This window comes from Crocodylus siamensis, chromosome 9, assembly GCF_052110815.1.
Source record: "Crocodylus siamensis isolate JL-2025a chromosome 9, ASM5211081v1, whole genome shotgun sequence".
Taxonomy (NCBI): Eukaryota; Metazoa; Chordata; order Crocodylia; family Crocodylidae; genus Crocodylus; species Crocodylus siamensis.
In genome coordinates this window covers 1,825,354-2,372,494 of record NC_143403.1, presented here as the reverse complement: position 1 = coordinate 2,372,494, position 547,141 = coordinate 1,825,354, and the positions used below count along the sequence as shown (strand labels likewise).

The following is a 547,141-nucleotide window of genomic DNA, read 5'->3' as shown; positions in this document are numbered from 1 at the left end:
GGTGCCCAAGGCTGCGATGTACCCGCCCCGTGATGGGGGCCGTGGTCGTTGGCGCCCGAGACTGGGATGCGCTGCAAGGCTTGTCATTGCCCCGGGGCAGGAAGGGCTGCCACGGGCCCAGCCCAGTGGGGACAGAGGCAGGGCAATGCTGAGGCTTGCAGGCCTCTGATGAGAGGGGACCGGGGGCTCACGAGCTGCCGGCGCATCCAGGAGAGACTTATCCCTCCACGGGCACAGTGGGTGCCAGCCTGGCCCCCACCGCCCACCTTGCTTCCACCCCCTCCGTGAGAGCCGCGCGGCTCCACCTGCCTCGTGGCTGGCCCAGGGGGAAGCACGAGGGTCTGCCCCTTCAATCGACAAAGGCGGACGCGAGCATAGGAAAAAGGCGCCCACACACACCTGCCTGCCGCGCTTGCAAACAGGTCTGGGGCCTGGACGGGCTCCTTTGCATAGCGAGCAGCCCAGCTGGGCCATGCAAATGCTGCGGGGGGCGGGGGGCGCCCTTGGAGGCTGGTTCCCCACGCGCCACCCGGCTCTGCCCCCAGCCACGTGGCCCAGAGCAGCTCGGTTCACCCTCCCCAGCAAGCGCTGCGTGCCAAGCGTCGGCCTGACATTGCCGCACGAATCCCCCCAGGGAGGGGAGCAGTGCCACGGGGTCGGCCAGGACCGCTCCTGGGAGAAGGAGCTGCAGGCCTGAGCCCCTGGCATCTGGAAGGGGCTCTTTAACCCCCCCGCCATGACTGCAAGAGCCCCCAAGACGTGACACTTCACGAGCGCGCCAGCCTCGGCAGGGCAGAAACGAAGCCTTTGTCTGAAGACCTCGGCGAAGACCGTGTCGCTCAGGCCGAGGCCGCCCCGATAGGGACCGCCGTGCAGGAAGTGAATGCCTGGACGCCGAGATGATGGCTCGGGTCTGATATGACATTTATCTTTGCGGGAGAGGGGGCAAATAACTCATTCCTGGTGCTGCCGCTCACGAGTTATCAGGCGTTTCCTCCCCAGGGGAGATAGCGCGCCCGACTCAGGTCCAGGCATCGTGGCGGATTTGTTCAGGCCGCCTTGGGGACCCTCCGCGCTCGGCCCCGGGGAAGGAGGATTATACCGTCGATCTGGTCGGCACGCGGGCTTTGACAGCTGAAGTTGACCGTACGCTTCAGTCAAAACTTTTTTGTAACATTTTATTAGAAAACAGGCAATATCAGACAGTTTTAAAAAGGACCCCACCTGAGGCCTCACAAAGGGAATACAAATACAATTTCAAGAAATTCAGAATACACTTCAGTCAAAAGGCCTGTTGGGCAGACGTCCCCCAGCTGGCTCTGGTCGGGTCTCAAACGGCGAATGACCTTGCCGGGGGCTTGCGTGGGCTCCAGGCAGGGGGCTGGAGGCAGCAGCCTTAGGTTAAATGTTTCCACGGTTGTTTCCCCATCTGGCCCCAAAACCCAGGTGATACGAGCACCGATAAAGCCAGGCCAAAGCACTTCATTAAAGAGAGGCGGTTTCTCCTACTGCATATCGAGGCAGGACCTGGAGAGGCATACAGGCACGGGTCCTCCAGGGCCGTCCTGGCAGGAAGGGCTCCGACACTGGTTTCTCGGTCATTCGGGGGGTAGCACGTGGGGGCCAGCAAAGCCACGCTGCTCTGCGGTTGCTGGAGCTTTGCAGGACAGCAGGGACGGGGGAAGGGAGCAGGGCTGGCAGACCCCTGGGCTCGAAGCAAGCTCAGCAGGATCGCACCAATGGCGCTCCGAAAAGTGGCGTGGAGAAAGCCCTGATGCGCTCACCGTCGGCCGGCCTCGATTCTGCCCGGCTCTCCTCCTGCTCGTGTCCTGATCGCGGCGCCGAGCGGGGCTCTGCAGCCCCAGACCTCGTGGCGGCGGTGGCGGCAGGTGATCTTCAGCCCCCGGGAGCAGGGCTCGGAGACATCGGGGCTTTGCTTTTTTTGTGAGCAGCTCCGCCGGGCTACTTGCAGGAGTGAGGATGGTGCCCGGGCAGAAGGGACCGCTGGCTTTTGCGCCCTGTAGCATACGGGGCCCTGCGTGCACGCGAGAGAGAGCACGAGGCTGTATCTGCTCCCCGGGGGGATCGATTGATGCCCACGCATGCATGCATCGCCCCGCACAGACAGCCACTTATTGACGGATCCAGGGAGCCACAACGAGCCCTGTCACGTGCGAAGTGCAGCCCTCGCACGCGTGTCTCCGGCGAGCGCCTTTCCCACCTGTGTCAACGGGGGCGCCTAGAAGAGGCCCGTGGCCTCCCCGCCGCGGCCGGCACGGCACGCTGCCCGGGGCTGGCGGAGAGGTCCTCCCTCGAGGCGTGCGTTTGGGTGGCAGGGGCTGTTTCATTTCTATTCCACGCACACGGACTGTAATTTCAGTCTATTGAAGTCATAATTTACTACTGTGAAAATAAACATTTGTGTTGGCTTCTTTCGTTCGGCGGGCTTCGTGCGAATGCTAATCGTTCGCAGCCCCGCACGCGCCGCCGCGGCCCGGGCAGCTGCACGGGAGGGACGCGGGGCACGCGGCTCCGTGCGAGGGTTAGCACGCTACTAGCACCCTCGCACGTCCCCCCCACCCCTTCTGGGGGGTTTCACGCTTCAGAGAGAGAGGAGAAGAAGAGAGAAGTACCACTTAGTGCTAAGCCAGGGATAACGAGGAAATCAGCGGGAAGGCATCTGCAAGATAAAGGTAGTGTTTTGTGCAAAGAAGATGCTGTTGGAAATCTGTGAGTCTTGGCCTGCTCCAGCAGCCGGGGTGGGGGGAGCAGAGGGGGTCCCGGTGCCTGTATTTGCAATAAAAATTACAGGCAAATTTCTCCATCAAGGCCAAGGGCAGCGGGGCGGAGGAGCCCAGCTATGTTCGGCCTGGGCAAAGGGAGCAGCTGGCTCTGCAGGATGATGTGGACCGGGCGGTTTCTGAGGCTTCACACAGCCAAGTGAAAAAGCAGGGAGACGGGCACCTGGGTTCAGCTGCAGGCTTCGGGCCTGACCCGGGGCAAGTTCTGTGCCTCGGTTTCCCTCCCTATAAATGCGCAAGGGGGGCACGGCCTACACACAGGGGCATTGGCGGGCTCAGCTCATCACCAGTCCCAAGGGCAGTGTGGGAACGATGGGAGAGGGCTGACATCCCAGTCCCCACGTGCAGGGAGGTGAGACCAGCGCTCACCTGAGACAGAGCAGGTGGGACCTGTTCTCCCCTCCCTGCCCCTGCTCAGACGCGCCTAACCGGGCGCCCAGGGTGCCAGGGCCGGCGTCTGCTCCAGCAGGAAGGGCTGGCGTGGGGCGACCTCCAGCTTCCCCCATCAGATCGGCCTCTCCGCTGCACCCTTGCAGAAGTGGGGGTCCGGTGGTGCTGGCCTCAGTTTGCATTTGTATCTTCCCAGCTCTTTATCTTTCCCCTGGTCTCTGTATTGCTGCAATTACAGACACTTTAAAACACAATGATCTGGCTGTTAATGTGATGGATGACAGAAGCTTTCTGTCTGGTTTAAATCATCGCCTAGAGTGAGCAAACTTCTTTGCCTTAACCCTTTCCTGGTGCCGCAGCACCTCCCCGCTTGGTCCCCTCGGCAGCTCCACGGAGCCCAGGTCCTGGGGCAGAGCCCTGGGTGCATCCAGGCAGGCATGGGATTTGGTTTCTTTCCTTCTCCTGGAGGGAGGGGGGAGGTTTGTTTCACATGTAAAGAGGCATTTATCCATCTCTCCCCTCCATCCAGAGCCTTTTCCGTTCCCCACAGCGGAGCTGCCATGGACCCCGCAGCTCCCAGGCACTACAGCCAGCCTGGAGGTTAACCACACGTCTCTAGCGTGCCCTGCCCTGCCTCTCTCGGTGCCTGGGGGGGATAAAATCATTAAAAAATGAGGGTTGGAAGGACCTCGGGTGGTTCTGCACACACGTGCACAGAGGGGCTGGCAGAGAGCAGCAGCAGAAAGCTCTGAGATGAGTTTGCTGGGGCTCTGTCCCCAAAGTGGCCGCTGCCACCCCTTCCTTGGTCATTCAGGGGGTAGCGGAGCCACTTTGCTCCCTGGCTGCTGGAGCCTGGCAGGCCGGCGGACGCTGGAGAAGGGAGCAAGGGCCGAAGGAGCCCGACGCCTCTCCCAAATCAGGTCCGGGGAATAAACCGGCGGAGAGAGGCCTCCGGCACGCAGCCTGTCACTTCTCGGAGGCCCCCGGCTCGCCTGAGAACCGGAGCACCTGAGCGGTCACACGCGATGGCTGCTGGCCAGCGGGCCTTGTTCACAGCCCGGGGCAGCCGGCAGATAAGGCTGGAAATAGTCTGCTGCGGCAGCGCGGGGTGCGGGGCGGCTCTCCCACTTCTGCATTCTCCGCAGCTTTGTTTCGCCACGGTGGGAAAGGAAGGAGATTAGGGCGGGCGGGCGGCCAGGGGCCCGCCGATAAGGCAGCGCTCGCGCCAACGGAGCAGCCGGGGCCGGCGCGGGCAGGGCCACGGCCTGGCCGAGCCCACGGGCACGGAGGGACGCGCTGCTCCCGCTGTCCCCCCTTTCCCGCAGCCACGCGGGGGCCGGCGCTGGGAAAGCGGCAGTGGGAGACAGGCTAGAAAGTGCTCTAATGAGTTTCTGTCAGTCACCCCGACACATGATTGATGCCTCTGTGTGCAACAGCTGAGCTCTGGGGATGAAGTGCACATGTTATGTCAGTGCCGTAACCGCTCGCCGGCTTGTTTGGTCTTAAAGAAGCCGTCCCTGCTCCCCCCCGCCCCCTTCCCATGCCCGGGGGCAGCGGGGATGCCACCTCCACCCAGGGAGGGCTGGGGAGGTTCAAGGCCAGCCTGGCTGGGTCGGTGGCATGGAGAGGGAAGCCACCACGCACCCGTGCCCCGCGGGCTGTGCCGCGAGAGCCAAGCCTAGCAGGGGGAGGCCCTGGCTTTGCACGGGGGATGTGGTGCCTCCCCTCGGGCTCGTTTCGGGACCCCTCCAGGCACCCCGACCGCTCCGGGGGGAAGGGTGGTGAGCAGAGGCTCGCTGACCCCCACGCCTTCTCCCGGAGAGGGGCCGAGCAGCCGCAGGACGGGGCCTTTTGCGGCCAGGCCTCGCGCACCCGGGGGCTGCACATGCAATCACCGTGCAAGGTGCACGCACGCCTGGGGGAGCTGGGACCAGACCTGGGGGAGCTGTGCCTGGGGGTGCTACCGTGGGAACCAGGGTCATCCTGTGCCCCCCACCCCTCCCAGACGGAGGGAGCTGTGGTCCAGGGCAGAAGCCGGAGAGATGCGGCCGCGAGATGGGGCGATGCTTAGCCGACTCTTTGAAACCTCAAGGGAAACGACCGGAGAGACACGCGACTCAGGCCTGATCTCTGGTACACACGGGTGAGTCATGCCTGCTATCTGGCACACGCGTGTGCATGCCATGTTGGGCAGGGAGGGGGGGAGGTTGAGCAAATCGCACATGATACCTGACCCAGGTGGGCAGCTCAGCTCTCCGTGACCCAAGCCCCCTGCACAGCATGCCTGCGTGCCCTGGAGCGTGTTTTGGTGTCTCAGCTGCGTGTAAGGCTGCCTGCACCTGGGGGAGGCCGAGGAGCTCGTGTCTGTGTGCACCGATGCATGCCGTCTGCCCTGCCCAGGATCGCTCCACCCTGCCGGCAGGGAGGGCCATGGCCAGCCGAGCGCCAGGCTGGGTCTCAGGGGTCTGTTGCTGCCCCCGACCATCCCTGCAGCCACATCACCCTGGGCAGCCGGTGCTCAAATCACCCCTAGGAAGGGTTTCTGGCTAATTAAGGCTGATTTCCTGGACAGAGCTCATGCAAATGCGCTTTGCTTCTCTAGAGACAGCTGTTTGCTCCCCTGACTGCAGGCAAAGCCTGCGCACGTACAGGGACCTGCGTGCACTTCCCTGTCTGCCTGACACCAGGGGCAGGGCAAAGACAACAGAGCCGCCTTTCCTCTCCTCTGCCCCCGGGCTAGCCAGGCAGCGGCCAGGGACCTTGCTCCAGACCCTCTCCCTCTGCAAACCTGCAAGCAGAGGCCAGCTCCAGGGCTGAAATGCCCTGGGACCTCCCTAACTCCACTCCTACTTTGCAGCTTGCTGCCCCGAGAGAGTCCTGCCACCCTGCAGCGGCCTGGCCACGTGCTTGCAGCTCACGTGAGAAGACGTGTGGTGGCCGGGCCATGCTTGGGGACACGTGGGCTGGAGCAGAGGGAAGGCAGGAGCTCCAGGCTTCCCACGGGATCCTTGCAGCCCCGGTGCCTCCAAGATGCCTGAGCTGCTGCTGGGGGAGCTCAGCACAGGTTGCACTGGGCCAGGAGCTGCGGCACAACCCACATTCTCCGCAAAGCCCCGCACAAAGCCAGGCCAGGCTGCTCCCCCGACTCCTCTGGGGTGCACCTGAGCACAGGCCCAGCTTCTCCTCTGCTCCCAGAGCTTTTTTTTTCCTGTTTTTTTGCACCGGTCCTGGAAGCACTGCAGTTCCAGGTCAATGCATGGAGGGGATGGGGCACGCTCCGGTTCCACCACACGACACCAAAAAGAATCTGCTCAATATAGACCTCCGATGGAGGACATATCAGAGACAATCACCTGCCCTGGGGAGCCCGCCTCCGTGGTCCCGCTGCACAGCGTTTGCAGGAGGTTGCAGGAGGCACCAGGCTGCCCATCGGCAGGGGGATGTGGCACAAGGCTCTGCCAGGCTGAGCTGCGCTTTCCCCTGGCCTGTTACGGGGTGAAGGACGTTCTGCTCCAGCCTTTTCTCCCTGCGTTTCTCTTTCCCTTTCCTGGTTGCTCCTTTTGCCTGGGCAGCAGAAGCAGACCTTGGATTCCAACTATTTGAGATGGTCTAATAAAAAAAATCAGATTTACCCAAAGCGCCTTGGGTTTGTCTTCTCCTGCCTTTCTTCCTGAGATCCTACAGAGGCGGGAGCCCACCTGGAAGGTATCAAAAGAGTACTTTTTTAGGACAATGGCAGCTAATTGGAGTTTATTGCCATTCAATGACTGTGAGTCAAAGCCTGGGGCAGGGTGGTGGTGGGGGGGAGCCCTTGGCAGCCCTCTCCAGTCCCTTGGGCAGCACAGGCCACAGCAGGGCAGGCTCAGAGCAGCCCCTCTGCTCCACAGGGCAGTCCCAGGGGTACGGGGGAGATGCCCCAGCTGGCTGACATCCCCCCGGAGGCTGCATTAGCTTGCAAACCACTGTGGATGAGCAGCTCTTCCTCTCCTTGCCCCAGTGAAAGCAATGGGGCCCCGTGCTCCTCGGATAAGCCTCCGATAGGACCCCTTCTCCAGCCTCTCCACAGCCTCAGGGAGGCCCAGGACTCTCCACCGCCTCTTCCCCCGGCCATGGGGTCGCCTCGCCTTGTGCTGTTGAACACGGGCCGCGCGCTAGTCGGGGGGCGGTTGTATTCTCCTGCGGGGGAATGGGCCGGCTCCTCCGCTTCCCACGGAGGCGCAGCTCTCGCTGAAGCCCATGTCCTGTCCTGCCCGAAGAAAGGCAGCGAGGATTGGGACCATCCCATGCTGGAAGTCCTTTGGGATAGGATGTGCTTTGGAAGCTCAGGAGAATACGGTCCTGCTTGTTGCCTGTCATTTAAACAGCTCCCCAGAGCGGTGGTGCCGTCTCCATCCTTGGAGGTTTTGAAGACCTGGGTAGACAAAGCCCTGGCTGGGATGCTGGAGTTGGGGCTGGACCTGCTTGGGCTGGCTGTGGCCTCCCGAGGGGTTCATCGCAACCTCAGGCTACCGGGTAACCTGGCCGGCATCCGCAGAAGGGCAGCTGGCGACACCGTGGCCACCTACAACCCTGCCTCCGGGTCTCATCGCTCTCCCCAAGCACCACCGGATTCCTCTTTCTCCGTCCATACCAGCAGCCCTGTGCAGGGTGAGCCAGCCAACATCACCCCCCGCCCCCAACCTTGGCAGGACCGGGAAGCAGCACCGTGCAGCGAGGAGGTGCCAGATTCCCCGCCGCACGCCTGGCACGCTAATCTCGGCGTCTGAATCCAGCCAGTGGCTAATCCTGGGAGCTGGGCCGCCGACCGTGCCCACGCGCCGCTCCCTTGCTATTTTATTGGACTCCAAAGCGCTCCCCTCCACTCCTGCTCCCGACTCGGTCCCCAGCTCGGTAATTCAGGCTGGAATGCGCGGCGGAGATAAGAGACGTGCCCGACAGCTCGCCCGCGTTATCGCTCCTGGCAGCTGCGTCCGCCTGCCCGCCAGGGTGACATCTCTGAGCAGGAAGCGCCGCGTGCCAGTGCCCGGCCGAAGGCAGGCGACGGAGTTTTGTTCGCTCGGTCTGGGGGGGTCGCCGGCGCTTACATCTTCCCCTTCGCCTCGCAGCCTCGCCCCGCCAGCGAGGCCGCTCTCGTGCATGGGCGCAGGGCTCGCGTGGGCTCCGGCTCTCCGAGGGGGCTGCAGCTCTCCCAGAGTGCAAGCGAGCCGTTGCAAAGAAGACGCCTTCCTGAACTGGCAGATTCGTGCCCGCTCTGCGGCGCAGACAGGATGAGTGTGGTTATCCGAGCCGTTGCACCCACCCCGAGGGGTCCCGAGCGGTGGGGCAGGCCTCAGAAAATCCCTAGACATGGCTCAAAAACTTTTCAAAACAATACGTCGGGGTTTCCCCTGGCTTCCGAGACTACAGAGGGGCCCCGCGTCCCACCCGCCTCTGCTCTCGGGCAGGCTAGGAGCTCATCTGTTTAAGGCTGAGATTTTCACGTGATTACGGGACTCCGGGAGCTGGGGCTATAGAGGACAACTTCCAATACCCGGCAGCTTGCGATCAAACAGCGAGGGCTCCCCGAGCGGGGGCTGCTGTTCAGCCTGGGGTTGCCAGAGAGTTTCCATTCTGAGCCCCTTGACTTCTCATTGAACGCGCTGAAATATTCCCTCTGGCGCTGAGCTGTCCCTGGCCAGGTCCTTGCCAGCATGGGACGCTTGAGCACAATCCACGGGGTTTGCAAACGAGATGCATTTCACCTTTCCCAGCACTCTCCCTCACCGCCAGGCCCCTTTCTGGCTCCAGAAATGGCCCTCAAGCAGCACAAGCCTGCATTGCCCTGCCCAGCGCGCCTCCGGTTATCCTGGGGTGAAATGTGCTGGCACAGCTCCAGCCGGTCGCATCCTGCCCCTACGCTCCCCGCCTGATCCTGCACCAGGCCATGAGGATTAGGACCCCGCTCCAGTGATGCGTTCAGGTCACTGGGACATGCTTGCAGACCCACTCAGGGCATGAGGACCCCGCACAGCTTCCCTGCAGGGTGTTTGTGCAATTAGGCAGCAGAAGGGTTAACCCCCCCTCCCTTTTTTTTTCCCTTCTGCTTGGCCAAATTGCAAGCCCCCATCACCGGCTGCTTGCCAGCGCTGGGATTTGACAGGGTGGAACTGGCTGCATAAGGCTCTTTAATGATGGGAATTTAATTAGCTTGCCTTGCACTTCCAACACCTCTGGTCCTTGCAGAAAATCAATGCGAGTTAACAGGAGTCAATCCAGCATGGCCGGCTGCAGCTCTGTCACACGCAGCCTTCGAGACAGCTTTATCAGCCGGCCCGCACGCCCGCCGAACGGGCAGGGAGCTCCCCCGCCCCTGCCCCGGTGGCAGCCCTCGGTTATCTATGGGGCTTCTGGAAAAGGAGCCCCCTGCGTCTCCGCAGCAAGGACAAGCTGGACGACGCGGGAGCGATTGCCTCGGCTGGGCTTCTCAAGCAAAACCCGGCAGGGAACTAAACAAGCCATTTAAATGGGTCTCAGCCTGGCTGGGCACGCTGCTCCTTCCCAGTACGGTCACCCCAGCCCTGGTGCCAGCGGCTCCGGGGCTCCTGGCTACCCACCGCCCCGCGCGTGCAGCTCCAGCGTGCTCGCGGGGGGCTCGGCTGGGATCTGTCCTGGTCCTGGCTCCGACACAGGTGAGCTGTGCAAGCGTAGGCCGGCCGGCCGTGCGTCTGCATCCGCTCTGCCCACTGCCCTGCAGACCCCTTTCCACCACGTCCGGTGGGAAAACGCGTCCATGCAGCTACCTGCGCGGAGACATTGCTTCCCTGGATGCTGCGACGAGGGGATCCCTGGCTTCACAGCCTTCTCCTCCACCCACTGTGGAGGCTGGGGCAGCCCCCATCCCCACTCCTCGGCTTCCCCCCTGCCCTTAATGCTCTCAGTGAAGTTTATGGCACGCTCCCAAGGTGACCGGCAAGACTCAAGGTGGGTCAGCTAAGCGCCGGGCGGCCCTCCAACGCCTGCTGGAAGAGCACCAGCGCGGGCACGGCAGAGATTACGCTGCGAGAGAGGCCTGGGCATAGAGATAACGGAGGAGTGCTCCCACTGGTCCTCTCCCCACCGCGCAGGCATCGGAGCCCCGGCTCCTGCAGCCGGCGTTGCACCAGGCTGCAGCTGCAGGGAGCAAACCAGGGTCTGAGACCAACTCATCCCCCCAGTGCCCAGGCAAGGCTGGACAGGGGACACCTTCCCTAGCTCAGGTCATCGCCTGGCTCCTTCAGTGCGCTCCGTCTCTCACATGAAAACAGGGATTGCTTCAAGAACCAGCGGTTTTAGTTTAAGGCAAAGCCTGAACCACGAGCCTGGCGTGCGGCACCCGGCACTACCAGTCGTTTCCAGGACCGAATCCTGTTTTCAGTCGCTCCCAGCTTTGCCCGTTGGTGCTGGCTGGAGCTTCCCCAGCGGGGCGCCTGCCGAGGGCCGCATTATTCTGGAAGGTCAAAGCCGTTCCAGCCGGCAAGATAGCACGTTGCCCCCCACCCGTTATCGACCCACCGGCTTGCTGCTCCATCTGGACGCGGCCCAGGCCGGAGGCTGGGAGCTGCCACTTGCATGTGCTCAGCAGAGCCCGGGTGAGTCTAGCAGCGTCCCCCTCGCCCAAATCTGCTTGCACAGAGCCGCTTCGGCCCCCGCTTGCTGATGGGACCGTGTCAGTACGGCCCTCCCCGAGGCCATGCCGCAGCCGCCGGGGCTGAGCCGGATTGTCCCTGCACTGACTCCTCCTGGGTAGCAGGGGTGCTGTGCAACGGGCCCCGGTAGACACCATGCTCTATGGCCCCCGGGAGGTGTGAAGGAGGAGCGTGCGGCTTGACGCCATGCAGAGGTGTCAGGGGTGGAGCAGGGCGCGGGGGCAGAAGCTGGGGGCAGGTAGCAAGAGTGGCTGAGGTAAGGAGGGGAGAGCGCATCTGCAGGAGGAGGCTTGCATGGTGCGGTCTTGTCTACACTAGGGTGTAACCTCACTCCCCCAGTGGAGCGGAGTCCGTGAAAGGCTGGGGGCTGCAGGGCCGTTCCCCAAAGCACAAGCAAGAAGGTTTTGTTTTCTGCGAGGACCCCCATCCTGGCCCGGGGGTACCGGATGGGGACTGTCATTCCCCTCCAGGAAGAGGTAGGTGGCTGGAAGCAGGGGATGCTGCTGGCGAGAAGCGGAGCCGGCTCTGCGCAGCGAGGAGGAAGCTTGCCACCTCTGCTTTATTCCATTTCCCTTCCCCCCGCCCGGTGCTGAGCCGAGATAACAGCTTGCAGCGCCGAAGCCAGCGCCGAGGGGAGGCAACGACCGGCCCAGGCGGTATTATCGCTCCCGCACCGGCCGTCAGGGAATCAGGAAGTTTGCAGAGATACTCAGCCAAGAACACAAACACGGCTCCTGCCAGCGGCACCTTACCAGCATCTTCCTCGCCCTTCCGGCCAGCAGCCGCCCAGCCGTGCCCGCTCGTAACGGAGCCCCCGGGCCCTCTTATCGTGAATGCACGATGCCGCGGGGCGTTGGGACGGGCAGGCGGGCGACGGCAGAGGGGCCTGGGCTGCATCCCCCCGCCCTGGCTTTCAGCCAAGTTCACTGCCTCTGGTCCTGCTACCGCTGTCCCAAGCCCCTGAGTGCTCGGTCCTCTTTAATGCAATTGCCCCATTTTACAGGTGGGGCAACTGAGGCACAGGCAGCCTCAGGCACCAGCCTGCAGTCATACTGGGAGCGCGTGGAAGAGACAAACCCAAGCCTCCGGTTTACCAGGCTAGCGTGCTGACCCCGGCTCTTCCCTTCCTCTTCTGTGAAATGGGAACTGCTCTCTCTGTGCTTTCATGTCCCCCCTCACACCCCACTGCTCCCGCAAGGCTAGTAGGAGCACGCGCCAGCTTCAGTTCTGCACGGGGGAGCCCCCGTGGAAACCCCAGCCGAGAAACACCCACAGACGGACACGTGTCGGGTCAGGGGGCAGCCAGGCAGTGCGCGCAATCGACCCCATCAAAGATCGGGAGCAGGAACACGGGCCGGAAGAAGACATCGAGTCCGGTGTCCTGGGTCTGCCCACGGTCCCGAAGCACCGGGCAAGCCTCACGCCGGACGACCAGGGACAAAGGCAGACAGCCGCGCATGCTCTGCTCCGTGCCGCAGGGAACGCAGGGGCCCTGCCAGCTGCCGCGTCGAGCAGCCAGAGGCCATGGGGATGGGCACCGATGCCCCAGCGACAGCAGGAGCAAAGAACCCATCTCCAGACCCATCCCCAGGTGCTTGTCTGGCCCTCGCCTCTCAGCCAGAAGGCTAGGGCACTTTCCCAGCCCCTGGCATATTTGGGGAATGCCCCATCCATGTTTGCAAGGGGGGTGTACAAGCACTGCTACTGCCCCCACCACAGGTCCCTTCTCTGTATTAGCCCCCCTGGCAAAAACGCCAGCAGGGCAAGGGGCTCCCAGCTGGTGGGGATTAGCCCCTCCCTGAGCGGGGCTGGGGGGTCTCTGAAGCACCCCCGGGACCCTATAAAGAGCTGCCTCCCTGTCCCGAGGCTCTGGCGGAGTCTGTGGGCCGAGTGCCGGCTGTGCAGCGCGTGCACCGGGAGCGCGGGGAGCAGAGCCGGGTGTCTCTCTTCTCCTCTGCCGGGAAATGCCAAAGGCTCGTTCAGCCTCTGAGCCGCTCCGGCGGAGCCCGGCTGCTGGGAGACCCCGAGAGCGAGCTGGGGGGAGACGGGGCCTTGCAGGTCTGCTCTGCTCCTGGGTACCCCTTGCCGCTGTGGCTGGGCAGCTCAGGGGGCCACACACCAGCCCTGCCCCTGGGTGCCAGCTGGGCCCCCGTGCTCTGCTGTGGGGGTGGGTTTGTCCCTAAATATACCCCTTCCTCTACGCTGTCTGGCACCCATGTGCCCGGGGCCCATCAGAAACCAGCTGGGGTAACTTCCCTCTGCTCTCCTTCCTCTGCAGGAGGATGCCCTGCCACATGTGAGGCCACTGATGCCTGCTGGACAGCTGCGTGGGTAGGTCCAGCGGAGGGGTTGTACGTTTTGGGGTTCTGGATGGGAGGGAAGCTTGGAAACAAGATGTCCAAGCCCGTAAATGATCCTGACACATGCCCCTGGTTACAGGCCTGGACGGCGCTTGCTGAGAGCAGGGTGACTCTTGCCAGGGCTGTCTGGAGCCCGGGGCTGTGACGGGGTGGGTCGTCCTGGTGTCCTCCATGCCTCTTGCAATGCCCACCTGCAGCTGCGAGGCTGTGTGCAAAAACACCCGGTAGCTCTCTGCTGCCAAATGCAGCACCCAAATGAGCTGCTACTGGTGTGGCCCAGCCCTGGGGTCAGGTAAAGCCAGTGCTCACAGTAGGGGAGGTACAGCCCTGGCTCTGGCAGGGGACTGCCCTGTGGCAGGACTTCTCCGGGTCAGCCCGGCAGCGGGGTTTTGCTGTGCCTGGCTCCGAGCGTGGCACGGTGCTGCGGAGGCGCAAGGTGCTGCAGCTGCCCTGGGCCCGAGTGCCCGTGTGTGGGCAGGCCTGGGCAGCACAAGTGGGGAAGGAGCTGCGCTCCCTGCTGCACGTGCTGCCTCCACTGCCCTGATGCCAGGTGGTGACATGGGGGCCAAGCTGGCCCCCACCCCTTGGCATCTCTTGCAACGGAGACAGCTGTGCCTGCAGCTGCCACGTGCACTGGAGCAGTGGCGCAGCGCCCTCCTCCTGCTTGTGCGTGGGGGACCCCAGCACCCTCGGGTGCTCTGTATTGCATCATGCTCCCTTCCAGAGCCCATCTCTGTGAGTAGCCATGTGTCCTTTGCCCCTTGGGTCGGGCACTTCTTCTCCCAGCCCCTGCCTCTGCCCTGGGGTAGTGTCCTGGGCCCCAGGGGCTCTCCATGTACCTGCAGCAGAGCTTCCGCTAGCAAGAAGGCACGTTACTGAGCCCAGGTATGTCTACTTCAGCATCTCTCACCCAGAGGCGGGTCCATAAACAGCTCGTTTTTGCACACCGAGAGCCCTAGTGGGGCCAGGTCCTGATTTTGGCTACGCGGGCCTAAATGCAGAGGAAGCCTGCAGAGCATCTGGGCAACCCGCGCTTGGGACCGGCCTCCCCGAGCTGCGCAGACAGCCCTGGCTGAGCGGGAAGGACGCGGGAACCAGGGATGCAGTAATTAAGAAAAGCGCGGGGTAAACAGAGGCTTTCAAGCCTGTAAATAAAACACAGTGGAGCCTGATGAGTCATTACGCAAAGGTTAATTGCCAAGCGGATGCTGCTGACTCCATGCGCCCTTCTGCCCCGTGTCCTACCTCTGTGTGCCTGGCTCCTCGCACAGCCCGTCCAGGAGCCCGGCTCCCCCGCCTCTTGTTTGCTCACAGCAGCTCTGCAGGGCCCCTGCCCTTGGACAACAAGCGCATCTCCCACCTGCTGCCAGGCTTCTCCCCGGGCTCCTGCAGCACGCCTGCCACCCCGGCTTCCCCGCCGGCTAGCACCTGCCGGGCTGGCACTGGCCTGGCCCCGGCGCTGCCCTCCTGTTTACCAGGTGTGAGTCACCGGCGCACCCCGCGCGTGCCCACGGAGCCGCGGCCTGGCTGGGGCCGTGCGCAGCTGCGCCCGCCACCTGCGGGGCGGTGACACGGGCTCCCCTGGCCTCTCGGCCCGGGGCCTCGCGCTCTTACCTCGGCCGCTTCGCTGGGCAGTGTGGCCTGCGCACGAAGACGGCTGGCTCTGCAGCTTGGCGGATCCTCCGGCCATTGCGGGCGGAGGAGCTGCTGGCGGGCTCCAGAAATGCCCCCCTCTGCCAGACCCCGCAGGACACGGGGCAGGGTCTCTCCGGGCACGAGCTCTCGGGCAGAGTCGGCGCCGCTCCCCCCGGCTCCCCGAGCGATGGGCGAGGGGGCGGCCCGCGGTCCTCCCTGATGCCCCCAGCCCCAGGGGGACCCGCGCCCGCCGGGGAACCGCTGCGCTGGCTCCAGATGCCGGTAGCCGCTACCGGTCCTTATTGCCTGCCCTGGGCCGCCGGGCCGTCCCGCTGGCTGGCCAGCCTGCCCCGGCGCGCGCCTTGCAAGGCGTTGTGGGTGCTCATGTGACGGGCAGGGATGTGGTGGAAGGGGAGCCGCGTCCCAGGGGGAGAGGGAAAGGCGAGCAGCTGCATGGTGGCGATAATGTCGTGGGACCAGGCAGCTGCGCCCTTGCTCTTCCCCCAACAGGAACCATCTGCGACCAAGCCCAGCGCGGCCTTCCCTCTCAGCCATTCCGGTCTGCCTTTCCAACAACTTCCCCTTCGCTGGCTTCACTTCCCCACGCCGCGAGGGGCCAGCGCGGTAGCTCTCGCGCGGCCCACACGTGGGCTCACTTCCCGCTTTCTCAGGGTGGGCAGGGGGACCAGCCCCCCGCGCCCGGACCCTCCGCGCAGGGTGGGCTCGGTGCCGGAGAGCTGCTCGGTGATCCCTGACCCGCTCCGGCTTCCTGCTGGCGGCTCGGCCAAGCGCCCCGCCCTGCCCCGGGCACCCCGGCCCAGCGCCGCGAGGCCTGGTGCGTCCGCAGGCTGCCTCCGGAGCAGAGCGGCGCGAGGGAGGGGAGTCCCTGCTCCCGCGGCGTCCCGCCAAGGGGCTCGGGGCCTTGCAGCTGCCGGCCGCCCCGCGCGCTCCCGGCTCGCTAGCGGGAGAGGCTTGCTCGAGAGCAAAGCGGAGCGCTGCAGGTGGGAGGCAGGCAGGAAACCTGTCCTAAAAATACAGCCGCCCAGGCTGGCCCCGCAGATGGCGTGTCCCCGGCTAGCACCTGTGCTGCGGCAGCTGGCGCGGACAGCGCTTCCCCGCAACGCGGCCCCTGCTCCCCGCTGCCCGGCGCTTTCAAGTCGGCTGCAAGCGAGCGCCAGGGAGGCAGAGGCCGAAGCAGCACGCCCGTGTCCCCGCGGCTCCTCTGCTTCGCAGGAGGGTGGCTGAGCACCCCGGGGAGGTCGCAGGGCTCTGCGGGGTTGCACAAGGCTGGGCCTCCATGGAGGCCTCTGGGCACCGGAGTAGCTCGGCGAGGGGCAGGAAGGCGCCGGCTGAGATGCCGGCGGAGTCAGCGAGGCCTCCGAGCGCAGGGGCTCCCCGGGCTGCGTGCGGGGGCGCTCCCACGGCCCAGCCGGACACGGGGGAGTCGGGGCGTGCGGGGGCACTGTTGGGTTGCTCGTGTCATGGCGCACGTGGGACGTGGCCTGGGTGTGGCCGCTCCCTGCACTTCTCCCCGGGGCAGGGGCTAGCAGAGCTGCCCCTCGGCCCCCCATCCCTTTGCGGAGGCAGCTGCCGGCGCTGGTGCATGTGGGGAAGGTCCCTCTCACCCGACGTGCCGCCCGGGCCCCGCTTCGAGCCTCGCGTGCGTCTGTCTGCAGGAGGACACGCGCCATCCCCTCGGCCTCCGGCGGGGCTGCCCCGGCTTCGGGCTGACGCCATTAGCAAGAGAGCGAAGAGCTCGTTGGGTTCATTTGCAAGGGGCCAGACGGGCTGATTTACATGGAGCTCCTCCTGCCCGGGGTGGGTGATAGCCTGGGGATCCACCACGCTGGGTGCTGGGCAGATGAGCGGCCTACAGCCGGGGTGCTGGGCACCCCCCCCGGCCAAGCGGGGCCGGAAGGGACTTTGGGAGGTTGCAGCTAGTCCAGCTCCCGGGGTCTCTGCAAGCTCCCAAGGCGCCGGAGAGAAGGAGGCTTGTCGCGTAACCCCGTGGCACGCACGCCTCTTCCCACGGCTATTTTTAGTGGCGGCAGCACTGCTGCTCCGGGGGCACGTGCAGGGGCGGGGGCACCGGGAGCCAGAGGTGTCCCCTGCGGCCGGAGGGGCAGCAGGGCTGGCTGGAGCCGCGTGGCGCGGCGCGTGCAGAGGCAGCTATTTTGGGGCCGGCGAGGAAAATGCTCCGCAGCTGCACCGCCGGCGTCCTCCGGCCTGCCCCGTCACCTGCACCCGGCTGGACTTTCTCAAGTGCTGCACCTGCCCCCGCCCAGGTGCTCATTGGCATGCACGGGGGCATTGCCGTACCAGGGATGGGTCGCTTTCCCCTCGGCGTCCGCCAGCCCGGGCAGCTCCGGTCTCGGTCTGGCCCAGCCTGGGGGCACCCCCTCAGCCCCAGGCTTTCCCACTCGGGGTTTCTGTGTGAGTCAGAGCTGCCTGCTTGCTGCTTACAGGAAACCCCAGCAGGTCAGAGGAGGAGAGCTGGTTTCATATCCCCTGCAGCACTAAAAGCCAAACGAGTGAAAGGAAGCAAGAAACCCCCCCGGGAAGAGCGGGCTGGGATTGCTCTCCCAGCTCGGGGGGCTGGGGCTGGGCTCTGCCTTGATCCCGGCTGCTCTGCTGATGCCTTTACCTCGAGGCCTGGCTTCTCCTTTACCCACCCCCTTCCCCCACACGCCCGATGTGTTGGCTGGGGAGAGCTGTGCTGGGCAGACACGGCCATGCAGGTTGGCGTCTTCCAGGCAGCTGGTATTTGGGGGTGGGTGCAAATGGTGTTTCTTTGATGGGAAGTAAACATCCCCAAAAATGCGTGCAGGTGGAAATGAAAGGGGGACTGGGGGGGACCCGCAGGGGTGAATTCTACCCGATCCAACGAAGCCTGAACAATAATCCACAAGTGAAACAACAATAATAACCATAGAGCATAAAGGAGAAGCTGAAGGAAATGCAGATGATCTGTCCCTCTAGAGACCTTTCACTTTTTTTGATTTCCAAGCAGGCAATGCATTTGTACAGCCACTTTCGGCCCAAATGCAGCCACTTCTGGGGTGGGGTAGAGCAGGTGTGCGCAGCAGCGCTCGGGGACAGAAGGTGCAAAATGCCACAGTCCATTGGGAAGGACCGCTGTGGCTGGGCGAGGCAGGGATGCACCCACGCTGGGAGGACGGAGCAAACGGCCTGGGTCTCGTTGCAAGGGGTCGAACAGCCACGGCGCTGTCTCCCGCCGGCCGGCGACTGGGGCTCCCATCGCTGCGGCCCTGCGCTCACGACACGCTCTGAGCCTCGCTCTGTGCAAAGCCTTCGAAGAGTTCAGGGCACGGGTGGGAGCCAGCCCGTGCCTTGCCCCGGCGTGGGGCTGGCCTCGCTGGGTGCGTGGAGGAGGAAGCACCGGCCCCCGCGGGCTCCGGGTTATTCTCACGGGCATCTGTAGGGTGCTGATGCAGAGCCGTGCGCTGCCGAGCCAGGCGGGGTGGCCCCGGGAGGCTCTCGAGGGAGTCGAGAGCGTGGGCTGGGGAGGGGCAGGGTGCCCGGCTCCCACGCAGCGGGGAGGGGCGGTATCCCCGCTTTCGACAGCGAGGAGACTCCCACGGGGCGCCAGGCGGCTCATCTGCCCATGCCCCAGCAGACCAGCTGCCCAGGCAGCCGGTGGCAGGGGGACTGGTGGGTCTCCCCCCGCCCTCTTCTCCACGCCAGGCACCAGTTTGCAGCCAGAGCTGCGGGTGACGCCAAGCGCTGGCAGGGAGACAAGCCAGCTGGTCCCTGCCGTGTCCCAGCACCTCCGTCTGCGACCGCCGGCAGCACCGCGGCCTGCTGGCTGGGGAGCTCCCGCTCGGGCCACGGTCACGCGGCCGCCGGGTCTGGGCACCCGGCCATGGCTCCAGCCGCCGGCCCGCGCCTCCAGCACATCCTGGGGTACCCCAGGTGCTCCGCGGCGCCTCGCCAAAGCTAAACCCTGGAGAGGAAGAGGGGAGAGGAGATCTGCTGCAATACAAAGGCGGGGGGGGGGAACAGAAAGGGAAAAAAAACCCAACCAAAGGGCCGTGAAGAGGGAGATAAGAGGAAAGACAGAAAAATGGAGTGTGCGGGGAGGAGAAAGAGGGCCGCGGCGGGCGGAGGGGAAGTTGGGGAGCCGGGCGCCTATCGCGCCTCTCCATCGCATTAGCCCAACCTCGAGTAGTTTTTCACCGAGATTGGAGCGCTCAGGTAGCGCCGTCCTCCCCGCCAGCTGGAGGGCTGGCGAATAAGCACCTGCTTATCTCTGTCCAACGGCTGTGTGCCGCGGCAGATTGCGCCGCGGCCCAGGCGCTGCCTGCTGGCTGCGATTTCCATATCAGCGCCCCGCAGCCGCCTGCACCGAATAAACACAACAGCCACGTGGACAAAAGGTTAATTATCAATTTTCAGACAGGGAGAGGGAGGGAGGGGGACGTTGGGGGGTGCGGGGGACACACGGCGCTTCCCATCCAGCTCCAGCCTGGGCGCGCCTCCCGCTCCCGGCCTGCAAGGCCTCGCCGGGTCCTTCCCTCCGTGCGCCTGGCCCGCCGCGGGCCTGGCTGGCGCCGGGAGCAGGGGCCGCTGTCTGCCAAGCGGGGCTGCCTGAGAGACTGGAGGGGAGCGAAGGGACCGTGCGCCTCGCGGGGGTGCGTGTGAGCAGCCCCCCTCGTGTGCGTGCGTGGAAAGGCATGCACACACGCATGCCTCTTGGCCTCCCCAGCTTGGGCACCTCTGCACAGCTTTGGCCGCCTCGCCAGCGCCCCCGCTGCCCCGCGTGTGTTTCCAGGGGTTTGGGCGCTGCAGGCGGGAAGGAAGCTGCTCCTTCCGGCGCCCGACCTCTCCGGGCTCCCCTTGATAGCACAAGGGCCCAGCACCGCGCGTGGGGCTCTCGCCAGCCCACACCTGCCTGAATGGGGTTTCCCCATCGTTTGCTGCCTCCAAGCCGCTCGTGCCGCGCTCGGCAGGGGAGGAAGGGTTCTGGTGCTCAGCCGCAGCGCGGCCTTTCTGCTTCCCCTCCTTATCAGGAGCCTGGTGGCATGCAGCTGCATTTGGCGGAGAGCAGAGGAGGGAAGGGAGAGGCGCTTGTGGGTGGAAGTTAGGCGGCGGGGCTGGAAGGGGGTGTTTCCACCTGGCAGGGAGCTACCAGAGGATTCGCTCCTTAATGCTACAGCTCCAAGCCTAGGGCAGCATCCGGCCTTCCCGCCCCTGCACCCGGGGTCCTTGCTGCAGCAGTGGGTTATGTCAGGCGCACCCGTGGGTTGCCAGTGGGGGATCTCGGCTTTGCACCTTGCTCCCTGGGCCCGGAGCTGAGGACATGGCCGGGCTGGGTGCAGGCCGTGCTGGGCCCCAGATCCACGGAGAGGCGAGTGCGACTTCTGCGTGGGCGCAGCTGGCCAGGGTGGCTCGGTCTGCAGCCAGGAGTGTGCTTGGGGCACCTGGCGCCCTGCCCGCTGGGCCACGCTGCTCATCGGGACCGTGACGGGGGTGGGTGAGCGTGGCCGAGGGACAAGCCCAAGCAAAGGGCAATGCAAAACACCAGGCCCCCACATCTCCGCGTTCATCCGGCAACAGTCTCCTTGGATAGTTCAAACCCAAGTGCCTGCTGGAAGCTGCCGTTCTGCATGTCTCTGTGCACAGCAAACAGATGCCGGACTGCCCTGGACGGCCCCTGCCACGCAACGCGCGGCTGCCTCCAGTTGTGTTGTCCCCCGGCTGGCTGCCCCGGAGCTGCCTGGTGCAAGGGTGACCCCAGAGAAGCAGGGCTGGACGGTCACCTCTGCTCCACCGGGAGGATGCTGGCTCCAGGGCGCTTGCTTTGGCTGATGCAGTGTTTTAAATGTGCTGGAGGAGCTGGGAGCTGCGGCATCCAGAGACGCAAGCCAGATGGTCCCCTAAGCAAGCTGCTTGCCGTGCCGCTCGGATTACCGGGGAAGGATGAAACCGAGCGGAGCTTTTTACTCCGCAGATGGAGACGGATTGTTTCCCGGTTTGGGGGTTGGTTCTCATCTGCCCGGGGAATTACATGTGCGGCTGCTGCTAAGCCCAGAGCAAGTTAATAATATTTAGCGCTTGCATGGTGCTTTTCAGGTTTGAAGTGCTCTAATTAATCCCTGCCGCAGCCCTTTGGGGAGGTAAAGAGCAGGGTCTCTGTTTTGCAGAGGGGGAAACTGAGGCACGGAGGGTAGGAGTGACTTGCTGGAGGTCACAGGGCAGGGGGTGGGGGTTAGTGGTGGAGCTGGGAGACCTCCCAACACACTGTTGGGGTCAATGGCTAAGAAGCCTTGGGGTCTTGGATCTGGTACCCCCTTCCCCAGGGAGGTGGGGGGAGAGCCCCGTCTGTGGCTCCGTGGCCTGTCCCTTCCCCTTCCACCGGGGCTAAGGCCTTCTTAGTCCATCATGATCCCCATCCTGGCTCCCCCCGAGGCCTGGGGCGCTGGGCTGTGGGGCTGGGAGCTGCCACAGGACCCTTCTCTCTAGCTGCAGGTTCTGCACGCGTCCTACTCCCAAACCTGGCCCGACTGCATGCCCCAGGTAGGTCCAGGCTGTCTCCTACCTTTGCAGCCTGAAAGAGGCCAGCAGTTTTCTTTTAATGTGCCCCCAAATCATAGCCAATGAGGGTTGGAAGGGACCTCAGGGGGTCACATCTAGTCCAAGCAGGACCAGCCCCAGCTGCATCATCCCGGGCAAGGCTTCAGCTCCTCCGAGGATGGAGACTGCACTGCCTCTCTGGGGACCGGTTTCAGTCCTCCGGAGACGGAGAGTTTGTCCTAATATCCTACTTCCCTTCCTGCAACTGGAGCCGACTGCGCCTTGCTCTGTCATCTGCCCCCGCTGAGCAGAGCCCAGCTCCAGCCGGTGCCAGAGGAGCAATGCAGAAGCAACCAGCTTGGAGCTGTCAGGAAGCCAAGCGGGGTAGGCAAGTCCTACAAGCCCCATCCTCCCCCAGCCCCCTCCCCTGCTGCTCCGGGCCAGTTTCCTCGCTGCCGCCCAGGCCGTGCCTTCCCGCTGAGCCGCCTGCGTCCGCGCTCCCGCACCTGCGCTCTGCAATCAGTCCGTGGCAGCCCCTCCGTCTAACCGATTCCAAAAATATTAAGCCGGGGCCCATCTGTTGTCCAACTGATGAGCGCAGATGTGCTCGGGATTTCAGAGGCTGGCTGGCAACCGTTCAAAACTGTCAGCGCTCGCACCTGCTGCTGCACATTTCCCCTTTCTGGTTGCATCCCCCCTGCAGAAAGACCCCCGCACCCACCCAGCCCAGCATCTCCCGGCAAAGTGGTCCAGCCGTTTCCCCCTCCGATGCTCGCGTCCTGCCTGGTGCATCTGTGCACACACGAGGGGGCTGAATTCGGTGCGTGCCGGCTGGGAGATTGGGAACAACGGCTGCAAAATCCAGGCCTGGCCCCTTGAGGCGGCGGCTGTCTAGTGAAGGCGGCGCAGCGCGTGTTAACATTTGCTGTGGCATCAGGGCCCGAATGGCACCAGCCGGAGAGGGAAAATGATGCCCAAATCCCAGCCTGAGCCCTGGAGACTCCAGGTTCCTCTTCCCTGGCCCACGGAGCTGGAGCAGGGAGGGCCAGGCAGATGTCCCAGGCTGCTAGGGGGGGTTAGAAATGAGCCAGCCTGTTATCCCCATTATACAGATGGGGAAGCAGAGGCACAAAGGAGCAAAGTGACATGCCTGAGGTCCCACGGGGAGTCTGTGGCAGAGTAGAGCGTGTAACTTGGTTTCCAAGTCCTAGGCCGACCCCAGGCCACCCCTCCCACATGTGCCCACCCCTCCCACCTCCGCAGGCCGAAGAGTGAGCACAATAACTGTGGCAAGTGCCTGAGGGAGGGGAAGTATGCAAAAGCCAGGAGACCCTGAGTCCTAGAAATAGTTAGTGACGTCCCTTATTAGCCATCCCAGCTCGTGCCGGTTGTGCTCCCAGCCTCTCCGCTGCAAAGCTGGATGGAGTCGGGGGGGTGAGCGCAGTCGCCCTCGGTGGGAAGAAACTGGAGCAGAGGCAGCCGCACCTGTCCGGCCCCATCGGGGTAGAGCACAGCACAGCGCTGGCTCGTGCCTGCAAATCCCTCGTTGCTCCCTTCCCAGCTCTGGATTGCTTCCCGTGCCTGCCAGGGCTGCGCAGGCTGCGCCCGTTTCCTGGATGTCTGGTTCATGCTCTTGCCCCGGTGTCTCTGGCCGTGCTGCCCCAACCCGGAGCACAGCCCCATGACCCCCTCGAGCTCAGGTGGCAGCAGGTGAGCTACCCGTGCAGACCTGCCCCGGATCCGGGTCCTCACTCGTTCAAACCGGTAGGCTCAAAGTCTGAATTCGCCCTGTGCTTGGGTGGATGGACCATGCCTCTACATCGGGCGCGGTGAGGGCAGGGGTGTTGTGGGGAACGGACGCCCTTGCCCCTGTGCAACGGTGCTGCTGCGCATGGGACCTCGGCAGGTTTCTCCGGCTGCTCCGAGCTGCGTTTCCAGCAGCCGTGACCCTGCCCTGAGGCCTGCCAGGTCCGGGCTGCAGGATCGGGGCCCGCATGCGGCAGCGCAACCCCCCCGGAGCGCGTGCAGCCAGGTCCCAACCTGGGTTTGGGTTTGCAACCCAACAAAACGCCACCGTGGCGCCGGTGGCTAGCGAGACTCTCCCAGGTTGGCTGTAATGATCTCCCAGCCCGCCGAGGGAGTCCGTGCCGGCACAATCCCCCTCTAAATGAAGCCCTCGTGGAGGGATTAGGAGCAGAGGGGTCTCCGCGGCGCTGCAGAGATACGTTGGGAGGGAGGGGGGAGCCTCATCTGTCTGTCTGAGGCGGTGGCCGCGCTGTCTGAAGGGGTCCTGGGCGATGGGGAGCGATTAGGATTAGCCGCATCCAAGGGGACAGTTTTGCGCCAGATAGAGATGATAATGGGGCCCGCAGGGAGGATTAGGGTCCGAGGCAGCCGCCATCTGCATAGCTGCATGGCATGCGTCTGCTGCCGGGGGCTCCCTGCGCCGTGCTGGATGCTGGCGAGGTGCTTACGCGGCGTGGGCTCAGCCGGGACCCCCGTCCCCCCGAGTCGGTGCCCCCGCTGCCACCCACACACCTTGCCGATGCACGGGGAAGAGCTCCCGGGCACCTGCAAGAAGCCGGTCTGATTTCACGGCATGGGAGAGGCATCATCCCCGCTCAGCCGCTGCCCGAAACAGGGTGTCTCCAGACACGTGTATCAGCGCGCCCCTATTTATACAGTCATCACACCTTTCTTTCCCCGTATCCGTCTGTCTGTCTAACCACACTGATGCTGAATCTATTGCCCAGGAGCTCTTCCAGGCCTGGCCCCAACCTCGCTGTCCCGCACAGCCCTGGGCTGGCCCGGCGTGTGCAGGTGCCCGTCAGCCCGGGCAGGTCACTGGTGTGCGGGGAGCAGGGTTTTGCTCCTGGCTGCAGGGAAAGGCGCTGGCTTTAGTGCGATGGCATGGTATTTAGGCCACAGACCCGGGCTAGAGGCCTGTCTGGAGGAGGTGCGGTGGTGCTGGGGGCCAGCAGCCTGCACGGTGCCGGGGGATCTGCTTGGGGCACTGTGGGTGCCCGTGTCTGGGCCTCTCTGAGCTGTGCGGCGATGAAAAACAAGGCCCTTCTTCCTGCGGTGCGTCGCCTCTGCCAGCTCTAGGAGGGCTGGGAAGCTTCGTCTGTCGGGTGCTGTCTGAGCCTGGGCTGAGCTCATGCTGCGTTACCCGTGGAGAGCTGGCTTCCCGTCACATTGGCATGCCTGGACAGACCCGTGGGTAGTGCTGGGGATGCTGCGGACCTGTTCAGCTGAGCGTGAGAGCCAAAAGAGCTGGCTTTTGCCACGGGGATGTGATGGACCAGGACCGAGGACCCGCATGGGCCGCATCTCTGGTGCGCAGCAACGGGGACTGGTGCACAGTGATGGCCGTGCACATGGACGGAAGCCCAGGGACCACACGGCTCTCGGGGGGTTTCTTCCCGCCCCACGGCTATGCGCCATGTTGATTCGGCGTAATTTGGCACGAAGGATGGGGCCGCGGCTGCTGCTCTCTGGGGAGGGGGCCAACATGTTGGGAGGCTCTGGGGGCGAGTCACGGGCTGCAAACACAAAGCCATCTCCCCGCCCCGTCGCTGGGATTATCGAAGGGCTCCCGAGCCCCTATCTTGTCTCCTGCTCCTGCCATACAGACACGCGGAGACCAGGGGCATCGCCTCCGGGGAGCCGGCTCTGTCTCCTGTAGGGGCTGAGCTGCAGGGTCTTTTGCATTTGGACCCACGCGCTGGAAACGACCCGGTGGCTCTGGGTCAGACCGCGCCTGGCTCCTTCCCTTGCAGCACAGCTCTGGTCCCTGCTGCGAGGTGGAGCTCACGGGGGGCACATATTGCTTTGACCCCTGCCATGCCAGCTCTCCCCCTGCCATGCGATGGGGCCCCCTCTCTGAGACCACTTCTTTGCAGTCTCTTTCTGCCTTTCCAGAGAGCCCAAGTGCTTTGCGGAAGGTGTATACTGTGCGATGCCACCCCCCGCCCCCCGAACGGGTTCTGGGCCCATGCCGCCCCTGCCGACTGCAAGCCCCCGGCTCCAAAAATAGGTGCCACCTTGTAAAGGAAGCAGATGGACGCGCGGAGACCCGCTGTGCCTCGCAGCCGTTCCCACACAGCTGTTCCCAGCCCCACAGCTCCGGCTCTGCTAACAGACAGCCCCGGCCCGAGCAGGCGCTGAGAGCAGGGCCGGGGCCGCCTGCCCCGAGCGTCCCCCGGGCGAGCGCCGGAGCCGGTCCTCGCCGCTGGGCTGGCAAGCACCGGGGAGCTGGGCCCTGCTCGGGTCACGGCCAGGGAAACTCCAGCGCCGGCGCTGCCTGCTTCCTTTCGGCCAGGGCTTGAGTGTCCCAGCGGGGCTTTGCAGGCATCCTGCGCCCAGCTGTCCCTGAACGGCCCCGGTCCTGCGTAGAGGAGCCCCGGAGAGGGCTGGGGAGATGCTTGCCACGCACTGCGAGGGCGTGGAGGAAAAGTCAGCTCGGCGGTGGCCGATGCTTGTCAGGGAGACGGAGAGAACGGGCCCAGCCCGAACGTGCACGCGGTGCCGCCAAGGTGGCGGGGCTGTCTGGTGATGCCTCGCCTCGAGCCCTGCTGGGACGTCGCGGGGAAAGGCAGGGAGGTGAGACAGCCCCCTCTTAGAGAGCAGCAGCTGTAACACCCACGTGCAGAGCCAGGGCACGCCTTGAGGACACCCCGCTTTGCCCAGGGCTCTGTCTTATGCAGCACCATCCAAATTGCTCCCCGTGTGCTGGGCTGCTGGTTCATAGGCTTTGCTGGGGCAAGATTTGCCTGGGAACTTCTCCAAGGAGCAACCTCGCAGGAAGCAGGAAAGGGGAGTCAGGATGCAGGGCTGTTCCTGCTGGAGCCGTGCCTCAGCATGGCCCAGCTGGATAAGCCCTTTTATCCAGTGGGGAACAAAGCCAGGGGCAGCTCTGGTGCACGGTGCACTCTGCATCACAGCCGGAGCCGTGACCTCGGCCTGGCCCGGCGCGGCAGCCCCGTTCTGCCTCCTGGCTCTCCTCCACATTGAATGCGCTCCTTCCTCCGCAGCCTCTACTGCTTGCAAACCATTGCTGTGAGCCATTGAACCCCAGCAACAGCTGCATTTTGGTCTGCGTCTGCCCAGGGGAATCCATTTGCACTGAACGGGGACGCGGCCTGCAGGCATCCAGCTCGGAGAGGGCTCCCAGGAGAGCCCGGCAGAGCCGTGCAAAGTAACCGCCCTGAGCTGTGTGGAGGTGGGAACGTGTTGCAGGGGCCAGACTGCCTGGGCATGGGAGTTTATCCCAGTGCATTGCAGCAGTGAGGGTCAGCTGGGACCCAGAGCCAGCCCACACCCCGGGGTCTAGTTCTCCCAAGGTGTCCGCATCGTGCAGGCAGCTTTTTGGGTCAGACCTGTCTGCACTCCGTCTGTAGAGAAGACCAAGCTGGGTGACAGCAGACACAGCACCACGGGGCCAGGGGCAGCAAGTAACATCAAATCCAGGAAGGCTAGTGGCTGGAGCATGAGGCAGGGCGTAAAGGCTTCTGCATGGCAACTCTGCCACTGGGTCACTCTGCGCCCTTGGGCACACCCATCATCCTCCCTGTCTTCAGGCCGGGGTGATGATGCCTGGTTCCGGTTTGCAAGCAGCCGGCGAGGGCCCTACTGAGCGGGGCTCCCAGAGAGGGAAGGAAGGCGGCCGGAGCAAGGAGGCTGGCCAGATGCTATTCTGCTGACCTCGGCTCAGCTTCTCAAGCCCATGGGCCACACAGTCCTGTCTGGGTGCTGCCTCCTGGCCTCTTCACTGCAAAACTTTCCTCGTTTGCAAACCCCTTGCTCTTCTGCAGCTAGTTACAGCTCATGCAAGGGAGAGAAGAGGAGATCCCTGCCCTGCCTGCCTCTTATCTCCCCCAGCCTGGCAGCAGACGGGGCATTTGGGGCTGCTTCTACTTGCCCCCAGCGGTCGAAGGATGCAGGGGAATATGTACGACACGGTGGAGAGAGTGTCAAGGGAGGGGTCCCTCAACCTGGCTTTTGGAGATGCAGGAAAGGAGCAGTGAGCACAAGCCCATTGCACCCTGGTGCTGGTAGGCAGCATGCCTGGGTTTCATGCCAGCATTCGAGCCTGTCGTCTCGGGGTGGGCTTGGGGCACGACGGCAGCTCATTGCAGTCAGACGCCGTCGTATGCTGTAAGCAGCGGTGTCAATGTAGAGAGAGCGATTTCCTGGACAAGTGCAAGCGGGGGGAGCTGGGGCTATTGGTGGGAGCCCTCAGAGCCAAAGGGGCCCCTCTGCTAGGTGCCAGCGCGCGCACTGCCCCTCTGCACCCTGTTGCGAAGAAGGCCGACGGCATCCTGGGCTGCGCTGGGAGGAGCGCTGCCAGCGGATGGAGGGAAAGTGATTTTTGGGAGGCCACATCTGCAGTCCTGCATCTAGTTTTGGGTCCGGAAAGGATGTGGACAAGTCGGAGAGAGTCCAGCAACGAAAATGGTTTGGGGGTTGGGGGGCAGGATGGATGAGGAGAAGCTGAGGGAAATGGGCTGCTTGAGTCTAGAGAAGAGGAGACGGAGGGGGATTGAATAGCAGCCTCCAGCTCCCTGCAGGGGGGCTGCGAAGAGGATGGAGCTGGGCTGGTCTCAGTGGGGACAGGTGACAGGACAAGGAGCAATGGGCTCAAGCTGCAGCAAGGGAAGCTGAGGCAGGATATTAGGGAAAACATCTCACTAGGAAGGTGGAAAAGCACTGGGATAGGCTGCCCAGAGAGGTGATGCAGTCTCCATCCTCGAGGATCCTCCCCGCCCTGCCAATCCATACTCACCTGCTGCGCCTCATTCTCGGACCCTCTCCCGAGTCCTGCTCCGTGCTGCCAGGAAAGGCAACCCCCCTGGGCCCAGTGCCAGCCCCTGGTTGCAGTCTCAGGGTTGCTCCCATCCGCAACTAGCTGCAACAGGGGGTGGGCACGGAGGCTGGCATGTGGAAAGCGGTGGGCGCTTGCAGGTGGAGAGTGGTGCACGGGAGCAGAGAGGGCATCGGGGGATTGAGGCAGGTGTGCAGGGGGACAGAGTGTGGACGCGCGGGTCAGAGCCCGGCAGGGAAGCCGTCAGGCTCATTACTGCAGGAGAAAGGTAAAAGCCTGGCCTGGCACTTATGAGAGGGGAGTTTTGCGCCGAAAGCCCAGGTACTTAGTCTGCCGGCTTCCTACCGGGACCTTTCAGCACTCATGAATAAGGCATGCACTCACGTACAAAGCAGGAGCTAACAAGGCCCTTTCCTCCCCGCACCCTACATGGAGCTCGGCACATGTATGTGCATCCAGACCGTGCATGAGAGAGGACACGCGTGCATGCACGAGCCTGTGATCCTATGTGATGATGCATGTGTGGGATGCAGAGAGCCAAAGAGATCTGTGAATGAGGCAGGTCCATGTGTGTGGGCATATACCTGGCTGGGGGGTGCACCTTTGCACACTTATGTATGCATTTCCCCCTGTGCATGCGCACGCGCATGTGCACACGAGTGGCGGCAGCCTGCTAGCGAACACGTCTGAAGGTTAAGGCAGCCGCGCTGCCATTCTGTAATTACAGAGAGAGTGGAAGTTTGAAGTTTGGATAAAGCTTTAATTGAAGTCCTGGCTGCTGTTAATTATATTAAAGAGAGAGTGAGCAATGGGCTTTTTATTAGTTAATGAGGATTTTCATTTTCCAGCAGCGGGGCCCTTTGATGTGTTCAGGACTAATGGCCGTTAAATTAAATCGGTTTGTTTTTCCCCTTGGTTAAGAGGGAGCGCGGAGCCGTCACCTGAGCTCCTGCAGGAGAAAGGGAGCCGCTCTGGATAATGAAGCCACTTTCCCAGCCCGAGCCCCTCTAATGGCTCTTCAATGTAAAGCCCACGGCCCTCCATGCTGGGGGCTGCGCGTGCAGATCGGACCTGCTGTTGCATTCGGCAAACGCCGTTTAAAAGCATCGCTGTGCTGGAAAGGGCCCCTCCGGGGCGCCGCAGGCCGGCAGGGAGGGGGAAGAGTGGGGAGCCACTTTTGCTTCTGATGCGCTGACTGGTGACACGTGCTTTGGGGCGGTCTGAGCCCTTCTGCAGGCAGCACCCCAGCCAGGCCCGCCGGGGCACGCTGACACCGCCGACGTCGGGGCCAAACCGCCGCCGACGTTTCCCTCCGCAGGACCGCAGCCAAGCAAAGCTCTTCGGAGTCTCCTTGCTCGTCTCCAGAAAGACTCGGCTGCACGTCGCTGGCTGGAGATGAGGTCTCCGGCGGGTCTAGATGCACCCCTGCCCCGCGGCTGCCCCCTCCCCAGCGCGGCACAGAGAAGCCGGGGCGCTGCTCCACCGCCGCACCGTGTCCCGGGACGCGTCGTGCGGCCCTGGCCAGTCTGCGATGCCGCGGGGGGTTGAGCCAAATGAAGCCTGGCCAAACACGGGGGGATGTGGCTGGGAGTCGGGAACCCACGACCCACATCAGTGCAGCTCATTCGAGCTCGGGACACGAGAGGCCTGATCCCAGCTCCACGCCGGCGAGGCAGAGCCCGTTGCCCCAGCTCCGCGCAGCCCGCCAAGAGCAAGCGAGGCTTTTTGCTGCCACGCGGCATGTACACGCCCTGACCGGCCCAGGTCCCCCAGAGCCCTTCTGAATGGGGGGCGGTGGGGTCCTGCCCCCGCCGCCTGGATTTCTTCGGGTTGCGCTGCATTCGTTGCCGGTGGCGCAGAGCGAGTCCCTCTCGGAGATCGGCAGCCGTGTGCGGGTGTCTCCGCCTGGGCTCTCTCGCGATGGCGTCGTGAATCATTTGTGAACAGTTTGCTGGGAATATTCAGGCTCCGGCATCCAGATCTCGGTGCCCCCGTGAGCTACGCGGGGCTGGAGCTGGCCCCCAGCCGGGGGCAGCAATCCAGCCACGTGCGTTGGGTACCTGACCTGCGCTGGGTTTCCAGCCCTCCCTGGTGGGAGCCAGCGGGCCCATGCGAGGCCAGCACCGGGAGTCCCCGTGGCTGGAGGGCCTTCTGCTAGCCGCAGCTCCAAGACGCAGCCCCTGTGCATCGGGGCTGCGCCGGAGCACGTGGGGAAGCAGGATACGTGCAGCACTCCTGCCCTGCCCCTCTGATCGCAGCGTGGGGGCGGGGTGGGGGGGCTCTTGGGGCTTGCCTCGGTGGGGTGGGGGGGAGTCTGGCACTACCGACGTTCCCCGTTAATTACCCCGCATCCTCGCCTTCCTCGGCAGCCCGGGGACGTGCGGGGCCTGGCAGAGGAGGTCGAACTTGAGCTATCAATGGTCCTGCCTTGATGGGAATAAAATATGCACTGAAAGACATGAAAATGGAGTAAATAAAAGAGATAAAAATGGAATGATCAAGCCAGCAACTTCTCCTCCTCTGATTAAAAAGAGAGAGAAGGGGGAAAGCGGGCGGGGGGGCGCCCGAGCCCTTGAAGAGGCAGCTGCTGCAGAAGCCGAAGCCTGATAAAGGGTCTGAGGCAGCCTGTTTGGAAGAGATAAAGTAGAGCCCCAGCATTTACCATCCTCAATCCAAGTCTTACCATCAATATTAATACAGCCTGACAAACTGGCATTTAAGATAGAATAAATATAGACTGGTTCTGCTATTACCTAGACCTTATTAATCTGCTTGCAGGCATTTAAATGCCGTTAAAAATGTGGAGTTTACTCGCCGGCGCTTCAGTGGCTTCCCAATTCATCACGGCTTTGTTTCCCCCCCCACCCGCCGTCTCTGAGTCCCAGGTGACCCGCGTTCAACTTGGTGGGGTGGCCGTGGGGGTAGGAGAGAGAAGGTGACAGGCAGGGGCATTGTTTCAGGATAACAGCGCCTGCTGGGAGATCGGCGCGGCGGAGGCAAAAGCCTCTTGGGACCGAAGAATGGCGTGTAACTTGGGGCATCGCAGGCCAGGAGAGCTCCATCCTGGCCACAGAGTCCTTGGGTGCCCCCCCCCCCCCCCTTCCACATTTTGGCAGTTCAGGAGCTTGCAGCTGACACTCCTGGCTGGATGGAGATGCCTATATTGCAGCTCCAAGTTTCTGGACTGGAAAATATAGTCCCCCACCCCGGCTGCCGCAGGCAAGGAGGTAGGAGGTAGCTGGGAAGCAAGAGGAGGGCATCAGGGCAGCGCCCCCCGCTCCAGAGCCAGCCGTGGGTGCAGATGCTGCAGCCATCACGGGGCAGGACGCGGCCATCGAGCCCCCTCCGGCCTGGAGCCTGCAGTCTCCGCGGCGGGGGTGGGTGCCCTTGCTAGCCGGGCTCGGCTGCTCGTGCAGAGATGCTTCGGGTCCCGACCTCGGCGCGGGCCCGGTCTCGGGCTGGAGCAGGTACCCAGCCAGGCGGTGGGGTCTCCATCGCTGGACGGGGTTAAGAGCAGGCGGGGGCCGGGCTGGCTTTGATAGGGCTGGGGTGGCGGGGAACTATGGTCCTAGTCCCTCGCGGGACAGACGGCCAAGTGCTTCGGCCCCATCCTGAGTGAAGCCGTCACGAAGTGGCTTGTCTTGCATTACACGCAGCAGGAAACACAGGCTCTCAGGGGCTCGGGCTGTGACGCAGGATCACTGAAGACGCAGAAGAAACCATTAGGACCCCCTCTGGCATCCTCCCACGCAGCCGAGGCCGGAGATCTCCACTCTGTTGCCTCTGTGTGCTGCCCCTACCCGCTCTTTTGGGCTACGGGGTCTCTTCGAGACATCCAGGCTCCAGACACATGATGCACCTGCAGCTTCTTCCTCAAATTGCTCCAGCGGGTAATTCCCTTCGTTGTTTAAAAAAGTGTACCTTGTTGCTAGCCCGGCTTCAGCTCCCGGCTCCCGGCTCCGAGCTCTCGTTCTGCCCTCGTCCGCTTGACGCGAAGAGCCCTCTGCTATCAGATCCGGCCTCCCCTGGTCGGTACTTGCAGCCCCCGATCACGTCCTCCCCTTATCTTTCCCTGGGGGAAATCTAAGCAGAGGAGTTTCTTTAATTTCTCCCCGCAAAGCAGGGTTTTGAAGGATCGGGTCACCGTAGGAGCAGCGGGTCTTCCCGCAGTGGACAGGCCTTTCAAAGCGGCTCTGCCCAATCTCCCTCGAAAGCAGCGCCGTTCAAAGGGATTAGACGTGTGTTAGAGACAGAGTGCTGCGCTCCGTCTCGCGGCACGGCCGGCCGAGCCGCGGGGTGTCAGTGGCGCTCCGCGGATCACCTGGGGACAGAATTGGGGCCAGCGCACTTACGCTAACGCTTTTCAAAACGCCTCAAATGCACCGCAGGACGCCTGGACCAAAAAAAATCAATGGGCGCGAGACCAAGCCGCTGCAGACTAGCTAACTAGCATATTGGCAGCGCCAGCAGGAAACATATGTTGCAAGGGAGAGACGAGGCAATGGTTAATCAGACTTCCAGCCGCGTCCCCCGGGCTGTCGCACCGGGGGCGGTCGGGGAGAAGCTGTCTGCGCTGCGTTCCTCCGGAAAACCCTCCAGGCCCCGGCTCCGGGCGTGCGAAGCCTCGTGAGCGTGAAGGGGCGGCTTCACGTGCAAGCTGCACGGCCGGGCGCTGCCCCTCCACGGAGACCCCCGTCCAGGAGGGTCCCTCGGGGCTGCCTTCCAACCGGGAGCGCCGTGGCGGTAGTGTGCCGGTGGTATCAGGGCTGGGTGCTCGGAGGTGGCCTCGGCACCCAGTCCCTGCCGCCCCCACAGTTTATTTCAAGCTGGCCGGTCCTGCCTTTCGGCTGGATCCGCGCGGCCTGTTTCCCCCCATCTCCGGGATAAAGCTGTCTCTATCTGAGACTTGCTCGTCTTGAGCTGCCCGCTGCATTCGGGATTCGCAGAGGCCGCCGGTGCACCACGGGGACTTGGAGAGGAATTGCTCCACCTAGGCCAGAAGCAATTCCTGGAGGAGCCGCTCCGCAGATGTCTCCCGGGCTCCAGCGAAGGGCTGGCGGGCACGCGAGCCGCCTGCTCCCCCTTCCTCTTGCGGTTTCGTTGAGAGCCGGTGGGAGAAAGTTTTCGTGGCCCCCGATTCCTTTGGCCTAGAGGCCTGCTTCTGCCTGGGGAGGTGCCGAACGGCGCGGAGACGCTCCTGTTTCCGCGCCCCGAGAAAACTCCTCTCTGGTTTCCGTTTGGGTAACTTCGCACTTCGACATTCCTTCGGCATGACACCTCCCCGGGCAGCATCTCGCAGCCCCATCCCAAACCAGAAAGTTTAAAAAAATCTCCATGAAGAAAAGCTTTTCCCCCAAGTGATGCCGCGGATGCAGGGAGAGATGCCGGGGCGTTCTGAATTTTTTCCCCTGGGGGAGGGTTTGGAAATTTTCAGGATTTGCTCAGCTTGGGAGCAAAGCCACGTTTCTAAATCTGGATGCCTGGCACTGCCGTCCCCCACAGACCCTGCTTTGATGTATTTTCGTTCTGCTATGGCGTGAGGGCCCGGGAGCCTTCTGCAAGAGGCAAATGGCAGGAATCCTGTCGTACGTCGGAGAAAAGGGCAATGTGGAAAGAGGGGCAATGTAAGCAGGGACCTGGGCTAGGTGCCCCCAGCAGGTGCTTTCCAGCTGACTTTCCTGGGACCCCGGGGTGCCGCTGCTGCTCCAGTGTCTCCCAGTGTCACCGGGGTCAGACTCCGGCCCTCATTTCCGGTGTCTGGCAGGGTACGTGCAGAGCGGCCAATGCACGTTTGGGACGGACGACAGAAAACCCACCGCAGCCATTTGGGAAGAGCGTCGAAGCACAGACACGGATGGTTGTTGCTGGGTTTCGAGCTCAGGCGCCTCCCAGAGCAGGGCAGACAGCAACAGGTCCTCCCTAGGGGTACAAGGGCTCCAAAATCCCGGGAGATGGAGACTTCATCTCCTTGCTTTCGGTGCCCCACAGCGAGCGTGCTCCGTGCGACGAGCCCGACACCATCCCGTGCCCCAAACCCTCCGTCCCCCTTGCTGGTCTGCTGCCTTTGGGCTGAGCCCGGCGTCAGGGTGCTCCGTGCCCACTGTTCGATTTGAAACCGAGCCCAGCTCTCGCTCAAGAGTTGTCCAGCTTGCAGGCTGGAGTCGAAGCCAGCTGGAGTTAATGGAGAGACTTGCACGGGCTGGGAACGCTCCCCTCCGGCGGCATGCTCTGCGTGGGCCGTGCTGGAGGCGAGAGTCCGGTCTCCACCTGCCGCGGGGGTCTCGCTCAAAGCCTACGCCCCCGTCCTGTGCCCTGAGCTGGCCGGGGTCTGGGTCGTTTCATGGCCTGGGAGGTTGGGTGTTTTCCCATGTTTCCCTGTCTGGGTTTCTCCACCTGGCTCCATGGCAGCTGGTTCCATCCAGGGAGGAGAAGCGTTTTCCCCCCAGCCCAGCCCTGAAATCTTGCTGCAAAATGCAAGTCTCCCGAGGCCCAAGATAAAAATCAAGGGGACTTCCCAACAGTACGGCCTTCGTGTCCTGGGATCTTGCCTGGGTTTGTGCTGTCACCGGCCAGGCTACTGCCTGGACCGCAGCGTCACGCACGGGGATGGATCATCATTGCATTGCAGCCGGAGCCGGGCAGGATCAGGGCCTCATTGCAACGACTAGTGTGCAAGCACACAGACCCGGTCCCAGGGGATCCAGCACTCAGGGAGACGACTGGAACATGTCTTGCTGCTTCCACTCATCGCTTTTTCTTGTTGTTTCTTAGCATCTGTGTCCACCACAGGGCCCACGGGGCTGCTCTGGACTGGCTCCGGGTTCCCTTGTGCTCTGTGCGTGTCCTGCCCCTGGCGCAAGGAGCCCGGCTGCAGACCCGTGCACGTGCCAGCTCTCGGGACAGAAGCAGGGGCTCGCTGCAGGCCGGCCGATGGGCTCTGAAGGCCCCGACGCTGCCCGCAGCCTCCCCTGCACGTGGGTGGAGACACCCTGCGCATGCCTCCACCCTCCCCAAGGCGATAGGGCCACGGCCTGCCCTCAGGCGCTGAGGGCCGGGGCATTAATGGGGGGGTATCTTCATCCACGGGACCCTTGGCTGCACTGGGAAGCCGCAGCCCCCAGAGAGGCAAGGATGAGGTAGGCAGCCTGGCCCCGGGGCCTGCTGCTGGGGAGAGAGCAGGGGATGGGGGATGCGACTGCACCCTCCCTTTAGCCCCGGGCAGGGCCCTGCTAGCTTCCACCCGCCTAGATGCGAGTCCTACTCCTGCTGAGGCTCTGGGCCATTTGTGCTGCCCGTGGGGTGTCCCCTCGCAGCCTCAGGGTCTGCTGGTCCCTCTCCAGAGAAAGCAGAGCAGGGCTGGGGGCACGGGCAGCACTGGGGGGGCACATGCCACGGCCCTTCTGGGGGCAGGGATGGAGGTGCGGCGTCCCCAGCCTCCGATTTGCCCCCGAGCAGAAGCGGGGAGGGAAGCCAGCAGGAGGGGGTGGGAAGGAAGGGGGCGGGGGGGGACCCCCAGCCAGGAGCCGTCCCTGCTCGGAGGTGGACGCAGATGGAAAGAGCCCGAGCGCGTGATGGACGGAGGGAAGGCGAGCGAGGCGGCGCTGGGGCTCTGAATGAACTGTGCTCATTATAAGTGTATTATTCATCAGCAGCTTCTGTCGCCTGCCATCTGTTCCTCTCTGTGAAGTCAGGCAGGCAGCATCAGCGTAACAGGGCTGACACCGCCCGGCTCCTGCTGCTGCATCTGGGCCCCCGGGCCGGCCGAGCAGGGGGGCCAGGCATGGGGCAGGGGGCTGGGGCAGCTCCCGTGCACAGCAGGGCAAAAAAAGCCGGGGGCCAAAGAGGAGAGGGACGGGGGTGGGAGACCTGCGGTGCCACTTGCAGACTCTCTCCCCTTCCCCAGGCATCGCTGCGTCTCCTGGACCAGGCTCGAAGGTCACTTTCCTGTTGCTTTGTCTTTACCCCGGACCCCGAGAGGGGGCAAAACCGTGGCCGCAGCCCCCCTGCCCCCCGCCTCTTCGCAGAGGCAGGTCGGGTGTCTCCAAAACGCACACTGTAAGTGGCCCAGCAAGTGCTGCAGAGCTGGGGTGACTGCCCTGCAGCCGAGCTTCCCGGGGGAGCAGTTTGCCCCCCTGCGGAGGCACGTGGCTGCCAGTGACGGTTTTGCTTTGGGAAAACCTCGTCGCCAGGAGGTGAAAGGAAATGCAGCGTTGCGGGGGCTCTTCGTGGAACAGCTTCCCATTTCCAACCCTCGCTTCGCAGGGGCATTGCACACACGTCTCGGCCCGGGGAGGGAAGGTTTTTGGCTGTTCTCCCACCACAGGCAAGCCGAACCTGTGCAGACCCTGCCGGGCTACATCCAGGTTGCACACTTGCGCTCCTGCAAATCTGGGCTGTGCTGGGCACAGGAAACCTGCTTGGTCCACGCAAGGCTGCAGAAGGGCTGGAGGATTAGCGGGGCAGAGGGGAGAGGCCAGAGCGGGCACGGTGCGAGGCAGCGCTGCTGACTGCAGCTCCCAGGGGTGCCCCTCACCTGTCGTGCCCCTTGCGTGCTCCCAGCCCGGCCGCTGGCACTGCCAGCGTCTCACGCAGCTCAGATTGGGACCGACTGAAGTGGGGGACCCTGTTGCCTTGACGGCAAACCCCGGGGGGGTGGAAGGAATTTGGCTCCGGCAAGCGCTGTCGTGTTGGCCGCTGGGCTTTGCACAGTCTGTGGCCCAGCATCGTCCTGTGATGGGTGCCCAGGCTGGGCTGCTTGCCCGTGCTATAGTCATGCCATCCAAGACATGCCCCCTTGGCAGCCTGGCCCCTTCCAGCTGGCAGGGGATGGGGAGAGCCGGGGGATTAGGCTGCGTCTTCTCAGGGTATCGTGGCAGCCGATGCGTGCAGAAGGCATGGAGTGGGATGGAGATTGCGAATAACCCTTACGCGGTCCCAGCCATGGGGAGCACCGTGGAGCTGGGTCCCACTGCAACCCCCGGGCAGGGCCAGCAACCTTGTGGGGGGCAGCTGGCTGCAATAAAGCAGCCAGGCAGGAGACTGGGGACAGCTGAGATGATGGTGTCTCCTCTGAGTGTTGCCTTCCCTCCATCACCTGGCTGCTCTCTCCTGCTGCCGTGTCTCGGGTGGCTGCGTTAGCCATGGCCCCCAGGGAGGGGAACGCAGCAGAAGGGTGCACAGCACCAGGTCTTGCCCGTAGGGACCAGTAGCATGAGCTTCCTTCTGAAACTGGGAGCTGGACCACGGAGGAGAAGGAAACATGAGGGCAGATGGATCAGAGCTTGGTACCTTTATGCGGAGGAGGTTGGCTGAGCAGCCCCGTGCTTAGGGGGACGTGCCCCTGCCACAGGCTCCATGTCTTTGGTGCATGGCAAGCACCCTCCAGCACCCCGTGGCACCAGGCCTCTCCGGGCATGCTCCAGCAGCCGGAGGCAAGCAAACGGGCCCGACGCTGCTCTTGCTTCCCAGCTGCAGAGGGTCAGACAGGGCACGGACCTTAGTGAGAGGCTTTGGCTGGGTCCTGGACACGTACGGGGGGACAGCCATGAGCATCCATGGGTGCCCGAGACCTCGGTGACCCCCATCCCCTCGAGGGAGATTGAGACCCCGGAGCCATGGCAAGCTTAGCGCAGGGCTGAGAGCTGCTGGGGGCAATGGAGACAATGGGGTGAAGGGGGCTGTGCTCAGGATCCTCCTACGCTCTCCTCTTTGCTTCTCCTCCCCTCCAAGGCTAGCGCTGCCAGAGCCAGCGGTGCTGCCTCCCACCAAGGGGTTTAAAGCTATCATCAGACGCTTCATGCTGGAGAAGCAGGGGAGCTGCGCTCCTCCTGGCCCCGGTGGGCATGTCTGCCCCGCTCCCCATGCTAGGCCTGGGGCTTGGGAACGGGCCAAGCCACTGGCAGGTCTGTGGGAGCCAGGATGGGGAGCAGCTGGTAGCCCTGGGCAGTGGCGGGGGGGCCTGGCTGGGGCACAGGGCCTCCAGCTGCTGGGACACGGCGAGGCCCGTTGGGAGCATCTCCGTGCTGCGGCAGGGCCCCGATTCGGGAGCAGCAGCTCGCTCTCCTCCGCGGTAGCGAGCCTGCCACGGTGGGCACCTCGCTCAGCTCCTGGCAGCGGCGGGGGGGCTGGGGCAGCGCAGGGAGCATCAGGCAGGCGCCTCGTGGGCCCCAGGCCCGTGCTGCAGGGCGCCTGGCTCTGGGCAGCGCCTCGGTTCCCACCGTGTTAATTAAAATGGGATGAGCTCCACGACGAGGAGGCAGCATCCCCGCGGGCCTTCCTGACAAGCTGCCTGCGCCGGAGGTGAGCTCCCGGCGCGCAGAGGCTGCAGCGAGGGGGCTGCTACCCACTGGCGGCCCCCTCCCCTCTGCCCCCAGCCCTGCTCGGCACCGCGCCGCTCCTCCTGCACGTGGGGTTTCGTGAGCTGGCGTCTGCAGGGGAGGGGGCGACACAGATCTCCTCCCAGGGCCGGGCTGGCAGGGTCCCCCCTTCGAGGGGTGAGTGGCCACGGGGACAGGTCTTCTTGGATCCAGTCTGGGTCCATCCCACGGCCTGTCTCAGGAAGTCTCTGGCTGTGCTGGCGGCAGGGCTGGGGCATTCCCCCAGCTACACGAGCATGTGCTCACACCGCTACGCTCCCCCCATAGGGGCAGGGAGACCGCCCCCCCCGTGTGGCACGCTGGGCAAACCGAGGCACGAAGAGGTGAATAAGTGACTTGCCCAAGGCCTCGGGGTGAGTCGGTAGCAGAGCCAGGCGTTGCTCAGCCGCTGCGTGGCCCAAGTCTTCACCAGCTGAATGGGCCGAGGGTGCCCCTGGCACCCCCTGTTGCCCCCCGACCCCTCCCCAGGGGACGCGGGCAGGCCGGGAGCCCGGCGCTGCGGAGGCCGCGCTGCATGCCGCGTCCCCGTCTCCAGCAACAGCTGGCTGAGCTTAATTAAACCCCACAGTGCGCGCTTCCACCTGGCGAGGAATTAACAACAATAACAAAATAGAAAACACGGGCTGCGGAGGTGTTAACGGCTGTTGGAGCCGGGGCCGCTGTGCCGCAGCTATTTATAACCTGCCCGAGCGGGGCGGGCGCCGGGAAGCGGGGCCGGGCCCGTTCTCCCCTCCTTCCTGCACCCCCCGAAGGCCTGGGGTCCCCCCGAGGGCAGGGGGCCATGAGCCTAGCAGAGGGTGGGAGGCAGGGGGTCGCGGAGTTGGAAGGGGATTGCATGGCGGCTGCGGCATGCCCCGGGGCTGCCACGTCCTGGTTGCCCCATGGGGCATCTGGGGCCTTGGGGATCCCGCTCCCTCTGGCTGGAACGGGGCTCCCCGGGTGGCCTGGGAGCCCTTGGGCGTCAGGAGAGCCTGGGCCTGTCCTTCTCCGCCAGCACCGCATGCCGGCAGTGCCAGCCATCGCTGCCCAAAAGGCTCTGGGCTTTGCAGGTTGCTGCATGGGGCCAGGAAGGGAATCCCCCCCTCCTGTTACTACATGGGGTGTGGGGGGGTTGTCTTCCTCAGAGGCAGCGGATGAGGACTGGGTTGATGCCAACGCTCCTGCAGGGACCAACCCCAGAGGGTCTTGCCCCTCCACTCAGGGTCAGACTGATGCCATGGGGGGGTCAGGAAGGGATTTTCCCCCATGTCGACTGACGGACGGGGGAGGTGGCAGGGGCACGGCCTGGGATCTCGTCTATGGACGCAGCACGTTGGCTGCCGTGCCCCCCTGCTTTCCCCGTGGCAGCGTGGGGTGTGACGTCTACCTCTGCTGCGTTATCAGGCAACGGAGGATGGTTTGCACAGGCCTGATCCTGCCTCAGGCAGGGGCTGGATTCGGCGTGACCCCCGGAGCTCCCTTCCAGCCCCGTTTCTCTTGAGCCCTGCGTGCTGCCGACTGGCACGGCCTCCTTGCGAACGTCCGCTCCCTCGTGTGCCCGGCCGCTCTCCTTCGTCACGTCGGGGCACCAACCATGTTTTCACCCCGGGCTTGCACAGCACCGAGCACCAGGGAGCCCGGCCCAGGAGCCCGAACACCGAGCGATGGCAGCTGGCCAAGGCCGGGGGCACGGGGGCAGCCGGCAGGCGTGCGGAGGGTGGTGCCAGGCTACTCTTCCCCTTCCCTTTTGCACAGCAGCTTTGAGGAGGATGCATGGCCCGGTCCCGAGTCTCCCCCAGGTGCCCCCCCCCACCCCCACGGCGGGGGTAGGAAGCCCAGAGCGAGTCCCTGCTCCCTGCAACAAAGGAAGCAAGGAGAGACGTCCTCCGCCTGCCATCATCCACTTCCCTTTCCCTCTCCCTTTCTCGCCCTCCGCCCCGAAGGCAGCAGAAGTAGAAGCTCTTCTCCTCTCTTGGTGATAATTATTGAAAAGTTCAGCGCCAGGAGAGCCGGCACAGGGTGGAGGGAAGCCATTAAAATGCATGTGCGCAGCTTGGCTTTGCAGCAGCTGTTGGCATAATTAGAGAGGAAAAAATTATGAAATTAATTTGTGGTTCAATGTAAATTTTGGCGATGGGGGGAACGCGCGGCGCCAATCGCCTCGCGCGCACGGAGAGGGGCGCACGCTCCCGCCCGTGCGCACACACACACACGGGCACACACACGCCCCGGCACACACCAGCTGCCAGGGAAGTGGTAATTGTCAGGAGGTATCCAGGGGGAGAGACTGGCATGAAAAACAAGGAGGAGAGGAAATGGGATGTATAATTCATCGCCTTAAAGGTGCAGGCGCCTGGCTTCGCTCCTGCCCCTGGCTCTTCTGTGCCGCCGGGTAGGCCCCAGGGACAGGCTTTGGCCGGGATGTTCGTGCCCAGCTGCAGCGAGGACGGGACGGGGGATGAGTGGAAATCAGGCGGGGCCGGATCCCTACACCGAGGAGGGCTCGCAAGGGGTTGGACATGGGGGTCAGAGCTGCTTTGAAGCCCAGGCTTCCAGGTTCGGATGTGCACAGCGGCTGCCGGTGCCATCTCACGGCCACGGCGGAAGCCACGGACCTGTTTTGTGGCTGTGACGCTGCGCGGGAGAGAGGCTTTTCCCCTCCAGTGGCCTGCCCAGGTACCCCAGGCTGTTGCTCCCTGTCTTGTGCCATCCCCAAGCCCTTTCCACGCCTCAGCCCGCATTGCAAGGCATTGCCCTGCCTTGCTAGAGAGCTGATCGTGGCCGTGCTTCACTCCAGGCATGGCTCCTTTCCAGTGGCAGGCGTCATGATTCATACTCAGGGAGGCCTGCACTATCAGTCAGCAGCTAACGATGGTCATCTGTTCAAGCGGCGAGGACAGTTTCAACGGCAGCCCGGGCTTTTCCTACCTACAAGTCCTTCTGCTCGCCGTTCCTAGCGGGCTTCCCGGCATAGCTGTCCGTGCATCCGTCCATCGGTCCCTCTGGGATCGGTCCCTGGGGAAGCTGCCGTGTAGAAATGCTGCTTGCTCCTGAGTGTGAGGGCAGAAGCGGTGCGGATAAGTGCGCCGGGGTCTTGCATGTTGCCTGCAGACCGGTCTCTCGGCTGGGAGGCGTTAACGTGACCTGGGTGGTGCAGCCCCAAGCACCAGGCCTGTAAAATACCCTTTGGCCCCCTGGTACTTTTTCGGGCCCCAGATCGCAGTTCAGGCACCTGCCGTGCTGCATCTTCACATGTGGGTTTCTGGGTGTCTCGGTGGCCCACGGCTGTGCTGAGGAGGAGCTCAGGCTTGCTCTCGGGTGCTGCCAAGTGGAGTTTCGGTGAAGGAAGAGTCAGTGGGGATTTATTACTCGCTGTCTCTCACTGGACACAGGGGTCATAACATGAAACTAGACAGCGGTGAATGTAAAACTAATGCCAAGAAGGTCTTTTGCCCCCAGTGGGTCATCAAAGGGTGGGACTCCTCACCACCAGATGTGGGGGAAGCTGTGAGTTTAGCCAGATTCGCTAAGGGATGGGACACGTCCTTGGAGGAAAGGGGCATCGGTCACTGCTGAGCAGGAGCGAGGGGCATGGCCTCTGCATCGGACCTGCCCGGACCTTCGATGCTGGAGGCTGCAAGTGGGAGATGAACAGGGGGAAAAACACCCCGGTGGACCCAGGTCACTCTCCCTTTGGGGAGAAAACCGGGCAAATGGACCCATGTCTGACCCCGTGGGGCCGAGAGAGGGGCTCTCCTCCTCCGTCCAGCCCTTCCTGGAGGGTCCCTGCCCCCTGTTCTCCAGGCGCTACCTGCAATGCCTGCCTCTCTCCCTGCACATTGGCTCGGACTGAATTCGGATGGGGGCCCAGAGAGGGCTGAATCTAGGTGGGGGGACCCTCCCCACGGCAGCAAATGAAGAGCCCAAGGTAAGCACTGAGCTCCCCCGAGCAGCGGGCAGGATGGACGCCCCGTCCTGGGATTTTGGCAATGCCCTAATTACCGATAGAGCACCTCGGGCACGGACCAGGAGTCGTGGCATCTGCCATGATCATCCAGGTTGTGAGAGAGAAGGATGGCAGGAACGAGGGGCAAGGGGGTGACTGAGGTCTCACAGTCGACTAGTGGGACTGATTTATTGCAAGTGTGGGTGTTGCACCAGGGTTGACTGCAGGTTTGCCAAGGGGCTGGGCGACGGACGCACATGAGACGGTTGGCACAGGGCTGATCCTGCCTCAGGCAGGGGTTGGACTAGATGTGACCTCTGCAGCTCCCTGCCCGCCCCGCTTCTCTATGCTGGGAGAGGAGAGGGATGGGAGGGACATGGCGTGGGCACGGGGACATTCGGGGGGTGCAGGCCAGGCTAGGAGCTGGGGAGAGGTTCCTGATAAGATCCCTTCTTTGCATGGGTCTGCAGGGGCTGCCTCTTCCCATGCGTGTACAGCACCTAGCACATGGGCTGCATCCTGGCAGCCTCTCTGAGCTCTGCTGTAGAGCAAGCCATGAATAATAAACCAGGGTTTCTCGCCTTCCTGTCTCCATCGGTCTGCCCACCTGGGCCTCCATCCAGCCAGAAACTTCAGAGCGTCCCCGGAGCACCCAGGCAAGTAGGTGCTCACGCAGCCCACCCCCCGCCGAGACTTTTAAATGACCCAGACAGGTGACTCTTGTCTGTGGCCTCGACCCCGTGGGACGTGGACGGTAAACCACAGTTATTTCCCGCCGGCTGCCTTGCGGGGTCATCCCCTCCTGCAGGACAGGAGCAGGCAGACAGACAGTTCCTCTGGATCGGATGCTGCACGTCGCGGCTGGGGAACCCCCCCGCCCCAACACGTGCACCCTTTACCACCCATCGTTGGTCCTCTGCCCATGCCCCTGGCGCTGGCGAAGCTGGTGGGTCCTCGCCCCCCCGAGCCGCGCTGCAAGGAGCCCTGGCTGCCTCTGCTCAGACATGGCTGCCCCGGGGATTTTGGCACCGCGGGGCTGGCAATGGCTCGCGTGACAGTGTGCCGTGCCGTTGCCCACTCCCCTTCCCTTTCCCCCATTTCTCTTCCCTTCTCCTCCCTCTGCCCCAGCCCTGGGCTGTGGAGTGGAGCGAACTGAGCGACTCCTGCCTTCCTCAGCCCTTCCATTCCCCTGTATCCCCCGCGGGCTGCATAGCCAAATTCCCTGTTAATGCATGTATTGATTGACTGCATCTCCTGGTTAAGTTTGCACTGTGCTCCAGCCCTTCCCCGTGGCCCCGCGGTGTCTCCAAGGCCGAGCCTGGATGTTCAAGGGGCTCTGCACTCGCGCAGGGGCCCATTTCCAGATGGACTCAGCAGGGCAGGGGCATAGCGGGGCACAGCTGCGTGGGAAATCCAGCTTCAGGGGCTAATGGCATCTGCTGGGACTTGAAATGCCAGAGCCGTGCATCTCCAGCTCTCCTTCTCAATGCAAGGGCACCATTTCAGCTGGCACGTAGTGTCCAGGGGCCTGGGCATGCCGCTCCAGCCCCTGGCGTCCCCCTGTTTTACCTGCCCTTGACGGTGAGCTAGCAAAACGGCAGCTTGAGACTGCAAGACATGGGGGCTGAGCGGGGGGTCCAGGTGCTTCTGTGACGCGGCCCGTGGATACAGAGCAGTGACTCTCAGCCAGGGTGCCACGGCTCCCTGGGGTGCCTTGAGATCCTTTCAAGGGTGCATTTACACTGCTAGGTGTGCAAACCTGATTCACAAGACAAACCCAGAGATGTCAGATAGGAGTCCCCTGGCTGCGGTCTGCCTGAGCTCTTTGCAACACAACAACCACTCTAGCTTTTTTCTGCTGGCAAAAGGAAGAGTGAGAGCTAAGAGCTGGCACTTTGAGTCTAAAATGGTTGGGAAGCACCAACAGAGAGCAATGCCAAACCTGCTGGAGGAAGGGGAGTTGCAGTGATCAGACGCAGCTCAGTCCTGGGCAGGTGCAGAGGCAGAGCTGGGTGCATCGACATTGCCTGTATTTAAAGGTGGGCGTATTGAAAATGCTTCTCTGGGGCTGCCTTTGCACTAGCTCCTTGCAGTGACTGCCCCATAGAGCTCGTGGGAGCACTAGTGCTGCCCCCCTTCCCTTGCCGGGGTGGACGTGGATGTGGCTCCCTGCTGCCGGTCACCACAGGGGCAAGAGCAGTGGCACCAGCTGGGAGCAGGGGTGGAGGTGTGCACAAGCTGCTCCCTTCTCTGCACACTTAGCCCCGCAGCTGTGTTTGGGGGGGATCAGTAGCCTAGCAGCATCGAGCCCGTTTCTCCCGTGTCGCAGGGATGGATGGGTCCTTCCGGCGTGGAGGGGCGACAGGTGCCCAGCCCCTAGCTCTCCCCTTTGCATCTCCGTGCCTGGCTTCCCCTCCTGCTGCTGCTCCTGCTCCGGCTTGCTTCCCACAGCTGGCCTCACCCATCATGCCTGGGCTCGGTGTAAAATCCCTCCCAAAAGTGCTGCTTGCTGCGGACCTGGACCCAACCCTGCACCTCCCTGTGCGAGGGGCGACAGCCTGGGGGGGACGCAGGCCCCGGGGGTGTGCTGGCGGAGACGGAGTGGGGGCAGGCGCGGGCGCAGGCAGGCAGCTGGCTTGCAGGGTCTGGCAGGGGATTTTTCTCTCTCCTGGGGGGGCCCAGGTCCTAGCCAGCACCCGTGCGGACCCCGGCACCCCTCCGGCCAGCTGCTCTGCTCTCGGCTCCATTCCTTTGCACGGGGGAGCTGGGGGCTGTTTCTCCCCCCCACTCCCTCCCTGCACCCCAGCCGCCCTCCCCTCCCCCCCTTCCCAGCTCATTAAGGCTCTCCCATTATTCTGACATTTGTGCGCATCACGTACCGGGAAGAAGTAATTTACTTAGAAGAAATTAAAAGTTCATTTTAATTGAGCGCACACTGCAGTATGCAAATGAGGAGCGCATTATGTACACTGATGCAGAGACAAAGGCTGTAATCAGCTGTTAACCCTCTGCGGGCCGAGCCCCTCCGCGCGGCACCACGCACGGCAGCCGGAGCAGGCCTGCCCGGCTGCTGCAGGGACGCGCGCGGCGGTGCCCGCGGCTCGAGGGCCCTGGAGGTGTCCCTGCCAGCCCACGGCCGGCTGCTCCAGCCCAGCGCTGGCAGGCCGAGTCTGCGCGGATGGCGGCTGCGTGTCTGAAGCGGTGCAGGCCCCGTGCTGGGCGGAGGGGTGTCCTTGCAACCGGGGGGCCCTGCCTGCGCCTCCCATGTCCTCCATGTAGCTCTGGTTCGTGCAGTTCCTTTGCAGGGAGCTCATCCCTGCCCAAGTGCGGGCCACACAGCCCTGGCAAGAGCTATCTCGAGAACCCGATGGGCTTCAGAGAGGTGGAGCAAGACATGGTTTGATTTAAGAGCTGCTCTCACGGGTCCAGTTTTCCCAGCGTCTCACATCGGACTGGGAACAGCCTGGTTTCTGCAGCTTCCCAGTTCGGTGTTGCCTGCACTGAATTCAGTCATGCTCCGCTCCACCACGGCATCAAAGACCATTGAAAACCCATCCCTGGCGCTCTCCCCCGCCGGGGTAGGAGGGCAAGCCCGTGGGAGGGGGTTCGTCTCTGAGAGCTGTGCCCGCAGCCTGGCAGGGCTGGAGCTGGGCACGGTGTGGGTAGCTTCATCCCGCTCTTTCGAGTACGGCCCACGGCCTCCGCCTGCACCGTCGGCGCCCCTCTCCGCCACGGAGAGGGGAACTGTGCTTCCCACAGCGGTTTCCACCCCTGGGAGGGCCGCCCTCCGTCGCCGTGGATCTCCGTGGCAGACGCGCGTTAGGTGCATGTCGACCACGGCTGCATCTCTGCTGTTGGAGCCAAAGGCCGTGCTCTGATGCCCCGAAGCTGCCTGCCGACTAGTTCCCCCCTCCCCAAAGCAACTAGGATGTGCTGCTCCGGCGGGTCCCCCTCGCGCTGGGGTGGGGGCGCTGTCTCAGCTGGCCGCGTGGTACGCACTGCCCTGCACACACGCGGCTGTAGCCTGCCATGGGGAGGGGCACTCCAGCGGCTGCTCTCCGTCCCAGAGGTGGGCATTTTAAGGGAGGGACCACTCCAGCAGGCTCTCTGCAGGGCTGCTCACATCCTAGTCCCTGCTGCCGGCTAGCGGGGTTGGGCTATGATTGCATTCAGGGCTACTGCCAGATTAAGGAGCAAGGCCTCATGTCTCTTTATGGGGAGCCTCCAACCATTGCTGTCTCACGGCAAGACAGGAGCCCTAGTGCAGACAGGACTCCGGCACGGCCGCGCTGACCTCGGGGCTGCTGCAAGCGAGGCTGGACGACTGTTGCGTGTACGTTGTGCCTGGTATACGTGCCCCGTTCGGCCTGGCAGCATCGCTAAAACCACAAAGAAACCCGGGCAGAGCTGCCCAGCGAGTGCTGTGCTGCAAAGGGCAAGTGGGTTGTGAACCCGGTGGCAGCCTGGGTGCCCGGAGGACCAGTGTGAGCAGGGAGGAAAGGAGCAGTGGGTCTGGCTTGCTGCTGGGAGGATGCTGCCTCCCCTCTTGGCTCTCCTCGTCCACCCCCAGCCCCTCTGGGGGCAGCCCCGGGCCTCCCTGGCCCAGCCCCTGGAGCTTTGCTGCTACCTGTCAGACCTGGGCTGCCAGGCCGGCGGCGCGCAGATGTGCCGTGACAGCCAGCTGCAGGAGACAGACAAATTACCGCCGAGCCCCGCTCGTGACGCCCACGGACTCCGAACAAAGGGAGTCGGCGCGGCTCGCTCGGCTGAGCCGGAGGCGCGGGGGTCTTGGCAGCAGGCTGCTCTGCTCCTGCTCCTTCCCCGAGTGCCGCGGCAGCGCCCGCGGTGCCCGCCTCGCTGCTGGCGTGCTCCCCGAGGAGGAGCGTCCCCCCCGCTGCTGTCTGCGGGGCGCTGCGGGCACACACTAGGGCCCTCGGCCCTTCCTACGCGCTGCACGTGGGCGCGCATCTGGAGGAGCGTCTGTGCAAGCATGCGTGTGTGTGTGAGCGTGTGTCGGTGCGAGTGTGCATGTGCTTGCATGTGCAAGCACGCGTGAGTGTGCCTGTGCACAGGATCATAGGAAAGTCAGGCTGGAAGGGACCACAAGGTGACATCTGCTCAAGGCAGCATCAGCCCTGACTGAGGAGGAGCAGGGCTGCGACAGAGATCCACGGGGAGGCTTGAGGCAGGGTGGGGGAGAAGGCAGGTCCCAGCCAGCCCGGTGTGGGACCCCGGCCACTGCTGAGAAAGTAGCGGGGTGGTATTTGGTCCCCACGTCCAGCTGGCTCCCGGAAGTGGGGGCTCAGTTGGTGGCCTGGGGAAGGCGAGGCTGGCTAGGATCTGGGTCTCTTGTCCCCATTTGCTCCCCTGTTCCCAGCATGTGCGCTCACACTCGGAGCGGAGCAGAGCAGAGCAGAGCAGAGACACTAGCCGGAGCAGGAATCGGCACGGGCTAAGTCCGAGCGGCTGGGAGAGCGAAAGGGCTGCAGCACCGTGCAAGGAAAGGCGCCGTGCCATCCTTGACACTGTGGGTGGGGGTCTCTGCAGGTGGTAACAGCCAGGATTTGCTGGGGCCTGCTGCAGACTGCAGCCTTCCTCCAAGAGAAGCCCCCATCCCCGGGACATGTTGCATGGCGCACGCAGTGCCCACGCAGCCACTCTCCCCCCACGCGCAGCCACGCTGGTGCGTCGGCCCTGCACGGTGGCTCTGCATCCCCAGAGCAGCCAGAAAGGGGCCCAGACCTCCTGGCCATCTCCTCCCCGTGGCTGTGCTGGCGTTCAGGCCTTCACGGCATCACCCCACGTGGGAGCAGGTCTGGGCAGGAGCTGCCCCCAGCCTGGCACTGCCCCCACCCCCATGCCAACCCCGGGGATGCCTTGGGCTTCGGTCAGTCCTGACTGTGTTCGTGTAAGGGGTGGAGCTGGCGGGTGACGGGGCAGAGCTGGTTTGGATCCCAGGAGGTGATGGAGAGGGTGCCCCAACCCTCACACCCTGCCCCAGCTCTCCGCCGACTCTCCCCCACTGCCTTCCTCTTTCCCCCCTGGACAGAGCAGCTTGGCCTGGCAGGAGTTGCTGGTAGGGACTGGAAGGAGGGCATCCCCGCATGGAGGGGGGTCCGCCGAGCCCGTGCTGGGCTGCAGCGTGGACCCGCTCGGTGCCCGCCCGCCCTCGGGCCCTGCCGCTCCAGATGGCATCCGTGAAAGAGTTAAGTCCGCTGTGATCAACAGCAAGAAGCAAGTGGTAAACAATTTTTCTCTCCCTCTGCTAAATTAATATGCAAATTCCAGGCCCCCCCCTTCCACTCTCTTCTCCTGCTTCAAAATTAGCGAGGTAGAATGCTCGGGCTAATTATGCATTCAAACGAGCAGGCTTCGTTAATGTGGCACTAAGAGGAGGCTGGAAATGATTGTGAGACGATGAAATTGAAATTCGAGCACGGCACTTTGGCTGCATCTGGAATCGCTCTTGCGTGCCCCAGCAGATGTAACCTGCCAGTGACCAGCCCGGCGATGGCACACGGGGCACACGGACCCCGTGCCATGGGCCAGGGTGGAGCGGGGCAGGCTCGGGGCACCCCACCACATGTCCATGCGTGCACACACGCGTGCACGCTCGCCTCCCTCACCAAAACAGCTTCCCGCAGCCTGAGCGGGGCTGCAAGACACTCTCGGCCTTGCTGTGGCAATCGGGGCAGCACCTGACCCTCGATCCTGGCCCTGGGTGTCTGCCCGCCGTGTGTCTGCCTCTCCGGGCAGCTTTGGCTTTGTCTGCAGGAGCCTCCGGGGTTTTTCCGGGCTGGGACCAGCCATGAGACATCCCTTGGGATGGCAAGCAGGGTGGCCATCCCATTGCACTGGACTGTGGACAGGGGTGGAGGCGGGGGCAGCTCTGGGAAGGCCTGGCCCAGTGGAGAGACGCTGGGAGCTGGCGGATGGGATTCAGGGGCCGCCTCCCCAAATCGGTGTCCCCCACCGAGCCTGTGACTTCGGGGGTGGTGCCTCCAGCCTCGTCGGGCCCCGCTGTGCTCCATCTCCTGGAGCCCGACCAGGTCCCTCTCTCCGTTTAACTCTGGCTGTGGGCCCGCGGGCCCCATCTCCGAAGCCGAGCCCCCGGCGCCTGGCAGAGGGTCCAGCCCGGCGGCCCGGGACCCGCGCTTTGTAAAGTTCCCGCGGGGGCCATGCAAGCCACCGGCCACCCCGGCTTTCCCCGGGGATGGACAAGGGGCGGGTGTGGACGTGATGCACCGCTCCCGCGACGTTCTGCATCCGACGCCGGTGCACGAGCCACGTTCTCGTGTCCCGGCAAGGTCAGAGCCTCCCGCGTCTCCCCTCCTGGGCTGACTCAGCTCCCAGCGAGCCGTGCGCTCGCACCTGCCTAGGAGCCGGCGTCCTGGAGCCCTGCTCACAGCTGGGGGTGCACATCCATCGTGGCAGCCCCCCGTATCTCTGCAAACTCTGGATGCTGACGCGGTTCAGGCTTGCGTGTGCTCGCCGGAAGGTGCAGCTCTCACGCGGGCCCTGGGAGCCGTTGCAAACTGGGCTTTGCTTTCTCCTCTCCGGGGACGTGGGGCCCTCAGCACGAGAGTCCGGCGCCGAGCAGGGTCCTTGCAGGGTTCGGGCTGCATCTGCAGGGGACACCAAGCAGTTACGGGTCAGGAGGCCGCAAGCCTGGAGCTGCAGCTAATCAACGCACGCGAGCAGCACGCGCCGAACGCGGAGGGGAGCGAGCATGGCCGGCTCTGTGAAAGCTGTGCCCCGGCTGGGCCAGGGAGGATCCCGCGGGCAGTGTCAGACCGGGCGGCCTGCCCTGATCATCTGACGCACTGTGAGGGCAAGCGGTGGACCTGGCCCGTCCCTTCCCACCTATACACCGTCGCATTTTCACCCAGGGTCCCAGAACCGGATGGCCAGAGGAATGATCCACCACACCCAAAATGCAGCTGCCTCTGGGGTGCAGCCAGCAGCAGCCAGGCCATGCTACGGGGGAACGTCCACGGGAAGGCAGAAGCCGGCCTGTGGCTGAGGCTTGTGTCACCAGCGCCCGGTGGGTGGGATGCAATAAGGGCGAAGGTAGCGAGGGGCAGGCGAACCAAAGACTCGCCGGCCTAGACGGATGGGCCGTGTTAAATATTCATCAGCCGCGAGGGCTTTACTGGAAGGGCCCATTAGGGTGGGACGTGCGGCGCGCTCCTGCTACCCGGGGCGGGCCGTTGTCGGCTGGACGGGTGGAAGCCGGGGGGGAGATGGATGGGCTGGAGGTGGCTGCAGATCAATCAGCCGGCTGCACCGTTAGTAATCGATGAGGATCTGCAGACTTTAGGCGCTCCACAGCCGGTAATAAATAGCAGAAATAAATAGACGGGCAGATTAATAGAGAGAGGGAGGAGGAGGGGGGCGGCAGGTGGGCAGGGAAGACGGCGCCAGCGGCAGGTAGTGCCCGGGGGCCGGCGTGGCACCAGGGAGAGGCCGTGTGCTCCCGGGGCATGGGACTGGCCAGGCCTCGCCGGGGTCTGTAGTGCCAAGTCCAAGGCCGCAAGGTCCGGGACACGCAGCTGGGGGCTAGGGGCAGGGGTCCTATTGCGCTCAGGCCGCTGCCTGGATGCAGCCCCCTCCCTGTACGGTGGGGGGTGGGGGGGTTGGTAATTTCCCCACCTCTCCAGCCTTTCTTCCCTCTGACTATGATGCATGGCTGTGCTAATTCGGCACGCTGCCATTAATTCCAGCACAGCTGCTGCTCTCTCCCCCAAGGCATTTCGCTAATACTCAGCTTCAGAGCCTCTCAGCAAATTAACATCATTTGTTCTGCAGAACATGTTTTATTTCTACACTACATGCATAGCTTATTACTCCGCCAGCCGCGGGGGAGGGCCCGGTGGCGGCTGCACTGCTGGGCCACGGCCCCGGCGAGCGAATCCCACGCGTGGTCCCATCCTGCCCGTCTCCCGGGTCCACCAGCCCCCCGCCTCCCTCCCAGTCTGGCGCTGGAGCGGGAAGTGCGGGCAGGTCCCCCGTGGGCCGGCGCTCATTTGCATAGCTTATTAGCGCGCTGAGCTGCAGGTAGTTTCTCCGGGCGCCGCGTGGCTCGCGGCCGACGGCTCTGACCTGGGAGCGCTGCACCGGGTGGCGGGGTGCAGCATTTTTCACAGGCTGCAAGGCCCCTGGCATCGTGTGGGGCAAAGCCAGCTGCGGCAATACCCCCGCATGTGTCCCCTTCTGTACGCCGGAGCATGCCCTCCTTCGCAAGGGGCCGTGGCGGGGAGCTGAAGGAGCCCGTGGCGTGGCGTGGCAGCTTGGCCAGGCCCTGGCATGGCTCCTGGGGCTCCGCCTGCCCCGCTAGGCACACGCGACCCCTCCCCACGTCCTGCGCGTCTCCGGATCTCGTTATTATTCCCGGCCTGTGAGACCGGGGCAACCGGAGCAGCAATTACAGCGCCATTAGCAGCCATCTATCCGCGGTGACAGGTACAAGGCAGAGTGCAGAGCGGCGCCTCCGTGCTGGCGAACGCCTTCAGAGTCGGACGTAATTGTCTCCGAGCAAGCAGCGGGGAAGAGCGCCCGGCCTGGCCCCGGCCGGCCAGCCCTCCAGCCTCACCCCAGGGGTGTGGGGGAGTCCAGGAGGGGCCCCAGCTCCTGTGCCACAGGCTACGTGCCCCCCAGTGTCCCCCTCCAAGCTGAACGTGTGCCCACGACCCACCCAGGCCAGAAGGGCCATTGGGCATCTCCGCCGTGCTGCAATCCAGCCGCTCCGGGGATCCCATGCCCTTTGACACCGGTTCCCCGTGCGACCAATGCACGGGCACCAGCGGAGATCCCACGCCTGGGTGGTGGGAGCAGAAGGCAGGTTTTCAGCATGTGCACATGTGTACTCGCGTGTGTGCTCCTGGCTCCGTCCCATGCAGTCCACATCGCTCCCAGCTCCGCAGCAAAACTCAGCCGGTCTGAGCTGCAAAATAAGCCGGAGGCCTGGGCAGAACAGTGCCCGGCTCCTCTTGTCTCTGCAGCCCCGGCTTGGCCAGCAGCCCCAGGACAGGGCTCCAGAGCTTGCTGGGGATCGCCAGCCCTCTCCACCTCCACGCAGCCACCATCCGTGGCACGCCGGCAGCCAGGGAGGGTTGTTTCGGGTCCCTTTTGTCCATATGGGACAGCCCGGGCAAAGCTGGGGAGGTTGCGCTGCGGGGAAAGGAAACCCCCGTCTCCCCAGGACGGTCCTCAGGTCCCCCTTCACGACCGCCGGGCTGGATTCCCACCTCGGTGCCCGCTCGCAGGGCAGAGCCTGGCCCTTCGTGGGAGATGGCTGAGCATGGGAGGGGGCATCCCAGGGCTTAACGTGGAGAGAGCAGGGCCTGCGGGACCCAGCGTGTCTGGCCTCTCTTCTTCGGTGAAGATGATGGAGCTTTGCACCCAAATGTGGAGCCTTATGGGTTGCCTTGGTAGCCCGGCCCGTGCGTCGCGGCAGCCCGCGCCTGTCCTCGCTCCCACTCGTGAATAGGGTCCGTGGAGAGCAGGGGCGCCCCTTCCCTTTCTCTTCCTGCCCACGGATTTCGGGCTCAAGCTTGAAATCAGGGCCCGGCGCGGGACAGCCGCAGAGACGCGGGCACGCGCTGTGCTGCCACGCGAAGGGGAAGGCAGCGCGACGTGTCGGGGCGCGATCTCCCGCGCCGTGCTCGGCGAGGCCCGACGCCTCCCCGGAGACCATCCTCCAGGCCCCCGGTCCCGGCTGGGGCCAGCCGGCTGCCTCGACAGCAACAAGTGCAAGGCCCCAGGATCTCTGCCCTCATGAAATATTCACAGCTCTTAATTGACCCCGGCAGGTCCCTGGGCGAGACCCCCGCTGTGAGCAGAGCTGGGAAGCGGGAGAGCTGGCATTCAGTGCCGGGGAGGGATGTGCTAACAAGGAGCAATGCGAGGGGAGATGGGATGAGTGACAGCAGGACTAGGAGAGGGGAGAGAGCACGGCCTGCGGGGCACGGAGGTCACTGGCCCAGCAGCTTTCGGCTTCGCCAGGGCTTGCAAACCGCTCGGCCGGCCGGCCGGGAGAGGACGGAGAAGCGCCGGCCGGGGAGGCAGGAGCTGGCGGGGCCCCGACAGCGCCGCGGGCTCGCCAGCAACCCCGGAGCCGTGCCCGGTGCATGCCCGGCTGCTGGGCGCACGGGAAGCTGCGCGGGGGGCACACCCGCTGCAGATGGGTCTGTGCTGCAGGGAGCTAGCCCCTGTCCAGGGGACACGAGCCCACGGCCTCCACCTGCGCCCGGATGCTGTGGGAGGCAGGTCCATCCTGACCTTGACCGTGACCTTCCCCGCATCCTGGCCTCTGGCTTGCCCGCTTAGACATCGGGTTCTCCAGGGGTTTCCACGGCAGGCCCCAATCCGGGCTCGGCCTTTCGGCATGACTATAACCTCCGTGATCCTGCGCAGAAGCACGGGTCCTGCAGCCAGCTCGGGCTCCGACCTCCAAGCTGGAAGCAAACGCCCTGGTCCTGCCCAAAAGGGGGCTCTGCGCACCCCAGAAACTGGCCCGGCTTTGACCAGCCCCCAGTGTCTGCACTGGGCACCCCGGTCCTGGACGGCGGCAGGGCGCCAGCCCCTTGGCCGGCTGCGCGGGGCGGGCACAAGAGAGGAAGGGGAGAGCAGCCGGGGGGTCCAGAGGAGGGACTCAGCTCCCCTTCCCGCCGGCACCTTGCGGCCAGGCTGCCGGTGCCCGGGTGAGGAGCGGGCCGTGGGTCCCCGCCGGCGTGGCGGGCTGGGGCGGGGAGCGGGGGCTTTATGGGAATGCGGCGCGCCCGGGGCTGGTTTCCATGGCTGGGGAAGCTGCAGAAGGCTTTCATGTCAAAAGGCAGAGAGACTCCATGAATATTTCATTAGGAAAGCAATGTGGTGTGCTGCACAGAACATCTGGCTGGAGTCTCTGGAGACCCCCGGCTTTGTGCAGGAAGCAGGAACTGTGAAATATGGAAGGAAAAGGGAGAGCGGGGGGGGATGGGGGAAGGGAGCAGACTCGGGGTGCCACGGACGCGCCAGCCCCTCCTCTCCTGCCTGCCGGGGCTCGTCCTCCCCAGGGCAGCTCAGGGCTCCCCCGGAGTGCCCGCGCAACAAAGGGCCGGGGGGACCCTGATGGGAGCCCTCCGGGGAAGGCCAAGGCACCGCGGGCCGCGGCGGGCTGGCTTTCCTGGAGGGCTGTGCCAAGGAGAATGGGCGTGAAGGGCACGGGCCCTCCCCGGGGACCCCTTCTGGGAAAGAGCCGGTAACCGCTATGGGGATGGGCAGAGGGGGACAAAGCCGACCCCCCGCAGCGCCCCGTCCCCGACACCATCGCACAGCGGGGCGCTGCAAAACGAGGGTCTGGGACAGCAGGTACTTAGGGGCAATTGCTCGCTTTTAAATGCCCTCGCCGGCCCGCGGTCCTCTGGGGCAGGTGAGCGCCATGGAGCATCGTGACGCAGAGTGCCACGGGTCTCCTGCCAGCCCCTCTGGTCCCCGCGCCAGCCCGGAGCAGCCGGGGCCGCCCCGCCATGCACGGGAGCGCTCCTCCGCGGGTCGGGGAGTCGCCGCCCGGCTCGGCCTCGACGCTGGCGCTCGGCGGGCCTGGGGTCGCCGGGGGCCGTGTCCTCCGGGGCGAGCGGGAGGCTTGGACGGGGCCTCCCGTCGGCGCGCGCCTGCTCCTAGACGGCGCTGCAGCACGGATGCACGGCCCTCCCCCGGCGAGCCACGGAGCAGCCCCAGGCCGCGGGACCCCAGCAGAGAAAGCGTCCTGCCCTGCCTCCTGCAGCCCCCGAGGCCGACGCTCCCCATCCCCCATCCTCCTGGCATCGGCGAGGACTTTGGCTGGGTGGTCCAGCTCCGGCACCTCCAGCCACGTGCTGGTGCAGACAGGCTGACCGGGCTGCCTTGCCCTGCACCTCCCTGCCCCCCGCCTTGCCCAGGGGGTCTCGAGAGTCCCCGTCACCCCTGCTTCCCTCCGCAACCGAGCCAGGCCGGGCAAGCGGGCAGGCGCTCCTCTGCCGGGCTGGGTTGAGCCTGCTGCCAGGATGGCTGTTGCAAGCGCCCCGTTTCCATGCCCACTGCACTTGGCTGCAGCTCCAACTCGATAAATACACCGGCTCCGGGGAGGGCTCCTGTCTCCTTGCTCTCCACGGCCCCCTGCTCTCGCCACCCAGCACCGCAGGGCTCTGGGCCGGGGGCTAGACACGGAAATCCTGGTTTTCTGCCCGTCTCAGGCTCTTTCCCGGGCAGCACTGAAAGCAGAGGTGCAAAACCTTGATGCACAGCGGCTCGGTGGGCAGCGCTGGGCTGTTTAGGGGCACCCATCGCGATGGGGCACGGCTCCATCAGCCGGCCCTGCTGCCCTGCTGCAAACCAGCCAAAGTTGAAGACCTGCAAGACCCCCGCACTGGAGCTGGCGCCTGCCCTGGAGCTGCCTCCAGCCCGCAACCTCTGTTTCGAGTCCCCACACGCGACATCCCACCCGAAGCGCCGTCACGAGGCACCCAGGGCACACAGGCCCCGTCCTGCCGCCTCTGCCGAGGACCCGCCACATGCCCGGGCATCAGCCAGGGTCTGCAGGGCGAGGCTCAGAGAAACGGGCGGCAGAAAAGGTCCGGTGGCAGAGCCGCGCAGCCGTGCGCCCGCACATGCCCCAACACGCCTTGCACCGCGGTGTGCCGTTGCACGCTGATGCCCGCCGTGTGCCCGGCTCCCGCCCAGAGATGCATGCAGCCGCACCACCCGCCGCGAACACCGGGGCCGGGGGGTTGCTTAAAAAGAAGGCAAGTACCTTGCTGCTCTCCGGCCGCTACCTGCGCCAGTCTGTCCGCCTGTGCCTCCTGCACCGCCCGCTCTCTGCAGCCCGTCCTCCATGGCACCTCTGCCAACTCAGCCGCTGCCTGCTTCAAGACGGGCTGCCAGCTTCTCCTCCTCTCTCTCTTTCTCTTGCACGCGCTCTCGTTTTGGCCCCATGCTGCCTGCTGGCGTTCTCCGCCGATGGCATGTGTCCATTTCTCTCCCCTTCGCAAGCCGTCCTCCTCCCCAGCCTCTTCCTCGCGGTGCCCCCGGAGCCGCGCGCCCGTGCCAGCTCGCAGAGAAATTGGCAGAGACTGCGCCGGAGTGGGGAGCCTCTCAGCAGCTGATTGTAGCCACACTTTGAAAAAAAAAAACACACACAAAACCCAGCCCCGACGACGTGCCAGCAGCCCTTCTGTCGGCAGCGAGCCTTGGCACGGGGATGGGGCCGGAGGGGCTGCGCCAAGGCGCTGGCACGGAGCGCCTGCACCCCGGCGCCTCTGCCGCTTTGTCGCGTGCGTGCCAAAAAATCCAGGCAGTGTGTTCCCGGGCCCGGGGGGCTCTGCCAGGGGTCCGTCGTTTCTCCTTGCCCTGGTCCGCTCCCCCATGCCGGGGGCCGTGGGAGCCCGGCTGCCTTCGCGCCACGTCACGCCGAGCGCTGGCTCTGCCTCCGCGTGCCCCCTCCCCGGTGCCGTGCCACAAGGCGGAAAGATCTCCGGGAACCGCAGCCTCATCCCGTGCTCCATCCACGCAGGCGCCCGGGTCTCGATGCGCTGCAACAGGAGCTCCCCGGGCACCCCCCTTGTGCAGCCTCCTGCCCCGCGCCGGCTGGGCAAGAGGCCTGGCCACCCGGGCAGGGGGCAACCGGGGGGGTGTAGCATGGGAGGGGCGGCCTCGCCCGCTCAGCCCCTCGGGGGGGTCCCGGGAGGTCTTCTCCGCACCTTGGCAGGGGCCCTGGTCCCTCCAGCATCTGGTGCTAGCAAGGCAAGGGAGAGATGCCCATAATGCACCTGGCAGACGGGCAGCGTGGCCCCCACCGCAGGCTGCAGGGCCAGCTGGTGCCAGGGCTCTGAGGGTCGGGTCCGGCAGAGGAGGGGAAGGACGGCGGGAGGAGAGGGGCTGCGGGCAGGGATTCGCTCCTGCTGCCCGTGTCTGCCCCGCAGCCGCTCCCCGCTACTCCCACCACGGCCGCGGCCTTGGCTGCTCCTCCTCTGCTCCAGCAGCAGCCCGCGCTCCTGTCCAGGGGCCTCTGTCCTCTCGGGACAGCTCAGTGCTTCCCACCGCCGGGGTTTAGCAGGCCGATGCCGCCGCGCTGCTCTCCAGCCCCCAGCCCAGCCTTCCGGGTGCTCCCGGCCCCCGGCTCCTTGCGGGGTACGGCAGGCTGAGCTCAGGGGTCCCTCTCCCCCGCAGGCCTTCACCGAGATATCCCTAGCCCCAAGACTGTCCTCACCCCCCCGGGCCACTCTAATAGCTTGTCACCCTCTTTGCTCACGCTGCTCCGTTGCTGGGGGGAAGACCCTTCGTACCCCTTGTCTTTCCAGCAGCTCTGCCGCCCGCCTGGCTTGGTGCTTCGGACTCACTGGGCCCGTGTCGGGTCCGGGTCCAGCAAACTCCCCTCCTGTGCTAGATGCAGGAGGTAAGGCAAAGAGCCGACAGCCGCTCTGTCCCCAGCGTTTTCCCTCGGCTCCGTGTAACTCCCGGCCACGGCCCCCTGACACCCCCCATGCGGTGCCCGGAGCTGGACAGTGCAGGCACGTGCATGCCATTGACGTGAGCAAGGTGCTCTTCTCCATCAGCCGCCCTTCTGCACAATTACACTAATGGGGCCGTTTTGCACTTGTCTTCTCCACAGGAGGCACTTGGGTAGCACTTCAAGCCCCGTGCGGCGGAGCCGGGGCCCTCGCTGACATCCGCGGGTGCCTGTCCCTGGGGAAGGTGGTGGGGGGAGGCTGCCTGCTGCAGAGGAGCTGCCGAAAAGCCGGAGGCCCCCAGCCGTGGGATCCCACCTGCCCCCCCAGCCCCGGGCAGCACCTTCGGGCTCGGCCTGGCCGCTCCCCGCGTGACCCCTGACAGCCGGCGGCCACAGGCGACCGGCGAACACGGCTTCAGAACAAATACCTGCAGGGCCCGCGGCCCTTGGGACGCTCCAGCCGCGCCATGAGCCCTGCTCGGCCTCTTCCCCCTCTGGGGTGAGAACCCAGCCCCGTCCCACCCACGCTGGGTTTCTTTTCCTCCGGGAAATGAGGCTTCGGTTTCCAGCCGGCCACGACCGCCTGTGCTCAATGCATGCACCCGTCCCACCCCGGGCACCCTGTACCCGGTGCACGCAGCGCCCCCAGCCCCACGGGCCGTCACGTCGGGCCCTCGCACCAACACGTGCACCGGGTTTCTCCTGCCTCGCGCCGGTGGACTCGGGTGAAATCAGCACTTTGTGCCGCGAGAGGCGGGAGTGGGCCGGCCGCCCCCAGCTGCTGGGCAGGATTAAAGCAGAGAGGGGGGCCAGGGAGATGAGAGCCAGGGCTGTGGGCTGGGGAAGGGGGGAGCGAGACCGTCCCCAGCACATGCACCGATCAGATGTTTCCCTTCCCCTTGCTTTTTGCAGTGCCCAAGCCCTGGGGCCGTGGGCGCGCGGGAGGCAGGCGCTGCGCCTCCAGGCTGCTCCGATGGGGACAGGGCAGAGGGGTGCTCTGTGCTCAGAGGAGGTTGGAGGAAGGAGCCCCGGATCTGCTTTGCCCTCCTCAAGCCTGGCGCGCAGTGCCCATCAGCAGCCCGGGCAGGCTCGGGGGCCTGCCGGCATCGCCCTGCTGCACCCGAGCTGCAGCGAACCCCGGGCCGACGGCAGGGCGCTCGAGGTGGGACTTTGCAGGGACATGCAGGCACTCGTAGAGACCCCTGCCCCATCTGCTGCCCGTTAGCTCCGGGCAGGCACCGCTTGCGCCCAGGCCTGTGCAGCCTCAAGCCGCCCTTGCAGCTCCCGGGCAGGGCCGGTGGCAGGGCTAGGGTGGGCTCAGGGGGGAGCAGGAGCCGACCCCTGGGAGCGGCGCAGAGACGGGGGCTGGGCCGGAGCAGCTGTGGGGGCAAGCAGCCACAAAGCCCTCAAGACACGCAGCGCCCCTCTGCCCCGCGGGCACCTCGGGTAGCACCTGGCCGCAGCCCCCATCTGCCCCTTCCTGCCCCGCGGGCGCGGGGTCCCCGGGTTGCGGGCGCGCTCTCCTTATCTGGCGCAAAAGAGAGGCACCTGCTGCGTTCGGCAAACAGCAGTGCCCGTGCGGGGGGGCTGCCGTGCAGCTGACCTGGGCTCGTGGGCGGATGGGGCTTTCGCTGCGGGGGTCCAGAGAAGGGAGTGCCTTGCTGCACCCAGCTGCGCACCCAGCGACCGGAGCCTCGTGCCAGCGCCCGGGAAAGCCCCGCAGAGCCCCGCGCCCACCCCGCCCCAGGCATCCTGCACAGGCCGATACGCCCCGTCCTTCATGGGGGTGACAGCCGTGGGTCCGGCTCTTCTCTGCCAGCCCGGACCTTCGGGGGCTCGGGTGCAAAGAGGGTGCCAGTCTAAGCCACGTGCGCTGTTAGGATTTCTGGCCCTGGAAACTGCCCCGTGCATGCACACGCACACGCACGTACCCATGCACGCATGTGCACACCCCATGAGGAGGCGGCTAGCTGCTGTTGTACCATGCTCAACAGCCTTCCCCTGGACCACGTGCCCTCCTCTGCCCAGGGGTAGCTGTGCCGAAGGGGGCACCGCAGCCCTCCTTGGCGGGCCCAGGATAGCCGTGCTCCCCACGCCCCGAGCTCCCCCTGCAGCCGCCGGGCTCGTGCCACAGCTACGACGCCTTTTTCTTTCATAAATGCCACCCACAGGCAGCGCCAGCAGGACGACAGCATCCTGCTCCATCCATAATTAATCTGTGCGCTTCCGGGGGGAGCGGGAGAGAGACCCAGCTCCGTGCGACACGCACGGCCCCTGCGCCAGCCTGGCACCTGCCCCACTGGTCTCTACGAGGCCCTCCAGAAAGGGCCAGGGCCAGGGGGTGGTTCAGACCAGCCAGGTCCCATCCTGCCCAGGCCTGCGGCACCTAGCGCTGCGTCTCCAGTCTCCGGCTGGCATCCAGGGGCTTCGGGGAAGGGGCAACAAGCCTCCTAGGGGGCAACTGTGCCATGGCGGGGAGCCCTTAATGGCCCTGCTGCAGGTCTGGGTCCCCGCCACACCGGGCATCTGTCCTGGGAGCCAGGCTCCGGGGCCGGGAGATGAGCAGAGAGGCCCGCTGCAGCGGGTGACGTATGGCTCTGGGAGCCCCCCCGGCGGTGGATGGAGACCCCCCAGCTTCTTGCAGGGCGGAGGGCCTTGCCCTGCAGGTCCTGGATGCACCCGCGCTCGGCACGGCACGGCGAGGCCGGCGCCCATCTCTGCCTCGGGCAGAGCCGGGGGCGCTCCCGGGAGAGGCTCCCCCCTTTCCAAGGTGCCTTTGGCAGCAGGCAGCAGGCCGCGCCATGTCACGCACCTCATTCCCCAGCGCCGCGGCGGGGGCCGGCCGGCTGCTGCCATCAGTGCCGCCAGAGCCGCCCACCTGGAAACCCCCCAAAACCGCCTCCCCCCGCAACAGCGGTCCGGGCCTCGGCGTGGGGCCGGCTCCGCGCGTCACCCCCCCCGCAAAATGCTGACACAGCGCCGAGGCTGAATAAATTATAGCCCTCTCCCTGAGCCGCTTTCCAGCCTGGCACCGTCTGGAGAGAGGCAGCTTCCTGCCCTCCGACAAGGGGCAGGGAACAAAGGTCTGCGCCGCACCGAACGGGGCACGCCCGGGGAATGGGGAGCCGGGTGCTGGAGGGCACGGGGCTGTGGCAGCTCTCCGGCCCCCGCCAAGATGCTGCCAGGGCTGGCACGTGGGGCAGGTGGGCGAGCCAGACCTCCTCCCAGCACCGAGGACCAGGCAGCTGCTACGTGATGGCCGGGAGCTCGGGGCATGGATCCTCCCCGCAAGCCCATCCCTGCGGCCTCCTGCCCCCGGCGTCCTTGCAAAGTGCTTCCCCCTCACCCGGCGGGGTGGGACGTCCCCATGCGGCTGCTCCTGGACCGCTTCTCCCCAGAGCCAGCCGCACCGCAGCGCCGGTGGGCAGACGTGCCAGCCGCTGCTCGGGGCCAGCGCAGGCCGGGGGGGGCAGCGAGCTGCCGGGCAATGCCCCCCACCCCGTGCCAGGCTGCCCGCTCTCGGCCCCCAGGCCAGGCGGCCTGTTTTTCCACTGGGCTCAGCGGTGCGTGAGGCGGGGAGCCCGTGGGCGACTCCCCACCCACCCCGCCAGGTGCGTTTCCACTCGCCGGGGCCCCCGCGTCCGCCCCGTGCCCGCCGAATGAGGAACCGCTGCGGGCCCGGCAGGGCGGAGAGCGGAAGCTGGGCAGGGTGCCCCATCTGCCCGGCCGTCTGCCGGCAAGGCAGCGGGCACCGGGGGCACGCCGGCGAGACCCGGGCAGGGGCCGTGCTGGATCCCACCCCCGGGGCTGGCCCTTCTGCTCGGGGGAAGCCAGCCCAGGAGAGGCCCCGAGCTGCGCTGGCTGTGCAGGGGGAAAGCAAGCGGGCAGAGGTGGGTGCTGCCAGGCGGAGGGTGCCCTTGGCCGCCCTTTCCTTGCCCCGTTTGCTCCGGGGCTGCCTCTGCCCCCCTGCAACCTGGTCCAGCACCCACCTCTCCCACGCCAGCCGACCGGCCCTGGCACGAGCTGCCCGCTGCTGGGCACAGCTGCCCCTCGTTCGGGGGCACCCGGAGCAAGTTCCCAGGCGCTCAGGGGCACGTCTCAAATCCCCCCGGCAGGCCAGCAGCTTCTGACGCCCACGTCTGCCTCCCATCTTTAGCCTCGTGGGCTGGGGCAGAGCTAACCACAGGTAAACCCCCAGCATGAGCCGCCCACAGCCCAGTTCCCCGTTCTCGCCGTGACCGGCTGGGTCCCCAGGCCCGGCTCCCCTCCTGGCCGCCCAGCCGTGACTTGCACACAGCTGGGACCCCCCCCCCCCCCGGCCATGGAGTCCCCCCTCGAGGCCTGGCTGCAACCGGGCAAACCCAGCATCCTCTGCCTTGGCTTCCCCGCGTGGAGGGGGGCAGCGGTGCCCCGTGGTGCTCCCAGCTGGCTCCCACGTGCCTTGGTGCAGGCAGCGGAGCCCGCGCTCGGCGGGCGTCACGGCGGGGGGAGAGTGCCCGTGGCACGGGGCCCCGGCCCCGGAAAGCAGCCCCTGCCCTCGCTGCCACCCACGTCATGAGAGCATCGAATGCAAAGCAGCGGCGAGATCTGCCAGGAATAGCAGCCCGGGCTCTCCGGCGCGCCGCCCTGCAGCCAGGCCCTGCGCGGCGCTGCTAGCCGCTCCCGGCTGCCCACCTCCCACGCGCGGCCCGGGCCGGCCTGCAGCAATGGGCTGCCTCTTGCCGGGCGTGGGCAGAGGGGCCCGCAAGGCAGAGGCAGCACCCGCGGGCACAGCTGCCCCCCACCCAACTCCCCGCCCCCAGGGGAAAGCGGGGGCGGAGGACCGAGGCCGGGGCTGGGGAGCGGTCCCGCTCGTGGCCGAGGGGCTGGGAACGGTCCTGGGGGCGACGCGCAGGGGGCTGAGCTGGGCACGGGCTGCAGAGCAGGAGGGTCTGGATGGGCAAGGGGGGGCAAACCTGAGCAGAGAGAGGGACCACAGGCCTGTGGCCAGCAGGCTGGAAGACCTGAGATCCCAGCCCCTCTCTAGCCTTGCTTTCGGGGCCTGGGCTCTGCCTCCGCTCTCTCCATCCAGGGCACGGACTCTTTCAACAGGGCACTGGGCTCCCTGCAGCCCACGGTGGGTCACAGAGGCGATCGCATGGACCTATACCTCCTGATTGCCCCCATGCCCTATTGCCAGGCCTGCCAGCCTGAGACCACGGGAAGGCGTTTCTGCAACAGGAAGATGCAGAGCCTCAAACCCCAGGCTGGTTCGGTGGAAGCTGCTTCCAGAGCTCGCTGCGTTTTGCGGCCGCCTGGACCGGGGCAGGAAAAGCCAGCGCGCCAGCTCCTCAATATTCAGTGCCAAGCGATGCAGAAGAGGCGCTCGGGGCTTTGGCAGCTCCCGCTGACGCCGGCGACGTGTGATTGAAATGTTATGTCTCCCCGGTGACAAACGCATCGCGGCATTATTCCTCGCCAAGCTAATTTTACCTTTGTCTTGCAAGGGGGTCGGTGTGCATGCAGGCATGTGCACGCGTGTGCACACATGCCGGTGGCGCGGCGCGTGTAAAGTAGCAAAGGAGGGAAATGTCTCCTGGAGAAGCGTCCTCGCCCGTACCGGTCACCTGTCCGATGCAGGGCTGAGCAGAGCCCTGCATTCAGGTCCCCGGGAGGCCCGGAGATCCCCCAGGCGCTGGCGCTGGGCAGTGGCTTGCACACGGTCCTGGGTGCAAGGATGGCTCAGGGGCCAGGTCAAGTAGAAGACATCACCCCTGCACATGGCAGGAGGCCCGTGCTGAGCTCCCCGGAGCCAGGGGCGGGGATCGAAGGAGCGCAACGCCAATGGCATCTCTGGGTCAGTACAGGGGGCGAGTGGCGGGGCGAATGCTCCAGCAAGGGGGATAAGAGGGGAAATGAACCCCCCTTGGCGAGGGGGAAGCGTGGCTGGCCTGGCCCCCTTGCCCGACGGGGGGATGAGGACGGAGTTGGCAAGGCCCCGCACTCGGGAGCCGCGGCCTCTGTTTGCACACACACGGCACGTCGGGCGCATCTGCCAGCTCGGCAAGCAGCTGTGCGCGGGCTGCCTCGCTCTGCACGCGCGTTGCGATGCCAGGCCCCGCTCCTCCGTCACCGGCCTGCGGCTGCCGACGCGCTCCGCGCAGCTGGCAACTTGGTTTCTTTCCAGCCGGCCTCCGCCTGCCCTCCTCCTCCGCTCTGAATGCCTCGCGCCGGGTCCAGAGCCCAGGCCACGGCACCCCCAAGCGCCACGCGGCCATCTGCGCTGCATCTGGGGCTCCGCGTGGCTGCTGGGGGACGGCCCGCGTGGCTTGAGGAGCTTTGCAGCGTGGCTGGCGGCTTGGTGCTGCTGCGGGGGGCATCTCTGAGTGGTCTCGGTGCTGAGTGAGGTGGGGAGACAAGCCCCCTGTTTTGGGGAGGAACGAACTTTTTTTTTTTTCCCCCTGGTTTTTTGCACCGGTCCTGGAAGCACTGCAATACCAGGTCAGTGCATGGAGTGGATGGAGCACGCTCCGGTTCCACCACCCAACACCAAAAAGAATCTGCTCAATATAGACCTCCGATAAAGAACATATCAGAGACAATTACACCACCCTGCCCCTGCGAGCCACGACAGGCACTGAATTGTGCTCGTCCTTCTGGCACGGGGAGCGCTTCACACAGGCACCCTCTGAGTTATTGTGAGCTTTGGGGCCAGCAAGCGCCATGGCACGCGCTCGACAAGCCTCCCACGTGAAGCAGGTCAGAAACACCCTCCCGCTTCTCCCGCACGGAGCCCAGACGCCTGCCTCCCCCGTGGGCCCATCGTGGAGAGGACAGCAGGAGTGTGAGAACCACCCCCCTTCCCCAGGAGAGCGTCATCTCGACGCGGGCTCTCCGCCACGGTCCTCATTTGAATGTGTCTGGTTTCAGATTCCAGTTCTCCTTCTCAGCAAGGCCACCCCGCCCTGGCGTTTTCTCCCAGACGTGGGGCTTAAATGCCACCCCCTGTTCTCTCCTTGGGCTGCACGACTCTGCCTCTCCCCGCAGCCCCCAGACCCTCTGTCGCAGCTCTTCTCCACCCCCTCCGCAGCGCGTCGAGATGCAGGCGGCAGCTCTCGGACCTGCTCTTCGGGCTTCCCTGCACAGCCCTGGCCATGCAGCTGCAATGAGGTTTCCCCCCGGGCGAGGTCTTCTTTGCAGCTGGTGCAGCGAGGGATCAACTGAGCTGTGGTACAAAAGTGGAGAGGCTGGAGAGCCACGTGGCGCCGTGTGAGACCTGCAGGTGCCCTGTGCTTTTGCACCATGCTGGGAAAGCCCTGGCCCAGCTGCTCCCACCCCTGTCCGGAGGACAGACCGTGGATGCCGCTACCATCCAAGTGCTGGGCCTCAGCACCTGGGCTTGCTGCGGGCCATTCAGGTGCAGCTTCCAAAGTGGTCCTCCTGTTTGGGGTCACCGCCGCTCGATAGCTAGGGTCTGAGTCCCAGAGGCGCTATTCCCCTCCTTTTCATTTCAACCACAGCTCAGCACATCTGACAAGCAGGCTCGGACATCTCCAAAGCAATCGAGCAAGCTGCATGCCGGGAATGCCCTCGACGGTCCTACCCAAGGGTCCAAAGGTGGCTGATGAGCCCGATCCGGGATCGACAGACTCTGTTGCAACTCAGGCACGTGTGTCCGTGCGGGGTGGGTAGCTTCAGGGCCTCGATTCGGTCCGTGACACGCTGTTTCTGCCCCTCCTGCTTTGCCATCTCCTGTGGCTGTCCTGAGGTTTCAAAGTACTGAGATCCCTGCAGCAGATCTTGCTCCTGGGGGATGCTTTCCCATGAGTTGATGTTGCATTTTGTCAAGTTGACCTCGAGGACGTCCTTGGAGCATTTTCTCTGCCCGCCTCCTTGACCGAGGTGGGAGAAAACAACTTGCTTTGTGAGTCTGGAGCCAGACATTTGCATGACGTGGCCGGCCCGGGAGAATAGATGTCGGACGATCATCCCCTGGATGTTTGCTTGCGAGAGGACACTAACGTCGACGCGTCCATCTTCCCGCTTGGTGCTATTGAAGCGGTGCCAGTACGAGGCCGTGTGCTGGAAGTGCCGAGGTGGGGTAGAAAGCAGCGAGCTCCTTTCCCAGCAAGCGTGCTGCCAGGCAAATTTCCAGCCTGGTTTAATGGAGTGAAAGGTGCGGTCCCTTGGGGTCACTAGGAAGGAAGCATGAGTGCAGCCTTTCCTCCCTGTACGGCAGCAGCCCTGGGATGCACGGCGCTCCACCTGCAGAGATGCCAGCCCAGGGCAGGTGCAGGCTGCCCGTGCACGGTGCTGAGCAACTCCCCCTCCTCTCCTGCATGCCTGAATCGTCCTCCCTGACCGTGGGCATCCGGCACTGTCCAGATGAGGCCTCCCCAGGGCCGATGCCGTGGAGTCGAGACGTCCCCGTCGCCACTGGAGATCCCTCCCCTGATGGAGAGCACGCTGACCTGAACCCATCATCAAGTTTCTCTCCCCTGTGGCTCATTTCCTTTTGCACTAGTTCCCCTAGCCTCCTTTATGCTAACATGGCCTAAGTTCAAGTTAAGGTAACTAAAGGTCTATTAAAGCTACTCGCATGCAAGCTAAAAGGACTCAAACTTAACACAACGGGCTACAACCTGCAGCTCAGTTAAAACTCCCTGCTCCCAGATGCTTCATTTTGTGCCTGGGCTTTCAGCGTTGGGGAGATCATCTGTTCTCCCTGAGCTGAAGGTGTGGCGCTCTGTCAGTTTTGCCCACCCCTTGGAGGTGTTAGCAGCCATTTCCACACTGCCCACCTTAATGCCCATTTCCACACTGCATTCTCACTGGCGATCCTGCTCTACCCCACAATCAGCATTATCAGCTTCATCGAAAACAGAAGTCATCCGTCAGGTGTTTGGGCTGCGTCTGGAGCCTGCTTGATTTCTGCACCATCCTTGCTGCAAAGTGGCTCCACTTCTTTCCTCCCCATCATTTCATTAGCATCACTGAAGAGCCTTTTGTTGTTTTTGAAGTGCCTTTTGCAGGACTTAACTCAGTTTGACTTTGGGCAATTCAGGACATGGAGCTAAGGAGTGAGCAAGAAATGCAGGCCAGGCTCCAGACCCCTGACCCCCTGCTACTCCTGGGCAGCAGTTGCTCAGATCCACAGAGCTCCTGCATTAAAAAGGAGTAAATATTTGCTGCAACTTGGGCTCACGCGGCTTCTCTCTCCCGATGAAGTCATGGCTGTGAGATGGTGCCGTCAGGTGCATTTCGGAGTCTGTATTGCCTGCAGTGACCAGAATGAATGTGAGATTGTGAATGTGGGTGTGCATGTGTGCGTGCATATGGGTGTGTGGGTATGTGTGTGTGTATGCGTAAGCCACGGCACAGCCTCTTCTGTCCTCCCTAGGGTCTCGTAGGGCCTGCATCCCAGCGCTTCGGAGTGCCTTCCAGCACAGCTGTCACGTGCTTGCACTCTCACCCTCTCCCGAGGGAGACGTGCGCATGGCCAAGTGGTTTATTCTGGAATTTTAAACCCACACAGACACTGCCCCGTGCCACGTGTTGCTCTCGGTTGAGTTCAGAACAATAGTGCCCACAAGCCAACCAGGCAGGGGGGCCCATGGGTGCTGCACAAACACCGGGGAGCAGATGGCTGCCTGCCCCAAAGAGCTTGCTATCAACATGCATGGGGCATGGGGTGGAGGACGGGGTGGATGTGCCAGGGGGATGGAGAGGAGCAGAAGATCCCCTGCGTGGCCAGAGGCCCTGGGCTTCCCCAGTCTGTTCCTCTCACCCAGGCTCTCCAGCCAGCCCCTCTGCTGTCCATCCCTGAGGTGTCATTACCTGCTCTGGCTGCTTCTCGGCCTCTTGTGGGTCAAGATCGAGTGTAGGGCATAGCTGAAGTCCTGGACTAAAGAGCCTGGAATGGAGAGTGCTTGCCTGTCGTATCGGGGGCGTCCGAACCCCAAGACCTCCGGGCTTGAGCCTGTACGTAGGATGCCTGCCAATGGATTTGGGAGCATCCAAAGCCCCAGGGTGAGAGGTCTGGGATGGAGGATGCTCACTGGTCACAGTGCCAAACCATGGGATTGAGTTCTGCCTGCTCAATGGATATGATTTGGAACTGATTTGGCCGATTTGATCTGGAACATGAACTATATTATAAAATAAAATAAAATAATTTGCTCTGGCTGCTTCTGCTTCTTGCAGCTGCTGTTGGAGGGGGCAAGGTCAAGGCACTGTGCTCAGCCCCTGGCAGGCTAGGAGCCAGTGGCAAAACGACCCCAATTGCTACAGCAACTTATGCCATAGCCATGGGCAGCCCCTGAGAAAGCCTTGGCTCCTGCACAGACAGGACAAACCTCAGCACGGCTGTACTGGGTCATAATAAAGGGTCCCAGCACCTTGTTGCTGACCGGGGCAAACAGCAGGTACTAAAGAAGAGTATAAGAAACCGGGCAAGAGGAATGTGGCCTGTCCCCTGCCAGACTCTCCCCATCCCGAGCAGTCAGGGCTTTAGGGATGTCCTGAGCTTGTGCTGACCACCCTGCCTGCTACATTTCACAGCCCTGATGGGTTAGTTCCCCCTTCTATGACCCCTGTTATACTTCTGGCCTCCACGATGTCTAGTGAACGGTGCAAAGGTCCGTCGTGCCAGAAAAGCAACCGCGCTGGGTGGGAATGGAGCAGCAGCCGAGAGACTGGGATTTCCAAGGTGAGATGCAAGAAGAGGTGGCCAGCTGGAGCCTTGATTTTTCCGTTTAGTGTAAGCATCAGGGTGATTCAGTTGGGCAGACATACCTGTCTCCTCCCCGGGTGCCTGTACCCTTGCGGGCTGCTTGCGGGGACCGTTTTCCTGCCTGGAGAAAGAACAGGATTGAGTTTCTGGCATTTCATAGATAGATTCATAAACTGTTAGGGGCTGGAAGGGACTTCGCAGACCATCGGGCCCAGCCTCCCCATTTGAGGGATTCGGGTGAAAGCTGGGTGCTTTGGAGCAGGTGGGGGATGAAGCTGGCGAGCAGGAGCAGCTGCAAGAATCAGCAGGGAGGCTTTGCCTCCCCGGCGCTCTCAGACGGCCGCTGAGCAGAGCTGTGCTTGCTGTCGTGTTGCACCTTCACCGAGGCACAAAGCCATCGACCTCGCGCTCAGCAGGTCGGTTTCCCATGTTCCCCGTCTCCTTCGCACGGCCTTTGCGCTAGGTTTTGTACTGGGGCGGTTCCTTCTGCTGCTTGACACCTGTTTAACCCGCGTGTCTCTGTTTAACCCGCGGCTGCGGGGATAGGAGACGGCTACGACCTCCAGATCCGATGCTGCAGCTTGAAAGCTGAGTGCTGGGTTACTCCGGTGCCAGCGTCTGCCCCGGCTGGGAGCTGGGGGTGACGGGCTGGGGTGAGATGCCCGGGATGGACGTGGCGGCCCCCTCGCCCTGCGGCTGGCCATGACAGCGCGGGGGGCTCTGTCCCTGCGCCCTTGCTGGGGGCACGTCCTGGGCCGGCTGCAACCTGAGCTGGGGGATCCCGGCGAGGCAGGGATGGGGGCCTCACCTGGGACCCCAGGGACAGGGGTGCCTGGCATGGCCAATGCTGCGACATCACCCCCGGGCGTGGGACCCCACCAGAGACACCCCAAATAGGGGTGCCCATGTGGGTGTGACCCCACCAAAGACCCCCCATAGGGTTCCCCACATGGGTGCGACCCCACCAGAGACCCCCCAAATAGGGGTATCCCACTTGGGTGTGACCCCACCAAAGACCCCCCAAATAGGGGTATCCCACTTGGGTGTGACCCCACCAAAGACCCCCCATAGGTTTCCCCACATGGGTGCGACCCCACCAGAGACCTCCCAAATAGGGGTATCCCACTTGGGTGTGACCCCACCAAAGACCCCCCATAAGGTTCCCCACGTGGGTGCGACCCCACCAGAGACCCCCCAAATAGGGATACCCTACGTGGGTGTGACCCCACTAGAGACCCCCCAGACAGAGGTATCTCACATGGGTGTGACCCCACCAAAGACCCCTCCCAAATAGGGGTACCCCACGTGGGTGTGACTCATCAACCCCCCCAATAGTGTGCCCGCGTAGGTGTGACCCCACCACAGACCCCCTCTCAATAGGGGTGCCTTGCAGGGCGGCTGGCTGCTGCCCCCCACGCTGGGAACCCCCCAGGGACACGCGTGGCCCCCGGAACCCCCGGGGCGGCGCCGGTTTCCGCGGGACCCACTTCCGGCCGGACCGTGCGGCGGCGGTTGGGGGCCGGCTCGGTCCTGCCCCGCACCTGCCCCGCACGCGCCTGCGCAGGTGGGTCCGGCCGGGCAGCGCCCCGCGCGGGGCACGGGGCCCCCCAGCCCTGGCAGCCGGGGGGCGGGGCCTGCGCTCTGCGCCCCCCGCGGGGCGGGGCCTGGGGGGCAGAGGGTGGGGCAGGGGGCAGAGGGGGTTACTGGGGGATAGAGACGGGTCTTTAGGGGGGCAGGGGGTAGAGGAGGGGTCCTGGAGGGTAGAGGAGGGGGGTTTTTTTTGGGGGGGAAGGGGTAGAGGAGGGGCTTTGGGGGTGCAAGGGGTAGAGGAGTGGTCCTGGGGGGGTAGAGGAGGGGTTTTGGGAGGGCATGGGGTAGAGGAGGAATCCTGGAGGGTAGAGGAGGGTATTTTTGGGGGGTGGCAGGTAGAAGAAGGGTTCGGGGGGCAGAGGAGGGGTTTTGGGGCGACAGGAGGCTAGAGGAAGGGTCCTGGGGGGCTGCAGCTGCCTGGGGGGTGAGAAGGGGCTTGGGGGGGCAGAGGAGGGGTCCTGGGGAGGTAGAGGAGCGGTTGTGGGGGGCAGGAGAGTAGAGGAGGGGGCAGGGGTGGATGCAGCAGGGGGCGCGGGGCAATGGGGCTTCCCTGGCGGAGCAGGATCAATGCCGGCGGGGTGGAAGAGCAGGCAGCCGGGCGCTGGGGGGTGACCTCGGCGTAGCCCTGCCCGGGCGCTGCTCAATTTCCAGGCTTCTGGGCCGTCGGGGTCCCCTCTTTCTGCTACACGGGTCTGGGTATTAGCCTCTCCCAGAGGCGCAGGATGGGGATGGGGCTGTGCCGATGCTCCTGCTGGGACTAAAGCTGGAGGTCTTGCTTCTCTGCTTGGGGTCAGACCGACACCCTACTTGGGGCCAAGAAGGGATTTTACCCCATGGTCACATCGATACGGACTGGGGTGGGGGTTGCCGTCCTCGGCAGCGGGGGCACGCCGCTACGTGGGATCTCCTGAGTGTGCAGCAACAGCCTTTTACAGACGCAGGGCGTTGGCTGCCACTGTTTCCCCGGTGGCAGGTTCGGGTGTGATGTCCTGTGTTGTGTCAGGGCTGATGGTTGTTTCACCGCGGGGTTCGATGATGGTTTCTCTGGGCTGGTTCGCACGGCCTCTGGCAGGGGCTGGGCTAGCTGGGACCTCTGGAGCTCCCTTCCAGCCCCGCGTCTCTGTACGAGCTCTCTCTTTCTGTAGGATCTAGGATTTTGGAAAGGAGGGTGCAGATGTTGAGGTGCATCATCCCCTATGAAACAACGCCTCTTTTTCCCCAGTTAAAAAGAAACTCGAAGCTTGACTCATATGTGAGGGGGCTACGGCTGAGTGGTTCAGTTTCAGATGGACACAAAAACCGTACAGCAACCCATTGCAAGGAGGGTTGGGAAGCAGGAGCTGCGGGGACAGGCATTGCAGAATGAAGGTTAGCTGAATGGGTGGAGCATCAAGACCATGAAAAAGAAGAGGTTCGTTAACACCAGCTGAATGAAGAGTTTGGAGGGGATCAGGTAGATGATAATGAGCCATGGACTCCATCAGCCCTGCCTGACTAGAGATGCTGCTGGTGGCAGCTAATGATGCTGCCCTAGCTGCTGCTTACGCCTATGCTTCATCTAGTCTGTGGCTCCGGCTACACGTTACATGTATGGCACAATTGAGTGATGAATCGTGTCATACTTTTAGAACAGCTACCCGTGCAAAGTATCGATCTCTTACTTAATGGGCGAATCACGCAATAAATGTAGGCTGGCCACGCATGAGAAGTAATTATCACGCCATAAAAATGTCTGTTCGGGTCTCAAAAGAGCCAACTGACTACTGAGTTAGTACCTGGAAATGCGTAACGGCTATATAGGCAGACAAGGTTCTTTGGGTGAATCCGATCTCTTTTATTAGACCAGCTCAAGTAGTTGGAAATAGTTGAGTTGGTCTAATAAAAGAGATCGGATTTACCCAAAGAACCTTGTCTGTCCCTGTCCTTAGAGACCAACATGGCACACCCCTAACAACTTTATAGCTGGTTTCTATCCAGCTTTCATTTGAACGTGTGTGGTGCAAATCTGCCCTGCCGTCCGCCCTTGTCAGGGGCCGGCGCAGGCTTGTTTCCCAGCAGAGCTCTCCTGCCCGGCCTGGTTGATGGTATCGGGAGGTTTGCATGGCTTCGAGTCGCACAGCCTGGGCTCTTTATTGCTTCTTCAGGAAGAGGAGGCTTGCTGTGCTGCATAGCGTACAGGTGCAAGAAGGCGGCGGGGATGGTCCATAACACGGTGGCGTCTGTAGGGAAGGCAGAGGTAGCCGGGAGATGATCTGCCCATTATTTTAATGTCATTCTGACCCAGCCAGTGTCTTCACCCCCAAAAGCTGCAAAGCAACATCGTTTGAAACAAGTGGCAGGTTTCTACTTCCAAATCCCTGCTGCTTTCCAGGCAGGATTAGTACCCCGCCCCTTGCCTTTGTCTTCCTGCTGCTGTCGTGTGAGCGATACGGGGCTATTAGTGTCTTGCAAAACGGAGCGACGCTGATGGGTCTGTCTCACCTGTCACTGCTGCGCGTTGTCGCACGGCTCGCTCGGCATTTGGAGATCGCTTTCTGTTTTTAGCTCACAAGTGGAGAGAAGTGAGGGCGAGTCCTGTGCCCCCACCCTTGAGAAACATCGGTTTGATTGAGCGCAACATGGGGGCCGGGGTTCAGGGGCTGGACGGGAGGCTCTTAACTCCTTCCATCCCTTCATTGGTCCTATACCCCTTTTTCTGCTCCAGACAGAAGTGATTTGGTTCTGTTTCCTTCCCGCCCCCCCGTTATGTCTGTATTTGTAGGATTTGAATTCTGCAGTAGCCCGTCATTACCGTGCCCAGCTCAGCTCCCCAGCGAGACTCGTGCTGGAGCAGCGTTGAGGCGACCATGGTGGTAACAGAGTAGGATTGTTCTTTAAAGACCCGAATCCCTGCCCAGCACCAAGACTTGAGCCCAGACAGCTGCCTGCCGGTCACAAAATGGATTTGGGTGACTTGCTTAAACCCCCCCACCGCCCCCCGAACAACCGGTGGCGTCCAGGGAGCTGCCCCTCTTTGTGGCCCAGCACTTCCATAATGCAGCGCCGGTTCTCCAGAGCCCATAAATGCGCTGGACCAGTTAAAGCGGCTCTTGCTTCTTGTTCCATTAAGTCTGGACTGGCGCTGTGGTGAAAAGAGGATAATGCGGTTCCTGGAAGCCGCCGTTCCAAAGTGCCGGCTAACACCTGGCTCTCTGAGCCGTGCAGGGAAAGCCAGGCGCGCTGCGTGTACTTAACCGTACCGGCCTGGAACATTGCGCCCTTCCGCGTGACACGGGAAGGCGCAGTCGCTGCCAATTAACACCTCTGTTAACATCTCTCCACGCTCACTGGCAGTCTGGCCTTAAGGCCGCTCGCTCGACAAAGGTGATTTTGGGTTTGCTAACAATCGGCGGTGTCTGTCTTTTATTTTTTCTTCTCTCTCTCCAGCCTGCGAAGGGAAATGCAAGCAGTGGAAAGATGTCATGCTCACTGTCATCACCTGCGGGGTGGGGGGGGGTTCTTTCCATTGGGGTGGCTCATGTGTGTGTACGTGCAGTTTCCAAGTTAAACTTCTTGGTTTAAGAAGCAACCGCCCCAGCTGTTTCCGCGCTGCATTGGAGGCTTCTTTGCAGAAACAGAAATTGGAGGGCGGCGCGCAAAAATAGAGCGTGGCGGCAGGGTTTTTATTCGAGACATCGGAAGGGGTGCGGGCAAGGCGGGCAGAAAGAGGGGGACAAGAGTGGGGACAAGGCAGCCAGCCCAACCCAGCCGAAAACGAGACCTGCTTATGGCAAGGGGCATAACCCCGATGCTAAGCAGGGTTTACAGCTGAGCGTTTGGCTCTTCTGCAAGCAGCCTTTCCAGCTGCTGCTTGCTTCCTGCTCTTTCGCCCTCCGGGAGGCTAAGCTGAGCTGGACTTCACCTGCTGCAGTAACAGGTTTTTTTGTTTTTTGTTTAAGAAGTTGTACAAAAGCAGGCGGGATGAAGGCCCACCGAGTGCGCTGTCCCACTGTCTTCTGGGGAAGGGAAGCACCAGTGCATTTTGGGCGTTGGCGTGTCTGAGGTCGCCCGGGGATACTCCGCTTGCTGAGTTAATCTTTAATATTTCAGTCCATAATAGCACCATTCTGCAGGGTTGGAAAGTCCTCTCCCTCCTGCCCTGCTGCAGCCTGTTCCCTGTTTTTCTTCTCTCTGCTCCTGGCTTGATTCCTTGAGTGGATCAGGGCATGGGATTCAATAAGCAACATCTTTCCTTTGTTTTAGGCCCAGGTGTGGGAGATTTTCTGTCTCGCAGCCCTCACACACGGCCACTCCAGCTCTTCTCTCTAGCTGCTCCCTTTCTTCCTCCCCAATATCCCACCGCCTCCCTGTGTCTGAAGCCAAGGGACGGTTTAATTATCCCTAAGCACGCCGTGTCTATTTTGCATACAAACACGTTGCTTTCATTATCTTCCACCTGTCGCATTGAGGAATTGCAAGCGGCAGCTCTTATGGTAGCAAATGTGTTGCTTTAAAAAAACCCCAAAAACACGAGCCCTCAAGCAGCTGATTAGTAACGTGTAAAATTCCTCGTGCTTGTTTCCATGGCCAAGAAACCACAGGTGCCCTTTCCTGGACCTCCTCTCGTGGCTTAATGGACAGTGATGCCTTTGTGCGGCCTTAGCAGAAGCATCCGGGTGCATTGCTCTCATGCCAGCCCCCACCTTCCTGGACAGCCTTGCGCAGGGGAGACCATCGTCTCATCCCAGTTCCCTGGGGACAGGTTTTCCACCTTGGACTGGTTAACAGGGCTCTTGCACGTGGTTCAGGGGAGGCTGGGACTTCCCTCCCTGGGTCAAGAAGCTGCCCTAGTGTGGTCAGGAGGCGATTGAGAGCCTGCTGGCACGTTGCCTGGCTCTCGCCAGTGCTGTTAGTTATTCACTTTTGTGCACGTCAGCGGTGCTCAGTGGCCTGGTAAGAAATCCTCCAAGTCAACCGTTGCGTGTGCGCGGGCTGCAAAAACCAGCCCGTGGTGGCTGCTTAATGACGTTGTAATGGTTTCTAATGAAGTCGTGTCACATAGGCAGTACCCTGGGCCTGGGGTCTCTTCCCAGCTCTGCCGCACCTGGCTGGGCAGCCTCTGGCTGCACGCGGTGCTCTACCTCATGCTGATTATCTCCAGTAGGTCCTGGCCTGTTGTTAGCACGGGTGGTATCAGTCAAATTATGATCTTGAGCCTCTCTGGGGAGGGGATGCTGTGCTAGCGTTGGAGCAGGGTTGGGAAGGGGTAGCCAGTCCATGGAGGCAAGGCGTTTTCCTTGGTGGGAGCATTTTGTGGCTCTGCATAGGCACTGATTTGCTCGGGTGATTTCTCTTCTGCAGAGTGGCAGGTCGACCACACAACCACGCAGAATGGCAGGGACCTTGCTGCTCCCCCATGCCAGCTGGCTGGGTCGGCGCCTTGCCCGGGATACCCACAGTTGGCGCCGGGTGCTCCACGGACCTGTGGCGCCGGGCATCCTGTGGGAGAGGTCTGCGCCCAATGAGCTCAGTCGGCATCGGCAGGGTCGCGCCTGTCTTCGCCAGAGCTCTGGCTTTCGGCGAGAAAGTGGCCATCATCGACCAGCATGGCGAGCACACCTATAGGGACCTCTACATGCAGAGCCTCCGCCTGTCCCAGCAGATCTGCAAGGTGCTGGGATGTCGTAGCAGAGACCTGAAGGAAGAGCGGGTCTCGTTCCTGTGCCCCAACGATGCCTCCTACGTGGTCGCCCAGTGGGCTGCCTGGATGAGTGGCGCCATCGCCGTGCCCCTCTTTCGGAAGCACCCGGCGTCGGAGCTGGAGTACGTCCTGGAGGACTCGCAGAGCGCGCTTCTCGTGGCGGCGGAGGAGTACGTGGGGAAGGTCGTGCCCAGCGCGGAGAGGCTGGGAATACCGCTCCTGCCCCTCCCGCCCTCCGGGAGCTGGGGCACGGCCAGTCAGGCGGCAGTGGAGGAGGTCCCGCTAGCAAGTCCCAGTCCAGAGTGGAAAGACAGAGGAGCCATGATCATCTACACCAGTGGGACCACGGGCCGCCCAAAAGGCGTCCTCAGCACCCACCAGAACATACAGGCTGTGGTGAGTGCCACTCTCCACCCCAGCTGGGCAACATGCATCATGGTTTTCAAAGCAGCTGGTGGGTTTAGTATCTGTGAGAGGCCTTGGTTTTCAAGCTGTACAAAGAAGCACTGGGTCTCTCATTGGGCTCCTTGAAAGCTCAGCCCCATCCCAGAGCCATGCAGCAGGTGCCCTAGGATGAAAGCCCTGCTTCACATCAGCTGTTGCACTTGTAGCAGGCTGGGCGGAGGGTCTCGTGGTCTGGCTTCCCAGAGATCATCGGGATCCCCACAAAGGGTTCCTCTCCCTGCCCCGGCTCGCCTTTCTGCGGGATGAGTGAAAACATCTAACCCCTCGCTGAAGCCGAACGCGATGCAGCCCACGCTTATGTCAAGCCTGTGCATTATTTAGCTATCTATCCCCAAGGCAAAAAAATCCATTAGCTCTCTGAGCCAAAAAGGATGAGAAGGCTGAAGGAGCCTGCTCTCCACCTCGGCAGCTTGGGATTGCTGCCTGCGACTGATCAAATCACCCCATTAAGACGAGGGAAATGCACTGCGCTTTCACAATGAGGTGTAGGGCCCAAGTGGTTCTAGCTGGCTGCATGCTCTGGGGATGAGAGAGCTGTGAGGACCTGGCTAGATGCACCCAGGGCTCTACTATCATGGGGGGTGGAAATTTGGGGTCCCAACAGCTCTGATCTGGTGAAAGGCAGGCTAAACGATGGCAGCAGAGCACTGCTGGATACGCTGCCTTCCTGAAGCCTGCTCTGCACAGACAGGCAGAGGGGGCCTGGGAGTGATGGGACACGATGCCACGGCACAGGTGCCTTTGGTTCATAGGCAGGCTGGAAGTGACTCCTCTGTAAAGCCAGCCCCATGTGCCTGCTGCTCCAGAATAGCTGGTGTCTTCGACATAAAGCCCAGTAAGCTTGGGATGCCGGCTCCGTCCCCAGCGTGGGGTTTACTTTGCTTCTCCATTTATGGCGCATTGATTTCCTGTCCCCCGTCACTATTCCTTATGGATCTGAAAGAGCCAGCGCAGGGCAGCTTCCTTCTGTCAGCAGCATAATCAATGCTGTCAGCAGCGGAGCTGAGAGATCAGCGGTGCCTGTGCCAGCGCTGCTGTTTGTTGGAGACGCTCACGTTCCAGGCCCAGACACCGACCCGGGTACATTAGTCACGGCAGAGCCAGGGGCTGAGCGGGGGTCCCCGGTTCTGCAGGACACTGTCATGGGAGCTCTGTCTGTTGGGTCAAGTTCACGCCAGATTTATTTCCCTGCAGGTCACCGGGCTGGTCAGCAAATGGGAGTGGACGAAGGACGACGTTATCCTGCACGTGCTACCTTTGCACCACTTGCACGGGGTGATCAACAAGCTTCTGTGCCCACTCTGGGTAGGAGCGACGTGCGTCATGCTGCCCGAGTTCAGCGCGCAGACGGTAGGCCTGGGGGACTGCCTGTGAGATCTAGCCCCGTGCGTTCGAATCGGGGCAAGCTTGGAGAGGGTCCTCGTGCAGTTGCAGCTAGTTTTGCTCCTGGCAGTGTGTCTGTGGCTTAAAAACACGTGGAGTGGAAGGTGAGGTGTGGGGCACAGCAGGTTCTCTTGGAGGTTTGAGCTTGTTTAGGACATGGCTTATGATCCATAATATCACCGTGCCCCTGAGTGAAGCCAAGGGACTTATGCTACCCAGTGAGGGCTATGCTCCTCCACTCACTAAGACCACGCGCACACATGGGGAATAATTGTGCTCATTTTCTGGCTATAGATGAAAACATTTATCCCCAAGCACATCATCAGGACATTACCTTGAGCCCCCCTGGTCACTGTCCTATATTGCCATATTCAGGAGAGCCTTTCCTGTACCATCCTCTGTGTATTAAGTGCACTCGTACTCATGGCTTGGCCTCGTGGAGCATTTATCCTGGTGTGACTTATGCTGGCTTTATACACCACCATCACACCACAGTTGGAAGCAGACAGGGGAGCAGCGTATGGTAGCAGGGTGGACTGGTACATGCACGCAGATATAACCACGTTGTGTGTCCGCACTCTGTGCCTGGCATTGTTGCACGTGGTGTAGTGCTGCCTCAGTGTCTGGGGCTGCAGGTGAAACTAATCCTAACACTCAGTTTTAGACCAACAGTGCTCTTCATCTTTGAGATGCTAATGAATTTATCAGGACTAGAAGTGGTGATTTGTAGTCCCCCCATTCTGGGTCCTCGATGCCTGGGAGTTGGCAAGCTCAGAGGTTTCATGATCTCTCAGAGAAAGTGGCAGTGGGCAAACCCCCTTTTTAAGCAGGGACATTGTTAGGGTGCTTTTCCCCTCCGCTGCAGGAAGCTCTGAGCCCAGTGCCTGCGTCTGCCTGGTACCACAGTAATGCCAGCATGCAGCAGTCATAAAGGAAGCAAAGTATCTGTGGAAGGGCAGCATGGCTTTGGTGTGGCGCACGACCCCCTTTGCCCTGGCCTGGGGCTGCCTGTTTGGAAAGCCCCTGACATAGACCGGAAGAGGTGGAGGAGATCACTCGTGCCCACGCTTTCATTCATCTACTGTGGTGACGGGCTTTGGAGAAAGTCCCATGGCAAACAAAGAGATGGGCTCAGTTCTTGCCAGTCCCTGCAGGTTCCTGAGTGACTTGTACACATGTGACTGGCTTGGAGACAGTTCTGGTCAGCACCTCTTCCCGGGACGTTACCCCAACCAGGTGAAAAGGCAGTCGTGTGATCAGCATGCCCGGACACACGATGTGGAACCAGCTGGCACCGACAAAGAGCAGACAGAAGAGCCAGATGCCTGCTCCAGAGTAATTTGACCCATCCACTGTGGAATTACCCCATAAATCCATACCAGTGGATGTTAGACTAGCATAGAGGCCATGTGCCCACTTAATAGTAGCTGTTTGCACAGTGCAGGTAGGCCCGACTGTAGCAAGCTGGGTGGAGAGGAGGAGAGAGAAAACAGGATGCCTGAACATTTGGCTCTGCGGTGCCCACCCTTCCCAGCGCCTCTGGGCTGGCTGCAGGTGCCAGGGCTTTTAGAAGAGCCAAGGAGAAGCATTTCTACCAGCTGAGCTAAAAGCAGGATGGAAATTGCATCTTGTCTGTAAAACTGCAAAATCCTGGAAGGCTTTCCACTGTAATCCCAGGCTCCGTGTCTGGTTGCTCACTTCCCGCTCCTGCCAGCTCTTTCCTAGCTGTGATGGCCTGAGAGTCAGGCCAAGCTGCCTGGAAAAAACATAACTCCACCCAGAGCAATGGCTCCATCTGCCCCTCCCTGTCTCATCGATGCAGCATGTGCTATGGGGATGTGACAAGAGGCTCCTAGAACCATGAAGAAGCAGGACTGGAAGAGACCTCCCTACCCAAACCGCCCCATACAGATCCATAACCTAATCTCTTAGTAAAACTGCCGTCAACCCTGACATCATGCCTGAGCCTTCCACAGGTAAAGCAAGGGGACCGCGGCAGCCGACATCCCGCTGCTGCAAAAAGTTGTTAATATATATACAAGAGATCCCAGGCATGGAAGAAGCAAAGCAGTCCAGAGAGCAGCTCAGCCACCCTCTGCCCTTTGGCCTTCTGCCAGCTCTGTGCATGGGTCAGCGGAGGCTTTCCACCTCTGATGTGCCAGAGGCTTAAGGCCAAATGTTGCCTTGCTCAGAGGAGCCTCTGCCTTCCTGCTGGAGCAGCTGAGACGGGAGCTTCGCTCTCGGTTCCCAGTGAACGTGGTCTCTTTCTTGGCTGGAAGCATCGCCACGCAGTGAAGAATTGGTCCTTCTGGCGCTGAAAGCTGCTCTTTGTGGGTGTGTAAATCCATAACCAGGAGTCTTGCAATCCTGTAGCCCCCCCCCCCACACCCCACGTTGCACTGAAAATGTGCCGTGCTGTCTCGCTGTCTCAGGCCCGATAGAGCCATGCGGGGTGTGATAGCCATGAGCCGATGCGGGACATGGCTGCGTTTGGTAGCAGGGTGGTTCTCGCTGCCCCGGGGAGCTCCGTGTGCCCCTGTTCACCGTGTAGAGAGCCTTCCTCAGAAAAAACCCTCCACCAGAGCCTCTTCCCCTCCTCACCCCTGGACCAGCCAGAGGAACTGCTGCTGAAGGGGCTGAGCCTGTTGGCCTACACAGCCCCAAGGAGCCAGACATTGGGAGCTGAACCCAGGTGGGGCACAGCCCCGAGAGGCTGCTGGGACTGGCCGGCTCAGCTATTTAAAATCCAAATGCAGAGTGTGTGCATGTGAAGTGTTTCAAAGGAGCTCAGCCAGCCCAGCTGGGTATTACTCTCCTGGATCTTTGAAGTCATCCCATCCTCCCCTGCCTGGGTGCCAGCCTTCATCCTGCTCGCCTCCGGGTAACGTGCGGGCTCCTGCGGCTCGCTTGCAGCACTTGATCTCTTCCAAGCACTCCACCGACTTGTCACGGAAAGCCAGGCCTCGGGGCCTCTTGCCTGGGGAGTGCACGGAGGCGTGGGTGGGATGAAGAATATGCTCCTCGTCTCGGAGCAAAGCCAGCCCCCAGCCCCGCGCGCCTTCCCCCCTCTCCTCGCCACCCCCCGGTGGCACGTGGTGATTGATTGTCCCTTCTCTCCGTGTGTTTTTTCTGCGCCGCTCTCCCGACATCTGCAAATCAATGAGCTGACGTTGAAGGATGGGGTCTACCGGGGCAGGGGAGGGGGAGGGCAGACCCGGGCCCTGATCAAAGCGCGCAGCAGGAGTTGACAACGAAGGGCACACGAGGACAGCGCTGGGGGACGTGCCCCAAGTCGGCGCCGCCCCGGGCGCTCTCAGGTGCCTCTCGGCTCTGAAGGACGTCAGTCGTCTTCCCGGGCTTAGGTTATTTTATTTTTTTAAATGTATTTATTCCCTTTGCTTTTCCGAGGGGCTCCTCGGGGAGCGGGGAGCGGTTTGATCGACACTACAAAAGGAGCACGCAAGGGTAAATAAGGCTTTCTTGTGGAGTTTCATGCCAGCTGCCTTTCGGTTCCAGTCTATTTTCACCAGCTGTTTCCAGCACACCCTTTGCTACCGAAATCAGCTTTCGGGGAAGCAGCAGAGTGGCTGCCAGTGGAGGATTTTGCACGAGGAGTTTTGCTGCCACCCCCACCCCCCCGCCTCCCCTCCATCGCACCTTGAGAAGGCAGTCCGTGACGGTGCGATATAGCGGGACCCGAACGGCAGCGCAAACACTTGACGCGCCGATCACAACAAGTCCCAGAACCTGCCGCAGACACATTTCGCCGTGAGTGATACTGGCAGGGGTTCAAGGGAAACCGCAGCCGCCTGCCCGATGTGTGTTTGGGTTTTAATCGCTCACACTTCATTATACAAAATAAATACTTGATCGTTACGGTGTTTATTAACTCGCCTCGTTTGCGGCCTGCCCTGATTGGCGCAGATGCGGATGCGAGTCTGGTTTCGCCGGCGCCGGCAGCATCCTGTCTTCGGAGGGGTTCGGGTCCCTGCAACCCAAGCCTGGCCTGTATCCCCAAGGGGATGGTGTCTGGCTGCGGGAGCTGCCCACGAAGGCGCAACCCCAACGCCCTCTCCAACCCTAGCAGCATCTAGTGTCTGGGGCAGCGCGCAAGCTGCCGCAGAGGCCACGAGGCTCATTAAAGCATGGAGAGCCACCCCGGGCATGAAAGTTTCTGCATAAAATCGGCTTCTCATCACGAAGCGAGGGCATCCAGTACTTTGCGCTCGCTACTGTACATGTTATAATTTACTTTATAGCACCATCTGGTAGGGATGTCTCACTTAAGCTTTTTGTAGCCTCCTTTTATTGGAAGTTATTAAAGAATATCGCTGCATCTATTAATCATTTATTAATAAACGGGTTATAAATGGGCCCTTCGTTCCCCGCATCACCGTCTGCTCCTCATATGTGGCGAGTTAAGTGCCTTCGGTGTGCGCGTCTCTGGGAATGCGCATGGATGTCAGCTCAGGCTGCTCTCCGTTCCCCCGGAGCCCGTGGGGCTGGGTGCGTCATAGAAGCAGCCATCTCTGCGTGCGGGCAGTTTTTCATTGCTCTAGAGGGACCCTTCTTCTTTCCAAAGCTGGATCATGGCAGCGTTGACAGCTGTGAGCAGTGAAACTCTCTCTTTATCCCCACAAAGAAAACGGTGCGGAGAGTGGTAGCACCGGCTTCCTTGCGCCGCTGTAGCCCTGCTTCTCGGGGGTAAGGGTTGCACGCACGAGCCCCAGGCACGGACAGGGGTGCCCTGAGCTCAGCGCTGTCCAGGTGCAGAACAAAAAGTGGTCCCTCCTGCCAGGAGCTTGGTCTGTCAGCCGTGAGCCACGGAGACTGCCTTGGGGTGTGGAAGTGAGTGCTGAGTCCACGTTGCTCCACATCGTCTTCTGAGTACGTGCAAGCCAGAGCGGGTTGTCTTTGCCCCGTGTTGCTCTTGCTCCGGTTTGAGCAGCTTGTGGGGAAAGGATCCAACATCCGGTGGTTCCTCTTCTGTGGCCCGCGCGATCCGCAAAGGGTCAGTCAGCGGCTCGCAGACCGCAGCAAAAATGTGCTATTGCAACATGGGGGGAATAGTGCGTGGGCAATGCTTCACCGAGATATCAGCGGTGTCTGCCCTCACCCTGTCTGCATCATTGGGTTGGGGGCATGAGGTACCCACGCGAGGTCCTTCCTGCTGTGCTGGCCAGGTATCACCAGCACTATTGCAGGCCTGCGTCTGGCTGTAAATTCACCCCATAGCCAAGCCCGAGGTGGCAAGTAGGATTAAGGAAGTGGGGTTTTGCTGCGGAAAAGCACAGCTAGCATGAGCCCAGCATGTCTGCACCTTGGAGCAATGGCATGGGAGGGTTTGGCTGTTATTACCCGTGGGGCTGACGGTGCTAGCAGGCCCGCGCTAACTTAATCTAGCCAGCCGGGGTGACGAGGGCAGGGAAGACACAGCAGCGAGGCCTTCAGCGCGTGTTAGCAACCATAGTACGTAGCCAGCCTCCCTGAAAAGCACGTGCTCTGCTTACTAACGCACGCCTGAGCTCCCTCTGTTACCTCTGCGAGTTGGGTTAAGCTAGCACAGGTCGGTTAGCCCGTGCTGCTAGGACACCTTTGCCATAGCCGTGCCCAGAGGTGCATCGGCAGGCAAGCATGCAGGGCTGCACCTGCCTGTGCCGGGCCAAATTGCTTTTGTGGGCACGGACAAGCCTCTGATTTTGTGACAGAAGCAAAGCTTGCTCAGGAACGTGCGAGCGCCTAAGCGTCGCTCCCAATTAGTTTGCTGCAGCGAGCTTGCTGGGGAAGCGTATTCCCCTCCTGTGTCGGCTGGAGAAAGGCAATTGTCTTTTCACCCATGAATTGGTGGCTTCAGAGAGGCGATTTTATTTTGGGCTCGGGGAGAAGCTGGGGTGGGAGGAGCAGGTTGCCGGCGGATGGATTCTGTTTGATCGCATCTCGCAGCCCCGGCGCGAAGAAGATCCCTCTTTCCTTCCCTTCTCCCCAGCTCCGGCGTCTGCCCTCAGCATCTGTTCCCCGGTAATGCCTTTTGATGTGCATGGGGGGGAATGAAACATGGACCCAGAGCCTGTCATATTTACTTACGCTCCAAGGTCCCCGAGCACGCGCCTGCTCCTTTCAGCATGCCTGCAGCGGAGCCAGGGCTTAAAAGCTTCAAACTGGAATGGAGAGGGGCCGTCGAGCTGCAGTGATGAATAAATGATTAAAACCAGAGTCGTGCAGAGCACAAGCAGTTTGGGGTTATAACAAACATGAGCCAGAGCCACCGAGGGCCCAGGCGGCCTTTGAAGAGAGGAATGTTTCCCTTTCAACATCCTGCTGCGAGCACCCGGGTTTGAGCTAGCCGTCGGAGGCGCAGCCGCTAGGAGAGAAGCTGCCGTCTCTCGTTCCCGCTCGGGAAGGAGCTGTCGGTGACAGACCGGGGGGGCGACACGTGCGTGCCCCCCGCCGTGCTCCTTTGGGTGTCCCCACGCAACATCGAGCCGGCACGGAGGTGCCTCCAGACCGAGAGAGCAGCTCTCGGCCGTCCGAGCGAGCGCCAGTGGCTTTCCGGAGTCTGCAAGCACGCCCGCGTCCTCTCCTTGCGGGCGGCACGACGGGCCCTTTAGCGATCGATGCGGCAAACACAGACCCCGTCTCCGAGATCAGAAAGCAGGCGCGGGACCGATTTAATCTCGCATTAGCGAGATGGTTCCCGATGAAGAGGTTTATTCTCAAATTCAATAACGGCAGAGCGCAACACTGTCATTTGAGACTGGTTTAGAGACGAGGAGCAAGGGCTGGCTGCTATCTGGTGTTGCTTTTGAGTGGGAAGCCCGTGCTGGCGTTTGCCTTCTCTCAGCTCCGAGGCATTTTCATGTCTTGTTTTCTTTTTTCCGTCTACACATATTTTTAAAGCGCTTCCCCTGAGGAGCGTAGCACGGGCTTCGAGTGCAAGGTGGGAGGGGGGGCCCGGTGCCTTTTCCAGGCTGCTGCTTTCTCCTGGGGTTGCTGTTGCAGCCTGGGTCCCCCTGCCCCGATGGGTTTGTGCCTGTGCATTTCCCTCTTCCTTCCCAGTGCCGTCCCTGAGCTTGGGGTGGGGAGAGAAGAGGCCCCGTCTCCCAGTGTTAGATGCATCCTGCTATCTTAAGAATAATAACGCGGGTCTGTGTGTGCGCAAATTGTTCTGACTTGTTTTGAGGCAGTGAAGTGAGAGAGAGAGAGGGGGAGGGAAGAGCTCAGCAGAGGAGAAAGTAATGCAGGAGCTGCCAAGCACAGGACGGGGGGTGAGGGGCAGGCAGCGCCAGCGTCCCAGGTGACGGCGTGAAGGAGAAGCGCTCGTTCGCCCTCGATCAATGCACGTTTTCTCTCCCACCGCCGCACGGCACAGCTGAGTGTGCGGGAGGGGCGGCTCGCTGTGTCAGGAGCTGTTAGGGAATGCATTTGTCAGCGGCAGGGCACGAAGAAACCCCCAGGAGGGAAGGCAGGAGCATGCTGGCGGCACCGAGCAGGCCACGGGCGCTTCGCTGTGCCGGGAGTGGTTGTGTCTGCAGGCCGAGGGGTGCTTAGCTGTGGCGGAGAGGGCACAGTGGTAGGGGAGGCTGGCCAGGGTAAACCCTTATGCTACCTATCCATCGCTGCTGAATGCTCCCAGGTGTGTGGTCCAGCCAGTCCCAGCACCCTTGCTGTCACCCAGTCCCCGTTCCCCTCCACCAGGCCAGCCTCTGAAGGTCGGGACCGTTTGCATTGCACTGACACCATTGCATTGCATTGGTGCTGCTTTCCCAGGAGAAATGTGCCTCAAGGGAGCTCCAGGCCTGGCTTCTGCTGGGATCAGCCTTCCCTGGCCAAACCCTCTGCCCCCAAGGAATTGCAGCTGCATTTCAAAGCGGTGGCAGGTCCAGAGGACCTGGAGGAGCCCTGTGCCCCTGGGCTGTCAGCAGAGGGTAATTCCCAGAGCGGGGTCAGGTCTCATTTACAAGTCCAGCAATCCCCCCATTACGCACCAGTCCAGGAGCTTTTCCTTCAGCCTCTGGTTCAGGCATCTGCGTTGTAGTGGTCAGTAGGCTGTTTCCTCTCTGAAGGGGACCTGTGGGCACTGAAAAGCTGGTGGCTTTGCAGGGCTTGGCCCAGGGCTGCATCTGCTCAAGGAGACCATCTGCCACACCCAAATCACAAGCATGTTGTTTCTGGGTGTCATCTCACGCAGGCGGACTGCCAGAGAGACAGCTGTGCAATTCCCTGTTAAGGAAAGAGAGTCCGGGCTCATGCTGATAGATGGCGTTGGGGTCCAGAATTGCTTGAATAACTGGGCTGGGTCCAAGGTGGCAGGCTTGCTATGGGTGCATCTGTCTGAAGCATTGGGCAGCACTGTCCTACTAGCTGCACTGATGTGCTGATGCTGCTTATGGCAGATCCCACATGCCATGACTATAGGCAAGTCCTCCCCTCCATCGCCTTGGTGTCCCTGTGTGTCGTACTAATGAATGTGGCACAGGATCTAAAGGGTTTGGGAAGTGCAGGTTCATGAGCCCTCTCCTAAAGGCATCTGCGGAGGGCTAACGGCAGCGCTGTGGGCACGGAGGTCTGTTCTCTCTGGCCCCTTGTGTTTAGGTGGCTTTTCTTTCTCCCTTCAGGTTTGGGAGAAGTTCTTAAACCCCAAAGGTTCGCGGATCAGCGTCTTCATGGCCGTGCCCACCATTTACTCCAAGCTGATGGAGCACTACGACAGGCATTTCTCCCAGCCGCACATCCGGGACTTCGTGCGTGCCCTGTGCCAGGATAACTTCAGGTAGTTGCAAGATGATCTTGTGCGTGGCTGCCAAAGAGGTGCTGGGAGAGGTTTGCTGTGTGCATGCTTTTGCTTTTCAGCACTTCTGTCCAGAGCTGAAGGCAGAGCGTGCCAGGAGGGTAGGTTGGACATTAGGATGGCATGGGTATGCCCCTCACGTTTCCATGCTTGCTTCAATCCAGTGGCCAGCATTCTTGCAGTACAATAGTCACCCTCTGAAGCAAAGGCCCCCTGAGTTATCCCCTCCTGTGGTGTTCCCTTGCACAGGTTAATGGTCTCGGGGTCTGCAGCCCTGCCTGTGCCTGTCCTGGAGAAGTGGAAGAGCATCACAGGACACACGTTGCTGGAGAGATATGGGATGACTGAGATTGGAATGGCCCTGTCTAATCCCCTACACGGAGTCCGTGTCCCAGGTACAAATCTCCTCTCCCTAGAGGGGGAAATGGCTTTGAGGTTGCTTTGGTATTAAGCACTCTTTGCTCTTCTGATCACAGAGCACATTTGACTGCTTCCAAAGGTGCCACAATTCAGGACTGGGGTAGAGCAGCTGCCAGTTGGGACCAAGAGGGCAGCAGCAGAACTGAGCGGGGGAACTCGGGCCTAGGATAGCAGGGGATGCTGTGGGTCAGGTATGAGCAAAAGCAAGGGGGTAATGGGGAATTTGCAGAGCTGTGTGGGAAGAGCTGGCAGCATGCATTATCCCTCCATTTCATATCATAAATAAGTACCCGTGTCTACAGCCCAGCACTGACTTCTCTCGGCTGCAGTGAATGTTTGCACTGATGGGGACGCAGTCGCATGTATTTTGCTAACCATGTTAGGACTGTCCAGGGATACAGGTAAGTGCATTTACCCGGTACAGAAGGAAAAGGTAGAGCTAAGTCAGCTCCTCTTGGGATGCAGCATGGAGCAGTTATCAACTGGAGCCTGGGAAAGAGGGTCGGATCCTGCCTGCCTGCTGGGATTTTGCTTGAAGCAGACCCTCCTGGTTTTTCCTTTTGATCTCCTTGGACAGCTGCCAGGCCTGGTCAGGGTCTTTCTCTCCAGGAGGCTGGATCAGCCTCCTCTCCATGGCACTTTGTTGATCCCAAAGGCTCAGCGAGCTCCGGTACTGCAGCGCAATGATAGCAAGGAAGCTGGTATGGCTGTTCCTTAGTTTTCCTGCCTTTCCATATCCACCTTCTCGGTGAACCCTTACCCTATAGCAGTGCACTGGAAAGTGGGAGAATTGGCCCTGTGGGAGACAGGTGCAAAGGGCACTGCATCTCCAATGAGGGTTGAAGCATTAAACCTGGGAGCACTCCCTTAGCCTGCAAACTTTGCCTGCAGTGCCCTCCATAAGAAAGGCATCCCCCAACCCACCATCCCTTCTTGATGGCAGGGGGTGGAGGAGGCACACTGCATCGAGATGGCAGCACATGCTGTGCTGCGCGTGCGCTGGTCTGTGGAAGAATCTGGCCGCTGCTTCTGCGCCGGCGCAGCAAAGGGTCCGTCACAGGCCGGTTCTGGTTCTTCACTGCCTCCAGCGCAGCCCAGGATCTGCAGTGGAAACTGTCTTGGGTCCAGGGGCTCCACCTTGTGTCGAATCGTGGAGCTGAGCTGCTCCCCTGAGCCCACCACTAAAGATGCAGCCAGCTCTGGGATTTAGTCGAGTCCACCCCAGCAAGCGGAACAGGGTTGGGTGCTTGAAGCAAGAGGTCTGCTTGCCCTGCTTTTGAGGCAAGCCTTTTTGCTCCTTTGAAAACTTTTAGGCCCCTAATATCCCCCTCACTTCAAGAGACACGGCAGAGGATGTCAGCTTCGGAGCTGCTGCTGGAAGCAGTGTTGAGACCTCCTGCCCCCAGGTGTGGAGAGCACCTGGGTGCGGGGCAGTGCAGCGCCGGTGCGTCTGGCTGCGATCCCTGTCTGGGGTTGTTCTGACCTCGCCGCTCCGGTCTCATTTGCCCAGCTTTGGGGACCTGCTGTGCCTGCATGGACATTTAGAAAACAGGCCTGTGAGGAGCTGCCACGTTCATCAAACCAGGTCTTCCCCCTCCTCCCCCTTAGGCAGAGATGTGATGGAGCCGTCTGCGGTGGTGCCGCGTGGCCGGCTTTAGCAGTGCTTTCATGCCAAGGAAATATAGCTCAGATGACCTACTTCTGCCTGGCATCGGTGCCTAGCAAAGGTAACTAGCAGAGCCGGGCTGTCAGCAGCCAAACTTTGCTTCCCGGTGCGTTGTTTCCTCTCTGTTCCCTCCCAGCCTTTGTCCTCTTGTAGCTCGTCTTTGTAACTCTCCTTGATGTCTGTATTTCCCCGTACTTGAAAAGGAAACAGCCACACGAGGGTAAGGAAATAGCACATGCAACCCAGCGCCTCGGTTCGTCAGGAATGCAGCGCTCCATCTGCCGAGCAGGACAAGGCATCGAGGAGCCGCTCCAGAGCTCAGCTTCTCTGCTGTGGTTTCCCTGTGCTGGTGGCTCTCAATCATTTTAGACTCAAGGCGCCCCTCGGCAGACTCAAGACGCCCCTCCGTAACTTTTGGGAGCTGACCAGCACTCTGTTTCAGAGATTAACTTATTTATTAGAGTACCTACCTTTTTTGCAGAGGGGCCAGGCAGGGGAATAGCGAGTCAGGGACTTGGCCTGTGCTTATCTCCTCCCAGCTCACAGCACCCTTCAAAGTATTTCAAGGCAGGCTGGGTACCCCAATATCTTTGTTGAGAATCCCTGCCTTATGCAGTGTCCAGTCCTGGTCCCCATGCTAAAAGTCCTCTCTGAGACCCAATTACTACCACCTTGCCACATATCTTGATGCCCTCTCATGACAGGGTATCAAAACTTGCCCTGGGCTCCACAGGATGTGTGGGAGATGGAGCCTGTCCGAGCCCCAGCTCAGCATCTGCAAATTGATTGTTTTGGATTAGAACGAGTAGTGCAAATGGGTTTTGTTTTCCCTCGAGAGCATGCTTTCTTCCCCGGCCAGAGCTCGACCTGGTGTCTGGACAAGATCGAGCGTGCCCCCATAGCTCCACATGCACAGGGGAGCCTTTCTTACGAGGAGCCTGTGGGGTAGGGAGCAGCCTGGGACCTCGGGCAGACACGGACGGGGAGCGATGAGCCTTGCCTTCGTGTTTCGGAGAGCTGGCAGAATGCAAGAGAAGTTTCCCAGGGGACAGAGATGAAAAAGAAATGAGACTACGGGAAACATCAGAAGAGACAAGAGAGAATAATTAGCACAGCTGAAGGCAGGGAAGGCTCCAGGACTGACCAGCTGGCACTCCAGAAAACCGAGCTAGCGGACAAATTGGGAACAGGTAGAGCTGATCTGCCGTGGGGCAGGAGGATGGCCCGAGTGACCTCACCAAGCCCTTCCAGCCCAGTTTTCTGCACTTCAGTGCATATTCCTAGCAGAACAGCAGCCAGGGCCCGGAGAAGAGCTACTCATCGATCTCAAACACGGCTCCTCATCCAGAGGAGCCAAGGAGAGACGCTGGGGAACTGCAGAGCTGGCAGTCCAGCCTCCGGGTTGGAAATGCCTCTGGAGCCCCCGTCCAGGACGGACGAAGGGGATGGGCTGGTTAGAGATTTGCTCCAGGTCTACAAAGGGGTCTGCCGTGAGCAGACTTGATTCATTTATTTTGGGAAGTCCCAGGTGAGAAGCAGATGGGCGAAGCACAGGCAGCATTCACTGGCGCTTTGAAAAGGCCTTTTGATCCGAGCTCCCAGGCTGCCATCCATTGCTGGGGGTGAAGCAGCCAGCGGGTCCGTGCTGTCACGGGCTGGCGCAGCAGCGAGGGCCTGGGGGTGCCGGAGGAAGGGAAGTAAAGCAGGACTGGATGGGGCTCGCACCTGTCCATGATATGCAGCAGAAAGGGCGAATCTATAGAGGAGAGGCAGGACAACCGGCCTGCCCTGAAAAGGAGAGACTCAGTGGCACATAATCCTCTGGCTTATGCTCCGTGGGCTTGAAAGGGAAAGGTTGTTCTGGCATCGCACAAAGGGCTACAGGCCTCCCCTGCTTCGAGAATGTGATGCTGGAAGGTGCCAGGGCAGAGGAAGTGGATGGGGTTGTAATAGCTCTTCTTCTCCTGACGAGCCGGTATGGTGACCCCCAGCACAGCTCTGCAGCGGGGGCAGGAGTGCCAGCATCAGGCAAGGTGTTGGCAACCCTTGGCACTTTACCGCGGTGTCCAGGGGTGCACTGGACTTGCAAGAGCTCAAGCCACAAGTGCAGCAAAGGGAGGCCATAAAGGAAAGAAATCTTTTTCAGCCTGGGCTTTTGGCTCAGAGAGCGGCTAATGTTTATTCTCCCGGGTGCAGCCCAAATGCTGTGTGTTAGCCCACTGGCAAACAGGTGTAAAGAGCTAGCCTTCCCCCTGCCCTGCTTGCTCAGGCACCCGCGCATCAGCAAGCCCGATGCCCGTTGGATTGCACAACAGACTCCTCTTTGAGCAAAAGCCAAAGGTGTCTTTTATCTGCAATTTCACAAGCTCCTGCCTCAGAGCTCATGACTCTCTCACAGCTCGAAGGACACCCTTCTCCCCCCAGCACGGCCGCCCCTTCTCTGTCACCGTTGCTGGAGTGGGTCGAGAGCTGTAAAAGCTGCTCTCTTGGGCAGCCAGGGCCTGCCACCCACCAACTCCCTGCTGCGCAGGTTTTGTGTCTCCCCAAAGGGGAGAGGGGAGCCTCCCTCCCAGAAAGGAGCAAAGATGAAAAATTGCAAAGATAAATGTTTGCTTGTATATGGTTAAAACCCTGTTTAAAATGCCTCTGTTTTCACCAGCTCTCATTCTAATCCCCCCGGTGCTGTTAGTGTGAAGGGAGATGAATAATTCATGGACAGCGAATGCCTCGCTGGACCTAATCACCACTTTAATTGGAGGTTTAGATCAGAGGCGGCTAATAGCTCCTACAGCAGGGACTCCATGTATTGTTGACAGTGAGATCGGGAGCGCCTTATCATTGGCCTGTTTCAATTCTCCCAGGACACCACCACACATCACAGCATCAAGGTCCCCAGATACCGAAGGACATAGACCGCAAGGCCAATTAAATTTATCTGGGAAGAGCTGACAACTTTTTTAAGCAGAGGAGAACCAGTGAAAGAATAATAGTGTCACTCCGCCTGGCTGCAGCCTGGGTGATGCTGGCAGGGCTGACACGGTGGGCATGTCGCCAGCGTTTCTGAGCACTTGGGAACGGGGAAGGTGAAGGGACAGCGGTTCCTCCCCAGTCCTAGCCTTGAATTCTGCCCGCTTACAGCCCTGCAGCGACGCAGCCCCGTGGCCCTGGACGCCGGCTCACCTCTCCGCTGTCAGAGTCGGCGTGCTCTTTTATTTTAAAATGTCACCCGGGCCCGGGAAGCTCCGGTCGTTGTCTTTGCACAGAGATTTAATTATATTGTCGCGCTCGCAGAGCTATAATTAACGTTGTCAGCATCTTTCCAGCGTTTATGGACCTCTGGTTCCAAAGGTTTGTCATTTTTGCTTAAAAACAAAAAGATGCTTTAGGGAGAGGGTCTGATAAACCCCTTCCCAGTGGGAGGTGGAAGTAGCAGGGCTGTTTTTACCACGTGAATTTGATGTAGTAAGTAAATGGATGGAGTTGTGGGTTTTTTTTCTAGTTCATTATGATCTGAAACCTCCCCCTGTCCCCGTAATTAAATCATTGCCGTACTTGATGAAACCCCATTTGAAGACAGGGCGGGGAGCCCATGCTGTGATCGAGTCACGCGCACACGCGACTGCGTACCAGGAAGAGCAGCGATCCTTTGTTTGCTTTTTCTGACCTGAATCAGGGCGATGGGGATCAGCGTTCAGGTTGCAAAGGAGCAAAGAGAGGTGGGACCCTTCTCTAGGGAGAAGTGGAGATCTCCAGGGCAAACCCCCATCAAGATTTGGGTGTTGTGTGACATGTAGGGGGGTGAAGGCAATGTTTTCACAAGCACCAAGTGATGTAGGGTCTCTGATCCATTCTTTAAAGGCCTGGGTGAGGTTTAGGGTTTGGGGGACCAGGATGACCTGTTCGGTGACCTGGTCTGACCTCACACCATTGTGGGTCATCCCGTTACCCCTGAACTGAGCTCAGTGCCTTAGGTTTGGCTAAAGCCTCTTCCAGAAAGATATCTCACCTTAAGATGAAGATACCAGGTGACGGGGAATCCACCACGTCCCTTGGGAGTTCGGTCCAGTGTTAAATCACCCTCTTGTTTAAAAATGTAGGTCTCGTTTCCAATTTAATATGCCCACTGTCCAGGCAGCGTCCCTTGCTACACCTTTTTCTTTGAGCACTTAAGTGTTTTTTCCTTGTGAAGAGGAGCTAAAAAGGACCTGAGATATAGGCTCCTAAATTACAGGGGAAAGGGGTGTTGAAAATACCACCCCACGTACGCAAGGCAGTGCTCTGTGGTGGGTGGGCATGTTTAACTCTCGAAATATTCCTTGGGTTTTCCATCACTTGTGACACTGACCTCAAGTTCCCCCACAACTCACCCGAAAAAGCCTTATAGTTGCATCTGAAGTACATGCACATCTATAGGCAATTCCAGTGCAAAATGGGGGTGGGGGGGGCAGAGGTATTGTGGTGGGGAGAATGAAATAAATGCAGTCTGCGACCAGGTGAGATGGAAGAGTTTTGCTTAGCACCCCTCATTGAGGAGAGACCTTAGTGCCGCAGGAAACGTTGGAGCTGAACTTCCACGCCCAGCAGGAAGCCGCCGCGCAGCTGCCACCTGGTTTGCTGTTTGTTTCGTGCTGGATCTGCTCCTTGGTGGGGTTGTTTTTCTAGCCATAAAGTCCCACTCCCTCGTAGTTCATCTGCTCTCCGCGGATCCTGCAGGGAAGGCGTACATCTGGGGTATGGCAGCAGATCCTTTTCCTTGGCAACTGGCCCGTGTGGCCAAATGCCAGGCTGGGGTGTCTCAGATGAGAAGCCGTGGCAGGTTTGCATAGGAGAGGGCTAGCAAGGAGGAAGAAAGTCCCTTGGGATTCAAGGCAAAAAACAAAGGGAGGAAGAAAAAGACCCTCCGTGTGGGATGGGCCTCTATCTCACCCCATATTTTTGCTGCAGGACACGAGTCCCATTTTAGTAGACAGCACTTGGACAGTACTGTTACACTGCTGAGCATGGCTGGAGATAGATGCTCCCCGAGGGGGCTCGCTTTCATCGGCCTCGTGGGTGGCTGGGCCTGGGTTCAGCGTTAGGCGCAGAGATGCAGTGTCCCAGTGCGGGGACAGCCTTTTACCAAACCCTCCAGGCATCCAGAAGCAAATGCCTGCGACCTTGGCTTGCCGTGCTTTGCAAGGGGCCCACTGGCAAACAACCCAGCTCATCCGTGGGGGGTTCCTGGGCCGGCGCACCCCCTTTTTCGCTCACGGCGAAGGTCGTCGATTAGACTCCTGCTGTCGGCACGTGTGGGAAGCTCCGGGTTGCTGGCCCATCTTGCCGCTTATAGCAGGCAGTTGTTCCTGATGCCGTGTCAGTTTTTCCCCTGCTTTGAAAACCGAAACCTGTAACATAACGATGCGTTTTGATCTCCGCTTTTCTCCCGCCGTTTTTTATAGGCGGTGCATTGATGTCATAGGAAACTGAGCTAACCCCTGGCTGTTCTTACGCCGTTAAGCCTCTGCCTGCTCTGGCGAGCCGGTGCGGCACCAAAGGCATGAGTTGCTCTCACGCCGGGGCCTTCTGGGATTTTTCTTTTTAAGCACTGCTCCATTCCTGAGCGGTGAGGCCATGCTGACACCGGCTCTGGCAGTGACCCCAGGGACCGGCTCGGATACGGAGAAGCGTTTGCTATTCTAGGCATTTCCAGCACAGAATCACATAAGGCTAGAAGGGCTCTTTGGGGGCCAACCCCTTGCAAGAAGGCAGACCGTGCTCGTCCTGCATGAACCCCACAGCATAACCAGGGTACCAGTTACCAGCCGGAACGGAGGTTCCCCCCACCCCGGTGTCTGTGCCGCGGCGGGTCAGTGCAGCCGGGGTGGACAGACCCCTTTTTCAGCCTTTCCCATGCTGCAGCTGCTGCTTGTCATGCCCCCAAAGTCCCCACGGCCTGTTGCTGCCGGTGAGGGAATCCGGGGCTCCCGGGGTGAGGGAAGTGGCAGTAAATGGGACATTAACCCAACAGGCTTGCAAAACACTGCCTTGGGGCAAAGGACTTACTGACTACATCCTGTCCAAGGCTTAGTCAACTTCCTCTTGAAAGTCTCCAGTGAAAGGGGGTCCCACCACTTCCCTGGACAGTGTTTTCTACTGCCTCACTGCTGCAGAGTTTTCCCCAGATCTAATGCAAATCCACTTTGCTTTTGCAACGGCAGGTAGCTTCTGCCCGCACGTGCACGAGGCATGTGTGATCGGAGCCCCCCGGCAGGTCAAGCGTCCGAGGCCGGGGAGCAGTCCTCACCGTGATGTCCCTGAATCGTTTCTTTTGTGTTATCTGACCACCTCATGCCCTTGCTTCCTCTCCCGCCAGGCTCCGTGGGGACCCCGCTGCCAGGGGTGGAGGTGCGCATTGCCGCCGAGACCTCGAGAAAGGAAGGCCCGGCGTATGTTGTCCACGCGCAGGGAGACGAGCACGGCACCCAGGTAGCGTGCAGCCGGGCTGTCTGTCCCGTGGCTTCCAAATGGGGTGGGGGGAAAGGCATTTCTGCTTCCCCAGAGCCCGGAAAAGAAGCTCATTCCCCGTGACTCCGTGATAGCGATTGGGCTCTTCTTTTTCCTGGGCATTGTGCTATCTTTTAGCGCAGCCCAGGGGTCAGATCCGGCCTGCACAACCCTGTGAACTCTGCCTTTGGGTCTCCGACTACACCCATCCCCTGCTTGTGGCGTGCCTCGGACCGGATCACGTGCCACGTGCAGTGTGCGCTGGCCTTGGCCCCGCATGTGACACGCAGCACACGGGGCCGGTCCAGGGTGTGTGTTGAATGCAGCATCCGCAGCCAGATCAGCCTCAGGCCCCGGATTCAGTCTGATGACTTTGATACCCCTAATTTATTACATTGCATGGCACTTTTAGGCCTCCATGGTTCTCCAAGGCACTCAGGAGAAGAGACAGCAAACCCCAGGGAGGGCTTGAGTGGGTGGAAAAATAACCTATTGCAGCTGTTGGCACCACCGTGGGATACAACAGGGCTGAGCGGTGCCCGGCTTTGACGGAGGTAAGTTCCCATCTAGCCAGAGATGGCTCCTGTGATAGGCAGCAGGTTCAAAGGAGACTGTCTCTCCAGGCTGGAGCTGAAACTGAAGCCCAAGCAGCTGGGGGAGCCCAGCAGGGAAGCGCTGCTGTGCGAGAGGTCTGGGGAGGCCAGGACTGGAACATGAGGTGGGACGTGGCAAGCTCTTGCTGCACCTCCATGCAGTATGCCGGCCTCCAGCCCACGCTGCCACACTTGTTCACGTGGGCAGAAACCCACTGCGTTCACTCACACCATAGGAAAGCAAGCTACGTTGCATGCCTGGTGCTGAGTTGCAACGTGAAGTCTAACCCGTCTCGGCGGTCCTGTAGTGCCGTTCACCCAGAAGGAACACGGTGCCCTTTACAGACAGGTCTAAACTACGAAAGCGCTTGCAAGGCAGCCGTGTCTGGGAGGAGCCGTGCTTCCAGGGCTGGGATGGGAACAGAGCACGTGCTGTGCTGTGGGCTTGTGCTGGTTTTGTAAAACGCCAGTTTTATTTCAAAGCGGGGAACCCGGGCCTCGTTAGCTGGCGGTCATTCACTCCAGCCTGAGCTGGCAGCTGTCTTTTGCTCTTTCTTGTTGCCCCCAGCGGGCAATAGACGTGCCCCTGGCCAGCGTTCCCTCCCAGTTCCCCACCGCTGGGTGCCTCCCTTGCTCTGCCCTGCAAACTAAATTCAGCCCCTCGGGCAGGCTCAGCTTTGCACAGCAGAGTCTCACCTTTGCTGGCTACACGCCCTAGCACCGGGCTTGGCCCTGAGCCTCTGGCTGATGGCTGACTCGAGGCCGACTTGCCATCGAAACCTCCCTCGGGCTTCGCTGCGTGTTCTGGTGCGTTTTGCAAGACGCCTGACTCGGAGCATACGGGGAGGCCGCACGCTTCACCTCTGGGTATTGTCTTGATAATTCCCTGCGTGCGAGCCCAAACAGCTGGCGCCGTCTCGCCCATGCTGCCCCTTTTCCCGGCCTCTAAACCGATTATTTCCACGGCTCAGCGGGAAGTTTCTGGGGCCGAATCTAGGTCAGCCGAGGAAGGGAACCATCCCATCTGCTTCGCTGGAGCGGGGATTTCCCAGCCCCGCCGCCCGTTGCTGGCAGGGCAGGGCAGCACGTGCACCCCGGCAGTCGGCCCCGAACCCAGGCAGAGCCGCAAAGGCTGCCGCCAGGAGAGAGATGCTTGCATGACCCGAAGGCTGCCAGCCGGAGCAGCCCGGCTTTGCATTCGGCGGCCGTGCCATCCGCCAGGTGCGGGTCACCTGACGCTCTCGGAGGCGCTTGCCGCGCACCTGTTCTGCTGGAGGTGGCAGCGGTGTTGGCAGAGGGTTAGCAATAGGATTTAACTGCTCCGTGCCCGTGGCTGGGAGCCGTGACAGAAGCCTGTTCCTGGCCTGGCCAGCCAGGATCCCCAGCTCTACGCATGCTTTGGGGGTTTCATAATCGATAGCCGTGTGTTTCAGTGAAACAGGCTTCACATAGAAAAGACCTTGCAGCCCTGACCCTCATCTCACCGTGGCCTTCCGAGGGAAACGTGCTTGGCTTGGCTTACAGGCAGTGCCGGGAGGGTTTGCAACTGCTCCGCATCTCTTCAGATGTAAACCTATGCTCCGGGACTCCTGGGTCCCCCACTGGTTTTGCCTACTGACCTGTGCAAGACTCATCCTCCATGCCTCTGTATGTGAAAGCTGTGGGGAGTGAGAAGTTTTTGCTGAGGACTGAGCCTTAGTTAATGTTTGTCCAGGGCTTTGCAGATTCTCAGACCACAACCAGGCAGGAAAGGATGTCAGGGAAGGGCTAAAAATAAAGAGCTGCAGGCAGGCAAGGGTTAAACACCCAAATGCCCAATGCAGAAAAAGAGGTTGGTTCCCATCTTCCTTGGTTTGCTTAAGCCTAGGCACCTGGCTAGAGACACCACTCAGCTTCCACCGGCTCCAGGCGCTTCCCCAGGGTTTGATGTTGAGAGTGGGGAGAAATGACCAAATAACGCAGTGCGGGGGAAGACCCCGGGGCCTCCAGAACGTGCTGTTGGCTTTCAGGACACGGGCTGCACCGCTCCCGCGGAAAGCACAGCACACGCCTGCAACAGCACCGGGATAACTGCAGAGCAGCCGCGGCAGTGCGATCTGGCCTCGAGTCTGGGCACGCGTCGAAGGGCGGGTAACCCGCATAGGCATGGCGTCACGCGGCGTTCAGCCTGCCAGGGGTTGGTGAGGGAGGCATCAGCAGGGCGGGAAGCGACTCCCTATGGGCCGTGGGACCACACTAATGAGCTAGGCTGGAAATGGCCTCGTGAGGCTCCCCTGATCCTCCTGCTACTTGCGGCACGTTGTCAGGGCAGGCAGCAAGGCATTGGCGCTTCAGCCAGGAGCCTTGTGGCCTCGCTGCCTTGCCTGAGCAGAGGGAAGAGGCTGCGGTAGCCAAGCAAATCATCCGCTGAGCTGTGCAGCGCGCTACGAGGTCGTTGCCCTCGTCCTGCTGGTGCTGACCCAGCTTTCATCCTTGCCCCATCTGCACGAGGCGTTCCCCGGGCCGTTCGGTGCCAGCCGGCCTATTTCCCGGTGGGTGCCCGGGGGATCGTTTTGTTCATCTTTGCGACGTGGTATCCCCTGCAGAAGGGAGAGGTCAAGCAGCACCTTTGCAAAGCTCGTTTCTGGCACACCCGGGAGAGCGACCATCTCCTTAGCTCAGAGTTTGCTCCATCTCTCGCCCCTCCGTGAGTGCTGGAATCCACTCCTACCTACGCCGGGTCCTGGGAGCTTCGTAGCCTCAGCTCTTTACCTCCCAGTCCTCCTAGCTCTGCGGGGGATGAAGTCCGTTTGGGGGAGGGAAAGGGCAGTACGTGGGGATTGACGTTTGCCCGCTCTTGAGTCACTTCTCATCCGGTGTGCCCTGCATGTCGGTGGACACTGTCCGCCTGGACCAGCTCCTAGCTTCTCCACCGCTTTGGGACTGAAGCTGTTCCCAGCACCTTGCACCCGCTGTCCCCAGAGGCTGCGGAGGAGCCAGAGCTGCAAGATGGGTTTTGTTTCTCTCCGTATCCGGTTCCAAACAATCACGGACGACCTCCTCGACCTGGCAGCTGGAGGGCTCGAGGAGGTACGTCCATGCCTGGGGAAAGGCCAGATGTTCCCTTCCAGCCTGTGATGCCGGGGGCTGCTTCACTTCCACCCTTCTAGGTAATTCATCCTCCTGCGGCCCTGCTGCCCAGCGCACACGGGTATGTTCTGGCTCCTTCTGCCCTCCTGGTTTCCTCTGGCATCTTCGCTTCCTCTCCGTAGCAGCCACGCCACCACGCTCAGCTCTTACAAAGCAGCTGCTGCCGCTCAGCTGAGAAGTGGTTGCATTTCAGTGCCTGACCCGTGGGCATCCCCTGCATTAGTGTGCTAGGCAGCTGGCGGGGCGGGGTGTGCATGTGGGCATGAATGCTTGCAAAGTGCTTGGAGGTCCCATGCCATGTTTCTTGGAAGGTCTCGGTCGCTGTTTCCAGGATGACGGCAGCTCTGGGGCCTCTTGCTGCAGCTAGTCCAGGGCAGACCCCAGTGGGTGAATGCAGGTCTGGTGATGCGGCTGATCCCACTTGGGAAGCCAGTGCAGTGCTCCACGGTCTGCCGGGGGGAGACAAGGCACATGGCAGGGGATAGCACTCCCTGACTCACCTCCAAGCTTTCTCTCTCAACTCAGCAGCTTTCAAGCCACTTTCCCCTGCTTTTGCGGCTCTGACCCACGTCACCCTCGCTGGCATTCGGGCACGGGGGCATGTACTGCATATACAAACGGGTTATTTCCCCCTACCCTTCCTCTTCCTCGTGTTGATTATTTCAGTTTGCTTTGTTCAGTTTGATGCATATTTCATACACCGTAACTTCCCAGCTGGCATCGGCTGTAAACCCTGTGAGCTTAGCGGGCATTGTCTCTCTGGGCTCTTATTTATGTATTGGCATGCACGTGTATGTGCACGTGCGCGGCAGTGCAGAGGTTTTTTTTTCCCCTCCCTCTTCTCCCAAACGTAATCGCTTACATGGTAGCCCAGCCCCCAGCCCTGACAATGGGGGTCTGTCCATAAATAAATGGCTTCACAGCCGTACATAAGGCGCCGCGCTAGCGAGGGCTTTTACAGTGCCACGGCTGCATGGGTGCGAGGGGCTGGTGGCGGCTGCCTGGGGCTTTGTCCTCCGCACCAATATAGATATATATATTTTTGGGGTTGTAATTATCTCACCGTTTATCCGTATGCAGGCCGTCGCCCTGGACCGGAAACAGCGCTGCCGCGACCCTCCCTCCCCACCGCCACCCGTGTCCGCAGGCTCCTCCTCTCCCTGGCTCCCCCGCATGTCTCTGCCATCTGTTAGTCGCGTGCTGCCTGCACCTACACGCAGGCCTGGCAGAGGGGCCGCGGGGTTGCAGACACGCGTGGGAGGACACGGCCCCTGGGTGGGGTGCGTGGTCTGCATTGCATAGCGTTGCAATGGGATCAGGGCAATCTCAGACCCTTGCAGAGCCTGGGGAGAACCCCCTAGGGCATCTCAGAGGCTTGAAGGCACATCTGGGAATGGCCCCGGGTTGCAAGACAAGGAGGGTCGACGAGAGGTGCGGCCCTTAGACGTGACCCCCCATCGCCTCTGCCCAGAGTGCGGTGAATCCTCGAGAGCCAGCCAACCTCGGCCATGCTCCCAGTCATCGCCTTTTCGACACCACGCGCGTCCTCTCCCGCGTGCTCGGGCTGTCTCCTGAAGAAAGCCGTTCCTCCCCATGCTTGCTGCTTCCTTCCTGCGTCTTGGCTGACGCAGCTCATAGTTTCATAGCCCCAGTCTTTTCCAGACGATGCTAAAAATGAACGTTGGCTCTTTGTACCATAAGACACAGGGCAGTTGCTGTCCCCTGTGGGGAGAATATACTGTCAGGCCACGCATTTTACTATCCTAAATCCCGGCTGCGCTGTAACGCTTCCTGGCTGTACTGGGACGCATTTAGACATATGTGCAGCACTTTCTTTTTTTATTAAGCATTCAGCTTGCCGGGAAGGTGGAGAATGTGTTTCTCCTTCTCGAGGGAGGTCTGTGTTCTGGGGAGGCGTCTTCTAGGGAGGAGGGGGTGTTTCGCCGGCAGGCATCAGCCTTTCCCGTGAATGGGTTGGGGTGGCAGGGGGGTAGCAGCCTCTTCCTGCATAGATGGAAGTCTCCTGCTGCGGGTCGACAGCAGAAGCCTGTTTCCTGTGCGGGGGTGATGCCGTGTGTGGGTGGAAAGAGGGGAAGCCTCCTTCCGTGGGAGGTAATTATACGGATGAAGGCAGCTTTGCAGGGCTCGTTGTGCTGAAGGAGAGGCCACACATGGTCTCCAGGAGAGGAAACCCAGCATCCGCTGCCCGGCTGCGGGGGGTGGGGGTGGCCGCAGAACCTCTCCGTAGCCCCGCTATGAGGAAAGGATAGCTGGGGAAAGCTGCAAGGACCGTGCTCCTCAACTTGGGTTTGCTGCTGCGTTATCCCTCCAGCTGGATCTTCCCATGATCTTTTGGATCGCGAGAGCCCCTAGCATCCCTGCTTGGCCTTTATTCGTTTGCTGAAAGACGCTCGCTGTTCGTCTTGCTCTGCTTGTCTATGTCGTATCAAGCAAGACGTCCCCAGATCTTGGCATGCAGAAGAGTAGACTGAGGGTGAGGCGTGCAAGGATCTGCTCCCGCTTCAGCTGGTTGACGGGGGAGCCGGGCCGCTAAGAGGGGTCAGGACTTGGCATTGATCTTCTGCAGAGAAATGTTCCAGTTGCATGCACCCCCATACCTGCCCCCTGTTCAGGCAGGGCCCATCTGCCAAAAAGGTCCTTCTTTCCGGTGGCCAGATCCATCTTCTCTCAAGCCTGGAGCTCTCTGTTGGGATTGCCCTGCTGCGCTGGAGGTGGGAAGAAGTCCCCTGAGCGTGCCCTGGCTGGCCCGGGCATCCCTGTCCCATCGCAGCTGGGAGCAACTGGTGTCACTTGTCTCCACGTGACGGGCAAGCAGCAGGCTCTTTCCAGCAGGATCCTCTTCTGTTTCAGATCCAAGTCCTGCACGCTTGCTCCTAGTTTTAGCAAAGTTGTTTTAGATCGAAGAACAGGACAGACTTCTTCCCTGGCAGGAAGCAGATGCTGGAGAAGCTGTGGACTCTCCATCACTGGAAGGGGTCAAGGAGAGCGTGGACAGCCACCGGTCGGGGATGATCTAGGCGTAGTGATGCCTGTGTTTTCCTGTGCTGGGCTTTGCAGGTTGCCCCCTGCCCTTCTTTCTGCTTCAGGTGTCAGGCGGGTTTTAAGCCTTTCCCAGAGTCATTGGGTCTTGCCTGCTGCCCAGGCTGGGGATGGGGACTGGGCTGTGCCAGTGTTTCCACTGGACTTAAAGCCAGAGGGTCCTGGCTAGAGGGTCTTGCCCCTCTGCTCGGGATCAGACTGACACCCTATTTGGGGCCAGGAAGGAATTTTTCTCCATGGACAGATTTGATATGGGGGGGTGTTACCTTCCTTTGCAATGGGGGGGGCGCAGCCTCTACCTGGGATCTCTCGAATGCATATTAACCTTCACAGAAGCAGGCCGTTAGCTGCCACGGTCCCCCTACTTCCCTGTGGCAGGCTGGGGTGTGATGGGACTTGCCCAGGACTTCATTGCTGCAACACCGCATGCAGGTGTGATGTCTGGTGTTGTGTCAGGGTTGACAGGAGTTTTACAAAGAGTTTGAGCAATGGGTTTATCTGGGCTGTTTTGCACGGAGCGGATCCTGCCTCAGGCAGGGGTTGGACTAGATGTGACCTCTGGAGCTCCCTTCCAGCCCCCTTCTCTCCAATTTGAGCATGCCTGGCCATTCCCTGGATCTCTAGCAGCACCTCGCACAGAGGTCCTCATTAATTATAATAAAATTTGCATTGTGGCAGTGCCAAGGGGCCCAAGGTCCAGGGCACAGCACTGCAGGAACCCGCTCTGTGCCCCAGAACACAGGGGCGTCTAGCTGATTTGGGCCTGTGGGCTGGATCCAGACCACAGGGCTTTTCATGAGCTAGAAGACCCACCTCCAGCAGCGGAGCCCCTGCTTGTCAGCTGCTACCGCTTGTACCCCCTCTTTTCCCCCCGCCGCAGATTTTAGTTGCCAGCAGCCACCAAATACCCCAGTTCGTTGACAGACCAGGTGGTGGATAGCCCTCGTCTCCTGCACACGGCAGAGAGAGTGGTGCCAGCAGGCAAGGGAGCACAGGGAAAGTGCGCAGTGTTGGTCTGCACAGTGAGTACTCATCCTAGCACTCTGGGCTCTCCTTTCTCGGCTTGCACAGGGCTGATCCTGCCTCCGGCGGGGGGTCGGGTTGGATGACCTCGGGAGGTCCCTTCCAGCCTGACTTCTGCGATTCTCCCAGCCGCAGCTTGTGAGTGAGGCCGGTAGAAAGCAAACAGGGTGGGACGTTAATTGAATCTCCTGCCTGCCCCAGCACACAAAAGCAAAGCTGGCAGTGCGAGTGCACTCCAGGAATATCTCCCTAATGAACAGAGCGCGGGCAGTAGGAAGACGTGCTGACATCTCACCTTGGTTATTACCTCCCGAAGCCTCCAAACAAGGCAGACAAGAGCTGTGGGGTGTGGAGCAGCTGGCATTTCGGGGTGGACGTTACTCTTGTTTACGGTATTAATAGATATCAAGAAGTTCTGTGCCTGGGAAATAATTGCAACGAAAGATTGACCTTTCTCACACTGGGGTGGTTGTCTGTGGTTCTGGACTTAATCAGTCCAATGACTTTTAAAGATCTGTAGCACCTAAAATCTCTGCTTCTCTTTCTCTCTCGCATGTGTGCGCACACACACACATATATACACATGTGTGTGTGTGTATACATATGTGTCGTATATATATATAGTACAGACATATGTGTATTATATGTGTATAACAGATATCCAATATATACATACACACCTATGTTACACACATGTGTACATCTATGTATACACACAGATGTATTTATATACACATGTGTAACAGATAAAATACACACACATCACACATATTCACATACATACATCTATATGTGTATATGCATGTGTATACCTACATATGTGTGTTTAACATAAAATACACACATATATTACTCACATGTATGTGTATATATATACACACACATATAGACACATATTTATATATGCATGTATTTTATGTACATGTGTGTGTAATATAGAAAATACACATGGACACACACACAGATCTCCTTTTGCTTCTCAGATGTGTAACAGCTTTTGTTCCAAGTGCGGGTTGGTTCCTGGGAATAACATCCAAAGCCCCATCTTTCTGCTTCCCCTTTTGCTTTTAAATTTATAACCTTCCAGCGTGAGAAGGAAACTGATTGCGTTATTCCTAGCCCTTTTATGAAAAGTTAACATTGCAAAAACAGATGTGAGATGTGGCCTTGTAGAGTACGGTCTGGGCTCTGGCGTTTTTGTTTCCCCCACCCCCTTGCTCTGTGTTATGTCCCTGGGGATCAGAAATCTGCCTTCTTTCAACATGAGGAAAATTGTAGTGTGTCAAAATGGTGAAATGGCCTGCTGCGGGACATGGAGCTCCTAGGGATGATGATGCTCGCACAAAAACACGGAGCTTAGTGGGAGCAGTTTGGCCTGGGAGGCAGGGAACGTGCTTGCAAGCCTTGTACCACTAAGGACATAGGCTCAGGTCTGGCCCAAGTAGGTCGAGATTACAGGTACTGTCTGCTGGTGACTGGGGCTTGCTATGAAATGAGGTGATACTCTCAATCTGCTTCCTAGAGGCTAGGTTCGCATGTCTTGAAATCACCGCTGCCATTCAGGCCCCAAGAGATGAGGCCAGGGATCCAGTGAGCTTGGTGTCTGTGTCCCCTTCCAGGAGAGGTGCCTTTCCTGGGGTTCAGAGCTCATAGGGCTGTCCTGCCCTTTTTGTGGGCACAAAACTCCTTTTCAGAAATCCAGGTGATAAATGCGGGGGATAAAATAAAGCTTGAGTTGTGGAGGAGATGCTGGGAATGGAGACCCGTCCTGGCTGCCTGCTTACGAGAGAGGTCCTTACCATGGACCAGTTCTGCAGCAAAGCTGGGATGAGGCTGTTAGATGGTGATGGTGTGTTATGTGCTGTACCGGTGATGCTCTGCCCATCAGCTCCTGGTCGGGGGATCTTGAACGATGGAGGTGCATTGCCTTTTTGTGTCCAGCGATGCTGCAAGCTGTGGAGAGGAGGGGAGGCATGAAGCATAGATCCTGCCCGCTGCTGAGCTCTGTGGTCGGCGGGGCGAGGGGAAGGGAGGCGACAGGGGAGAAGTCATTTCAATAAAGCACAGCATCGTAAAGTCGTGCCCCGTGGACACACGCCGCTCTGGCATCGAGCCATGTGTGCAGCAGTGGCCACTAAAAGAGGAGCAGCCGCTGGCTACTCTGCCTATGCTAGCGAGGGCTGTGATGGCTCCTCGGGGTGAGATCGCAGCCCAAATACAGTCCTCTCCTGCAGCAGCATATGGCTAATGGCTCCTCTTTGTGATACAGCGCGTCGAGGCTGCTGCGTGGCCAGTTCTGAAGAGCCATGCGGTGTGCGAGGCAGCGGGGTGAGCACTTTGGCTCTCTCAGGATTTGGGTTTGTTTGTTTTTTTACTGTTTAAAGTATTTTTCTACCTTTTCACATTTTTTTTAAAAAGCCCTGATTTGTGGGAGGAGTAATGCAATTGCTCATTTACTTGTATAAGTGTCATCACCCCCCACAATGGTTCTCCCCCTGTTAGATGCTGCAAAGGCAGGGGGTTGTCAGGATTTTGATCCCAGTAGTCACTTCTTTACAAATATAATGTGATGACCCCCCCCAGCATTTTACTTCTGTGCAGGAGCATCTGAACAGCAAACACTTCTGCAGTCACGGAAGGGTTTTCCTGCTTTAAATGGGATGGGTTTCATGCTGGAAGGAATTTGCCCCTGCGGTGTCTGAGCTGGCATCTGAAGGGCTCCAATCTGCACGAGTGGGTGTTCGATTCATGCCATTCGAGTTCGGTCGTTGTTCAGTAGCACCCTGATGCTCCTTACAGTGTGGTTGGAGAGGAAATTGTCTGTAATTGCCTCTTATCAAGGGAGACGTGGGGTATTTTTTGTAAAAGAGGACAGCTGAGCGTTGTTTCAGTGCATTGCACTGGCCAGAGCGCAGCTCCGGTGTCTCCGGGTGGGGAAAGCTCTCCCTTGCAGGGCACGCGTCCATGCTCTGTTGTTCACGAGGTGCGTCAGCTTGAACGACGGCGCTGTCCTGATGTCCTTATCCATAAGTGAAACACGCTCACGTTAGGCGTGAGCATGGAAACCTTCCTTATCAGTGCATGAGAAGCCGGGATCTGGGGTTAGGGATCACAGGATGGCTTACGCAGGGGTTCATTGCTGCAATGTGCTTGCCAGCTGTGCCCCACCAGAGCTGTCCCCGCAAGCTTGTGCTGTGCTGGGCATGAATATGGTCTGGACTGGAGACCAGGGTGACTGGCACTGGTACAGGAAGCCTGCGGTACCCGAGGATACGGGGGGTCCCATGGGTGTGAAGGGAGGCAGCTGTGGAAGAAGCATGAGGTGTAGTGAGGGAGACAAGGGGGAGCAGAATTGCTGTTGCCACGCTGAGCCCCGAAAACATTTTATATCCAAACTGTGAAGCACCTCAACTTTGCAAGTGGATAGTGAGGAGAGGTGGTTAGCTGTGTCAGCCTGAAGCCAAGCAAAAGGCAGGGTGGAGATGTGCCTTACAGCTTATGCAAGCTTTCATGAGCAACCAAATCATGGTTTTCCCTGCATCCCCCTGGAGAGAGTGCCCTCTTCTCCTTCCAGCACCACTGAGGCCTCCCATTTTAACCCAGTACAACTGCTGTCCTCCTTACATGTAGACGGGAGTTGCAGAAGGCATCCGGTCGTGGACTTGCAGGAGGCATCTGGGAGAAAGCCATGCTTTCAAGAGCCTCATAAGATCTCCTGCGTCTTCTCTTCCAAGAGAGGATCTTCTGGTCTGCAGCCAACCGTCTTACACCTTCGGATAAAGGGCCTGGACTTTAGGAAGGGAGAGCGGGTGATGCCCCCTGAGCCCCATGGAAGCAAAGTTCAGCTTTTGCTCCTGGCTGGAGCATCCTTCTTGTCTGGGGACGTGGTGCCTCCGATGGAAGGGCCCAATTCCATTAAGGCCCACGACTGACTTCCCGGCTCGCGACGGGGAGAGGCAGCAGGTCTCTGTGACCGCAGCAAAACCAGTGGTGGCTTTGAACCAGCCCGAGGGCTACCTGCCTAACAGGAGTTCCCAGCTATTTACAAGTCGCTGCTGCTTCCTGCTAATAAAGAGGTACAAAGGAAGCATTGCAAATATGCGTTTTATAATCACCGGGATTTATCCCTTCAGAGGATTTATTACAGCCTTTTATTTTCATGCGTGGAAAATGGAATCTTATCTCGTGCGCCGGCTGGGCCGGCTCAACTTGCTGAATCCATGTTCCAGCAGAAAGCAATCAAACACCCACCTTCCCCGGGCACGCAATGTCTGCTCATTACCGCGGCTTGAATGCATTAAAGCAGGGGAAACGTGCATTAAAAACGCGGCACTTGGAGAATAGGATATCGGTGCAATTAGCAATCTGATGCTTTCAACAGCTGCTTGTAACTTAGATCTGGTGTATCAACAAAGGATCCCTTGGAGATTTGACAGAGGGAGGAGCGGGAGAGCTGCACAGCGCTGCAGCGCGAGCCTCGTGCTGGAAACATGTAGCGCTGTGCTAGCCTGGTGTGCGCCTACATTTGGGAGAGCATCAGAGGCTGTAGCAGAGATGTGCCTCGAACCCTGAATTTTAATTTATGCTGCCTTCAAGCACCACGAGCTGCTGGCGCTGAAGTGGTTTGCATGCGCTTTGGACGCCAGGGAGCAGTGCCAGTGACATCCGGAGTTCAGCAAGCAAAATCCTATTAAGATAACGTCACGGCCTTTCTGTTTTACTGTTTGCAAGCCAGCCATAACATCATTACATTACACGACGGGGAGGTGCCTGCTGCCAGGGAGCTCTGCTCTAGATAAGATGTGGGTTGAGCCGGTGCCAGAATTGGAGCTGATATGACAAGAAATTTGGAGCCCGTTCAAAGCTCGATTCACACAAGGCACAGGCGAGGGCAGGTGAATCCTGCCCTGGATTGCTCACCGGGCCTTGGAGGGCATGGCGAGAGGTCTGCGCAGGCCTTTTATGACTGTCGATAAAAGGAACATGGAAATTCGGGATCGTTTTACGGTAGACTAAGCGTTGCTGGAGTTTTGAAGTCAAAGAAATGCTCTGTTGGCAGGATAGGTGCTGTGTTGTTTAATGGTTGGAGCCTAGGACAGGGAGTGGAAGATGTCCTCCTCTGGGCAGCATCACTGAGTCGCTTATGGGAGGAAAATGGAGTGATAAAAAGAGACTTTGTCATCGACCTGCCCATGACATCTGCCATAGCCCTGGCCAAGCCCCACCAGCTGGACACTCACTGGGCACGTCTACACGTGCATAACCGAAAATTAAAAACTCGGCAGTACAGGTGTGCGTCTACACGTGTGCACCTGTACTGCACAGTAGCTATGGCGACTTACACTGACTTGGGAGTAAATTTGCCACCTAGTCAGTTTGCAGGTAGCAAATTTACTCCCAAGTAGTTACTGCGCAGTAAGGCACAGGTAGACACCGTACTGTGCAGTAACACTGTGTGTGCACTCCGACTTAGGAATAATTTTACTCCCAGGTCAGAGCACACACAGTGTTACTGCTCAGTAGCACCTACACGTGTAGATGCCGGTCTAATAACCGCTTACTGTGCAGTGACTTACTGCACAGTAAATGCACATGTAGACATGCCCACTTGGTTGTTGTGTTGGGGCCCATGGTCTGCTCAGACTCCAACAGTGCACCTCCCCTTGCCTTCTCTGCCTGTTACCCCCTCGTGATATGGGAGCTCATGGCCTGGCTGTCCCAGGCCCCTCAGACCAATACCAAACCCCTCCCGCCACCTCCCCCAGAGGCACCAAAGCTACTTGCACACCCTCTCCCAGAGCTCCAGCTCGTAGGTCTTCTGGTTTATAGTGTCACAGAAAATTCAGGTTGGAGGGGACCTCAGGAGGTCACATCTAGTCCAATCTCCTCCTCAAAGCAGGACCAGCCCTCATCCCAGCTTGTGGTTCACTTCTTCAGGGACCTTGGATAGTTGAAGCCCATGACACAGGCTTGTGCATGGAGTTCCCAAACTAATCGCTCTTAGCTTAAGGTAGCATGAGAAATACCCGTGACCTGAAATCTCTCCTTCCTGGCTGTTCATTGAGAGGGTTCTCACGGGTGGCCTAAGGGATGTGTTAAATCCATTTAGTCATCGCCCTGTGGCTGCAGAGGCATGAGCGTGAACTCTCTGGACTCATGCCGGGGCTGCCTTCAGCTGTAAATGGGCACTGGGTCTTCCGGACTGGGGAGTCAAAGGCTGCCAGATGTGATGCTGGATACTGCATCGCTTGCAGCTGTGCTTCCAGCATTGTTGTGCCTTATCCATACTAGTCCTGGGGGCTGCTAGAGACCTGTTTCGAGTGGACACTATATGAGCAGAACCCACGAGAGGTGCCGTCGCTGCACTTTTCACATCTTTGTTGCTCTTGTTAGCAGTGCTAGCACTGTGCACGGTTCTGCTAGCCTGTGCTCCAGTTGCACCTTCACATACCTTTAGCCTTTATCTACTGGCGTCCTCGCAATTCTGAAACGACAGCCTGCTAAAGAGCAGACAGGTTACTGCCCTGGGCCTGACGAAGGCCCCATCTCCTGCCGCAGCAGATTTCTTGTCTGCTCCTTGGTGCTAAATGAGAGCTTGTCCACGCAGGTCGCGGAAGGAAGAAATGTCACCGTTGCCCTTCCCTTCTTGACGATAACAGCCAGGAGGTTGCATTGTTTCTGGAATAAATCCAGGGTCCCTTCATTAAAAAAGAATGGGTTGACCACTCTGGGAAGGGAGGTGGTCCCTCTGCATTTGCCATGCAGCAGTAGTGTGTGTCCCCCCAGTCTGGCTGCTCTCCCCCAGGCACCTGCCTCACCTGGAAGGGACCCTGCATGGGCAGAAAGGTACTAGGGGTCTATTTCTGCCCCCCCGAGGTTGCCAGCAGAGCCTGGCCAGCCACACTGGAGAGATTTTTGCTGCTTATTCCCCAGCCAGGGCCGTGTGGCAGTGAGTTTTAGTCTGGCAAGCCAGCTGTGCTTGCAAAAGCGAGCTGAAAGGCCCTCTGGCTGCTTGCTGCGCCCTAAGAAGCTGTGGTTGTCTTCTTGCTTTATTTTCCCTCAGCACACAGGTCTATCGGCAGCTTTGATCCGGTGAATTAAACCCAGGGTACCGCTGCGCACTACCTGCATGTGTCCTGAGATTGAGCGTTGCCTGGCTTTTCACCAGGGGTGCAGCCACTCTGCCTTCCATTCGGTGGGCTTAGAGCGGGGGCTCCTCTGTGTCCCGCTGAGAGAGCGGGTGTGCACTTTGTTCCCAAGCCAGGCGCGGGTGGCTGGCAGTGCCAAGTGGGACAGCTGCCCTCCGGGGTCCTCCACAGCTGTCATTTCAAAGGCTGTGGCATCTGGCATCCCACAACGTTATCCCCGAGAGCTGGCTGCAGCCCCTGCTAGGCACGCAGCCCCAGAGAGCGTCAGCCAGCACGGTCTGTCTGTGGGTCAGGATGTTTAGTTGGTATCCTCCACAGCCCTTCCTCTCCAGTCATCTTTATCCCTGAGCCCTTTTCAGAAGCTCCCTGTTGGGCCGCTGCGCCAGCGCGGAGAGACCAGTGCGGCTTTCTCCGGAGCCTGTCCTGTTCATAGCAACCCTGGATGCATCCAAAAGGATCACTTGAGAGCCGTGCATCAGACCTGTCCATGCAACAGGCTTCCAGCGTGGCCAGGGAATCCCCTCCTGCCCCCTCCATTCCTACCTGCAGCCCCTGATGGGGAAGGCGCTCCGGTGCTTATGTTTGGAAGGATTTCCCCAGATGATACCACAGTGCCACTGCACTGCGCCTGCCCTGGTCCCCGCTCAACAAGAAGGCTGGGCCAGGAAGGGCGGCTACACGACCAGATAAAAGCCGCACTGTGCACAGTGATCCCAAGGACACCCAAGGCACAGGATACAGGGCCCCGGGTGAGATGCCATCAACCCGGGCGAGTCGAATGCATCTTGGCTGGCCCTGGTGCAGAGATTTCTGGCACTCAGGAGAGGTTTTGTTGGTGGCATTTGAGTTTTCTGAGTCACGGAATTAAAAAGGAATCGCATTTCGGATGCAGTTTACAGTATAATTGAACCTGCAGCACCGGCTGCTGGGGGAGCACGGTTGAGGCAAAAAGCTTAGCAAGACTAAAGCACTTCAGACCTTGGGAGGGAAAAACGTTGGCCTTGCATTAGGTGCAAGGGCTGTCCTCCTCGTCCTGCAGGGAGGAAGGGACTCACCGTTCCCACGAGGCTGTATTCACCCTGGAGCATTACAGAGGTATTTTGTCGTCTCCGGAAGGAGATCCCCTGCGCCGCTCGCGGGGCTGGGAAACCAGGCTGGATGCACCAAATTGGCAGTTCTTGGGTCTCGGGACCTCTGTAAATACATTGCTGATGCCTTCCAAGGTGGTGCTTTATACAATCTCAGAACTTCTTGTTTGTCAGGTGGGGAGATCGCTCTGGACGTGCCCCGTTTGCACGCTCTGCCTCTGGATTATAGAATCAGAGAAAATGAGGGTTGAAGGGACCTCAGGAGGTCACATCTAGTCCAAACCCCTGCTCAAAGCAGGCCCAGCCCCAACTACATCATCCCAGCCCCAGCCAAGGCTTTGTCTACCTGTGTCTTAACAGTCTCCAAGGATGGAGACTCCACCACCTCTCCGGGTAACCCGTTCCAGTGCGTCACCCCCCTCCTAGTGAGAGTGTTTATCCTAATATCCAAACTCAGCCTCCCTTGCTGCAACTGGAGCCCGTTGCTCTTTGTCCTGTCATCTGTCGCCACCGGGAATGGTCCAGCTCCATCCTCGTTGCAGCCCCGCTGCAGGGAGGTGGAGGCTGCTGTTCAATCCCCCTCGGTCTTCTCTTCTGCAGACTCAGTCAGCCCAGTTCCCTCGGCCTCTCCTCACCAGTCACTTGTATTATCTGCTACTGCCAGTGTTGGAGCCAGGATACAGGGCAAGATGGGCTGTTGGCCTGACTCAGGATGGCTCTGCTTTCTGTTCTTAGTCCCTTCTTCTTGCTTGAAGCGAGAGACGCAGCAGGTGGATGGGGAGCACCACGATTTACCGAGCGGTTCTCAGAAGGCAGGAGGGGCCGTCCCTGCCCTCGGGGCATCCAGGGGACACACAGTGATAGAGGCACAAATCCTTGACACTCAGGAAACCTTTATTCTTTGTTTGTCCCAGGTGACCCCCGGCCTCGAAGACAAGGAAGGGGAGCTCTTGGTGAAGGGGCCGACGGTGTTTCGCGAATACTGGAACCGGCCTGCAGAAACCAAAGCCGCTTTCACTCCCGATGGCTGGTTCCAAACAGGTACCGTGTGGGCAGCACCTGGGGGGATTTTCTCCATCAGTGAGGGCATGGGGAGGTCTGCATGTTCCTCTGCATCTTCCTGCTGGCTGGGTCATCACGGAGCAGTGCCAGTGCAGGGTCTCGCTCCCTTCCCTCCCCATCTAGCTGGAAGAAAGGAGACGCCGCATTGCCCAGCTCTGGGAGGAGAATGGGCAGGGTAATGGGGGTATTACTGGGTTAAGTGTGGTCAAGTCATGCATCAGAGTGGGCAGAAACCCCCTTTGGCTGGACTGGTCTTCAAACGCCGGAGCTGCGTCCTAGAAGACCTTCAAAGACCTTTCCCCTTTGCAAACAGGGCCCACTGCCACCAGTAACAGAGCAAGTTTTAGCACCCAAGCAGCCGCTCGGTACCTGAAACACAGCAATGCATTAACATCAGTCTGGGCACCTGGAGCCAAGCCATATTGAAAGGAGGAGCAGAGTTCCCATTGACTTAATGGGAATTGGGTTTTCCATAAAGAAAGCTGGCTCTGCTTCCCTGCCCAGCCCTTTATGTGGGTGGTTATCTAGCATCCATCAAGAAAGGGATGGAGAGCTCTGCACGCCACAGGCACCGCAGGTTCATTGCAACCCCTCAGGAAGTTTTCAAGGGAACGTCTCGTTGGAATATGCCACTTCACCAACACTTTCAGAAGCTTTCTGGGGGGTGCAATTAATTTTCCAACACAACAGAGAAATGTGGAGAAAAACCTTGGAGTTGCCAAAATGTTTCACTGCAGTGGTTTTGAGATGAAACGCGCCAGTTTTCCAGTAAGTTGTCATTTTGAAATTGAAATTCGTGATGGCAAAAAAACCCCACAAAACAACAAGGTGATGCTGTTGAGATGTGAACAAAAGGTTTTGGTGACCTGAGCTGTGTGTGCCTTTGGACTTCTATCTAGGTCATGAATATTTTCAGTATTGGACCTTTCCTCTTGATTCCAGGCAGGAAAAGCAAAGTGTATGGGACTGGGGTGGCGAGCTATGTGTCATGACATTTTTTGCGTGGCAGTCAAACCGTTTCCAGCCCAGGTCTGTGGTTGGTTTTGCTTTGGATTTCATGTGGTGCTGTCATGGCACCGTACAGAGTGCCAGGGGGACCCATCCCCTCTGCATAAGCATTGGGAAAACAGTGCCGCTCTGAAACACCGTCTGACAGCAGCACCCTGATGAACCAAACTGCATGCCCCATGTATCCAGTCCAGAGTAACACAGCTGGAATTTCACGTGCTTCTAAAACAATGCTTGTTCCCAGTCTCTTGACCAAACACTATCGGCAGAAGTATTAGCCAAGAATGCAAGGTACCACATTTCAAGAAATCATTAGCTGCAAGCGGTTACTGAGCTGGAAAGAAGCAACAAGCCTTGAGTAAGTTATTCCTCCACTCTAACTGTCATGTGCTGACCATGCTCAGCACATCTGGGCAGAATTACTCCAGCTGCAGCACCCTGGTGAATGAACTGTAAGTACAACAAGGAACTTGCTTTGGTCCCAGGCTCAGCTTAGAGTGTAGTGGGACCACAGGGCACTTTTGAAATAGCATTTGCTGGGTTAAACCTGTTGGTTAATACCTTCAAGAGTAAATTGGATGCTTATCTTGCTGGGATCCTATGCCCCAGCTGACTTCCTGCCCTTTGGGCAGGGGGCTGGACTCGATGATCTCCCGAGGTCCCTTCCAGCCCTGATGTCTATGAAATCTATGAAATCTGCCCTGCTCTGCTTTCTGTTACCTGGCTCCCTGGCAACATGCTGTTAGTATTATGGAATAAATATAGACCTATTTGCCCCACTGCATTTGGGCCACCTTGAATCTTACGGATACAACAAACGCTATTCTTCCCGCCGCACTTGAACTTCCATCGTAGCCCTACCGTGCACACAGCACTGCATTTTGCATTTCCATTCTTATTGCATGCCAGCTGTGCCATCAGCAGTCCTCAAGAGCACAGGGCTGCATTTCTAGTGCCCTCTCCGTGGCCTTTTTATTGATTTTGCACATCATAAAAAAACGCTCTCCCCCAGCAATGCTACAATTTTTGGTTCCTTTAATTGAAGCTGGAGTTGTGACACCCCCCCGAGTGCTGTTTCCAGTGCCGGTATCACACCAGTAGCAAGGTTTCATGACTCGGCATCAGCAGACATTGCAGGGTGTGGGGCAGTCAGCTTAAAACAATTTTTAGTCACCACTCCTGATGAATATTTGAAATGCAAAGGAATAGCGTGCATTAATTATTGTAAAGAGATGTCTTTAGGAGAAAATGATTTTGAAATTCAGTTTAATTTCATTGTAATGCGCTGCAAACAGGAAGGGAGTATGTGTGCTTAATTGGCTCTCGGGGGTAAGGCCTGGAAGATGGCATGCCTTTGTCACAGGCCATTAGCGATACAGACTGCATAATGAGAGAGTACAATCAGCTCACAGCTGCCGGCTCCTACAGGGAGAGAATGATATTAAATAGAAATCAGTATAAATTAAACTTAACCCCTTCGTTTACCTCCAAAGCTAGGAATACTTGGGGGTTGGGGGAAGTGAGAGTGACAGCGGTGGGTTAGCGACCGAAGGCAGGAAGCCCAGGAGGCTTCCCCAGACCAGCTCAATTTCTGCCCTCCCTTATGGCAAAGCTGGGAGGAGGATGATATTGCGGGGGGGGTGTTAGTTCTGTTTCCTCTGGCCCATGAAATGTTGTGCCATTTGACCTCTTTCCCTGTCCCTCACTGGCATAATGCCGGCAGGTCTGTGGCAGCCAGGGGTGTGCTATCAGCAGTGCAGCCTCCAGCCCCTCCTAGACTGTCATCTTCGCTACTGGAAACGAATGCTTCTTTTTGTGTGCAGAGGGAGAGATCCCAGTCCTGCGTGGTGGCCGGGGGAAGCCGCACCCTGCAGCCCAGGCTCTTGCGTGCTGTAGCTAGGTAGCTGTTAGCAGGTGGGATTTCAACAAGAGATGCATTAACCAAAGGTCATTAACTTTCAGAGGAGCGAGTGTTCGGGCAGCATTGGGAGGAGGGAAAGCATCGCAGCGTCGTGCTGCTTGCTCGCGGATAACTTGCTAAGGCTGTCCCCGCGTGTGTGTGCAAACACGGTCCTTGAATGGACTTGAATCTTCAGGGCACCACTGCTCTGTCTCCCTCTAGCACTGATGAAAGGCAGCTTTAACACCCGTGAGCCCACACCCTAATCCGCATCGGGGCCCATCTGCACGGGAAATGTCTAGCCCGGATGAAGGACCCAACCCAGCACGAGCGCAGGGCTTCTCAAGCGCTCTTCAAGGACACATGGAAGCATGCTCTCAGCTGGAGTAGGAATGAGCTTCAAGGAGACCAAACTTGGAAACAGTGTGCAGCACTATTGCTAATAACGCCTGAGTTGTAATTCAGCGTTCTGCTGATTGTTAATGACAGTGCTAGAAACCAGCAGGTCAGCAAATGAAGAATAATTACTGCAAGCGAATGCACAGAGTGTGTTACTCTTGCAGCATCTCGTGGCGGATGTATCCGTACGAAGGCATAGCTGTCACGGGCATCTGTCTGCAAAAGGGTGCTGGGGTGGAGAGACACATGCCACAGCCTGCGGCCTGGTGGTAGTAAACAGCGGAGTGAAACCTGTGATTGATGCCAAATCCGGGTAGAAAAGGCAGATCTCGGGCCTGTCTTCTCCCATGGTCGGTAGCAACTGCACCGTGTCCAGAGAAAGCGCCACGGTGGATGCAATTCCCAAATAACAGGCGTTGTGCGCATACATCTTGGTGCACTGCTGAGCCCTCAAAGGGTCTCCTTTTCTCTCCATGGAGACTTGCGCTTTGCGGTGCTCTGCTCTCAGCTCTGCACTCCGCTCTCCCCTTCCATGGAAAAGAGCAGCTCAGTTGAACACCTCCAGTTTTGATCCTGCCTAGACTTCCTCCCAAAGGCTTTCATGGCAGTGTCCTAATGCTCATAATCCCTAGAAGCATAGGGTCCCCAACTAGCCCATGGAAATCCCTGTATTGCTTTTGAACCCTAATACCTTGCAAACGGCTTCCTTCTCCATCAGTTCTTCTCCGCAGACTAGCCAAGGCCACCCCGTTGCTGGACACGTCCCGTCGGAGGGTGGATGGATCAGGCTCTGCGAGGGCAGAGTGATTTTTCTTTTGAAGGCTGCGCTCCTCTCCGATGTGCTCTGGAAACGCGTCGCAGCAGCAGGCACCGAACTTGCCGCGTGCCCTGTTGCAAGCACCTGTCAAGATACCTTATGTTTCCCCTTCTGCAGCAAGAGGCTCGTTCCTGAAGCCGGTCGGCTCCTCTAGCTCTTCTGGGTGCCGGCTAAGTGCCTTCTGCTGCCTCTTCCCTTGCCTGCTCAGGACCTGTGTCCTTGTGCTCACTGTGTTTCTTGGGGAACGTGGGAGAAAGCCGAAAAAGAAGGCAGGGTGGCCTTTTTTCCTTCGTACTGGAAGCTCCTGTATTAACCCTCCTCTCCCTTCCAGGGAAGAGAGGACCCCAGGCTGCCTTTTTCAGGAGAGAAGTTATTGCTCCTCGCCCTGCATAGTAGTGAGAAATGGAGCGTGGCCGCTAGCCCCCAAAAACCAAACCCGGCTCCGTCGAGCATGACAATGGCAGGGGAAAGGAGCTGAACGCAGCAAACCCACACCTCCTACTTCTCTAACTCAGAGATCAATGCCGTGGCAATGCCCAACACCCGTGCGGAGTGAAACCTGTGATTGATGCCAAATCCGGGTAGAAAAGGCAGGTCTGCAGAGGGGATTGCTTTACATCTGGAGAACAAAGGGGTGGTGCGGACACATCTAAAGTCACCTGCATTTGGGAAAGCCGCGCTGCAGTCGGTACCTCCTGACGGGAATGCAGCGCATCATCCCAAGCTCTTTGGAGGAGAGTCGGAGCCGTGGTTGTCATGTCGGTAATTTATGGTTAACTCCCTTGCCTGTCGCTTGGCAGGGTCGTTGTCAAGTCTGGCTGGCTCTGTCGCTCCCTTCCATTTCGGGCGGGTTTGATGAGTTTTGTTGTGTGAATGCTTCTGACAGCGCCGCCTCGATCAAAGCCTGCGGTCCTCTCCGGAGAGCGCCGGGGTCCCACCTGCTAGCAGACGTCTCAGCAGCGCCACGCCGTAGGAGGCCGAAGCAAACCCAGAAGAAGAACGTGCAATGCCTCCCCTCCCTTCTCGGGGCGATGTCTTCAAAGGACTCCTAACCCCCATGTGTCTGGGGGTGAAAGGCAGAGTCAGGCCCATTCCCTGCACAACCCCGCAGCGAGCTGGCGCAGACCGACCCTGATCGCTACCAGCACTTCTCCCCACCCCACTTGCATGCATTCCCCACAGCTCTCTGACCCCTGGGAAGTCAAGACCTATTTCCATCATCTCTGCCCTGGAAGCGATGGTCGTCGGTGTGTGATCGCGCTAGCCACCGGCAAAGAGAAAGAGGTTGGCAGAATTGTTTGACTGGGACACACCGGCCGTCCCCACCGTTGGTGAGAAGGCAGGATACGGCCTTTTGAGGAACCTGGCACTGCAAAAGCTTGCACAGTCACGAGAGATAAGATCCTCGAGCAGCATCCTCCCCAGGGGAAAGGCGGCTTCCATTCACATTTGCCCACACATCCAGAAAATGAGAATCTGGTGTATTCAGGGAGATTTATTTTCAATTACAGGTTAAGGCAAAGACATGAAATAGCACCGGGTTTGAAAGCAGTGCATAAATCCTGCTACAAATCCATGTATCTCAGCTCCATATAATAAGATTTTATTGATTGCTATATTGTATCTGTCAGAATAAAACTCTCTTAATGCATGCATCAGGGCCGAGAAGATAGAGGGTGCATCGGTAGTGGAATCTGATGCAGGGATCGATGCAATTTGATTAATATGTTGTTAAGAGAGCAAGAGTTATTTAACTTGTTTGATGCGCGCTTTGAAACGACGACGCCTTTCTTTCGAGCTTCTGGCTTTGGGCTGCGTTTGAGGAGCTGCCTCGTGGTTGTTTGTCCCAGGTTATCGCTTGGAGCTTGTGCGAGATCCCTTTGTGGAGGTCAGGAAACCCCCACGCCCGTTCTTACAGGCCGCAAGCTCCTCTTAGGTCCTTCCGTCGAGGGCTTTAGGAAAGGGGGACCTGGAAGATCAGGAGCCCCTTAGTTTCGGGTAGGAAAATCTATCCAGCCGCACGAGAGGCAGTTATGGAGAAACGAAGAAGCAAGTTTACAGCAAAATGCAACCGGAGAAGCCCGAAGCGGCCTTCCGCGCTGGCAGGCTTTCAAGCACGGTGCCGCCCTGCCAAGCCTAGGCAACGAGCGTGCTGCTCGCGCGCGGCTCGAACGCTCCCACCTCCAGCTACAAACTCGGGCAGCCAGGAAGGATCCCGGCATCACCCTGCAGAGCCTGGAGCTCGCCAGTCCCTCCAGAGGCTCCCCCTCTCCCTGGCACCTTGTTTCGAGCAACAGGCCCAAGGGGTTTCGGGAGCTGACCTGAAGAACTGCGTCCCCATGGCACCGTCTTGCTTTCTCCTCCAGTATGTTGCGCACTGTCGGAAATAGAGAGGGGGACACAGGCCCCTGGGTCCTGGTCTGAGATGTTTTCTTTTTACCTTTGCTCGAGTCCTGATTAGGTGTCCTGGCATCTGGGGACGCAATTTATGTTGCAACTCAGGTCCCAGCCCATGAGGTGCAGGCTGGAGATGGCGGCTGGGCTGTGCTGGGACTTCAAGCTGGAGGGTCTTGCCCCCTTGCTCAGGGTCAGCCCGATGCCAGATTTGGGGTCAGGAAGGAATTTTTCCCCTTGTTCAGACTGGGGGGGGTTGCTTGCCTCTCTAATAGGGGCACGGCCCCTCCCTGGGATCTCTTGAGCGCATATTAACACCTTTGTATAGCAGCAGGACGTCGGCTGCGGCGAACCCCCTGCTTTCGCCGTGGCAGGTTTGGTTGCGATGTGTGCCGGGGTGACCGTGGGGCGTTGCTCCGAGGCTGGACAGTGGATGTGTCGGGGTGGTTTGGGCAGGGCCGATCCTGCCATAGGTAGCGGTTGGGCTAGATGTGACCTCCTCCCAGCCCTGCTTCTCTAGGATACTACGACAGCTCAGGCCACAGAAGGAGAAAGAGGACAAGGTACCACCTCCAGGGACGTTCGAAGGCCCCGCTTTAAAAGGATAGCGTGACAAGTCTGAGGTTTCGATGTTGGTTTCCGTGATTTGGGAGTTTTCCCGGGGTGTTAGCCACCCCCCCGCATCTGCTGTGACAGATTGAGAGCCCGCGCCGTGATGACTAAGAGCCTGCTGCGGCATTTCAGCCCACAGGTCCCGGGATTGCCGGGGCGTCCTTGGGACAACTGGGCGGATCTTTTATAACAGCGTGGCCTTTACAGTCAGGGTCAGCTCAGGTGCCGAAAGCGGGGACCGCAGAGCACCACCTGGAAAGAGCCGGCCATGCAGCATTGAGCAGCCTGCTCCCTGTTCCCCTTGGCACAGGTTTCCCTGTCTCTGGAGCTAAGCAGGTGTTTCCTAGTCAAGAAAATCGCTTCCATTTGTGGGCGTAACACTGACACCTGAAAACAGAAACTGCTTTAGCCTGAGCAAGGCGGTTTATAAATAGAAATGCATCTAATTAGCATCCTAATATGCAATTTTTCTGTTTGTTTGCAGTGTCTCTTCCAGTCATAAATTCACTTAATACAAATGCTGTTTTTAAAAAAAAATATTGCTTAATTAGGAGCTGGTGCAGATGTGGCAAGTGGCTTCTCAGGGTGGGAAGCCCACCGAGGAAAGGGCTGGTTCCCGTGGCACTGGGCTGGGGGACGAGCTCTCTGCCCGCCTGGGCACGCGGGCGTTGTCCTGTCGTCTGCGCCCTCGTGTGCTCTGCAGTGCGGCCCTGCTGTCCAGGCTGCGACTTTTCCCAGGATCGAGACGGTGAAAGCCCTGGGAATTAGCAATACGGAGGTGCATTCATGAGCAGGGTTTAGATGATAAGGCAACTCCAAAGTTATGCTCCAGTTTAAGGGGTTCTTGATGGCTTTCAGTTGTTCTCTTTTGTCTCCTACCGGTGCGGTGGGAGAGTTCACTTAATAGATGCCCGCTCCTAATGAATTCCTCCAGGCTGGAAAGTTTCACCAAGCTCTGACGAGACGGCACGTCAGGTTTGTCTCGTGGCTTCCGAGTCTCAGGGGACCTAAAACGTAGCAGCAGCAAAGCTCTGTGTTTCTTCAACTGGATGCAGAAGTTCACTTCATGAAGGCAGGAGGTCTGCAGGATTTGACTTGGGCATCTGCTTGCTGCTGTGAGAAGCGGTCTGGATCCCAGCTTTTAGGTGGCACGGGCAGGTGTGAGCACAGCTCGCGGTAACGGCATCACAACTGCGGCCGGAGGCGGCAGGAGCTCAGCACCGCTGCAGCCCGGCTGTCCCCGTGGCGGGGTGTGCCAGTCTCAGCCCAGGGCAGGTAGAGTCAGTGACTGGTGGCAGCTTGTCCTTCCTTTCCCCGGCAGGTGTGAAGGGTGCCCCCGTGCTGCGGTCCCTGGGTTATATTTCAAGGGCAAGTTAAGTCTTGTCTGGCAGATGGAAACGCTACCCATGGGAATGACAAGTGAGCAGCGAGGGCTTCTAGTGAAAAACTGAGAAAAACAGAGGCAAAGTACTGATCAGTGGAGACCGAGCTACATTGCCCATGCAAGAGAAGTTGAAGTTAGATGTTAAGAAAAACTTTCTGCCGAAGAGGGCAATAAAGCACTGGAACGGGTGCGGTGTCTCCATCCTTGGAGGTTTTGCAAACTTGGGTAGACAAATCCTGGGCTGGGATGATGGAGTTGGGGCTGGTCCTGCTTAGAGCAGGGGGTTGGACTAGATGTGACCTCCTGAGGTCCCTTCACACCTGAATTTTCTGTTTTTCTACATATCTGGTCATTCCCATTGTGTTCGGTGAGCCCCGTCTCTGCCTCCAGCTGCTTTGAGCGCGGCTGCATTCACAGGTAGGGAATCAGCAGACCACCTGAGCCGGTGGGGTTATATCTTCACTGGTGTTTTTTGGTGGCGTGGGGCAGACTCTTCCTCAAGACCGGTAAAAGCTGATATGGGGAAGGTCCGGACTGGATTTTGTGCCACGTAGGGCTTCAACCAGCCACAGCCACGCGTGTGCAGAGAGCTTCGGACCTGGGCAGTAAAAGATGGAGTGGGTTTTGGGAGCGTGCGTTTGAAGCGCACTATGCGCCGCAGCCAGGGCTTGCAGAGGGCAGGGGGCTACGTGCGGTAGGTATCTGGGAGAGTCTGGTGTCCCCCAAGTGCCCTCTGGCTGTTTGCTCTGCTCAAGGCCGGGCCCAGACTCGGTGGGGTCACACCGCCCTGCTCCACTCTCACCCAGGACATTCAGCCTTGCGATGGTCTTGGGTGCATTGAGCCTCCTTGCGCTGCTCCTGCAGCATGGCCAGCAGTCTCCAGGTGCTTCAAGTGAATGGTTTGCCCTTGGATTCCCTTCTCGGCTGTTCGCTCATCTTGCTGGCGCTCTTTGGATGTTGTCTTCCAGCGGGAACGTGGCCAAACTCTGCCTGTCCATGGGAACGGCTGTTGCAGCCGTCCGAGGGGCCTCCGGTCTTCTGCGGTGGCTGCCTCCGTGCAAGGGTGTTCGAGGCCCCGATCTGGTTATTGCTCCTTCCTTCTTTTACCTTCCTGCTGGTTTTGCATGCTCAGCTTTCTCCCTTCCTCGGCTGGTCAGTGCCCAGAGCCCAAGACGCTGCAGCAAAGCCCGTGCAGTTTGCTCCCTTTGCCGGTGCTGCCTTGGTGCTCGTATTTCCAGTTGAGCTGCAGGTTCGAGGAGGTGGGATAGTACAAATTGCTGTCGGCTCCTAGGAGAAGCCGGCAACTCATCCTGGCTTTACCTCCCCAGCTCCGTGGGCTTGTTTTCAATGCCCGTAAGGCAAGAGCCTGAAGTGGTTAGGCTTTTGCTCGGGGCTGGTAGCACGGGCTGACTAGAAGGCTTGAAAAGGAGCCAAATGCCTGTAATTTTGAAGAGGCTCCAGCTCACCATCCACTCTCTAGTCCCGGCCAGATAACATCATAGGAAGTGCATGTTCCAGGCATTTACTTTCAACAGACCCATCCCCATGGGTTTGGCTGGAGACAACTGAGAGCGTATTTACTCGTGGCTAATGGCATTGCACTGTAAGCAAACGTATGTGGGACTCCTGTATATTTAACGGGAACAATTTAAACCCTCCATTATCTCAATGCTTTATTTACAAACCCTCTCGCCAGAGGCTGGGACTGGTCGTTGCAGCGGGGAGAAGAGGGAGGACTCTGGTTAGTCCTCAGCTGTTCGGCGAAGGGCAGGCGCGAAGCAAAGTTTCTTGCTGGGTGTTGCTCTCTGTGCCCTTGTTGTTTTTAGCCATTGGCACGTGATTGCCGAGCTCTTTGCAGTGGCACCGGTTGCGTGGCAGGTGCCGGCCACCACACCTGGCTTCTGTGTTCGTCTCCGAGTTTCCTTTTTGATCTCTTCTGTAGGGATTTCCATGAGTATTTAAAGGAGAATGTGGAACGGGGGGCGCGAGGGGAGTGCTTCCATTTTTTACCTACCCATTTTCTTTCCTGCAGTGATGCTGGCTCTGACAAGGGGCCCAGCGGAGGCTCAACGCTGGGTTTGAGATGCGCCGTGAGGGTGATGTGGTCCCTTTCCTAGCAAAGCATCAGTCTAGACACCAGAGATACTCTGCAGCTCCACGTCGGGTCGGGTCTCCCCAGGGGATCTCAAGAAGGATCGCAGGCTTGTTAGGTGCGCCTAACCCACTGTTTTATGCCCACAGCACATCAGGCTTGCAGCAAAACCCAGTCCCTGCCCCAAAACGCACCCAGCTCTGAGAAGAGAGGAGAGAAGTCTACAGGCTCCTACATTTGCTGCTAGGAGAATCACTGCATGCCTGCAAGCATCAGGGCAGGCCGAGGCCAGTGTCAGGCATGAACAAACACCAGTGACAAGGATTGAAAACCAAGCCAGAGAGAGGCTTGGAAACGCCAAGGTGTCCCCAGCGGATGGGGCAGCATGTGGGTTTTGCAGGTTCCTGTAGGCCCAGAGCATTTCTCGTGGTTGCGTAGGCTGTGGCCTCTCTGTGGCATGCAGCATCGTGGGGGGGAATGGGCATCACGGTGGCAGATGGGGCAGGGAGCAGAGCGGTAGATCAGGCATGGAGTGCATGGAAGGAAGCCAAGAGCAGAGCAGAAGTTCAGGGAGGGAGCTGAGAGCAGAGCAGCAGAGCAGGCGGGAGAAACGGACCACAGTGACGCTTGGGAAGGGTGCAGGGGTAATCCGCGGTACACTTGTCGTAAACATTGCCCATGCTGAGCTAGCCCCCCCGCACCGCTGCCGGATTCCCCGTCCCCAGGCAGACACCCGCCCGCCCACCCTTGAAACCCCGTCAAGGAGGCCCCACTGCTTCCCCAGGCCGCTTGCTCCACCGTGCGTCTGCGCTGCGGGTCGAATGCCCATGTGGAAACTGAGGCTGGTTTTGGAGAGAGCTTGGGGCCCAGACTAGACCTGGCATGAGGCCTGCAGCTCCGGACCCCCCAGCACAAGCAGGGGAGGTGGGGTCTCACATGCCACCTCCCCGCACCAGGGAGAAGGGTGGGTCTGTAAGGCAGCATCTTGGGTGCAGCGCACAGGCTCTGGGGTGTCCACCTTGCTTCTTACCCTGCTCTTCAGGAAGAACCAAAAGCTCAGTTGGCTTTTTCTCTGCTTGGCTGTGCGCCACGAAGGCGATGGGATCCCTGACTGATGAGACAGTGCAGCTCTCCTTGCTGCTGGCCATGGGAGACTTTCCCCCCGCGCCCCGGAAGTAGCCAGAGCACGTGCAGCTCGGTGCTCATCACGTGCCTTCTGTGCCGCGTGCCCACCGGGGCCCTGGAGAAGCCTCTTCCACCTTGGGCTCCTGGGGTGCAGCCCCGTCGCCCATGCCAGTGAGTAGCAGGTTAGCAGCCCCTCGTGTTGGCACGTGTTGGCTGCGGAGCGGTGGTGTGCCAGGTGTAAATGCTGCGGAGCGGTGCCCATGCTCTGCCTTCTTCCATCCTTTCTTTGCCCTTTGTGCCAGCGTGGCTCCGGCAGTCGGTGGAATACAAACGCGCTGCGAGTTCGGCGCATGATGAAAACGCCACGCCAGGCTGCACCCCTCCTTCCCTCAGTGCTGGATGCTCAGGGGGGCTCTGGGAGAAGTTTTGAGCGCCTAATCAGACCCAGCAGCTTTCACCATGGCAGGAGGGGAGGAAAGCCATGAGGGAGCAGGACCCAGCGCAAGGGAACATGTGCATCCTTCCACGGCTTCGAATCAGGCATTGGGGTGCTGCACGCCCCACGCGGGGAGCACGCGGCGGCTGCTTTTAGTGGTCGTGGCAGCGAGGCACGTGCAGCGAGGCAGGAGCAGCCCTCGGCTGCAAATCTACGTGGCAATTTTACTGTGTAAATAAATGGGGCTTGCGCCTACACCTGCTGCTGCGGCTGTTCCTGGGAACGGTCCTGGCGAGACATGTAAAGAAATAGCTCTTTCCTTCTCCTCAGTTTATTTCCTTTCGTCACCAGAATGCCTCTGGATCCCAGGCAGCTACGAACCCACCGCTGTGCGGTGCTCGCCTCCAAGGCACGACCGCAGCGAGGACCGTGGGAGATGCTTTGGGGGGCCTCAGGGACCTGCGTCGTCTGTAGCGTGCTGGTTGCCTACCTGCCTGCCCCTGGCTGCAGGGGTTTGCCTGCAAGTACAGCATTGCAGTGCAGGCTGTGACTTTTCCCAGGGTCAAGACGATGAAACCCTGGGAATTAGCAATATGGAAGTGCGTTCACTAGCACAGTTTCCTCATCTGTGAACTTCTCTTTGAGCCCAGGTCTCCAGATGGTGGAAAGCTGCTGCACTCACTCACCAAGAGCTGTGCGCTGTTGTGACCCCCACATCTCAAAAAGGGTGGAGTGTAACTGGGAAAGGTCCAGAGAAAGGCAAGCAAAATGATCAGGGCCCTGGAGCAGTTGGGTACCAGGGAAAGCTAAAAGCACAAGGACTCTTCATTTTGGAAAGGAGGAGAGGGAGGAGGTTTATGAAATCAGGAAGGCAGTGGAGCAAGTGCGCAGGGAGCTGCTGCTTCCGCAAGTCCCAGAATACCAGAACTAGAGGGCACCTGGTCAAATTGGTAGGTGACGGGTTTAAAATCAACAAGAGAAAGTACTTTTTCACCCAACATGTAGTTAACTGGAGGAATTCATTGCCACGGGAGGGGTAGAGGCAGACAGCAGAGCCAGGTTCAGCCAGCACCTGGCTACATTTCTGGATGATGGATCTATTATGGCTACTGAACAGAACGGCTGGAGAGGTTTCCTTTGGCATCTCTAAGCCAATAAAGGGGAGATGCTGAATGTGAGGAGTCAGATCCTGATCCAGGTGGGGTCAGCAGCAAATCTGTCCCCTGGGAGCTGGGCCAGGCCTAAAGCACGTCACTGCCAGAGCAGGGCCAGCCTGGCATCCGTTCCTCGAGGGCTCAGACTTGGGGCCTCGTCCGCTGCGATGGAGGATTCACCTCTGCCCTTCAGCGCGAGGTCCGAGAGGGCTCAGGTGGTGCGTAGAGCCGTGCGCAAGCTCGCTGCGTTGGGTTTTGCACTGGATCCTTCACTCCTCCCATCTCCAATGCAAAAGGTGAGCGAGCTGCCCTGTTCACAGGCAGTGATGGAGTCACAGAGAGGGTGGCCAGCGCCTCCGAGAAACTCTGCCCATCTCCTAGCCCGTGGAAAGGCATCTCTTACCTGCAGATTCCAGTGCTGCTGGCTCCCCTCCGCGGTCTTTGGCAGCAGATGGATGGTGTGTAGGGACAGCTGCTGCCCCTGGGACCGCGAAGCACCGCCTGCCTGCTAGCGCTGCCGGGCTGTAAATTTCCCGACGGCCCCTCGGGCCTTGGGGCGCGAGAAGTGACGCCGGCACGGTCTCCCTGCGCGGCGGGTCCCAGGCGGCGGTGCTGGGCCGGCACCGAGTCACTGCAGACGGTCCCGTGCTGCCTGCCGGGGTCTGAACCAGCAGAGTAGTAGGGAAAGGCGACAGTTCCCAGGGCCCATTTATTTACGCGCCGTTCGCAGGCCTGTGTTTGGTAGAGAAGTTTCTGTGTCTCCTTGTCAAGGTCCATCCCTCCCCTTGGCAGCCTTTGATGATTTCCTTACTGTTGCACGATGGAGGTCTGTTTAAATAGGCGGGTGTGTGTAAATGCCCCGTGCTGTTTGCCCCGTGCTGCTCATCTCACCCTAATGAGGGGTTTTGCATTCCTGGGCCTGGGTCTCTTCCCACGCTACACACTTTGCGTGCAAGCGCTCAGCTCTGCCCCCCCGGTTGGTGGAGTTGGAGCCGCTTCAGGGTCATCACATAGCCAAGAATTGCACCTGCCAGAGAAGTAGCCGGAGGAGCTGCGACGAGCTGCCCTGGAGGCCTGAGCAAGGAGGATGGGGCTTGGAGCAGCACGCCCGAGCTCGCCGGGTTGCGTGGAGTACCGGCACGGCGGCACGGCTCAGGCCGCCTTCGCGGCTCTCTTCCCCAGACAGGCGGTGTATTAAGCTGCGTTCCAGCAATCGCCTGTTTTGCAGCCCTGGTGCCAGCCCAACACTTACTGATGCCGAGGGGAGCCAAGGTTGCATCAAGATTTGGTCAGGAGTGAATTATGCTTCCACGGAGGCCATCTCCTCCGCTGTGTCTGTCTACCGGACCCGGGATGTGGGGGTGTTTGCTGTCCAAGCAGTGGGGCTTGCTGCTTCTGAGGACATCCTCAGTGGAGATTTGCTCTGGCTGCCCGAGGGTTTTAAACTTGGGGGACTCTGTCATCTGGGGCTCTACCTCTCCTGCTGTCTGTAGTGGTGATGCCACGAGCACGCATGGAGGTGGCTTCGTCGCGCTCTCCCCAGCTTTGAGATTGCAGCAAGACCCGGAACAAGAGTGCATTTGGTTTGCTTCATGTCCGGGGCACTGGGCCAGAGGACGCGCAGATGGGGAAGCTGATGGCAGGGGGTACAGGCGAAAGGCAGGGGATTGAGAGCCACGGCTCCCAGGCAAGTCGCACATGCTCCCTGCATCGTTCTCCCCCGCCTGTGCCACGGGACTGTAGTGACCTGGGGCATTTCAGAAGCTCCCTGCGTATGAAGCACTTCGAAAGTTTCGAATGAAAGAAATTCAGAGGAGGCAGCGAACAGAAGCCGATCCCTTCTGCGCCCAGCCCAGAGTCTTTGGCAGTGCGGGCACACGGCAGGCGGGACCAGCCCCTGGCACTGGTGCGGAAACCTAGCACTCCAAAGATATTAATTACTGTTAATTAGCAACAATTTGTGCCGATAACCTCCGAAGCAGCCTCTGCCTCCCCAAGATGGCTGACAGAAGCGATGAGCACTCTTCATTTCCATGCCATAAATCACTCTAGAGTTGCCTCTGTTATTTAGCCTATCATTTAGCATTTCATTAAATAGATATGGGCACATACATCATCATTGGCACGGCAGTGTCATCCCCCTGCTTTAATCGAGTCCATCAGCGCAGCGCCCTGTAGAAACCCTCTGTACACCCTGTGCACCAGGCTAGCATCTCTCAGGGATCAGCCCAAGTCTGCAGGATTAGTTGGTCTGTTGTGATGGTCCCTCCTGTATGACCAGGGCTCAGCCCTTGAGCTGCTGCAGGGAGCTTTGGTCTCGCTCACGAAGGGAGATCAGGTTAACCAGAGCCCAAGTCCCCTGGGAGGGCAGGTCAGATTTAGCAGAAAGGGGTTTTCTCCTTAATTCAGACCGTGGAGTGACAGCTCTGCTCAGGCGCGCTGTGCTTGCGGGCGGCGGGTTAGCATGAGATCATGCTGGGCTCTGGGCCTGCAAACAGCAGCCGTGCTCAAAGGAGCGAGCACTGTTCTGGCTCTGTGCAACCCCCGTCTAGTCGCTTTGTCTCTGCAACTCATCCAGCTCTTTAAATTGGGGAGAACGGTGCTTTATCTCACGGGAGCATTGTGAGATGCTGGGGGCCCATGGGAACTCCTGATAGGATCTGAAGCCGAAGTGAAACTGGTTTCAGCGGGGCAAAGCTGTGGTGGGATCAATGGGAGCTCAGACTACGTGGTAGGACGTTGGGAGCTGGAGAATCAGCTCTGGCCCCACCTGATTGGGGTGCCAGGACCTCTTGGTTTTCTTTGAACTTTGACGAGGAATACGTGGTGGCCGCGGTCCAGCTCCGCTTTTCGGAAATGCTGCTGCCAGGGATGGAGGGGGTGATGGAAACTTCTACCCTCCCGGCCCTTGTGCCCAACGCGCCGGCACCCCGTGGGCAAGGGGACAGCTATGGGAAGGAGGGAGCTCTGATGCAGCCCCGGTAGCACCTGCTCGGTGAATGGCTCCATGGCATCAGCCCAATTAGGCACTGTTCCCCGGTGCCAGAAAACACAGGGAACAGCTAGAAAGAAAGGAGCCAAGCCAGAAACTAGCTCCCGGTGCAGCACCTCCGTCCTGCAGCTGCAGAGCCTGGAAGAGCTTGTACAGGGGCTGCGAGCTCTGGGAGCAAGGCTCGTGGGCTGGGCTGAGTCGGAAGCAGCCGTGCTGGTGTCTGCAGTCCCGCTGGACATCCCCGGCTTTCCCCAGCAGCCAGCGGGTGGATCTGGGAGCTCGTTGATGGCCAACAGGTTCCCGACGCCGCGGCGGTCCGACGTGCGGAGATTTATGGGCGCTGACACCTGCCCTTGTGCTTTAGAGAGGTCACCTCTGGCTGCCATTGATTTTAATTTAGGCAGGAGGATTTATGTGCTCTTTAAACAGAAGTGCGTGCAGGGGGAGTGAAGCTATTAACCGTGCTGTGTAGGAATGAGCCGGGGCACGCGAATCCTAGTGAAGACACCCGTGCAGCGGTCAGCCCGGGGCAAACCCGGGGCCTTCGGGACCCCCAGAGATCTACTGCCTTGGAGCAGGAGGGTGAAGAGAGAGGCCTGCTATCTAATGCGGCTCTGCTCTGGCCGCTTGCTTTATGTTCGGAGCAAATTGACTACTGAAAGCATGGCCGACCTTGCTGGAACAACACAGCATCTTCAGGCAGCCCTGCCCCATGGTCCCCACCGCTCTCCCAGGCTTTGACTGCCGTTCCCTTGCTGGCACCCCTCCCTGCCGACTTACAGCATCACCCGCCCCGACTCTTGCATGTTGCTGTCAGTACATCCCCTTCTCCTGGTAACTCCCGTTCTCCCGGTCCTGGCTTTATTGGAGCAGAAACTTAACTTATTCTGAGCTGTGCTATTTTATCCATCTCTGGTAGCCAACCAGGGGACGCCGTTACCAAGCAGGGCAGTGAGTAGAAAGCAAAGCAGCAGATGGGGTGTGGAGCAGAAAGCAGAGCAGCAGATCAGGCAGGGGAAGTGGGTCAGAGTGGTGCTCAGGGAAGCTAATTTGCATCCCCTGCTGATAGCATGTGATGCAGCCACATCATGGAGCTTCCAGCACCTCGGCTGATGGACACGGGCCTCGCGTGTAAGTCATGGTTAAGGACTTTCCTGTTGTGCGTGGGCCAGGGGCTGGGGAGCTGGCATGGGAAACAGCCCCGCGCATGCTGTCTGCATGCAGCCAGCGCCCTCCCTTTCCCAGGGCACCATAAATAAATCCCCCTAGTCCATCTGAGCCCACTGTATCAATCTTGTTTAATAGACTGGAAAGCTTATTGCATGGCGGCAGGTCACGAGGAGTGTCGAGGTGATGGATTGTGCCTTCCCGAAGTCGAGCGCCGTTGATGTATAATGAAATATTTATGATTTATTCCAGCTAATAAACTGGAATGAAGTGTGTGATGTATGGGAGCAGATGGGGGAACTGTCGCTGCCGCTTTTGCTCTGCACGGGATGGTGGGGGGAGGAGGGGGTGTGCCCAGGGCACGCATGTGCTGGCACACACGTGCCCCTCTGTGCCCCTTCCTGCCATGATCTGCATGCTCATAGGAGCACAGATGATCAGAAAGCCCTTAACTCTTTCCCTCTTGCGGTCTGTCACCCCGCTTGCCTTCCTCCACGTCCCCACAGAGCAGCAAACCTGGGGCAGTAGCAAGGAGCGAGGTCTCCCCTTGGAGTCTGTGCTGCAGAGCTGGGTTTTCCTCCCCTGGTGCTTCTGCAGCAGCTCATTCTGCGAGTGTCCCATGCAGAGGATCTCTGTTGCCCTTGCAAAGGGAAGCCCCTTCCCCTTCTGCTGTGGAGGGCTGACTTCTTGCTGGTAGCGTGCAGTGCATGGGCTGGCATGCTGTGTACCCCGCTTTCCCTGGGCTGTCTGGGCAGGAGAATTTGGGAGCTTCTGGCCTCCCATTTTGCAACTCAAGAGTAGCAGGGCCATCCAGGCAGGGGCAAAGCAGGGCATTTAAGCAGGAGAAGCAAGCGCCATGGGGGTTTCCACTACGGCCATGCGTGGAGCAGGTCCCTTGAGTGGGGATCCAGCTGTGGCTGCCTGGCCCCCTTCTAGTGCTCGCACACGCAAGTGCATGCACTCAATATGTGCACACGTGCGTTTGACATCGTCTGGCCCCATCGTTCTTTGGTGCCCCTTGTCCCTTAGGCACCCCTCAGCCACGGGGAGGAGCCCCCTGCTCCCAGACCCTTCCAGGCTGGTCTGGTGCCAGGGTCAGAGCCCAGGGGTGCCCAGCTGTTTGCCACACGCCCAAACCAGTGCTAAGCAGTGCCATGGAGTGGGCTGGGCCCGTGAGACAGCCAGGCCCGGGGATGCCCAGGAGTTAACACGATAAAGCCACCGCTGCCAGGGCTCCCTGCCCAGCCTCCTGCCCATGCCCCTGTGCCGGGGGGGAGAGGGAGGGAGAGACGGCTCTGCCATGCACGGGCGCTGTCCTGCCAGCTGTTCCTTCCTCTGCCTAATTAGCTCCCCTCTGCAAAGCACTTTGAGGTCCTCAGATGAAAGGCGCCGGAGAAGGACAGCACGTTATTATTTCTGACGGCCTCCCACGCGTGGTCCCGGCGGCTTTGGAGCTGGGACGCCGGCCGGCCCTCCAACGCGCTCCTTTGAACAGCGGGCCTGCTGTTTGCAAAGGCATCTGGCAGGGAAGACCCCTCCCCGTCTGTGCCAGGGTAAGGGCTGGCGTGGAAGCTTTATTTTGCCTCCCCGCAGCTGGCACGCGCGGCAGCCGCCTCTCACTGCCCCTTCAAATCAGACATTTCAGCGGAGGGAAGCCATACCTGCATCCAGTCATATGGGGCGGAGATGTCCATCAGCGCGCCACTGGGATGGAGACAGGGACAGGGCGAGTGGGAAGATCTGCTTTCCAGCTGAGCTATACTTGCGGCTGTACTTTAGGTGAAGGCAGGCACTACCAGGGAGAACCAAACACAGGTCAGATGGATGGCAAAGGTGAAGCAGACGTGAGGGCCGCTTTAAAACCATGCAAAGGAATTGCAACCCAGGCATGGCTAACCCCAGCATGGGGCCAACTTCCCTGGGTTTCTGAGCCCCAGGTGGGCAGCGGGGTACATCTGCATTGCAGTACGCTGGAGCTGCAAGCCCTACGGCAGGCGGGCTGTCGAGCGGTCACTGTGTTGGCTGTAGCATGCACAGGGCCATATATTCTGCGGCCGCTGTTCCCTTCTGCGATGTGCCAGGGACAGGGCCCCGCAAGGACCGTGGCAAAGGGAGAAATACGCCTTAGATGCAAAGAGTCTAACGAAGCATCCCCGGCACCTCTGCGGTCCGCCAGCGAGACGCCGCTTTGTTCTTTGGAGACCGGGTGTGCAAACTGCTATGCAGGCGCTGTATAAATCCTGCCCAATCCCCCTCTGCAGGGAACGGGGAGAAGGAAGCACCTGGGCACGAAGCCGGACCCCGCGCAGGTCCTGCGGCTCTCAACAGGAGCGAGCTCACAGAACAGCACGAAGACCTGCTGAGAGGCCCCTCGAGCACTTGGGGAAGTGGGGAAGGGGATTAAAATAGCTGACAAGCAGCATATGTTTGCATCCGTCACGGGGGTCGGGCCTTTGAGATGACCCTGAGCCGTGCGAGGCACCGTCCTCCATCTAATTAGGTCTGGCAATGCCGTCAGGAGAGCGCGGACGCCGAGTCCTTGGATTCAGAGCTGCCTGCAGGTCCCAGCACCGCTTGCTCTCAGGATGCTGCTAGTGCAACAGGGAGACCTAGCGTGAAGCTGGGCTCACGGTCCTCTTTGCTGCGTCCTACCCTTTCGCTCACCGGCCTCAGTTCAGCACTGTCTTTTTCCCTAAAAATCGTGCCTGCTGCCTGATGGGCAGAGAAGGAGATCTCCCACAGCCCAAGCTGTCTCCAGCCATGCCCCAGGCACGGGCAGTTCAGAGGCAGGGAGGTTTTGCCTGCAGGTGCTACTGTGCAAAGTGAAAAGCATGCTGGGCTGGGCCGGGAGACGGCGAGGGCACTCTGACTGGGACGTGTGCCATGATTAGTGGTCGTCTGGTTTTTTTGCATGTTATATATTGATAGTGGGGGTGTTTTTGGTTCTGGTGGGAGAAAGGCGAGTGGCTGGATTGCAGAGGGGCTGGGTGCAGCCTGGATGGTGCTGGAAGGCCCTTTCCGGAGATCTCTGGCTCTTCCTAGCCGCTGCAGCAGGAGAGAGAAGCAGGGGATGCAGAGAGCGCACGTGCCCACGTGCGTGGCTTGCTGGTGTGAAGGTGGAGCCGGAGGGAGCCGGCCACGTGGGCATGGCACCTGGAAGGGCTGGAGCGGTGGGGTGGAGGCAACCTGCGGCAGGCAGCAGAGAAGATGAGATCTCCGGGGCCAAGGAGGAAGTTCGTTGCAGAGACCATGACGATGCCTATCAGCCAGCGACTGGGAAGTAAGCACCGGGTGGAGGCGGGAGCGAAAAGTGTTAGGAGATGATGTTTTACACCTTTATGTTCTGCCTTCCCCCATTGTACTGGAGGGTTTTCCCCTACTGATGAAAGTTGGGTGGGGGGATTATCCTTGAATCCTGTGATCGGGGTCTCACGTGGCCGGGAGTTTGCACCATCACAACACGTCACCCTACCAGAGACACACTCAGTCACCCCGTGGCCCTTCCTGCGATCCGCTGGAGATGCCCGGCTCACGCAGCGGGCGTTCGGTCCACTGGATCGCTTGCTCCCGGCAGGCAGAGCCGGGCTGGGGTCCGCTTCCTAGAGCAGCAAATGCGGAAACAAACGGATAGCAGTAACACAGAGGTGGGGAAAGGAGCTGCCAGAAGCCAAGCTGGGGTTCGCGGCCCTGTGCGGTGATTCGGTGCCCCTCACCGTGTGTACGCCGGCGTCCTGCTCACAGCGCCTTGCTAGGCAGCTGCTATTATTTATTAGCGTTGCAGCAGGCCTCGGGGCGCTGGGCCCTGTGTGTAGGAGGCAGACCCTGCCCTGAGGAGCTGTAGCCAGGGGGAAGGATGGGCGAGAGACTTATCCCTGCCGTACACACGTGGACGGGGGGCACCCAGGGAGTCTGCGGCAGGGTCTGTCGAGTTGCACGTCCCCGCCATAGAGGGGTGGGCTCCTTCCTTCCTCGCGAGGAGCGCGACCCCTGGGCCAGCAGCGCTCACGGTGGGTACCGCAGGGGAGCCGCCGGCTTGGCCCCTGCGGTCTCCCTTCCTCGAGCAGCTGCGTGTCCCGCTCTCGCCTGGCGGGGAGGACGCGTCCCATCCTCCCGTGACCCGAGGTGGAAGCAGTGGGCCACAGCGCGGTGCGATGGGGGGTCGGTCCGGCTGGGTTTCACGGTCTGCTGGCGTTGAAGTGGTGGACTCATCGGGGAAGGGAGGATGCCGTGTCTCGAGACGGTGGCGAGGCGCAGACAATGCCCCCGATGGTAGAAAATCGGAGTTGGAAGGGACCTCGGGAGGCCAGACGCCATTTCAGCAGGGGCAGCGCGTGGGAGGAGGGTCGTGAAGTAGCACCCCCCAGCCTAGACATCCTGGAAGCTGCCTGTGCCATGTGCTGCAACGCCTGGCTTGCCAGCAACCTCCATTTGTCAGGCTGGTAGCAGATGGCACGGGGCAGAGAGTAATGCGCCTGGCCTCCGCGGGCCTGGCAGAGCGACGTGCGCAGCAGGCCCGGTCCTGTCAGCAAGTGACGGGAGGGCTCGGGGTCGCGAGAGGAAGAGCCGCAGGGAGCCAGGGAGGGGCTGCGGGCTGCGGGTGAAGGATGTCTGTGTTGCGGGCGCGGGGCTGGTGCCCGCGGGGCAGGAGCGATGCAGGGCAGGGAGTTTCCAGCTGACCCCCCCACACACACCCCTAAACACATATGCATTTCTAAGATGACCCTTCCTCCTTCCTGTCACTGCTCAAGGAAGAGCTGGGAAGGCAGCAGATGCAGCTGCCTGAGAAGAGAAGTGTCTCTGGAGGAAGCAGATGCTTGCAGAGACCTCTGAACGCAGGTCGGGCAATAGCAGCCAGGGCTGGACAAGGCTGCTGCAGGATCAGGGGGAGCACAAGTACTTGCCCGGTCGACAGGAGCATCAGACCAAAGCCTCCATGGGCCTCCCAGGACCTGTCTTGCCAGGGTTTTGTGCACGGGGGTGATGCCAAGATGAGTCTGCCCCAGGGAAGATCCCCTTCCAGGCACCGCAGCTCTGGGGCACCAAGCTTTTAGAGCAAGGCGGCAGGCTAGGGCTTGCATTGGTCTTGGCCTGATGCTGAGGAAGGTGAGATGCCATGAGCGGATGCTACACAGACTCCAAAGGACCCCCTCAAATGCATTGCAAAAGGCACCATCTCCCTGCTCTCCGGGCTCCTTGCTCCACTTCAGGGTACCAGCAGCAGGTTGCTTTCATTTAGCACCCGGAGCTCTGCACCATGATGCCAGGAGGGGAGAGGGTCAAGTTCGAGCAAAGGAAGAGCTGTGCATTCAATTTTTTCCACTTTGGAAAGACATAGGAAGGGGAAGGAGAGGTCTGGAGTCTCGGAGCGCGGGACGTTAGCACTGCTGTGTGAGGAGCAGATGCACGTGCGCACAGTGAGAAGGAGCAGATAAGCGCTGCACTGTAACCCCAGGATAAATACCGTCCGTCCGCTCTGAATCCCGGTGTCATTCACATCAGTGTACGTACCCGTCAGTAATGACATCCCTGTTAACATGTTGTGTGTCAAGGCCCCTCATCTGCTACGGGACATTTCAACCAGGGCTCAGACAAGTCTCCAGCCGCATCCGTTCGGTGCATGCAACCCCTCCTCGCTGGACAAGTGTCTGCATCACAAACCCAGCCAGCGGGGCATAAAACCTGCCAGCCCCTGCTTGCTGAATAGAGGTCCAGATTCCCTCTCCTTCCTGCCTGTGTTTTGGGACCGAGCAGCCCCCAAATGCTGGCTGAAGGCGCCCGGTTCTCCAACCCCAACCCCGGCTTCTTGAGCCACGGTTTAATTAATACTTGGCTCCGCGTTTCCGTGTCAGCATCGCACGCTGCGCTGATACCCAGATAGTCGAAGGTCATTTATCATCTCGGTTGTGAATTCCTTTCAGCTGCTAAATATCGGGAGAGTCCCAGCTTCGAAAACTCCCTCGCTGAAATATTCCAGGCAGCCCTTGCAGTACACGGGCGTGATTTGCTGCTTGTCTGAGACGAGCCAAAACCAAGGCAAGCGGATCAGGGAATAATTCAATTCCCTGGCTGGCTGGAGAGGTGAGTCCCTCTTCCTCGTGGCAGGAAGAAACCCAACTCAGGGGAAGGGCACCTGCTGCTGGAAGGGATTTAAGTCCTGCTTCCGGCTGCTCTCTGCAGAGGAGAAGGGGCAGGTGGGTGATGCTCAATAGCACCGGGGTAGCAGAGCAAGGGGCCTGCTGGCTGTCCTCAAGGAAGGCCATAGTGCAAGACTTTGCACACCGAAATGCACCCGTGCAAGCGAGGGAGCGAACTGAAGTGCTCCCATGAGAGGAAGCACCCAGAACGCTGTCCTTCACGGCTGTACCGGACCGCGCCCTGCCTTGGGCCATGGGACAAGAGAGCCAGCTCTGGACAGGTGGAGGACACGGAGATGCCCTCTGCACATCGGCTGCGTATCGCACCTGGCCGAGCGCATCCCGGAAGCCCTTTGGGAGCTGTGCCGTGGGCTAGGCTGCCTGCTTCCCACCGCCCTGCAGCAAAACGAGGACAGGCAATGCAAAACGCAGAGGCTCCAGAACTGCAGCGTGCTGCAGAAGAGACCAAGGGCCCTGCCAGCGCCTGAAGCCCCCGCGGCGGCGGGGAACGCATCAGGTAGCACATGCCCAGGCCTCCCTCCGGTATCCTGCTACAGAGGATAGCGGAGGACAAAATCCTTTACCAGCTCCTTTCAGAACCAGACTGGACCAACCTCCAGGCACAGGCTGGGCCTGATACCGCGATGCCTCCGGCTCTCTGCTTGCAGGACCGCGGCGCTAACTCACCATCTCGTGCCTTCGCTGAACGCTCCCGCTCGATGCTGCCCGGTACCGGTCTCATCGCGGCGCTAAAGCAACGCCGCAACAGGCCCCATCAGCGAGACCTCAGCAGGGACCGGAGCTCGCAACGGGGCCGTGCATCACTGAGACAGGAAGGCAGGCTGACATGCAGGTTAAAGCTAAGAGCCCCCCGGCGCTCCCCGCCAGCGCCTGAAATTGGAATCAGAAGTCCCGAGACCCCCCCCCGCCCCGAGGCTGGCGAAGGCTGCATTAGCAGGATGTGACTAATCATCTTAAGTAGCTATCAAAGTGCAACAGCTTGTTAAGCATTTAGCCAGGTTGTGCTGACACGACCTCTGCCTCAATCTTCCCGGCCGCCAGCGCCAGTGGCTAATTACTGGCTCGCACCTGCCACGCTCGCTTTCTGCCTTCCCCCGTCACCAGACCCCGCGGAAAAGACGGGTCTAATTGTGCAAAGCCCGCGTCCTTCTCGTCCTCGCCACGACGCCCGGCACGGAGCTGAGCCGGGTTGCAAGGCGTGAAGCGTGCAGCCGAAGTCTCCCGGGCCTGTTCCCGAGCGGGAAGCATTTGAAGGCGGCGGCACTGCCGGCAGGGCACGTTCCCCTGCGTGCGCCCCTGTTAGCCCGCGTGGATGCTGCTGGGAGAAGAGGCAGGGGGCTTGTTAGCCCAACCGGGCCTGGGGGAGGTAGGAGGAATCGAGGTTGTGGGCTGAGCCGCCGTGCTGGAGCAGTGCTGGGAACAGCCGAGCAGTGGAGACGGGTTGGGTGGACCCTCCTCCTTTGCCCCAGCTAATTGCCAGTAAATGCAGGAAAGGGCCTGCTTCGTGCATGCATCCTGCTTGAGGTCCAGCAGCAGCAGGGAGAGGGCTGGCTCTCATTTCTGTGACCTTCACGCTCAAGGGGGTTTGCTCTTCGGGAGGCCGGAGGTGCAGCAGGGCTAGCCAGCCCGCTCCCGGGCTGTCGGGCTCCCGGCAGAAGGGCGCGTGCAGCAGAGACGGTGCGGGGGGAGGCAGAGCCGGGGAACCTGCCTCTCACGGGTGCCTGCTTTGTTCCAGGGGATACGGCAGCCTACACGGACGGCACCTACTGGATCAGGGGCCGGACCTCGGTGGACATCATCAAAAGCGGCGGCTACAAAATTAGCGCCCTGGATGTCGAACGTCACCTGCTAGCCCACCCTGGCATTGCAGGTAACGTGGCCCCTGGGTCTGTGTCCTCCATTTGTCTGGGGGGAGGCAAGGGGCTTAGGACCGTAATGCTCACATTGAAAGGCTGCAGCTAGAGCCAGGGCCAGGGTGGGTGGGCACTGGCAGCCTTTCCCCAGCACCGCTGGGGACACCCCAGACCGAGACACTGTAAGGGTGCCGTGCTGGGCCAGAGCTGTATTGCGACCTGGTTTCAAGACCACGAAGGGAAGGATCTGCCTTTGTAGCCAGCCCCCCTTCAGCAGTGACCTTTCCGCTCCCTGTTGCAGGCCTGGTGCCAGCTGCACATCACTTTGGCTTTGTCTCCATGCCACGTAGTCGCGAGGATCGGAGGCATATGATGCGGGCACCACCGGGGAGCCAGGCCGGGGTGACAGTGCCAGCCCCGGGGCAGACACGGTGCTGCTGGAAGTGTCTTGCCTGGGGCCATTTCACAGCATTGCCGTTGCTGGGCTCGGGCGAGCCAGCAGCACGCGGGCTCTGAGGCTGGAGCTTGCAAGGGGGGGTAGATGAGCTTTTCGGACTGTGCTCCTCTCACTAAAGCTCTCTTGACACGGCTCTCCCCCTTTCCTCACGGGGCAGCATTGGGCCCTGCTGTAGCTCCCATCCAGGCCCTTCACATCCCCCAAGCGAAGGAGCTCCTTGCAATTCCCGCCGGGGAACTTTTCCACCCTCTGCTAAACCCTGCCCATGGCAGAGTCCTTGATATTGTCCTTCGGTCAATGCCGTCCCCCTTGCTCCTAGTGATGCCCTCCCAAAAGACGTCCCCTCCGCAGCGCAGGGTACTTGTGTCCGTCCCAGGCTTGCGAGGTTCACTCGTTTCCTTTGAAAATGGCCCTGAATCCTCCGCGCTCTTTCTCCAGACGTGGCTGTGATCGGAGCTCCCGACGCAACGTGGGGCCAGCGGGTCAGCGCCGTGGTGGAGCTGCACGACGGGGAGGAGCTGTCTCTCCAGGACCTGAAGAACTGGGCACGGTAAGGTGCCGGCTGCGGGCCTGGAGGTGGGATGGGTCCCTCTGTGTCGTAGCAGGGTGGCCTGGCTTATTCCAGGACCTCTCTGAATGCATACCCTGCTCGTTTATAAAGCCTTCGTACGAGCGTCGGACTTTGCCAGGATGTACCCACCTGGGCTAATGGGTTCCTCGCTGACTCTCTGTGTGATGCTGAAGTGTTTCTGGGAGGTGGCAGCCCACCTCGGTCAGCTGCTCCCAGGAACAAGGCTGGAGAGAAAATACGTGCATTTCCCGTGTTACAGAGGTGTCTTTTCCTTTGGGCAGCTCCAGCACCTCTGTGCTTTGAAACGGGGACTTCAGACGTAGCAGGGCTTGCCGTTTTATCAGCTCTGCCTGGCAAAGTCTGCTCCGTGCTGGCCAAGCACTGAGCCTTTGCACTATCCCCGTCCATCCGTGCTCACTGAGACTATCCTTTAGTTTAGCAGCCAGCATCTCCGGGATTCACGGGGCGTGCTCAAGCCTCTTCCTGCGCCTAGCACCAACCCCTTTGCATGTCCGAGTCGTGCACGCACTGCCTCTGGACAGCGCCTGGGTGTGCTGCAGCCATCTGAGGCCAGACTTCTCCTGCAGTTGTGTGCGAGCAGAGGGCAAGGAGAAATCAGAGCAGTGGAGACTGGGAGTTGGTGACAAGCCGGAGAGGGAAGGAGACAGACCGGGGATGGGATGGAAAGAGGTGTGCTCAGCGCGTTGCTCCCTGCCATGGCAGAGCTCCTGCATCTCACCCTTCCTAAACTGTGAAAACCCCTAGCTAAGCATTGCACCCCCTCGATGCCGGTCCATCCCGTGGGAGGACTGCCTGGTCCTCCCCCAGTTACCACGCTAGCTCACACGCCAGGCGTCCGCGCAGTGGAGCTGCAGCCGTGATTCAGCCGGGGTGCTGCAGTTCCCCCGGGGGCCTTGAGATGCTTCCAAGGGTGCCACGCAATGCTAGCACTGCTAGGTGTGTGGGCTTGATTCACAGGATCAGCCCAGAGATTTCAGGTGGGAATCCAGTGTGTGAAAAACACTCTGCCCCGTAGCAGCGTCTGAGTTCCTCGCAGCAGAAGACTTGCTCTGTTGTTTTACTGTACACACAAAAAAGCAAGTGAAAGCAAAGAGCTGGTATTTTCCAAGTGGGTCTGTAGTCTAGCAAGGGAGGCCTCGAGTCCAACAAGGTTGAGACCAACGGATGCACGGATTCTGCGGTGGCGAGGCAGGGAGCCAAGCAGGAAAGCAGCATGTCCCCGATGTGCTTACTCTTGGCTCCGGGCGCGGGATGCTGTGAAGTGGGGTGCCCGCCCTGTCGGGAGAGTTGAGCTGTAAGCGAGGCTTTGTGCTGGCCCTAGAAAGCAGACGGTGAGACCAGCCCCGCTGTGGCCGCTGGACTGGGCAGAAGGGCCAAGCTCGGGTCCCAGAGCCTGTCCTGGGGTCCTGGCCGGCTGCGAGCGCTCGTTAAGTCTTAGCAGCGGCCTCGTCTCCTGCAGTCCGGCCCCGCCGCCTGCGGGTTCCAGCCAGGAGCTATGCGGCCCTTCCCCTGCTTCGGAAAAGGGGGTCTCGGCTGGCCCGCGCTGGTGCCAGGCAGGGCTCGGCCCAGAGGGTGTCGGGGGGTCCTGCTGGGACAGCGGGAGGTGTGCGGCCACGCATATTCTCTGGGGTCCGTGTGCCCCAAAAGATGTGCTCGGACACCCCAACCAGCTGCTCTCTGGCACTCCTCCCTCGACCGTCCCAGGGAGGGAGCAGAGCAGACAGGGAAACCCGTGCAGGGCTGGGGCCTCTCTGCTCCTGCCTTGGCATTCATCCCCTTTCCCTGTCCCCCGTCCTAGAGACGCACACTCTCGCAGCCCCTGCCTTTCTGCCCCTGCCCAGCCCCCCACCGCCACGTTTGGCCCCCGTGGCGGAGACACGCCATCTCCTTGCCCGTGCACAGCACAGAGGAGCTGCACGCGGCGTCCTTCAAGAGAGGAGAAACCCAGCCAGTGCCTGCCGCGTGCTTGCTCGCGGGGCCCCGGGAAGCATCCTCTGCTCTGTCTCCTGCCCTGCCACCCCCGGGCGCTGCGCTCTCCCCGGGTCCCTGTCTCTCCCCTTTATTGGAGATGTCACTTGCATTTGCTTTGCCCCTTCCTCGCTCTCCCTGGCAGGAGACACATGTCCCTCTTCAGAGTGATTCATTTTGCGGCTTTCGCCTCCAATCTAGCTTCCCGGTGACAGGCGCCATCCTGAGTTAGAGCCATCCATATGGCAGGATGTGTCGATCGCGGGGCCGGGAGGGAGGAGGGGGCGGGGGGTGGAGGAGCGCCGCGCACTTGGCATGTTGCATTAGGATCAGTGCCAGGGAGCTGCCTGCTGGCGCTGGGCACGGCCCCAGGTCGGGAAGACGCAAGCAGGCAGAAGAGGCCCCCCGCCAGCACCACGGCACCTCCTGCAACAGGGGGAAGGAAGCACGTGCACCAGGGGCACGCGGTAGCACGGGTACACTTAGCTCATCTGTGTCAGCACCCCGGGATCTCACCCGTTGCGTGCCTGGCCACGCAGAGGGCGGCTCGAAACCAGCCTGCCTGGGACGGCACATTGCTGCTGCTCCTGCTTTATCGTCTGTTTTCCCGTGATCCGCCGTCCTGGGATGGGAGAGAGCTGCTGTCCACACCAGCTGCCACGGAGCGAGGAGACGGGGGACAAAAACCAGGGGCCGGGTCCTGAGACGCGCACTAGTACATCCAAGACCAATTGGGGTATCTTCCCCTTTGCACACCTGGCTCCGAGGATCACATGGGGTTGTGATACTGGTGTGAGGCAGCAGTGCTCTGGGGGCTCTCAGACTCATCGCCCACCTGCAGTTACTGCGGAGGCCATCTGGCCCGAGGTCTGCTAAGACGGGGGCCACGTCACAGCTCAAGCAAAGGCAGGGAGGATCTGAGTGGGGCAGAGCATCTGGAGGCCTTCCTAAAGGGCACAGAATGAAATTTGGGGGGTGAGTGCTGGGGGCCGGTGACCCGGGGTGACGGGTCGGGGAGGGTGGGCAGCTGTGTGTCAGGCTGCGCACGTGTGGCATTTCAGTGGGCGCTTGAAGCATGTTTTCCTCAAGCCCTGTCATGCCATGCCCTTGACAGGGGACCCCCAGCACCCGCAGCCTGCCCTGGTCGGCAGAGCAGCACCATGCTATGAGAGCACGCAATCCTGATCATCCTCTGCTTGCCTCGGTGCCGTGAGACCCGCCTGAGCACCCCTCTCAAGAGGTGCCTCTCCCTGCATCCAAGCCGTGGAGGTGGAGGAGTTTCCACAGCCAGCCCCTTGCTGAATCCTTAAGGAAGGCACACGTAGTTCATCTCGGGCAACCGTGCCTCTGCTGAGTGGGGTTTCACCGGCGCCTCCATCGCAGGCACGACCCAAACCTTGCAGGCTGGCAACCTTTCCCTCCGTGGGCCAGGCCACGGCCCCGCCTCACCTAGAGCTGGCCGTGCCGCATTGCGCTGCACTCACACTGAGCATGGCTGGACGCGGATGGATGTTCACGGCCCCTTGTACTAACAGGTTTTGTGCTTTTGAACGAAGCCGGGGTGGCCGTTTCTCTAGCACGTCCCACAGGACACAGGTGAGATAGAGCTACCTTCTTCCCAGGTCGCATTGGACAGGGATGACGTGAGCCTGCGTTGCAACCCACCTTCTGCCTGGAGATTCACGGGGCAGCGCTGCAAGCCCCCGACTGCTTTCTCGGATGCTTTCGGGACAAATTTCTTAACCCTTGGAGCTCCAACCCAGGGTCACCAGCCCTTGACCAGCAGGAGCAGCTCTTGAATGACCGGTTAGATTGAGTCAACAAGGGCTTGGGCTTTTTAGAAGAGAGCGAAGCATAGCATAGCATAGAGGACTGGACGCGATGGCCTTGCGACGTCCCTTCCGGCCCCACTTTCCTATGATCCGACTTCCCTGTGGTCCTGGGGCAAGAGCGGGGACGTGCAGGCTCCTTCCGGCCTACTGACAGGGTGTGTTCCTCTGTTCCAGGGAAACCATGGCCCCCTACACGATCCCGACAGAGCTGATCCTGGTGGAAGAGATCCCCCGCAATCAGATGGGCAAGGTCAACAAGAAGGAGTTGCTCAGGCACTTCTACCCGGCCTAGCGGGGCACTCGCTGCCTGCAGCAAGCCTCTCCGACACCCTTTTGAATGACACGAATCAGGTCCCGGCGGTGGCTCTGCAGCGGAGGGCTCGGCTCGCGACTCGTCGCTGTGCTGGGTTGGCACTGCAGCAAGGCTCAGTAAGAGCCAAGTTTAAGTCCCCTAAGCCACCTTGGCTGAGCAAGAGTGAAAGCCTGGCAAGAATCCCTTCTCAGGAGACCTGTTCAATGCAGGGTCACAGCCGCTGGCCCGGGGATGCTTGGGCCCCTGGTAACGCCAGGTCCCAGCACTGCAAATGCAGGGTTCATTTCATCTGCACCAGAGCTGGCCACGCAGCCGTCTCCTTCCTCCCCAGCGCCGTATCGGGGGGTCTTGCATGGCCTGAGATACGCCCCAGACCCTGCGCAGGTCCCAGGCATGTGGCTGCAGTGACATGCCGCTGTCAGGGAAGGTCTCTGCAGAGCCCCCAGGCCCCTCTTGCCTGCCTTGGCTTGCCTCTCTGCAGATGCTCAGCGAGATGCAGTTTATATCCCTGTGCCTCAGGCCATATGCAACTCATCCCCCGATGAAATTACTCTTTAAATTAAACTCCTCTCTCCAGGCTCCTGCAGTGACGCCTGTTAATTCTGCCTGGCTTTCCGCGCTCTCCCGCTGCCTCGGTGACTTTCCTCCTGGTTTGTCTGCGCGCGCGCGTGCGTGTGATGGAGCAGCCCAAGCCCACATTTCGAGGACACCCATCGTTGTGGGTGCCCGGTTGCAGGTGGAGGCCTGCTTGTTGGCTTCCTTCAGCACGTCTCCCCCCCTTCCCCCCCAGCTTTCTTGCAGATGCAGAAAAACAGCAATTAGAAAAGCACAAATAAATGCAAGTCGCTCTTAATAACACTGGCATCTGTCTCACCCCCTTCCCTTGCTCTGGGCCAGGGAGGTGCTTGCTGTCCTGAGAGTATGTGCCACGGGCACAGTACCACATGCCAGTACCTCAGGGCGAGGGGAGCACAAAGCCCCCTTGCCCCTGCCACAGGCTTGGGTTGCACCCAGGGCCCTGGCGGAGCAGGGTGCTCCACTGCTGTGCAGCAGCTTTTGTAGACAAATGATCCCTGGGTGATCCCCCTGCACTGGAGGGGGCAGGATCTCCAGCTGACCCCCCGTCTGGCACCACCGCCACGGAGGAACATCGGCGGGTGGCAGGCGTGAGGCCGAAATGGCTGCTGTTGCACTGCAGGCGCGGATGCAAAGCTCGGTGCCTGGGGCCTGCAGGGAGGCAGCGGGTGGCAGCTTGGCTAGGCTCCCCCCGCACCATGCAGCCCACAGCAGGGTGGACGCCGTGCGCGGGCTGGGTGGGGGCTGCAGGCGCCAGGCCGTGCCTGGGTTGGCTGGGCTTCCACGGTGCTCATCTCGGATGCGGCAGCCTGCGCGGAGCAGGCCCCGCTGAGATCGCGCGCTCCGCGCTCCAGTTCAACCCGGGAGCTGGGCGCCGGGGGGCCGTGCTGCTGACAGCTCGATAAGCCCCGTTCGCCGCCGTCCCCTCTGCTCGCCGCCCCTCACCTGCCTTTCACGGCGGCTGCTGGGGCTCTGCGCCCAGGGCCCCGCGCGCCAGGGCGGCCGCTGGGAAGCCCTCTGTGCGTGTGCTCCCGGTGGGTGCGGGGGTCCTGCTGGCTGCGGGACCCCCTGCTCCGAGGCGCCGTGACTCTCCTGGGGATGCCGGGCATGGGGAGGCTGCAGGAGACCACCAGGGAGCCACCCAGCCCCGGGCCCACGCTCCTTCAGAGGGGGCTTGGCAGTGCCGCCCCTGCTAGCGCGGGGCTGGGCCGCGCTTTCTGCACCAGCCCGGGAAGCCGGAGCCTGCGCGTGCTTTGTGTGCTCTGACACTGAGTAGCTCCTCGGCAGCCCTCGGCCTCCTGGAGAGGATAGCTGGGGTGCAGGGCAGGGAGCCCCTTGTCGGAGGACTCGCATCTGGGGCCATGGCACAGGGCTGGGGCGCAGGAGATCTGGGCTCCGTTCCCAGCTCTGCCACGCAACCCGCGAGCGGCCTCAGTCAAACCCCGCGTCCCTCTGGGCGTTGGGTTCCCACCTGTAAAATGGAGCCGCTGCTGCCCCTTTTCTCCTCCGCCCGTCCTGAGGCACAGCGCGTGGGCCCTGCCTCGGCCCCAGCCCTGCAAGCACGACGCTGGCGGCTGCAGGCTCGGGGCCCCCTTCCGGGAAGAGGGTGCTGGCAGCCTTATGCCCAGGTGCGGGACGGTGGCATCTGTGGCGACGGGCCAGGATGTGCCCCAGCCGGCTGAGCTGGGGGGGTTGCCAGCCTGGTCGAGAGATCCTAGCCCCGCGACTTCCAGAGGCCACGCACGGGCCAGCACCTCGCTGCCGCGCGTGCCTGGCGTGCAAGCACCCGTCCAGCCCGGGCGCTGGGCCGCGGATGAGCGTGCCCGTGTGCGTGTGACAGGCGCCCGTGTCCGAAGGGCTCTGGGAGGGGTTCATGCCCCAGCTCGACCTCAGGCGGGCCCGCAGCCCCCGGCCCGCGGGGGGAGAGGGGGCCGAGAGCCTCTCAGCCGAGCCGCCGGGTCCGGAGGCGGGCGAGGGGGCGGCAAGCAGAGGCATCTGCCTGGCAGCGCCCCTGGCCGCACGGGAGCCGATCAGTGGCTCCTCCCGGGGCCGGCCGCGGGAGGATGGATGGCGCGCGGGGGCCCGAGTGGCAGCCGGCCGCGGCTGGAAGAGAGGAGCTGTCAGGCCCCTCGCGGTGAGGATGATGGAGCACCCCGGCGCCCCGGGTCCCGCCGGGGAGGGTCCGAGGGAATGCAGCCGGCCTGTCGGAGCCGAGCGGGGAGGTCGGGCCTTGCAGGGGCTGGTGGATGACGGGACGGGATGCAAAGGCGGGGACCCTTTGCGCTTGCTGCGCCGGGTCCCTGCTCTGCCAGGCAGGGCTCTGGGGCCTTGCCTGGAGCAGGAGGGATGCCATGCAGAAGGACACCCCGGGGCAAACCCCACAAGTGTTAATAAGGTGGGTTGGGGGATGGCGGGGGCCCCCAGGGCCGGTTCGCCTTATGGACTTGCATGCATCTTGTGTGCAGCAAGGGGCCGGGCTGGGGTCCTGAGCAGGGGGGTGCGGGGGCGAGTTGCGCCAGGGCAGGTACCGTGCGCCTGCTGCCTGGTCGGGGGTTGCGGTGGCGGTAACAGCAGCCCGCTTGCGCCAGTGCCCGGACCCGTCCTGCTGCGGGCCGGACCCGCCGTGGGGCGCGCGGCACGCAGGAGGATGCGTGGGTGGAGCAGGGAGCTCCGGCGAGAAAACCTGCCGGTGCAAGCGTCAGGGAAGCGGGTGCAGAGAGCCCAAGACGCAGCTTGGCCCCCGGGCACTCAGCCCGGCTTCACCCCGCAGCCCGGGCACGGCGGGCGCTGCCTCTCTCCCTCGCCGGCCTCCCATCACTGCCGCCTGGGCCTGCGCGGCCCGGCTCGGTGCTCGGAGCGTGCACACTGGGCCCAGCGGGCCCCATCCCGCTGCCCACCTGGCCGGGGGACCCGCGAGCGACGCGCCTCCGCACGGTGCCCGCCTGCCCCAGCCTGGGCACCGTGCTGCTCCTGCCCGGGCGCCGGCATGCTTCGGGGGGCAGGACGGGCTCTGGAGTCGCGTGGCGGGAGGAGCCGAGCGCATCCTTTGTTAAAACCTCAGCCATGCAGTAAATTTTTTAACTTACCAAATAGATCAATATCAAATTATCATGTCTCACATTCATAACTCTTAAGCAAGCAACAATGGGGAGAGACAAGGTCACTGGAGAATAAATAGCAGCAAAAGCTCTTAATGATCTATCATTCTCGACAGCCCGGGCACCCAGCACCCGCCCGGTGACAAGATCATTAATAAGGCTCCGCGGGAGCGCTATCGATCGCTGTGATGGATGAGCACAGGTAGCAAATACTGTAAAACACCTGGTTGTCACACACTCGGATGAGGAGTGTGACTCCGGCGGCGGCGGGGCTGCTCGCCGGCCGTTTCTGCTCAGCCCGTGTGCTTCCGAAGGACCTTTCGGGGCGGGAAATTACCGGCGGGGCCCCACGCCTGAGCCCGGGGTGCAGCACTCCTGCCCTCTGCCCCAGCAGCCAGGCGTGGAGAAGGGAGCTGAGATGGCGCTGGGCTTGTGGCTGCTGCTCTGCCCGGTGCTCGCCTGCCCTGGGTCCTCCCCCGGGTTCCCCAGGCCGCAGAAGGCGCCCAGCGAGCAGGGCAGCATCGGCGGATGGGTGCGTCTCATCCGCAGCACAGGTCTCGATGGCAGCGTGGGACGGCCTTCGGGTCAGGTCCGGGCAGGGTGTCCCTCCTCGGGGGTCGGGGCTGGCCCGCCGGTCTCCTGTGCGGGACCGGAGGCAGGAGCCGGGGCAGGGGTGATCGAGGTCTCCCTGGAGCCAGGGAGGTTGGCAGGTCCCCGGGTCTTGCGTCCGTCTAGAGACGCCCAGCCTCGGGCCGGGGGGAAGGCAGGCTGGCTGCTGCTCCTGCTCCCCGCTGTCACCGCCCGGGTGGGTGGGTCCCGCCTGTACGTCAGACCCGCTCGTTAAAAGCCTGGTGGGCGCGGTGGGCCGGACGTGTGCTCGGCAGGACAGCCGCGGCAGGACAGGAGAGCTACCATGGACTCGGTGCCCGGCAGACCTCCTCCTGCTGACCCGCCCAGGCCTCGGGGCTTGGCAGCGGTGCCCGAGGAGCCTGGCTCTACCCCGTGCCCAGGGCCCTCTCCAAACGCCCCGTCCTCCCCCATCGCGGCCCATGGCACATCTCCTGCGCCGAGCAGGCCGGCAAACCACCGTGGGAAAGGAGGGCAGCGGGGAGCCCCCTGACTGCCCCCAGCCCCGCCTGGGTCTCTCCACGTGTCTCGTCCGTCCGCCTTTGATCGGCTTGCACTGCACGTTTGCACTGACAGTCTGATCCTACGTACACAACCATTCAATTACTCTGTAATGGCTACAGGCTATTAAGTCATCAATCTACTTCATTACAGCCTGCCAGGCCTTTTCCCGGCACCATGCAATCAAAACCATTCAAACAACAGCCCCCACCAAAAGTAGCATCCTTAATGCATCGGCGCTCGCTCCCTTTAACGCCCGCTGCGAGCCGCGCCGCGCTCGGGAGCTGTCGGGAGGCGACGGGGATCCCGCGGACGGGGTCTGCTGCACCCACGGCTTTACCGAGGTCCCCGGGGGCCTCTAAAAAGCTGCTGTTCCCTGTGATGCTTGCTGCCCGGGGAGGTGTGACAGCTAAGATCTAAGGGAGCACAGGAGCAGGGGTGTAGGGCGCTGGGTGGGACAGACCACTGCTTTGGCCCCGGATCTGCTCACGGCCCCCAGCGGGCTGGGCAGGGTGGGCGGGGGGGTCTGGGACATCGCTGGCAGGAGGCGGGTGGGATGCGCCGTGTCCCCGAGTTGCTGCCAGGCCCTCGTCCCCACTAAAGGGACAGACGTCCCGGTGGGAATGGCCGAGGCTGGGGCCACGGCGAGGCTGGGCCACGGCACGGCACGGCGCGGCACGGCAGCCAGGGCGGCTCGCTTTCGAGCTCGACGCGGAGGTGACAAAGCAGGGGCTGTTGTGCTGGAGCCTCTCGGGCAGGGACGCTCAGGCCAGCCAAGGGACCAGCTGCTTTCCTGACCTGGGGCGGGACGCTGGAGACGTGGCGTGGGCTTGCTGGTCCCTGTGCTCTGCAACCCCCCAGCCCCGGTCCTGCTGGGACGAGCGGGGCTGGGCTTGCACCCCACGCGGCGGCGGTGGGATCTGGCGGGGGGGTCGGCCGAGACCCTGCCACGAAGGGCGGTGGGCAGACCCCGCAGCCGGGCGGGAGGGCGCGTGTCTTACGAAGGCGGTTGTGTTGCACCCACCCCCTCTGCATGGCACGCGTGATCTGTGCACCCGGCTGCTGTCGGGACTCCCTCCCCCTCGTCCTGGCCTGCTTGCAGGCACTGACGTGCCCCTCATCCTGTCCCATGTGCTCTCCCGCGCCTCCGGGCACAGTGCGTGCCCCTCGCACCCCGCCACCTTGCAGGCGAATCCCAGGCGTCCTGCCCCCGCCCGCGAGCTGGGCAGGCCGAGCGGTGCTGGCGCTGGCGCGCTTTGCAGCCCACATCAGCTTTTATGGCCATATAAAATCCCAAGCTTGGGTGGCTTTATGGCTGCTGCTCTGGCATTCACCAGCTGGCTTCTCTCTCTCTGGTGGGGTGCTGGCTCGCCCTGCCCCGGTGCCCCGCGTCCGTCCCACGCCCTGGCCCCTGCGGGGCTCCCCTGGCCTCCCCGTGGGTGGTGGCTGAGGGAGGGTGCTGGCACGGGCACGGGGGTGGAAGGAGGCAGCACTCGTGCTGTGGGCCGCGTGCACTCGGCAAAACAAACCGGCACCCAGGGGTCCGGGCGGCGCTGCGGCGAGGCCTGGCGCAGGCACACCGCTCTCCCGGCTGTTTGCTCTGGGGCCCGTGGCCTTCCGTGTCTGCCAGCTCAGGCTTGGCGCCCCGCCTCCTGCCCAGGACGCCTTTGGTCAGCCTGGTGCTTCGCCGCAAGTTGGGCCGGGTGAGCGGGAAGAGAGACGTGGTCTTTTGCAGATTTGGCTGGTCCCAGACTGGTGGCAGACCCCACAAAGGGGGGGGTGAGAAGTGTGGGGGCCGGGTGCTTGTGAGCTTAGCCTTAGGAGACCTGGAGCTCGGCCCCGCTCCGCCACAGCTTCCCCGCATGCCCCTGGGCATGTCACCTAGCTCCGGTGCCGGCCGCACGGGCTCAGCTGCAAGCTCTCTCCCCGGATGGACGCGCCGAGGACGGCTCCCGTGTTGACTTCGGAGCATCCGGCTCGCCGGGCAAAGTGGGGCGAGGGGTGCCACGGGCCGGGGCGGCCGCAGGGAGCGTGCCGTGACCCGTGTCGATTGGCTTTGATGCGTCTTTCCATGGGTCTGGGCAGCCCCCGGGCTGCCGCAGCCCCCCAGTCCCCGCGCCAGTGGCAGGGGGCATCTGCTCCCCCCGCTCCTCCTGCCACAGTGCATCAGGATCCCGCGAGGCAGCCGGGGCCCGGGGCCGGGGCAGGGCGAGGCGGTGAAGGAGAAGGAAATCGGACGCTCGTCAGGGGCAGCGGGGGCGGACAGCCCCTCCCCGCCGCGCCCGCTGGCGTGGGACCTCCGGGCTGCGCGCCCCCCGAGCCCTGCGCTCTCCACGAGCGGGCGGCAGGCAGGAGCCGCGGGGGCTGGCGGCACGAGGGGGCCGCCCGGTTTCCGCCGCCCCGCGCCGCGGCGCCACGCGCGGGGGGCCGATGGCTTTCTGCTGCTGCCCGGTGCCTGCGTGCAGCCCTGGGCCCGCCGGGAGCGGGGCAGGCAGGAATCGCCCCCTCCCTGCCCGACAGACACCTCCCGGCTCGGGACCCCCGGACACTCCCCGCGCGGGGCACGCGGGCCGGGGCGGCATGCCTGCGGGGAGCGGCTGGGGGGCTCTGCCCCCCCCCGGGCCCGGGCCGCCCGCTGCTGGTGCGCGAGAGCCGCGCCGTGCGCCCCGTCGGGCCGTGCCCGCGCGCTGGGGGGGGGGGGCTCGGCTCCCCGCAGCAGCGGGCGGCGCGCGAGGGCGGCGCGGGGCGTGGGGCGGGCGGGGCGAGGGGGGTGCCGCCTGCACGAGCCGGGCAGCCCCGGCGGCCCCCGCGGGTGTGAGCGCACGCTGCCCGCTTGCACGCGGCTGCGCCAGGCCCGTGCGCCGGTGCAATGCTGCCACCTGCTGCCGGCCCCGGGGTGCGCTCCCGCGGCGTGCTCGGGGCACGCGCCCCCCCGGCGGCACGGGGGCGTGCGGAGGTGCCTCGCCCGGGGTCCGCAGCCGGGCAGCGCCTCTCCGCGGGCCCCCGCCCGGCCTGGGAGCAGACGCAGGGCTCCTGGCCCGGGGCAGCTCGCGCCGGGGCCGCGCGGGGTGAAGACCGGCGCGAGCCCCCCACGCGGGGAGCCCCCCACGCGGGGAGCCCGGGCGTCCCGACCTGCCTCTGTCCCGCGCGGGGCTGCCGAGGGCCTGGCGCGGGGGCGCAGGTGGGAAGGCGAGCGGGGCGAGGGCCCGCGATGGTGCTGGGGGCTGCCAGCCCTGTGCCAGGGCTGCGGCGTGCCCTCCGGCGCGGCGCCAGGGGGCCCTGGTGCCACCTGCAAGGCGTCCGCGGGGCAGGTGTCCCGGGGCGAGGAGGGCAGGGGTGCCGCGACCCCCCTGCTCTCCGTGAGCCACGGGCAGGGGCAGCGGGTGTGCCGCCGCGGGGGCTGGTGCCTGCGCCTGCCTTGGCCCCTGCCGGCGCCCTGCGAGCGGACAGGCGGCACCCGCGCCCGGGGAAAGGGCAGCGCGGGGCTGGGCGCCGATCCTGGCCTAGGCGGCACCCCCGGCTGCGGCGGGGTGTCCGCGGGCTGCGCCCAGGGCTGTCGGGGCGGTGGGAAGGGGCGCCGCCCGCCAGGGCACCAGCACCTTGGGGCCGCCCCTTCGAGCACGCGAGCTGCAGGGGGATCTCGGGCGCGTGAATGCCATCCCAGTGCACTGGGCTGGGGGGGTGCAAATGTGAATGCACCCAGAGAACAGCGGGGGGGAAGGGGGGAAGTGCCGGCATGAGTGTACAGTGTGTGTGTGTGTGTGTGTGTAATGTGTACATGAGTGCGCCATGTGCATGTGCAAGTGTCAGCGTGTAAGTGCAATGTGTGCGTGCAGGCATGAGAACGCAGTGTGTGTGCAGGCATGAGTGCACCATGTATGCATGCAGGTGTGGGTGTGCCATGTGTACATGGAGGTGTGAGTATGCAGGGTGTCCAGGTGTGGGTGCAACGTGTGCGCGCAGGCACGAGCGCGCAGTGTGTGTGTGCAGATGCATGTCCAGGCACGAGCGTGCAGGTGTGCGTGCGTGCAGCTCGGAGTGCACCCACCACGCAGCGGGGCGTGCAGACGCGTGCCAGCCCCAGAGCCCCACCTCTCCCCCACGCGCGCTGCGAGTGCGCTCCGAGCAGCCGCCTGGGCTCGCTTCCCTTCGAGCGCGCCCGGGTCTTGCTCACTTGCGGGGGGCCCCCGCCGTGCCCCCGCCTGTCTCCCAGGCTCGGGCAGCCGGGGTGCAGCAGCTGGCGGGGGCCGGGGGCTTGGACAGCTCGGCGCGAGAGTCCTCGCGCGTCCGCCCCGGCGGGGTCCCGGCGCCGCCCGGGCCAGCTGCCACGTTCCCGCCGGGTGCGGGCCTCCCCGGCACCTTCCCGCGGCCTCTGGGCCGGGGTGGGTGCGGGCGCTGGGGGGCCACGGCGGAGGGTGGAAGGTGCCCCGGGCACCAAGCCCGGCCGGCTTCGTGCTGCGCCCACGCCGCTCTGCCACCTGCCCTGGCCCCCGCGGGGGGAGCCCGGGCCGCAGCTGTTGCGAAGCGTCCCCCGCCTGCCAGCGGGGAGGCCGAGCTCCTGCCCCGCGTGCCCCGCATGCCCGCGCGCGGCAGCTGGCCCCAGGCAGGGCGCCTCCCGGCGCTGTCCCCGCAGGGCAGGGCCTGGCACAGCGGGGCGCGGCGGTGCTGGGGGGCACGGTCATCCCCGCGGGCCTGGGGGCTGGAGGGGACAGCTCAGGGCAGTCGTCGTCGAGCTGGGACCCTGCCCCGGGCGAGCCCCCTCACCGGCGGGGGCAGGCCTGGGCCGTGCGGGTGCACAGCGGTGCCTTGCCGGGGGTGCAGCCAGGCGTGGGGCACGGACGGCCCGCAGCGCGGAGGGGCCTGCCCCCGCCCCTGCCCCTGCCCCTGCCCCTGCGCGCCGTGGGGAAGGGGGCAGGGCGGGGGCAGAGGGAGCTGGCAGGCAGAGGGTTAACCGGGCCGCTCCCCCCGCGGCCCCCGGGGTCGGGCCCGGGGTATGTGACCTGTGTGATGGGGACAGCTGCTGCGGCCCCCCCGCCTGATCCCCGGCCTCCGCGCTCACCGCACATGTGCTGTCACTCAGCCAGGCTCCAGTTTTATTTTAGCTCGCTCCGGCGCCCGGCTCCCACTCCCGGCCCGACGGCCCCGGCCCGCCCGCGGCCCCCGCCATGGACCGCGCTGTGCTGCTCGCCCTCTGCCTCCTGCCGCCGCTCTGGGCGCAGGTAAGCGGCGCGTGGGCGCCGTGCCCCGTGGGAAAGGCGCGGGGACGGCGGGCGTCTCCGTTCCCCGCCCGCGGACACGGAGGGGGCTGCCGGTGCCAGGCTGTGGGGAGGGGGCTGCCGGTGGGCGGAGGGGTGGCTCTGCAGCCTGTGCCCACGTGCCTTGGCCCCAGGGGAGCTCCCTTGGGGCCTGCCGTGTGGTCCTCACCTCCTCGGCGTGCCCAGCTCTCCCCCTCTTGGCCCTCCCCGTCCTGGTCCCTGCCGGGGGGTCCTCGGCGCAGGGTGCCTGGTCTGGGGGTGCTGGGTGGGCACCGGCCTCAGCACTGGGGAACCCCTGGAGCTGGGAGAGCTGGGCTGGAGGAGGGTTGGCCCCCTGGAAGCCCCCGGTCCCCCAGGCAGCACAGGCCGAGCAGAGCCGGGCACGCAGGGCAGGCTGCCAGCCCCTGGCTGGGCCCGGGGGGAGCAGGGGTGCACCCCCTGCACGCCCACGCCGTGCACATGCGTGCCCCGGTGGAGCCATCTGCACGCACCTGCCTGGGCTGAGCAGCTCACGCCCTGCGCACACGGGCACCGGCTGTGCGGCCATCTGCGCAGACCCATGCACGCACCTGGGCAGGCATTGCACGCGCGTGCCGCTATCTGCATGCACGCGCGCCAACATGCCTTCGCAGGCGTGTGCGCACCATGCCCTCTCTCCCAGGTGGGGGCAGGAGGGATGCAGCCGGACAGCTGTGGTACCCGCAGGGATCTGGGGTATCCTTGGGGATCGGCTGCCAGAGGGGGGAGGGGTTGGGGGGTCCTGGCGTGCCCGCGCTGGGATCACAGCCCCGTCCCGCTCCTGCGCCCGGCGCCGGGGGTCCCGCCGTCCTGCCCGGCCGGCCGGGAGTCAGCGGGGAGCCCGTGACAAGCGTGAAGCGTGGCGAATGCCACCGTGGAGCTCGGCCTCGGCCTGCGGGCGGGCATTTGGTTCACATTAGCTCCGCTCGGCCCTCTGCCCCCAGCCCCGGGGGGAGGGCGTGAGGGAGGGGGCCGCCGCAAGCGGAGACGTGTGCGTGTCAGAGCCCCTCGGCCCCTCTGCTCTGCGGGTGCCCGAGCCTGACCCACGACCCCTGCGAGCCCGGCCCTGGCCCCCCAGCCGCTCCGTGGACGCCCCCACATCCTGCCCCCGCGCGGCGCGGGCTGCAACGTGGCCGGGGACAGTCGAGGAGGCCAAGTCCGTGCGGCTGGCCCGGCTGGCCGGGCCCCCGCGCCTGGGCCTGATCCAGCATGCATTAACCCCGTCCTCGCCCTGCTCAGAGGGCAAGGGAGGGCGCGCTGGGCAGAGGCAGCCCCTGCTCCCCTGGGCCCGGGGCGGGGGCCGCCTTGGCCAGCTGCTGCGGCAGGAATCCGGAGCGGGGCCGGGCGCGGGGGGGCCATTGGCCCGGTCAGAGGGCACGGGCTAAAAATGTCTGCTCTCCTGGGATAGGAGTCATTTGCTGCCCCCCTCCGGCTCCCAGCTCCGTCCCCCAGCCCGGCCAGCGCTGCCCCCATCCCATCGCCGGGGCTGGGATGCCCTCCCGCCCGTGTCCAGCACAGCAGCCCCGGGAGCCAGGGGCTCAGCCTGGGCTCCCGGCTTCGCCGCGACCGTGGGAGCGCGGGTTGCAGAGACACGGGGGCTGCGCAGGCCCGGGGAGAGGGTCTGGGCTCCGGGCCAGCTCTCTGCACGCAGGGCCCCGTCCCAGGGTCGGGGGCAGGCTGGCTTGATGGGTGCTCACAGCCCCCTGAGCGCCCCCGGAGCTGAAAGGACAGGGATCAGAGCAGCTTGACCCTTGTGCACGGGGGATGGAGGGACACGGGTGGGTGTCCTTTGGGGGACCAGGGGAGGGGCTTTGGGCTGGGAGTGCCTCGCTGCAGGGCCCTGTCTGCAGGGGCGGGGGTGCCGTGGTCTCTGCCTGCAGAAGCCCAGCTCTGCCCGGGGCCACGGCACAGCTGCTGGGCGGTGGCGCGTTCCCCGCTCGCCACAGGCCCTGCCTGCTCCATTTATAGCCGGCGCGGCCGGCCCAGGTCCCCTGGGGCCTGCGGGATCCCACGATGAGCGCCTTGGCTCCTCTCCGAGCCCAGCCAGCGTGGCCCCTGCCCCACCCCCGGAGCCACGTCCGATCGGGGGGGAGGGGGGAGGATGCTGGGCAGACACCCCCCTTCCACGCCCCCCAGACAGCCCCCTGCCCCCCCAGCGCCTCTCCCAGGGCAGCTGTTCCCTGACGCCCCTGCACAAAGGGCTCTTGTGTGACGCGGCTGCGGCCTCGGCCACACCTGCTCTGGCCGCTCACAGGTTTCGGCGGCTCGCGGGGACGCTGGCTCTTGGGTGGGGGAGGGCTCCGATGACGCCCCCAACCCAGTTGCGGTTGGGTCGGTGCAGAAACAGCTGGGGAAGGGGCACGCTGGGAAAGGGGTGGTGAAGGATGGTTAGGGGTGGTGTCGTGCTGTATACATGGGGGTGTTTGCAGTGTGCGCATGCGTGTCTACACGTGCACGCGGGGGTGTGGGTCTGCCTGGGAGCATCCGTGTGTGCAGGGTGTGAGTCCCGGGGCAGCGCTGACACCCCCAGCCCACCACGAGGCCATGCCGCACCCCGGGCGGTGGGGAAGGGGCAGCTCTGAGACGCCGGGTCGTCTTGTCGCAGCGCCCGGCCGCCGCGAGGTGTCACTGCAGCCCCGCAGCTGGGGAGAGCTGGCCCCGTGCCCGTGCCCCCCGCCCGCCCGCTGTCTGTGCCCCTGCTCCCCCTGCCCAGGGGCCAACCAGGGCAGTGGTGGGTGAGGAGGGGTGCACAATGCCCACCCCCACCTCAGCACGAGCTGCACCCCCAGGTGCCAACACAAGCTCCTTCTCCTCCCTGCAGGGCCCCGGCCCATCCGGCGCAGCGCCCGCGGCCCCGGTCCTGCGCCCGTGGCGGCCGGAGGGGCCCCGGCGAGTGAAGCGGGCCTGGGTGATCCCCCCGATCAGCGTCTCCGAGAACCACAAGCGCATCCCCCACCTCCTGGTGCAGGTAGGAGCTGCTGGGCTGGGGGGTGACCTGGGGGCTGTGCTCGCACCCTTTCCTCCACTCTGCATCGTCGCACAACAGGCCACCTGCGCTCACTGAATTACACACATGCATTGTGAGCACACACCTGCAGCCTCCTCCATGGCGCACACATGCACGCATGCGCACGCACTGGTGCCAACTTGCATGTGTGTATACACACGCAAACACACACATTCAGCCTCCTCCATGGTGCATGTGCACACACACGACTTGCATGCACACTTGCATACACACCATCATGAACATTCATGGGCAGCCTCCTCCATCACACGTGCATGCGCATGCACAGCCCCCTCACCTTGAACACACACATGCAGCCTTCTCCGTGGTGTGCGTGCACACACACGACTTGCATGTACACTTGCATACACACCATCATGAACATTCATGGGCAGCCTCCTCCATCACACGTGCATGTGCATGCACATGCACACACCCTCCCACCTTAAACACACACATGCAGCCTTCTCCATGGCATATGCACATGCACATACATACATACAGTATCTGCCAACTTTCAGGTGTGTGTGTGTACATACACACTACACTTACCCACCATGAACACACATTTGCAGCCTCCTGCATGGTACATGCATGTGCACGCACACGAGTATACAATATCTGCCATTTTGCATGTATATCTTTATGCACATATGCAAGCTCACAGATATTGTGTGTGTGTGTGTGTGTATAAAATGTTTATAAAGTCCTTGTGCAACTTTAAACTGTAATAACTTTGGAGGTGCACATGATAGAAGCAAACTGCAAACGGCGACTGAAAGCAGAACTCAATTTTAACTTAATACAGTTCAGATGTCTACACTTCAATATACGTATCTCATGAGACGGCGTTCAGTCTGATTTTCCAACTCATAGAAAACATTTTCCAGTTGCTGCTGTGAGATTTCATGAATTGCACTTGTGATCCTTACCCTCTGCATAGCGTACACTGTGCTAAAAAACATAAGGCATGATGCTTTCAATTGCTGTTTAGAGTGTGCCTCTATCATGTGTACATCCGAGGGGATTACAGTTTCAAGTTGCACAAGGACTTTTACAAACACCCTGTATAACACACACACACACGCATGTGTAGCCTCCTCCACGGTACATGCATGCATGCATACACGCACCTGCCGACTTGCACATACACATCTACACACACACATGCACATGTGCACCTATGCACACACTAATCTACCGTTAAGTGCAAGGCCACAGCCCCGCCCCCCCTAGCATTGCGCACAGGACCCTTCCCCTTATGCCCGGCCCTCACGGTGCACTGCAGGGGTGGGGGCATGCATGGGCGGGCAGCGGTGGGTGAGGCAGCACATGCCACCCTTGGGCATCTCCTAGGGAAAGGGGGTTGAGGTGGGGGCTGTGAGCATCCTGCAGCAGTGCCAGCCCCATTGCTTCCTGGGTTTGTCCCCCACCCCGCCAGATCAAGTCGGACAAGCAGCAGCCCGGGGGCGTCATCTACAGCATCAAGGGGCCGGGGGTGGACGAGGAGCCGCTGGGCGTCTTCTCCATCGACAAGCTCAGTGGGAAGGTCTTCCTCAACACTGTGCTGGACCGGGAGCAGACCGAGCGCTTCCGCGTAAGCCCGGCTCCCCGAACGCCCCTGCAACACAGCCTCCTGCCTACCCCCTCCGGCTGGCTGCCCTTCCCCTAGCCGGGGGGCTTGCAGCTGCCCGGGGGTGGGCACTGCGAGCTGCCGGTGACACCCCGTCCTGTGCCCAGCTGAAGGCCTACGCGCTGGACCTGGGGGGCAGGACGCTAGAGGACCCCACTGACCTGGAGATCATCGTGGTGGACCAGAACGACAACCGGCCCCTCTTCCGGCAGGAGGTGTTCACGGGGCACGTGATGGAGGGCGCCGAGCCAGGTGGGTGCGTGGGGGCTGGCGCCGAGCCACCGGCGCGCTTTGTTGCATGTGCCAACGACGCGCCCTGGGTGCCAAGAAGGCGACCGGCGTCCTGGGCTGCGTTGGTGGGAGCGGTGCCAGCAGCTGGAGGGACGTGAGTCTTCCCCTCTATTCGGCACCGGGGGGGCCACATCGGGAGTCCTGTGTCCAGCTGTGGCCCCCACGACAGAAAGGATGTGGACACATTGGACAGAGTCCAGCAGAGAGAAATGAAAATGGCTGGGGCCTGGGGGACAGGCCTGGGGAGGAGAGGCTGAGGGAAATGGGCTGGTTGAGTCTGCAGAAGAGAAGACCGAGGGGGATTGAACAGCAGCCTCCAGCTCCCTGCCGGGGGGCTGCAAAGAGGCTGGAGCTGGGCTGGTCTCAGTGGGGCCGATGGCAGGACAAGGAGCAATGGGCTCCAGCTGCAGCAAGGGAAGCTGAGGTTGGATATTAGGGAAAACGCTCTCACTGGGAGGGTGGTGAAGCCCTGGAGCAGCTTACCCAGAGCGGTGGTGCAGTCTCCACCCTTGGCGGCTGTTAAGCCCCAGCTCAACAAAGCCGTGGCGGGGATGATGCAGCTGGGGCTGGTGCTGCTTTGAACGCGGGGTTGGAGTAGATGCGACTCCTGGGCTCCCTTCAACCCTCATTGTCTGTGATTCTGTAACTGTGTGTGTGCACGTGTGTGTTCACAGGTACCCTGGTGATGACGGCAGAGGCCACGGATGCCGATGACCCCGACACGGACAACGCGGTGCTGCGGTTCTCCATCCTGGAGCCAGCCACCGGTGCCTTCCACATCAACGAGACCACGGGCGAGATCCGCACCGCCCAGGCCGGGCTGGACCGAGAGGTAACAGGCCCTGGGGACCCGGCCCCTGCACTATGGGGTGGGGGGGCTGGGTGGTGTCCAGGGCGCTTTGCAAGCAGAGCCGAGGTGCTTGGGGCAGCCCTGGGGTGGGGCTGGCAGCGGCCGGGTGGGGGCTTTCAGTAGGTAGAGGTGTAGGGGGCACAGGGCCGAGCATGGCTAACGCAGGGGGTGACGGAGGGCAAGCAGGCAGCCCAACATGGCTCAGGCAGGGTGCACCGGGGTGGGGGTGCCCAGGCCATGCAGAGGCGGTCACTGGGGGCACAGGGCCATGCTGACAGTGCCAGGTGGTGACCCATGCCCATCCAGGCAGTGGCTGTGTATAACCTGACGCTCCAAGTAGCTGACATGTCCGGGGACGGCCTCACCACCACGGCTGCCGCGGTCATCTACGTGGACGACGTCAACGACAACCCGCCCGAGTTCACGGAGGACGAGGTAGGGGCTGGAGCCTCGGGGCTGGGGCCGGACGCCCGGGTCCCTTTCACCCCGCTGGGGGCCAGTGGGAGCGGGGCAGAGCGGAGCAACCCCCTCCTCTCCCGCAGTTCTCCCTGGAGGTGGCGGAGGACGTGCGGGGGGCCGAGGTGGGCCGCGTGCTGGTGCACGACAAGGACCTGCCCGGCTCCCCCAACTGGCTGGCGCGCTTCACCATCCTGGAGGGCGACCCCGAGGGCGTCTTCGCCATCCGCACCGACCCCCGCACCAACGATGGTGTCCTCTCCACCGCCAAGGTGAGGGCTACTGTAGAGATCCCCACCCTGGCGCACGCACCCTTGCCAGGGGCAGCTATGCCACGAGAGGGGTGGCGCAGAGGAAAGGGCACTTCAACTTCCTTGGGCGGGCTGGGACCCTGCTGGATGACGGCCCGTGGCTCCACATTCACCCTCTCTGCCCAGGCGCTGGACCACGAAGTCCGGGACCGCTTCGCGCTCACGGTCTCGGTGCAGAACCAGCAAGTGCTGGACCCCGCGGCCCCGCCGAGCGCCCGGGCGCTGGCCACGGTGCACGTGCGCGTGCGAGACGTGAACGAGGCGCCCGTCTTCCCGGAGAACCCGCGCTTGGTGAGCGTGGCCGAGGGGGCGCCGCCTGGCACCGAGGTCACCGTCTACCGCGCCAGCGACCCCGACATCCGCCAGCCCCAGGCCCTCAGGTGAGACCCTCCCCGGGGCAGGGGCAAGAACCACCCCTCGTCCTGCACTGGGGATGCCAGGGGGCCCCGCTGACCGGTCCCCGTCTGCCCCCAGCTACGCCCTGGCCTACGACCCAGCAGCCTGGCTGCGGGTGGAGCCGGGCTCCGGCCGGGTGCTGACCACGCGGGAGCTGCCACGGCTCTCGGCCTTCCTGCAGGGAGGCCTGTACACGGCCCTCGTCCTGGCCAGCGACAACGGTAAGGCCTGTCCTCCCTGCCCCCTCGCCCCAGCCCGCAGAGGGCAGTGCCAGGCCCTGACCCCCGCTTTCTGCGCTCCCTTGCCCCCAGGCGAGCCCCCGCTCACGGCCACGGGGACCCTCTCCATCGAGATCTGGGAGGTCAACGACCACGCGCCCGTCCTGACCCCGCTGGCCGGCGTCGTGTGCAGCCAGCCGGGCCGGGGCCGGCCCCTGCTGCTCAGCGCTACCGACGAGGACCTGTCGCCCCACGCCGAGCCCTTCAACTTCAGCCTGGGCTCCGGAGACCCCCAGCTCGCCCGCAACTGGACCCTCAGCCGCGTCAACAGTGAGGGGCCAGGGCTGGCGCAGGGAGCGGGGCAGAGCCTGGCCAGCGGGGCACACGCGGGCACCGTGTCCCACGACTCTCCATCTCCTCTCCCCGCCCGCAGAGACCCACGCCGCGCTGAGGCTGCTGGCGGAGGTGCCCGAGGGGCTCTACGTGCTGCCCGTGCTGGTCCGCGACTCAGGGAGCCCGCCGCAGGAGCAGAAGCAGCCGCTCAACGTGTCCGCGTGCCTCTGTGGGGACAGCGGCACCTGCTGGGAGGGGACTGTGGCCGCCTCCGCGGTGGGTGCCGGCCTCAGCTTCGGGGCCCTCATGAGCGTCTTGGGCACCATCATCCTGCTGCTGCGTAAGTGAGACGGCAGCCCCGACCTCGCCCCGCTCTCCCCCCGCTCCCCTCACCCCAGCCCCACGCGCCACGTCCGTCTGTCCCGGCAGTGCTGGTCCTGCTGGCCGCCATCGGGGAGCGGTGTCGGCAGCGCGCGCTGCGCAAGGGGCTGCTGGCGGGGTCTCGGGACGACCTGCGGGACAACATCCTCAACTACGACGAGCAGGGCGGTGGCGAGGAGGATCAGGTGAGACCGGCGGGGATCTGAGCCCAGCATGGGCAGGAGGAGCCCCGGGGACACCCCTAACCCCGTCCTCCCCGCAGGACGCCTATGACCTCAACCAGCTGCGCCACCCCGAGCTGTTCCCCCCGCCGTCGCTGCGGGGTAAGCAGCCGCTCCGCAGGGACGCGCCGTACAGCTACGGCTCTCCTCTGTACCCCCGGCGCCTGCCCGCCGGCCCCTCCGACATCGAGGACTTCATCAACGAGGTGAGAGGAGGCAGGTGGGCCGTGGGGGACCCCCCGCCATGTTCCCCAGCCAAGGCCTGGGGTCCTGTCCAGCTCCCAGGGCCGTGGCTCTGCCACCCCACTAGGCCCCGTCCTTCGGACGCAGCAGAGCTAAACTTTAGAGAGGAAGATGTGCCGACTGCCCATCCCACAGCTCCCAGACCTGGTCCTTGAACATACCCCCCCCTCTGCCGGGCACGTGCACCCTGCCGCAGGGCCCTGCTGCGCCTGACCTCCTTCCTGCACCCCCAGGGGCTGGACGCAGCCGACAGCGACCCCAGCGTGCCTCCGTATGACACGGCTCTCATCTACGACTACGAGGGCTCGGGCTCCGTGGCCGGGACGCTCAGCTCCATCGTCTCCAGCCTGGAGGATGGCGACCAGGACTACGACTACCTCCACGAGTGGGGCCCGCGCTTCCGGCGCCTGGCGGACCTGTACGGGCAGTAGCGGCGGCCGGGGCGCTGCACCAGGCTGCCCCGCTCCAGCGTGCGGCACGGGCGCCTGCGGCACAGGGGGACTTTGCTTTCAGTGACACACATGCACTAGGGTTTTCCCAGCTTTCAACCCTAAACCTGCAACTTTTTGCACAGGGAGAACAGCCCCAAGCCCCTGGTGCATGGGACAGCAGCCCCCTGCCCTGTCCCTAGCCCCCCCCAGCCCGGCTGGGAGAAAGCACCTGTGCAGCACAGCAGAGGCTCAGGCCCAGGCCCTGCTCCTGGCTACAGGCCGTGGTCCATGGAGCGATACAGGGCAGGGCTCTTCCTTGCAGAGGCAGAGCAAGGGGGGAGGGAAGGGGATCATTTACCCAAGCCAGAGGGACCCCTATGCTGGACTTCTGCAGCACATGAGGAGCAGCAGCAAGGGAGCCAGCCTTGGGAGCGTCTGGGCCAAGGGTTGAGAGCACCGAAGCCAAGGCAGGGGCAGGACCACGGCCCAGACAGCAGCTGAGCAAGCAGCGCCAGGCTGGGGGCAGCAGGAGAGGACAAGGGCCCAGGCAGGGACCAGACAGCAAGGGGCACAAATACAGCAGGGAAGGGGACTTGGAGCCTGGAGAGAGGAGCCAAGACCACTGCAGGCAGCGCTAGCACCGTGGGGGCAGGCCGAGGGGGTGGGGACGTGCACCCAAGGCAAGGGAAGGCCCCCGGCCGCTGGGAGCCAGGACAGCCTGGGAGAAATAAAGCAGAGCCAAGCCCGGGCTAGAAACAAGGCACTTTATTGGCAGCGCCGGGCACACAGGGAGCGTCACCCCCCACCCCGAGCTGGAGCCTGCCGGGGTGAGGTCTGCCCCTGGCCTGCAGGGTAGGGGGACAGGCACCGTGTGCTGCAGGACCCCCCAGGCACAGCACGGGCACGGACGCAGAGGGTCTGTCCTGAGCACAGCGCGGGCACCTTGCAGCCTGTAGCGTACGCTCACAGGACCACCCCAGCGCCCAGCTGCCCCATGCAGCCCCCAGACACTCCCGGCCTCCGCACTCCCCTCCCCGCGGCCGGTTGCAGCTCCCCCACTTTACGTCCATACCGAACACTGGACCCAGCTATGTCCCCAGACGGGACCCATAGGCACGGGGGGTGGCCGGCAGCAGGCGAGGGCCCCGGTGCGTGGAGCCCAGCAGCTTCTTGGTGGCCGTGACAAGGCGGGCGTAGCTCTGGGAGTCATCCTGGCTGTGGGACAAGAGCAGGGGTAGCCGGTCCTTGCGGCGCGAGGCCCGGAAGAGCGCGGGCCGGCGCTGGCGCTCCCCGTCCTCCACGGACTCGGGCAGGGCCTTGCCCTTGGTCTCGGGCAGCAGCATGATGCTGAGCACGGAGAGGATGGCAAAGGAGGCGAAGACTAAGTGGTGCAGGAAGAAGCCACGGCTGTTGCGGATGGCCATGATGGGTGCTGTCGCCTGGCCCATGAAGCTGGCTGCCAGGATGAGGCCCAGGCCCGAGCCCCTGCAAGGGAGAGCAGGCTTCAGCACCTAGCCACGGAGCGGAAGTAGGCGCCACAGCTCAGCGCTGCCATGTGCCCACCCCTGAAAGGGGCAAAGCAAGGCCCTCTCTTACCTGAGCACGGTGGGGAGCACCTCGCCAGCGAAGAGGATGCTGAGCATAGCGACGGCATGCGAGGATGTGATGCCCAGGACAGAAAGGGTCAGCACCACCGAGTCCAGCAGGTCTGGGGGGAGGAGGGAAGCAGTTGGGGAGACCCACTTGTTGCCCCCAGTGCACCCTAAGCCTGGAGCAGCAGGCTGGAAATAGAAAGCAGGACCAGCGCCATCCACGGGACGCTCCAGAGACCTGAGGGTGGGAGGGGAGGTCTCCCACGCTATATCCCAGCACTGTGTGCACAGCCACCCGTGGGCTGGGGGGGAGGTCCCCCATCACCCTGGAGCGCCCAGGGGCACTCGGTACAGGCAGCAGGACGTCAGAGGGGGTGGACTCCCAATTCCCCCGTGGCTCAGGGAGCACCCCTGCATCCCGCAGGACAGAAGTGGAGCCCAAGGGTTGCTCACGAGCCGCCCCGCGCCTTACACTGGGTGAGCGCCAGCAGCAGCAGCGAGGCGATGCCCGTGAGGATGGTGCAGAGCAGCAGCATGGCACGCCGCCCAAAGCAGTCCACAGTGAGGCAGAGGCAGAGGCAGGCCACGGCCTCGGTGGCCGCCAGCAGGAAATAGGAGAAGTAGAAGCGGGGCGGGTAGGGTGCCAGGTTGCGGGTGAAGCAGTGTCGGATGCCATTGCCGATGAACCTGGGGGGAGATGCACGTGCACAGGTGTGTGTCTGTCCCCATCACCTTCCGGGCTCAGCCTGGTCCGAGCCACGGGGCTGGGACTGCAGGGATACAAGGCAGGATGAAGCAGGTCCAGCCGCCATGGCCGGGACGAGGGGCACACGGGCCAGGCCTGGCGCCCAGGCCGGGGGCAGGAAGACGCTGAGGAAGAAGTGCGGGGACCCCAGCAGCCCCCCGGTGCCCACGCGTTGTGGTCCTTACGCAGTGAACCCCAGGATGAGGCTGTTCTTCCAGATGACGCGGGTGTCGACGATCTCGCAGACTGAATGGTACCGGGGCAGCGGGGGCCCCTCCGACAGCGAGTCCAACTCTGTCGCTGCAAGGGGGCAGGGTCAGCGCGGGCAGCGGGGCGGTGGTGGGCTCCAGCCCCAGCGCCCCCAGCCCTCACCTGCGAACAAGTGCTCCCGGCTGTAGAAGTCGTCCTCCAGGGTCACGCCGTTGCCCTCGGCCAGGCGCCGCAGGACCGCCCTGCCCTTCTCCAGCTGCCGTGTGGCCAGGAGCCAGCGGGGCGACTCCGGGAAGAGCCAGGGGCAGCTGCGGGGGTGGCAGCACCACCATCAGTGGGGTCCCAGGGAGCGCTCCAGCCCCCACCGGCAGCATTAGGGAGAAAGCAGCAGCAGTCCCAGCCCCCTCCTCCACACCAGCCTGGGCACAGACCCTGCCCCTCACGCCCCGTGCCCAGGGACACGGCAGGCCCCAGCTCCACGAGGCACCCAAGACAGGCAAGCCCTGCCCCGGCCCCTACTCTTCCCCATCCTTGCGCCACCCCCCGGGTCTGGCCCGTCCGGCCCAACAGCTCCAGCCTTGGCAAATATTTACCCGTGGCGCCTGCCCGCAGCACTCGAGATGGAGGGTGCGGGCAAGCTTTGATCCGCGCCGGCCTCGGAGAGGCTGGAGCTGCACTCGACTGTTCCCAGGGCCAGAGCAGCCCCCCATCCGCCGCAGGGGCCGGTCCTTACCTGGCGCAGACGGCCACCGCCGCCAGCAGCAGGGTCACGGCGCCCTGCAGCACCCGCCACTCCTGGCACAGCACGGCCAGGCCGGGCAGCAGCAGCTCCCCCGCCACCCAGCAGCCGCCGGCCACCATGACCACCGCGAGGCGGTGCGGGGGGTCGCACAGCTCCAGCCCTGGGCACGACACAGGCAGAGGGGGCCCAGGCTGGCTGCGTGCCCGCACGCCCTGCTGCAGACCCGGGCTCCCCCCGCCGCAAAGCCCCAGCCCCGCGGGTGAGGCCCCCCTGCCCCAGAGCAGGGCCCCTGCAGGAGGGACCAGCAAAGGCGGCCCCGGCCCCGGACAGGGCTGAGCTCTGCCCCGGCCGCCCGAGGGCGGGAGCCGGGGGCGGCAGCTCCCTGCGCCGCCCGCAGAAGCGGGGAGACGGCGCTGGCATCGGAGCCGGGGAGGGCGCGAGCGGCCCAGCGGGCCCGGCAGGCGCGGGCACACTCACGTGCGACGTAGAGGGCGAGGAAGGCGCCGGCCAGCGCGGCCCCCAGCAGCAGCCGCAGCACCAGCAGCGCGACGTAGTCCGGCGCCAGCGCCACGCCGGCGCCCAGCGGGGCCGCCAGCACCAGGGAGCCCACGAAGGCGGCGCGGCGCCCGAACCTGGGGGCCGGGCAGGGCCGTGAGGGCCAGGCGGGCGCGCCGGGGCCGGGGCCGGGGCGCCGGGGCCGGGGCCGGGCCGAGCGCGGTTACCTGTCGCAGGCCAGGCCCAGGAGGAGGCAGCCGCACAGCCAGCCCAGCAGGTAGGTGGTCTGCTCCAGAGGCACCTTCCAGCGGTCCGCGCACACCAGGTCCCACTGCGGGGGCAGCCGTGAGACCCTCTTCCCCGAGCCCCGGCCGCCGAGGGCCCGCCCGGAGGCAGCGACCCGGGCCCAGCGGGGCGCAGCCGCCCCGATCCGGAGGCCGCGGGCCGCGCCCCGAAAGCACCCAGCCCCCCGGGGCAGCAGCGGGCGGCCCTGGCCGGGGCCCTGCAGGGCCCCCGGGGCGCCTCGGCCAGGGGAGGGGCTGCCCCGGCCCGGCCCGGCCCCACGCACCTGGGTGACGAGGGTGGAGCGGAGGCCGGCGGCGGGCAGCGCGTAGTGCCAGGCGCGGGCGCAGGGCGCGGGGCCGGCGGGCAGCGAGGCGTTGGGCGCGGGGCGGCGCAGCGCGGGGGCGGCGGCTAGCAGCGGCCCCGAGAAGAAGCCGAGCGCCAGCGGCAGCGCCGCCGCCCACCCCGCCGCCGCCAGCGCCCGCGCCCGCCGGCCCCAGCCGCCCGCCGCCCGCAGCACCCGCGCGTCGAACTCCATGGCGGCCGCGCACCGGCACGCACGCGCCCCACTGCGCCTGCGCCGCCGCCGCGCCCGCCCTTAACCCCGCCCGCCCGCGCGGGTGCGCGCGCAGACAGCCCCGGCGAGAGCCCCCCCCCCCCCCCCGCGCCTCGTGCGGGGCCCGATGACGGCAGGGCGGTCGCACCGGGCGGGGGCAGAGGCGGCGCCCGGGCCCCGCACCAGCGTGCTGACAGCGTTGCCTGCAGCCTCCGCGCCCTGCGCAGGGGCAGGCCGGACCTGCCAGCCCGCCCGGGGCAGCGGGGGGGGCCCGAGCTGGCGGCGGCGGCAGCCTCGCGACACCCCCGGGCCCCGCAAGCAACCCGGACAGCACGGCGAGCAAGGCCGCCGGCGCGGAAGCGACTGCCGCCCCCGCCGCCGGCCCGCCCCACGCGGCACCGGGGGCTCGCGACACCCCGCTGCCTGCTCCGTGCGCCGCCCGCGAGTCAGGGCAGGGCTCCTGCCCTCCGCCCCGCTGCAACCAGCCCGGCCCGGCTCCGGCGGCGCTTGCGGGGGAGGAAACCCGCCACCCGCCACCCGCCGGGCACGCTGCCGCCCTCGACATCCCGGAGGCCGCTTGCCGGGCGGCCCTGCGTTCTCCTTGGAAGGGAAAGTGCTGCCTGGGGTGAACTATACATACAAAGATAATTTTAATTAATTTATTTCTTTACACATAACTGAGAGTGATGTTACAGTACATAAGTTATTTACAACTGTGCAGTAATGTGTTGCAAAATAAATTATCTAGAAGGCAGCAAAAGTACATTGTTAATGTATATAAAAACTGTACAGCATTTATGGGATACAATTTATCTTTATATGAGTATTGGCTCTGTAGTGTTTTCAAGTTATGTTCTCAGAAAGAGAAACGAAATGCCCAAGATTAAAGGAAAAAAAATATATATAAACCACATGGATTTTATTCCATTAAAAACACAATCGGCAACGTCCGTGCTCGGCGGCGCCGCGGCCGCCCCAGACACTCACCACGCCTGTCCCGCGCTCCCACCGACGGCCTCCGTGCTGCTCCAGATGTGGTGACCCCGGGGCATGTCCTGGGGCCGTGGCGGTTCCCACCTCCAGAGCCGCGTCTGCCCAAGCCGGATGGGAGGAGAAACCGGACCCCTGCTGCTCCCTGCTGCGGGCCGGCGGGGGATCCAGAGCGTGAAATCGCCGCGCTCGGGCGTCCGTGAACCCCGGCTGCCGGCCCCGCTCAGCAGCTTCTGCCTCGCGCGCGAGGCGCCCTCGAACCCAGCCTCCCCGCTGGCTCCGGCAGTCTCTCTCCCCGCGTCCGTTCAGATGCCAGGCGGGCTGGCCACCCCCTGCGGCGGTGACCGCTTTGAAAGGAGAGGCGTCCCCCGCCCCGCCGCCGGGCGCCGCCGCGCTCCGGCCAGAAGCGAGGGAGACGTGGTGAAGAAAGTGCAATTGTAGTCGTATTGGTGTGTGTTCTGCCGGGAGATGCTTCCTCTTTCTCTGACCAGGGATTCATCAGCAAGTGGGAAGGATGAACGTGAGCTCCAGCGTCTGTCCTCGGAGGGCTCCTGTCCGTGCCGGTTTCCAGCGAGAGTGCCTCCCGGGTGGGTACCGTCATGCCGGCAAGAGCATGAAGTCGTCGTTCACGTCCACCATTGGCACATAGAACGAGGGCACCTCGTTCACGCACAGGGACTTGTGTCCCGCAGGGTCCAGCTCCTGCACCTTCAGCTGCCACTCCATCCTCTGCACCGCGTTCAGGGCGGCGGCTTCGTGTTGCTGCCGCATGAGCAGACACGTCTGCACCGGGAGACAAACCCAAGCAGAAATGGGGTGAGCGGGGAGGGGCAAGGAGGGCGAAGAGCCCTCGGGGCTGCCCGGTGGGTGCCCGGAGCAAGAGGGCAGAGCCTGCCACCGTACTGCTGGACAGCCGTGTCCTCGGACGGGGCCCGACAGGCTGGTTAAGGGCCGAGTCTGTCGAGCAGCGTCCCAGGAAGGGCCCCGGGGACAGCCTCAGAGGGGCACGGCGGGCGTTCAGCATCGCTCAAAGGCAGTGGCATTGCCCCAATTCTGGGACTGGGGGTGCAGGGGCAGGAGCAAGCCGGGGGGCGGCGCGTGGTGACAGCGCTCCTGACTGCGGCAGGTGGAGGCACATGCTCTCGCTGCCTCCGCGGGCCCCGCTGGGGGTTGGGAGTCGGGGGTATGATGCTCTGCTCTGTTCCGCCACAGCCCAGTGTGGCCACGGTAGAAGGGCACGGGGACAACGTCCCTGGGAGCAGGGCTCTGCCCTGCAACGCCTGCCAGGAGCAGAGCCCGCGTGGTAAGATCCCACCTGCAGTCAGTTGTTCAGGCATCCATACCTGCTGCCTGTGCTCCCGCAGTGAGATGGGTGCAGCGTGGCCTGGCCTCAGTGGCGAACGCCTGGAGGCGAAGGCTGGGAGGCTCGAGCTGCTGCACAGAGGCAGACGGGGGCTGCTCATGTTTGGGTGGGGGCTGGAGGGGGTCCACTGCTCTCTGGGACCTTGTGCGAGCTCCGCTGGCTTCACCTGCCTCTTCCTCCCTGACCCATAGCCAAGGGCAAAACCCTGGACAGCTGCGTGCAGCTGGCAGGCACTGTGCATGCCTCAAAGAGCTCCTCCAGGGCCGGCACAGCCATGCCGACAGCTTTTGGGGCTGGCCAAAGCAGCAGGCGCTCTCCCAAAGGGGCCACTGCAACCTGACACTGCCTGAAGGGTCGGCCGGGCCCCACGTAGGAGCTCCCAAACCCCCTCACCTTCATCCGGTCGTATTTGTCATCCACGTCCTGTAGCCAGGAAATGAACTGCCGGGCGTTGAAACGGTCCCTGACGGATTTGTTTTCATCTCCCTGTGTGGGGAACAGCACCCAGGGGAAACACAGGATTAGGGCACAGGCAGCCCCTCTCCCCATCATGCCTGAACAGGCTGCTAAGGGGCTCCAGGTTGAGATGGAGCTGGGCCTTGCCAGGACTTCCCCCCAGAAGAGCAGAGGACAGGACTCATGCCTTTTCCCTTTGCAAACAGCACACCTGCAGCTCAGAGCCCCTGAACTTCTGCCTGAATTCACGATGCCTTCACTGTGGAAGGCAGCCAGGGTGGTGCTGGCGGAGGGTGATTCAGATGCAAGAATCAATAGGCTGGTTGCTAATAAATTGCACCGTGCTGTCTGCCGGCCAGGAGCTGCCTTCTGCAATGCAGCAAGATGCTTCCTACCGAGCCGGCAGCTCCGTGGCAGGGAAGCACTGCCACTCCCAAGCCGCCACCATTGCACTGTACCAGCTCAGTCCACCTCCCAGAGCCCTACGGCAACGCCGGCTGCTGAAGTCTGATTCATTTGCTGCGCTACTGCTTCACCCCTGGCCTTTCCAGCTCACGGCTACGTGGGATCAAGAAAAGCCCGTCTCTGCAGGTGATGCAGGGGAGTTTGGTTGTTTCAGAGCTTAGGAAGTAATTTCACAGGCTCCTCTTCTCCGCGCAGTATGACTGGGGCCCCTAAAACCTCTCCAGCATGTGGCTGGCTCTGAATACGAGAAAGGAGTAGGGGGTGCTGAGGCCTCCAGATAAATACGCCGGCCAGCTGAACTCGTGCCTCAGGCTTTGGGTATGTCAGCCAGAGCTAGTCCGTGCCGAGAGGTCTCGTGATACAGGCAGCCCGTGTGGGCGAGGGGAGGGAGCCACGGGTCCCGTGGTAAGGAGGGCATTACAAATCCCAGCCTGTGCCCACACACCTCTCTGTATGGCCTGCCCTGCCCCAAGCCCCCGAGAGCCACTGACCTGATTTTCTAGAGGCATGTTGTAGACCTCCGAGTCGAGCAGCATGGTGCAGGCACTGAAGGGCACCGCCTGGTTGGCAATGGTTCTCGCTGCCCGACAGTGAACCCTTAGGATCTCCTGTTCGCAGGACACAATCAGCTTCTCCTGTGGAGGAAGGGGACATGACCCGGTCAGCAAAGGAGCGTCCCCTGCCCTGGCCTGTGGAGGGAAGGCAGTTCAGCAGCACCTGGGCCCACCGGACCCTCCCCCTTACCCTCTCTATGCTGTGCTGGAGTCGCAGCTTCCCCCTCACTGCTTCCTGCTGCTTGAAGAGCTCCTTCAGCGGCTCTGCCAGCGACGGTGGCGGGGCGATCTGCAGACACACAGGGGCACATGTCACACCTGCTGCGCTCTGGGGACCAGGAGGGAGCTCTCCTCCCGCTGCTCAGATCGCTCCTGAGCTTTCTGTCCTCCCCGGCATGACCGGGCTGCCGCACGGGGGCCCGGGACTGGAACAGCTATCCGACCTGAGCCCGGTGCTGTCCTGCCGAAGTGTTGGGATGCCAGAGAGCTGGGAGGGGTGGAGGTCACGGCCACCCAGCACGTAGCCACGTGGGGAGCATGTGACCAAGGGGAGCCACAACCACCTTCCCAAAGGCCATGTGCCAACAACAGGCTGTGTGGGCATGAAACCGGGCTAGCATCTCCGGGGGCTGTACCCACCCACCATCGCTTCAGGGGGCCACAAGGCCACGCTGTAAAGCGCTTCAACATCTTCAGAAGAGCGGGTAGAGGATGGACAAAACAATCCTTCCACGAACCTGCCGCGCGCTCCTGTTCACACAACGGGCATGGATGACCCCGCACGGATGACCCTGAACTCAGGCAAGGCCCAACAGGGGCACGCTATCGTGCTCGTGATTTCTGAGAGCAACCACAGCGAGGCCCCGAGCATGCCAGGAGGTGCAGGGGGCCGCTGGCATGCAGCGCCCTTCTCCGTGCAACTGGCAGCCTGCAGCACCTGGGCCCGCCGGACCCTGCCCTGGTCCTACGAGCAGCGTTTGCACCTGAGGAGCGGCAAGAGGACTTCCTGCAGCCCCGGGCTGGGCCAGCGTGACAGTGAGGGAAAACCGGGCTCTGCGTTAGATCTACTGGGAGCATCAACAGGGGGTCCTGACACTGCATTTCAGCGTCACTGCCACTTGAGGCAACAGAAGAGAAACAGCAAGGGCAAAGGCAAATGTGGGGGGTTGCACTGGTGCAGTCGCATCCCCCGCTTTAAATCCAGCTCCACCTAACCTATAAAACCAACTCAACGACAAACCAACTGCCTGGCAGCAGTGCCAGCGTCAGCTGAATTCACGGCTCATTAGAAAGGAATCAGAACTCGTGGTAGAGGTGATCTCTTTTATTAGACCACCTAGATTTCTGCAACAAAATTCCTTGATTTGCAAGATTTTTTTCTGCAAAACTCTAGTTGGTCTAATAAAAGAGATCACCTCTACCACGAGTTCTGGTTCCTTTTGCCTCTAGACCAATGCGGCTACAACCTGGATACCTGCCTCCTCATAACCTGCTTGATCCCTTCTCAACTCTTCACTACGCAGGTATTAACGACCCGCTCTCCCCTTTAATGGTCCTGATGTGCCACCAATCAAGCTAGCTTTCTTCTCCAATTTGGCTGTCTGTTAGCTGTTCTGCAGACCAACGCCAACTCATTCCAATCGGTTTATTTATTTTTGCTTCGATCTTAACCTGAATAATACAGCCCTAGGGCCCTGGCAGGCTACTTAAGCTTCTAGTTTCTTTTTGCCTGGAGAAAAATGTGTGTTGTGTTATGTGGAACGATGTGTGCACCCCGCTTTTTGAAATCCAAGATCCGCCCATGAGCAAGGGCAACTCACCACGGGAATGTGGAGCTTGCTGAGAGGTTTGCCGTCCAGGAGGTAGGAGCCGGTGTAGGTGACGTACTCAGCGTAACACTGCGGGGCCTGGGGCGTGATGTAACAGAGGATTTTCCGCTTCTCCTCGATCTTCTTCCGGATCTGAAGATACTCGAAGTAGGGGTTTGACCGGTCGCTGTGGTAGGGCTCGATGTCATCCAGCTTGATGGCGTCGACGATGGCGGCCAGCGTCTGCTGGATCACCTCCCGCGTCTGCTGGGTGGACGTGTTGATCTGTTGCTGCAGCTGCTGGTTGGAGCGCTGGAACCGGCGCTTGCGCGGGTGCTGGGCCTGAGCGTCCTCCTCCTCCACGATGCGCCCCTTGGCCCGCGTGGCTGGCGCCGAAGCGGGGGCGAACTCTTTCTCCGACGCCGCGGCGTTCTGCTTATTCTGGTTGGCCAGCATCTGCGCCCGGTTCCTGGTGATTCGCTGGGGGATCTCTTCGATTTTGGGGGGCTTCGGGGCTTCTGCGACGGGCTTCTGCACGGGTTCGGCGGGTTCTGGCTGGGGGACGTCTGCTGGGGTGGAAGAGGCTTGGGCGGCGCTCCGCGCTGCGGCACTGTCTTGAGCGGCTCCGCTGTCGGTGGCAGGCACCGGGGCCGAGCTGCTTTGGGAGCCAGCTTCCACCGCGCAGTTCGAGGAGGGCAGCTCCTCGCGACTCGCATCCGCCTCTTTGTTTTCTAGCTGGGCCGGCTCCGCCGAGGCCCCTTGCTGGAAACTCAGGGCCTCCGATTCTTCCAGCCTCTTCTCCTCGGGGACATTCGATGCCTCCATCACGGCTTCGGGGGCTGCGACTTCAGGTTTTTGCTCTTCGAGCTGCGGCTCTGGTTCCACCGCCAACAAATTCGTCGTCTGCTTCAAGGGCAGCTCGTCCTGCTCGCCGGGAGCCGCTCCCAGGCTGACGACCCCAGAACCGATGGTTTCTGGAGCGGTGGCAGTGCTCTCCTCGACCGGCTCCGCATCAGCCATTTCGGGCTCTGGAACGTCTTTGGCCTGAAGCGGCAGCTCTGGCAGGGTAAAGGGACCGAGGTCCAAATCATCTTCTGAATTAGTGAATGGATCAGGCCACGTCACCAGCTCCTCTGTGCTCGTGGGGGCCACGGGATTGCTCTCCAAGTAACTGTTCTCCAGGATGCCAGCGGCCTCTGCCTGCGTGTCCACGGGCAAGCACAGGCGCTCTGCAGGCATCTCCGGGGTCTCTTCTGGAGGAGGCTTGCAGTTACTGAAGAACGTGTCTAATCGAGTCGGGGACATGTATGGCGCTGCTTCTTCTGCCGCTGCCATTTCTCCGGGAACGGCTTCTTCGGCGTCTTCCTTTACCTCTTCGAGCCCTGGTTCAGATACCGACAGTGGGTACGAGATGGGAGACACTGGGTATGGGGACTCTGCAGTGATAAAGGGCACCGGCGCAGAGTGAATTGGCTCCAGCGCGCAGAAAGGCTTGGGAGACTCGGGGAACCTCTGGGGAGACTTCACCAGCAGCTCTGATCCCACTGACCAGCTGACGGGGTGGTCAGGAGGGTTGCCCATCAAGGTGGGAGGAATCGGGGGCTCGGGGTTCCTGGCAGGAGGAGGGTTGTCCCAGTCCAAATTGTTCTGCTCCGAAATACCCGAACTGAAGTGGTTCTCCTCAATCGGAGGCAGAAAGGTAGATTCGGGGGTCATGATGGAAGCAGTGGCCTGCTGCTCTTCGGTGGTACCCAAAGGCATGCCCAGGTCAGGAGGAAGGGCACTTTCCACAGAGGGTGCCAGCAACTCATCTCTGTGAGACGGGGAGGATTTGGCTTGCAAACCAGAAAAGACGCTTTCGGGGGACGGGCTGACATGGCTCACCGCTCCTGGTGCGCAATGCAAAGCCTCTACTTTTGGGGACGGGACCCCGTAGTCAGGGGAGTAATACCCCGGAGACAAACACTGGAACTTTTCTGCCGAAATAGAAGGAAGAGGGACCTTTTCGTCCATCAGGTGCTGCACCGGGGAGTCGTAATTTGACGTTGCCGGGACACTCTGCTGCCTGAAAAACTTGTCTCCGACGCTGAACTCTTCCTCGGGGGCTCGCCTTATGTCAACGGAGATGGAGCGGTAAAGGTTGGTGGAGGGCACGGTCCTGGTTGGAGTCTGGCTTGGATTCTCGGGGAGTCCGCTCGAAGCGTTCGCGTAGCGGTCGAAGAAGGAGGGAGAGCACGCGTTCATGGACATGGTGGATATGGGCAACGGGTGCTGGGGGTCGGCACAATCGAACATCAGGTCTGTGTAATCCTCGTTGCTGCAGGAGGGAGTTCTTGGCGTCTGCATCACTTCTTCATAGCTCGGGCAGGAGACCACGGAGGCAGGCGTGGGCACGCCGGTCGGCCGGTTCTGATCCGGCCGGGGGGACGCGGGCAAGACCTCCTTCAGCTGGGGGCTAGCGATCCAGTCTTTGGAGTCCGTCCCCACGGCAGGCTGCGCCTTGTTGTCTGGGGACAAGATGGGAGCCAGCGGGCCTAACTCCTTGAGCTTTTTGTCCTTCAGCTGAGTATCAAGCACGAGGGGTTTCTTGGCGGTCAAATCCAGGCTCTTCTTCCGCACGTCTTCAGAGGTTTTGATCTTGTCTTTTAACTTGGGGTCTCCAGATCTGTGCCTCATCTTCTCCATCTGCTTCATTCGCTCTTTGTGCCTTTTGTGGCGTTCCTCGATCTCCAGGTCCTTCTGACTCAGCATCCTCTCGAAGCTCGTCATCATCAGGTCCCCGTCCACCAGAAGCTTCTCCCTAGGCCTGTTATCCTTCTTGACTCCGTCTTTGGACAAGGTGATTTTGTCATTTCCGTTACTCATCTTCAGAGACTCTGCTTTGTCCTTCTCTTGGCTCTCCTTGAGCTTCTCCTTCAGTTTGGTTTCGCCAAATTTCAGGGTCTCCTCCTTTGATTTCTCTTTGAAAGTGGCAACTTGCGGGCTGTCCTTGTCCTTAGTGGCGGACTTGGGGTCCTCTTTGTGGTGCTTGAAGAATCCGTCCGCGTGCTTGTCTCTGTGCTTTTCCTTTTCTTCCTTCCACTTCTCCTTGTGTTTTTCTCTCTTCTTCTTCTCTTTGGCTGAGCTGACGGTGCTCGAACCGTACGCCTTTTCCTTCTCCGACTTCTTGGACAGCTCTCTCTCGGCATCGTTTTTATCCTTCTTTTCAGGAAATAAGTAGTCCATGCTTTTGTCTGGTTCTTCGTCAGCCTCTGCTTTCATATTGTAGGAAATGCCGAAAGCTTCCCCGTCCACCGAGAAGTCTTTTTCATACTGAGCAGAATCTTTTCTGCCCCCGGTGTCTTTAAACTCATCCGCTTTTTCTTTTTTCTCTGTTTTTTCCTTCTTTCCTTTCTCCTTCTCGTGACTCTTCTTGGACGAAGATGAGGAGTGCCTGTGCCTCTCCTTCTCCTTGAGTTTGTCTTGCAAGCAGGGCAAAGGAAGGGAATCCTTAAACTTTTCCTCTGAAGCGTCTGTTAGGGAGAGATTGGATGACTCAAAGAGGCTGGTGAGGCTTGGGTCTTGCCCTTTATCTGTGAAGCTATCCGAAGAAATTTCACTTATTTTATCGTTGGAGTCATCCCGATACTCGTTCAGCGCCTCCTGCTCCAGTTTCTCCAGCAGGCTCTTCTCTGGCTCTCCTCCCTTTGAAGACTTCTTCTCTTTGGCGTGCTCTTTGTCCACCTTGTCCTTGTGCTTGTTCTTCACCTTGTCCTCGCTGCCGTGCTTCTTCTCCGCCTTTTCTGGGATCTTCTGCTTGTTCTTCTTTTCCTGGGTGGAGTCTACCGAGGTCCTGTCTTTCCTGTCCTTATACTTCTCACCGGCATCTTTATCCTTCTTGTCTTTGTGTTTTTCAAAGGAGTTCTTCTCTTTTTTGTCCTTCCCGCCTTCTGCTGATCCTTTGTCCTTCTTCTTTTCTTTCGAGTCTTTGTCTTTCTGTTTCTCTCCCAAATGCTGCCTATCTGAGGAGTACTTGCGGTGCCTGTCGGTGAGATAAAGCTCCTTTTCGGCAGTTGCGCCATCATCTTTCTCTTGCAAGCCATCCATCCGGTGCAGTTCGCTCCCGACGGGCTCTCCGATTTTGAAGGCACTCAAGTTGTAATCATCCTTCTCATCTTCGCTTTCATCTGTGAAGATGTCGGCGATGCTGTACCAGCTCTTTTCTTTGCCTTTTTTCTCATCTTTTTTCTCAGGGAAGTCCTCTCTTTCTGCGGAGAAGTTTTTCTCTTTCTTGTCTTTCATCTGGTCAAAGGAAGTCTTCCTTTCCTTGTCTTTGTTATGCAGATCCTTGTATTTCTCCTTGGTGTCTTTTTTCTCTTTAAAACTCTTATCCAGTTCTTTGTCTTTCTGGTTCTTCTCCGCAACTGCTTTTTCGTTCTTCTCTTTGTCGGCTTCTTTGGATTTCTCTTTGTATTTTTCGGGCTTCACTTTCTCCTTCTTGTCTTTTTCAGGAGCATCTTTCTTCTCCTTTTCCTTGCCCGGATGATGCCTTTCCCAGCTCTCTGCATTTTTCCCGCTGAATTCAGGGTCAGATTTGTCTTTGAAGAATGTGTCACAACCATAGTCTTTAAACTCATCTCGATAGGGCTCCTCTTGCTTAATTTTAACCTCCTTTCGATCTTTCGAGCTGTCGGCAGAATCCTTTCTCTCTTTGTTGGTGTCACCTGCATCCTTCTCCTTCCTCTCTTTTACGCTTTCGGCAGAATCCTTCCTTTTCTTCTCCTTCTCCAGCAGGTAACCAGGAGTTACTTTATGCTTTTCAGTTTGGTCCTTTTTCTTCTCAGGATTTTTCTCCACATATTCTCGCTCTTTCTTTTTTAGGAAAGCGTCTTTCTCATTGCGCTTTTCATTGTAGTCTTTCTTTTCTTTCGTTTTGTTCTCCTTTTTCTTCTCTTTACTTTCCTCCTTTGCCGTTTCCAAGATTATTTTGGCCACAGTGTCGTTTTTCATCTCCCTGAATTCTGTTACGAGAGAGTCCCAGCTATCCTCCCCTTTGAAATCAAAGGAGGAATCAGACGACAAGTCGGAAAACCATCTCTCTTGCTGATCATCAGAAAGGCTGAACTTTGTGTCCTCGCTTTCTGGAAACTGGTTTTTGTTATTGAACTCATCAAATCCAGGCTCCTCTCTGTAAACTTTCTCTTTTTTACATTTCTCTTTCTCCTCTTTGAAAGTTTTTTCTTTCTCCAGCTTCGCAATTTTCTCCTCTTTGAGATCGTTTTTCTTTTCAGATTTCGACTGTTTGTCCTTTGACTTCTTCTTTCTCTCCTCCTTATGTATTCGAGGCTTCTCCTCTTTGGGAGATTTCTCCTTTATAGGTTTCTCTTTTTCCGATTTACTTGACTTCTCCTCCCTGAAAGATTTACCAAGGTCTTTGCTCCCCTCTTTGACTTTTTTGAATGATTTCTCTTCTTTGGAGGCTTTTCCAGACTCATCTTTAAACAACCACTCCTTCTCCTCCGATTTCCCCTTGGGGAGCTTCTCATCCTTCTTGAAGTGTTCTCTTTCATGCTTTAACACTTTTAATTTATTTTCCACTGTGTTTTCAGTCTCTACAAGCAATCCCTTGTCAGGCTTTTGCTTCGAGTCCTCATATTCGAAAGAAAAAGTTTTGATGATTTTAATGTCCTGGTTGAGCTGACACTGCCCCTTCTCTTTGTTTTTGTGTTTATGCTTCGTTTTATGTTTTTTAACGACCTTCCCCTCCTTGTCCAGCTTTGGAATCGCTCCGTCCACGCTGGGATGGAATGAATTCTTCTTCTCCAAGACCGCGTTGTGGGGGTTATTTTTCTTTTTGTGGTCCTGTTTCTTTCTCACGGGTTTTAACGACTCTAAGCTGGAGTCCTCAGACGTGTAGTCCGACTCGCTTGTCGGTCTCGTCCTTGTGGAGTCCGACAAGGAAGAGACATCTGACCAAGCTGGAGAAGAGATGGTTTTCCAATTGTCCGTCCTCCAGTGCTTGGAGTGTTCTGTCAGGTTAGGGTTATGTTTCTGTGAAGCTAAACTCCCGTGAGAGGAGGTGGAAGAGGCAGAGAGAGAGTTGAACAAGGAGGATTCCTTTAGCACTAGCCTAGAGTCCTTTACACAGCTAGAGCTTTGCACAGAGTCTCTGTCATCCTCCTCGCTCTCCACGTTCTCGCTCTCTGATTCAGAGGAGCAAAACTTGTCATTTTTTTTGCCGAACCGAACCTCTTTGCTCTTCGTCTCCTTCTTCCGCTTCTTCTTCACCTTGCTCTTCTCTTTCTGCTGCTTGGTGCTGGGCGGCTCCCGAATCTTGCTGCTGGGCAGTATCGTGTGCGTCGAGAGCCGCAGCTTCTCTCCAGACCCCACGGCCACGCTGGTGTCTTCTTCGTCCGACGTGTCCGAGAGGATGCGGTGGGCAGCTTTCTTTGGTGTGATCGTGTTATTTTTTGTATAGGTTTTTACCTCCATTTTGGGAATGGAAATAAAACTGTTGGTTTTAGTCTCTTTCCTGTAATCCTTTTTCAGCAAATGCTTGTCGTCCACAGGCGGGACTCGGTCCTGCTCATCATCCTCGTCAAACTCGTACTCGTCCTTGACCGGCGTGATGGTTTTGGGGGGCTCTTGGCTCTTGGTCTTGTGCTTCAAGCCTTTTTCAAATTCGGAGTCTGTGTTATTGCCGTCTACAGAGCTGGATGGTGCAAAGGAAGGGGCGTCCTCCTCCTCAGAGCTCTCTGTGGGGACCAGAATAGCATTAGGCCCAGCAGGAAGCACTGCTAAGTCAGCATTGTCCAGCAAGCTTCTCTGAACCCCCAGCCCTGCTCACCCCAGGCACCAAGTGGCCGTCTCTACTAAGCCTGTGGCTGGACAAGTAGGAGGGAGCTCAAAGTCCCTTTGGAGAGGAACATCGAGCCACTTCAAGGCCATGTGGACACCCGTGACAATGGCACTCTGGAAGTGGAGCATTGTAGCGTCAGTGTATGAGCGGGCTGCAAGCCAGGAAAGATACTTCAGCAAGGCCTGAGTCCAGCCCCTGGCTTTCTGAGGGGATGGCTTTCCCTGAATGCTCACCACCATTTCTATACTTGCTCCCAAGGGCAAGTTGAAGTGCTGGTGACATTCGTTTAAACCTCTGATGATGCAGGAGCCAGCTATCTGAGGGGCAGCTGCTCAGCCTGCAATACCTTGTTCACGTGCCCATGGCCTGGGAACACAAGGTAAGAGAGAGCAGGGACTGGCAGCCCATCAACCGCTCCGCAGTTCCTTCCCTCAAGTGCATGCTCTTACCCCACAATAAATGGAAATGAAGCCACGGCAGCTGCCACTTCAGTGAGACGGGTAAGCAACTGGGTCCATGCCCGTGGAGTAGAAGCATGTACACGGGTGGTGACTGTGGATTAGTGGCCAGGTCACGGATGCAGCAGCGACTGCTTGTGACTGCAGCTAGGTTTGGTGGATGTATGGGACTCTTTCCCCAAAGGTTCTCGGGGCTGAAATTTCCAAGTGAGCAACAGCTTCCCCTTGAGAGAAGGGGGCGTTTTTCCAGCACGCGAGCAGCCAGGCTGCAGACAGGTTCTGGACTGTAGCAAACCAACCTCAGCCATGCTGTAACTTCATGTGCTTTTAGCATTTCTCTGTCAGCACATGGCTGCGGGTGGGGATCTCAATGCCCACACGTGATGGTGGGGCCTCACCTGTGGAGCTCTCTTCGCTGGAGGCGTAGGTGGTCTTTCCAAGCAGCAGATTCACCATGGAGGGGGAGTTGGCGACTTTTAGAGGCGTCTCTCCTTTGCGGTTGCTCTGATGAGGGTTCCCTCCATAATGCAACAACAATTTCACCACCTGAAGGTGAGACAGAGAGAGAGAGAGAGAAAGAGACCGTCAATGCCTCAGGGTATCAGGAAGATGTTTCAGCTCCGGTCACATTTGTGCACCATTCAGACAGACGAGAAGGAAGAAGATCGGTTTGTGGCCTGCTCTGTCCCCAAGGGATATGAGCACAGGGTCTGATCAGGAGGCAGATAGAAACTGGCAACTGATTTCCTGGGCTGGGGAAGAAGGCGCAAACCTGGGGCTCTCCTGACGGCCAGCTTTCTCTCCAAAGTGGGAAGAAAGGCAAGCCTTACCATAGACCTCTGACATGAAGGGGAACACCACGCCAAACGTTTCGCAGCACGGGCAGGAGAAGATGCTGCCCTGCAACGATGCAATGTGGCTATCAGGAACTCTCGACGGGAGAGAATCGGCCGTGCTCTACTAGAAGCCCAAACTCACCCCCTCGTGAATCACTAAAACCAGGCTGCGAGATCCAGCCAGAACCCACCTTGAAGTGTCCATTATTAGCCGCGTCGTGCAGCGGCGTGTCGTCATCCAACCCCTTGGTGTTGACTTCGGCGCCGGCAGCAAGCAACTGCTTTGCAACGTCGTAGTAACCCCGGTTACATGCCTCGTGCAATGCCGTCCAGCCTGCAAGGCACACAAACACCCGTGACGCAGGCAACCCCTTTTGCTGAAGGGAAGGAAGGCAGCGGCACAAGGTAACCTGCCTACCAAGGGGCCGCCGCCTGCTTTGCAACAGCTTGCCTCCGGCTACAGGCACAGAGCTCTTCTGGTCAGCTGGCAGACGACACAGAAGGGGTGCATTGCCCAGACACCAGCCACTTTGCCTTGGAAATTCATTGTGCTTAGGCCTAACTTCCATTCCAGGCTACAGCCAATTGTCCACTGGAGCTTGCACAGCTCAGTGAACTCCAATGAAATGAAAGGGCTGCTGACTTGACCCCCTCCTAGAGCTCTGGTCTGGTAGGTCTGATCGCTTCTAACTCTTTGCTAAGAAGGATTTTAACTCAGCTCAGCCTGGGGTTTTGAATTCATCCCTATAACCAGTGTACTCCCCCCCTCCCCCAAATTCAGGGCACAGGGGTGTGAATGCAGCGTTTCCAGAGCAAGCAGTCACGGCATCGCAAGCAGGACCGTGAGCTCTGGCTGGAAAGGAGCACGGGGAGGGGACAAACTCGGCAGAAACAGCAGCTCTAAGCGAGGAGGGAAAGAACTGCTGAAGCCTTCCTCGCCGAGAGGGGCAAGCTGACTGCTAAGCAGATCCTGCTTTGAAGTTTCCCAGCAGCTGCGCGCTGCTCTGGAGGTGTTCTGCTGACACACAGCCTTTCAGAAACCTCCATTTGGGCTATTAAGAAGAGGCATCTGTGCCCAAAACAACTGGCAATGGTGACAGGCTTCAATCGAGCGCTGATGGTAATCACACCGTGCTCCAAAATCGACTCATCACAGCCAACGCCTGCGTGCCGAATGTTAACGGGGGAAGCTGAGCACGCAAAAGTTGGGAAGTGCCAGGAGGAAGCTGCGTGCCAGCCTCAGCTCAGCGCTCGGCGCCTGGGCGGGAGGATACAGGCCGCGTGATGCAGATGCGCTTTGCCCACGGGTCCCCTGCCCGCTTTGGCGCCAGAGACGGGCAGCGCACAATTAACCAGCAGCTGCTGGGTGCTTTGTTCCCCCTCATTGTTCAGTGCGCGGCCCCAGACTGTTTACTGCGCCATATTCAAGCCCTGCTCTGATGACAAAATTATTAGTTCCCTCATGTGCTTCCTCTGCAGTGCTTGTCTCTCCAGCGTCTGCCTGGCACCGACAAGTGCATTTCCATAACCGCTGGGAAAGAGGCGGCGGTTTCATCCCAATCGTACAGGCAGGAGATTGGGGCAGGCAGAGATTCAAGGTCAAATGTGCCCTCCCACTGCGGGGGCTGCCTGCCCCGAGATACCCAGGCCCTAAGTTTTTTGGGTTCTCAGCCATCTATATATATATATATGTTTGCTGTCACCGCAAGGGCTCCGAGCTACGGGGAAGCCAGAAACTGAGGTGAACACCACAGGCACCTCTGAAGTCTGGTTGAAGCAGCTGCCCCGTTACGGAGGAGATCTATGGCAGAGGCTGGGATAAAATCCTTTCGGCCAGGGAAGCCTTTGCTAGGAGACTGTCCCTTCTTTTCTTGCAGTCCCCCGCCTCACTCACCCCAGACCCTCCGCGTCCCCAAGAGGAAACACAGTCCAGCAGGCAAGAGTCCCCGGATCACTCAGCCCTGACCGATTCCCACGGGACAGCCCCTTCCAGCAGGCAGGGGTGAGGCAGTGAAGAAAGAAAACCCGTGGTGGCCAAGCGGTCTCAGGGCCTCTGCCCAAGGGGCCCCTTTAAAAGGGCTTTGTCCAGGCACTTTCAACCTCGTGCACACAAGGTCTCTGCCATCCACACCCCCCTCCTTCACGTGGCCTCCTCGTGATACCCATGTGTTTTGTGAGCAGGGGGGAGCTCTTGGATCTGCAGCCTGAACCTCTCCTGCTTGATTTAGCGGAGAACCGGATAGCAGTAGTAGGCTGTCATCTTCTGGGTGGACCAGTCCCCGGAGGACGAGACCCAGGCCTTCCCACGTGGCTGCTGACAGCGGAGGAGCGGACTCTAGTGACCGCAGCCCCTTCTGTATCGTATCCCCGTCCCTCCAGCCTGATGCCCACCCCATTCCCATCCCAGTCTCTCCTGTCTGCTGCACCTTCCCCTACTCTTCCTCTGGGCCGGCCTCCTGGCCTGGCCACCCCCAGCTGCCCACTCCCAGCTTCCACCCTCTTCGCTTCCCATCCCGGTCTCAGGGATCCCTGACCTGGGCTCCTGCACTTGCTGCCCTTCCTCCCATTCGCCTGCTCCCCACTCATCTGGCTCCCTGGCCTCTTGCCCAAACAGTCCCAGGCTCCTTTTCAGCTCCTGTCCTTTCTACTTTTGGATCACACAGCTGCCTGGATGCCTGCAGATGGAAAAAGAGACTGGCGGGGAAAGGGCTCCCTATTCACAGCGCCAGCGCCTGGCCCTCCAGCAGCCCCCAACAAAGCCAGAAAGAGGAGTTACAAGGAACGTGTTTCTCAGCCCCTGCGCGGCTGGACCAGGGAACGATCAGGACAGATGGAATCGCGGCAGCAGCTTGCTCGTCAAAGTCTACTCGGCTTTGTGCAGGACCTAAGGGCTTTTTATTTTTTCGCTGTAATATGTGGCAAGGTTCTGGCAGCTTTTCGCAGGGATAGCAAGTCCCGTTGTTCCCCCCCACAAACTTGGGCAAAATAATGAATTTTCCCCTCATTTCCATTTTGGAAGCAGCCAAACTCTTTTAGCTGAAAAATATCAGACAGAGGCAAATGCCTAACGTGGAAAAATTTCAGCCCAAATGTTAAGCTGTGGCGAAAGGAAAAAGCGGCTGTAATGTGGGTTTATCCAGGGAAATGCTGGGGGATTGGCTACAGGTGCCCGTCAGCTCTGCCAGAAACACACAGGTGGCAAAATGCCACAGAGCTGAGGGCAGCACCGGTCCATGCGGTGTGATAGTTAAGATGAAGACGACTGCTGTGCCTCCCTCTGGACACCCTAAGGCCTGCAGGGACGGCAGCTCTCTGTCCCCAGCGCTCCTCCGTCATCGGGAAGGAGGCTGCTGAGATCACGGTCCAGCATGGCATGTTGGTGTCATGGACTCTCCAACTCGCCACGCTGCCCGTGCCCATGGTTTAGGCTCTCGGGCATAACTGAAATTCCTGCATGGACGAGGCATTCTCTAATGATCCATCACAGCGTCCCCTGCACCTTCCTTTGAAGCATCTGGTCTTGGCCCATCCTGTCAGGGGCGGGATACTGGCCTAGCTGGCACAAAGTACAGATCCACACGCCGGGCTCAGGGCTGCCGGCATGGCCGCATGGGCGGCTGAGCTGCAGCCGAGGTGGCTACCTGCAAAGTCTTTCACGTTGACATCTGCGCCCTCGATGATGAGCTCCTTGATGCGCCGGGCATCCCCGCGGATGGCGGCTCTGTGCAGCCGCGTCTCTCCACGCTCATTCCTCTTGTTGACTTTATCTTTGGTTTTGGAGGCAGAGTTGGGCGTTCCCTTCTGACACACGGCAGACTGAGAGGGGTGCTTTGGTGTCGTGTCGACTGCAGGAAGCAGAGAAAGGCACAGTGAGGACAAGTCGCCCCGCAGCCCGTAGAGGGGGCTGTTGTAATACTTTGAATTTCAATGTCAAGCGGCAGCACTGGGAGCCTCCAAAGCAGATGTGGAGGCAGAGGAAAGGCTGTGTACTTGCAGCAGACAGGAGCTGCAGGCTCAGAGCACAGCCTGAAGGGGCCTAAGCATCCCTCCTGCCCTCGGCAACCCCACGGCTTAGGAGACAGCAGTGCGTCGCCCCTCATCCTAGACCTGTGTGTCCTAAGGGAAGGGGCAGAGCGTATCGGCCAGGCTCCCAGGGAGCAGAGTGCACACGTGCCTGGGAGAAGCTCTGAAGACCCCCGGCGTTCCCCCTGAAAGTGAGACCACCAGAAACGAGATTCAGGTTCATGACGAGAGGAGGGGCCTAGAACCTGAAACGTCCATTGCCAAAACACAAAAAGAAGGCCAAAAAGATGCAGACCCCTCCAGAGCGCATACAGCATCTGCAGCCTCCCAGGGACCACGTTTGCAAGGGATTCTTCAGAGCACTGAATGTAAGCCCCACGTTAGAAACACCCCAGCCTCATTAAGCTGCAAACTGCTGGCGCTGCCTTGGTCCTTCACATAAGAAGGGACACTTGAGAGCAACCAAGAAAACCATCAACCTACCCGATGGACATATCACACTGCTAGGCAGGTTGAAGCTCTGGTTGCAAAGCAGCTGACCCTAAGGCTGATTTTGAAGCCAAGACTCCCAAGGGCTAGACTGGTTGGGCACTCCCTAGTTTCGATGAAATATGCTCCACCCTACCCCTATCTCTCCGAGGGGACACAACAGAGGGCCCTTTGTGGAAGCTGGGGGAGATGTAGCCTGGACAAAGCCAGAAGGCAAGGGAAGATGGGGTCCGGGGCAGGAGGGAAGCTCCTGAACCCTTTTGCTTCAATTCACTCCCAGGCATTCATACTCCAGAGAGCTTTCTGGGGCACCAAAACCACTGAACAGCTCTCCCTGGGTGCTGGGGTGAGCCGCTGAGGCACGTTTCCACCCCGGCTGTTTGGTAACCAAGGTGCGTGTTGAAAAGCACCAGCATGCACAAGCCCCTTGACCTACAAGCTCCCACACGTCTGCCCGAGCAGGAACACGCTCGCGGCTTTCACCTGGGCTGTTTGCAGATTCCTCCGCTGTCATCTGCATGAGAAGAGCGACTTGCTGGCGCTCGGAGAGCGGGTACCCGGCCCGGATCCCTGAAAGGCCCATGCCGAACAGCAAGCCGGGCTTCCTCGTGGCAGGCTCCTTTTTAATCCTCTTCCGCTCCGGACCCTGCTTTTCTGCAAAGCGATGGGAGACAGAAAGGGAAGGGGGCGGTTTCATACCATGGACACTCCGCAACCAAAAAGCAAATTCATTCCTAAGTGAGGGGCTAAGAGTAGCCTCCCCCGGGCATGTCGGCACCTGACAGAAAAACCGCTGGTGAGTGGGGGGAGGGTGGAAAAAAAAGACAACGAAAGCCAAAAGATATGAGCAGGACTGGCATTTCCCAGCTCCGATGTTCTTGGGAGAGATGCCCTCCTTCAGAGCCATGAAAAGCCTTGGCACAGAGAAACACCAGCTGCGGGCATGGCATGGGCATGGGAGGAGCACTGTCCCTCAGAGCTTCCTGGCCTGGCCAGTTTATTCACAGCCTGGCTGGTTTTTTGGATTTGAACCTCTCCCCTTCACTCTGCCCCCCACCCCGACCAGCAGCGCAAGAGGGAGACAGAGCAAACCCACGCGGTGGCCGACTCTCAGTACCGTACCTGCCATCTTGCTTCTAGGAACCTCTATTTCATGCCATGGTGCGTCGAGGAGCACACCCGCCTTATATCACCACAGCATGGACTGAACTGGAGGCATCTAAAAGCATCAACAGACAGTGCCAGCAAGAGACCGCGTAACAGCTCTGCAACGCCGCCACCTCATCCCCTGCGGAGACGCAGGCTGGAGCTGCCGCAGGACGTGGCGCTCTCGTGTGACGGGGTCCTGCGTCACCCGCGGTCCTTTCCTCCAGGTAACAGTGGACTGCTAATCTCTCTCTCTGTGACGCCCTGCCTAAACTTCCAGCACCGATCAGCTTGCACCGACCCCATGGGAACACAGGGAGGGACCTCGTGGGGTTGCTCCTTGTCACTCCCACCCCAGCCTTGGTCTTCCAAAGCCTCCACCTGCAGAAGACAACCCCCGGCTGGGAGGCACAAGGATGCAGCCATGGCCTGTAGCCAGTGCTTGATCCTAACCTACAGGTCCGAGGTGCCCGGCCCGCACCAGGCTCCGGGTTCTCCCCACACATCCTGGCACTGCTCTCATTGAGGAGCAGGGTTTCCTGGCAGCACCAGTGAGAACTAGACCCTGCCACAAACTCCACGATGAGCTATTTCCCTTCGGCCCCTGCAAAGAGGCAGCTCTCTGTAAGCAGCTTTCCAGTTTCTTCTGAGCAAGCACCGATCTTTCCTGAACCCTGGAAATTGCAGGCGCATCTAGTGACCTCCCTGCTTGTGCTCTGCCACACTCGCTGTGCCCTCCACCGACTCGGCAGAGCGGTGTTCCCGGCACCGGAGACCCAGAGCGGGGCGCCGCACAGACCAGCATCAGCAATCAGCTCCCACAGAGACAACCTGCGGGCGATTCAAATACGCCAGCTTCGCAAGGGAAGAGCAAAGAACAAAGCATTGGAGGGGGAATAATAACTAGACGAGCTAAGGCTGTGCGGCCTGCGGCACGGACGGGCTCTGCAGAAACGTTCAAGACCTATATAAAGGGCCGTTTGTGGGAAGCGCAGATGAGACCCTCTCAGCTCGAAGGCAGATGCAGGTGACTGGTTCCCACAGCTGTATCCTCACATCATCTGCCCACAAATTCCACTTTGAATTCAGCTGGGGAGATGCTGCCTCAGAAATCTGGGCATTGGGGAAAAAAAGTGCTTAGCTGCATCACGGCCCTGGAATAAAAATGTAAAGACCCTGATGAATGGCCCGCAGCTTTACCGGGTAAATAGAAGCTTCGTTATTTAACCGATCCCACTTGCTTCTCAAAGGGGCAGATTTTTTGACTTCTACTTTGATGCACAAGTGAAAGCGAAAGGAGAACATAGTTCCCGCTGCAGAAATGTCTGTCTTCACTCTTGCAGGCAGCGAGGGGTCGGCATGCCTTGGGATACTTGCACCAGCTGAGCTGGCCTCCTAGGGGTCTTCTAGCGTGGCAAGGCTGGCAGCGCCCTGCTCCCCCAGGACAGCAAAACCCTGGCAGCTCTCCCTCAGCACTTGGATCTGAATTGAACTCTCAGAAATTAATTTGAGCTGTACATTGCTAACTTCCACCAGCCAACACAGCAAGCATCTCGGGATCAGGCTGTGGGAGATCTCTCTCCTGCTCAGCGTCCAAAAGCTTCAACCCCCACCGCCCCACAGTGCACATTAAATGCGAGTGGATCGGCGAAGCCACACAATGTGCATGAAGAGGCGGCACAGGAGGCACTGGAGAGCCCCCAGGAAGGAAGGACCCTCAAGTCAGTCAGTGCTCAGCCCAGCCATGCAGGAAACCTGTGCTCAAACCCACGGGCCGGGAAGGCTGGGATATTGCAGCATTGTGCCTGGTGCTTCACGGTAGGACAGAGTTTGCAGCGGAGCTGCTGACGGACACACACGTGGTGCTATCATCTCTCCATCCAATATTTTCCACGGCACTAAGCGTGTGTCATCTGAATGCATTATCAAGCAGCCAGCATTTGCTCAGGCAACTTTCCTGCCCCGACCTGCCCAGTGCACACATGCTGCGGTGTTACAGCTTCTGTAAAAGGTGCAAGACGCCGGGCGCACACTGGCTCCCCGCACAGAGCGCCCACACCTTTCCCCTGCTCCCTGACGACCCCGGGGGCTCTCCTGTCCTGCTCCAAACTGCCCTGTAGTCTTTGTGGTACCAACAGTGCCAGGCCAGATGGACGCAGACACAGCTATCACTAGGTGTGAACTCAGGCCTGCAGTGCTGGGGAAAGGCGAATTCGAACCCACCCGCCTTGCCCGGGCTGCCTCTGCACTGCTGCATGTGAGGCTTTGCCAGCTACAGTCGCTTTTAAGGCAAGACCATGCCAGTGTTATCTCACCTCCGTCAAAGGTGAGAGGTGGTTTCCTTCTGCCTGGGCCCTTCGGCTGACTTCTGTGGCTTTGCAATCTCTTCCATCGGCAGTCGCGCCCTCCTCTCTCTTGCTGTGTGAAACCACCACCTGAGCAACCGGGGGAATTGCCGGGCCAACTATGCAAAGCCAGGAGAAAGTGCCAAAGTGACTTGGGAACGCAGCCGGGATGGGGGTTACGTGCAAAGAGAACCAGGCGAAGAAGGCTGAATGCTGTTAGTCCTTTAAATTAAAAAGTTCCCTCTCCGTAACTGAGACACGCCTGCCTAACTTTGAGAGAAACATATGCGCCTTTTGCTAGCGGCCGTGGGAATCGCAGCTATCCTACCACTGTGGCACTCATCCATCATCATCTCAGTGTCAACTGCCCCCAGTCAAGAACAAACTGGGATTCCCAGCACACCAGTATGAAATGGGTGAAGGGATCGCAGTCAGCGTGGCACTGAATTGCCCACCCCCATTTACAAGACCAGGCTTGGGCACAAATGGCCCACTTCCTTACCGGCCTCTGCTCACGTATTTGCTAACTACAGATTTCTCTGCGTGGCTCATTCCACTCGTGTGCAGAGAAGACAGCTGCCCCACAGATGCAACACAGGGCCTTACACTTTTTGTGGGGCTGGAGATCTAAGAGTAACCCACGTTACATAACAGGATCCCCCTTCTCTCCCCAGGATAAAGCCGACTGTTGAATGGGAGGTGGGAAGGGATTCTGGAACCGGAGAGCAGCTCAAGGCCTGAGTGGATTTTAGATGATAAATGATGCCTCTAACGCCTTTGAGGGGTGCTTTTGGCACTGCATGTACAAGATACCAGGGATGCACTGGAAACTGCTACGGTTCGAATGAAGATGCAAACAGCCACTAAGAAATGGCAGCGCTGGCATTTCACCCTGCCCTGCAAACTGCTGGCAGTGACAAACGAACACACATCACGCCCAGCCTTGCTGGACTGCAGCTCCCAGTGCAACGGGAACAGAGAAACCAATATACCAAACTAGAGTAGAAGGAAGGCTACCAGCATCCCGGGCTGCATTGGGAGCAGCAGTGCCAGCAGGTCCAGGGCAGTGATTCTTCCCCTCTATTCTGTACTGCGGAGGCCACATCTGGAGTCCTGTGTCCAGTTTTGGGCCCAGCTGGGCACACAACAACACACGCCCTCTCATTCCTAGCACACGGATGACACATGCCACTCCAGAGATGCTCCAGTTTGAACACGCATGCCTTTGGGGTGGCACAGCTTAGTCAAAAAGCTGCAGGAAAGCAGAGGGGGTTTGGGCACCTGGACTCTCCATCCCACTATCGCTCCCTGATAGCGTACGCTGCCTCGGCATGGAGCCGCGCAGCCACTGCCAGCCGGCAGCTCCCAGCTCTCTCCTGCTCCTTGAGAGTTGCCAGGGAGATCAGAGAGATTTCAAACACCAGCCGGCTTTCCAACCTCTGAGAAGTTCAAAGTCTCCATGCTGGAGACAGAGCTCTTCCCGAGATGCTTCTGCAACACCCTCGTCACGCTGATCTGGGGCATCACGTTGATCCGGGGCATCTAGAAAATGTCTCTAGATCCTAGAAACTCAGGGCCTGCTGAAACAGAAGAGACTGAAATATCTCATCCTTGGAGTTGGGTAAAGCTGGAGGCCTCCGAGGAAGGCACAGGACCGTCATCTGTGCAATGCCCCCTCAAATCCAGCTGCCAGATTATGACTTGACTATCAGGGCACGCTACCCTTGCTGTCCATGGCTCCAGACACCATCACTGCCTTTCCGGTACAGCTCAAGAGCTACATTTTGCATCTGCTTTTGATGGCTTGCACCCTCGATTCTCCCCTGTAGGCACAGCGTCTGCAGGCTGGTCACACACTCTAAGTAGGAAAGATTTCCTTATGGCAATTTTAAGTTTGTTGCTTATGTCCTTCCCCCCTTGGTGCTGGCAAAGACCACAGGACACCGACTGGGCCTCTACTGCCCGCCTTCTTCTGATCCCCTCTACAAAAGAGTCTCCCTTGCATCATCTCTCTCCTATGGGAAACCGCACCCCGTGTGTCCCCACTCATGTCTCACCCTCACCAGGACCTCCCTATAGCTCTGCCGTATCTTTGGAGTTGATAAGAAGATGTCTGTGGGGCAGGATTGCAGGTGTGACTCTACCTCGATCTGTAACGGGGGCAGCAATACTTGGCCAACCACTGACAGATTCAGTTTTGCTTTTCCAGGAAAAACTCCATTTTGGTCTGGGCAGATTCACTACGTCCAGGATGCATGAAGCACAAACCACCACTTGGCTGATCAGACCCCCATGTAGCCCGACAGCAGCACGTGTCGGGGGGGAAAACATCTGACCTGCCACGGTGGCCTGGGGGCCAGGAAGCAATTGCCTCTGCAAAACCTGGCATGTGCAATGAGTAAGCACAGCCTTTGCACGCTGCCTGCATCGTGGTGCGATCACATTGCCCACCTGCCTGGTCTCGTGCTTTGCTTTCTGGAAGTGCTGTCAGACAGCCTTCCCCTTCTGCTAGTCAAACTCCCATTAGACACCATGAGTGCAGCCCCCGATCCCTGTAGCACGGGACTAAGTGCTTTGTGAGCACACGGCGTTAAACACGCGGTGATACTCAGCCCCTGAGCTTGGGTGAAGGGTACTTGCACGCTGTGTGGCTCCTTTTGCAAACACGCTTCTCACCACCGTGCATGAGAACAGGGCATTGCATCTCTCAGCCACTTGCTAGAGGCAAAGCATCTGCACGGGCTTCACCAAGACACGCACCGCGAGCCCTCCGTGCTTCAGAAATGGCTGCTCCTTGCCCCTTCCCCCAAGTGGATCAGACGCCAACGGGTCCTGCCCGCTACAAACAGACAGAGCAAAGGCAGGGGCCAAGGGGGAACCCAGGCGCTGTGCTGGGAGGAGTGCCGGAGCCAGGGCTGGACTCAGATCACTGGGAAGCAGAGGGTTTCTCCGTGCCTTAAAATACTTGAAAAGTAAATGGAACAAACGTGCTTACCTGGAGGAAATGGTCTGACCTACATAGCGCCAGCAGGCAGGCTGCTAAGCAGCTTCTCCCACCTGGGACCGACGTGGCACAGGGCTGCACATCCCTGTCACTCGGGTGCCCTCCCAAGGGCCCGTGCTCTCCGAGGGGCAAAGGACTGGCTGCACCTCTGCTAAGGGCAGACCGCAGGCCCCAAGACTACAATGGAAAGTCCTCCTCTGGGCTCCTCAACCCCCTTCCACCAGGGAACATCAGTGCCAGAACCCCCCCCCAAGGTTTGCCAACCCCAAATGCTTTCCTGATAATGGGAAAGCGGTCGCACCCCTTTGGTACCAGGCCCGATTTTGGTGCCACGGGCAAAGCCAAGCCCTATAAGAAGGAGACCCAGCCGCTTCGGGCCACGGCGGCGGAGCCCAGCAAAGCTGCGTGCCCGTGTGCGTGCGTGTGCAGCGAGGGCTGTATCCTCCGAACGGGAACACTGTCATTAATCCTGCCTGGCTGGCTCGGCGCTGTCAGAGCGAGCCTGCAATTTGCAAAGAGGCTTGCAAAGTTTGACTGAGAAATGCTAAACTCTCCCTGATTCTGCTTGGCAGAAACAGCCTCCTCCACAGAGCACTTAACGGTGGGAACATGTGATCGGCGGGATAAAAATAAACCCCAAAGTGACTGCCGAGCTCCTGCTTTCAGTTGCTGCAGTGAGACAGGCAGCGTGATGGGAGCTGCGGCACTTGGGCGTGCTGGGCTCACGTTCCTCCCGCAGGAACCGTTCTGGGGTGAAGACACGGGGCTGGGAGTGGCGAGAGAGCCAGGGCTCTCCCAGGGGACTGCCGCCCTCTTGCTTCAAAACCCACAGGGGAAAACCTCTTCATTTCTCCGGATCCAGCTGTAGAAGGAGGACTCCCCACCCTCCACCTTCCCCCAGCAGGCCTATTGCCCCAGGGAAGAACGCAGTGCCGCTGTCCCCTCTGTGACCAGCCGCCCCCACATCAGATGCTGCAGCACAGAGGTTGCCTGGTCTTTCTGAAGCACTGGGGGAAGCAGGTCACAAGTTGCATTTCCTGTACTGGTTGCACAAGGGGGGGGGTTGCGTCTGCCTGGCTCAATGTTGCTCCGGTTTTGGAAGCAAGGAGAGGAACCCCAGGCACTGGCAGAGTTGCAGCGCTGAGCGACTAGGGGCTGGGGGAGTAAAATACCCCAGGGTGGCATCCGCTGCGGGCAGGGGGAGATGCCACAGCGTAAACAGCTGCATGCTATCTCAAGCAGTGGCTCCAAACGGGGGTGCCTTGAGATCCTGACCAGGTATCTGGCGCTGTTTGGTGCACATGTGATTCACAAGATTAACCCGGAGACTGCAGATAGGCATCCAAAACCATTCCCACCTGCTGGGACCTTTCTTACTGCTTTGCAAGGGAAGAATTGCTCTAGTACTCTAATCCAAAACAAAAAAAGAGTGAAGACAAAGCCGGCGTTTTCCAAAGGGAGCCTGGTGTCTAAGAGTATGGCTTTGACCCTCACTCCCACCATTGCAGCAGCCCCCATTGCTGCCTTCATGCTTACAATCAATCAATCCGGCTGCTGTGCCCAACGGAGAGGAGCATGCCAGGGAGCAAAGCCCCCCAAAGTCTAACAAGAGATCTGGGAGGCCTGTGCCCCAAAGCCAGTCAGATGGACCCAAGAGAGGCCGCGAGCGAGCCCTGCCCGAAGCACGGCCTGAGGAGCTCGGGGCTTTCCCCGGCCGCCTGGCCTGCTGGTCCCACACGTATGTTTCTGAGAGCCTGAGTGCCCACACGGGAGCAACCCTCGTGGCGCTCCTTGAGCACCGCCGCCTCCGCGTGCCAGGCCGTGGGAAAACGCCAGTGCACAAGCCGCCTCCGGCCAGCACCTCTCTGCTCTGTGCCGCCCAAAGCTACTGAAAACCGGCACGCAGCACACGTCAGGGTCTCTCCCCAGGCATCTCCCCTCGCCCCCTGCTTCCCAGCCCGGCATTAAGTCCGTCTCTCGCTGCCCAGAGCGGCTCCGGCAGACTAAATCGAGTGCAAAAGCACGACCCAGAGGTGGCCTGAAACCAAATCTGTCAACAGGAAGGAGAGAGGCGGGGGAAGAGAGAGCTGATCAGAACTGCTGCCGGATGTGGCGCCTGCCTCCCGCTCTCCGGCTTCCAGCCCCGACTTGAAGCAAGGAAGTCTGCTGCGATGAGAGTTTGGCTCAGCCTAGCAAGAGCCTGAGCTGCAGACAAAGGCTCTGGATCCCGCGCCCAGCGAGACACGACGGTGATGCAACAGTTTTAGTTCAGGGCTCTGGACACTGGAAAACTTGACTCATGTTCGACGTATTCCCTTTCACCAGCCCTGAGCCAGCTCACTGCAAACGCGGCCCCCGGGCTCTGCCGGCCGCTTCCCTCCGCGGCCCTTGCTGCAAAGGCCTCCATCCCCGGAAGAAATGCTGTTTTATATCTCCTCCTAGCGAAGGTGGGGAAATCAAATCAAGAGCAAGACCCACGCTCGGGCGCTGCTGTGTCTGTACATGGCGTGGGAGGCCTGCCAGGCCCTTAAAAAGGGACTAGACAAACTCACGGACAACTGATCCATCAGCTGCTGAACAGAACAGCCAGGGAGGTCTCCTCTGGCATCTCTCAACTCATGACGCTGGATGTCAGGGGACAGATCACTCTAGATGTGCCCAGGCCGATGCCCTCCCTCTAAAGTATCCTCTCCTGCCACTGTTGGAGACGAGCCTTGTTGTTGCACCAAGGGAAACGTGGGCCTGGGCCCAGCAGGAGAACTATAAACCTCCCTTAATCCAAGAGCCGGTTGCTCAGGACAACTAAAAAGAAAGCAGGGATGAGTGATGGCCACTGGTTCCTAACAAGGGAGGGCACCGATGGCCACAGGTTTCCAAGCGGGGGCACTGAGCAGAGCACGCTGGCCAGCACCCACTGCCCTTCAAACGGCGCCTGTGGCCCCTACCCAGTGAAACCGCCCAGAGATGCCAGCAAAGAAGTGGCAGGAAAACAGCCCTGCAGTCGCCCAAATCCCCCCAGGCAGAGCCTCCTTCCTGGTCTGGTAGCTGGACGGCTGGGCTAGAGCCAGGAGTTGATACTGGGCTAGTCGGACCACACGTGGCATTGCTTATGTCCCCACTTACAAGCTTCCCTTAGCAAGACGGGGCTTGAAGAAGAGGGAAGTTAGAGCTCTGTCCTCTCGGAGGCTCCAGCACTGACATCCTGTTGCCCAACACGAGCTCGGTGCCGTGCACGTTTCAGTGGGCTCGGCGAGTGCAGAAGCACAGGCAGGCGTTGGCGCTGACAGCCCTCGTGCTCGTCATGAAGCCGTGATCCATGGCGAAGCGGCGCACGGACCACACGCAAGCCCCCGCTGCTGACAGAGGAGATGGCATTTCACTGACTAACCCTGCCAGCCTCCGTGCAGCGCGGCGTCGGTCGCCAAACCCCACCTCCAGCTACCTCTGTCTACTGCTTGCTCAGACCTCCTCTGAACCCGCAAACAACACCTCCCGCTTCTCGTGCTGCTGTTCAAGCCAAGGACTGTGCTCTCCTGGCGTGGGCACTTCACACGTGCTGCCCTGCAGAGGCTGGAAGAAGAGCCCGGGGCCTGGCCCAGCAGCTTGATGCCAGCACAGCTGGGAAATTTGTTCTGCATTTCTTCAGCGCGACCACAAAGAGGAAACTGGGAGCTGCTGTGAAAGGCGAGAGCGTGACAGCGTGGCCAGGAGACCGAGGGATGTGCCCGTGTGCCCAGGTCGTGTAGTGTGCACGCGCATACACGTGCGCACACACAACTGGGAGGACAAACCCCGGGCTGCGGGAAGCCTGTCAGTAGCTATCCAGAGGTCTCCCAGCACATGCTGCTTCACGTGGAGGTATTCAGGACTCAGCTGTCGGCTCGGCTCTGCCTACAGGCTTAGCACAATACGGGTCGAGCCACAGGCCTGAGCCGAGGCAGGAGGGAGGGAGTGATGTGGGGGGAGAAGATGGCTCCTCTACGGACCTCTGGAAGGCAGGTCCTGAGAGGCCTGGTGGTCAGGGGACGCAGGGGATCCCATATCAGGCAGCAGAGCAGCCTGGCACAACCCCAGGAGCACACGCACATGGGAGGGGGAGCCCCGAGGCCGAATCCGGCACACACCTAACTTCTCAGCCTAGGGACAGGCTGCGCCACCCCCAGACGTGAGCAGAGGAAGCAGCACCAGCTCGAGGTAGCACGGACAGCCCAGGGCCGGCATGCACGGAAGAGCAGGAGAGCGCGCTCAGAGAGTGGCTGGGGGAGAAGACCGGCCCGGTAATGATCACGGTAGCACCAGCGGATACAGCAAACTGTAAGGCCAGAGAAGGGGCAGCAGGAGGAGCATGGGCTGGAAGCCAGAGACATGCGGTTGCTGTGAAAGCATGTGTGGGGCAGGGGCCGAGCGAGCAGCAGGGGCCAGGAGCGGGGCCCAGAGGCGGCAGCTGGACTGCAGTGAAGGGGATTTTACACACAAGCCTGAGAGCCAGCCATGCAAGAGGATTACGGGGCATGGAGCTGGACACTGGGCCGCTCAGCCGTGCACGCTCACACCACACAGGGAGCTGCGGGAGGGTCTGCTCCAGCCAGCGGCACAGAGGCCTTCCCCGTACCCCGGTGGCCTTCCCCTGCCAGCTGACCTAGAAGGGCCTAGGTTGAAACTCTGCCGCCCAGAAGCAGAGCACGGGGCTGTGCAACGTGCGACATGCCAGGCCGGGGCTGTCTGTCTGCTGGTCCCCCCAGCTGCTGGAAGGGGCCTTTGACCCACCGCTTCCAAGGCAGGCGATGTCCGAGAGCTGCTGAGATTCGAGCACATGGATGAGGCGAAATGGGGGGTTGTGGGGGGACTGGGAGGAAACCCTGCATGATAGCCAGCCCCGGCAAACCCCTGCCCAGAGCAGTCTGAAACCCTGGCACTAACTTAATGCGAAAGCCACTGCTGATGGGTGCTTCTGGCAACCCTGTCCCCACCTGGGCACTTCAAGGAGGCGGAGGAGTCCCTGGGAGCTCCTGCCCTCATAGCTGGCCCACGGCTCAGTGCCTCCCCAATGCCCAGCAAGACAGCTTGGGAGTTTCTAAGGGCAAAGCAAGCAGTGGCGCTTGCCAGTCCAACCATGCCGTGCTGCCATTACGGCCCTGGCACCGGCATCCACGCCACTTGCTAGGTGAGTGCTGCTCCTGGGTGATGTGAAGCCAAAGGACTGGCAGGACGCAGGCAAAGAAAGGCCCGATACAGCGCGGCCCGTCCGAGGTGCCCAGCTGCAGGCGTCGGGCCAGGGCTGGCAGCCGAGGCACGCGCATGTCACGGCCGCGCGCACAGATGCACCCCTGACTCAGCCAGCGAGCTGCTTCTCACGGGTTCCCGCGCCAGCTTAGCAACTGGTGACTCATGAGCACGTGCCCAGGGCAGGCCGCTCCAAACACGGGCAGCTCGTTAGTCAAACTGACGCTGCTCGTATTCCAAGGAAGGGGAGAAAAGGGAGCGCGGGACTTTGGGTCAGCTGGTCTCTCCAGCATCGTTAACCCAGTAATTAGTGCTGAGGGTCCTGCTGGAGGATTAGCACAAACGAAGCTGCAAAAACTGCACAACCGTCTCCCCGCGCGGAGGCCGGCTCCTGCTGACTCTCCTTCCCTTAAGCTGGGAACGGCTCGCGGGAGGGAACCTCTCAGGCTAGCTGGGACCTGGCTCTGCAATCAGGCACACCTTGCACATCGACACCCGTGAGATTCTGCCCCAGGTCTTTTACCGCTGCGGTAACCCTGGCCTGGAAACCCCGTCACGGCGGTCCTCGAAGTCCTGGGCCGGGGAGCAGACATTAGGGGTGGCTGTGTTCACGGCTGCTGGGAGGTAACATGTCTTCCAGGATGACAAGCTCTAGTCGTCTCCCCGCTGGGCAAGCAGACCTCAAACCCCTGAACCCCACCGGTAGGATGCAGCGCTCTGGAGCAAGGACCACTTCACTCCTTGTGCGTGTCGCACATGCAGCACAACAGGGTGGCCTTGATCCTGCATAACACGAGGCTGCTACTGTGGTAACAGCTACCACAAGCGATGCCATGCTCATGTGGACCCCTTCACGGCAACCCTGCCAAGGCTTGCCACCGTGCCGGTCAGCCAGCACGCAGGCAGTGCTACCCACTCCAGCTCTGCTGCTATCGCAGGGGTGGAAGTGGCCTGGGACAGATGCCAGCATGTTGGTTAATTCGCATGCCCTTCTCCCCCTTGTCCAGCCCACGCAGAGTGGGCAAAGCAGTGATGGGCGGTGTTGGAGACAGCAAATGGACTGGGTTGGAAATAGGGGAAAAAGAGAGAGAGGTTTGAAAGGCACCAGCAGATCCTGCTCTGTCATTAGCTGCTGCTGCTAGACTGACAGGTGAAGAGGCAGGCTAATGATCAATTCAGGACTGATGGGGCCAAGGGCAGCAGTTTTCACATTACCACACACTGGCTCTCAATTACTCTCGGCCGGCTGACGATTCCTGCGTGGGATTCTCCCGTCCTTCCCTTCCCAAGCGGCTGCAAAGTGCTGCTCTGCAGTAGCTCCTACATGCCACCCTCCTCCAAGCTGGCTGGACCGGGCCAGGATGCCTGCGACGGCCCCTGCCGCCTCATGGGAGGGGGGCCGGCTGGTTTACTTGTGAAGCTTTCCAAGTGCTCGGGAAGGGGAGATCTGCATTACTGCATGGCTTTTGCAAACCCCGATCCCCCCAAAAGGTCTTTCAGGGGAGCTTTTCAACGCACGAAGCATTTTGTGGTGTTGGAACGTGGCTGGCACCGAGATGTGACAAGAGGTTAGTCAATAATTATTTCCGACAGATAAGCAGCGTTATCGTAAAACCAAAGAGATGCTTAGCAGGCATAAGCACAGGGCGTCTGCACGCCACCCTGTTCCCAGGTTTTTAGCTTGGACTTGGTTACCTAGCTCCAGATGGCACGTACGAACAGGACTAAGCAAACCAGGCTCAACCTTCGCATGGCCTGGCTTGCAGCACCAGGCAGTATAAAAGCTTTGCTCCTCCAGCGTCTGAGCCAGACAGAAGGGGAGGAGGAGTGAAACTCAAAGAGGGTTGGCATGAAGTCCATCGCCAGCCCCAGAAGAGCCAACAAAATGTCAGAACTAGAGAAAATGCGCCGGGAAATGCACGGAGGTCGTCGTCCCCCCCCCCATCCCTACCCAGTATAATCCCACCTTGGTGGAAACTAAAACGAAGTACGGTTTATGGCTGCAAAAGCAAAACGCCTCGAGATGGCCAATTCTGGTCCTGGCATGGGTGGTGCATTCTGGCCCAGATTGCTCCTGCCGGCTGGAACGAAACCAGAGCGTTCTGGAGGTTTTATTAAAACATACCCCCTGCCGACCCAGGATCTGAAAACCACCGTGACACCTTCCAGCAGCCAAAGCCGTGCGCTTAAGTGCAACAGTAAAACCTCCAAGCTGAAGTCAAGCTGTTTTCAACATGACCCAGGTGCAGGAGTTTTGCCTCCTGGACTGCACGCTCCAGCGCTCGCCCTCGAGCAGCAGCACGCCGCCCGGTATGCAGCGCTGCCGGAGAGGGGCCAAAGCAAGTCGCCAGCGAAGCCCTGTGCTTGTTGGCACAGCGGGCACAGGCAGGGGGATGGAAAGCGCAGAATCGGCGCCCCGGGAGTCTGGTGCCTTTGAGTCAGCTCCGTGACTCAGCGAGCAGCTTGCTGTAAAACCACACAGGAGACATGGCCCGGAGGAACCCAGCCAAGAATTTTTGTTTCTGTGAGTCTCGATTGCTGCCTGACCTTTCCCACCGAGGTGGTTTCACCTTCTGCCAGTCCTGCTATATTCCTGCCCCCTCCCCTCTTTCCGGCCGCCTCCATGCCCCTCTTGCAAGCATCTGTAAATTGGCAAACATGCCTGGAAAATGCCACGCTTCGGTCTCAACACGCGGAGACGGTGCTAAGGAAGCGCCTGCCTCTCCTGCAGCAGCGGGGCAAGGGGCAGCTTCGTTCTCTTGCCCTGGCATGGTTGTACCACGCTGCCTCGAACGTGGCACCCGGCACGGCACACAGGTTGCAGGCAGTGCTGGGGCCGTGCAGGCTTGAACCCAAGCTGGGGGAGAGCAGGGAAGCGGGGGCAAGATGCAGGCTTCAGGGGTACGTTTGATCTAAATGCAGCAGGGGGGCAGCTAACTTCACCGCACACGCGGGGGGCTGACCTGTGAATGAATCCAGCCCCGGCTCTGCTCTCAACTCAGCGGGGTGATACCGGGCACACCCTGCTCTGGAGCATCAGCCAGCACCCACAAGTAGTTTGTCACCTGCCTGTTGCCCAGGCTCAGGGCTAATCACTTCTTTTTCCCTAAACAGAGCATGCACCTGGATAACAACCACCCAGGACCCCAAGACTCTGGCTCTGGGGGTCACTTTGGAGCAGATAAACTTTGCCGAGTTAACACTGGTCCTAGTGTCCCACCACCGTCTGCTGTACGACAGTGCGCATGAATAAGATCTTCCACTACCCGTGCCAAGAACGTGCAAGTCGGCGAACAAGCCCCACTGTGCGGCACTTGGGAGTGCACACAGGAACGTCCTGCCGGGGTGGGGCACGAGCTGGGAAATAAGGCAGATGAGGAACGAAACAGCCTGCTTGCTGCCTTCCTGAAGGCATCAGCCCTCTGCGAGCATTATAGGCTTGGATGCAGAGAAGGGCGGGCTGCCTCCGCAACACCCCCTGTACCGCGATTTGGGACCGACGCAAATGCCTGCCCAGCCCACACGCTGCCCCTGCTTGGCATAGCAGCTGAAAGGGCTATGGACAGGGAGCAAGCGGTCAGCAAGTCGAGATGGAGCTGGGAACTTTGGGCCACCACCGAGAGAAAACAGACAGGGGAAAGGAGCAGAACAGGCCTTCACCGAGCCCCGCAAGGACCAAAACACCTGCTCTGGCCACTCCTGCCCAGCCTGTGCAGCCATGCAAGGCCACGCCGACACCGCGAGCACGGGGACAACCCCGCACCCCCGCCTCACATCCTGCTGATGGACCCCACGCAGGCAGCTCGCCTTCCCCTTCAGTTCAGAAGTGGGAAGAGAGATGGGAATAAAAAGCGGCGGCTGCCATGCTCGCTCACACATGCTCGCCAGAGCCAGCCTGCAAGGTCTCCCCCAGGCGCACCGAGCTCAGGCAGCGTGGCCCAGAGCGCAGAGGATGCAGCCAGGGACGCATTCCTGTTGGATCCGTTCATGGGAACACTGCCCTGTGCCAGCAGGAGGGAACGCCGCTTGTCCTAATTCCCAGCTCTCAGATTTCAGCCTAAACGTCAAACAGCAGTTAAGAAACACACTGACGTCCGCATGGTCCCAAGTCCCCTGGACGGTGCTCCGAGGAGCAGGGCTGCCTTACGGAAATGAACCCAGGGCCCCCGGCCTCATTAGTTCCGAGGGACAGCCCCAGGCCTCGCAAGAGCTGCAATCAAACCTGGGAAAGGGCTTTCTTTCCTCCCGCTACTCAGCGGAGCAGCGTTTCTCCAGAGGGAGAGGGAGGACAGTACTGGAAGCCCCATGCTTGGAGACAACGGTCTCTCTTTCAGTAGCTTGCTGGCCATGACCTCAAGCATGTAAGTGCAGCGATTCTCAACTGGGCCCCGTGAGATCCTTTTATGGGGCCCCGGGGTTGTGCAATATTAGCGCTGCTGGGTGTGCAAACACCTACACCAGATTCCCAAGAGAAACCCAGAAATTTCAGACAGGAGTCCCTTGCACCAAAGCCATTCTGCCCGGTCGTGGTCCTCCTGGGTTGGGGGCCGCAGAAGACTTGCTCTGCTATTTTTCTGTAGTCCAGAAACAAGCGAAAGCTAAGAGCTGACATTTTTCCTGCCCAAGTGCAGCGGGGCTGGACCCGATGATCTTCTGAGGTCCCTTCCAGCCCCTAACATCTATGGACCTATTTTCCAAGGAGGGCCTTGAATCTAACAAGGGAGGCCTTGAGTCTACGGACCCACAGGTGCACTACAACCCTAGGCACTGGTTTGGGAAACATGTTAAATGGGTGACTTCACATGCATACAAGTAAATGGAGGCAAGCTGAAAGCCAGGCTGCCAAAACCAAGCTACGGCTCAACGACATGCTTTAGCCCGTGACAAGAGAGGGGATGGCAGGGAAACGAGCCCGGCGATTCTCTGAGCAGTCAAGCATCACGAGAGGCAGCAGCCTTGCCCACAGCGCGCCCCGCACCTGAGCTCCTGGCCCCCTCCCGGGTGAGACCCACTCGCTTCCTGCCTCACTCGGCTGGGTGGTTAGACACTCACCCACACCCTTCCCGCATTTCGAGATTACTGGGTGGCATTTAAAGGCACCCTTGCAAAGCTAAATTACCATCTTCCAGCCCCTGATGGATGCAGCTGCAAAGGTACCGCTTTGATGTCCGCGTGTCAGCGCCAGCTCTGCACAGCCCCGACGACTAAAGGTAAGAGACTGCTACAAATGAGCATGACATTTTAATGATCTTGAAATCGCTTACAAGGGACTTCTTGCTCTTTCTTTCTGCCCACATTTGGTGCTGGCGGGGTGGGGGGGGAAGTGTGTGTTACCAGATGGCAGTGGTGGCTCTCAACCTCCTTCCCACGGTGGCTCTGGGCACCTTCCAGGTGCTGGTCGGAGACTCCGGCTCGCTCAAGTGAGGCCAAGCCCTAGAGCACTATGAATAATCCGACAGTCACCCGGGCAAATCCTACCCCGACCCCAAACGGCCTGCTCTGAAAATGAGTCAGGCCAACAACTTGAGCATCATCAGGCCGCCTGCTCCCAAACAAGGCATGGACTGCCCTTCCTTGCTGCAATGTACTCCGACCTCGGTGATCTACTGGCTTACTCATCTGTGCACCAAGAACGGAAAAATAAATGATGATTCATACCAAGATCTGGCAATCAGTACGGGCTACGATTAACACCCTGAAACTCTCCCTGGATGCAGAGGTTCAGCTACGAAAGACTTGGCCATTCATCACAAATGAGCAAGCTGAGCCTGATGGCTCAGCCAGTGAAACCAACTGCCGCCCAACATGCTCGGACAATGACCTGCCAACTTGCAAGCCAAACAAGATCAGCCCACAGCTGTGCACGCCAAAGGTGCCATGGACTGTGACCGGTCACAACAAACTCTGACCTTGGTATCTAACTCAGGAAAAGCAATAAATGTCCCATATCCTGCTGCAGACAAGGAGCCACGTCCTCTATGGACATGCCTGGAATCTCTCTGTTCTGCCGTTGGGTTACAACCGAGGTGTCGGGTGAATGGACACGAACAATGGAAACGTCTCCGGGCATCCGTGCCAGGACACACCTAAGGTGGAAGCAGCTCAAACACTGGGGGCTTCATCACTTCCCTGGGGTCCCGCAGGTCAGAGCTCTCCATCAAGAACATTTCCCTATTCATTCCCTAACTATTTCACCCTATTATTAACTTGGCACTGAGCCAGGGACTGTCTTCAGCTGATCGCCGGCAGACTGGCCTCTCCCAGACACTTTACCTTTGTAACCAAACCACACAGGGCTAGCTCCTGCTCTCCATTTTTTGCTGTGCTTCCTTGATCTCCTGCACAGATTGCAGGGTTTCTGATACTCAAAACAGTACTATGCAATACTTCAAGGGCAGATTCCCCAGCGCTGTACGAGATGGCACAGTCACGGACTGGATCTCTTTTGCTGCACCAAAAACTACACTGGCTTTCCCGTCTGCGCACAGCAAGGCCCTGTATCAAAAGCAGTAAAGCCAGTGTGTGCCACGCTGCAGCAGGTTCATTATCCAGACACACACACACACACACAGAGGTAAGGTTTTTTAGGAAACCTCCTATCTAGCAAGTTCTGGCTCTGAGGCTCGGTGCTTCTTCCTCACCAGCTGAAGTCTCAGTTGATGAACTGGATTAGCTAAAAGCTGAACAGGAAGGATCGTCACGCAGCCGAAGAACACGTCTCTTGATAAGCCCATTTGTGTTCGACTCAATCAAGCTCATCACCAACCATAATGCACTGCACTCCGTACATACCGCTGTGCAATGCTACCCTCCGTGTTCAACCGCCTCTGCCTCTGTGGCTTCAAACACCATTGCACGGCCACCTAAGAACATTGTTTCTTAGGAGAAACTCAACCAGCTGCTCTCCCAGGTCTGAGCCCACGGGTCAGTGGTTGGGTGCGTATAGTCCCTTACCTGTATCTGAGTCTTTTTGATCTCCATTTGTTCCAACAGTGAAAGGCAACTTCCGTTTGGTAGCTCTCTCTTTCACCTCTTTGCCGCCATCACTCCGGTCCAACTTTGGAGTCTTGGTTAGAGAAACTTTATCTTTATCCTGGAAAGGAAAGGGAAAAGATTCACATGAGGCTCTCCTGGGGCATCTGCTTACATGAAAAAGGCTGTCATCTCCCTCCCTCCCCGCAACTGTGCCCAAGTCCAGGTTCCTATAGCTTTCAGGGTCACCCACAGAAAACCAGATTCTCCCCTGAGAGGTTTTCCTTCCATTGCACCAGATCAAACAGGCTTTTCAGAACACGCTGCTGATGCAGCTGCTGGGAGAGTATGAACTTGAGGTTTCTGCTGGCTGCTTTACGGGGTACCCATGCAGCGCGCTGGGTAGCTGGGAAAGTATCAGGTACGCTCTGGTTCTCTCCGCAAACCTGTGATGCTCGGAGCCACCCTCCCCAAACTCCTCAGTGCCGTGCTTTCTGGGCAGAGCAAAGGGGCTAGCAGAGAGTCGCTCTCCCCAGGGCTGAGCTGCCAGCCATGGGAGCATACAGAGGCTGCAGAGGGAAGAGCGGAGCCTGAGAAGCCCCTCCAGCTTCACTCCCACTCCGCCATCCTGCAGGGCAGCACCTGGTGCCACTGTCAGCCCATCCGCCCAGAAATAATCTGTTTACATCTCTTAATTAAGAGAGAGCAATGCTGAACTGAGGACAAACCACAGACAGAGCAGGGTCAGGGCAGGCTGCGCAGGGAGTGCATGCGCTCTCCTCGGGCGCAGGAGCACAGCTTGGCCATTTTGCCTGCAGAGTCCAGTGACCTACTGAGCAAGGAGCACCAAGAGGGGCTGCAGGAGCACAGCGCTGCAGGGTAGCTCAGCAGCTCACTCACGGTCACACGGGGTTATCGAATTAGTACTTTCTGTTGTGGGGACGGAGCATCACGGTGAGAGATGAGCGAGAGAGAAACAGGAAGTGCCAGGACCAAGCTGGGGTTTTTGGGGGAGTTTTCTTGCAAAACTCCCAGGTGGCTTTTAGGCTTCCCTGCTTCTGAGCACAAAGCACACTGCTGGGAGCAGCAGTTGGGGGGAAGGTGTGCACACAGCGTCGCGGGGCAGTGGGGAAGCGCAGTCTCGCTGGGAAACAAAAAGGAGCTTGCAATCCCTCATCCTACGCTGCGAGCCGAGGGCTTTTCCTTGAGGTGTGCACGGTGGGGAGAACATTCTGGCAGCTGAAAAGCCTGCTGTAGTTCCTGACTGTCTACGGGATCTGCCCTGCAGCCAAACACACGGAAATGGTTCATGATGTACGCAGCAACATCAGAAATCAGGCTGCCAAGTCCCAGCCAGCCTGCTCTGAGGGAGCCAGAGAGCCCACTCTGCCGTCAGCCGGGCCTCTGTTTTCTCCACCCCTCGCTACTTCAGAGCCGGCATCCTAGTCCGTGGCCCACAACCACTGAAGGGGCAGGGAAGTGGAGAGAAGGCGATCGGAGGGAGGTATATTTCATAACTCCTCTGGGTGGTGAATGAGACCAATATCCCTTTCATTAATGAACACCCTCCCCGGAAACCTAAGAAAGGAGATGATGGCCAGTGGAGCCCACAGCTGACCCCTCTGCCTCCCAAGCAGGGGCTCGGGAAAGTCAGTGCGAGTGCGAGTTCAGACAGCAGAGCCCCTCTCTGGGTCTGGCCTGAAGCATTCAGCGCCAGTCTGAAGCTGCCTGCAGGACTCACCGCACACAGAAGACTCACGGGTTTTTAACATACCCGGGTAAATGACCTCTCCTCTTTTGGAAATGTAGCATCCCGAGTTTACTGCTGCAAAAGCAGAGCCAAAACGGACACTTTCTTAACACAACTCTGATTTCAAGACCTCAGCAAAAGCTAGACCCTAAACTTCTGCTTTGCTTGACTTTGAAGAACGTACCCAAATCATACAGCCTTGCTACGGCACGGCAAGCAACCCCAGCCACCGAACCCAACAGAAATCCCCTTGTTCCAAAATACACTGTCTGCATCAGACTGCCAAGATCCTGGCAGGTGCCTCGTGGTGCCAGCAGTCATGAGACTGTGTCGTCACCGCGTGTACCCCAGTCCTTCCTCTTCCTTCATTTCTATCTGGTACCGGCTCCACACGCAGATTACTCTGTTTGCCTGTTTCAGGAGCTATTGCTGGTTGAACAGGGCTGGTATTAAAGCTCAGGCTCCGTGATATATGTTCCAACCACAATACTGAGATCTTACAAAATGGATTCAAAAGCCAAGGATTTTTTTTTTAAATTAAGCTCTATGAACCGTGGCTAACAGCTCTACAGCAGGATCTCCGCTGTAGCGCAGACCGCCTCTGCTTTTGTGGTTGGATGGAGCCAGTAACAAATATCCAGAGAAGGAGCGTTATTACTTAACATTTGGAACTGGAAAAAGAAGCGCCTTGTTCGAGATAAGGAATAGAGAGCTTTCCCTCGTCGCTGGAGTTAGCAGGGTGCCAGAACAAATCTGGAACAGCCAAAATAAACACACTGCCATTCTGTTTAAAAGCTCAGCAGTAAAATACTTTTGTCTTATTTTCTGACTTGCAAATAAAAATAGCTTGCAACAAGGAATTATGCCGCTTCTTGTGCCAGGCACCATTCTGAATAGATCAGGAGCGTGACAAGGTCGGGGACAGGTATTAGTTTACATCTGCGAGCCAGGGAGACAGAGGAATACTATTACCCCACAGCCAGGGGTGAGTGGGGAGCACCGGCACGCAGCCGGAGAGACGAGATTATTCCTGAGTCAATTAGAGCTGACAATCAGAACTTGCAGAGAGCCACTCGAGCAGGGTAGTTTGCTTTTCCCCCTCCAGAGATGGCACCGTTAATGTGGCACCTCGATTATTAGCAAAGCAGCGATACCGCGGGCTAACGCAGCGCCTTCTCTATGCGGAGGCCGTCTCAGAGGGATCACCGGCAGACGTTCACCTGCAAACTCAGAGAACACAATGTAGGAGCAATTCTCCTCCTGCTCCATCACAGCTGCTCTGCACTGAAACACCTTCACTCCTTCCCAGGGACCAACTGGACCGGGGAAGCCTCCGGGCATGCTTTTCTCCACCGGCAGCTCGCTCCTGAAGGCACTGGCCTGCGTATTACTCCATGTCACAAGCCAACGAAGTAAATGCCATCTTTTTTTGTAGCTGAAATCTCCTGTATGCAGGGCCTCTGGACAGCCAGCATCGTGGCACAGCAAGAGGGTTGCGTCTGCAAGAGCTTTCAAGAAACACCCGTCAGGGCTGACATGTCTGAAATGACACCTTCACTGTTCGAGCCTTGACCACTGCAGCTTTCATGCTCCCAGCTCTCTGCCTGTGGGCACGGAAGTACAGATTCAGCTTTGCAAAAGGAACGTAAAGGGGCTACCAATGCATTTCTTTCTGAGTTACAGGCCAGGGACCCGCTTACAGCCCCAGCACAACGTGTCAGGGTTTCTGAGACACTGAGCACTTGTGCAGAAGACACCCGAGCTCCATGCCAAAGAGCTCCAAAATGCAACGTCCATGACAAGGACTCGATTGTGTGAGACACAAACGTGCAACTGCTTATTTGTCTGCAACCCCAGACCAGATTTCAGCTTGAGAAGGCCCAAGATGCTCTTTGTGTTGCTTGGAGAGCACTCTTCCTCCTCAGGAACTGGATTTGCAAACACAGGCTGGCAGTGTTGCTGGGCTCAAATCATCCTGGGAAAGCTTGTGGCCCTCGTGTTGGTTGAAACTAATAACCATTTTAAATCAGGACTTTGAAAAACAAATTTCACACTTGTGTTTTCAAAGAAAGGCACGGCGAGTTAATCTGTAAATGATTCTCCTTGTGGAAAAGGATTGGGACAGCCCCTATCCATAATTGGTGCTCCAAGGCAGTCAATAATTCCCCTGTTTCAAATTAACACAGCATATCAATCGTAGCAGAGAACAAAAGGCAAGAGCCCAAAGTTACCCCATTGTCGAAAGGAGTCACAGCCAGAAAGGTATCAGATATTAATAAGCTGCCGCCTGACAAGCAGGTAGGCACTTGTAGTAATTCATATGCTCTGAGCCACGAGGAACCTTTTACTGGATCATAAGCCTATGGCAATTGCTGCAGTAAGGCTGCTAGTAAAAATTTACCATAGAGGTAACTAGCTGCAACAGCTAATGATGAAAATGCTGTCCGCCTCCCACCCTGGGGCAGTGCGGAGATCCAGCCGTGATGACAAGGCATGCCCTTCCTTTTACAGAAAACCAAGCCACGTTTCTTTTCATGGCACATGACCTTCCCTCTACTCCGCAGATCTGTAACAGGCAGTAAAGAAGTTCACCTGAAATTGCTTGGGCTCTCTGCAATGACTTGGTCCCGACAGGCATCATGAAGTGGAGGTGTGACGGCAGAGTGCAGGTGACCCAGGAAGGAAGGGAGAGCAGAACAGAGATCTGGAATGACCCAGCGCACATCGGTCACATCGGTCCACACTGTCTTCGACGCTGGGTGAGTCTGCATCATTCGACGGTTCCAAAATTTAGGACTGAGCAAGGGAGAAATAATCTCTAGCTTTTCAGGACCCATAAAAGCATGTGCCATATGTCCACCGAGGCACAGCGACGCAGCCTTCCGATAGGGAGGAGTCGGCAACCTCTTGGCCTGCGCTGTACCGTCGAACAGGCAGCCCCCTGCTCCCTCCTCCCCAGCACCGCCACTTAGGAGCAGGCCATGGACCTGGGCACGAGCCCACGTTGAACTGCTGAGACCTCCGCTCTGGCTCCATGAAGAACGTAATTTCACTTGACTGTTGACAAAACCGACCCACATTCCAAACTCTTATGCAAAGCTTTGCACTTCCAGGTGATGGAAATCCCCAAAGCCCTTTGGTCTGCAAACTGGGTTGAAAGCATTTCACATTGCAACACAGAGGAAAAAATCTGCAGCGATGGAACAAAAACAAAATGAAGCCCTGGGAAAGCAGAGCATCCTCAAAATGGCCAAGTGGCCGAGAGATTTCCTTCTGAAAACCCCGCGAAGGAACCATGGGTCCTGCACAATCAAAGGCAGATTCCTTGATGACGGGAGTTGAGCAACTGGGATTATGGTAGGGCCTGGGGACCCCATCTAATTGGGGTCCCCGTAGTTTCCAAGAGCTGTTCAGGACAGAGGCCACCTCTAACTGTCTGAATGGAGCAGGCACAATGGGCGGGAGAGTGGAAGGATTACGGATGGGGAACCAAGCAGCAGACACAGGGCAGCTGATCCAAGGTCACCCCAAGAGCATTCTGGCAGAAAGCACCCCACCAAAATGCTGGTGGAGAGCAGGGCTGCAAGTGTTTGCCAGCCTGTTGCAGCTCCAGTGGTCAGATAAAACCTTCAAGAGCATATCAGTGGTGTGGAGCTAAAGTCCGAGCCTTTCATGCCTTGGGAACTCATGAAAAGCAACCAGGATTTCACCCCCTGGAAGGTCAAGCATCGAAATTCTAAGTCTGAAAGCGTCACCCTGGTTAGCTTCACGCTTCTCGGATGCTCATCTCTTCGGCGCTGTTGTGCCTTTCCCCTGTGGCTATGTCACAGGGACCTTTCCTCCATCTCACCTGATGGCTGAGCGAGACCCTTCAAAGCCTGTCCCCGCTGCTACTGAGAGTGCCCAGGACACTCACAGCGGAAGTGTGGTCACAGCCCTCACGGCCCCTGGAAAAGAGACTGGGGGGCCTGCTCACTTGCTCAGTACCTTAAGCCCTCAGCCCAACGCAGGCTACAAAGGGTGATGCATTGCACTGCTGTGGGTTACAAGTCAGCCTCTGAAGCGCAGAGAGATGGAGTAAAAAATAAAAGGACAAAGCTGTGTTGCAGACAGTGCAATGGCATCGACGAGCACAACACACACTGGGCATGCTTTGCACCAGGTGCCATGCTTGGAACAGCCTTTCCCAATCAGACTGACCTGCCTCAATAGCGGCTGAGCTCCCCTGCCCCCATGTTCGGGAAGATGCTAGCAGCTCCCTCTACCGGGTGCCTGGCACCCACGGCAGGGCACTGCAACAGTGCCCGTGTCCACATGCCCGGAAGGAGGTGGAGAGTGATACACAGCAGTTCCTGGAGCGCACATTCAGTTTGCTCCATGTAGCAGAGCCGCACTAGCCACAAGCATGTTGAAAGCTGGAGCCAAGCGTAGCCTTCCCTTGCACCCAAAGCATGCACCAGCCCTCTGGACCATGCCATTACCCCCTCCAAAAAGTTCTCTCTCGCAGTTTCTAACAGCGTTTATAATGAGGCTGGATCCACTTAAAACACGCTACGATTCAGACTGCAGTGGTACTTGGCAATGTTTTCAGCTGCAGACGTGTTTGCCGGTGCGGCGGGATAAGGACCTGTTCCCAGAATGGCGCTCTGCAGAGGCGCACGTGCATGCAGCTTGCATACTTTTATACAAGCTCTTAGGGCTGAACTCAACCTGAAGTAGCTTCTCCAGAGGCTGATTCATCCCTGAGTCTTCTGAAGAGGCTATGAATGTTTCCCCCTTCGCCTCTGCAGAATAGCATGTGCAGTGCTCACATCAGACCCACGCTCCCTTACCAGGCTCCTCTTCCTGGCTAGCCTCAGAGGAAAATGCTCCTTATAGCTGAGAAGCAATAAGAGACACCCTGGTTGAAGCCCCTCACCTGCTAGACAGAGGCCTGTTCTCCCCCGCTGGGATGAGAAACTAGTAAAACCGCGGCACTGCAGGACACCGAGGGCTGAGAAACTGAGGAGCTCACTACCCACTTCTCAACTAATGCACAGGCAAAAGGGAAGAGCCTGGAGCCTGCTTCCACCAGCAACAGCCCCCTACGAGAAGGAGAGGTGTCCGGATTCCCTCCAAGCACTGAGCCCCAAGCTTGCAGGATGAATGCTCCCAGATATGCAACCGAATCCCCCATACGCTCTAGCTACGTGCCTCCAAACCTAGCCATTTCAGAGCTGCTAGTTGAATGTCAAAACAACCGCCCATGTTAAGGTCACGCGAAGGAGAAAACATGTTCAGTGCTGAAGTCATTTGCCATGTGAATGCTTTGTTAGAATGAGCACGCAGCACATCCCTCCGTGAGACTTGGCCTGGCCTGAGCAGACCCGGTATTGCAAAGCCCAGCAGAGAAACCTCTATGCCCCCTAGCCACCCTGCTGCGGGCACAGCACTGAAGGAGCTGCAGGCTAAGCGCTGACAACTGCAAGATGAATTAAAGGCTGCATCCTGCCCGCCAGGCAGAGACCACCCCCTCCGCACACAGAAGCCACTGTTCTAGCTCCCAGCATCCTACAATTAACCTGAAAGGGCTGCCTGGCGACGTGCTCTCCTTTGCCCGATTACCCTGCACCTCATCTCAGTTCCTAGAGGCCACGAGTCTGGAAACTCCTTCCCGGGTGGAGAGGGCTGGGATTAAACAAGCGGAGAGAACACATTCTCTGTCTCCACTAAGCAACGCTAGCCTCTAAGGTCGGCGCTGGGAACTTGTGGTGGGTCAGCAAAAAATGATTCATGCCCTAGTTATTAAGCTGAAGAAAACAAACTGGAGCTCCCAGCGCTCTACGCCTAATATCCACCTGCCGTCAAGCAAACCCTATCCTCTGGGTGACCCAAATGCAGCTTTTTCTTTAAACTCCCATGAGCAGGAGCAATAAAATGAAGATCACAGAATCACAGAAACACAGGGCTTGAAGGGACCTCTTACGGATCACATAGTCCAACCCCCTATCCAGACCATCCTTTACACATCCTTGTCTAACCTGTTACTAAAAGATGGTGGGCACATCTTCAGGTGCAATTAATGGTATTTAGCGTTACTGCACAGTAAATTTACTACCTGCATATACACAGACTGCACAGTAGACTAATATACTGCACAGGAAGTGCTTGCATGTGTAGATGGTGACACTTTACTCCGCAGTAGATTCATAGATTGTAGGGGCTGGAAGGGACCTTGCAAGATCATCGGGTCCAGCCCTCCCTGCACTAGGCAAGGAAGACAACTGGGGCCAAGACACCAGATTAGTCTAGTGTGCAGTAAAGCATCTCGTGTAGACTTGGCCAGCCAGTGTTGTCACAAAACCACAAGACATAACACCCAATCTGATGACAACCGACTGCATCCTTCCCTCTTCGAGGCACCCACGCCACAAGCGGCTGGATCCCAGCACTGACAATACCCCAGCTGTATTTCTAGTGCAATCAACACTGCCGGGTTTCAACCTCATTTGCGAGGGAGCAGCCAGGGTGAATGCTTGGCCTTTGCTGGGTACCCTACCACTCCGCCTGGCAGCTGCTCCTCCGTATTCAACACTGCTGTTCCCAGCTCCTGCACTCTTCCCAGAAGCACCATGCTGTGTCCTAGCAACGTGCTCTGCTCCGCGTGGGAGCAGCGATGCAATTCTCAGCCTGCCCCTGAAAACAGATTCAAACGTGTGTGAGCGCAGGACCAATGCCCCCAACCCCTTTGATTTCTGACTTTGACCTCAGATGACCTAATGAGCTCCCTGTTCTGTCTTGCTTCTCTTGCTCCTGCAGGTGAGAGGAAGCCGCCTCCCTACAGCCTTTGTGAGCAGTCCGGTCCCTGCAACCACTCAACACGCACATAGCCCCAGGGTGTGTCGTCGAGCATAGAGAGGCCGGCAGAGACAGGCTGTGCCAGCAACAAAAGGTACCCGGAGAACCCAGCTGCCAGTGTCATCCAGGCACCCGGAGCCAGGAGCGAAGCTGGCAGAAGGCAGCAACTCCACGGTCCTGCAAGACTGCGGAACATCTGCAGCCGGGACCGGGCAGGGATGCTGCTCTTGGTGCAGCGCGTCAGCCTCACCCTGGGGCCCCCGTTACACCGTGCAGTGGGAAACAGAGCACTGCCCTGGTAGGGCTCAGACATTATGCTAACAAGCATGGTTTAGAGAGATGAAATAGCATCGGTGCTGCAGTTCCCCGGGGAGGGAGCACAGCTGGGAGGAACGTACTGGCACCCTGTCGGGGGAATCCAGGGCAGGGGAAGGACCCAGGGAGGAAGTGGGGACAGGGAAGAGCAAAGGTGGATGGGAGAATGAGGGGGTGGTGTCTTCATTGCTAGTGATGCTTGGATTACAATCTCCAGCCCTGGAAAGAGGAAGTCCAAAGGGCTCCAAAGACAGGACGAGCTAAGCCAAAGTGAATCAACTGGGGGAAGGAAAGAGTGGGAAGAGCTGCCTACAAAGCACGACAAGCTGCCATACATTTAGGTTTCACTTAGGAAGGGACTTGTGCCTACTGTGCTGGCAAAGCAGAAGCTGCCTCCGGACTGTACTGTAACCCAGCGAGACCCCATCAGAACTGCCGAAAGGCTGGTGGCCCGGGGGCCAAAACGAGCAGGCCGTGCTGCGGGTGGAAGGGAGCTGCGCAGTTTGCCTGCCCTCTATCCAACACCTCCTTTCAACAGCTTTATCTTCAGCTCTCAGCATGGGAGCCTCCGTTCAACCCCGAGCAGCCACATCTCCAGCTCAGATACCAGCACCTCATCAGCGACTCCTCAGAGCAGCTCAGCCCTCCAGGCTTGTGCGCCTGCTGCCTGCATGGCAACACACATCAAACACAAGCCGCTCCGAGACTGCCCACGGCTGTGCAGGAGGGGGTTTCCCATGGAGGTTTCTCTGACCCAGGCAGAACTGGAACTCGCTTTCCTCTTAGTAACCCCCCACTCCTCCCCGTCAGGCAGTCTCAAGTCCCCATTACTCCCCTGCAGCACTGCTCCGCACATATCAAGGGTTATGGGCCAAAGTGGAGCGTGCTGGAAGCAGAGCCCTTCGCTCGGTGCTGGGCAAACAGTGTCTTGTTCCAGAACTACCGGCTGCTAGCAGGCACCTGGCCTATGCAGAGCCCCAGCGCTGCGAGGGTAAAAAGAAGGGGCAAGTTACCTTTTTCCCCGTTTGTTTCTCCACCATGTCGTTGCTGAGAGAGAAATCTTCTGACTGTGGTGTTTTAGAACACCCACCCTTGGGCATCGTTCTGCCGTGCTTACTTGATCTTCATTTATGCTGCCATCGCCTCGTCGTCAACCGTCTGTTCAAAGAGAGAAGCAGAGAAAACAGGCGTTTTACAAAGGGCTGGTCAGGAGGGGAAACAACTGTCAGGACGCTACCTGCTGGAGCCAGCCACGAGGCTGTGCTGGACTCCCCGGCACAGAGCAGCGGTGGTCCGAGCCCAGAGCTGGGCTGACCCTGCCATCGGTTCTGGCTTTAATGGACCGAACAAGAACACAGGACTGGGAGAGGCCAGCCCTTTGCAGCCCCGTGCAAGCATTCACCCACGATGACTAGACTTCGTCCGCTCCAATCCTCGCTGCCACAGGAACCCCAGCCGCCAAGAACACCACACCAGGCCAGAGTGAAAAAGCAGGGGCCACCGCAAAGACAAAGCAGTCACTGGCTAATACAGGCCAGCTGCAGGCCACGCACAGCGCTTGCACGGGAAGAATATTCGATGTCAGACATGACGCACAACGGACAACATGCAGACACCCAGGGAGAGCCCCGGGTCTCTCCTTACAGAGCTGCTCTGGATGCTCCCGCGGGGCTTCTCTCAGCGCCTGCCAGACCCAGCAGCGACTCTACGTGCTATGGTTTGCAGAGCTGGCCCCCAGCTACCATTTGAGATGCACACTCCTGAAGACTGGCCCGGGGCAACAAGCGTCTAAAGCAAGGAACTGCAAAACCTCCTCCTAAAATGTAGACAAGTGTCTTTGGGTAGGTGCAATATCTGTTATCAGATCAATTAAATAGTTGGAAAAATTGCTTTGGGCACAAACGCCCTTCTTCAGGCATTGGGAGAGTCTCCCTATGCCCAAAGAACTCTCCCAGAGCCTGAAGAAGGGGATTTGTGCTCCAAAGTTTGCAGAGGACAATTTTTCCAACTATTTAGTTGGTCTAATAAAAGATATTGCATCTACCCAAAGAACCTGGTCTGCCTGTGTCTTTGGACCAACATGGCTACAACCAGCACCTCCTAAAAGGTGTCTTTTGTGCTGACCTCTGGGGAGGGCAGGAACACAAGGAGCAGTGTTCCCTGAACGGTTTACGGAGGGGCCTCCGTGCCCCAGCTCAGCAAGGCCATTGTGCCGTGGCCTAGGTAAGGCACAATTAAAGGAGCCTAACAAAGAGCTCTGTTGCCCATGCCATGTGTTGCCTGGTTACGGAGCTGAAAAGGCGACTGACATCCGAAACACACAGCAGCATGTGTTGTTACGGAGATCAGAAATGTGGTCCGGAGCCAGGGCAGGCAGGGCCTTTAGGTGAACAGAAATATCTCCAGAGGCTAAAAAGCACCAGTGACCCACAGCCAGATCCTTCAGACCAATGGCCCGCGGGCACTGCCCACGCAAAAGGTTTTCTCCAAGCACCGTCGGAGAACCTTTCCCCTGCGACCCACAGCCCCACACATCACCCTGTGCCCATTCACTCTTATTGTGGCTGCTGCTTATTTTTTTTGAGCTACAATTGCAGGAAATTGTCCAGGAATTGAGTCACTCCAGAAATCCATCACAGGTCTGGGAATTTTGTGGGTGGGGAAGGAGGAGAGAACAGCAGTGAGATGGGGGAAGCCAAAACCTCCTTGACTATTTTTTTTTCCAACACTCCAAGAGGCTTGGACCATTTTTAAACCTGAAACAGGAGATGGTTCAAACTCCACAAGTGTTCAGTCCCAGACGGGCCAGGGCTGGAACCCACCAATTCATTTCACACCAGGTGATGAAATGCCCATCACGCTCAGAAGTTGCTGCTGTGCTTGCTCTGTGGGCAGGCAGGGGACCAGAGCCCCCTTGGCTGACAATTCGGCAGTGGGCAGAGCTCTGTGGAAACCCCGCCATTGTGGAAACAGCTCTGGGGTCTATCACCAACCGTCCCCGCTTCTCCCACCAGGTCTGTGGAGTTGGCTTGGGTTTGGTGGTTTTCTGTTGGGTTTGTTTTTAAATACAAAATAATTCTCCATGTCCCCTGCCAGCCCTGCAGCGATCCACATTAGCCAGCCACGGAGCTGTTCCAAACCCCGCCGCGAGGCATCACGTAACAGGCGTCTGGCAGGACCGGGCTCTCTCCGTAGATCTGGCTCCAGGCTGTGCACGGGTCAGCGAGACGCGTCTACCCGGGTTTACTGAAGGGAAAAGGGCAAGAGGGACCCGGAGGTCTCTGCAGCCATGGTTCAGCCCTAGGGAGGGTCATGCTGGGTACCAGATAGCCACTGGGCACGTCTACACATCTGCATTTACTGCGCAGTAGCCAAAACTACTGTGCGGCACAGGCGTGCGTCTACATGTGCATGCCTATACTGCACAGTAAACATGGCAACTGACGCCAGCTTGGGTGTAAATTTGATTCCTGCATCATGCAGGTACCAATTTACACCTGATTAGTTACTGCACATGTAGATGCCTTACTGCGCAGTAACGCTTTGTGTGTGGACTGACTTGGGACTAACTTTAGTCGGTCCACACACAGTGTTAATGTGCCTTAAGGTCTGCACGTGTAGATGTCGGCCTATCTTGCTCCACAGTAAATTTAAGCCGGTGTAAATGCACATGTAGACACAACCACAGAGAGGGCTTCTTCCCTGAGGGAGGAGAGCAGGAAGGAGCCCCCTGCACTGCTGCAGGAAACGCCACGAAAGCCAAAGCTGTCATTGCTGGCACTGGTGTCACAGGGAAAGGGGGAATCCAGCACCTCGGTGCCACCAAACAGACAGTACATGGAAAATACAGAACCTGGAGCCTGGCTTTCAGAGCAGCAGTGCTGGACGGAGATGCCACAGGACACCAGCCCCAGGCCGAAGCACCGATTAAACAGGGCACCTTGCAGCAAACTAATTTCTCCCCAAGGGAGACAGACCAGTTGTTGGGCTTCATGAAACCCAGAGTCAAGACAGTCAGGCCTTGATACGGTGACAAAGAGAGACGCCTCATCCAGGCTGCTCTGACTGGGCAGAATATAAGCCTTAATCATTGGGAAAATTAGTGGCGGCAGAGAGAATCACCCACGTGCCAAGATGCAGTGCTTTGACTGTAGGAGAGACGCCAGCCCCCGAGCCCATTCAGGCACACGCATCTCGACACTAGCGTGAAAATCTAAGGAAAGAAAACTCCAAAGGACTTGGCGTCCGAGGATGGAAATTCATTTATGCTCTACAAGGGATATTAAAAACACACGGCACACGAAGCGGTCTGACGTGCCATAGGACATCTGAGGCCTGGTACAGCACTGGGGGAGCAGACCGGGGAGACTCTCCCCTGCAACTCAAGCATGAACAACGGCGGATTAAAGCCCAGACCAATTTAGGATTCCCTTTCAAGCTTCTTCCAGCTATCGGTCTTGAAGGCCACGCGGATTTGCCAACTTATTCCTGAAAAAATCTGTCTGCCCAGGGCGTCACCTGGGTTGCTTGTACCTGGGGTATGTACCTATTCACGTGGAGCTCCGAAAACCTGTTTAGCTGAGAAAAGGCCAGACGGATGCCAGATTAATTCTGCACCCCTTCTGTTCATCTAGCTGACTCATTACACTTGGAAAGCTGGCTGCCTCTCCATGTAAACAGAGCGCTGGCCTATTTAACAGCTTGGAGGGAGTATTACATTTGCACAACAATTACGAACAATGCTTGCAAGCCTCAATTCATTTTTCAGAGGGTTTAATAATAAAAGTCCGAAGGGGGGGAAGGAGTGCTACCCTCGGCACAAGGGAGGGAAGGCAGGGGAAGAGGAGAGTGCCCCGTTTTCACGTGTCGCGACCGGGGTGCTCAAATCCGTGTCACTTGGCTTCAATCCCTGCAAAGCGGAAGACCAGACACGACACCCTTTCTACCAGGCGACTTGCAACTTTGCTTCCCAACCAGGAGACAGTCGTCAACGTTTCTATTTTGTCAACAATTAACTAAGCCCCTTGAACCAGATGATTACACGTCTGTGGCACAATACGGAAGTAGGAGACCGAGTGCGCTCAACATCATATAATCCCCAACACTTCTCCAGAACAAAAGAGACTGTTTACATGTGGAAGGCAGCCAAGCACGCTGCTACTGGACTCCACAACCCATGTGCAAATCAGCGCTTCCCAGCCTTTTCAACCTGAAATGGCAGCCTTGCCCACAGACATTTGCAAATCATTTTTATATTCTGGTTTCAGTGATTTCCCCCAGGGAAAGGATGGGCAGGGCAGGGCAGGGGAGGAGAGGGGAGGCGGGGGGGATTCTTGCTAAGACATACCAGGCCTGTCAATCACAGCTGACGGCTGGTTCGTGCAACCCTCTTACAGGCAACAGATATTGGTAAAGCTGGCTATTGAGACCGAAACAGCCTGGCGTCCCTCGGGACCACGCTGTGTCTCGATGCGCATGGATGTCTTTTCTCTTTGCTCTTTCTCCAAGCGCTTTTTCGAAATCAAGCGACAGGTCGCCGTGAATGCGGCAGGTCTGTGCCCCCTTCCCGTACCCGATGGCTCTCCATCGCCACGCCGCCGACACCAAGCACGATGGCCTGTCTGTAAGGCATGACCCGACGCAGAACAGGCCAGGAGGGTTTGGAGCGGCCAGCTCCTGCCCTGCTAACACGCAGCCAGCAAGGCTGGAGGGACCGCGGGAGAAGCCGAAACATTTGGTGGCCTTATAAGGAACGGAGCTGGAGGGCAGCCCAGGACCTGCAAACCTGAACTCTGCTCCCAAAGGAGGTCGGTCCCTCCAAAGGCCATGTGTCCAACCCAGAGCTGCGTGCTCAATCGCAGCATCCCTGGGGCTGACCTCAAAATGGGCTGAGCCCAGGAAGGCAACGCTAACTGCGCACTCTCGAAACGTCTGCCGCTTCCTCGTTGTGCAACCGCTGAGGCCTGAGACCGCGTGCCGCCTGCTCTCGTCGGGGGTCGAGCCTGCAGGACAGGGCCTGAGGCAGCGTGGGGCACATGGCATGGTGTTTCCCCACCAGATAGAGGTGGCACCAGTGCAGCCAGGTGGGCTGGGTGGGAGCACGGCTCTCATTGCTGCCTCGGCTCCCGTGTGCCTCGGATTTAAGGGCAATGACCATTTCTCACAGGTACCTAACCACGTCTCCGACTGAAGGGCAATGATTTTGCACCTACATTGTGAACCTGCGAACCCTGACCAACGAAGCCTGCTGCACCCTGCAGGGTATTTTTCCTTCTCTCGTTTTTATGGATACAGCCGTGCTGGCTCTGCGATTAGTCATTTAAAAAACCCCAAAAACAACAAAAACCCATGAGCACATAAGACAGCAAGAGGTCTCTGGATATTTTCACATGTATAACGTGATAACAGGGAATGTACACAGCGCACGCTGCACAATACATGCCATACGCGGAGGTGACTGAAAGGATTGGGGTTGGATGGTTGTTTTTTTTAAAGACTGAAGTATGAACAATGGTGTAAATGTCTTGTTAAGCACAAAACGGAGCAAGAGAGTGAGTCACGTCCCCTCTTGAGGCTGCATCCTGGGGACAAGGCCTAGTCGAGCTATCGTTCGTGTTGGCCAGAAATAACCTTTGGGGGAAATGCCTTGGTTTAAATTTTAAAAAACAACCAACACACAAACATGCCCAGGGAAAGCCACATTTGAGGATCCGTTTACAAACCCTAAACATTGGAAACCAGTGCTAAAAAATCACTCAAAAACACCATAACTCTCTCTTATCCTACCAGCAACCCACCGCCCTTCCTTTACGTGTCTGTGCTGCACAAGGCCGGTTTTCTTGTGCTGAGGACCATCTCTGAGAACTAAAATATGTCTTAATTCTCCACCAAATCTCTCGCAATAGGCTGTGCACGCATCATACGGACATCTGGAGGAGCTGCCATCCTTACGGTTGTGAGCACCGTGTTAAACAAACAGTATGTACCGTGGGATCTGCACCTACGTGCGTCTAATACCAACACTGGTCATCTGCCATCACCATCTAGCTTTGCTTTACCCTTTAGAGCCCTATCATATAAAGATCTGGGAGTCGAGCTGCTTGTCTCAATGGATGTGCTAACACTGTCTGCAGGCACTTGTATAACTGGTGACCCATGTACCCTGGGGAACAGGGAGATTTTTGTTCTGTCTCTGGTTTGATTCAGGAAGTCGTAAAGTCCATCTCGCTCTGCGGTCTCTGGATCAACACAAAGAAGGCGGGAGGCCTGTGAGTTAAGCAATGTCAACACAGGTGCGGTTTCGCTGCAGTAATATTACAGTGTGCAATCACAAAGATTAACCATTAATAAGGCCCGGCAGCACGATGCATCACTCCTGTGCTTGCCAATGAAGTGGAGCGGTTCCCTGTAGAGGACCCAGGTGCCTCTGAGCTTTCACTATAGTTTGGTGCTGAGTTATGGCTCTTTTGGGCGACCACGATGCTAGGCTGTGCCCCAGCTTGAAGCATTCTGGTCTGGGAAGCTTAAAGTTTCATGGTTTTTCAATGTGGACAAGTCCAGCCAGAAATGAACCCATCCAAGTGCAAGAGACCATTTTTTCTCCCGCTCCTTTCACACAGGCATCAACCCTGCACAAATCCCCTGCCCTTCCAGTGCTCTCTCAACCCTGGGTATTTACACCAGGTCTGCAAGGGATCGGAGAGATGCAGGTGAGTGCGCATCAGCCGCACGCACTTGTACAGAGATACAAAATGGCTATGACCAGTTCAACTCCTTGCTGTGCAACTGGAGCCCCGACACAAATCCCACTGCTAGTTTAAATCATAGAAATCACACAAAATGAGGGTTGGACCTCAGGAGGTCACACCTAGTCCAACCCCCTGCTCCAAGCAGGACCAGCCCCAACTCCATCATCCCAGCCAAGGTTTTGTCTAATTTCTGGGGAATTTTATTACAAACACGTGGAAACATATAGACAATCGTGACTTGCCGGACTATTTTAGACACCTTGATAGATAGGCCTGTAGGACTTGAACAAGCTCAAGGCAGTTCTGTGCCAAGCTTCACAGGCACCAAGCAAACCCTCCAGATGGGTCTGTGGTGGTGACTTATTACACAACCGAGCCTGTGCTCGGCAGTTGCATTTAACCACAGAAAACTCCTGCACGAGCCGGCTGCCGGCTAGGCCAATATCCTATCCTAGCAGTATGCACGCCGGGTTAGAGTCTGCATGACAAGGATACACCGTCCTGCTGTGTTCGTCTCACCATTGAACAACCAGCTGGAAACATGCACAGACCCATGCCACCCAAAACGGACAGGACCCTTCTCAAACAAGCTTAAGACAGCCCTGCCCAAATCAACGGCAATAGTTTTATTGAACAGATTATCTCCCCGTGACGTCTTCCCTCAATGATCCCCATGCTGCTGCCTGTAGAGACTGCTGGCGTTCTGGGGCCCTGCTGCTTGTCTTGCAACTGGCTGAAGTTGCAAAACCCCCTCTTGTTGCTGCCGGTTCCCTGCTCTGTGGTCAGGAGGAGGAATCATTTGCTGTGAGGAAATCTCAAGCCGGACTCTTGACTGTTCCAGGAAGGCTGGAGCAGTTTATGGCCCCTCTCCACCACATCCTTTGTCTTGCCAGATAGCCCGATTGCAACACAGCTGCTCCCTTCCCACAAGCAAAGGTGGTTTCAGGACCTCCGCTGCACTCCCGCAGAGGGCTGTGAGCATCCGAGGCTGCGGCACGGCTTGGCTCTCTGCTGTGTTACCGAATCAGTCGTGGTTGAACACGATGAGAGGACTCTACCGGGTGGCAAACGAGCAAAGAGAACCAGCACGTGCCAGCAGAATGCCCTTCACCGACCGAGAGGAGCCTGAGGATCGTCTTCATCATTGGAGGTGTTCCCCGAGCGAACAAGAAATACTCCGTGCGTGTGACAGGCACTAAAGGTGCCAGGAAAATCCACTGGGATTCTCCTACACAGACAAGGCTGGATCTGAGCTTTGGGGAAAGGAGACAGGCAGGACGGCTAATGGCAGGGAGAGGGGCTGAGCAAGCCGTCCTGCCACGTGCCCCCCACAACAGAAAGGACGTGGATGAGTTGGAGAGAGTCTAGTGGACGGCAAAGAAAATGGTTCGTGGACTGGGACACAGGATGGATGAGGAGGGGCTGAGGGATATTTAGTCGGTAGAAGAGAAGACTGAGGGGGATTTGATATCAGCTTTTACCTCCTGACGGGGGGTGGTGAAGAGGATGGAGCTGGACTGTTCTCAGAACAGGGAGCAATGGGCTCAAGCTGCAGCGAGGGAAGTTGAGGTTGGATATTAGGAAAAACTCTCTCATGAGGAGGATGGTGAAGCGCTGGAACAGGCTCCCCAGAGAGGTGGTGCACTTTCCATCCTTAGAGGTTTTTAAGACCCAGGTAGACCAAGCCCTGGGTGGGATGTTGCAGTTGGGGCTAGCCCTGCTTGGAGCAGGGGGCTGGACTGGATGTGACCTCCTGAGCTCCCTTCAACCCTCGTTTTCTATGATTTTCTGATCCTGTACTGCACCGCGAAGGAAGTGGGAAGGAGGAGTCTCCATTGAAATGTAACCCATGGCACAAAATGGTGTCAGCTGCGGTGATGACTCTTGTGACAAACACCCATCCACAAAGGATGGGACTGAGCCTGGATGCTTATTAAATCAGGCAGCAATCCTGCCGGTAAAGGGCCCTTTGAGCTCAGAGCCTCAGTCGCTGCTGCCCTGAATGGGCCTCTAACAGACCCCTGGGAGGCTCCGCAGCTTTTGCATTGTCCCCGTCCCTAACGATTAAAGAGACCTGTTGCAATGGTGTTCATACAGACTGTGCCCCCGAGTGGTTAGAGCAGAGGCTTGTGACTCTCCTGGCTCCAGCATCTCTCTGAAGCTCCCTCCCCGCGGGCCAAAGGAGGATCACGCTGCCTCTCTTCACCCAGGCCCTGAGGCTGCCTGCTTGCAAAGCGCTTTGAGACCCAGCCCAGAGGGCACCGCATAATCAGTCATTCTTAGGCTCCCCGGCGAGCTGTACGGTTCAAGGCCGGGCACAAACAGATGGGAGAGCGCAGGGCTGCTGAAGAGGGGTCTGCACGCCCAGGGCTCCTCAGCACCCCCATGTTGTCTCTCGTCAGGATATGAACCTCTGTAAGCTGCAGCTGGATGCTCCTGGCCTCCAGAGCCAGTGCACAGAGGTGCTCTGCTGACGTGCAAGCTGCAGCTCAAGCAGATTCGGCGCCACAGCAAGCAGAGCCCCAAGAATGAACTCAACCTCGCGTTTGCTTTGCTTTCTCCTCCTGTGTTACCGGGGACATCTCCACTCTTTGCACATGGGCATCAGCAGCACAGCGTTACCGGGAGAACTGCTATCCTGACAGCGAACTCATGCTCTCGAGATGGAGAACTGCCTCGCTGCGGGGAAATGCTTTGCTTTCCGCTTGGTACCAAAAGCGCCACCCGGCGCAAAGGGCCTGATTCGCACCCGCAGGAATCCACCCCAGCTCCGAACATGGCTGCAGCCACGCATCACGTCCCCACTCCCCAAGAGACAGCTCAAGGCCACCCTGGTCTATTTAGGGACACAGGCTTATAGGTGCGTGGGGACAGCTGGGGTTTATCATCTCCGGAAGCCAACCCCCACAAATTGTGCGAAGCCCAGCAGGATGGGCCGGCTCTGCAGCCAGGCCTCCATGCTGGAGCCAGGCTCCTCCAGGTGCACCGCTTCCCTCGTTACTCGCCTCATCTGCATACTTTTCATTTCCCTCATTCCTGGCACCGAGTGCTTATCGCCAGCGCGGTTTGCTAGCTGAACACCATTTTAATAGAAAGCGATTATGTCAGCTTACACAAGCCCCATCTGTTTCTTACCTAAGGAAAGTGCAGGCTCCGGAAGGCATCACAAAGCGGCACGGATTTGCGCTTCTTATGTTGAAGCACCGAGCCGTGACAGCCACCTCCGGTGGGGTGCTCGTGTTCAGATGCCCCTTCCCTGGAGGCAAAGCACCGGCAAGCACATGCATGGCCCCGTACAGCTGCACGCGTGCACGCACACGACTTTCGCCACATGCAGCGAGCGGCACAGAGGTGAGATGCTTCTACTTGGGCCGAGAGTCAGAAGTAAAAGAAAGCCCCTTCTTCTCTCCAGCCCATCCCCGGTCTGGTAGGGGTCCCGGAGACACGAGACGTGCTTGGATAAATGGGCTGCTTTGAGCTGGTCTTGTTTGGGGCTGATTACAAACCCGAAGGCAGGGGTCCCGGAAGGTGACATGGGTTGTGAATCATGGTTTGCTGGTTTACGGTCCACAGTTGATGACTGCTGCGTGCCCTGCTTCAGGTGCATTTGGTGGGAGGAGGTCCAGCGTCCTTTTCACACCAGCACAATCAAAACAAGCAGGCATGAACAGCTCTGAGAAGGCAGAGCCAGGCCTAAGCAGGGCGCCCTGGGTTAGCACCTTTGCAGATCTGAGGCACCCCTCAGCAAGCACCAGCTCTTCGTTTCCACTCCTTGTTTGACTACGGAAAAAATAATGGAGCCGTTTTTCTGTTGCTAAGAGTTTGGGAAGAGTGTTCTTAATGCGCTGGACTCCTCTTGGAAACCTCTGCGCTTATCTTGCAAATCAGGTTGGCACACCTACTGGCAAAACCCTAAAAGGGTCTCATGGCACCCCAGGGTGCCAGGCACCCTGGTTCAGAGTCCCCGAGCTGGTGCCAACTCCAGGATGGGCCTGGAGACACCAGTAGGGCACAGGAAGCTTGGTCCTGGCAGCGTTGTGCCACTTCCTGGAGCAGCAGATGCTTTCCCTTTCCAAGGGGAACCTGTCACCAATACCACACGGGCTTCTCGGCCCAACCCCACCGGAGCCGGAAGCTGCACAGGAACGGAGCCTCCACCCCAGCCTGGCTCAGTCATGAATACACAACCAGCTTCAGGGAATTCCTGCTGCACTCATCCTGTAACGCACCTTCGTGGATCCAGCCAACAGCTATGGTGCTGCAGCCCTCCGACGCCGGCCCTCCCGCAAGCGGTGGGAAGGCAGGCGAGCTGGGGGGCTCCCTTCTGCCTGGCAGGTCCGGAGGCAGGAAGTCCAACTCCCCGCACGCACATTCCTAAATCAAGTCCCCGCACCACACAACTACGCACCCACGCACCCGTCTCCATACCCAAACTCCCACCTGCTGCCCTCCTGCCCCCGGAAAGGTGGTGCAAACTGCCTAACGGGTTTTTAGCGTGCTTTGATCTGCCACGTGAACCACAAGAGCCACTTGGCAGAGTGTTCAAGTTATATGCATATTTTTATTTATAGATATATAGAAATAAATATTTTTGCAAAAATAAATAAATAAATAAATAAATAAATAAAATCCCCACAATATCTTTAGAAGCTGGTTGGTTTGTTTTGCTGGGGGCAGCATCCAAACAAGGAAGCCTTTGCAAAAATGAGCTGCACATCACAGAGCCACATGGGGCAAGAAGCCAGCGCCAGAAAGCACGAGCAAGAGCAGACAGGCAGACTTCTGCCCGCTGCAAGCTCCGGCAGGCGCAGGGAGAAGGAACGGCCCTCGACGTCTCCGAGCAGCTACTGCGACCGCCCCACCAAACGACAGCGCCTCACCTCTCACATTACTTCACAAGATAAAATGGTTCTTGTATCCTCCGAAACACGTGGATGGGAGCTCTGCAATTTCAATGAGCCTGTTTCACCCCGAAGTGCGAGATACGGATCTGTCTGGAGCAGCGCCTGTGCCGACGAGCGAGGCGCACTGGTGCGATGCGCCAAAATACTGCCGCTTCTCTGGGGCTTTCGTGCACCGCATCCAACAGGCTTCACCGACACCCGCGGGCCCTTTTCTTCCCCCCCCATCACCCATGCCCCCATCACGTCATTCTCCGTCAGAAGCAGATCCACGTCTCCCCTGATCCTGCTCTTTGCCCCTTGGCAGGAAGGAAGGGTTATTCCCATTCCCCAATGCTGCCGCTGCTTTCCGTTCCTCCTGCCTGCTTGCTGGCAACATCAGACACGAGCCCAACTTGGAAAATGATGTTGGCCAACAGATAAGGCAGTGGACATGCTCTTCCTGCTGGCGGCGGGAGAGGCTAGCATCCTGATTCTCAACCCCAGGGTGCCTTGTGATCCTTTCAGGGGTGCTGCACAATGCTAGGTGGGCTCTTTCCAAGCATTTTGCAACAGAACTGCTCTAGTCGCCGAAAAACTGAGTGAAAACTAAGAACTGGTATCGTCTCGGGGGGCCTTGAATCTAAAAAGGCTGAAAACCACTGAGCCGACCAGTTAGGCTGCTCCTATCCCTGGCTCTACAAAGAGCCGGCATTTTCTGAGCGGGGCCTGGAGTCTACCAAGGGGGCCCCTGAGCCTATGAAGGTTGAGGACAACTGAGCTAGAGCAAAGCTGTAGAAGGAACACTCCCTAAAGCAAAATGAACAATTCACAGACCTCTCAACCTCCCTCCTCTTCCCCTTCCTGTCCAACCCAACCCCCAAAACTGGTATTTCTAAGATAAATGAATAACGAGGAAGGGCTAGGAATGCACTTGCAGAAACAAGTGCATGCTTGTGCAAATGAGAATCAATTTACGGCACACTGCAATGGCTGAACCTGTCATTAGAGCAGGAATGATAGAAAGCGCGCTAAAAAAATGGGCCTACATTTAACAGATCATGTGTCTTTAAGCACATAAGCTCCACTGCCACTTAACAGACTACAACTCCACCTTGGTCGCTCCAGACTTAGTTAATTAAGCCAGCTGCACTCAACGTCTCCTTCCTCCTTTAATGAACCAAAAGACTTGTTAGAAAGCTGCTGTTTAAAGATTCACTGAAAAATCTCGTGATTGAGGTTAAAAATACCTAGAACTGCATCTGAGCTGCAAACCACACTCGCAGATGCAGACACACGCCCCTACCTTTCTGCAACCCTAAGCTCTTCGGATGTGCTTGTCCATATTTCAGCTGGTTCCCGGTTTCAGAAAGGCAGCACTCACAGACACTTGGCCAGTACAGAGAAGAGAAATTGGCTGGGTTTTAAAATAGAGGCTACATCCAACTTGGTGCATTCACCCACCTCTCAAAATCTCCCCAGGTTGTATTATTTCTCCCTAGTGGCAGCGAAATGATACTCAGCTACCTTAGAGAATCACAGACAATGACAGGTGAAGGGATGTCAGGGGGTCACATCTAGTCCAACCCCCTGCTCCGAGCAGGACCAGCTACATCATCCCAAGCAAGGCTTTGTCCACCCGGGTTTGCAAAACCTCCAAGGATGAAGAGTGCACCGCCCCTCTGGGGAGCCTGCTCCAGTGCTTCACCACCCTCCCAGTAAGAGAGTTTTTCCTAATACCCAACCTTCAACGGTGTGAGGCTGGGAAGGAGGGAGTTCAAAACAAGGCTAATTGCTAACCTCAAACAGAATGGAAAAGAAAAGGCCCGATGAAAAGGCAACCATTCCCTCCCCTAGAGACGAGATGAAAAACAACGGAAGTCCGCGTGCCAAACCAGACCCAAGACAAGTGTGCCACGGCCTTCCCCTCCCCAGGCCTGAGCAGATCAAGTCAAGTCTTTGAAGGCAGAAAAGCAAACCTGCCGCCACCAGCGCAGCGTGTGCGCTGCCGACCCGGCAGGCCCTGCGCTAGTCCGACAGAGCTGTATCCTGGCATGGCGCTGCAGGTAGCAACACCGCGCGGCCCCAAGTATCCCCCCCCGGACAGCACTGCCAGCGTCACAGTCTAGGTCACGGCATGGCAGCGCTGAGACATGGCCAAAGCAAGCCTCTGTCTTGCAAGGGGCTCACGAATACAATCCCGGGAGGCCCCGGATGATGCCGCATTAACAGGTGAAGGGCTCGGTTGAAAGCACTCGCACGCTGACGGCACTAAGGAAGGAAGCACCACCTGTAACCACACTCCCCAGGGCAAGGCTTGTTACCATTCAAATGAAGCCTCGGTGTGAGCTGGAAGTGCCTGACTCACGTCTCTCTGCTTCGCAGCAAGGTAAGGCAGTTCACGGCCCCCGCCGCGGCCGCCGGGGCTTCCAAGGGGGCTGGGGCTCGGTGCAATGGAAAGCCAGCTTGCTCTTTTTGGGTTTTTTTAAAACAAGCCAACCAAGACGACAGCGGACAGAGCAGCTGGTGCTACTGAAACCAAAGCTGGGGCGGCCGGTGCTGCTACCCCCCTTCAGCAGGACCATGCCTGGTCCAGCAACTGCAGGCGCCCACGGCCAGCGGCTGTGCTGCCAGCCACCTGGCGCCTGCAGAGTTAAATACTTCCAACTGAAGCAAGTTTCTCCTGATCCTGGTACGCACTGTTTCCCCCAGGAGCTCTGTTTACATTTGATAGCAGCCCGTGCCCCATGGCTGGCTGTGCAAACACGGGCCTTGGACATGATCTGGGCCCGGTCCAGTATCCTGGCAACGTGGCCAAAGCCCTCTGTACAAACCACCAAGTGTGCAAATTCATTTCATTCCCCGCTCTTGCACATGGTGAGGAGGGAAAACATCTCCTGCCTGAGAGTCTATTCAGGTAATGATTGACCTGGCAGGCCTGGGGGCCTCGGGGGTCCCTTCCCTGCCTGCCTTGGCTTCTCAGATCTCTTACCACGCTCACCTGCACCCCCCTGGCTTTTGCAACGCCGGCCTTAGTCCGCCCCGAAGGCTCAGGCATGGATTGCATGGGCACCTGAAACTGTGTGCTGTGCTCAAGGACCCCAAAAGCCAGAACAAGCCCTCCAGGCACGGTAAACGGCGGGATCACTTCAGCACAGGCAGCGCTAGCATCAACATGGAGCACTGGACAGCCCGCTGAGCATCCAGCTACCTGGTCTCCAAAGGGATGAGGGTGCCAAGGTGCCTTTCTGCATTCAGGCAAGGCTGCGATGCTGCTCTTTTCTCATGCCAAGAAGTGGCACCCCAAATTTCACAACACAGGCACCTAGGGCTTTGGCAGGACTGCAGAATAAGACATTGTGGCAGCAAGTAAAAACCAGGCGTAACTGGGTACCCTGCCAGCTGGTTTGCTTTACTTCCAAAATTGCCTTTAGTCTGGCTACAATGCTGCTTAGTACTACCCACCGCTGCCCCCCTAGCCTTCGATGAGGGAACAAACCCCACTGTTTAGGGCTGTGCATTGCACAAAATAATCCAATCCCATGCTGCAACGCCAGGATCACAAGACCCGACCCTGTGCCAACATGCACAAGATCCCGTCCTTGTGAAATACGGGCTCCAGGAGCTGGTGTTGCCACTTGCACAATTCAGCTGAATGCCATACAACCCCCATCATTGCCTGCAATCCAGAAGAGTAACCTCAATACCCAGGCTACGCTGGGAATGAGGAATTCGCTGCTCTCGCAGCACTCACGGACGTAGCACGGCTTCTGCAAGGACCGGCTCCTGAGTTCAGGAATAGCAGATGCGACCTTTCCGATTCCTCCAGCTCTTGAGGCTCTCTGCCACGACGGAGCAGGGGGAAACCTTGCATTTAAGTGGCCAGTGCTTTGGGATTTGGCCTCCAGTCTGCTGCACACATACCAATTTAGCAGGAAAACCGGAGAGGCCAGCAGTTTGGAGCAGGCACCGCAATAAACCTATATAGCAGGGCTGTGGCAAGGCTCCAGGAAATGTGATAGAATTATTAGTAAGCCATTAAGAAAGGCACTGTCAAGGCAGATAGGGTTTAGGATGAATTCACAAGGCAGCTGTCAGGGATTTTCAGCTGCTGACTCCTCTGTCAGGAAGGCTGCTGGGTGCGGGCTGGTGGATGAGGGATCCCCACAGGAACAAAATCATGCTGAATTGCTCAGGGCATTGGGTGTGTTTCTGGAGAGTTTAATAGTCACATCTTTAAAGCCCTCACTTTCCCATCAGCCTGCAGCTTGCCCGCTCCCGCCCTGGTCACACTGGGGTTCAAGTGAAGCTGCCCAAAACAGCTTTCAAGAGGGACCCTGCAGAAATCCAGTGCCAGCACGAGGGATGCTTTCTGAGGCTGGCAGATGCAGCATGATCTGACACCTCCTGGGAGCAGCCCAGCGATCGACCATTGCTGGAAGTGAAAGACAGGCTTCTCTCCCAACCGCTGTACCCCTGCCTGCAGCCATGCAATTCATGACAGCTCATTCGTTCGTCTGCTCTGGTCCTGTCCTTCCCTTGGATTATTTTTGGAAGGAAGGAGCTGACTGCATTTCCATGATACTTGCAATGAATTCCCCGGGGCTCCCAATGCATTTTATTCTCCTTGCTTTGGAGGATACCAATATAAATAAATCAGCTCAGAAAGTCTTTCATGGTCCTGTCCTAATGGCCAACTGACCACTGGTGCAGCCTGTGCTGGAAGGACTTTCAGGAGATCCCCCACCCATGCCACCCCCCAAAGAACAGACTTGATACAGGCCATGTCTACACAAGACATTGACAGTGCAGCGGCTCGTTACTACTGCGCCGTAGTGTCACGCGGCACGAAGCGTGCTAGTGCACAGTCAGGGTCTCTACAAGCGATGCTACTGCACAGTAACTCCGGTCACGGCACAGTAATTTAGTACTTCTGTTTGCAAGCACTAAATGACTGCACAGGAACTCGTGTAGACATGGCCAAGTCCCTAGTTGTTGCGTTCGCTCCCTTCCACCCACCCATACGACTCTTACGCTACGATTCTTACATTCATCACAGTGCATTTGCACAAAGCCATTTTCATTCCTGGCACTTGCATCAATTCTCCAAATTTTCCACCCTAAGTCTTCTGGAGGCCTCACTCTTTATCCCTCCCACCCAGTATAACAACCATGCTAACTAATGCCCTTCATCGCCTCACCCATCTAGACAGGCCATGTGATCTGACAGAATACGAGCCATTTCTTAACACAGTTTACATACGTGTTAAAAACTCAGGGTTTTAAATGTCCAAAAGGAAGAGAGAAATTATCATTCAACCACTGAAAAAAGGAACTTCCTGATTTTCCAAAGTCAGGAAGCATCGACTACTTGACTGGATGGGTCATAAAGTACTGGTCCATAAATCCAGCTCTTGTATATGGAAAAGCCACAAACCTTGGCCTGAAACAGAGCTTCTCAGTTTTTTATAGCGTGAAGAACATTTTAATAGACAGTGTCTTGTGGACACCCTCGCCCCCAAGCCACTTTGCCACTGTATAAAACCCACGTGGTCGCTAACAACCATAATTTACATGGAAGCGTAATAAAAGGAAAGCATCGAGTGTATTTTTGGCTCCTCTAAAGCAATCCAGCAGCTGGAAAGGAGGGAAGCCGGGACCACGTGAGGAGCCAGACAGGCTGGGGACAAAGATGCTGATCACTTGTCCCTGGGTAACAAAGGCTTCAAGTTTGATTGTCTGACAAGAAGATGTGGCTGTTTCAATTTTGGGACTGTGATCTCCCGTTCGAGGAAAGACAGTTGCTGCTGTAACGCAGGCGCTTTCTCTGCACGCTGTCGGGTGTGTTTCGGGATGCCGGGCCAGGGCTGGTTCTTCCCTTCCATTTCTAATCTTCTGCTTTTCGCGTGTCTGACTCCCAGCCTTGCATTGTGTTTTGTCCTCCCTTTAATATGCATTAGCATGCTGCTGCTACCTCCAGTCTGAGGGCGTGAGTCACGCCAAGACTGCATACGCAGCCATTCATTTAGAATTCAAGTGAGAGATCTCACACCCAAATAAAATCATGGAGAAGGTCTATCTGGTTGGCAATCTTTATTGAATCGTACACAATAGCTCTCACCCCGTCCAGCACCAGCCTGGCTTGCTGTGACCGCGTCTGTTAAGGCCTTGTTCCATTGAGAGAATGGAAAATAGTCTGGTGGGGCTGGAAAACACCTGCACATGGGCCCACATCTGCACCAGGTCCCAGAGTGGGTGTTGGTGCATGGGCTGCTTTAAAGGTCACCCCCAAAAACCACATTTGACAGCGGCACACAGCCCTAAGAGGAAGGAAGCTGAAGGAACCCCAAAAAGGAGGGTTGCACAGCAATATACAGGAGAATCCTTCCAGGACAAGTGGTTAGGGGCTGCACCACTTCCTGAGGGGCAAGGACCGACCGAAATAATCTTTTGGATAATCTCATAAACATCTAAAGCTTTCTGAAATCTTAAGCCCTTCTTCACCTCACCTGTGGCATGCATACTGCCGCAAGGCAGGGGTGGTCCACCGGTCGCATGCATACTGCAAGCGGCATGGACAGCCTCGGTGTGGCAGACCGAGGACAGGGCAGGCAGGGCAGGGAGCAGGAAGCAGAGCAGGAGATCGGACAGGGACCAAAAGCAGAGCAGCGGATGGGGCAGGGGAAGGGGATCAGAGTGGCACTGAGGGAGGGCACAGGGCTAATGGGTGGCACACCCTGCAAAAAGGCTGCCCCCCTACTGTCTTAGGGCAACGACGTCCCTCCGTTAATTATGCACTGCAAAAAGAGCTCTTTCTATAACATGCTGCCTTTTGCAGAGAACTAAAAAGCCTCCTTGGCGCTCCCAGATGCTCCAAGCCTGACTTCACGAAGGAATTTCTGATCGTGGCAGGAGATGAGTTAGCAGCTATGAAGCAGATCACAAGTGACAGGTCAAGCTAGGCAAGGACACGCGGCAAAGAGCACCGTGCTGCCTCTTAAAGGTTAGACCTCGCTAGATTACTTGCAGCGACCCACGTCACCCAGTACCCGCCTCCTCCAAACACAGCCCCCGGGATTTTGGCTTCGCCTCACCTGGGCTTCATCCCACGCCTCACCCTTTTCCCTGCCTCTCCCTACTCCGACACTACCCCACGCGTGGGATAGGGTGAGCACGGCAGGGACGGCGCACCGTCACTTCCTATGGGAACAAAGCAAACATTTTGCAGTGCTCTGTGCCTCTTTTAAAGAAGCTGTCTTTTCTTTTCTCAACATACAGCTTCCACTGGAGTGGCGATGCTCATCAGGTGCTGGTTAGCTTGGAGCCTCTGCCGTCTGCTCCAAGCTAAGAAGCTCTCGCTGCTGATGCCAAGAAGCAGCTTATCTGAACTCTGTCCCGAAGTGACACTAGGCCAATAAATATTTGGGTCCTGCCTGATGGACCTCAGCGCTCTGCACTTACTATCACTCGATCAAAAGGCAGTCTGTAAAGCCCCGTTATTATACATGCATCCTTTTTTGCTTATCAGGTGACTGGTTTATCAGACAAAAGTCACCAAAGCGCATGGGGGACTCTACATAAAGCTATACGAAATGGTGTTGTAGCTCAAGCACATGTCCAGGTATTAGAGTCTGGACCTGGGCTACAAGGAGGCTTGATAGGCTGGTTCCCAATCATGCCCGGGCCTGGTCTACAGAGGTTTGGAAAAGTCAGCACTGTTTTTGCAAGAACTGTGATGAAACAAGACAAAGAGCTTCCAGTCTAAGTCAGACCCCAGAGTCACAGCACAAGGACGACGGGGGAAGGGGAAGATAATGATTACGCAAGCAGCTGAGACTGGCACACATCCGGCGCGAGTCCTCTCCCTCTCCCCAAAACTAAAATGTTTGTCTACGTGGTCATGAAGACAAACGAAGGAGGCCTAAGCAAGGGAGGAGAGACATCAGAAGCGGTGATGGCTAAGGGAGGCCAGGCCGGGAGGAACGCTTGGTGCGCTGGAGGGACCGCGAGCCCTCCAGACACGAGGGGCTGCACAGAAGGCAGCGGTGGGAGTGCTAATTTGCCCTGGCGCTTTGCAGTACATAGTCACGAAGAGATGACCTAAGAGAAGCAGAAGTTATTAATAATAACTGCCAGCGCTGTGCTACCAGGAGAGGAAGAGATTGTCTGCATAGCAGTCTGCAGCAATCTGGGGACGCATGGCTCCTCTCTTCAGGCGTGCACCGACAGCCCGTCACCCCGCTCTCCCGTACTGATCGCTGCCAAAGCAGAGGCTCTTGCAGCTTCTGCCACGGCTCCGTAGCCACCTGCATTTTGGACACTCTTGCACGCGCCCCTGGGCAATGAGCCCAGAGCTCTGTTCTGACCGCTCGGACACAGGCTGCAGTCCCCACGTCCCGACAGCGCTAACATGATGGGGACCTGGGAGCCCTCCTCCAGGGACCCGAGACCAGCACGGTGGTGCAAGCAACTCAGAGGCAGAAACAGAAGATGTATTCCTTGTGCATCGGTCCACAGCGTGGATGACGAAGGGGAACAAGGTGGCCCTCAGAAGCGTCCTTGCAAGCCCCAGCATCGCAGCCAGAGCAGATCCCACCCTCCCCAAGCCCTGAGAAGCGGGCTGCCCTGCTGCAGATCTCTCCTTGTCGGGCAGCCGGGGCTCGCGGACAGTCTCTGAGCAGCCTCTGGACGCTTCCTCGCCACCAGATTCATAGGCCAAGGGTCCACTCAGTCCCCTTCTCGGCCTGTGGCTTAGCCTGGAAACAGTGAATTATTAGCATGGTTCCAGCTCCCAACAACCAGCTCCGTGTTGCTTCCTCAGGGGCCCTTATCTGTACCGCTGTTTTATCGTCCCTGCCTTGCTTGCTTACTAGCACACCATAAATCCACGGAGTCACGCACTGTGCTCACAAATAATACCCCACCTACTTCCCAGTGCCTCGCAGCTGTGTCCCGTGCTCCAGGAAGGGGTTATTCCTACCTCTGGCACTTCAGGTCTAGCCTGTCACATGCAGCCTTCCCCCACTCACCCTCCCGGGCCAAGCGATGCAGATTTCTCCGGTGCACAATGGAGATCCCAATCCCATGACCACCCAGCCAGGACACGTGCTAACAGGCTGAAGGGGCCAGCTACATCCAAGACAGGGCTGCAGGTGAACTGGAGGTTTTGCTTCTGGATCCCAGAGACCACCACCCTCGGGAAACAACCGGGAGCTCATCCGCAAGCCAGGGGCCGACACGAGCCCTACACTTGTGAACCTTGGAACGAACTTTTCCTTAAGCAGCTGCACAACTTCTGTGAGCTTCCTGCTCCGAGACGAAGCGCTCGGTGGCTCATAAAGCCGAGGAAGTTAATGTTTGAACTTCCTGGATTTAGGCATTTTGGTTCACGGCAGTGCTTATTTTTTGCAGTTTTAAGCTGCGTAACTAGATTGCCACCAGTGCATTTTAAAGCCATTCTTAATTTAAGACCAGCACAAAACAGTGTAAAAAACAGCAGACTGAAGGCAAACAGCAATGCTTTCAGATACCGTTCCACCCAGCCAGAGGTGCATCAAGTGAAGATGTTCGCATTTGTTGCAACGGCTGACAGCGAGGGATCAACTGCGTTGGCCCACATGGATGTGGGAAAGGGCTGGGGTGGGGGGTGCAACCTGCCTTCTGCTCATGTCTCGCTGCGCTCAAGCATAGGTGAGCAAGGCTTTCTAACCCGGAGCGATGGAGCTGAGCAGCACCAGAGCTAGCACATCCTCGGTATTTGCTATAAAGCCCTGTTTTAGATCGGCCTCTATCTCCGCATGCTGGGTTGTAACTCTGCCTGGCTCCCCTGACCCCACGCAAGCTGCAGAGGTGGGTTCAATTCCTGCCCCGTAAATCACATCTACCCTTCGCACGGTCTTGGGCAGACGGCACAACGTATTTTGTTCTCCAGTCTCATGCGCAACAGACCCCAGTGATTTAGCCTGGAAGCCACACACCACACGGCACCCCTCACCCTGGTGTCACGGGCTGCCACGCCGAGCGCACTGATTACGGGGCTCGGCGCGCTAATTTACATTCTAACTGCTCTGCTCCCATTGTATCAGGCCCGGTGAATGGAGGCATTGTCTGGGCGCGGCGCGCTCAGCCCTGGCGAATGGGGGCCCTGTCACTACCGAACAACAAAAACAAAGCCCCAGCAGCAGTCCATTAGCATCCAAGGGGCCGGGAGCCCCCGCCGTCAGCGGCCGGAGTTTTTGGGAACGAGGGCAGTGAAACAAATGGAACAGAAGTAAACCCGCGCAGCCAGGCCGGTCGCCCCAATTAAACCAGAGCCCCGCCAGAGGCAGCCCCCACGCGTGGCACGCTGGGCACCCGGCAACGTCACGTTGCAGCTGGGGTCCCACAACTGTGCAGCACCTGCGCGTGCCCCAGGTCTGACCCGACTCGCTCGCTCGGGGTTGCGGCGGATGCCCGCATCTGCTCGCGCGTGCACCACAGATGTGGGATGAGGTGCTGAGAACTGCAGCAGCTGCCACACAGCCCCGCTCCAGCACATTTTCCATGGACGGAGGAGACATTCTCACAGGTTTAAAAGACATCAGGATGGGAACGAGCCAAGCGGCCTGAAAAAGCAGCTCCGAAGAATGCCAGAGACCAGGCGCCCTTCTAGCCGTGGCTGCGCGAGGGTAGCTTTGCTCCGTCTTTCGACAGATGTCAGGAATGTGACTGGCATCGCGGCCCTCAATGATAAACGCAGACCTCTGCGTTCGAAGGATGCCTGGGCTCTCGCAGAGCGGGCAAGGAGCCACAGGTTTTTCCATTACAGCAGAATCTGTGCTCGACTCCTGGACCGAGGGCTTTGGAGAGCTCTGCTGGTTTGTTTATCTGCGGGATCATTTCTCTAATGTTTCATCCAAGGAGAATCTCCCAGCTACTCAGTATTTTCTTTAGCTTTTGTCTGGCAGCCTACGAGAAGCGTCCTCTTCTCCTGCAGGCCCGATCCGGTGGGAACCTTTCAGCCGCCCTGCTCTAGCCGGCACTGCGCTGCTTTAGCCGGGGTAAACCAGGCGGCACGGCGCCTTTAGCAAGCCCCTGGTCTCCAAATCCAGCTCAGAGCTCCCCTCCTGGTTTTTGAGGCTTCCCCACGCGCTCCCTCCACTCTGCCCTGCTGCATCCTCTTCTTCTCACCTCTTGGCTTCCTCCACAGCTGGCAGCTGTCCATCCCTGCCTGCTGCCACAAATTCCTCCCCTGCCTGCCTCCCCCAGACTGTCACCGCCTCAATAAATCTCCCTTTTACCTCCGCTTGGGAAACTGATGCATTTTGCACGGGGCCCTCAGAAGGATGCAGCCACACACAAGTATGCTGCGCCGCAAGGAAACTGGAAAGGACAAAAGCAAGGACCTGTCCCACACAGGCCAGTCTGCAGCGGGTCCGGACGGCGCAGAGACCCGGTGCTGCTTTATTTCCTATAGACGCCCGCAGCCCAGCTAGTGAAAATGCTCCCTTGCACAGAGAGGCTGGGACTTCAACCCCAAGAGCTCACTCTAGGTCTTCCACAGAGGTTTCCTAGTGAGCGATCGCGAGCCAGCTGGGAGGCATGAGCAACGCTGGCACTGGAACAACATGGTCACTGGCCATTTTACAGAGCTGCAGTTCTGGTGGGTCGTGTGAGAGCGCCGACCCGGCCACTTTCCAGGTGGGAAAACAGCACCCCTGTACCGAGGGCCTGAGTCCATCTGAAAGCTGCGGGAATGCTGCCCTGAGCTTGGGAGCAACCCAGAGCCGGGCAAAATGTTCAGCAGAAAAGGCACTGGATGACACTAAATTCTCTCTTAGCCTTTCTGAACATCCCAGGCTGCCCTGGGACAGTAACGTAGAAATTGAGCCGAAAAAAAATATAAAGAGATCCAGGTTTTGATTCTTGCTGCAGGAGAGATTTCAGGAGGATGCATTTTAAATGCCCTCCCTTGAAAGTTAGGTATCCAGATAACCACACTTTTGCAAAAATCTAGTTGGTTTAATAAAAGAGATAACCCCTCCCACGAGTTCTGGTTCCCCCTTCAAACTTTGAAGCTTGGGAGGGAGGTCTTGTATAAATAGAGCAAGCCTCTACTAGAAGCACTGGGCAATCCTCATTCCCGGACCGGACCGGTCCTAGGACAATGCATTACACTTGGTGTCTTTTGTTTCTTGCTGTGGGGACAGCATTTGTGGGCATTTCACAACAATGGGACAGCAGTGCTCCAGCACCGAACATCTGCATATCAATGTTCGCCTCTCCCCTCCACCCTTCCACCCAGGGACCATAATCTTCGCTTTGTTCTGTGCCTTCAGGCCTCACCGAGTGAAAGCCCAGTTATGCAATCCCTATTCATGCCCTTTAAGCCATGAGAACATCTTTGTAGTCCAGGACAGAAAAGGAGGGGCTAGGGAAGGAAAGAGAGAGGGGTGGTAAGAAAGTTTAGGAACAAGGCTAGTGACATACTGCACTGACCTATTTTCTCTCCTTCCCTTTCTGAAATCTCGGAGGTAATCAATGCTGATTCATCACACAGGAATCCAAACAATAGGGAAACCTAATTAATCAAAGCACATTCATTTGAAACCAGTTGTTTCTTGAAACATATCGTTCTCCGCACGCACGCCGAGTGGCGTCGCACGCGTTTCGACGCCCCGCGAGGGCAGGTTCCCCCTGCCGAAGCGGCCAGCAGGCCACTGCTCCACGTCAGTGCGACTCTGACGGGCTGCAAAGTAGAAAATGTTTAACAGTGGTAGCAGCAACTTTCTGTGTTACGGGTGAATGGTCTTGAGTGTAAAGACCAACGGGGCTTATATTAACTGAGCTCTGTTTAGCTGCCAGCAGTGCTGGAGGGATGGCTGGTACTCCCAACTTCTGCAGCGCAGCACCAGGCCATCGCTGGGAGGGGACTGGGAGGGGAAGGGGAGCAGGGAAAGCCAAATGAATGTATCAGGGCTGGATTTCTTTCCTTCATTTCTTGCAAGGGAAAGGCGACTTTCCAGCGGAGGGAAGGTGATATGCACTGCAGTGCTGCCGCCCCCCTCCTCCCCTTTTAAGTGGATATCTGACCCGGCCCCATCTGCTCTGACTTTGTTCAAATTCCATTACTCCATCGGCTCCTTTCCTGCTAAAATAGAGGCGTCTGGACCCGGCAGCGCGGAGCCGGGCTCCCTGCAGACTCCAGCCATGCGAGTTAACCGGAACTATGTGGAAGCTAAAACCTTGAGAATTCAAGCCTACATGCATTCTGGCAGGCAGGAATTATTTAGGACAACAGGGGATAGTTGTGCATAGAGAGGATGGGAGGCACGTGGCATGGCGTGGGGTTTGGGTACCACGAATCGAGCCCAGACCCAGAGTCCCTTCCCCGGTGAGCACAAACCGCCCAGCCTAGAGTTATCTGGCAGCTGTGAGACAGGTCTAGGCTGTAAAGACAGTGGTAGTCAGGGCTCTCTCACAGCAAGGTTTTTATTTTATTCTCACATCGGCCATATATTAAGGCATTTATAGCATGTTCCTCACAGTGGATTTGGAGCACCTGTTGCACCAGCTAAACCCCTCGGGGTTGCAGTATGTGAACGGGAGCTGCAAACGTGTTTGCACTTCTGTAGGCTAGCACATCCCTGCACTACTTCAATCAGCAGGGAACGAGCCTGGCCCGAGGAAGAAAACCTGCAAGGCCACCACCCCTTTGCTCAGGCTCTTCCGAACAAATGATGAGAGAAATCATTTTCCAGCACAGAATGACTGCAAGAGCAGGGACCGTGTTGCACGGTTCTAGCGCCCGGGAGCAAACATTAGCAAAAGGGACCATGATTTACCAAGCCTATATTTAAAAATGGAACAAATAAAAAGTTATTAAGGTTTGCTGCGCTCTCCAAAGAGGAAAACGTATGCCAGCCTCCAGGAAGGCCCCTCGCCTTTCCATAAGTTGACTTCTTTTTTAATTTAAGGACACTACTGTTGACATTTAGTCTTTGGAGGAGGTATTTTGTACTCGCTTCACATATGCCGAGCTGAATGTAAGAGGAGTTTTTTTCCTTATAGCACTATTAAAGTGTAATTTGGTAGCCAGCCCTTCGAATAGGCTATGGGTAGGTTTATTGTATTTCACGGTTTCTTTGCCATGAATAAGAGCCATTCTTTTGCTTTACCGAAAAACAGGAGCATGGAAGGTAACAGAACCCAAGCCCTGATGTTAAAGGCAATCTGATACAGGTCTATAAAATAAAAAAAAACAAGGGGGAGGAAGGTAAATGAATTTCTGCTGGAGAGGGCAAACATACAGGCTCGAGGCAAGCGTCTCTTCTGGTCAAAACGTATTGCACGGTGGAAGATCTCAAGGCCAGCTACATAGATTTAGGCTGGCAGGGGGGTGAAATCAAGGCCTGCTGCGAATGAGGAATTTCTTCTGCTGAACTGAAAAGCAGACAACATCGAAAAAGCAATGACATGTACGGTCTTGTGTGTCTGAGTCACTGCAGTGGCCCTCTGCAAAGTTAATAAGATCAGCGATGAAGCAGTGAGTAACTCAAGAGTAAACTGTCAAACAGTTACCAATTTAATTTGATAGGATGGGCATTGTAAGGGAGATTCAGTGGCTGCTTGAGTACAATGAGGCACTTAATGGCCGAGAGTACATCATTTTTGCTCGGTAAACTGTGTGTCAAACTCAAGACACAAATAGATTTTCGCTAGCCAGCTCAGCGCTTGTATAAACATTTCTTATGACTGGAGCAGCACATTATAGCTCCGAGAAAGCTCGTGGGCAGGGCAAGGGCCGGACACGCTGAAAGTGCATGCCCGCAGGGAAAGGAGGACGGCGAACCGTTCTTCAGTGAAGAATATCCCCAGCTTTAGTGTTGTCAGTTGTAGCCATGTTGGTCCAAGGGCACAGGCGGACAAGGTTCTTGGGGTAACTGTGGTATCTTTTATTAGGAGTTGGAAACATTGTTCTCTGCAAGCTTTCGGGTACAACCACAAAAGAGTTTGTACTCCAAAACTTGCAAAGAACAATGTTTCCAACTCATGAGTTGGCCAATAAAAAAATATCACGTTTACCTCAAGAATCCTGCCTGCAAATGTGATACGTTTTATGACACCAACTTGAGAGTTGGCAACACTGTCCTTTGCAAGCTTCCGAGAACAACCACAAAAGAGTTTGTACCCAACAGCTGGCAAAGAACAATTTTTCCAACTCCTAATAAAAGAGATCACGTTTACACCAAGAACCTCGTCTGCCCAGCTTTAACGCCCTAACCGCACCCACTTACGGGTTCCACTCCTCAGAAATGAACCGGCAATGTCTGATCATCCGTGGAGGCCAAAGCCTTAACCCTAACCTTGAGAAACACTGCTTCGTGGTTCTTAATGGTTCGAACCGACAATGCACCGATACGAACAGACGCTCCCCAGCAGTTTCTCAGCCTTTCAACAGGACTGCGTAGGCGTTGAATTCTGAAGCTAATCACCTTAGCAACGGCTCTAAACATATGTGCAGTGACATCAGCTGATTTTTGAAAGCTGTAAATAGAGGATAATAGCACGAAAAAAATTCTGGATTCAAGCCAAGACCTGAAAAACCATACTATTAAGACACTGCCTGTAATTCGATGTATGCAAACTTGTTTGTATCCCCCCACACCCCAAAATCGGTATAATTATACACCTAACAACAATTAACGCATAAGGCGGTTGGCTAACTGTCCTTGTGCAACTTGCTCGCTGTTTTAAGAAATAGCCCAAAAAAGTGTGGCTCTAGGAGAAACCCGCTGCTTCAAAATGACACAGGATCTAAAAGTGGTGCCGGGAAACAGAAAACAGACTGAAAGGAAAAATGGTACAACACACAGCCTTGCACACCTAAAATGGTACAAACACAGAGCCTTGCACACTTAAAATGGGCGAGTAACACCCTTGCTTCCAGATAAAAGGTAGGCCAGTTGCGAACGCACAATTATCTTGTGCAACGAGGCTTCTGGAGGCATTGGTGAACTTTGTCAAGTTGACTAATGCATGCTGGACTCCTTGGCTGTTTATCAGTTATGGCAAAAGTCAGCTTGGAGAGCAGATTAACATGACGGGCTGCTCTGGGTATCCAGCAAGGAGCCCAGCAAAAATAAGTAGGATGAACTCATTTGGAGAAGGCCAGGCTGGCAGGCAGACAGCTTGAAAGGCTTGCACCATCCAGAATTACTTATGTTCGGTACCTCGGTCATTAAGATCGTTACCTGTCAATTTAGAGAGTCTTCTACTCGCCCACCAGAGTAAGGCACGCAGACAATATCCTTTTTGTTTTCCCTGCTGTATTTTGACCCATATTTCTAAAATTTATGCTGAAGACCGTGTGCCCTGGCCGGCTGAAACAAGCCCCCGCAGTGCCTTGTGTATGGAGCTGGCATTCTGAGAGAGAGCAAGAGAAGAGGGGAGAAATGGACTTAATAGGATTTTCAAATGTCAAAAAATATCTTTAGCAGCCCCATTTGTGCAGCGCCTTAGTACTCACTGAACTTGAAAGTGAAATTTGCTGTGCAAAGAACACAGCTCGCATGCTAAATGGACCCGAGAAACAGCGCTTCTACAGCACAAAACCATCACACACATTCACTCCTTCTCCCAGCAATTAACCCTCAAGAACCTTGCTGCTCCCTCCCCTGCAATTGCAGAAGAGACCCAGGAAGGAAGATGAGTGTTGCTCTACAATTTGGATGTATTATTCATCTTTGAAGAAACCAGCTCCCAGGAAAAGGTGTGCAACGGTCCCCACTACCCGCCAAGGATCCCTTTACAAAGCATCTCGCCCTGGGAGCATTTTTAAAGGAGATGGTAAAAAGCCAACAAATAAAAAATAAAAGCACCTTGGGTGAAAGAAGGGGCTTGCTCATAGCGCCTCTTCCTGTGGCGTGTGGTGTCGTCCACTCCGCACCAGCGGCCAACACCCCAGAGCTGGAAGCTTTTCAGAGGCGCTTTGTGCAGGCCTGATGCTACAGCCCTGGCTCATGAAAATACCTCCACAGAAACAGAGCCCACGAGCTTGCCGGCTGGATTCGGAGAGACGTGCAGACAACTGAATACAGGCAAGAAGGCAGGGCTTTTTTGTTTCATCATTTTGTCCTTTCAAATGAGACCGCAACAGCCCCAGGAAAGAGGCCATGTGCTGAGAACATCACCTATGCTGACCATTTAGCATTTGTGTCGCGTGTGAAACTGCTCTCTCTAAAACCCTGCAGATCTTGTCTTCTACTGAGAAGATCTGCTAAGTCCCAGGGAGTTATCGAAGATTTGAAGGTCAGGTGGAGACAGAAGTCTATGAGAAACCAGTCTTAATCAGGGAAAGGTAACCCTCTAGTTCCTGCCTCTGAATCTGAAGGAGGGTGTTTGTGCCCGAAAGCTTGCGAAGAAGAATGTTTCCAACTATCTGAGTTGGTCTAATACAACTAATTAGGTTTTCCCAAAGGACAGTTTCTGCCTTAGACAAACACGGCTACAACCCACACCTCTGAATCTCGCACCCTCACTGACTGATCTTAAGGGTGGCTGGATTATTTCCCATACACTTCACACAGGAAAGGTATGGCCCTCCGGCATGGCACCGGCTACTTTGGCTGGCATGATGCAGCTGGGGCTGGTCCTGCTTTAAGGACTAGATGTGACCGTCCCACTCAAATGTTCCATGATTCGCTGATCTGCACAGGGAAAGTTGTGGTGACCCAGTGTCTCTGATACCTCTACAAATTCGGAGTCTCTTGAAAACTGTTATGCCTCATGACAGGTTGGGGTCGGGCTAATAGTGCAGACGTGGGGTCATTTCCCCTGACCCCAGGTATCTTTCCTGCTTGGTGCAGGGGACTGGACCCAACGATCTTCTGAGGTCCCTTCCAGCCTTACAACCTAGAAAACAACGTCCCGAAAGAGAAGACAGTGTTCGAGTGGTCCAGGAATTATGCAAGGGGCTAGAATTTCTCTGGGTGATATCTTTTATTGGACCAACTTCATAGCTGGGATGGAGTTAGATGAGCTTTCGAGTGCAAGATGCTCTTCTTGAGGTCTTGCAGCATGTTGAACTCGAAAGCTTGCCTAACTCCATCCCGACTATGCAGCTGATCCAATAAAAGATATCACCCAGAGAAATTCTGGCCCCTCACATAATTCCTGACCAACCGACTTTCCATATGCCTGAAGAAGAGTGTTTGTGCCTGAAGGCTTGCAAAAAACAATTTTACCGACTATTCAGTTGGTCTAATAAAAGATATCACATCTACCCAAAGAACCTTGTCTATCCCAACTATGCAGATGGTCAAACTAAAAGCCATCACCCAAAGAAATCCTTGCCTCTCTCTAGAGAGAAGGGAATTGTGACATTTACTAGATCTTCCCCTATTTTTTTGCCCTTGTCCAGGTTTCAAACAATTGTAATACGTTAAAAATGATTAGCCTGGAATGACTCAAACTCAGGAGCGTTGGTCGGAGCACACGTGCAGCAGGACAAGACAAAGTGCCTGGGCAGCATCGAGAAACGCTGCAGTCACCAAGCCCGAGCAGCACCAAAGGATCGCACGTCTGAGGCCAGAGATCAGCAGATTTCTGGAAGTTCTGTCTGGCTTTGCACATTGCTGTCCCCGGTCTGTTCCAGGGCAGGGGCTGAAGAGGGAGGGGGAGGAGATCTTTTTGCAAGTTCTGCAAAAAAAATTAAAAAAGCAGAGCTTTTCCTTTAAGACCCGTTGCATCTAAGAGCTAAACTCCAAGTGCTTGCTCTGATCTGAAAATCTGCACCTCACTGGGGTATCATTAACTGTGCATGCATGGGCTGTTGTGTCCAGAGATTATCCCCCTCCCCAGTCCAAAAATAAGTGATTCGGATACTCGGCAGCTCTGAAACCCACCGGCATTTTCTTGGAAGCTGCTCTCTCACTGGAGGGACTGAGACAGCGGAGCATATTTTTGGTCTTTGATCAAGGGAGGGGCTGAGACACAGGCTTCCCTCCCCTCCTCCCCCTGAATGCTGGGGTCCAAACCCCCCAGGAAAAAGCTTCTTAGGTTCCCACATGCAGGAGCTGAAGTGGACACTCCAGTGTCGCAAGGGGATGGGGTAGAGTTGGCAGTGCCAATCTGGCACTGTTTAGCAACGGGGGTTCAAGGCAAAGCATCCTCCAGAGCAACCTGTTTTTCTCCAGGAAACATCGGAGGCGTTTATATTGCTCCGCAGCTCCTGAGCTCAGCTTTCCAGGGGGACCCAACAGTTTAGAAACATTTCAGTTATCGCCCCATAAAACCGTTAGTATTTCTAGAGAGTTTGCATCCGAGCACACTACTGATTCCTTGGGAACTCCTTTGTAGGAAACGCTCAGTCACAGGGAGGTACTGGGGGGCTAAAGGGAATGAGTACGGTGCTGGGACTCCCAGTCCTGACCGTGGCCAAGCGGTGTGGTGAGAACTTCAGTGCTCTCGGGACTTAATTTCTGCTCAGTGCCCAGCAACTTTTGCCCACGGGACTTGGGGGGAGAGGGAGGGAAGTCCAGGAAGGGCATCATGCTAGCAGCCTAGGCACACGCTGAGGACATGCACTGGGTCCACAGGGAGCTGCACATGGGACTGTCCGTGCCTATGCCAACCCCAAGACTGGAAGAACATGGAAAGGTGCAGTCCACCTCTCTCAGGTCTCTTGTGGCTTCTCTGCTCACACAGTGCACAGCTCAGTGCAGGGGGCCAGAAGCGATGGATGTGGCGCAGAGGCACGCCTTGCACGCGGCGTGGGCCGAAGACACTAGCGCCAGCCCAGGTGCCTGTTCCAGAGGATGACAGGCCAATGGAGTACATGCAGGATGACCAAGAGGATGCAACTTCACAGGACCCAGCAAAGCGAGAATCTGCAACTCATGCCTGGTCTGCGGCAGCTCCAGCTGAGCCGTGGTTTCAATGCATTTCCAGAGCTGCAGCCAGTGCAAAGGGACAGCGGGACAGATGTAATTTTAAGTGTAGGCAAACCTGCGGTGCAGGGGATGCAGGATGCATGTGCAAGTGGAGAGGTGCTGCTGCATTTGTACTGTGCATTGCTGGCTACCTGACACTAAAGGTAGATAAAAATATGCCAAAGTTTTGAAGGGCCAACACCCCTGTGACCTTTGGGAGAGCTTCAGCCCGAGTCCCTTGGGCTTCCGCATGCTCCCCCCTGCCTTTTCTGAAAGGCTTCATAGGAATGCTGTAATTCAAGCACTGGCTTCTCCCCACAAGGAGCCCAGCTCTGGTCAGGGGGAGGGGAGAGGAGTTTGGGATGAAGTAAGCTGCTATGCACGTCAGTTTGGAGGCCCTTTATAGGAAGCTGCTTTTAGGTCAGGAGTGCTATTACACAGGAGCAGATATAAACAGAGTTTGCAACAGGCAGGACCACAGCCAGGCTTGCAAACCTCCTTTGGGACGTCCCTCCAGCCACAGGCACGGAGATGAGCAACATTCACGCTGTGCTCGCTGCATGCTCCAGAAGAGAGGACCAGACCTCTGCTCCCATTCAATCCATGGGCCTCAACCATCAGCTCTTCTCTTCTCAAGTATTTACACCTTTAAAAGCTACTAAGCACAAAATAGCATTCAAGCCACGCCAGCAGCCCCCGGGGAGCTAGCTCAGATGTGCTCTGGCATTAACGGCATCATGGGACAGGTAAGGCAGTCACCCATGATTTATCGCACTATCTCCCTAGCTCATCAGGTAGCTAAATGGGCAGTCATCCTAATCCACTCTAAGGCGCTTAGGCTTTTCCTTGGTGCAATGTGATGCACGCTAAACCTCCATGCTCCCTTCCTGGGTGAGAAGCAGTCGCTCGGCTGGCTGCATGGAAGGACCTGAGAGTTTTCAGCTCGAGTCCCACTGAAGCCGAGTTGCATGTGAAGCTCCCTGCCATCCCCAACACACATGCTTACGTCCTTGCAAGGTTTGCATACGACTCTCTGTATGGAAGCTATGACAGACAGGGCCCCAATCACCTCTAGCCTGTTCACTCAGGCCTCAAGTGCCCAGAGGGATCGGGCACACTCCTGGAGGAAAGGGGCATCAGTAGGTATCGAGCAGAGGAGAGAAGGGCAGAGGCTCTGAATCAGAAGTGCCTGGACTGTAAATGCTGGGCAAGTGGGAGAGGAACAGTGGGGAAAAACCTCCGTCATGCCCAGTTCCCTCTGCCCTTCAGCATCTGTTCCCTGCCCGCGTGACACAGGGTGCTCGGCCAGTACATGGCAGTTTTTCTGTTTTGATGACCATCCTTGGTCCTGCTTGTTCAGCACCAAGGCCCGTTCGGCCCAAAGCTCCTGGGAGCTGCGGTGCACAACAGCAGCAGGATTTTAGCAGAATCCACCTGTTTTTTCCAACTGAGGCAACCTCCTGATACCAAAATGCGCAGTTATTTCAGCAGAACTACAGGTCGCACATTCAGGGAGCTAAACCCCAGCAGCACGCTCAGGATGCGTCTCCCAGATGTTCCCCAGGGTCACCACATCCAGGGGTGACCTGGTGAGAGTGACAGGCCAGTGGCCTTTTAACCCTGCTGTTGTCCAGCCCTGCTTGGAGCAGCTGGCCGGGAGGGCAGTGAATGTCGTATCTTGGACAGGAGGGAGGTGAAAGCAGCATCAGGGCTTCCAGGACAGCCCTACTTGGAAGCCAGAGACTAGGGCCAAGACGCTTCTGCTGCCTTAACATGACTATTTTATTTTCACACTGAACAAGGCCTCAGCCACCATCTTCCTGGAAGCTCATCACTGGCTGGAGGTGTCTGTTCATTCCCTCCCACCCCATACACCTGACTCCCTCCCCACTCAACGTCTCCACATTTAAACATCAGGTGATGCTACCATGCAATGTGCTAGCTCTGCGAGCTGGCTCCACCAGCCTCGTGCTCTGTAGCCCGGGAGAACCACTGCGGTTTCCCCACGTTATTCACTCCGTTTGCATAAATGCTTCACTTGTCTCCTTTATGCTCTTCAGACAGGGCTGATCCTGCCTTGAGCAGAGGACCGGACTAGACGTGACATTGTGAGGCCCCTTCCAGCCCTGCTGCGTTATGACTCTCTGCTCTTCGACACTTGCAGCGTAATGGGGAGATGCGAGTGCTGAGCCAGCCTCCACGTTGCTAGCTCCACGACAGCAGCATGGTACCCATGGCAGGACCCTGGATGGGCAAACCCAGCCCCGCTGAAGCTGCCACAGCTACCCCATTATCAGTGCGGCACAGCTACAAGGGTGCACTTGGCCACGCTGCACACACACCTGCAATGGCAATGGGGACACAAGCAACAGTGAACGCACAAATCCTGCCCATTCACTCTGCAATGGATCCTGCTTCCTTTATTTGTAAGCCAAAGTATTTTCAAGACCCTATTACTCCTAAAACCTTCGGCTACCAGCAGCTCATCCTCTATTTCAGACCCTGCCAATTGCTTGGACTGCAGGCTCTTTGGGGCAGAGAGCACTTCTCTCTGTGCTCGAGGACACAGCACAGGGGTCCACGCTCCATCCTGGGTCCCCTGGGCATCGCCATCCTAGAAAAGCGAAATGTCTACACACCTATCTGCTACCTAGTCCTGACCTGACTTTCCAGTACCTGCTCTTTATTTCCAACAGCTTGTGCGGCCTGCTGTGATGGTATAGGGGCACTTTGTCATCTCACTGTCTTCCTGGGCACAGCCGAAGTCAGCCGTCCATCAAGTGGTGTCCTGTAGGACTGTCCTACGGCGGGGGGGGCACGACCCTGTGGGTGAAGGACAAGGCTGTCCTGTCTTGCCCTACTTGCTGTGCGACACTGGCCATTTCGTTTCCCCAGGAATGCTGCCGCTGCATTCATTCGCTAATGCATGTAAGCCCAGATTCTCATCTGGAAATGGAGATCACAAAGCAGTCATGCACATGACCTTGCAGCATCTACACACGTGATTTTTATCCACTGCAATCCTCAAACCCCTGCTCTTAAATGCCTCTTAGCCTAGGACTGCATTGCTCCCAGCTCTTTCCCTTCCCATCACACTGACGGCCTCAATCATGTCTTCTGCATCGATCAGTAACCTGGTATTTGCTTTCTCCTACTTGCATTCTCCGCATGGGCTACTCATCATTCACTTCCAGGGACAGAGTCAGCTTGAAATCCACTTGCTTTCTAGACTGTTGTTTGTAGCAGCTCCTGGTGCTGCACCTGCATTTTGGGGGCTCTGTGGTTTTACAATCCTGTTTTCTATCCCTTTCAAGGTCTCTCTCCTTCCCACGACAGACGCGTACCAATGCAGAGGGTCTGAGGGATGCAGGAAAGGTCTCTGGACATGCAGTGCCAAAAGTACCCAGTGCAGTCCCTCAGGGGACTCCCCTCCTCTTGCCACAGAGGCAAGGGGCTGGGGTGGCGCAGGCCCAAGGCACATGGTTGACAGCCCGGGGTTCCCAAACGTGAAGCCATAGCATGGCCTGGCAATGAATCTGTGAATTCTGCTAAATACCTTGTCACAAGGATGCAGGAAAGGACTGCAGAGGCTGCTTGGGAAAGGCAAGAGCCAAGCAGCAGGCCCAGGAAGGCAGTCCTATGGCTGAGCTCAGGCTCAGGGTTTCTTCCAAACCCCAGAAGTCTGCATACTCTTCGGGATGTGAAAACGCACATCCCGCTGAATCAACCACTTTGGGCACTACTTCCCAGGTGGGTCCATGTACTGGTGTGTACTGGGAAGGGGCGGATGGTGGCCCCCACAAGTTGGGAATAACTCAGCACACCCATCTCCTTATCCTTCCCAGAGTCCCAGAGAGTCAAGGCATTGTCACCTGTCTACTCCGTGAGTGAATTTGGACCTAAAATACACCTTACAAATTTCAAAACACCAATGCAGGTCAACCGTCCTAGCTGGAAAGACTCACACTGGATATCCATACACTGGGGCTGTTGGCATTTAAAAAGGCCATGTGGCTAAGCCAACTGCACCAACCACTTTTTTTTTTTTTTTGCATAATACAAAATTTATTTTACCATATGTAAAATTCATTTGTGTAGTTGCACACCCTGGTAGACTTGAATGGGCAAAGGAATATTTCAACTCCCAGTGCAATTTATTATTTAAAAGCAGTAAAATTACATTGCTGATAGGAGAGCACAGAGTGGAGAGAAGCAATGATGTAATGGGTAATAGTACTCCGGTTGCTGTATGAAACACTCTGTACATTAGCGTGTTGGCTAGGGTGGTTGCTCCTATCAATTATTTATAGTCTGCTGGCACACAGCCTGGATAGGGTCACATCGCTGAAAGCTAACTTTATCTTCATTGTTCCCAGCCTCCTGCCCAGCTGTCACTCTGTTCACTAATTTAATACACTCTCAGAGCACTGGAAAAGCACGCAAGATTTTTGTTATATTCTGTCCCCCTCCAAGCCGAAAGATTCATATATGCGTTTTTGCTGCTAATTGAAGGGTTTTTAACAGAAAGAAGTATTTATTTTGCTTAAATCAGCAAGTTGTTATTTTTTTCTTTTTTTTTTTTTTTGGAAACGGTGCAAGAGAGAGATCCCAGCACAATCCCTGAGATCACTGCCCTGGCAGCTCCAGAGCTGCCGTCTTCTCCAGACGGGTCCTTTCGCGTGCGGCCTACTCCAGCATCACTGAAATGGTGGCTGCGAGTCAGCTGTGCTGCAGAGGTGGACCGTGCCTGTTAAACACCGTGCCAGATGAAGGGCAGACTGCAATGCACATTCAGTTTCTTTCATATCACAGCAAAAACTATTCAATAATTCATGTGAGCAGGGTCTGGTGGGGAAGAAGGGAGAGCTCTGCAGGTGTCCAACACAACCAGAGCTCCTGGATACTATTTCTGCTTCAGTCCACAAATCCAGAAATTCAGAAGTGAGGTTTAACTCCTCTGAATGTCACTGCAGGGGGAAGAGCGGTACAATGCTGAGGATGACACTCTGCAGGTTAGAGCCTCGGCCTTACCGTGCATGAATACATGGACACAATATTCATTTAAGACCGTTAAATCCCATATCCCTTTAGAGGTAAAACTGGGCCATTCATCTGAATCCACTGTAAGTCTCTGTAGGGCTTGTTTTCATTCACTTGAAAGATGGAGTTGCTTGATTAATCATGAAGTCTAAATTGGATTTCTATCCCTATTGAGATGATATAACTGTCCATAAATTTGCTGGGGGGGGGGGGGGGGAAGAAGGGGAAGGGTAGTGTAGCTGAACACAAGTCGTAACCGAAAGCCCTGAAATAAAGAGAGATGCAAGTTAACACTCACTCCTGAAAACTTTTTACCTATTACAAGTAATGCTTGAGAAGGCTGCGGTGTGGGGCTGGATCAAGGCACTGCTCACCTTATCCGTTATAGATTTCAGAGATGTTTAGGGCTCGAAGAGATGTCAGTAGATCATCAAGTCCAACCCCCTGCCCCTGCCAGTCTACAAGTCAAAGGACAAGGCTTACCCTGGTAGTTTTTCAAGACCTGAGACATGCTACTTAAACTAATTGTTAGCCTGGCTCAATATCTACATTCAAAAAAGCCATGTGACTCCTTCCCGTCAGCTGTTTCAGGGCTTCTATCACTTGCCATATAGATGCTACATTGGAAACCCCCCTTGTTAAGACAGGTGTCACAAGGTGAGCTTTTTTTGCCCCATTTCATAATTCCCTGATCATCCTAACATGCATATTAGTTCACTGAATCACAGACTCATAGAAAATGAAGGCGGGAAGGGACCTCAGGAGGTCACATCCTGTCCAACCCCTGGCTCAAAGAAGTACCAGCCCTAAATCCAGCATCCCAGCCAAGGCTTTGTCTACCCGGGTCTTCAAAACCTGCAAGGATGGAGACTCCACCACCTCTGGGTAGCCTGTTCCAGTGCTTCGCCACTCTCCTAGTGAGAGAGTTTTCCCTGATATCCAACCTGAACTTTCCTTGCTGCAACTGGAGCCCATAGCTCCTTGTCCTGTCATCTGCCCCCACTAAAACCGGTCCAGCTCCATCCTCTTTGCAGCCCCCCTGCAGAGAGTTGAAGGCTGCTATTCAATCCCCTTCAATCTTCTCTTCTGCAGATTAAACAGGCCCAATTCCCTCCTCCTCATTTATTCTGGAGAAGAGAAGAAAAAAAGCTCACCTTGTTACACAAGATGGATTTCCAGTGTAGCACTGATACCAAACCATCCTCCATGGGGTTTAATTCTGATTCCAAAATCAAGGGAAGGTATTTTTCAGGACTCCCCCTTCTCAGAAATGTCTAAAACTAAGGTTGGTTGCATTTTCTTATAACTTAATAAACTGGCCGATATCATATCAAGTACCAAGCTATATATGGATGTTATCTGGGCAAATAAAGAAAAAGATTCTGATAGTCACAGAGCACAGTCAACCTCATTAAAAAGCCTGCATCTGCACAAAAAGGAAGCTAGCTGCCTTTGAAAATATACAGGCACAAGAGGAAGCAAGCTCATTATTTATGTGACAAAAACAAGAGGCTCGTGTAATAAACAGCCGAAAGACCTCTGGCTTCAGCAGAGATGCGATTTCCAGCCGTTATTGTGACAAAGGCTGGAAACCTGGCATTGCATAACTGCAATTATTTTGAGGGCCCTTTTGCAAGACATTGCGGTGGGCAGAACTTTTAGCCAGAAGAGATTTAAATTGTGTGTCTAGAGTTGCCCAAGGAAAACAAACACGCCAGCAGAAGGACCATCCCTAGCTGCATCCACACCCGCTTGTCAGGCAGGAAAAGGAAGTTTCGCCACGTGCCACTTGCTCAGTCCTTTCCAATCAGCCCCGTATTTCAGCAGTTCCAGCCCAGGCCCCACAGCCAACCAGCAGTAACTTGGGGTAGACAGATTTAATACCCAAGTCGTTTTCAACTCCATGAGATCCGGGAAAAAATGAGACCCAAAGTCATGAACCTTCAAGCAGCGCAAAAGAGCAGCGGACATTTCTTAGGGCAGTGATTCTTCCCCTCTGCTCGGCACTGGGGAGGCCACATCGGGAGTCCTGCGTCCGGTTGTGGGCCCCCAATGCAAAAAGGACGTGAACAAGTTGGAGAGAGTCCAAAAATGGTTGTGGGGCTGGAGGACACGACTGGTGAGGAGAGGCTGAGGGAACTGGGCTGACTGAGTCTGGCGAAGAGAAGACCGAGGGGGGATTTAACAGCAGCCTTCACCTCCCTGCAGGGGGGCTGCAAAGAGGATGGAGCTGGACTGTCCTCAGTGGGGGCTGATGACAGGACATGGAGCAATGGGCTCAAGTTGCAGCAAGGGTGGTTGAGGTTGGATATTAGGAAAAACTCTCTCACTAGGAGGGTGGTGAAGCACTGGAGCAGGTTACCCAGACAGGCGGTGAAGTCTCCATCCTCGGAGGTGTTAAAGACCCAGGTAGACAAAGCCCTGGCTGGGATGCTGGAGTTGGGGCTGGTCGGCTTTGGACAAGCGGGTCGGCTAGACATGACTTCCTGAGGGCCCTACCCGCCTTAACTTTCTAGGAGTCTGATTTAGTTTCAAAAAGCAAGCAAACCTGCTGGAGGTATCTCTGGGCAGAGAGGCCCAAGCAGAGGGAACAAAGAAACGACCAAAGGAAAGGGTTAGACCTGCCAAAGCTCGAGCAGGAGCAGTAGGAAAGCAACTGAAAATTGATGGGGCCTGGCGATACCAGCCTGAGTCGTAAAAATGGAGGTGCAGACAACAGGCTGAACACAGCAGTTCGGTGGAGAGCTGCATCCTGGTAGCAGCGAAGGCAGAGAGGGCCGTGGCTCCGACACATGAGCTCAGTGAGCCAGGAGAAAACACACGCGGCATTCGGGGACTGCTGCCAGTCGCGAGGAAGTGGACCTCTGTTGAAAAGCCATAGCTCTCTGTCTCTCAACCCATCCGGGCCGGGGACCGTCTCTACCACTCTGCTCCCTTCGCACACATCATTTCAGTGGCTGCTGCCCATAAAACTTCTTGAAGCAGAAGCCAGAGAAATAGGCCACTGGTGCAGGGGGAACCCAGCTTTGCAACCTACGGGCCGCCAGAATCCCGGTACTCAGCGGGGAATCACTGGAAGCTGCACTCATAGCACAATGGGACTGAAAGGCCCGCTATCTCCTGACGAACGGGGCTAAAAAACCGTTGTCAGGTGAATCCAAAGATGTTTTCTAGAACTAGAAGCATCTTTGCAAAGACCGGGTGCTGGGCATGATGTCCACAATGGATGCCAAACACTGCGATGGGGTCTGGGACAGAAAGGTAGGGACTTGCAGAGAGAAGGGTAGGGGCTCTGCTTCTCTTTCCTCAAACCAACCTTAAGAAAAATCAAGTTGCCTCGGATAGAAGTGCTTCAAGCTGCAGTGCGATGTTCAGACTTGACTAGCGATTCAGGTGTTGTGTCTTTGTGATCTCCCCATCCACCCACCCCACTGGGGCTGTAACCACACTCCAGGCTGGCACGCTTCTCCGTTTTCCAGCAGTTCACTCACTGCAGGCACAAAGTAAAACTCGTTAAGCCTGTTAGTGCCATGTGGAACAGACCCGCCGGTCCCAAACAGGGCACTTGCCAACTGAGGACTCCTGGCTCCTCGGAGGGCTGCATGACGTTAATGGTGTGGGTTCATCGCTATGCACATGCTAAATGGGAAAGATGTGCTGCTGCAACATCAAGGTTGTGAATTCAGCCTCGAGTATGGCAATGCCAGAGACTTAGAAACATAGACCATGAGGGCTGGGAGGGACTCGAGGAGGTCACATCTAATGCAACCCCCTGCTCCAAGCAGGACCAGCCCCAGCCCCAGCCCCATCATCCCAGGCAAGGCTTCTACCTAGGTCTTAAAAAACCTCCAAGGATGGAGACTGCACCACCTCAATGGGTAACCTGCTCCAGTGTTTCACCACCCTCCTTGTGAGAAAGTTTTTCCTAATATCCAACCTCAACTTCCCTTGCTGCAACTTGAGCCCATTGCTCCTTCTGCCATCTGCCCCCACTGAGAACAGTCCAGCTCCATCCTCTTTGCAGCCCCTCTGCAGGGAGGTGAAGGCTTCCAGCTCACAAACGACCCAAAAAGTTAGGGCGATACATCTTTAAACAGCCTCCTCGGGGATAAAAGCTTGAGCTTGTGAGGAGCTAATGTTGCAAAAGCAAGCTTCCCATATGTCCCTGATTCTTCCCCCAGTTCACAACCTTACAGAAAAATTGCACCTATCTAGGCCCTCAGATGGCATTCAGCACCTCAGTACAAGCATCATTATCGCTGCATCTAATTACAAGGATAACTAAATTACTGACAAATTTTGATCTTAAAAAAACCCCAACCCAAACAAAAGAAAGGCACTGCAATCCGGACAGTTTCAGGAGGCAGGTTAGGACAAAGAAAATTCAGATCTCACTGGGAATAACTTGAAGTAAAGTATCTAAAAAGCTTTGGTTAAATGAACTGTCAGTTCAGTCCCCTCAAATCAGCCAGAAACATTATCTTCATTATGGATTTAACTTAAAACAACTTGGAAACTCATTTCCAGTGGTTTCTAATGGAACCTGGGCTTTCTCCGTCCTAATCTGCCTCGTGAGTTTGAGGCTCCTGCGAGGAAATACAATACCATATCATTAAAATGGCAGCTGTCAGACATACAACAGCCCCATTCATTGACTGGAGATAGTGAAACAGTGATTGGTGTTTCCAAGGGCTGCGCTGAAAGGCTCTTTTGCAATTAGATGGAGGGAGGAGAACGCTGTGGTGAAGACGGCCTCGCAGGTACCTGCCGATAATGCTGCGGGGCTCCTGCGAGGCTGGATTCGAGCAAAGCCCAGAGACGCCACAGGACGTTAGCTTGGGCAGATGTGTTCCTCCAGACGCGCCAAGCGGGGTGCAGGGAGCTGCGGAAGGGCACCGCCCGCCAGGCTGCAGGTGCATGTCCTTTCAGTTGCACCAGATGCAAGACCTGGGACGACGCTGCTTAGGACTCCCTGCTTCCCACGGCAGCCTCGCCGCCCTGCCCCTCGCATGCAACAGGCTCAGCATCGAACCAGAGCAATAACGAGCACCACCAGGCTTTCACCTGAAGTGCTCCAAGGGTCTTCTGGGGGCATGGGTATTAGCCCTAACATATGGCAGGGGTGGGGGGCATAAGGGGCCAAAAGGAAGTCCAGTGAGCAGCAGGAGAGGAGGCAGAAGCCCATGCTAGGAGTCCCCAGGGCTAACAAGGAGATGACTGTTCCCTTTCCTTCCACTCTGGTATTAAAGCAAGTGTGCCTTCTTCATCCACCCTCCTCTGCCCACAGCCCTTTCCTACCCTCAAGCCGCTCTGCCACCCCCACAGGGATTAGTGCAGGCTCTTCGGCCCAGCTTCACCAGGCAGCGTGGAGAGCTGCAGTCCTGCCCCACATCAGTGTGCTGTGCCCTGGGGTGCAACTCTGGCTGATACTGACACCGGCTAGCCTCTGCTTCCCAAGCAAAAGGCCTCCAGCTCTGCAAAAACCCCTCATCTCCCGACAAGGCGAAGGCCGCAGCCAAGTCTGGAGCTCTGCTGATCACCCTCGAGCAGCGGACCTGTCTGGCTTCATGTAAAATGCAAACACATTTTTCTCCGTGTGCTCCAAGCAAACCTAAATGAAAGGATCTCTCTCAAACCTTCCAGAAGAAACGCCTTTCAAATGAGACCAAGGAGGGACAGTTGCAGTTCCCTGGAGACCTTCCAGAAAGGTGTAGGGGTGAAGACCAAGAGGCTTTGAGCAGGAAGAGAGCTGTCACGCTAACTATGGAGGCAGACGGGCATCATTAGGGCCAGCCAGGAGCTGAAATAAAAAGGACCAGAAAGCAAAGCACCACTGCTCAATAGCATGCAGCACTTTGAAAAACCCAGCTGTAAATGCAAAGTGCTTGGAGCCCATGAGCACAGGGGAGCCCCGAGCTCGCAGGGCCACACAGCAAGTGGCGCTTTCGCAGCGCATGCAGGGCTCACGCTGTATCTGGCTCCGAGGGCTCCCCAGAGCCAGGGCTATTCACAGAAGCAACGGGTTATACCCTGCCTCACATGGGGGGTTTGCTCCTGCCCCCTCACCCCCAGCAGCTGCTCTTCTGGTGCTTTCCCTTCCTCCTCCATCAGCCTCTGTCTCTGCCTCTGCTGTTTTCTCTTCCCTCCCCTCACTCAGAGCAGCCACATTTCAGGTCTGATGTCTATTATGGCACTCCTTGTGCCAGCTTAGGGTTTGAAAGACCATTTGCAAGCACTGCTGTGAAAGCCTAAGACACCAATGGCAGCCTAGGGTGCCCCCGGGCGACGTGAGCATCAGTCATCTGCAGAAGGGACACTTGCAGGGGGGTAGGGGCAGGGGGGAGGAGAACAGCTGCCTTGGGAGGGAAAGAAGGGCGATCCCTCCAGGAGACATTCCCCTGCTAGGCCGGCCAGGGAAGGAAGGGGCAGAGCAACGTTCAGCTCCAGGACTCCTGCCCTGCACAGGGCTGGCGGCTGGGCCACAGATAAAGCCGTGTCAACTTTTCCATCTGAACACTCCTCCTCCGAACTCCGCTGGCACAGCCAAAGCGTTTCAGCCAGGTGGAAACTTGGCGGCTAAGCCAGGGAGTGCCTCCAGGACGTGGCACATTGCAAATCACCTGCTCAGACCGAGTCCCCTAGTGCAGGAGAGAAAGAGCTGGCCCATCTCACCCCCTTGCTCCCCCCTGCCAGTGCTGGACCATCTCATCCCCCTTGCTTGCAGTGCCTAGCCCTAAAAATAGGCAGTCGTGAAGCTCGTTGGAATGCATCGCAGTATTTATAGCCCAGCCACTTGGGAGTCTTTTTTAAAAACCCACTAAAGGTTAACAAAAAACAGGCACGTGACCAAGGCAGTGGAGCACCCGGCTCAGTGGCGACAAGCCACGTGATGTCACTCGTGCCGAAGTGGACTCCCCTCGAACTGGCGAGCCAGCTCCCCCAGTACAGGCCACCAGAGAGGGATCCTGGCTGGCTCCCCTAATGCTCTGAGGTCCAAGAGGAGCTGGCCGCTCGCCCCAGCCTTTCCTGCCAGCCGGAGGAACTGGCAGCCCTGGCATCTCCTGCTCAGGGCAGGCAGTCTCCCGAGCAGAAAGGCTGCAGAGCGGAACAAATCCTGAAGGCAGGAACCGGCAGACGCAGCCTTGACGGGATCGGTACGGGATCCGCCTGTGCACACTGCTCCCCGTGCCACGCTGCCAGGGAGGGAACCTGGCTGCTCCCCTCTGCCTCGGGGCCAGAAGTGGGGGCAAGCGGGCACCACCGGGAGGAGAAACGTGCACCATAGCGGCCTGTGCTCCTAGCTCAGAAAGGCACAGGAGGTGCTTGCCTAACCCGCACAGCCGATTTACCAAACCCACGCACACGTCACTGCTTCTTGCTTATGACAAACCAAGAGCCAGGAAATGCCACGGTTGGACTGAGAGCAACCAAGCCCCAGCTCCCCCCAGCAGCTGATCCTCACGCTCCTCCACCTCTCAGTGCAGCTATTGCACAGCCAAATCCTTTCACGAGCTCTGAACTGCAAGGAAGGTAAAAAAGGGGGCACCGTGGGATGTCTCCAAGCTGGCCTGCCATTTGCCCTGGTGCAGCACTGAACCGTGCAGCACCGGGAAGGAAGTCCCGCAGCTCTGTTTACATGCAAGGGGGTTGGGAAGGTATTTTGGTAGCAGCCAGCACGCCGATGAGCCCATCCCCCTGTGCATGCTTCACTGCAGTTATCCCCGAAGACAGAAAAAATGCTGCTTGTTTTTCTGCTGCTGCTGTGGAGCTAGGAAATGTCCCCCAGGCCGGAGGAGGGAGCAGAGCAGAGCCTGCTCTCCAGCTCCTAATGCACATTCCCCACTCATGCCCCCTGGACTAGCCGGGCCTGCAGTTTGACAGCAAGCGGCTTTAAGACCTGCATGGTCTCCTCTCCTGGGGGGGTTCCCGAATCAATCACGAGCGACTTTGCTCCTGGAGCCACTGGCCATGCAAGCTTTTTCTTGATGCTCCCAACAAACGCAGCCTCCGAAGACTCCTCCCGAAGGTTGCTGTTAATAGCAACCGCGCGGGTGAGTTCAAGTTCCAGCCCATTAACGTGCTCCACCTAACTGGGCGCTCCATCAGGAAAGGAGGATGGATGTCTCGGCCTCCCCGAACTAATACAAATGGAAGGAGTGGGTTCCTAAAAGACATCCTAAAAGCAAGAATATGGTGTATGCATGTTATGCCTCAGTGTCTAGGGCAGCAGCTCTCCATCTTTTTTAGACTCGCGACATCCCTCAACATGCCAGCTTTTGATTTGCAGGAATTCGTTACAGGAAAAAAAAATACTAGAGCCATTCTTCTGTTGCATAGATCCCGAAGGCCACAACAGGGCAGAATACTTATAACACTACAAAAGGAACCAGAACTTGTGGCAGAGGTGATATCTTTTATTAGACCAACTAGATATTTGCAAAAATAATGCTTTATTTGCAGGCTGTCTTGCCCAGCTGCCCTTCTTCAGGCATAGGAGAATGCCAAGCTTGTAACATTTCTCCTAGGTGGAAATGAAAATTTGTATTTTAGATAGCATGGCATGGCAGGTTCTTATTTGAAATCTCTGGGTTTAATCCCATAATTGCACATGTCCCACCCTGCAAAGCATCTCACAGCAGCCTGGTTGAGAAGAACCGGTCTAGGGCAAAGCCACTGGCAACACCCTGCACGCATGACCTTTAAAAGAGAGATCAAAACAGATCCTCAAATCAAGCCTCCCACCCCCGACCATTATAGGAATATAGAAAATTCAGGTTGGGAGGGATCTCATGGGGTCACATCTAGTCCGACCCCTGCCCCAAGCAGGCCCAGCCCCAAGTCGAGAAGTGGGTGGCTGCGGTAGTTTTCATACAAGTCGGTTCCTTCCAGAGGGAACTGACAGATTGCAGAAGAAAACTATATACTCCCAACTGCTGCCAAATCCCACAGATTTAGTTATTAGGAGGCAATTAGGAGCCATTATTAACACTTCCTACTACGTTAAGCTCCATTTGCACAGCCGCTCCGAAGCCAGTTTGGGCAGTGCTCTGAAGTTGACGGTAGTCACGTGGCTGGAGCGTGCGGCTGTTTACCCCTCCTGAAAAAGATGCATTTCACCAGGCTGTCTAGGGGAGCAGAATGACAAAGAAATATGAGGATCGGAGAAGGGCAACAAGGGCGAAAGCAAATGAAATTACGACTGCAGAAAGGAGACATTTTGGGTTTTTTTGTTTTTTTTAAATTCACAATTGAGATTTCAGCTATTCAGGAAAGTGGTGTGTTGCCTTCCAACCAACTTCAATTAGGGAATTCAAAAGCTGTCAGACAAAAGAATGGCTCCGAGTTAGTGCACCGGACAGGGATATTTTTAGCCGATGCTGGGAGACTGCTGGTTGCGAGACACTCTTCTGTTCTGCCTCTATTAAATCTCAGAGCTTTCTTTTTGTTTATAGGATGCTGGTTTTAAGACTTACGTTAGGCTGAAGCAAGGGGGGAAAGCACGCATGAGATGCAGCCTACATTGGCCTCAGATTGTTTTACTTGGTCTTTTTGCTCATGCCATCTATTGCAGCAAAATGCTTTCAAAACCAACCCAAGTGAAACAGAGAGCAATGTCTCACTCCGGGTCCTAAACCTGCCTTCCTGGGGGAGAATCACACAAGTTGGGCCTCTGACAAAGTGATTAAATCAGCAAATGTGACTTCCAGCACAGTCCGGTCGTTTGTATAATCTGCCCTGCCGGATCCCCAGTCAGAGCAGAAAGGAAGAGTGGCTTTGCCCAAACGGCAAATCTGCAGTTATTTTTGTCCAAATTTCTCTTCCGGGGTTGCTACATGCTATCCTGCAAAGGTCAAGGGATGCCCCCCAGGCTTCTTTCGCAGTAAAAAGTTAAATGCAAGGGACTGAGCAAGTGTCCTACATCTGCAGTTCAAAGCATAACATCCAAGATTAAAAAAAAAAAGGCACGACTGATATTTTCCTACAAAATTTCCTGGAAAAAAAAAAAGCATATTAACACTGTGCTGTCACCTGCGCCTCGCATGGGGCTGGTTCATCTGCGGGCGCTGCCTTGTATGCAGCTAAACCATGAAGTTATAACTCCTCGCCGCTGCTTGGTCGCTGGAATGAAAGGGCCAGTTTTCGAGAGATGCCCAGGATCTTTTTTTGCTCTGCAACTCGAGGCAGCGCATTTCTCATTCAGCCCAACCCCCCTCTTTTTCCGTTCCCCTCCCACCACTGCGGCAACGCAGATGGCAGCAGTGTGACCTCGCTGTTCCTGCCTCCTTGTTTTGATCCTGCAGTCTTGATTGTTCAAGCTAATCCCACACTCGGAGCCTTGGCTGCCAGCCAGAACTGTTATTAATGGCACAAAAGCTTCTCATTCCAGCTACTTCTACATCCGCTAATGCTGTTGTTCCCTTCTCTCTCTCCCCGCTCGCGCTACACGATGAGCTGGAATACATTTCTGGAAGGGGGAAGGCTAGCCTTGCCCACCTGAACGCTGGCAGGAAGGAGCATTAGTGCCCAGGTAAGGAAGCACCCGGATGGCCAAAGGACGACACTGAGAGCCCAAACCAAACTGGCTGCACTGCTACCCAGGAGATGACGCCTTCCAAGAAAAGGGAGTTTTGCTGCCCAAGCTGATGCCAACGCTCCTCGCCCCAGGAAGGGTGACCCCGCACGAGCCACAGGCCAGACCCCAGCACAAAGCCGGACGCGGCATTAGGAGCCGGGCTCTGCAGGCTGCCCTTGCTGGGCTGTCGCGGTCCTCATCTTCGAGGGCTGTTTTAAGCGACACGCTGCGTTCGAGTATGCCGAGCCTGGTCCAGACTGGAAATCCAAGTGGACCAGGAAGCTTGGCCCCATGTGCCTAGGCCTTCAACCCCAGTCTTCAAAGCCCTTGCGGGGCTCTTGGTAACCACCCTGCTCCTTGAGATTCAACTGCCCTGCACAAAGGATGACCCGAGCTTTCCCTGTCCACCCACAAAAATGCACTCCCCAGAAGCAGCTGATAGATTTGCAAGGCTGCAGTCCTCAAAGAGACGATCCACTCCTGACCCAATTGCCCAGGATGCCGATGTCTAATACACGCTTGATTTTTAGAGCCAGCGCAAACGCTAGGCCTGCTTGCTCAGGGCCCTGCTGCAAGGCAAGCCTTCTGGGAGGGCCGTGGCACGCGGTGCCCTTCCAACCCGAGCGGTGACCCATTTCAGCACTGTGGACGTTGCAGGGGTAGTGGTTGTGTAACTGGTCCCCTCCAAGGCTGCATCCCGGATCAGCCATGCGGAGCACAGCGCTGGAGGCAGGAACGCTGCCCTCGCAGAAAAGAGCCAAGCCAGCAGACCTCATCTAAAACGCATTTCAAGCACAGCTCTTCTGGGATCAGCCCTGTGCAAACCAGCCCCGACACATCCTCGTCCAACCTACTACTAAAACTACAGCCAATCTTGACATGGCCGTGAGGCAAAGCACCTGAACCTGCCACAGGTAAAGCAGGGGGACAGGGACAGCCAACATCCTGCTGCAAGGGTCATCAAAATACACTTGAGATGCAAGGAAGAGGATGAAGGCAAATCCCACCCCTCCCTTGCATACCAAGGGTAAAATTTCTTTATGATCCCAAATCTGGCATCAGTCTGGCCTTGAGTGGATGGGCAAGACCCTCTAGCCAGGGCCCTCCGGCTTTTAAGTCCCAGTAGGAGCACTGGCACAGCCCAGTCCCCATCCCCAGCCTGGGCTGCAGCCAAGACCTGATGCCCCCAAGAAAGACAAAAAGATAACCAGTGATGCATAGCAACCAGAGGGGGTTAGAGAGTTTGTACCAGGCCGGTCTGCTGTGGGATAGGGGTGGCCCTGGCATCGCCACCCAGCTCTACCTGGCCTGTCCACAGGACGCAAGGCAGGCCAGTCACGGTATGATCAAATCTGACGGCATCTTATGGCTGCTCCTGATCACAAAGAAACCTGTGCAGGCCTCCCTGGAGCACTGCCCTTCTCAGGACATGGGAATTTATGACTCTGCCTTTGATTTCTTGTAATAAAAAAGGTAGGAAAGGGAGGTGGCAGCTCCTAGCACATTTCTTCCGATTAGGGCAGGCCACTACATTTTCTAATCAAAGAGATCTACGGACAACTTCATTTCAATATTTATGTGTGTCAAGAGGTTGCAGAGGCCAGGACCTAATGGAGCAGAAGCGGGCAATAAGAGTGCGTCTGGGATAGTCTGGTGAGATCCCCGCCACCGTTATATGCCTGCATCATTCATAAACTACTGCGAGACCGTTTCAGGCTGGACATAAGGAAGAATTTCTTTCCTGTCCGAGCCCCCAAGGTCTGGAACAGCCTGCCATCGGAGGCGGTTCAAGCACCTACATTGAACACCTTCAAGAGCAAATTGGATGCTCATCTTGCTGGGACCCTATGACCCCAGCTGACTTCCTACCCTTGGGACAGGGGGCTGGACTCCATGATCTTCTGAGGTCCCTTCCAGCCTGAATGTCTATGAAATCTATGAAAAACCCATACCCAAAGACGGAGGAAGGGAATTTTTCACAGCTCAGCTGCCAAAAAGCAGAAGACAACTCCCCCCACCCCAACTTCTCAGGTGCTGCATTAGTGAATTAATTGTTGCTTAAATACTAGTCCTCGACTCCCATTCTGATGGCAAGCCATTGCCCTCCGCCTGCCAGACCTCCGAGACTAACAGAGGCTGGAGTAACCTGTATTTCAGGAGGAGACCTTATTTCCCAGGCTGCGGGCTTTAATTTTGAACTCTCATAAGCCTCTCCGGCCTGCTCACTACCAGCAGCCCCAGCGCCTGGTCCCACTGCCATGCGTGCAGAGGAGCTTTGCACTGATTGAGGTTAAATCTGACATAAGTAAAAACTTAAATACCTCACGGCAGCTCCTAATGTCAGTCAGTGCTGGAGTTTCAGAGCAGTGTTGCAGCACTGTTTCATTTGCAGTGGGATTAACTCGGAGGAATTAAAAATGCTCTTGAAATGCTGAACTCCCACTCTTCCGGGTATTTGAGGAAACAAGTCCCGATTCCCCCTCTGCTCCTGCCTGCACACTTGGTTTGAAACAAGGGTAATATCAAGCTTGGGATATGGGAGCTTCATTTAAATCCAGGCTCGGGTGCTGTATGTTCGCGTTGCATACAGTGAATCAAAGAGATAACTAGGTCATCCTATGAGTAACAAATGGGAATGGAAAAGTTTATGCACAGCTCTATGTAACATCTCTCTGACTTGCCAGAGAAGGCTTCTTGCAGTGGGTGTATTTTATTTAAGAGGGTGAAACAGGAGGGCCAGCAGCTGCCAAAAAAAACCAAACAAACAAAAAAACCCCCAAAAGATCACAAGACCAGATAGAAGTGAACGGAGCACAAAAATACACTCTGAAGCAAATTTAAATCCTTGCTTATGCCTCGCAGAGCTCAATGGCACTTCAAGCCTCTGTCGGGGAGGATTCAGCAAGTTGCACAAAGAGAGAAGAGGTAACAAACCGGGAGAGGAGGTGGCGGCAGAGAGACGGGGTCACTTGGGTGAGGAGAACAAAGGTCTCGTGGGCTGCAGGGGGGGGTTTTCCTTCGGTATCTGCATTACAGACTCTAGCTTGAGGGCCCTCCTGGCGAAGTGGGTTTGGAGAGGGAGCCGAGCTGGGTCGTGGAGCAAGACGGGAAGATTTGCAGACACACAGGGAACAAAGGAGAGTACAAAATATGGAGACAGGAAAACAACCCCAGCGATTTTGCAATGCTGCCATTGAAGAGCTGGGGTCCAGCCTGACCTGCAAAACCCAAGCTAGAGGCCTTCCCTGCAACAAATGCTGCATCGAGCCCCGGGGTCAGAGCACACCGTCTTTCAGAAAACACCCCCTGGATTACACGAGTGTCCCGGGATGGGATGCCCGCCATGCTCACCAGCACCCAGCTCCAACTACCCTTGCCGTTAAAGACGCACACCTTATTTCCAGTCTGGATCCACCGGGCTTCCGGTTTTGCCTACCAAATATTTTACCTTTGGCTGCAGCATTGCATTCCTGTTGCCCACAAAGGGGTGTGGACCGTGCTCAACCACCACTGACCCATCACTTTGCTGTGCTGTAGAGCTTGTGCTCCTTCAGTCTCGCTCCAAGACGTGCTTCTGATCCTCTAACTCTCTCTCCTTGGCCCTCTCCCATTTTTTTGCTATTACCCTTGAAGTGCGATCACTCGGGCCGGGCAGCCTTTCAGCAGCACTCTGCCCATGGCTGCTCCTGCCAAGGACCGCAGGGGTTTTTTTAGCCACCGTGTCACACTACGAGTTCATCTTTAGGTGATTATCCCCTCCTGACCCGTCTTCTCTACCAGGCCCTGCCTCCCAGATTCAAGCCTGCTCGCCTGGCCCCCGTACTCTGTTCCTAGATGCATGGTCTCACGTTTAATCGCACTGAAGGTGCAATGTCCTTCACACTGCCGGCCACATTTCCCTCCTTGCGTTCTTTTGCCTCTGTTATGGGTTTCCTACAAAGGTTGTATTCATTATTTCAGTGCATTTCCCAGTTCATTTTTAGAGGGGTTTTCACTTCCCTGAGATGAGCAGTTTGGGCTTGGAACAGACCGTGCGTGCATCTCTGGGGGGGGGGGGGGGGGGGGGGGGGGGGGGGGGGTCCGAGAATGAAGCTCTGGACAAACTCCACTGATTTTAATTCAGGCTCGAGCTCCACCCCCAAAACAAAAAGATTTAGGGTTAAATGGGTGATCAAAAGACTCCCCTTCTACCTCCCCAAGCCATACTAAAAGGCAAATGCACCCCTAGGATCTACCAGAAAAATACCTCTGAAAGAGAATGGAGAGACATCATCCTGGATCCTATGTGCAATACTGGTCACCCGTGTTCAAAGATGCACTGAAATGGGACCAGGTGCAAGAGGACTATGAAAAAGATCAGCCTAAGGCTGAAAAGACTTAGCCTGGCACAGTGGTGCTCAGCCTTTTCAGGCTCAAGGCACCCCTCAAATGCCAGCACTTGGTTTTCACCCATTTTGTAACTGCAGAACAATTCCTCGGCTGCAAAGAACTCAGAAATAACGCAACAGGTCAAAAGCTTTTAACATGCTGGTTTCCGATTTGAAATCTCCAGGTTGACCTTGTGCATCCTGTTTGTGCACCAAAGAGTGCTAAAATTGCGTGGCACCTTGCAGCACCTCCGACAGGATCTCAAGCACCCCAGGGTGCTTCACCCTGCCTGAGAATCACTGGCCTACCAAAACCAAGGCCGGGGGGATATGACAGCTCTCTAGAAACACACCAGGAAAATGTAAAAGCAGACAGACGACACTGGCAAATGGGTATAAAGCCTGTGAATAAACTGAGGCTGGCAGTTAGAAGGTTTCTAACCACAAGAAGAGTTTGGTTCTGGGACAGCCCTCCAAGAAGAGTAACTGGACCATTTCACAGATGGGACCACGTGACATGGGCACAGAGGATGGGACTCCGTGACACAGCTGGGCCTTCCCAATCCAGTGTCCCACTACTGCCATGTTTCACTGCCCAAATGCTGGGGAGCCAGGCCACCACCATGCTGCGAGCAGGACATTCTCCTCCGCCAGCGTCATTCCTAATGCTGCACTGAAGCTTGCGCATCTCCCTGTTTGTCATGTACATAGAAATGTAAACACATCTGGCACTTTGCAGCTGGCACAAATGTATTAAACAGAAGTGACATGAAATGCATGTGCTCAGCAACTTAAGACCTAGAGGCACCACCAGGCGTAGCCAGATAAAAGGCAGCCTGGAGCAGTCAGGTCTCCAGAAGGGATTATGCAAAGGGAGCAATGTGCAGCTAGACCCCAGCCAGTCCACCTGTGCGGTGCTCCTGTCCATCACGTATCCCAGCCTAAATCCCCATAGCCAAGAGACTTCCTTCCAGCTCTTCCTTCCTTTCTCAGAGTGCTGCTGCCTCCCTGGTGCTCACCTACCCGCCCTCTGGCTCAGGACTCCCTCCCTCTGGAAAGGCTACCGAGGTGCCCATTATACCAGACACACGGCGATAAATGGTTCTTAATCCCTTGGACTCTCTGTCTAGTGTCTTCCAAGCCAGGATTGTATTGTGCTTTACAAACAGCGGATTAAGCCTGAACAGCCCCTCTGCGGTAGGAAAGTATCATCTCCGTCTCCCAGACAGAGAAAGGGAAATGAGGCACAAAGTGAAGTCACTTGGCTTTAACCAATGCCCATGATTCTTCCTCTCCATGTGCGCACGGAGGCTGGGGTATTGTAGGCCTGGCAGCGCAGGTGTCACATCTGTCCTAAACCGGGAACCAGTCTCAGAAGCTACCTGGACCTCATCTCCCGCTGCCTTCTCAAAGTGAGGTCTTCTCATTGAGCACTGCTGGAACGCGCTGGTTCGCACACCTCTCGATTTAATCCTGCTGCAAGAGCCTGGGCAAACATGTCCATTCATCTGCTTTGAGCATCCAGAGAAGTTCATTTTCGAACCCACCTCTCACAGCCAAGTGTTTCGTGCAGCTTATTCTCCAGTCACATCCTGGTGTCTCTGGGAGGATCTGCAGGATATTCCCATCTACAGCACTCCCCTTCTTCAGAGCTGTATTTTGCATGCTGCCTTGCAGACACGTTTTGCACCTCTCTCATCACCTGCCTGTGCAAACTGCTCATCTCTGCTGCTTCAGCCCCGAGAAGGACACTATTTTCCACATGCACTGTGGCTTTGTTGTGGACTCCATTTTTGCCCCTGCACAAAAAGAGATCCACGCTGGTCACCTTGTCCCTAATCCTTCATGCAGAGTGGCCTGCACTCTGCCCCAGCATCTACTTTGAAATTCAGCTCTTGGCTACTTTCACGTCAATCCAATCTCTTGGATAACTTTGCTCCATTTCAGGAGCCCTCACCAGGGCATCCGTTCTGCACCTGAACTTCGTCTTCCTCCTGCATATTTTATGGATGTATTTCTGCTTTTGCATTTGTGCGGAGAGCACCAGACACCTGTGCACAACGCTTGCTTTCACCATGTGCACATCACCTTTGCTACATGGGCCACCTTTGCATTTCTGTTGCCATAGCTTCCACATTTACGGAAAACAAATCTGGTCTCTGCCATTTATTTTACCCTTGCATTCTGTCTTTGCGCCTCGCTATGCATTTTAATAAATGGCACTCTCTTCCATTGCCTGCTAACATTTCTACTTCGGGAGCATGTTCCTCACCAGCCCAGGGAACCTCCACCACCACCTCTGAGCAATCTTTCACCTGGCAGAGATGGGACCAGTCAGTGACCAAACTATACCACGGACATTCACACTACTTTCAACAACGGTTAACAGTCTCAGTCAGCTTCTCATTTCTTATACAAATGTGCTTTTCCCACGTGACATTCTTGGGCGGATTAAAGTATCCTTAGTTTTTTTAAATGCAGTGTGCATCCTCCGTCATGCTCCAAATCTGCAGATCTCCAACGTCCCTGGGTCCAGCTCCAGGCCACTCTACAGTTCCAGGCCAGACTGAGGGACAGAGGGGATAAGTCTCCTCCGTTGTTGCAGACTTTCCTTACTTCCGATGTCATACAGCATTGGGGGCCAATGTTTGACAGGAGTGACACAAACTAGCCCCATACTCTCCTCGAGGGCTACTCTCATCCCCTTCCCCTACCTGATCTGCTGCTCTGCTTCCGGCCCTACCCCTGATCTTTTGTATGCCACACACAGAGGCTGCCCGTGCCACTTGTAGCACGCATGTCACAGGCAGGCCACCCTTGCCATACAGCACGTGACAGGGAACACTGATAGTCTTTTTCCTGGCTGAAGTCACAGGATGCTAGTTAGAGTTACCATGCACGTGACAGGGACCAGTATACACCAGTTCTAATGGCTGCTGTGAGCACGTTCATCCTAGTGACTTCACCTTGCCACCATATCCACCTTTTCCCTTTGTCAGCTCCAGTGAGAGGCTTATGAAATCAGCCCACTGGAGGCAGCCTAGCTGGAAAGCAGGAATGTGATGCAGGCTGTTGCTAAAACAGTGCTTTGCATATTGGGTTTCAAATATGTGCTTCTACATGCTCAGCAACAAGGGAAAAAGCCGTCAGACCAAAATGACACCTCTGCAAAAGGCGGCAGTAACTGGCAGGTACACAGCGATCAGGTGAGCCGCGCAGGCCCCACATCCTCCCCAGCCACAGCCCTTTCAAAGCAATCAGAGCTCCCTTCGAAACCCTTTTTCTTCAGCTGCGAGCAGAGCGCTGCTCTGCACTGGCCATATCCACCCGACACTGGTTGCATACATGAGCTGCCTCCAAAGCACGCAGGGTTTGCAAACAGGGCGCGCCTCATTCTCCGCTGAAGGAGAAAGTAGCAAGGAGCCAGCAGCCCCAGCAAGGACATGCACAGACAGAAAACAGAAACCCAGGGCCAGATTCTGCTGGGTTAAACCACTGCACGTGAGTTCAGGAGAAAGCCGGTTTCCTGCAAAGGGAACATACTGCACGAAACCGTGGGTGTGCTGCCCTTTTGGGCACGAACTGAGAATTTGCTGAAGCTAACACGGAAAAACGCCACGTTCCCAAAATAAACTGCGTGCGCATCTTTGCCTGGTGAAAGGGCAGAAGAGCTGCAGGATGGAGCGTGATCCCCACTTCTGAGCACACCCCCAGCCCAGCTGCAGTGGCAGACATGAATCCACCTCCAGTGTTTGCTGGTCTCTGGGCAAGTCTCTGAAGTGCTGGCTCATTTCTACCTCCCCATAACACCCTCCCTGGACAAGAGGGATGCTCTTCGAGACCCCTTGCAAAACTGAATTTGGATTCCTGGCACGGCTGCCGTTATCCCAGGCTATTACTCTGCTGGAGCCAAAGCAGTACTGAAAGAATGACATTTTTTCAGATTGTTTTTGTCTACGAGCCAAAAATGCCCTTCAACAGGTTGACTGACCCATCAGTCCCCAGGGTGCCTGTGCTGCCTGCTCCCCACGCCAGGCAAGTTGCACTCAAAGTGGCTACTGCCCACAATGTTACACCGGCCGCCTTTCTGCAAGCAAAATAAAGCTACACCAAACATCCACCAAGTGTCTTTGGAGATTAAGCCCGGGTAAATTAACACGTTCGGATGTCACGGGGGACTGGGCAAGACGGACTGCCCCAGGACATGGCAATTCTTACAATAAGTCTTTGCAGAAATGTGCCCAATTCAAACAAGCACCAGGTCAGCACAAACCCACGCAGCAGGATGGGGAGGCAGTAAGTCACCTCCTTTTTGACGCTGTACTTGCCAATGCTTGCAACTATTACGAAGTGCCTCCTGCGATCCAGCTCAGTGTGCAGCAAGCACGCTCATCTGAGTCTATTTCTCTGCACCTTGGAGCTGATGGCACCCATTATTTTCCAAGTAAAAAGACCAACCAGGGTTTAAACAGTCCAAAGATGTACACGAGGCAAGGATTTCTTAAGGTGGCCTCTTTTATTGGACCAACTATGTCACTGGGGTAAAGTCAGGTGAGCTTTTGAATACAAGATGTTCTTCCTCAGGTCTCTGATACACGCATGGAGGGTTCAACATGGAGAGACAGGTCAGAAAGCTGGGAAAAGCACTCCCAAAGGAGGTCTGGGGAAGCTTTCACCTTTCAAGAAACACCTCTCACTCATGGTAGGAGCTCTGTGCCCTATACCTGGGCTCTCAGGGCAATGGTTCTCCAGGCTGGCACATGCCAGGGGGCCTAACCTATCCCCTGCTATATCCCCCTACTATATCAAGGTCTCCTACTTTCTCTCCTCTACACTAGGATCTAGGTCTTCCATGCCTTTGCCTTATTCCCAACAATTCTCTCTCTCTCACACATCCATCTAGGAGATAAATTATTCAGCATCAACACTTTAAACTCTGCCGGGCAGGTAGGTACAGTAGAGACAGAGGTGGTGTAACGCTGGACAATGTGAACAGCTGCTGCCTTCAACTGGTCCTTTGATCTACAGCTCTGGTTCCTGCTGATGGCTCTGTTAACCAGAGAGTACGTGCCTGCCATTTCCCGCTTCTGATTTTCATTGAAATCAACAGGGTGCTGCCTGCTGAGGCCCAACACATTCCCCGAAGTTTTGGGACAAGCGCACACAGCATGCTGGAGCGATCATGTTACTGCCAGGCAGAGATGCCACTGAGTGCAAGGCCCAGCGTGCCAGGCCAAAAGGAGCACTAGCCAGCTGGGCACGCACCCGCGGGGATGAATGCAATGCGAGGAGGGGGACCTCTACCCGGAGAAGAGCCTCGAGCGCTGCCTTGGTGGTGCCACTCCACAGGGGAAAGGACAGGAGTGGGTCATCTGGAAGGACAGGTTTAGGAGGAGTTTTCGAAAGCACTTTCTAGCTCAACAGCAGGCATGCTGTGCTTCAAGCTCGCTGCCCAACTAAGGTTTCCGTCCACATATTCATCTGGGAACTTCGACCAGGGAGAGGCATTTTTACTGCACACATGCCACGGCCAACGATGACTATGATAGATCGAAAGTAGGCGAATACCCACACTTCTAATCTGAAGAGCTCTGCACTTCCACTTAAAATTTTTAGGGGTCTGCAAATGAAAAACCACTGCTCTAGAATATCCCGGGTTAAGAAACTAGTAATACGCAACACATATAAAGCAGCAAGACGGCCACCGTGCTCTCCCAGCCTAGCACTGAGAGGTGCTCACAAGGCTGCCCTGGGATTGATGCGCTCCTGCTGCTTGGATTGCCAAAAAGGGGCCTCTGCTTGCCACAGTCTGGAGTGCACCTTCCCGGCAGCATCCCGCTCCTCCCCGGCGCACACACTGCAAAGCCTTGGTGTGGTACTAGAAGCCTAGCCCTGCCGCAGACACATTCAGGTCAAACAGAAGGAAATTTAAGGGAGAAAAAAAAACAGTATTTCAGAGGAGAGTTTTTACGGGGAGACAAAATAATTAAATGGCCTGGAAACTATTCTATATTAAAAGTCACTAGAGCACTAAAAATCTAGCACTGACAGTTACTGCTGAAGCCCTTTAAAAGTTACCATGGTAGTTCATGCAGCAATTCGCCCACTCATTCTTCAATAATGGTGGATTTTTTTGATTTTTTTTTAAACGAAATGCAAGCACAAACAAGTAAATGTTGCTGACGGGGACCACAATCACTTTCTCTCGCCACAAAAATCTCCCATCCTTGGGCCCCGACATGAGCCCTTGGTGCGGAAAGAGTCAGCAGGTAGCACAAAGGGCCAAGCCAAACATGCAAGAGCGAGCGGCACTCCCCACTCTCCAGGACACCAGGAAATTTAAGAAAGAAGCAGCCTTGGAGGCCAGCATCCATTTCTTTTTCTTTTTTTTTTAAACTGCAGCTGCCGGGGACATAAATGGACACTTGAATGCTCTGTGAGCTCCCGCCCCTCTGGGAAACACTGGAGTCTCACAAATATTAGATGTCAGACAGGGGAAGCAGGTATTTTTGGACGGAGCTTTCTCCCTTAATTAAAGGCACAGGCTGATTACACTCATACCAGAGCGCTGGCTCCTTGCAGCCCAATCCAGCCAGACTGACATTAAGAGACAAGTCGAAGCAAGATGGGGCCAGAACAAAGGAAAGTCAACACCAGGAGACTGCAGGGAGGAGCAGGATGCGACGGCATTGACCTGCCCAGCAATTATTTCCCTGATCAAGGCAAGGGCTAGAAGCGCCTCTGGCTGATGCCCAGGCCGGATCAGGACCACACTCTCCTCGAGCGGCGGGCGCGGTTCTGCTCCGGCACGTGGACACTTCCAAAGCTGGAAGCACGGTAAATTAGCACCTTCTCATCAGCCAAATTCAGCAGCAGTTTCTTCAGCCGTGCAGAGGCTGCGGAGTTGTGAAGCATCGGCTACCTCCCCCGGCTGCTGGGTAAACGCTTCTTCCTGGCCTCACGGCCCCCACACTGAGCTCCCTTCCCAGCCAGGCCCGCTCGCAAGTCGCTTCCCAGCCCAAAAAGTCCTTTGGCCTCTGCACTGCTCTTCTCCACCCTCGCGGGCCCAGAGCATCCCTCTTCCTCCACCTGTACCCAAATTCCCAGAACTGAGCACAAGTGGCAACTACCACAACATTGCCTGCCCTTTCCCAGCCCTTCATCTTTTCGAGGGAGACTAGGACAAGGAAGACCCTCCCTTTCTGTAGGGCCCAACCCAGTGGGGCCAGGAGCTGTGCCAGGGACCAGCAGCTGCACTGGAACAGCTGTGCCCCTGGCTCCGCTTGCTAACGAGACTCTTTTTGAAGGGAAAACCCCAATACAAACTGCTGGCACACGCAGATCCACAGCCTGCGAGCCACCTCGCACCCTACTCCTACTTATGCATACTGGCTCCAGACTGTAATGCCTCCTGGCGCACCATCTTCCAAGGGAAAACCTCCATTAGCTCAAAATTCAAATGGTAGTGGGGACCCCAGCCGTCTGCAGCTTCCACAAGAGGTTACTGGGACATGGTTCAAGCCAGCAGGAAGCCCGAGGTTTAAACCTGACCCACTTACCCTGTCTCATTAAACTGTGTTCAACCTTCTCCCTAGGGAAGGGGAAGCCTTTGGGGAAGACCCACTGTCTTTATGCCTATCTGAAGCTCCCCCCCCACACACATCAGCGGCTCTATACCAGCAGTTCTCAACCTCTTTTAAGACTTGAAGCACCCCTTGGAGGATGCCAGCTCTGTTTTCACTCATTTAACTACAGAACAGTGAATAGAGCAATTCTTCTGTTGCAAAGAACTGAGAAAAAAAACACAACAGGACAAAATGTGGTTCATGCTACCACTGCCTATTTGAAACCTCTGGTGACCAGGTTCTTTGGGCAGATGTGATATCTTTTATTAGACCAACTAAATAATTGGGGAAATTGTTTTTTGCAAGCTTTCAGGTACAAACAACTCTTGTGAACCTGATATGCACACCTAACAGTGCTAGCAATTGTGAAAGGACCCAGGGTGCTGAGGCACCCCAGTTGAGAACCACTGCTCTGTATCAGTAGTCCCAGCTCTTAACCTGGTGTCAACTGTAATGAGCACTTCCGGGAGTAGGGCCTCAAGTTTTTAAATGCAGCTGTTTGGAAAGAGGCTGATCCTTCTGAAGATGGCACGCTCCCGACCCAGCATGTGCTCTGGATGCCCTGGCAGCTACCTCTCCAGCTGATTCAAGAGCAGTGTGAAGCTCTGAAAGGGATCCTTGTTTTCCTTCTCTCTCCACAGCCCTCATCAAATCCAGTTCTCATCAACCGGAAGCACATTTCAGCCCAAAGGAGATTCAGAAACGTTCCCTCTCGCCAGAAGGAAGGGGGGGGAAGACGAGACATCTGGTGGCAGCTTATGCTGGAGAGGAAAGGCAGCGCAGCAGGGGCAGGATGGATCCAGACTGAAGTTCCTCTCGAGGTGCCAGTTCCCATCGGAGATGCTCTCCGGCAAGTCAACCCGACTTCCCGGCTGCAACAAGGCCCCGCTTGCAGAGGTGGAACGCCAGCTTTGTTAAGCAGAAAGGAAAGCCTGAAAACCCGACTGCATCCCCATTGTTTTGTGGCCTTTTCGAACGGCTATTTTCTCTCTTCGGTCATTGTAATGCCTTGCATGCTCAGCTGTGACTGTGCTTCCCTTTCACTGCCTTCTGCTTCTGTTTGTCCTTTTGATCTCCCACTTCTCAGCCTGCGCCCCCCGCCCCCCACTCCTTATTTCCACTTTTATTAGGGTAGCAGGCAGAAAAGCTCAAAGGATGAACAATGCGTTCAGGCTGAAAAGGCTTTGAAGCTGAATTGCCTTATTTACTGATGGGTTCCCCAACCTCTACATGAAACAAAATAGCATTTTACCTTCACCGAAGCACTCCAGGCTTTATTTTTAGTTTAAAGCAACTCCCCAGACGCCAACAATTAAAAAAATAAAGCGGATGGAACATTAAACGTGTGCAGACATCAACACGAACACAGGCAGAGTGGGGGGGCAGGGGGCTGGTGGTTTTATTTTAAGCATTCGTACGTCCCATCAAAATACACGGCCTCTTCCAAAGGGGAAACACTCTCAGAATCCAATTATAAAACCCCTGGCTGCAGAGGCAGTTTATTTCTTCCGACGTTCGTCTACGGACACGCTGCTATGTTGTCCCCAAAGGAGCATTTCTTCCTTTAACATCCAAGCAGAAAATGAATGCAGTTGGTCCAATAAAAGGTATCACCCACAAAGATCCTTGCCTCTCACATAACCCTGCTCGAGTCATTTTTCCCTGGGATTCCCAGGGCTCTTTGTAGGTTATGTGGATTCATTTATCTGGATTTTTAAAGCAGTCCTGATTTTTCACTCTTAAGTGATGAATCTAAAGCAAGGGAAGGATTTCCCAAGCCCCCAGTTTCTCCAGACAGCCAGCCCCTGCCCACAATGGGGTTTGGATGCCAACACCCCTTATCTGATCAAGCTTGCCCCCACTGCAGCATGCCCACAGAAGCCTCTCGCAGTTTGGAGAAATGGAAATTAACAGGTAAGGAGAGGAAGAAAAACCCGGCAGAGCTGGGGAGACCATTTTTGCCTCCATGGTAGGTCTGCAATGTTAAGGCACATCCTGTGCCAAGATACGATGAAGACAGGCTCTGCCGGACCTCCCGGGGCGGGCAGGCAGTCTGTCCCCACTATCTCCAGCAAAAAGTCCAAGCTAGCAGATACAATCTATTGAAACCCAAGACTGCTAGCTTATATCTCAGTTTCTCTGGTGCAAGAGGTGGCACTGCCAGGACCAAGCTCCAGTGGGGTCAAATCTCCACTTTGAACTGGAGCTGGAAAAGACAGAAGCCAGCAGAGACCACCATGGGTTACGGGCAGTTCACAAGGCAGCGCTGCAATCTGGATAGCCCGCGTGAGGCCTACGTCCGAAAGGAAGGGCCACCATTTGCACACCCACGTAGGGATGGAAAACAGCACTCTCGGGCAGGTCAGCAGCGGCCCGTGGTCCACAGGCCCCAAAGGGACTGACCAAATCCAAAACACTCGAGTCTGGGGTGCCTGGCCAGCTGCACCCCTGCCAGCTGGGCACCGAGTGAGCAAGCAGCAGCAGATGGGAGATGTCCCCCACATGCCACGTGTGCCCTCACTTGGTCTCCAAGAGAACTGACCAAGCAGAAAGGAAGGAGCAAAGGGTTTAAATAAAATATGTACCAAGGCAGGACCCTGCAATCGCCATCCTCCCTAATTCAGGATTCGCAAATAATGTCTTACGTGACCACTAAGAGACCCAAACGGTCGGTTCTATGAAGGGCTATCAATAGGTCTCTCTCTGTATGCTTTGATTCAACTGAAATGCAGGTGCTCCGTCCTCCCCACCCTTGAAAAACAAAATTCAGCAGCGCACAAATTACAGCAGGGGGACCACGCTGGGTGCCACAGAGGCATGGGCAGCCTGTGGGGGCACGAGTGCATCAGGACCAGAAAGTGAACCTGGGCGAGGCGGACTACGCAAAAGGAAAACTGAATGGTCTAATGTTATGGCTTGGTCTGAATAAAATATCAGGCTAACAAATGGTGTAGTATGTCGAGGGGAAAAAAGCAACTGAGGCTGTACCTGGAATACTTCAATGAGTTGCTGAACATAACCCCTTTAACACGCACGTTCTACACAATAAAGTACCCGTTACTTTTTGCAAACCTACTTGGATTAAGGGGGAAAAAAAAACAAGCAGCCTTAATTAAGAGCACGGTACAGGCTCATTATCAGTAATGAAATTAACTGCACACCAGGTTTCAGGTGAAGACAAAGCTCCCATTTTGTGCGACTTTTCATACTGCAGATTTCTCCATGTTGCTCCATGACTATTTACTACTTCAAATCATGCGCATCTCTGAAGACTCCCAAGTTACACATTTACTAGATGGTCTAATTTATCCACTATCGAGTAAATACTTTATTAGCAACTGCTTAAAGTCATAATTATTGCTCTGTGAATAAGCAGATTTCACAAACAACAAACTAACATACCCCTGAATTAATGCACATGGGAATACATTGTACATGCATGTTAAAAACATGACTTCTCCAGCAAAGCGGTATGCTGTTTAATTGTTATAAAACTCTTTTAAATACCAAGAAAATGAGCACCCAGACCACCATTCCTGACAACTGCATGTTGATCCTGAAGTGTTTTTCAGTGGCAAGAACAAACACACTTCCAACTTCCGACTTGATTTTAACACTTCTCTGAAAAAGCAGTTCACCTTTACAGAGCGAAGAGATTTCCATATTATAGTAGTGAGGTTAGCTGCCAGACTTTCAAGGTTAATTGACAATGTTATTATACAGCTTGCTCGGATCTACGATGAATCAAGCTGAACTCGGGTATCTGAGATGTTGCGTTGCCCCGCTCCTTCATCCCCTACTGTCTAATAGCTTGTTTACCCTTTTAATTTTCATACATGGTGGGGGCACACTAATGGTCTTCAACCAAGCTGGAAGTAGCAGCAAATTTTTGTCGGCTGAACTGCTTTTAAGAAACCCCCAGCATCTTAGAAACTCAGATGGGGCTGCAGTTGGCATTAACGTCGCCCACCGTGCAGCCAGCTCTGAAATGAAATGGAGTCCTCTCCCATCCCCACCGGTCCCCAGAACCAGGATTAGTGAGACGATCTGAACCATTTCTCAAACCAAAGTCTGCCTTCCTTGGGATGCAACAGGGATTCAAGCATGCAACGCACAGGATCACCTCGCTAAAAAGCAGTCACCATATGCTTGGGGTAAAGGAGCACAGTGCATCTGCCCCAGCTAGGACTGACCCCCTATTTCTGGGGGGCTGCAAGGGTCCATTTGCAGTACTACTGAAGGTTTCTATTGAAGCTGCCCTCCGGCCAGCACGTGCCAACCATCTGCTGGCTCGTCACCCGCCACCCCCAGCCTCTGCTCCTGCCGCACTTCACTTCCTGCCTCTGTTGTCCCCAAGTCAAACCAGCCACAGAAGATTAGGCCGATTCCTAGATGAGCTTTTTTGCTTGAGGAACAGGAAGCACAGTGCACAGAGGAAGGGGCTCACTTGGACCGGGGCACCTGACGGCAGCTCTTGGGACCAGCCAGAAAAAGAAAAAGCAGCACAGACGTGCCCCAAGAGACTGCATGAGCTGCCTGCCATAGCACGAGCGCTTCTGTTCTCATACGCTTCTAGAAACCTGGTTTCCTCCATGGTGAGTAATTCTACTTTCTAAGGGACGACTAAAATACCCAGCTTTCATCATTGCTCATCTCGGTGCGGGTAAGCGAGCAAGTTATGGTTATGTACCCGGGCTGCTAAAATTTCCATGATGAGCTTGCTAGGCCGGCTCTTGCACTAGACATGGTAAAGCACTAATAAAGCACAGCCTTCATTTATGAATTCCCATTTTCAGAGGTTTAACGCTGGGGAAGACAGGGGAGAAAAAAAAATAACAAGCAGGATCAAAGAGTAAGGAAATCATGAGCCTGGGAAAACCATTATCTTCGTCAACCGTGGCTTCTAGACACCCACTGCATCACCTCCCCCTTGGAGGAGGGTAAGAAGAGGTCTGTGCACTTTACTACCACGGCTCATCTTCCCCCGAATCTGTAAAGCTCGACAGATTCACGCACGAGCTGCCAGCACGAGGCCTTCTCTGCAGAGCTGCGTTTTGCTACGTGCTTCGGCTTTTTCCTGTCTGTCTAAGAGGGGGGCTGCTGAGCGAGAACGGCAAGGATTCTTCCCAACCTGGGAATGATTCACCGCCTTTCCGGCGAAGCACCCCCACGGCGGTGCCGCGAACACCGTGAACGTGTACCTGCAATACAGTACAGCCGCGATCGTCCCCTGGGAGCAAGGACGGGCAGCGTTAAAACAGGAGCACGCCATGTGCCCTCCGACAGACGCTGCTGACAGGAGGCAGGGCCGTGCTCAGAGCTGCTCAGGAAACCCAGATGAGAAGACCGACACGGACGACATAAGCCGTTCTATTTTTACCAACCAATGGGACGCTGCGCCTGGCTGAGCAGAGGGCTGTTTCTCTTCTCGACAAGCGCTAAACCCGGTTAGAAAGATTAATGTTCCCCTCTCAGCAGCACTATTTTCCTCACACTAATATTCGGCACGAGGGAAAAGCCAGCACACCCTCCCCCTGGGGAGAGCGCGGAGCTTCGCCTCCATGCCCGGGCGAGCCCTGGCCTCTCTGTCGAGACCAAAACGGGTTTGTTGCGACGGTGGGATTTTTTTTCTGATGTGGATTAATGTCCATTAAGATCCGCAGAGAGACTCATCAGCTCATTCCATATACACAGGGGCTTGGAAAGATTTCCCAGCACTTACTCACTAAGCCCATCAATCAGAGCACCATCCACCCATGCCAACCAAGCCACTTCCCTATGCCCGACATACTGCGATTCGCATGCACGCACGTTGCTGAGATAACCCAGTGGGCAGTCCCCTCCCGAGTACACTTTGGGAACAAGTCGTCAGGTAGAAGAAACCTATTCAGATGCATTCTGCACAGGCTTCCCCTGGGATCCACACAGCGCGTTCCCACAAATATTTGGGCTACGGGATGAGGACATACCACACGAGCGCGTGCCAAGCTCTCTGGCAACGACTGGCCCCGTTTGCCACCCCTTGGTTTCATCGGGCCTTGCCTTGCTTCCTGGCTCCGCTCCAGTTTTCCGCCTGTTTGGCTGCACTATGCCCCATGCCCCCTCCTTCCCACACCCACTTCTTTCCCCTTCTTTTCCAGAACAGCTCCTTTTCCTGCCCCATGACAAATCAATCAATCAACTCTTCTTCCTATATGGTTCTCTTCTGCCCAAATTAAACTATCCTGCCGCCCATCCCAATTCTCACACCCGCTTCAACCATCCACACCTGGTCCTGATGGTGTCTCTGATCTCACCAGCCCTCCAAGTCCCTCTGCTGATGCAAACTCCCTGTCCTTACCTTTGCAACCCTTCATCAAAAACCTTGACTCTCATTACCTTGCTGAGGTCCCTGTTGCAATGTACACTCCGTCAACTTTCACTGCCTTTTCACCTCCCAAACTCTACTCTGATGGATTGTGCACCACCGATTTAAAATGATGCCACCTTAAGTACCACCAGCACAGTTTTTTGTTCAACCTTAGGTACCACCAGCAAATTTTTGTCATATAAAGTAATTACAATAAATTTGTTAACGCATACCGCTGCCAGATTGTCTGCATACCACTGGTGGTACACACATCACAGATTGGGAACTGCCATCCTAGACCACAAACTCTTCGGGACAGGGATCCTCCAAGTTAGCAAAGCACCCAGCACGCTGCTCCTAAAGCCGACCGGGGCCCCTGGGTGCTATCATGATGCATTTGCTGCTATTGCTACAGGAGCCACCTGCTCCTCCTGAATGCTCTCAGCTACTGTCAAGGTGGTGGTGCAGCCTCCATCATCCTATGCCTCCTGGGCTACATCTCTGGGAGAAGTCAGGAGCTGTTCAAGCAGCTCCATGGGCTCTAATGTAGGCAAGGCTCTGGTGCTTCTGTGTCACTGTTCAGACATTAAACCCATCAGAGCTCTGCCTACGCACTGCTGCCATGGGTGGAGCTGCACTCGGGGCCAATTATAGGTGCCACGTAGGTATTGCAGCTACCGATTTTCCCAGCGTAGGTAGACAGGGCCCGGCCAGGTCCAAGCACTCCAGCACCTCCACGGCTGCCGCTCAGAGCTGCCACATCATGCAAGGCTGTAAAAACTAACCAGATTCCCGTCGGCTTCACTGATGCCCACGGGGTCTTAAAAGCAAGCAGTGAGTACTAACAGAAACCTACTCGATTTTCTCACCCCAGCATCTTGGTAAAGCTGTGACCAGCAGCAGCAGCAGCTGTCTGCAGGCTCCCAGCATCAAAACCCCCTCAAAGGGAGCAGTGGGGAATCATCAGCACCACAAGGGCTCATTACACAAACCTGATTTATTTTTTTAAAAAGCAAACCAAGAACTGCAAGGCCGGGGCCCGTGAATTTTCTCCCCCCTCTTTGTAGGCCACCGAGAAGACAGTGGCAAACAACCAGCGCAAGTTCCAGTGAGCCAGCCAGACCCACTTTTGCCCTGGATTTATGAGAGCAGCTGATGCATTTTTAGACTCTTGTGGAGGGCTGACTCATGTCTCAAGTACACCCTGCAAACAGGAGGAGACACCGTGACCGGAAAACTGCAGTGATCTTATAAAGTCTACATCACCCGGGTGCTACAAGGATGCGTGTTCATAAAGCACTTGGACAGCCTGGGTTAGACGACGTTATGCAAGTGCAGAGCAAAACTCACTACGACTGCTGATGGCTGTTATGTTGTAATCGTTAACATGTTAGTTAAAAATCAACTTTCACAAATACCGGCTGGTTTCAGCAGTCTCTTAACCATGAAGGAGGCACCAGACCTCAGTGATTGCTCTGATACCTGTTAGCAAAGATACAAGTCCGGGTGAGTGAGGACGGCAGAACAATGCTGAAGAGCAGAGGGGAAGCTGGGACTCCTGAAGGTGCTGAGTACCAGCACCTGAATTACTGAAAGTCCCAGCTTTTGGGTGGAAAATGAAGGCCAGGCCCAGTCCTGCAGGACTAGCAAGCAGGGCAATGGACGCAGGCACAATGAGCTTTTTCCGAGAGAGAGAGAGGTCAGATTGGTTTACAAGTATGAATGCAAAGGATAAGGAAGCACACGCTCATGTGTGGGCCAGCACAGGCTGAGCAAGGCAGGAAGAAAAGCGTGAGCAAAGTGGAGGAAGGAGCGACTGCAGAATGCAATTACGTAGGGCTGGAAGGCGTCTCCACGGCCATCAAGCCCAGTCTCCAACTAGGGCAAGGAGCTAGTACGATGTAGGTCAGACGTTGTCTTCAAAGGAAACAGTCAGCTTGGGGAGAGTGGAAGCCAGCAAAGACCGGAGGTGGCTGACTGCACTCTTCGGTGGCAGTAGATTAGACCAGAGTGGCAAGAGGCAGAGAGATGAAGCTGGGTTTCAATGGGAAGGATGGAAAGAAAGCGTGGATTTGTCTTGAGATCCTAGACCTGGGGGGCTGGGATAAAAGGTGTCAGAGCAGGGGACTGCAACGCCAGAGGGCTGGTTGAGGTCAGATGGGGAGGGACAAGATTTCTGATAAGATTGCCTATTACCCCAGACTGGTACAAACACTACGTGCCCTTCTCTAGAAGACTGACTACACACAGCACAGCTACTGGCACTGATTACAGAGAAAATCAGGTGGTATCTAGCATTAGCAAGACGTGGTCTGTCAACCAATAACTTTCTCAGACCCAAATACAATGCCTTATAGACACCTCTGTCCAGAGCCCATTTTCTTTATGCACGAACTCCTCACATAGCCCATCAGTTTGTTAGAAAGATACCACCAGAGCTAGTCTGAAAGTTTTTTGGGTTTTTTCCTGATAATTTATTCTACAACGTTAACATTTGGCAGGGGACCCAAGTCCACAGAAACCACAGAAATGCCAGGGCTGGAAAGGATCTCAAGACTTTGTGTAATCCCCATCTGCCTGCGCCGTGGACGGAGGAGGACAGAGACCCTCCATGACCCATGCTGCATTAGCAGTATTCACAAGCTCCCTCAGACCTGAAGTTTTGTCTCCTGACTTACAAACATCATCTTTAAAAGGGGAGGTGGGTGGGGCGGGGAAATCTTCATCTGATTTAAAACTAACTGTTTACAACCCAACTAACCAGATACAAGGCTTGACAGTTTTGTATACTGCTCACCCACTGCCTGAACCCCTTCCAGATGCTGACAGACCAAAAGATTTGCAAGCGTCTGAAAACAGACAGCACAACGGAGCTCTATAAAGCATACTGCCTTCACACTCCTCCCTGAACTCATAGGATCCTACAAAATGAGGGTTGAAAGGACCTCAGGAGGTCACATCTAGTCCAATCCCCCTCCAACCAGCACCAGCCCCAACTCCATCATCCCAGCCAAGGCTTTGTCTAGCTGGGTCTTCAAAACCTCCAAGGATGGAGACTCCACCACCTCTCTGGGGGGCCTGCTCCAGTGCTTTACTACCCTCCTAATATTAGTTTTCCTAACCTTGCCTTGCAACAAACCCAGGAGCTCATTTTTTCATTCACATCCTCCCACCTTTTAACACATGGCGCCACCCCCCCCGACCCAAACTTGATGCAGTTTCATTACTCTGCAGATCCATCTGAACTACACTTTGGTAAGGCACTGGATCAGTCCCACAACACTGATGCTTGCAACTGAGATGCAAGGGTGTCTCATTTTCAACTGAGTAATACCAAGCATTTGAAAACCTCTCTCTTCCACCAGGCCTAAGGTCTCCCCCACACACGATGTCTCCCTCCAAGGTTTAAACTCCAGTGCAACATTCATGGAGACCCATGGCTGGTTCTCCTGCCGCTGCGTAAGCGAGACCCAGTCTGAGCGCTGCTCGCTGTCGCTGGATGTCAGCACTGCCGCCACGCGGCCACAACACTGAATTCCTAGAGCGGAAGCACTAGTGACTAAGAGCAGCAGTAAGTTGTATCCACGCCACAAGCCTACTCCCACCCATCAACTCTATGAACTGCAGGCTTAATATACCAGACTCGTGGCCCACTGTGGGTGGGGAGAGTCCTCCTGCAGGACCACAGCTGGAGGAAACCCAGAAACACTTGTGGTCAAGACACCTGGGGTGGGCTGGTGAGACAGGGGACCTGGACATTTTCTTTTCTTTTACAAAGCATGAAACTCTACTGCCTGCCACAATACAAAGAATAAATCTCCCTCTAAACTTTTAATGGATAAAATAACCCTTGCCTTCCACGATATGAGATGGGAAAAGAAAAGAGAATCCTATACACAGGACACCACCTCACCCAAATCCTCAAAATGCTACACTGAACACCGATTTTAACTTGTAAATTTAAGCAACTGCTACAAAACAAGGACTCCTGCTGAAACCACATATACTGGGGGTGGGAATTATATTCTTGTATATAAATTTGTATATTATATTCTTTATATTTGTCCAAGTCAAAACATGAAAGAAAATTTTAATTATATGTTTATATTTATTTTTCCCTTCATTTTAACACTTGCCTCTTCACCCCAAGTCATCTACATTCCTTGCTGTTGCCTAGATCACAAGTTGTTGTGCTTGAAAGGGTTAACAGCAACTGATAAAAAGATTCCTTTTCCTTTCCTGAAGATACTTCCATAAATGAGCTAAACGTTACCATGCTGGATTTGCAATTTTGTGCTACAGCATGGTGCGGTGTATGGGAACCAAGAAGAGTTGAGACTTGCTTGATCTTGGTAAAAAACAGCATAATTTACACAGCAAATTTGGTGAAAAAATTTTTTTCCGCATACTTAGGTAATACAGGCAGCTTCAGCTGTTAATTTAAATGTTAGGATATTTTACATATATTTTTTGACATAAAACTCAAAGACATTCAAGTTTAATGTGTCCGTCTCCTTTGAAACGGGCTATGGAAATATATGCGTTTGCAGAAAGCTGCACAAAAAATGTCAAGAGTTACCATCGTGTATTCTGTACAATTCGTGATACGCAAGTTGATTCTATTGATCTTCTTAGTTTTTAATTCCAAAATGGAGCTGCAGCTATATCTATTACGATTATATATGCTTACTCTACATGATTTACGTTATTTGAATCTCTTAATGATATTAAGACTTCCCCAACCCCACCCAAAGCATAAGCAGTCATCTTGCCTCGAGGAGGACCAGTTACAGATGAGTTTCCACAGCAGAGTCACAAAGCGTCTATGGGAAAGCAAACTCCCTGCAGACATTTTCAGCCCAAAATACAATGCGAATCATGCAGAAAAAAAACACCCCAGAATTATATCTGCAAACGTTCTCTTCCCTAACGCACATTTGACCCTCTGTGCTATTTTTTATATCGGCTCTCATCCCTGCCCAAACACTATATGGATTTGCATATGCCATTAGTATTCCCACTGAAACATGGAAAACCTATTTTGCCAAGACAAAATCCTCATAGCACATGGATGCCTAAAGGTTTTTCCTCCAACGACAGGTATCGATGTCATTTGATATCGAGCCTAGAGAAGGAAGAGATGAGTGACAGACTAAAACTGGCTGCATCAGAGCCCAAGAAGGCGGCGGCTCTTGCCTAGGAGGAAAAAAAAAAAAAAAAAAAAGAAAGCATCCTGCAAGCAATTTCTATTCCCATCTCTTCTCATCCCACATGGGAACTCCATCGGACAGCGCTGAATTATGCCTCGGCGATAGGCCCCGCCACTCCTCCCCTTCCTCCCTCCTGTGAACTCCACACACAAGGGGACATTGTCCCGTCTGAATGCCAAGCAGTTCTGTGAAAGTCGAGGCTGTAAAGTGCGTGGGACAGGTGCAAGGAAGCTTAGCAAGTCTGCGCATAGCGCTGATCCAATTAGACCGCACATTCATGTCTAGTGAGAATACCCACCAAGTGCCAAGACCCATCTTAGGAAGAGCAGCACAGAGAGACTTTGGCCATCCGAAGTTCAGTCCAAAAATGGTCCAGTTTTCATCTAAAACATCACTTTCCAGAAAGGAAAAAAGATCAGGAGGCACTGAAGACCGGTGCTCAGATGTACAACAGAAATCTAAACAGGATGTGGATACTTCTCCCAACTGCTGGAGTAAGAACTGCTATTTCAGTGACTGCAAGTGCCAAAGCTGTGGCTCCATTTCAAAATGCTCCCCTCCAAGGTATTTGTAAGGATAAAAGAAAAAGCACAACTAATTGCCTGCATGTGTCCCTAAAGATCCCACAGCAGTAACAAGCACTACACAACCAGAAGACAGTTACATCCTCCAGCCTACAGGTCAGATTTTAGACCGTTCCCGATCAGACTAAGCTAACAGCAGAGAAGACCCCTCCGTACTTTGGTGGCTTCAGGGGTCTTTTATTTCCAGACATCTTAGAAGGTTCAAGTTTGCTTTTAAAGCATGCACCAAGTGGATCATTTAACCCAGTATTAAGCACATGGGGCCCTTGCAAAACACACCTGGAACTTAATAACCTCAGGGTCTTTAAAGAGCCCTTTTAACGAGCTCTGCATTCCTGCCTGAACTCCTTGCACACTGGTCTCCTCTCAAAAGCTCAGCAACATCCACCTCCGGGTTTACTGAGCACAAATTCAGGGTGAAGGGAATACCCAAGCCAATTTATTACCTAATGACTTCCACCGAGGTTTCAGAGAGGTCTGAGTCTCCAGCTAATGCAGAAATATGGCCTGGGAGGAATAAGCTGCAGGGTGCAAACAAAGCCTCGTCAAACTAAGCAGCCTGGCTGCTTGGGTCAGGGACCCATGGTGTGCGCAGGAGGCTGCACCGCTCCACGCTCAGGCGCCTCCGGCTCTCCTGGAAATATGTTGTGGGCAGCTGCCAGGATGCTGCTCTGAAACTTCGTTCAAAACCTAACCCAAGGAACTGGAATGGTGAAGGAAAGGGAAGTTCCCCAAACAAATAATATTTTTCTAGCATCAGACCTCTGTAACATGAAAAGCACTGATCAGAGACATGCTGCCACTGAGACCGCTCAGTGAACTTTAGGTGTTTTTTTTCATTAATTTGTCATAAAGTCAGCAGTTTTTCCCATGGGCATTATAAAGCCACAAAATCCTGCTGCACGACACTGTTGTGCTGCAGGAAAAATATTTTGCCTCCAACGAGTATCTCTTCGAATAGCCAGCCTCCGAGAGAGTGGCTCTTCAACAAGGGGCTTTCGCTCGTGCCAGCAAGCAAGGAAAACCACCGCAAATTCGACTGCTTAAAGGAAGGCTCAGACGCTGGCCTCAGCGCAAAGAGAAGCAAGATGTTGATCGTTAGCCACGGCCTTGTCAGCACATACAGCAGGAGGATAGGTAGAGCTGAGTCTGCTCTTGCTGATTAAGTCAGGGAGAAGCTGTTCTGCCTTAAAAAACAATGCAACCCCCACCCCGCACCACTGCCAGATGTGAAAAGAAATTCCACAAATGGAGTTTCCTGGACAGAACAGGAAGAGGGGCCATGGCTGTCTCGCTCTTGTTCGTGCCCGAGTCAATTTTCTTCCACATCAAAACGTTCAAGAAGCTTCAGTTCAGATTTACAAGAGACGCTGCCCTCCCACCTAGCCCCCCAAGAACAGAACCATCGGCTCCGTCTCGGGGCGTTTGGAAAGTTCCTATGCCCGGACAGCGGACACACATCTACAGAGATGTGGAGCTAAATGGCACGGCGAGGTTTGGAGGTTTTCTTTTGGTTTTTTTTTTTTTTTTAATTCAAATGCAAACAAGGGCTGTGCTTCTGACTGTGCCTCACTCAGGCAATCTACTTAATTGGAATGAATAGAAGCTCAGTTGGCAAGCGGCCACCTCGGATGCCTTTCTTAGAGCTTCTTCCAGCTTCTCCTCAAGGGAGTCTGTATGGATAATGCCTTCTAGTAGAGGCAAAAAAAAATTAAAAAAAAAATTAAGAGCAAACACCCAAGGCTGCCTGCTCCTATTTGAGTAATTTGTGGAACTTAGCAAAATGTTTAGAGAAAAGCGCCCCGAGTCTGGTTTTATTAAGCAAGCAGCTACCTCTGCACCAGCCGGGGGAGGGAGATTTTTGTAGCACTTCATCTCTCTGTCTGCATGGGGGCGGGGAATAAATAAAGGCATTAAGAAGCGATGTCCCTGGACGGGTAAGGTTGCACGGCTAAGCAATGCAACAGCCAGGAAATACCAAAGATAAAACTAGGTGCATAATCCTTGTGTTTATGCATTATGGTAATCTAATTAGACGATCACATTACTATTTCTGAAGTCATTTTTCTACCATCTCAAATATATCTCTGCAGCATCTTGTGACTTATTTGCATTCTTCTCTCTCGCACTGTTTTTACTATAATAAGGGTCCAGTGAGTCTGACAAATAGAGAAAACTCTCCCCTGTGGTTTATTTAACAAAATTATTTTGTTACCACCCCTTCCTCTGCAGCCACTGGCACAGTGCTTGCTAGATGCAATTCCTGGATTAACTGACTGAGAAGAGGATCTTTGCTCTGAATGTTATGTGACACATATATGGCCAAAAAATTTATATTATTACGAACTACTGGAGGGCTGTACCAGTGCCTAGGTTACATTTAAGCTAAAGCAGATTGGGTAAATGCACTGTGTACGATTCCTATGAATGACCGACTACCGTGGGGTATTTCAAGATGCTGCATGCCTCAGTCTGTAGAAATACAATCCTGTATTTTAATAAGGTGCTCATAAAATTAAAAAACTAATGCGATACACGTGCAAAGGAGACCGCTACGGTTGTGTGTGCAACCTTACCTCCAGCATTTCTGGAACGGTTGAACTGCATGTTTCGCATGAAAAGAATATTTATTTCTTGAAAAGAAGCTGGCAGGGCAGGGTGGCACCTAAGCTTTGGTAGGCGACAGCCTACTTCTCCAGACTCTGTGTGACACTGTCCTATGAAATGATGATACACCATCTGATCCACAGCATCATGCAACTGCTGCCTACGAAAGCTTACGTCTCTCCAATATGAAGATACAGCATCCGAGATACAGCATCATACAGCTGCTCTCTGAAGTGCCACCCTACCCTGCCTTCTGCCTGACTTCAGACTTGTGGCAAAAGAGAAGCTATATGGAGTGCCACAGCTGTACTTCCACGCTCTGAACCCATCTGCCCTGACTGCTATCAGAAACTCTCCCACGTGTTATAGGAAGATCACGGCTCCTCCAGACACAGCCCTCGAAATTGCCGGCAGGGCCTCACGCACGCCCAGCCGCCCATTGCTAATGCTCACGCTGCTGAAACACGTTTGCTCGGGCTCTCCCAGAAGGTCCACATTCAGGAAAAGACCACATTGAAAGATTTCAACTCAAAACCTGAAAAACATTAAACTCCCAAGAACAGAGGCTTCCAAGCAGGTCAACGCCAGTCCTTGCCAAGAATGATTTTCCACTCCCTGTTGGCTGGGTACACCATGCACTCACCACACCCAGCATCCTGGGCGCCCCGGCTTGGGCCCTAGGTAGTGACAGACAACAAGAATGCCGCTCCCTCAAAGGAGCAAAACCAGCATCGCTGCCTCTGGGTTACTTGGAGTCCTGCCACTGCCTCTATTCAAATGAAAACCACTTCTCAGAAGAGATACCTGAAGCACGGCTCCCACGGCGCTGCACACACAAGCGCAAGCAGCTGGGAACAGTCCTCCTCATCTCAACACCATCGTCACATCAGAGATCACTCCCAACTCCCAACAAACCTGGCTTTTCTGCAAATCGTTTTAGGCAGCTCACCAAACGGTTTGGCTCTTCCCCCCATGATCCGACCGGGCTGCATTGAGAGTCAGTTTTTCATAGCCAAAAAGCAAGCTTTCCTCCGTGAAAGGTTGCCCACACTTATCCCCTAAACATCATGCTTGGAAGCATCCAGACTAACTAGCTCCGTAGAGATCCCTCCCAAGGAGAGGAGCCAATTGAGAACTTGTTGGTCTTGTTGCTTTGTAAAGGCTTCAGTTCATCGTCTTTGAAAATTCCTCAAAGATTTTACAAGTCATTTTCTTTAAAGAAAAACCCCCCCTCAAATCTGCTTGCTTTAAACATTTCGTTGGAAACTGTCAAGCCCTGTTAATGGCCCTTGTCAATAAGGGGAAAAAAATCCCATTCCCATTGGATAACATAGCTAACACTCAGAGAACAAACAGGCATGACTGCTTGCAAGGAGACATGTTAGGCATTTCACTTCGAGAACATACTGAAGTACTTGCCTCCAAGCTGCTTTTAATTTTTTTTTTCCTATTGCTGAAGCTGGAAATTAACAGTTTCCCTTCTGATTATCTGCATTCAAACAGCCTTACGGGTCAAGAAAGCTCAACAGCCACAATTTAACTTTTTATTTTTTTAAGCCAGTAACCCTCACAGTGGAACCCAGAGACAATGCTCTTACTCTGACTGCCCAGTTGGCACCTCTAGCACATGCCTGGCATACCAAAAACTTTCAGCGGCCTGCTTGTCCGCTGGGGAGGATGGTCTTGCTGCTCTTCTGATAGCTGCAGCTAGCAAAATTGTTTCTGTAGTCCTAGGCCTGTGCAAAAGTAGACAGAGGGAAAGGGGGAAACGTCTCATATATACAGGGCCCAGTCTTCCCACACAACTCCAGAATCGATGCAGTGAGCGCACAGAAGGGAATTCAGGCCCTAAAAATGGGGCTTGCTTCCTGGTTTCTGCAAGTGCATCAGCAGTAGCGTCACCTCTTTTATCAAATGCTGCTTCCCAGGTAGCAGCACAGCACAGCACGCAGCATTAGGTCTGCACAGCAGAGAATCAGCTGCTGCTTCTTTGTGGGAGTGGGGGATTTCTAAACTGTTTTAAAATCCTCACCTTTCCCACAGCTAGGAGAGACACTGCCTAGCAACAATTTAAAATAAGTGACAGACTAGGTTACTAAACTTGGTTTATTGGAATGAGAAGAATTTAAAATTCAAACTTTTCCCTTGGCACCTCATTTTGTTCCTGCAGTTGACCTGGACAATGAAGACCGGCTGGGCTATTTCTCTTCCTCGTTCTGAGACACAAGTACAGCACCACGCTCTTTCCGTGGCAAACCCTGCAAAAGGGCACAGTTGCTTGTCTGGAACATTTTCAAACGAAGTTATATTTTTGGACCACCTCCAACCCAAATGACCTTTAAAAGCAGCACTACTTCTGAATATGAATTTTGGGTAATCCAAAGCATTTTTATAAAAATACAAGAACCGTATTTCTACCTTCATCATCACGGATAGGTTTTGCTTTTGCTATTTAAGCCAAGTTTGGATTTTGGAAGCCAACAGCATGCAATGCCCCACTGCCAGCCTGGTAGCAAGGTAGCGCTTCCAGAACTCCTCGTTAGGGACGTGCAGATTGAAGGTCGATTCTCTGCAGTGGCGATCAGCCTGCGAGTTAGCCTAGCAATCACATTCTGATTTGAGAGCAGAAGGTTGGAAAACGCCATGTTATCAGCGTGTGGAGACACTGTGGGGGAGTGAGAAGGATTTCTTTTTAAAATATATTTAAAAACAATATGAGGTATAAGGTATACTGGACCACACTAACAGCCTCTCTGAGGCAGCGTGAGCCTGAGTATCAATTTTAACCAACGGCAGGTTTGTGTGTGTGTTGGTTTTGCTTTTTTAGTCAGATTTCTAAGAAATCCGGATGAACTTAAACACAAGTCAAGCCTTCTTTTTAAGTCACAATTTCACATTCATCATGGCACAAACCGAGTACAAATTTATCATCTTTTTATGGTAAATAAGTGAAACTTGCTGTCAGAATAGGAACACCAACATTTGAATACTCCTGTTTGAGAGCTATCATACAATTATAGCACAATACTTGCTACCTCTTAATTTATGCAGGGACTTTTGAAATAATGGAGGTGGAGAAAAGGTAGATACAGGAGCTATGGAAACAAGCCCTCTGATCTGCATGTAGTTCCCTTGGAATACCCGCTGGAAATTAAAGCATTTTAATCCTCAGAGAAACCCAGGGAATAAGCTACACCTCCAGCAAGACTTCCATTCATTTTTTATTGCACGTGAGCACTGCTGAAAACATCCTTCCCATACTCTGCAAACCACAGCCCAGGCCCGGCCCAGAGATGCCGTCTCGAGAGGCAGCAAGCACGGTGATTATAGCAAGAGTTCTCACTTTTCCACAGAGTGAACCACGTCTAGAAGGATGTTTTGTGGACATCTGTCACCCCATCAATGACTGAGGTTCTTCCTTTTCTGTCTGTGACTGCATGATACCCTCTATGGCAAATACTGCAATTCATTACATGGCAAAGCAACATTAGGAAGGCATCCAACTTTTTTTTTTTTTTTTTTTTAAAGCCATTTCACTGTCATTATCAGCTAGAAATGAGTGCTCACACAGCTCTCTGAAGAGCACATGGGGGTGGTTTTGGGACCGTGGCACGGGAAGCACAAGATTAGAGCACTAAACTTTTAGGTTCAAGATTCTTGTCCTATGTTGACCCAAGACAACAGGCGACAAAAAACAATACCTGTTTAGTGAGTCATCACTGCAGATCACAAGGACTAGCTGCCTTTTGCATTAAGTGCCAAAAGTCTGACAGACATGTCATTGAACCAAGACATTATTTTGTAGAGCTGGGAAGTGGCTTGTTTACCAGAGTCAGTTATTCTAAACCAAAATTGGTCCAGCTTGCAAGTAAACACTGTGTGGGGGTTTTTTTGGTTTTTTTTGGTTTTTTTTTTTTTTTTTTTTTTTTTGGGGGGGGGGGGGGGTTGTTTCGGAGGCTGGAAACTCCAGATGTGATCAGCTGTCCCGACTTAAGAAGCTGCCACTAACAACGCTGAGAAGCTGTGTTGTTCTTTGCTAGCTGTCCACCACCTACATCTTGCGACTTGGTATCATCAGGAGGATTGCTAACAAAGAGGATACCCAGCTCAGCTCCCAGATGTGGGGAACTACAGGGCTAATGAGAATTATAGCTACCAGAAACAAAGCAGGAAGCGTAATATACAAGGGAGCTGGTCCCTTGAGATGGTGCATTTCGTCTGGCCCCAACACACTTCTCATTTACAGTTCAGGTAGAGTTGCAAGAAATGGATGGGTAAGGAGGGAGCCAGAAGATTCAGCAGATTGGCTAACAACGTTTTTCACCTCTAAGTGTCTTGACCTCCGGACAGACCACAAGTTCCCAAGATTTTCCATTGTGGACCCCATCTCTGGCATGCCTACGGCAGCTGCCAATTCACATAGTATGCACTACAGTCTGCAGTGTGATGTTTCATGTCTGCAGAGCACAAATCACCTTCTAGTTGCACTCTTCTCTGCCACTGCCCTCCCCACCTGCTCTGTTCCTCTCCTCCTGGTACATACATCTCCAACGGGCAGTCCTGTTCTCCTTTCCCCTTGCACATATTTCTCAGGGCACGTCTATAAATGTAAACAAGGCATATATTCTGTAACTGGAGTTGGCTGATCCAAGTTAGCTACATCCGTCGGTGAAACAGCAGCAAAGACACGCCAATCTGGGAGAGTAGCTCCAAGTCGACTCAAGCAGACACTAGCCTGCTTGAGTTGCTGAATCAAGTTAAAGCCCAAGTTGCCCCATCTTCACTACTATCTTAACCCAAGCAGATAATCATGGTAATTTTATAACACAACAGAACTGATGCATTTTGAGTAGGACAGACGCACTTTGGATCATCTCAGCCTGGGCACATCTACACGTGCACTAACGTGCCATAATTACTGCACATTAAGTTTAGTACTGCAATAACAGATACCAAATACATGGTAAATCAGTGCTAATGCGCAGCAGCACCAGCATGTGGCTTGTCAGCGATGCAGAGAGTGGATCCGGCTAACTACAGGCCCATTAGCCTGACTTCTATCCTGGGGAAGATCTTAGAAAAGTTTATTAAGGAGGCCATCCTTGAGGGACTGGCCCAGGCTAACATCCTAAGGGATAGCCAGCACGGGTTTGTTGCGGGTAGGTCTTGTTTGACCAATCTCATTTCCTTCTATGACCAGGTGACCTATCACCTGGACCAGGGAGAAGAGATTGATGTCATATATCTTGACTTCAAAAAAGCTTTTGATCTGGTATCCCATGATCACCTCTTGGCCAAACTGCCCAGTTGTGGCCTTGGCTCCACCACGATCTGCTGGCTGGGAAACTGGCTCCGTGGTCAGACCCAGAGGGTTGTGATTGATGGCAGTCACTCATCGTGGTGCCCTGTGACCAGTGGGGTCCCTCAAGGCTCTGTCCTGGGACCCATCCTGTTCAACATCTTCATTAACGATGTGGACATTGGAGTCAGGAGTGGACTGGCCAAGTTCGCTGATGACACCAAACTTTGGGGCAAAGCATCCACGCCAGAAGATAGGCGGGTGATCCAGGCTGACCTGGACAAGCTCAGCAAATGGGCAGACGAGAACCTCATGGTGTTTAACACCAAAAAATGCAAGGTTCTCCACCTTGGGAGGAAAAACCTGCAGCACCCTTATAGGCTTCTGTAGTGCTAACCAACGTAGCACTGCCGAGAAAGAGACATGGGGGTCATCACTGACCACAAGATGAACATGAGCCTGCAATGCGATGCTGTGACTAGTAAAGCGACCAAAATGCTGGCGTGCATCCATAGATGCTTCTGGAGCAAATCCCGGGACGTCATTCTCCCCTTGTACTCGGCCTTGGTGAGGCCGCAGCTGGAGTACTGCGTCCAGTTTTGGGCTCCACAATTCAAAAAGGATGTGGAGACGCTTGAGAGAGTCCAGAGGAGAGCCACGCGCATGATCAGAGGTCAGGAAAACAGATCTTACGATGACAGGCTGAGAGCCACGGGACTCTTTAGCCTGGAAAAGCGCAGGCTCAGGGGGGATCTGATGGCCACCTATAAGTTTATCAGGGGTGACCACCAGGATCTGGGGGAACATCTGTTCACCAGAGCGCCCCAAGGGATGACTAGGTCGAACGGTCACAAACTCCTGCAAGACCGCTTCAGGCTGGACATAAGGAAGAATTTCTTTACTGTCCGAGCCCCCAAGGTCTGGAACAGTCTGCCAGCGGAGGTGGTTCAAGCACCTACACTGAACACCTTCAAGAGTAAATTGGATGCTTATCTTGCTGGGATCCTATGACCCCAGCTGACTTCCTGCCCTTTGGGCAGGGGGCTGGACTCGATGATCTCCCGAGGTCCCTTCCAGCCCTAATGTCTATGAAATCTAATGCACAGCAGACTAATGCCACTGTGCATTAGCACGGCTTTTGCTGTAACACATTAATGTGCAGTAAATTAGTCTACTGCATTTTCAGCATCTTGCATAGATGCACCCCTGTCCCCTAACAAATCCTGAATACAGCAGACCCACTTTGTAGACCAGTCTCTGAGACAGAGGGAGGGAGGTCTAATACCATAAATCTGGTACTGGGAGCTGAAAATGTGCATTCTTATCCCAACCTGCCACCAACTTCCTCATGAAAGTCCCCGAAGAAAAGAGTGGGCCTAACAGTGGTCTTTCCAGGCTTCTTCAGATTTCCAGTCTTCTTTAGATTCTGATCATGATGGACATCGGCAATCTTCTAGCAAGCCAGAAACCTCAATTTAAATAACCAATTAATATTCTTTTTCATTTTTGCTTCAGCATTTTTCCTGAGGAAAGAGACTCATCTCTATTGGCTGGTATAAGGATTTAACCGTCCTTGTTTTCAACAAGTTACAGCTTTGCACTAAATTTGGAACAGTTTGATAACCAAGACAATGCAGTCTATCTATACATATTTATTACAGCAATTATATAACAGTTAACAAAAATTCATTAAAGAAAAAAATCTTTTCTCCTTTATTATGTAGTGAAATGCATTCACCATTTTCCAAGTCAATTTTTACTTGAAACTCTGCTTTCAGATGGAAACTGGAACTCAATTAAAAATGTACACAAAAACAGCTTTTTAAAATTATTGGTGAAATACAAAATATTTACATATGCCAAATTCATTAAAAAGGAAAAAGGTAGGTATATCAAAACATTTGCATTTAAAATGGATTTATTAAACAAAGTATTCATTGCAGTTAACCAACAGGTTGTTTTTTTGGTCACCAGTGGCCAGGTTTTTCAAAGGTATTTAGTACCCAAGGATGCAGTAGGATTTTCATCAGTGCCTGTGAAGGTTAAGTTAATGCCATTTGCTGAAATTAATGGGAGCTAAACAACGAACATGCTCAAGAACTGCTGAAAGTGTCACCAGACACTATCTGTATCCTTAGATTCCTAAAGCCTTCTGAAAGTCTGGCTCCACGGCTCACAGAGTTTTAGACTCAGCAGACCTCATCCCCTATCACCTGACTTTTCTTGGTGGAAAATTAAAAATTTCCCACTTTTAAAACTACGATTTGCTTTCTCATCTTGAAACCAACTAGTCCAATGAAGAAATTAGTCTCTGCACCTCCTAGCCACACTGAAACCTCAAGTACTTTAAGGCAAAAGTTTTCGTGCACAACAGAGGATACTAACACTGGGGGCAGGGGGATAATTACATTTTAGCATTTGCTCTAAAAGGCTGAAAATATTGGTATGTAATGCCTTATATGAAACCGTTATGTTTATAAAGCTTGAACTGACCTCCGCACTAAAAAGGTATTTTCTACCCAACTCTGTACAATAAAAAAAGCTGTACTACATTAACTCTTGGTAATTTCAGGAGGATTAGCTGAATAAATATTTTAAATTCTAAATATTTTAATAGATTTTAACAAGTTTAGACCTTACTTCTAGGTTGTCAGAGGCACAGAAAGCTCTTCCAGTGCCCGGGGCAAAGGTGGTGGTGATCTCTGGGGTGACAGGAGGGAAGGAGGTTGATGATGACCTTTGGGAAGCAGCAGGAGGTGGGGGAAAGTAGGATTACTGCCCGACTCCTCTCCCTCGGGCACCAGCTGCTACTGGAGCAGCACAGGCTACAGCTGCCAACCCGAAGTGGGGCAATGCAGATTCCCCAGGGACCATTACCCCATTCACTCTCCCCTGACTGGGCACAGGCTGTGCCTGCTACAGTGAGGCCATGCAGGGGAGAGGGCATCCTTCTACCCCCCTGCCTTGCCCCCTCCGTCCTCCCCAGATGCACAACAGAGCATGGGGCTGCGCCAGCCCAGGTCCGGCATGCCACAGCAAAGACTCCTGGGGAAGGGAGTCATACCCCGTTATGCTATTGGCTCTTGATTGCAAACAAATAAATACATCTTTTGAGGAAAATGTTTTGAAGTTAGAAACCCAATTTAAATAGAAACCCAATTCTTTTTCTTCGTAAAAAAAAATAATCAAGCTTTAGTTTCACTGTATTTGCTTGGCTATAGAGTGGTGCCTTTGTCCTTATTTCAGGGGTGCAGATTGCAGCCATGCTGGTCTAAGAACATAGGCAGACAAGGTTTGTTGGGTACATAAGATACTGAATTTACCCAAAGAGCCTTGTTTTCATCCTTAAATATTTCAAGACTTCTATTTACCCCCAGAGCCAGACCTAACTAATGTGCCCCATGTGCTACCTCCATTTTGTTCATTAGGAGGTATTTAAGAAAATAATCTAGCTGTGTCTAAGCCATAATACAAACTTTTTTGTGACAACCTGGGAAATACCCAATCCCAAAAAGCAGAAGCTGCCTGTGGTAGCAGACTCCAATATTTGTTTTTGGAGGAAAATATACAATAGCTTAAGTACAACTACTGCTTTGCATATTTAAAATTTCAGAAACACCTGCATTTAGTAAGCTAATTTATCAACCCATCTGTTAAGCAGAAAGAAAAACATTCTTGACAGTATTAACAACCAGAGAAGTCATTCAGGATGGAAGCTTTTGTTTTAAACTTAACTTTTAATTTTTTACATGAAATATTTTGGGGGGCAAAGAACTGTTCTACATGCTTTTACAACCTCTCCATTTATTTCCTTTTTGACCCTGAAGTCGGCCCATATTTATGGGAGACAGTAAGATTTCTGCTTGGGTTCCTCCATTTGAGTCTTGCATTTTAAATTTTTTCAGGACTACAGGAAGAAAACTCTAGTTTCAAGTTATTTTTCACTTAACACTAGAAGTCAAGTATAGAAACCCTGATTTTAAAAAACAAAACACAAAGAAAGCCCATTTCCTTTAAGTAACTGCCAAGAGAGCTGTTTTTTGTTATCCGAACAGTGAAATCAGTCTCCATTTCCACATTCACTCCCTCTGCGCACCTTTACACGTACGGCTCACTGCGACTTGGGCTTGTATTCTGGAGACATTCGATGCATATGCTGTAGGAAATCCCCAAGGAACAGGACTCCAAAGGAAGGTCCACAGTTCATTACCTATGTTCTCCTAGTAGCCATGATCGCATCCTCTTTAAAACTTGTTCTTATTAACCACATAAAGATGAGGTCACCCCGAAAGAATCTTGGCTCTGCTCTGTTGAATTCATTCCAAGGGCTACTTGTTCAGCTTGCCCTGAACTGCTGGGAAAGGACAAGATATCGAAGCACAGCGAAATCTCTAAGCATGTAGGCTATCGTTGCTCACCAATGTAAGACACCTGGTTTGCCATGCATCTGCAATAGCGACACTTGCTGGATATTTAAAACGGGGATATTCAAATTTTGTCCAACTGAGGGACACAAAGGCAACCTGCCAGAGTCCCAAAAGGCTACATGCATGTATTTAATACAAAACCGCAACCTGCAACACAGCAGACGTGCAATTCTGTATGCTGTTCCAAGCAGGTGCTTGGATCAAAAGCAAAGGATTTCACATGGGGACCGACAGCCACCATGGGCTGCAGCTGTTTATTAAGGAAGCAGGCTGCCATGAGCCATCCATAAAAGCCATCTGTACTGACAACTTCAGGAGAGATCCTTCATAAGGAGACATTACAAACAGAAGTCCAGGCGCAATGCCTAGGTTATTAAAATGGCAAGACATGAACAACAAAGCACTGATCAGCATGGAGTATTCCTGCTCATTTTCCCCTACACTACAGATATTTTAAATATGGATAAGGAACATAAAACAGCCAAGAAAATGATCTGGGGCAAAGTCTAATTTAACTCTGTATTCTGCCCTGCCAATATATTCTCTATTCTAATCTGATCAACAGTCCCAGCTCTCTCTTGTCTTGGCTCATCTCAGCTGTTAGAGGCAAGCAATGGGGCTAGAGCATGTGAGGTTCATGAAAAGAAGTTTTCCATCATCTTCAGTCCATTCTTCCAACTTCATTTGCAGCTTTATTTCCCTACAGAAATATGCAACAGACTCTAATCTAGCAGCTCACCTATGACTGAGAAGTACACTAAAGAATGGGGGAATCATTTGAAACATTTTTAAAAGCAGCGTTTTGAAAGTACACTCTCAAGAATGAGATGCCAAATACACAGAACTAACCATCAGCAGGTGCATATCTTTAACACTAGAATTAGTTATTTTAAGATTTATGTAACTCTAGAGAACAAGCTGAATGTGAGCCCTCCCGTGTAAAAGATCTGAAGCATGGGCTGTTATCCAAGCTTAGGCGCTGTCGTGCACAGTAAACACAATGCTTTAAAAGTGCGATGCTGACTGTGGCTAAAATTGAAAGAGGCACCCACCTCAATTACTTGCAGAAAAATGCAGTATACTTGTGTCTACAGGAACCGAAACAGTTCCTTCTTCACGCGGTACGTTCGTTTTAACTGTACACAGGCAGGATCTGACAAACATTTTGCAGCACAGCCAAATGTGTCTAACCATCGAGCAACACAAAAAGGAAGTTTATGTTGTACAAGTAGTTTGCGTTTGTTTCCTGGCTTGCATCTTCAACCTAATGCAAGAGGAATTGATTTTATGTACCAAGGATTTCATTTCCTCTAAGTAAAGTATGCTTAAACACAGTAGATTAAAATGTAGGAACCTAATAAAAGAAGTCTCTTCCTTTTTCAGAACACTTTCCCACTCTTTGGATCTCTTCCTCACCAAAAAGCCTCTATCCTTCATTTACAGCCTCTAAGCCCATCTCCTTCAAACCCTGACAAGCCAAGGCACTGCATTTATTAAGCTCAGGCTTTATATCACTGGGAGCCACAAGACAGGGTGATGGATGCAACAACCTGCTGAGATACAGTTGGGGTCTGATCACCTTGTAAATGGCTCCGATGGGCTTCAACGGGTTGCTCAGACCTTGGGGATCCTAAGCCAGAGACAGCTACATAATTAGCTTGATAGTACCATCTGAAAATGGATCATAAATAAGATCTTTAATGATAAATCTGAAATGTGGCAGTTCAGTGTTTTTTGCAGCTCTCCCTTCTTATCACTATTTGAAAAAAAGTCAGATGGCTTCAAGTATGAGGCTCCACATGCAAGACATTCAAACATCTGAAAAAAAAAAAATCTTAAAATACCTCAGGCAGGCATGGTTCTTTGAGTAGATGCAATATCTTTTATTAGACCAACTCAGCAGGTGGACAAAAGTTCTTAGCAAGCCTTCCGGTGCAGTCAACCTTCTTCGAGCACAGGGAGTCTCCGCTGGTCTGAGACTCCAAGGAATGAGAGATGCTAAAAGTAGCAGGATGTCAGTGAGACTGGAAATGGGTAGAAATTAGAAAGACAAAAGGTAAAGCAGGGAAGGGAGGGGGAAGGCCAAAGGGAAACATTACAGTGGTAATAAAACAAGGTAGATACGTTGAATTAAAATACCTCAACATGTTAATACCTGATGAGTGTGTAACCAGGAGAGAAAGGAAGTGCTCAGGGACCACAATGGGACAACAAAGGGAAGTGTTACCAGATCAGCAACCCATAAACCCAGCTGCTGCATGCAGCAAAATGCTTACTTTGATCACAGACAAGATGCTATTTGAAACAAGATGCTTTATATAGCGTGGTTATAGTCAACAAGCAGTGAAATACCCAATTTAGGGCAATAAATGAGGAGAGACTGAGGAAAGAATGTAAGCGAGACAGGAGGCTGCTCTGGACCTCCCGAGATCGTGCAACCGTTTGCTGGTTCTGTGAAGGATCTGTGATGGTGGGGACAGAGGTGAAGGGGGCACCTGGGATTCAGCGAACACTTCCTGGACTGATTGCTCACTTGTAATTAACTGGAAGGAAGCAGTGGTGAAAATGACCCCAGTCAAAGCAATTCCAGCACCAGAAAATGTAAAGTATGCTGGGAGGGATCTCCTGGCCTCCATGTTTATGGCACGTTACGATGACTCCAAGAATTAGATAAGCAGCAAAAGCACGCTGTAATTTCCAGCAAGAAAATGTTTCAGGAAAGCATGATGCCTTAGGTTAGCTAATGACAGACTTGTGCAGCAGCAGTAAAGAGGTCCAAACCTATAATTGCCCAAACCGTGTTACACACTTGTTCTGAAGAGTATTCAGGAGGCATTTTGGTAAAATACTGGAATCTTTTGTAATATCTAAGAGTTTGCTTCAGAGTTAGCAAAGAAAGGAGGCCAATAAATCATTAACCCAGTAGTTTTCAAGCTGGCTAGATTGAAGGCACCCCCCTCAGACCTGAAGCACCCCTTGGAAAATGCCAGCTTTTGGTTTGCACTCATTCTCTAACTACAGAAAAATAGATCAATTCTACTGGTGCAAAAACCTCAAGACTACAACAGGGCTGATGTTTAGGATGCTGTGGATTCCCAATTCAGCTTTTGCACACTGAACAGTGAGGCACTCAGCGACACCCTCGGTAGGATCTCAAGCCACCCCAGGGTGTTCCCGCACCCTGGCTGAGAGCCATTGCATTAATCCATGCCTAGTTTGAAGATCCCCCTTTCTTTTCTTCCCCAGCTGCTGCTTCTCTCTCATCCTGGATAATCAATCGGCCTCTAACGCAAATTTGCTCTCCCCAAAAACAGAACTATCCTGCTTGTCAAAACTTCTTGATACCCTGGATATCTACTGCATGGCCTCCAGCTCCATCCTTTCAGGCCTGCCTTGAACCCTCTCCCACCCCTCAGTCTCTCCAAAGCATGCCTGCCAAAAGGACCACCTTCTCATCCCCCCCACCCCCAGGATTCCTTCCTGGCCCTTACCGCACCAGGTCTGGCATGTCCCCATCTCAGCCACTATTATCATCTCTGCTCTCAGCCCCACTGCTCCATTTACTCCCTTAGCACATGACTCGTGAAGCACGAGTCATTATTCCCAACCTTCCAGTCCCCCCATCCACACCTTAAAAATAAAAAAAAATAAAATGGCTCCTGCATTTTTGTCTTTGACACACTGTTCTCCCAACCCTGAACTATCATCCTGTGCCTTAAATGCACTTGTTTGACCCTACGGGCTGTAAGGCTGGTGCAGTGGAGAACTCTCTCAGCTAGGTTTGTACTCCTCGGAGATTAACCATACTACGCTCATGTTTTCTGACAGTGTCTATTCACGTTCACCATTTCTTTATTGAACTGAAAGATGAATGAGGCTTTTATAGTCTACTATGATTGGCTTGTTACTGAAAATGAGTCATGTGGAACTAAAAATGAAATAAGAAAAAGAAAAATGTAGATGCATCAAACCAAAGCAAAATTCCAAGAGGCAAACCCATGAAGAAATGAACCAAGAGGTTTCTCCTTGTGCTGGGCTGCTGAATTCCAGCACATGCTTCAGGACCAATAACCACAGGTTTTCTGGGGGGGGGAAAAGCAAAAAAAAACCCAAACAAACCCTGGGTCTCACAGTGTCATACCCATCTCCAATAAAATAAAAAAGCCAACTGCTCCAAAAGAACGTGCCGTGACTGAGGACTCGTGGTCAACAACTCAAACGCTTGGCCCTTCAGACAAGAAATTCAGTTAAACTGGTATAAGGGAAGGGCTGCCTATTCCCTTCTTGGTTATCTGAGATCAAATAAAGCCAGAAAGATTTGTTAACCCATTCTACCATAACCGGTCTATAGAAGTGGCATGTCTGTTCTTTATCATGGATGTCAATATTTTTTCTGTTTACATGTCAAACAAGACTTCTCTGAATAATCGCTGTGCTAATGGAAGGCTGGATATGCTGTTTTCAGCACCCTTCAGCAGCCCTAGAGACCTGGAATTGAAACCAAGCTGGAAATCTTTTGATGTGTAGGATGGTAAAAGGCAAATCCTGTTATTTCACAGCTATTTTGTCTCTTACGTGTTATTAAGAAGTTTGTCAATAGACAAAGCAAATCTGATTTGGAAGACATTAGGGACACCTATAGGAAGGATCATCCCCACAGCAGGACTTAGTGCAGTGACTCTCAGTGTTTTCAAACTCAAGGCACCCTTCCATAACTTCCCCGAATGGAGCAAACCCCATTTCAAAAACAGATGCCTTTATGACCGTGCCTACCTCCTTGCAGCAGGGCCAAGCAGTGGGTGCGGAGGTACAGCTAGGCTGGGAGAACCCAAGCCTGCCCCCATCTGTTCTTCTCACACCTCGCTTATCTGCTCACACTTCTTGGGCACCCTTCAAATGATCTTCCATTACCACCCCTTGAGAATCAATGACCTGATGGCTACACATACCCATGTGTATACGCCCTTGCAGAGTACCTGATGGAGTGAGCTGGGGCTCACAAATGTCAGTTAGTCTATGAGGTGCCTCTCTACACTGTCTCCTACACATAGCCATGCCTTTCATTTAGATATGGGGGAAACGAACCTACTAAACAGCCAGCTTGAGACTTAACTTGCTAATCTTAAACAAATCTTAGTTTCTTTAGTATGCAACTTATCCTGAAGGCTTTTGCCAACCCCCCCCACTCAAACATTTCCATCCAATGTGACCCAAATACTCCATCCTAATGCAGAGACTCTTAGATGGGACTGAGAACAGGAAGGGAAAATGTCACGTACCAGATTAATGAGAAGACAATTTTTGCCAAGAGCAGTATTTACTAAGCTCTTAACATGCAAGGTTAATATTCAGCTTTACTGTGTTCATCATCTCAGTGCAAGAATTCTCTGATAAACTACATTTATACCATGTGAAACCACCAGTGGGAAACTGGATCCACATAAAGAACCAAGCCAGCCTGCAATTCAAGTCTGAAAGAAAAGCCTCTGTAGGCACTACATGGAGAAATATTCTAGATTAAGGCCTTAATAGAAAAATAACCTATTTCTTCCCCCAAAAGGTTTAATTTTAAAATTACCGTTCTCCATTTTCTAGCACGGATGATAGCTAGGTCAGAAAGCAGCCCTGGAAAATGTTACTCAACTGCAGCTTTAGAAACCATAAATTATCTTAAGACTAAGTTTACTCACTCCCCTCCCCCATGCCATCACAGAAAGAACAGTGCTGCCAAGTCCATTCTTCAAGGTTTTCTTCCATACACTATTGATGTCTTTTCATGGGATCCTCTCAGCATCTCTGCCTTATCCTATTTGCCTAGGTAGCACGCAAGATCCTTGCAAAACTACTCTGCTGCTATGGCCAGGAAAAATAATTAAATCTGGATAATAAGGCTGAAGGCTCCCATTTGGAGAGGAAGGTTGCATCTCTGTTGCTCAGCGCAGGAGTCTATAGACCAAGCTCGAGACACGCTGGGGTGGGGAAACGAACTCTTTTGGCTGCATACAAATTTAACAACATTGGTTTATTTTTCACTACAATAAAAGCAGGGTAGGGAAGCTCTTTCTATTGTAGACCAGCAGCCCAGAAATTAAAAATAAAGCAGGATGTTTTTGAGATAGAAGCACCACAAATGTAAAACCACTTTGTTCAAAAAGAGTGGGGGAGAGACAGCTGTGGTAACCTGAAGCTGACCAAGGTTTCCTTACCTCCCTGGCTTTCAACAAAATAATCAGCCCTCAGGTTGAGCAAAAAGTCTCAGCCTCCCTTCACCAACCCCCAAAAAACCAAGTTAAAAGAAAAATTATACAGCAGTGGAATGATTAGGAACTGAGAATAGCAGCAGGCTCATCTACTTTAAGTTGTTTGGTGCAAAAAGTGTCTTTGTGTGTTTGTAGATGAGGTTCTTTGGGTAAATCTGATATCTTTTATTTGACCAACTCAAATGCTGGGAAAGATATTATTGATGTGTTCGTGGGCAGACACAGTTTGTGCGTTTGTCCAGCATGGACACAAGCACAAAAGGCCTCGATTCAACAAGGCCTTTATCTGCTAGCTAGCATAATACTCGCACTAATGAAAATAAGAGCACATTTACCTAAAGGATCAGAATACTTAAAAATCTTGTTCATTTTTTTTAAAAAGCTCTAAGTTTCTAATACTTAATTTTGCTGAGTCCTCCAGCTAATTGCTGCTGTTGCACACGATGGGACCAAACCTGTTTTGTTTTTAAATCTGAAAAAGGGCGGTGCTGTTTCCACTTTCTCTCTGTGAGCTGGAAGACGGACCGTGCAAGCTCACTGCACACAGAAAGCTTACTGCCGACAACAGTCTGCAGCACAGATAAACTGCGTTTGCTGCTGTCTTCCAATTCCAGGGAGAGGTGGTGGGGTCTGTAGTCACTGTAGATAAAACACTTGCAGGAAGAAGCATAAGAAAAAGTTTTCAGTGCCCCTCAAAAAGGAGCAGGGAAGAAAGCTCCTCTCTTCCAGCAAACACTCCCCAGTAAGCCTTTTGTCTTGGAACATCCGAATGAAAGGCCGGGAAACCTGATCTCGCTGCTACATGCGTTTCAACACAAAGCCAGGCCTGCAGAATGCAAGCCTACCCAGGGCAGCACGAGAGGTTTCCAAGCAAAATGGCCTACTTTAAAAGAAGGGAGAGAAGAAGGAGAGAAGCTCTTCTTGGAGAATCCCTAGCGCTTCATACAAAGGACAGAAAACTGATATTTTACTCATGGAGGAAAGTGAAAATGCACATGGCAGAGCCTCCAGGTAGTAGCCATCTTGGTCTAGAGGCAAAAGGAATCAGGACTTGTGGTAGAGGCGATCACTTTTATGAGACCAACTAGATTTTTGCAACAAAAAAAAACATTGTTTAATTGCAAGCTTTTGGGTACAAACACCCTTCATCAGGCATGAGAAAAAAAGACTGTAAAAGTTCTCCTGGGTAGAAATGATACTATACCAGGTAGTATAAATAGGCTCCTAGGCAGAACCTGTGTCTTACATTGCCACTATTACAACCATTTATGCAGGCCCAAAAAATGCTACCCCCTCTGCAGGCCCACCAATTTGGACAGCTGAGGCTGCCCAGGCGCTCGACCCAAGTTCTGGCTCCTCCGCATCCAGCAGCTCTGCCCACTCCCCTCCTGGCCACCAGATCCCTCCACTAGAACACACAGGGTGCTAAACTGGTCTCTACGCCAGGTACCACTGTGTCCAACAGAGACACCGAATGCCAGCTTATCTGGCTAGCTAGTCAGCCCACTGAATGCTCCACGGCAGCAACAGGACCGGGACCACCCTCGCCCCACATGCCATCCTGCTGGAGAACAAGGAGACAGGGTCTTGTCTTGGGTTGTGCAGCGCCTGCTGAGAAGGCCAAGTGACAACCATCCCATAACATGAGCATCTTAAACACTTCAGAGAGAGAAAGAATAAATCTTGATACCAGCTTCCTCTGCAAAATGTTTCTTGTATGGGTCTGATCCCATGACACCTCCCACCTCCACGGCAGAGAATTCATGGTGGAGTAGAAAGCATATAGTGTGCTTCTCCAACAACATGCTGTTTTAACTGTACTTCTGTTAACCCAGAAGAGGATCTGGGGTCATGCGTTGCTACCTTTAAAGCTGAATTCAAGCCTTCAGCCAGGCTCCAGCCTTGAGAACACAACAGAAGTTAAAACGGGGGCGAAGCAAAACTTCCCAGCCGGAGATTAGTTTAGAAACCTCAGTAGAGAACAGAAACAAAGCCACGGTGCGACAAGAGATTAACAACCAGAGGAGTGCTGCGCTCGTATTTGTGACTGAGAGAAGTACTCGTTCTGGACCTCCTCCCCCAGAGCCCAGCTTTGCCGTTCTTAAGGAGCAGTAAGCAACTGTACTGGGGGCAGCATTTCACTTCTGTCTATAGCCATTTCCATGTAAGATCTATCAAGGGGTAGCAATCATTTTTCCCCAGGCAGTCTACCATGCCAGATCGTCTGTGCCCTAAATCATATAGATTAAATTTAGAGGTAAACATTGGTACTAAAAGTGGCTCAGAAGGTTAACAGCAAAAAACAAAAAAAATCCCCGTGCTCTAGAAGTTTCTCCACATTTTGGTATGCCTCATCTTTAGGGGAGAACTTTCAATTCAACAGAGATTTAGTGCTGAAACCACATGTGCTGACAAATAACTTATGTTGAATTATCTGTCCTAAATAAAAGCAGGATCCCAAAGTTAATTCTTAAAAGAAGAAAAGATGCTTAGAAGTCACATAAAGTTCCCTATTACCTAAGAAAAGTCTAGAGATGACGACTATATAACATTTTCTCACTCTCAAAATTTTACATATTTGTTTCTGGAACTACCCCTTAAGATTCACCCAGAGCACTCCAGCAATAAATGACACTAACCGCAATCTCTCCTTAAAACGGTTGTTGGATATAATTGCGTCACTGTTCAGCACCTTGCCCACTTGCCCTACAGTCCCTGGATGAAGTCACAAATGACATACCAGGCTGCGCAATTTTAGCTGATTGTTTGATGGAGCCTGTCCTTGCTAGTCACCAGGGATCCGCAGCCACATTACGGCTGACGTGGGCTCCCATCGTGAAGGATTCATCCACTCGGGCTTCCAGTCAAATCACAAGGATCCCAACATGACCGCGGGCTGCTCACTTGTCTTCAAACCACAAAAGGAGCAGGCAAACTCCAGACACAAGGGAAGACAGGTTAAAGCACTGACTCAGCCATGGCTACATGGCACCAAGCAACATCAGAACCCCAACATTTTAATACATGCAATTAAAGATGCTGCCTTTAGCAAAGGCAATTAAAGATGCTGCCTTTAGCAAAGCAGCAACTTCTACATTCAGAGGCTCCCAAAATTATCTCCAAAATGAGGAATTACATCCTTGGATGCCATCTGGAGCAGGATACTCCCCTGCCCCTCCACGACATCAGAGCTGAACAAAGTGCTGCCTATGAGAAGGTACTCTCCCCCCACGCAGCCATCTTTATGTTGTCAGCCACCAGCGTAAGTCAACAGGCCTCTATCATCCATGCAAGGAGCAAGATGTGTTCACAGAAACAGCAAGGACGAGGAGCCCGTGAGCACTGAGACTGAGCCCAGGGAGAAGAACCAAACAATGTGGTGAGAGCAGACTGAATAATGATACAAGACATGAAAAAAGGGCATTGCCCATAACCGTACCCTGTAGAAAGCAGGGTAGAGATGTGCCTGATGAACTAAATCAGAGATGCATAAGCTTTTGTGAGCTCAAGCTTACTTGAAGTGCTGTGAAAGGTTTCACAACCCCGATGATAACACTTGGGCTCATAAAAGCTTGTGCGTCTCCAATTTAGTTCATAAAAGGTGCATCTCTACCCTGCCTTCTGCCTGGCTTCAGTTTAACAAGGCTACCTACCTCTCCCCATACTCTGGAGATCAGAGAGGCAACTAGATACACCCATAAGCCTGGGCTAAACCCAGCTTACTTCCTTCCAAAATATAGCTGCATTAGTGTCAAAGAAATCAAGATAAAGAGGTCGACAAAGCTGAAATACAACTTCTGTAGCCTTTAAAAGTATCAGCTTACTTGGAATTTGACCTACGTGAGCCTCCTACTTTCTGTTCCTGAAAAACAGCAATTTATTGGGAAAAACCCAAGTGCAGAAAAGACAAGTTGCAAATTCTCTATCCTCTAAGACAAAAGCATTTAACATTTCCAAGCACAAAAGCTTGCAAATAAAGAAAATAATTTGTTTTCAAATATCTAGTTGATCTAATAAGAGAGATCATCTCATCCATGAGTTTTGATAGCATTTCCAATGCATATAAAGGCTGCTAAAATCCAAATTCACCCAACAAACTAGCCGGTTATAGTTTATAGTGTACAGTACAGAAGAGGTGACTGGAAGCTAGGTTATAAGCACTAGGCACTACTGCTGTATCGAGGACACACAAAAAGCAAGGCAACCCTGCCAAGTGGGCAAGTCAGGGCAGCATCCACTCCCTTGATGGAGCAGTCTCCTCTGCACTTATAGTTAGAGGCAGCACACCTTGGCAGCTACACAGAGCAAACACAGGCATGCCCGCAGTAAGGACATGTTTCTGGGGAAAATTACTGCACCAAAATCAAAAGTACATGGATAGAAGTAACATTTTTGTCCTGTTCCTAAAATGAAGAAAGAAAACATTTAAAAGGTTATTAAGATAATCCACACTGGAAGACATCTCTTACAGCTGGGAGCTTAAAAGAAAAGAACTTAATTACAATTCTGAGCATGAAATGAGCTCTCTTCCACACATGTCTAAACCAAGTCTGTTCCACCAGCTGTAGGGAATCAAAGCGAGCAAAATTAAACAAAACACACCTAGCAACAGCAGCTCTTGATGCCTTTAACCCAGTAATTGTACGGCACCTGGATCTGGAAAGACTGCAAAGGGTTTAGCAGCTACAGTGGCTGGGCTGATACAGCACACCACGCATTTGATCTCATTGGGATGTAGGACCGCAAACAATGCATCTGTGTCCTCTTGACTGCGCTACAGATCCGGATGCAGAACCAGGGGGATATGTAAAAATCTAACATTGTGCTGCAGCTGGAAAGGAAAAAAATGCAGCCAAATGGAGCCTGCTGCTCAACTGAGACAATAGCCAATTTAGTCCTGCGCACCGAGTCAGAGTGACCACTAGCCATTTCCACACATTTCATTTACTTCACGACGCCAAGATTTTTAGACTATAACCAGATCAAGAGTTGAAGACAAGTGCTAAATACAACACACTATTTGTAATCTTTGTACCTTAACATATCAAAGGGCTTGGCTCACCCTAATTACACTTGAAAGAAAAATCAACATTACGTAAGAGCACACTGAGATTATTATTTGTTGCATTTTCTCCTTTGTCACACTTGGAAACCAATGAAGAACTCCTGAAATTATGCTTTAAACTTAGTCTGCTAGGCCTTTTCTTCAAAAAAAAATTCATTTTTTTTTCCTGAGCCTGCAGCTGCTTTTCCAAAAAGACATCCCTCAACTTGGATCCTTTTGCTGCTGTCTCCAAACAGGTGGACAGTTTTCCCAAGCGGTCCACCTCTCTCATAGGAGTGTCACAATTCAAATGCCGGTGCTTTGCCATACAAGACAAACAGCTGTGACAACACAGTTGGATTTATAGCCACACTTCTTTCAGGAACAACGGAGGAACCAAAGTCCTGTTATGTCTTTTTACAATATTGTAAAGTTAATGATCTCACCCACCCAACAACATCAATATTCCTTTAGCAAACGTACGCTTAAAAAACCCCAGAAAACGAGGACAATTCTCCAAAAGGACACAGATTTATTTTTTTCAGCAAAAAATGCTTGCAAGTAAAAAGGTACAGCTATTTCTGAGACAGGATACAGGAATATATGTACAGTAAACTGAAAAAAAATCTAGCCAACACCTCACAATGCTACATTACATGGTATTGCATGAAGTCTGGTGCTCTGAATGGAGTCAGCTTTCATCCTGGAAAAATGCTTATACTGTAGTTCCAAACTAGAGAGAAAGGATACAAATATCAAAACATGGTAATCTACAGAATACATCATTAAACCCTTCCCTATAAGAAACAACATCCAGCTACATGGTTATGCAATAATGCCCTGGGTACAGATTTAAAAAAGCTACCTGATTTGCAATTCATCCATACGCAGCAGGTTCAATCTCTGCCCCCAGGTCCCATGTGGAAAGGGAAGGGGTGTTCCTCCTCCGCTGCAGCAGACAGCGCAGCTCAATCGCACCAGCCTTCCTGGCTCCTTCTGCAGCCACCTCCTCATCTCTGGAAATAATCCACTGTAAGGTTTCTGGAGTAGAGGCTCTTGGACCAAGGTCATGTCTTCCTGCAGGAAGGTGGCAAAAGGCTCCCACCGCCCTTTTCCTTCATGGCTGGTTTGGTTTGGGAATGTGTCCAAGAACATGCCTGGTCCCGGGAGGGGCCACATTATAGAAATCCAAGAGACTGACAAACATTACTTAAATCACTTGTATACAACTCATAAATCAACCCCTGGGTTTCAGAATTAGATAGCCCTACTTGGTCCAGGATTAGGCCAAGGAGATAAAAGTCACCTAATTACTGCATAAAAAATGCCAAGGTGGCACAGTAAGATGAAGAAATTGTATTAGCAGGGGAAGGCTAGGCTGTATCATTTCTTTCCAACAGACCACCAAGTTGGGCCCCATGGTAATACTTCTGATAAATTCAAACAACCTCTTCCGCGGGAGGGAAGGGGTAAGGAGGACTAAAGAGGGATGCTCTTCTGTAAAACAATAAGGGGAGAAGTACTGAGAGATTGTTCAGGAAGAGGGCTTCTTCCTCCTGTGACATCAAGAAATTTTCTAGTAACCGAGTGTGCTGGGGCTGCATGGAATCAGACTGAGAAGATTCGCAACAGGAAAACCAGTCGTCTTGATGGGCCTAGAAGGCTACGTTGGACCATCTTTTCTTCCCCCAAACTGCACAGGTTCATACAAGTAGCAATACAGGGCCATGCTGGTTCTATTCCCTCTGACGACTGTTTTCCTGCAGAAGCTGGTTGTAAGAGGTATAGGCTTTCCTACACTTCCTTGAAGCCATGCCTCATGCCAGAGATTTCTGGAGGCAAGCCTCTTTCCTATAGACCTTCAAGTCAAGCTATCTATAGTCTTCTTCTCTAGAAAGCAGTGTGCAGTCTCATGAATTGCCCCTACCCCTTGATTTTTTGCATTTTATTCTGCATTTGCCCAAAATGTCAAACAATATCCCCACGTAACACTTGTCATCTTGACTGGTCTTAGGTCCCCAGAAACTCATGCGACTCAACGTGGTCCCATTAGCCAACTCCTCTCATGCAGACATCCATGAGCAGGAGCCCGGGTAAGGAGGGTTAGTCCGTGTTATCACCTTCTTCACAAAAGGCAAGGACTCATGAAGGGACTTGGGATTCATACTAGTACCAGTAAGGAAAGGCACTGGGGAATGCAAGAGCAGGCATTCTGGGGGTGTATTCACGTCAGGTAGTCTCCCCTGTCCAATTAGCTGGGATCGCATCTCTTGTAAGCTCTCTTTAGATCTCTGTCATAAATTGTCACTCCAGGTCTCATTTATTGCAATCCAAGAGAGCCAGGAAATGATAAGCCTCTTAAGGGCCTAGACACCTTTCCAATTTAGAAGCAGATGTTGCTGCTTTGATGGAGATTAAATCTATTATATTTCATTCTCTGAAAAATCTGGGAAGAGAGAAGGAAAGAAAAGCTTTCAAGAACCTCCATAGTGACAGCTGCGCAATGCTGCTGCAATGAAAGAAACGCGCGTTTTCCAGTCAAAAGGCTTCACAGAAACCCGCTGGTGCCTTTCTGTAGGAACATGCACACAATGGGCATGGGAGAATTTCACCAGGTGCTCAAAGGTCTTTTAAGGTGTGTCCTTGGGACATGGGTCCATAACCACTGGGAAGATCTATCCACGCTAAAAGGCATGTTAAAAACTCACCTGGTATTTGCTTCTAGTCTCTGTGAGACGATGGCAAATTAAAAGGCCTAGATCTAATTATTTCAGCAATCCACTCGTTTCAAATTTCAACCACTGTAGGTAACAAATACCAAATAAAAGTTTTTAAAGTTTAGCTGCCTCAGAGGCAATAATAAACTCAAGAAGAGAAGCTAACATCTCACTATTATTATGAAAAACACCACTATGAATATAGCTGTATATAAACACGAAGACTTGGGGTTGCTCTGCTGAAAGCGCTCTGTTCGCATACCACAACTCACTGCATTTTGGTTTGCATTTCCTCCACTACAAGGTCTTTCCCCACTCTGAACCCCAAAAGATCTGCTGTTTCTTTCAGATGAGAACTTCTGCCAGCATAAGAAGGCTGGAGTCCAAAACCACAATGTACACTAAAGAGAAAAGTTTAACAAAACAATTAGGATTCGAACCAGAGCATTAAAAACAACAACAGCAACAACAAAACGGACAGACAGACAACCTTGTGAAACCAGGGAAGGAGGGCCAGTGCATGCACTGAAGCTATTGATAAATTCCTTAATGATCAATAAGGCTCATACCACGTTGGACTACTGTATATATGCTAACAAACTTAGATTTATCAACAGCCTTTTAAATATCTGAACTCAGTTCAGTTCCACAATGACATCAGGGCTTGGACTGTGCAGCTTCTGGTTCAGGAATTGCCTACCCTACAACAGAACTGGATGTCTACACCTGGATGTCTCAAGCAGGGTTTAACAGCCATCATACTGCTACGTGGCAATGCGGCCCTGGCTAGAACCTCATGAGATGGGAGGAAGATACTAGGATCCTGGTGTGGAAAGCCTTGCTCATAGAAAACCCAGGAGCCTCATTTCCATTGTAAACCTTGGACATGTAGAAGATACAACACTAAATACCCAATTACAAATTTCACATCTTCATGAACTCTGAAACGAGAAAACTTCATTTCTGCCCTTTCAAAATCTAGAATGCTTGTTTTCAAACAGCAAAAATAATCAGAGAAATGGTAAAAGGCAACTCAACAGGAATGAAGTAGGAAAACTTCTACTCTGGTTTGGTTTCCAAGATTTTGCTGTAATCTAAAAACAGGGGTCAGCAGCCTGTTAGGAATGGCAGACCAAATTAACAGAGTTTGGGCCAGAGGGAGGCCACTGCTTCCCCCCACCACAATCCCAACTCTGTGGGCTGGATTTCAAACTATATCACTTGGCCAGCTGTAGGATGCTGACCCTTAGTCTAGAAGCTATACATTTCCAAACTTCTCCTGCCTCTGCCAGTAAGACCATACCAACTGCCTCCGAACACCAAACTGCTTTGTAGAGAATTATTTTAACTGTGTAAACCCCTCAGTGTTTGTACAGCCTGTGTGTTTAATACGCTGACTGGAGTTTATTAAAAGGCCTCTGAGTCTATGGAGTTAGGAAACAGTTGTTCCAGCCAAGGCATGCATATTATACAGTACTTTATGAACACATCACTGGAATTCGAAGTTGCTATTACATACACTTCATTGCTCTAGTTATTGGTCTTAACGATCTAATTAATCCTCATGCTCATCATGCTCTGAGCTTACACAGGAGTGTCTTAGTGTTTTGGTGCTATTTTGCAAGTACAAATAAGTGTAAAAAAAAAAATCCTGAAAAAAGGTCAGAAGTCTCCCCAGCAGTAGGAAGACGCTGCCAATCCCTGTTCCTGTGCAGGCAGACCCAAAGAACCAATCCCACAATCCAGTGAAAGCTTCTCTTTGGGAATATGTCCAGTATTTCATTTGGAGTTTGCCCCAAAACAACAGAAGTTTGACTGAAAAGGAGTCAGACCTCACCTTCATCCAAACGAAAGCACAGAAGCTTACAAAGGCGCACAACACGCTGATGCAATATTTGGGGTTTTTTCATTTCTAGTGGAAGTTTCATCAGCAAGGCTACAGGGGAAGACAAGCCAACCTGCTTCCAGCCAAATCCACAGAGCAGTTTCTGAAGTTATCACAGGGCAATCAATGTTTTCTCATCACCAATGTAAGCAACAGATTTTATATGCATCTGTAACTACTCCTTTTAAATACATCTTTAAAAGACCACAACCAAGAAATTGGCACAGGGAGGGAAATTCAGGCCTGCAGGACCAGAAGCATACTAGAGAAATCAGGGATTTCCTCCAACACTTTGAGTGTGTAGCAAGGAAGAGATCTCATTTTAGATTGGTGTAGTAAAGGTGCTAATAGAAACTGGAGGAAAAAAACCAAGGCAGGCAAGACATAGCTTTTATTACAAATATTGGCTAGCCACTGGTTTGAAAGAGTGACTAAGAGGAGAGTCCAGGCTGCCTACCCCAGCTGCTGAGAAAGCACAACACCAAGCATTTTGTCATCCTGCTGGGTTTTGAATTTGCTTTGTTAGTAACAAGCCATTTATCTGCCACCGGTCATTTGTTAAAGTGACCCTCTACACCTGCCTGTCATGCAGCTGGAAATCTCACAATAAGGAAAGAATCAAAATGTTGCAGACAAACAGATTTCAAAACCGTATTAGCAAAGGGGAAACTTGACCTTTGGTCTGAAGAAGTTAATTATTCATAAACTAGTTGGAAAAAAAAAAAAAAGGATGGTAACCACCTATACTCCTACATATTATCTCCCACTTAGCACCAGTACATTTTAACTCTTAGTCAACCCATGGAAATGCAAGTTCTGAAACAAACACCTCCGACCACATTAGCAAAAATGCATTTCAGATTTTTCTCTTTTCCTACCCCACCTCAGACTAAGACATGGGTTTCTATTACAACACCTAAGCTGAACTGAGAACACACTGAAAGATTTCCTGTAAAAACACAAATACAGGATATTGGCAAGACTGCAAAAAAATGAGGTAAAACTACTACACGCAACAACAAAAAAATGGTCTTTGCATGGTGCAACATAAAAAGGAAGTCTTTCTAAAAGGACGCTAGTAGTAAGTCTACTTTTGCTAGCAAACAGCCAGGGCGATTCAATAATGACCTCAATGTTTATGCTGTTAGCCTAAACAGCTGAACATTCGGATTTAAAGTCACTGAAACATAGGGGATACATGAACTGCACTCATGGTTACAACCATGCGTTTGTTGACACCTCCATTTCTCCCACATTCCTGTTTCTGCAAGAGCTCATCTTTTATGCCAATTCTTGCACAATATTAAATCAACTGGTGGACTTGGGACACAAAACACTGGTGGACATGAAAAACGCCATTTAGGTGCAGTTCCTGCCTGCAGGCACATAGCACTTCTCAGCCTTACTAGAGGGTAAACCAAATGCTGGAAACTTAAGAAATTCAGATTTAAGGTTAACCTCACAAGTCAGACAATGTGAAAGCATGGAAGAGCCTCATAGAATAAGTTCTCTGAATATTATGAGCTCTGCCCCTCCAATCGCTAAGATGCACCATCTCTGGATCAGTGACTTTCTAAAGGCTTTAAAGTCCACAGTTGTGGAAATTTAAGACTCATCTACAATTTGCAAAAGGGACTGAAGCACACTCAGAGTCTTGCTTCATTTTCTCCATTGTATTTCACTTAGCTATACACCTAAAAAGCAGCAGCAGCAGGAGGACAGGCTGAAAGAACTAGGATTACTTAGTCTGCTGAAGAGAAGACTCAGGAGTGATTTGATAACGGTCTTCAAATACCTGAAGGGCAATTATAGAGGATGGAGATAGGATTCTCTCTGTGGCAGCAGGGGACAGGACCAGGACCAATGACTTCAAGCTGCAGCAGGGGAAATTTAGGTTGGAGATTAGGAGGAACTTTAGGACTCCATGGGTGGCCAAGCACTGGAACAGGCTGCCTAAAGAAATTATGAAGTCTCTATCCTTGGAAGCTTGCAAAAGCAGGTGGAATGACCTAGTCAGCGAGGATCCTGCCTTGAGCAGGGGGCTAGACTAGATGACTTTATGAGGTCCCTTCCAGCCCTGCTTTCCTATGATCCTATACACAATGCTCCAGACTCTCCCTGGTCGTTCCTAAACAACCACAAATGAGACCAGCAGATCTCCAACTCTAGTTTGGGAACTATGCACCACTATGGTGCTTTCAAGTAAGAGTCTGAGAAGGAGATGGCATGCTTGGGGAGACATTCTCAAGGTTGATAGTGGTCCAAGAGTTAGGGAATCACTGAATTAGACCATTCATGTTCTGTAACCCTCTTTAGCCAGCAACATATCCACAGCAGCTGGAAATAATCAGACAGAACTCCACCACTGAAGATCTTCCAGGCTGGTCCCCTTCTCCCCCATGAATGCATCTCCCTGACAGGCACCTGCTTCTACAGTGGCAAAATGGCAGCAGCAGTAGGTCCCAAGCGATTCAGGATTTTACTGGTCAAAACCCATTGCTTTTAGATCTACCAGGCATTTACTCAATATCCAAAGGCAGTGGAACAACACACTCGCAGGCAAATAAAACTAACTGAAGGCTGCATGAAGAGAATCCTGGGTGGTGCTAGCATGAAGGGGGGGGAAGCTCAAAAAAGGCTGTTTTCACTATAAAACTCCTGCCAACTGTGGAATCCCCTGGAGCACCGGGATGCTTGAGTGGGCAAAAACATCCCCTCCATTGATGGGCAGCTGGAATACTGCCTTCTAGGCAAACTTGCCACCGCTTCCAACACTGCACCACCTCCGTTTGACCCCTGCAACTTGTACTGAGAAATGGAGCAACAACTCTGAAGAGCTCCTACCAGTACACAGAATACCTGACCATGTGGACTGACCATCAGCCTCCTGCTTCACTGCCTCCCCAATGACCATGAAATCCAGTTTTAAGTTCTTGGTCTTGACAGAAGCATAGAAGGATGCGACAGACCCTAGCAACCAGACATCACCTTTCTCTGTCCCAAGGACCTTCGGCGATAACTACTTTCCACCAGAATAACAGATCTGTTGGCCTGGATTATAAATTAACTTCCACAGAGATAAGCATTATCACAGACTTCACTTTCAAAAGCAAATACAACACTCGCTCCTGCAACACAGCTTTCCTTCACTAAGTTCTTGGCAGATCCACCTTTGATCACTCTTTGGGCTGGTCTCCATACAAGAGTGGGTTAAGACAAAGCACAAACAAGGTGCACTCACTGTGGGACAAAGTGTCCACACGTGGGATAATTCAGTAAGTCACTGAGCTTTACACATGTGCCCCATTTTAAAACAGCATTAAACTTTCAAGTGTTTTCAAGCAATTACAAACAAAGAATAAGCCAGCTGACCACTGCACCAGAGGCTAGGAAAGAAGGAGCATACATGGAAATGTTCAGATATTACAAAGAAGGTGACCAGGTAAGTAAACACACAGACGGGAGGTGCCAAGATGCCCCGAGAACCTAATAAAGGCAGCGTCTTAAAACGAGGAGCCTTTGGCACATGTTGTTGTGAACCTCCTTCCCAACCATGGATGGCAAAGACAATAGACAAGATGGGCATATGGTGAATGATTAAACGTGAGGGGTTTTTTCCCCTACTTACCAACAGGATGAAGACCTTTGTCAAGAATGGAAAATGCAGACTTGCCAGTGCCAAAGGAGCACAGCACCATTCGCAGGCAGCAAAGGAATTCCTAAAGGATTTAGAGGGTTTAAGACGCTCCAGAACTTGCTGGCCGATCTCATCCATGCAAGCAGAAAAAATTGTTCCCCCAATCCTTTGCAGACATTGTAGGAAGGGACCCCTATTTCTGCAGGCATGAAGTGTTATGCAGGTCAGGAGGGAGGAGGAGAGGAGAGGGTAGACCCTCAGGGAGTCAGGGGGAGCAGAGAAGATGTGCATTAGGCAGAGCACCCAGGAAGGAAATGATCATTCTCCAGCCACCTCCTCCTATTTCCCAACTCCATCTCTGGAGAGATGAGCCCCAATTAGCTCATCCACTCCCAGTGACCTAAAGTAACATTACTAATTAAACCTTAACTTGTTAAATATGATTTTAATCAAGTGATCTTTGTACTGTGCTCACCTGTAAATTAGATTCTAGCCCTTTTCTGAAAGTGCAAAGATGTTAATACGTCAAGACTTCATTTCAAGGGACCAGTCTGAGCACTCCTTGCCCAATTTCCTTGCAATTCCACATCAGCCTCCACCAACCGACTGTCGTTCAGATGAAAGTGCAGCAGCTCCACAAACAAATGCAGGAAGTCAATTCACACTCACAAAAAGAGCATGCAGTGTTTCACAGGACACTTTCCTCATTTCTCCTTTACAGAGCTTCAACTCTAAACAACAGAAGCATTTTTTTTTAAAACAAAACAAAAAAGCAGCATAAAATGCTGATGAATTAATTTATAGATTAATGTGCATGTGATAGAAGAGGAAATGGTTACGGTGCTCATTTCAGCTTCCCTGGGTTATTAAAATAGTTAAGGCGCTTCAGTCTTGTAAGCGAGATGACAGACAGGGTGGTCAAATTCACACTTTGGGCTTATTGCCATCTCCTGGTGTTAGGAATGCAGCGTCGGTGTAAAATTTAAAGTTTGGTGGGAGTATCATTGTTTGGGAGAGCAGAGAACAGTTTCCTTGTAATGCCTCTCAAATGTGAAAAAAATCTCCTACAGGCTTCACCCATCAAATCCTTCCCAAATACCCAACTCTTCCACAAGGCCCATACTCAGCTGCACTCTGCCACCTCTCCACTCCCTTATTATTCAAGAGGAATGAAAGACTGGAAAAAAGCCACCACCTCCTTCCTCCAAGGTATACAGCAGCATGCCTTCAGTTTGTAAATTGTTGGGCAGGAACGGACTGCACGCTTCACACGGTGCCAAGTTCATCACTTGCACCGAATCATAAAACGGGGTGTACATTCAACAAACAAGCTGCCTCAGACATCTGGTGCAATCCTCCCACCATATCTCGTACAGCCCCTAAAGGGAGCGCAGGCCACGTGGAAGAGCACAAAGGGGTGGCCTCTGCTCCCAGAAATTTGGACTCCTAGATTTGATACAAGGGGATAGGTGTCGAGATGTTACCAGGTAAATAAAGCAACTGCAGCAAGACCTACTGCTACTTTTTCAGTAACATGGTGGTGTGCAGAAATACACTGTGATCATAAAATGCCCCAAGGCATGTTTTACTTTCGGAGACGGCTCCACCTAAAAGCAGCATTGTGTAATAATGAAAGCTGTAACTGGCCACTATACTAATTTAGCGATAAAATCCTTAGACGAAATGGTGCGTAATCGCGTGTCATTTAAGGCCTAGATGAAGTGCAGGAATTTCCCCGACAAAAAGCAGACTGGACTAGCTGCGGGGACAGGAAGCAGGTTCCAGTACATTCTGCCTGCTCTACTTTTTTTTGCTGGGATCACTGGCCTTGTTCTCAAAAGCAGCAATTTGCAAATCTGGAAGGTGTCAGCTGATGTCAAGCTACAAAATCCTAAATCAAAAGTCTGCCAACTTGAAAGAGGATTGTTGTAGTCTGAGCCTTCCCAACTCCTTAGGAAAATAAAATTTATCCAGAATCGGAGTTTAAGCAGCATTTCCCCCACTCCCCAACCACCAAATAAATATATACAGAAAGGTCTGGGGTTTAGGGGGTGGCATTTTGATGGCTCTGTAACACAAACTGGAAGGGGAGGGGGGAAATGACATCTGGCTTTGTAACAGTCCTCTAGTTGTGAAGAGCCGCTGAATATTCTGCCGGAAAGTGATTTCGACTTCCCCAACCTATACCATTTGGCACAGGAGTTTCCTGTGAAGCTCCAACTCTGCAGCGAAGGAAGGGCTGAGCTGGGCTGACGTGCATGATGAAGCTTTGTAGTGAATGTTTTAGTGAAGTTGAACAAACTGGTTGGACACTTGCCTGCTTCAAGTCTTGGCCAGGCAGTCAAGGGGCTCTCCTCCCTGCAGGGTCTGCAGCAGTTGCTATGCTCAGATTTTTTTTTTTTCTTTTTTTAATACCTTTACAATTTTCACGAAGCATGGAAGTCGAGTTTTAAGCACTTAAATCAGAAAGTGCCCAAGCTAAAGCTACACGTGTAACCTAAAGGGGCTTTAAACAGAAAGCTGGGAATCTTCCTTTTAATCCCTAACAGGACAAAGAGGCGCGTTTCCAACTCTGGGAGATTTTGGCATATTCATGTAAAAATAGGATTTTTATTTTTGTTACATCTAGAAAAAGTACTGTTGGTCTTCAAATACCAAATTTCAATGTTTCTGTCCCTTTGGACCCTGAACCATTAGTCAGATTCACAGCAAGACAGACAGACTTTAATAGAAGTGGGATACAGCAAATAATCCAAGTAAAATGTTGCAGATGATATTTGTGAAATCGTCTGCAATGCATCTCAGCACACACACTGTCGTGTAGACTTTAATGATATTTGCTAGGGCTGACCTTCACAATAGCCATCTCACATTCCTGCAGATAATGTGTTTATGGTGCCACAAACTATACATTCACTCCATAGGAAATAAAGAGACTCCTGTCCCCTTCCATCTGGCTACCATCTTTTGCATAGCCTACATCACACACTGAGAAAGAGGCCAGTCTGCACAGAGGTCATTTGAAATGCTCTTTAAACGCACAGAAAACAAAAAACAAAAAACCTGGGGAACTATATAATTGTTTTGCAGGGTTTTTTTGTGTGTTGTGGTTTTTTTAAAAACAGTATTTTTTGCACAGAAAGGATGTCACCATTTCAAAACACGTGAGGAGTACAAGAGTATATTTTAACCAAACCATTCTGCTTCTTTAACCAGCTCTGTCAGACTAGCATTTCCACTTGCACCTGGTTTCCCAGGCCTCTCACCTTTAACATCAGTCTCACCATGATTTATAGACAAAGCTCTACCTCAAAACACATTTCTGCTTTATCATTCCACATTATGTAAAAACCCTCATGGTCAGCTTGCCTGCAATGGCTGTGTTAAAAACAGAAAATCGTTTGACAACTGTTCTAAAACAGGATGAATCATCGCTGTATTAACTACTTATTTGTCTGAGGATGGTGGTCAGTTATCTAAACTTTTGAGGTGATAGTGTATTCCCAATGGATATTAATATGGATATAGAAATCTGAAAGGGAAGGGAATAGAAAAAAAAGGCCAAGGTTTCATAGACATCAGAAAAACAGCTTAATAAAAACAAGCTATAGTTTCTTTCCAATATTTGTAGAAATCTAGCATCTTATTTCCCCAAAAAGCAGGAAATATTTAAATGCTAATGTCAATCAGGTTAACATAGTTAATAAAAAAAGGTATCGAAAAAATCAGACTGCTTTTTGCTTAAACAATCCTGCCTTTATTGTAACATGGCTTTCAGAAGACAATTTAATTCTGGAAGCATGTATTGAAATTGCCTTTTCACTATGGGCCTCAGGTCTACAATTGTATCCTTCTCAGGAGGTCAGAAGGAGGCAGAACTCGAGCTCTGAAAAGCAATTCTGTTTAGCAGCACTACTTTATTCATCCTTTTAATCTTACACCTACATGTTCATCACGAACTTGGTGAAATACTAGTGCCAAAACCACCATCAAAAGCCATTTCAGTCTCTCTGCCACTCTGAGAAAGCCCTGACCTCTCTGCTTCTCTAATGAAGATGTTAGGGAAGTGAGAATTATACCAGCTGTCAGCTCTTACACTAGAGTTTCATGATACAGAAACATTCAAATCACTGAATCCTGGAGAATTAGCTCAGTGTATTGTGGCAGATTCTTTCTGCAAAAAAACCTCATAACAGGATCCAGCTAACTTGTTAAGAACAAATGCTTTAAACAGCTTGGCAAGGGGAAAAAAAAAAATCCATGTATCCTAGACGCGTTACCAGGGTAAGGGCGTCTTGCAGAATTACATAAATTCAAAATGTCTGAAGCTAGTTTCTTAGGTTGTTCCCTCAGCTCTCCCCTTCCCATTCATTTAGACCAGTTCTGTTTTCTTTACTACTTACTACAGGACAGCAAAGGTGAGTTTTGTACTTTGACCAAAGTGATAAGATTCATGGCCATTCTGGGATCCTGGGGAAGGGAGTTTCTTGGTGCCTGGCAGACAACAGACCCTCAGCGCCCCACTCCCGCTCTGCTCGTAGCTCCGCCACCTTCAGAAACCAGGTGCGATGGTAGGACGTTGCTACCATCATCCAGATTGTTTAGGTCACTTGTGGAGTGCCCGCTAAATTAAATCCAGGGGCCTTTGTAGTGACCAAGGCTGCTCAGCAAAACTTTGCTATAAACTAAAGGACGAATTTATTTATTTTTTGGCCCCTGCATTTTCACTCAAGTACATGCTAATTCATCCTGATGGTCACACATTCACAGACAAAAGACAAGCACTTTTGGCTGAGATGCAATCTTCCTACAATAGCCAACTGCTATGATGCCACCTGCCTATCTGGGTTTCCAGTAATAAGACCAAAATATATCTCAAAGGCTTCGACGCAGAGGGCCAATGCCCTCCATGGAGTCAGACAATGCATTAAACTGCTCGTTTCAAAGCGTCAGCCAGCCATTCAGGCTGGTGCCAAATCCCATTCACACCCTGGGTTTCTTGGGAGATAGTGTACACGTACACACACATGTTAGTGATATTCATGTGATAAACTGTTATGACCATGTAAACCATGACCTCCTCACCAGCATGGAGAGCCTACTAGCCCATTTCTACAGAGGCTATTTCAACATACACTAGATCTAACAGTCAGCATTTTTTTTGCCTTTTTGCCTCGTATTTTTAAAATTCTCCCCCTTTGCTCCAAATCTCTCCAAATGGTGATGGACCAAAGAGGCAACATTCAATCCAGGACCAATTTAGAAACTGTGATATCACAAAGTTGCTGAGATAAGAGACCTGTATATTGATGGAAAACATCCTCTGGCCATGAGCGCCTCTTCTTGCAGCACTGGAAAGCCCAAGAAGCCCTAACCCAAAACACGTTAGGTGCCATCATAAACAGAAAAAAAAAAAATCTCCACTTTCCACAGCATATGCACAATACACAAAATAAGTATAACTGACAACAAGATCTTATACTAGCTCATACAACTCACACTCCATCTCAAGTACAGTACAAGTATATGCCGATACGTCCATGAACAGTTTCTTGTAGTTGAAAGAGAGCAAATCCAAGTAAAAACACAGCCTTGTGCGCTACTTACTTCACAGTCTAGATGAATAAGGCAAATCACCATTACTCGTATCTAATTCTGAAGTCCAGTTTGTTAACGAACACTGAGCTTTACATCTGCTGTGGAGGTTGCATGATGCCACAGAGAAGTCTGAACTGACAGCCCATTAAAGAGATCCGTCTTTCCTGCGCACCACACCAAGGGCTCCCCTCCTCCATCACACTAACTGCTAGGCTGCAGCAGGGGAGAGCTGTTGATGCCTGGCTTGTGCTCCCTTTCACCACGCAAGGTTTTTATTATTATTTATACCCACTAAGGGAAAGTGAAAGAGCATCTAGTTTAAATCCAAATACTTGAATATTAACAGGGGCATACTTAGTAGAATAGGCTTTGTTTTCAAAATCCAAATGAGAAAAATCAATCCCATAAACTTGTATATCAAGCCACCTGATTCAGCAGGATCTCTATTTATCAGGGAATTAGTCACCTTTATTAAAAGCAATGAGCATACAATGATAACTAAATTACAACCATTTCACTGCTGCATAAAGCACAAGTCAATCAAGCATCTAGAACCCCACGACAGAACCAGAACACTCCCTTTAGGTTATTTATTGCACATCCTTCAGAGTATTTTAGGACCTCAACATTCATCCCTGAATGATCTGCCCACAACTCTCCCCAGCTAGAAGCTGATGGCTTGCACCATAAGAAAACGGGAAAACCAGTTTTCTATGAGGATATACAATGGCTGCTTCTGCTCTTTGGAATTGCCAGTACTAGGGAAAGAGCAGAGATGCAAGTTCTTCTCCACTAGTTAGGCTACTAGCATTTTGCTTTTTGCAGTCCATGGTCTCCCCCATAATCCATCTCAAATTAACCTTATTCACACATACTCCACACTCAGTCACTCCAACAAATAGCTTATGTATAAAAAAGAATCTATCAGTTTCCACAGCTAGTGTATTACAATGATGAGAGTCCTTAACAGCTTGCATGAATAGCAGTAATATTACAAAGATTTAATTCACTAATTTTGGGCAAAAAGAATACTGAAGTCTAACCCCTACTAGTTGCAGTTGCATTAATTACCACAAACAGATGGAAGAGAGACAAGTTGCATTTTTAATTCGGTCTCTTTAAAAAGGTACTTTTTGGGAATAAGGGATACACTAAATGCCCATGACCCATTTCATATTAAAATTGAAAGTACCCCACATCCTTACACAGGGTACAGCCACATACACCAGGAAGGTCTATGACCTTTAATGAAGCTACACAAACCAGTGCTAGACAGTACAAACACAAATCACCGGTTTTAGTATTTATTTGTAAAGAAAACCTGGTTGCATTTGGAATTAAGAGATATTTCTAATGAAAGACAGGCAAGCCTTAAACAAAATCTAACCCAGTTCACCTTACCAAACGCAAGGTTTACAACATCCACTTTCCTTATACAAAGATCAGAGGCAAATGAAAAATGGCCACCATGCCTGCTTTAGTACTTGTATACAGAATCCAGGTAACACTAGACAAAAGAAAGTGCACTGGACAAAAAGCAAGTAACCCAAATATTTACCGATTCCATAGCTGAAAGTTGTTGCTAGCAGGGCAGGTATTAAATCCAACAGAAGTGTGTCCCAAAGCAAACCTGTATTCTGAAAGAGAACACTAAAATTAGTTCATGTAAATACTAAAAAAAGTGTACTGTTAATTTTAACTTTACTTAAAAACATAACCAAACACACAAAGGAAACCAAATAAATATACACCCGATGCAAACCAGTCATCAGGTTTGCATCTACTCCAATGACTTCTGGCTTCGAGAGCCCATTGTCAGGGATGGGAACAAGAAATGGGTTTCACGACAGTTACTGGGACATCAGCAACTGAAATGTAATTAATCTTTCCCAGATAGCCGAAAATAGGCCACACCTGTCCCCAAATCCCTCTACCAATTTTGCAATTTTACAATCACATTTTCCTATTTTTAAAAATATTTTCTTCCCCATCACAGCAAGAAGTCTCCAAACACCAGGGAAACCTGTGTTCAAAGTGGCATTAGACCCATTCAGCTGCAAAAAGAGACACTTCTCCTCCAATCTGGTTCAGTTACAATAATCTTCAGTGTTAGTGGGAACAGTACGTAAATTCAGACAGAACTGTGATGGTTGGGAAAGCTGGCATATCCTTTTAATTTGAAGAGCAAATCACCAATTAGAAAAGATGAGGCTTGGTATTAACCATTCTTGCACCGCATCTTTTTAAGGATGTTTTTCAGGTGACGAATTCTGAATTTGTAAAGGAGATTAGCTCCAAACCAAAGTACAGCTCTGGCTTTAACTCACACCTCCAGCCGTGCAAAGAAGCATGGATCCTAAAGGCAAAGGAAGGGATACTGGAGCCTTGTGTGTAGAGAGAGAAAGTAGGGGCAGGATAAATGCCTGGAAAAGCAAAAGGCTAATTTGGCATTGTGGATATACCCCAAGACTTACGCCCAACGTTAATAAAACTAAAAACATCCACTTATTTGCTTTCCGTTAGCAGATTCTCTCATAAATGACTCTCCTCTGGGAAGGAAAATAGTCAGTTAGCTATATAAGGCAAAATGCATACACAGCACTGGATGCTTCAAAACAAAACAATGCCATACAAAGTATAAATCACAGCTCAGGCGTGTTTGGGGGTTTTTTTCCTATTAGACTTCCAAACATTTAGGTTTATACAAGAGCACGTTAAGAAGAACGATGCAAAAACCATTCTACAGATTTCTTCAACCAACTTCATATCCCTAACGTACACCTCTGACCTTTTGGAATGATTCTCTGTTCATTCACAAGCTTTGCTTATCCTGAAATCAGCTTTAAAAGCTAGGGCAGATCAAGGCCTGGGTGCTTTTAAAGCCTGGGTATTGTTACATATCTTGAATACACAAGTGTGAGCATAATACAGAAAGATCACTGGGGTGTATAAAATCAGAACCAAATGTGCTGAACCAATGTGCTCAGGGCAGCAGAAAAGCAGTGACCCCAGGAACCAATCCCCACAATTGGAGAAAGTCTGACAGACACTGACAATAACCCAAAGTGGTAGAAAAGATGCAGCCCTTATTGCAAGGTCTCCCCCAAGCTCCTAAGAGGCTAACTAGTCACTTTAGGAGATATTTACTAGAATAAACAGAAGAAAGCCTTTCACAAGACTTCCAAGAGTAAGCAAAAAGATTCAGCGCTGAGGTTCACCCCAAATGCGTTGGCTAAGAGAAGCTATGCTGAAAAGCCCCAACAGCCAGGGAAGGCTTGGTGTCATCATATCCTTCTTGCATTAACCATTTAACCCCTCCCACTCTCCAAAACAAAGACATTAACAAAAAGAAAACTGGAAGCCAAGATTTCTCTCTCAGGCCAGTTCACAAAAGCAAGTTAGTGACAAGGGATGCAAGAAAAGCAAGTCAAGTCCATCAACCAGTTTTACAGCAGCAACATGAACTGGAAGGAACCATCTCTCTCAGGTATGAAATTTGATGAAAGGATGTGAAATCTGGGGTTTCCAAGCCCTGTACAGATGCATTAACAAGAGTTCAAGAAGACTGCTTGGGCACCCTTATGCAACACCCAAAATGCACATAAGCAACCCAAATACTTTCACTGATAATATTCTGTAGAAATTTAGACAAGGGGAGAAGCAGTGCTCCTGGGGAAAAAGCAAAGCAATAAATATCTGCAAATCCACAAGACAAGTTTGCTCATCTTTAAAAAAAAAAGGGGGAGGGGAAGAGGGGAGAAACTTATTTTGCTACAAGGTCCCAGAAGCTCAGCACATGCCCAAGAACAAGACTCTAAGAATATTTTTCCACCCTAGTCATTTTTGTCCACGTGTAAGTCCCTTTCTTGAGGGCTAATGCCCAGTTCAGAGCAGCAAGTTACATCAGGACCATCACTAAAGAACAGCTCTTCCCGCTTCTGACTCCAGAATAGTCCCTCTAGCCTCACAACCAAATAGGTTCACTCTTTGAGTTATACTATCAATAGTAAAAACAGGTTCTAAATTGGGATTTTTTGCAGACGACTGAGTCATTTCAGGAGAGTTACCTGCAAGGCAAGTAAACCATTCCAAAACATTCTTAGTCCAAGGAAACAGTGATCAGGCCTCTGCTCCCATTTAACAGCCACAGCGAGCAAGAGAAATCAGTATCTCCGTATCTCTATACTCCTCCCCTCCTCTCAGTGGAAATATGTCATCTAACATAGAAGTATGGAGCAGACTGACCAAGTAACGTAAAGGGGCCACACCCCCCCCCCCACAATCTGTTGGATTAAAGCAACTCTCATGATTACACCAGGAGAAATATGCGACAGAACTACAGAATGAATACAAATACACATGCACCTTCAAACCTCAAAAGCCCAATCAAGTTCCCAGGGAACACACTGATGGAACGTGTTATACAAGCTAGTGACTGAAAGCAGGAGTTTCCAAGAAGTCCAGCCACTTCACAGGAAGCAAAACAGGCACAGCACACGCCACAGCAGATGAAAACCCCAAACTGTATGTGAACAAAAGACAGCAGTGAATGAACAAGAGGAAAACAACCAAAGGTGGCTCCTCTCCAAAATGTTCCAGAGGAAACTGCATTCACCACCGTGACCCTCGAGGGGTACCTGCACCCACTCAAGACCCATTCTCATTTCTCTCTTCTGGTGTTGACATGAACAATGTGCAGACACAAGCAGCCCCTAGAAAGCAAAGGCTCTCCTCTAGCCTACCATTTCTCTGTGTCAGTGCAATGAGTATAAGTAACCAGCCCAACCACCATGGCTAATTAGGAGACATTTTCAGTGACCTTGTCCATTCCCGACTGCAGAGCAATATGCTCTTTCCAGTCTTACGTTCCACAGAGTCCCAGTAATTTTGCTAGGTTGACCCTTTTACTTCAGTCTCTGACTCACATTTGCACTTATCCACTGCCTCACAAAGATTCGTGCTCCCGACCTTTTCCATCACAAGATCTCAATGGATAAATTGAGCTGTGGGCATCGCTCCCTCCATGCTCTGTTTCTCCACAACGCAGCCATTACAGTCTTACGCCCGCCTATTTTCACAACGTGACAGCTTATCAAAACTTCATTCACCTTGTGAATCCCAGTCGGATTCGGTGTTCATGCCTTACAGCTGTTTTCTGTTGCAGTCTTATGCCATGCTGCTCCTGTTAAGGATAGGAAGTGGCACTTGAAGGTCAGTCTCTAAACAGGCCTTGCCTCAACACAACAGGGCGACTGCAGCCTAGGCAAACCTAGGGAAAGTCCGATTTCCAGGTGAATGGTACCCAAGTAATGACAGGAACCCTGGTCATCTGAGGAGGAGTTTGCAAATTCCCAGATCACTGGGCAAAGGGAACCGGAAGATCCCCAGGAGCTCCTTGGAGCACCTCTCATTCTTGGACTGGAACAAAGGGAAACTCCAGCACTGGAGGAATGAACACTAAGCACAGGGCCCAGACTACCTCCCCTCGCTGCTGGTTACTAGCTGGAGTGGAGCCGTCAGCCACCAGGTAGAAAGAAAAAAGAAGCAAACAAACTCAAAAGGAATAGGGCAACCTAATAGGAAGGAAAGATGCTGGGGACAGGACCAGGCAACAGGGAAGCCTGGGCAGGGCCAGAGGAAGAAAATGCTGGAGGCAAAGATATTTTTGAAGAAACAATGAACAGATGGGAGGGTGAGGCAAGGAGGGGAAGTAGAAAGGATACTGGTTAATCTCTTGTCCTGTTCATGTTAAAAGGAGAGAAAGAGGCTGTTACATCAGAAAGACTGGGCAAACACCCCTCATTCATGCAAGCGATTCCTGGAGTGTCGGAGGGATACTGTGCAATTGTGAAGGGGGAAGCTCATGATACAGGAGATTAGGGCACACCTCGCATTCCTATAGCATCTTTTACCTTTAAGGAAGCTTATGAGTGAAAACAATTTCCATTATAAGAACGGCTTTATTTTTAAAAAGTTCTCACTTGCAGAAAAGCGAGCAAATAAACTAAAACAAAAATATCATAGCTGAACTTCAATTCTCCCAATTTGGAAGTCCAGGTATACTTTATTCTACTGCCTGGGAAGCACCAGGGTGATCTATCAACCAAATTGCTACAAGAAGAAGTCAAAAGAAATCTTGTACAGTGAAGTGAAAATTGCATTTTTGTAGAACAGATTCTATCTGACGTTGCCTTTCTCGGGCAAGATGTTCACGTAGGATTGTATTTAATCCTCCAGCAATATTTTAAGATATACATAACATGAATTTAAGCTTACGCATATACTGCGCGAAGGCACCAAGTGTTACAGTTTCAATTTTTGCTAAAACTGTAAGGAAGAAAATAGCTATATTCTGTAGTAATTCAAAATGTTTCCAGAGAGGTCTTGCTCCCCCTCTACGCGGCGCTGGTCAGGCCGCAGCTGGAGTGTTGTGTTCAGTTCTGGGTGCCACACTTCACGAGGGACACGGGGAACCTGGAGAGGGTCCAGAGGAGGCCACTCATATGGTTGGGGGCCTCCATGGCCAGCCCTGTGAGGAGAGGCTGAGGGACCTGAATCTCTTCAGTCTCCGCAAGAGGAGATTGAGGGGGGATCTTGTGGCTGCCTACAACCTTATCAGGAGCCAGCAGCAGGGACTCGGGGAAAGTCTGTTCACCAGGGTCCCCCTTGGAGTCAGCAGGAACAATGCCCACAAGCTGAGGGAGGATAGGGATAGGTTTAGGTTAGACATTAGGAAGAACTACTTCACTGTAAGGGTGGCCCGAGCCTGGAATAGGCTTCCCAGAGAGGTGGTGCTCTCACCTTCCCTGGAAAGCTTCAAGAGGAGACTGGATAGGCACCTGGCTGGGGTCTTATGACCCCTGCCACCCCCAGTGCTCCTTCCTGCCCCTGGCAGGGGGCTGGACTAAATGATCTGTCTAGGTCCCTCCCGACTCATTGATTCTGTGATTCTATTTAGACAAAATTTACTCTAGAAGTGTGATAAAGCACTTCCATAAAGCAGACTTGGCCTACTAAATGTATGTGTGTAGGACACAAGACCTTCCAATTGTTCCAAAACCAAAAAGTCAGTATACTTGGCAACTGGGAAAGCAACTATTCAAGGTAGCTGTTTAGAACTCAACATTCACCTACCTGAATACATTTTAGAGGTTACTGGTTTAAGAAGTACACATTACACTAACCTGTTAGAAAGCAAGAATTTCCCCATTCAACTTTTCCTTAGAGTTGCATTCTGCTGAAAACTTTGTGCTTCAGAAGCTAAGATGACTGTATTCCCCGCTGCTGCCTTCTTTCTGCAAGCGTACACTGCTGACTGTTCATGTAATCCATACAACTCTGAACTGCGTCTTAAAAAGTTAACTGCAGCTACAAATCAACTAGGTCATTCTGCAATATGATATCAAAATGGTAGAATTTTAAACTTACTTTGCAATAAAACTGTGGCATAAAAATAAAAGAAAATAAAGTGTTCAAGGACATCAGGTTTTGGTTTAAGACAGGCTAAGAATCTGCTATGGTTCTTTATAATGTTAACATAGTAAGAGAGAAACTGTAGGTAAGTGGACCCAGTTTTACTTCAGCAGTTTGAAGTCTTCCTACCAGCCTCTCTTCTCCAGCAGATGCAAGCTAATGCAAAATGCATCGTCACCAGCCCTTGCCCAATGATGAGTTATTGATTCTTTTTGCTGCATCCGCTGACAAAAATCTGTAGGCTTCCCAGATTTACAGTGTATGGCATGCCTTTTGCTTACATCTGCTCTGAAAAAGTCTGGGATTAGGCAATTACTTGGCACACTTGCAGTTCCTTCATAAAAGCATCTCTTACATCTTTATCAAAAAGAAGTTGGATATCTAGTGCTCTTAAAATGAAAACACTTTACAACCACACAAAGTGCATTTGCAAAAAAAATTCAAATTATTAACACTTGCCCATGTTAAGGTTAAATATGGACTATTTATATCACATAAAAAACAGGACGTTCTGATCCAAAACAACTGACTTAGTCCAAAAGCAAGCCAGAAGATGACATAACAGACTGATGGCATCAAGTAAATAATACAAAACTAGATATGGTTTTAATAACTATGTCAGATACAGAACTTTCATCGTGACACAGGGTGTATGATAAACAGGAATCCTAGTTTTCCGTGGGGGGAACCCTCTCCCCCCCAAAATCTCCTTTTAAAAAAAAAAAAAAAAACCAAATGGAAAAAATCTGTCTTTTTCCACAACCTACCTAAAGTGCAGTGGCATGTACATGTATAGGTATAACTAGGTAGCGCATGGTACAGTTTCATAGTTAGTAGGGTCGGAAGGGACCTGAGCAGATCATCAAGTCTGACCCCCTGCCATGGCAGGAAAAAGTACTGAGGTCAAACGACCCCAGCAAGGTGTTCGTATAATGATGATGATGATATATAAGCACACGCAGGAGCTTTCATCATTATGCTAAGAACATGTAATGAATGAATGAATTTGAAAAGTTAATACAGAGAGAGGAGGTCTTTAAGCTGCAAAGCAATACAATTATATTTTGATTTACCAGACACTAACTTGCATTAAATTCAGATTTGATGGTGATCCAAAGTGAAGCAAAATACATGCAGATGTACCATGCTCATGTTTCACTACAATACAGAATTTAAGGGAAAGAATGGATTTCAATGAGTGGTCTTCAAGGGTACTATATAAAGGATGCACACTCAGGAATGCACAGGGGATTGATAAACTTATACTTCTAGATAAGCACCATCATCTCAAATGAGCAACTCAAAGATGCATGGTTAGTGAATTTGAACAGGTCTGAAAAAATTTTCTGCAGTGCCTCAAACATGTTGGGGTTAGTCTAATGAAATTACTCATGCAGCTTCATGCAACATGCCATAACCTGAATACCACCACTGTTTCATGCTCCTTGGTGTTGAAAAAGAATATCCATTTTCATGTATTGTGACAGCAGGTTAAGTTTCAAGAAAATAAAAGAAAGGGTAAAAGGAGTGTAATGCCATGAGATAATGGCATTACATATCCCTTTGACGTGAGTTACCAACCTCCTGGCAATATTTGTAGACATTCACCTTTGCAAAAAGAGAGATTACCTTCCCTGTTTTGCAAGCAAAATTAGTTTTCACAAATGGGCCAAAGAGCACTGCCAAGTTTTTGTTTTTTTTTCAGTATACAAGAGTCAAGGCTGGTACCTGCAGTACCTGTAACAAAAACAAAAAAAAAAAATCCAGCCACTGGTTTCCATCTGCAATAGCAAACAAAGTTTTAATCACAATTTCTCCAGCAGAGCTGAAGACAGGCTTGTTCCATCTACACTGGCTGGGACAGCTCTATGAAGTGGGATTTACTGCTGACCATTGTCAGGCTTACGCCAATAGGAAGAGCACACAGAGGACGCACTGCAATTTATTTTAATACAACCAAGCGCATGGAAATTAGACTCCAATAAGGCAAAACAAGAGTGATAATACCTGTACTCTAATCGTGTCTCTGCCATCTCTACGGCTCAACATGTTCATTTTTGTTAAGGGCCTGACTTGTATTTGTCAGTATTGTTTTTTAAAAACCAGGAGTCAGCAATCTTAAACTACTAAGGAGGCATTGTGGAATCTATGGGAAAGATTTCAACAACAGTCAGATTATCCCAACTACGAATGAGCTGGGGAGGTTGGGCAGGGGGAGAATCAAAATACGTTAAGAGTCCCACCTTCTGACAAACACCCTGATTTTGTAAAGCTGCAAATGGACAGAACTCTTGGATTTTCAAAGATATGGAAAATTTTGATTAATAAATTTTAGGGAGCTCTGTAAGTGATACCATGCAGACATCAGGGCAGATTTGCACCTTACAGACTAACCAAAGTAGATGTAGATACACACATACACTTTGGTTAGTCTATATCTATCTACTTGACCTCAAGGTCAAGTTGCTATATTTTATTGTTTGGATGTAAAGAAAGATTAGAAAGGTATACATCCAAAGCTCCTGTTGCGTCTTTACCAAAAGCAGCTGCTAGTAGCCTGTCAAGAGGCAGAGAAAGAGAAAGCCCTCACTTTCCTTTTTTAAGCCCCAAAAGCATAAAAACTGCCATCTCTTTTTTCATATAAAATATTTACAGAGCTCCAATGAACAGAGTGCAAACATCCAGGTTGTCATTTGTTTAAACTATATAGCTAGCTCCAATGTTCTATTGTTTAAATATTTTTGCTTAGACTCACAATTTCTTTTTTACCTTTGTTAAATTGCTTTTATCATACTATTTACACCATTTGACAAATCACGAACTGCATTTCAGAACAAAGTGAATGCTGAAGGATCTTACAAGAGTATAGATACCTCTTGCTGTCCACGTCACGTTTCAAAAATTCAAATTCTCTCACTGCAAATGTCTGTATGGTACCTTTCTGCCTCTATTTGCCATAAGATTCTAGCAGTCCAAATAAAAGCATGATTATTCATTTCAATAGGTCAAGAAAAGTAAGTAAACTGCTCACACAGTTTGAATACAAATCAAATCATTAATGTTGCCAGAAGAAAGCTACCCAAGCAATGCCTACCTTGCGTATTTGTGTATTCAAGAACCAGCTATTATTGTTGTATGGATTCTAAATACAATCTTTTGTAAACCACTGCCACAGTGGAGACAGCTGAACACAATGAATTTTTCAAATATACTAAAGACCCACTACCTTCCCATTCTTACTGGTTAGCCGTTTTCTCTAGATCAAAACCTTCAGATAGTCATTCTGATGTGTTCACAGGCGCAGACAAACACCTAAAGTTGTATAACAACTTGCTACTCTTCCCGAGAAAAAAAATCTGTTAAAGCTATTGAAAAAATACTTGGCAAGTAAAACTGGACTCGATGATCTCCTGAGGTCCCTTCCAGCTCTAATGTCTATGAAATAAAACAAAAATTGAGATATCAAAATGGTCACAGCAGTTAGCAAAAGCAGAAGGCTTCAAGTCACTTGTTTCAGCAGCTAATTTTTTTCCTGATTATGGAAGGTGGCAGAAGAGATTAAAAGGAACCTGAAGAGTTTCTACCATGCCTAGACATCTCCTATGTTGTGTATATTTCTATAAAATGTTAAATATTCACAAGTGTGTTCTCATCTCTTCCTTCAACCTAGGTCTCCCATTAGTTGGGCCAATTAGCAGAAAGTCAAACTAGTTTCTGCAGTTTCATTTAGCAACCTTGGATGATAGCTCGTGGATGAAGTTAGCCCCCCTGTGCCAGCAGTGGAGACCAGATTTGTTCCAGCAAATCAGACACACATGCAGTTTTCAGGTTGATCTGTTGCGCATAAGAGGCCTCCACTAGTTCTAAGCAAGCCCCTTAACCATGCTAAGTGTCTACTGACAGGTTGCTCAAAGGGGAACACAGAAATCTGTACAAGCTATAGTAAGAGTGTTTTTCCTTTTCAGTGACATGACTAACACCAACAGACCTCCAATTTCCTCGATAGGAAACAAGACAGGGCCTAAAGTGCAATGCATGAAAGCTTGAACAAAAATCTAGAAAGCCACAGACCTATTAACTCTTGCCCCTGGAACCTCAAAGACTCCCCTAGATCTTTCTTGTGAACTTTCCATTAAAGGCTTCAGCAGTAGATATCAGTACAACTAATGTTTCTGACCTTTAGAGCCTTGACAAATCTCTTCCAAAGAGCAGCCGTAATCACACATGTTCAAAGCATTAAAAAACAAACAAAAACGAAAAAACCAAAACAAAACAAAAACAGCCTAAACACAATATTATGTTCAAGCAGCAGTGAATTCTCCTGCTTTAGAAGAGCATTTTATTAGTAGGTATTAGTAGTTACCCAACAAGAACAGGCGTGCAGCTAAAGCACCGGAAGAAGGGCTTCCGATACAGCGTACCACCCCAGAGAGCAACATTACCTCTGTCTGCGTCCGAATCTGCTGCCACTCCAGCTCTGCATCTTAACATTAAAACTTCTGGAGCCCCCAGGCTTATTCTGGCACACAACACCTCCAGGCCATTTCTCTTTGAGATGAAGCAAGTTGGCTCAAGCCCCTTTGGTGCAAACAGGGATCCTACAATGATACTTGGTATTATTCTGCAAAGTCAAACTGTTCAGTAAGGGAACTCTGGAGCCTGACACCGAGAGGGGAGTGGGAAGAGGAAGGAAGGTGGAAATTCTCCACTTCAAACATCTGCCTGAGCCCCATCTCAATTGGCAGGCATCTCTCCCCACACCAGCGTGCAGTGAACAAGGTAACAGTCTAGAGTAAGACAGCTAAATACAAAGAGATACATCTAGGAACAGACAGCATAGGCCACACCGATAGGAGGGGGCACTAGACTGTAAAATAACTGCTCAGAATGGGACTGGGGGGGGGTGTCAACTGAACAGGACTGACAAGCACAATGTGGCGGCAGAGGTGGCAAAGGCAGAGAAATATCAAGAAAAAGTTGATGGGCCTTATAAAAAACCCTACTTTGAAACCATTACTGAAACACTGTGTCCAGTTCTGGTATCCTCTCTTTAAAAATAAACCTTGACACATTGAAATGGTTTAGAGAAAGGAGATAAAAATCTCTGAGGTCTGGACAACCTAACCTCCAGTAAAAAGGCAAGAGAAACAACCTATTTAAGTTTAACAAAGAACAAATTTAATAGGTGGCTTGATCATGGGCTACAAGTACACACTCTGAGGACAAGGCTTTTGAGAGAAGAGGACTCAAAGGCAGACAAAGGCCTAACAGGATCTGGCTGCAAGCTGACATCAAAGAAGTGCCTTCTAGAAGTAAGGTACAGATCCCAGAGCATGATCCAGGAACAAGAGGCAGTGCCCACCCCCCCCATTTGAAGCATCTAAAGCAAGACCAAGCACCTTCCTGAGAAAAAGATTTGGTGTAGCTCAACTAGAAACCATGGGTGCTGCAGGGAACACTGTGAAATTCTATGCCTTGTGGTCAGATTAGTCCCTTCCAGAAGTGGTGCTGACTCCTACCCTGGGGGTCTTTAAGACAAGGCTTGACAGTCACCTTGCTGGGGTTGTTTGACCCCAGTACTCTTTCGTGCCATGGCAGGGGGTCGGACTTGATGATCTGCTCAGGTCCCTTCCGACCCAACTAACTATGAAAACGTACCCCGAGATTTTCCTTTCTGGAAACAGACTTATACTAAAGGACGCTGCACTTTGCTTTGGAATACACAGCAGTGAACTAGGCAGCACATGCTGCAGTGATCTCTGCAACTGCATTTACTGGTCCAGGGCAGCCTTGGGAAACTTAAAACTTCTGTGTTTCTTGAGTAGAAAGGCATAAACAACCCTCCCCAAAAAGTGAAGTGCACCAATAACCTTATCTTCAAACTGGCATTCAAAATACCCAACCAGGTAACAAAAAATAAAATAAAATAAAAGTGTGTGCGTTGGTTGGGTAAACACATGAATAAGATTCACAACACAAAGTATAGATTGAGGCTGGTCAAATGCAGGGTCTGAACTAGTTTATAAAGCTACATACCCTAGTGATTTTTAGAATTTAGAATTAACCAAATGTATCATCATCTATTCATCGAGGATACTAATGCTACCTCTCGTGGCAAACAGACGCCCAGTAGCTGTAGGGTTTTGTGTTAAACCAAACGGATTTGACTCACAAAAGGGCCATAACTCACTGGGTGGTTTACAAAAGGTTATGTGACATGGTGGCTGCAAGAGCAGTGAGCTGGGCTTGATGGCCCAGGGGATCCCTTCCCGTTCTCTGTTCCCAAAAGCTAAAGCATGATTTCACAACAGCACCCTAGTTTAAGTTTCTGCATTTACAACAACTGCCATGCAATCACCTCCAACTACCAAGCAGAAGAGAGCTTCAATGAGGCATCTCAATAGACTTGTACACAGAATCTTTTTCCCCCACTGTCTGGACACAAGGTGGTAGAAGTCAAGATAAAAAGATACCGTTGAGAATGTCAAAAAATTAAAAGACCCAACTGCTTATACAGAAGTCATCCCTGCCATCACAAGCATCAGGCAGGTTTAAACAGCCACTGCAATTATTAGAGAAGCAGCTCCCCTCCGGTTTTCCATTCTTCATCCTGAGCACTATAAAAGTTTAATACTAGCAAGGACAACAAGGATCTCACAGCTGCAGCATCACACTGTAAAACAAGGAAACCTAGACAGACCAGAAAGAATCCCCACCTAGTTTTACGGACAACAACTTTATTACAAAACCAATAGTGTCCTAGTCCCCCTGCTTTACCTGCAACAGGTTAGGGTGTTCTTGGTGTTTGGGGGCAATAGCCTTGTAGTTGTGCAACATGGTTGTTTGTCTAACTAATTCCTAAAACTACAAAACACTTGCATGGAATGGTTTGGGTAAGGATAATCCTGTCTTTTTTTTTTTTTTAAATCAGTTTTGTCCTGAAAAAGCAGAAGGAATCCAGATAGTTTAGGCAACTGGTTACAACAAGTACTCCTGTGCACTTGCAAACCAAATACAAAACCTATTGGCCTGGAGTTCATGCAAGTTAAAATAGAACAGCTTCTAAAAAGATTCACAGGATTACTAACAGTCTTGAACTGACCTCCCCACACACAAGATGTTAGAATTTCCTTTCTGGCAAGAATGACAAGAACCACACTCCTCCCACCCTCCCATTTCCTTCTTCTGGGGAAGGAAGCAGGACAACTGCATAGGAAAAAAAAAAATACATCAAGGTGATCTCTTCATCGAGTATCCTGCCTTACAGTATAATTCTCTCTTTTGGACAGAAAGGAAAGAAACAACTAATAAAGAGATTACTAAACCTAACATCAACATGGACAATCTCTTAGCTCAAAAGAGAAGATAGTACACATTTTCTTCCCAACTCATGCCTCAGAACCATCTGTATCAAAAGCAGTAATGTTTCTAAGATAATTTAGAGTGCAAGGGTATAGTCTATATACTCCAATACAGGGCTAAGCATAGTCTGCAAGTAAATGCTGAAACAAAGGATTTTTTTCCCCCCAGACAGGACGAAGGGCCTTTTGCGCTTGAAAACTTGGCTAGAATCTTTCCCAACCATCCAGTTGGTCCAATATATATACCAGTCCCTTAAATAAATATCACTCTCTCGCTCCCCTTAAATATCCTTGCCCCTAACACATTTCCTGGACCATCACAGCCACATCAGTGCAACGCTACCAGAAGGATTTAAAACCATTCCTTTCTTCTGGTAATGGTAGAGTTTTCAGTAATGTTCCAGACAAAACCAAACATGGGCTCTGAGCCCTGCCAAACCATTTAATTATTCTACCAGTTACTGAATAAACTCCTGCAAGATGCTCTGTTAAATGGACCTACTAGGAGAGGCTTGCAGAAATTAAACTTGCCCATTGTTTTACTGGGTTACATAAGCAACTGCAATTTCAGCATCATTCTGCGATGCCACCCTTCTCAGGGGTTGTTAGCTGTAGCCGTGTTGGTCTAAGGACATAGGCAACCTTCTCAAGTACACACACGAAAAAGAAAAAAGAGAAACTGGCTAGTTAAGTTGCATTCTTATGCCACTTTCCCAAATCTGACTTAGCTGCCTCCCCAAACTAACTACCATTTGCAGTTATTCCTATCCAAGACATAGGAATGCCTCTTAAAACAGCTCAATTAAGTAGCACTTCTTAGCTTGGAACATCATGACCATTGAGCAATCATCATCATTTACATTTGCACGGAGCTGAATACAATCTTCACATTCTTTACCTGTACTGTGCTGGAGCTTGTGAAACCCTTCATCCTTCTAGTAGGCTGTTATTAATACCAGGAAGAGACAGCTCATCTCATTCCCAAGTGAAAAATAGGACCTTAATATTTTCCTGTCTAGAAGTCGCAACACACTTTAAAAAGAAAATGTTGCATACAATCACTTCTCTATACAGGAGGACTCAAATAGCTTCCTATTTAGAACATGTCACATTTCTCCCAGCTCCAATTTATATACAGTGCACCAAAACCTGGAAAAAAAAGTTGCACATTATAGGCCAGTAGAAATGACCCCCTGATTTTGGGTAGTCCACACCTCATAGGCCTTAAGGAAGCATGATTTTCAGAAAGCATTAAGGACCCAACCTGTCCTTTAAAAATTAAAAAGCACCTTTAAAGTGTCTAAAATGTGGCACTCAAAACAGTGAGGCACCCAAACATGCAGTGACTTTTGGAGATATAGGCCACCACAGGTGAGAAAGGAATGTGCATGGAAGATCTACCACAAGAACTATTAGTAACACTGGCAATAGCACAGGCTTATGTTTAAACATTTAACAGAGTCAGAGGCTCCAGGTCTGGGGCAGAGATTGTAAAAGTCCCATTTTGTCTTGTGCACTACTCAAAAAGTCACATCAATATCATGCATCAAAATGGATGTAAGCAAGCAATGGTGCACCGAGGTGGATTGCATCTATTAGAACAGCACAGAGTTCAAGTAGGCTAGAGCGTCTAATCTAGCCAGTCTGTCTCCAACTGTCAGCAACTCCCGCTTCCATTATCTGCAAGTACAGCAGGGAATTTCTGTCTCAACTGTGCTGCTGCCATTTGGTCCAAAGAGGCGCAAGGGGTAGATTTAGTCTACTCAGACAGATTATCTGTAAGTGCAGTGCACTGTGTATTGCAAGCATCAAACCACCTTCCCCATTATAAACACAAAACTTCAGCTACTGAAACAAGATGCTAAGGAAATAACAACAGAGTCGTAAGTATAAAAGAAGCAGCAACCCCACTCCTAAAGCTCCTTACAGATCATGTGTTTGCACTTGGCTTCTATGCTATAAACAAGCAACAGAAAATGGTTTTAATCTCTCCAAACTTCAGAGTAGAAACCAATCTTACCCAACTAAAATTCATAAACTACTGTGGAACAATTGTGAAACATTTTGAATTAAGGTTATAATCAAGCTCTACTTTTTCTGCCAATGCTTTGATACCCAATTGGGCCCCAAAAAAAAAAATCACGGAAGGAGAGTCAATCCTTTTAAGTTTTGCCTATAATTTTTTTTTAAGTTTCCAACACAGATGCAAAATTGGCCTACAGAGTACGTGACTTTAGAGGATAAGAAATTAATGCTAGGAATAAAGGTTTAAAGGGCCTTGTAAAAGGAAATGCAGGTTAAGTCAGGCACAGAGTCCAAATTTACCAATGCTGTTCGTTCAGCTCAGCCTGATGAGAACACCAATTTCTAGAAGCCAAAAGGAAGAGTCTCCATTTGGACTGATGGCATGGCATACATCTGTGTTTCAATACAGCATGCACAGGTATCTTCCAGACTCATGGACAATTTACAAAAGCATACAACAGCAATCCTGAACTGCTATCTGAATCACATTAAAGGAGAAACTACCCACTTCTGCAAACTCCAAAAATTAAGCATCTGCCACACTACCAGCCCTCCCCAGGAGAGGCTCCAAGAAACCCCCTCCTGCAATGCACTGGGATGGACATACTCCCCACCTGCCTCATTAGCTCCAGTTTGCAAGAGTGAAGGCAACACCTGTAAGAGACCCCAGCCTGTTTTTTGCCTCTGGGTTGGCCCCCCTGTCCTGAGAAAACAAGCTGTAAAATCAGCTGGCCATGGTAGACATGCATAATCCCCCCACATTTGCATTTTCTATGCCTGCAGCTTCATCACTGGAAGTAAATCAGGTGGAGAGAGAAGAGTTCAAGAGAATCTAGACAGCTGTGGCAAAATAAGGACCAGGGCAGGAGTGTTAGCAACATAAAAAGTAAAACCACCACCCAAATCCTGCTAAGAAAGCTAGGAAGCATGACTAAAACTGGCCCTCCACCCCACTGTATTAGAGGAAGCAAGGTTTCATTTCAACTAACACAGGCACAACTTTCTTCAGCATCATTTCATTAGACATTTCAAAATCCACTAGGCTTGGGTGGAAAAGCTACTGAGCCAAGGAAGTTTTGGGTTTCTTAACCCAACAGCAGCAACATTCAAATAAAAACAAACGAACATTGATTATGAAAACCAAGTTACAGCTTTTGAACTCTTGGCCAATGGATTGTAAATATTTTGTCTTGCTGAATTGCAAAAGTTGAAAATCCTAAAGTGTGACCCTGTCATAGAAAAGAACATAACTATTGCATCAAATACAAGTAGCCTACGATGCTTCAAATTCTCAAGTAAAAGTAAATGCTTGGTTTCAGAGCCATTAAGGATAACCAGCCAATTCCTGTGACCTAGCTATAGCTAAACAGAACGGATTAATATTTAGATTTCTCAAAGGTGCTTAAGTACGACAGGCATCTTGCAGTTTTATAAATGAAATACCTCCTGCAAATAATCATGGTTCCCTCACTGAAAACTGCAGCATGATTAACAGAGGTCCATTATAAAGGCAATGCATAACCTAGCTCTTGTTAGCAGTCAGTCCCACACTGGAGTGTTTCTATAGCAACCAGGGAGAAAATATAAAGCAAACTACGGTTAAATGAAAATTATTCTCCATGACAGTACATGTAAATGCACCAACATTTTCAAGGTGCTTCTGGATAAAATGCTTAAAGTCATGCCTACATGCTGACAAAAATGTGAAAGGCTACATACAATAATTTATGCACCATACAGCGACCAAGGACCACGTCTCCACTAGTTAAAAAAAAAAAAAATCCTAACCACTTGAGAGAAACAACAATATTCAAGAAAGAGTCTTAGACAATGCACACACCCTTTAAAAGTGAGTTTTTCAGAAATTATCAAGATACACTAATTGAGTGTTCGGTTCTTATTGTTTTCATGACTGCAGCCGGGGAGCGCGCTCCTGCATTTTCCATCCCAGAAGAAAACGTTTTGATTTGAGAGGTTGAGACATTGAGAATATTTATAGAGATTCGGCTGGAGCTGGAATGACGACTTGTTTTAACTAGTTACAGCTCCTTCACGTTCCAGGTTATATTGGACATTTTGTATCGGGGCTTCATTCCTCCTGCATTCGCTGGTGTCTCCGTTTAGACAGCTGGAAAACAGCAAGCCATCACTGCCAAATATCCTGCCAGAGCCACCGCATACTTAAGGGAAAATTCTCCCACTCTTTGCTTTGGCAATACCACAAGCCGTCAGCAAGGAATGGATCTTCTGAGCTATGAATAAACCAAGCCGTATTATGTAAAAAGTTTAATTAGTTGGGATTTGAGTCTTATGAGAGACTCAAGCCATCTTCTTGAAGTAATTAACTGGGTGTGCACCCTGCACAGGGCAGGCCAAAATAAGAGATGATAAAAATCAGTTTACAATCTATTTTATGGTTTCTCTTCCACACTGAAGTACCACATTTTAGGCAGTCTCAAATGCCAGTTGTAATTAAGTAGTTCTTGCAAACACATTTCACAATTCACCCTGCCAAGTGCTTCTTCCCATGTAAAAACTGGCAGACTGCTAAGCAACATGGGTGCAGGTTTTCTTGGGGAGGAAGTGTAGGAGGAACGTATGAGGCATTTCTTTCAATTGTCTCCAGCTCCCAGGGCGCGCGGAGGAAACGAGTACACACTCCATTGGCCCCTTTGAACCCACACTATGCATGCTCCCAGTAACCTCTACATTTGAATAGCTCCTGCCCTCCCCACCCACCACACAATACCCTGATCAGAACCAGCGTATTACTTTTGACTATAGTGGGAAAGCTGCGCTGTTCTTCATTAAGCCACTCCACCCTGAGCATAAAAAACTGCTCACAGGCCAGCACTAAAGTAAGCTTCCTTCCTTGAGGTTTGACTGCTAAAGCAGACCATGTGTTGACACACAAATCATGACATGCATCTGCAGTAGTAGCATTTTGCAAATACGCAGCTAGGCAAAATGCATGTCATTCACATTCTGCACGATAAAATGCAAGCTGCATTAAAGGCTCCACGGGAATGCAGAAGCAACACAGGAGAGAGCCTGTTACCTACAAAACACCAAGTTTGCCTCTGACAGCATATATTCCAGTCATGTTCCATCCACCTCCCCTAGGATCGCTTGCTGCAGAACCCACAGCAGCACTGCAGATACCATTTCAGTGAATTTAGTCACTAATATCAATACAACCCAAGATCCCTGGCTGCTGAAAGAGCTCCCTCCACATTTTACAGGGCAATGAAATGTGGAGCCCTCTCATGCAGTGAAAACAGCTCCTTGAGATTAGACGTAAGACTGGAGGAGGGGAGGGTGACAAAAAAAATTACAAACCCCCACGTAGCAGTTGCTAGGGCTATTTAAAGCCATCCAATAGCTGCAATGCTATGGAGGCACTTTTCTGCAATCTTGAAGAGGAAAAAGTTCTCTCTACACAAACAAGAACTCTTTTTAAGCATGTAAAAGAAATGTGTATTTTCTAGTGACAAGTGTTTGAAAAGGTATCATCTGTGATCATTTAAAGGCACCACCTACAATCTGCTTCCCCAAACAGGAGGATCCTAAAGGGGGACATAGTCCCTTCCATTTAGTAGAGCTTTTTCTTTCAGGAAATCTGAGCCAAGCAGGGAACAGGCCTGGTTCCTGCTGGTCACAAGGAAGGAAGCATGTGCTCTCCAGGGTGCACCCATACCAGAGAAGAGGTTTTCTTACCATAGAATAACTAACACTCGGTAATTACCATCACACAAAATCTTTGTGAAGACGAGACAGCCTGCAGGTTTCACATCCATCAGCAGATGGATGCAAACACTAGCAGGGAAGATTTAAAAAAACCTGTACCCTCCAGAAAAGAGGGCCCCAGGAATAGTAACATCCAGATGCAGCACAAGGCAAAACAAGTAAAATCATCCAGAATTGCACACCATCCTTGGGCATTTCATCCTGAGGATTTAGCAGGAGATGGACAAGATTCCAGCTCTCTCAGGGATTGGAAAGCAGGGTCTGTATTTTCAACCATGCTACTTCCGGAGAACAAAGCCAAAAGGAGGAACAAGTCTATTTATGTTTGCACTAGCCTTTTTCTGAACGATTCCTGCCAGCTGTGGTTGTGTTAAAGAAGACCAGCTTCAGGCGCTGCCTGGTCCATGTTTAACTGTCTCACTGTAGGGTCCAGAAGCCTCACTCACAGCTCAAGACCACCTGCTGCTCAGGTCAAGACAAAGGCATAGGACCGTTTCAGACTCAAAGAAATTAGCATCCAAGACAAGACACAATAGATGGAGACAGGCAGGTGGGGAAGTAAACACTGGGTCAGTCGACACACGAGGTTCACTCTAGCACTCTCCATGCTGGTGCCACTGATGGGGGTTTTCAGGAAAGGGAGTCAGGTGTGGGCAAAACTAGAGCAACAAAAGGGGGGCAGGAATGCATACAACCACAAAGAGGTTTGCAGTTCAATTGATTAGGTTTTTACCATCTAGGCAGCTTTCAGTTTGGAGGACTGATTGCATTTCTCCCCATCGAGGAACCTTAGAAAGCATTTATTTCTGGGGGCAAGTCCAATTCGGGACCATTGAACCAATGGCATGGACACCTCTATTCTTTATTCATGGATACCTGTTCCATTTCAAACTGAAACTAGTGTCTTGGCAGGAACACTCTGTGTCAAAGTCTTGATCTAAACTTCATTCTTAATCCACAACAGACTAGCACACTGTACCAGTCCCAATCTCAAGACTTGTTTAATCCAAAAATTTACCTGGAGGCATTGATTGCTCTTAGGAACTTAAAGCATGACAGAGCTCTCATTTCAGGAGCTTCAAATCCATCACACACACACACACACTCTCATTTCAGCAGCTTCAAACCTGTCTGTATCACACACACAATTCACGTGCAGATCCCATTAACAGCACATCTGACAAAAACATGCAACCCAAAAATTAGAAATGCATGCATCGTTCCACACATTTCCTAGGAATGGAAAGCTAGTAAGTTTGCATACTGAAAATGTTAAAAGCTTAAACGGCAAGGACTACTGACAAAGCAAGTTTTAACACTTGCATGACAGAGTAGATTTGGTCTAAGAACCCATCTTCAAAGAGTCAGGTCTATTGTCAAAGCTAAAATAATTAGTGCACTGGAACATTTCCTGCATTACCTGTAAAACATTTGAATTCTGGCATGAAAATAGAAACTACTGGTGATTGGGGTACAAAGAAGCTACACTCTTTGCTGGCCGGAAACGGACAAACTTCGGGAATCAACATTCCAGACTTTGGCGATTTTGATGATTTCATCAGGTTGCAAAAAATAGCCACGGTGGCCTCCTGCCTCCCCTGCTGCTCGCGCCAGTCCATTTTTCAGCTGCTAGCTCTCAGCTCTGATGGCCCCTGGAAACAAGGGGCATTTTTAACAATATTCTGCTGCTGGCTTAGAAAATGGGGAAGGCACTAGGGCAGCAGCATGAACCTTGGGGCCTGCAGGGCAGCTACCTCTGCATACTTCAAAGAAAACTGGCCCCACAGCTGCTCTTAGGCAGCTTGTCTAAAGAGCCACGAGGGAACAGAGCTGAAGGGGGTGGCGCTGAAGAGGAGTTCAAGCATAAGCCCATCCAAGCACCTCAGCCCTCCCTCCCCCCCGCTGTTATGCAGCCCCTGGGCCCCTCAGAGGACGCCTACTTGAATTCACTTGAAAAAAAAATATGCAGCGCTTAACTAACATGGCATCTAGCACACTACAAAAACACCCATAAAAATATATCACAGAACAAGCTCAGCACCTCTGCATTCGAGCTCCTCCAAAGGGAAGATGGCTCAAAAAGATGCTGGAGTTATAACAGAGGGCCTCCAGTTAACCAGGCCAAAGTCAGAGGGGCTTAGGATGCAGGGGATGAGAGGAAACTCCTGCTCCCACCCCCAGGAAATGGAGGAGTTTCAGATTTATTACAGACCTACTAGGAAGAATGTTTTAAAAAGCCCTTTACAGAGCCCAGAGGCAGCAAGAGATTCTCCCTACAGCACCAACTACATCTGCATCTCACTGAATACCCCAATCCCAGCAAAACCCCAGCAGGGACCTAGCAAATTCATTCAGAAGCCATGTTGAAGGCAAATAATCATTCAGATTCAGAGCAAGCCATCTGCATGTGTGATATTCAGAGCAATATTCAGTAGGGGAAGATAAGTGCAGACATCAAGCCTTAGTTTTTGCCATTGTTAACTCACTAACCTAGGAAAATGTTTAAGCAGCTGAACTTTGGCACCAAAGACTTTTATAGGGTGAAAGTCAGTACCAGATGCATTAGTGAATTATTTTAAGCCTTCTTCAGAGAGGATTGGTGTAGTTTTTGCTAAAAAAAGACAACCCCACAACAACGCCAATGATCTGGCCAATTATTGTCCCTTTTTGAGGAAGCAAGAGGAGCTCAGAAAAGAACTACAGCAGTGGTTTTCAACCTTTTCACATTTGTGGATCCCTAAAAAGTTTCCAACGGAGGTGTGGACTCCTTTGGATTGTAAGTGTAGCTATTCACATGCTTCTGATTGATCAGAGTCATTTTTAGCAGACCTCTTAGACAGTTTATGGACTTGCGGGGGTCCATGGACCACAGGTTGAAAGCCAGCAAGCTGCAAGAATGATTGTTGGTGTTGAAAATGCACTAGGCAAGGCTGCCACTGCTCAATCCATTCAGTTTATCCAAGAGGTGATTTGTGGCATGATTTCCAAGAAGATAAGGTTCTTAAACCTAACTGAAGGAGGCCTAACAAGATCCAATGGCTGGCCACCGAAGTTAGACAAACTCAGGCTAGGAATAAGATGCACATTTAACTGTGGTGGTAAACTGGATCCCCAAGTAGGGCTGCAAAAGTGGTGACCACAGGACTCTCAGCATATCTGTGCCTACAACCTCCTCAATCCTCAGTGTCCTGAATGGAAAGCCACTCTGCCATTGAACTTGTATTGGCTGCAGAGGTCAGAGGCCACCTGATCTTTTCAAAGCTGCACAGTGGATTTGGGAAACTCAACCTCAGTATCCAGGCCATCAGATCCATCTTTGGTGCCAAAGGAGAGAGAGGTGTTATTCACTAGGCCAGGGACCTTAGCAGGAATACATGGAGCTGTTCTTAGGACTTTATTCTTTTCCAAGATGCAAATAAGCAATACTCCCCCACCCAGCAAATCCCACCCAAGATGTATACAGAGCTATTACAAGGACCAGTTTGAAGGTCTAAGGTAAAGCCTATGTCAAGAGAGATCACTTCCTTCTGCATGATTTGCGATCGCCTTGGCATAAAAAGGCACCAGTCAACAGGGCATTCTTCATAAAGGCTTCTTGGATCTTTCCACTTGCTTCCACCTAGTCTAATAAATTCAGTCAGTATATCTTTAGGGCCATATGCAAAACCCATCTTTTTGCTAATACTTTTCTGCCAGCATACACACAAAAAGGAGACAGCTTGCATCCAGAGACCAGGCATTAGGGTAGACATGACAGTGTAAGCACAGTACAGCATTTGCAGCTTTGAATTACTAACTGGTTAAGTTACTCTCACATTACTGGGGGGTGGGAGGGCTCATTTTGCTACTGGAAAGTCATTGCAGTGCAGTCTGTTATTTTTAACAACAGTGTTGGCATCCAGAGCTGGGAATGAAGGATCTTAAACCTCAATAAACTGAGGTCTTACAGACTATTTCAAAATTCCTTCAATAAAGAGTCCTTTCAAGCATACTGTGAAGAATCTGTATTTTTTTTTTAATCTGCACATCCTTTCATCACTAATTTTAGTGAGACATAGTCAAGCAATGCAAAATGTTTGCAAAACAATGAGCTTTTTCATCTCCTGCTGTACAGGATGTCAAACCCTAACTGAAGGGACAATGGGCTACCTAAGGAGGGTGGTTCATTTCTCAAAAGAAGAGTCTCTTCCTCCCTCTGCCCCACCCTCACTAAATAACTTCATATAAGGTGCTCTAAATGGAAGCCTATTTTAGAATTTTTTTATATCAGATAATAATGGGGGGAAGGGAATCAGTTGATACTATTAAAAATGTGAGCAACACCTACTCTAGCACTCCTTCAAAGAATCGTTACCCACGTTCATTTAAATGCCCCATGGCAGTTATATACAGAAGTTAACATGTAGGGTCCAGAATCTGATGTAAAACAAGAATCACCTCAACATTTTCTACCTATCCGTGGGGCAAGTGAAAGGCAAAGTAAGAGACAAAAGAGGCTCACTCCTGCTCTGGTAGGGAGAAACGGTCAAATTTCCTTCACCACATATTAGGACTACACACCCTCTGTAATAGTAACTTCATGTCCCTCCCCTTCATTTCCAAGGTCAAAGTTCCTCCAAACATTTTTCTAATCACTTTTAAAAAGCAGCAGTTCATACAAAAAAAATAACATGGAAAAAAAAGAAAATCAACAGGCTTGATCTCAATACAACTACCATGAAAGTTCATTTAGTGTTTCAATGTTTTCACAAAACATTGAATTATTAGAAAACCACAATTCCATCTAAAAATAGGCAAACTATGCATTATATATGATGAGATTTTATTTTAAAATACTAATCGGATAGACTTTGATTTTGTTAAAAGAGGAGAAAAAGCTGTCTGCAGATTTTTGAGGGATAAATAATTCAGTGTACAAATGCCAAGGGCAGAACTGCAAATTAAGTCTTGCATATATCCAAATGGCAGGGACAATGCAGACATAATATGCAACTCACATCCCCACCCTGGCAGTGACTTCAACTCTGACCTAAAAAAAATGCAATACTTTCTTCTGGCTTTGAGATCTAACTTACACTCAGTCCTTTCTCATTAGTACTGAAAGCTAACGTGCGCTCTTCGTTTGAGGGGTATGGTCTGCTAACTCCTAAGTCTGTACTCACTGCATATTTGGCTTCTGTTCACACTCATTACTGCACTGAGCAGAACAATTAAAAGACTTATGCACATGACGAGGCTGGCTAGAAAAAAGAGGGGAAAAGGAAAACAAAACCAAGACTGGATAGAAAATGGATGCATTGGAGTTTGTGCCTGTAAAGATCAAGAAAACCCAGGCCAGTTTTTCACATGTGAGAGTTTGCACAACAACAGCAGTGCCAAGGTTTCAGTGAGGACACAGTGACAAAATGAGAGCAGAGGCCTCTCAACTGACAGCACATACTGCTTGGTCATTCCCAACCTGCTTCAGCAGATGGGACCAGACAACAGAGCTTCCTGAAGGAGCTCAAGGCATCCTTCCATCTTAAAACAGGTAACATCAGCTTGCAAGCCTCACGGGACAGGTGTGGGGAAAAGGGCAAAAGGAATGATGAAAATGCCGAAGGGGACATGACAAAGTAGAGCGGTGTCAAACGTAAAAATTCCAGCAGAGCAGAGTCAAGAGAAGAGTCTTATCAAGCTATGTGGGTAGTTTAACATTTCTCCTGAAAGTTGGCAAGCCCCACAGCTCATTTATAACCCTCCCCAGAATTATCTGAGTTATACATAATCATCTTTCCTCGCTTTTGTGACTATTCAACAGCTTTCCCATAACTTCTCCTAAATCCTTTGGGAAACCTTCAGGGAAATGGAAAGGTGGAGGGGGAGAAAAAAAAAAAAAAAAAGAGACAGAACTGTAAGATTTGGATTACTGGTAGAAGATCCTGACATCACTGATAAAATTTCCCTTTTCCTTCCCAATGTACTCATCTTGGTTATTAAAGTGAACTCTAATACACAGAAATGTTAGCATCCCAAGGAGGAGTCATGCAAAGGGAAAATGTCTGAGGGCACAAGTGCAGCAGTCTTAATGGAGCTCAATGAGTGGAAATGAATCTTGAAAGCTGTCAGATCAAAGCAAAATCTTCTTTGAGTAAAGACCGTGTTACCCTTGGAGCTACAGAACTAAATACCATCTATAAAAATATTTTGCTCAAATAAATTAAGAAACAGCAGTGTTTCATCTGTCAAAAGGTGTGGGTCTTTTATGGGATTAGCATCCTACGTGCAGGATAAAAATTAAAGCAGATTTGGAGACAGCTCACTCAGCTGGTAGAAGCTGGCTGCACAGATTGAAGTGGCCTGAAAAAGGCAAGCACAGACACTATGTTGTGGACAGGTTTTCATCTTCTGTTGCCATGCAAGGGATTGAACGGCTTTGTTTTTGCTTTGTAGGTTTGTAAAGACTTGCTGTGTGGATCACATGTTGGCACCACCTGGGTCAAAACAGAAATGGAAGGGTGCCTCAAGCCCATACTCAGCAACAAGCTTTGACACGCCAAAGCAAATATTACACACATCTGAAAACCTACATGCAAGAAGATGTACAAAAATACTGTCATCTTCTCAAATCAGTCTGAGAAAACAAGGAAGTACTAGAGTCTCTCAGGCAGCCTTAACTCTAACCCTAGGCACTGACAAGTTTCCAGCCTCATCACCCCCTTGAATACAATTATGCAAGAAACAAGACATTTTGATTAAGGAGGCTGCAATAAAAGCCTACAGCTGCATAAATCCATTTTGTGCAGAGTGCCTATACAGCGCTGGTTGAGCACATTGAAGGGTAATGAGAAGTCATACTTCCACATGATGACATGCAAACCTGGAGAGGTTTAAAAGCCCTAGGAAAAAAAATACACACTGCAAGAGAGAATATAGGCCTTTATAAGGACATGTTTAAAAGCTGCATTCAAAACTTGTTCCCATAACGTGTCAGGCAGGCTGGTTCAAGGTTTCTGAAATTAGACAGGGGAAAAACATATCTGTAATAGAACATCAGCCACAATCTTAGCTGGAGAGCAGCCTCTCTCTGCCCATAACCCTTCCTATATGTAGAAGTACCCTGTATGAGAATTAGGGGTCAAGGGCAATGGACAAGCAGTCTATACCCCACACTCTCACCAGTACAATGGAGAAAGAAACAGGGCAGCCAATGAGATTGCCGTTAGAAGAATAGCTACCATGTCCATATTTTCCAAATGGCCTGGATTTGTCTCTCCACTGGTATCTGTCAAACACTGGAGCATCACTATACTCCATCAGTGCTAAGGGATAGTTTTATACCTACTGCAGCCCGACAGCAGACCTCAACCCCTGAAACTCACTTAGTCCACGGAGAGGGAAATAAGCTTAACCATTAGAAAATTCTCATCCATTTATAAACATGCTCCTAAGATCAGAACCCCTCAACTTTCACTTCCTCCAAGAAGCTAGTTTTTCAGAGTAATTTGAACTTCCTACTTTTTATTGAACTATCAGGCTAGGAAGGCCACATCTTGAAAACAGCCCCATGAAGATATGTCTATATAAAGGCATAAGAGCAGCTTAAGCCTTGCAAATTCTTCACAGTGTGAGAATATTGAAATCATGGCTTTTCCTAATTTCCTTTATTTCATGAATCTAGAACATTTGTTTACCTTGTGGCAGAATCTGCAACTAAAACTCTGTGGTCAGACCTAGCCATTTCCAAATGTCCTGCCTTATTCCTATATGAGATGTTAGAAAATACTAGCAAAAAGGTCTTAATATTCCAATCTTATGCCTGACAACACACAAAACAGCCAAGTTTAAAAGAAACACAGACTAAACACTGAAAAAGTATCCATCTTAGTGCCTACCTAAGTCAATATATTTGCAGGAAAACCTTGTAATTGTGCATCCATGCTATAATTAGAGTTAAAACAATCACCACCAGTTGCAAGCAGTCCATCTGGTTGACTAAGACAGGGAGCATTCTGCCAGTGCCGTGCAATTAAAGTGACTAAAGTGTATAGTCTTCACTGACCCTAAAGAAACATATTTGCCTACTCACTAAACAGCAAAAAAAAGGGTGCTACACAGGGCCCTAGCACACTTTATTATATATCTTGTGTCATCCTCTTCTCCAAATGTATTAAGCTGCTTCTGAACAATAAAGTAATCTGAGTAGGTCTCTACCACCTACAAGAGGCAACCCGAAGCTTCACTGGGAAAGTTCCACTTGTTTTTCGCACCCCCAAAAGCAATACTCCTGTTGGAAAACTTGGCAGAGTAAAGCTACAAGAACCTGCTTATTAAATTACCCAAAAAAAATAAAGAAAGAAAAGGCAACACACAAATGCAAAACAGAAGTATGTGATTTTCAAGTGTGAGGTTCACAGCTACACACTACTAAGATCAACACACAACTCAATGCTTTGATAATATCACCATTGACAAAGCCAAGTCACCACAGCAAGAGGAAAACACTTCAATGAATCCCTTGGATCACAATACTGTGAAACAGAAACAGCCAAAAGATTTAGATTTTTAAATACAGATACAGAACAGAAGAACAAGACTTGGGCAGTGCTTTACACAAAGCACCTACCACATTTCCAAAAGAGCTAAGATTTAAGTTACTAGACCTCCTCAGACATTTGCTATCAAGAATCTCTCTGCATTGCATAATTAACCTCGGATTCATCTAGCCCAAGCCTAGCCACATCCACTCAGAAAAAGAAAACAACATTTCACTGGGGTTTGAAGGGCACTGAGTCTCAGCTCACTTAGCCAGCAAAGGATAGGTTAGAGCCCATGTGGTCCCTAAAGTTAGTCCAGATCCCACACCCTTTCCAGTGGAGGACCACTGTCACTCACTGGACCTACCTCCTCAATGCTACATTTCCCAGTGACAGAAATTCTCTTGTTATTGACAAGGAAAGTACTGCAGAGCCCCTCAGCACAACAGCAGAATCACAGGATAAAGTCCCCTTACACAGGCCAGCGAGTGCCGAGGCAGCAAGGACACAGCAAGATGCACAGAGCTTGGCTCTGCAGAGGTATGCACCCAAACTAAGCTAAGAGAGGTGCCAATCACCAAGGATTATTATGCAGGAGACACACTAAAAGTAACCAGCATCTGCATGGCTCCAAACCAGTCAAGCTGCACGCACAAATACAGATTGCCCAACAGGAGACATATCATCAACCCATCTCTTCCCACAGAATGAGAAAACAGGTCACACCACGTCAACAAGAATGCTTCATAGGCAAATCAGGTGAGGTGAGGCACTTAAGAATTCCCCTAACGAGACAGAAAGGAAGTCAACCATGGGTCTCGTTTCACTTTCTGTGCAGGAATTACACATTTCTACCACCATCACCATGACCACTTAAAGGGTCCAATGATGCCTCTAATTTGGGGATGCCCCTGTCCCTGGGGATGATGACAACTATTTTATTTTTAAAACCAAGAGATAACAAAAATCTAGGGTTTGATGATCCTGGTGTTTTAAGTGTATAAAGGCTATCGTGCTCCCCTGTTGGTAATCCAAAGGCCTTTTCCACTCCAGAAAAGGGAGGGCAAGAGACAACAAAAGTGACTTTATACAAAGATACTATAAAATGGGCAAATAAGAAGAACAGAGAAAAATATTTAAAACCACCAGAGGTAGCATCTAGGTTAATCTTAGATGCAACCAATAACCATACAGCCATCACAACATATTCAGACACATATGTCATTTTTAGGTTCGTGGTGTCCCTTTCACATCTCAATCTAACAGCCAAATGTATCCCATCTACATCCAGCTTCTGGACTAATCCGAGAAGATGAATTTGGTTTTAAGGACACTGGCTGGCTATAGGGCCACGTCCTTGGTAAGCGAGCATGGCATGTACAAAGCCATACAGAAGGCAGGGGGAGGGGAGCAGACCCTTTCCTGCAACTGGATATCAAAACAGACCTACAAGCTCAGAGCAGAAGCAAGTCTGTAAACACACCAGCCCTTGTGTCTCAATGAACAGACTGATTTTCAATCCCTCTCCCCCCCACAAGACAGCTGTTCTCTCTGGGAAAGGGCAGAGGGCGTTGAAAGGCTCAGCTCCTCCAGGCTTCTTGGAGGGGGAAGACATGATTTGCCTTTCTAAACATGCAATCAATCTAGCAGACTGGGGGTGGGTGGTAAATTCTGGACTGCAGAAGTGCAGCTGTTTTTCACAAAGGTGCCAGGGTGCAGAGCAGCCCTCCCCCCAGCACACAAAGGGTTCTCCAAGGGGAAAAACACCAAGTAATCTAGAGATTAAACTGGGAAATACAAAATAAATAAATAAATGCAGCTCAGCCAGGCTTGCAGGCAGATCAGCTCTATTCCCTATGTGCACACGCGCACACATGCACACACACACACACAGCTAACGCCTACCCAGGGATGATGAAATGAGAAACGGAAATTACCATTTCAGACAACTTTTCGTATTGTTCCTTCCAGCAAGCGCTACTACCCCCTCTCCTCCAGCACAAGCAACCCCTGTGAACTGCTGCAACCTCCCCACTGCACTCCCCTTTGGCCCCCATGAGCTGCTGCTACTCCATACCCCACACCAAGAGCTGCTGCCCCCACACATACACAATGCCCCCCCCACAAACTGCTACTACCCCTCATCCCCTCTGCATCGAGCTGCTCCCCCCTCCAAAAAAAAAAAAAAAAAAAAAAAAAAAAAAAACTACCGCCACCCCCATGGAGCCTCTGCCCCTCCACAACAAGAACTGCTGCTCCTCTCAACCCCCAATAGAGCTGCTGCCCCCCACAACCTTCCTTCACCAAGTGTTCCTACCCCCAAACCCCCCCAAGGAGCTGTTCTACCTCTTACCTCCCCCTGGAGCTGCTGCCCCCCACCATGAACTACTGCTTACCCCTCCCCACCCCCATGGAGCTGCTGTCCCCTCCAAATGCGTTACCCCCAACTCCCCCATGCAACTGCTGCTTATGCCCCACAAACATTTGTTCCCCTTGCCTCCCCATGGAGCTGGTCCCCACCCCACAAGAGCTGATGCTGCCCCCTCCATGCAGCTGTTCCTCCCCACACACACAATGAACTGCAGCCCCTCCTACACACAACCTCCCGCAAACTGCTGCTGCTCCTTGTCCCCCCATGGAGATACCAACCCCCCCAGTCCCCCATGGAGCTGCTCCTCACCACATACCCCACCCCCACACCACCAAGAACTACTGCTACCTAACTCGCAGGCTTCCCATGGAGCTGCCCCACCACAGCCCCACATGACCTGCTACCTCCACCCCCACCCATGGAGGTGCTGCCCCCCTAAGAACTGCAGCTGAAACCAACCCCCCCTACCCACCTGCCCCTATGGCGCTGCTCCCCCCACCCCCAAAAAAATCTACCCATGGATTTCTCCTCCCCCCAAGCCCCGCATGGAACTGCTGCTACTGGCCCCCCCACCAAAAAAAAAAAAACTGAAGCTGCCTCCAACCTCCCCATAAGCCTTCCCATGGACTTCTCCCCCCCATACACACAAACACGCGCGCGCGCAACCCCCCGCCCTTACCCGTGGGCGGCGCGCGGTGCCTCCTCACGCTCGGGGGCCTGCGGCTCCGCCAGCCCCGCCGCATAGAGGAGGGGCGGGGGCCGGGCGCTGGGGCGGCGGGCGCTGGGCGCTAGAGCTGGGGGCCGGCGCTGGCGCTGTGTCGGCGGCGCCTCCTGCCCCCGCGCTCCATGGCCCGTGCGGCCTGCGATCCCCGCGCGGCCTGCCGCCCGCCCTCCCGGCGCTGAGACGTGCCCGCTCATTGGCCCGCCGCGCCACGCCGTGCCATTGGCCGGCGCGGCACGGAGGGCAGGTCACCCGGCGCGATGACGCAGGCGCGCCGCACGTGACGGCGGAATGAGTTGCCAGGCGCGCTGACGAGACACAAGAGCTCCTCCGATTGGTGGTGAGGAAGTGCGCCCGCTATTGGCCGCTTTGGGGGGGAGTCACGTGAGAGAAGATGGCGGCTTTTGCTCCTGAGAGAGGGCGCGCGAAGGATTCTGGGGTGGCGAAGAAGGTGCTGGGATTGCTTGCCTGAAGTGGGGTTGGTCTGCAGCAGGGGCTTGCTGTGTGCAGCGCCAAGCACTTGCGGGGGTAGGGAGCTGGGGCAGGGGCAGGGGCAGGTGGCAGGTGGCAGGGACGGGCTGGGTTCTGGACTGAGCTGCAGCCACCTTCCACATTCTCTTCATTGCAAAGAATAATTCTTCCAATTCTTATATGTTGGAAGGATAAATAATAATTTGTTTATTTTAATAATGCAATATTTATTCATTTTAATAAATCATTTATTCATTTTAATGATATAATATTAATTTATTTTATTAATAAACCATTTATTTTAATAATACAATATTTATTTACTTTAATAGTGCAATATTCATTTATTTTATCATTCTTTTAATAAGACAATATTTACTTTAATAAATTATTTACTTTAATAATATGTGATTTATTGTAATCACAATTTATTTGTTTCTTTTAATAATAATAAAATATATTTGTTAATATAAAATAATAAATAACCTTCCCTGCCCACATCCTTCCACTGACACGGCTACAAGTGGCGCCCCCAACCAGTGAACAATGCACAGGTGGTCTCCTGTGTTGCTTGAGGGAAAGGCAGATGTGAGATCTTTTAGACCAACTAAATCACTGCGGATAATTGTTCTTCGCAAGCTTTCAGACACAAACGCCCCTCTTCAGGCACAGGGAGAGTCTGGTGGTGTTTTGTGTTCTCTTGGACCCTTCCATAAAGGAGAGATGCTGCTGTGTAAGGGCAGCTGAATCGAGCCCGAGTGCTAGTCGTCCTGCCCGGGTACTTCCTTGTCACTCTCCCCTGTTGTTGGGTGCTGGGTCAGTGTTTAAACCCCATGTCTGCCCACCATAGCACTGAAAAGAAGCTAAGTGTGCTACAGATTGCTGTAGCTTGGGCCTGAATTCTTAACGACATTTTAATTATAAGTTTTGGTGCCAAATGCTGTTTGCTTTGGCCTTCGGAACTGTCTGCGTTAATGAGTAGCTCTGCTTGAAAGATATTTGCATAAAACTATTGTTTTTATGTCATTGCCACAGATAGAGACCCCGCGCTAGACAAGTGAGAGACAGGACCAGGCAAATTAATTCCTCTAGCAACCAAGTTGAATGCCTTGCCAAGAAGCATGGCCTACTCCCATCAGGAATCCATTCCAGCGTGCAGGGCAGTGCAGCACCCTGTGGATACAGTTGCACAGGTAGGGTTCTGAAGGCTAACTCTAACCAACCTTGACGAAGACATTTCCATACAGACTATATCTTGGTGTCCAGGAAACTAGCCTTTTTCCTTCATGTCCTAATGACTGCACCTATTTGCTCAGGGGCTATCCCTTCCATTTATAAAAGGCAAGCATGTAAGAGCGAAGCGAATAAACAGGTAAGAGATAGGGGCCAGGGTAACGCTGGGACTAGGGGGTCAGTACCCACACCCACAGGAGGCCTCAAATGCCTCTACACAAATGCTCCTAATATGGGCAACAAGCAGGAGGAACTCACCCTCCTGCTGGCTGACACCAGCCCGGACATAGTGGGGATTACGGAAACGTGGTGGGATGCAACGCTTGATTGGGCGGTGAATGTCACGGGCTATAGGCTGTACAGGAGGGACAGGATAGGAAAGAGGTGGGGGCGTGGCACTCTATAGTAAGGAGGAATACACATCCTGGTTAATTAGCAAGGAGTCAGGGGAGGGACACTCTGAAGTGCTTTGGGTTAGAGTACAAGGCAGTCGAGGGGAAAGGGACTTAACAGTGGGAGTCTACTACAGACTTCCCAACCAGGGAGAAGAGCTTGACCAGGAATTCTTGGGTCAGCTCACAGAGGTAGTGAAGGCTAAGGATGTGGTAGTCATGGGGGACCTGAATTTCCCGGACATCTGCAGGGAAGAACAGTCAGCCAGGTCTGAACGCTCACATAGGTTCTTGGCCAGAGTGCAGGACCTCCATCTAACCCAAGAGGTGTACAGCCCCACCTGGGGAGATGCCTTGTTGGACCTAGTGCTGGCCACGGGTGATGACCTGGTGCGGGGGCTGCAAGTGCTTGACCACCTGGGCAACAGCGATCATCGCCTGCTGGAATTCACCATCCAGCACAAGGTGGCAAAGACATGCAGTAAGGCAGCGGCCCTGGATTTTAGGAGGGCAGACTTCAACGAGGTAAGGAGGATAGTTGGTGATGCACTGAGGTCCCGGAGGGGAGGGGAGCCAGGTGTCCAAGGAGAGTGGCCGTTCCTTAAGGAGACAATCCTCCAAGCCCAAAGAAAGGTAATCCCAATGAGGATCAAAGGGAGCAGGAGAGCATGCAACCCTCCGTGGCTCACCAAAAGCATCCAGGAATGTCTCTTTGCTAAAAAGGAGGCTTACACCCAATGGAAAGAAGGGGTCATCACCAGGGAGGACTATTCTGTAGTTGCTCGGGGATGTAGGGGGGTAGTTAGGAAGGCCAAGGCAGAGATGGAACTGGGGCTAGCTTCCCAGATTAAGGACAATAAAAAGTCCTTTTTTAAATACATAGGGGGTAAAAAGAAGGTCCCGGGTAATGTGGGGCCCTTGCAGGACGCGATGGGAAACTTGGTCGTCACACCAGATGGCAAAGCTAACATGTTCAACAATTTCTTTGCCTCCGTCTTCCTAAGTAGGGACCAGAACAGCCACCTCCCTGCTGGGCCCCCCTCGGGCCCCGGGGGAGGCACACCTGGGCCATGGGTTAGCGAGGATTTAGTTAGGGAGCTTCTGGAGGGGTTGGACGTATTCAAGTCAGCCGGTCCGGATGATCTCCACCCTAGAGTTCTAAAGGAACTGGCTGAGGTCATGCAAGTCCCCTGGCACAACTTTACGAGCACTCGTGGTGCTCTGGTGAGGTACCGGAGAACTGGAAGAGGGCTAACGTCCCCATCTTCAAAAAAGGCAGGAAGGAGGACCCGGGAAACTATAGGCCAGTTAGTCTTACCTTGATCCTAGGCAAGTTGTTTGAGAAAATTAAGCTGGCACACATCCAGAAGGGACCAGCAGGGGACTGCGTGCTTAGGGGCAACCAACACGGGTTCATCAGTGGCAGGTCCTGTCAGACCAACCTGGTGGCCTTTTACGATCAGATCACCAGATCACTAGATGCAGGGGTAGCAATGGATATAGTCTTCCTGGACTTCCGGAAGTCTTTCGACACCGTCTCTCACCCCGTTCTCATTAAGAAACTGGGGGGCTGTGGCGTAGACACCCACACAGTCAAATGGGTCGCCAACTGGCTGGAGGGCCACACCTGGAGGGTGGTAGTGGATGGGTCCTTCTCAACCTGGAGGGATGTGGGCAGTGGGGTTCCGCAGGGCTCAGTCCTCGGGCCCGCACTGTTCAACATCTTCATCAGTGATTTGGACGAGGGGGTAAAAAGCACCCTGTTCAAATTTGCTGATGACACTAAGATGTGGGGGGACGTGGGCACACTGGAAGGATGCAACAGGCTACAATCAGACCTAGACAGGTTACAAGGGTGGGTGGACGAGAATAGGATGGGTTTCAACACAGACAAGTGCAAGGTGATGCACCTGGGGAGGAACAACCGGCACCATACCTACAGGTTAGGGAACTCCCCTCTTGTCAGCACGGAGGCGGAAAGGGATCTGGGGCTCATCATTGACTCCAAGGTGAACATGGGCCGGCAGTGTGGAGAGGCACTTAGGAAGGCCAACTGCATCTTGTCATGCATCCACAGATGCATCCCGAGCAGGTCCAGGGAGGTGATCCTCCCCCTCTATGCGGCACTGGTCAGGCCGCAGTTGGAGTACTTCGTCCAATTCTGGGCACCGCACTTCAAGAGGGATGTGGACAGCATGGAGAGGGTCCAGAGGAGGGCCACTCGTATAATCAGGGGACAGCAGGGCAGGCCCTATGAGGACAGGCTGCGGGACCTGAACCTGTTCAGCCTCCAAAAGAGAAGGCTGAGGGGGGATCTTGTGGCCTGTTATAAACTAGTCAGGGGGGATCAGCAGGCATTGGGGGAGTCACTGTTCCCCCGAGCACCACCAGGAGTGACCAGGAATAACGGTCACAAGCTGACAGAGGGTAGGTTTAGGTTAGATATCAGGAGGCGCTACTTCACGGTCAGGTCGGCTAGGGTCTGGAACCAACTTCCAAGAGAAGTGGTGCAGGCTTCTACCCTGGAGGTGTTTAAGAGGAGGTTTGATGCACATCTTGCTGGGGCCAGTATTCTTTCCTGCCATGGCAGGGGGTCGGACTAGATGATCTGCTCAGGTCCCTTCCGACCCTAGAAACTATGAAACTATGAAGACTCAAAGTTAAAACTGAGACTCTTGGAAAATAACCTTTGCCGCTGAATGAGCCTCATCAGTTGCTCATGCTTTTCCCTTTGGAGGAGGACTAGCTTTTTTCTCTCCCCAGCTGAACTGCTCTCTTGCCTTTATCCCAATAGACTAGTGACAACAGAAGTAAGTGCTTCTATGCTTGACTCAGACTCAGCTTTATTAAGGATTCTGGCTAAAAGCCATGCTCCCAAAAACAACATAACAGACATAAAACCATAATATAAATTTAAAATTAACAAAAATACAAATATAAAATAGGACCAACCAATATCAAAGCATTGTTCCTACTCCTAAAAGTAACATAATCAAATACAAATATGGTGATAAATCAAATCATAAACATAAAAATTTTATGCATAGGTCCACGAGTGACACAGTAAAAAACACATATAGTAATAAAATTTATCAGTCATATCAACAGTAAAGGATGTTTAGCTCTGATCACTTCATGTATGTTTGGCTACTGTTGTGCATTACCGTTTTATCAAGGTTGCTGCCCACGTGAACATTGGGCTCCTACTTCAGGGAACATTGTGTTTAGGCCATTCCTGCGTTAAATGCTAGTGTAAAAATATGCAGGGTTGTTGGTTGTAGCTGTGTTGGTCTAAGGACATATGCAGGCAAGGTTCTTTGGGTAGATGTGATATCTTTTATTATACCAGCTAAATAGTTGGGAAAAAGTTCTTTGCAAGCTTGAAGGGTGTTTGTGCCAGAAAGCTTACAAAGAACTTTTTGATATCACATCTACCCAAAGAACCTTGCCAATGTAAAAATATGATAGTTGTCTATTACTGTGCTTTTGTATTGCAGCAGCAAGTCAAAGTCCCAGCTAAGAACTAGTGTCCCACTGTGTTGGGTGCAATGCAAAGAGAACAAAGACAGTCACAGCCCCAGAGACCTTACAATCCAAGTATAAGAAAAGAGAGAACAGATGGGTGGAGCACAAAGAAACTGTGGGCAGTATGAAATGCACTGGCCTGAGCACAATAACCTGCTTTTAAGAGCTCAGCAGCTCATTCAAATCTGACAGAGAGAATAGGCGTCCGTGCTTCATGCAATATGAGGCATGTTCACTTTTTGTGTTAGGGCCCCTTCATACCAACAGAGACAAAGCAGCTGGAGCATCCCTAGAAAATATTCCTGGGTGCAGGGGTTTCCTGGAAGGGAGTTTTCCAGCAGGTTCAGAATCAGTGCTGCTATTTCCCTCCACATAGGAACCCACAGTACAGAGGGTGTCCTAGGAGTCAGAGAGGCTCCATACAGTTCTTCTATCCCAGCTGTTGCAGAAACCTAAAGGAACTTTTTAATAGCCAGGTGATGAATTTGGACAGCCTTGGGCTGTGTTTACCTGATTGGGATCTAGGCTGGCCACCAGTTGCCCTGAATACGAAGAGTCCTTTTGTTTAGTCCTCTATCTATGCAGGGATGTCTCAGGGGCATGTGGTGTTAATAAAGATCTTTCAGCACTATTACCATACTTCTGAGCTTGTTAAAACTGCCCCCTATTCTACATAGACTTTGTTCTTTGAACTATATTCCTCTCCCTCCTCCATAAGATGCAATAAAACTGTCAAAAGAAAAAGGATCTCCCATTGTCCTTTCTGCAGTTTCTCTTCTTTGTATTCCACTGTGAAATGCTACATATAACTTTGCTGCCTTTCTCCGATGTCTAATGATTATTAGTGGACAAGAGGAGAAATGTGGTTTTTCATTTCCTAAATATACTTGGCCATAACAATTTCCCTGAAAGTCATTAATGTCCTCCAGGTCAGAGATCCTGCATTATGATGAAAGTTAAAACCTCCTTCTGGGTGGCCCTGACCTTTTTATTTGAACACACATGACGGCATGAACTATCAACCTACTAGAAAAGAGTTAAAGGTGGCCTGCAGAAGAAAGCAAAAATGTTGTGGGTTTTTTTCTCAGAGGAGTGGTTTCTTTTCATCTAAATATTTCATCTGTTTGTTTTCTTTACGCTGGAAATCCAGGTGTACTCTGCCGGGGAAGATGTGGTGGGTGATTGCAGGGCTGCTCAGATGATGGTATCACAGGAATGTAGTGAGTAAAGTATGACTTTGACTTTATCCTTGCTGCTTGCAATTTTGTTTGCTTTTGTTCCCTCCTGTTTAGCTGAAATGCTTAAGAGGCAGGGAAACCCTCTCTTTCTGATGGGTTTGGTTCTTTTACCCTTCTGTTAAGGCTGAGAATGAGCTCTCAATGTCATTAAGATGGAAGACTCAACTTGACAACCCTGAGGAGAGGAGGAAGGAGTAGGGAGAGGAGTATATGTTCAAACCTGATTTACCTTTCATAGAGAAGGGAAAAAAAAGGGGAAGGGTTGCAGAACCCTTTAGGAGGGAAAGCCTACTACCTCTTCCATGCTGCTCCCTCTTGCAATACCTGGTAGCATGTAACATGGGTGGTCATCTCAGCTTTCTCCCTACCCTTTCCCCAAGCCTCCATCCTTTCCTTGCCCTCCTGCTGAGATCCTAGGGAGGGGAGACATGAAAGAGCTAAACACTCTTCAAGAGAAGGGCAGGGCAGAGCAGGGTCTGTCCTGTTTGCCAGACAGGATGAAACCTGTGCACTCTTCACAGGCTATTTTCATTAAATAATATTCAACCCCTTGTTATATGTTGGATATTGAATGCCATGCTTACATTTCACAAGAGCAAGATTACAACTCAGAATATAGACCTAGGGATATTACTGAACCTATACACTTCATTCTCACACACAACAACTTCAGTTTCAATAACCACCACTTCCTCCAGGCAACAGGCACAGCTGTAGGCACCAACATGGCCCCACAATATGTCAACTTTTTTACGGCCCACCTGGAAGAAGAATTCCTCAAGAACTGCACAATCAAACCCATGCTATACCTAAGATATATAGATGATCTCTTCATCATTTGGAGCAAAAACCTGCAGTCTCTGATTGATTTCTATCACATATTCAATAACCATCACCGCTCCATCAAACTATCTCTTGAATACTCCAGCACCAACATTTCCTTTTTAGACACTATGATCAATTTCCAAAATGGTAAAATACAAACCACCATATACAAGAAACCCACAGATCAACATACATATATATCTACACAGAACCAACAACCATCCTAAACACACCAAGAAAGCTGTAAGATACAGCCAAGCCCTCCGATACCACCGATGCACTGAGAAGAATACCTGCAGTCATCACCTCGCCAGTCTCAAAAGGGCTTTCACCCAACAAGGACACTCCTCCAGAGAGGTAGTTCATTCTTTTGAAAGAGCCACCGGGGTACTTTGTGAAGAATTGCTGCAGCATAAAAAAGAAAATCCCCATGAATTATATACACCATTGGTTATGCCATACCATCCTTCCCTAGAACCTATATGGAAAATCCTTAAACAATTGCAACTAGATGAAAACCCAATTCTCAAACAGATCTTTCCAGAACCACCTATCCTTGCCTTTAAACGAGCACTGAACCTCACCAACCTCATAACCAGAAGCAAACTTCTTACGACCCAAAACACACCAAATGGCTCCAGACTATGCCAGGACAAGAAATGTAAAACCTGCCAACACATCACCACTCCCACAATAACTACACCTCACAACAGACCCATCACCATTCCTGGATCTTACACCTGCACCTCCAGAAATGTAGTATATCTCATCCAGTGCACTAAATGCCGTAATGGAAAATATGCAGGAGAAACCAAACAGCAACTGAGTACCAGAATGAAAGCACACTGAAAATCCGTCAAAGGCAAGATTACCTGTGGGTGCACATTTTTCACAAGACAACCACTCTCTCTCCAATCACCCAGTTCTGATCCTCAGAGGAAATATACAAAACACCTTTCATAGACAAATCTGCGAACTTCACTTCATAAATCTACTGGATACAAAAAATCATGGACTAAAGATAGACGTTGGCTTTATGGCACATTATAACCTGCCTGCCATCTGATAACCCCAGGTAACCTGTCTGCATTTTACCAGCTATGTTCTATCGCCAGCTCTACATTCCTCCTTCTCCCTCCTGTCTCTCACCTATTTTCTCCCATTCCCTCAGAACCTCGCTGCCATGCATTTGCATTTTCACAAAACTGCATTTTGTTTATTGGCTTCTAGTCTACCCAAGACAGCACACAAACACCAACAGACTCTCCCTGTGCCTGAAGAAGGGTGTTTGTGCCCCACAGCTTGCAGATAACAATGTTTCTAACTATGTAGTTGGTTTAATAAAAGATATCACATCTACCCAACAAACCTTGTCTATATTTTTACAATGTTTTTTTCTCTTACAAGACAGTCTTCTTCTTTCTTTTTTTTGCTCTGTGCAGTTTTTTCTTCATACACTAGATCTAACACAGATACGTATTTAAAATGACTCATTCCAGAGAAAGAACTCTGTGACCCTATGATCCTGGTTTTGTGACACTTTCTCTTCCTAACTTTGGAGGTAGAATTGGCACTGGTCACAAAGTGATTTTGCAGACTTTAAGTAGCCATACTTAGTTCAGAGCTTAGATGGCCCCCTCTGCAGCATTCTCTGAGCATCTTGTATATGTTATATAAACACCTGCAACATGGAGAGTTGTTATGATATCCAAATTTTAGAGGTGCAAAATGGAGACACAGAGACCTGACTACTCCAACAAGCTTTGTGGTTATAATCTCTCTGCCAGTTAAGCTAGTAATATCAGCAGAGATGAGGCTCAATTGCTTGTTGTAGATGATAGGAGATGTTATGAATGTGAATGAACTCCTTACAGATTTAATAGCCAATGCCTTTGATGCCTTGTCTAGAGTCAAATGCCAGTGAAAGTTCAGGAGATGAGTGGAAGGGAGTAATCTCTTTATGCTTTGTAAACATCTACTTACCTCCACTGACCAACATTTCAAATAAACTGTTAACAAAAACTTTATCACCTCTGCTTACTTACAATCTGGGATCTGCAGTTCCCACAAATCCTCTTACAAAGCCAAGGGAGAGCAAGTTGGCATTCTCTGGGTACCTGAGATACGGGAGGCAGAACCCTCTTCCAAGCTATACTTACACAGGAAACCCTCACTATTCGTGGGTTCGGCATTCATGGTTTCAAATATTTGCAAATGCCAAACCTGCATCTTGAATATACTTACAGGAGCTCCTTGGGAGCTCTGCGCTTACTGCCGCCTGACTCCCACCAACGCCAGCACAGCTGTGCTCCCCCCCCCCCCCCAGCCACCAGGGGCACTGTGTTCGTGACGTTCATGAACACAGTGCTGTATTCACGGATTTCACCATTCACAGGGATCTCAAGAACATATCCCCCGCAAATGGCGAGAGTCACCTTTATCTCAAAAAAGGAAAAACCCAATTAAAAACAAGCTCTCTGCAGGTCACCTTGAAGAAATGATGGGCCTGGTTTTCTCCTGCTATGCACCTTATGCAGTTGTTTGCAGCGATGCAGGGTGAGTTAAAGGTGGATGTAAAATGCTGTCGATTCTGAGTTAGTAATACAGTGTACTACTGGTGGTAGCACTGTGTGAGCACCACCCAGCCTGAGCCTGCACTGAGAACTGAGCTGCTGGATCCCTGTTGGCTTCAGTGGAGATTTGCTTGCACAGGGGAGTGTCTCCCTGGGTCTGAGAGCAGGATCAGGTCCTCAGTGACAGCATGAAGTACAAAGCCATGGAACATTGGGTCTCCTGGCACTAGAACAGGACACTGTTCCAAGAGCCCCCTGCTGCTAGATAAATGCTTATTTTGATGCAGGAAGCATTGATCTTGTGACAGGATCCCATTCCAATTACTGCTTTGATGACTGCAAATAACATAATGATTCCAAATAGTAATTTACTTCGGTTGTTGGCTTTGCATGGATTTGGGTGGTGCAGAGTGACAGCTGCTTGCTTTGACCTTATTGACTGACAACATATCAAATGACTTGGGGAACATGCCTGACAACCCCAAAGCTTTTGCAGAGCTCTGTGGATGCCAGTGAATCTCTATAGACAAGTGTCCATCCATGTAGAGCGACATGCAGAGTTGGGGCCTTTGACTTGCTTGCCAGTTCTGTTGCTCTCCCATGCTACATTTCACATCCATTCAAACCACATTGATTTTAAATGAATACTTTTTGCTTGTTTCCTTTCTTTCACTAAGCCATTCCCAGCAACCTACCTGACACAGGCTTTTGATCACAACTTGCTGTTTCCTCCTGCCACCCTTTTGGTATTCTTTTGATGTCTTATTTTTAAATTGTGCGTGCTTTGGAAGAGGCTGTTGCTCTCTGCAATACAGAATTTTTTATGCCTCCCTGATGACTGTAATGTCTGAATTCTGCCCAAGTGTTCATGAAGTGACATGCCATGTCGCATGTGGCTCATTCCCCTTCCTGCCTCTCCCAGGCGTGAATTAGGCATGCATGGTCACGTTGGATGTTTTGTTCCGTGGTAGTTTTCCATCTTTAAATATCCACATAGTTCTGCGTGTGTTAGAGAAATTGAGTTGGAGAAGTGTCTGGCACTTGGAGCAGAAAGGAATGAAAGTTGCAAAGGTCTCTTAGCTTGCAGGGGGAATGATAGTCTTGGATCATCTCCCAAGAAAGCACAGATGAGCTTTGTCCACATCATACAGACTTCCACTGGGCCTCAGGAGGAGAGACTTCAACTGTGCTCTTCATCTGGGAGCTTTAGCCTCTAGCAGATATGCAGAACACAGCGCTCTAAAGATCAGGACCGGCCCTTGGATCTTGGCTTGCTGTTCTTGGAGAAGCCAGCATAGAGAGTGGGGGGATGGGAATTGCTAAAGAATTATGCTACAGCAATCTCTATTAACTGGACTTTCCTAGGCTGATTGCTATGTGCCCAACTACGCATGTTATGTGTTTCTTTGTTCCTTGATTGTACAGCCGCAGACACAGTTGAGTCCAAGTCTGTGACTGGGTTTTCTATGAAATATAAATAAATAATCTCAGTTTAGAAAAAGCTTGCAATTACCTCCAGTTTCTATACTTTTAAAGTGAATGGCCTTTCAGTATGTGGTTAGTGTGAGTTCCTGACTTCCAGTATCCCTAGCAGTTGCATGGCAAAGGAAAGTGCCATGTCAAGCAGAACTAGTCTGGATCTGTCACACAGTCCCCTTTCTCCATGCACATACAATAGGGGGTTTATCTGGCAATAATAGGAGTGTGCCTTGTGTTCTGAGAAGCACTAGCACCAAAAGGATGCTAATTGTACCCTATTTATGTCAGGCTGCCTGGTTTGGGAGGTGGGACGTAGAGCGGGCAGGCTGGATTTGTACCAATTTTTCTGTCCTGCACCTGTTCCAGAAGAAAAGATGGGCATTTCAGTGTCCAATCCGGCACCGTTCACCAGTAGTAAACATGCTTTTTTAAATCTCTCTCATACTCAATGATGTAATAGCTGGAGCATATCCCAGCAAGGCCAAGCCTGGATCAGGTTATATCTGTCTTCTCCAAATATTGGATGCACTCCCAAAGAAAGCTGTATGACCAGTTGAAGGGCAGCAAATTAAGTCACCTTTTCCAAGGTTACATTTCATATACAGAGAGAGGAAGGCACTAGCAGCCTTTTAATCCATGCAGTACGCAATCAGATCTTTGGATTCTAGAGAGGCAATTAAGCCACCTTGGCTCTTGACTCCATTTTATCAGGCTAATAATATATCTTGGATGCTCATCTGGGGTAAGAGAGCCAAGATTTTTTGCATCTCTCTCTAATCCTCCTTTGTCCTAGGCATTAAAGGGGCACATCCCTGTGAGACTTCTCTAAGAAGCAAAGTTTGATATAGCAGTGCCACCACTGGAGGATCGCCTATGCTTGAAGATGTGCAATCTCTTGTTCCGACTGTTGGACTAGAGCTAAACTCTTCTGGTTCAGAGTGTCAAAATGAAGGGTAGCCCCATTTTGGGTAGCAAATATCTGGAGAAGAGTGTCTGGGGCTGCACTCAGCCATGGCTGAAGGAGGAGGAGGGAGAGCCATGTTTGTTAACAAATCCTAGTCTAAACTCTGCCTATTTGTTAAACTGGTGCAAGTTTGTGCTTAGACAAGTCCTAACTAAACTGGTACAGACCTCTAATGCTGCTGAACTTTAAGCCTGTTTAACCCTCCATTATATCAGCATAGCTGAAATCTTGTCTAAAAGCAGCAAGCAGCACCAAAGTATTCTTTGATTTTATGTCAGTAAAACAATGCAGGTTTTGCACATAGACCTGACCTAATTTACTAGTGCAAGATATGTTGATAGCTTGTGCTTATAAATGACCATGTATCATGTTGTAGGTGAGTCTGCAGTAGGATTTTGCACCAGTTTAAACTGAATTAAAACAAAATCTAATTCTCGGTTTGCACTTTCCCAGTCCATTGATAGGGATTATATGGTGGAGCTGCCCTTAAGAACAGGGAACTGCACCCAGTGGCCCAGAAAGGGACCCTCTAGCTATGTGTTCCTAAACCACTGCATTCTCCCAGCAAAGATATCCTAGGAGAAAGCTGCCCACTCCTCCTTTGCTTTACTTTACAGTTAATGTGTCCCTCCATTCAGCTTCTCTACCCCCTGAAAGAAAACTGCAAAAGTTGTATCTTTTGCTGGCATCCCATTATGTACTCAACGTACTCTGCCCTTTTCCCCTCAGCCTGCATGTCCCTTTTCTACTAAGGCTATAAGCTCTTTGAGGTAGGGGACTTTGTTTCCATATAATGCTGAGGACAAGAAGGCCTTGTCTGTGCCTAGCCCCAAGACCCAACTGTGATAAACAAGGTTAATAATAATAAGGTGATATTTTTAAACTGAGTCAGCTAACATGATTAGTCCTTAAAGGAAATGCAGTTTAATGCATTTAAGATTGTATTAGCTGGTTTTGGTATACCCTAGGGGGGACCTACTACAGGAACTATTTTCCTATTCTAAACAGGGCCAGAGTCCAAATCCCTCCCTTCGTGGGGATGTCTGCAGAACTAAATGGAGATGTAATCATAGCCAGGTCAGTGTACCCCTGCAAGCTCTCGGGGTGAAAAGCAACCTTTTAAATTTGCAAATGATACCAAAATTTGGGGTGAGGTGAGCACAGTAGTAGGGAGGGAAAGATTGCAGCAAGATCTGGATAGGTTACAGGAGTGGGCTAACATAAACAGGATGTGTTTCAATACTGACAAGTGCAGGGTGCTGCACTTAGGCAGTAGAAACCAGCAGCACGCTTATAAAATGGGAAACTCCCTTCTTGAGAGCTCGGAGGCAGAAAGGGATCTTGGAGTCATTATTGACTCCAAGATGAACATGGGCCGACAATGTGAGGTCACAGTTGGCAGGGCTAACCGGACCTTGTCGTGCATCCACAGGTGCATCTCAAGTAGAGCCAAGGAGGTGATCCTCCCCCTCTGTGCAGCACTGGTCAGGCCGCAGCTGGAGTACTGCGTCCAGTTCTGTGCGCCCCACTTCAGGAGGGATGCGGACAACATTGAAAGGGTCCAGAGGAGGGCCACCCGCATGATCAGGGGACAACAGGGCAGACCCTACAATGAAAGACTGCAGGACCTGAACCTGTTCAGCCTTCACAAGAGAAGGCTGAGGTGGGACCTGGTGACTGTCTGTAAACTCACTAGGGGGGGACCAGAAGGGTTTGGGAGAGACACTGTTTCCCCGAGCGCCCGCCCCCCCCCCACATAACAATGAATAATGGACACAAATTATTGGAGAGGCGGTTTAGATTAGACATCCGCAAGAACTACTTCATGGTCAGGGCAGCTAGGAGCTGGAACCAACTTCCAAGGGAAGTGGTGCTGGCTCCTACCCTGGGGGTCTTTAAGAAGAGACTTGATGCCTACCTGGCTGGACTCATTTGAGTCCAGTTTTTCTCCCGCCCAGGCTGGGGGTCGGACTTGAAGATCTACAAGGTCCCTTCCAACCCTACTTCTATGATTCTATGATACCACAAGTAGCAACTGAACTAAAGCCACAGCAACATGACCCAGCCACCAGAGCTTGTCCTCAGCATTCCTGGTAGGTTTGTACTCTAGTTGCTAGCCTGGGCTGTAGTTCACTCTTGCATCTTTATTGCTGCTCTTACCCAGATTTAAGCTAGCGTGGGTAAACTCCCTCGGTTTATACAGTCAGCGTTCCCTCTGTCAAACCCAGGTCTGTGCTACAGTTTTGCTGATGTAGTCATGTCAACTAAGAAGGCTGAAATGGGCCCGTCAGATTCATAGATTTGTAGATTGTAAGGCCGGAAGGGACCTCGGGAGATCATCAGGTGCAGCCCCCTGCACCAAGCAGGAAAGATACCTGGGGGTCAGGTGATCCCAGCAAGGTGACTGTCTAGTCTCCTCTTGAAGGTTTCCAGGCCAGATAATGCTGGCCAGACTCCCATAGTGACTCCAACGGTGCTGTTAAAAGAACTCTCATCAGTACAGCACATACCATGCAGGACTGTGCAGGAGCTCTGCGGTAAAAGCCCTCCCATTGCAGCATCCATTGCATCTCCACTAAGTGGAGTATTGCTGGCACGAGCTTTATAGTGTAGACAAGCCCTTAGCTTCCAAATTGTGGCCTGTCCTATCCCCGCCAGGAAGCTGTAAGCTTTGACCATCCAGTATGAATTGGAGTGAGTTTAATTTTGTGTCTATAAATTAAGCTGTTTGACAATTAAGCCAGTGATACAAAAAGACTTCCAGGAGTGAGGAGGATATTAACATGCTAATAGACCTTGCTAAGTAGAAGGTTTACTCAGACACATCCCAGGGGGCAGATGACAATTAACATCCTAAGAGACTCTTCCAGAAAGGGGATGTTAATTTAGACACACCAAGGAGAGGGGGAAGAGCCTCTCAAAAGGTAACTATGTATTATTTTTCTTTTACCTAGCACCATAACCTTCCATTTAAAAAAAAGCTGTCAAGCACTTGGGAAGACAGGTGAGCTTAGACAGACCATAACTTCAGGGGGGGAAAGACCCATCGGCATGGAGATGAGAGACAAGATGATGGGAATGAATGAAGTCATAGCAGGGCTGGCGGTAGGGGAAAACAAGGACAGAACTCTGGGGAGTGGTGATAGAGCAGGGAAGGGAGGAGGAGAAGGATCTGCAAAGTAAGAGGACAGTCAGCCAGAATTTTTGGAGGCAGACAGGGTTTCCAGGAGAAGGGTACAGCCAGCAACATCAGAGCGGAAGACAAGTGGCTATGTGAGGAGATCATCAGCCTTGGGAAAGGGGAGAGAATTAATCTCAGAAGAGCAGAGCAGAGGGCTGACACCAGATTCTGGAGGGTGTGAGGGAAGTCCACCCCCTGACAACAGATGGGTTCCTCAAAACCCTTCGCCAAAGAGAGAGAAGTGGGTTTGAATGATGATAGCAACAGCAAACTTGCACTTCCTGCCGGAGCTGTGTGGGCAAATCTCCCTCCTGGATACATAAGAATATATAAGAATATAGGTTGATGCCACTTAAATCGGTTTCCCGGAGTAACATGTGGAAGGGCTCTTTTGCCAAAGTGACTCACACCGGGGCCTGTATCAGCAGAGCAGAATCCTTTGGAGAGTGATTTCTCTTTCACACCGGTATGGTTGCATGAACAAGACTGTAACTGTAGACCGGGGAGGGGACTGGGCAAAGGGAAGAGAGAGAATAGTTCAGAAGCCCCTTGCAGGTCTATGATTAAAAGTTTGCAGGGGAAAAATATTACATATGCTTTTGGCTCAGGAACGGGATAAATCATGGTTTGATACATCAGTGTCCATGTGACTACTTGCTCCTATTTATCACCAGCCTTCTGGTTGGCACTGGGGGTCTTGCGCCCATGAAAGCACGCCTGTTCACCAGCAGAACAAGCCCCGAGCATAGGATCCATCAGTAGCCCCCTGCTGTCACTCCCTGTCAGTGGGAGTAGAATTTCACTGGAAAACACTTGAATTTGGTACAGCTGACCCAGCTCCTAAAGCACGGAGAGATCCTGTTCCAAGGGTCACTCCTTAGTTCGTCACTTCCAGGCAACATAGACTGTCTTCCTGCGGTGTTTATCCCCAGGCAACCCCAAAAAGAAGTGCAAGTGGTAGGTGGAATAAATGGCTCCAGAATGGGGAGCTTTTGGCTTTCACCTCCAAGAGAGGAGGCGGCGGGGGGCAAGTGCTGTATCCTCCCTTCCTCCTGAGTGCTTTACTAAGGGCTTAAGAAATGAAATATGAATTTTCATGTCTACCTAGGACAACTGTTACAATCTTTGCAATCTCCTACACCTGATGAAGGATGCTTGAGCCTGAAAGCTTGCAAACAAAGACTAGCAGACTCCCTATGCCTGGCAAAGGGTAACTTCACCCAAAAGCTTGCTAAGAACTTTTTCCAGTTACTCAGTTGGTTCAATAAAAGACATCACATCTACTCAAAAGAAACTTGCCTGCCTATGTCCTTAGACCAACACAGCTACAACCAAAAACCCTTCAAACAAATTCGTTGTTTTTTTTTTTGCAAATATCTAGTTGTTCTAATTAAAGATATCACCTCTGCCACGAGCTTGGATTCCTTGTGCCTAGAACTTGTGCAGCCTTTGCAATCTCCTGTGCCTGGTGATGGGTGCCTGTGCCTGAAAGCTTGTCAGTAAAGACATTTATTTATTTACGCATTTATTCTGAGACTACGTAGCTGGTCTGAGGAGAGAGATCACCTCTGCCACGAGCTTGGATTCCTTTTGTACCTAGACCTTGTGTGGTCTTTGTAATCTCCTGTGCCTGGGGGAGGGCGCCTGTGCCTGAAAGCTGCCCAGATCCCCCTAGGCACCAGCGGAACCAGGACTTGCGGCAGAGGCGCTATCTTTAATTACACCCACTAGGTATTAGCTCACACCCCCTTTTCTCAGCACAGAGAGCCCTAGGCTGCATCAATGGGGCGGGGCTAGGAGGGGAGGGGGCGGGGCTCGCCCGGCCGGCTCCGCGAGACGCCGGCCATCTTGAAAGCGGGCAGCGGCTCCAAGATGGCCGCCGCGACTTCAGGCGGCTTTTCCGGTCCCGGTGGCAGGCCGCGGCGCGTTATGGCGCTGCTATTGCTGCTGCGGGGACCTCGCTGGCGGCGCCTGGCTCCAGGCCGCTGCCCTCGGGGCTGGGCCCGGGCCCTGCAAGGCGGCGGCGTGCTTCAGGTAGGCGGAGTGCCCGCGTGTGTGCGAGAGGTCTGGGGGAGGGGAGCCGGGCGGGTGCTCTCGCCCTCCCTCTCCTCGGCCCAGCCAAGAGCAGCACCACGCCCTGCGACAGAACAGATCTCCCCTCCTTCCCCGCGTCCTGACATGGCCCTGGTTGATTTCCCGTCTTTCCGTCTCCGCAGAGCCTCCTGTCGCGACCGCTCACCCCCACGTTTCAAGGGCTCGGCGCTTCGCTGGCAAAGCGGCATCTGCTGCAGCACCCCGTTGGGCTCTGGAAACTCCTGGGTGAGCTGTGCATCCGGGGGGCGAGACCGCTGTCGGGTCCATCCCCGGGGGCAGGTCGTCCACTGGTGTCCCCAAAGGGCCCTTTGCGTCTTTCTGAAGCGGAAGTAATCCCAGCCGTGGTCAGCTTCCTGGCCTCGGTAACATGCCACAGACAGCCCCTGCGGCAGCTCGTTCGAGTGTTTCCGTGTTTAGAGTGGAGGAATCTTGGGCTTTTCCGTGAGGGACTGGTGACGAGGAAATCTTTACCACAGCAACGCTCTGTTGGGAGTTCAAACCGCGCCCCCAGTTCACAAGTGTACGGGAGCTGAGCGAACCGCGGAAGTGCCAGAAGCCTAAACCTAAAACCAGACTCTGGTTGCTGTGCCATGGGTAGTTTCCCTGCGCCAAGATAAGCGTTTGGATGCTGATCTTGCTGGGATCCTGTGACCCCAGCTGACTTCCTGCCCCTGGGGCGGGCAGGAGGCTGGACCCGATGATCTTCGAGGTCCCTCCCGGCCCAAACGTCTGTGAAGTCGTGATGATCTCGGGGTCCGACCAGCAGCTCGTTGATGAGCAGTCGCTCCAGGCATGTGTGTGCTGTGTTTAAAAAAACTCCCTTCCTTACATGATGTGGGGGGGAGTCCATGCATTCCTCGCCAACTCTGGTGGACCCTCCAATATGGGAGTACTATAACTTCCTCCATCCAGTACCTTGCTTTCTAGGCTTGCCCACCTTTCTGAGCCCTAGAAGGAATGGATAATGATGACACCAACAGCATCCAGTTATTTTATGTCATGCCTGAACATCATAGACGTTAGGGACTGGAAAGACCTCGCATATCGTTGGGTCGAGCCTCCCTGCTCTAGACAGGAAGACAACTGCTAACATCCCCCCCCACACACACACACACACACACTTACTCTCTCACTCTCTCTCTCTCTTTCATATGTTCCCCTGGCAAAGGCGGCCTTCCTTAGCATGCAGCAGCCACCTGCTTGGTAGGCTTTCTATATAGGTGTTGAAATGATGTTGGCTGCCAGGCCGTATTCATTGGCAGCACATGCCATGTTTCCCGTAGTGCACCTTTACCATTGCTTGTGCAAGCTCCAAGCTGTCACTTTACTGGCAAATGTGCATGCTCAGGAACTGTTGAAGAGTTCTTTCCAGGGGAGTCACCTGCTATCTTCAAACTATTTCTAAATGGAGCTGTAGTTTGAATGGATTACTGGGGGGGGAAAAAAACATTGATTAGAAATGCTATGCCAAATTGCCCCTCTCTCGCTCACATTTGTTCTAGTTTTCTGTTGGCATTGATGGGAGTCGTGCACGTGTGAGAACAGAACTTTTTCCTTGGTGCATTTGAGGCTTATCTGCCTCCCTTCCCTTTCTGGGCCTCTTCCCCAGAACTGAGTCGTCCCATCTGTTATTAAACTCCTAACTATATTTGTTCATAGGTGGCACATGCTATTTTACTACCTCGGGCTCTCAGTGGAATAATGATAAAAATGAAAGACCCAAAAAGAAATCTTCGAGGGATGATAAGGGTACGTATGAAGTTTTAAAGTAATAAAGCACAGGTTCCAAATCAGAGTGACATCCATATGTGTGTAGGGTAGGAATAGGCAATATCCACAGGATGCCACCTAAATTCATAGTAATAGTTATTGCTTCAAATATTGGAGAGTGTCAGTGTCAAATGTTCACAAATATCACCTTTAAAGCTGCCAAATTTGAGACACGGTGTCCTAGTGGACAGAGCCCTGAGAGTCAGCATATTTTTTTCTGGCTCTATGCCTGTTCGGCTAGGTGACCTTGAGCAAGTTGTTTTGTTGCCTTTTTCTATTTGCCCATCTGTAGAATGGAGGTAATGGTACTTAACACTTTTGTAGCATGCTTTGAGGCTTACTGATGGCATAGAAAGTATGGCATTGCATTTGTCCAGTGCCAAACAGAACAGTGCCCCTGTGGCGTCCACCTAGCCAGGGAAGTGCCAGGGCCTGGATGCTTTAATCCAATTCAAGGTCCTCATTCTTGCCTCCTTTATGCAAGGAATGCTCCTCCTGTCCGCCTAACCTTTTCCTGCAGTAGCAAACTGAGAGAAACAGGTGCTGATATAGACTGATATAGAATTTATCATGAGATGCTGCGCCACACAGGACCTGCACTGAGCATTTTTTTTCTGAGAGTTTGGGTTTTGTGGTGCCAGGCAGACCACACAAGAATGACTACCCCAGAGATCCTCTAAGAAATACCGTGGCTGTTACACATTTGTAAACAGTAACCTGCTGAGTTCTGCGGCCTTTCTTCTCCTGTGATGAATGAATAATTTGACTTTGGGAGGTGGAGTCCTCCTCCATGTCTCCAGGGGAAAGATGGTCTCTGCAGTAATTATTAAAAAGAACTCCTCGGACTGTCACTGCAGCCCTGCAAGCTTTTAATCATAGAGTTCAGGTTTGGGGTTAATGGCAAATCATTTCTTCATGAAGGCTTTTTTGAGGGTAAAGAGCTGGAAATGTTCCCACAGCTGTTGCCTGCAAGTGTTGTCTCCAGTCACTGTTATTTATTGCAAGCAGCTAATGCTATAACATGAATGCTGCTCTGTAAGGGTGGCTGCATTTTCTGACAAACTGCAGTAGCAAGATAACCAAGGTATAGTAACCAGGAGGTTTAAAGTGCATAGTCAGCTGTACCATCCTGAATATGGAGTAAAGGACCACCTCTGGCAGCAGTAAGTGCCTTTTCTCTAGCTTCTTAAGGCATTGTCTTCTGAATGTGCTCAGCTGTAGCATTGAAGGCATGGGCATTTCTGGGTCTTAAGTCAAAAAGTGCATTGTTGTAAGATACACTGTTCCAGCTATGATTTCACTGTGACCTGTTTTGCAGTGGTCTCCTCAAAGTTATGGCTGTCTCTCATGAGAAAAACCTAGAAAGATGGGAGAAGCCCCATACTCTGAAGGGATGTACTGTATCCATCAGTCTTGCTTTCATCTGATACTTAGGAGGGAGAAGGGCTTTAACAGTATTTTTCTGTAGAGGCCTGGAAGTGCTTTACCACCTGAGATCTCTCTGAAAATCCTAGCAACGCTTAAGCCATTTGTGTTTGGACTCACATCTTTCAGAGTCAGCTCACTTTCTTTGGCAAAAGCAAAGTCTTTGCCTGTTTTAGTCCTCATTTAACATTGCAAGATATCACCTGGTTTTAAGGGATCCTCGCTTCATTCTCTTTTTTTTTATAAGACTTTGTTGGCTATTAGACCCAAGCTTTGTGATTAGTTTACTCATTCTTGTGTAGCTGGATCTAGCTGATAATGTAGCAGTTAGGAAATGGCATGAAAGAACAGAGGGGATGGGTGAACATAGAACCTGAGCTGTCACTTTGTTCTGAAGCTATGACTTTATCTGAAAAGCTGCATTGTTTCTGTTTAGCGCCAAACCTTTCCTGTTAAACAGTGAATAGAGCTCGGAAACACTTGAAAAATGATGCTGCATATCTGAAGGACAGAGGACTTTTTTAGTGTCTGATTGGTCGTATTTTTGTTCCCTGGTTTTGTTGTGCTGTGTGTAGGATCTAATTGGTGGCTAGTGATAAATTCCAGTGTCAGAGCATTTGTTATGAATTTGCAAATAAATCTAATCTGGGCTGCAGCAGGCAGATGCACTTAACAGTCCAGTGGTGCAGGCGTAATTTATGTTGGTGTGTAGAATGGTATTTACGTACAGTGTTGTGGGTAGTAAATTCTGTATCAAGAACATCCAGGTCCAAATGCAGAGGGGATGATGTTTGTGTTTTTTATCAAGTTGTAGTCAGCACTTGAAACAGAGTCCTCTGCCAACACTGCCCTTTCCAGACTCTAGACTTTCTGCAGCCTGGAAGAGGCTGGAGTTTTAAGAACGTGGATTAGATGCAGACAGTCAGGGATATATGTCAGCCATACTTCCAGTGGGGTTTTAAAGTTAAATTACTTGACTAGATGCTTTTTGCATATTAAGACAAAAGGCAAGTATGTTCAGTGCATAACCTGTTGAATTAAATCCATCTATGGAATAGGCCTTGTAGTAGCCTATTAGTCCTTTTTCTTTTTTTATACACCATGCATAAGGATTTGCTTAGCTTAACTAGCACAGAATGTATTGAGATTTTCTCTCGGCACCATGAAGTTTAGATTAAATGTCGACATAAAGTTTATTTTATAATACTAATATCTGTTTTGGCTTAGAGCAGTAATTCTTCACCAGGGTGCTGTGAGAGGTTTTTTTAAGCTTGCCAGGGTTTGTTAGGTGAGCAAACAACTATGTGTGATTCAAAAGATAAACCCAGAGATTTAAAATAGGAATCCAGAGTGTCAAAAACCTGCCCTGGTGTGGTCTTTCTGAGTTTTTTGCAACAGAAGAATTCCTCTTATTTTTCTGCACTCAAAAATGAGCCAAAACTAACAGGTGGCATTTTATAAAGAGTAGCTTGAGTTGAAAAAGAGAGAACAACCAGCTAAAAGTATCTTGGTTTGCAGTTGGTGTCTTAGCTAATGTAAATGTTGTTGGCCTTTTGAGGTTTTTAGGAGCTAAGACCTAATCAAGAAGTGCAGTACTACTTAGGAGGGCAAAACACAAGTGGTTAAGGGTGTTATTTAATTTTATTATTATTTATTATTATTGATATTTTGTAATATTTTACTCCTCCCATAAGTCTTCTAGCATAGGATTAAGTGAACATCTGTCAAAATCATGGACTATGCAGGCAAGGCATGCTCAACCAGGGGGATGGGATGGGGCCTCAGGCAGGCAGGGAACAGCGTCTGGGATGGGTGAACAGGGCCAGGGCCTGGATCGTGGGGCGGTGACAGTGCAGGGCTACAGTCCGCAGAACCAGTGCCCGTTGCAGGGATGTGCAGGCGGTGCATTGTGGCTCTGCCCTGGGCCTTGGCCCCACGCTGTCCCAGCGTGTGATCCCGCCCCAGCCCTCCTGGCCTGTCCTTCTCCCCATCCACCCAGCTGAGTGCACCCTGCCTGTGTGGGTCCTAGGGTGATCTCCATGGAGACCTTACCTGTACCTTCTAGTGACCCTGGGAGTGGATGTGGGGCAGACGGGCTGGGTTGGCCAGGTAGCAGTGCCAGGTTGTGATGGTAGCAGGGGTCCAGTATTGGCAGTGGCAGCCAGAAGGAGGTGCTGCTGCTGGGGCTGCCAGGAAGCAGTCTGGCTGCCATGCCACCTGAGCCCTGCTGCATACCTGGGGGCGTCAGGACCAGCCACATGCACCATGGCCTGGGCTGCCCCCCACATTTGGGCTGAGTGAAGCCAAGGGACCTGCCGCGGGCCAGATAAAATCCCCTGATGGACCGGTTCTGGCCCGTGGGCTGTATTTTACCCATTCCGGGTTACAGTATTACTCAAAGGCTTTGGTTTGGTTTCAGCAGCAAGGCTCCAATGGTTTTGTTTGATCTTTTATATGTATCGGGCCAGACAGTTGAAATAAACGGTTTCTCAGTTTGGAGTAGGGAGGGGACATTTGGTGGATTGGCTAACTGTTTAATGGATTTTTGACCTTCTGGACCAAGATTAGACTCTTTTAAGTGAAAACAGAAGCAACTGATCAAAGCTTTTTAAAATGTGCTAAAGATTATTCCGTGCAAAGCAGGAGAGTAGATACCTTCTAAAAACAAGATTTGAACTCTTATTGCTGTTTCATTTCCTCCTTTTACCAAACTGACAATTGAAATGAAAAATGTGACCCTTATCTGTATCTATTACATAGTCTGTGCACACAGTCTCTCTCTTTCAGCTTTGGCTTTTGGGGCAGGGGGAGCAGCTGAAAGTGGCAGCAGCTACAACAGATTCTAAGGGTAGAAAGTGGCAGCATGATACAAGCAAATATTTGCCAGTTATTAAAAGGCAAACTTCCCTCCTTCCTAGCAACTGTTAATTTTGGATCTGGCTGCTTGCACTTCCATAAACAGGCTTTTGAACTAGTGCTACGTAATGAGGGCAGTTGAGGAGGCCTTGCGGTCTGACGAAGTCGGGGAGCCAGAACAGTCCAGGGCTGTAACATAATCTAAAACACTGATTCACTGTGTATGACCTTGGACTGGTCACGCGATCTCTTTGGGCCTCCATCAGCCTTGCTGGAAAACTGGCTCTGCAGCACCTCAGCACAGACCAGATACTGCTTTTAAGCATAGGTTTCCAGGAAGAGCTGCATGTCAGTCAGCAGGCTGACAGTGCTCATGACCAAGTCTGTGGTGTGCTGTGTGTCCATTCTTCAGATCTTTTCATTCTCTCATACCCCTCTCCTTTTCCAAAGGGGAGGAGAAGAAGCGCGAGAAGGAGAAACGATTTGCTTTCTACACTCGATTGAACCAGTTACTTATATTGTCCGTCGTCTGGATTCTGATACAGTGGCAGAGAGGGAATGCGGCCAGTGTTACCTGGAACGAGTTTGCAAATGAGATGCTAGCCAAGGGGGAGATCCAGAGGGTGCAGGTGAATCCAGAGACCGGCATAGTGGAGATCTTTCTGTATCCAGGAGCAATCATACATAAACAACATGTGAGTGACTTTGCTGCTGAAATAAATAATCCCAGATCAAGTTGTTGGAGAAATTTATCAAATATGTCTTCGTTAAAGAAAGCCCCAGCTGCTGCTATGTCACTTATGTGAAGTTCGGGGGATTTCTGCCATTTAAACCAATTTTTAATTATGGATTTTAATCTCTTCTCTGATGATGGTTGCTTAAATATCACAAAAACTGTCACAGACCTCTAAAAATGTAAAGGGTTTTGATTTGTTTCTTTGTTTTGCCCCTTTAAATATTTCCTTTTATAGACTCAATTAAGATGCCTTTGAGTACAAATTTTTTGCTACTGGCTGACGGGCAGAGATGGTCACAGCCACCTATGTGGTATTTTGTTTCGGATCCTTGACAATCCCTAAATGCATAGACCCTTTTATTTCTTTTAATAAACAAAACCCTTGAGTGCACATTAAGCATTGACCTGCTGGGCTTTTATCAGGAGTCACTGCTGAGAAATATCAGAAATTGAGTAGATCCGCAGCACCCTGGGGTGCAGCACCATGGGGTTCCTTGAGATTCTTTCAGGGGTGCTGCATCATGCCATGCAATGTTAGGGTTTTTATATGTGCAAATATCATTCGCAAGATAAGCCCAGAGATTTCAAATAGGAATTCATAGTATTAAGAAAGGCCTATGTGTTGTGGTCTTTCTGAGTTCTTTGCAACAGAAAAAAATATTGTATTATTTTTCCAAAATCAAAAAAAACCTCCAAAGAATGAAAACTAAGAGCTGGGACTTGAGCCTAGCAAGGGGTGCCCTGAGCCTAAAAAGGCTGAGAAGCACTGGGTTAGACAGTAAATCATTTATTTGGTCATTGGTTCATTTTCTTCAGTGAGTTCACAAACCACTTCGTGGCATTCACTGTTGTGTGGGATGTACAAAAGTGCTCTAAAGGATCTCAACCACATGCAGGAAACTGGACTGGCATGGACGTCCTTTTTCTGAGCAGGTGCACAGGTGGATCCAAGCTACCGGTAAAAATGGCCTTTTTAAGGAATAACACCGTCCTCCAAGTTGCACACAGTCATTGCCGTTTCTGGAGACTAGTTCGTTAGCTGAGATTTTCTGCACTTTGCCTCAAAATGTAACTGTATAGATGCATGCATGTCTTTGTGTGACTGAAAGGCGAGAGTTATTTTTTTTCCTTTGGTCTCAGTTCTGTTCCATTGCTACTTGCTCCTGTTTTGGTGCACTTGCTGGACAGACGGTGACCCTGAGTTAGAGGGGAGTTTACCCTGATCCCCCTATGCTAGTACTTGCTACTGTAACTTTACGCTACCACGTGTCTCTCTCTGTCTTCTTTGTCCAGGCACGTGTACAGGTTTTCAGAATGCCTGTGGTCAATATTGACAAGTTTGAAGAAAAGCTGAGCGCATTGGAGGACCAGCTGAACATTGACAGAAAGGACAGGATCCCAGTTTCCTACCAGCGCCATAGCCCCTTTGAAAAGTATGTTGTGTTAATTGCTATTGCTTATGTATGTTATGGCTGTAACCCTATGCACAGTACTGCACAAACTCCAGAACAGAGGCAGCCCCTGCCCTGAAGAGTGTACAAGTGTCTTACAACCATAGGCCCTGTTTTAGAAGGCATCTAAACATCAGGGACTGAGCTCCTTCTGCAGGACTCAACTGATACCAGCAAATGTTGGCAAAGGACAGAAATGTGCAAGAGGCTCAGAGTCCCTAGAGTGAGGATCTGCAAGCCTGAGAGAGCTGGCGTGAGTTGCTATGGATTTTTGTAAAAGTAATTTCCTAATGGAGCACTTCTGTCCTTTTAATCGATTCTCATGCTGCAAACCACGATAAACCTTGTAACACAGTGGGCTCACCAAATGTGACATTATCCGCCAGCGCAAAGAGAAGTGGGAATCCTAGTCAGCCTTTCCCTACTTTAAACATGAAACTGGCTTAAGGTGGGTTGAGCCAGTTTATAAAAATAAACCCCCTTAGCTTTGGCCCATGAAAACAATAGCTGCAGATCAGACAGATAGCAGGATCTGGCACTCGCTCTGACTTGGAGCCGTGTGCCGAGACGAACGGCTTTAATGATAAGACTCGGTGTCAGCGAGAAGCAAGGGCTCCTATTAAATTTATAGACTTTTTTTTTCCCAGTCCAAATCCCAGGTGTCATTGTCAAAACAATTCAACACTGGCTAAAGCTTTTAATTCTAATATCAGCCTGCAAGAGAGGAGTGAAAAGAGGAGGCGGGGTGGGGAGAGAAACCTCCCTGAAAGGATGCAAGAGTGCTGACTGGAATCTAGGGTTTTTTTGTTTCTAAACACCAGTACCAGCATCTTACAGTCTGTTTGCTGCTGCTGTGGTTTATTTGTCCTTCTAGTAAAGCTGGCAGCATGTTCTTGCAAAACAAGATTTATGGAATCCACAGTACAAACAGACTTATGAAGCCCCCTTACTAGGGACTTGGACATGTCCAGAAGCACCTCCTTCCTGGAGGGCAAACAGACCATGGTAGAGGGAAGCTCTCTCTAAGCATGTGCATGACTCGAGTGTAGGAAGTGCTTTTAATCAACTGCTTACTCTAAGCCACTAGCAAAGCTGCAGAAATCTGGCATCTTCTAGCCCAAGATATTCCTTTACCATAAAAATGGAAGGGAAAGGGTGCTGTGACATTTCAAATTACCCTGCTGGTTCAGGGGAGCCATAGCTGTCTTCCAGCATTACTTAGCTGCATTCTTGTAATGTAGCAGATGGTAACAGCATCAACTGGGTGTGCATGGGCTTTCCTTCAGGGGCTCCTGAAGAGCAATAGACATGGCAATTTTTCATCCCTGACTGTGAAGGGAACTAGTTTAGAATGAGATGCAGCATTTATTGCTTCTGATCATGTGACTGAAACTTGTAGATTTATAATGTTTTTTTCCCCCAACTTTTTTTTTGTATAAGCAGCAAGCTTGTGTTCCTGGCTGCATATCCATTACCTAACATCATTGTTCTCCTGTGAAAAGAGGAACCCTAAAAGATGTAGGGTTGTACATTATTCGCAGTGACTTCAGAATTCAGGGCCTGATCCTGTGAGGTATACAGTACTTGCAAATCTGGGCCTGTTCAGATGCTAGGCACTGTGCAGAACCAAGCCCTTGTTTGCACTGTTGGCAAAATAAAGGTGACTATTTTTTCTAACTCCCTGTGCTGTAGACAAAGCTTTAGGGTCTGGGGACCCAGCAGTGTTGTATGCATAGAGAGCCTAAGAACCGTGACCATGATCCAAGGACCATGATTGGACTTTGCAGTCTAGTGATCCCTGGCTGAGTAACTGGCCCTGAGGGCCCATTACTAGCCCATGTAGAATTGAGCAGCCTTGTGGTGGCTCTGATCTAAGGAGCCAAACCTTTAGCTGCCCAAAGGATTTAAGGTGCTAGGTCCAATCCATGCAAAGAAGCCATTAGGCCCCTCTGTCTAGCTCTCCTCACTTGGAGAAGTATGCTGCCTTACCCCTACCGGATCCTGAGTGAGGCATAAATCAGCTGCACAAGATCTAGCCCATTTTTATCACGAGCAGATATTCCTCTGAAAGAGGTGATAAGGTAGTGTCACTTTGGCAGATATCGTCTGTATCTGCCTGGCCTCTGTTGACCCCTTTCAGTTATGTAACTTGTGGTTTTTGTTGTATGAAAAATATTCTTGATGCCATTTTTCTTCTGGTGTTTTTTTCCTCTCTGTTGTTGCACTTCTAGATGAACTGCTAAGGCCTTTGTAATATCCCAATAATAGATCAGTTGAATAAGTGTCTTGTGACCATCTGCTGAAATCTGTACCTGGCTTGCTACCGTGTTGTGTTTGTTTCTCAGGGCCCTCCGTTCCGTGGGATCACTCGTATTAGGAATAGCCATGTTTTGGTACTTCGGCCGTCTGGCTTTGAGAGCAGAATGGGAAGGAGGATTCAGTGCCTTTGTAAGTACACCAAGCCCAGCTGCTTTAGTTGTCTTGAAGCTTTTGGTTTGTCTCATCTTGTATTGGCCTGATCTCCTCCTCCTCCTTCCCCCCCTCTCCCCCTCATAAAGTCAACAGAAGATGAGAATTAACTGATGCCAGAAACTGTGCGGTCTTGACATATCTTGCATCTTTTCCTATCCTGATCAGCTGACTAGATTATACAGTAACTGGCTTCAGCTGAGGCCCTTTCTTTCCCTGACAGCAAGAAGGGCTGAGCTCAGTGAATTTGCAATGCAGTTTGCTATGCTATTTTCAAAGCTCACTAATGAGTTGCAGCTGCAAATGGTGTTTTTCGTTCTGGCTTGCCAACATGCTTCCCATACAGTTGTGAGTAGGAATCTCTGGTTTTTGCAAAATGACTTCTCAATGTATAAAATACGTTCAAATTCTGGATTTCATTAGGGGCTGGCCTCTTCTCCTCATGCCACAGGCCCTGTGTGTAACATCAGTCAAATCCCCTGTGCCCCTCCATAAGCAGACAGGACTGTGTAAATCTGACCTGGGTGTGGTTGCATTAATCCTAGGGACTCTTGAATGAAGAGAGCACCGAATCCAAATCCCCATTAAGATGTTTCCCAGCATATCTCTGCCTGGGCATTTCTTTGCTGGCTCTGCATTCATTTTGTAGAATGAAATGCAACTGCTTGGAAGAGCAGAGGAGCTTTAAAAAAGCTTGGACCGCAGGGGGCTTTCTGGGCTAGTTTCTGCTCTGGCATGTGTGGTTATAGTTGGGCCCTCCCTGTCTGACTCTCTGCAGTTGGACCTGTATGGCAGTTCAGACCCTCGAAACAAACTCCCCACGCACCTTAAAAAAAAAATCTTAGTAGCTGTTTTCAGCAAAGCATAATGAGCAGTTACAGGGAAGGTGTTTAACTAAATTGTTGTTTTGACTGTCACTGTGGTTTAACGCACAACAGGAGGCTCAAATGTGGTGCCTGTTACATTTGAGAGCCTGTAGTTCCATTTGTGAACTGCCTTGGAACAGAAACTGTGGCAGCAGTGCCAGATCATAGTGCAGAGTGGTGTATTGATGGTAAAGAGCCATTCACTTATGTTTCTCCACATTCATGTATATCCAGCCCAAATATACCTAAGGTCTAAGGCTTAGAAATCAGAATGAGGATATTGCCCTGTGGATCTGGGCCCTCTGCTCAGATTTGGAACTTGATTGTTTGGTTGGGAGGTGGAGCTGCTGCAGGTTTCCTCTGTGTCTATTACTGGAAAAGGTATCGGTTAAGAAAGTTACTGAATTGGCAGTCCCAGCCACTGTTACCGGAATGGCACTACTGTCTTCACAAAAGTGAAACGCTGGTGGCACTGAGTTGCTCTGCTCAGTTACAACAGAGACATATGCTGGGCTTTGTGATGCATCTTGTTAGAGGAGATCATGCTTTATGCTTCCTATAGCTCAAGGAAGTAGGTGAATTCCATTATCTGATCTCACCCAGCATTGCTAGTCTGCCCCTCCTTCCATGCCAAGACTCTGCCTTTAGATGTCACATGCTGTCTTCTTTACAGAACCAGCTGAAAATGGCTCGCTTCACCATTGTAGACGGGAAGTCTGGGAAAGGGATCAGCTTCAAGGATGTGGCAGGAATGCATGAAGCCAAAATGGAGGTCAAGGAATTTGTGGATTACTTGAAGGTAAGAACTACAAATGCTTTTGCTGTGAACAGAGGCAGAGAGGGCAGATCTTCTGGACAGCCCATATGAGCACAGCCTGATTCCCAGGGTCAGAGTGATTCTGACCTAGACGGCAAAAGACAGAGGTCCTCCCTGCAGGGAGGGAATGTTGGAGTCGGGTAGAATTCCTCGGGCTCACCTTTCCTTAGCTGTGCATCTTGTTCACAGTACTTCTAATGTTTTATAATCCTTTCTTCCGGGGGGGGTGAGGGCGAATGAGCTCCAGTGTCTTTGCTGCCTGTGTTCCTGAATGGTCTAAGCAGGATGCACTCTCTCTTTGTCTTGTGCTGACCCTGTTTAAACAAGCTGCCAGTGACAGCAAAAGCCAGTCTCTGTAATGGTGAGTGCTGAGCAGGAGAGCGCAGGCTTCTGCTCACATGAACTCAGAGCCCCTGACGCTTTTCTTGTCTATTTTGGATAGTCACAAATTAAACTCTGAATGTTGCCCCTTTAAAAATGCACACCATGGCCAGCCCCCGCTCCTCATTTCCCTCCACCTACCCTCCAGCAACTGACAGAACTGTGTTGTGCTTGCAGAACCCAGACCGTTACCTCCAACTTGGGGCCAAGGTGCCCAAAGGTGTCCTGTTACTTGGCCCTCCCGGCTGTGGAAAGACCTTGTTGGCAAAGGCCGTGGCTACTGAGGCAAAAGTGCCGTTTCTGGCAATGGCTGGCTCCGAGTTCATAGAGGTGATAGGAGGTAAGTCTGTTGACCTTGGACAGGAAAGAATGCAGGTGGAGGGGTAGTTCAATCTGCTGGAGCATGCAAAAGTGCTTCCTGTGCCTGGGACAAGGAGCCAAACCCAGGCAAGGTTGGCCTGAGCGTATGTGTAGATGACGCAACATGTGTTGTCGCTGATAGTCAGTGCCATTGGCACAACTGCCAGCATGAGCTCCCTGCCTGACTATTGTAATGTGACCTCCTTCCATCCCTTTCTGCTGTTCAGGGGAGAGCTCTTTGTCCTGCTGCCTGTAGCAAACTTGATGTCCTCAGCCCCTGTTGCAGCTCTCCTTGCAGCCTAGGGTGTGGCATTCGCACTGCTGTGCCCCTCTTTTTTTTCCTGCCAGCAGCCAGGCATGTCCCCCAACCAGCAGAGCAGTTGCCCAGGACCCCTACTCACTGACTGCCCAGTCTGCACATGCACTATTGCCTCATGTTTCTGGAACTGAAGCTCTCCCCTCCAGGCTGCTTTCCCTGTGTAAGGGTAAGAGTGACTGCCCTCCCTAGGAATCTGGCTTCTTGCATAGAGCACAGCACAGGGGCTGGGTGGGTGAATCTCTAACCCACAGCAGGGACAGGTGTGCCTAGAGTGAGAGTTTTTTTCTTTCTTTCTTTCCTAGAGCAGCTCTTGAGGATGCCTGGAGTACTATGAGCCCAGTGAAGAGGCAGTGTGCTCTAGTACTGGTCGGGACTTAGGATGCTGCATATTTGTGTCCTGATTTGCTATATGATCTTGGTCTTTCATTTTACTTTTTTATGTCTCGCTTCTGGTCTGTCTGTCTGTCTTTTTGCTTGATTGTAATCTCTTGACAGCAAGGGCTATTATCTGCCAAGGATTTGACCAGGGCCAGGCTTCTGTCTTGGTTGTGGCCTATCGGTGCTATTGTACCACAGATAATTAAAATATATATAGTGTATACAGCTTGACCGTTGTAATTCCCCTATTTCTCCCCTGATTCCTTGCCCTTCCCTAGGTCTTGGAGCGGCTCGTGTTCGTAGCCTCTTCAAAGAAGCCCGGGCTCGTGCCCCCTGTATTGTGTATATTGATGAGATAGATGCTGTGGGTAAGAAACGCTCAACCAGCATGTCATTTTTCAATGCTGAGGGGGAGCAGACCTTGAACCAGCTGCTGGTGGAGATGGATGGTGAGTATTGCTCTCACCCAGCCTTGTGGAGGGCCTTTCTACCTCCACAAGGATTCCAGACTTAAACCTGCATTTTGCCCCCACCTTGCCAGTCACATTTCTTTGTAGTCTCTCCCAAGTTTAAGGATTTTATCTGTCTTGAAATCCACGTCCCTCCTCCTCCTCCTTTAACAGCTTTGAGTGGGTCCAGGAACAGCGAAGCTGTGTTTGTCAAAGCCAGAAATGGTGTCCACGGTGATCAAGGAAGATGGCAGGGAGGGGAATGTCAAGAGCTCTGTGGTGATCCTGAGCTGCATCTGATGGTTAGGTGTCCATGGGGACACCTCAGGGAGACCCACTCAAGATTTGAGTGTGAACAGAAAGGAAGTCTGGACTTGGGTAGGTGAGTGAAGCAGGGAGCATGGAGATGTTTGTTTGCAACCAGATTTCCCCAGAGAGAAGAGGCCCTGTGTTGGCTCTGAGGAACCCACAGGAGGTTAAGAAGGATCTTCTGATGGATGTGCTGGAGATGGAACTCAGCCTAGGTAAATGGGGTGAGCCCTGCAGGTTTGTGTCCCAGCTTGTACCAGGAGCCTCCTGCTCACTGGAGTAAAAGGTGACAACATCCACACCTGTGTGTGGCTTGAGCAGGGAATTCTGAGCACATAGTGAACAGCAGAAGGGGAAGCCTGATCACACCATTTCCTTGTAAATGACCTCAACCTGGTGAGATCCCAAAGTCTGGTCTGCACCACAAACCCTGGGCATTAAGGAGCAACCGTTTGCTCATGGCTGTTGTCTACAATCCTTCTCTTCAGCTGATCCTGTTGCAAGCCAGTCGCTGACCTGATAGTCTGCCCCCTCCCCGTGGTGGCTGTGCTCCAGTGGGGCTTTGCGAGTGTAGTGGCTGGAGATGCACACACTGCAGTTGCTGAAACAAGAAGTCTCTTGGCCTGATGCTCTCCCCTTACTGCAGGGAAGAGACAGAGTGGTTAAATTAATCAAAGCCATTTAACCCTTTCTTTTTCCAAGCAGTTTGTCTCTAAGCCGTACAAATGCAAAGATTTTTTTGTTTTTGTTTTTAAGGCTGGATTTCCAATACTAGTTTTATTCACCAATACAACTCGCAGGGGTTGCTTTTGTTGGCTGCTCCTCATGACTGATCCTGTGGCCACTGAAGCCAAAACCTTTTAATAGCCAGGTGACATCATGTTGGGAGGCTTAGTACAGATTCAGAGATGCTGACTTGGTTTTCTTGGAGTGGATGTTTCAGGCCTCTGGGACCCAGGCTAGGAGCAAGAAGCTGATGCAAGAAGAATACACTCCGGTAGTTTTGCTTTTGTTATATACATCCTAATAGTCAGACCTATTTTAAGACTGAATCTGTCCAGCTGCAAAGCAGATAATGTATGGTACAGTCTAATCCTGCCGTGTGAATGAAGGCTGTTATCCCCCATGTGACTGCCAGTCTCTCTGCTTATTTATTATGCTCTGAAGTGCAATGTGATACATGACCGAAGAATGAAGGTGCTTCATCCTCTTTGGGAGCTTATTCTGACAGTGTCCTGTGGGGAGGAAGAACTGAGGTGCATGGTGGAACAAGCTGCTTTTTCCTGTAGGGCCAGTCTTGTGACTTACCTGTAGCCTTAATCTCTCTGGTGAGCTAGTGTGTGTTGACACATTTGGCAGCTTTGCAGCTTTCTGGGAGCTGGGGAGAGCTGAAACTCAACAGGCTTATGTTCAGGAGGCTGCTTTGCTGTAGCATCTGACTTGGCAGTCAAGGAAGAGAAAGGAACCAACCCAGGCCTTCCCTGGAAGCTTGCTGTATGCCAGGCCTATTGACATCTGCTGCTTGAAAGAATATATTGAGTGACACATACCCAGAGGCCTCCAGGCACCTGATGGAACATAACAAATAAGCAGCATGGTTCAGTGACTCAGCATGGTTCTTTTGCTCCCCACTTGAGCTACACAAGCAACAGCCCCGTGGTGCCTTTCTCCTGCACTGGCCCCGCACCCCCCGTGACTCCAGACCTCTAAACCCTTATGTTCCTTTTGTTCTTACAGTCTGGGAGGCAAGGGCCCAGCCTAAACCCTGGCGGTAACAGGTTGGATGTGTTGAATGTCATTGCCCAGATACATGGTAATTGCCGTTGCTTGTATGATGTCAGTTTGGAAGGTTAGCTCTTCAGGCTGAGGCTTTCTTTTCACACTGGGCTACAACTGACAGAGTTCATGAAGTAAACACCAGGGTAGATGAGCTGTGCTAACTAAAGACTAGTGTTAGTACAAGAAAATAGGTATGGCCTAGCCTGAATAGTGCAGGATTGCCTTCCAGGCCAGCATCCTTAAGTAACAGGAAGCAAAAGTCTGCAGCTTGTCTGCCTCATGCCCTGAAGTTTTCAGCTGTGGCTTCCTTCTCCCCACCCCAGCTATACCCTTGCACAGCAGAATGGGAGCCCTGCAATAGCAAATCCCATCACACTTATTTTTGCTCTTGTTTCGCCGCAGGCATGGGGACCAGGGATCATGTCATAGTGCTGGCTTCTACCAACCGCGCTGATGTCTTGGATGATGCTCTCATGAGACCAGGGAGGCTCGACCGGCACATTTTTATTGATCTTCCAACACTCCAGGTATATACCACCTCCCTCCTTTCACCCTCCCAATATAGCTGTGAAACTGCTGTCCCACTACATCACCATTTCATGAATACCTGTGTAGGTGATGCCCAAGTCTTTGGTGGGAGTGGCAAACCTATTTCAATGGTCATGGCTTGCTGTCAGTCTGCCTTGCAGGGCTGTTGGGCCTTGTTCACAGCTACGGGAAATTAACTAAAACTGAGGCTGCCAGGGAGAATGAAGTCTAATGTGGTACTTGCTCCGTCTTGTTGGCCGTGGGCCAATAGAGATTGGGAACCATCTTTCTGTTGCTTGTCTGTGCCTCAAAGCAAAGACTCACTGTGGTAATGCAGAGTCTTTTGCACCGACAGGATGACTCACGGTTTCAGGTGTCTCCCCCTGCTTCTGTCTAGCTGTGGTTGAGAGCTTTACTGGAAGGTGGCTGTTGTGTCCTGGAGGCAAAGAGTTTTATGATGCGTCTGTGTGCTCTTGCTCTTCCATCTGAAGCTAAGAGCTACCTAATGTGGTGCTGTAGCTAGTACAGCCTGTGTGGGGAGAGCTGAGGGCAGGAATACACCTTCAATGCCCCCAGCTCATTGTCCCCCACTTGTCCTGTTGTTTCTGGATACATGTGACTCCACTTCTGAACCCCAAGCATGCTCGGATCTGTTCAGCAGCAGCAGTCCCATGCCTTTGGCATTGCAACAGAGGCTTGGAAACCAGCAGCGAAGACATGCTCTCATGCAGAGCGTGTCCTCCTCCCATCTGCAGCTTTACCATCTTCCTCGGGGTTTCCATGCAAAATACCTTAAATGCATGATACGATCTGGCACCGGAAGCATGAACTGTGTCGCTGCCCTGGAGGAGGAAGGTGGTGGTGGGTGGGGGTAAAAAAATCCCTGGCAATGGAGCCCATTGTTTTAATCAGGATCTTCTGAATGAGTCACTTGTTGGCCCCCTGCCAGCTGTCATTCAGCCCCCAACTTAATCTTGAGATTGTCACATGCTGCTCAGGGAGCAAAAGGGTTCCTCACAGCACAGGAGGGCACAGACACACCAGCCAAGCTCCTGGTTCCTCACCCGTAAGTCCTATGATGGCAGAAGCAACATTAAGCCGTAAACCAAAGCCAAAGCTGGGAGGGGACAGAGTGACTCTGGGAGGACTTACTGGAAGCCTTCATGCATCTGTCCTGAATTTGAGAGCTGTGGATGCATCCAGGCCCCCCAGGGCGAGGGCAGTGGAGTGGGGCAGCTTCGCCCTCTGGTGGCCTTGTCCTTTCCTCAGCACCAGGCACTTAGGGCCTGTACTTCCAGCTTCCCACCAAAGTGGCTGGCTGCCTCGCGTGTTGGGGTTCTACTGAAAGCCCCTGCCCGGTCTCCAGATCGCTGGTGCTATCACTGAGTACTTGCCTCTCCCTATAAATGCTCTGTCTTTTCTTCACAGGACAGGAAAGAGATCTTCGAGCAGTACTTGAAGGGGCTGAAGCTCACCCAGACTGGCAGCTTCTACTCGCAGCACCTGGCTGAGCTCACCCCAGGGTTCAGCGGTACAAGACGCTTGTTCCTTGCCAGGGCTTGATGCACTGTCAGGGTTTCCTTGCTTGTGAGCTCATGGCTCTTGTTTTTGTCAGCCCTCACATATGATGCATTTTGTCTCGGTGATTTTTTTTTCTTCATCTATTCCTGACGTGGCTAGAACCTGGGCAGTCCCTCCCATACCAACATGCCTAAAAGGAACGCTCTTAACCTTTTCAGGCACCCGGCTGTCTGCTGCCTGGTGGAGGGGGAGGGAGGGGGAATGAGCCTCTACAATGCTTGTGACCCAGATTCCTATGAGAGAAGGCTACCACCACCAGGCTGCTATTGCAAATGAGCTGCACTTCACTATGCTGAGCCAGGAAGAGATTGCTAAATCAATAAAAGCTTTAACGGAAAAAAAGGATTCCATCTCGGGTGGAAAGGAACAGAGGTTACTTTGTAGTACAGGGTAAAAAATCAAACCACTCTCCTGGTTCCCATATCCAGCCACTGGTCAGAGTGGGCAGTTGGCAGCTTGAAACTGAGCTGCTGAGCACAGGGCCTCAATGTTTTTTTTTCTCATGCAGTTCCTGGAATATCTTTTTCTAGTTTTTTTCCCCTCTAACAGGCCCCAGCATGCTGCCTCTTCGTGACTTCTTTCACCAGCCCCCCACCACCATCACCCACACGCACACATACGCAAACTCAGAACAGATGTTCTTTCTCTTCTGTGCAGAGGTTTGTGTGGCTGCTGCTTGAACAACGCCCTGGCCCATGCCAATCCCAGCCGGCCCACAACACTCCTCTTGTCAAAAGCCAGCCTGGGCTTTTTAGCCCTGTTAATTGATTGCTGAACTGTGTCCCCTGCATGGCAGCCTAGTGCTGATTGCCAAGGCAGTTGCATTGTTTAAATCCAACATAAACACCACAAATTAAGTTTGTTCTCTGTTTCTAAGTAACAAAGGGGGCTCATGAAGCGGGTGTGTTTTACTTCCCTATATCCTCTTCCAGACTTGCCTTGCTGTTTCTGCTGCCCCCCTGCCTCTTCTTGCCCATCATAACAAATAAAATGTAACTTTTGTAACCTGCCTTATTCACAGGTGCTGACGTAGCAAACATTTGCAATGAGGCTGCTCTCCATGCTGCCAGAGAGGGCCATAAATCCATCCATACCTCCAGCTTTGAGTATGCTGTGGAGAAAGTCATTGCAGGTGAGCTGTCCTGACCCTTAGCCTCTTGGAGACATGCTAGGATAGTGCTGCCTCTGAAGTGCTTGCTGCTTCTTCAGTGTGGTTCTAATTACTGGGCAAAGTTCTAGGAAGATGGATGGGTTCTAACCGTGCCTCCTCCTGGATAGAGACAGGCTCTCTGATTTTTTTTTTTGCTGCTGCTGCTGCAAAATTGTCCTTTTATGTTTTAAAACAAAGTTTTAGCCTTTATGAGGGCAAAGAAGTTTCCAAACCAGAGTCCAAACTGCTAGTGGTCTTCCTGAGTCTTCAGAAGAGCCTGGATCAGTGGCTCTGAGAGGTGCAAAGAGAATAGTGAACCCAATGAGGGTGATCTGAAAAGCTGGTTTGAATTCATAAGATTTTATTTTTAGAGAGTATCTTGGTGTATCTGATCATCGTTCAGCACTATTATAATTAAAAGGTGTGAGGCCTTTTTACCCCTTCTTCAGCAGCCAGGATAAGGAAAGAGCGGATGAGTGTTGAATATGCATGGAACATTTGACATGTTCAGGCTTTGGCTTAAACAGGAGCCTTCATAGAGAACATCCTGCCAGCTGCCTTTTGCTCTTGTGCACTTCAGTGGAGCCCTCGGTCTGGCTTCTAGGGATAGCTAATTCCCACATAACCAGATCCCAAACCATTGAGGACTCTTGTTAAAACCAGTCGTTCACTTCCCGCAGAAGCTTACCAGAAGCCAGTGCAGCTTACAGAACATTAATTAGCCTGGTGGCTCAGTAGCAGAAATATGCCAACCATTTCCCTTGCCTCCCAGGTTCCCAAGATCTCAGTTGCCCCACTGTGCTAATGAAATGTCAAAGGCTTTTCCCCTCTTAAGTCTTTCAGTCCAGATTGTGCACTGCCACTACAGCACAGGACTCTACTTCCATGTTCTGAGCATGCTTCAGAGTGAGTCGCCAACCTGATGAGTGACCAACCTTGCTGTGCTTGCTGTTGCTTTCTTTCTGACTTAGTAAAAATCCTCCCTGAATTTACCTGAAACTGCTGCCCTTGAGCCCTGCTGCTTTCTGGTCTGGTCTGCTGGGCAGCACTCCAGGCTCTGATTGCAAGAACACAAATGCATACCTCCCTCCAGTGTGCAGTGCTACAGTAAACACTGTGATGCTGGGAAAACAGGCAGGTGCTATGGACTAGTCTGTCCTCTGCCCAGCAACTCGGGCACTTGGGCTAGAATATGTTGGGTCGGCCAATTCCTCACTTTTGAGTTGAATGATTAACTATAGCTGCTTATAAGTGCTTGGATGAACAGGTGCTTTCTAATTTATCAGGGGAGGACAGCAGGGAATTGGGGATGCGCTGTTTACCAGAGCTCCCGAGGGAGTAACTAGGAATAATGAGTGCCAACTAGTGGAGAGTAGATTTAGGTTATACATTAGGAAGAATTTTTTTACAAGAAGGGTTGGCCAGAGTCTGGAATGGGCTTCCAAGAGAGGTGGTGCTGTCACCTAACTTGGAGGTCTTCAAGAGGAGGCTTGACAGTCACCTGGCTGGGGCCATATGACCTTGGTCCTCTTTCCTGCCAGGGGCAGGGAGTGGGACATGCATTGGGTCCCTTCTGACTCTGTAATCTATGAATCTAAATGCTTTAAATAAGAGGTTACTGGCAATTTCACCTACTTTTTAGGAGCAGAAGACCTTGGTCATTCTGGCCACATTTTCCCCAAGCCTGATTGCTTAGTAACCCTGAGATTGGCCAGTGAAGGGCATCCAATATGCTCTGCATGAGCCCTAAGCTGCAGCCGCAGGCACTCGTTTCACTTTTTCTCACAGCAAAGCAGCGCTCTGAACTGCGGACAGCACTAGGCCCCTTGAGGGTGGGATTCCATTGGATTTGTCCCCCTCACCCTCCCTCTGCCGCCCAAAGACTGGCCCATTGCATCATAATTATTCTGAGTCATGTGATTTTTAGCTAAGGCTTATGTTGCACCCACGGAGTCACAAGGCTTTTTGTATTACTTAAAAACTAATAAGCCATTGGGATTTGAATTCTCTGGGCTAGGGGAGCCCACAGGGCCTTCCACTCCTGGCAGGCACCCTCTGCCGCTTTAAGCAGCCACGTGCAGCAGTGTTGGTGCCAGATTTCTCAGTCCATTGAGCTTTTGTGAAACAAAGGAAACCTCACTTGTGATTAAAAAAAAAAAAAGTGGCTTGTTTAAGAAGGTGAATCAAAGGAGGAGACTTTGCAGGCCCTGAAATCCACATCTGCCTTATCCCCTCTATGAAAGAGGCAGTAAAAGAGCTATTTTTGTGGCAGCTGCTATCACATCTTCCTCCCTGGAAACAGGGAGCAGTCTCAGGCTTGCCTGCCAGGAATTGCATAGTGAGTGGCCAGAGCGGGGTCTGACAGGTTCCCTTTGGAGGATGTCAGTAGAGAGATAAGCTGAGCCTCCTACAGAGCCTGCTTATTCCTTTCCCCTGTGGGAGACCCCCTAGCGCTCCACTGGAGCAGTGTCCTAGGGGCCTTTGACCCCTAAACAGAGATGAAAACAAGCCCTCAGGGACTCTCCTGGATGAGGCAGGCTGTATTTGGAGGAGGAAACAGCTTAGCGGGTACACTCTGTGCTGTTGCAAAGAGTCCAGCCTCTCTCCCTGGTGGGCTGGCAAGCAAATGCCAGATTTTAAAAAGCAAACCCAGCCCATGCTACAAGAAGATTAAGGGTCTGACTTACTCTGATTAAAATTGAGGCTGCCGTGATTGAGACTGCTGTTCCATCCCCACCATGCCTTTGTGGTGTAGCTGTTGTTGGAGGTCCCTGAGCAGTAATAGTACAAAACACTGGAATGTAATTTGCAGTTTCCTGGTTTCATAAAGCTCTTGACTTTCTATTAACGTTAATTTTTAACAATGTCTTTTTCTCCAAGGCATCAGGCAAACTTGATGCGGTGCTGTTCTCTGCTGTGCCCACTCTGTCCCCTACAGAGGCTTCCACTTTCCAGTACTGGCACCTTTTTGCATCCCACATACACCACACATGGTAACAAGCTGTTGGGGCGCATAGTGCTCTGTAGCCAACATATTTCCAACATGCATGGTACAAGCTAGACTCCTATTCAGCAGTTTTTCAGATACCTAATTAGGCTGATTCCATGTTAATGGGCTGCTGAGCTGGAAAATTAACATGTTCAAAAATTATCTTTTTTTCTCCCCCTACTTTGGTGGGAGATCTCCTTAGTGTAAATTGTAACTTAATTAGTACAAGCTTCTTCCTAGGCTGTGTGGGCTCACTCTGCCCTGTATAACCAGAATGGAAGACTTCTTAGATTTGCAGTAGAATGTTTTTGCATGTAGTCTTTGTCTTGTTACGATCTGAATGTTTGTAATATACCCACTCCTCAGCTGGAGACTCTTTTAACTAAGTGGATAATAGGAACATCTTGCACTTCTCTGCCTTCTGTCTAAGAACATAAAGGCCCTGCCAATGGGGTTCTGTGTCTTTAAGTTTCATCTGGGGATCTGAAGACACAGAAAAAGTTGTCATTTGGCTGCAGCTTTACACAGTGAGTCTGTAGCAAGGCTGGGAACAGAATATAGGTCTGACTCTTGGAACTCTCCTTAATCATTAGACATGGGGGAATCAGCTAAATCAAAATTCAGCTCAGCCCTTTGTGACACGAAATTAGAGACCTCTGCTGAAAATGTCTCCTGCTTCAGTCCAAGCTGCTGCCCAGGCACCGCTCTTGAGGATTTGGATTTGTAATATGCTCTCAGCTGGTGAACTGTTGAGATGATAGAGGGCACCACTTTGCCAGCATGTAATTTAAGTGGTATTCCCTCCCCTATCTGGACAAGAGATGGAGCAGTGAAGATGAGCAGACTCTCTAACTGCTATTCTGTGCTTGGGCTGGCTTGTACAAGGAGCTGGAAAAGAGTGAACTTTAATACCTCTGAGCTGGTCACACGCATAAGTCAGAGACTTGTTTCTGCTCCTACAGGTACTGCCAAAAAAAGTAAGATCCTATCAAAGGAGGAGCGCCGGGTTGTGGCCTTTCATGAGTCGGGCCATGTACTGGTGGGCTGGCTGCTGGAACACACAGACGCTGTGATGAAGGTAACCTGTCTGTCTGCTGGAAAGTTGGGTTCTGTGCTCTGTTGCATGTTGCTCACCTTTCAGCTTGCTGTGTTAAACCCCTGTGTCACCCTGTCCTTTCTGTGAAGCTGGATACATTAACACTGCTGTGAAGTAGCCAAGTTTCATAGTTGCTAGGGTCGGAAGGGACCCGAGTAGATCATCTAGTCCACCCCTCTGCCATGGCAGGAAAGAGTACCGGGGTCAAACGACCCCAGCAAGATGTTCATCTAGCCTCCTCTTAAAGACCTCCAGGGTAGGAGCCTGCACCACTTCTCTTGAAAGTTGGTTCCAGATCCTAGCCGCCCTGACTGTGAAGTCGTGCCTCCTGATATCTAGCCTAAATCTACCCTCCGCCAGCTTGCGACCGTTATTCCTGGTCACTCCTGGCAGTGCTCAGGGGAACGGGGACTCTCCCAATGCCTGCTGGTCCCCCCTGACTAGTTTATAACAGGCCACTAGATCCCCCCTCAGCCTTCTCTTGTGGAGGCTGAACAGGTTCAGGTCCCTCAGCCTCTCATAGGGCCTGCCCTGCTGTCCCCCAATCATGCGAGTGGCCCTCCTCTCCATGCTGTCCGCATCCCTCTTGAAGTGCGGCGCCCAGACCTGGACGCAGGACTCCAGCTGCGGCCTGACCAGTGCCGCATAGAGGGGGAGGATCACCTCCTTGGACCTGCTCAAGATGCATCTGTGGATGCATGACAAGGTGCGGTTGGCCTTCCTGACTGCATCCCCACACTGCCGGCCCATGTTCATCTTGGAGTCAGTGATGACTCCAAGATCCTTTTCCACCTCTGTGCTGACAAGAGGGGAGTTCCCTAACCTGTAGGTATGGTGCCGGTTGTTCCTCCCGAGGTGCATCACTTTGCACTTGTCTGTGTTGAATTTTTGAGGCTGCAGCTGGAGTACTGCGTCCAGTTTTGGGCTCCACAATTCAAAAAGGATGTGGAGACGCTTGAGAGAGTCCAGAGGAGAGCCACGCGCATGATCAGAGGTCAGGAAAACAGATCTTACGATGACAGGCTGAGAGCCATGGGACTTTAGCCTGGAAAAGCGTAGGCTCAGGGGTGATCTGATGGCCACCTATAAGTTTATCAGGGGTGACCACCAGGATCTGGGGGAACGCTTGTTCACCAGAGTGCCCCAAGGGATGACTAGGTCAAACGGTCACAAACTCCTGCAAGACCACTTCAGGCTGGACATAAGGAAGAATTTCTTTACTGTCCGAGCCCCCAAGGTCTGGAACAGTCTGCCAGCGGAGGTGGTTCAAGCACCTACATTGAACACCTTCAAGAGTAAATTGGATACTTATCTTGCTGGGATCCTATGACCCCAGCTGACTTCCTGCTCTTTGGGCAGGGGGCTGGACTCTATGATCTCCCGAGGTCCCTTCCAGCCCTGATGTCTATGAAATCTATCCTATTCTTGTCCGCCCACCCTTGTAACCTGTCTAGGTCCGATTGTAGTCTGTTGCTTCCTTCTAGCGTGCCCACATCCCCCCATATCTTAGTGTCATCAGCAAATTTGAACAGGGTGCTTTTCACCCCCTTGTCCAAGTCACTGATGAAGATGTTGAACAGTGCGGGCCCGAGGACCGAGCCCTAGGGAACCCCACTCCCCACATCCCTCCAGGTTGAGAAGGACCCATCCACCAGCACCCTCTGGGTGCAGCCCTCCAGCCAGTTGGCGACCCATTTGACTGTGTGGGTGTCGACACCACAGCCCCCCAGTTTCTGAATGAGAATGGGGTGAGAGACAGTGTCGAAGGCCTTCCGGAAGTCCAGGAAGACAACGTCCACTGCTACCCCTGCATCTAATGATTTGGTGATCTGATCGTAAAAGGCCACCAGGTTGGTCTGACAGGACCTGCCACTGATGAACCTGGGTTGGTTGCCCCTAAGCATGCAGTCCCCAGCTGGCCCCTTGTGGATGTGTGCCAGCATAATTTTCTCAAACAGCTTGCCTAGGATTGAGGTAAGACTAACTGGCCTATAATTTCCCAGGTCGTCCTTCTTCCCCTTTTAGGAAGGGATGCTGTTAGGAGATCCATTATCAGACTCCATTAATAATATTGATGGATCGCCCTTTGTGCTGTTAAGCTAGTTGATCATCTTCAGCAGGTGTCTTGCATTTAAAAGCTCAGTGCAAAGTCATACTGAACGTGTTTGGTGACCACAGCCCTCCATGTACACTCAAGGAGGGTCATCAAGTTTGCCTGTTTATTTCACAAGCTCCTTTTTTAATGCTGCACATTGCCGTGTGTGCATGTGGATAGGCCTCCTTCCAACAGATGTACTTTGCTCCCAACAAGAAGCAGCTGCCTTTAAGTGATGGAAAATGAAGCTCACAGTATATAGAGCCAAGTCTTCTCATTTTACTTATTCTGGGTGTTTTGCTGGCTTTAGTGGGACATGCCAGAAGATCACAGCAATTTGAACTTGGCCAGTATTTTTGGGATATTCAGGGATTCATTGGCTAGTTGTCTGCTACACAAAGTGGCTTCCTTTTTTTTTTTTCCCAACCTTCCCTCCTCTTAATGTCACAGGTTCTTCAGTGTGGGAATGCTGCTAGGGTACAGTAGTCCTCTCTTTTTGTAAAGTCTGTAACAGAGATGAGTTTAAAGTGCCCTGTGCCTTTTTGCAAACCTCAGTTCAAGTGGAACTCTGAACATCTCTGCTCTCCCACAAGGATGATTTCTTTGTAGCCCCTGCTGTTCTCTGAGATTGACACTGTGTGTTGCAGGTTTCCATAGCCCCTCGAACAAATGCAGTCCTAGGATTTTCTCAGATCCTCCCCAAGGACCAATACCTCTACACCAAGGAGCAGCTGTTCGAGAGGATGTGCATGGCCCTGGGAGGGAGAGTGTCCGAAGCCATCACCTTTAATAGAGTCACAACAGGTGAGGATTCAGGAGCACATGTGGCTGCGCCCAGCATAGGGACTCTTGCTGAGGCAGTTGTGGAGCCCTTACTTTACGTGGAAGGGAGCATCAGGCTTTCCAAGTATTTGCTCCATTTGTTTGATTCCCAGAGCAAGCAGCTGTTATGTATGCAGGCTTCTGTACACACGTTCTGCATACCTCAGTCACTGCTCAGAGAGTTGAGTCACAGAGAAGCAAATTTACCTGTAGTGTGTGTGTCTCTCTCTCTGAAAAAGTGTGTGGGGGAGAGAAGAATCCAGATCAAGGGTGGGATTTGCAGAAGCTTTGGACATTGAGAGCTCTGCTCACACTGAAGCAGAGCTACAAGATCCTTCCTACACTGATGGGGCTGGAGGTGGGTCAGTACTGACTGCAGTTGAAAAATCCCACCTCCAAGGACAAGGTTCTTGGCACAAAGTATAATCCTCTTCCTCGTTCACAAAGTGTTGAGAGCTCCTGGCCTCTGTGTTGCACTAGCTCCTGTTTCCTGAGAGCTCTCTAATTAGTACCTGACAACCTTCAGGACTGAGTAGATGGGGAGGAAATGCTGAACTGGACTTCAGATCCTGGGTTTGTCCTAACCAACGTGTAGGGTCACCTGGAATGCCAGACTGCTGCCTCAGATTTGCTCCCAGCCCAAGGTCTCGAGCAGGCTTCACAGTCTATATTAGGTCATATGCTGCTGTGATGCTGCTGTTATCAGCACCCAAACTCGCTAGGTCACACCCACCGGGGGGTTGCCCCAGCTGGCACTTGGACTTGGAGATAGCAGTGTAGACACACCTGTCAGCAGTAAAGCCCTTCCCTAACCCAGGTGAACTGTTCAATCATATGGACCCATGTGGCTATGAACCCTCAGAAAGTGGGCTGTGTTCGACATTCCCCTGTAGCTATGCCTATCAGCTCAGTGATGCCATGCGGAATTCCCTCATCCAGGTGCACAGGACGACCTGAAGAAGGTGACCAATACAGCCTATTCGATGGTGAAACAGTATGGGATGGTACCCAGCATTGGGCACATCTCCTTCCCAGATGCGGAGAGCAGCATCGGCATAAGTCGGCGCCCCTTCAGCCAGGGGTTCCAGCAAATGATGGATCACGTAAGTCTGTTGGGGCAAGTGCCTGTTCATGCTTTGCTTCTCTGGGTTTAGTTAAAAACAAACAGATGACTTGTAGTCAAGTGCTATATCTGCTCAGCTGGAGAGAAGGGAGCTTCTGGAGCCTAGTGCTGCTGTCTTGTCTTGCTGCTTGTTAGGAACATTCATTTGAGGCATTAGGAACAGACAAAACTCACCTGAAGGTGCGATTTCTCCACCTGATGCCCTGTGCCTGGAACTCAAGGGAGCTGCCTTGGAGTAGCCTGGAGGTGTCTAAATTCTTCAGCCTTACAGTCAGGAAGGGGCCAGGCTGATGACATGTAGTGAGACTGAGTGTAGTGTAGTGATATGTAGTGTGGAGGGGGAAAATGGGGATGCAGATGCTTGGATCCTGTCACATGAGTTCATCCCTACCCTGAACATTCCCATAGCCCTCCAAGCAATGCTGCTTGGCATCTGGGTCACGAGAGGAGGTGGAGGTGACGATGCCAGCTGCAGAACATGTGAGCCTCCAGTCTCTGGATTCCAGGGGCACCTGACTTGGACAGATGCGGTGTTCATAATAGGCCTGGTTGGAAGTTTTTTGCCAACCATGTTTTGATAGGAACTTGGGCTTCCATTTACACTGCACTTTTTGCAAAGGTATCTCTTGCCTGCAGGCGTCTTTGACTCGCTGAAAAATCCGAACCCCTGGAGGCTTAAAACTAATTCAGAAATCCTCCCATATTGTCTTGTTGGACTTGTGCTGCAGGTACATCCAGCTCCTGGCCCCTGAACTGGACTGCATCTCCCATGACACCCCAAGGCCAGAAAGGGGGGGTTCACAGGATGCACTGTGGGTATTGTCAAGTCACTATCCTTGGTAGAAAGTCTTTGGATTTTGATTTGACTTTTTTTGTCAGTTCTTTTCATGGGTGGGAAACATTTTTGATCAACTTCAACTCATAAGTCACTTCCCCGAGTCCTGCACTGCATTTATCCAAGCATAGTGTGTACCACCATCTGTCCCTGCTCTCATTACCATCCTCTCACTCCTCCCAGGAGGCCAAGGTGCTGGTGACTCAAGCTTACAGACGCACAGAGAAACTCTTGCTGGACAACCGGAACAAGCTGCGGATGGTATGGACTCTCTGGTTATCTCTGGCACCATTTCTAGAGAACAAGCATAGCAACAACCTGGATCCCTCCTCCTCAGAATCCCGAGAAACATTCTTGCCATTTAGGAAGTTCTGTTCCCAGGCTCATCTTTGTGCCCCACAAACTCCAACTCTGAAGGAGCAGTGTGAGGGGAGCTTGCTTGGCATTGTCCAGATCGCTTTGGTTTTTCCATCGGTCATTTACTTGACACCCTTCACAACCCTCCACCACAGATCCCGTACGTGTGTGGGACAGAAGGTGGCATGGGGGAAGAGTGCTGATTGGAAGTTCCACTGATCCAGCTAGCGTGATTTTCCTGACTTTCCTAGGGCCAGCATCCAGAGCTTGCTGCTTTACTTTATAAATAAGCCCTGCAGATTGGGGCGGGGGGTGCACTTGGTATTATAGGATGCTTGATCCCACCAGCCCAGCCAAAGCACTCTAGGCTAGCTGTTTCTCACTTGGCAGCATGTCTCAGCAGAACAAACAGTTGCATACTAGCTTGCAAAGTCAGGTGCTTGTGGACTGGGTCACCGGGTACATCTGTTCTGCCACTGTGCCCATATGGGTACAAAGAGGCTGTGTGTTGCTGACGGCCCTAACTAGGCTGTGGGAGTGGTTGGAGGTGTATCCTGGAGATGCGTTGCTCCAGGTGTGTGTTCCTTGCAAGGCTGCTCCCCTCCTATCTGCCACCTGGAGCTGCTGACTCTGGACCACCCCCTCAGCCCTGTTTTCTCTTTCTAGCTGGCTGATGCCCTCCTGGAAAAAGAAGTGATAAACTATGATGATATCGAAGTCCTGATTGGGGCTCCTCCCTACGGTCCAAAGAAAATGATCGTTCCTCAAAGCTGGCTTGAAGCGGAGAGAAACAAGCAAGAAGCAAGAGATGAGGCACCCCAGCAACCACCAGGCCCAGAGGAGGAGGAAGAGCTTGGTCAGAGACTAATGTGAGACCCTTCCCAACCCAGGGGAGGAGGATTTCAGACGGATCTTCCCAACAGCCAACTAAATCCTTCCCCTTTCAGCTTGAGTCAAAGCACAGAGAAACTTGGGCCACTGTTATCCCATCCTTAACTACTGAGTATCTCAGCCCTGGATTAAGAGAGCTTCCCTCCAGGAGAGATTTGCTTAGAATGCCAAGTTGGTTAACTCCAGGACAGGGGAGTCTTGGACCCAAGGCTTAGTTGGGGGAACGAGGGGTGATGGCTTTAGATCTCTTGGGCACATAGCAGTGTAAACATTCTTGCAGGCACAACTTCATCTGGAGGTCTCATAAACGCTTGTTGTATTACAAGTGTCTGCTGCCATTCCCTTCAGTGCCAGGGCTGCTGGAGTGGTTCTTTGGCCATGATAATAGGATAGAGGGGCACCAGGCAGTTTGGACGTGGTAGCTGCTGTGTGATGTAACCAACTTCTTTGTTTGTTTTTATCTGCTGTTGGATTTAAAAATTATACAGACTGAGAGACCAAGGTTCACTGGAATAAAATGGTCTTAATGTACTGCTGTGTATATGTGGACTGCTAGGAAATTCAGGGTGTTCCAGCCTGATGTCATACCTGTTTGCAGGTACTCGGTTCTACAGGGTAAGAGGCCTCTCTGCACAACTGATCTTTGTTGTATGTAGTGATGTGGAGTCTGCAGTTCATGGGGGAGGACAAGCAAGCCCCACTGAAATATAATGTTATTACATTACCAAACCAGGACTCTGCACACAAGTCCACGGGGGAAGTTGAGTCCAATCATACCATTTGCCTTCTCAATGGGAGCTCAAGAAACACCATTCTATAAATGTTCTGAAATGGAAGCAGGTGTGTGTGTTTGTTCAAGTTTCTGCAGGGGGCTGTAGACTGAAATCCTTCACTTGTGTTCAGACCTCTTAGTCTCCTGCAGAACAAGCTGGGGATGTTAGAATGACTATTTACTATTCAGCAGGAGAACACCTGAAATAGCTGTGCAGGAGCATCAGCAGTACTTTGCTGGCTGGCTGCAGGATATTCTTTTCTCTTAACATGGATTTTTCCATGGGGGTTATGGTCTGTGTTCCTGAAAGACTTTTGTTGCCCATCAGGTCCGACTCCCAGCCATCAGGTCCCATAATCGCGGCCACCAGGCTTCCATTGGTTGAAAGCCAAACACAAGTCTGCCAGTGTTATTCTCGTTAAGATGTAAAGGAGGAAGTTACTCACCATCACTCCACTTGCCTTGACAAAGGTCCTGCAGAATCCTTGCCCTGGTGGTCTCGAGAATGGGGCTGGAAATTGATGCTTTAGGGCAGTGGTTCTCAGCCTGTTTTGTACCAGGACCCGTTTGTAAACATCAGTGGTCAGTCCTGACCCGCTGCCCCTCACTCCCAACATACTGCCCCCAGTGTGTGGGGCAGAGGGTGAGTGCATGGGGCAGCAGGGGCCCCCTGCAGGCTGGAACCACCAGCCTGCTAGGGAAAAGCCACCGTTTCCCACATTTTTCCTCTTTAAAGGAGAATCCATTTTTAGAGTTTGACTGTTTTTTAAAGTTCGTTCATGACCCTTTCATATATTCTTATGACCCACAGGTTGAGAAATGCTGCTTTAGGGTATGGTAAGACAGTGCCACTGGCTTAGCCCAGCGCAGGGAGCCTGGCTCTGCACCCTGCGCTGGTTATTGAGAGCATGGAGGAGAGATGCAACACATTCTAATTGATTTTTTTTTTTTCCTTCCCCTTTTGCCCAAGCTCTCTGTTCCTTAGCATGGTGGTTTTCCTCTTTCCTCTCCGATGTCTTAAACCTCACCTGCTCTAGGAAACGTAGCCTGGTCTTGGCTTTTGCAGAACCGCCGGAGCCTCAGCCCATCCTATAGCCCCTTGGAATTTGGAGTGACCCTGTTACGAGAGACAAGGTGGGAGCAGGAGCATGACAGGTATTTCGGGACACTTCTCACGAAACAGTCAGCTGTCGGGGGACAGGATCCTTGCTACCTGCCGTGTTTGATGGGCTGCCTGTGCGACGGTGCCATCTTGTGGTGCCTTGTCACTGAACCACCGAGAAATGGAAAATCCAGGTGCCTGGGTCGTCACACCCTGCAGAGCCACTGTGGCCGTACAGGCCGTCAGCTGGATGAGGATGGCCCCGTGTGTTTAAGTTTTCTCGGGGTGTCTCTCCCCAGTCAGGAAATTGCAAAGCAGAAGTGATTTGAGGCTCAGATGGCTGTCTCGGGCTCAGCAAACGCAGCTGCCGCCCCAGCCCTCTTCTTCCTTTAGGTCTTGTGTTGAGAGAGTGAGTTAGCCTTGCCCAGTGCTTGGCATAGTGAACCTACTCCCCTATCTGCTCGTCACTGGGGTCGCTCTCAGCGAGGTAGACGTGGTAGAGAACACCTATTCCAGCGTAGCCCTTCCTAGCTGAAGCATAGTTTAGTTCCATCTCTACCCAGGCCTGTACAGCAGGTGTGTGCAGGGGCTGATTGACAGGAGGAGCAGCTAGTTAAGGAGGAGGAAGTTGCACTCCTGTATGGCGACGGCGGCTCCTATCCATGCCGTAGTTCTGCTCCGGGCACATCTAGGGCTGGAGCTAGGATTCTGCAGCAGTGGTCACAGACACCATGGGGTGGGAGGTGGAAATGAGCCTAGCACAACAAGGGAAACGCTGTCCTGCAAGCATGTGCATTAAAGAAGGGGTGGGGGGTAGGAAGCTCATTCAGGCTGCTCCTCTCTCTGTTCCCTGGCTGAATGGATTTCTCAGTCTGAAGGGAAGCAGTTACTAACGCTGGGGTAGAACATAATGTATGCAGTAGCTATGCAGAGGGGGAATCTGGGCAAGCAGACGTCTGTTAAAGAAGCGGGTAGGGGGGGTGAGGCTGAGCAGGCAGCTTTGCTGTTCTGGAGGAGAAATGCACATTTGTGCCGTAATTGTTGATCCATATGCATCTTACCTGACACACATCCGGTATCAGTACATATGGGCAAGGATGGCATAGCAACACTTCTGTACAGTTTAGTCCTCACACCTATACAGTGCCTTTGACACTGTTTCCCACCCCATTCTCATTAAAAAGCTAGGCGACTGTGGCATTGATGCCTACACAGTCAGATGGATTGCAAATTGGCTGAGGGGTCGTACTCAGAGAGTGGTGGTGGACAGGTCACATTCGACTTGGAGGGATGTGAGCAATGGAGTCCCCCAGGGCTCGGCCCTCATAGTTTCATAGTAGCTAGAGTCAGAAGGGACCTAGGTAGATCATCTAGTCCGACCCCCTGCCTTGGCAGGAAAGAGCACCGGGGTCAGATGACCCCGGCAAGGTGCTCATCTAACTTCCTTTTAAAAATCCCCAGGCTAGGAGCCTGCACCACTTCCCCTGGAAGCTGGTTCCAGGCCCTAGCCGCCCTGACTGTGAAGTAGCGCCTCCTAATATCTAATCTAAACTTACCCTCCGCCAGCTTGTGACCGTTATTCCTCGTCACTCCTGGCAGCGCACGGGGGAACAGGGACTCCCCCAATACCTGCTGATCCCCCCTGACCAGTTTGTAGCAGGCCACAAGGTCCCCCCTTAACCTTCTCTTGTGGAGGCTAAACAGGTTCAGGTCCCGTAGCCTCTCCTCATAAGGCCTGCCCTGCTGACCCCTGATCATACGAGTGGCCCTCCTCTGAACTCTTTCCATATTGTCCACGTCCCTCTTGAAGTGTGGCGCCCAGAACTGGACACAGTACTCCAGCTGCGGCCTGACCAGTGCCGCATAGAGGGGGAGGATCACCTCCCTGGACCTGCTCGAGATGTATCTGTGGATGCATGACAGGGTACGATTGGCCTTCTTGACTGCCTCCCCACACTGCCGGCCCATGTTCATCGTGGAGTCAATGACGACTCCAAGATCCTTTTCCGTCTCTGTGCTGGCAAGAGGGGAGTTCCCCAACCTGTAAGTGTGGTGCCGGTTCTTCCTCCCCATGTGCAACACCTTGCACTTATCAGTGTTAAACCCCATCCTATTCTCATCCGCCCACCGTTGCAACCTGTCAAGGTCAGCTTGTAGCCTATTGCACCCTTCTAGTGCGCCCACATCCCCCCACATCTTAGTGTCATCAGCAAACTTGAACAGGGTGCTTTCTACCCCCTCATCCAAGTCACTGATGAAGATGTTGAACAGGGCGGGCCCGAGGACCGAGCCCTGCGGAACCCCACTGCCCACGTCCTTCCAGGTCGAGAAGAACCCATGCACTACCACCCTCTGGGTGCGGCCCTCCAACCAGTTGGTGACCCATTTGACTGTGTGGGCATCGATACCACAGTCTCTCAGCTCGGGCCCGCACTGTTCAATTTCTTTATTTGCAACTTGGACGAGGGGGTGAAAAGCACCCTGTTCAAATTCACGGACAACACCAAGATTTGGGACGAGGTGGGCATGCTAGAAGGGAGGGACAACATACAGCTGGACCTGGACAGGTTACAGGGGTGGGCAAACGAGAATAGGATGGGATACAATCCTGACAAGTGAAGGGTGCTGCACTTGGACAGTAAGAACCAGCAGCATACTTACAGGCTGGGGAACTCTCATCTCAAAAGCACAGTGGCAGAAAAAGATCTTGGAGTCATTATCAATTCCAAAATGAACATGGGCCGCCAATGCAAGGACACTGTCAGTAGGGCTAACTGCATCTTGTTATGCATCCACAGATGCATCTCGAGCAGGTCCAAGGAGGTGATTCTCCCCCTCTGTGCGGCACTGGTCAGGCCGCAGCTGGAGTCCTGCGTCCAGTTCTGGGTGCCGCACTTCAGGAGGGATGTGGACAGCATGGAGAGGGTCCAGAGGAGGCCGCCTGCATGATCTGGGGGCAGCAGGGCAGGCCCTACGAGGAGAGGCTGAGGGACCTGAACCTGTTCAGCCTCCACAAGAGAAGGCTGAGGGGGGACCTGGTGACCATCTATAAACTTACTGGGGGGACCAGCAGGGAATGGAAGAGACCTTGTTCCCCCGAGCGCCTCCTGGAGTAACAAGGAATAACGGCCATAACTTGTTAGAGAGTAGGTTCAGGCTGGACATCTGAAGGCACTACTTCACTATCAGGGTGGCTAGGATCTAGAACCAACTTCCAAGGGAAGTGGTGCTCACCCCTACCCTGGGGGTGTTTAAGAGAAGGCTTGATGATTACCCGGCTGGGGTCATTTGAGCCCAGTTTTCTCTTCTGCCCAGGACAGGGGTTCGGACTAGAAGATCTGCAAGGTCCCTCCCGACCCTATATCTATGAATAGCCTCATTTAACAGGGGCCTAAACCCCTGAGGCATCCATGAGATTTCCCCCGGAGTTGTATGCCTTGGCACAGGCCACTAGCTCCAGCTCCAGCTCCTTTCTCTGCACGGGCAAATATGCGTGTGCTATGCAGGGAAGTGCTTGGTTCTAGAGCTTAAAATAACTCCAAGGGAAATGTGTGACTAGGCAACCTGGAATACTTCAGTGTCCCTTTATAGAGTAATAGGATTAATTTTTGTGTTTGAGTTCCAAGAATATAATGCACCACCTCAGTGCAAAGTTTGAGAGGTGCAGGGACAGCTCATTTCTGTCATCTTACCTCCTTCATCAGCAGCAAACAAAAATGGAAATTTTCAGCTGCATGTAGGTTCTGCATCTGCTATGCGAACAGCACCAGCGAAGGGATTGCTGTCTGGGACCGGCAGTTTCTGTCCATAATTATTTTTGGATAACAAAGCACACTGACTCCAAATTGGGAGCATTGTTCTGAGCTATGTGTGGTATCTTGTTTAAAGCAGGGGCGGTTTAAACATCCGCCCCAAGTCCTAGACACCCCCCTCCCTCTGGATTCTGCAGGAGAAAAGCATACTCGCAAGTACAGTCTGGTTTTTTAATTTTGTTGTTGTTGTTTTTAACGCTGAGTCTCCGCTCCTGTCTAACAGCTGTGGATACCTGGGGAGAGGGGTCATGGGAGCCTGTCATTCATGAGTTTGACATCCTGGCCTCTAGGTCCTGACACTGTTACTCAACCTTTCTCAATGCCTCCTCCGTTTCCCTGTCTATAACGGGTGAGTAATGGGGATCGACGAGAGCCACTTCCACGTAGTGATCCCTGGTAATGTCGCAGACAGCCAAGAGCTTCCGAATTGACCAAAACACCAAAGTGCACAAAAATAAAGGTATCGATGCTGTTTTTTGTCATATGAAAGAAAAAACAGGTGGGTATTGACTGGAGTGGCTAAGTCTTGGGACAAAGAGCAGCTTTCGGGCTCTTAATTTCTCAGCCTGGCTTCTCAGTAGCCTATTCTACTGCGCATTAAAGCATCACAACAAAAACTGCTAATATGCTAGTGCTCAGTAGAGTTGGCCTACTGCTCATTAGGCATCACTAAAAGCATTTGCTTTTGCTGCTGCACATAAGGGCAGCCTAATGCGCCTTTAAATTTACTACCTCTAATATGAGGTACTACATAATGTGCATTAATGAATGTGTGGACGTGCCTAGTGTGTGTAAGGATGCCCCCCTCCACCAGGACTGCAGCAGCCAGGGCCCCGTAGTTCAGACAAGACGTTGCAGCCTCATCTGTTCCACTTAGCATACACGGTGCAGTGTTGCCAGGTCTTAAATATGAAATTATCATATTGGAAGCTTAAATTATTGTATTTCCTGACAAAGTATCATGGACTGAAAAAAAAAAAAAAAAACCCTATGCAAATCAGTATGCAAAGAAATCTTCTTATTTACTTTATATTGTTCACTGTAGCTCTCCAGCGAAGGAGTGAGAACTGGGTTGTCAAAGTTGAAGCCTTTCTTTATTTGGAGGCAGGTCATCAGAAGGAAGTGCTGACAGGTAACCTGAAAGCTGGCTAAGCCTCCCTGAGAGTGACTTGGGTCTTTGCATATGCTGCATCTATTACCTGCCTTCAACATTACCATAGTCTCCCAGTGCCTGGCACAGGGGGTTTGTCCCTGAAGGGTTGCAAAGCACATTTTTCCCAACTATTTAGTTGGTCTAATAACTGATACTGTCACAAAGAACCTTGCTTTAAAATGACAGTACAATTTGAACACTGTTAGCATTATTTCTTGTACCGTGTGCAACGGTTGAGAATTTTGTGCCAACACCATCAGTACTGCACCCCTGCCCAGTTGGCCGCCTGCCATTCTGGGTATCTCCTCAGAGGCGGCCCCTTTAAGGTGGCCGCCATCTTCACTCAGGGCAAGCCGCCTGCAGCTCCGCGCGCCCTGAAGCCGCCCCAGCCGGTCCCCGCCAGGCGCCGCTGTTCATTGGCCAGCCGAGTCTCGCGCGCTCGTGGAGGCCGCGGCGCCGATATCCCGGCCTGCCCCGCACCGTGGATTCCTTTTCCGGTTGCCCATTTTCTCCGCCGGGAGGTAAGGCCGCGCGCTGCCCGCCCATCCGCCGCCATCCGCCGCAGTGCGGGGCCGGGAGCGCCCGAGCCAGGTGGCGGCGGCGGGTCTGGCTGGAGCCGGGGCCGGGCCGGGCCCTGCATGGGGCGGGGGCGGGGGAGGGGGAGCCGGACTGGGCTAGACTGGAAGGCGGGGAGAAAGCTGCATTGGACTAGACTCGACGGGGGGGGCCGGGCCGGGCTGGGGCGGGGGCCACGCCTGGGCTGCTGTTGCCGAACCCGTAACCCCCGTGGGCGCTGTGTGCTCGCAGACCCTCGGCCAGCATGGCGCCCAGCCGCAATGGCATGATCCTGAAGCCGCACTTCCACAAGGACTGGCAGCGCCGCGTCGCCACCTGGTTCAACCAGCCTGCCAGGAAGATCCGCAGGTGAGCACTTGGGCGCTGCGTTCCTTTGCTGCGGGGCTCGGCGTCTCCCGGAGCCGGCCCGTCTCGGTGCAGCGAATGTCGCCGCGCGTTCTCCCGTGACAGCGCCACGGCCCAGCTGGCCGCCCACCTCCTGGGGTGAAGTGTCATCGGTGAGGAGACGCGCCAGGCGCTGGAACGCCGAGCACACGGCCGTGACTGCCACGGGCACGGTGTACACGCCAAGGCACCAGGCTCATCCTGCGCAGCTTCAGCAGCTAAAGTTTTTTGCTCAAAGACGACGTAAAGCCATGTCGCGTAGCAGTGGTGAGCGGAGGCTGAAAGGGAGAGTGAGCTGGGTGTGAGCGGGGCTTTTTCCCCACTGCTCCCCTCACTCCAGCAGTTCAGCTGTGATTCAGAGGCCGGGCTCTGCACTCCCATGCGGAGGTTTTGCTTGCCATGGTGTTAGAAGGGGATTAAAAAAACCCCAGCACTTCATTTTAAAATAGAGGGGCCCAGTAAAATGATGCAAGCCCTGGCCTGGCTCCGCGAGCCTTGCGCGTCTTGTTACCTCTACAGTCAAATGATGAAAATTCTCCGGAATCTCTGTACCGCCTTGATGATTCCCTTGAACCCTTTTCCAGCTGATGACTGTAGGGTTTTGTGCAAGGGCATGTCTTTGCTGTACTTTGTTTGCAGCATTGACTGATTAGGCATGTTCCTTGCCTCATCTGCCCTCAAATGTGTTCTTAATGAGGGGGGACACAGACGCTTCGATGGCTCGTCTTGTGGCTCAGGGGTTTTGTGTCTGACAAAATACTGTTTTCCCAACTCTGTCCTATGACACTTCCAGGCGGAAGGCACGTCAGGCAAAGGCTCGTCGCATTGCTCCGCGTCCTGTCGCCGGGCCCATCCGCCCCATGGTGAGGTGTCCCACTGTTCGATACCACACAAAAGTTCGCGCTGGCCGAGGATTCAGCTTGGAAGAGCTCAGGGTGAGTACGCACAGGCAGTTAACGTCTCGTTGAGCACACGCATGCATCTGTAATGTTCCAGCTCCTGGAGACTTGTGAGGGGGGTGTAGCCTGAAGTCTCGGCAGCTCTGTAATTAAGCGCTGCAGCTCCGTTTTCTCAGTGAATGGGCAAAATGGGCTCCTTGATGAGAGAGCCTCCTTTGGTGTGGCCTGGTTATTCTGTGGCTCGTTAACATAGCATGAAAGCAGCTATGATTTGTTCACCAATTAGCATCTGTTGAAAGGACCTGCACGTGTGACGGGTTTTCAAGTTTTGCATCATTGGTGAGATTATAGGGGTGGCAGCTGGTGATGGGTACGTAATGCCGCAGGTGCAGAAAGTGGGCAGTGTGGCCGTGAGGATGTGGAAGCAGCAGAGTTTCAATGCAGGAATGTTTGGGTGTTTCAAGCGACATGGCTGGCTTACCAGTTACACCCATTTTGTTTCTGGAGCTAAGACTGATGGAACAATCTTAAATGGCATGTGCTTTGGCAAGTGTTCTTGCCCTTCTGTGTCAAAAAAACAATTTCATCTGGCTTGTAGATGTAGACTAATGCTCCATATCAGCCTTTGTGTTGCAGCATGAGCAGATCGGTGCCTCCCCGGATGCTCAGCAGAGGCAGGGGAGAGTGGGATGATGCATATGGCCTTTTGCACAGCAAGATCCTGGAAGAGCTGATGCAGGCCCCCCCTCCCCCCCAAGGTGCCTCAAGCTGCCTTGTTACCAGGGTTTCTGGAGAGTGAGGTTTTTCTTGGGAAGAGTCAGCACCAAGAACTTAGTTGAGTGTTTTCATGTTGAGCTAGGTTCATAGTCAAGCCAAATGTCAGTACTACCTGGTAGAGTGCTGACACCTTATTAATACCGTCAGGTTCATGCCAACCCAGTGGGCATGGGGCTTAAGTCACCAAGTTGCCACTGGAGTTAGTGGCATAAGCCACTGACCAAATGCGGTGACCCTTATTTCAGGGGGTGAAAATGTCCCCTAAGTCCATGTTCTTGAGGCTCAGAGGATGCTGACCAGCTTCAGATGCTTCTTGTTTTGCATTTGAATCCTCGCACCTGTTGTTCTAACATCTGTTAACATCTGACTTCTAGACTGAGTGCAGTTCATGCCTCTGAACCAGTGCTCCTGCTTCTGGTGGGCCTTACAGTCAGATGATGACACTGTCTCCAGAATCTCTGCCATCTGTGATGACCACATTTGAACCCTTTTCCAGCTGATGACTGTAATGCTTCCTCGAGCAGGGCAGTGGGTTTAGCAGTCACCTGAATATTGATGCAAACACTGTCCTCTTCCTCCAGCTGGCTGGCATCAACAAGAAGTTTGCCCGCACTATTGGAATCTCTGTGGATCCCAGGCGACGGAACAAGTCGACAGAGTCCCTACAAGCCAATGTTCAGAGGCTGAAGGAGTATCGCTCCAAACTCATCCTCTTCCCACGGAAGCCGTCAGCACCCAAGAAGGGAGACAGCTCTGTAAGTACTGTTGGCCCTAGGAGCTTTTCTCAGGTTCCTGCTCATGTTGCTGAGGTTTGGTTATAGCTGGTATTATTGCACAGCTGTAAAACACTTGTGACTTGAGTGCATCTTGTCACATAAAGTGTCCACTGCAGAATGATTCTCTTCACACATCCACTGAAGACCCTATAACTTGTAGTTGTTGTGGGACGCTGCAGCCTCGGGATGGTTTGGCTAAGACCAAGTGCAGCAGTGGCTTACAGCCGCCTCTGCTAGGAGCCATGCTGTGCTGTTCTGGAGGCACCTCTCAGGCTTCCACTCAAACCTCATTTTAATGCAGCGTAAATTGCTGCACACAAAATATCTGACTTGCTTAGAGCAGTTGATGTGTGCCAGGGGCTCTGGACTACGTGCTTTGCCATGAAAACAGTTACAAGCAAAGCAATAGAGTAAAGCAGTGCAGTTTGGAGTGGGGGTGGGACTTGCTGAAAGAGCAGCTGGTCAGTATGAGGCAGGGTGCACCCACTGACTGTCACATCATTCTGCAGAGTAGCCGTTTCCATCTCAGAAGTTCAGAAGCCAGGGGCCCCTTCTGCATGTGCCTCTGCATAGGCTCCTCTGGGAAGAGATGCGTGTGCGCCCAGAGAAATGGGACATTTCCCAAGGGGGAGGCATTCTGAGCCATCTCCCCAGGCTATGGTTGTTCCAGGCTTTTTACTTGTTCTTAAATACAGTTTCTCATGCTTCCTGTGGCACAGCCAGCCAGCAGGGCTGGATCAAGCTGTACTAAACTGCTTATTGAAAGGGTGTCGATGTGGGAGGAGGGGGCGTCACCTTGGCCATACTGTGGCTAACCAGTTTGAACAGCAGGTTTTAGCATCGGGGTGAATGTGTTTCCCAAGCTGGGGAAACGTTATCGACGGGGCTGGGAGCATCTCTGCATTTCGTTCTAGGACTGATGGAAGCAGAGATGTGAAAAGGTGACGTTGATACGGCTCTGCTCCTTTTCTGGCAGCCAGACACTTGTGAAGGCTCTGGCATCACTACGCCCCGGTGCAGCTAGAAGCAAACGTAGCATGTCTCTGATGAACACGTATGCTGCTCTAAATTAAGCCCACGCAAATGAATGGAGCTGACCCTGGGTCTCTAGAATGCTGTAAACAGCCGGAAGAGTAGCTCTGCCCTGTTGGGTCAAGGAGTCTGAGGCATGAATTGGTGACTGCAGTAGACTTTGCATGGTGCGACTTTAAAATGGATGTTGTTCTGCCAGGCCATGCTTGGAGACTTGCCTCCACATAGCAGTGCCACCAGGAGCTCCTAGTGTAGATACCCTTGCACTAGCACAGCTGCGCCCTTATCTGTGTTGCATGTGGGGTGGCTCTGCTCACATCAGTGCAAAACACAGTTTTGCCAATACGGTTGTGCCCATGTAGGAGGGCTCTACTGACAGGGTCTCCAAGTGTCAGTCTAACCCTGGTCACCAGGGACTTGGCCGCCTCCAAGGACTGTGGCCGGTCAAGTGGAGATGCATCACCATCTCCTTAAGCACCAGAGAATGCTTTCCCTGCCTGGGCACTTGCTGGGTCAGGTGCACACCACTCCAGTGGAGAGGGAAGCGTTGTGTTTAGCTGAATCTTGCCAGTCAGAGAAGAGCCCATCTTGGGCTGATGCTGCTGAAATGCCAGCACAGTGCTCCAGAGGTATGCAGCAGGGCAAGCTTCTGTGCTTGTGTTTCCAGACTCTAGGCTGGATGTGGAGTGAGGAATGGTGGAGGGCTTGTAGAAGAGGTACAGGGACCCTGCACCGGAGCCAGGCATCAGGAGCCATGCACAGGGAGGATTTTGGCTTTTGGTTTCAGTGCTGACCTGGGTGGCTTCAGGGCTGCTGCTGCAGGGCCCTTTCCTGCAGGCCTTTACGGAGCTCCGCAATCACTTCTCCCCTCTCTCTTCCACAGGCAGAAGAACTCAAGATGGCGACTCAGCTGTCTGGACCTGTTATGCCTATTAGGAGCGTAAGTGAAACTGCAAGTCCTGTCCTTTGTTCAACTTCCCTGACTCCAGGTGGTGCTAGGATGGGAGCTCTGACTGCAGAGCAGTCTGTCCTGATGGCTTTTCCCCTTTGTCAGTGCTGCAGCGTAACACTGTGGTTAAGTTGTGCCATCTCTAGACAGCAGCAGCTCCTGAAGCCGAAGGAACAAGAGTCCGCTAAACTTGTCCTCGTGTCTGTTTGTTTGAGAGGAGCTGGCAGGCCAGGTTCTGTGCCACCGCAGAACGCGGGGCTCAGAGCTGAGTGCATGCTAAAAGTGCACCAAGTACAGCTTTGTCAGTGTGAAACCACCTGAAATGTGCGGCTGTTCTACGGGTGTAGCAGCTGAGCTCCCCTTCAGACAGCTGCTGCCTTCTAGCTGGGGGGAGCCGTTGGGCCCTGGGTTCTGCGCTGAGGATTCAGGCTGACATTTGGAGGGCTCTGAGCCGCACCAGCAGTTGCGTGTGCCCAGCTATGCGCATTGGCAGTGAGGTCTCGGCAACCAAGGGGGCTGGTCAGTCCCACTCATACTGGCCAAGAGAAGCCGTGGGTTTGTGTAGCGTGCGCTTGAGGCATTGCCCAGGAGCTGTGTGATCTGGCTGTGGGAGGGCTCTGCCGGGAGCTGGATGGGACAAGGCCTGGGTGAAGTATCCCTGTCAGTCTCAGCATGTGGCTGTGTGCAAGTCGGTGCTGAGCCTTTATCGATGCATCACTGGCAGTCTTTGCCCCTGTGTGTAACCGCCTGGCTCTGGCTCTGCTCCTGCCAGGTGTACAAGAAGGAGAAGGCCCGGGTTATCTCAGAGGACGAAAAGAACTTCAAGGCCTTTGCCAGCTTGCGCATGGCCCGGGCGAACGCGCGCCTGTTCGGTATCCGGGCAAAGCGAGCCAAGGAGGCTGCAGAGCAGGACGTGGAAAAGAAGAAGTGAGCACATCTGCGAACTGTTAATAAAAGAGCCTAGGACCGTGACCTGGTGTGGGGTCTTCTTGGGCCACACAGAAGGGACTGGGATGACCCAGGAGGGGCAATGCTTTCACGGCCACACGGGCATCGGGGTTGCTCTTTTCCCCCTGACTAGTCTGCCCTGAGCACGTGCACCCCATGCCACAACCACAGGCCTCGCCGTAATCTTGATGTGCGCGTGGCCTCTTCCGACAGGGCCAGGGAAGGAGCTCTGGCAGCCTAGAGCAGCGCTTTTCATTTACACAGCAAAAGTTCCCTGCCAGCCTGTTTCCGGTGCTAGCCCAGCTGCTTTGAGGGATCTCTAAACAGATGGCTGCTGACTGATGAGGGAGGACATCGCCCCCCCATTCTGTTCCCTTCTAGTGGCAGCCTGCTCGCTTTGCCTTGGAGACGGAGCTGAATTTCCCCACTCAGGAGCTTGGCTGGATCTGGCTTTCCTTGTAAAGGGCAGCGCGACATCCGTTGTGGCCCTTGGCAGTGGTAAGGGGCATCTGTCTAGTGCCACAGTAACCGCGCCTTCCCCTCCCGCAGTCCCGGGTGCTCCAGGCAGATTTGGGAAGTAGAAGGACTTGGGGGCCCACTGGGGTGCAGCAGGCTGGCTTCAAGGGGCTGGATGTCCAGTGTCCTCAGTCCCCCTCTGACAGGGCACTTGGGGCTGGGCCCTCAGAGTAAGCAAGCTGCTGGCTGTCCCATCACATTTAAAATGGAGGTGGTGTGAGAGCCTCCAAGAGCTGCCTCAGCCCCTTGTCAGCCTCCTGCACAGAAGCTGGTACTTGCTTCCTCCTATGCAGGAGAGAGCGCATCTCACGGGATCCCCACCCCTGGGGATTTGGGCACTGCCTGAGCACTGAACCCCAGCTGGCCAGTCCTGCAGGCTGCTATGCTGGCGTTCCAGGGCAGCAGACCCCCCCACCATGGTTCGTCTGGTGTTGCTTAGCCGTCAGCTTTTGACATCTGAGGCATCAGATTTGGGAGGGGGCTGTTTGCTTAACTTCTAAGCATATGAGGCCTGTCAATGCTCTCTCCCATGCCCGGATCCTGCATGGTTTGGGTAGGGAGTGGAGCTGGTTTGTCTCCACTAGTGCTGGGTGTTGCTTTGCAGTCTGAGCAAGCCTCCCTTTCAGGGCTGCGCCCTGTGAGGAGAAAGATCAGGGCTGCCTGGGTCAAGAGAAGAGCTGCGCCCGCATCCTTTCCGGTGAAGGCTGGGCTACTACAACACGAGCATCTGCGCGGGGGCGGAGGCTGCCTGGTGATTCAGGAACGAGCCCGGAGTACTCACTGCCGTCACAGTGACTTCGCTTTGTTCCTGGTGGTTGTAGCATTTGTGGGTCTCGAGGGCACCCTGCTCAGCAGTTGGTGGGAGAAGCCCAAGGGGGTTGAGGAGGAGGAGGGCCTGCCGTGCGCCCAGGGAGTGGACCTACTGAAAAGCAACTGCCCCTGGGGTGGAACGCAGCATAGCATGGTGCCCGGCCACAGCCGATGCGGGGTGGAAAGGGGCCAAGATGCAAACCAGGAACACTTGTCAGATGCAGCTTGGGGATGAGTGGGCCCTTGGCTGGGTATAAGGCTCCCGAATTCCCCCTTCACCACTGGCCCAGACAGGTCTTGCTCCCCTGCAGGGTCCTGAGAGCTCCAGCGTATCAAATGCTGTCCCTTTTGCCCCCAAACATGAGCCAAGGGGGCATTAGAAGCAGGTTCCCGGGGCCGAGGTGCAGTTACTGGCTTCTGCCACGTGATGGAGCAGGTGGCTTCGGCTCCACTTGGTTCCTGTCTTCGGGGGAGCTCCGCGGTGGGGGTGTTGCCCCCAAGCTGCTGGGCCGGGGCCGTTTCTATGCTGCCGTGCTAGCGGGGCAAGCACTGGGCTCCCTGGCGCCATCAGCTCACAGGACAGCCGGTTCAGTCCAGCCCCCGGCACCTGCGGGCCCCTTTGTCCCCAAAGGGGAAGTGTTGCTCCCTTGCAATGCGCTTAACAGCGCGTCTGCTCAAGGGGCTGGTGCAGCATTGCCGAGTGGCTTTCTCTGGCACCCCATCCCGACGGCTGCCTGCCAAGTGGCGGCCGGGGGGCCTGGAGACACTGGTGCCAGCTCCCCTTGGCTGAGAGTCGGCATTGGGGGCACAGGCCCGGTTCAGCCCTGGCGGGGCCCTAGCCACGAGCCAAGCTGTCGGGGCCCCACAGCGGCAGCTGAGCGGAGGCGGCATGCGGCAGCCGAGTCCCCTGCCCAGCGCTGCTCAGCGCCACGTCCCAGGCTGGCAGCAGAAGAGCCTGCCCAGAGCTGGGGCGCGGCGGAGCACAGGAGACAACACTTCCCCAGGGACCTCCTGGCTCTGCCAAGGTACAGACCTGCCCCCCTTGCTAGGCAGGGAGTGGGGTGAGCCCCCCGGCCGCTCCAGGGAGCTGGCACGGGGGGTTGGAAGGCCCCGGGTGACAGCCGGGAGCCTCCCCTGCAGAGCAACGGGCATCGCAGGGAAATGCTTTAACCTGCGTCTGAATGGAAAGCACAGGCGTGCAACCCTCTAGGGGCATGCTTCCTCCCTGGCTCCGCTGTGCCTCAGTTTCCCCCACCTGGGCAATGGGAGTAAGGCTGCTGTTGGCAAAGGGCTCAGTACAGGGGCCATACAAGCAGCTGGACTTGCGGTATGTGCCAGCCTCAGCCTGCGCGTTCCCTAATTCCAGCTGTTTGTTTTAAGCCTGCCAGCTCCGGGGGGAACCAAAGCACGCGGGAAGAGCGTGGCTCGCTGTGGCCCTTTCACGCTGTGAGCTGGGTGCCTCTGCAGAGGGGCAGGGCCCCAGCCGCAGCACCAGGCCCCGTCTGCACTGCCCGGGAGATGCTTGCCCTTGCCCGGGCTCTGGGCACAGCCCCTCCTGCCAGCCCGGCCCCCCCCGCCAGCAGGTGGGTCAGGCCCAGGGAAGGATGCACGGTGCTAATAAGCAGAGCTGATGAAGCGCGTCCATCTGCGGTGGCCGGGAGCCGAGGCCGCGGGGCTGGCAGGCTGGTGCCATCCGTCCCGCTCGCGCCACCAGAGCCCTTTCCAAGGGCTCAGCCCGGCGCTCGGGGCAGGGCAGACTGCGACCAGTCACCGGGCAGAGCCCACGAGAGCTTGACCCCGAGGCTGGGCACAGGCCCCCACCGCTCCTGTGCTGCAGGGAGCTCCCCGCGGCCTGGCTCGGCCGGCTTCGGCCTGGGGCTGCTTCTGGCCACACAGGGCAGCGAAGCCTCACTCTGCTGGGGTGCAGGCATCCCCGCCCGAGCCTCCTGCGACTCGCGGCAGCTTGGCCAGCAGCTCTGGCCTGCGAGTCACCCGGTCGGGGAAACCTGAGCCGTTCTTACTCATGAGGCTGGAGCTGACGGATGCCCGCCTGGCGCGGCGAGGCAGCGGGGCAGATCGGCTCCTCTCCCATCCTGCTGCCCCACCTCGCACCCCGGGCAAGCGCCGGGCGCCTGCAGCACCCGCGGGGGCACGCCCGCCCCTGCCCGGGCCCTCGGGGGGCGGCGCCGGCTGCAGGCTGAGCAAGCCTGGGCTGCCCCGGCACGGGCGGGCCCCGCCCGGCCCCGATCTGGCGACGGCTCTGGCCCTGGCCCGCGGCCGGCTTTGGCGGGTGGCAGGGGCAGCTCAGGGCTGCAGCCCCGGTGCCCAGGACCGAGACTGGCAGGGCTCGGGCCGGCTACCGCCGCTGCCGTCCTGCGGCTCGGGCAGCCTCGCTGCGCCGGGGAGCCCGGGACCCAGGCCGGGGCGCAGGGCCCGCCTGGCCCCAGCGGCGCGGGGGGACCCCTGCCCCCCGCGCGGGCCGCCCTCGTTCCGCCGGGCAGCCCGGGGCGTCAGTGCCGGGCGTCGCGCAGCCGGAGAGCGGCTACGTGCAAAGCCGAGCCGCCGGCGAGCCCCGGTGCGTGCGGGCGGGGCAGCAGGGCCGCTGCACGGTCCCGGGGGCTGCGGGGAGCCGGCGGCTCGGCACGAGGCGCCTCCTGACGCCGGTGCCCCGAGAGCAGGCTTGCTCCCCCAGGGCGGGCAGCGCCAGCTTCGGGGCAGGGGCCGCAGCCTGCATCCCGCCGCGGGGGCTGGAGCCGGTGCGCGCCAGGCCCCAGGGCACGCTCCCCGCCCCAGCTGCGTGGCACGGTGCCCACGCCGGGCTGTGCTGGCTGAGGATCCGGCAGCCAAGCAGTTAAACCGAGCTTGTCGTCTCCCTCTTAGGGCTCCGCTCCGAACTGCAGCTTGAGTCAGCGGCTGTGGAGGTGGCAGGCGGTGCGGATGCCAGGGCTGGCCACGCGTGGGTCCGGCGCACGGCGGAGGGCAGCGGTGCCTGCACCGGGACAGGTGAGAGCTGGCGCCCTCCGGGCAGCGGGGGGCAGGGCTGGGGGCGATCCCACCTGCCAAGGGGCTGCCGGCGGGCTGTGGCAGGCACCGCATGCCAGGGCACCTGCACGACTCACCCGGCAAAGTTTCTCTGCAGCCGCTGCCCCCCCCGTGGCCCAAGCAGCCGGCCCTGGGCTGGGGAGACGCTGGCAGCCGGGAGACGGCACCGTGGGCACCCACAGGGTGGGTGCATGCGAGTGCGTGTGCAAGAGCACGCTTGCCCCCAAGGCAGGACGCCGCAGGCAGCGCCCGGGGGCACCTCCCCGAGGCTGGAGAGACCCCTTTCCGAGCCCAGCGGTGGCCCAGCTGGCAGCCCCGCGCGTGTGCCAGGCGCTGGGACGGGAGGAGGGGGGCAGGGAGCGCACGGCGGGAGCCGGCTCTGGGCTCCCCGCAGCACCGGCTGCCGGCTGGGATCCTGCTCAGCCCGCCCGGGCACCCCAGCCCCGGCCACGGCTTCGCCCGGTGGGAAGCGCGCGAGTCCGGCCGCAGCGGTTCCTGGCTGGGGCATCCAGCGCTTCCCGCGGGGGCGTTGTCCCCGCCGAGGAGCCAGGCCCCCGCAGCTGGGCGCTGCCCCGGGTCCGTGCCTGGCTCGGCTGCGTCGTGGGCCCCCCCGCGCCGGCGGCCGGGCTGGGGCTGGAGCCGGGGCCGGGGCCGGCGATGGCCCCCGACCTGCGCCGCGCGCGGCCGGGAGCCGGGTCCGCCCCGCAGGGCGCGCAGGTCGCGGCCATCGGCGCCCCGCTGCTAGCGCCGCCCGCACCCCGCACCCCGCACCCCGGGCGCGGGCTCCCGCCGGAGCTGCGCGGCGTGGGAGCGGGGTGCCCGGCGCTGCTCCCCCGGCGCCCTGCGCACAGGAGCCGGCGCGTCTGCGCTCGGGACCCTTGCAGGCCACCGCGGGCGCCGCGCCCGGGGTGGGCGGGGGGCGCCGAGGGGCGTGCGGGCCGTGGCGGAGCTGCCTGTCGGGGGCGGCCCACGACCCCGGCTCGCCCCCTTCCGAGGGGGAAAGGGCGGCGCTCATGAGCCCCTGATCGCTTGGCTGGCAGGCGGAGCCGGAGCCGGAGCCGGAGCCGGAGCCGGCGGCGGCACCCACCGCATGATGCGCGCGCCCCGGGGGCGCCGCTGACCGGCCGCCCGCCCCGGCCCCTGGCGCCGCCGCACGGAGCCCTCGGCCTCGCGGCGCGATGTCGGAGAGCCAGGACCCGGCGTCGCAGGCCTCGCTGGGCGTGGTGTCGGCCACCTGCGTCTCCAAGGTGGAGCTGCGGGTCAGCTGCAAGCACCTGCTGGACCGCGACACGCTCAACAAGTCCGACCCCTGCGTCGTGCTGCTCACGCAGGCCCAGGGCCAGTGGATGGAGGTAGGTGCGCGGCGCGGCGCGGCGCGGCGGCGGAGGCTCCTTGCGGGGCACGGGGAGGTTTCAGCGCCGTGGTCCCGGCTCTGCGCGCGGGGCACGGGGACGTTTCTGCGTGGGGCCTCCGGCGTGGGCACGCGTCGCTCTGCGGAGCGGTGCCCGGCGCTGCGAGGGGCGGCGGGGGGCAGAGGCCGCGCAGGCGACAAAGCCCCGCTACCCGGCGCTCCCTGCCCTCATTGCGCGTGCCGCGGCAGGCGTCGCCCGGTGCCCCGCACCCTGCCCGGCTGTTCCCGGTGCCGCGGCCAGGGCCCCGGGCCCCCGCGCTGCCAGGCAGAGCCCGGCCCCGCTCCCCCACCCCGCCCCGCTGCCGCACCCTGCGGATTATTTGCAGCTCCTCCAAGCCGGCTCGTTAATCCCCAGGGCTCAGCGCCTAATCCCTGACCCGCGTAATCGAGTCGCGGCCGGGGAGGGGCTGGCACCTGCGGGGGGGCTTGTTCTGGGCCGGGTTTCGGGTGCTGGGAGCCGACGGGGGGACAGCGGAGCCCCTCCGGCCTCGCCCGTGCCTCAGCTTCCCCGCGGTGCCAACCCCCCCGGCCCGGCGGTGGGCACAGCCCAGGCAGGCCCGGCTCTGCTCTCCCGGGGGCCCTGGCACGGGCCGGGGGCTCCTGGCGGGGCGCCCTCCCCAGGAAACCGCCCCGTTGGCCCGGAGCCGGCAGGGCAGGTGCGGTGCGCGGGAGGCCGCTCCGCTCCTGGGAGCTGCCCGCCTGCTGCCGGCGCGGCTCCGCGTGCGAAAATAGCGCGCCGTGCCCCTGCTGCGCCGCCAGCCTCCCCCGGCGTCCCGGGCACCTCCGAGCCCTCCTGCCGGTGGGCACGGCGCGGCCGCCGCCTGGCTCTGCCCCGGCGCCGGCCTGCTCGGCCCGGGCTCACGCTGCTCGCGGGCGCCTTGGGGGCTGTGCCGGGGCAAGGCGGCCGCGCGGAGCAGGCTGCTTTCCTGCGCAAGAGCGGGCGGCCGGTGCCAGGCTCAGGCCCGCGGCGTGGCCCCGCGGCTGTCCTGCGCGGACTGCCGGCTTCACGCCCGGCTGGCTCTCCGCTCGGGCTGGCCCGACTTGGCTCCCAGCCGCGCGCCGGGAGGCGGCTTGCTCCCGCGGGCCTTGCGGGCGGCCCCGCCGGCACGTGTTCGTTATCCCCTCCCGCTCAATCCGCCGCCTGCGGGGAGCGGAGCGGGCGCGCCGCTGCCAGGCAGCCGCGGCCCCTGCGCCCCCCCCCCCCCGGACGCGGCTCCGGCAGGCCCGGGCGCCGGGCGCGGGAGCTGGAGGCTGACGGCTGACGGCTGCGGCGGAAGGGCGCGGGGCACGGCCGCAGAGCGGCGCGGCGGGCCGTGCAGGGCTTCCCCCCGCTGCGCTCCTGAGCGGGCCGCTCTGCGGCCGACCAGCAACTCCCGGTCCGCCGAGGGGAGGAGAGGCTTTTGGAGGTCTCGCGGGAGAAGCACGCTGGCCTGAAGCCGGCAGCTGGTGCCAGGCGGTGCCCCGGGCGTGGCGCGGTGCCTCTGCTTGGGCTCACGCCCCGACCCCCTTCCGCAGCTGCCTGGCGAGCGGTCTCTGCGCGGGGCCCCCGGGGGGACAGGGTCTAGACCCGAGCGTCGGTGCCGCCCCGCCGGAGCCGGGGGTCACTGGCACCCGGGCAAGACCAGGAGAGCTTTCCGGCCCGTCTGCCGCGCCAGTAACCCCGGGCCCCGGCCGCACTGCCCGGCCCGGTGCGCAGCGCCGCCGCGGCGTGGGGCACGCCACAGTCCCGCAGCCAGGGCCCACAGCAAGGCGCTGGCACGCGAGGCGCCTGTCACAGGCCCGCGCAGGCCGCAGCAGCGGGTGCTGGGGGGTCGGGCCGGGTCCCTCCAGGCGCGCGGCTCCCCCCGGTCCCACTGTCCGGACGCGGGCCGCCCCCTGCTCCCGGGGCCGGGCCGCCTCCTCCGGCCCCGCCGCGGCTGCCAGGGTGCGGCGTCCCCGCGAGAGCATCGTCGCGCCAGGCCGGGGGCGCAGGCCCTGAGTGCCCCCGCGTTGCAGGTGGACCGCAGCGAGGTGATGAAGAGCAACCTCAACCCCGTCTTCTCCAAGATCTTCATGGTGGACTACTACTTCGAGGAGGTGCAGAAGCTGCGCTTTGAGGTCTACGACAGCCACGGCCACGCCAGCATCGGCACCCATGATGACGACTTCCTGGGGGGCATGGAGTGCACCGTGGGCCAGGTAACCCCCGTCCCGCTGGGCCCCCGCCGGCACGGCCGCGCCCTCCGCCTCTCCCGGGGAATCGCTCCCCTGGCACTGCTCCTCCCGGCACTGGTGGAAGTGCTCATTTAAACACTCTCCCTTCCTTAGTAGACTGCAGAGGTTGGGAACTGAGAGACCCTCCCTCAAGGGAAGTGGACAGAGCAAGGGTCTGCAGAGGTTGCCCGCTGCTCCGCGATAGCGTCTTGCTTAGTACTTCTTCTCATCCGTATACGCCCTGCCCGGCCGACCTGCCCCGCTGCCTCACACCCGCTTTCCCTTGCAGATTGTGGCTCAGAAGCGCGTGACCAAGCCGCTGTTCCTCAAGTACGGGAAGTACGCCGGCAAGTCCACCATCACGGTGCGTGCCCAGCTCTGCCCCGCGCCCCGTGTCCGCCTGCCCGGCTCCCGGCCCCCCGCACGCAGCCAGCCCCCGCCAGCCCCCAGGCAGCGGGCATTCCCGCGGGGTCTCCAAGGGATCCTTGCGGCCGGCCGGGAGCTTCCCGTGCCCCGCTGCACACGGTGCCCGGCACGTGCAGCGCCCTCCTTGCACGGGCGCCCTCGTCTCCCTGCAGGTGCTCTCCGAGGAGATTTCTGGCAACAACGGCTACGTGGAGCTCGCTTTCCGGGCCAAGAAGCTGGACGACAAGGTGAGCGCGGACGGGCCCGGGGCTGCCCCAGCTCAGGCCGCGGGGGGAGGCATGGTTTAGGAGTGGGCACAACCGTGTCCTGGCCCCTTCACCCCAGGATCGGGGCCTTGGGGGAGGCCGTGTCCCCAGCGCCGGGGCCCAGAGCTGCTTCCTCGGGCGGGTCCGGGCCGGCGCCACGCGGGATCTGCCTGGCAGCATGGAGTAAACCCAGAGCCCTTCCCCGCCTCGTGCCTCTCCCCCAGGACCTATTCAGCAAGTCGGATCCCTTCCTGGAGATCTACCGGATCAACGACGACCGCAGCGAGCAGCTGGTGTACCGCACGGAGGTGAGGCCTGGCCCTGGCGCGGGACCCAGGCGTGGGGCATCTCCGGGGTAGCCCGGGGCTGCGAGCTGCAGACTGTCGCTTTGAGGGGCCAGGGAGGAGCCGGCACCCTGCTGCCCACCCCCAGTCTCCTCCTCCGGTGCCAGGCCTCATGCCCCCTGCCTGCACCGGGGCCCCTGCGGGCTGCAAGGGAGGGGGCTCGGCGGCTGAGCAGCTGGCAGCCCCCCGCCGCTCTCCAGGCAGTCGTCACTCTGCACCTGTCGGCGGTCTCGGAGCATTAGGCGCTCGGCGGAGCAATTACCCCGTCAGGCGCTGTCAGCTCCTCGCTCAGGCTGTCCGCCTCTGCCTGCCGCCTGGGGCTGGCGCGGGGGCGGCGGGCTCCTGGGGGGGCTGCATACGGTGCCTCCGTGCCCCCGGGAGAGAGGCGGGGCGGGGCGCGGGGCTGCCTGCCGCGGGCTGACCCCTTCCTGGGCGCTCCTTGCCCCCGCAGGTGGTGAAGAACAACCTGAGCCCCGTGTGGGAGCCCTTCAAGGTCTCGCTGAACTCGCTGTGCAGCTGCGAGGACAAGAGGAGGCTGCGGGTGAGCGCGGGACGGGCCCCGGGGTCTACGAGCTGCCCCGGTGCGTCCAGGCCGGCCCCGGTGCAGCCGCCTCTCGCTGTCCTTGCAGTGCGTGGTCTGGGACTACGACACCCGGGGCAAGCACGACTTCATCGGCGAGTTCTTCACCACCTTCGAGGAGATGCAGAAAGCCACGGCGGGGAACAAGGTCTGGGCGGGCGCGGGGCGAGGTCCCGCTCTGCGCGCTGCGTGCCCGGGGCCGTGCCCCGTTGCTCCGGGGGGCTGGCTGCCTCCTCCTGCCCACTTCCAGCAACATGGAGACCGGGAGAGGGGAGGATGAGAGGAACTGCCCCTCCCCGCCAGCTTTTCGGGGGGTGTCTAGCGGGGTTGCTGGCTCCATGGCGGGCGCGCGAGGTCCGCTCGCTGCCCCCCGGGCCCGGGGCGGGGAGGCTGCGGCTCTGGGGTTGGGGTCGTGCCCGGCTGATGCCACCGCCGCCGGCCGCAGGTGCAGTGGGACTGCATGAACCCCAAGTACAAAATCAAGAAGCGCAACTACAAGAACTCGGGCGTCGTCATCCTGCTGGATCTGAAGGTGAGAGCGGCCAGGCCCGGCCCAGGCTCTGGGGACGCGGCGGGTGCAGCCACGCAGCAGCCCCCCGCTACGGGGACCGGCGTGGGGCTGCCCCGGGCTTTGCTGGAGCACGTGCCTGCGTGGAGAGCGTCTCGGGCACGCCTGGCCTGGCCCCGCGGCTGCCACGAGCCTCGGTGGTAACCGAGCCCCGGCCGCGCCGGGCTGCCTGCCCACGGGGGACCGGCCGGCGGGGTGGGTCCCCGCCGCGCCGGCTGACGCGGCGCTTGTCCGGCAGATCCACAGGGTCTACTCCTTCCTGGACTACATCATGGGCGGCTGCCAGATCCACTTCACAGTGAGTCGCGCTGCCGCGGCTGGCGCGGGGCCCGGGTCCTGGCCGCCGCGAGCAGTGCGGGCTCCCGGGCTGGGGGAGGGGCCGGGGGCCTGAGTCCGGCCCGAAAGGAAGGGTCTGCGGGGCACCAGCGCACCCGGGCCGGCGACCTCTGCGCTGGTGGGAGGTGCGGAGCAGCGAGGCTGCGGCCAGCCCGTGGCGGAGACGCCGCGGGACTGCGTTGCGGCAAAACCCACCACGCTGGAGAAGCCCTGGCACCGGAGGCCTTGCCCAGCCCGCCCCGCGGCGCCAGGGTGTCTGCACCGGGCCTTCCGCGGACGCGGATGCAGCTGCCCGCGGTGGGGCCGGCGCACGCTCCGGCTTCCGCTGTTCGTCAGCCGGCCGCAAGCACTCACAGCGCGCAGCGCGGGTGCGCTTGGCCCACTAGCTCAGCTGCGCGTGCAGGCAGCCGGCAGGACGGTGCACAGCTGCACACGGAGGCCCCCGCGTCCGCCAGCGTGCCCAGCCCGGGGTGCAGGGTCTTCCCTGCCGGCTGGAGCTGGGCTGCGGGGCGTTGCTTTGAGGCATTTGCGCAGCTGGGGTGGAGCGTGGGAGAGTTCGCAATCCCAGGCCCCCTCCTGCCAGCCCTCAGCCCAAGAGCTCTCACCCGAGCTTCCCGTAGGGCTGCGTTCCCCACTTGTCCTCACGCGCCCTGGGGCTTGTCCTGCTTCCCGCAGACCCGCGCGGCCCCGGCCCTGGTGTTTCTGCCTGGCCCCGCTACACGCGGGCAGGCGTCCCGCGAGCATCCTCCGCCCTCGGCTCTGCGCTCGGGGCGCGCAGCAGGCCGGGACTTGGCCCCTCCGCTCTCCCCCGGGGCCTGCGCAGGGGCTGCGTGGCGTGCACCGCTGACCCCACGCCTCCCACCCCAGGTGGCCATCGACTTCACGGCCTCCAACGGGGACCCCCGCAACAGCTGCTCCCTGCACTACATCAACCCCTACCAGCCCAACGAGTACCTGAAGGCCCTGGTCGCCGTGGGCGAGATCTGCCAGGACTACGACAGGTGAGGCCCGCCCGCCCGCCCGCCCGGCCCGCCCGTGGCCGGCCCCGGAGCCGGGCGGCCCGGCCGGCCCTGACCCCTGCTCCCTTCCAGCGACAAGAAGTTCTCCGCCTTGGGCTTCGGCGCCAGGATCCCGCCCAAGTACGAGGTGAGGGGCAGGGCGGGCCGAGCCGCGGGCCGGGAGCCGCCGCCCGCTTCCGCAGCCGCCGGCCCCCCGGGTGCTGCGGCCCCGAGTCCCGCGGCTCTCTGCCCCCGCAGGTGTCGCACGATTTCGCCATCAACTTCAACCCGGACGACGACGAGTGCGAAGGTGAGCGGCGAGCCGGGCTCCGGGGGGGGGGGGGCGGGGGGGGCGCCTGCCTCACCGGCCGTGCCCCCGCCAGGCATCCAGGGCGTGGTGGAGTCCTACCAGAACTGCCTGCCCAAGATCCAGCTCTACGGCCCCACCAACGTGGCCCCCATCATCGCCAGGGTGGCCAGGGTGGCCGCCGAGGAGGAGCGGACGAGGGAGGCTTCGGTGAGTCCGGCCCGGGCGGCTCCGGCGGGGGTGCCCCGGGCCCCGGCACGCGCGCGGCGGCGGCGGCGGAGGGGGGGCGCTCCGCCTGGCCCAGGTGCGGCCGGCGCGGGGGGGCTCCTGCTGCCGGGGCGCCCGCGGGCCTGCGTGTGCACCCGTGCGTGAGCACGGCCGGGCACGTGCGGCCGCCGCGTGGGGCTGCAATTAAAAGCCTGTCAATAATTCACGGCCGCGGGCGCGGGGGGCTGCGGCGAAATGTCGCTCTCTGCTCGCCCAGCCCCTCGCCGCCGCCGCCGCCCCTCCGCCGCGCGCGGGGCCGGAGCCGGGGCCGGGGCCGGGCGGGACAGGCCCGCGGCGGTCTGCGGGAGAGGGGGGGGTGGCTCTGGGGGCTGCAGCCGGGGCAGGGGTCATGGACCGGCTGTGCGGTGGGGAAGGGCGGCGCGCCTGCCCCGGGTGCTGGGGGGAAGGGGTCTGTCCTGGGCACGGGGGCTGATCCCAGGGGCGGGAAGGGGTCTGCCCTGGGTGCCGGGGGGGCAGGGGGGCTGATCCCAGGCGCTGGGGGGCAGGGGGTCTGCCCTGGGCGCCGGGGGGGCAGATCCCAGGGGCGGGAAGGGGTCTGCCCTGGGTGCCGGGGGGGCAGGGGGGCTGATCCCAGGCGCTGGGGGGCAGGGGGTCTGCCCTGGGCGCCGGGGGGGCAGATCCCAGGGGCGGGAAGGGGTCTGTCCTGGGTGCCGGGGGGGCAGGGGGGCTGATCCCAGGCGCTGGGGGGCAGGGGGTCTGCCCTGGGCGCCGGGGGGGCAGATCCCAGGGGCGGGAAGGGGTCTGTCCTGGGCACAGGGGCTGATCCCAGGGGCAGGAAGGGGTCTGCCCTGGGTGCCGGGGGGGCAGGGGGGCTGATCCCAGGCGCTGGGGGGCAGGGGGTCTGCCCTGGGCGCCGGGGGGGCAGATCCCAGGGGCGGGAAGGGGTCTGTCCTGGGTGCCGGGGGGGCAGGGGGGCTGATCCCAGGCGCTGGGGGGCAGGGGGTCTGCCCTGGGCGCCGGGGGGGCAGATCCCAGGCACTGGCGGGGCACGGGGGCTGATCCCAGGGGCGGGAAGGGGTCTGTCCTGGGTGCCAGGGGGCAGGGGGACTGATTCCAGGCGCTGGGGGGAAGGGGTCTGTCCTGGGCACGGGGGGGCAGATCCCAGGCACTGGCGGGGCACGGGGGCTGATCCCAGGGGCGGGAAGGGGTCTGTCCTGGGTGCCAGGGGGCAGGGGGACTGATTCCAGGCGCTGGGGGGCAGGGGGTCTGCCCTGGGGCGGGGGGGCAGATCCCAGGGGCGGGAAGGGGTCTGTCCTGGGCACAGGGGCTGATCCCAGGGGCGGGAAGGGGTCTGCCCTGGGTGCCGGGGGGGCAGGGAGGCTGATCCCAGGCGCTGGGGGGCAGGGGGTCTGCCCTGGGGCGGGGGGGCAGGAGGTCCTGTCCCCCTGGGCGCCCCTCACGGCGCCCGTGCCCCCGCCCCCCGCAGCAGTACTTCATCCTGCTCATCCTGACGGACGGCGTGGTGACGGACATGGCGGACACGCGCGAGGCCATCGTGCGCGCCTCCTACCTGCCCATGTCCATCATCATCGTGGGGGTGGGCAACGCGGACTTCACGGACATGCAGATCCTGGACGGGGACGACGGCGTGCTGCGCTCCCCCAAGGGCGAGCCCGTCCTGCGCGACATCGTCCAGTTCGTGCCCTTCCGCGAGTTCAAGAACGTGAGTGGGCCGGGCCGCCTCTGCCACTGCCGCCCCGTGCAGCCGGGCACGGCCCTTGGCCTCGCCGCGTCTCGGGGTCCCCGTGCCCACGCCCACGGGGAGCCGGGGGCACTTGCGGGCGCCCGGGGTGACGGGACCCGCGCTCCGCCTTTGCCCGCAGGCTTCGCCCACGGCGCTGGCCAAGTGCGTGCTGGCCGAGGTGCCCAAGCAGGTGGTGGAGTACTACAGCTACAAGGCCTTCCCGCCGCGCTGCCCCAAGGCCCAGACGCCCGACTCCGCGCTCGGCTCCCCGCAGTGACCCCGCGCCGCGGGGCGGCCCGCTCCGGCCCAGCGCTGCTGCCAGCGCCGGGGGGCACGGAGCCCGGCGCCCCCCCCGGCGGAGCTCCCCGCAGCCCCGGGCGGCGCGGGGCCGGTGCCGGGCCTCCCTTGCTGCCCCCGCCACACCGCCCCCATCCCTGTGCGCGCCGCCCGGTCCCGCGCATGCCGCCCGCCAGCTCCACGTGTGTCCGTGCCGTGCGTGGTCGTCCGCATGCCCGCCCCGCCGGCCTCGCTGTACGAGCCGAGCCCCCAATAAATGGCTCGCTCCGTTTTGTCCCACATGCGTGCCTCTCCTTGGGGTGGGGGGCTCAGCCCAGCGCCCCCGGCCTGGCTGCCGGGCTCCCGCTCTGCGTGCGGGGCTGTGAGAGGCACGGCCGCCTTGCCCACGGCCTGGCGTGCGGAGGAAAGCGGTGGGGGTGCCTGGGGGCAGGCACTGCCCGTGCCGCCTCGGCGGGGCTGGCACGGGGCGGGCAGAGCCCCGGGCCCCGCGGAGCCCGCACCCGCGTGTGCCGTGACGGGAGACGGAGAGCCTGGATGGCCTCGCGTCAGGGCAGCACCCCCGAGAGCCACCCTGCCCGGGGAAGCGCCCAGGCCGGGGCCCTGCTCACGCGTCCCCTGCACATGGCGATGAACACGTGCGCGCGGCTCCCTGCACACACGCACACGCAGACTAGCACTCGCTACGCCCACGCCCTGCGCAGTCACAGCCCAAACCCGGCACGGTGACACAGCCGCTGTCTCCGTCTCTCTCACACGCGCGTGCCTCCAGTCACTTGTGCCCACACACCCGGCACTGTCTCACACACGCTCCCCTGCACTCATTCACATGTATTCTAGCATACACACGGCGCTTGGTCCCATGTGGACGCGCACATGCACACCGACCCCTTTGCAATCCTGTACATGTGCACCCAGACCTCCGTCACATGCATGCACACATGCGCCTCTGCACTAATTCACATGCCACCCCCCCCCGGGAGTCACACATGCGCGCACACATCCACACCCCGGAGGTATTCACATGAGTACACACAACCCCCCCCGAAGTCATTAACATGCACCCCCCCCCCAACACTCACATATATTATTAACACACACGAGGGCCTCTGCAATCATTCACATGCACACACCTCCCCGGCATTCAGTTACATATGCACCCCCCACCACTGCAATCATTCACAGAGCCACACACGTGCACCAACCCCTCTGCAATCATTGACACATACACACGTACAGTCGTGTGTTTACACACGTGTGTGCAGACCCCCGCAATAATTCACACGCACAGCCCCCAGTCACAGCCATGCATCCATCCCGCCGTGCGCTCATTCCCATGTGCGGCTGCTCCAGGAGCCCTGGGGCGCTGCCCACACCCCTGCCCCTCATCCTGCTGTGACACCGCAGCTCCCCGGGCCCTTCCAGCAGCGGGGCCAAGCAGGCGCTTTCCCTCGTTGCACCAACTGCTGCTCCGCCGGGAAGTCTCCCCGCGGGGGGTGCCCAGGCCTGGCTCGCATGCCGGCTAAGCCACGGGCACATGGCCCTGCGTGCACGGCGGAGAGGTGGGCAGCCGAGCTGGCAGAGCTCAACCCACCCCCTCGGCAGCAATTCCGGCCCGTTTCGTCGCTGTACCAGCCCGGGAGCCTGCAGCACTGCAGCTCGGCGTTGTGGACCCGCGGAGGGGCTGAGGGGCCCTGCAGCTGGGGGCACCCGCTTGCAGCACCCGGGAGCCCCCAGCACCCAGGTCTTCAGCATCCGGGCGGCAACAAGGGGTGTCTTGTCTCCCCTTTGCTTTCCCCTTCCCCAGCCACGGCCACAGGCATCCTGCACTGCAGGGAAGCGGGCCAGGAGCTCCTCAGCTGGCACCCGTACCCAGGACAGGTCACCGAAAGCCACGCCGTGGGGCCGGGGCAGCTGTGCCTGAGTGTCCGGATAGTTGCTCCAAGTGTCCTAGCAGCAAATGGGGCTTGAAGCGCTGCGGGGGAGACGTGCCACCCGCCGCGATGCCTCCAGGCACGTGCAGGCATCCCCAGGCCTGGCCCCCCTTACCCCTTGGAGGAGCTGGCTCAACCCAGGCCGGCCGGGGGTGGAGCCCGCTGGGGGAAGGTGCCCCCCCACGCCTGCCCGTGCCCCACGCCGGCCGGCACCGGGGGACAAGGCACGTGCTAGGGCATGGGGTCAGGGTGGGAGATGCACTGGGGCAGGGGGGCCCGGCAGCTCCCCCGGTCCTCGCCCGCCCCGCGGTGTCCGGAGCAGGGGCCATCGCGGGTCCCAGGCCCCCCGTCGGTGGCTCTGCCGGCGCCCGCAGCCCCCGATCAATCCGCATATTTATAGCTCCTGATTCATCTTCCTATAAAGAGAGATAATAGACGTTGCCATAGTAACCCTGCGCCGGAGGCATTTCATGCCGGAGCCTGGCCCTCCGCACCCCAGAACGGGGCAGGCGCGAGGGGCTGCTGACACCCCCTGCCCGATCCACAGCCGCTGCCCCCACCCGGGGCAAGGGCCCACCGCAGCCTGTGCCCCCAGGGCAGCCCCCTCTAGGAGCCGGGGAGGCAGTGTTATCCCCGTCCCCCGCCGTGGGGAAACTGAGGCACAGGAAACCCGGAGCAGCCTGAGGCCACCGTGCTGGGAACGAGACCCCAGGAGGCCTGCCCCCCCCCCACTCTCTCCATTGACTCCCAGGTGTCTGCGCTGGTGCCCCCAGGCCAGGGGCATGTTGTGGGCTGCTGGGCCCAGTAACTGCCCCTTCCCCAGGCCCTGCCGGGCTGGCACCAGACTCAGAGGGGAGCTGGGCACCGGGGGAAGCCACTGCTCCGTGTGAGAGGGTGGGGGGAGCCTGGGAGGAGGCGCGCATGTGTGAGTCTGTGCATGAGTACATGCATGTGCATGTGTGTGGGGGGGTTAGGGTTAGGGTTGGGGGGGTTGTGCGTCTTGGGGCATGAGGAGTTGTGCAAGTGTGTGTGTGGGATGTATGTGTGGGGAGGGCTCAGCAGGTGTGCACCTGTGTGTGTGTGTGTGCATGTATGTGTGTGTGTTGGGGGTGAGGGTGTGTTCACTTGTGCACAGACACACGTGTGCATATGCATGCATGTGTGGGGAGGGCTGGGCGGGGCTGCATGTGTGAGGCTGTGTGCATGCTTGTCATGTGTGTACAGATATGGCTGGGAGGTGCGGGTTCTGCCCAGGGGTCTCCTGCAGCCTCCTGCCATTGCCCCGTGGGCTCAGAGATGCAGGCCCAGGGCGCCGTGCCTGGCACCCAGGCACGGAGCCAGCGCAGCCGGCCACCGCCTGTGTGGCAGCGGGCACAGGCCCCAGCGGGCTGACTCTGCTCCCCCAGGAAGGAGGACTGGCCCAGTGGTAACGGTGCCAGCCCAGACTTGGAGGGCTGGGAGGCATCGGTGGGGACAGCAGGCTGCAATAAGCACCTTGGAGATGATAGGGGAGCATGACAGCTCTGCCCCCCTGGCTGCGGCACTCCCCAGGGCAGATGCCAGCTTGTGCCAAGCGCTAAGTGGCAGATCGATGCTAAATGCATCCGGCTCAGAGCAGCCTCCCACGGGCCCAGCTGCGGCCCGTGGAGTGGAGCTGGGGAAGCAGGAGCACCAGCCCCTCTCCCTGCAATCTCCCCAGGCTCAGGGGTACGGGAGAAGTGATTGGGAAAAGGCTGCGGGGTCCCAGCTCTAAATTAGATGCTGGGCGAAGGGCACCTCGCTGTCAAGCCGGGAGCGAGAGATAAACCCGGTGTCAAAGCGGCGCGTCATCAGAGATGGTCGAGCACAGCCACTTCTGCTACCGGCATCAGGGATTTGGGAGGACGGGGCGGTCTCCCGCGATGGGGTCCCGAGTGCATTGAATAGATGTCCTCAGAGAAAGCAGTGCGCAGAGAAAAGGAGGAGTCTTGCACCACAAGCCCTTCCAGCTCCAAGGTCTCCGGCGGAGATGATGGACCCCGGATGCCCACGCCGGGGCTGCAAAGCCTCAGGGCTTCCTGGGCATCAGGAACCCCCTAAAGTGTCTCATCCCCCCAGCTCAGCCGTCGTGCACCGGGGAGGGGAGCGGACAGCTTGTCTGGATGGGCGAGATGCCCCATCCACGAGCAAAACCTGAATGAGGCAGCCCCAAGTGGTTCAGGCGGCACCGCCTCGCCCGGTCCCGCTCCCGGCCTGATCGCTCCACGATGAGCCTTCCCGCCTCGCCAGATCTGACGAGCAAGATGAAAGCGCGGCTCGCCGAGGCTCCCGCGAGGCCGCCTTCAGCGCCGGGGACACGTCGTGGGCGCCGACCCGACGATCCACTACGGCCACGTGGCCGCCCCCGCAGGCGAGCAGATCAAACGGGCCGGGGAGCGGTCGGAAAGCAGGCCAGTCGCCCGGCCGGACTTGAAAGGCAACGCTTCTCCCGGCAGATCAGAGCCCCGGTGCACGAGCTGGGCCCGAGAGCTTCCAGCTCACGCCGGGGACCCTGGCTCTGCAGAACGAGGCCTCGTCGCTGCCTTTCATCATGAGGAGAGCGGAGGTGGGATTTCTCTTTTTCTAGGGCGGCTTTGAACAGAAATCATTTGGGGAGCCCCGCCGGGACCCGGGAGCAGCGGGACTGCCCGGAGGAGCACGTGCCGCAGGCCGGGAGCACGGAGGCAGGCGGGCCCGGGCAGGGGCTCGGGGCCTGTCGCGGTCACCGGGAGCTTTGACGTCAAACGGGGCCGGAGGGAGGCCGCTGGGCCTCGCCTCCTTGCACGGGGCAGGCGGGGGCAGAGGTAGCTTGCTGCCACCGCGTCCGCCTCGGGGCCCCCGGTTGGGCCGCGTTCGCACGCAACACCCGCTTGTCCCCGTGGGACTGACCCGGCCCTCTGACCAAAGGCTTCCTCAGTCCAGATGTGCCACGGGCCGGGTTTCGTTTCCACGGCGGGCGTTTGAAGGGACCCGAACAATAGGAAACCTGGTTTTTTGCAGAGACGCTGCTGAGGAAGTGGGCGTGAACCCGGGAAGCGGTGCCATTTGAGAGAGGATGCTCTCAATCGCGCTTCAATAGGAAAGACGTCCGATTCAAATGCCTCTCTCCTGCTGCAGAGCGAGCTTTGAAGGGACGTGAAAGGAAGCTGCTTTCTGTGAGCCGGCTAGCAAAATAACAAGCCTGATCTCTCTCGGCCTCCAGCAGCTAGCAAAAAAGCAGGCAGGAAACTGCAGCCTATCATAATTGCTGCGTGGACCGCACACCGCAAATCCCTGATGAATTGGAGTTGTCAGACAAGCGCTTTTAAAGAGGCAGCGCCTGCCCCTCCCTGCCTGTCCAGCCGGTCCCTGCTTCTCGCACGCGGCTCCGCAGCTCTCCCAGGGCACGAGCTCTCGTGTCCCAGGGTCCCAGACCCCGACGACGAGAGCTCAGACCCCTGGCCCACTCACCGGTCCCACGGCTGGTGCAGGCCAGCAGCTTTTTGGACATTTACAGACATCAGAAACTATGCTTTTGACTACCCCAGGCCTGCCGTCGCCCCGGTGTAAGTCAGAACCAGCCACAGCGCCCAGTGCTGCCCAGTAACCTCCCAGCGGCGCTTGGAGCTCTGCGAATATTCGAGCTGGCAGGGGTGCGCCCCTGCGAACAAGGACAGCCCCAGCCCGTCCCCTTCACACGGAGAGGCCGGGCAACGTCCAAGCTGGCAGTGCGTCAGGCCACGAAGGCAGCAGGAAAAGAGGAGGGAAATGTCATCAGAAGGAATCAAAGCCCCCGAGGCTTTAATAATACACGGCTCTTCTCTAGCACCTTTGATAGAGCAAGTGCAGCCTCAGGCACCAGCCTGGCTCTGCAAGGTCCCAGGGAATTCAGAGCTCACTCCCTTTGCAGTGGGGAGGGCGAAACCTGGAGTGATTAAGTAACCCGCAGGCACAGGAAGCCTGTGTGGGTGCTGGGAGCGGGGCCAGTCTCCTGGAAGCCAGCCATCTACCGCAGCTCAACCGCCTTGTCCTTCCCTCTGAGATGCCCTTGCATTTCTTCTGCCCAGGCCGGCTGACGCGGCAAGCTCCTGCCCGCTCAGCCAACCCTCCTCAACTGCCCATCTCCACCCCGCCAAGGGGCATGCGCTGCCAGCCCTCCGGTCACGGTCCGGCACCCGGCCCTGCTTATGGCATCACTTAATGCCTTGACAGGTCCCCGCCAGGTCTGCTGGAAATGGAAGACCTGGCTTCCAGCCCTGGGCTACGCTGGCCCCTTTTCATAGCACTCTCTCACCCACGTAGCATCACAAGGCTTGCTGGCACGGCAGGAGGGCGTAGAGAAGTCTGCCCGGAAGGGGCCTGTGGAGGTCATGAAGTCCAACCCCTTCTCAAGGCAGGATCAGCCCTATCTGAACGATCCGAGTGTTTGAATAATCTACTGGCAGACTATCTTTGGGTGAACCTCATCTCTTTGATTAGACCGACTCACATAGTTGGAAGTAAAAGATATCAGGTTTACCCAAAGAACCTTGTCTGCCCATGTCCTTAGCCCAGCATGGGTACAACCTCCACCCCTGAATAATCTACTAAAACCACACAAAAATCCCTACAAGGCACACTGCTCCCGAACACCAAGACCCCTCCAAGTGGTCCCAGGCAAAGCTGCGGGGACGAGGCTCTAGCCAAGATCGGGGCCCCTTGTCCTGGGCACGGCCTGCGCACGTTGTGAGACACAGCCGAACAACTTAGCGTGGCCAGAGGACGGCTGGAAGGGAACAGGGAAACGACTCGCCTGAGGTCACGACAGGACGGGGTGGATGTGAGAGGAGAACCCGCATCTCCTGCCTCCCAGTCCAATGCCTTTGCCGTTAGAGCAGCCAGACTCCAAGCATCCCTTCCAATCTGCGAGCAGCTCTTCACCTGACCAGCTGTGCTTCTTCCGCTAAATGCTAGTGGGGAGTCATTCCCTTTTTCTCTGTGTGCACTGGCTCTGTTTTTCCTGAGAGCATGAACAATGCGACACCTGCAGCGGGCTTCTTGTGAACAGGACAGGAGCATGGTGGTCACCCCTGGGCTACGGACATGCCTCCCAGCGTGGTTCTTTGGTTAACACCGGTGGCTCCCAGGGCTCCTGAGCTAGCCAGGGCTGTCACGGTGCTCGGCCGTGCTGTCTCGCAGCTCTGCACCTGCTTCCACAGATCCAAGTCACGCATTTTCTCTGCTTTCCTAGCATCTCCCCAGGACGGAGACTTGCATGCCAACGAGCTCAGACAGAGGAGTCAGGGGGAAGAGGGCGAGTACCCAAGGTGGTGGGGTTGCCTTTAGGATGTAGCCCTGCCTCTCTCAGGCAGCCCCTGGGCTCTCAGCAGTGCCTGGAAGCGTAGGGAGGGGTGATGACAGTGGACCGCATTTAACTGGGAAGCCATCACCTTTCCTTTCTGGCACAGACTCCACAGCAGTCCACACCTCAGCAGACAGCCACAAGGTGCTTGGCTTGAGGTTGCTGAAGCCCCAGGGCATGCCAAATGCATTTAAGACATCCCAGGGCCAGACGACAGTCGCCCTGGGGTTTGTAGGCAGAGCTCTTCCTTTTTCCTTCCAGGTCCAGCTCAGGATACTGCCTTTGTCTTGGATCCTGACTGTCAGATCACTTCCTTATAAACCCTGCCTGTGGCAGCTGAGGCTGCTATGAGCACAGTAAGGATGCATGCTGTGCTGTAGCTATCATCTGTTCGCTTGCAGACAAGTCAGACACTTCCCTTAGCGCATGGGGGAGGCAACCTAGTGCCAGGAGGCAGAAAAGGCTGAAGCACTCAGTGCCTTTTCCACCTCCTTCTTCACAAGCAAGGTCAGCTCCCAGACTGCTGCACCCGGCAGCACAGCTGGGGCAGGAGGTGAGCAGCCAACATTGGCAAAAGAACTGGTTGGGAAAGCTGGATGTGTACAAGTCCGTGGAGCCGGACAGGATGCACCCGAGGGTGCTGAGTTGGCTGATAGGATTGCAGAGCTGCTGGCCATTATCTTTGAAAACTCATGGCAGTTAGGAGAGGTCCCGGATGATTGGAAAAAGAGGAAATACAGTGCCCATCTTTAAGAAAGAGAAGGAGGAGGATCCAGGCAACTACAGACTGGTCAGCCTCATCTCAGTCCCTGGAAAAATCATGAAGCAGGTCCTCAAGGAATCCACTTCTAAGCTCTTGGGGGAGAAGGTGATTAGGAGCAGTCAGCATGGATTCATCATGCTTGACCAACCTGATTGCCTCCTGGTGGTGCGGATGCGAGAAGAGCAGTGGATGTGATATACCTTGACTTTAGCAAGGCTTTTGATACTGTCCCCGCAGCACTCTCACAAGAAAGCTACAGAAGTCTGGGTTGGATGAATGGACTGTCAGGTGGATAGAAAACAGACCGGATGGCTCAACTCGGAGGTACCAAGTGGAGTACCTCAGGTGTCGGTCCTGGGGCTGGTTTTGTTCAATATGTTCATCAGTGACCTGGAAGATGGCAATAGAGCGCACCTTCAGCAAACTTGCAGATGACACCAAGCTTGGGGGACTAGTAGATACACTGGAGGGTAGGGCTAGGATTCAGAGAGGCCTTGACAAATTGGAGGATTGCGCCAAAATCAATCTTATGAGTTCAGTAAGGACGAGTGCAAAGTCCTGCACTTAGGAGGGTGCAGGCTGGGGGTGACTGGCTGGGCAGCAGCTCTGCAGAAAAGGACTTGGGGGTGACAGGGGACTCTGGAATGGACTCCCAAGTGAAGCGGTGCTTCCTCCTACTTTGGGGGGTCTTCAAGAGGATATTTGGCCGGGTTGTTATGACTCCACACTCGTGCCTTCTGACCCTAAGCACTATGAAACTATAAGCTGAACAGGAGCCAGCAGTGTGCCCTTGCTGCCAAGGCTAATGGCATCCCGGGCTGCATTGGTAGGAGTGTTCCCAGCAGGTCAAGTGATTCTTCCCCTCTACTCAGCACTGGGGAGGCCAGAGTCCTGTGTCCAGTTTTGGGCTCCTCACTACAGAAAGGATGAGGACAAATTGGAGACAGTCCAGTGGAGGGCAATGAAAATGTTTAGGGGTCTGGGCGATGACTTATGAGAGGCTGAGGGAATTGGCCTTTAGTCTGGTAAAGAGAAGACTGGGGGGGGGGGGACTGAATAGCAGCCTTCAGCTTCCTACAGGGGGTCGTAAAGAGGATGGAGCTGGGCTGTTCTCAGTGGGGCAGATGGCAGGACAAGGAGCAATGGGGTCAAGCTGCAGCAAGGGGAGTTGAGGTTCGATATTAGGAAAAACATTCTCACGAGAAGGGCAGTAAAGCACTGGAACAGGTGACCCAGAGAGGTGGTGGGTCAGTGCTCAGCGTCTCCAGCTCAAAGATGAGAGAACTTCAGGTTCTGTCTCCACTAAGTTTTCTGTCAGCTGCTATCAGTGCTGGGAGGGTGTTTGCCCCAAGATCAGAAGGAAAGACAGTAGTAGAAACAAGCAGCCACTCTCAGAGCTGCTTCCTACCTATGCCAGCCTGGCTGTATCCACAGTAGAGAACAGTGCCGATGCACATGCCACGGTTTCTGAATCACGGACATTTCCGATTTGGTCCCACGTGAGCAATGGGCAGCCCGGCTCTGGCTGCCTCGTCTCTTCCTGAGCACTTTTGGATACAAGGCAGAAAGCTGTCTTTGGTTTAATTGCCATCTGCTACCAGGATGGATGGTGAAACTCTGCCAAACGCTCTCAGAAGAGCACTCACTCCACAAACTGCCCAACAGGCCTCACAATTTCATTTCCTCTCAGAGCAAATGTCCTCTTCCTGGCCCCAACTCATCACATGATCTTGGGAAATAGGTGGCTTCGGACAACAAATCCCATGGATTTGCAATGAGACTCATTTAGTGAGATTACTAAGGCACGTGACAAGCCTCGCCTTGATGTCCATGCCTCCGTTTCCCCACCTGTCCAAAACGAGCGAGTCCGAGAAAGCCAGTAAAAGACAATGAGCTTACACTGAAGAGTCCACACCAGCTCTTGGCAGGTTGCTTTATTTATGGGTAAAGGTACAAGGCGTGAACACAGCACACGTGTGGGGACTGACACACAGGCAGCTACAGTCAAAGCAGCATCCACGCTCAATATCACACCAAATTCCTTGGGGTTATTCTTTACTCTCAACTGCAATGTTCACCATGGATCCCGCCTCACAGGTTTTCCCTTTAAATCTAGCCAAGCGGATGGGGGGCAACAGAGGTGGAGATGTGACTGACAGATAGAGAGCACGAGCTTTGCTGAACCCAAGCTCACTCCACTGGATGCTGCAAAAGGATGTGCAAAAATCAGAGGGACGAGGGGGGCACAGCTGTGGTGGATGGAGACTGCCCCTTGTGCCAAGGCAACCCAAGGACCTCTCTCTCCACCAACACGCATCGCAGCGCGGGCGGATCTGCATCTCCGAAACGGAGAGTGGCAGGTGGCGAGATGCATCATCACGTACAAAACATCATGTACTTTCCTCCCATTCAAAATAAACTAGAAGCCTGACTAATACGCCAGGGGCCTGCAGCTAGATTATTTGGTTTACTTATAGCCCAGGGGCAGGCAATTACTTTGGGCGGAGAGCAGCTGAGTTTTGGGGAGCCATCAAGGGCTGTACAACGGGTAGCCAGGGGCAAACAGATGTTTTCTAAATGTTTTTAGGGTCCCGCAGGCTGCGTTTTGCCCACCCCCAACTTGTAGAGAAGTAAGAGCCCGCCTGGGGCATCCACCTCACAACCAGGCCGATGCATACCAAGGCCCTGCCCCTCCCCCATGCCCTAGGGGGCTATAAAACCCCGGGGGCGGCAGGAGTGCCCCCTCCCCCCCGCCACCATGCCCCCGTGGCCGCCGCTCCTCCTCGCACTGCTCGTGGCCTCGTGCGTGGCGCGGCAGGGCGGCGGCGGCGGCGGGGGGGAGGCGCCGCACGAGGTCCGGAGCCGCGCGCTGAAGGTCGGCATCATCTGCGCGCTGGGGGCGCTGGTGATGCTGAGCAACGGGGCCGTGCTGGCCGTGGCGGCCTCGGCGGTGTCGGGCTGGAGCCGCAGCAGCCGCATGGTGTTGTTGTCGCTGGCGGCGGCCGACGCGGCGCTGGCGCTGCTGGTGGTGCCGCTCAACCTGTACGGCGGCCTGGTGCAGGCCGCGGCCGAGCCCCGGGGTGGAGTGGCGGCGAGCACCGGGGGCGGCCGGGGCGCCGCACCACGCGAGGCCGAGGCTCCGGGAGCGGCCTACCCGGAAGCGTACTGCCGGGCCGTGGCCTACATCACTTCCAGCGTGTTCGGCGCGGCGCTCTTTTCGCTGGCGGTCGTGTCGCTGGAGCGCTACATCGCTGTCTTCTTCCCGCTGCGCTACGGGTGCCTGCTGCGGCCACGCCGCGTCGCGCTGCTCATCGCGGCCGCCTGGCTGGGCCCGGCCCTGCTGCTGCTGCCCGTGGCGCTGCCGGGCCGCGCCGCCGTGCTGCGCGTGCGCTTCTCCTCGGCCGCGCTGCTCTGCGAGCCCGACTACGCCTCCAATGCCGCCTACTCCACACTGCTGGCCGCTGCCATCTTTTGTCCCGCCGCGGCCACCGTCACCTTCGCCAACCTGCGCCTCTGGCAGGCGGCGCGCTCGCAGCGCAGGCGGGGGGCGGGGCTCCGGAGGCTCCGCCCCCGGCGGCTGGACGCCGCCTCCCGGGTCCTGGCGCCCGTCGTGATCGCCTTCTACGTCTGCTGGGCGCCCTGCATGGGCACCATCCTCTACAACGGTATGGGGGGCGGGGATGGGGGATGCTGGGGATGGCGATACTGGGGGGGATGGGGGTACTGGGGGGTGGGATGAGGATACTGGGGGGGATGGGGTGGAGATGGGGGTACTGGGGGGTGGGATGAGGACACTGGGGGGGATGGGGTGGAGATGGGGGTACTGGGGGGGTGGGATGAGGACACTGGGGGGGATGGGGGTACTGGGGGGGTGGGATGAGGACACTGGGGGGGATGGGGTGGAGATGGGGGTACTGGGGGGTGGGATGAGGACACTGGGGGGGATGGGGTGGAGATGGGGGTACTGGGGGGGTGGGATGAGGACACTGGGGGGGATGGGGTGGAGATGGGGGTACTGGGGGGGTGGGACGAGGACACTGGGGGGATGGGGTGGAGATGGGGGTACTGGGGGGTGGGATGAGGACACGGGGGGATGGGGTGGAGATGGGGGTACTGGGGGGTGGGATGAGGACACTGGGGGGATGGGGTGGAGATGGGGGTACTGGGGGGTGGGATGAGGGTACTGGGGGGGTGGGATGAGGACACTGGGGGGGATGGGGTGGAGATGGGGGTACTGGGGGGTGGGATGAGGACACGGGGGGGATGGGGTGGAGTGGGTGGGGAGGCCCCGGGAAGTGATGGTGATACTGGGAGGTGACAGGGCGGGGGCTGGGGGCTGTGGGGGGGTGCCGGGGATACTGGGAGGTGGTGAGGTGGAGGGTGCTGGGCCCCGCAGGAGAGTTCAGCACCTGCCCTGGTTGCAGCGAGTGGCACGGGCTGCCCCTGGCCGGGAGGGGCACGCCCAGAGCCCCCCGGCGGTGCGCGCTGCCCCGTGCGGTGCTGCTCCCGGGGCAGGCGCCTGGCAGAGGGGGAGCCGCCCGCAGGGGGAAGCAGGCGCTTGGCAGGTCGGGCTGCACCCTGGGGTGCTCCCGTTCGCGCTGCTCGGTGCCGGGGGGCGCTGGGGCGAGCCGGGAGCCGTGCGCTGGCCTGCGCGGGCTGGTGGGGGCCCGCCTCCCGGCCGTGTGGGAGTCACCGACCTCTCTCCCCAGCCCTCACGGGAGACCGTGTCCCCGAGTGGGTGGAGTTCGTGGCCCTGTGGCTGCCTATTGGGAGCGGCTTCCTCAACTGCTTCGTCTACTTCTGGACCAACCGGAGCTTCCGGCACAAGTGGCAGAGGCTCACGCGGGAGCTCTGCGGGCCCTGCCGGGGGGCCGGGGGGCAGCCGGGGCCCTGCACCCTCAGCGCCGCAGTGGAGAGGCGCGACGGGCAGCCGGGCTTCTCCCCGGAGCCTTCTGCCAGCATCCTCTTGCCCCCGGAGGCGCGGACCGCGCTGTAGGCTGCTCGGGTACCCGTGGACGGCTGCGGCCAGCGGGGCTGTCTTGGCCCGGGGCTGCAAGTGGAGGGGACGTGAGCATTTGACATGGTGGGAACAGGGCTCCCGTACCTGGCGCTGCCCCGGGCCGGGGGGCACGCTCTCTCCTCCCGCAGCACTCCCAGTTGCTACCGCTCAGTGGGGCATCGCTCTTCTCCGTGCACCAGGCTAAGATCCTGCCATCGCCCCCTGCCCTCTGGGGCCATGAGCACTGGAGGAGCCAGGCCCACTCCGGGCCTTTGGAGCGAGCTCTGCCGCCCTGCAGCATCCTGGTGTCCCCCCGCCACTGTTTTACCTGCCGGTTCCCGCGGTCTTTTAGAGGCGCTTTTAGTTCAGCAGGAATCATGCTTGCTGCATCTGAGCAGCCTGGGAGGGATGAAGCAGTGTCCTTGGAGCCCGCACCCCGGACCAGTGCCCAGCTGGCTGCCCGCAGCCCCCTCTAAGGTCTGCCTGGGGGTCCCTGCTGGGAGGAATGACCCCTGCTGCAGACATTGCCTTCCCGCACTTCGCTGGCTGCTCCCCAGTTGCTCGTCTGGAAGTGAACAGGGCTGTTAACAGCAGGAGCTCCAGAGACGCTTTCTCCCCACGTTTGAGGGAGAAACCTGGGACCTGGGAATGGACCTACCGGACTATGGGATGGCAGCAATGCCTGCCACAGCTTGTCTGCTCTCTTGCAAGGCGACTTCTTCCCCCAGCCTCGTCGAGAGAGGGGACAGGGACTGTGACTCTCCCTCTGCTGTGACCTGTCAGGGGTGCCTGGAGGCTGCAGCGATCGGCTCTAGGAAGTGACTGCAGCCAGGGGAAGATGAGCGCAGAGCCTGCCCAGTGGGCAATGAACCCAGCCTGCTTCGCAGGCACCTGCTTTTGTTGCCTTAGCTCTTATCTGGGGCTGGCTGGAGCTCAGGGCTCCTCATCCTCTCCCTTCCCCCTTGCACGGAGCTGGGGGCAGATGATTTAACAGTGACTCAATGTAAATAAAGATGTAATTGCTTTCAGTTGGCTGGATGTGTTCCTGAGTGGTGCCTGTGTCCCTCCCAGGGGTCTGGAAGCAGCCCTGGGGCCTCGGGCCCAGAACTTGCGGGTTGGAGGGACAGGGAGAGGCGGGGCTGGAGCTTCACGGGGAGCAAGGCCATGGCCTTTACTGCTTGCGCTTGCACAAGCTTGTTTACTGCTCTGGTGTGGTGCGGGGCGGAGGGGAGGGTCTGGCTGCGCTCCCAGCCTCCCCGGTGGCCACAGGCCCTGGGTGAGGGGAGGGGGCACGCGCTCTAACATGTGCACAGTCCCAGTGCTTGGGGGGCCTGTTCCCAGGGAGCCGGGGCGTGCGTACGGCCCTGCCCTGGCTGAAATTAAGGAGCTGGCTGCAGTGTCCGTTCCGTTGAGCTTTATTGTCTGCAGCACATTCACAAGCAGCTTCCCCCAACCCCAAGCTGGCAATAATTACCCACTCCCCTTGCATAACAACCAGACACGGCCAAATAAATTAGATGAGGGAGGTGGCAGCAGTTTCAAGGGGAGACACCCCAGGCTCTGCTGTCCCGATCCCTCCAGCTTATACATCGATGCTCCAGGAGGGCTGCCAGGGCGGGTGTCTGCTCCGGCTTCTCTGCTCCGACGCAGGCAGCCGCTTGCGGGTGACAAGCCAGCGCAGTTGCACTAAGCGGCCCCCTACCTGCTCCCCCTGGGTCTTTCCTTCCCCTTTCAGTCAGTCCCCCCCACAGTAGGGCTTTGAGTAATGGCAGGTTGCAAAAGCTGGGCAGGAAAAGAGCAACACCTGCATCCGGCCACCCCAGTCTGGGCGGAAGGGGATGCCCATGCTCTTTGGCAGAGAGGAGGAGATGGCAGTCTTGGCTTCCAGCACTGGGACCCGTGCGCCTCATCCACTCTCCATCCCTCGGCCGGAGCACTCGCGTGCCCAGGGCTGAGCTTGGCACAGCCCAGGGTGCTGCCTGCGGCTGGCAGGGGCCAGCCAAGCCTGGGGCAGCGCCCTGAGAGAAGCCAAGTGTCAGTCCTGGAGTCGCAGCTCGGGCAGGGCCCGTGGCCAGCTCCCCCTTGCCCCCCAGCCCCGCTCAGACCAGCGGCCAGTGGAGGCGCAGGCTGGAGTGCCGCATCTTCTCCTGGTAGGCCCTGTTGAAGAAGGCGTTCTGCAGGGGTGTGAAGTGGTCCCGCCAGTCGCCCACGATCCCTGCGAGGGAGGGGAGAGGCGGGGGTGAGGGTGGCCGGCCACATGGGATGAGGGAAGCCCGGCTTGCTTCCTGGGCACACGCGGCCTGGCCGGAAGGAACGGGGGCTGAAGACGGGCTGTGCTGCCAGCAAGACCCCCAAGATGGCCCCCGGACGGCACAGCGGGGCAGACCTGGGGCGCAGCGAGCAGAGCTGGCGAGGCCGGGGGGTGATTTGGGATGAAGGGAGCCCCCCGCCCCTGCTGCCATCGGTCCTACCTTTGCGCATGAACTGCCCCTTGCTGTGGTCCAGGATGTCGCAGGACACGAGCGTGTAGTTCACCATGGCGTTCTTCTGCATGGCCGAGAAGCTGCTGTGCTGCTGGATGGCGCTGACCTCCTCCGGCCGCAGGGCACAGCCCAGGAAGGCTGCCAGCTCCTTGATGGCGTGCCCCAGGTCCTGGAGGAGCAGGGCACGGTCAGGGAAGCCCCTCTGCTGCCCCGAGTGCAGCTGCCTCCAGCCACGGTGCCCAAGCCGGGGCTCCTCCACCGATGCCCCTGGCAGGAGGCAGCACTGGGCAGGGGCGTCCCTTCCAAGTCCTCGAGGACAACTCACCCGGTGCAGGTCCTCGTAGGTGATGTAGAAGAGGTCCAGCTCGCTGCGCTGGCTCAGCCAGCCCTCCACGTGGTCGAACCAGGAGCCATATTGCACTGCAGGGAGGTGGAGGTCAGACTCGCCAGCCCCCACATGCCCAAGAGCCGGGGACAGCACCGGGTTTGTAGCACCCCTGTGCCCCCTGCCAGCCTGGGGGTGCCTGGAGCTCCCCAGCTCTCGGCATCACTGCTGCCCCCGAGCCCCGCATGTGGTGTGGGCAGAGCCGGGCAGCCAGAGCCAGGAGCCCGGGCTGTGATGCCTGCCGGTGGGGGTCTGTGCAGGACCGGGAAGGTGCCCGCCCACCTGTGCCATTCAGGAACTGCATGAGGAAGTCCTCGAAGGAGCTGGGCTCGGGCAGGAACTTGGCCATCTTGTGGAAGTGGTAGAAGGAGACCACGATGTCCTTGGGGTTCCTGGCCACGTAGATCACCTGTGGCAGGGCAGACGTGGCGTCAGGCATGGCACAGCAATGCCAACCTGCCCCACTCCCAGCCCCGGCCCTCCAGGGGCACGGGTGACCCCCTCCGCACCAGGCCCTTGGGACACCCATGCGGTATCTGCTCCCTGTTGCAAGGAAGTGCAAGGAAAACCCCATGGTGATGGTGCTGGGGGCAGGAAAGCCCCTGCTCAGTGGAGCAGCCCCGTCCCTCGGGGCTGCTGGAGGACACATAGCCTGGGCGCCGGCATGGCTAGGGCTGGGGATGTGGATGGGGCTGTGCCAACCCCGCTCGGGGTCAGACTGATGCCACTTTTGGGGGTCAGGAAGGGATTTTTCCCCTTGGTCGCACTGGTCCAGACCAGGGGTTGTGCACCTCGGCACCTCGGCACCGTGCATTAGCGACCTTCGACAGCTGGGGCAGGGGCAGGTGCAATGCCTTGTGCTGTCTCAGGGCTGACGGCGGTTTTACCAAGAGTTTAGATGCTGGCCTGGTTCGCACAGGGCTGCTCCCTTCTCCGGCAGGGGCTGGCCGGCGCTCCAGGCACCCACACCCCCCGGAGCAGGCAGCCGCCCCGCGCAGGACGGGGGTCTGGCACTCACCTTGGCCTTGGCTTTCTTGAGGGCGGGGGCCAGGACGTGGCAGGGGAGGTGGGTGGTGATGATCCGGGGCTCCCTGCCCGCCTGCATCATGTCCTTGAAGTAGATGTGCTCCAGCCAGGGCGCCCGGGCCCAGTTGGGGACGGTCTTGGCCAGCTGGCCGTCCCCCTTGCTGTACATCAGCGTCAGGATCTCCTGCATCCACGTGGTGCCTGTGGGGCAGGGGAGCGGCTCGGTCACCCCCGGCCTTATCAGGCCCCTGCAGGGCTGGGTGGGAGCACGGAGGAGCCAGGAAGGCTGGGGGGCCCAGGGCGGAGCTGGCTGGCCGGGCTCCCCGCCGGCGGGACAGCAGGACAGCTCCCAGCTGCCGCGGAGCCGGGCCAAGCCACGTCCGCAGCCCCGGCTGGACGCGGCGGGCCCCCCGCCCTGCCCCCCGGCTCCCGCTCCCGCTCCGTGCAGCCCCGGGCGCCCCCCAGCTCGGCTGCCCGCCGCCATGTGCCGGGACCGGCCGGGGGGCTGCCCCCACACCCCTCCCCGGGGCCCGGGAGGGGACAGCCGGGCGGGGCGAGGGCGGCCCCCCCGCGCCCCTGCGTATTCCCCGTGGCGCCTCCGCGGGCCGCGCCCGGGGCAGGGGCAGGGGCAGGGGCGGGGGGCGAGGGCACAGCGGCGGCCGCGGGGCCGGCTCGGGCAGCGCTCCCGCCCCCCGCCCCCGCCCCGGGCCGGACCGGAGCGCGCAGAGCCCGGGGGCCGCCCTCGCCCCGCCGCCCGCCGCCCGCGCTCACCGGACTTGGGGTAGGTGGCGACGACCACGTCGCCGGCCCGGAACGGGAAGGCGGCGGCCGCGTGCAAGGACTCCTGCGTGTGCAGGTGCCCGGGCAGGGCGATGCCCGCGAAGTGCTCCGTCACCTCCATCCTGTCCATGCCCCGCGACTCGGCTGGCCCCGGCCCGGGACTTTAAATAGCCGCAGAAAGAGGAACCTCCCTGCCCCACTCCCCGCCAATGCCTGGCGGGGGCCGGGGAAGGAGGGGCCGGAGCCGCGCGAGCTGTCCCAGGGCCTGGGGGCGGCGGGGTCTCGGGCTCGCGTGGCCCGTGTCCCCCACGCAGCCCCGGCCGCGGGGCGGGCTGACGGGGGGGTAAAAGCAGGAGGGCCATGGCGGTCCGGGACTGGCCTCTGCCCCCGGGGCAAAGAAAAGGGCTGCGGGGGTGAGATGGGGGTGCGGGGCCCCCCGGGGGGGTTCAGAGCCTGCCGCGAACTGGAGGGGACCCACCCCCAGCACCTTGCCCCGCCTGCCCCATCCGTCGGTCTCAGCGCCCAGTTTGGGGCCTGGCCCCACAGCTGCCCGCAGCCCCCAAAGAGGCGCCTGCCGGCCAGCACCACGGCTGGATCCCCACCCGCCCGGGCCTCCTCTCTCTCTGAACTTTCTTTGACTAGTCAAATACCTCACCCGAGCTCAGTCATTTGACTGCCAAATACTGCCGGTATTTGCACGCAAAACAAATTGGCAGTAGGTCCTCCAATACCTAGGAAAAGCACAACTTTTCCATTAAGAAATGCATCCAAAATGGGAAAAAAAATCATATTTCTGTTGAGACAACTACAGAAAAAATGTAGGGTTTGGTTGGGTTGGGTTTTTTTTGTAACATTGCTGTAACCTTTAGTCGGTTTAGAAAAGTATGCAAGCTCTTGCCCGATGTACCGACCCCATTTGTCAATGTTATTTATTAACAAAGCCAATTTAGCAAGCAGCCTAGCTGTGGCCTGAAGGCGCCCGGCAGCAGAGAGGGGTCGTGCAGCCACACCGCTGCCTGGGGCCGGGGCCTGGGGCCAGGCCCGGAGGAGAGCCCCCCGGTCTTCCCCTTCTCCGACAGCAGCGCGGCAGGCTGGTGTTTCTCCACCTGCTCAGTACTTTCCCGCGCTCCCGGCTGCTTTCACACTCAGTCAGGGCCGTTGTGCACGGCGCGCGGAGCAGACTCAGCCAAGGAGCCTTTCCAGGAAACTGTGGGACGCCGCTCGACGCTTTGAACACCTCGCACCGTGCCCCGTGTTTGTACGCTGGTAGGTGTGCAAACGCATGCACAGGATTGATCTCAGCTGGGAGCTCCGAGTACGAAAGCCTTTGCTCTGGTGTTCCGCCCTCGTCAGAAGGCAAGCGAAAGCTCGGAGCTGGCCTTGGCCAAGGGGAGCCTGGACGCGAATAAGCAGGGAGTCTACTGAAAGTGAAGACCACTGGCCTGGAGCTTCCCCTTCGCCTGCAGCGTCAGGGAAGTTTCTCAGAAAACGTTTTTTTTCCCAGCCAATTCTGAGAACTTGCTCCAAATTTCCAAAGCAGGTGTCTCCTGTTTGTCTCCTCGGCAGATCCCGGATGGGCCAGGGCCAGCTTTCTGTCACTGGAACGGCTGCGCGCAGTTATCGCAAACATTTCTGAAGTCACTTAGCCTGGTTTTTCTGTGACACCTTAATGCGCATTGACGTGCACATGGCAGGCATGAGTGATCACAGCATCGTAAGTGAGCTGCAGGGGCCGTCTCTAGTCCGGCCCCTGCTTGGGGGAGCATCATCGCTCTCCCAACCGTCCGTTCCCTTTGCTACAAAGCCCTCAGGAAGGTCCAAGACCGGCACGCTAAGGGGCTAGCCGATTGCTGGATTGCGCTGGTTCCCTCCCGGGGCCCCCAAGCTGGTTTCCAGAGCAGCGTGAGCCTAGACGGCGTGCTACACGCCTCCCGGCGTCCTCCAACGCCTGCCTGGTCCTGTACCTCCAACACACTTCGGTGGACACCGGCTTCCAAAATACCATATTTACTGGCCTACCACATGCCCTCTAATAACACACACCTTGTTTTTGGAAGACAAAATAAAGGGGGGGAAAGACATTTCCTTTTACGGACCATTCAGAATCAGTCTACCTGTCCCGGAGGTGGGGCTGAAAAACGAGCAGGAGTTCCCGAGCATCATGGGAACACCTGGGGTTCCTGGTTGTTACAGGCCACAATCGCTGTTGACAATTTATGGCCGCAATAAGAGTAATTCTCCTCATCCCGAGGTCACTGCCACCTGATAGCAATGCTTGGAAGTCATTACCCGCCCAGACACAGCACGGCGGTGCCAGGAACCATGCATGTCACCGAAGAGCGAGGGGCCAGCGCCCCCCCGCCAAACCTGGGCAGAGCAGCGTGGGCGCGGGCACAGGTGGTGGGCAGCAGAGCAAGTGGCTGCTCCCCAAATCTCTACCATGCCTCCCACAGCTCCTGCACGGGGCGCGGGAGCCCTGGGCCAGCCCTCGGGAGGTGGGGAGCTCCTCCCCCGGAGAGGTGGGCAGGACAGGATGTGTCTGCACCTGGACTGGGCAGTGCCCGCTCCCTGGGGCAGGACCGAGCCTGGATGAGGGGTGGATGGTTGCTTCATAGCCCCCGGCAGGTTACTGATTTACCCTGGCAAGGCACGGGCCTACATCACCCGGGGAAACCCTTGCCCGGCACATTCGGGCACGGCCCAGTCCTCGGTGCTTCACTAGGACAGCAGGGACGTCCCGGGGGTGCCAGGCACCATGCTGCGGGGCTGCCTGCTCACGTCCTGCCTCGTGCTCGGGCTGGCGCAGCCGTTCCTGGACAGAGCTAAGAGCATCATGAACGACACGCCGGTGATTGACGGGTGAGCCACGGGGACGGTGCCACGCAGCCGCCTGTCCCCAGTGCCGGGGCCGCGTGGGCTGGGCAAGGAGCCCGTGCCAGCCCCTCCCCGCTCTCCAGAGCTCGGCTTCCCCCACGAAGGGCCTGGCCTAGGGAAGCCCGGGAGCCCGTGGGCTGGGAAAGTTCCCACCACCCCAGGAGCTCTCAGTTCCTACAAAACCCCCCGACAGAGAAAGCCCCTGACCATGGCATGCCCCGGGAAGCCCCCGTGCCGCACCCTGCTCGGCTGGGGAGCCCGAGGCCCGGGGCCTGGGAAGCGCTGAGCTCGCCGGACCAGGAGGGCTGCTAGGCACAGGGTGCGGGGAAGCCCGGTGCAGGCAGGGACGCCGGCCGGCCGCCACGGGGTCAAGGCGCTGCCCAGCGCACCCTGCTGCGCGCGGACCCCAAAAACCCCCCGGCTGAGCCGTTCCCGGCAGCGGGGCTGGGGCCCCCCCGGCCCCGCTGGTCCGTGGGGACCTACTGCCCTGCCTGGGGCTTGCCCGGACTCCCCCACGGTCCCGGGGGACCGTGACGCAGCCTCCCCTTCCTGCGACCGCAGCGACCGGGGGGGTCGTGCCACCCTGCCGCTGCCTTGGCTCTGCTCACAGCAGGGGCAAGAAGCCTCCCCGGGCCCCTGCACAAGCAAGGAGAGGGGTCGGCCTGAGCCCACCGAAGCCGAGGCCTTGCGAGCAGAGCCCCCCTTGCCGCTGGGTTACGTGGGGGGCACAAAGCAGCCGCAGACTGTGGCGTCAGTGGTGGCGGAGGGGAAGCCACAGCTCCCCGCCGCCACGGGGAAGGGGCGAGGGGACGTCAGAGGCGGGTGACGCAGGGAAGGAGGAAGTGCGAATATGCAACGGCCCCCCCCGGTGAGACGTTTCCTGACGGCGACTGCACAGTGCACCCCCCCTCGCTGGCCACGCGTGTGTGCCGGGCCGTGCGGTGGTATTCCCGCAGGGGGATGGCGGGCCCGGGCCCAGCTCCGTCCGCTTGGCCCCCTGCGCCCCCCACCCTTCTCCTGGCCACCTGCACCGTGCCGCCAAAGCTGCCCTGCCCCCCCAGCAGCCCCCGGCCGGATGCCTGCCCCGGGAGCAGGGCCTGGCAGGCGGGCAGGGGAGCGGGCCAGGCTGGGCGGCGCGAAGCAGACAGCGAGTCGGGCACTGGGCTGGGAGTCTCCAAGGCGTGGCGCAGGGGTTCCCTGCGGGGATCCCGCCGGCTGCCCAGAGCCTCCTCCCAGGCAAGAGAAACACCCAGGAAGAAACTCCCTGGCAGGTCCCAGCGCGGGCCGGCGCCGAGGCCGAGGGCGGGGGGCTGCAGAGGCGTGGGTCTCTTAGGGCAGGAGGGCCCCGGGGACGGGCCTCGAGCAGGCGCCTCGTGAGCCCTGGGCGCGGCCCCCACGGGCTCAGCCCCAAGGTCCCCGTCGCCTCCTGCGTCCGACGGCAGCAGAGAGCGGAGGCCGGGAAGGAGACCTGCGGCCTCCAGCCTTTGCGATCGAGGAAGTTCTCACGCAGAAGAGGTTTCCGCAACTCCCCCTGCCCGAATCCGGCCCGGCTCCCCCCATACCTGGGAGCCACGAGTCCCAGGCAGGAGTGACCTGCCGGGTGACCAAGACCTTCCTGGCGGTCCTTCTACCTGACCACTCGTGCTGTGACCCCTTGTTCTTGGATGGCGGAGAGCTGCAGTCGGGGGTGCAGGCAGGGAAGGGCCTTCCCCTTCCCCACCCGAGCTGGCACAAGCGCCGGACCCCCAGCCCCAAGCCACTGGCAGGTGTGCCAGCCGCCCCGGGCCTGGCCCAGGCATCGAGGGTGGGGCTTGCGTGCAGCGGGCGCAGGACGAGATAGCTGCAGCTGCAGGAAGGAACTGGGAGGTGCTGCAAACTCAGTCCTGGCAGGAGGCTGCGAGCTTCCCCACGGAGGGTCCTCACCCCAGCTGCGCAGTGGGGCCGCACCCCGCACAGCTGAGCCAGGCAGGGCTTCCCCTGGGGAGGGGGCAGGGATGGGACGCTGGACTGCTGTTCCCAGCCCCTCTGCTTCTGCCTAGGCACAACGACCTGCCCTGGCAGCTGCTGAGGAAGTTCAACAACCAGCTGGCCGTGGCGGAGGCCAACCTCACGCTGCTCGAGGGCACCCACACCAGCATCCCCAAGCTGCGCAGCGGGCATGTTGGGGGGCAGGTAGGCACCCAGTGCCCGGGCAGGGGGCAGGGGCTGAAGACAGGCGGGGGGGCCCCAACGCTCCCACGCTGCAGGGGCTGGCCCTGCACCCAGGCCCCCGGTTTCCCTTTCACTTCTTCCTCCCAGTCACGGGGCCCCTGCGAGCCAGGGACTGCCCCCAGCAGGGCGGCAGCCCCCACAGGGCAGTGGGGCTCTTCTCCCAGCCCCGGCCCCTGCCTCTGCCACTGCCTGCCAGGATGTCCCCGGGCAACTCACCCGACCTCCACTGCTCTGCGCTGCCCCTGGGCACGCAGGGTGGGTGCAGACGGGCGCAGGGGGTCCAGGCCTGCTGACGCTGCTCTCCCTCCAGTTCTGGGCAGCCTACGTGCCCTGCGACACGCAGAACAAGGACGCGGTGAGGCGCACGCTGGAGCAGATCGACGTCATCCACCGCATGTGCCTCATGTACCCCCAGGACTTCACCTGCGTCAGCAGCAGTGCAGGTGAGCGGGACACGCAGCGGGGCAGCTGGAAATGCCCCGTGCCCTGGAGGTCCTGCCTGTGGGTAGCACCTCCCTCCTGGGTGCCCCCTCTGCAAATTTTGGTCAGCGGCTGGGACCCGGGGGTCTGGCTTAGCCCCGCGTTGCTGGGGCTGGGCGCGGACCGGGGAGCCCTGCAGCAGGCCACGCCGTGCTTGCTTTGCAGGCGTGCGGGAGGCCTGGCAGGCAGGGCGGGTGGCCAGCCTCATCGGCATCGAGGGCGGCCACTCCATCGACAGCAGCCTGGGCGCCCTGCGCATGTTCTACCGCCTGGGCGTGCGCTACATGACGCTCACCCACAGCTGCAACACGCCCTGGTAAGGTGCCGCCGGCCCCACCGCGGACGGGCTGGCCAGCGGGGCTGAGGGGGGCAGCTAGCCTGCCCTTCCCTGGGCTGACGCGGGCACTGGCTGCGGCTGCAGGGCAGACAACTGGCTGGTGGACACGGAGCAGGAGCAGGCGGTGCACAACGGGCTGTCCGTATTCGGGAAGGTGAGCGAGGCAGGTCCTGGAGAGCAGGGAGCCGGCCCCAGCTAGGACACCGGGGCTCCCCTGCCCCGTGCAGTCCGTGCTGGAAGGGGCGGATGGGGGGTGCCGGGGGGCTGGCACCTGCGTGCAAGCGGCTTCTCCCGCAGCGCGTGGTCCTGGAGATGAACCGGCTGGGCATGATAGTGGACCTGGCCCACGTGTCGGTGAAGACCATGACAGATGTCCTGGAGATCTCCGAGGCTCCGGTCATCTTCAGCCACTCGTCGGCCTATGCGCTCTGTCCGCACCGGCGCAACGTGCCCGACGATGTCCTCCGCGTGGTGGTGAGCTGGGCTGCGCCGAGGCCCGGGAGGAGGGGAAGCAGCCCCTGCGAGGTGCCGTGGGTCCAGCCCCGGCTCCTGCATGCCCCAAGGCCCTCGGAGACCGGCTGCCCCGTCCCCTCCGCACAAGCCAAGGGGAGGGCCTGGCCCCGCTGCAGCAGTGCAGGATGGCAGCACCGTGCCAGGGGAAATGCAGGTCCCCGCAGCTGGCAGCCAACTGCGACCCTGGGAGTCAAACCCTGGGACTCTCCAGCCTCCCAGGCGAGGACCCCAGCACCTGCCAGTAGCTCCTGGGACTGGAGCAAAAGGGGCTTCTGTGCAGCGAGGGGTGGTGGATGCCCCCTGCAATGGGTGGCCCTAAGGGGACATGGGGCCCCTTGGGATGCTGGTCCCCAGGGGCCATGGGGCTCCACAACCTGGTGCCACACCTCCCCGGCAGGGCCAGAAGCGTGGTCTGGTGATGGTGAACTTCTACAACGACTACGTGTCCTGCAACCAGAACGCCAACCTCTCCCAGGTCGCAGGTCAGTGGGGCAGTGGCCGTGGGGCTCCCCCTCCCTGGGCTGGCGGGTGCCCTGCTCAGCCCCGCGCTCCCTGCTGCAGATCACCTGGATTACGTGAAGAAGCTTTCGGGTTACCAGGCCGTCGGCTTCGGCGGGGACTACGACGGGGTCCCCAGGTAAGGGGGGGGGGGGGGCCGGGAGAGGTGGCCACGGCTCTGGCGCAGGTTCACGGGGACGCAAGGGGAACTCCCCGCGGGGCTCCGCACTGCGCTCGTGGCCTGGCAGGGTGCCGCAGGGCCTGGAGGATGTGTCCAAATACCCGGAGCTGGTGGCCGAGCTGCTGCGGCGGAACTGGAACGAGACGGAGGTGCGAGCCGCCCTGGCCGAGAACCTGCTGCGGGTCTTCAAGGAGGTGGAGGACGTGAGTGCAAGAGGCGGCGGAGCCACCCCAGCCCCTGCAGCTCCCAGGGTCCCAACCCCCAGGCACTCGCTGCGCACTGAGCCCGACTGCCCCCTTCTCCCGCAGACGGGGACCAGGCTGTCGAAGGAGATGCCGCCTGCCGAAATACCCATCACGTTCGAGGAGCTGGGCGGGGAGTGCAGGACCCGCTACGGCTACCCCGGCAGCGCCAGCGTGCCCGGACTCCTGCCTGCCACCCTCGCTGTCCCGCTCCTCCGCGCCCTGCTCCAGTAGGATCCAGGGTCCAGCGCCCTCCGCCCCACCACGGCCAGGCCGCGTCCCCCAGGCCACCACCACCTGCAGGGGACATAGCTGGCTGCCGGCTGCCCCGAGGCCAGGCCCAGCAGAGAGGGGGCATTTCCATTGCCACGACCCACGGTAACGGGCTGTGCCATGGCCTCTGCTCACAGCCGCTCCTTCCTCCCACAGCCCCGGGTGCTCAGCCAACAGCCCGGCTGCTGCCTGCCCACCCATTCAGAGCATGGCATTGCTGCCAATAAACCCCCGTGCCCCCCTGCAGACTGCCTTTCATTTGGGGGGACTGAGCCCGACCGAACTGGGCTGCACCAACCTAAACCAGCGCCCCCCAGCCTTGCTGGGAGCCCAGCCTGGGCAGGATTGGGCCCTGGCTGCCATGCCAAAGCCCTCTCCCGGGAGCCTCCGAGTGAAGTCTTTCCGAGACGAAGGGCCAGGCACAGCCATGCCAGGGCCTGCCACATGCCAGCTGCTCTGTGGGACCTGCCTGCGCACCCTGCAGCCAATGGCCGTTGAACCATGGGGCGGCCGCCCCGGCCTTGCGCTCGCTTAGCTCGGGGTAAGAGCAGACAGACGGGGAGCAGGCCCACTGCTGCAGCGGCTGTGATGCAACAGCCCTGGAAGCAGGTGGAGCGAGTCCTGTGGCTGCTTTGGAGAGAAACCAGGGCTGATCATCCTATGCTTTGGGGCACTGCATCCGTACAGCGCCGAGCACTGGGCCTCACCTCTGCCAGAACACGCGCAGGACCCTGGCAGCAGGGACAGAGACGCTGCCCCAAGGGCCAGAGCCGGGGGTAGAGAGGAGCATTCAGCAATGCCAAGCAGTGTTGTTTACACCCCGAGGTGCTGCACAGCCATTAATCATTATCTCATTAATTGGCTAATCAATCATCTCCTTAGCAATTTCCTTTAACATTTAAAGAACAGCCTGTCTCTGCGGCGGGGGGCGGCAGCAGCAGCTGGAACGCAGGCCGGCGCGAGATTCATCTTCCTGTTGCCTTTGCAAGTTGGCTGAAGCACAGAGCCCCCTCACCCATCCCTGCCTGCCTGCCAAGCACCCGGGGAAAGAGCCGGCCCAGGCCCGCCAGCCTCCCCCGGCTCTGCTCCCACTGCCCGGGGGCACCGGGCACGGCTTGGAAACCTGCAGCCCAGTGCCGAGGCACGTGCCACGTCCTGGTCTCCCCCTGCTCCATCTCCCATCAGCGACACGTGGCTCAGCAGTGCCGCACGTGCTCTGGGAAGAGCTCCGCGGGCCTGCTCCTGCCTTGCGCGGCACCAGTGCGCTGGGCCCAGCCCCGGGCAGCAGTGGGAGGGTGCCATCAGCTCTACCCACCTGGGAGCCACCAGGGCAGGAGCGTGACCCCCTGGAGTAAGGATGTGAGGACTTTTCGCCCAGGGTCCGAGCAGCTGGGGAGTCTGGAGCTGAACACGAGTGGGGCCACAACCGGGGACTTGCCCCAAGCCACCGTGCACCCAAGTGCTTTAGAAACCCGACCCTGCCAGCTGCTTCCGTCCGCCTGACTGGGGCCGCAGCAGGACGGGGAAATGCTCCCTGCAAGCAAGGGGCTTGGCAATGCTCCCCACAAGTAGCAGCATGCAAGATGGTTGAGAAACCTGTCCTGAAAGGCATCTGGACCCGGGGCTGCGCTCTGCAGGTGCTCAGGCCCAGGCGTGGGGAGCAGCTCAGCCCTGGCAGGCTCAGCCCAGGCAGAAGGCTGCAGCGGGGAGCGGTTCCCTGGCCCAGGGCTCCCTCCGGCGACGCAGCCGGTTATAGCCGTGCCCACCGGGAGAAGACAGCCAAGCAGCAGGGCGGTCCCTACTTGGACCTGGCTGTGCTGGGCAGGGAAACGGGCTGCTCTTAAAAGCAAAGGATCCCCAAACCAGAGCTGAATCCACCAAGCCCGTTCCTCAGGGGCACCCACAGCCTGGGAACCCAGTACCATGGAGCAACAGTGATGAGCTGTCACCCAGTGGTCTGGTACACCCAGAGCCGCCCCCCCAAGTCCCCTGGAAAAGTAGCTTTTGCTTTGTGGAGGGAGCCTGGATGCCAGGAGCTCAGGGCTCGCACAGGTCCCCCTTTGCCCCCCAGACCTGAACAGCCCATGTGAGCACTGCTCCACCCAGCCACAAATGACCAGGCAGCCAGGCCCTGAGAGGCGACCTTCAAGGACAGGGGTTTTATTGAAAGCACAGGGAATCACAGGGTTTCAAAACAAAGGTGAACAAAACAGGCTTTTAAAAACAGCGAGCGTGGTGCCACCCCAGGAGCAAAGGGCCCCTGTGTGGGGGGCCGGGGCCCCCTCCCATCCTCATTGCACAGCACCAGGCAGGGAGCTACCGATGCCTGCGCAGGACAGAAGCCAGCCCGCTCCGTGCCTCCAGGCAGCAGGAGCCAGGGCCCAATCCATGCAGGGCCCTGCGCTGGTCAGGCTGCCCCAAGACACCCCAATAAGGGCATGCAGGGCAGCTCCGCTCCAGCGCAGTCCCCTGCTCTGCCCCCAGCCCAGGCCAGCAGAGGCCTGGACACCCAACATGTGACTGCCCCAGCCCCGACTCAACTAGTCCCTCGGCCTTTTTCTGGAGATGGAGCACAGCATCTCCAGGAAGGAAGATCTTCCCTCTGGCCATGCCCACACCTGTGCCCAAGGACTGCAGAGGAAAAAATTCCCAAGAGACTTCAGAGGTCTTTGTACACAGGGGCTGTACAAAGCAGCTCTGGCCTGCAGCAGAGGGAGGGACCAGGCAACGCCAGAGCTGAGCCCCCGAGGCAGAGGGGGTACGGATGCTGCCTCACCCCGACTGGGATTTCTCACCCGCAGAGCAGACATGAAACACCAGTACCACATCCCTCCTAGCCGGCCTGCCAGGAGCAACCAGACATTCTTTCAAGCACAGCTGGGGACAGCAAACGCACATGGACCCATCCCCACATGCTGGAGCAGCTCTCCGGACCTGCCTCTCCCCATCAGCCACCCCTCATCTAGCTGCTGCAGTGCAAAGGGGCTGGGTGTGTGCTGCCCCAGCACAGACATAGAGCAGACCGTGAAAGGGCAACACATAGCTCTGCTGGATCTTCCCGGGCTGGGCCATGGGGAGCTCCCTCTGGCATGGGTACAGCTTTCTCCTCTTACAGAGCTCCATGGTCGCAAGCTCGCCAGCTCTGTGCCACGGGCAGTAGCGTGGGGAACCCTGCCAGCCAGATGTGAGCAGGGGGAGCCGGAGGCCCATGAGGTAAAGGCAACGGAGGTATTGAGGAGCTAAGCAACATGCTCAAGGCAGGACAGGAATGGACGTCACTCGCAGAAGGGCTTGGCTTTCTGGGCAGCCTGTTCCTGGGGCTCACAGCAGACAGTGCCAGGAGCAGGTGAGGTCCTCCCTTGGTCCAGCTGTCTCACAGGGAGTCACCTCCCCCAGGGCAGTGTGCAACAGGTGAATGTATGGTGGTGAGGGAGGAGTCAGCTTCGCAAAGGTCACTTGGTGGTGCGGGAATCCAAGGTGGGTAGGCAGGCTGGCACCCTGATGCCAACACTGGGGGCTGGGAGCTGGCACAGCAGGACCCATGCCCATCAGGCGAGGCCTTCGGGGGCACAGTGGCAGGAGTGCAGCAGGCACAGCAGCATGGGGGAGCCAAGTGCATGGGAACATGCTGTTATGGCAACACACCAAGGCACAGGCCTACGCCGCTTGCTCCACTCGGCCCTCCCGCGAAACACAGCAAGCACCCAGGCAAACCCAGGCCAGTCTCTTCTTCCCAATTCATGATGACACAAAGCCACAAAAGAAAGGGGCACAAAGCTGCCCACTGTGCCGCTGCCCGAAGCAGCCCAGGGACTACCCACAGGAGACCAATCTGTGACAGAGGGATGCATGACAATCACTAGAGAGAGACAGACATCAGCAGAGACTCAGGCACCAGCATCCCAACAGAAAAGCACTTGAGCTTCCAGCAAGATCACCGTGTAGTGTAGAAATGGGGCCCAGGGCCATTGTGCTCACCAAGGGCCCTGGCCCCAGCCATGAAACACGCTGCCAGCAGAGATGCTTCTCCAGGCTCAGAGCAAGGTTGTGTTGGCAGCCCCCCCTTGAACATCTCCCCACTGGCTGGGCAGGAAGCAGTCATTGCTGGAATAAAAGAAACACCAAAAAGGAGAAGAGTCTGTCCCCAGAGCAGAGCCTGGAGATGGGCTGCAGGAGAGGTGGTCTTGTTGGGGGAACAGCAGTCCACGAGGTGACAGGACCTCAGTTTCGCAAGGCAGCCAACCTGGACGGGATGGCAGGAGAGAGAAAGAAAGAGTCAGCGGTGAGGACAGGACAAGGCTCAACACCTCCAGGTCAGGGTAGGGAGCAAGTCTGCCCTCAAGCAGTGGGTGACAGTACTGGAAGGAGCCACACACAGTTCCAGACACCCACTCCAACCTGGCAGGACCCCTTTCACAGCACCAGGGCGATGCCCCCATGCCTGGAAGGCAACAGGACAACCCCCTGGCAGGAAATGCATGATCCCACATGGCAGAGAAGCACAGAGCTCTGCACTGGCAGGGCAGCAACAAGCTCAGAGGCCTTGTTTGTGCACCATCCAGGAGACCCTTCCAAGGCACTGACATGTGGGAGGCTGCAGCCAGAGGTGGAGGGGGGCTCAAGCCAGGACATGGAACAAGCCCTTAGGGCACATCAGGTGGAGCCATCTGTCTGGGTCCTGGGGAGACCTGGGGACACACTGAAGAAGCATTGGGCATCTAGGAGATGACTGGGGGCTGAGGAGGTGAATACCCTCCTCCAAAGCTCCCCGAGAGCAAACCCCGCTGTTCTAACTCCCCAGGGTACCAGGTCCAGGAGCAGGGCTGCATCAGCTCAAGCTGAGCAGCAAGAGGTCAGATTTGATACCCTTGGAGGTCCAATCCAGCCCCTGGAACTGCAGGGTGCAGCTCACAGTGGCACAAGGGAGAGCAGCAGGAAGAGGAGGAAGCTTACAAGCTTCTCCTGGGGAGGTTCCAGGAGACAGCCTGTTCCCAGAACTGTTGGCAGAGCACTGCCAAGTGCTGAGCCACAGTGGGAGGCTGATCTGTGCCAAATCACTGGCAGCTTTATGCAAGCAGTACCCTGTGGTGCGCCTCCCCTACCCACATGCTAGCTGGGGCAGGGGGCCTTCTCCGCCTGCAGATCAGAATAGGGTCCTCTGTGCCCAGGCTCTGATGGAGGGGAAGGGGCACATGAGAGCCCATGGACTCCCACAGCTGAGCACAGCACAGCAACATAAGAGCCCGCAGCATCAGTCCCACTCCCCCTGCTGTCTACACCATGGCAGGGGATGTTTTGAGCTGCCCATGGGACTGGGAGAGGCAGAGAGGAAAGGGCAGCACCTCCGGGATAGCTGGTCTTCCTGGGTGCGGACAGAGGTCTCCCCCACGGCTGAGGCCCCCTCGGGGAGCTGGTTGAGCTGGTCCATGATCTCTAGGCCATTCTCCTCCGCAATCTGCACAATGAGGCTGTCCACCTGCTCCTGAGGCGTAGTCAGTGTGGTGGCCGAGCTCATGGAGTCCTCCATAACCTGCAGTGCACACAGCTTGTTATGTCTTGGCACAGACTGGCTGGCTAGCTACAGCTGCTTTCTCCGTGGCTGTGGTCAGCAACACTCAGCCCACACCAAGGTGAGGATCAAGCAGCTTAAAGCTGGCTCTGCTGGGAAGCACGTGGCCATCACTGGACATCTCACACCCTCCCAGTTGTGGTATGGGCAGGCCAGCAGTACCCCAGAGACACCCCTACAGCCAGGCCCACAAGCACGCAAGAGTGAATGCTCCAGTAACCCTGATCAGGAGTAAAAGTATTGCATTGGCACCCCAGCAATACGACCCTTGAACCTTGACCCCCTGCAGACTCCCTGAGACACCAGGTATATCACTTCTGTCTGTGTACCTGTTCCTGCATAGCACAGGGACAGTGACTCCTCTTCCCCCACCCTTCACAGTTTCATAGTAGGTCGGGTTGGAAGGGACCTGAGCAGGTCATCGAGCCCGACCCCCCGCCATGGCAGGAAAGAGTACTGTGGTCAAACGACCCCAGCAAGGTGCTTGTCTAGCCTCCTCTTAAAGACCCCCAGGGTAGGAGCCACTTCTCTTGGAAGCTGGTTCCAGATCCTAGCCACTCTGACAGTGAAGTCGCACCTCCTGATGTCTAGTCTTCATCTTCATCTGTCCAGTCACACCCTTTGGGACAGAACTCCCCTCTCACTTCAGGTGTGAGAAGCGCCCAACACAGCAGAGCCCTGATCTCAACTGTGGCCTCAATGTGCTACCCAAACTACAGAGCTCTGGATACAATTCTGCAATTCATCCATGGATGGCAGATAGGAGCCCAGGCGGGAAAAGCCAACAGGATGCCTCCCCCTGAGCCCAGAGGCATGGGGGAACAAGCTCACTCCTGCTCGCACCCTGGCCCCCAAGGGCACAGCAGCCCAGAAAGATTTACCCCTGGATCCCTCAGGCAGGCATGGGACTCACCGAAGTGTGCACATCCAAATTCTGCACCTGCTGCTCAAACTTATCCATCACGGCCGACACCTTCTGCAAGTCCATGGAGCTCAGAGCCTTGTCTAAAGCCTTAGTCACCTGAGCCATGTTTTTAGTCACCTGTAACAGGAGGTGGAAAAATGCACATGTAAGAGGCCAGACAAGCCGTCACAGCTGTGACAGGAGCCCGGCCTGGCCCAGGATACCCAGTGTCATGGGCATGCCCACTGTGGCCTACCCATGAAGGTCCTTGGCCCTGCAGCGCACGTAAGGGGCCCTCAGTCTGTACACAAGAGCTGCATGTGTACAAGTGCACAGACAGCTTCTGAGAACACAGCTACCATCCACATGCACATCACCCAGGCAGATGCAACTCCTTAGCACGTGCCTCAGTTATGGGTCAATATTTGGCACACACCATCCTACAGTCTGGGCCTCCAGCAAACAGGGGACTTCAGCCAAACACACAGCAACAGAAGTGCCCATGAGACCTGCCTTCTGAAAGCTCTGCCCCTTTTGGTCTTCTCTCTGCTTGTCGCAGAACTTCAAATGCTGGTACAATGCACCCTGATGACAGCTTTGTGCAACCTTGGACTTAGTAGGAAGCAGCAAAGCCAGGTAAAGCCCCACAGTCAGGCCACATGCCTCTGCACTCCAGCTGTGTGGTGGCTTGGGAGCAGAGAGCTGCTGCAGGTGACCAGGGCAACCAACACCTCCACCTCCAGCACAGACAGGGTTCAAAGATGCCTGGTACTACACAGCTGAGCTCACACTCAGTCTCTTACGCACAAGTGTGAGGCAGGGGAGCGATTCCAGAAACGAACCTCTGGCTTCTGCCAAGCCAGGCTCAAGCATACGCTAAAATCACAAGCCAGAGGGAGTCCCCCCAGTGAAACCAGATCACATCCCAAAGCTATCACGTAGGCTGGCACCGCAGCAGTGTCAGACTGCCAAGCATCTGCTTCAACGCTGAGCCTTCACCAAACCCCTGGCTGGGGCTGGGGGAAGGTTCCTGCCAAGAACTCCAACTAAGAAAGGGAAAGGTAGCATCAGTCTTTACAAGGAGGGAGAGGCTTTCCTGTCCCTGGAGCTGTGTAGCCAGAATGAAAGCACTCTCACCCCTTTCATGGTCACTGCCGTCTGGACCTTGGAGGCCACAGCATCCACTCGGGAGGCCATGCGAAGCCAGTTCAGCCCTTCGTTCTTCTTCCGGATGGCATTCTCGGCATAGACGCGGGCACACTCCACATTCTTCTGCTGAAGAGCCTGCAGTGGGGGAGGGGAAAGATTGGCATGGAAAATTCCATTTTGATTCACATTTCACGCTTCTACCCAGCTGCTCTCAGGCCCGGAATCTGCCTTGTGTTCCCAATGACTGCAAAGTGTTGGCTGGGAGCAGAATTCAAACATGTTCAGTGGAGCCGGTGGCACCAAACATTTTACTATACATAGACTCAGCATATCAGGGTACTAGGAGATCCTGAGATTCCAGTGGGGCTTGTTGGGGCTAGAGCTTCGACAAAGTGGGAGGAAACTCGCCTGCTTGGATCTAATCCACAGAGATTCCTTGTCCCTCACACACTGAGCCAAAGGATCTCACGTGTAATCTGAAACAGCACCTAGCATTCAGGGAGGATCTCTAGTGGTTGCATCCATCCTCAGCAGAAAGCTCTGCAGTTGGTGCCCTCACCTCACCTTTTTGACTTTGGCTTGCTCAGTCTTGGAGTCCTTCTCAGCCTTCTTGGCGAGCTTCTCCAGCTGCTTTGCTGTAAACTAAAGACAAGCAGACTTCAGCACTCAGGCACAAAGGGGTCAAGTACTCATGCAATACCAAAAGCCCTCCCAGGCTTTCCCCAAAAACCTGCATGCTATGAGAGCATAGAAACAACCCTTGGCTGCAGTGAAGTGCTAGCTTGTCCACTGTATGCAGTGAGGCAGGTGGTCTCTCCTGCTGCAAAACCCCACCACAGGAGGCATTAGGGGAGGGACTTGAGATTTTAGCCCATGGGTCAAAGCAGGAGGTGGCAGGTGGCTCTCAGGAAGGGTGGGCTAGGAGCAGCCCTCAGTTTCTGCTTTGGCCTTTTCAGCAGCCACAGCAAGGGCTGGCTGAAGTCTGAGGGGGCGCTGGGACAGAAGTTGTGCTGGACACGGGGTATGTTTTTTTCATAGATTTCACAGACATTAAGGCTGGAAGGGACCTTGTGAGATCATCAGGTCCAGCCCCCTGCCCAAGGGGCAGGAAGTCAGCTGGGGTCAGATCACCGCAGCAAAATAAGCATCCAAGCATTTCTTAAAGGTATCCAGAGTAGGTGCTTGCACCTCTTTTGAGGGGAACCTGTTCCAGACTCTGGAGACTCGGACAGTAAAGAAGTCTTTCCTTACGTCCAGCCTAAAGTGGCCTTCACGCAGTTTGTGACCATTGGACTGTGTCTTCCCTTGGGGTACCCTGGTAAACAGACGCTCTCCCAGATCCTGATGCACCCCTTATGTACTTACAGGCTGCCATCAAGTCCTCCCTGACTGAGCCTTTGCCTCTCCAGGCTGAGAAGTCCCATGCCTCAGCCTCTCCTCATAAAGCCTGTTTTTGTGACCTCTGATCATGCATTTGGCTCTCCTCTGGGCTCTCTCAAGCTTCTCCACTTCCTTTCTAAAGTGTGAAGCCCAGAACTGGATGCAGTACTCCAGCTGCGGCTTCACCAAGGCTGAGTAAAGCGGCAGGATGACTTCTTGGGTCTTGCTCAAGATGCATTGGTAGATGCAAGCCAGTGTTTTATTTGCTTTGCCAGCTGTGGCATTGCATTGGTGGCTCATGTTCATCTTGTGATCAGTCATGACCCTGAAGTCTCTTTTAGCTGTGGTGCTAGCGAGTGTAGCACTGATGAGCCTATAAGTATGATGTGGGTATTTTCTCCCGAGGTGGAGCACCTTGCATTTCTCTGTCCAATGTCATCAGGTTTGGATCTGCCCACCTTGACAGCCTGTCCAGGTTGGCCTGAATTGCCAGAACTGGTTGACCTGAATTGTTTTTTCTGAGAGCGCTATTCATGCGCTCCCTCTCGCCGGATGCCGGCGCAGGTGTTTTACACCACTTGGGCGCCTAGATTGCTGCTGCTGGGTGCGGCGAGTAAATCCAGGCCAATGGCTCCCCCTCCCTGTCATGCCTGGGTGCTGCACAGGCACCGAGCTGCTAGAACAACACAGCTTTAAAGAGCTTCTTTGTGCACTTGGAGACAAGATGTAAATCTTGATGCCAAACATGCCCGTTCCTCTCCGTTTGCCAAGACCAAAAGAGTGACAGACCAGCTTCCATTCACTGCAATCCAATTACCAGGTGAAAGGCCAATACAGCCTAATGGGCTTAAACTGATTTGCCCCTAATACACAGAGAGATTATGCACCTTATTTAACTGTGAGCCACGCTGCCACCTTTACACTGACACAGAGTCAAGCATCAGCGACATGGCTGGGGATGTCTCCAAGGTCTGAATCAAAGCATCACGAGGAACCTCTGCTCACAGGGCACAGAGCCGCCCTTTATCTCACCACCACCACCACCACTGCCCGATGTACTGAGAGCTTCACGCAGCTGCTTACCTCTCCCTGCCCCCCTTCCAGTTACCAAGTTGGGGGGAGGGGGGGAGGGAAATAATGCACTCACCTTCAGCTGGAAGAGTGTATCTGGAAAGAGAAATGAGACGACATCTGGAACATCTCAGAGATGGCTCTGAAACACTTATTAATAAAAAGCTGACACCCCCTTCAACTCGGGAGCTGTGCTTTGGGGAGACTGTCCCACGGAGCACCAGGACCCGTTTGTAAACATCAGCAGCCGGTCCCCACCCAGCGCCCCTCGCTCCTACCCGGCTGCCCCCGGTGTGTGGGGCGGGTGCCCGTGGGGGCGTGAAGCCCCCAGCAGCCCCGTGCCAGCAGCGAGGGAAAAGCTGGGGTTCCCCACATTTTTGTCCTTTAAACAACAGCCTATTTTGAAAGTTTGTTTACGGCCCTTCCCTGTGGGCTGGAGCTGCACCGGCCGGACCTCCCACGCGCAGGCGCAGGGGCCCACTCCTGGGCAGACCCCGCGCGGGGGAGCCCCGTATGACGTCACCATGGAGACCACCCCGTCCTGCCTAAGGCCTACCCCGCCCCCCAGGTCGGACCTCCTCTCCTTGCAGGCAGGGAGCCGCTCCCAGGGATGCGGCGACCTCCTCGCCTCCCCCTCCGCAGGCGGGGTCACTCACCGTCCATCCTGCTCCGAGGCCCGGTTCCTGGCACTTCCGGGTTCCTCAGCCGCTTCCGGCGCTTCTCGCCGCGTCTTCTTCCGAGCCCGCCGCTGCCGCTCTGCGGACGGCGCATGCGCACAGGGAGACGTGCCCTCAGTGCCGGGCGGGCACGTGCGGGGCGCGAGGGCTCCCGCAGCGGGTGGCGAGAGCCGCCGCTTCCCCCTCTGCACCAGGCGACGCGCGCATTGCCAGGCCCTGCTCTGTAGCCTGTATAAGCGGGGACCGGCACGAGGACGGCTGTGGGGCGGGGGGCGGGGGGCAGCCCCGGGCGAACTTGTAGTATCGGGCCTCCCTTCATCAGTAATAATTATAATAACAATCATTATTTTCACCATTTTTGGGCAGCCTCCAGGTTTGCCCGTGCCCGTGTCCAGCCCTGGGTGGGGGCATCTTCCACCCATGCAGCCTGCTGCTGCTGCAGTACCCCGCCCGTGATGCCCGCCTCTGCCTGTGAAGCCCCTGCCAGTCTCGCCCGCTGCCCGTTCAAATGAATCCGCCTAAAGCATGTGGGGATGCCCCCCGCCAGCAGCTTCCAGGGCTGCACGTTGCCTCTTGACGTGCGCTGCGTGGAGCCTGGGCAGCCACCCGAGCCTTTCCCGCATAATGCGGCGGTCCCTCCGGCACAGCCTCAGCTCGCTGCCTCCCTGCTGCCGATGATGCTGCCGGGTGTGTCACAAAAGACCCTTGGTGGTGCGAGCAGGGGAGCTGCAGAGCCCCAAGCCTGAGCCAGAGCCGGTGGGCTCATCTATGGGGCAGCGGCAGAGCAGAGGCGGCCACATGAGAGGTAAAGAGCTCTTGTTCCTGGGGGCAGGCGCTGTTCTTAAGGTGAGGGGAGGAAGGATGGGGGTTGCACGCCAGGGGGCTGGAGCACCTGGAGTCTGTTCTGCTCTGGGAGGGAGCAGGAGTTGCTGGAGAGAGATGTGCATGTGCACGTGCACGACTCCTTGGTTCTCATCCCAGCTCTGACGAGAAGGGCTGCAAACTAACGTTCAAAATGCATTGTCCTTTAAAGGAGAAAAATGTAGGAAACCTTGGCTTTTCCCTTGCAGCTTGCAAGGGGCTGCTTGGGGTTTTACTCCCCCACACACACCCACTCTCTGCCCCACACACTGGGGGCAGCGGGGTGGGAGAACCAACTCATACATTACTTGACCTCAGAGGAGACCATGTCACCCCATTCCTCCTGGATTAAAAGGGTACTGTATGCCCCTGGGCTTGCCAGCTGTGCTCCCTTCCTGCTGGGAGACCTGCCAACGTGAGGCACTGTACAGCAGTGGTTCTCACCCTTTTTTGTACCAGGACCCATTTATAGACATTGATGGCTAGTCCCAACCCAGTGCCCTCGCTCCCAACCCACTGCCTCCAGCCCTGCAGTGTGTGGGGAAGGAGGCCCCAAGCAGCCCCTTGCAGCAAGGGAAAAGCCACAGTTTCCCACACTTTTCTCCTTTAAAAGAGAATCCATGTTTAAAATTTGTTCCCAACCCTTTCATATATTCTTGTGACCTGTTGTGACTCATGGGTTGAGAAATGCTGCTGTAGAGGCACAAAGTAACACGACAGATCAGAGGAGAAGCTTGGCTTTGGCTTGTCTGATCCTATAAACCTCCTGCACAGATAATGTAGAAAGCCCCTGGTACCCACAGTGAGAATCTGAGAAGAAACAGTAGTGTCTAGGTCCTTCCTCCACAGTCTGCCTTTCATGTATCCCTGGCTGATACCTACCACAAACATCATCAGGTCAGTCTAAGCCTGGCCTGATGGCTCCCTTGAAGAATACAGCATTGGGAGGTTTGTGGTATGGGAAGGATGATGTCTGGAGCTTGTATCTGGGGAATTGGAGAGCTGGAGCAAGTGAGCAACAAGTGCTGGACTAGAAGAGGAGGGACATCTGCCCCCTTGAGTCTCCCTCTACCCACCAGCAATGCTGGTCTCATTGGGGGCTGCCTGACCACCCAGGGTACAAGCTCCGGGGTACCCCAAATACTGAAGCAGCTCTCTCCATCTGCCAAGCATCCAAGATACAGGCAGCAGCCCCTTTCCTTTTCCAGCTCGTGTCTAATTCCCTTTCCTTTTTCTGCTTGCAAAATTCAGGGGCATCCAAACCCCAAGCCTCCAGGCTTGGGCCTGCAAGTAGGATGCCCACCAAAGGTTTTGGAAACATCTGAAGACCTAGGTGCAGGTGGATGTTTGCTGGTAGTAGGGACACTTATGGTTCTGGACACTTGGATTTGGAATTAGTTTTGGCTAATTTGGCCGTGGATACAAATTAAAAAATAAATAAATAATTGTTCTTATAAAGCTGCTTGTGAAGGCTGGGATGTGCTCAGGTTTGAAATTGTGGATCAGTTGTGAAGGCTACTGGCACAGGTGGGGTGGGGCTGAGGCACTGGCTTTGGAAAGGAACTCGAATACAGTCAAACTCGCTGTTCGGGGAGACCGGTGATCTCACAGACATGGTGCAAGCAGCCAGTGAGGTCAGTTATACAATAGCTATGGCAGTGCCTGGCTTTTCTGGGGTACATTTGCTGTGGTAAGGCCAAACCGATGGAGATGAGAGCCTCTAAAAATTCCCAGCTCCAAGAGTTGCCTTGAGCGCAAGCTGTGCAGATATAAGTAGGAGAGGACTCAGTGTAGCGAGGGCAGCTGTAATGCCATGATGCAGAACTAACCAGCTAATATAGCTTCCTTTTCACCTTCCTTCTCTTTTCTTTGCATCCTAAATTCCTACAGCTGACGGGAGCCGGAGCCAGGAGCTCAGAGAAGCCAATTGGCAGGAACACAGCCAGCACATGCAAAGCCCTTCAAAAGCCCACGGCTATCTTGTTCAAGCAGCTGCAAGTACATCAGCAAAGCAGCAGTGGCAGGAGACTTGGGGGTGTGCAGAGACTCCTCAGGGAGAAGGTAAGGGGTGTGTGGCAGGGCTGGAAAAAGCAGAGCTGAGCCGGCCACCGTGCTGCTGCATTTAGCCCTTGCCTGCTGTGCACCCCCGGCTTGGTAATCCTCACTGGGCTGCCACAGCTGTCCTGATTTTTAGGCCTAAACTGCTCAGCAGCAGTTTCATTTTATAGCATGATCAAAGGGGCCAAGATGCCTGATAACAATCCAGTGTCTCTCTCCCTCATCTGTGTTGGGTACACTGAGCCTTGGGCTGGGGGGTTCAAAATCCACCTGGAGATGCGTGGCATAGGGAGATGGATGCCAAGGTTTCAGGGACCCTGGCTAGCTGGTGCCAGCATGCAGGTGGGGCAGGTGGAGTGGTGGTTCCTTCTCACACGGGCTGCTGGCCACTTCTCAGCATCTTGTCCTGGGCCTGTCCTTCTGGAATATGCTATGCCTGGGCAGTAGTTACCTTTATTCCTTGTCATCACCACTGTTGCTTGTATGAAGGGAAGAAGGGCAAATGCTATGGGACCAGGGGGTGAGAGGTCTCAAAGACAACATCAGAGTGGTCAAAGGCACACCTCAAAGCTCTGTCCTTCCCAGGGCTCACTGTGACTCTGCTGTCCATATGAAGAGCTTCCAGTTTGCTGCCTAGTGCAGTGCCGGTGATTGTAGTAGTTCAGTGATTCTCAACCAGGGCACTGCAGCACAGATGTAGAGAACCACAGATATAGATGGCTAATATGATTTTCAGCATTCATATCTCCCCATCTTATACCTCTAGTTTAAAGTCTTATCAAATCTCTTGATTATCTGGCAAGTGAATTATATTGTAGGGAAGCAAAGCTCATACAGATCGCTTGTCACTTATATCCCAGCGCACTTTGCCAGAGAGCCCTTATCACTGAGTCAATATTTTTGCTTTGCTGTAGCAAGAAGAGGTACAAGATCCTCATTTGGGCTTTTATCTTCTGCACCAGGGCTGTGTCTCAGAGTAGGGAAGTGGTCCTCTGTCAGGCGATCTCGCATCCTCTTCCGTGTTCACGTGCCTTGCTTTATTTTAGGGCTGTTTGTGAAGACTGTGCTGTGCACCCTCATTGGTGACTATAATGTGGTCGGGAGGGTCGAGTTTTCCACCCAAATTGTGTTTTCCTGGTACATTTATTTTGCAAATATTGCACCAACAGAAGGCACTTTGATAGTAAGTCTCCTCTAGACAGACAGAGGAACCAGTCGCAGCACTAGTAGTGAGTGGTCACTGCAGGGATTTTTTTGCTATATGAAAACACAGTAAAGACCAAAAGAGTTGCACAGACGCACACAAAGTGCACAGGCACTTTCACAAAGCTGAAAAGAAAATTATGAACCAGACCAGCTGGGGTAATTCAAATGGCAATGTGCACCTGCTTACTGGGAACTGTGCAAGACAGTTTTATCAGATGTCTGATAGGCCATGCCAAGAAAGCCAGCCTAAAAAGGAAAGATGGGATTTAGAGGGTAAGTGAAAGCAGCTTGGAAAATAAACGGTATCTATAAATAAACACATGGGGGAAAGAGACGATTAGGTACCTAATCTGTATTGGGTGAATACAGATTAGAAGGTAGCGCTGGTAGGGGATTGATAAAGAAATGAGAAGAAGCGCAGAGGAAGCTACAGCCAGTAGAAGGAAGAACAACGAGGAGGTTTTTTAAGGTAGGTCTGGAATGGAAGGAATCCTAACAAGGGGATTGATAGATGGAAATGGTAGAATTGCTGCCAATGAATATTCCCGAATCCAGGAGCCTTTCTGATGTGATCACATACAGATGCAGGCAGGAGAGGACTCAGCGTGGTGAGAGGCTGTTGTGGCTCCATGACACTAAATCACTTTTTCACCTTCCCTCTCTTTTCTTTGCATCCCAAATTCCTGCAGCTGATGCCCAGCTGCCCACGGTCAGCCAAACATGGGAGCAGAGAAAGACGGATCTCCAGAAGCACAGCCAGCACATCCAAACATCACCACAGGCCCACACGAACCATGTCCAAGCTCCCAGTGGTAAATCAGCCAAGAAGCAGCAGCAGAAGAGCTCGGGGGCGGAAGACAGGCCTCGAAAGAAAGGTAGGGGATGAGAGGTGGGGCTGGTGTGAGCAGTCACTGCAAAGATGTGTACAGCTGTTCAGTGTCCCCTGAGCAGCCCTCCCTGCAGTATGAGAGCTTTGAAGCAGATTAGATGAAGCCTAAACTGCTCTGGACTGATCCTGATTTTTAAGATGTTGTTTTAAAGGGACCACAATGTTATAGGCCCCCACTGTTGTCAAAGGGGCTGAGATGCCCAATGACAATGCTCTGTCCCCATTTTGATATTAGCTGGGTACAAAAGGTCTTTGGCCAGCTGTTCCAAACCCACCTGAGAAACACATGGAGCAGGGAACCCACCAAAGTCACAGCTCGGGGCTCCCCTGACACCTGTACCTCCCTCTTTGGAAGTGCAGAGAGGAGCCATGGGCTCAAGCGCAAGGTTTCCATGTTCAGTAAAAGCCCCTCTGAGCAGAGCCCTTCTCCCAGCCCTGTCCTGTGCTGTAGGAAATGTTGCTTAAGCTTCTGTGTTGGCCTAGCTCAATAGCATGATTGGTACACGCATCCTATAAAATCCCAATGCACCTCCTTGTATATGGCCATGCACGCTTCCCCTCTGTTAGCAGCCTGCAGGAGAGAATTCATCCCCTTTCCTAAGGCCTGGGGTCATTGTTCTTTATCCTTTTCCAGTGGAGAAACTAGCCAAGAAGAAAAGGTATATTATACCGAAAATCATTGTCACCGGGCCCTTGGATGAGGAGGAGAGCTATACTGATGTGGATAACCTCCCAGAGTCCAAAACCATCAGAGATACAGAGTACTATGGTCCATATAATGTACATACAAAACCCAGCACCATAGAGGCTTACCAAGTCAAGAGAGAAATGCCGTGAGTTCTGATTCTGGAGCGTCCTGTTGTTCTCTCCTCCTGACAACACAAAGACACAAGGATGCAACAAATGCCATTAGTTGAGCTCCTCAACTAATAAATGGGGGTCTGTAACAACAACTTCGTTCATGGTCTCACTTTCCCTAGCTCCCTGCGATATCTGGAGGAGGAAGAGGAGAATGGGAATGGAGAAGCTTGCTAAAAAATAAATGTATTTAGTCAACCATTTAAGATTCCAAGTCAATAAAAGATTAGACGTGCAAGCAGAAGCATGTCCGCAATCGTGGTACCCCAAAGGTTCCTGTATCCAGCACTTCAAAAGCAGAAGCACCTGTGTAAAGGACCTTGAGGGGTCCTTAGCAGCCTTCTAGAGGGTGGCACACAGTATCCTGCTCGCAATTCAGTTTACCTACCAGACCACACCAGGGTGAAAAGCTGAAATGGTCTCATGTAGGTTTCAACCCATGGTTTTAGGGACCCTCAAATTTTCAGACCACAGATGAGCCTCCTTCTCTGATGTTCCAGGGCTGGGAGCCTGTGTTACACCTGCGACAACTGATGGCGTTTTATCAGCTGTGTTAGGAGCTGGTCACAGAAACGGAGGTAACAAAAGAGCCAGAATCTCTGAACCTGACACCAGAATCAAGTGTGAGATCAATAGGAGAATCTTTTTCACTGTGAACGTTGCATTTGTAAAAATCAGATGAGCTGCTTCTGTTATGTAAAATGTCACTCCTTTTAGGTTTAAGAAGCTATTTGCCAAAGAAGGACTAGCATTGAAAGAGGGTTTTCCATCAAAGGTGGTTTGATAAACTCCTCTTTCCCCACCAGGATCTGTTAAGCCCTGTTCAGACTTCTCCATGTCTGGCAATCGGCTTAGTCAAGCCAGGCAATTACATGGGAGAAATGCAGATGCACAAAATCTGCTTATACCCCTCCAGCAAGCCAATGACAGGGACAGAGCTAACTATCATTCGCTGGTTTGTCAAGGAGAATAATTTGTCTTCATCGAGCAGACCTTTGCAAATCCATCCCAGTGGCTTTACTAATATTAACTCAGTGCTGCTGGTCAGTCATTTGCTCGTGAGATAAATTCATGCTTTATATAGCAACTTCCATTTGAGGCTCTCCACATGGATTATGAGCATGATCTGAAGACTTGCAGTGCTGCTGGGAGATGACTTGATACCATTATCCCCATTTTACAGTGAGGAAACTGAGGCACAGAGTGGGTAAGTGATGACCCCCCCAGATTAGTCAGGAAAACTGTCAGGTCCAGCAAGGGAACCCTTATCTCTTGCCCCCCCGCAGCTATCAATGTTACGTGCTTCTTGTGTAGAGGCTTTGAACATAACATCAAGGTGCCTTGAGATTTTTTTTTCCAGGCCGTTCTGCTGCAGACATTTTGCTCCTCTTGGTGTTTTCATTTTACTTCCGACTCCGTAATTGTGACAGTTCTGTCTTGCTAATTAGCACCATCCAGAGGCGTGCCTTTGAAATAATGCAGCTGAGCTGGATGCTGCTTGCAGCTTTCACCAGGCCGAAGAGACTTGTTACCTGCCAGCTGTCTTTACCTGGAAAATCCATCCTGATAGCTTGGATGAAACACCTACCTGATTTCTAATCCCTCCACACCACTCCCTGGCTTCAGTCCATTTCAGCGATACTGAAATGCCTGTCATCATCCTGCTCCCCAGCGGAGAGCTGTCAAACACCGCCAGCTGCGATGGATCCAGCCACTAGACGGACCCCCCATTAACGAGTCCATTAACGGGTCCAGCTGGTTTCGCTGCACTGCTTATTACTCACACTGCCTTGCAACAAACTTTGCTGAACAAAACCCCAGGGAGTGGCAACCAGTCAATGCCACAGTATGGATGACACGGCCATTTTGTGGGATATCTGCGCCATGTAGGGTGGCTGCCATAGAGGACAGTCTGGTTGTCCTCTCTTGATACAAAACTGGATGCCTTTATGTCCTCTATTCTTGTCTTTGAAGAGAAGAATAGAGGACATCGAGACATCCAGTTTCGTATCAATAGAGGGCAGAGTAGCAGAAAACTGGAATGTCCTCTGTGACGGCCACCCGAGTGCCATATGTTGTGCCAAATAAGCTGGCTACTTCTGTTACGACCTGTGCTATTACCCTTTTTTGACCTGTGCAGCTGGGCCAAAATTGAGAGCCCTGCAGCCTGTTCCCCTGAGGAGGAAATGATGGAAACAAGCATCTTTGATGCAGTTTTAATTGTGAGAACGCGCATTGCCCTGCATCCTCCGTGAACGCAGAAGTCAAACGCCACGAGCCCATGTCCTCGCTCAGCTCCTGGCCTCTTTTCCCCGGCTCATAAGAACATAAGCATCGCCATTGACGGGGTCACTTGGCGCAGCGTCCTGCGTCACACGTTTTAAGCTTGCTACTGACTCATTTCTTGCCTGGTGAGATGGAGATCCTAATGACTTTCTCTTTGCTTCCCTAGAAGATGTCTGTCTCGGCCTCTCACTCGGGGTCACCCTGCTATAGGTGTGCAGGCTGGGGTGCAGCTTCCTTCCTGGCCCCTGAGCTACTTCTTGCACACATGCCCTTGCACACCCCCACCTCTACCCATACAGCTTGATACCTCTTGCATTGTGCATTTCGTGCACCCGGGAACATCTTCCATGCGAGCCCTATGTCCCCAAACTGGCCACTTCTGGAGGAAGGGGATAAACTCTCGCTGGTATGGGAGGAACAAATGGCACCTGACTGCCTGGTGCAGGGCGCTGAGGCAGGACTTGCACCCCGTTGGGAGCTACCAGCCATTGCTCCCCACCCCTGCGGGCTTGTGGCAGGAAATCCCCACGCCGCTCTTGCTCCAGCCTGGGCCCACAGCTGTGGGGCTGCTGCACGTCTGGGCTGCATGCAGCCTGCTGCCCCTGCCCCTCACCTCCAGGGAGGCTCCCCCAGCTACACTAGGCCCTACATAGCGACGGTTGCTAGGGACTCCAAGATGGCTCCCGAAGCTTCAGAGCGCTTGCGCGGCGGAGCCTGCTCGTGCGCATGCGCAGTGGCGCGGTGCGGAGCCATGGCGGAGGGGTCCTCCGCCGAGGGGCAGGGGGAGGTGCTGAGGCTTCGGCGGCTCCGCGGCGGGGGGTACTTCGAGGTGCCCCCGGAGCAGCGGGTGAGCCCCGCGCCACGTGGGACTGGACACAATGCGGGGCTGTGCATGGGGCGGACCATGCACGTGGGGACTGGACACAATGCGGGGCTGTGCATGAGGCGGACCATGCACGTGGGGACTGGACACAATGTGTGGGGGTGTCCATACACGACGGGGGGGCTGGACATGCAGCGCGGGGAGCATGGATGGGGGGTGAGGTCCAGGCAAGCCCCTGCCTGCGAGGCGCTGGCGGGACCCACGAGCAGCTGCCCGGGCCCGTGGCCGGCCTGGTCCCACGCCCCATCCTTGGGGCAGGCGTGAGCGGGTCTCTGCTTGCAGCTGGGCGCCTGCCGGAGCGTGAAGGAGTTTGAGAAGCTGAACCGCATCGGCGAGGGCACCTACGGCATCGTCTGTGAGTCGGTGGGACCCCCGGGCCGGGCGCTCCTCGCCTCCCGGCCCCTTCGCGCGATGACCAAGCCCGCCGGCATCAAGAGCCCCCGAACCCGTTGTGGGGCAAGCGGGGGATTTGGGGTGTTAGAGACTCGATCGCGGGCAGAGGCCGCGGAGGAAGGCAGAGCCCCCGCAGTCCAGACCAGCGTGACCGTGGGGGAAATTCCTTCCCAGCCCCAAATGCAGCGAGCGGGTTTTGCACCTGGTGCTGGGCCCTGCCCATGCCCCTGAAATGCCCAGGAAAGACGCAGGGACTGGGGTTCGGTGCGTGAAGGGAAGGGAGCGCACCCAGATCTTGTTGGGACTTTGGTAGACGTGAGCTCTCGCCACCTCCTGCCCCATGACCGCAAGGGGAGGGTTCATGGGTCACTTGGTCGGTAATGGAGCAGGCGCTGCCTTGGCCCCGAGTGGTCCCAGACCCCGTTACACGTCTCTGTTTTAGACCGTGCCAGAGATACCAGAACAGACGAGATCGTGGCGCTGAAGAAGGTGCGGATGGACAAGGAGAAGGACGGTAAGGGGCGGATGCACTGAGGGGCTGTGGGGTTGGCGTTAGCTCTGCCCGGCCTCGTTGCCGGGGGTAGGCATGGCACGTAACATGGGTCCTGCTCTCTGCAGGCATCCCCATCAGCAGCCTGCGGGAGATCACCCTGCTGCTGCGGCTCCGGCACCCCAACATCGTGGAGCTGAAGGAGGTGGTAGTGGGGAACCACCTGGAGAGGTAACGGTGCCCTGGAGCCTGCCCAACACACAGGCTGGCTCCTAGGAGCTGTGCTGGTCAGGATAGGGCAGGGGTGGGGCGTGCTGACCTCGCAGCTGTCCCTGCGGGCGATTGACCCTGCGTCTCCCCGGCAGCATCTTCCTGGTGATGGGTTACTGCGAGCAGGACCTCGCCAGCCTCCTGGAGAACATGCAGACGCCCTTTTCGGAGGCTCAGGTACAGGCCCCCACCAGCTGGTAGTGGGTGCTGAGACTAGCCCCCAGCATGTGTGCGCGATGATCCAGTGAGACCCCAAGCTGCACCTTGCAAAACGTTTGGGGTTTTCTTTGAGTGGGTTTTAGCCAGGCCTGGCCTGTTTGGGTGCATGAGCTTCCCTAGTCCTTTCATGGGGCTGGCTGCATAACATCTCTGGTGATGGCAGAGCTCCGTGGGCTATGGAAGGGCTCCCTGTGCCTCTTGCTGTGGTATCAAGATGTGGGGACAGGGAAGGGAAAGGGTCAGCCAGTGAACGTGACCCAGTTGGGGCACATGAGCTGCCCCCTGCCCTGTACAGGATGGAGCCGTTACCCAGGGGCTTCCTCAGCCCGCTGGGATCCTGAGCCTCACCCACTGCCTGCGCCGAACCCTGCTCATCTCACTGGGATGCTCTGGATCTTGGGCTTTGAGACACAAGCCAGGCCTTGTCAAGCCCTGGACTGGGTGTCTGCAGGCATTGGCCGTGCTGCCGAACATGGCCGTGGGGTTGGTGTGGAAACCTCACATACTGCTGTTGGTGGCTAAGGAGGCTGCTTGTGCCCCTGCCCACAGGTGAAGTGCATCATCCTGCAGGTCCTCAGGGGGCTCCAGTATCTCCATGAGAACTTCATCATCCACCGGTAAGGGGGCAAGGGCAGGCACCGCGGGCAGGACAAGGGGTCCTGGAGTGGGCCCTAGAGCTGCCCCCTGGGTTGCGGGGAAGGATGAGCCATACAAGGACCACCGGGTGCGGGGGTGCGCTCCTCGCAGGGCCGGGCATTGGTGACGGCTCCTCTCTGCTCTGCTGGCAGGGACCTGAAGGTGTCCAACCTGCTCATGACAGACAAGGGCTGTGTGAAGACAGGTGAGCTCCCCTGGCTGCCACCTGTTGCCCCCGCTTGCTGGCTCTGGCCCCAGGCAGCTGTGCTCTGCCCTCAGTCTGTAACACAGGAGCCAGCCTGTGCCTGACCTCACGCCTGCCCTCTCCCTGGCAGCGGATTTTGGGCTGGCTCGTGTCTACGGAGTGCCGCTGAAGCCAATGACCCCCAAGGTCGTCACCCTCTGGTGAGTATCCTCCGCTCGGCATGGAGCGGGGCTGGGTTCCTTTATGTGCCTGGCTGGGGGAAGCAGTGCCAACAGCTGTAGCTCCTTGAGCTTGTCTCCTGGGGTCCCCACCCTTGCACTATGCATTTCCCTGCACGGTTCCAGGCCCCTGGCAGAGACTCGGGGGTCCTGTGCCATACGCATCTGTGCAGGCCTCCCTTTCCTCCAGGAAAACCATCTGGGTCCCTTGGGATGCCACTGGGGTTGCAGTGCTGAGGGTCGAGAGGCCAGACCCTGGCCTCAAGGTGCCTCCCAGCCCCGCTGCACAGGCGATAGGAGCAAACCTGTGGGATGGGCAGGGACCATTAGATTTCCCCGTCTGGCCTCCTGCATCCTGCAGGGCAGAGAATTGCTTGTTCCCCCAGCCAGAGCCGCATGCTGGCCTGGCATCCGGCCTGGAGTTGGAGCTGTCAGGGGACAAGGACCCCAGTATTCCTCAGAGGCAGCTCTGCTGGTTCCCGTTGCTCCTCACCAAGCGTCTGTCTTGTTCTCAGCTGGGTCTGACCCAGTTGCCAGCCCTGTCCTGCCTTGCAGCACTAAGCAAAGAGCCCTCTGCAAGGTACCTGGGTGCTGACATCAGTGCTTCTGGGCCATGCCAGATTGGGCCCCATCAGTCTCCCCAGCAGCCAGCCTCCTCTTTACAGTGTGTCTTGATCCATCCAGAGATCCCATCATTGCTTCCTGCCGCAGCATGTCAAGGGGAGAACTCCCTTCCTCCATCACTCACTGCCAGCAGGAGTCCCCCAAGACCCCTCCCCTGCCAGCACCAGGCTTCCCGTCCTGATCTGCACCTATTACCGCAGCCTTGTGCCCAGAGCAGCGTGCCCCCACCCCGCAGAGGGACTGCCCTCCAGCTGTGGGGCATCGTGGCTTGCCTGGGGCTGGCCTGAATAGCAGCCTGGGTCACAGGATCATAGGGAAGCAGGGCTGGAAGGGACTTCCCTAGGCCCCCTGCCTGAGGCAGGATCAGCCCTGCCCAAACCATGCCAGGCAAACCCCTCATCTGGCTGCTTAGCAAAACAACCGTCAGCCCTGATTCAACACTGGACCTCATGCCCGACCCTGCCTTAGGGAAAGCAGTGGGGGCACGGCAGCCCATGTCCTGCTGCTGGAAAAGGGTGTTAATGGATGCTCCAGAGATCCCAGGCAGGGGCCGTGTCCCCGCTACAGAGGAAGGCAACCCCCCTCCCAGTCTGCACCAATCTGACCGGGGGTAAAATCTCTTCCTGCCCACAGATACGATGTTGGTCTGAGCATGGGGGGAGGGCCAAGACCCTCTAGCTTTGGTCCCAGCAGCATTGGCACAGCCCAGTCCCCATGCCCAGCCTGGGATGCAGCCAGCACCCAGCGCCTCGGAGGGAGGCTGAAACACCTGAAGACATGGAACAGGAAGGGCTAGGAGGCAGCCAGCCTGGGAAATCCCACAGCACAGCACAGGCATCCTGTGCCTAGGTCATCCCCGACCCCTCAACCTCTTCTTGAAGGGCCTTCCCTGAACTGGTGCTTCCTTTTGCTCACGTTGCCAGGTACCGCGCCCCGGAGCTGCTGCTGGGGACGACGACCCAGACCACCAGCATTGACATGTGGTGAGGGGCTCGTGTTGGGCAGCAAGGCCGTGATCAGGGAGGGGAAGATGGGGCTGCCCTCCAGCTGCAGACACCCCCCTGGGGTCAAAGCAGCTCTGTGTCTTCAGGATCCACCCCAAGGTCTTGCTAGTGGCAGGGCTGTGCCCCACTTGCCCATGCACCCATTCCCTCCCCAGGGCCGTGGGCTGCATCCTGGCAGAGCTGCTGGCCCACAAGCCTCTGCTGCCGGGGAGCTCCGAGATCCACCAGATTGACCTGATTGTGCAGCTGCTGGGGACGCCCAACGAGAACATCTGGCCGGTGAGCACCAGCCCCGCATTACCCCCATGCCCCTCTCCTCCTGTCCTGGCCCTCACCCTCTGCTCTCCCCTGCCCCCAGGGCTTCTCCAAGCTGCCGCTGGTGAGCCAGTACACACTGCGCAAGCAGCCCTACAACAACCTCAAGCACAAGTTCCCGTGGCTGTCGGAGGCCGGGCTGCGTCTCCTCAACTTCCTCTTCATGTACGACCCCAAGAAGAGGTGAGGAGTCCCCCTCCACCCCCTGGGCTGGAGCTGCAGAGGCTGCGCTGGTCTGGCCATGCTGTGGCCCTGTACCAGGGGTGGGGTACCCACCTGGCAGCCCCCAGGCACTTTGGCCCAGGTGTGCCTGGGGCTGCCTGGGACAGGTGAGACACCAGGCTCAGCTGCTGACCTGTCTCTTTGCCTCCCCAGGGCCACGGCGGGCGACTGCCTGGAGAGCTCCTACTTCAAGGAAAAGCCCTTGCGTAAGTGACTCCCTGCTGGTGGCTGGGGCTGGGCCTCTGAGCCCTGCCCCGAGCCTCCTTTCCTCTCTCCCCCTCCAGCCTGCGAGCCCGAGCTCATGCCCACCTTCCCGCACCACCGCAACAAGAGAGCCGCCACCACCAGCACAGGGGCTGAAACCCAGGGCAAGCGCAGCAAGCCCTGAGTTGGCTGCAGGGTCAGGAACGTCCTTGGTACCTTGAGCCAATAGAGACCCAGGATCCCAGCAACGGGCACACGGGCAATTGGATCCCAGCGGGGGCTGAAGTACCTGGCTGTGCCGCCCCCTGCCCACCCCTCCCCAGGGAGACAGCTGGAGCCCGATCCCTGCAGCAGCACGGAGCGGGCATTGCCCCCAGGAGGGCCAGCAGCCGCCCGGCTTTTCCTGGGGAGGGGTTTGCTCCACCCGGGGCTGCTCCAGGCTCCAGACCTCTGACTCCCAGGCTCGGAGGAGGCTGCAGCTCACTCCCCTCTGAGCTGCCAGCTGTGCTGGGGTGCGTTTCCTGGCTGAGCCTTGCAGATTCTCACTTCCTCAGCCTGAGGTCTGGCTCAGCTGCCCTCTGCCTCTCAGGCTGCACGTGGCTTTGCCCAGGTACGCAGGGACCTGCATTTGCCAGCAGCCTGGGTCTGGCCCCCAGCGCCTCTGGCTGTTTCGACACCCCCACCCCTTGGGTCTTCTCCCGTCTTCGGTACAAAAGCACCAATGAGAGACTGCCCCAAGTGTATCCAAGGCCTGCGCTGGTGGGGGGAGCTGCAGTGACTATGACCAACTGCTGAGCCCAAGCGCTGCTGGTCCAGCCACTGCCAGGGAGAGGTGCAAGATGTGCGGTGGCCTTCCTGCGGGGACGTGGCATTGCTGTCAGCTCTGGGACCGCAGCTGCCACGGGCAGGCAGAGCCGACTCTCATCTCTTCTGCATGCCTATGGGCTGACGGCCTCCCCGCACCTGGCCCACAGGCAGGACCAAGCACTGCACACGCACGCTCCCAAGGCTGGAAGGAGACTTGAGCCTTGGGAGACAGCCGGGGCATGGGAGCAAAGGCAGCTGAGCTGCCTGTGGGGAGAGGAAGAGGCCGTTTATCCTTGTGCTGAGCACAGTCCTGCTTTCAATAAAGTCACATGCGTGCGTCAGTGCCTGTCTCCTCTGCTTACCGCCTTGGCCAGGGCTGTCAGCTCAGCTACAGGAAGGAAGAGCTGCGGGCACCAAGCCTGGAGCTACCTCCTCCTCCAGCCTGCACAGCCAGGGCCGTAGGGTGATGGCGCACGGTGCTGTTCCCCCAGCAGGACCCTGCTGCCAAGTCAGGGCTGAAGCATTTGTGCACAGAGGGGAGGGGGCTCTACCCCCCTCCAGGGCCCACGGCAGCTTGGCCGCCCCAGCGCGGTATGGGGGGGATAGGGAGCCCTCTGTGCCTTCAGCTAGAGCCACCCAGCACCAGGGTTGTGGGCTCAGCCTCCCAAGCTGACGCCAGGGGCTGCACACTCATGCACACGCATGGCTCGCCATAGCAACGAAGAGCAGCACCGATGCTATGGCAACAGCTGCACCATGCGCCCCCCCCCCCCATCAGCCCAGGCGAGGGGGGGCATGACCCAGAAACAGAACAGGCGCTTGCCACTGTGGTAACCGAGACGTTTACTCGGAGACGGCCCCCGCCCTGCTCCTCCCCTTGCTCCTGGCCCCAGCGTTTCAGGCTGCCTAGAGAGCGACAGCGGCGGGGGGGCGGGGGCAGGCTGGGAAGAGCAGCAGCGTCCAGCACCTACCTGCCTGGGGTGCTCGGTGCCCCGGCGGGCTACGGCCGCCCGCCCCCGCCCTCCTGCAGCATCCTGTCCACCTCGGTTCTCACCAGCCAGAGGCGCTGCTGCTTCTCGCCGCACAGCTCCTGCATGCTGTGCCCGCCCCAGCAGGCCTGCAGCGCCTCGCAGCCCCGGGCGTGCAGCTGCTGGCAGGTGCTGCAGTAGTAGGAGGGCAGGGCGCCTTGGCTCAGGCACAAGTGCAGCTGGTAGCGCGGCACCTCCGCCAGCGCCAGCACCGGCCCTGCCCCTTCCCCAGCCTCCGGCCGCGGGCAGGCGGGGGGCAGCCCCCACGCGTTCTCGGCTGCCTGGAAGGGCCGGCTGGCCGCGCGGTACAGCCCCGGGGAGCTGGCCCCGGCGCGGGGGCTGTAGCTGCAGCTCGGAGCTGGGCTCCGGCTCCTGGTGTTCTCAGGGGCCAGCGGGTCGCTGACGCGGCCCAGCTCCTGCCTCAGGGACAGGAAGGAGAAGGAGGCCAGCTCCGGTTCGGCCCCGTCCCTCGGGGCCTGCTCCAGCTCGGGGTCCTCAGCCTCCAGCAGGGGGTAACAGCTGCCGGCAGGCTCGCCCCACAGCTTGGGGCTCCGCTCGTAGCCCCGCCGGCCTGCCAGCGGGGTGCGGGACAGGCTCCCGGGGTCGCAGTAGAGATCGGCGTCCACCTCGCAGCCAGGTGCCGGAGCCACCCCAAACTCCTTATCTCGGGGCCAGCGCGCCAGTCTCTGCAGCCTCTCCACGCAGGCGGTCAGGCCGCCGGGGCCTCGGCGTGCCTGGAGCAGGTCGTCGGGCGACACGCAGCAGGGCCCCAGCTGCAGGAGGACGTCCTCCAGGATCTCGCACTCCAGCCGGGCCGCGAAGAAGCCGCAGGCCGCGTGCAGCAGCTCGGTGCCTGGGGGCGGCCGTGTCACCACCAGGTGGTGGGCGTCCCTGCGCTCGTAGCCCAGGCGGCGGAAGCTCCTGGCCAGGTCCGGCTCCGGCAGCGCCGCCCGCAGACAGTGCACGTACACCCCCGAGAACGTCTGCAACGGGAGCGCCGCATCACCCACCGCACAGCACGGCCCTGGCCAGGCTTACCATCGTCCCAGGGACGGGAGGGCAGCATCAGCACCCTCGTCCCAGCCTGCGCCAGGGAAACCACGGCACATGGCCAGGACACAGCAGGGGCGACCGGCATTCCCGGGGCTCTCCAGCTGCTCTGTCCCCATCCTGGGAGGCAGACACGCCCGAGCCCAGTGCTCCAGCTCTCCACGCTACACCCCGGAGCCACGTGAGCAGCCCCCACAGCCCTGGGTGGGGCCACCCCAAGACCCACCTTGACGGTGCCGAACTCCTTGCGCCAGGGGAAGAAGTGCAGGTTGAGGGCGGCCAGCTCCAGCACCTGGAAGGCGGCGGCCAGGGCGCGCAGCGCGGGGAGCAGGCTGGGCCGGCCCCGCAGGCTGCCGGCGAGCGTGGCGAAGGCGTCACTGCGCAGCGCGCCGTGCAGCTCCGGCTCCTCCAGCAGGCGACGGCGCAGGGCATCCTGGAGCGCGGCGTCGGCGCAGGCCCCCGCACGGCCCCCCTGGAAGGCGCGCTCCACGCTGCGCCGGTACTCCTGCTGCAGCCCCGCTGCCCTGCTCATCCTGGGGGAGCGCGCCCCGGGGGGTCAGCGCAGGGCCGGCCCCACCGCCCAGCGGGGGGGCACAGCCCCCATCCCAGCCCCCCGGGGGGGCGGCAGACGGGCCCCCATCCCAGCCCCCCGGGGGGCAGGCCGACCCCAGGGTGGGATGTGGGGGGGAACACGGGCAAGGGCAAGGGCAGCCCCGGTTAACCCCTCCCTGCCCGGCCGCCGCTCACCTGCCGCCGCCGCCGCTTCCTGCTCCCCGGGCCCGCCCTCGCTCGTCACGCGCCGGGGGCGGGGCCCACTTCTGCCCCGCCCCCCGGGGGTGTAACCCCCTCCTGGCCGCGGGGGAGCGCGGACCGTGCCCGGGACGGGGGGGTCCTGGGAGCTGCCCCCCGCTTCCCGCGGTGCTGCGGGCTGGCCGCGCCGTGCCCGCGGGGTCCGCATAGGGGGAATCCATGGAGGTCTCCATGGGGGGGGGTCACCCCGCGGGGTCCACTGGGGGTCCCGGGCCCCGCCCCCCGCGGTGCCGCCGCCGGGCCGGCCGGGCGGGGAGGGCGCGGGTTGCTGCCGGGGCCCCCGCTCGCGCCCGGGCCCCGTCTCCCGGGCCGGGTCACGCGCACGCGGGGGCTGCACCGGGTGCGCGCGGCTGAGCGGCGGGCCGGGGCCGGGGCCGGGGCCGGGGCCGCCCGCGCAGGGCGGTGCTGCGGGACCAGTGCCCCGCCGCGCCCCGCGGCCGGGCCGGCGGGCTCTGCCGCTGCCGCACGTGCCGCTCAACGCGGGGGCGGCCCCGGGCCGCGGCAGGCGGACAAGCGCCGACCGGCGGGCCCGAGCAGGGCCCGGGCGCCGGGCCGGACGAGGGGCTCCCCGCAGGCGGCAGGGCAGAGGAGCTGCCGCTGCTGCACGGGGCCCGGGAGCCGGTGTCTGCAGCCCCTCGCTGGCCCCGACACTGCCGGGGCCCGGGGGCGCCCGCCTGGCTCGGGCTTCGGCACGTTCACCGCAGCGCGCCGCCCGCCGCCCCGTGCCGGCTGGGCCTGGGGCCAAGGCACGCGCAGCACGCGCACTGCCAGCGCACACCAGCGCCAGGCCTGGGCCACTGCCGCCCGTGGCGCCCCTGGCATGGCCCAGCTCCCCTCGCCCGGCGGGGCGGGCCCTGGCTCTTGCACCAGTGGGCGGGGACACGGGCCCTGGGGCGGCGCAGGGCGAGCGTTGCTCCCCCCGGCGGGGCAGCCACAGCCCTGTCCCCGCCTCCCGCCGCCCCCGGGAGCCGCCAAGAACCTGCCACGAGGCTCCAGCTCACAGATGTTTATTACCCCAGGACCCGGGCGCGGGCCGGCCCCAGCACGACAGACAAAGCAGCTTTGCAGACAGGCAGGGGGGGCGCAGGACCAGCCCTTCCCCGCCCCGCTCGGCCTGAGATAGGGCAGGGGGAGACAGGCTGGGCAAGGGCCCCCCGGGCGCAGGGTGGGGGGATGCCCAGGCCTGGCCCCGACCCAGTCAGCTCCCATGAGCCCCCAGCTTACCCCAGCCAGGAGGGGCTGCAGAATGCCTCTCCCAACACGCGTGCACACACGTGCACAGCACAACTTACCAGCTGCAGCCCCCCACCCGGCGCCACAGCTCTGCACCAGCTGCAGCCCCCACGCCCGCCCGGCCCAGTGGAGCAGTTCAGGGGCAGCTGGCACGGCCCTGCAGGCGCACACTCCCACGGACGGACAGACGGACACGGGGCACGTTCAACAGCCACGAGAGCAGCACGGGCAGAGGCGTGTGAGCTGTGACCCCAGGGGAGCGCATGCCGCCCCTTGGGCCCCTCCCCAGCATCACGCCCAGGGGATCCTGGTGCAAAGCAGCAGTGGTTGGCTCAGGAGAAGCGTCAGCGCGGCCCCGGATGCAGCACCACTGTGGGGCAGCAGGGGCTGGGGTAGGCTCCCACCCCCCGCAGTGGTTAGAGGGGGCAGGTGGCTCCAAGCAGACCCCCAAATATTGCACAGCCCTTCCCTGCGTGTGGGGCCGGGGGCAGCCTACAGGCCTCTCCCCACGGTGCCCGGCCCCCACAGGGGTCTCAGAGAGGTATGTCAGTGCCCCCAGGCAGAGGAGCAGTGTGGGGCCACTATTTGGCCACAGCCCCGGCAGGCAGGGACTCCAGGAAGGCCAAGGCGCTCTGCAGGGAGGTCAGGCAGTACCCCTCCTCACCGATCAGGTACCTGCGGGGACCAGTGCATCAGTGCTCTGGCCCACAACCCCCTGCCCCAGCCAGGGTGCTGCCCAGAGGCTGTAGCCAAGCCAGGCTGGGGCTGGGGCTGGGGGGGCAAAGCTTCCCCCGCAGCAGCCAAGCATGGTGCTGGCGCTGACACTGGCCCTTGCAAGGGGCCAGACTGCGGCATCCACAGCTGTAACCTCGTTACTGGCTTCTGCCCCAGCCCGTGGGGCTGCAGGTGGGGGTGGAGGGGGCCGAGCTGCAGGGTCTCAGGGAAGGGCAGGAGCTGCAGAGCCAAGTAGGCTGAACGGGGCCAGGCCAGCCCTTCCCCCTGCTCCTCTGCACGGTCCAGTCTGTCCCCTCCAATTAGGGCTCAGCTGCCGTGCCCTGGCTCATTAGCATCAGGGCTCTTTAGCTGAGTTGACAGCGTGATGCAGCCTGCAGCAAGGGGCAGTGGGTGGTTCTGCATATAGGACACCCCCCGCCCCCGACACGCGGCACCAGTGTCGCTCAAAGGGATCTGGCCCCTTGTCACGGTTGCAGGGATCTCTAGGGGAGGGGGCAGTGCAGGGGGACTCTGGGGACCCAGAGGGTCCCCTCCCAGCTGGAAGCTGGCTGGGGTGCCCCCTCCCAATACTGTCGGCTCTGGAACTCACCCAGCTCTTCATTGTACCCCAGCCTCCAGCTTGCCTGGGCTGGGGTGTCAGGAGACATGACCAGGGCTAAGCTTCATGCTGTTGCCCTGCTGCAAAGCCCCCAGCTCTGCCCCTGCCCTCATGGCACAGCAGCCTGCTGGAAGCATGCATGGGGTGGCTGGCGAGGAGTCACAGGTAGGCCTGGCCCTTGTCCCTGGGGTCCCCAGAGGATGGACCTGCCCTGTCCTACCCTTCATGGATGAACTCCTCCAGCGCGGCGCACTCCGACACCAGCTGCGGCAGGCTGCTCCGCACGGCCACGTAGGATAGGATGGGCAGCAAGTCGTCAGCACCACTGCGGGGGCACAGAGCAGCGTCAGGCTGCTCCCTGCAGGGCAGACTCCTCATCCCCAACTGGCTCTTCCCTGCCTGACAGCACTGCCCCTCTGTGCCTCAGTTTCCCCAGGTGAGTGGCAAGGCTGGACTGCAAAGCACTTGGAGGGTGCAGGGAGCTGGGGATGTTGAGTTGAGCTGCTGCGACCACACGCACGGCAGGGACACTAGACTCCCAGGAGCTGCTGGATCAGAAGCCAAGAGAGATGCAGGGACCGAGGGCTGGAAGCACCCCTGGGACAGCCTGGTTTTCCCTGCCACGCAGGGCTACAGCACTGCTCCCACAGGCCGTGGCTTTGCTGGGAGTGTGGGGGGTCACGGTGCCTGCTCTCTCGCCCTTCAGGTCTGCAGAGCTTGGACAACCGAGTCCCCGCTGGGAGCAGCAGCCGCCTGCCGCCTCCCTGTCCCAGCTCGGCTGTCTCCCTAGTTCCCTGCTCATTGCTCTGACAGTCCAGCCACAGGACTGCTGTCTCACCTGGGCGCAGGGCCCTGCTCGCGGTCCCACCATCTCCTGCTTTCTGCCTAAGTCCCTGTGACAGCTTCCAAGCTCGCTAAATTGCCAGCCAACGTCTCGGCTGCTGACACGGGCCCCCCCGCATGGCAGGGAGGACCCCTGTGGCATGGTGCATTGTCAGGAGTGATCCATCAGGCCTGGTGTCAGCAATGCAAGATGGGCTAGGTACCTTGCGGCAATGGAGAGGTGGTGGATGCTAGCCAGTGGGCCTGACAGCTTTGCACTGAGCAGCCCCACACGGCTCAGAGATGGGCTGCACCCCACCATGGCAGCAAGGGGACCAGCACCCTCAAGGCACCCAGCTGTGGAGCCTGGCCCTCCCCCATCTCCCACACTGCATCTTTCCAGCCTCAAGAGCCCAGGGCTGACAGGGGAACAGGGACTGCTGCATCCCTGCCATACTCACATAGCGGCCGCGGGGGGCTGGCTCTCCCGTGCCCCGCAGTATTCCTCAGCACACTCACAGATCATGCGCAGAGCTCGCACTGCAAGCAAGGCACCAAGCCCCAGCATCAGGAACAGCAGCCCACACCCAGGCCCTGCAGCCTCCCCCTGGCAGGTGGCACTGGGGCCAACCCCAGCCTTACACCAAGCAAACCTTCCTCCCACCGCCTGCAGGAGGACAGGGCTAGGGCAGAAGGGGGTGTCGCAGCACACAGCAAGGATGCAGGGGTGCTCAGATGCCCCAGGGGAGATCACAGCTCGAGGGGGCGTTGCCTGGCTTTGCTGACAGCATGGGCACAGCATAGCTCCCCTGCCCCACGCAGCACCCCTGCCCAAAAGCCATGTGAGAAGGGGGTGCCGTGGCCTGGTGGCTCCGGCTCCTGCCCCAGAGCCCCCCACATGCCTCACCAATGCAGTCCAGCTTCCTCTGCGGGCAGCTCTCGAGGGCAATGAGCCGCAGCTCCTGCACAGCAGTGCTGTAGGGGTAGGAGCCTGGCGCCTGTGTTGCACTGTCCCAGGGCAGCAGCTTGGAGGGGACCCCCATGTCTGCAGGTGGTGTGTTGTGGTGGCGCTCCATGCCCCATGACAGGGCAGCTTCCTGGGCCTTGTACACAGTTCTGCAGGGAGGGAGTGGGGGCTGGTGGAGAGCACAACACAGTGCAGCACCCCCCGACCAGGCCTAGCTCATGGCACATTTGGACATGGGGCAGGGGCAGGCTGGGCAATGCTGGAACCAGCTCCTGCATGCCCTGGGCACATGAAGCAGCAGGCGCCAACCTGGCACTGGGAGGGGGCCAGGTGTGGGGTCGCAAGCCCTTGCCCGGGCACATGGTACCTGTAGAGAGCCAGCAGTGGGGCCCAGAGCGGGGGGAAGAAGGCTTCCTCAATGCAGGCCAGGCACTGGTCCTTGGCGGGGGCGGCGTTGAGGCCCTCGAAGGCCAGCAGGGCCAGGGACAGGAGCCGGTCTGGGGGCAGGCAGAGAGCACGTTCAGTTGCTATAGCTGGCTCGTGGCCTTTCACATGTGTGGTGCCCCCGGGGCTGCCACCTGGGGCGAAGGGAACCGAACCCAAGGGGCTGGCTCTTCCAGGCTCCAGTCTGCCCCTGTCCAAGGTAACCTCACCCACGGTCACCTCCCATCTCACCAACCCCTTCCCCACCCCCCAGCTGCAGGCCTAACCCTCTGGCTCTCCCCGGGGCTAGGGAGCCCTCATGTAAGGACTAAAGCAGGGCTCTCAGTCCCCCTGCCAGCATCTCCTTGTCCTTGCAGACATCACCAGCCCCCTGGTCTCTCTCCCAGGATCCTCCCATCCTGCACATGGCTCCCAGGAGACGGCATCTCCCATCTATCCTCATCAGCAGTGCCCCAAACCCCCACCTCCCTGCATCTCGCCACACAGCCCCTGCCTGGCCCAGGCTGCCAAGAGCTTTGTGCAGTGCCTGGCAGAGCTCTGGAAGCACTAGCTGCCACCAGCTCTGCCCAGGCTACTCCTGCCACACCTGGGCTCTGCGAGCTGGGACAGGGGCTGCAGCAGGGAGCAGGCAGCTGTGGGGCTGGGAGGCCTTTGCCCCGGCAGCTGGTGCCATGCAGCTCCATGCAGCAGCCTGGCTGCAGGCCCGTGGAGCAGAGCTGGCAGCTCCAGGGGCCGACGCTGCCCTCTAGCGGCCACAGAGCCGAGACTTGGAGCCACAGTCCTATGCCAGGAGCCCGTGTACCACCCCACCTCCGAGCAGAGGCAATGGGTTTCAGAGGCCCACACCAGTAGCAGTGATGCAGCTCGAAGCCCAGCTATGGGGCAGGGCCTGCTGGGTCTGAGAAGGCAGCTGGGGGCACTGTGGGAGGAATGTAGCCTCTGCTTTGAGCCATGGCAATGCCCTGGGAGTGCCCAGCCCTGTTCCAGCCTGCTTAGAAAGCACCCAGTGGCATGTGATGCCAATACCCAGGCTCCTTCAGACTGTCCCATGGCTCTAGCCCCTCACCCACGGCATTGTGGATGTCCTTCACGATGCCTTTCAGCTGCTCTGGGAGAGATGCCACCTTCTTCTCAGCCGGGGCTGCACCCTCAGGCCCCATCAGGAACCGCTCCAAGTCCTCAAAGGAGCTGTCCCGCTGGGGCGGGCAGGGGCTGGAGGCAGGGTTGGGCAGGTCCTCGATGAGGGGGGCGCTGGAGATGCTGTGGCGCAGGTTGAGCTGGTTGGTCTCGTGCACGGAGAACATGCAGTGCAGGCTCTGCGAGGCCCGGAGCCGCCGGCCCCCCGGCTCTGGCAGCCCCTCCACATCTAGTGACAGGCAGGTCGTGGGGTCGCCCGTGCCCCGGCTAACCACAGGGTAGAGCCGGCTGTAGACTGCACACTGCAGTTTCCGTAGCAGCTGGCAGATAGGATGGTCAGGACAGCTAGGAGCGAAGGAAAAGACTGCTTGCCATGCCCAGGACTGGGATGTGTCCTGCCGTCCCATGAGCTCGTGCTGGGGACATTGTAGTTTCCAGGTGGCTGCTGAGGGGAGCCAGGTTATGCCCCCCAAGGCCACCCTTGCAGCTGGAGCAGCTTTTCCCACAGACCCCAGGAGCATCTCTGCTGAGGAGAGACTCCAGCAAACACCTGGCCAGCTGTGAGGCCACCCAAATCCCCCTTGTGCCAGGGTTGGGCTCAGAGAAGGTGCTTTCAGCAGTCCCTAGAGCTGGAGCCTACCTGAGGAGGCAGGAGAAGAGGCCGGACACCAGGGTGAGGTCTGCCGGGTTCCTCTTCAGCTTGGTCTTCCAGAGTCGGGGCCACTCCTTGGGGAGGAAAAGCATTTGAGAGCTTGTGGAGGCAGGCACCACCTGTGCCAGGCAGGACTACAGCTCCCCCCGCCCCTGGAGACACCACACCCAGGGAGGGGACTACACTTGTCCCACAACACACGCAGGCAGCTGGGCAGACCCAGTCATCAATGATGCCCCAGCCCCAGCCAGCTGAGCTCCATCTTTGGGGAGCATGGCCACCCCGTGTACACCCCTCAGACCTTTCTGGGTGCCTGCGAGCAGAGGACACAAAGGCAGGGGCTGTCTCTGGTTTGGGAGCCCAGCAGCACTAGGCAGGGTGCAGGGACGTACGTGGTCTTGCTCATACTCCAGGATGGCAGCGTAGAGCTCCCGCTGCTCCTGCTCCTCGGGGGTTAGGGCCACGCTGCTGGAGAACCGCCTGCGGGGACATGGCATGCATCAGGGTGAGGCCTGGAGCAGGTGGCTGCATCCTAGCTGCCACCATGGGCCCGGGCACAGAAGAGACAGGACATCCACCCTACTCAGTGTATTGCAACGACCTCCCCAAGCAGAGGCCACGGCAGTTGAAACCTGGGCAGAAGCTGCTGCGAGCTGGCTCGAAGACAAGGCTGCAGACACTCTCTGGTCTGGGGAAGGGCTCAGAAGGCAGCACCCCCACAGTCCCCCAGCCTCAGGTGGGGCATAAATGACCCCAGCCGGGTGCCCAAGGCCCAGAGCGCTGAGCAAGGGAATACTCCCCTTCCTCCGCTGCAGCATAGCCCCCGTCCTCCTTACCTGTTGGCTGCCTCCTGGAGGCGCAGCCGGCGCTCCTCCATCTTGCGCTGGAGCTGGAATACAGCAGAGTTAAGGCCCAGGCATGGTCCTCTGTGGCCTCATGTGCTTCTGGCCAGGGTTAAACAGAAAATGTAAACAGAGCACGGCCCCCATGCCTGCCATAGGCTGGCCTCGCCCTGCGAGTCAGCACAGGTGGGGTGCGGGCAACCCCAGGGGCAAGGCTGTATTTGCCCTAGCCCCAGTCCCCTCCCAGGCAGGGCCAGAGTTCAGCTGAGCAGGGAGGGTTTTCTGACCTGGTCTAGGTGCAACCTGGAATCTGGGAGGGGTGTTTGCAGAGGGGGGCCAGGCTAGGCTTCCCAGCAGGTGTTACCTGGTCTCAGAGCCTCACATGCGCTTGGTCTGGCTCAACAACCGCTGCTCCTTGAGCCTCATCCCAGCCCCACCCTCACCCAGCGCTGACCTGAGGGGGAAGATACAGATACCCCTGGGCGCCACAGGGGTGGCTTGGGAAGGATACGGTCTCCTCCCGTGCCTTGGCGATCACCAGGTTCTCCATCATCTGCCGCTGGAGGGACAGCGTCTGCAAAGAACACACAGGCGTTGTGGGCAAGCCCTAACTCTCACCTGCTCCCCTGTGCCAGGAGCACCCAGCCAGGACCCTGCTCCCTTCCACATGCCAGGAAATGGCAGGCCATTTCAGGTAGTGGTTGAGGACACCACACCCCGTGCTGTGCTTCTGCACCCCAGACCAAGGCTGGCAGGTGGCTGGACAGGCCCCAGGCCCATCCTGGGGGCTTGACTACGCCTCGGCCGTGAGCACGCGTGGTCACCCCAGGGCCTGGCTGGCTGTACCCCAGGCTCATCCAGCCCATGAAGCAGCAGCTGCTACTAGCCCCTCAGCTGTGGGCCGCACAGGGCGCTCTGCTCTTGCCTTCTCTCAGTTCCCACCCTTCCCCCAGTCCTGCTCCAGGGAGCCCCATCTGTCCGACAACCCGGAGCCACCCAGCCAGCTGGGGCAACCAGTAGGTCAAGCCGGCACTCCTGGGGCTGCGGTCAAGCAGTCCAGCACCTGGGAGCCCTAAGGGAGGGGGCTGGGCCCTGCCAGATGGCACAGCCCCTTCTCTGCCTGAGTGCAACCCCCCCACTCTCCACCCCTTGCCCCCCCAGCTGCACTTGCCAGAGACGTCTTCTGCAGGGCCTGGCTGGGGTTGAGCCGGGCCAGGCGTGCCTCGTATGCGGCCTTCAGCTTCTGGTTCTGCAGCGATGCCTCCTCCAGCGGCGTGAGCTCCCTGCAAAGACCAGGAGCTGCTGAGGGGGAGCGGGGGCAAGCTGCGAGGAGCTGGAATGGGCCGATACAGGCCCCTCTCCACCCCCCGCAACTGCCGGGCAGGAAGCGCTGGCACGGAGTGTGCACATGAGGCGAGGGTCCTCACCCAGCCCGTGCATCCCACTGCCCCCTGCCCCACCCCCAGCCAGGCCCCACTCACTTCTTGGAGCTCTGCGCCTCGGCGACCTGCAGCTTCTGGAAGATCTCCGGGGGCAGGAAGGGCGACAGCTTCCCCCCCTCGTCAGAGAAGACCCTGCGGTGCCGGGAGACGGGAGCGGGGCCTGGGCCCTTCTCGGGGGCTGCTGGCTTCACCTGGGTCTTCCCTGCGGGTGGGGAAAGCAAGGGGGTTGCGAAGGGCGAAAGGCCCCGGCCCCAGCCCCATGCCTCCCACGACGGCTCCGAGCCCAGTGCTCACCGAGCTCGGCCGCGCTGGACTTAGCTCTCTCCAGGCACTGCTCCGCGAGCTTCAGCATCTTGGGCGTGTCGGGCGTCACCCCCCCGGCCCCATCTGGCACGGGAGAGGGGCAGGTTAGCCTGTGCCCCGGGGAGGACCAGGGGGTGCGCGTGTGGGGGGGCGGGGGGCCAGCTCTGGGGCTGCCTCCCGCAGGGCGACAGCCCCTACCCCTGCCTGGGCACAGGGCCTGGCCCTGCATCACCTCCGAAGGGGAGAGCCGCGGAGGCTGGAAGGAGACACACGGCGGAAACCCGGGCGGGAGCGGACCGAGGGGCTGGGACAGACAGGGGTACCTGGGGCGGCCGCTGCCTCCTCCAGCAGGGCCTGCGAGATGTAGCGGATGCTCTTCAGGTACTCCACGTAGGCCTCCTGCGCGGGGACGCGGGTCAGGGGCCGAGCCGGGCTCGCGGCTCCCAGCGTGGGGGCCCCGTCCCGCCTGCACGGGGGGGCGCGACCCAGGTGCCGGGGGGCAAACCCTGGGCATGGAGACCCCCTCACCACAGCCCCGCACCCCGTTACCCTGGAAACACCCCCACCCCAGGGCACCGCCCCCAGGCCTGGGAGGCCCCCGGCGCGCACCCGGGGGCGCTGGGCGCTGTCGAGGCGCAAGGCCCCGTGCGCCAGCTTCATGGCGCTCTGCAGCGGCCGCAACGCCCCGTCGCCGCCCGCCGCCATGGGGCCGGGCGGGGGCCGGAACCTTAGTGCGAGGCGCGGGGGGCGGGGCGGAGCAGCTGGGGCCGGGCCGGAAGCTCGGGGCGGAGCGGCTGGAGACGGACCGGGGGGCGGGGCCGGAAGCTTGGTGCGGCGGCGGGCGGAGCGGCTGAGGACGGAGCGGGGGCGGGGCCGGAACCTTGGTGCGGGCGCGGGGGCGGGCGAGGACGGACCGGGGGCGGGTCCGCCGGGCCGCGGGGGGCGCTGTGGCGCGGGGCGGCGGGCGGGCGGGGCCGGGCCGGGGGCGGCGGCGGCGGCGGCGGCGATGAAGCGCGATCGCCGCGGCCGGTTCCTGTCGCCCCGGCCGGGGCCCGCGGGGGAGCGCGGCGCGGGGCGGCGTGGCCGCGCGGCCGGCGACGCGCCCGAGGGCCCTGGGGACGCGGGTACGGCGGGGGAAGGGGGTCCCACCGGGCCGGGGCCGGGAAGGCCGCGGGGACCCCGAGCGCTGACCCCTCCTTCCCTCTCTCCCTCCCCGCAGGGCCCGGGCGGGCGCTGAGCTCCGGGTACTGCCGCCTGTGCCACGGCAAGTTCTCGGCACGCAACCTGCGCCATGCCTTCGGCCGCGCGCCCGGGGCCAGCGAGAGCTCGCCACGCCAGCGCCGCCGGGACCAGGCCTTCTTTGCCGACTTCCAGCGCCTGCTGGGGGTGGCTGTGCGCTGCGATGCCGGCCTGCCGCCCTACGTCTGCAAGAAGTGTCACGCCCAGTTCTACAAGTGCCACGGGCTGCTCAAGACCTTCCTGCAGCACGTCAACGCCACGCCCGGCGGCCACGCCAAGCCCACGGCCAAGTACGGCGCTGGGTGCGGGCGTGCTCGTGCGCACGGACGAGGAGCACGTTGCCGTGTGTGCATGTTTGTGCATACATGTGCATGCAAGCGCGTATGTGGCCGAGGAGCATGTTGATCTGTGTATGCGTGTTTATGCATGCGCATGGACAAGGAGCACGTTGCTATGCATACACATTTGCGTGTACATGCGTGCATGTGCATGCAAGCGCATACGTGGCCAAGGAGCATGTTGCTCTGTGTGTGGTTGGTTGTGTGTGTATGTGCGCGTGCACATGGTATTTCCGGGTGTCTGTTTTAGCATTCGCGTGGCCAAAGGGGAGATGTGGTTTCTCACCAGGGTTTGCTGGTCTGTGCCCTGCCAGTCCACTCTGACCTAGCCAGCAACGCTTCATCCTGAGGAGGACGGAGCTGGGCTGTTCCTAGTGGGGTCAGATAGCAGGACAAGGAGCAACGGGCTTAAGCTGCAGCAGGGGAAGTTGAGGTTGGATATTAGGAAGAGCTTTCTCACTAGGAGGGCAGTGAAGCCTGAAATAGGCTCCCCAGAGAGGTGGTAGAGTCTCCATCCTTGGAGATTTTTAAGCCTCAGCTCAACAAAGCCCTGGCTGGGATGATGTAGTTGGGGCTGGTCTTGCTTGGAGCAGGGGGTTGGACTAGATGTGACCTCCCGAGATCCCTTCCTACCCTCACTTCCTACGCGTTGCTTTTCTCTGGCGCGTAGGAGTAGTGACGTCCAGGCCCAGCCAGGGACGGAAGAAGGAGCCTCCTGTTTGGGTAAGTGCTAGGCTTCCTCGTGTCAGGGCAGAACCCGGGGCCCCTGCTGGGTTTTCCCCGGCATTCAGCAGTGACTCTCAGGGTCATGATGTGTCGGGTCCTGGGGCCCAGGCAGCATCACTGGAGGGGAGGAGAGGGATGGCTGGGCGATGTGCCAAGGCCCCTGAGCCGTGCTCTCCTGTGCTGGCTGGTCGGAGGGGCGGTAGCACCAGCCTGGGAGGCCGACCACACTGATGCCATTCCCTCTCCGCAGTGGATCTGATCACGTCCAGCCCCCAGTGCCTGCGCAGCCTGGTGACGTGGACCCACACCCACGCCGGGGGCTGCCCATCAGTGCCAACTCTGCAGAGTGTGCTGTCATCCGAGTATTGCGGGATCATCCGTGCTGTGTGGGGTTGCGGCGATGGGCACGACTATGTCATGGACACGGACTCGGACTGCAGCGCCATGCTCGTAGATAACGCCTTGGCCGTGAAATGGGAGCGGGACAAGGGCGCAGCCCAGCGCCTGACGGACAATGGGGCTGGGGCGGATGCGGCTCCCATGCCTCAGCAGGCCCCTGCAAGGACGGCCGTTTGCCAGGTGCCAGGAAGCAAAGGGGCCGCAGCGGCACCAAGCTCGGAGACCCTGACGTCACAGAGCGGGGATTCATCTCACTTGCAGCTGGATGGCACGGCCTCCCTGCAGGAGAAAGCACTGCCCCCGGCTGCCTCACCGCTGAGCGGTGCCCCAGGTAAGTGCTTGGCCTAAGTTGCAGCCCTCTGCCCTCAGCAGTACTGGGTCCTCCAGGGTGGCACCCATGCCAGCAGGAAACTTGCAGCAGGCAGGTTCCAAAACACATGGAGAAGAGAAGGGGCATGGGGCTGGGTGTCAAGACTCTACAGGTGCCAAGCATGGCTCTGCCACCACCTTGCTTCCCAACCTCCGGTAAGTTCCTTTGCCGCCACTCCCCTGGCTGCAGAAGGGAATGAGACCTGCCTGGTCCCCAGGGGCTCAAGGTGGAAAGTGCTGCCCGAGCCCTGTGGGGGAAAAAACAAGTGCAGTGTCAGTGAGCAGCTCGTCCCCGTGTCCAGGCCCCACCCTGTGTTTGGGCCAGCATCTTGCTCACCTGACAGCAGTCCTCTGGGGAAAGGGCTGTGTTTGGGACAGGTTAGTTCCCTCCCACAGCTTGGGGCCACTGCCCTGTCCTTCATTTTAATCACTCAAACGTGAGTCTTGGAGTGCCCTGCCCTCCCCCTTGCAGCAACTCCCCTCGGAAGACTGTGGGGAAGTGTCTGGTGCAGCTCCAGGGCTGGATGGAGAGTATCGGGTTGGGCACCTTAATCCCCTCTCCCTCCTCCCATTGCCCTTGTTAACCCAGGCTGGGACAATCCCAGGGATGGGAGCAACCCCACTCAGTGTCCTGCACCGTGCTCCCAAACCTGCTGAGAGATGCCTGGTTGCTAGCAACAGGAAGATGCCATTGAAGGCTCATTTTTTAACATGCCACAGCCAGAGGCTGCTGGGTGGAGCCAGGGGCCTGTAGAGGGATGTGGGAGAAGGGGAAATCCCACATGGTCTCCACAGCCCAGGAGCTATAGCCTCGGCCACTGGAAGGGGTTTGGTCCTGCATCTCTTTTATGTAACAAGCTGCTACACCAAGTTTCTCCAGCGCGACCTTCTCCGCAGCCATCCTCGCGGGCTCAGCTGCTGCTGTGCATATGTAACATGTGGTGTTCTCCTTCCTTTCCTAGGACAGTTGAGTGGGAAGCAGGTTCTGTCTCCAACGTCGGATGAGCGGGTAAAAGACGAGTTCAGTGACCTTTCTGAGGGGTGAGAGAAGAGTGGGTTTAACACAGCTTAAATGTCTTTGCAAGCATGAGAATGCTCGGCCTAGGGGTGTCCTCCCTCCGCAGAGCGGTCTGTGCCCCTTGTTCCCTGACCCACACAGTAGTTTCTTGGTAGCGATAGCACCAGCAGCTCTTTAGCTGACATGCTGGATTCACCCCTCTGGCTGTTTGCGACGCCCCAGTCTGATGTTTGCATAGTGTTGCTTGGGTTTCCCTTTTGATGGTGCTTGAAATCCCTTCTAGAGGCAGATGCTTTCAACAGCTCCTGAGAGAGTTTCCAGCAAAATAGATCCTCTGTGTCTCTTAAGGACCTTCCACTCTGACAAGTACTAGCCTGCTCTTGCCCGGCTCTGTGGTGGGGTTAGCTGTAGCTGTTGCTCTGGTCCACAGCCAGTCCTGAAGACTTGTCTGGCATTTCTGCTACCCTCCTAGCTCCTGTAGATCTGGATCCTGGTGGTGCTCATTAGTGCAGATGCCCACAGCAGAATCCAGCAGGCTGCACTTCCAGAGAAGCCTTGGTTCCCTTTACAAGAGGACACATTTCCCACAGGGTTCCCAGGTGGCTTAGAGCCTGTTGGCTTCTCCAGTCCATCAAACCATATGAATCAGCAGAAGAGACTTGGCCCAAATTCTCAGAGGCAGGTTCTGAATCTCTTCAGCCTCTGCAAAAGAAGGCTGAGAGGTGATCTTGTAGCTGTGTATAAATTAATCAGGGAGAACGAAGCAAGGGATAGGAGATGCTCTGTTTACCAAAGCACCCCTTGGAGTAACTAGAAATAACAACCACAAACTAGCAGAAAGCAGATTTAGGTTAGACATCAGGAAGAACTTCTTTATAGTAAGGCTTGTCAGAATCTGGAATGGGTGTCCAAGGGAGGTGATGCTCTCCCCTACCTTGCGGGTCTTTAAGAGAAGGCTGGACATGCACCTGGCTGCCGTCATCTGACCCCAGCGCTCTTTGCTGCCCGGGGCAGGGGGTCAGACTTGACGATCTGTTGAGGTTCCTTCGGACCCTAATATCTGTGAAATAAAACTGTATCTGGGGCTATTTGACATTGATGTCAAAGGTCTGGTGCTGCCTTTGGCAACCTTCGACTTCAGGCCCTTGGTGAAACATGTTAAAAACCGATGTAAAAGATGCTGCTGGGTTCTTTGGCCTCCTGAGTTAATTACTCCTGTCCATATAATTAGCACAGAAAGCCCCAACTTAGATAAGTGCAGTCAGGAAGGAGGCATTGAAGAACAACGGCTTCACTGTCTTGCTCTATGTAGATCACCTGTCCCAGCTCTTCCAGGAAAGGCTGGTGGTAGAACTGCCAGATTTTCTCATTAAAACATCCAGATTATTTTTATGGGGCTTTAGTTTCGGGAGGGACTCATCTGGTAGCTTCCTGTGTTTTGTGGAAGGGAGGGTTGTGTGCACTGAGGCTGTAGCGGAGAAGCTTTTGCAGCCCAGGTTGTTGCGACTTCCTGCCGGGGAGATGAATGCATTAGCGCGGTGAAGAATGAATGATGATGAGACCAGAGCATCCGAGTGCCTGGTGCTGGCCAAGCCCTGCCTGAGTAAAGCGCCTGTTCTTTTTCTCAGAGACTTCTTGAGTGAAGATGAAAATGATAAGAGAAACGCACCATCTTCAGACGATTCCTTTGAGCCTTACTCAGAAAAGAAGTAAGAGCCTTTCTTGTCTCTGCTAAAGATGAACATGGTTCTGGTGTCTTTGTCCATGGACTAGGTGTGGCATGGGCTTCCTCTACCCCCAGGGAAGGGTGTTTCTCAGTCAGCCTTGGGATCTGAGCTCCCCATAGCACCACCACCCTCTCCCCAGCCTGTCAGCAACTGCAGCTGGCTGTGCCTTAGCCTCATAATTTCAGTCATAGGCCCTATTCCCCACCACCAGTCCTGTGTGCAGTGCACTGCCACTTCTGTCCCACCTGGCTGCAACGAGCTTATGTTTCTTCTGTTCTCTGAGCCATGCTGTATTGCAAGTTAAAAGGCAGCACTGCCACGATTTCACAGTTCAGTTCTCCAACACAGTCTCATTCACTTCTCATCCCTGTTCCTTCCTCAAGGGGGTCCAGCAAAAAGAGTGAAAGCAAAGATGCAAAAAAGGCGGAAGAGCCCAAAATAAGGAAGAAGCCAGGGCCCAAGCCAGGCTGGAAGAAAAAGATCAAGTGTGAAAGGTAACAGAGTGCAGGTTTGAGGAGGGAAACCCCGTGAGGTTGACTCAGTCTCACGGTGGCAATTCTCTGCCTTTCAGAGAGGAACTGCCTACCATTTACAAGTGTCCTTACCAGGGATGCACAGCTGTGTACAGAGGGGCCGACGGCATGAAGGTAAGTCAAGAAGGAAGCATCTGGCTTGTGCTGACTTGCATGGCAAGGGGTGCTGCTGCCGTTGCCAGGTATTGAAAGGTGCAGGAGGTCTCTCCTGTCAGCAGAGGATTAGGATCAGTCTGGAAGCTACCCTCCAGCTCTCTCAGCTGGGCATCAGCCCCTCACTCCCAGCCAAACAGCACGGGTGAGTGATCTTGTGTGATTGTGTATCTGTGCTCCTTTTGTAGCATGCCTCATCCTCTGTCCCAACAGCCACCCGTTGGCCTGCTGGTAATGAGCTACTTGGTACTTAACGGCTGTGGGAATCAGGCTCCTCCGCTAAAACCCCTAGAGAAGGGCTCAGCCTTCAGGCCTGCTGCAACTGACAGCTCCATGCTGGCACCTGTCACTTGCAGCAAGGGCGGAGCCTACTTGTAGGCTGCCAGGAAAGGCTGCAGCAGTGCCCGCTCTGCCCTGGGGCTTGCCGTGCGGGGAGGCATGCTGTGGCATGCTCTGGAAAACCCACTCTGGACTTTCAGAGGAGTCCCCAGGTGTCTCTCTTGGTCCTTGTCTTTAGAAACACATAAAGGAGCATCATGAGGAGGTTCGGGAGAGGCCCTGCCCGCACCCTGGGTGCAACAAGGTGTTCATGATTGATCGGTACCTGCAGCGCCATGTGAAACTCATCCACACTGGTATGTCTGTCCTTACCCAGCCTCCCCACCTCCTTCCCTACCTGAGTGGGCATAAATAAGCCTCTGCTGTGCCACCACATGAGAGAAACAAAGTGATGGCTCCAGTTTCAGCTGGAAAAGGAGCTCTGAAAAGCTGCCAGCGTGGGGCCTGTTAGCAGTGCCCTCAGCCCCATCAATGTTCCACTGCTCTCATTGCAGAGGTACGCAATTATATCTGTGACGAATGTGGGCAGACCTTCAAGCAACGCAAACACCTCTCGGTCCATCAGATGCGCCACTCGGGAGCAAAGCCTCTCCAGTAAGTGCCCCTGCATGTCCTGGCACGTACCCGGGGTGGGGGAGAAGCAGGAGGTAAATGAATAGGCAGCATCAGTGTTGGCAGCTGGCCCCAACCAATGCTGGTTCCTGCTAGTTTTTTCACGCATGTCTGGTCACTCTAAGCAGGAATGAGTCTGTCCTGCTTCATTAAGAACCTAGATTTGGACTCAAGACACCTTTGGAAAATGCCAGCTCTTAATTTTCCTTTTTTAAATTGAAGAAAAACGTTGAGCAGTTTTCCTGTTGCAACTCAGAAAGACCCCAGCTGTGGGTTCCTATTTGACATTTCTGGGTTTGTCTTGTGCATCAGGTTTGCCCACTGAACAGTGCTAGCACCCGGGTCTTAAAAGGATTTAATGGCACCCTGGTTGAAAAAAAAACAAAACAAACCAACACACACACACTGATTTGGCAAATATCCAAGATGAAGAGGCAGCATCTGTGCTGTCAGGGAAGCAGAGGACTGTTGCCTATGTGAAAGCCACTTAGAAAAGCCTCAGGGTAGGTGATGCTTTGGATCCACTTGTTGCAGCAGTCACTGTGAGACGTGTGAAGTTCTCCACAGCAGAGAACACCCCAAGAGGAAGAGACAATTCTGCCTGGGAGCTGACAATTAATGTGGATTTCTAGTTTCTGAAAGCAGGAGGAAGGGCTCTGGGCCCAAATCTTTCTAAAGCTAGTTTGAATCAGCCCGGGCCACTTCGGCCCCACAGTTCCTGGAAAGCAGGGTCTTCATACTTCTGCTTCCTGTGCTAGGAAGCGTAGCAACCACTGCTTCCCACCCCCTCAGGAAACAGGAACCGGTCGTGGTCTGCACCAGATGACACGTTGTCTTATGCTGGTCTGACATGTCAGGGAGTCGCTGGCTTTTGAGCTGCCTTTTATCCCAGCCCTGCAGCATTCCCTTTGGACTTGATCCCCTCTCTCCTTTGTTCTGCCTGAGCTCAAACACGTTGAGTACAGAGCTGCTCTTGTGCCCTTCCCCTGCAGTCTTGGTGGCTCTAATGGATGGTGTCAGCCACCACCAGGATTGCGTGGGGCAGACTTTTTTTTTTGTTTTTTTTTTTTGTTTCTGCTCTTCGATCAGGCAGGCAGAATATGCTTCCCAACATGCAACAACCCCCAGCAGCTGCATTTGGGGCCGTCGTAGTGTTGCTCATGCAGTGTCTTGCCTTCCAGGTGTGAAATCTGTGGCTTCCAGTGCAGGCAGCGGGCGTCTCTCAAATACCACATGACCAAACACAAAGCAGAGGCAGAGCTGGAGTTTGCCTGTGACCAGTGCGGGAAGCGCTTTGAGAAAGCCCACAACCTGAACGTCCACATGTCCATGGTGCACCCCCTCACCCAGAATCAAGACAAAGCCAAGCCACTGGAGCCAGAGCAGATCCTCCTCTTGAATGCTACGGGGACTGCAGAGAGCCAGGCAGTGAAGCCAGAAGTGACTGCCCAACAGGAGCCCACCTGAAGGGCAGCTGGGGTGTCCTGGATATCTGGCTTTGTAGAAACCATACTGCAGCGTGGGGATTTCTCATCAACATTTCACTAGTCTCCGAAACGACTCGGGGGAACTCGCTTCAGCTTGCTCGGGAAAAAAACAAAACAAAACAAAAAAACAAGAAAGCTTTGACCATGCTGTGATTCTCCGTGCTTCTGTCTGATTCAGCCGTGTCGTCCTAAGCAATCACCGTCTAATCTAAGGAAGCCAGGGGTTCAGTCCCCCTCCACCCACAGGCTGATCCAACCCGTCGTGCTGCCCCTGGGATGTAGCTGCACAAGCCACAGGCCCCTCCGGCGCTTCCTGGTGGGTGGCGTCCAGGGGGCCACGAGCGATTCCATCAGACCTGGGTTTTAAATGATCATGATTCCCAAAGTCTAAAATGAAATTTGTAACCAACTTTTTATTGTAACGAGAGCTTCATGGTTATGCTTGTAATAAATTATTTACAGAGGAAATCGGAACCCAGCCATCCTGGTTGCAAGGGGGAGCAGCGGGCCGGCCCAGCCGCTCTGGATTCCAGAAGCTGTATCTTGCTAGACCCTCATCTCTGCGGCTGCAGGGCCAGATTCATGGCTCGCAAGTCCCACTCAGAAAAGATCTGGGCCATCATGGTACTCCAGGTCAGCTGCAGGCTTCGAGTAGTGCAAGAGAGCAGCTGTCATCTCTGGGTCGAACTCTTCGCAGAGGTCCAGGAACTGGGGGGGGGGAAGCTGATATTAGGGGCTCACTGCTGCTTCAGAAATGCAGTTCAACAAGGAGAAATGCAAAGTGCTGCATCTAGGGAGGAAAAATGTCCAGCACACCTACAGCCTAGGAAATGACCTGCTGGGTGGCACGGAAGTGGAAAGGGATCTTGGAGTCCTAGTGGACTCCAAGATGAACATGAGTCGGCAGTGTGACGAAACCATCAGAAAAGCCAATGGCACTTTATCGTGCATCAGCAGATGCATGACAAATAGGTCCAAGGAGGTGATACTTCCCCTCTATCGGGCGCTGGTCAGACCGCAGCTGGAGTACTGCGTGCAATTCTGGGCGCCGCACTTCAAGAAGGATGCGGATAACCTGGAGAGGGTCCAGAGAAGGGCCACTCGTATGGTTAAGGGCCTGCAGGCCAAGCCCTACGAGGAGAGATTAGAGAAACTGGACCTTTTCAGCCTCCGCAAGAGAAGGTTGAGAGGTGACCTGGTGGCTGCCTATAAGTTCGTCAGGGGGGCACAGAAGGGAATTGGTGAGTATTTATTCACCAAGGCGCCCCCGGGGGTTACAAGAAATAATGGCCACAAGCTAGAAGAGAGCAGATTTAGATTGGATATTAGGAGGAACTTCTTCACAGTTCAAGTGGCCAAGGTCTGGAACAGGCTCCCAAGGGAGGTGGTGCTCTCCCCTACCCTGGGGGTATTCAAGAGAAGGTTGGATGTGTATCTAGCTGGGGTAATGTAGGCCCAGCACTCTTTCCTGCTTATGCAGGGGGTCGGACTCGATGATCCATTGAGGTCCCTTCCGACCCTAGCATCTATGAATCTATGAAAGAGCCAAGATCAGTGCCAGGTCATGCTGTCTGCCAACAGCTGAGGTGTGCCTCTGCTGGGGATGGGACTGGTACTGACTCATCTGAGCAGTGGGTGTTAACATTTAAGAAGAGCCACACCACGGGACCTGCAGAGGCTGTGGTTCAAGTGAGCTGGATGCTTCTCACAGCTCTTAAGCACAAAGTTTGAGGAGAAACTTGTAAGAAAGTACAAATGTCACTTGAACAGGTAGAGCCTGCTAGAGAGGAGGGGAGCGTACAGTACTGCATGGGCAGCCTGTCCTCAGGCAGGTGAGGCCGTGCACTTGGGGAACTGGGCAGAGTCAGTCTTGTGAGGAGGACAAAGGGGTGCATACGTGTGGGCAGCGAGCAAGACATGCAACCCCCAGGCTGAAAGGGAGGGGAAGACCCCACATACCTGGTGCACATTTGTAAAGCTCTTCCTGGGGCACCGGGGGATTGAATGAAGCAGGAACTGCCGCGCCTTTGTTATTGCTTCTAAAGAATCCACCTGGGGAAAAGAGGTTGGGTTCAGGATCACGACTGCAGGCACAGGGCACTCTGCCTGTTGCTGCACAAGCCGTCTGCATACCTGCCCTCCCAGCTACACCCGGGCTGGATCTCTATGCCACAGGCACACATGAAAGGGTGCTCTAGGCTCCTGTGCTAGTGCTGCTGATGGGAATCTGTTTGACATCAGCCCCCGCAGGCTGTTAGTGCTCCGCTGGGCTGAGCACTACCCACCTCAACTGCATTGGCCATTTTGGAGAGTCAATATTTGTGTAGGGCAGTGAGAAGAGGGAGACCTACTGTAGCTTCCGGGGAGGGGCAACAGGCCTGGCTGGCTGGAAGGGAATGGACCATGACCACCACTCACAGCGTTTGCAGCATGCATGCTTTGTGCCTCTTGGTCTGATCCAGGAGCGTTCCCGCCATCGACAAAGAGCTGAAGAAGCTGAATATATGAGTCAATGACAACAGCAAGGAAGCCAGGCTCTCGCACAAACAGCTCTTGGTGAAAGCCGGGGATAAGGCTAGAAGGAACCATAGCAAGAAGCATGAGCAAAAGGTTCCCTTAGCATTCACTCTCTCCATTCAGTTTAACGCACAAGAGGGGCAACGGCTAAACTGACCCAGCATTTCCACTGCCTCCCCTGCAAAAGCTAGGACAGCGAACACCCATCCGTGAACATCCCCGAGCTGTGCTGAACAGCTGTAATGAGGGATTCCACAAATCTTAACTGGTGAAAACATCACTGAGCAAAGGCGTCCCAGGGAACAGGGAAAGCCACCGCAGCCTGATCAACAAAGCAGCAGCAGCAGCCTTCAGAAGACTACGGCAATTCCTAGCTTTGGAAGGTACCAGAGAACTAAGCCCTTGAAACACTCCCGCAAGGGGGGATAGACACAGGCCAGGAGGGGTCACTCCAGTGAAGCAGTTATCCTGAGCAGAGATGCTCAGACTTCTTTCTAGTACCACTTGGATTGCAAGTTCTCCTCCACATGCAGATTTGCCCAAGTTCTCAGCTCAGTCCCAGAGCACGGCACTAACCTATGAACAGCCAACCATTTCCTCCCCGCACTTTTAAAAAAGGGAAAATACCCAAGTGGGTAAAAGTTAATAGGATTTCTTTGGTTACCTGAAGAATGCAAGAGGCAGCAGCCTGATGTACTGGTCAGAGACTGCACGGCGTAGAACATGATAGAAGCCATGGCCTGTAATTTCCAAAGCAAGGGTGGGTAAAATGATCACCGAGCCTGTTCAATTACTTCCACAGCTGTGCAGACGGTAGGCCCTGTCCCTTCCAGCCAGCAGAGACTATTTATATGCTGAGTCTGGGTCAAGGCACTGCTGGGGAAGAGGCTTGCAGGACTGTTCTCACACAGCACTCATGCTAGGCGAATTACTGCCAATACCTGAAGGTTGAAAGCTATTTGTTCTCAGCTCTCTCTCGAAAAAAAGCAACGTGCCAGGTTCAGTGAGGATCTGGCAGGCCTTGGCTGAGCTCCTGCCAATACCTACAGCAGCTGACAGCTCCCAACATGATACCAGACACCTTCAGTCAGGAAAAGCTCCCTTGAGAAGTGTCGTTTTTGGGGGGTGATTACAAGGCACGCAGCACAGATTTGCACCTTATAGACTAAACAAAGGAGATTATGCATGTATTTTACATACATGATATTAACTCAAGCTTTTGTGAGCTGCAGCCCACTTCTTCAGATGGTATGGAAGGAAAGCAGAGTATAAGGAGCAATAAATTACAATAAAAGACAAGTGAAGGAGAGAGCGAGTTAAGGGGAAGAGGGGAGGAAGCCGTGCTGGGAGAGAGAAGCAAACATTAAACCTATAGGAACAACCGGAGTTGCCAGGTAATGGGACAAGAATCCATGATCTCTGTTTAAACTGCACTTAATGTCTCTCTGATCTGTGAACATGGGGCCCAGGGTCCCCTTGAGACAATACCTCCACCAGCTTGAGGGGAGAATCCTTTTGCTTGGCATTCACAGGGGTGGGGGAGAGAGGATTCTGCTCACCTTTGTCTACAGAGTGGAAGAGAACCAGCCAGGACATGCCCCGCTCTTGCAGGTGGCGCAGGATCTCCAGGCACCATTCCAAAGTCTCATGAGCATCCACCCCTTCCTGGGTACATGAGAAGGACAGAAGTGCCTTACCTGTGAGCTGGTACACATCAAACCAAAGGGGCACATCGAGATAGGGTAGCTCTAACATGCTCAGCAGGCTGATGGAGCCTTCTCCTTAACCCCCTTCAGGCCAAGGCTTCCTAACAGGGATCCAATGCATCAGTGCTAGCACAGGAGTCTCCGGGTCTCCCCAGGGGCACTGCTGCCCCTCCAGAGCACACCCAAGCTGTGCTCCACGCACAAGCTCAGCTATTCCCTCTGCTTCTCTAAGACATTTCTCCAGCTGTACAGGGGGCAGACACCAGCACTGAGCTTGCAGGGGATTTGGGCATCAGTGAACATTCAAACATCATTCAACCCTCATCCTTTTGGTCCATACCTTGGGGTCTTCTTTGCTTGGGACAGCGGCATTAGACAAACACCTTCCTTTAAAAAGCCCTAAGCTCTGTTTGACACTAATCCACCCACAATGCTTCCTAGTCACTGCAGTCTGCGCTGGGTGGTCGTTAGGGCCCCCCCCATAAAGCACCAGGCCCATCTCCTGCAGTAAATATAAAAGATGCTCTGCACTGCACTGAATGAGGCATCAGACTGACTGCACAGGAGGGTTTGGAAGGAGGGAGTCACCAGAGACACCAAAGAAAAGCTGTCATGGTGGGAGAGGAGCAGAGGAAGACAGCTGCACTAGCCAGTCCTGCTCAGCCTGGGATGTTCCCTTCCCCTGGCCTCTGGCAAGACAAGCCAGCGTACTTGAGTGCACTGGTGGAACCTGCTTTTAAGTGTGGGCCCAGGGTGGATTTACCTGTGGTGCTAATCTTGTTGAGATCACGTCCAGGAGTGAGAAGAAGAGCAGAGACACCAGGAGCTGCAAGTGAGAAAAGCTGCTCGTTATTTACACATTGACTTGACACCTGTACATGCCATCCATAAAATAAGCCTTCCCCAAGCCAGTACATCCTGGAGATTTACCGCTCTTTTGCATGCAGTGCCATGCTGTTCAACGGCCTAGCATAAAAAAGAACCACATGACAGTGCCGCAAGAGGCAACAGTTTCCCCACCACTGGTGAAGGAGAGCCTGGGAAGCAGTGACTAGAAGCACCAAGCAACACAGGCTATGTCTTCTCAAGGCAACCTTCCACCCTAAATCACATAATCAGTAACTGTAGAAACCAGCCTCCCCAGAGGTCAGCAGTCAGAAGGGACCAACACTGAGACCTGGCCCAGATCCACAGATACCCAAATGAATTGGAGAGCTCACCAAACTGGGCTGTGCTAGTCATCTTACAAAGAGCTAGCATAAGGAACTAGAGAAGGGAGAGTGCTTTGGAAAAACCCAGAGATCTGCTTCTTTCCAAGAGTCTCCCAAACCCCTGCCCTAGTCAAAGCCCTCCCAGGATTCCACCATTCCAGGCCTGCATGTACACCTCAGCCTACAGCTCCCTGCTGCAGCTGGGAGCCAACATCTAGAGTTCACTGGTGGTGCTCTCTACCAGTGGTGTTTCTAGGGGAAGAAAAGGGCAAAGGGCTCCCGATGTCCAGCCTTGCCTGCTCTGCGCTGGAGCCCAGCCTTCTCAGGACCTTGCTTCTTCCTTCATGGGCCACTTGCTGCTGAATAGTGAAATGCAGAAATGCAGCTGAAATCCAAGGGGCATCCGGAAGGGAGAATGCTGCTTCTGAGGAGAGGAAGCTAAGAAATGACAACAGAGTGCAGCAGTTCAGGAGAAAGGCACCCATGGGTGCATGTGGGAGGGGGAAGTCAGGACCTCAGGTCAAAGGCCTGATGGGGGGAGGGAGGAGATAATGGTTCAGTGCCCAAGAGAGCCTTTGGCAGTTCTCTAGACCATCTGACCAAGGGATCATGGCAATGCCAAACCCATTTGCCCAGAGCTCAGGTGCAGGCATGTTTTAATCATAAGATTTCTAGGCTGAGAAGCTGTTTTCCTCCCTGCTGCAGCCTCACACTCACTTGGTTGCAGAACACTGGCACTTCTTCAGCCGCTGCATTTCTTGTGGAAGGCAAGCCCCAGACAGCCTGGTCCACTGGCAGCAAAGCACTGGCTCCAGCCTTGGCCACCACCGCTGCAAGGAACCCAAAAACAAGCAAGGTTAGCAGTGGTAGAAATAGGGGGCAGCAAAGTGAGACAAGGGCAGCTCTGCTGGGGAGTGTGCGAGGATCACCACCATCTCATATTTGTTAACAAGGAAGGCATTAGCCACATGTTCCTGCCTCTTTCAATTAAAATGATTCTGAAAAGGGACCTGTCTTCTCAGGCTGTAGCAGGCTCCTTGCTGCCATATGCCATGCAAGTGGGTTCAAGATCAGTTGTTCCCAAGGCGCCCCTTGCTCTGAAGCTGGGGTTAAGACTTTGTGCTTCTGGTTTGGGTGTTTTAGGCAACTGACCAAGCCCCAGGTACCAATACTCTGGGAGCCCTTTTTACAGAAGGATCAGCCTCCATTCATGCTTAACAATGACCCGGAAAGAAAGTCTAAGAGAGATTGCTTACCCCCGCAGAGCAAAGGAGAAGGGGACACTTGGTTCGACATGTGGCCAGCACATCGTTAATCCCCTGTACCGACTCCTCACAATCCAAACTGGCACTCAGCAGCCCCTGAAGGAGGACAAGTGCAACATGCCTGAATAGCAACATACCCCTCTGATGCATTTCACACCCACTCATAAAAAGCAGCTGTAGGGAATGGCATTGTTCAGGAAGAGAAACCGCACACACGATCCAACTTCCCCCATAAAGGTCCAACTAGATTATTAGGCTGTTTGGACTGGAAGTCATACAGTATAGTCCACTGATCCAACGCAATGTTTGTTCCTTTTAGTGCTTTTCCACATACACACGAGTTTTTGGACTGTGTTGAGGTCAAGTTCTTGCCTTGGTTTCCCAAACCACTACAGAAAGCATATTTCACTCCTAATTACACACTCTTATTGCATGGGTCACGTTTACAAGGAAACAATTTTAGTCTCTGTATACTATGGAAAATGGAATACAAGGGAGGAACTAGCACGTACCCTGAAGAAATGAGCAGTAATGTCATAGGAGAGCACACACCCTCTGGAGCAGACGTTCCTCTAACAAAAAGAAAAGCAGACAAAGTTCACTCAGTGGTGGGTCACTGGAAGTACAGCATCTTTTCTTTTCCAACTGCATTCCTCCTCGGGCATACAGGTATGCAATCCCCCCCCAACCTTCTACTCCTACATTTTTAAGGGTTTTCTCTCCACACGCAATTACCAACAATGCTACTGTTGTGTGGGATGTTGCACGTACCAGCTCTGAGTTGACAAAATGAAAGAAATCTTCACAATCCAAGGTCACTCTCTTTCCTCTTTGGCATGTTGTAATAAGGACGGGTGGAGGGAGACCCAGAAGAATCCTAAAGCAAAGCTTAAAAATTAATCCTCAGTCCAGAGGAGGATAGAAAAACGCAGCAATGCTCAGGTCATGGTGCATACAGCTTTGGTTTTCACAGAGTTGAGAATCCTTGTCTGGACTCTTAAATATTTGCTGATGAGACACTTAAGGGTTATTCACCAGGGACTTTTCTGCTTGCCCAGAAGAAGACCCCCTAAATAGTGTCCTGGGAAAGGTTAAATGCCCCTCATTGCAGCATGTAAACACGGGCAGGGAGACAGGGTGCTGGCAGCTGGAAACAGGGTCATGGAGGAGAGGGAGGTCCTTGGAACTCTACCTACTGCAGGATATTGCAGGGTTCAATTCCTTGCCCCTCCCTAATAAGATGAAGGTCTATGAAGTAACCAGGGGGGTTGAGCCGCAGCAAATAGCTACCAGGCACCCCTGAGGTGCACCAGCTGTTTGTGTGAGTGTATTGCAAATGGCACCATTTTTCTAATCTGCTACACAGGACCACTGAGGAGCTCCAGCTGAGTGGAGAAGTGGTGCCCCTTCAGGTAAGAACCAGAGAAAACAGTCTGTCTTGAGGGTGGCATCTTACTGCAAATTAAGCAGCATCGTCCACCAGGGTAGGGCGGTGTTTAGCAAGAGCTAAATACCTGGGGTAGGGAATGAACCTGGGCCTCCCACACAAGGTTAGGTACAGTAGTTTCCAGCGCAGTGTGATGTTATGCTCCTTCCCCCATCATCACTCTCTCCCCACCAAGGGAGATCAGAGGTACCAATAGCGCGCTGCACCTGTGCACAGCCAAACTGGGTTTCTGACACTGGCCTGCATTTTAGAGGCTCTGGGCTCCAGTCGGTATTTACCTTTTTTGCAGTAGCAGCTCCTGCTGTCTCCGTAACTGCTGACCCACAGCCGAGCCGTTTCCTATACTTGCTAATCTGGCCTGGAACACCCTAAACAGGAAGTGTTCCCTGCCATGCAAGCGGCCTGCAGACAAAACCTTTCTGTCCCCCAGCTCAAGTACCATTTCCTGGAAGGAAGAAAGCAATCCAGTCAGAACTTTCCTCCTGTCTGCATTTCAAATCCTCTGGGACTCTGGGTACCAGCAACTAAGGTGATTTTAGACTTCAGCTGTTGCACACCTGCCAGGAAATCTCAACTCTTCCATCAATAACCCCTGCAGCAAGTCAGCTAATTTCCTGAACCTTGCACCTGTTCCCAGTTACTCTTTTGAGCTTCTTTTTATTTCTTTATATTGCAATTCTACAAAGTACTACAGGGCTTGCAAAATCTGCACTGTAGTTTGACAACCTGGCTTCAGAAGCATCTGGTTTTAGTGATCACTCACACCCTGCAGTAATTATATGCCTACTACACACATAGATTACACTTCACTTTCCAAAGGGGAGACTTCAAGGAGGCTGATATGCACTCCTTTTTGTTTGCACTGCTGAGTGAGGCAGCTAGTAAGAATTATGAGGGTGAAAATGAATTGTTTTGTTTTCTGGAGTAGAACGGATTTGCACCTTTAAGTGCCAGCTGGCTGCAGGTAGAGACAGAACAGCTTGATTGCTAATTAGAACCAATTTGGAAGAAGGGCCTGTGAGCTAAAATGTCTGGTAGAATTTATTGTGTCTTTGTAAGCTGGAGACTGTTCCTACCTTGGGAAACTCCCAGCTTCAGAAACCAGCATGTATATGTACTAACAAAAACATGGGGAGTGGAAGGGGCTACCAACGTCCATCTTTGTAAGACAAGACAAATCCATGCACATCACTGGATTTTGCATGCAACACAAACTCTCCTCATGAGGCTGGGATTCATGTAGGCAGAACCTGGGCCACAGGGCAGCCTAGATTGCTTTGGCACCTTAAGGGCATGTAAATTAACACACTACATTTGAGTGGGTTTTCATTCCAATCCATCTTTAGGTTTTCACTACATACAGCACGATATCCAAGCCCTATTTTACCAATACAGAACTATTAGAGGTTTGTCATGCCAGGTTTATGGATCTGAAATGGGGATTTGCATTGTGATCTGAAATCACCTGTAATTTGCTGAGAATATCAGGATTGACTGTGCTACTGTGAGTGGAAAACTCCGACTTCTTCAATGGGCCACAGCTGTCCAACTCTGACCTGAAATTAAGAGATACTCCTGATGACTACCCAGGACCTGCCAGGTTCAGAAGCAGCCTGAAGACATATATACAAGCAGGACCTATATGGAGTACAGAGTGGAGTTCAATGGGGGGGAGACAAGGGGAAGGAGGGGGGTGGCAGGTGTTATCTGGTATTCAAACCAGAAAAGTTTTCCACAGCAGGCTTGGAGATTTACATCAGCCACAGTCACAGTAGAGAATTATACTGGTGGTTACAGAGATTTCCACAAACACCCCTATTTAGAACTTTAAGATATAATAAACCCTTCATTCAAACCAGGCTGTTCAAAATGTTCAGCTAAAAGATGTTCAGGCAATCCACTCTATAAGTGTTAATTGCGAAATCGGACTCTCAGAGGTTTTTATAAAATTAGATTTTTAAATCTATATCAATTATGCTGGAAATGCAGGCTAACAGAGTGCTGCAGGCAAACACACATTCTATTCCTTTTGCAATGTACAAACAAGCAGCCAGTGATTGCCCTAGGAAACTATTTTCTGAGGGAATCAAATGCTGTATGCAGATGACTATACCATTATGAAATAAGTCAGACAACTTTTGCTGACACACATGTACAACATGCCCATTACAAAGGAGCAAGTGACAGACAGCGCTTAACGCTGGGTCACAGAGACCCCTCAGGAAGTCTGGAGTGTCTCTCTACATGAACAAACCCTCACACACGAAGTTCTAACAGTGCTGCAGGTTCAGAGGGAAACACTGCCCCGACCACTATGTTTTTCAGACCCCCAGTGAAACTGTTGCTTCTGTCCTTGTGAAAATCACAGGAGATAAATACCTTTGGAAGAAGTCTAGAAATGCATTAATTAGAATGCCACATGCCTCTTCCAGGTCCCCATCACAGCCTCCAGAAGCAGAGGATGCGGGGAGATACCACTCGTATAAAGCCCAGTAATGGAAATCCTGCCTGTAATACGAAACAACAAAAGATTGGTTTCCTCTTCAAGTCGTCATGCTTTCTCTCCATTGTTTTAAAAAGAACACAATGCCCCTAACGTCATATAGAACAGCAGAAATACACTGTCAAACAGACTGGCACATATAAGAAATCAACATGAAACTATGAACACTGGTTGTACCAAAGGAAGGAAGGAAGGAAGGAGAGGGACAGACAGCATGCTTTTACATTGTCCTAGTCCTCATGGACCTTCTGAAACTAAGAAGGTAAAGATTGTGAACTACCTCCATTGTAACACTGCCCTTACCTTTCAGAAGCAGAAAGGATATCTGTTTCAGACTGGATCTCAAGCTCAAACAACAGCCACTCTCTGAAAGATAACTGAGGTAGAGCAGAGGATCAGCACACCTTTAGGGCAGAACAAAGCCACCAGGTTTCTACAGCCTGACTGCCCAGTGCAGCTGAGCCCTCTGCGACATCCAGCTCACTCCCACCATTCCCATACAATCCCAGTGCACTGTGTTTACAACAGAGCAGGAGGCTACAGGTAGTTCTGAATCTCTGCTCAGGAATAAGAACTATTTTTGTCCCCATAATATCCTCCTGGTAAGAAACACAAGTCAAGTGACACACCAAAGGCAAGTCTACAAAGCACCACATCTATCTATCTAACATGCATATTTAAGATCTAGACACCAGCATGGAGCATATGGCACTCTACACAAATGATAACATAAAGAGAAAACTAGAATAATACTAAGAGCTAGCAATAAAGCAGTCACATATTTCACTCCATATGTACTTTACAGGCCTGCCCAATTTTACAGGTAGTGTATATGAAATAAATCTGTAAAACCTTTGTAACACTATATGCCAGGACTCCTCTACACAAGACAGATTTCTTAATGAAAAACCAGACAGAGAAACAACCGTCACATAAGACACATCCTCAAGTTAATGTAAGATGAGTGTCTGTAACATTTATGAATGTGCTTTGTATCAATATAGGACTCATTAATCCACTTGCAGGGTGCTGTAGGAGGCTTCGTGACTATAAGAAGAGCACCAGAAAAAGCAAGTGTTTTCAAAGATTTGGTTCTTGTTACAGATCAATCCCTACAAAAAATGAAACAGGTGGGCAGACAGAAATTAGTCTATTATATTGTCATAATTAGAGCACCCCCACAGTACAAGCTGACAGTAACACATCAGATCTTGATCTATTTGTTGTTTTAAACTTCTCTGTACAACCAAATGCCTCCTACCAGCACCTTATCCCCATCTCTGAAGTCTACACATAACATCCAGCACTTGGACTGCATTCATCTCCCCATCTCCTACCTACAGCCTGTTCAGGTAGCAGCTATTACCACAACACACTAATCACCCTGTAGCTATTCTGGAAAGCCCATAGTGCAGTTCTGAAGCACAAGCATTACGATCTGAATGAAATGTAGCTCGAAGCGTGACTTTCACCTGAAATACTTTCTCCTTCAGGAGTTCCTGGAAGTGCGTTTGCTTCCACAGACAGAGACTGGCTTTCGTGTAGCTCACAGAGGGACAAGACAAGAACCTCCAGGACAGTTCAACTTCCTCCTCCTCACGCCCAGTTCCTCGAGCCTCCAAGTTCAACCGGGGCACAACATACTGCAACTAAAATAGGGACACCTTTCACCAGGGGCAAAAACTGCTTTCATCAGTGAACAGTGATGACAAGTTCAGTAATTTGCACAAACAGGCTTCCCAAATGGAAGCAAAAACTGTAATGTTCACTAAAAATCCAAGCTCTGAAACAGAGAATTCATGGGTCAGTTCCTTTGTACTACAGCAAATTAAACCCCACACCTGCAGCCCGGGGGAACTCAGCAGACTTAGCTGTTTCTCATTCCACCCACCCACAGTGTTCACACAAAAATCTGAAAATATGTCAAATTGCCAACACCCAGAGGGTTTTTTCCAAGGTCCCAAATCACGGAGTGTGTGCAGGGTACAATTTTAGACATCAGAGTCTTTCAGTGCATCGTTAAGCCGTAGCAATGCAGAGTTGCTCCAAAATTGTTCACTCCACGAGGCATGAGCTAACAGAAAAGAGACTCAGATCCCAACATGCAGTCAGAGTAAATACTGCAGTTAGTGCTGTTAAGCCTGAGCACTCAAAAAGTTGCCCTGGTACTGCATTTTTAACAAGTTAGGCAAAGCAGGACTTGATGCACCTTTTACCTTCTTTAAAAGGCCAGGAGGAAGGAAGCTGCATAAGTCGCCATGAGGAAGGGAAGAAAACTTGCAGAGATAATAAGAAACTGCTGCAGTACAAAACCTGAGGAAAAAGACAGCAGTTACTTGGCTTAGCCAATTTGCTATGTCTTTCCTTCTTTTAACCACTGTCGCTTTCAATCCAAGAAGTTCCAGGTTCAAGACAGATCCAAGGATGCCACCAATGATGATCCTGAACACTTTTAGCAGTACCCAGTGCCCCCCTAGTCCAACAGTGCAATCCCTGTGCAAGCTTTAACAATAGATTTTAAAGGAAAAAGCTGTCAAGGTAACTACATCCATTATTTTAGAAGCTGGCACAGGAAGTTGGGGAAAAGGCAAGGACAAAACCATAAAGCCTGTGCTCTCTGTGTCTCTGGGTACAAGCTTGAAGGCTCTGTATTGTGCGAGTCCAAGTGAACTCCAGAGGCCTCTTCCCTTTTAGTAAGGGGTGTGGCCTGTGGAGATCACAGCTACACCATGCTTCCACTTGACCAGAGATATCCAGGCATAGTTGGGGTTTCCATCTGCCCACCTCTCCCTAAAAGATGAGGGTGACTTCAGTGAGCTTTAAATCAAGGCAATGAAAGACTGCCCTGGGGTCTCAGCAAGTTGCTGACACAGCCTACAAGTGGGCAAAGTAATTTCTATTTTCAAGCAAAAGGATCCTTAGGCCAAATCCTACTGTGGACTCTGGTGTAAGAGCTATACCTAGGGCCTTCCTGTATGACAGAATGAACTGGCCCATATTTCTGCTTGTGGGAAATCCAACCTGGCACTCTAAATAGGGAAACCAAACATTTGATGGCCAAAGGCCCTCACCTCAAGCAGAAGGCTAAGGACTCCCCTGTCCTGCAGGCCAGTAAACGGTCACAGAACTCAGTAACAAGAAGACCCCTTCCAGAGCCAGGCTGAGGAGCCAGGGATCCCACATCCACTTCAGGAACGAAGGACTTGCATTCACATAAGTGAACCACAAAGGAAGCCAGTCCCAAGATGTGAGCCTCGTTTAGGGAAGGACCCTGCAGATAAACAGAAACAGCAGCTGAAGGGATGCATTTCACTGTTTTTGAAGGACATGAATAGTAGCAATGTAAGAATCCTGCAACAGTAGCTCAGTGCAACTAAACATCAGTTCCACTCTCGCACAAGTTCAGAGACTTCTGGTCTTCCAGATTCTGCTGTAGTTGGAATCATTTACCAGCCTCACAACTTAACCCTTTCAGAACAGAGTGAAGGGCACAAAACCAAGGATACCCTAAAAACTAGTGGCCATACAAGATATTTGAAACCCAGAGCTATATCTCCTAGAAGCTGGCTGAGTACACACATCTTATACCCCTCCAACACAGTGACTCTGAAATGACCTGAGGGAATTCAGCAAGAACAGAAACAGCATAAGGCAGCTGTGTGTTAACTCCCAGCATGGGAGAGGGTTAGGACAGGCAGAACTGATTACTAGGCATAAGAGGCTGCACCAGTGGACAATTCAGGGGATACAAAGATGATACAAAAAGCAACTCCCCACCCTCTCCTGAGCTATGCTCTCTGTGTCTGCATCTCTCGTGAGGCAGAACACACAATGTAGCCCCAAAATTGCAAGCTGGGGAATGTGATTTGGTGTGTAATACTGCTTGTACCCATTCAGAATGAAAGTTTGAGGGCACAGACCATCTTCAGACTGATGCAACATTTACCCAGCTCCTGTAATGTCTAAATGTTCCTCTTAACTAACTGTCAGTGCATCACTCCAAACATCACATGCAAAGTCTATGTTAATGAAGGAATGCAGGCACAGAATTAAAAGCCACAGAATCTGGAAGTCTAAGGATTAATCCAGCCATGTGTTCTTGGTATCTTCACTGCTTAACAGACTTTAACCATGCAGTACAGAATGTGCCAGGGGCTAAGTTAACACTCCAGGAAAATCCTACTGTTAGTACTTCCAGAGATTGAGTTTGGACACTTGTCCAATGCAAGATTTCTTTGGAAAGTAACAGGCTGCAGAACACTCTCTGCAGTGCGGCTCAGATGGGCATGCACCACATGCTTCGCATGCAGAGGCCAAGACAGCCTTAAGCATGAGGGTCTTCACTAACCTGATAATAAATAAGCTGACAAAGCCTGGTCAGCAAGGCAGGCAGGAGATGCCCATGTCCACAAATCATCTTCACAAACAGGGATGGACAGTGCCCCTGCCTAGAGAGAATACAAAGCATACAGTCATGCTTTTGTGCCCAGAAGCTTATCTAACAACTCTCCCAACTACAGTTGACCCAATAAAACATATGAAAAAGTCATGGTTCTTGCACAGGGACTGAACAGCCATCGGAGATTGCCACATCTGGGCTTCAAGTGATTTACACTGTAGTTGAAGAAGAAAGTTCTGAGGAGAGGAGGCTGCTAGAAGGAGAGAAAGGAGATTGCTCCAGACATGGAAACACAGGCAACAGCAAAGAGAGAGACAAGGGCAGAGAAACTGAGACAAAGGTGCCTGTTACCTTAACAGCTGGAGCAGGATTTCTTAAAACATGCTGTACAGTCTCATCTATCCCCCTAACATATACATAGCCCTTCTGGGCTGGTAGCGGGACAGCTCTTGGGGAGATAAATTTGGGGAAAGAATTTCCCTGAGTACTACTGGTTTTCATGGCTACCTTACAGTAGGGTAATCCAGGCTAGGTTCACTATTACTTCACATCATTTAGCACAGTGTGATATATAAAAAGGACAGGCTTCCCACGTTGGTTGTCAAAGCACAAGAGTGAGCTTTCTCTTGGGGTGTACTCAACCGTGCTGAGAAAGCTGTTCATCCCAGCAGCACTCACAAAAACATGCCCGGTTTTTGTAACAGGACTGTAGGCAGCTTGTGGCTGTCTCAGGAGTTGCCAGAGAAGGAAATATTTTGACTGTAACATTTACACAATTATTGTTGACAATAGAAAGAGTAAAAAGCAAACAGTTCTTTCCAAAAGGAACTTCAGGTAAAGGACTGTTTAGTCATACTCAGACTCTATTTGTCAGCTCAGACAAGCATGTAACTGCTCGAACAAAGTGACTCACACACAAATTCAAGCTCAAAGGGAGAAAAACAAAACATTTCACACTGCTTTTGATCATGTCCTCAGTAGGAAGTTTCATGCCTTGTCCTCTTGGTACTGGAGATGGCCATAGGGCTAATGCCCAAGATGACTGGACCCACAGCCCCCAACATAACCCAGAAGACATTCTAGTGCTTCATATGCAAAGAAAAATACCCTCTTTGTGCTTCGATTAGTTTGAGCTAACAAAAAGCTACCAAGAACTCCATAAGAGAAGGAGGAAGGGGGATCTAGTGGCCTGTTACAAACTAGTCAGGAGGGACCAGCAGGCATTGGGGGAGTCCCTGTTCCCCCGAGCACTACCAGGAGTGATTAGAAATAATGGTCACAAGCTGGCAGAGGGTAAATTCAGATTAGATAATCAGGAGGCGCTACTTCACTGTCAGGGCAGCTAGGATCTGTAACCAACTTCCAAGCGAAGTGGTGCTGGCTCCTACCCTGGGTCTTTAAGACAAGGCTTGACAATCACCTTGCTGGGGTCATTTGACCCCAGTACTCTTTCCTGCCATGGCAGGGGGTCGGACTTGATGCTCAGGTCCCTTCCGACCAACTATGAAACTCTGCTCAAGACCTCTCTTTCTATCCCATCTTTAGAAGCAACACACTGCAACTATTACCAGCAGGCAGCATTGTATTATAACAACAAGTCATCTGGTAGAAAGCTGAACTAAGATTCACTTCAAAATTACTGAGGCTATAGAAAAGCGCAAAGTATTTCCACCATCATATCAAAATACAGTAGTTTTTACATCAGCAAGGCTCAGAGTAAAGGCTTGAAAATGTCAGTCTGGCATACTGGGCAGCAACAAGGGTTCTCTACAGATCCCTGCATAGTGCAGTATTATAGCACCCTGCAGGTCAGTCCTGTGAGCAGCCTGCCCATGTGCACCTCTTACCTGTCAGGGGGGTTAAAATAGGAAGCAGCTATTAGATTCTGGCAAAAGGACGTCAGTAAGAGATCAATGACCTGGAACAAAAGAAACCATTCGCGTCTTTGTGACTGGAGGGCCTAGATCTACTTTTAGATGGATACACGCACACTCTCCCCACATATTGGAACAGACATGTGCTATAGTCATGGGTTCCAAGACACTGAAGTTAAAGCTCTGCATTATAACCCCAGGAAAGTTTTATATCCCCTCCAATTATCCAGACATGCCCCATCAAGAAAGCCTGTGTCACTGAATCCATATACATGATATACTGCATACCCCTAGGGCTCTGCAGCCATCCAGAGACTGGAAGGCTCAGTGCACACTTCTGTTCTCCAGAGAGCACTACAAGATGTGCAAACTGGGAAATACATTTTTTATTCTTCAGAGAAGTCAGCTTTTGGTGTGGGTTGTATACACGTGCACACACAGCCCCCACTGGCCCCCAAGCTAACTGCGCTCCTCCTCATTCCGAGCTCTAGCATACTCACATTCTGATACGGAGCTTCAATTCTGGGGTCAGAAACGTTAACTTGGACTCGAGAATTCAGGAAGGCAGCTTGGTTCTCATCTTCACTGTGTCCCAGGACTGCAGTCAGCCTCTCAGAGATGACTGCAATCTGGGCTGGCACAGCTGCAGGAGAAAGCAGGATAAGAAGAGAAAAAAAAAGGCAAGTGCAAAGGTGAGAGAGGAGCTGGAATTCAGGGCAATACAGCGGTTTCCAAAATCCTTAGCTGTTGATTTTTTTGTATAAAGGCAAGAAGGGAATTCCTCTTGGCTTCTTTTAATATATACACACTCCACTGTCTCATAATACCATAAAGTGCAGCAGAAGAGACTCTTTTTTCTTCTGCATTTTGAGACTATCTTTGGTTTGGAAATGCCAAGAACATTGCCTGGAACAGCATGGAACTGAAGGGGGCCCTCAGGATGCTAAGACCAGATCCCTCCAGTCACAGACAACACTGAAGTCCCAAAGCACCCAGAGGAGCCCTCCCTCCAGCACACACAGCTGTGGAGTACTGTGTAATAAACTTAGGATCTTTAGTATAAACACTAAATCCACAGGCTGCCGCCTGAGGACAGCAGGAGGGATAAGTGTACTACCGATGCCAGGCCCCTGCAATTAAGATAGACCTGATGGTGCAAAGCAGAAAGTGCCCCATGCGATAGTAGAAGGTAAAACAGTGGCCTGACCCAAGATAAATTCTTTCCTGACCTAAACCCAATAATCTGTTTAAGCCTGAGCATGTGACCAACAGACAGTCGGCAGAAACCTAACAGGTTTTCTATACTGTTAGAACACTCTTCAGCCTATCTTCCATCTCTAGCTGCAGCTAATATCTGATGCTTCAGAGGATGGTGAAACCCAACTCCTCCCTCCTTTTCCCCCTTCCAAAAGCTAAGTAATCCAATGAAGGGGGAAAATAATTTCCTCCTGGCCCCTACAAGCAACCAGCAGACGCCCTGAAGCATGGGATTAAACACAAAAGGGCATAAGCAATATAAGGATATTAAACATTCAGGAGGAAGGAGGAGGAACATAGGATGGAAGCCTGATCCATAAGGGCTTATCACACCCAGTCACCTTCCTTACCTGTACTCACGAACCACAGGGCCCACTGCAAGCCAAGCTAGCACATGTCCTCAAGGCGCAAGAGCCCAGAGATGTGTCAAGCTTATGACCCCAGTGCGGAGCTGCTCAAACACTCAGCCTCTCCACACCTCCAGGAGACTGTCTCTGCCCTGGTACCATTTTCTCTAGATTCAGCAATTGCCTCCAGGCTCTGCCCTCATCATCAGCACAATCGAAAACAAAAGAATGGGTGAAAAAAAATGGAACTTCCAGCACTTCTGCACTTCCCAGATTTTGGCTTGTGGGACAGGGGCTGCTTGGTGCTCAGAACAGTGCTCCATGGGTTACTTACTGCCCTGCAGTGCCTCTCACAGCATATGCTCTATAACTTCTCACACACCAAGGATAAGAAAAGCACTAAGGACATTTTTATACATGCTCTGGGACACTACACCGGGCACATTAATTTGCGAGCCCTGCTAATTAAAAGTCCCCGCACACCACACGTACCAGCATCCCTGCACTGAAAAATGGCAGTGGGGCACACTGAACTAAAGCTCATTGAACGTCTTTTAGTTCAAAGCACCCTGTCACCATTTTTTCAGTGCAGGGACACTGATGCACATAATGCAGAAGGCTGCCAGGGTGCATCAGTTTCCGTGCTCCAGCAGACTTGATTAATTGAGTCTGCTCCCACATGCTGGATTTCCAGGGCATCGAAGCAGGCTCCCCACCCATTTATAGGAGACTAAAACCTTCAAAATGTACCTAACAGACTAACCACCGGCCACAGAAATGCGTTGCCCTTCTTCAAACCAAACAAACGCTCCTGCCATCATTGCTTACATGTTGACATCTTTGGGACAAAATAAGTTGAGGGTGTTAAATGCCAAACACCAGGTGTTTGTTTGTTCCGTTTTGTAAGCAAGCAGCAAACTCTAGTTTAGGCATCATTCTTCAGGGGAATTTACTGCTTGGGGTTTTTCAAGATACAATAAATGTATTTTGTTTCATCTGTCAGGATGACAAATCTCACCACAGCTAAGCTTGGCCAACGTATCTGTCTTGATTGCAGTTAAAGGAAAGCCAAAGCTGGTACACTATCTTCCTAATGCACAGCTCATGAACCGAGAGACCACAGAGTATTTTGGAACAATGGTTCCCAAGCAGCAGTCCAGAGAAGCAACCCTTACACCAAAACTCATATTTCACATCCTGCCTGAGGGGCAGTACTCTGGTCTCAAACTGCATGGCTGAACAACAGTAAGAGGGGAATCCTCAACCTCTCAGCAGAGAAATGCTCTAATAAAAAAGATGGCCCTCACCTCTAAAAAGATGACCAGGAGGACTTACATGAATCAAAGAGATTGGTCTTCAACCACAGTGGCACAAAACATAGCTCTGTTGTTCCGGAATTATGAACAGCCACCTGTGAAAATTTCTTACATTTTATTTGCCACCTGCTCTCTCCCCACGTACCACTGTATTTGCTTTGGTCTGTGATCAGCGTTCTCAGTTCAGCTAGTTCAGCCTTAAGCTGCTCAAATGGCTCTTTAAGATGGTCAGTCTCCATTTCTATTGATCCATCTAGATAAATAGGAGAGAAATGTGACAGATATTATACCAATTTAAAAACATGAAACCTAAGCAATAATTTACTAATCTTCCACATATGCCTTATGTAAAGATTACATTCATTTTTGTAGGTAAATCCACAACACAATGTGGATCCGTCACTGTTCATAGCGTCATTTTATCCTCAAAAATTAAAATGCCATTTGATCACTTATGACCTTATGACTTAGAAAAGAATTTAACTCTGAAACCAAGAAATGAAAGAATCTCACTTCATAATTTCTTTCCTACTCTGATTTGCTCTCCACCCCCTCGCAGCTAGGCTGCAAACACATTCTACAAATGCAAAGTTAAATGCTAAAATCTGAAATCGGACTAAAATCAACAGCTCCTGCTGAAACAAGAAAGCAAAAACTATAATTAAGTCCAGATGGATAGGTTGGATCTTTGTTTAAAAGCGAAGTTCCCATTTGTCACTGGAGAGAAACAGCTTCCAATATGCAGCAGTGCAGGCCCAGAAGCAAGCAGAGATGGTTGGTGAGCGTTTGGGAGGCAGGGTTTTGTATCAGAATCAAAACAAACCCAACCTTGGACACATGGAGATTTCCAAATAAAGACTTAGGCTAAATTTGCTAATTGTTATAACAGTTTCAAATGATTATATTTTAATCGCCTTTCTGTGCTAGAGTAGAGCCTAGGGGAGGCTTAGGAATAATGGACAAAACATATCTTTGGTATAACTTCATTGATGCCAGTGTAAGAGCACTAGTGATGAATTGGCTTAAATGAGTCAGTTCTGCCACAATGTGAGGAAGATCAGAAGAAGCCGCTAGAGGTCACTGTTAACTCAAATGTACTTGTGCTTCCAAAGAACAACTTTCTTTACAACTATTTAGTTGGTTGAATAAAAGATATCACCTCTACCCAAAGACTTTGACTCCCCTTGTGCTTAGACCAATACAGGTAACTGCCTAGATCCCTGAAATATAGAAAATACCACATGTTGCCATTTGACATGGAAACTCCACAATCTGAAGAAAAAGAGCCAATTTCAACAACCAGGCCTAATTTTTAACATGGCTTTTATGCCACATCCCCTGCCCAGATGACATCTGACCCCTACAGGTAAACAACCTGCTTTTGTTTTCTGCAACCCTTCTAAATTTGCATTCTTTCAGAACAGCTTTCTAAAAGACTGGCTTTTTTTCATACCTGAGAGACTTTTGACCATCTTTCATACCTCTCACCATTTTCAATTTCTTTTTTTGGCCCAAGGAAGGATGTGCGTGTCCAAAAGCTTGCAAAGAACAACTTTTTTGGAACAATTTAGCTGACCTAATAAAAGATATCACCTGTACCCAAAGACTTTGCCTGCCTTTGTGAAAGCCTTCACATTCGAGCAGGGTCATGGTGAACTGCAGTACTGTCACTGGTCTTTTTTTGCACTTCCTGGTTTCCAGGACACTAAGCAGCCAGACCCTGCTGAATATCAGAAGACTGACAGAACTTCTGTCCTTGTGTTAAGTAGAAGGGGTCAAAACATACCTACAGAACAACAGCAACTTTGTGAGACCCCTTAAAAAAGTGTGATGTTTCCTTAGTATAGTCTGTATACTAAACTTAAGCTCAGTTACTGACATAAACTACGAATATTTGACTTTAGTGGACCTAACTCAGTATTGCTGCTTCTGTTACTGTTTGAAGATAGGCCCCATTTTGGGAAAGTCAGCAGACAAACTCCCCTTGCTCAGAGAGGCTGCTGAAGTAAGTCTATTAAAATTGTGCAATGCTGTCAGCCTAGCTGCTAAGGTCAGATCTCAAACTAAACTCAATGGATGTGGGTTGGCAACCATAACAGTTACATTTTCAGACTTACTTTTCCACCTACTCCCTTGGCCCCTTTTCTAGGCACTTTAACTCAGTGCTAAGACATACCACAGCTAATATACAATCACACTGTCCTGCACCAGACCAGGACGCAGGTTCTGACACTCCAGGCTAGTGGGAATAACAGGTTTGCTCCACAGAGAAGAAATATCCAACCCAGTGTTAAAGTAGCTAGTTCTGGGATCAGTCACAGCCCAGGTAAGAGCACGAACTTCCTGATAAGACTCAGAGCTGTCAGTTTCATATATTAATACAGCATAAAATCACTTATGTTTACGCACACAAAGAAATGGACTGATCTGCATCGGAATTTTCCCAAGGATCATAAAGGGCATCAATAAAAACAGATAGTTAATCTTGGCTCATTTTGCCAACACACACATTTAAGGAAACGGATTCTCACCTTGTACCAGTTTCTTTTTCATAGCTTGACAATCTTGACTATATCTGGAGTACACATTTGGGGGAATTTTATTGGCTCTGAATTAGGAGAAAAATATATATGAATCAGACAAAAACAGATAGACAGAATTAATATGTATTCCCATATATATCTGTGACTGCAGTACTTGATGGGCAGGTGTACAATGCTAAATTAACATTTTTGGACTCGATGGCTCACTGAGGTCCCTTCCCACCCTAGAATCTATGAATCTATCACTGTTTATGTAACAGGACTACTTCAATGTTTTAATAAGGTTCTGACAGCTACAACTAAGTGTTAGACACTATATGCAAGACACTAGACCTAGAGACTGAATCAGGGCATCTCATATGAACAGTCCTTGGAGTTTGCCAATAAGTACCAATCTGTAAGCAAGGCGTCTTGCAGTAGCACGGGCCTCAGATAACCTGATTCAGTCAAACACTTCTAAGAAAAAGCCTAGCAAATCAGAAATTCCCTTTGCATCATGCGCTTTGTTTTCAGTACCTCTTTAAGGAGTCTATAAGAGCCATGCATGAATCTGGAATTTCAGGGAGCTGTAACAGAGAAAACATTTGGGTTAGAAGAGCATTCGCTATTCACAAATTTACTAATGGAAGCATACCCCCTGCCCCCAATACTAACCACTCGTGGCTGGAGTAAAGCAGGAATAAAACGGGAAATATAGTAAGGTCGTCTGAAAATACTAAAAAGACATGGCAAAGGTTAGCAGCAGCTAAACACAGAGTTGCTGTTGTTCTACCAAGTGTGATGTCTGCTTGGCTGTACATGAGGTGTGTTTAAAACCCAGAACAAATTCTATTACCCATAAGAGGGCAGCGCTTCTAAACAAAGCCACTTAATATAGGTGTTAACTATTGTTAGCATCAAGTTTCCTTCCCCTATCAGCTGCTCACAGGAGAATGAATCCAAATTCACATCAATAGCATTCGTACTAATGAAAAGACCCTGAAGCTGTGGGTCATTTCTTGAGTGGATGTCGCTTTCCCATCCTCTTACACATAACCTGCACAAACAGCCTGGGCTTAGGTGTCTATTGCAGCACTAGATAAATACCCCTTTGCTCTCAGTCTAAGCTTTTTCCCTCATTTCTGTTTTGACATACTCCTGAAATAGCATAGTTTGCAGAACTCTTGGGCAGTCACCATACCTGGCTTCCATCACGCTGGTAGGGATCTTCCCTGTATTTTCAAATATCTGAATGGCCTTTTCAACATCCTGAAGCACTTGGCAGTGGGGCTGGCTCACGTAGGTGACAAGGGAAAAAATAATACAGATGTTAAGATGACAGTAAATCTGTCTGGCCTGCTCTTTCAAGCCTAGTAATTTACTATTTTACCTTCACTGTATTCACAGTACAAAGACCAAAAGGATGCCAGGGATTGCTATGGAGAGTAACAATGTAAGAAAAGCAGGGGAAAGGAAATGAAGCTCAACCTGTACCCAACTATAGCAGTCTCCTTGTGTGTAAGCATAACTAACACAGAGCTGAAAGAAACCAGAAGAGCTTTTCACTCGGAACTTCATCAGGATGTGCCCCCACCCCCCCATGATGAATAGCCTATGCCCTCAGCCACTGCATCATACTATATTTACTATAGACACCAACTATATTTCATGCTCTTTTAAATAAATTCACTCTTCTTATTTATTTCCAGTCGATTGATCTGTCCTATCAAGTTAGCTGCTGATCAAAACACAGAATAAAAATGTTACTCAAAAGTAACAATGGCAAAGCCAAACCTCCCCTTTCTGTTTAGTAGTGTTATTCAAAACATATCATGTTTATGGCAGCCTGGGATTGCAGTCTGAGGACACAACTCCTGCCAGAGAGAATACCCCTTAAAATCAGCAAGTCATCTTGATTGCTACGGAAGACCAATGCCATTCATAACCGAAAAGACTTATTTATTTACTGAGGTGATGTAGTGTGGCCCTTTCCACATGACCAATGATGAGGTGGAAATCATCACAGTAACAAAGAGTATAATTAGAAAACATTCTGAATAATCATCCTGTACCTGCACAATTTCTTTGGTTGATAAATCTTCATAAAGCCCCATGTCCTCTATGGAGACCTGTGTAGGGTTACATAAAAAAAAACAAACCAAAAAGTGAAGTGGGCTGCACTCAGAGAAAAACCTCATTCTTCAGATGCAGAAGAACACCTTTTACTAACCTTGAGATCAGCCAGCCTGGTTTTGGCCAGAGCGATATATTCCGAGAGAAAGGAACGGTATTTTGCTGGCACAAAAGGTGGATGCATTATGTGGACCTAAGGAGTGAAGTTCAAAGATAGGGTTATGATTCTTTAGTTTTACAAGCTATGAATGCCAACTTCTTGTTCCTCCTATAGATTGTCTGATCAAATTCCCAGAAATAAGCAGGCACAATTGCCTGCTTGAGGACTCAAAGAAAAGCTAGTCATATTACAAAGGAAACCTTTCCATACACAAAACCATGATGAGCTTTAATTTACTCCCCTGAGAGTTAATTTTTTTCATCACACCAAGTAAGGGAATCCTTCGTTAGTTATTTTTGGGAAGGATGCTGGTCCTGCTTTTGAGGGATAAGCAAGACAATTATAAAATATAATTTTATAATTATATGCTGAAAGCCTGACTTAATAAGGTGAAGCAGCTTGGAGCAGCTTTCTAACATAGCCCCCAGAAAACGATCTTCATTAGCAGCTTCTCACCTTCAGGTACTGTGGCGCTTCAAAGGGCACCAACTCCGACAGGAATTCAAACAGGAAGACCAAAGCCTTCTTGCTGTTACCATGGTAACCACTTGAATTCCCAAAGGAAGCCTAAAAGAGGAAAAATGACAATATTGCCTTTGAGTGTCAAGAGGCTACAATCAGTCTGGCGATCCCAGCTGCCATATAAATCTGTTTTCTGTCTAGGCAACACACATCCATGGAAGGATTTCCTGAGAATATTATTTATTTATTTATTTTTAAAAAATTATTCAATTCCCAGAAAACCTGTCACAATAAAATATCAAAGCTCAGTTTAAAGCCCTTCAGGGAGCACTTACAGGCAGTTAAACTGAGGTGGTAAACTGAGATTTGTGACTTAGGAGTCAACAGCAGACTCACAGGTTTTTACACAATGGTAAATACAGCTTTGCCCTGATAAACCTAAATAGTATAGGAACAATACACCTGTCTACCAAGGTCACACAATATAAAATTTTATTTTTCAGTAAGTTCTGGCTATTTCAGGACTGACAAGCCCACTTGTGCGTATACAAATACATAAAGATTTGCATCTCTAGATTCAATAGACTTTTACTACAGCTGTCAAAGCAGATCCTCAACACGTGTGATTACCGCAGCTACCTGTACTTCTCTGCAATTTCTCCAGCCTACAACCCTGCATGACAACGCTTTCAGTTATCAAGACACTGGAAAATATCTAGTCTTACTGTACTTATTAACAAGCCTTGTACACCAAAATTTCTGACCAATAACCAGAGAAGCCAAGCAGAAGTCAGGGGAGGAGGGAAGGAAAGCTAAAAAAAAAAAAGACACGATTACTGAAAAGAAGAAATATTTGGGTTATTCCTTTGTAAAGCTAAAGGCAATTGTCAATACTAATAATATATCACTACAGTCAGGACTATTATTGCCCACCTCTGCTCCAGAAGGATCAAGGTTCTTCCTATGCATGTTTAAATGAATTAATTCCTTCTAATTCTCTCCCGACCCACTCCCCACTGACAAAAACTACAGACTTCTCAGCTAGTCTTTTTTTTTTTCTTATTCTTACCTTAAACCATTCAGCATAAGGCACGAAAACAGCAGGACCCTCCAGCGCAGCCTGACGAACTATCAGGAACGCAGTGATTATATTTTCCATATCATAATTCTCAAAGGCTTTTGTGAGCAGACGACTCAGTAGGTCTAGAATTGATACAAACAGTAACCTAAAGACACAAATTACCTGTGGCTGAAATTTGAAATGGACTCTTGGCATTGGAATTCTCTTAAAAATAAATGCAGCCGATTATCTGCTTTGGGACTCGGCCACAACATTGTATCTGTTGTATAATGGGCACCTTGCTTTTCAACAAACCATTTAGACTGCACTGGCCCCAAAGAACTGCAGAGTCCAGACCAGTGAGCACTAGGAATCACAGAAGAAAGGGGCACACTTGTGGTGCGCACACATTAAGAAAGAACCAAACTGTACCAGTAAAGGCTACTCAGATTAGCAGCTAAGGCGATTATTGCATAACCGCTGCTACCAGAATTAAAATTTTGAGAAACTGCAGTTGAAAGGCTTGACATGTACATCAGGATGAAACTTGGACAATCTGAATGGAGAAGCACAGCCCTGGTGTTTTTTTTCTTACAATGCAGCAAGCAATTAATTATACAATGGCTGAAACCATCTAGAATCTGACTACAAATCTAATACTGTGCTGGTCAGGGCAGTCCTGAATGTTTGGCACCCTAACAGCAAAAGACAAGCAGGACAGATACACTATCACTTTCCTCAGCACCCAGTACCTTTAACCAGCTGCGCTGCTTTCACCTGGCAAATCACCAGCATGGATACACAGGAAAGTACATGCTGCCAGTTCACCTCATGAGTCTCCAGGACCTGTTGCAAATGAGACAGCAGCTCCTCTGCACTGAAGGCCACGAACAGCTGGAAGATAGTAATGGTGTTTCATTTTAGTTCTGCCATCCTGGTAGAGTGAAATCTCCTCTGCACTTTGTCCCGACAGGACACTCCTGACTTCACTCAGGATGCAGCTGCCTTCTGTGATTTTGAGTCAAAGCTACATTTGTGTGTTCCCCAAGCAAGCTTCCCAGCTCGTCAGTCCCCAAACAGCAATGCTGCCACTGACTCCAATGCGAGTAAGATCAAGCTGTTTCACAAACACAATGATGCAAGTGCCTTATCTACTTTTTACTCTTTATACATGGCTTGTTATTGTTATATTTTGGACTGCAGCATGCTCGCACTGTATTTGTCCCTCCCTTACTCTCACTTTGTTGTGCAAACGTCTTCATCAGGATGAGCAGAATTTCATGACTACATTGTCCTCCCACCTCACCATTGCCTACAACTACTGGAAGCTGATTCAGACCATGGGACTGAAATCCACCGCTTTCCTTCTCAGTCTAGTGCTGGCCGTTGGAATTGTGACAAGGAAAAAAAAAGAACTGCCAACTACAACTTAAAGAGTAGTTTTTATACACATCAAGTTCTGAGCAGTTTCAGAAATGTAACATGAAAAACTTATAAGCTATGTTCTCTGTGCAAAACCTAGAAGACAGACGTACTTTGCGATACAGGGTAGTGAGTAGCGGGGTGGTTCTTGCAAAACTCCACTCTCTCTGCATATGAATGGCATCAGACACTGCATCCAGATTAAAAAAATGTTACTTTACAAATCACAGCAGATAAAAAGTATATGAAACCTTCTCCAAATTAGGCATGCAGCTCTATTTTAACCAACAATTTAGAAACCTTCCTCATTCTACTTGAGGATTTCTGTACCTTTCCTTTCTCGATTCCTACCTTTCAACAGAGGATTATAAGTAAGAACTTCAGTCAAGGTGTGAACGAAAAATTGCTGCAAAGCATCTGGACACACGGTACTTCTGTACATTGTCACATTGAATATGTTCAGCCTATGAACAAACAAGAAACATTCAGGGACTACACAGGGATCCACTGACCATGCGTGGCTTATAGATGACACCTTTGTATTCTCATAGTTTCACAGTGCTTAGGGTCAAAAGGAACCTAAACAGATCATCAGGTCCAACCCCCTGCCCTGGGCAGGAACTAGTGCTGGGGTTATAACATCCCAGCCAAATATCTATCTCCTACTACTGCTGTTCTTACCTGTCAAGTTGTGAAAGTTGAAGTAAACACTGATAAGATGTTTTGAACACGTACTTCAAGAATGACTCTGCCCCTCTGCCTCCTTCCCAAATTGACAAATTAATATAGGGGGTTTAGTCAGTTTTTAAATAAGAACCAGCTAAATGAAGCACAGGAGAACTGATCAAGAGACAGACGGGGCACGACAACTGTGATCTCTAACAAAGGAGCTGGAAGCAGGAAGTTCAAGAGGAGGCTGGAACTGATGGTAACTGCAAGGCACACATTGAGAACTCAGGTGAGAATGGCTGCCAGGGAAACTCACAGAGTGCCATGTGGGGATTCCAGGGGTGGTCTGAGATTGCCAGAAGGTGTTTTATTATGTTTCTTTTTTGCAAATACCAGCCAGTAAGTTTATGTGTATGTGTTTGTAAGGGTGGAAAATATCAAGAATAAGTCAACTTACCTATGAATTACTTGAAAATGTCTAAAAAATATATATGCTCACTTCATAAACTTATTGCAAAAGACACACATGGAACAGTGGAACAGACATGCTTAGGGTATTTATAGGAGAGATTTCTTACCAGCATTTTACACCTTGCAGCTTAGTGGGGTTTTCCTGCTTTTCTTTAGCAATGGCATCCAGCACCCCTGATACCCCAAAATATAAAATAAACACAAAACAAGTCAGAGAAAGATTTGGAAAGAATTGTGCCATTAAGCTTAGAGAAACAAATTAGACTGAGCACTGTGCAACCTTTAAGGAGGTGACCCCATTAGGGAAATGGGCAGCAAGAACCATTCATCAGTGCTCAGTTCTCAGGAAAATGTCTTTATTAGCATTAACCTTGAACCACTTTAAAAGGATCCCCAGCATGTGCTGGCAATCGAACCATTTAAAGATGCACATATATGACATCTCAGGTTCCAAACCCTGGCCCCAGATCCTGCAAATACAATCTGTTAGCACAGACCTTTGTGCCTCTGCGACGGTCCACTAAGAGACGAAAGAATTCCGCAAAAGGACACAACGCTTCTGCTAGCAGATCTTACCTGAACACACTGTTACAGAGGCATGACTAGGTCACCTCACCATATGATAAAAGGTAGAACGCTGCTTGAAAATTCACCAAGGCAGTCCCACTTTGAAAGTTCACCGTATTACATCTAACACCACTCAGACAAAGACTAGCCTCTATTGCTAATTCTGCTGAGGGTAAAGTACTGGCAGTTCATTTATGGCACTGTCTTGGCACATTAAACTGCCATACTCACAGCCTGTTATTAAGGCTGGTCCTAGTGAATGTGGTAGACACAGCAGCTTTCCAGTTTCTTACTGTATCTTCAAATACGTCTAAATTACTTGAGTGAAACCACCAAGCTTTAAAAGAAGAGCCTTTTGATGTGGGTTGGGATTTTTGGGGAGACAGAGATGTCTCATGCCTATGCCTTATCTGCCAGGCCCTGTTCTTTGTTTAATTTATTCTCTCTCTCCATGAAGAGGAATAAAGTTAAGTAAAAGAGGGAAACTGCTCATCTTCAGACACAGGAGTTCAATATCACCGTATCATTATGTAGCCTAATGCTCCTATTGCTTTCAGCTTGTTTGTTGATACCTACACCTCTCCCAGCCCAGATCTCTGCAAAATATTTAAATCACGACAGCAGTTAGTTACTGAAGTGAAGAGACCCAACAGTGATGACCCAGAAATGTTCACTACACAAACTAAATAAGAATAATATCATAGAATGTCTTAATCATTCCCCTTTTGGAGAAAACCCTGAAGGGTCTGCATATGGTCCTGGCCTGAAGAGCATTGCTATTAAGAAACCAGAAGAACTGGTCAAGAGACCAGTGAAAGAACTAATTCAAGAAACATCCTGGGCTCTTGCCTATCTATGGTAAAGCCAGGGTGCTCACACTGCAGGTACATGGCTGTGTGGACAGGATGGCAACAGATGAAGATCACCCCCTGCAAAACAGGGAAGTTGACTTGTGCTTGGTTTCCTTCCCTCTCCCCCGATTTGCAAAGTAAATCCAGATGCTACTATTTTGTACCCAAATCATCATCACCACAGCTCAGTGCAGAACAAGATACACTGCTCTTAAGACATTTTAGAAAGACTCTAGCTATTAAGTTACATACCCAGTTTAGATTATGTGGATGTCTTTGTTCATTACTCTTAACTCATCATTGTTTAATAAAGTTATTTGAAGCCCTTACAAAAGAGATATTCTTGAATTCAAAATGGCATTGTTGACAAAGCACAGAGTTCCTTGTGCCAAACATGCAAGTTCAGAGCTCAAACATACCAAGGAACCAATAAGTTAGCCTGCAGCAAACTCCATGCTGCCACAGGTACACTGCTTCCAGGACCTGAGCCAGCTCATTTAAACCAGCTTGGTTATCTGTGCGCTACACTACAGTCTGCCGTGCACACATATCCTTAGTAAAGAAAAACTGGATAGGAGGCAGGACTTATTTGCCAGGCCAGAGATAAATGGGAGAAGAGACGGAGGCAGCTTGAAAAAAATCAGTAACTTTCTATTACACTCCAGTAGATGAAACATGTTTTCAGTAGATAGCTCCTCTATGCCCTCTGAAATCTCCCAGAAAAGGAAGTCTACCTAGTAAAGTACAGTTTCAATACATTGCACAAAACTCCAAGTAGGAAGTAACCAGTACTTACAGGTCAACATCCTTTGCAGAACAGCAAAACAGATCTGTTTGAAATGAACAAATGATGGTCACTTAGCATTTAATACAGCAGCAAGTGTGTTCAGAGTAAATCAAGGGGTTCAAACATTAAACTGTCCTGAAATTCCTGATTCAAAGCTTATCTTAACATAAACCAACTTGTCACATAAGTATAATGCGATTAATTGAACAGCCTGATTATTTTTGGTATTGCAAACCAGAAATGCAGCAAAACAATCTAGGAGAACTTATAGGTAAAAAATCCCAAACCAAATGGGGACCCCAAGAAGGGTGGATGTGTGAATTCATTATCTCCAAAATCACCTTTCAAAAGTTACTGATTTTAGAACCCTCCCTACCACCCCCAACCTTGTCAAGCAGCTTAGAAGATTCACGATAAACTCCCCAAGAAGTTCCAGGCATTGGATCACTCAGCATTTACCTCACCCTATGTTCTCTAGCTGAATTACTGCCCTGTCTATATTGGAGTGCAAGCTCTTCCGGCAGGAACCAAGTAATTCTGCATTCTACATAACATTACATAGATCCATGCCCACCCATCTTTTCTTTAAAGAACATATACACAAACCGTTTCATGTTGTCCTTACCTGGGGGCTTTTATTTAATTCCAGCTTCTTTCCCCGATCAGCAGTTTGCTGGAATCCATTCTGAAGAAATGTGATCACAAAGTCTGCAAATCAAGAGTGAGCAACTGTTTTAGCACTCCCTTCTATCCACAACAGGAGATCACCCACCAGACTCCCAACCAGTGTTCCCTCTAAGCTGCGTAGCACGTGCAGCTGCACAGGCACACCTGGCAGTGCAGCATGAGCATGCTTGTGCTCGCCACACAGCTTAGAGGGAACACTGCTCTCAACAGGACTTCACTTGTTCCACAGCCAGGTAAGCAGACTGCCCAACACCAGCTTATCTCCCCATTTGCGTGCAGAAGGTCCCAGACATCCATCTGTTCAAGAGCTGGTACAACTGACGCTGATGTTAATGTGTTCCACAGTCACACATTTGACATGTTTAGATAGCCTGATACCGTGAGTCTGATCTATCTCAGTATCACACAAACATAAGAAAACAATCAGCAAACAGGCTATTTTTAAGTGCTCTTCATAAAATGACTGACAAAATGATTTATTTTTATTTATTCCTCGAGCGAGTTTCAAATGCCAGAAGTCAATTGGTTCCTCAGAACTATGCACTCTAGGTGAGTTTGTACAGAAGAGAGATCTCTGTGTCTGAGGAGATCTGAGAGAAAAGACTAACACGTGGGATAGTAAGGAAAAAGAGACCCAAAGTCCTCAAGCTGAAGACTAAGTCTGAGTATCAGAACAATGAAAATGCAGAAATACGTACAAGAGAACTGAGTTTGCCTGGACATACATGACTGAAAGCATTACAAGTCAAGGTCAAGTCCTGCTTCTCCATCAAGTGACCAAGCTATCAACTTTTTTTTCTGAACCAGAAGAAGTAGGCAACAAATTTAAACAAAAAGCAGCAAGCAGAAAAGAAGGCATAAAATCAAAGCCAGGTTGATTTTAGATGGTTATGGTTAAAAGGTGGAAAGCGCACACACAGGATATGGGAAACCAACACTGGCTACATGCCTTGCCTCACTACTGCCACCCCTCCTTGGTCAAAGAACTGAAATGTGTGGTACCATGGTGTGTTGCAACAGAATAGAAACCCTCTAATTTTAAGGTTACTGGGTCTAAAAGCAAACCAAATAGTGGTGAGCAGGGCAGGAGAAAGAGCAACAGGAGAAACTGAAGCCTCCACAAGCACCTTCATACCACAACTGTGATGGATTGTGCCAGGACTGAGAAGGAAATGCTCTGAACTATTAAAGCAAATAAAATGACAAAGGAATAATAAAAAAAGCCCAACAGCCAAGAATGATTCCCCTCACAATGTAAAAATGCAACTCTCATATTTATTATCTTCTGTTCTTATCAAATGGAAGCCTGGATTTTTACACTCCAGGTTTAGAGTAAATACTGAACATTGAGTGCTTTAGCCCTCACAGTGTTAAACACCTTCTTCAATGGCTTGCCTGAGAGCATGCGTCTGCAAAGCTCCATTTCCTGGGAAGAATCTTCTGCCTGCTCACACAGGAGACAAAGGCTGCTGCATAACCACTCCACCACCGCAGGGGTGTCTGAATTGCTGAGAAGACACAACAAAAGCACATTCAGCTTCTTTCCTTCCCTATTCTCATGGTATTTGTTTCCTCTTCAATTGACATTCATTTGGAAGCAGGAAAGGGCAAAGATGCCTCCGCAGCTGGCTCTGTGTCTTATAGTTATTTTTTAAAGTTGTGCCAAGTGAAGGCTTGATTTTCTTTACAAAAATATTCCAGAGCAAACATGTCCCCAGGAAGAGAACTGACCTTGAAATTTGGTCCTTATTTCTGCCATAAAAGTATTTCCATAGAGACCTCTGTTAGGATAAAGCTCCAATAGACAGATCTTTCAAAGAATTTAGGTACTTAATTCAGGAGTTGAACACCTGAATACCTTTAGAATCTTGATCTTACTCTACCCAATGTCACTTGGAAGGCTGTTTTTCACGTCAGCTTTTTTACTTTTTTGAGGCTCACACAATCAAAGCAAGCACTGAACATCTTTAACTACTGCATATACTTAATAGCTTTAACTACTGCATATACTGCATTGAATATCTACTGCATTTAAGCACTGAATATCTTTAACTACTGCATATACCATAAGAAAATCATCCCAATCTATCTTCATGGTTTGCTTGTATATATTATGTAATTATTATATGGTCTATCCATTGCTTATGTATATTACATTTTACATGTGATAACACTATGAGAACACTTGTAAATTGGTGTGCAAAGTGCTGGGCATGACTGCTACAGAAAGAGAACATGTCAGTTCTCAAGATAATGAAGGCTTTGCAATATGACTCCTAACAGGGGGCCTATGGTGAAAAGAATCAATTGGAAAAGACAACCATTCTAGTACATTTTAACTTCCAATTTCAATCCATCAAGTTTTCTGTTCCAGATCAATTTATAGCATGAACTAATTATTCTCTGGGGCAATGTTCTGCCCAAGCTTGCTGTGATTTTTGGCCTTGTTCAGAAGCTCCCAGCTCAATTTCAGCAGATGCCCACTCAAGGCCAAACTTCATTTTTAATGCCCACATATGAATTTCCACCATAAATCTTAATCCAAGGTACTAAAGGCTAATCCTACATTACGTTTTGAGAGATTAAACACATCTGTAACTGGTTATGCCTCCAATTACCTCTCCAGCAGTTCGCCCAAGTTTACAGTGATGTCTCTGTGCAGGTGCCACACAACTTCCAACACTGGTGGCTTCTAAGAAAAAGAATGACACAGTCAGATCCCAGTAAACAACATTTGCCATATCTAACTTTCTAGTGGCAATGCTAAGAGAAACTTCAGCCCCCTGTGTTAAATTCAGGGCATGGACAAATCAACCAGAGATCATAACTGCAATGGTATTATGAAATTGTAATTTAAAAATTAGTTACAACAGACATTCCTTCTTACCCACTTTTGGATTAAGAGCTTGATAAAATTAAAAAGGGTAAAAAAAAAAAAATCCTTTATGATAACCAACAATCACTTCAGAGAAGAAATCTTTTTCTGCCTGTGATAACCCTGATTAGAGATCTTCTACAGGGGAAGGGACACCTCCCAGCATTGATTCCACAGTCTTAGTCACCGAATCCAGCACAAGATAGTAAGAGCAGAAACCTGTAAGAGTCTCCTAGCTGTTCTGCTACCTTGTATAAAAGTCTCGTGCTTTCAAATTCAGTTCCTAACCAACAGATCATAGAAAAAGACCCAACAGTTGGCACTGTTCATGGCTGTCTCAGCAAAGAGGCTTAGTACCACAGGGGACGGAGGAGAAAACAGTAGCTTGAAGCTCCTAATATTGAATGCAAGGTCAGTCATCAACAAAATCAGCACTGTTCAGGGTCTAGCTTTGAATGTGGCACTGATTCTGTCACTGAGACAGTTTAGGGCTTCCCTCAGCCCTCTCCTAGCACAAGCAGTCCCCAAAGGTCCTTTGCATCACAAGCCAGGAGGGAGTCCAGGATGCAACAGAAAAAGGAGGCAGCAAAATACCAGCTCCTTTTCCTTCCAGCATCATGGGCAAAAGAAATTTCACCCCCCCAAAAAAATAATATCTGAGTGCATCCATATAAACTGCAAAGTGAGAAACAAGAGGAGCATGGTGTGCAGACATCCAGAGGGAAACACTGGAAATACCCAGGAGGAATGAAGAGAGCAGCTTCTTTTCTGCATCCTGCATATTCTTTCTGAGCTCAGCCTTTACGAAGACAATTACATATGCAACGCAACAGTGCAAGTGAACAAAGGATTCTCTCGGGCAGTGACTGGACCTACTCATCCAGAAGACCATAAACTAGACTCTATCTTTTAGCCTTGGACTGTTCATCTCCAACATGACCAGCTCACTCAGGCTCAACTCAAAACCTCCTCTTCTTTCCTACCAGGGCTATAAGCAGACAGTGTCCATTTTTAAAAACTCCTGAACTCCTTAGCTTTTCAACTCACTTTAAAACAAGTCACTCAAATACAAGCTCAATGCACTGACAAGTTAATACAGCTGCCTGTTTCCTACCATCAACACAACATCCCCAAAGAGACAATATCGCCACATCAAAACTCACAGATGAACTCCTGCAGATGAAGCATCCAAGCAGAAATTTTGCCAATAGTGCAATATACACTGTTCCTGTTATAATAACTGCACTTCACAGATTATGCCACTGCAGTAAATCCAAAGCAAGCCTAATCTTCTACAAGCCCTGTGGCAGAATCACAGCCAGCAGACAGATTGTACATGTTTAACTGGTCAACCACTTAGCTCATTTGGCATACCTATGCTGCGACTGCTGTGCAGAGCTGTCAGCACATTTCACTGACATAAGCAACCAGACATGGATGCACTCTTTGGGCAACACAGATCACTAAGCATGAGAGAAATGAGGACAAAGTGCCGTGTCAAGAGACCCAGCTATGGAACACTCTTCCAGGGGTCAGGCAAACTCGAAAGCAATCATCCCTGGGAAATAGGGTACAGCCTTCCCCTTTCAGAAAGTCTTTCCCCCCCACACGTAACACTCACAATTTAAACACCCCTTTAGTCCCAAACTCCTACCAACCTTCCTTTTCAGGAAAAGACCTTGAGAAGAGAGGCATACCACAGATTCGATGGAACGCATGAAGGATTTCAATACTGCTATTGATTTTACAAGGAAGGCTCTCAAATATTACAGTAATATGTAGCAGTATAAAGCCTTACAAGAAAAAGGCAGAACTTCCCTATCTGTATTGAAAGAGGTCATTGCACAAAGGGACTGACATCTGCAGTGCTGTGTCCATGCTGTACGCACTCAATGGAAAAATCTCCAGTGCTGTCAGTACTCATGAAAATGCTGATTGACATCCACACAAAAAAGCAAAGCTTACAATTACTGCCAGCCCTTTGATGCAAAACGCTGAAGACAGCCAGTACAGGTTCCCTTCTCAATGGCAGGACCTGAAAACTGTGTCTTAAAATATGGAAACTACATCATGTGGTAAATGTGATGCAAGAAGCTATTAAGTAATCAATAATGTACGATGAGGAGCATTTAGCTTTCCAGATATCAGCATGTCTCAGGGGCACTGCAAAGCAGGCTGGAGAACAAATGCTTTCACACACCTAAGTACTCCTGGGCACGCTCAGGAGTGTAACGTGCATGGTCAGGAATGTTATTGCATTTATTTATATACACACTTCCAAGAAACCTACTCAGTGTTCACCCTCCACCTGCAAAAGTGCTGATGGAATGCCTCTGGTTTCATTGCAAAGCAGGGCTGTGCTTAATTAACATTTTGCCTGTTTGTTTTGTTTTGTTTTGTTTTAAATGTTGGCTCACTCCCCAACATCTCTGACCCAGCTGGATCAGAGTTTTAATGGATTTTACTTTTAAAATATTAGTTTACATAACAGCAAAGCACCAACACATTTAAAATCAAAATGATGCTTTTATGGCTTCACAAAGGTCATGACAATCCCCAGGGAGAGCCCAATATGCTGAGCATCCATCAGTAAGTAGGAGCAATAAGCTCTTGACTGTGCTACAATATGCCATTAACAGTACCAAGAGGAAGAAATCAGACTATTGGATTTCTCCAGCCCCTTTTAAAGTTGCCCCTGGCTTTTACAGGATGCATATCTAGAGAGTTTAAATATACAGGACTGGATTCTACCCAAGTAAGCTAAATGCTGTTACAGCCTAATGGTTTGAAGGACTGACCATCATCTGCTAGACTCACCTGCATTTTCCATATTTCCTGACAGAAGAGCGAGCGGCAGAAAGCACTGTGCACCAACAAATCTTTGATTGTTTCAAGCAACGAGGACAACTTCTTCTGGAATTGCCCCAGAAAAAAAAGCAGAAAAAATGCCCTTAGTAAATAACACAACATTGGAGCAGTTTCCTCTTGTTCCTTATTTGTTAAATCACAAGTGACTGAATGGCTCAAGAGCCAAGTGAAGAGACACTAAGCCTTTTACCTTTATGTTATGAGTTCAAATCCAACCCAGATTGATAGGGACCAAATCACTGCCATGGCTATTCTGTGGGCTAGGCAACACAATCCGATGATTTCTAGGGATCATCGCATTTAGCTCAAATTGCAAGCCAGGGGGTTAAAGGTTAAACAGCCCGCAACATAAGGGTGAATGTTCTGGGAGGCCTGAGATGCTCTGAAGAGGGCAGTCTCACATCATGCTATTTCTGTGGGGAAACAGGAGGTCAGTTCCAGGCTCCTGATTTTGCAGCTTCCAGTTTGGAAAATCCTGCATTTTTTAAGGACAAGTTCAAACAAAGATGTAAACACACAGCTGATTGGTTCTGTTTTCCTCCTACCCCCAGAGGCATGTACTGAGGATAGACTGGTTGGGTTTAAAGAAAGTACAAAACCAAAAATAGTTCTTGGCAATAACCTTTTTGCTACCAACATTCAATTTCCCCTTACCCTTTGTTCCCTATTCAACAGCACAGTTTGCCCAGACTCCAACGAAGCCTGAGAGATCTGCTCAACGCTGGCAACAGCAGTTTTGGCTGACAAGATTCCCAACGGTACGCCCAGGCGTGAGGCCTGCTCCCGTAAAGCAGACACTGGAAAGCAAAGTAGGATCAATAGTGAAAGAAGTGCAGTTTGAGCACAAGACCAGGAACACTGCGTTTTAACCCTAGCTCCCACAGTCACTGCTCTGGGGAAGCCCTTTGGCTTCCCTGCCTCATTTTCTCTCACCCACAAAGTAGGGGTAACACCACCTACCTCAGAGGGGTGTTGCAGCAATTCCTTATTACAAAGAGCTTTGAAGAAGAGCTCTTGCTAAGGGAGTGCAGCACAAGAGTCCCAAGGTTCTCCATTTGCAACTTTAATAAAAAATTTTAACACTGCCTTGTGTGCGTGGAATCTTAAGCCAAAAGTAAGGCACTATGCAAAAGGCTCCCTATAAGTTCCAGTGCTGGGGCTTCTCTCCCTTCCTCTGGAGACTACTTAATATGTAACATGAGTCTCACTACGCAGATTGTTAAGGTCATCTTGCTACGCTGCTAAGGTAGGCTGAAGATGCTCTGAGGGAAGTGACTGACTGTAACTGAGTGTTCTCACAAGCCTCAAATACTTGTAAACATAGACTTACTACAATGACAAGCAAGTGGCTTACTAGTGTCCTCACTTAGAGAAATCACAGTGCTTTACATACTTACAACTGTGCATCTGTTTCAGAGAAGAATAAACAAGCAGACTGACATTTGCTCAGAGCAGGAAGTTAAAGGCACCTGGTAGGCAGAAATTCGATGAAGCAGGCAAATTAAATTTCCCCCCTCTCTCTCACCAACATTTTCTCACTTACCTACAAATGGTTCTGAAACCACACGTGGAGGCTCCGTACTGCTCTGCTCCGTTGATTTACTGGAATTTTCCACCTAAAACAAAACAAAACAAAACAAAAAATAATGATCAGAAATAGAGGGATGGGGAAACTAAGGCACAGATCAATTAAACATCTTTGAGCAGGCCAGCAGCAGTGCCAGGAATAGAAGCCACGTCTTCCAACTCCCAGCTCAACCTTCCTCCGGCTAGGCACACTTGTGAAAACTGACCAAAATGTTAGAAACTGACAAAGAATTTGGATCTCTTTTAATGGTTGATTACTCCAAAGTTCTCCTTTGCTGGAAAACAGCCCAGAAAGCTCCAGATCTCCCTACACAGGACCTCAAGGGCAAATGTTTTCTCCAGCCAGGTAGGGCAAGATGATATACAGGAAGTCAGCAACTTTGTAGGCTGTCTGCACGTATAATGATCACACAAATGTCTAGAGAGACACAAGTGGCAATTCAGAGAAAGCCGACAACTCCAACAGCTGGCCTCTATCCATGATAAACCCAGTCAACTGCGATCCCAACGAAGGTGGTGGTATCTTGCCAACATACATTAACCAGCCCCCCAGATTTTTCTTCCATGTGTATTACTGCAGTTTACCTTACTTTGTTTGGGAGTGACACTTTAAAAAATTAAAAAATAAAGAACTCGTGTAGGGACCAAACTCCATGCAACTCTACAGAAATAAGAGGATAGGAGCAGTAAGCCCCAAACTCTCACCTCTCTCCCTTACCTCCAGAAAAAGGTCATTCAAGTTCTGATGGCAGCTCAGGAGGCGAACCGCTGCGTCCTGCAGCCCTGGCCCACGGTCGGCCACGCATTTCCGCCTCTTGACTCTCCCTGCTAAGAAGTCAGTTTTAAAAGTCAAGGTTAACTCAGCAAACTCGGGCTGTTTTGCTCATAACACACCAACCCTTTTGCCTGTTGTGTGCATGCTTCAGAGAAGAACACGCCGCAGACTGACACGGACTCGGAGCAGGAAATTAACAGTGCCCGGGCGGCAGACGTGCGGCGGGACAGGCCAGTTCAACGCCCCCCTCAGGCAGGCGTGTTCTCACCGACCTGCGCACGATCCTGAAGCTCACCTACAAGTGCCAGGAGCGGTTTTGTGCCCCCTGTGACGGGCTTTGGCGCATTTTAACAACCCTTGCTGGGGAGGGTGACACACCGCGCGTTGTCAGGACGAGCGATGGGGTTTTAGGATTAGGCCGGGCGGGGGCGATCCTGCCTCGGGTGGGCCCGCGCGATGTGCCAAAAAAACCTGTATTATAATTGTTATTTTCATTATTATTCACACTGAACACGGACTCCCCCACGCCACCTACCCAGCAGCTCGGCCAGAGCCCCACTGCCCCGCCGCGCCATAGTCCACACCTTCCCACACGGCCGCCGGCCCGCGCTGCGCGCCCATTGGCTGCGGCCGTGCACCGCCATTGGCTGGCTCCCTCCTCCGGCCGCGCCTTCTTATGACGCTTCTGGCGCTGCCGAGTCGCCATCTTGGGAGTGGTAGTACCTGTTAGCAGGGCCGGTGGTGGCACTGCCGCCCATTGACAGACGTGGTGCACCTGCCGGTGGGGATGGGAGCCCCGCGGTGGTAGTGGGAACGCCCTGTGGTCCAGTCCCAGCTCCCCCTCCGGGCTTGCAGGCTGTGGCAGGACTGGAGCTCTCGGCTGGGGCGGGAGCGTAGCTGGGAGGTTGCACCTCTGTGAGCCCTTGTGTAGGCTGTGGCCCCAAGGAGGTGGCTCCATCCCCATGGCAAGGACTGGGATAACGAGGAGGGAAGGCTCCAGAGCTGTGCATAGAAATATTTCCTCACGGGGAGCCCTGGGGGCCTGGCCAAGGCTCCAAGATGGCCACCAAGCGCAGTGAACCTGGGCTGATTGGTGTTTAGCTGCAAATGCAGCCAAAGCGACTGCATGAAAAAGCAGGAGCAGAGCTGGGACCAGCTGGCATTTTGTTGGCCAGGGTCGCTGCTGTGATTCTCTGGGATGCAGGCGCAGCCTCCAGAAGCCAGCTGCGCGCTGGGGCAAGGAGAATGGGGCCTGCCTAGCTGGCAGGTAGGAGCTGGGGCATTCACATTGGCTCAGGGGGCAAGAAAAGAGATGAGCTCCAGCTAAGAAAGGGAGGATTGAACCCTGGTGTTAGGACCAAGGGCGTGGCAGTGAGATTAGAGCACGCTGGATGCAGTCAAGGACAACTGGACTTTGCTTTATGATTAAATCCTGCCCTGGTGTTGGCAGCAGCTGTTTCCAGTGTTAACCGCTAAACCCACTAAAGGAGCTGCCATGGAAAGCTTGGTTTGGACCAAGGAGGGGTTCCCTCTTACTGCAAAAATGCTTTTAACATAAATCAGTTTTATTTAGAGAACAGAGAGTGCTTGTATTTTCTTTAGGCTGGACTATGGGAGGCCTCTCCTCCTTGAGCCTGAACTCGCTGAGCCTACTCGCATACTAGTCAGGCCTTCAGTATTGATCTTCTTGTACCTGACTTGAACTCCAGAGGTGCCATTAAAGGCTCTGGCAGGTTATACGGTGCTTTCATTTTAGATTCCTCCATGAATCCCAGCAGAGATGCTGTCTTCTTCCAAGGTCAAGGGACATTGTTGTTTCTCACCAACCTACTCTTTATTGCTCCTTGGGGATCTCCAACTGGAAATAAGGAAACAACATGGTATGTCCTAGGAAGCAGTGGGAAGGGCAAGCCACTAGAAGGATATTCATGACCCCTGCATGACAGATAACACATCATAATGGCTGCTTATGGCAGGGGACCAGTTGCTTCTAAGTGAATTCACATAGTGACTCCCCCATAGTTCCCTTACCCCTGTCATGGTCTGGACCCTACAGCTGCTTGAAACAAAAATCTTATGTGCTGGGGCTAGAGTACTGCTATCCTCAAGCCAGGGGCCCACAAAGTTGTCCCTGCACTGTGCTCTGCTTACCTGGAAAAGATGGCTTACTGAAGTTTCATCCCAGGGGCAAGGAGAAATTCTCTCAAAGAGAGACAGCACTTATTTATCAGTGTAAGTATCCAGAACATTGCAATCCCTGAGGGCCACACAGCACAAGGTGAAATAGCTGCTCCTCAGCAGCACGCCTGCAGTAAATATCACATAGGTGGGCAATCCTGTGATATTTAGCAGGGAGCAACAACTTAAGGTTTCTTTACAGAGACTGATGAACTAAGAAAATGTGCTGGAATTGGTTGTGGGTATCTTTGCTGTTGCTCTTATTCTGTCTGCATGCTGTATAGGGTGGGAGATAACCCTCTGCAGCACCATGGAATTTGGAGATCAGAACCAAGGTTTCCCATCAGGAAGTAAGTAAACTTTTTAGAGCACCTTGCTCTATGTCGTCTGCATCTCCAGGTACGCTGATGTTTCTCGGTACATTACAACATTGCGCGTGACTCTTGTCTTGGGAGTTGATTGGGTGTTTGAGGAACGCCTGTGGAGACATACTCTCTGAATGCCACAAAGATTACACTTTGGCCCAGAAGCCAGCCAGCTTGGACCTAGATGGTTTGAAATAAACCACCTGCAGGTGGGTCAAGGTTCAGGGTGGAGCTGAAAATAGAAGGAACCTATTTGTCTTGACTCATTCATGAAGGCTTGCAGTTTGCAGTACCGCATTTCGATGAGCGCTGTCAGTGCCCAAAGATAGTGTTTTGCAGCAGATGAGTTTGAAGGGTCTGGACTTGGGGCTCAGAGCGAGGCAAAGGTTCAGTCGAGTTGTTGGATTGGGAATCACCAGTTCACAAGTAATAATCGCTTGCACCTCATCCTTTTGTACAGAGTTACTGGCATGCATTGTATTGCGTAGGATTTTCTGCTCGTGACTCATAAACCACAGGGTGCAACTGATTAGGGGGAGGTCTCTTGGCAGACCTCCGGGGTGGCCAGTACTGGAACAGCAGGGAACTATAATGGGTAGGGTTGAGCTGCTTTGGCAGAGCACTGTTGCCTTAGCTTTTATATGCATCCCAGATGATCCTGTCAGTGCCCTTCATTTCACTTGCCCATGATTCAGCCAACTTAAAACACATAGCTTTTGTACCTGTGCCACCATGCTGGTTCCTTGGAAGTGACATCAGCAATGTCCACTAGGCAAATCCTAGGGGAGGAAGAAGCTAAGGTCCTGACTTTTGAAATTAAATCTGCATGATGAATCCATTGCGCTTGGTTGGAGTCCTAGTAACTGCAGTGAGTTCAACACAGACCCCAAAGACTGGATGCATGTGATGTGCTGCAGGATTGGGGCCTAGACACAACTGGCTAAGTCATTTTTTAAAATCAAATTTCGGTTGCTTTTAAGTACAATACACCATCAGCAAGTTGTGGTTTAAAAACCCATACTTTTTGCCAGGACCCTTTAGAAACAGATGAGTGGTAGTTCCTTCTAGCAGGTCAGCCGCTATAGAAAACCAAGCAGCTATATTCTCAGGGCTGTGCATGCCCCGTAATTTCAGATTTTGGAGCTTGCACAGATAAGCAAGCAAAGGGCTGTCCTAGAAGCAGAGCAATATGCTGTATGGGTGAGGTCTGCAGGGGAAGTTATTTCATCTTCATCTTCTGAATAGATTTTACTGACGGTGGACAGGGTTTTTTTTTTTCTTTTATAAAGAAAACTAGAAACCATTTATGTCCAAGGGAAACTTGGGATGGATGCAGGTAGCAAACTGGACTAGAGTTTGCCAATGGATAGGGCAGCAAAAAAGGCTGTGTGATTCTTGCAATCAAATGATAGTTACTGATATCACTGTGATGAGATTACAGATGGGATATGGTGTCAAATTCTGGGAACATTAACCAAAAAACAGAGTTAAGAAAGAGTCACTGTGGTAACTAAGTTGAAAGCATTTATGGCATGGCAGAGTATCTACAAGTCTCGATGGGCTGAGCACCTCTAGCTAGCGTAGGCCAGGATAACCGGCTGCAAAGCTCTGAAAGAGATAGAGATTGGCAGAGGGAAGGAATCAGGTAGTGTAGGATGAAGTGAAGAGTGGGGAATGAAGCTAAGGGAAGGACAACTTAAGCTGAACAGGGAAAATTGTTTTGCCTGGGGGCTCTATGAGGGCTACCACCTCTCTCCTGCCAAGCCAGCATAGCTCAGAGGAGCAAGGTCATTCTGCAAAAGTCTGGAGGAAAAAACCCCTCCTGGGGATGCAGACCCACAAGTGCTAGGGTGATTGGCAATGGATCCAAGTAGCCTCAGCATATCTCTTGGCTCCTGCTCCATGGAAACAAGCAGGAAGCTTGCACAGGGGCTACAAGCAGAGCTGGTCTGAAGCCGTTTTATTAGGAACTGCTGATTCCCTGTTCCTACACCATCCATCTGTACATTCCCTGCTGCAGCTGTGGAATAGTATGGGCTGGACTGGGAAAACCACAAGGCAATCGGCCATGGGGAACAGGCCTGGGACAGAAGAGCATACCACCTGGACCCCACAGAGCTGCTTGCCCCACAAAGGTTTAGGATTCCCTCCAGATAGCTTGGCACTGATGCCTTCCATTCAGCAGGTGACCAATGTGGTGGCCTGAGCCCTGTGCTGCTCTCCTGCTCCATACGTGGAAGCACTTTCCTTTTGCACTATGTCTTGAACAATAGATTTGTCCATTTTTAATCTTGCACACAGGTTGCCACACCCTCACTGGCTGATAGCATTGCAGTTAGCACGGCTGGCTCTGTTGAGTCTCTTGGTGTACTAGTCACGGGCTGCCCAGGGTTAATCCAGCCTGTTTAGAGAATGGGTTTTAATTAAAATGTTAATGGAAAAGGTTCTCTTTCCTATTGGGAACATTTTTGAATGCTCTGCAACTTCAATCTCCACCAGGCAAGGTTTGCCCATCAGCATGGCTCTAACAGCCTGGTATTGTCATCAGTGCAAAGAAAGGAAGAAGGCAGCTTTTCTGTGCCTGGTCATGAGGCCAGCTCCTCCTTCCTTCATTCTCCTATCCACCAGGAGCAACAGCACTGATGTGGGTAGAATTAGGCTGATGTAAAGCAGGTGTGAACAGAGGCCCTAATAGGAGACCGGCCCCTTGAGAGGAGGAGACAAAGCCCTAATGCTCACAATCCCTTGATTCAGCACAGAGAGATCACTGGGCCTGGTTTTCCCATACCATGTATCCTGTCTCACCCTTTACACTGCAGGATGAGCCGAAGTGCTGTCAGCAGACACCTTTGTTAACTACAGCACCTGCTGGAGGCAGTGAAACCAGGCCTTTGAGGGTTAAGTCATGCTTCAGGGAAGCAAAAGCTCTGCCTTGCAAAGGAGATGGTTGGCTTCCAGCTGCGTTCTGTGTCTCCCTTGCTTTGACAGCGGGAGGGGATGGGCCGTGCAGCACACAGCCCCTGATTGCTGTAATCAGTAATATGGATCAGAGCCACTCAAGCTGCTCTGAAGAGATTGCTTAGCTCAGTGCCAGTCACACACTCCAGCCTCGGCAGCTCAGGTTTCTTCATGTACCAGAACTGGTGAATAAAGAGGAGCTCTCAACAATGAGCCATGTGCAAGGAGGGGCAGCTTCTTTCAGCACAGCCCCAGCACAGGGAGCTCCAGGCCAGTGATGCACACTGGTTGGCTCTACCATTGTGAGCTGCACAGGTTATGTTCCACCTTGGTTACAGAAGACAGTGGGTGCATCTACACGTTCATTACTGCACTTTAGGGAATGAGCATTACATCTAGTACCTCCATTGTAAGGGACTAGAAAAAGGCTCATTAGTCGATTTTAATGCACATTAGCTAAAGAGCACTTTTTTGTGATACTTTAATGCTCACTAAAATAGGCTAATGTGCTTTAAAATGCAAGTGATCCAGGGAACTAGGTCCACATTCGGTGTGCACACACTGCAGGTGCCACAGGAACACCTCCACTGTTAAAGTCTGGAAGAAACAGAGAGCAAACTGGTTTGTTGGAGACCCTTATTTGGGTGTTGTAGCTGAGGAGAGGAGAAGCAGTGAACAGTACTGGAAGAGAAATGGGTTCCTTGGTTTTTGGGTTTCAGCTGAAAAACCAGAAAAAAATATTTCAGGTCAAACCAAAATGGAATTATTTGAATGACAGGAATGCCCCCAAAAATGTTATTTTGGGTCAATACCAAATGGTTTGCTGAAGCTGGAACAAATTGCTGCATTTCCTCCTCATTTAACACCTTTTGATTGATTGATTGATTTTTCAGTGTGAAAAGTTTTAGTTCAATTTGAAAACAAAAAA

At 55.0% G+C, this 547,141-nt stretch overlaps 17 protein-coding genes and 2 non-coding genes across 35 annotated transcripts; 12 read left to right on the top strand and 7 right to left on the bottom strand.

Moving 5' to 3' along the window:
• The first annotated feature begins 75,615 nt into the window (after positions 1-75,615).
• ACSF3 (acyl-CoA synthetase family member 3) lies at positions 75,616-143,771 on the top strand. Its single transcript, XM_090062678.1, has 9 exons — positions 75,616-76,351; positions 77,615-77,770; positions 86,419-86,573; positions 86,841-86,986; positions 95,030-95,142; positions 112,116-112,242; positions 137,634-137,768; positions 138,647-138,758; positions 142,775-143,771. Exons 1-9 carry the CDS (start codon positions 75,671-75,673, stop codon positions 142,890-142,892), a joined length of 1,743 nt encoding a protein of 580 aa, XP_089918804.1. The 5' UTR covers positions 75,616-75,670; the 3' UTR covers positions 142,893-143,771.
• An 8,972-nt stretch (positions 143,772-152,743) lies between these two features.
• CDH15 (cadherin 15) lies at positions 152,744-162,518 on the top strand. The gene is made up of 14 exons (XM_090062674.1): positions 152,744-152,934; positions 155,810-155,956; positions 157,437-157,592; positions 157,736-157,880; positions 158,594-158,751; positions 159,076-159,204; positions 159,312-159,497; positions 159,663-159,916; positions 160,011-160,153; positions 160,244-160,480; positions 160,584-160,823; positions 160,913-161,049; positions 161,127-161,291; positions 161,562-162,518. The coding sequence occupies exons 1-14, from the start codon at positions 152,881-152,883 to the stop codon at positions 161,757-161,759; spliced, it is 2,349 nt and encodes a 782-aa protein (XP_089918800.1). The 5' UTR covers positions 152,744-152,880; the 3' UTR covers positions 161,760-162,518.
• Positions 162,510-166,954, bottom strand: SLC22A31 (solute carrier family 22 member 31). Of its 4 annotated transcripts, none has more exons than XM_090062666.1 (9): positions 166,112-166,954; positions 165,771-165,874; positions 165,526-165,680; positions 164,900-165,208; positions 164,469-164,614; positions 164,282-164,396; positions 163,824-164,038; positions 163,356-163,540; positions 162,510-163,244 (listed from the first exon to the last, which is right to left on the bottom strand). In XM_090062666.1, the coding sequence occupies exons 1-9, from the start codon at positions 166,944-166,946 to the stop codon at positions 162,966-162,968; spliced, it is 2,343 nt and encodes a 780-aa protein (XP_089918792.1). In that variant the 5' UTR covers positions 166,947-166,954; the 3' UTR covers positions 162,510-162,965. The 4 variants fall into 4 exon arrangements, with proteins under 4 accessions (XP_089918792.1, XP_089918790.1, XP_089918794.1 ...); XM_090062664.1 differs by having other exon boundaries at positions 163,356-163,467; XM_090062668.1 differs by having other exon boundaries at positions 163,356-163,467; positions 165,040-165,208; positions 166,112-166,406.
• Positions 166,955-167,026: 72 nt separating this feature from the next.
• Positions 167,027-354,435, bottom strand: ANKRD11 (ankyrin repeat domain 11). Of its 3 annotated transcripts, XM_090062659.1 has the most exons (13): positions 354,186-354,434; positions 323,572-323,650; positions 213,267-213,411; positions 203,334-203,472; positions 185,145-185,315; positions 183,791-183,994; positions 180,341-180,483; positions 179,712-179,859; positions 172,030-178,751; positions 170,400-170,498; positions 170,147-170,290; positions 169,128-169,220; positions 167,027-168,154 (listed from the first exon to the last, which is right to left on the bottom strand). In XM_090062659.1, exons 3-13 carry the CDS (start codon positions 213,351-213,353, stop codon positions 167,969-167,971), a joined length of 8,136 nt encoding a protein of 2,711 aa, XP_089918785.1. In that variant the 5' UTR covers positions 213,354-213,411; positions 323,572-323,650; positions 354,186-354,434; the 3' UTR covers positions 167,027-167,968. The 3 variants fall into 3 exon arrangements, with proteins under 3 accessions (XP_089918785.1, XP_089918786.1, XP_089918787.1); XM_090062660.1 differs by lacking the exon at positions 323,572-323,650 and having other exon boundaries at positions 354,186-354,435; XM_090062661.1 differs by lacking the exons at positions 203,334-203,472; positions 213,267-213,411; positions 323,572-323,650; positions 354,186-354,434 and adding an exon at positions 185,784-185,876.
• A 120-nt stretch (positions 354,436-354,555) lies between these two features.
• Positions 354,556-402,565, top strand: SPG7 (SPG7 matrix AAA peptidase subunit, paraplegin). 5 transcript variants are annotated; one of them, XM_090062671.1, is made up of 17 exons: positions 354,556-354,678; positions 355,734-355,891; positions 360,999-361,068; positions 378,704-378,948; positions 380,283-380,422; positions 382,786-382,888; positions 384,449-384,574; positions 385,151-385,313; positions 386,309-386,479; positions 388,970-389,094; positions 390,524-390,626; positions 391,698-391,808; positions 395,778-395,893; positions 398,654-398,810; positions 399,768-399,931; positions 400,970-401,047; positions 401,810-402,565. In XM_090062671.1, the coding sequence occupies exons 2-17, from the start codon at positions 355,820-355,822 to the stop codon at positions 402,014-402,016; spliced, it is 2,151 nt and encodes a 716-aa protein (XP_089918797.1). In that variant the 5' UTR covers positions 354,556-354,678; positions 355,734-355,819; the 3' UTR covers positions 402,017-402,565. The 5 variants fall into 5 exon arrangements, with proteins under 5 accessions (XP_089918797.1, XP_089918799.1, XP_089918796.1 ...); XM_090062669.1 differs by lacking the exons at positions 354,556-354,678; positions 355,734-355,891; positions 360,999-361,068 and adding exons at positions 371,965-372,142; positions 372,325-372,427; positions 373,862-373,951; XM_090062673.1 differs by lacking the exon at positions 360,999-361,068 and having other exon boundaries at positions 378,799-378,948.
• Positions 402,566-409,271: 6,706 nt separating this feature from the next.
• Positions 409,272-415,238, top strand: RPL13 (ribosomal protein L13). The gene is made up of 6 exons (XM_090062689.1): positions 409,272-409,394; positions 409,681-409,797; positions 410,627-410,768; positions 412,091-412,264; positions 414,201-414,257; positions 415,039-415,238. Exons 2-6 carry the CDS (start codon positions 409,694-409,696, stop codon positions 415,195-415,197), a joined length of 636 nt encoding a protein of 211 aa, XP_089918815.1. The 5' UTR covers positions 409,272-409,394; positions 409,681-409,693; the 3' UTR covers positions 415,198-415,238.
• LOC149857020 (small nucleolar RNA MBII-202) lies at positions 410,359-410,438 on the top strand. The gene has a single exon (XR_016444364.1). It is a non-coding gene; the product is annotated as a small nucleolar RNA MBII-202 (small nucleolar RNA).
• Positions 411,945-412,027, top strand: LOC149857019 (small nucleolar RNA MBII-202). The gene has a single exon (XR_016444365.1). It is a non-coding gene; the product is annotated as a small nucleolar RNA MBII-202 (small nucleolar RNA).
• A 344-nt stretch (positions 415,239-415,582) lies between the features above and the next one.
• On the top strand, positions 415,583-429,378 carry CPNE7 (copine 7). 2 transcript variants are annotated; one of them, XM_090062680.1, is made up of 17 exons: positions 415,583-415,712; positions 419,421-419,543; positions 420,623-420,934; positions 422,989-423,171; positions 423,476-423,550; positions 423,765-423,839; positions 424,082-424,165; positions 424,653-424,742; positions 424,831-424,929; positions 425,227-425,313; positions 425,588-425,647; positions 426,553-426,686; positions 426,777-426,831; positions 426,942-426,993; positions 427,067-427,200; positions 428,705-428,941; positions 429,102-429,378. In XM_090062680.1, exons 3-17 carry the CDS (start codon positions 420,761-420,763, stop codon positions 429,237-429,239), a joined length of 1,677 nt encoding a protein of 558 aa, XP_089918806.1. In that variant the 5' UTR covers positions 415,583-415,712; positions 419,421-419,543; positions 420,623-420,760; the 3' UTR covers positions 429,240-429,378. The 2 variants fall into 2 exon arrangements, with proteins under 2 accessions (XP_089918806.1, XP_089918807.1); XM_090062681.1 differs by lacking the exon at positions 415,583-415,712 and adding an exon at positions 419,097-419,115.
• A 9,798-nt stretch (positions 429,379-439,176) lies between these two features.
• On the top strand, positions 439,177-443,323 carry LOC149857016 (dopamine receptor D4-like). Its single transcript, XM_090062685.1, has 2 exons — positions 439,177-440,956; positions 442,001-443,323. Exons 1-2 carry the CDS (start codon positions 440,050-440,052, stop codon positions 442,285-442,287), a joined length of 1,194 nt encoding a protein of 397 aa, XP_089918811.1. The 5' UTR covers positions 439,177-440,049; the 3' UTR covers positions 442,288-443,323.
• Positions 443,324-444,257: 934 nt separating this feature from the next.
• LOC149857015 (sulfotransferase 2B1-like) lies at positions 444,258-447,155 on the bottom strand. Of its 2 annotated transcripts, XM_090062688.1 has the most exons (6): positions 446,956-447,155; positions 446,177-446,385; positions 445,441-445,567; positions 445,099-445,193; positions 444,762-444,942; positions 444,258-444,505 (listed from the first exon to the last, which is right to left on the bottom strand). In XM_090062688.1, exons 1-6 carry the CDS (start codon positions 447,092-447,094, stop codon positions 444,390-444,392), a joined length of 867 nt encoding a protein of 288 aa, XP_089918814.1. In that variant the 5' UTR covers positions 447,095-447,155; the 3' UTR covers positions 444,258-444,389. The 2 variants fall into 2 exon arrangements, with proteins under 2 accessions (XP_089918814.1, XP_089918812.1); XM_090062686.1 differs by lacking the exon at positions 446,956-447,155 and having other exon boundaries at positions 446,177-446,826.
• Positions 447,156-449,615: 2,460 nt separating this feature from the next.
• On the top strand, positions 449,616-454,819 carry DPEP1 (dipeptidase 1). The gene is made up of 10 exons (XM_090062684.1): positions 449,616-449,823; positions 451,878-452,010; positions 452,360-452,492; positions 452,695-452,845; positions 452,951-453,020; positions 453,164-453,340; positions 453,777-453,861; positions 453,941-454,016; positions 454,126-454,261; positions 454,367-454,819. The coding sequence occupies exons 1-10, from the start codon at positions 449,720-449,722 to the stop codon at positions 454,532-454,534; spliced, it is 1,233 nt and encodes a 410-aa protein (XP_089918810.1). The 5' UTR covers positions 449,616-449,719; the 3' UTR covers positions 454,535-454,819.
• A 1,898-nt stretch (positions 454,820-456,717) lies between these two features.
• CHMP1A (charged multivesicular body protein 1A) lies at positions 456,718-465,397 on the bottom strand. Its single transcript, XM_090062691.1, has 7 exons — positions 465,303-465,397; positions 464,723-464,742; positions 462,760-462,837; positions 462,184-462,330; positions 461,056-461,184; positions 459,916-460,103; positions 456,718-458,816 (listed from the first exon to the last, which is right to left on the bottom strand). The coding sequence occupies exons 1-7, from the start codon at positions 465,307-465,309 to the stop codon at positions 458,795-458,797; spliced, it is 591 nt and encodes a 196-aa protein (XP_089918817.1). The 5' UTR covers positions 465,310-465,397; the 3' UTR covers positions 456,718-458,794.
• Positions 465,398-465,417: 20 nt separating this feature from the next.
• Positions 465,418-471,206, top strand: SPATA33 (spermatogenesis associated 33). Its single transcript, XM_090062690.1, has 4 exons — positions 465,418-466,128; positions 468,075-468,245; positions 470,138-470,323; positions 470,972-471,206. Exons 1-4 carry the CDS (start codon positions 466,092-466,094, stop codon positions 471,172-471,174), a joined length of 597 nt encoding a protein of 198 aa, XP_089918816.1. The 5' UTR covers positions 465,418-466,091; the 3' UTR covers positions 471,175-471,206.
• Positions 471,124-483,050, bottom strand: SPATA2L (spermatogenesis associated 2 like). Of its 2 annotated transcripts, XM_090062683.1 has the most exons (4): positions 482,797-483,050; positions 482,276-482,582; positions 480,943-481,982; positions 471,124-471,209 (listed from the first exon to the last, which is right to left on the bottom strand). In XM_090062683.1, exons 1-3 carry the CDS (start codon positions 483,030-483,032, stop codon positions 480,972-480,974), a joined length of 1,554 nt encoding a protein of 517 aa, XP_089918809.1. In that variant the 5' UTR covers positions 483,033-483,050; the 3' UTR covers positions 471,124-471,209; positions 480,943-480,971. The 2 variants fall into 2 exon arrangements, with proteins under 2 accessions (XP_089918809.1, XP_089918808.1); XM_090062682.1 differs by lacking the exon at positions 471,124-471,209 and having other exon boundaries at positions 480,786-481,982.
• On the top strand, positions 474,186-480,312 carry CDK10 (cyclin dependent kinase 10). Its single transcript, XM_090063445.1, has 13 exons — positions 474,186-474,328; positions 474,647-474,719; positions 475,200-475,271; positions 475,376-475,478; positions 475,613-475,694; positions 476,286-476,353; positions 476,525-476,577; positions 476,708-476,777; positions 478,343-478,402; positions 478,579-478,702; positions 478,782-478,921; positions 479,114-479,166; positions 479,245-480,312. Exons 1-13 carry the CDS (start codon positions 474,233-474,235, stop codon positions 479,346-479,348), a joined length of 1,098 nt encoding a protein of 365 aa, XP_089919571.1. The 5' UTR covers positions 474,186-474,232; the 3' UTR covers positions 479,349-480,312.
• A 1,578-nt stretch (positions 483,051-484,628) lies between the features above and the next one.
• VPS9D1 (VPS9 domain containing 1) lies at positions 484,629-492,773 on the bottom strand. The gene is made up of 15 exons (XM_090062679.1): positions 492,644-492,773; positions 492,358-492,433; positions 492,026-492,118; positions 491,771-491,933; positions 491,461-491,572; positions 490,801-490,863; positions 490,284-490,336; positions 489,840-489,927; positions 489,436-489,521; positions 488,725-489,140; positions 487,582-487,711; positions 487,155-487,363; positions 486,709-486,787; positions 485,646-485,750; positions 484,629-484,767 (listed from the first exon to the last, which is right to left on the bottom strand). Exons 1-15 carry the CDS (start codon positions 492,737-492,739, stop codon positions 484,674-484,676), a joined length of 1,863 nt encoding a protein of 620 aa, XP_089918805.1. The 5' UTR covers positions 492,740-492,773; the 3' UTR covers positions 484,629-484,673.
• Positions 492,693-501,549, top strand: ZNF276 (zinc finger protein 276). 2 transcript variants are annotated; one of them, XM_090062676.1, is made up of 11 exons: positions 492,693-492,918; positions 493,254-493,563; positions 494,282-494,334; positions 494,588-495,067; positions 496,068-496,146; positions 497,752-497,832; positions 498,234-498,344; positions 498,422-498,497; positions 499,054-499,171; positions 499,370-499,469; positions 500,669-501,226. In XM_090062676.1, the coding sequence occupies exons 1-11, from the start codon at positions 492,693-492,695 to the stop codon at positions 500,952-500,954; spliced, it is 1,920 nt and encodes a 639-aa protein (XP_089918802.1). In that variant the 3' UTR covers positions 500,955-501,226. The 2 variants fall into 2 exon arrangements, with proteins under 2 accessions (XP_089918802.1, XP_089918803.1); XM_090062677.1 differs by lacking the exon at positions 492,693-492,918 and adding an exon at positions 492,999-493,158 and having other exon boundaries at positions 500,669-501,549.
• FANCA (FA complementation group A) lies at positions 501,368-541,315 on the bottom strand. 4 transcript variants are annotated; one of them, XM_090062662.1, is made up of 43 exons: positions 541,248-541,315; positions 540,656-540,765; positions 539,894-539,966; positions 539,005-539,147; positions 538,300-538,395; positions 535,226-535,299; positions 534,003-534,115; positions 532,546-532,628; positions 531,930-531,963; positions 529,823-529,889; positions 528,927-529,039; positions 528,689-528,765; positions 527,906-528,047; positions 527,163-527,296; positions 526,088-526,198; positions 525,569-525,664; positions 525,411-525,467; positions 524,540-524,628; positions 524,014-524,074; positions 523,876-523,925; positions 523,348-523,424; positions 520,962-521,069; positions 518,397-518,539; positions 517,870-517,940; positions 515,972-516,071; positions 514,695-514,894; positions 513,840-513,936; positions 513,096-513,272; positions 511,927-512,000; positions 511,500-511,628; positions 510,586-510,676; positions 509,399-509,565; positions 508,445-508,550; positions 508,186-508,245; positions 507,665-507,769; positions 507,126-507,238; positions 506,705-506,846; positions 505,961-506,023; positions 505,051-505,156; positions 504,156-504,231; positions 503,393-503,549; positions 502,934-503,026; positions 501,368-501,682 (listed from the first exon to the last, which is right to left on the bottom strand). In XM_090062662.1, exons 1-43 carry the CDS (start codon positions 541,285-541,287, stop codon positions 501,575-501,577), a joined length of 4,326 nt encoding a protein of 1,441 aa, XP_089918788.1. In that variant the 5' UTR covers positions 541,288-541,315; the 3' UTR covers positions 501,368-501,574. The 4 variants fall into 4 exon arrangements, 2 of the variants coding, with proteins under 2 accessions (XP_089918788.1, XP_089918789.1); XM_090062663.1 differs by having other exon boundaries at positions 538,300-538,392; XR_016444160.1 differs by lacking the exons at positions 501,368-501,682; positions 502,934-503,026; positions 503,393-503,549; positions 504,156-504,231 and having other exon boundaries at positions 505,083-505,156; positions 506,705-506,767.
• Between the last annotated feature and the right edge of the window lie 5,826 nt (positions 541,316-547,141).

What these genes read in the sequence shown, in the direction of transcription:
- CDH15 (XM_090062674.1), top strand. Translation starts at nt 152,881, where the DNA reads ATGGACCGCGCTGTGCTGCTCGCCCTCTGCCTCCTGCCGCCGCTCTGG. An exon ending in CCGAGTTCACGGAGGACGAG is followed by an intron (nt 159,205 to 159,311) that starts GTAGGGGCTGGA and finishes CCTCTCCCGCAG; the next exon opens with TTCTCCCTGGAGGTGGCGGA. An exon ending in GACCCTCAGCCGCGTCAACA is followed by an intron (nt 160,481 to 160,583) that starts GTGAGGGGCCAG and finishes CCCCGCCCGCAG; the next exon opens with AGACCCACGCCGCGCTGAGG.
- LOC149857015 (XM_090062686.1), bottom strand. Translation starts at nt 446,668, where the DNA reads ATGGCGGCGGGCAGCCGAGCTGGGGGGCGCCCGGGGCTGCACGGAGCG. An exon ending in TCAAGAAAGCCAAGGCCAAG is followed by an intron (nt 445,568 to 446,176) that starts GTGAGTGCCAGA and finishes GCCCTGCCACAG; the next exon opens with GTGATCTACGTGGCCAGGAA. An exon ending in GCAGTTCCTGAATGGCACAG is followed by an intron (nt 445,194 to 445,440) that starts GTGGGCGGGCAC and finishes ACCTCCCTGCAG; the next exon opens with TGCAATATGGCTCCTGGTTC.
- SLC22A31 (XM_090062664.1), bottom strand. Translation starts at nt 166,946, where the DNA reads ATGTCGAGGGCGGCAGCGTGCCCGGCGGGTGGCGGGTGGCGGGTTTCC. An exon ending in CCTCGCCCTCTACGTCGCAC is followed by an intron (nt 165,209 to 165,525) that starts GTGAGTGTGCCC and finishes TGTCGTGCCCAG; the next exon opens with GGCTGGAGCTGTGCGACCCC. An exon ending in GCTGCGGGCAGGCGCCACGG is followed by an intron (nt 164,615 to 164,899) that starts GTAAATATTTGC and finishes CCACCCCCGCAG; the next exon opens with CTGCCCCTGGCTCTTCCCGG.
- ANKRD11 (XM_090062660.1), bottom strand. Translation starts at nt 213,353, where the DNA reads ATGCCCAAGGGTGGGTGTTCTAAAACACCACAGTCAGAAGATTTCTCT. An exon ending in GGAATCTGCAAACAGCCCAG is followed by an intron (nt 183,995 to 185,144) that starts GTGAAAGCCGCG and finishes TGCTTCCTGCAG; the next exon opens with TCGACACGACACCAAAGCAC. An exon ending in CAACGTGAAAGACTTTGCAG is followed by an intron (nt 180,484 to 183,790) that starts GTAGCCACCTCG and finishes TGTGCCTTGCAG; the next exon opens with GCTGGACGGCATTGCACGAG.
- ACSF3 (XM_090062678.1), top strand. Translation starts at nt 75,671, where the DNA reads ATGCCAGCTGGCTGGGTCGGCGCCTTGCCCGGGATACCCACAGTTGGC. An exon ending in ACCAGAACATACAGGCTGTG is followed by an intron (nt 76,352 to 77,614) that starts GTGAGTGCCACT and finishes ATTTCCCTGCAG; the next exon opens with GTCACCGGGCTGGTCAGCAA. An exon ending in CTGTGCCAGGATAACTTCAG is followed by an intron (nt 86,574 to 86,840) that starts GTAGTTGCAAGA and finishes TCCCTTGCACAG; the next exon opens with GTTAATGGTCTCGGGGTCTG.
- LOC149857016 (XM_090062685.1), top strand. Translation starts at nt 440,050, where the DNA reads ATGCCCCCGTGGCCGCCGCTCCTCCTCGCACTGCTCGTGGCCTCGTGC. An exon ending in GGGCACCATCCTCTACAACG is followed by an intron (nt 440,957 to 442,000) that starts GTATGGGGGGCG and finishes CTCTCTCCCCAG; the next exon opens with CCCTCACGGGAGACCGTGTC.
- DPEP1 (XM_090062684.1), top strand. Translation starts at nt 449,720, where the DNA reads ATGCTGCGGGGCTGCCTGCTCACGTCCTGCCTCGTGCTCGGGCTGGCG. An exon ending in GCGGGCATGTTGGGGGGCAG is followed by an intron (nt 452,011 to 452,359) that starts GTAGGCACCCAG and finishes CTCTCCCTCCAG; the next exon opens with TTCTGGGCAGCCTACGTGCC. An exon ending in GACTACGACGGGGTCCCCAG is followed by an intron (nt 454,017 to 454,125) that starts GTAAGGGGGGGG and finishes GTGGCCTGGCAG; the next exon opens with GGTGCCGCAGGGCCTGGAGG.
- SPATA2L (XM_090062683.1), bottom strand. Translation starts at nt 483,032, where the DNA reads ATGGAGACCTCCATGGATTCCCCCTATGCGGACCCCGCGGGCACGGCG. An exon ending in GGAAGCGGCGGCGGCGGCAG is followed by an intron (nt 482,583 to 482,796) that starts GTGAGCGGCGGC and finishes GCGCTCCCCCAG; the next exon opens with GATGAGCAGGGCAGCGGGGC. An exon ending in AGGAGTTCGGCACCGTCAAG is followed by an intron (nt 481,983 to 482,275) that starts GTGGGTCTTGGG and finishes CTCCCGTTGCAG; the next exon opens with ACGTTCTCGGGGGTGTACGT.
- RPL13 (XM_090062689.1), top strand. Translation starts at nt 409,694, where the DNA reads ATGGCGCCCAGCCGCAATGGCATGATCCTGAAGCCGCACTTCCACAAG. An exon ending in CCAAGAAGGGAGACAGCTCT is followed by an intron (nt 412,265 to 414,200) that starts GTAAGTACTGTT and finishes TCTCTTCCACAG; the next exon opens with GCAGAAGAACTCAAGATGGC. An exon ending in CTGTTATGCCTATTAGGAGC is followed by an intron (nt 414,258 to 415,038) that starts GTAAGTGAAACT and finishes TGCTCCTGCCAG; the next exon opens with GTGTACAAGAAGGAGAAGGC.
- CDK10 (XM_090063445.1), top strand. Translation starts at nt 474,233, where the DNA reads ATGGCGGAGGGGTCCTCCGCCGAGGGGCAGGGGGAGGTGCTGAGGCTT. An exon ending in AGGTGCCCCCGGAGCAGCGG is followed by an intron (nt 474,329 to 474,646) that starts GTGAGCCCCGCG and finishes CTCTGCTTGCAG; the next exon opens with CTGGGCGCCTGCCGGAGCGT. An exon ending in CAAGGGCTGTGTGAAGACAG is followed by an intron (nt 476,578 to 476,707) that starts GTGAGCTCCCCT and finishes TCTCCCTGGCAG; the next exon opens with CGGATTTTGGGCTGGCTCGT.
- CHMP1A (XM_090062691.1), bottom strand. An exon ending in AGCAAGCCAAAGTCAAAAAG is followed by an intron (nt 462,331 to 462,759) that starts GTGAGGTGAGGG and finishes CCCCCACTGCAG; the next exon opens with GCTCTTCAGCAGAAGAATGT. An exon ending in ATTTGGATGTGCACACTTCG is followed by an intron (nt 460,104 to 461,055) that starts GTGAGTCCCATG and finishes TGTGCACTGCAG; the next exon opens with GTTATGGAGGACTCCATGAG.
- ZNF276 (XM_090062676.1), top strand. Translation starts at nt 492,693, where the DNA reads ATGGCGCTCTGCAGCGGCCGCAACGCCCCGTCGCCGCCCGCCGCCATG. An exon ending in TGTGAAACTCATCCACACTG is followed by an intron (nt 499,172 to 499,369) that starts GTATGTCTGTCC and finishes CTCTCATTGCAG; the next exon opens with AGGTACGCAATTATATCTGT. An exon ending in TCGGGAGCAAAGCCTCTCCA is followed by an intron (nt 499,470 to 500,668) that starts GTAAGTGCCCCT and finishes CTTGCCTTCCAG; the next exon opens with GTGTGAAATCTGTGGCTTCC.
- FANCA (XM_090062662.1), bottom strand. Translation starts at nt 541,287, where the DNA reads ATGGCGCGGCGGGGCAGTGGGGCTCTGGCCGAGCTGCTGG. An exon ending in CTTATAGACTCCTTAAAGAG is followed by an intron (nt 523,425 to 523,875) that starts GTACTGAAAACA and finishes CTCCTAATTCAG; the next exon opens with AGCCAATAAAATTCCCCCAA. An exon ending in TTCTCCTTTGCTCTGCGGGG is followed by an intron (nt 507,239 to 507,664) that starts GTAAGCAATCTC and finishes GGTTCCTTGCAG; the next exon opens with CGGTGGTGGCCAAGGCTGGA.
- CPNE7 (XM_090062680.1), top strand. Translation starts at nt 420,761, where the DNA reads ATGTCGGAGAGCCAGGACCCGGCGTCGCAGGCCTCGCTGGGCGTGGTG. An exon ending in AGGACAAGAGGAGGCTGCGG is followed by an intron (nt 424,743 to 424,830) that starts GTGAGCGCGGGA and finishes CTGTCCTTGCAG; the next exon opens with TGCGTGGTCTGGGACTACGA. An exon ending in GGATCCCGCCCAAGTACGAG is followed by an intron (nt 426,832 to 426,941) that starts GTGAGGGGCAGG and finishes CTGCCCCCGCAG; the next exon opens with GTGTCGCACGATTTCGCCAT.
- SPG7 (XM_090062669.1), top strand. Translation starts at nt 371,981, where the DNA reads ATGGCCGCCGCGACTTCAGGCGGCTTTTCCGGTCCCGGTGGCAGGCCG. An exon ending in AAGGCGGCGGCGTGCTTCAG is followed by an intron (nt 372,143 to 372,324) that starts GTAGGCGGAGTG and finishes CCGTCTCCGCAG; the next exon opens with AGCCTCCTGTCGCGACCGCT. An exon ending in ATCTTCGAGGGATGATAAGG is followed by an intron (nt 373,952 to 378,703) that starts GTACGTATGAAG and finishes CCTTTTCCAAAG; the next exon opens with GGGAGGAGAAGAAGCGCGAG.
- VPS9D1 (XM_090062679.1), bottom strand. Translation starts at nt 492,739, where the DNA reads ATGGCGGCGGGCGGCGACGGGGCGTTGCGGCCGCTGCAGAGCGCCATG. An exon ending in GTCCAGCGCGGCCGAGCTCG is followed by an intron (nt 491,934 to 492,025) that starts GTGAGCACTGGG and finishes CCCCACCCGCAG; the next exon opens with GGAAGACCCAGGTGAAGCCA. An exon ending in CCCTGCAGAAGACGTCTCTG is followed by an intron (nt 490,864 to 491,460) that starts GCAAGTGCAGCT and finishes TGTTCTTTGCAG; the next exon opens with ACGCTGTCCCTCCAGCGGCA.
- SPATA33 (XM_090062690.1), top strand. Translation starts at nt 466,092, where the DNA reads ATGGGGCAGCGGCAGAGCAGAGGCGGCCACATGAGAG. An exon ending in CAGAGGCGGCCACATGAGAG is followed by an intron (nt 466,129 to 468,074) that starts GTAAAGAGCTCT and finishes AAATTCCTACAG; the next exon opens with CTGACGGGAGCCGGAGCCAG. An exon ending in AGAGACTCCTCAGGGAGAAG is followed by an intron (nt 468,246 to 470,137) that starts GTAAGGGGTGTG and finishes AAATTCCTGCAG; the next exon opens with CTGATGCCCAGCTGCCCACG.